Source organism: Micrasema longulum, unplaced genomic scaffold (genome assembly GCF_059751315.1).
Source record: "Micrasema longulum isolate JH-2025_06_02 unplaced genomic scaffold, ASM5975131v1 h1tg000870l, whole genome shotgun sequence".
Lineage (NCBI taxonomy): Eukaryota > Metazoa > Arthropoda > Insecta > Trichoptera > Brachycentridae > Micrasema > Micrasema longulum.
In genome coordinates, this window is record NW_028278062.1 from 1 (window position 1) to 405,000 (window position 405,000).

Here is a 405,000-nt window from a genome sequence, read left to right on the forward strand (position 1 = left end):
TATCTAATTACTTTGCTTCGTCGAGTGTTCAAACAAGACCATAATATTATTATCTTCACTAATGGAAACTTGTTAAACGAATGAATAGATTATTCACCAAATAGATAGCAGATAACGGCCCATTTCACATGTATTCGTATTGTGCCAATCCACCCGGCCCGGTAAAATTAAGGTGGGTGGATACATGTTTTTTATTATTATTTTTTTTTTTAATGTTTTTTTTTAAGAAAAATAAATATTTGCGTTCTTATGATTTACCCAAATATTTAATTTTGAGGGCCATTTTCAACGAGTTGTAAATAACTCACTATTAGAAAATGGAATCGAGTTGGGGTAGAATGCGATTCGAACCACGGACCTTTGGTCCGCGAGTCCGAGACACTAGCCACAAGACCCCACAACCTGATTTAATGTATTTTTTTTTTTTTTTATTTATTTTTTATTTATATATACGCCCAAGGGGCATTTTTAAGGACATACGAATATGTAAACATAGAAAATTATTATAAAAGAAAATAGAAAGACACAATGGTACTATACAGGGTGTTCTTTAAACTCTGTCACATCCGAAACCACGATGATCAGTATGGGCAAGAAGACATATTGGCATATTTAAAAAAATATTTAGAACAAAGAAAATTTGTAAAAATAAAATATTAAAAAGAACAAATGGTTGCTTACTTCTGCAGGGGAGAAGCGAGGGGGGCGCGGCTTTGATTTCCTGTTCCCCATAGTAATTGCATTTAATATATTTTAGTTTTTACATGGGCTCACACATTAGCAGTATTTACACATCATACATTAGATTTTTTTTTAGTTTTTGGACAAAGTTTTTGATTTTTTTAAAGACTCGATAATGTCGCCACGACGTTGTAAATAACTCACTATTAGAAAATGGAATCGAGTTGGGGTAGAATGCGATTCGAACCACGGACCTTTAGTCCGCGAGTCCGAGACACTAGCCACAAGACCCCACAACCTGATTTAATGTAATTTTTTATTTATATATACGCCCAAGGGGCATTTTTAAGGACATACGAATATGTAAACATAGAAAATTATTATAAAAGAAAATAGAAAGACACAATGGTACTATACAGGGTGTTCTTTAAACCCTGTCACATCCGAAACCACGATGATCAGTATGGGCAAGATGACATATTGGCATATTAAAAAAATATTTAGAACGAAGAAAATTTGTAAAAATAAAATATTAAAAAGAACAAATGGTTGCTTACTTCTGCAGGGGAGAAGCGAGGGGGGCGCGGCTTTGATTTCCTGTTCCCCATAGTAGTTGCATTTAATATATTTTAGTTTTTACATGGGCTCACACATTAGCAGTATTTACACATCATACATTAGATTTTTTTTTAGTTTTTGGACAAAGTTTTTGATTTTTTTAAAGACTCGATAATGTCGCCACTTTACTAATAAAATTATTGATATGAATTGCCCACGTCAATCGTCTGTCTATTGTTAGTCCTAAGTATTTAACATGTTCAATTTCAATTAGTCGATTCATTTTTTTTTCCAATAAACAAAGATTAATGATAAAAATAATGTGACCTCACTGGGGTTACCCGTGCCGAGGACACTTGACAATATAATTACTCTTTTTTTTTACATGTGAGAATAAACAAAGAAGACGTCTCAAACACTACTTATATTCAATTTATGTACACCTGTATTATTTATGTTATAAGACGCACAATAAAAGAACAAAAACATAACATAAACTGTACATTTGTGGGGCAGTTGATTCAATATCGGTTTGGGCGAATGAGACAATCCATTTTACTTCTACCTAGTTCCACTATCCATTTTTTTATAGCCTTTTTGAACATTTTCTCATTTCTAATGGTTTTAATAGACAGTGGAAGTAAGTTATAGATTTTGATAGCATAATACTCAAAACCTCTTTGTCCGAAAGTGGTATTAGTTTGTATTTGTTTAAGTTTACTTTGTTTTGAGGATCTAGTGATTATATTGTTATAATTATTGTTTTCTATTTTCGTTTTATTTCTTTAGTTTTTACCCGGGGTAAAATATTTCCTTAGGTTAATCAAGTGGATATTCGTCGGCCGTATAGTACTGTGTACTGATTCGTGCTACCTACCAATTAATAAATAAAATATTTTTTACGATAAAAGTCAATCCACCCTATGTTATTTTATCTAATCTTATTATGCCGTTTTATATCACCCGTCGATGGGAGGAGTGCTCTCCCGAAACTGTAGAAGTGTTCTGGTAAAATAATAACAATTTTGTAACATCTATTACAAAGTTTTATTTTCATAATGATTGAATCACTAGCTATCTACTCACCGAAATCCCCTTGAGGGGCCTTGGATTCTCCCCTAGCCATTTTGTGTTCTGGGGACGATACTCCTGGATGGTGTCTTCAAATTGCCTTCAATGTCATCACACTATGTTGTCACTCGTTTTACAGTCAAGACTCTGAAACAATAAGTAACATTGAAAATACAGCGCAGAAACATTAATATCTTTAGACTCTTTAAGCGTTTTCAAGAGGATAGAGTTTTATAATCTTTTGTATAGACGGAGTTTTAGGGCCAGACAGCGAAACTACAGAGGCATATTCTTCATGGCTTACTTTTATTTATTTATTTATTTATTATCATATTATATTACATACCCAAAATTATAATTTATACAAAGTTGCTTTAACTGCCTAAGTAGGGTTATTTACCCTGTTCGAAGACAGTAAAAAAAATATAAAAAACAGTAATCGATATATAGAAACAGTTATAAAGATAGAGGACAAAATGAAAAACAAAGTAAAAAATGGATTAAAAACATGGTAAAAAATGTAGTAAAAATCTAGTAAAAAAACGAAGCAAAAACATAGTAAAAACAAAGTGATAAATGTAGTGAAAACATGGTAAAAAAACATTAAAAATATATAAATATGTATTTAGAAATATTTTAAAACTCAGTAAAATGCGAAATAAAAACAGAATACATAGTAAGTAACATATTTAAAGTCATAGTAAAAAAACAAATGTATGTGCATAGCAAAAAGCATATTTAAAAAAACATAGCAAAATACCGAGAAGAAAGCGAAAAAAAACATATTAAAAAATAAAGTAAAATATGTAATTAAAAAAGTACATAGTAAAAACAAACTAAAAAGTCATGGGGATCTTAAACAATTAAATCAGTAAAAAACTAAGAATATAGTATTAAATATTTTAATATTTTGTATAAATTATAATAGTTTGGCTTATCAGTTAATGGTTTACCTCTTCATTCTAATTCTAAAGAAAACTTTTTGTTCCCATCCACAATTCCTCTTTCTTCTATAACTCATAAAATGTCCATGCGTGGACGGCTCGACTGTGGAATCATCTCCCATCCAATATGAAAGATGTCTCTACCGTACCTCTATTTAAATAACGTCTAAAGAAATATCTAATTTATCTTCCTTAACCCTCTTTTCGTCTTCATTCGTTTTTCCATTGAGTACTAGTATTGATTTCAGGAAATTTATATAGAAATATTGTTATTTTTATTTTTGCGTATCTCTAGTTTGTTAAATTTTATTTTCTATTGAAAACGCTTTGAAACTTAAACGATATACCTAAATAACACTTGTATTTTATTGGTAGATTGTAAGAAATCACGATTTGGCAATAAACCAATAAATTGCGTCAGAAAATTTAAATGAATATAAATAAAAACACTCTTTCAAAAATCTTTTTTTTTTAATTTGAAAATGGAGCAAATTTTTTATTTCTTGGACTAGAATTCTTTCCACGAACCCCAAACCCAGCCGCTTACTTTGCCCGCGTCCAGTGCGTATCGCTTATTTAGTCAGATACGTTTTTTTTTAGGGGAGATCTAGAAATTTGTGGAAGGGTTGCTAGTCCGAGAAGTTCAAAATTTACTCAATTTAAAAAAATATAAAAAAATGCATTAAAAAAATCTTTCCTTTTAATTTGTTCATATTATTGGGTTTCTTTCTCATTTAAAAAAAAATATTTTTAAAGTCCATATAATTTTTGTAATTTGCGTGCTGTCGACAGCTATAAAGCTGGGTCCGTATTACAATGGGAAGTTAACATTTAGGCATTTACAGCACTTATGACATGTCGTTATCGCTTTACACATCGTGTAACGTTCATAGTTCTGCCTATGTTTGAAAGTTTGGGTAGTAAAAACAGGTCAATTGAGGTCATAAGTGCTGTAAATGCCCAGACTTGTATAAACCCTGTTTACCTTTGTTGAAAAAACATATTTGTCAACAACATTTTGAGTATGTCCAAATGTTGGTAGACAGGCTGGATTTCCTCCCTAGGGAGCTATTAAGATCTGAATTTGTTACAACAAAGGGGGGAAACATTTTAAAGAAGGTAATATGGAAGTATGTGAACCTGTGGCCAATGACAGGTCATAAGGCGTGTAAATGCCTAGACTTCCATATTCTCTTCTCAAAAATAGTTTCCCTCTCCATCGCAACAAATGTAAACATATTTGTCATCACTTATTTCTGACGGTAGTATTTGTGCGCGAAAGTGTGCAGGATTTAACAGAAATTCATCACATTCTGCGCATGACGTTTTATTCGTCACAAACACACCCCTTAAATTTGACTAACATAAGTACGTCATAAAAACTAAAAATGTTATAAAAATATATTCAAATATGACATGCGCACTATCAGACCATAACAATTTGAAACCGTCTCATCTAAATTGGTAACAAATTACTATTTGACTAATAAATTTTGTATCAAATACAAAAAATATACAATTTAAAAGCAATTTAAAGCATTACCTTGATAAGGGATGTTGAACATTGACCCAGTTAGGCCAAATTTACTTTAATAAATAACTAAAAATAGGTAATATTGATTGTTATTATTAAATATCAAATTATAAACGGAAAGGATATAACAAATAAGGTCCTTCCCGTATCCTGACATCTTGTGAAGGAACTATCGTAATTTTCCTAGTAATGGAAAGTATTTATTAGTGCCATCTATGATTTTGCTTTCAAAGTAATGTGGTGTGATGTTACTGTCTTAAAATTTGGTTTCGTAAAAAATGTCTGAAAACAGCAGGCTAAAAAATATAATATGGGCACATTTAGGTACCTTGAAAGGCATGAAAAGTATTATTTAAATATTAAGATACCAATAAAAACAATTATTAAATAAAAAATTAGTACAGTGTTCAGTATTAAAAAGTTGAAAACAAAACAATGGGGAATTTCAGAAATTTTAAAAATATTATTTATTTGTTAATATAGATTATCAAACTAAGTCAAATTAAATTTTTTATGTACTTTATTATCATCGATACGATTTTTAAAGATTAGTAATTTTGAATTTACACCACCCGTGATGTCATAAGTCGGTGGGTTTTCCTGATATTTAAAAATAGTACCCAATACTCGTCAAAACACGCTAAATCGAAATCGAAATATGTTACAACGTTATAATTAATTGGTAATCATTAACACGTGTACGCATAAACCCGTGACATTTTTAAAGTAGTTCATTTTTATTATTTTTTCATAGATTTTTTATTTAATTTTTACCGCCTGTAAGAAAACATTTATATATCCAATTTCCCGTTGCAATGAACTTCCTCGTTCTCCTTTAAATCTAGTTGTATTTTATTTTTTTAATTTTCTGTAGGGCACCCTATAATTTTGAGCTACTCTGTAAAAAAAAATTACTTCGATTTTTAGGATTTTTTAAACATTATTTTAGGAGTCGCTACACGCTCAAAATACACACATATATACACACACACATACATACATTCATAAAAACATGGACAATTTATTTATGCGAAACTTCATGGTTGCCATCTATAAATATATTTTTTTTAATTATTCCTTACTTTTATATGTTATTTTCGACATCCAGTAAGAATCTCCAATCCGTGGCATGCATAAACTTTTCTGACTCCTTACGACCAATTAACTTCACAAACATCAACAGATGAAGGAATTGAAGGAATATAGATGTTCAAATATGGGCAGAATGGTGAATGTTACACCGTGTGTAAAGTCGCCACTTTAACGGGTTAACTTTAAAAATCGGGTTGTGGTCCTGTGGCTAGTGTCTCGGACTCACGGACCAAAGAACCGTGGTTCAAATCCTACGCTACCCCAACTTGATTCCCATTTTCTAGAGTTATTTACAACTCGTTGAAAATGGCCCTCAAAAATTTAATATTTGGGTAAATCATACGAACGCAAATATTTATTTTTAATTAAAAAAAAAAAACAGCCAATGACAGGTCATAAGCCCTGTGGATGCCTAGACTTCTATATTACCTTATCTAAAATGTTCTTCATCTCTGTTGCAATATGTTAATAATAAGATGGTGCCCCGGGTAGCTTATGAATGTTAGTTTTTAAGGACCACTCTACTACCAACTTTAACTATAGGAAAGTATTTGGTTTTTTTTTGCCAATTAACGCCGCATGACATTATGATACAGAAACTGAATACGGGGCAGATAGGCGAATGACAATAATTAATATCGATATCAAATTGTATTTAAATGTTTCATAATTATTATATCAATTTTATTATGTATATATACGATACATTAGCTGATAAAAACAAGTACACGAAAATCAAATCATTTGATTGATGATAGTTTAAAAGTAATGTGAGTACACTCGATAAATCATTAATAAATACGTTTGACAGACGTTTAAACATACGTATGTAAATAGAGAATCTCTTTATGCACACGTGTGAATATGCATGTATTCTTAGGGCTTCTGACATTATATTGAAACTAAACAATCAAACTATTAGCGGAAAACAATACTCTCAGCGAGGAGCGACGAGATTTTCCGATACCAATATATTATTTCATTTAAATTATTTATTGACAATTCTTGATGGAATTCCATAGTAAAGATGTAATAACTTATATTTACATATAAGTTATTAACAATATTTTGAGTTTGTCCAAATTTTTGAAGACAAGGACTTCACAAACATCAACAGATAAAAGAATTGAAGGAATATAGATGTTCAAATATGGGCAGAATGGTGCATGTTACAATGTGTAAAATGGCCACTTAAACCAGCCATTGACAGGTCATAAGCCCTGTAGATGCCTTCAATATTACCTTCTCTTAAATGATCTTCATCTCTGTTGTAATATGTTAATATAAACAGCTCCCCAGGGAGTTGAATCCAGTCCTTGTCTACAATTTGGACAAACTCAAAATATTGTTGATAAATCCACCTGGTCCATGAAGAAATATAGAAATTGGAAAAATAACATTTTCAGGCGTTGCCTAGTATGTAGGTGAAATAATTCAATTAGATGAATCTCACCCGCTTAAATAAAGGTTTCAGCTCTTTAACTTCACAAACATCAACAGATGAAAGAATTGAAGGAATATAGATGTTCAAATATGGGCAGAATGCTGAATGTTACACAGTGTGTAAAGTGGCCACTTAAACCAGCCATTAACAGGTCAAAACTAAAAAATAACTTATTTTTAAAATGTACCTACACTTAAGATAATATTTAGTTTTATATAAATGATTCTTGCACTGTATAATATTCACCAGTCTGAAGATCCCCATTAGAGGGTGGAAGCGCTAATTGGTCAAAATAAATAAGTGGAAGTGTACCAAGTATTTTTAAAATTAATAACACCAATATATTGTATAAATTTGTAAATATAACTACATATTTATTTATATATACGCCTAATGGGTATTTTTAAGGACATATTTATACAAATAAAATGATTATAAAGGAAAGTAGAAAGACACAATGGTATATAGACTTGGTGGGAGTGGAAGTGGGAGAAAGGTGTTTATAATTTAATTTGATTCAGTGATCGTTTGAAACAAGACAACTTGTTGTCCAAGAAATCAAGACTGGTATGTTTGTTGGCAGACCTAAGAATTCTGGGCATAGGGGAATGAAAACCATAGTTAGTTCTATGGTTATCGGTATGAAAGAGTCAGTTTTGTCTGAGGTTTCTAGTTGGGATATTTAATTTTATCGAGCTCAGTAGTTCAGGCGCATCAAAGAGTAGGTAGAGAATTCTAGAAGATCGGGTTTATTTCGACGGTCTCGAAGAGAAGATAATATTTAAGCTAGTTTCTAGCTCATTATATGTATATTGGTCCGGTCATTATATGTATATTGGTATGGTGGTATGTATATTACCGACAAAAATACTTGAAATTTTCTTACAAATATGCATACTTATGCACAGATTACTCGATTTTAATTCAAAGACAATTGAAAATAACTTTCCTAACTTCCCATTGCAATCAGGGTCCTGGGCCCCGATTGCAATGGGAAGTTAACAGAAATATCTTCGACTGTCTATAAAGAAAAACCTATATTTGTAATTTGTGTACGAAAATGAGTACATTTGCTTGAAAATTTAAAGTATCTTCGTCGGTAACCTATAATTGAACATATTTAGAAGAAAAAAATGTATGCATATTCTGCTTTTCATTCAGAAAACTTAATTTTGCTTAGTAGATAAAATTGAAGGTAAATGTTAACTTCCCATTTTACAATGATTCCCGATTACATCGGGGCCCTGGGCCGCGATTACAAACGCTATCTTCATCGATACATAACGAGACGTTATTAAGTTAAATCGATATTTATGTACAAAAATGTGTATATTTTTATGAAAATTCGAAGTATCTTCGTCGGTAACCCGACGGTTGAACATGTTAAATTATCTTTAATTGACATAACACAATAGAGATGAAGACCGTTTTAGAGAAGGTAATATAGAAGTCTACGCATCTACAGGGCGTATGACCTGTCATTGGCTGGTTTAAGTGGCAACAAAAAAATAAATATATATATAGTGTCTATAAAGTAATTTCTGAATGAAAAATGGAAAATTCGTCTTAAATTGTTTTTGAAATACATTCCATTACAAGTTTCAGTCAAAAATACTTCAAATTTCAATGCAAATATGCATTACAATATTTTAAGTGTGTCAAAACGCATAAATGCCATGACTTCCATATTTCCTTCTCCAAAACGACCTCCATCCCTATGGTAATTTGTGTAACAAATATACATATATCGTTTACTTTTTGTGCTGTTACATGTTCATTAAATTGCCATACTTACTAGTTCTTTGCTCGATGTATTATTATTGTGTTTTTTAAAATTATTTTTGTTGTTAACTTTTTAAAATCATTCTTATGTTGTTGAAATTCCACTTGTCAATGCATTTTAAAGCGACAAGACTTTTTGTGATGTTAGCTATCATATTATATTTATCATATTTTGTAAATGTTATCAACTATCAAATATCTAAATTTAGTAAATGGGGTCTAGAATTTCAACCGTCCATGCGCTCAGTAGCTGCAAGACTTGTTGTTATCTTACTTCTATTATTATAATTTGCTTTTTATTTTGTTTTTAAAATATCACTTAAACTTTAAACTTCACTGTTAAATGATAAAAAAATGTACATAGGGGCTAGATTTCTTACTGTCCATGCGCTTTGTAGCTGCAAGACGTGCTGTTATCTACCTTCTATATATCTCAATAGTTATATATTATAATTGGAGACGAGGAACTAGAATCCCAACCGTCTGTGCGCTCTGTAGCTGCAAGACGTGCTGGGATATTTATTTATTGTACAGCGTCCTTGAGGTGATTTTCACAAAAATGGCGCTATATAAATTATCCAAACATATATTTATATTTTAGTACAGAAAATTCATTTTTACTTTATGGACAATTGAAGACAACTCTGTCGACTTTGCATCGTAGTCGGGGCCCTGGGAAGTATGTTGACTAGGGAAGGAAAGACTGGTAAGGATATTGAAAGGAGGGTGGGTGCCGGGAACAAGGTGAACGGTGCACTGAAGTCAACCCCGGCAATTAAACGTTTGTTGCAAGAGGCGATATTCACTAATCCATCTCCATTGAAATATGTTAAATAAATCATTAATTGACATATTTTGAAATACAAATATGACACACCGCTAGAATAACCAATGACTCAAGATGTAAAAAACAATTCTCGATTATTATCTTATCTAACGCATATTTGTTTCGAGAAAGCTATGTCGGTGTAATCTTAAGGTATTTTATCGACGCATCTCTCAATCGAATGTTAAAAATAATTATGACGTTTTAGACCAGGAGCATATCAAAGTTTTATTATCGTCTTCAGTACAGAAGAGAAAAATACACGGTGTTTCAGAGCCAGACCGCTAAACTTCAGAGGAACATTCCTAATGGTGAACTTAAAAAAAACCCAAATATTTTTTTTCCTAAAACTCATATTTTGTATAAAATACGTATTTTTCAACTAGTTTAAAATGGAATAAATCGTCAATTTTTGGGACTAGCATCCCTTCTACAGAGCTTAAAAACGTATTTGACCAACGAAGCGATACGCACCAGACGCGGACAAGGGAAGCGGAGGTGTAGGGTAGGGGTAGAGGTTTGTGGAAGGGATGCTAGTCAGAGAAATTAAGGATTTAATCCATTTTGGAAAAAAAAATCAAAAAACCTTTTTTGGAAAAAAAATATTTGGATTTTTTAAAAAGTTTACTTAAAGAATGTTCTTACGAAGTTTCGCTCTCTGGCCCTGAAAAACCGTGTATATAATAAAGAAAATAATATTTGAGTATCATTATGCGGACAACACAATAATTGTTCACGCCAGCTGGTACAGGATTCTCTCGGCGATGGTCGCGCCTTTTTCGGGCGTCATGCAAATGAGGAAAGACAGTACAGACGGCTTTTCTTCAAAATACTATTTGCTTTCCAAATTCCACAATGTCGCATAAATCACAATTTAAAAAAGTTGAGGATCAAAATAATTAAATACACAAATCAGCTCGAATAAAACCACAGGGTAAAGACAACCCCACACTCGTAACACTCGAGGACCATAGTAGTAATACAAGCCCACTTAGGACCTTCCGTCATCGTCTCTAGGCTCAGTCGCAGTAATCAATATCATAGAAATAATAATTATTGCAATGGCGGCCTCCATGGTGTAGTGGTCAAGACGCTTGACTCACTCGCGGAAGGTTCCGGGTTCGATTCCCGGTGAGAACACAAAAATTCAATGTGATTTTTCTCAAGCCTGGGTGTTTTGTGATGTAATTCGCCACTGTAACTGTTGCGGTGCAAAAAAAAAGAAAAACAAGTAAATATAATTTTATTTACATGTTTAAAATAATCCAGGTCTATGACATACTATTGAGTAATAAATGAAAATTGTCACTTATTAATAGCATAAAAAATATTTTTAGATTTGTAATTTTGAATTCCCGCGAACGGTCATTCCATTGGCGTAATACGTCACGATTCATGATTATTTGTTCGCGACCATTAAAACTTGTTTAGAACATTATCACGAATCTTGACGTCACAACTATAAAGGCCAAACATGTCGCGTATTTCTAGACGTATTTAAAAAAAAAAAATCATATGAAAAAGTTTCTCCCCAGCATCCATATTGATTTTAAAAATAATCCATTTCATAAATTTTTAGCGGTATTCGTAGTATGTGATATTTCCCTATTAAATTTGAAAATCATAACCTATATTTTTTTGTTAAAAATTAAAAATGATTTATTAATATAAAAATCTTTTATCCACTAACCATAATTTGAGCATACGTCTCACTCCTGTATTAATTTCACTATTCTTAATATTAACTTATTCTTATTCTTAGAGGTGGGGGTCAGTGCTATGCAAGCTCCTGACGTCACCGCGACCTGTGAAGATCTATTGTGACGGGCTCCCGTGAATAGTTTTCGCCCTCCGCGCCCAGGTCTATAAAGAGCCTGGCTACTGTGTGGAAGGCGAGAGATTACATTTTGCTAAATATAGCTTTCCAAGCCAAGATCCGTAAAGTATCGGGCTATTAGGTAGGGGGCGAGCTCTTAACATCCTCAGGTTTAACAAGAGGTCCCTCGAGGTTGAGGCTCCTTTTATGATGTAAAGCATCACATTCACATATAATGTGTAAAGGTGTTTCCTCATCTGCAGTGCAGAACCTACATCTAGAAGTTTCGGAAAGGTTCATTCTAGCGCGGTGTTTGTTCAATCTGCAGTGCCCTGGGCGGGCTCTAGTGATAACCATTACTTGATTTCGGTTGAGCTTTATTAGGTCAAAAGCAAAACTTCGCGAATACCTTTTAATCAGTCCCTTCGCAAATTGGTAACCACAAATTTTCATTCACTTCATAAATGGCATAAAATGATATTTGTTTAAAAAGTACCGTATTTTTTGGACCATAAGACCGAAAATTCAAACAAAACTTGGGGTGCGTCTTATGGACAGATGTATCTTAGCGTCCGAAATATACGGTAAATAAAAACATTTCGTATTTTATAAAAACAATTAGGGAGTTCAAACCGTCAGTTGGTCGAAGTGAGTGAATCTTGCTGGAGGGTGTGATTCTATTAAATGCTGCGAATGCCCAGTTGCATGCCACCGGCAACACTACTGACTAGTCCTACTCGTTAGCGACCACGTCGCGAACCCCGGGCAATAGGATCGCACTCATAACGGCGCGGCGTGATCACAGCAGACAACGAGAGGATGAAAGGCGAGTTTCTGGCGCCTCCAAACCAGAACCAACGAGCTAAAGGAAGGTAATTCCGAGAGAAAAATCCACCAGAGAAGGCAAAGGGAAACTACTCTGGTCATCTTTTTCAAGGAATCACTATGGCGAGTACATCCAACCAGCAGTTGTCCTGGCCTCGGAGTAGCGCAGGACCGAGATGCTTTCGCTGTAGTGGGGGGGCTGACAAGGCACCGCAAGTAGAAGACGAATAAAGGGTATTTTATAATATTCAACGTGCGGTTGTATTTCATTTGTTGATTTAGGAGAGCTTTTAACTTTAAAAGTGCTTTTACTCCACGAATGCCATTATAAGCAACATTCAATAACTTCACTATGCTCTCAGCATACAAGGCATATATGTTCGATTCTGCTGGGTTAGAGCTCATGTTGGAGAAATCGGAAATGAGAGAGCAGATGAGCTAGCCAAGGCTGCTACAGTCAAAAAAGTGAGGCCGAACTTTGATGAAGTCCCAATAAGCCATGTAAGGTGGTCCCTTTCAAAAGATAAATTAAATGAGTGGAGGAAAATTTATGAAAAAAAAACTGCCAATAAGTGGATCAAGCAACTTTTGAGAAGCACAGACGAGGCCAAAACATTTTGGAAGCATGAAACGCCTACATATGAATTAACTCAGGCTCTCTGGGGACATGGATGCATGAGGGAATATCTGCATCGCTTTGGGCTGCGAGACGATAGTTGCTGTCCATGTGATGGCATCACTGAGCAGACTGTGGAACATCTTCTTATATACTGTCCAATGTTTGATAGGCTGAGGTGGGAGCTTGAATGCAAAATAAACACTCGGATTGCTGCGACTAATAACCTAGCTGAGCTCTTGAACTGTAATGATACACGAAGAGAAACTGTTCGATTCATTACAGGGACGATCAAGAAGGCTAAGTTATTCAATGGTGGTATCTAGCTCCTTTTGTTTTTTGTGTCCAACTTTTACGATTTTTTATTTTTTATTATTTGTTAATGTAATATTTCTAGAATTAATTTGTTTATTCTGCTTCTGTTTTATTTTTATTATTGTAAGTCTACGGTGAAAATTGTTGAAGTCAACGGAATATAATTTAAAGATAAATGTATTCGATAAAACCTTGCACATAACAAAAGCAAGGTACAAATAATTTGCAACTACAAAAAAAAAAAAAAAAACTTTAAAAGTGCAATATCTCACACCAAGTAAAACGGCAATACAAGAGTTTAAAATATAAAAATGAAAGAACAGCTAAAATGATATGAAATGGGAATTTTGATGAATACAGAAATCAAAGAAGACCGAGAAAGACGTGACGTGACCGAATCCAAGAAACATTTGAAGATGGACATGAAAGTCGGTATAATCGGCGCACGTTTATAACATGTATGAATGCAGAGTAAGCGAGATCTGAATGCTAATGCAGAATGATATGGCGTCCTGCGCTTACAGGGAAACGCGTGATGGTTTGTTGCAAAAAAAAATTGAACTTACGTTAACATATGTACATCCAATATTACGAAACGTGACACTCGCGATAATCACTGTGGACTATTAATTAAATAGGTGTTCTTTATTTCATTCGCGGTAATTAGAATACGTAGTAATATGCTAATTGAGCACCGCTGCGCTGTGACTAATGTGTGGTCACTTGAAAGCAACGAGGGTGACTAAAGGCTGAATCAACACACTGAAACACCACGTATAAAAGGAAAATGTCACTGATAATTATCAAATGTTATCAAACTGCAGGGTGACCACGATTAACGGAAATAATGTACATATAATATATGGTTATAAAATATTATAAAGGTCCGAGGTTCGAACGCCACTCTACCCCAACTTGATTTACATGTTCTGATAGTGATTTAATTACAACTCGTTGAAAATCGTCACCAAAATAGAAATATTTGGGTAAATTATAAGAACGCTAATATACAAACAAACAAACCATCACGCCGTTTCACCGTAGGGGTAGGCAGAGAGGATAGAACGACATAACACTATATCTTGGCATACATACCTCGCTTCCTCTAAATTCATACATCTTCTCATGCACGCACGCCGATTGTTCCTACTTTTGACATGTCCATCTTCAAGTATTTGATGGACTTGATCGTGCCATGTTTTGCTCGGTCTTCCTTGTTTTCTGCATCCATCAACATTTGCATCGTAGATCCTTTTAGCCGTTCGTCCATTCGCTCTACGTGTCCAAACCAACGCAGCACCCCTTTCTTGATTCTGTCAATAATGCATGTCTCAGCCTTACACACTTCACGGATCTCGACATTTGTGCACCTATCATACATTGTTTTACCACACATTCGCCTGAGGGTTCGCATTTCGACAGCATTCAGCCTACTTTCATCATTTTTTCGATTTCATACTTCGCTCCCATACATTAGAGTTTGCACTAGAACTCCGTTGTGAACTGCTAGTTTAACCTCCTGCGATAAACATTTGTTTGCCAAAGTAGATTTCAGTGGACCGTTCACCCTGTTCCCGGCACTCACCCTCCTTTCAATATCTTTCTCGGCCTTTCTGTCCATAGTAAACATACTTCCCAGGTACACAAATTCTTCTACCTGATTCAGAATATCTCCGTACACACTGATCTCATATTTAGTTATATTTTCATCACTTTCGATTTATAAACATTCATAAGCAAATCGCTTTTCTTGCATACAAAGTAGACTTTTTTTACCAAGAATTGCGGGTCTTCTTTGCTGCTAGCAAGAAGCACGGCATCATCCGCATACAGAAGACAGTTAACAGTTATACCACTCATTTTTGCTCCCATTTAAAAAAAATTATTTATTAACCGAGGCGTTTTTATTGATATTTTTATTAAAGTCATTAACTATGGAGTTTAATACAAAAAACACTAAAAATATAAATATTATTAAATATAAATAGGTACTAACGAATCTAATAAATTTCAGTCCACTAAAATTTTACCGTGCCGTTTAGATTAAGATGATATGTGTAAAATAGGCTATTCTCCATCGGGTAACACGTGGCTGGTTTGTTTATTTGGAAATTCTTGTAATAATGAACAGAGTTTAGTATGGGACACAATGTTTGTTAGAAGTGCACTCGGCGGGCATGCCAACTGCGGCCCGTTTTGTATGTACAAATTTTTAAACCCGAAAATTAAAAATTAAAATTCGGTTTTTAAAACATTGACAGTAATTATGTTAGTAGAATAGTAAAAATCCGCTCTAAATAGTTAATGGGTTTTGAACTTTATTCCCAATTCGTTAAAATACCCTATTGATTAAATTGCTTGAAAGCTTTATACGAGAACGTGTTTCGAGGATTTAGAACCAAACTTCGTTAAATTATGGTTTCCTGATAAAGCGGTGCCGTTATCTAGCGGTAGTTTTGTTTATTTTATTCAGTAAACAAACAGATCGTACAGAAATATTGTCAATTTTTGAGTTATTGTGTAGGACACTCACGCATACACCAAAAAAATTGTTTACATTTAAGACAATAATTTAAATTATGTTAAATATAACAGATGATGTAAAAAATAAGAAATTAAAAATACCCTAATGATTTTTCACTTAATTTTTTTTTTTGCACCACAACAGGCCAGGAGGCCTAATTACAGTGGTGAATTACATCACAGAGCACCCAGGCTTGAGAAAAATCACATTTTAATTTTTGTGTTCTCACCGGGAATTGAACCCGGAACCTTCCGTGCGTGAGTCAAGCGTCTTGACCACTACATCACGGATGCCGCCGTTTACATACATTGCCATAAAAAATATCAGCCTGATGTGGTGAACGTTACAAAACAGCCGTATTGTAAAAATGCGATAACTAATTTTTAAAAAAACCAAAAAGTTTTCACACTCCGGTTTTTACTCCAGTTTTGTATTTATTTTTTATCTTATGATTGCGATATTATTGACTTATTTTTTGCTTTTTTTTACATTTTTCTAAATATTATTTGAAAACATAAATTATATGTACTTTTTTATTCGCTCCTTATATTTAAGTTAGTGGTTATTATTATTTTACAACTATGTAGTGTTTTCATATGTTTTCATGTAAAGGATCTTTACCGACAAGCCATATAAATTGGCTTGGTGAGTCCTGTAAAAAAAAAAAAATTTAATGTTTTAAAAAATCATATATATTTATTATTGTATGTAAATTATAAATAAATAAAATAAAATAAATAAATAACAGATCTAATAATTTATTTTTTTAATGTCGGCCTCGTGGTGTAATGGTCAGCGCGTTAGTCTGCTATGCAAGAGGTCTCGGGTTTGATTCCCGACATGGTTGATATTAAATATTTATTTAAAAGACAACATCATTATACTTACAGAGGAATATTTTTCTTTAATGAAATGAACAAAGATAATAAAAAGTAGAGTCAGGAATACAATATATTTAAGAAAGAAGTCAAAAATTAGATCTAGAATTCTTCTTTATGTAACACTGATTAAAAACACCGTTTATATATTTTTTGTAATTTATACATGTTATCCTAAAAATATTATTAATTAAAATAAAATAATCTATTGTAAGACGTCACTCCCCATTATGTACACAAGAATTGTTTATTTCTTTTACGTAATGGGAAACGTTAATGTAAATATATGTATGTGATTAATGTAAAAAAATGTATTTAGTTGTAATAATGTATTTTTATTTGTTATTAATAAAAAATATTAAAAAAAAGTGTTTTCACACTAGAACATTTCATAGTACCTGGACTGGTACCTGAAGCGTAAGACTGATCATCTCACCTTCATGTAACAAGAATGATCAAGATACGCTGCGATTGGTGTACCCATTCAGTGCCCTATGCACCATTAGGTGCGGAAAGGGAACGACGACGAATGATAGAAAAACACAAAAAATTTCATTATGATACGCTTTCTAAAAAGACAACCAAATCGGTTAAGTTTTGGGGAGCGGAAAACGGGACAGCAAACCGTCGATTTTAGTAAGCATAATCCAACGAGCAGTTTTCTTTTTCGCACAATATCGAGGGGGCATTTGCGAGATATTGACAGAAAAACAATGTTCAAAAAAAGATTAAAAAGCTTAAGATATTTAAAAATAGAAATAAACTTATTTGTTTATAAATTACCTATAATTAAATCAAAACTATTACTCAATGGGAAAAAGGAAAAAGGAGGAAAGAAGGAGAGATTAAGGAAGAGAAAGGAGATGTTTCTTCAGACGTGATGTAAACAGAGGTAATGTAGTAACATCTTTGATGGTGGATGGGAGATGATTCCACAGTGGAGCCGCATGGACACTATATGAGTTAGAGAAGAAAGAGGAATTGTGGATGGGTATTAAGAGAGTGCCTTGAGAATTAGAACGAAGAGGTAAACCATGAACTGATAAGCGTTGAAATTTTTCACGCAGGTATATGGAGCGTTAGGACTATGAAGTACATCGAACAGAAGTGAGAGGGAGCTGTCTAATTTTGAGCCGTTTCGGTTGCCTACGATAGTCAGAAATGTGGTCAAATTTCCTAAGACCAAAAATGTACCTTATGCATGTATTCTGAAGTCGTTCAAGTTTACCGAAATCTTCAACTATTCGTACTCAATGTCAAGGTACCTTGACCTTGACAGTATTCGTTAGATACGCTGGAATCTGGATACTACTCTTCATTTTGAGTCCATTCCTATAACAAGTGATCGAATTCCGCGCACGCGCATAAAGGTTCATAGCGTTGTCATATTGCTCTACAAGACTCGTATACATAAGAGCATGCAACTCATGTAATGCAAAGAAAATATGACATAAAGATTTCAATAGCGTGTTATTGAAATTTGGCCAAAATTCAAGAACATCTAGAGTTTTAGGTACCTACTTATAGAAAACTTGTACAGCATAATTTTCGTAATATAATACCTCATGCGTACTTTATAAAAGCGATTCTTTGCCATATTGATTTTAATTAGATATTTACCTATATCTATGAAAGTACTATCATGCCTACTAAAAGTAAAGACATGTTTTTATGTCAGCATCCCTACTGATAATATTCACCGCACGCGCCTGCTAAACATGTATGCTTTTCTGGCATTGTATTTATTAAGTATGTAAAACTATACAGGTAAGTTCAGTACTGAGAAGACGTGGAAGATGTAGTTTTTTACGGTGTCGAAACGTGGACACTCACCCAAAACACTTAAAAAATATCAAAGCCTTTGAAAGGTGTATATTTTAAATTCTGTAATGACCCGCCGCACACTGAAGCCGAATCACGAATCGTTGGAATAAACCCTTTTTTGAAAAATAATATTAGTTCACAAATAATTCCTGGAATCGATAGTTGAATATACCTGGCATACAGCTCAGTAGTCTAAAGTCACGGTGCAAGTCAACTTTTATCCCTGTTCCAGTCGAAACTTGTCCGTCATTGGTGAAACTTGGGCCGTCTGCGATTTTAATACGAAAAGTCTCCTTGTGTTAATTGTAATTACTTTATGGTGCTTCCAAATTTTGTTATTTTTTTAATATGGCGTTATTACTCATAAGTTAGACTATTGTTTTTTTGAAAACTTCGTTCGTATATTCTGAATTGAAATATTTTAAAGGGGTTTTTAAATTACTAGGGAATATATTTGCTTTTTTTTAGTTTATTGATTTTATGTGTAAAGTTTTAGTTGATATCAGTTCATATCATGTCTATAGTTTTTGGCTTATTAGTTTACGTATTCACTGTTCTTAAGGAAATACAAAAAACATCTTGCGCATGTTTGCGCTTTTTCACATAAAGCGTCACTTTTATCAAGGATGTGGAAACATAGTATAAAGTAAGCATTTATTCATTAATTTCCATCATAATTTTTTGTTTAAGGATCAGGTACAACTAATATTTTTATAAGTAGACGTACCTTATTTGATCAAATGAAACAATCTGGCCACGTTAAATTGGCTGATCAAGTATCATGCTTGAAAAAAATTGTCGAAACACGTACTAAATGTCCAAAAGACCAATTACTAAAACTTCATAAAAAAAAACACTTTTTGTGTCTGATTTTAAGAAGAGGTGGCAAAAGGCCAACAGAAGAGAAAACAAATTCTCGGTTTGTAATAATGACTGGCTAGATACTTCAATAGGTTTTCATAACTATTATGTTGTCCTAAGTAAAAAAGTGGGTCGCCCTCAAACAAATTTTGAAGAATCTTGTGATAGAGCTAAACGCCAAAAGACTAAATCTTTGAGATCAAAGCACTCTCCTAAGAAATTGTCATTCGCAGCACAGGTAAGTTTGCGAGCTGCTGGTCAAGTAGATGCATCCAAAGTTTTGAAGGAAGTTACGACAACTTCGCCCACAAGAGCTGCCACATACAGAAATGCATACAAGAAATTTAACATCTCTAAAAAAAGCAGCTTACAGGAAGAGAAGCTCTTTCAATGTTTATTGAAGCAAAACTCACCACACATCAATAAAATATAATTCGAGAACATGACAAATTCCTATTTCCATCTTACAAAAAAATACAACAGGCGAAAAAGGAATGTTACCCTCCAAAGGAAAGCATTGTAGTCACAGATACTTTTGCTGAAATTAAACTGCAAAGTTTACTTGACCATACTGCCATTCGTCTTTTAGAAGCTCATAAAGAAATTTTAGAAGGTCAGAAATCTGAAAATATAAAAAATATGACCCTTATATGCAAATAAGGCTTCGACGGATCTGCACAATCAGAATACAAACAGATGTTTAGTAGCGATCCAAATTCTAAGGATAATAATATTTTTATATCGTCTTTAGTACCTTTAATGAATGAATGTTTGTTACCTCCTAGTTATAAAATACCTCTTAAGAAGGGGTAAGCGCGTGGAGACGATGACAAGAAAATGGTTGCGGTAACAAAAAAAAATATTCAAGATAAATTTAAGACCGAAATGGGTTTGCCTGTCGACAAACCAAAACCCGGTTTTGGAAATAGAAATGATGGCAATACATCCAGGCGTTTTTTCAGTAATCCGGAAGTTGCTGCTTGTATTACTGAAATAGACAAAGAAATAATTAGGAGATTCAAAATTGTCTTACAAACTATTTTCAGTGGCCATGAAATAAACGTGAATAAAGTTCGTATATACGCCATGAAAACTGCAAAACTCTTTGCTGAAAAATATGCGTGGTACCCGATGCCTCCAACTGTTCACAAAATTTTAATTCACGGACCAGAAATAATACAACATGCTTTATTACCTATAGGCCAGCTAAGTGAAGAGGCACAAGAAGCAAGGAACAAAGAGTTCAAAAGATACAGAGAATGCTTCTCGCAAAAAATGTCTCGTATCAAAACTAATGAAGATGTTTTAAATTTACTTTTAATATCTTCGGACCCTATTACCAGTTTGCGAAAAGTACCTGTAAAGAAAGACGTAAATTTTGAAAAGGATACTTTGGATTTATTGGCTCCACCTACTATTATAACGTCCGACGCTTCCACGCAATCCACGATCGGTGAAAACGAAGCCGAAAATTCTTCAGATAGTGAATAAAGTTTTAAAAAATCATGTTTTTCTTATTAAAACTACTTTATAACAATTTATATACATTGTTTTATTTATTTCATATTTAAAATACCACTAAAATAATTTATTCCGACAATTCGTAATTCGGCTCCAGTGTGCGCCGGTAGAAAATCTTTGTGACTTCAAATTGATTGTAGATCACTTTGTAGATCTGGAATATAAAAAAAAAGTTTGCCACACTCACAACTCTAGATTAAAAACTGAGGGCTTCCTGGTCGTTCCCCGAACGACAAATTACTTCGGAGAACAAACATTAAATTGCGTTATTCGTCCTTTCATCGCTGCCAGAAATGCTAAACCCATAGAATTAAGAATAGTCCAGAAGGAGCGTAGAATCATATTTGAATACATCGGACTGTGTCCAATAATTCCCCTACTTAGACACACTTTCACCGCGCGCATACTTGAAGTCACCGAGTAATATTGCCAGATCGCGAAGAATATAACCATAACACAAATGTAAGGTAAAAAAAAAAAAATTTGTTAATTTTTCTAAAATTTAATTGTGCACTCGGAAACATTGATTGACACACTAGAGTAGATAAGTAAAGGGTCATTTAATAGGAATTATTGAATTAATGAACTTTGAACTTAAAATTTAAAAACCATTTTATTTTACATAAAACGGATATTTTTATATCATGTTAAATAATATTTTATGTTTAAAGATAATGTCGGCCAAATTTCCACCACGGCGTTGTTTAATCCGAGGTTTAATTTTCATAATTTCTCTTATTATATGAGCAAAGTAGGGTAAAAAGTTTACTATCCTGGCAACACTAACGAAATTTCCGTTTTGTTTCTTCGACAATCTGACATATGAAAAAATAATTCAATTTTTAAGTAATGCATTTGTGACAAACACGTTCATTTGATAATTACACATGGAATGTGATTGCATCCTGTTTCTTTAAGATCCTAGCAGTATTTCTATACTTTAAAAGGACACAGCACGGCATGTTTAAATTCAAATCAGGAGATGCGTACTGAGCGACGTCTACAAAGAACCCAATGGGTCAAAACGTAAACCTACTCATTTATGAGTAGTTAAGTCGCCTTCTGTTTGATGTGCCTATGCGGTTTTTGGACTATTCTTAATTCCATGGCTGAACCATTTGTTGCAGCATTTGCCATCGTGATAAACGATTGACTTAACAATTAGTCAAATTGTATTCCGGTACCGACAGCAATGAATCTCCAATCAAGAAGCGACCGAGAGTCAATGCAAGTAAATCACTAGGATCGCTGAATAAAGAACAGAGAGCACGGGAATTTAAAACGGCCTCGATCCGGCTCGAAGGACCAAAAAGGAATGTTTGGTCAGCTCAATGCCTTTCAGGCATTTTACACTGATAACAGCGGGATTTAGAATTTAGTAGACTGTATTGAAATTGTTACTCACTTTAAAGTTCTTCCGATTATTTCAAAAATGGAGCACTTCACTATTGCTGTAGCACGAATACCGGTATCGTGTAGATGTTGATGAACTGTATAATTTAGCTGTTTATATTACACTTAACTTTACTTTGTACGAATATGCTGACGCAGTATATGATAAAGATTTATCAGAGAGACAACTTTTCACATGTGACTTTATCACAGGACGGTAGAAGCACAATAATTTTAAATATGAAAGATTTGGGTAGAAACGGGATATTTACATTCTTATATGAGTTGCCAGTTTAGAAAATGTAAATTCAGTACTTAACAAAGGTTGTTCAATGATCTTCCACAAACCATAATTAACATGAAAGATATACGCGTATGATTCATATCATTCATCGAAGAGCTTTCACACTTATAGATTACGCAGACAGGGTATAGTCTAAGCTTATAACTGAGTTACACAGCTTAAACCCACGCTGTGCCAGCGGTAACCCTGCAAGACATCGGACCCTCACGTGAAAGATCTTCAAATGAAAAAAAAAGAACTGAAGAAATATCTTCTAGATACTTTATCGTACGTGTTAATAAATAAATTTGTATGATATAAATAAAATAATGTAAAATAAACCTGTCATAAAAAAAATGTGTCCCACCGAAAAGTCTTTAGACTTAGTGGGTAACAAATTGAAATACGTATTTAAAAAAAATATAAAAAACGCTGTTCTGAAGCACTGAAACTGAAAATAAATGTAGTGCTTTTAAATGATATTATAGGAGGATATTAAAAATCTCCCGGGTGGACAGAGTCCGAAACGATGACGTATGAAAAAGATAAAGAGGTACTGAAGACCATAAAGAAAAGAAAACTCGAGTACTTTGGGCATGTGATGAGAGGCGAAAAATATAACATTTTACGAGTCATTCTACAGGGAAGGATTGAAGGAAGACGCAGTGCAGGTAGAAGGCGCATCTCTTCGCTAAAGAACTTGCGTGACTGGTTCCATTGCAGCACTCAGTCCTTGTTTAGGGCAGCTGCCAACAATTAACAAATTACAACAGGGATGGAGAATACCTTAAATAAGGGAATATGGAAGTCTAGGTATTTACAGGGCTTATGACCTGTCATTGGCTGGTTTAAGTGGCCATTTTACACACAGTAACATTTACCATTTGCCTATGTTTGAACATCCATATTTCTTCAACTCTTCAATTTGTTGATTTTCATGAAAGTATGGTAAATTCCAAAACCTTATTCTCAAAAAAAGCATTTTATTTCAAAATTTATTTGATATAATATGATGATTTTTATCCGTATGGGCGACTCGATTAGCCAGTGGCGTGTTATTACTCCAAGATGAGTAGGCACCCCAATGTGGATGGAAATTCCATAATCAGAATAAATACTTCTATCTGCATATTATCTACGAATACGAAAATATATCACAAGTATAACTTTACCCACGGCCATCTTGTTATTCTGTTAATTTTATCGGAAATACCACTTACAAATTTCCAACCAATGTATCATTTATCTTATCGACACCGGTAGATACCAGTGCGAGATTAGGAACGATATATTTTATCCATTTATTTTATCGTGATATTATACAACTATAACACAATGTTCAAGATAGCTTAATGATTTTTATTTACGTGGTGGCAACCTTAGAGTAATACTGGCTAATAGAGTCGCCCATACGGAGAAAAGCCATTATATTATATCGTTATTCAAAATTTCTTCTTAATGCCGATGATATGAAAATATACGCTAAAGTTAAATCTCGAGAAGATTGCCTCATGATTCAAGACGATCTTTATCGTCTAACTGACTATTGTATTGAAAATAAACTGTTTTTGAATATAAATAAATGTGTCTGTATTACATTCACAAGGAAAAGAAAAATTCTAAATTTTGATTACAAACTTAACAATAATGTACTAATGAGAAAGCACGAAATTAAAGATCTTGGGATTGTTTTAGACTCAAAACTACTTTTTGAATCGCATATCAATAAAATTACCTTCAAAGCATTGAGCATGTTAGGTTTCATAATTCGAATGAGTAAACACTTTGATAATCCAAAGGCCCTTATTTCATTTTATTATACATTTGTCAGAAGCCATTTGGAATACGCCTCTCAGATATGGAATCCCCAGTATGCCATATATATAAGTAGAATAGAAAATATTCAAAACAAATTTATAAAGTACCTTAAATACAAAACCGGTATTTCTTATGTATCTACTCTCACTGCCTCCACCTCACATGGAATCATTTCTCTACAATACCGCAGAGTGTGTGCGGACCAACTACTGCTTTACAAAATTATGACAGGAATGGTTGACTGTACAGAGCTGCTTGGTTTAATAACAATACATGTGCCAGCCAGGATTTGTAGACGGTACCACCTGTTTCATGTACCAATAAGTAAAACATCGTATGTTAAAAATGCTTTTTTTCGTAGGACTTTTTCAATGTACAATACAAAATTTAAAAATATAGATTACACAAACATCACTCAGTCAGATTTAAAAATTGTACTATGTAATTGTAATGTCAGATTTAAAATTTACACTAAAAATGTATTATGTAACTTAGTAGACATTATAATAATAAATATGTACATCTCCCCTCCCCTGCTTATCCTCTCTTCAAGCATTTTTGTCCTTATCCCGCCCAATTTACGGTAACTTAATGTTTTTAAAATAAATATTTAAAAAATCTTTGATTATTGAGTACATGAAAATAACATTTTTATATGTATAAATTGTATGTATTTATTTTCTTTACTAACTTTATATACTATGTGGAAATCTGTTATTGGTTCTGAGTTTATACACTATATCTGTTTGTTTACTAAAAATATGTATGTAGAACTGTTGATTTCCCAAATAAAATAAAATATGACTACAACATTATTTTTTGGTATGTGTATTTTTGTACATACACAAATCTGGATTTCTCCCGAGGGGGAGTAGGTATATATTTTTTTTTATCAATATTCCTACAGAGATGAGGTAGAATTTTTTTCAAATTCAGGATTATCGATATTCGAGCGTTTACAGGGCTTATGACCTGTCATTGGCTGGGTTGAGTGGCCACTTTACGTTTTTTTACAACATTCCCCATTCCGCTTATTAGCGAATATCGACACAGGTACCATTTTGATTCTTGTATATATCTTATTAAATGAGAAACCATTCACTAGCGTGTTGGAGCACCATCTATGTATTGATATTGAAGTTATAAGCCCTGTAAACGCTCGAATATCGATAATCCTGAATTTGAAAAAAATTCTACCTCATCTCTGTAGGAATATTGATAAAAAAAAAAAAAAATATATGACTATTGACCACGAAGTTAACTACATATAACAGCAATACAACGAGCCATAGGTACTCGGGTTTAGAATTGCAAGTGCAAACCGAAACCGGGGGGTTGGCTCCAGATTTCCCAAGGTCAAAAGGCTATCGGGTCTTGAGAAAATAAAAAACTGGCTAGCCCCCTACTCAGGATGCAAAAAAAGATCACATTTTCAAATGATAAATTTATTCATTCATTTGATTGATTGATTGATTCGTTCATTTATTCGAATGAATAACTGCATTCAGACCTTCATTCGAATGAATTAAGAAAACATTTTTAAGAAGGGAATACGGAAGTCTAACCAGCCAAGGGAAGGTAACCCCGACAGAAAAATCCACCAGAGAAGGCAACGGGAAACCACTCTGTGCCTCGATTATGAACGCTATCTTCATCTGTATTTATCGAGACGGTATACTTAACTTCTGTACTATCTGTATCTACCTCGGTATGTTCTCCCTACTTGTCATATCGACATCATATGATCGAAACAAGCCAATGGAATGACCGCAAACAATTAGTCTGCGTTCCTTACGTCATTAAAATAGTTCTCATTTATATTTTAAATAGGCTTCTGTAATAAAAAGTGCCCACTTCAAAGCGATTATAAACTCTAATAAATCCCAATTCCAGCAAAAAATGTTCGCTTGAACATGAATTTTGCATGACTTTTGGAAATCACCTGGACGGTACGCTTAACGATCGTCTGTATGTATCTACCGATCGACTACAAAGCCGGCTCCTTTAACGTCTCGATACATACACTCGGAAAGATAGTATAACAGATGAAAAAATATAATAACTAAATTATTTTTTTAGAGTGGTAACTTTCTGGCGCATATAATCTGTGTCTGACGCCTAGATACTCTTATTTGTTAATAGGAGAGAACCCAGCGACATTATTTTCACATCTAGGCATTCGTTTTATTAAAGTGACAGTTATGTCGGAATTCAATTCGACTTCAAAACTTACTTATTTCTCTCTTATATTTTGAATAGGCTTTTAAGAAAAAAAGTGCCGACCTCAAAACGATTAAATCATAATTAAAGGAAAACTTGCTCGGTGGAACAAAATTTTTGACAGTTTTAATGCGTAGATAAACGTATCGAGGGGTTCTAGACCCGTCGGTATAAAATGATGTACTTACATCAAAACTTGATGGGGGATATCAGTACTATACCTTTGTAGTCGGTCGGGAGACTTTTATCTTCAACTGTGACGTCATACTGAAGCTATGTCATTTTAGAGCGTAGATATATGTACCGTGACGTACGCTTCCCCTTGATTCATATCGATGTACCAACCCAAAACTTGAAGGTGAGGGGTCAGTAGTATATCTTTATAATCGCTAGAGGGAATTTATCTTCAACTTTACCGTCAAGGTGAAGGGAAGGTATGACGTCTTTATCTTTCCATCATAATCGAGGGCCTGGTCATCTTTTCCCAGGAATCACTATGGCGAGTGCATCCAATAAGCAGTTGATCTGGCTGCGGAGTAGCGCAGGACCGAGATGCTTGCGCTGTAGTGATCACCAGCGTCGGGAGAACCTGACAAGGCACCGCGAGAGATACTTCTTCTTATACCAGTTAGTTAATGTTTGTAGTACGTCCAAATGTTTGTAGACTGGCTGGATTTCCTCTCTAGGGAGTTAGTTAGATCCAAATTTATTGCAACGAATGGATTCGCCGCCCGATTCGCCGATTCGGTTGACTAGTACTTTTATTTATTTATTTATTTAATGTACAAAATACACAATTTTATCATGGAGCACAATTACATTTTTTTATGTCCCGACTTGTTCGAAAATTCCGTGTTAAGTCGGGACTCTTCTATGTAAAAATCAAAAACACTTATTAACGTATCAAACAATATAGAAAATAATCAAAACGATGTACAAAATAATAACAGAAAAATATAAATAATAAAAATTTACACATGTCGAAAAATTGAATGCAGAAAAGTTATATAATAATACATGGCAATATGTTATTAATAATTAATAGTATAGTACGTAGGTGAAATAATTCAATTACATGAATTTCACCCGCATAAATAAAGGTTTTAGCTCTCTAACCCCACAAATATTAACAGATGAAAAAATTGAAGGAATATAGATGTTCAAATATGGGCAGAATTGTGAATGATACACAGTGTGTAAAGTGGCCACTTAAACCCTTAAACCAGCCAATGACAGGTCATAAGCCCTGTAGATGCCTAGACTTCTGTATTACCTTCTCTAAAATGTTCTTCGTGTCTGTTGTTATATGTTGGAATTTTTCCATTCGAATAAATCATCTCTTATAGGAAGGCAATTACCCACGAACGTAAATTCCATTGACTACGCGCTTGTAACGTGACTATTTAACTATGCATACGTCATTGGCTCTGGGATATTAATTTGTTGTATTGTCTTGAACTTTTGTATTGAATTTGGTTGGGTAACCTTGACTTCTGTGGTGAATCGTGAGATGTTTTGGAGTACATTAAGGCTATATGCGGATAATAGGCAGTAACTGGTTCAAAACAGGTGGCAAACGTGCCAAAACTGAAAATGAAAGTCCTCTTCTGTCTAGCTTCGAAAATATTGATATCAAATTACCACCCTTGTAAGGAAAAAAGACTCAATTTATTGAGTCCACGTGTAGTATTTAGTGAACATGATAAAAATAAAATAGGAATTAATTCGTTAGTTACGTAAACCTTGACGAAGAAGCTTGTTTGCTTTGAAACCGGTCGGTGGAAAAATAATAATAATAAAAACCAGTGGTTAAATACGAAGTTGTTTTATTTATTTCATTACAATGAATAACCACAAAGTTATTGCTTCAAATAACTTTAGAAAATCATCTTGTTTGATTCCACGTTTTCATATTTTTGACGTTAAATAATCAGTGTGGCCATAAATGAAGCAAAGTTTAGGTACACGCAAAAAATAAAAGTCCCCAAACTAATCACTCTCTAGGGGATGATGATTCATAATTGCAATTGCGACCCTGGGGTGGTATTCCAAACGCTCTCGCGGCCGTAGAAAAAGCTTTTATCTCGCGTATTTACGCGAGATAAAAGATTTGTGTGATTTGTGTGATTTGTGTGATCATTGCGCGTACATCAGTGTTCGAAGTGTATACTAACTCGTTTAGCTGTCACAAAATAATAGCAAAAACAGTGATATTTACTACGTTTTTCATTATAAACTAAACTTTAACTTAACAATAACTACCAGCGTGAACAGAAGAATAATAAATTAAATTTAGATTTCTAACGAACAATTGTTAAACCTATTTTGAAAATTTTATTAATTACAATACTCAACCAATATTCTTAGATCGTTGTAAACTTCTTGTGTGTTCGTGATTGGTTGGTGATAGTCTTGTGTTCGCCAACAACCAATCCGCTTCATATTACTGAGGAATTGGACTTTGCACCCACCATATACCCGTGCAACGCTAGGTGCGTAGATACTCACTACGCACTACATACTTCATACGGCAGGAGCGACAAATTCAGGGCTGCTCAACCTATTGTGTATTCATATAGTTTTTAATATTCAGTACTCACGCCGCGCCGCTTACTAACACTACTGGTGTTATCTCTTTTACACTGACCCTTTGGTGCTAACTAAACTATCCGGGATACTATGGATACAAACTGCAGCGTATGCATTAAGCCGCTTCGAAGCAGTGAGCATCTCAAGTGCTCAAAGTGCACAAAAACATTTCATTTCTCTTGCATGAAAATTTCGGAGAATAGTTTCAAAAAAATGTCAACTGATCGAAAAGCTAACTGGAAATGCGACCAATGCAAAGATTCGGCACAAAATACAGTGAATAACGATTTTTCAAATGACCTGGAATCTTCTCAATTAACGTTGTTAAAGGAAATGAAAAAATTAACCTTCCAACTTCATACTACTAATCTGCGGTTAGATGCGTTTGAACAAACCATTGCATTTAATTGCAAAACAATAGAGGAACTTTCCTCAAAGATTATAGACTTTGAGACCAAATTGAAAAAAATTGATTCCCTGGAAACAGAAGTGGAAAATTTAAAAATAAATCTCATGCATCTAGAAAGGGACAGCTTAGAGAGGGAACAACAGATGCAATATGAAAACATTGAGATAAGCGGGTTACCGGAATCCGGCAATGAAATACTTTCTGACCTCGTCAGTAAGATCGGAGCGGCATCCGGATGCACAATAAAAAAAGAAGATATTATTAATGCCCATCGCGTGACTCGTAGACCTGTAGAAAAACGGAATATATCGAAATCTTTCCCCAGAAACATTATCGTGAAACTCGTGTCGAGAACTAAAAAAGACGAGCTACTTGGAGCCATCAGGAAGAAGAAGGGTGTATCGCTGGAAGAAATCGGACTGTCGGGTGCAGAGAAGTTTTATGTTAACGATCACCTAACAAGGAAAAGTAAATCACTTCTGAGGTCCGCTAAAGAAATTAAAATTAAACATAAATTCAATTTTTTGTGGGTGAAAAACTCAAAAATTTACTTACGAAAAAACGAGACTTCAGAAGCGATTTACGTTTACTGCACAACAGTGTTAAAAAACCTCACCGAAAGGTTGTAATTATTTTTAACTTTCTCAAATTTACTTATAAACTTATTGGCGTTTTAGCCGGCGCTTGTGTCACCGATTGTAACTCACTGTCATTTGATACTCAAATGCACATTATTATACACTACACTACCAATTTCTTTTTCTACTGTAACATAAAACACTCTTCCAACTTGAATATGTTTATGGCTGAGGTTTTTATTTTCTTTATTCTTTGTCGATTTATAAATTCGATCTCATTTTTTCCAACGGGCATAATATTACCTGTCTTAGTTATTTTTTATTTTCTTTTAATAAGTATACACCGCCTATATTATAGTACTTTATTACAGTATTACATGCTCATATGTTTTAGTCATAAGGAATTTTACTTACCAATATTTTTATCGTCAACTGATTCCACTTATATCATTGATTTTCATTATTTTACAGAATTTAGATACACATATGTTATACGTTCTAATATTATATGTGTGTTTGAATCTGAGTTAAATACTTCTCATTCGAATTTCAATATTTTAATACTGCTCATTTTCGTATTTTTACTTCAGACATTGTTTATCTTATTGTATCCAAATATTACTTATGCCTGAGTTACTTACAGTCTACTACCAAAACGCTAGGGGACTCAGATCTAAAACGCATGAGTTCCTATCCAATGTTCTAATCAACAACTTTGATTTTATTTTAATAACAGAAACTTGGTTAGTCGAAGGAATAGCCGACGAAGAGCTATTTGACTCCCGTTACCATGTATATAGAACTGATCGTGACATTAATAATAAACAAGGTAAAAAAAAAGGAGGTGGAGCATTAATTGGGATCCTTAAAAATCTCAATGTTCAATCACACTCATCCTGGAATTCGGATGCAGAGGATGTATGGATTTCTATAAACTTAAAAAAACTCAACCAATCTAACTTTCGACTAAACTTGTGTTGTGTTTACTTACCGGGTACTGGCCCCAAACTAACTGCGTCTGAAAGACTTGCAATATTCTCAAGCCACACAAACCAAATCTGCGAACTTACCTCTAAATTCCAAAACGATTTATTCCTAATAGTCGGTGACTATAATGTACCTCATATCCAATGGAATATAATTACTGATGGCCCATGTCATACCGACGACTCTTTCAGTCAACCACTCGCGCGTAATGATCTATGCGCAAGAGCGTTGACTGATTGTCTATCCTTCTCTAACCTCAAACAGTTTCATGATATCAAGAACTCACACATACTCGATCTCGTCATTAGTAACTTTCCTGTCTCAATTGAAACATCGGATTTTCCTCTCGTTCCCGAAGACGCTTATCATAGCGCCATCCTTATAAACATCGAGTTTCCAAACCTAATCAAACCAAAACCAATAAAAAAAATTGTAAAACTTTACCACAAAGCAGACTATCAAGCTATCAATCAGTCTCTTAAAGATTCTGATTGGTCACTAGTTATAAATGCCCCAAATGTTAACGCAGCTGTCGATAATTTTTACCAAATCATTGAGGATGTCATAGAAAATTATATCCCAACAAAAGAAATATTAACAGGAAAATTTCCTGATTGGTATTCTCCCGCCTTAAAAAACGTCACAAAAGAAAAGCTAAAGTTTCATAGAAAATGGAAGCTTTCCCGTAACCCATTAGATTATCAATCATTTTCTTTGTTACGAAATAGGCAGAAAAAAATATCAAAGTCAGATTATAAAAAATATATTGATTCAATTGAACTCGGTATCCAAATGGATATTAAAAAATTCTGGTCCTACGTGAAATCAAAAAGAAAAACCCCAACAATTCCCGATCACATGACATATAATTCTATAACAGCACAAGATAACACTGGGGTAGCGAATCTTTTCTCGGACTATTTCGGATCGGTATTTTCAAATCCAACGGCAACACATTTTCGTAACAATTTTATTGATTCTGCATCTATTGAAATCTCTACAATCAATATTAACAAAAGTAACACGCTTAAATATCTACTAAGCATAGACCCAAAAAAGGGACCTGGTATAGATTGTCTGCCGGGTATTTTCATACGTAACTGTGCTCATAATTTGACTCCACCCGTTTGTGCAATATTTAAAAAATCTATAAAACAAAGTTGTTTCCCAGATAGGTGGAAGACAGCCTTTATTTCTCCAATCTTTAAGAGTGGAGATAAACACGACGTCACTAACTATCGACCGATAGCTAAATTGCCAATATTAAGCAAAGTTCTAGAAAGGATCGTCTACGACCAATTATACTCAGTTACAAGTTCACTAATTGTCCCTTACCAGCACGGTTTTGTTCGTTGTAGATCAACAACATCAAATCTTGCAGTATTTACTGACTTCCTGCATAAAAATATGGATAAAAGACAGCAAATCGACACAATTTACACTGATTATTCAAAAGCATTTGACCGCGTTAATCATAACATCCTGATCAATAAACTTTCTTCGTTGGGAATACACGGCGACTTGAAAAGATGGATAAAATCTTACATAAGTAACCGCAACCAAATTACTATTGTAAATGGTGTTAAGTCTAACCCTGTCGAGGTAATTTCAGGAGTGCCACAAGGATCCCATCTGGGCCCTTTACTGTTTATTTATTATATCAATGATATTTCCAAATGCTTTCTTCACTGTAAATTTAGTGTATATGCCGATGATATGAAAATATACTGTTCTATTAATTCTATTTCTGATTGTGATGCCATGCAAAACGATTTAAACCGGTTTTCAACTTACTGCCAAGAGAACGACCTAGCTTTAAACGTTTCGAAATGCCATAAAATGACATTTACTAGAAACAAAAAAACAATAACTTTTCCCTATAATTTTAACAATATTAATATCCAAAAAAAAAACAGCTGCAGGGATTTGGGAGTAATTTTGGACACAAAACTTAATTTTAATACTCATATAGAGGCTATTCTATCTAAATCATATAAAATGTTAGGCTTCCTAATGAGAGTTTGTAAACCATTCAAAAATCCAAGCACGACCTTGGTACTATACACCTCATTAGTCAGAAGTCACTTAGAATACGCTTCCTGCATTTGGAATCCCCAATACAACATTTATATAAATTTAATAGACAAAGTACAAAATAAATTTCATAAGTACATCCAATGTAAATTCCCTAATGTCAGTAATTTAAAGTTACCTTGTCTTCATAAACGGCGTATGATTGCGGATCAATTATTTATTTATAATTTGCTAAATAATCGGATTGATTGTGCCGATTTGCTGTCTGAAATAAACTTTAATACTCCTATTCGTCGCACTCGACATACTGTATTACTGAGCTACAGCAAATGTAACACCAGAGCAACTCAAAATTCGCTCTTAGGAAGAGCAGTTTGTAATTTTTCTAAAATTGAGAAGATGTACAATTTAGACATCTTTAACGACTCAGCTCTCTGCTACAAACGGAAACTGAGTCTTATAGACTTTAATGTTTAGTATCACTAATATTATTATTGTTATTATTGGAGCACATAAGGGAATTTGCTTATGTGTGCCCTACTTCAAAGTTTAAAGTTACACAAATTCTTCTTACATCTTGTTGTATTGTTAGATAGTTATTTCATATATTGTGTTGTGTACGTAATTGGTGCTGTGTTAGGTTTAGTTTTTGTTTGTAATATTTTCTAGATTTATATTAACATAGCACTGTGTGCACAACATTAAATTTAAACAAATAAACAAATAAACAAAATAAACAAAATAAAGGTGTTTTCTACGGCCGCGAGAGCGTTCGGAATAGCAGTGCTGGGGAGGTATTTTAAATCTTCTCTATCCCCTAGAGCAGTGATCCCAAAGTGGTCTATATCGACCGCCAGGGGTCTTTGACAACCTGCAAGGGGTCTACGTCAACGAAAAAAAATTTTGGGGGTCTAAGAAATGAAAATGGGGGTCCACGATAGTGGATCTCAACATACACTGATAGTACCTATTTACTTACATTATACTATCTTATAATATAAAGACATGTACATTATTTATAAAAGTACCTATGAAGTAAAAAAATTATTGTATACGTTTAGAAAATTGTGTAAGTTGAGGATGTAGGCAATATAGCGAGGAAATTTTTAATTTCCTTTCCATCATCATACCTAGTGGGAAGGGGGTTCAGCGCTGTTACCAATCTCCTAACGAAAAAAAGAAACAGACTGGACATCATTGGCCGAGGAGATTTAAGATTAAACCTGACAAAATTGACGCCAAATGATGATAATTTATTTTTAAAGCATCAGGTTCATACTTCCCACTAAAAACATTTACTTAATGCTTAGTTTATTTTATGTTTTTTTTATGTTACGTTTATTTTATATAACAGATACAAAATTTTATTTTGAGTAGTTTTAATTTAAATTCAATTAATAAATGTATAAAACTTAACATTTGTTTTAACTTTAAGTTTTTAACACTAAACTTCACTACAGGTAGAAATTTATGAAAAATCAATATCAGGTAAGTAGGGGGTCTACCAAAAACCGAAAAACATGGCAAGGGGTCTACGACACAAAAAAGTTTGGGAATCTCTGCCCTAGAGTCATTAATTTGGGGATTTTATTTTTTTTAACGCGAAGACACTATGCTTTATGTAATTGCCACACTGATGATTAAACGTCAAATGATATATAAAACTGTTTGAAAACGGGAAAAAACGAAGACGGTTTAGTCAATTCAACCTAATGAAATGTTTTGGGTAATGCTTGAGGTCGAAATAATGTTCTAAATAGAAATCTTAATTAATAAAATAATCAGTTTGAGACCCCTGAAACATTATATTTACAAGTTCATGCTCGTTCGGTTGTACATAGGAAGTGCGTACTACTGACTTTGCAACAATAACCGATGAACCTGAGATTTAGTCTGTTGTATAATAAACTCAGAGCATTTGTGTGCCTAATAATGAGTGCCTAGGGTCAGAGCCAATGAACGACCGTTTAAGGTTCAGCTTGTAGTGAAATCCACATTAAAGGTATAAATTTCATTTTTCAATTTATTTCAACAGAGAGGGAAAAAATTTTGAGAAGGGAATATGGAAGTCTAGGCATGTGGATGTTCAAACATGGGCAGAATGGTGAATGTTACACAGTGTGTAAAGTGGCCACTTAAACCAGCCAATGACAGGTCATAAGCCCTGTAAATGCCTAGACTTCCATATTCCCTTTTCAAAATTTTTCCCTCTCTGTTGAAATAAATTTCAAAATGAATAACTCCCTAGGGAGGAAATCCTGCCACTCTGCAAGCTTTTGGACATAATCAAACATTGTATAAATTTCATTATTTAAGCCTACAAAATAAAAGAAAACAATAAAAAACACATTATTTTTTCTAAGAACTTTTACTTTTTTAGTGAAATACAAATATTACGATTATAATTAATATATGGGCAGAATGGGGAATGTTACACAGTGTGTAAACTGGCCACTTAAACCAGCCAATGACGGGTTATAAGCCCTGTAAATGCCTAGACTTCCATATTCCCTTCTCAAAAATGTTTTCCCTCTCTGTTGAAATAAATTTCAATATGAATAACTCCCTAGGGAGGAAATCCTGCCACTCTGCAAGCATTTGGACATACTCAAACATTGTTGTATAAATCACTTTATTTTGCAAATAGTGTCTACTCCATATAATTTATAAAGGTTTCTGTATCGAGTGTTGAGGGATTCTTTAAAATCACTTTGATAATTAATCTTTGTATTATATAAAGGGAGTTTAATATATTGGCGTATGCACCACCCCATCCAACAATACCATATTGTAATAAATATTGTACAATTAAGTAGTGAGCTATTTTTAAATTATTGATTCTTAAATCATTTTATCGGCATATAATGGTCAGCACATTAGCTTACCATGCAAGAGGTCTCGGGTCCGATTCCCGGCATGGTTGACATGAAATATTTATTTTTAAATTGTGTTTTTACACTATAATATTTCAGTCCCTGGACTGGCACCTGGGGCGTAAGATTGAACATCTTACCTTCACGTATTTTTTTATTAAATCAAGATACGCTGGTGTACAAATGCAGTGCCCTATGCACCATTCGGTGCGGAAAGGGAATGATGATGACGATGATTCTTAAAATATTCCTTAAACTAGTAAATATGTATACAGGGTGTTCTTTAAACCCTGTCACATCCGAAACCACGATGATCAGTATGAGCAAGAAGAGATTTTGGCACATTATAATATTTTTTTAGAACGAATAAAATTTACAAAAATAAAATATCAAATAAAAACAACTGGTTGCTTACTTCTGCAGGGGAGAAATGAGGAGGGGGAGGGGGAAGTCTGATACGCTGTCAACCGCGCGGCCTCGCCCCCCTCGCTTCTCCCCTGCAGAAGTCAGTAACCATTTGTTTTTTTTTATATTTTCTTCATTCTAAATATATTTTTTAGTCTTCTTACCCATACTGATCATCGTGGTTTCGGATGTGACAGGGTATAAAGAACACCTGTATATACTGTCGCTTCAGTTAGTTTTTATCCAACAGATCAAAACATGAATCCGCTGAAATGAGATTTAAAGTTTTTTTTTACAAAAAAGACATAAATAATGACCACAACTTAAGACAAAATTCGTTTAAAAAACCCCTTAAATATTTTTTTTTCAATATTTTTTTTGGACTTTCTTAGAACTCCTGTAAACTCAAACTCAATTTGTCTCAGTGGTCTGTTGGGCAAAAATGAACTGAAGTGACAATATATCGACCATGTTCAGGTCAAAGTTAAATTAATTAAGAAGAGGGAAATATCACTTTTTTTAACAAGTTAAAATTAATGAGGATCAAAAAATGTAAAAAGAACACCCTGTATACATAATATTTGGAATGGTACTTTAACTCCAGAGAAGCTACGTCAAAAAATTTGTAAGGTTTATGAAAAACTGTACTAAAAACAAGAATATGGACGAGAGAATCCTTATATGGAGGAAGTTCAGAGGTTTTATACTTCTTCTCCATCTTTTAAGAGATCCTAAGATCTGTGTTACCCCCTGAGATGATGAGGTCCAACTGAACGTAGTTATGCAGAAAGCAGCCAGTCCACAATAAAAAAAAATTAAAAAATTGTTATCAAGTTCAGGAAGGTCAATGCTATGTTCTGCTTGAAGCAGCTAGGCTGTTTTCAAATAAAAAAACTATGATAATCACCTTCAGAAAATTACATGATGTCAAAATGTCATGAAATATGAAAAAATGCGCGTATGAAAAATTTCCAATTTCCCGTAGCACTGGACTTCCTCGTTGTTAAAGCTAAACACATATTTTTTTCATTTAATGCGGTTTGCTAACACTCTATAATTGCGATTCGTTACCCTTGAACAATGTAATAGTATGAATGGTTCAGAATACCAAATTATCAAAAAAAGATACAGTACTGCCAGCAGGGATGCTATTCTGAACCACTCTCGCGGCACGAAAAAAGAGTTTTTCTCGTGTATTTTGTAGGTAAATACACGAGATAATACGGCCGCGAGAGCGTTTGGGATACCAGCCCTGGAGCTTTACATCAATATAATGATCAATTGGATTAAATTTTGTTTTCATCTTTCACTTTCAAAATGATTTTGTCGGCCTCGTGGTGTAGAGGTCAGCGCGTTTTGCCTACCATGCAAGAGGTCTCGGGTTCGATTCCCGACATGGTTGACATGAAATATCTATTTAAATAGGTGTCGTGACGCCTGGACACACACGAGAGCAATGCAATTCTGCCATAATATGCGTAGAAGCAATACGCGCCAGATGGCTCCCAAGCATACGAGAACAATGTAATCCTACCTTGTTTCTGTGTTACTATAGTCATTATATGTCATTTTTTCGCTACAAAAGGAATGACCAGAATCTGATACGAACATCGAATGTTAAGGATCTGGGCGTTAGATTTGTGAGCACCCTGACATTTCATGAACACATAGAGACAATCAGTGGTAATGCATTGAAGATGTTAGGATTTGTTCTGCGTACTGCCAGGGTTTTCGAAAATACCCGCGTACTGAGAACTCTTTACAACTCCTTGGTGCGAAGTTGACTCGAAAGTGGCTCGATGATTCGGGGGCCAAATGAACTGAAGTACTCTCTTATGATAGAGAATATCCAAAAGAAGTTTCTGAGATATCTCTACATGAGAGTGCGGGTATTATCCTCGGCTCTACCCGACCGAGTTTCTCCAGGGTATGCTTGGCTACAACAGTTTAGAGACTAGAAGGAATGTGTATTTGACTACACATTTTTATCGATTGTATGATCGATATTTCTGATATTATGATGAGCATTGGTTTGTATGTTCCTGATAATTACCTAAGACAGCGTCAGCATAGATTGTTTCATATTCCGATATTCAGGACCAACCTGCCTATGGTTATGCCTGTTGGAAGGGCTACCGCTATGCTGAACAACATCGCTCTGGATATTGATCTGTTCCATGTATCCGAAGGGGTTTTCCGGGGCAGGATTCTCCTACTACTTTGACATGAGTCTCTTTCGTGTATTTTTTTTTCTTTTTTATAATATGTACGTATTGAATATATGTTTGTAATGTATATGTTATATTTAAAATAAATGTTTTTTTTTATAGGAAAGAAATATTTGCGTTTTTATGATTTAACCAAATATTTAATTTTGAGGGCCATTTTCAACGAGTTGTAAATAACTCTCTATTAGAAAATGGAATCAAGTTGGGGTAAAGTGGGATTCGAACCACGGAACTTTGGTCCGTGGGTCCGAGACACTAGCCACAGGACCGCAACCCGATCCGATTGAATTGAATTGAATTATTTGTATGTAATTATGTACTAAATTATTTCTGCTTTTTTTGTTTCCCTGGACTGGTACCTGAAGCGTAAGACTGATCATCTTACCTTCATGTAACCAAAAATGATCAAGATACGCTGCGATTGGTTTACCAATGCAGTGCCCTATGCACCATTAGGTGCGGAAAAGGAATGATGATGATAAAAGTTGTATCACGCTGAAAAAATCAACCGCAGATACTAACTGGCAGAAGTATAGTTTTCTTTTATATTGATGAGAATTGGAGTTTTGGGGCTCGTCAAGGTACCGAACTAGGAATAGAGCTCTATGCTATTCTGTGCTAATGAATGATACAAGTCACTATTTACTACACAAAACTCAATCCAAGGCAGTAATATAGGTGACGTCATGATTCGGATTAATCTTAATGCCACTAGTAACACAGGTAACGCAGCGTGAGAAATTTGGTAAGGCGAGAATCTCGAGGGCATGCTAATAAACGCATTTGACTCTGCTGTTTTTACCCACGCCGGACTATACGCGAATTACAACGGGGTATTATCAGAAAAAAACAATAGCCCAAAAAAATGCCTACGAGACTGCTTAAAAAATTAAAATGAGAACAATTAGAGATGTTGGACTGTTGTCCATTCGGAATGTCTCAATCGAATAAAAAATAAATGACTTTAAATGCTCTTCTTAATGCTTGGCAATCGCGATGGGAATCTTCCCCTTCAGGGAGGGTTAATTTTCTTTTTTTTCTTTAAATCCGTCAGCGCTTAGAATCTTCTTGGGTTATCCCCGATCACTAGACTACGCAGTTTTTATCAGGTCATGGTAAATTTAATCAAAAATTATTTGTTTTTAATATTATTGACTCCCCTTCGTGCTGCTGCGGATATCCTAACCAATCTTCTGAACACATCCTGTGGTCTTGTCCCTTTCCCCTTCTTTATGATTACCGAATGGAGCTTCTCGCTACTATCCGTGGCCCTGTTATAGGTCCTGTCGGATATACAGATCTGGTGGCTTCTAAAATGAATTTCGAGGCTTTTAAAAAGTTTTCTAATCATTTCGGCGAATTGATCATGGCCAATCAATTTAATCCCAGTCAGTGAAGAATTCACTTCCCTCTCTTCTCAATCCAATGAAGTACATACATAATATGTACATCTGGATTACTTTCTTTCAACACAAAGATGCTAAGGCTACCAGATTTCAGAGAGCTACTTCGGGCAGCTTTTCTCGTTTGACAACAAGCAAATTTTCCGTGTATGTGGGCACCGCCAAGGAGACATATGTCCTCAGATGCGGTGTGCGGTATGTGGTGGGCAAGCTGTTGTCCATTCGGATAATTGGTTAATGTATTGCCATTTATTGACTCACATAAAAACTAGACTGAATTTGTGATTTGCTGACTTAAATTATAGTCCTTAAAATATAGCTTGATTAGAATGACAGTTGTCAGCAAAAGTGAGGAAATAACTTTGTAGTAACGTCTAAGGAGTGATTTATATTGACATACGAAAAATCGTTCGTATCTGGCATGTTAATTTATTTTTTGAATACAATGCTTGACATATAAATCAACATAAATATAAAAAATCAGATTTAAAACAAAAAAAAAACTTAAATAAACCGAATTATTAACGACGTTCTTACAAGGTTACATCATTTTCCAAAACGTTAGAGATGGAACAAATTGATCAATGTAAATTGATCGAATAAAAAAATTATTAATTTGATGTTGTTCATGAAAAATGTATAAATGTCTTATTTTTGGTGAATAATTGTCCTAAACACACTATAATAGAACAATGTTTGAGTATGTTCAAATGCTTGCAGGCTGGCTGGATTTCCTCCCTAGGGAGTTATTCATATTTAAATTTATTGCAACAGAGAGGGAAAACATTATTGAGAAGGGAATATAGAAGTCTAGGCATTTACAAGGCTTGTGACCTGTCATTGGCTGGTTTAAGTGGCCACTTTACACACTGTGTAACATTCACCATTCTGCCCATGTTTGAACATCTATATTCCTTCAATTCTTTCATATGTTGATGGTTGTAAAGTTAAAGAGCTGAAACCTTTATTTATGCGGGTGAGACTCATCTAATTGAATTATTTCACCTACATACTAGGCAACGCCTGAAAATGTTATTTTTTCAATTTCTATACTTCTTCATGGACCAGGTGGATTTATCAACAATATTTTGAGTTTGTCCAAATTTTTGTAGACAAGGACTGGATTCAACTCCCCGGGGAGCTGTTTATATTTAATAAGTTAATATAAACAGCTCCCCAGGGAGTTGAATCCAGTCCTTGTCTACAAAAATTTGGACAAACTCAAAATATTGTTGAATAATATTTTAGTCACATAAAAGTTTTAAGTATATTTTTAACAGAATTTATTTTAAAATCTTATTTATGTTTTTTTATTTTTTTTATTATTGCGCGATTAAAAAAAAACATTCATTTAAAATGGTAAAATCGTATGATTTCCTCATTTTGCGTGCGCTTTACCAGACTACAGCCTCAACTAGATGACTGACGGAAGCGGTGACCGGTACTCAGATGGCTAAATGTGCGTAGATTTTCTGATGATGACAGTCGCCAACCCTCAAATTTCAGTTCCGTTCAAAGTTTGTGATGCCAATAATTCAAAAGGAAAATAAAAAGTAGAGCAAGAATAATATCAAGCAACTAATGTCAGCTTTACCGAAAATCTTATGTAAAGTTTCGTAAAATCAATACACGAATATGTGGGTTGGCAAGCGTACCAAGGACATGCTATACTAGAACGAAATTAGTACTATTTAAAACTACGCTAATATAGTGCCCTACAAACCCATAAAAGGGAACAATTATGTAACTTTATAAATTATCGCAAGAAGCTATTTTATACGAGAATAAAACACCGAAAAGCGATTTGCCTATGAATGTTGATAAATAATAATAATAATAATCAAAGTTTATTAACAAAAATAACAATAACTTTATCTACAACATAAACACTTGGGTAATAGATTTCTCTGGATCATGTCTAGTCTGCCTAACTAGGTACAACCTTTAAGAAAAGGTAATATAGAAGTCTAGGCATCTACAGGGCTTATGACCTGTCGATGGCTGGTTTAAGTGGCCACTTTACACACTGTGTAACATTCACCATTCTGCCTATATTTGAACATCTATATTCCTTCAATTCTTTCATCTGTTGATGTTTGTGAAGTTAAAGAGCTGAAACCTTTATTTATGCAGGTGAGATTCATCTAACTGAATTATTATTTATATATTCAGGCGTTGCCTCAATCTTTGATGCGCCTGAACTACTGACATAGCAATAATAAAATTAAATATCCCAACTAGAAACCTCAGACAAAACTTACTCTTTCATACCGATAACCATAGAACTAACTATGGTGTTCATTCCCCTATGCCCAGAATTCTTAGATCTGCCAACAAACATACCAGTCTTGATTTCTTTGAAAACGGGCTGTCTTCTTTCAAAAGATCACTGAATCAAATTCGATTATAAACACCTCTCTCCCACTTCCACTCCCACCAAGTCGACTATATACCATTGTGTCTTTTTACTTTCCTTTATAATAATTTTCTATGGATAAATATGTCCTTAAAAATGCCCATTGGGCGTATATATAAGTCAGTATAAAAATAATCTCCACCAACAACCTACAGAAAGTGGCTTGGTGGGATTTTAGTTTTCGTAAAAATATGAAAATTTTAATGTTAAAGCTGTAAAAATGTATAATTATATTAATAAAAAAATAATAAAAAACATTTTAATAGATTCTCCATTCTTAACTGCACGATATTCGAACATTCCGACTTATCTAGAAACTGTGAGTAACATTTTTGAATGCTTGCCAAGCTGCATTCTGCAGTGGAATCAATAGTTCCTCTACCTTTTCATTATGCATAAGTGATCGCATTTATGGACTCCGTTGACATATAATACATAGACGCGCTGTATAGAGTAAAATATTTTTAAAAAATCAGTGACACAAAAACGTGCCCATAGTTACTATAGTCCTTAAAATACAGCTTGATTAAAATGACAGCTGTCAAACTAATCATGTACCGATCAAATCGATTTTTTTCAGTTTTTTCATGCAAACATGAGACTCCGTTTCCGAAAATTGATATAAAAACGCAAAAACAAGCCTATTTATAGTGTGTTCAAGACAATTCTTTACTAAAAAATAAGACATTAAATACTTTTTTTCATGAATTACAACAAACGAATTTTTTTTTATTCGATCGATTTACGTTGATCAATTTGTCTCATCTCTAACATTTTTGCAAAATGACGTAACCTTGTAAGAATATCGTTAATAATTGGGTTTATTTTAGTTTTTTTTAGTTTTAAAGCTGATTTTATATAAGTATATTGATTTATATGTCAAGCATTGTATTAAAAAAATAAATTAACATGCCAGATACGAATGATTTTTCGTGTGTCAATATAAATCACTCCTTAGACGTTACTACAAAGTTATTTCCTCACTTTTGCTGACAACTGTCATTCTAATCAAGCAAAATTTTAAGGACTATAATTAAGGACTCCATTGTGAACTGCTAATTGCTAACTGCTAATTTATATATTAACGTATTACAACAGAAATGAAGAGCATTTTAGAGAAGGTAATATAGAAGTCTAGGCATCTACAGGGCTTATGACCTGTCATTGGATTACCTTCTCTAAAACATTCTTCACTTTGGTTGTAATATGTTAATGTTAACAGGGAGTTGAATCCAGTCCTTGTTTACAAAAATTGGGACAAACTTAAAAAAATGTTAATATATATATAGTTTACATTACTATAAAAAAAAATAAAAAAAACGATTTATTAATGATTAAATGGAATTTCGTAGTATTTAAAATACTATTTTTATTAATTTTTCTGATTCCGTACTTCCAATGTCTGTCAACTTAATCGTAATTATTTTTTTCAATACTGTTTTCAAATACATTTTTCGTAATCAATTTCCCGTAGGTATGAACTTCTTCATTGTTTTAGCATCCTTTAATGAAAAAACAAGTGTAATTAAAAAGATCCTGCACAACACAGGAAATTCCTAACTAGTCGGGACCTGAAACAAAGAACCTCTGTGCATTGCAAAAACAGTTAAAAAAATCATAAACTTTTTTTTTGTTTTTAAAAACGTTCTTCAAATCTGATGGTAAGAAAATAATAATTATTTTAAGCAAATGGACGATTAAGTAGAAGCTAAAAAACGTTATTATGATTTTATTCCCTTGGTTTAACGGTGTAAGTAAATAGAAAATCTCTCCTTAATAATAATCACATTGGAATGACCCTCAGAGGGCATTCGGAGATGCTAAGGGAGGTTAGTCTGGAAAATTCCAAGCATATTTTCCCAGGAAAAACCAACAGCCATATTTGTAGGATTTAGATGGTTGTTGAGGGTTAGAGCTCCTACCCTTAGCTAGTAGGAGATCGACAGACGTCACGGGGTTGATATTTCATGCGTATTTTTTACATAGGGGATACCGAACTGTAGTACGAGCGTAGCGTAGCGGCGGGCTGACTCTTTGGGCTGACTGACGTTACCACGCCCTGTGGTCTCTTTATAGGCCGCGTTCCTTTGTTCTTTATGTCTCCATGGTATGACGAAGTTAATGTACTGAAAGACTTTGCTTTTATGTAGACGGATGTTAAATGTGCAACACTGTTAGTTACACAGCCGAATATGCTGAATTGTATTCTACGTAGATCCGCGTTCCTTTGTGCTTTATGTGGCGGCCTTCGTGGAGTAGTGGTCAAGACGCTTGACTCACGCACGGAAGGTTCCGGGTTCGATTCCCGGTGAAAACAAAAAAAATAAAATGTGATTTTTCTCAAGCCTGGGTGCTCTGTGCTCTGCTCTGTTGTGGTGCAAAAAAAATGTAAAAATGTAAATGTAAAAAAAATGTTTGTGTTAATTAAAAATTCCTGAAAAAACTAGAATACAAATTTCATTTGCATTTTCCAAATTATTTAGCTTCGTTAAAATTTTATAACCTTGATTCATTAGCACGCAGAAGAGATTTGTTTGATCAGATCCTGCTTTACAAAATTGTAAATAATAAATTCGATTCCCCGGAACTAATTAATCTACTTGCTTACCGTGTCCCCTCCAGGCCAACTAGACTCTCTGATATTTTCTATATTCGTAAAATTAAAACTAATCATCGGAAACATTCTACGATCCCTCGTATATGTGAAACATTTAACAAAAATTTAATAGTCTTTATATATTTAACACTCCATACAATATGTACAGAAGAGAACTAATAGGCTTGATTTATGCTCTTCATTCATAATTCATTAAATCATTCAATCAAATGCAATTTTCCACTCTTACTTTCCTTCCATCATCCTTTACCAGTCCTTATCAATTGCCTTCTTTTACTTTCCACTATCTCCTTGTTTTGTCCATATTTAACAACAACAACAACAACAAACCATCACGCCGTTTCCCCGTAGGGGTAGGCAGAGAGGATAGAACGCCATAACACTCTATCTTGGCATACAGACCTCGCTTGCTCTACATTCATACATCTTCTTATGCACGCACGCCGATTATTCCTACTTTTGACATGTCCATCTTCAAGTATTTGATGGACTTGATCGTGCCATGTCTTTCTCGGTCTTCCTCGTTTTCTGCATCCATCAACATTTGCATCGTAGATCCTTTTAGTCGTTCTTTCGCTGTCCATTCGCTCTACATGTCCAAACCAACGCAGCACCCCTTTCTTAATTCTGTCAACAATGCATGTCTCAGCCTTACACACTTCACGGATCTCGACATTTGTGCACCTATCATACATCGTTTTACCACACATTCGCCTGAGGGATCGCATTTCGACAGCATTCAACCTACTTTCATCATTATTTTTCCAATTCCATACTTCGCTCCCATACATTAGAGTTGGAACTAGAACTCCGTTGTGAACTGCTTGTTTAGCCTCCTGCGATAAACATTTGTTTGCCAAAGTAGATTTTAGTGCACCGTTCACCCTGTTCCCGGCACTCACCCTCCTTTCAATATCTTTATCGGCCTTTCCGTCCCTAGTAAACATACTTCCCAGGTACACAAATTCTTCTACCTGATTCAGAATATCTCCGTTCACGCTGATCTCACATTTAGTTATATTTTCATCCCTTTCAAAAACCATCACTTTCGATTTATCAACATTCATAAGCAAATCGCTTTTCTTGCATACCTCGTAGACTTTTGTTACTAAGAATTGAAGGTCTTCTTTGCTGCTAGCAAGAAGCACGGCATCATCCGCATACAGAAGACAGTTAACAGTTATACCATTCATTTTTGCTCCCATTCTTAAATCTTTCAGTTCTTATAAAGTATATTTATTATTTATATGGTTCAAACTTTAAGCCGTCGACGCTTTATTACAGTATTATTTAGTGAATACATATAATTGGATGGCAGGCCCTACTATGAATACATTTTATATGTTTTTTTTTAAATATTAATTTAACCTGTACATCTGTTTGTATTCTAAATAAATAAAATAAAATGAAATGTCTCTATATCATAGGCCACAATTACCAAAACACATATCTTTGTTATCTATTGAATACTGGTAAAAGAAGAAGTATAAATATTAAAAAAAATGTTTTCAGGCTTGCCTAGTAGGTGAATTGGTTCAGCCGGATGAATCTCACCCACGTGATAAAGGTTTCAACTCTTTTACGTCACAAAAGTCAACAGATGGAAGAGTTAAGGAAATGTGGATGTTGAAACATAGACAGGATGATGAATTTTACACAGTGTGTAAAGTGGCCACTTAAAGGCTCGCACAGAGACATGCATATTTTATTGGCCCAAATTTTTTTAATTCTTTTTTTACTGATAATATTTCATTGATTCCAAACTTTCAAAATTTTCCTTCTTTTAAAAAACACGCACTATCCTGGATTCAAACTAAAGATATGAACTCGTTTTTTCTATGATATATTTTGTTGCCTTTTAATAATAAGAAATATTTTTGATTTTTTTTAAATATTTTTATTTCCTTTTTTAATTACTGTTTTAAAAAAACATATAATTTTTACAGAATATTTTATTTTTTATTTCTTATGTTACACAAAAATATTATAACGGTCCATTATTTATTATAGAAGCAAAAATTCATTAACATTTTCTTGTATACCCACGAACAGGCCATGCCTTTGTGGGATTTATTTGTTTACTATTTTTACTATTAATATGTCTTTCATTGCTATGTAATTATGCTTTCTTTTTGTAATACTCTGTTTTACCTCTTATGCTTATTGTATAAAAAAAAAAAAAAAGAATAAAAAAATTTAAAAAGCAGCCAATGACAGGCCATGTAAATGCTTAGACTTCCATATTCCCTTCTCAAAAATATTTTTCCTCTCTCTTGCAACAACGCCATCGTGGTGTAATGGTCAGCGCTTTTGCCTACCATGCAAGAAGCCGGTTCGATTTCCGGCATGGTTTTTATTTTTTTATTATTTTTTTGTTTTTTTTTTTACAATATACATAAGAGTTAGAACAGAGTATTCAAAAATAAAGGATAATTACATAGCAATGAAATACATATTAATAGTAAAAATAGTGAACGAAAAAATCCCACAAAGGCATGGCCGGTTTGTGGGTATACATGAAAACGTTAATGAATTTTTGCTCCTATAATATTTATTATTTAGACAGTTAAAATATTTTTGTGTAACATAAGAGAAAATAAAATATTCTGTAAAATATTATATGGTATTTTAAAAATATTAATTCAAAAAGGAAAAGAAAAAATAAACTTAAAAATATTCCTTATTATTAAAGTTGATATGAAATATTTATTTAAAAGGGTCTTTTCCCACTGGAATATTTCATAGTCCCTGGTCTGGTACCTGAAGCGTAAGACTGATCATCTTACCTTACGTAACAAAAATGATTAAGATACGCCGCGATTGGTGTACCAATGCAGTGTCCTATGCACCATTAGGTGCGGAAAGGGAATAATGACGATGTTGCATCAAAGCTAGATCAATAATAAGTTTTGATTTTATTTAAATAATGGCTGCCATGTCGGCCTGACACGAACAAACGCTATTTGGCCGCACGGCAGGGCGGGCGTCGCGATGCCGACGCTCCCATCCTCTTGTACACCGACGCCGGCGTCTGAGGACGACTACCCGGCGCCACGTAGATTAAGGACGATCAAAAACACAAATACCATTTCTGCCAATTCTACCTTCATATTATTCTTACTATGGATGGCTTAAACAGCGCTATTTCCGAAATGAATGTTGATAAATCGAAAATGACGATTTTTGAAAGAGATTAAATTTTAACTAAATGTGAACGGAGATATTCTGAATCCGGTAGAAGAATTTGTGTATCTGGGAAGTATGTTTACTAGGGATGGAAAGACAGAAATATATTGAAAGGAGGGTGAGTGCCAGGAACATAGTGAACGGTGCAAGGATATTGTTTTTTTGTGTTTAAAAAAGTTTGTTTTTTAAAGTTTACATACAGTCGCTTTTTATGGATCCCAATCAGATTATTTCCTAATATTCCTTATAATTTCTTCCCATTTTTCTCTTTTTACTGGATTTTTGGAAATACCAAAATAATATTAACTGACATTCCAAGTTCCTAGGTCAACAATGTTTGAGTATGTCCAAATACTTGCAGACTGGCTGGATTTCCTCCCCAGGGAATTGTTCATATTTAAATTTGTTGCAACAGAGAGGGAAAACATTTTTGAGAATGTGGCCACTTAAACCAGCCAATTACAGATCATAAGCCCTGTAAATGCCTATATGCCCATATTCCCTTCTCAAAAATGTTTCCCCTCTCTGTTGCAACAAATTTAAAAGTTCCGAGGTACCTACTTAAATTCAACATTTGAAACATTCAAGTTTGTAAGTGAAAATTCTTGATGGAAGTTCATTGTAATTTATTATATAAACAAAACACGAGTGATACTTTAATCCACAAATTTGGAATATCCAGTGACCGGTTTCATCGCTTTCGCGACATCATCGAGACTGGTATCTTTATTAAAAAGTTAAATGTATTTATACATAACAGAGGTAAGGATACATATTTATGTATCCTTTATTTTTGAATACTCTGTTTTAACTCTTATATTCCTCTTACTTATCTTTTTCAATTATCAATAAAGGAAGGCACGTTTCCTGAAATATGGAAAAAGGCAAATATTACACCTGTGCATAAAAAAGGAAATAAGAGTCTTGTAGTAAATTATCGACCCATTTCTCTTCTTCCCATTTTTAGTAAAATCCTTGAAAATATAGTAACCGATCAGCTCTTCGATGTTATAAAACCACATATCAATCCCAATCAACATGGATTCTATAAGAAACGGTCAGTTGAATCAAATCTTTGTGAATTTACCGATATTGTTTTGAATGCAATGGATGCAGGTTTTCAGGTAGACGTTTTATATACGGATTATTCAAAGGCTTTCGATAAAATAAGTCATTCGGTCTTACTTCGCAAGCTTTGGAACATTGGTATACGGGGGAATCTGTATCGTTGGATATGTTCCTACATTAGTAACCGCAGTCAATCGGTCTCACTCAAGGGATTTAATTCATCATTTAAACCAATCCCATCAGGTGTCCCTCAAGGTTCGCATCTTGGACCCTTATTTTTTATTATTTATATCAATGATATAAGTTTATGCATTCAAAACTCAAATTTTTTGCTATACGCTGATGACAATAAAGTATTTAAAATTGTGTCTTCAATAAATGATTGCGAAGTTCTTCAAGCTGACTTAGATAGAATCTGTTGCTATTGCAAGGACAATCAGTTATTATTGAATTCTGATAAATGTCTTGTCATGTCATTTACTCGAAAGAAAAAAAGTATACTATTTGACTACAAACTATCTGGGAAAATTGTCAATCGTTCAATGAAAGCGAGAGATTTGGGTGTACTGATGGATGATAAGCTTTTATTTAGAGATCACATAAACACAATAGTAGATAAGGCGTACAGACTTCTAGGGTTTATCTTACGAATCTCCAAGCCATTCTCATCACCAAATACATTAAAACTTCTTTACTATACTTATGTGCGAAGTCAACTCGAATTCGCTTCATTAGTATGGTCCCCTCAATATAATGTATATATTAATCAAATTGAAAACATTCAAAAGAAATTTATAAGGAGCCTGGAATATCGTTTTGGTAACATTGAAAATGATTACGGCGCATCTTTGATCAATTTTAATATAGAATCACTACAAAAAAGGCGCCTTAGATATGATTTAATTTTTCTTTTCAAAATTCTCAATAACATAGTTGATTCGCCGTATCTTTTACAAAATATTGGTTTCCGTTGTCCTCTTCGCTATACTAGATTAAATTCCCTTTTTTATGTACCAACTTGTAAAAACAATTATACCTCGAATTCATTCATTAGACGCACCTGTAGAAATTATAACGGACTCAGTATTGATGTAGACATTTTTAACTGCACGTTGCATTTGTACAGAAAATTTCTTCATGGGGTCGATTATTTGGGATAGTTGCTGAATGTACATCTTGAGTGGTTTATGCTATGCATATGTGCCGCATGTAATGTATATGTTTGTGTATGTTTTATATGTGCGTTCATGTGTGTGCGTGGATGGCTCGGAGTGTACATTCGGTATTTTTATTTATTTTAATTTATTACCTCCATGGAAAACGCAAATGTCAACAATTATCTTTTTTTCACTTAAAATTCTTATTTATTTTTTATTTTTTGTCACATTTAATGTTTATATCTTTTTAATTTATGAAAACTTAATTGGTCTTTTTATGTTAAAAAATTGTTGTTTTTAATACTGATTTTGTATGACTGTATGTTTTCTAAATAAAATAAAATAAAATAAAAATAAATAAAATATATATTGTAAAAAAAAACAAAAATATAATAAAAAAATAAAAACCATGCCGGAAATCGAACCGGCTTCTTTCATGGTAGGCAAAAGCGCTGACCATTATTACACCACGATGGTGTTGTTGCAAGAGAGAGGAAAAATATTTTTAAGAAGGGAATATGGAAGTCTAAGCATTTACATGGCCTATGACCTGTTATTGGCTGCTTTTTAACTATTTTTTTTTGTTTTTTTACAATAAGCATAAGAGGTAAAACAGAGTATTAAAAAAATAAAGCATAATTACATAGCAATGAAAGCAATGAAAGACATATTAAAAGTAAAAATAGTAAACAAAAATCCCACAAAGGCATTTCATGCGTATATGTGTATGTACTTCTTCCTTGGGAGATTACAATACGAGTAGGTAGGTATTACAGATAAGGCTTGAAAATATTCAGAAAACATTTTTGAGACATCTCAATCGGAGATCTAGATTTACGAACCTTAACTATAAAACTTCTTGTCATAAACATAATATACTTAGTCTTGAGGATCGTCGTTTGGTATTAGATATGGGGATTTTACATGATATTCTTAATGGACGTCTTGATAGTCCTGTTCTGGTTTCTGAGTTGGCCCTTAATATACCTGGCTACCGCACCCGTCACACGAATCTATCTCTTTTCCATGTACCTACAGTTCGCACCAACTATGCACAGAACTCTCCTCTGATTCGCTTGACGCGTAATTATAATTTATTTTTCAATAAAATATACATATTTAACTGCAGTAAACTCACTTTTAAAACCAAAATTAAAAAATTATCATATGAAAAAAAATATGTTTCTATTCACTCATATCACACACACTTACCCTGTCCCTAAACCTACCCTCACACTCATATACAATCACACACATATTCACATACCTACCAAAACCACGCTCCACTTTTTTACACACGCATCCTCACACAAAAAAAAACTCGCACACATGTACTTCTATGAATTATATCTAACTGAACTGGATTTTTATAATTGTATTTATGTGGAAAACTGATTTGGCTTTATTTTATGTTTTTTTTTTATAATGTGTATATTTTTTTGTATTGCTGTTGTTTTTCTGAATAAACAAAAGTTTAAATTAAATTATGGATAAAGATTTTAAGTTACGGCGAAGCGCGGTAAGGGAGTGCGGCGGGGCGTTGAATTCTTCGCCCTAAAGCTAGGGTTTCCTAGGACAGCGGTGCCCGTATTTTAACGGCCGTAGTGAACTGTGATGCAGTGGACAGCCGTCGTAAAGGTGACTAGGTGTGGTTTTCTAGGAAAACGGTGTTATCAACACCATTTAACACCGTTTTCCTAGGAAACCACTCTCTGATCACCTTTACGATGGCTGTCCACTGCATCACCGTTCACTACGGCCGTTAAAATACGGGCACCGCTGTCCTAGGAAACCCTAGCTTAACCGAAATATATATTTTTTATTTACTTCTGCGTTTGGTGATTTAGTTTTTGTTTTTTAAAACGATTTAATCTGTTTAAGGTGTTTCGGAAGGGTAACTGTTTTAAAACAGCAGTTACAATTTTTTTACCACCTCTAGAGAGAAGATGATGATTTCTAATTTTATATGCAGCTTGGGTGACAAATGGTGACCGTTTTTCCATTATCAGCGAAATTGCTTTTTGCGACTGCTAGTTATCAATGATAACGTTGTGAGCTGCTATATTACAGATAAGGCGATATGAAATATGTGCATATTTCGTTTTAAAAAAAAACATATATTCGAAACTCGAAGCGTGGATAACATAAGACCGCTAAAAATAGATTATGGTTAATTATTATTATTGCGTCAACCACAACCATAATACAAGATACTCTAATAGGGATGTGATACTAAGTGAAGGGGTCAACACTGTTCCGGCATCGAGACAACACTATTACGTGGGCAAAAAAGGTCCATAACCTTTTGCCAGAATCGTGGAAAGACGGGAGCGTTGTCAAGTTACGGAAGGTGTTGACCTCGCTCTTTCATGATATTGGTCGTAGGGAGTCAGAAAAGTTGATGCATGCTACGGATTGGAGAATCTTACTGGATGTCAAAAATAAAATATAAAAAATAAGGAATAATTTTAAAAATATATATTTATAGATGACAACCATGAAGGTTCGCATAAATAAATTGCCTATGTTTTTATGAATGTATGTATGTGTATGCGCATGGGTGTATGTACGTGTGTGTGTATGTACATGTGTATATATGTGTATATATATATATGTGTGTATATATATGTGTATGACTGTATGTATATGAATCAAAATGTGTATCCGAATAAGTTTTGTCTGTGCTCTATATAAATTTGTTAACTATTATAATATATTAAAATGTAATTGCCTAGCTTGGAACGGGGTATGCCTAGCTTGGAACGGGGTATGTAAGGTTCGTAAATCTGGATCTCCAATTGAGATGTCTCAAAAATGTTTTCTGAATATTTTCAAGCCTTATCTATAATACCTACCTACTCGTATTGTAATCTCCCAAGGAAGAAGTACATACACATATACGCATGAAATCTCCCCGGCCCGTCTGCACCCACCACGCAAATGGTAAATATCCATGGAGAAAATACGGAATACGTTTGTACGAAGAAAAATCAGACCGTGTTTCACCTAAAGCTTTTTTTTTTCAGAAATACCTTAAAAATTAATGTTTTTATTTCATTATCATTTACAGAATTGTTTAAAAACATGATTTTATAGGATTTCATTCCCATACATTTTATCAGACTACAGTCAGAACCAGTAACGCATTACATTTACACATTTACAGTATATTCGTCAAAATTTGTTTTTTTCATGCGTCAGGACATTTAGACGAAAAGGAAATAATTATTTGGCTTCAAACTTTTTTGGACCAAATTTTTAGTACTATGTGAGAAGTTGAGATGATGCCAGCCAGGGATATTCCAAACGCATACATAGAAAAACATACAAAATACACGAGATGAAGTGTTTTCTACGGCCGCGAGAGGGGTTCAGAATAGCACCCCAGTAGCTCAATCACAAATAACTATCGACGTGCAAATAAGCGACGTGATAATTTCTCACCATGATTGTTTATCGTATTCGTGATCACAGTGGAACATCCGTGAGCACCTAATATTAAATGCCAAAATATTTACGTTTCGCGACGTATAATCCTGCTACGCAATCACATATTTGAATTTCACCGGTGTAAATATGGAAAGTATTCCAAAACTGATATTTTTTTCATTATTTATCACGCTTTTTATTGCATTTAGCCGGCGCGGCAGTCGGCAAGCCAAAAGTGAATAAAAGCAGTCGCCATGGTAATTGTAATATGCATGCAATGTAAATGCAATATATTGTATTATTTTTTATAGCAAACGACGTTTTTCGCGAATGAACTGTATTTATTTACGAGAAAAACAAAAAACAAGCCGACACGAACGTTGACTTAGAGATTACACACGCGTTGACTTATGACTGCGATAACTTAAGCATGTTCATTATTGTTCATTGTGATCGCTCAAATGCTTAGCATGTTTTTAAGAACGTCGATAGTTATTTGTGATTGAGCTACAGGACTGGTATTCCAAACGCTCTCGCGGCCGTATTATCTCGCGTATTTACATTAAAAAATACACGAGATAAACTGTTTTCTCGTGCCGCGTGAGTGGTTCAGAATAGCACCCCAGGGGTGATATTCCAAACGCTATCGCGGTCGTAGAAAACACTTTTATCCCGTGTATTTGTATGTGAATAGGTACCTATTTAAAAAATATGTAGGTGGGTAATTAAAAGAAATATGAAATAAAGACATTTTCACAGATTTATATTACTTGATTTAGCATGTAATTTCTGCAAAAATGTTTTTACTAACTAAATGAGTGGCGTTTTATCCTCTCTACCTAACCCTACGGAAAAAAAAGGTTTAGTAGTGATTTTATACACTTTTGTATATTGAGAAAACAGTTTACTCGGGTGGTTTCAAAGTTGCAACATAATTATAAAATGCATCTAATAACATCCATATCTGCAAACATTCAATGAATTAAGTTAATCGTCGCGTGTTTTATCGTAATTATGTAAGTATTTGTGTTTATATTATAAATATTCATTTAATATTCACGTAACGTAGCAAGGAACAAACAGCTGATGTAAATAATGATTGCTCAAAAATGTCACTTCGTCACTACTTGTTGCAATCACAAATCACAACACAAAAGCGAGAAATAAAACTTTCGCAGTGATTGTAAATGTAACATAAAACGTGTCTGATTAGTAGAAATAATGTATTTAAATACTATTCTTGGCGGTTAATATCAGTTTCTGCAGAATTAACTAAAATAACAATGACACAATATAGTAAATAATGCGCGGGGCAAGGGACAACAAAGAATTTATTTTGATACAACAAAAAAACACTCACCTTGTTTGACAGAAAGCAGTTTTTCCAGTTTTTCTATACTCAGTAATGTCAAAACTAAACGTATTACCCCTTGACAAGTACACGATAATTCACTATTTTAATTGAAAACAACACAGCGATGTTTCCCGAAATACGCACCGCTACCCGACACACCAGAAAAAATTCTGGCAGCAAACTAAAAAAGTTCACATTACAAACAAAACTTTATCTTAGGCGAGCGAGACATAAGTCGGTAAAGTAAGAATCTTCTTAATGTAATCGTTAACACACTAGAACAGTAACAGTGATTGTCCACAGATGTCATTGATGTACTATTATTTTAGAAACATGGAATATCGCTCAGGAATATCGCCGACGCGCGATGGTTGCATGCCAGAAAATTGGGCCCTTATTTTGGATTTTGAAATATATTAGATAATAGGAATGGGGAAATAATGTATAATTTAATTAACAACGCATTCCCCACTGGAAAAACATTTTTTTTGTGTGTTTTATTTATCTATTTGTATTTTTTCTCTTACAAACAATAATTAATAAAATTAATGGGTTACCCATGCCGAGAACAATATACTTTTTATTGAAATATTTTTATATTTGAGAATAAACAAAGAAGACTAACTTAATAAACAGAGATAATTAACAAAAATATTCAGACAGTTTTAAACACTACGTATTTATGTTTATAATTTATTTATGTATATCTATATTATTTATATTACAAAATGCACAATGAAAATAACGAAAAATACAATAAAACAAAACAAAACCTAATATAAGCTATACACTTGTGTAGCAGTTGATTCAAGATTGGTTTGGGCGAATGAGACAATCCATTTTACTTCTACCTAGCTCCACTATCCATTTTTTTATAGTCTTTTTGAACATTTTCTCATAACTAATTGTTTTAGTAGACAGTGGAAGTAGGTTATAGATTTTAATTGAATAATACTCAAATCCTTTTGTCCGAAACTGGTATTAGTTTATATTTGTTTAAGTTGTCTTTGTGTTGAGGATCTAGTGATTATATTATTTGTATTAAATGTATTGTAGGAGTTATGTCTTTCATTTGAGTAAGAGCAGTTTTTGAATCTGTAAGTGTGTATTGTTTTAGCATATAATTTTTTTGGTGTCATAAGTTGTGAATTGTGGAATATTTCTTCAGTTGATGCAATTTTAGTTTAGTTTGATGTACTTATTTTTCACGCCGATAATAGTTTGTGATAAATATCCAATTCAAATATATTTATAGGTCAAATACATTTTCACACCACAGCAAAATTAAAACATAAAAAAAAAACATAGGGTGGATTGACTTTTATTGTGAAATAATTTGCTTATATTCCAGTCTTTTTTTTTATTGCTTTTATTCTACTTAGCTATTTTATGCATTTATACCTTGGACCAAGAATATATAACAATATACCATTTGCCACAAAATCAGATAAAAATCTTGAGCAATTGAAAATATTTGTTAAAAAATGGCTACTTGATTTGGGTCCCGAGGACTGTCTTGAAATGGTCACCCCACCAAAGCAGTAAACTTGTTAATGTATAATTATTTTTGCATTTCGTGTTTCGTATTTGTATCCACACAGTGTCTCTATGAATATATGTCATATACTCGTATATTTGGCATTTGTGCGGATGTTGGGCCACCGGGAGCTGACAGTAGCTTGTTACTTGACCTAATGTCTGCGCAGTAGTTAAATGTGCGAGCTGTACTAATAATATAATGTTGTTTTCTCTTTTAATTTTTTTTTTCTCTCTTACTATTATATATGTATCTGTGTGGATTTAAATGAAAATATGTGATATTTTAAATGTATTTTAAATATATTTTTACTACACTGTATTTTAAATATATTTTTACTGACACTATAAGTATCATATATTAAATCATGTAAATGAATGCCTCGACACGGGTTGTGCCCAGTGAGGTATTCATTTTTTTTTTTTAAGTTTTATATATAACATAAAATAATAAATAAATAAATAAATTTAGTTCGGCGCTCTTTTCGTTCGCAAACTAACTGTCCGAGATGTGAGAAACGTGTCTCCCCACTCTCCCCTCCACCTCCCTTTGGCCATCCGTGTACAGATCCATAGCGTTTATGTAGGTACCTTATCTACCTACTAACCACAGAGACAGGGAACGGACACAATCTCAGTCAATGAATGAACAAAATGAACTAGAGATCCAAATGACACGAAGACATATTTAGTTCGGCGCTTTTTTCGTTTGCGAACTAACTGACCGAGATGTGAGAAATGTGTCTCTAGTTCGATGTTTCCGACCTTGTTAGTACAAACGGGTCGTTCGCGAACTACACTCCTCTAAAAAAAATATATATATATTTTTAAAACCACTGAACTTCCTCATCGTTTATGCGCTCTTTAGCTGCAAGACGTGTCATAATCCAGCTTAATTCTGCAGTTAAATTGTATAACCAACATTGTATAACATCCTTGACGTAAATATGGAATCCTTATTCTGTTAAGGATATCAAGTTGTTGGAAAGAGTACAGAGACGAGTTACAAAGTTGTCACCGAGCCTAAAACGGCTTCCATATGTGGAGAGACTGGAAACTCTCGGCCTCACGACGCTCCAGGAACGGCGAGAAAGGGGTGACCTGATACACAACAGTCACTATAGCTCCCTAAATTTGGCCCCGTGTTTGAGCTTAAACAAGATGCTTGTCTTCGAGGCCAGTCTCAGGTTGGAAAAATCAAGATTCAATCTAAATCCATGGAAGCACTTCCTGAGCAATTGGGTTGTTGATGGTTGGAATAAGCTGCCACAAGAGCTGATCTCAATATGTAGTCTCAATAGGTTCAAAAATGGACTAGATTTGTTTTGGAAAAGTTGAACTAACTTTCGTTAAAATATATTTAAGAATATCAGCTTCAAGCTGCTAGCTTGAAATTAAATAATATTAATCATTACAGAGCAAAAATTTTAATGAAACAAATAAGTTGTTTTATAATATTTATTAGTCTAATAACAAAGTTAGAATTATGTTTTCTTCTTCTGTTTATTTTCTCGTTTATTCTTTTTAAACTCCTGCTTGCTCTTCATTCGTTTGTCCTTAATATACGTCTTGTAGGTGGTCTTTCTCTTCTCCTCGATAATCTCAGAGTACTTCCTTTTATTGTATCTATTAAACTCGGCGTCTGCTAACAACTCATCGACAATAGTCCTCTTGCGATCTTTTCTCGTAACACGCTCATTTGGATGGTCCAAGGCGGAATCCATAACTGTACCAACCTTGGAAAGATATAACAATTAGAACGGATTTTTATGATTAATCTATTTATATTTAACACTGTTTTGAGTATGTCCAAATCTTAGTCGACAGGCTGAATTTCCTCCCTGGGGAGTTATTTAGATCAACATTTGTTGCAACAGAGAGGGAAAACATTTTGAGAAGAAAACATGTAAGTCTAGGCATTTTCAGGGCTTATGATCTTCAATCTTCTTTAATTTAAAATATTCTCTTAATATTGCCATTTCAAATTTTAAAGATTACCTACTTGAAATACTGTTATTCTTTCTTTTTTCTCTGCTGCATTTATATTTTTAAACAAATTTGAATTACTTTTGGAAATGCCTTTAAAAATAATATATTGCTTTGCTTACATTTATTAGATGTTTTTAAAACTAATTTAAATTTATTGTCTTTTATAGTTGCTTCTTATCTGTTCATTTGTGAATCCATTAAAATAGGTATGTGTATTTATATTTTTCATTTCTGAAAATGTTTTTTTTTTGCATTAGAGCATGTTTTTTTATTCTTATTTATTTTAATTACTTTTAGCAAGTTTTTTTTTTCATTTTAATATTATTTTCATTTATGTAAATACTAACTAGAAACTGTTAACATAACTTTTTCACTTTGATTGTAATTTTTTAACTAAGTACATTCATACATTTATTTTTATTTATTTGAGATTTTTACAGCTATTTGCATAAAAAATAAGTAGAAATATATTAACTAATTAAAATTTTTTTTTAAAAAAAACCTCTGTTAATCTAATAAAACATAATATAAGAGAAAAGAGTTTATAAAATTGTATGTGTGCGGCGTTTGTATTCGAGTGTATATAAATGTGTGTGAATCAATGTGTGAGGCTGTGTTTGTGTTGGTGCGTAAATAAAAAAGTAATTTAAAATGTGTAGAGGAGAGAACTTTATATGTTTTTTCCCCTTGAACTCAATCTAATATTGAACTTGAAAAATAAAAATAATTGATTGATAACCTTAGCATGTAATATAAAATGGAAACATCACTGGTATACAAAATTAAAACTATGTAATTGTACTGAATGTTTCCTGAATAAAAGACAATAAAAAAATTAAAAACTACCACAAAGAACAAAAGAAATAAAATGTACGTGATTATCATACCTGAAAATATTTAGGTAAAACTTCCATATCATTCTTCTTGTAGAAATGCTTGGGATCAAGCACGGATCTCATCTTCAGGATTTGCAGGTCATTCTTCAATTCCTCGGTGATTTCAGGGGCCGGCATATTGAACCAAGATGGACCTTTCGTCTTTGCTCTTTCAGCCTACAAAATAAAACAATTATTTGAACATCGATACAATAGCTACGTCTACGGCAAGAGGAAAAGTTATTATACCTCTACGCAAACAGCGCACTAAATTTAGTGAACGCGCATTTGCGGTCGCAGGCCCTATGGCATGGAATGCTCTCCCAGCAGAGGTGTGAGGCTGTGAAAGTGAAGTGATGTTTCGGAAAAAACTTAAAACCCACTTGTTCTCTAAATCATTTGAATAAATCCGTAGCATGTGACAACAAAATAAATGGTTTTAATTAAATTGCAAATTTAAAAGCTTCAATTAAATTTATTTAACAATAGAATCACTATGTAAAGCGCCCTTGAGGTGTTTTATTACGAAAATGGCGCTATATAAGTTATCCATAATAATAATAATAATATCGCAAATGAAAATGATGATGAAGGATGTTCTCTCCTCCTTTCCTCTTTTTTCCTTTTTCCTATTAAGTAATAGTTTTGATTTAAGGTAATTTATAAACAAATACGTTTATTTCTATTTTTATATATCTTTAGCTTTTTAATCTTTATTTTCTATTGAATATGTTATATAATTTGAATTATAAAACTAAAATATTATTTTATTGGTTGGTTGGAAGAAATTACCATTTGGGAATAATCCTGCCAATATACAAATAACATTATGTACAAAAAGTTCAATAAATAAATAATTGTTCTTACCTTTCGAATGGCTTTTTTCCTGTTTTCACTCATGTCGTATTCCGGGATCGAGAATTCCTTTTCTATCCCCGGGGTGAGAACTGAGTTCTTCATTTCCTTTTCAACTTCGACCACGGCCGACTTCATTTTAAATTTCCCCGTGTCCATGTCGATGTTATCAAACTGATACAATTTTTTGTTTTTCTTGCGCTTGCCTTTAGGTCCAACGCCCTCCGTCCATCCCATCTCGGAATAGAAACTATCGATAGCAGAATCTGTTCTGTGGGCCGTGGTCTTTTTCAACAATTCCAAATGCTTTTTATCACTTGCAATTATTTCTTCGTGGGATATTTTGACTCGACTGAGTATTTTTTCGATGGTTTCTTCGCTAGCTGTAAAAAAGTAACAAAATATGACTTGAGCAGAAGACATCGTTAAGTATTTCAATAAGATCTAATAATCCGAGGTTGATTTTGCGACATTTCAACATAACCTCAAAAGTAAGCATACCATTTTCGAACTGGTTATCATTGACTTCTCCTATGACCTCATCTTTATCGATAAGGTCTTCATCACCAACATTATCTATAATAAAATCCATTTTAATACATATAAATTCACACAATTTTTAAAGACCTGCAACGACGCGAACACGTGAAAATTAACAACATGGACTTGTCAATTATATTATTTTGACATTGCGTTCCATAGAAACATTTATCTTGACATTTGACATTTCATTTTACGAAATCTATCTTTGTGTTGCTACTACATAAAAAATTTCGCCATAAGTCTGCAAGTACTAGTTTTGAATTTCTTTTAGGTTTTACGCAACTATTGGGTAATGCAGAAGAATTTTTCGAATCTCATAAACTGATCGTGTCTCCGGTGAAGCGCTTTTAAGCATTATGAACAAAGAGAGGGAGTTACTGACCACTGTCAAAAAAAGAAAAGCCTCATACTTTGGTAACATATTCCGCAGTAAGAAGTATGCCTTTCGTGAACTTACTATGGATTGAAAGATAGTGGGCAGGCGGGGTATGGGACGGAAAAGAGCATCATGGAATTTTTTTGGATGTGTATGTACCATTTTTAAAAAATTATATCCATACATTCCACCCAAGCGAAGCCGAAGGTAAAAGCCATCATTTATGTAATTTTTGATATTGAAAAAAAATTGCTTTTTTTTTAAACAAACTTTTTAGGTAGAACGTAACATACTGTTTTTTACCAAATACTTCAATTTTGATGACCATTTGCAACGAGTTGTAAATAACTATTAGAAAATGGAAATCAAGTTGGGGTAGAATGGGGTTCGAACCTCAGACCTCTGATCCGTGAGTCCGCAACACTAGCTACGGGACCTCAGCCCGATTCAAATAATATAGTAAAACTTAACAAAAGAGATTTTAATGAAAATTTTATCAAAGTCATTATTTAAATTTATCAAGTATTCTCAGGTAAAAATGCAGCAAAAGGAAATTGACTAGAGATTAGTTGGTCTCATGGTGTACTGGTTATTGCGTTTGCCAGCCATAAAATAAATAAATAATTGTAAGACAATAAATATCGATCTACTGTATAGTATTTTATCATGTCGTGAAGATTTTTGCCGTGGTGTGAAATGGACCAATCATGCGATATCACGCAGTGGGCTCGAGGTTTGCACGCGCACAGAGGTCTAGTCTCCGCGTATGTACGGTAAAGCAGTAATAAAAAAATAATAAAAAATTATCAATATTTAAAAAAAATATATATTTTGAAATTATCACAATATCTTGCAAAATTTGATTTTTTAAAAAAAAAGTTTTTGCTTTTTAAAATAAGATTAAAAAAACAATTAAGCTATAAAACAATGTTTATTTGTAGAAAATATTTAGGCAAATTTTGTGTAGAGTAAACATTATAATAATTTGATAAATATAATATTACATCTGTTAGAACGGAGGAAGCAACATTTTGTTTTAAGGCAGATAGTTTATACAATTTAATATACTTTATAAAAATATTGAAAATAATATTACATCAGGTGATTTTTTACAAAACTTTTTTTACAATATTTACAATATTATATTAAAAAATGCTCATTTGGAACATGTAAGGTACAATTCGGAAGAAAAAAAGTATATTATTTTAGGTAGGAAGGTATAAATGGGCCACTTAAAAAAACATTTTTATAACCTACTTGGTCAAATTTCTTGGAAGAAGTTCAAAGTTAATTCTTCTAAGAACTAAACAAGTGCGTAAGGGACAGGAGAAGCATACAAGTTTTATATTTGATATTTTGTAAACTGAGAAAAATACAAATTATTATAAAGAGACGGAATTATATTTAAAATGTCATAGACAAACAAAATCAATGACAGGTTTGCTTATTGGTAATGAAGAAGTTCCGTACTGTGGGAAGTCGGATACAAAAAATGTTTTCTTACACATGATAAAAATTAGAGCATTTACAGCGGAATTTCTCAAAAATGTATGAAAAAATTGATAAAAATGGTTTTAATAAAAATAAACTACATTAAAACATCACAGTTTCATGTGAACAATAAAACTAATTATAATGTTGTTTTGTTGTGATAAATTTACGGTTTTTGGGTAGCTATTTTTTTCAACGTTTAGTGTATTTTGACAGCTGTTCTATTTTTAAATGTCAGCACAACTCACTGACGACAACTCATTTATAGTTTTAATTTTTTTTTTTAAATCATAGCGATGATAACAATCAAAATATTTAAAAAATAGTTTGGCTAAGTTTGATAGTCTATTGACAAATAAAAAAAATACAATAAAACCACTGAACTTCCTCATTGGTAACTATTATTACGGCAATAGTGAATTCTAATGTAGACACACTTTACAACCATCTTAAACGCTTTCTCATGATATTTAAAGAAAAATAAGTTAAATACTCTAGTCTATTATTTCTTTCAGCCTTAAGATTATCACAAATAAAAGTAGTAAAGATTATTTAATTTTTTAAATATGTAAAAAAAAAGTTAGATCTTATTAATTATCGTAAAACACACAGATAAAATATTTCAAACAACAACATGTAATATTCTTTAGATTAATTTGTAAAAAAAATACTATCAAAAAGACTGCGTGGAATATGTACAAAATTATATTTAAATTTTATCATTTTATACAGCGTCGGATCCAACGGGATCCAGTGCTCCGTCACTTACTGAAAGGGGACGGCAACATACATGACTGTAAATTAATATGAGCATATTATTCTTTCCTCCCTTGTCATCAAGTTTCTGTTTTCTTTGAGGAGTGTGTACATGTCGCAATAATATATAGGTAACCCCCCTTGATCGCAACCCAAACGAGTGCAGATTCATTCATATTCTTCGAGGTAGGGGACAGTGCTCAGCAAGCTCCTGACGTCACTGCGACCTGTGAAGATCTATTGTGAGGAAAATAAACTAAAAATAATCGACATGATAGAACATGGTGGTACAATTGCAGTTGTAGGTAGGGATTTTAAATTGCCCGAGTCTACAGTGCGATCAATTGAAAAGAAAAACGCGAGGAGAAATTTGTTTGATCGGTTAAAATAATGATCAAACTTGCATTGCCTTAAAATGATTGGCAAATAGGCTAGTGCAGACTAGAATCCCCCGTTGATCGCGAAATTTCGCATATCGTGGCCATGTCCAGAACGCATCCCCCGCGATCAACGGGATTACCTGTAATCAGAAGATCCTCAACACAAAAACAACTTTAAAAAATACAAACTTATACCATTTTTGGTCAAAGGGAAATTGTGTATTTAGCATTTTAAATCAACAGGGGTCAATCACATCGAATATCATAAAATCATACATTTTCTGAATAACAGACTTTATTCTTTTTCATTTAGTAAAAACCCGATTTCCCTTTCGAGTGAATAATAATAATATTTTGACAAATTAATCAACAAGTTTTATATATATACAAAAAACATGATGTTTCCTGTGTAAAAATTGAAAACATAAATTAAAACACTTAAAATAATGTGTGCGGCCATTCATATACTAAATGACTAACAATAATTGTCGATTTCCTTTCAAAAGTATTCCTACGGAGTAAATTCTCCAGAAATATCTAGAAGCAGTTTGCAAAAAGCAGTATGCAGACTATTCTTTTGATTTATTAACAACCGTATCACCTAAAGCAATTACTTACAAATTAAAATTGATAATTCATATTTTACATATAAATTTATGCAGTAAAACACAGATTAAGAAAATCGGCAAATTTTACAGACTGAAATGAAAAAATTTTGACAAAAAGAATAATAGTCGCCAACGTGGTTAAAATTATATCTTTTGAATACAATATTTTTATCAAATAAAATTTATATTTGAATCACTTACTTTGTGGTATATAAAATAAAATATTGAAATTAGACAACTTGGAAAACTTATAAATGAAAAAAACGATCACAAGAAAAAAAAAATAAATAACCAAAAAAATATTATTTCAATAAAATAAATAAAATAACTTTGTTTTTAACCACTAATTTTTTAAATTAAAAAAAAAAAAAAAGAAATATTTGCTTTCTTATGATTTACCAAAATATTTAATTTTGAGGGCCATTTTCAACGAGTTGTAAATAACTCACAGGACCACAACCCGATCGATTTTTTCCACTGACTTATTTCAAAGCAAACAAGCTTCTTCGTCAAGGTTTACGTAACTAACGAATTCTTTCCTATTTTGATGAAGAAGCTTGTTTGCTTTGAAACCGGTCGTTGGATTTTAAAATATTTTTTGTAAAGCAGTGGTTGAAAACAAAGTTGTTTTATTTATTTTATTATAATGAATAATCACAAAGTTAGTGCTTCAAATATAAAATTTATATTTTAAAAAAAGCTGCCATAATTAACTTGCATACAATAGATTTTCTAATATAAATCAACAAATAGAAAATGCAAGGTTTTTCGTCCCTCCCTAACGTTTCGACAAGTGGTTCTTCCGCGGTATTTAACTTACATAGACCATATAATACGATGATGGGAAATGCGAAGAAGCACCGAAATCAAACAAATATAAATCTAAGATTAAATTTCGATAGATAACGTTTTGTATTAACAACGCAATAAAATAATTAATTCTTATCTGAACAGCTTAGTTTAATAAAGATAAAAGATTTCTTAAGAGGAAATAACAAGCATATGGAAAGAAATTAAGGCGCATTACAAAACTGTAGTACAAAAATACTTATAAAACTTATACGAAGACTTAACTACCCATATTTAATAATATCATATTTTAAAAGGCGAATGAGAAAATTATCGTCCTGTCGCAATAATTCTCGCATTTTGGATCGATTCACTTTGTCTTTAACTTGAAAATGCATGTCTTCCTGTTCGCAGCCATTCGCCAAGCAATCGAATATGTCCCGCGATTGCTTCGATATGCCGACTCCGTCTTGTTCCGCAGCAAACACGTAGACTCTCATACCGATCTTTTTCAAGTGGCTAAAGTCTTCCAACAGCGGCGAGGATTCCATCGCATCGTCGGACAGCATCTTGATGATTTTCAGTTCTTCCAATGCGGAAGACATCAGATCGAAATCGACGCTGCATCTGTTTTTACGGCAATCGATTTTGTGATCTGTCGGACTAAGATCCGCAATGTGTCGAAAGACCGGTGATATTTTCAAGTTTTCTTCGGGTGTAAGTTGAATGCCGTGCGCCTTGCGGCACTTCCTGGATTCACCGAAGTACGCATTTTCGAATTGCGGGCATTGGTTATTGAGATCACAAATAAACGATACGTTGTTCCTGTCGACAAAGGATCGGTGGTTGTTAACGAGGTTTTCAATTAAGGAAGGTGTTTTCGGAGTATTCTGCGGCGGGGATCCGCAGGGCGATTTAGATTCGTCAGTTTCCAAGTCTCCCGATCGCAACAGGCTTCGTACGGACTCATCTCGCACGTCGTATATCCCAGAGACGAGGTAAACGGCTTGTAGCAGATGTGTAGAAGGACATTCTTGGAAGAATTGCTTATCCGCGAGTAGTTTTGCGGCTAGTAAGGCTCCTATTCCATGCCCGATTAAGTAGACTCCCCTAAAAAGTAATAATAAATTTTATTTTGTAATAAAATACCCTTAACTCTTACCTAGGACTTACAATGGACAGACAATTAAAATGGACAAAACACATAGACGGACTCACTAAAGTAATGGCATCACTACATAGCCTCTTCTACAAAATTAAAGATTTTATATCAAGAAAAGAAAAAATTATGATGTACGAAGCCTATGTCAAAAGTAAATTGAGTTACATGATCGCCTTCTGGGGAACTGGTAACAAGACAGACATAACAAGAATACAAAGACAACAAAATAAAATTCTTAAACTAACATACAACCTACCCTACCTGACCTCTACGACTGAACTGTACAAAAAAACACACCAGTTTGACATAAACTACTTGACTAAAATTGAGACCTTAAAAATTGTGCACAAAATAACACTGGGAAACATACAAGACGACGACATAATATTAGTCAAAAATGCTGACATACATAAATATAACACCAGACAACAAAAACACTATCATATTGAAAAAGCAAAGACAAACACAGGACAGTCAAAAATACTACATAATGGACTTAAACACTACAACGACCTACCTTACTACTTGAAAACTTTTAATGGAGACAAATTTAAAATCAATCTGAAAAAGCACATGATGACTGAACTAACTAGACTAGACGAGACATAAAATGACTAGACAATATTAAATTTCTAATGTAACCCTAACGGGTTTTTTAAAATTGTAAATAAATAAAAAAAAAAATAAAAAAAAAAAAAACACGGCTAAAAAATCCCTTTGCAAAAAGAGCTGTAACGTCACGTTTCATTGACCAAAAGATGAGATATTTTAAAACACAGCTTTTTAAAAACAAAATACAAATGTATTTGCAGTTTACCATATTGATGTGCCATATATTTATTTTTTTAAATTATTATTATGTTTCTGATATGTCTGTGTCAACTAATTACTTGTCCCAACTCAACACAGGACTTTTGTTCCATGGCGTCTTAAAAAATGTGCAACAAGCTGTTTATAAGTAAATAAATAAATAAAAAATAAATGTATTGTTTAATATTCTATTTTACGTGAATTGTACAAATTATGTCAATTTATAATGAAGAAAAAATAAAAGAATTTGAGATGAATAAGTCACTCAGATACCAACATAATATTAGAATTCCTAAATTCCACACAAGTCATGGTCAAAATAGCTTTGTTTTCAAAGGTGTAAAAAATTATAATTATCTCCCCAATGAACTAAAAACTATCAAAAATAATATATCAATAAATAAATTTAAAGTAAATCTAAAGAAATTTTTTGAACACATGTAAAAACTACATTAAATTTTAATTAGTATGAATGTAATATTGTTTTATATTTTTTCTCATGTAATCGTATTTAAAATTATATAAACTCTTATAAATAAACAACTACAACAGTGTGAGTCACTCTCCAAGCACAAGATTTGGTCTCTTTTTTTGGAGAGTTACAGTGATAACATTTACTAGATGTATAAAAGTAGATATGTATAGAATTTCAAAAAAAAATATCTTTTATGAAATTTATTATTAATAAAAATAACACAATTTAGGCCTGTTATAGCAAAATATGACTCCATTATTTAAAAAAAAATAAGAGATATATCAAGTCTTTTTTATGTAGACTCGTGTGACATCACAGCCACACAAGGGTTAAATTGTTACATATTACATTTTAACATAAGTTGTGTCCGTTTCTATTCAAATTTAAGAATGAACACCAAAAGTTTAAAAAAATTGTTAAGGTACGTCCTTTGTAAGAAAATTTTCAGCTGCCACAGACAAAGTAAATAATGAATACCGCTGAAAATTTAAGCATACTTCAGCGGCATGTATACCAACATAATAAAAAAAATTATTGACATTTGGAGGTGTGTTCAGAAAATAAAATTCCTGTTATTTTCTGAACACACCTCATACATATTATGCTAAGACGGGAATGACAAAATTTTCTGTAAAGAGAAAAGTGGTTATGAGACGCACTTGGAGTGATGTTCCCGAGCTCTGCGGAAGACTTCTGCAAATGCTCTCCTGGCGGCGATCAACAGACCCTCGGGGCCGGCGGGACCCGGAGTCAGGCAGGGCTGGAGCCCCCTCACCCCGGCCGAGCAGGCGCTGGGAGCCCCCTCTCCAAGGCACAAGGCGATAGGGGCATCTGTCATTATATTTAAAATAAATGAATCTATATTTATAACTCTCCACCGGAGACATTGCTCTAAAGTACGAAGATATTGGTTTTATATTTTTGGGCACCAACTATGGTGAAGGTGTATAGTGAGTTTTGCATGTTGGTTTAATTGATATCCTGACAAAGAGATGCGTACGTCTCGAAACCGTGAGACAAAGAAAAGTCGGTAAGTTGTTATATACAAATATTGAATAACATTCAGTATTTCTATAATATAAAGTTACTTGATTTGGTTAGTGCGATATATTGCACGAAATCTCACCGTGAGGGAGTTGAGAGCCATATATTTCCACTTCGCAGCCTTCTGGAAAGTCCAGCTGGGTACTCAAGTGACATTGGATAGGCGGGAACTTTTTGGGGGAATCTGAAAACAAAAACATCCGTAATTATTGTAGTCTTACTCTTCACGTGTCATGTCAGAACCCCCGCTGTGATGACCACTTGATAAAAAGCTTCCCTGTGCGAAACAGCTCCTCCACAGTTCTAATCCAGGTCCTTTCTCGGGTGTTCAACCCCTCTACCTCATGACCTGAACTATGGCATATTTATCACCTCTCAACACAGCCGAAACATGAAGTCTTAGTGATTATTGGTCGACACAATCATATTTTTGTACCAAAACCACACCCAATATGAATCATGTTTGACTAGTTTTCAAACCAGACTATTCACACTAAATTAAAAAAATAAACGATAAATATTTGGGTAAGTTTAAGCAGGCGCCGTGGCGCAGTTGGTTAAACGGCCAACTGTGAAACTGGCGTTGCTGGTTAGATTCCCGCCAGTTGCAAAGAAAAATCCAGCAAAGATTTTTTTCACAAAAGGTCTGGGTGTTGTGGTGTATTATTCATATTTCCCTTCAATATCGTTTCTTTCCTACCTACTGACAAGCCTCTACAATAGAAGCTTAGCTGGTAATTCCTTGAAATATATATATATATTTTTTAAAGTGAGAAGTATTGGTCAGTAGCTTTCTCTATAACTCTGGGATACATTGACAATCAACCTCCGGTCGGAAGCACAAATTCCAGGACAGTTGGCAACCCTTATATGACTAGATTATTTTTTTTTTTTTTTAAATAAATATTTGCGTTGTTATGATTTACCTAAATATTTAATTTTTGGGGCCATTTTCAACAAATTCTAAATAAACCTGCTATTGGAAAATGGGAATTGAGTCGAGGCAGAGTGGGGTTCGAACCTCGGATCTCTGATCCGTGAGTCTGCAACATTGACCACAGGACCACAACCCGATTAATTGAATTTCATTTGATTAATTGTCATTCCTCTTTCATAGGGCACTGCATTAGTAAGCCAAATGCGGCATAGTTAAATTATATGGTACATGAACGTAATATTATCAGTCTTACGCTTCAGGAGGCAGTCCAGGAAGAATGAAATATTACAGTTTCGACCACCTATAAAATCTATATTTCATATCCACCCCGCCAGGAATCGAACCCGGGACCTCAAGAATGGCAGACGAACGTGCCAACCACTTTCGAAAGAGGTGGACTTATCTCCTATCGATCACTAGATTTCCTTATTCAATCGTTGCAGGGTTCGGATCCCATTTTGTCCACTGTATTTTTCATCCGCCAGAATGCAGAAATTTATTGAGTTAAGAAAACCAATAGCTCTATAGTCCCAGGACTGGCACCTGAAGCCTAAGACTGATCATCTTACCTTCATGTAACAGGAATGAATAAGATACGCTGTGATTTGTGTAGCAATGCAGTGCCCTGTCCCTGGAGAGGGAATGATGATGATGATGAATAATAGTAAAATATGAAAGAAACATTACTCTTTGTCCTCTCGGAATTGTAATCAAATTGCAAATCCGCTAGCTTTAAGATCCCTTCCAGATCGACACTCATCTTGTTTAAATGTGTGGGTCCTGAAACAAAAAAAATATCTTTAATAAAAAAGCGTGGTCAACGAATACTTATTTCTTCTAAAAATATTTATGCTATATTTTTTTTAAGTTTTAGCCCCAACACTTATGTATGGAAGTAAAACATGAAACTAGCAGAGGAAGGATGAAAGCAGAGTGAAAGTGGTCAAAATACGATCTCTCAGACGAATGTGGTGAAATCAGGCGAGAGGATTAAGAAATGATCGCAATGGTGGTTTGGTCATGTAGAACGAATGGACGACGAGAGAATGGTAAAACAGATATATACAAAAATAATGAATAGTAACATAGGGCGAAGATGACCAACAAAACTTGGCATAATTAGATAAACGAAAATCAGCCGAAGGCCATGTATGAATGCGAAGGAAGCTTGGAAAGTGTCAGGATAGACATGTGTGGCGGTCTATCCTCTCTGCCTACCCCTATGGAGAAATGGCGATGGTAGTAGTAGTAGTATTATAAAATTGCCTTTTTTTATTACTGCACCTCTCCATTCCGGAACGTCCCAACGAGACCTTATCCAAATATGGAAACCCTTTTATTAAACATACATATTAGACTTTAAAATATTTGTATTGAAAATTGAGAGTATGATGATAAACAGAAAGAGTGCGATTGAAATCTATAATCATTTCAATAAACACTTGACATATTTTTACCTTTAGTTGATAAAAATGACATTTGTTTTGTAAACATCTTGATTTTACATTTATTTTTAGGTTTTTTATCAGTTATCAAATAAATAATGGCCATAATCAATGAACAGGGTGGGTTCAGGAAACAAATTTAATGGTATTTACAAACTGTATTACGGCTGCATTGGATGCAGAACATCAGATTGATTGTTCGTATAACGACTTTGCCAAAGCCTTCGACACAGTCAATCATCAATCTCAAACAAGCTGAGTGAGATCGGTTTTTTTGGGTGGAATGCTAGAATTAATGGCGACCTACCTCCAAAACCGAAATCAATACGTTTCACGTGACTCGTTTGTGACAAAAAAAATAATACTTACTCGGGCATCCCGCAAGGATCTAGCCTAGGTCCATTGCTGTTGTCCATTTTAATTAATAATTTTAAAAAAGGTTATGATCAATTCGCATGCTTTTTTTACTATTTTACCAATGTTTAAAAATTCATATTTCTTCAATTATTCCATCTGTTGATTTATATGGAGCTGAAACCTTTGTCGATGTGGGTGAGATTCATATGACTGAATTATTTCACCCACATACTTACTAGGCAGAAATACTTACAAACTTACAGACTATACAGAAGAACTAACACATAGAGCGAGATCAAAGGTCACCGATGTGGTCCACAGGGCGCCAACAAGAAATGGAGCTGGGCTGGTCGTATAACCAAAACCCCAAACTCTCGGTGGACTGAAAAAGTTCTGGAACGGCAACCCGGAACTTTTGGCCAGGCAGAAGTGTCGGCAGGCCTCGGACAAGGTGGTCTGATAACATAAGACAGGTTGCGGGAAATGGTTGGATGCGTTTGGCTCAGAATGGGGAGACGTTGAAACTTAAGCCGGAGGGGGGGGAGGATATGTTCACCATTAGACAAGAGACAGCTGATGATGATGATGACTCACTTAGCAACGCATGAAAAATGGATAGTGGAGCTTGGTAAAAGTAAAATGGATTGTCTCATTCGCCCAAACCAATATTGAATCAACTGCTCAACAAATGTATTGTTTATGTTTTTTTACTTTGCGTTTTTTAATATAAATAATATAGGTATACATGACTGAAATATAAACATAAATACCTAGTGTATAAGACCGTCTGAACATTTTGTTAATTATCTCTGTATATTAAGTCTTCTTTGTATATTCTCACATGTAAACATATATATTTTTTAAAGTATATTGTTCAGTGTCCTCGGCACGGGTAACCCCAGTGAGGTTACATTACTTTTATTTTTAATCATTGTTTATGTAGAGAAAAAAATAATAAATAAATGTGAAGAAATATGAATGTTCAAACATGATTGGCAAGGCAAAATGGTGAATGTTACACGCAGAGTGTAATTGAAAAAAAAAAATTGTTAATAGACTATTATCAACGCAAACATTCTAATAAACTAAGCCAAAAAAATATTTTTAAATTGTAGCGTATTATCAGCGCTATGATTTTTTAAAGTTATGTATTTCAGAAATTAGTTTTGCATGTGATGTCAGAGGTTCTCGTCCGCTTATTCCGTCAATTCTGCCGATTAGTCCGTTTACGGTCAGCAAACTGGATATCTTTGACAAATCTCTTATTATTGTTAGATTCATATGAACCTGTGACGTCGTTCAAAGTAGTCCGATTTTATGAAAATATTTTTTATAATTTTTTTTGGTACATATTGAAGAAACTTTGCGGTAAAAATTAATGTTTTAATTGTTACCGCATGCAAGAATTTTTTTTTTTAAATACAATTTTCCAAATGGCTGAAGTTTTCTGAAGTAAAGATACCCATTTAGTTATCAAATAATTTATTGTCTCGGTATTATTACGTAGAATGCATATTTTTAGAGACCTTCAAAGTCAAGGTAACACTAGAATGATGGCAAGCCAAGCGTGAAATAAACATCACATTTAAAACTGAAGTAGTGAAAATACTTTTTCATTCAATGTTATTTGTTTTTATAAATATTTTATTTTTGTAAGTTTTATTCGTTCTAAAAAATTATTTTAATGTGCCAATATGTCTTCTTGGTCATACTGATCATCATGGTTTCGGATGTGACAGGGTTTAAAGAACACCCTGTATATGAAGTCAATATTAGTTCTACGTTTTTGTAAACTAGAAATATTTTAACAATGTTTGATTATGTCCAAATGCTTGCAGACTGGCTGGATTTCCTCCCTAGGGAGTTGTTCATATTTAAATTTATTTCAACAGAGAGGGAAAAATTTTTGAGAAGGGAATATGGAAGTCTAGGCATTTACAGGGCTTATGACCTGTCATTGGCTGGTTTAAGTGGCCTATGGCCTAGGTTCTATGGTTATCGGTATATCTGCAAGCATTTGGACATAATCAAACATTGTAATCATCTACCGTTCAAATCGATTTTTTCAGTTTTTTCATGCTAACATGAGACTCCGTTTCCGAAAATTGATATAAAAACGCAAATTTGGTTCAGCCGGATGAATCTCACCCACGTGATAAAGGTTTCAGCTCTTTTACTTCACAAAAGTCAACAGATGGAAGAGTTGAGGAAATGTGGATGTTCAAACATAGGCAGAATGGTGAATGTTACACAGTGTGTAAAGTGGCCACTTAAACCAGCCAATGACAGGTCATAAGCCCTGTAAATGCCTAGACTTCCATATTCCCTTCTCAAAAATTTTTCCCTCTCTGTTGAAATAAATTTAAATAGAAATATTTTGCTTACTTCTGCTAGGGAGAAGCGAGGAGAGGGGAGGGGGGAGTCTGATACACTGTCAACCACATGGACACGCCCCCCTCGCTTCTCCCCTGCAGAAGTAAGAAACCATTTGTTTTTTTTTTAAATTGTTTTTTTTTTTTAATTCTGCGTTCCAAATATTGTTTTGAATATGCTAATATGTCTTCTTGCCCATACTGATCACCGTGGTTTCGGATGTGACAGAGTTTAAAGAACCCCTGTATATGCTCGCCATGCTAAATGGTATAATCGATGTGCCATCATTACTGGAACAGGTAAAATTCCATATTCCTACTCGTAGGTTGAGAAACAATGAAGTACTGTTCATAATTCTCCAATGACCCGTCTTTGCGAGCACTAAATAAATAGTCCGTATCTTGTCTCGATGTCCCTTATGTTTGTCAATGCTTCATTCTTATTTTTTTAAGTTTTTAACTTTTCTTATATTGTAATATCAATACCCTATGAATAGTATCCGTAAAAAAATTAATAACTAAATTTAAAAACACATTTTTTTCATATACTTGTTGCTGGTCAGTGAATTATATTGAGGAGAGGCAGCAGGATACCGAGCACGCATGACTTAGATGCAAAAAACACGTTTTCCATAGGTAGATATATCAATCTCAACCTCAAGCGACGCGACGCTCATTCAGCTCAAATATTTTTTTTTTTTTTTATGTTTAAATTTTATATAATCAGCAGAACTGACGGAGAATAAGCGGAAGAGAACCTCTGACGTCACATGAAGAGTGATTTCTGAAATACGAAACTTTAAAAAATCATAGCGCTGATAATACGATATTTTTTTTTTAAAATAACAAATATTTTTAATAAAACATGTTTTATTGGCGGAAACCGACCATCAGCAAGTCACTAATTAAGTATATTCTAATTAGAATCTAACTACACACCTATAGAGATTTAAAGGTAATTTTGTTTTTCTATTCAATGAGAAAAATGACCTTTTTACTAGGATAACCTGTTATAAAGAGGAAATTTGATTTACATTGCGTTGATCATAATGTCAGTCAAAAAAATATTTTTCTTCTAAGCCAATGTAGTATTTAATTGTAATATTAATTCTGCATATCCCATATTTTAATTTTAATATGGATTTTAATTCACGATTATTTTTTCCAAGTTTTATAATGCTTCCGATTTCGATCACGCCCAAGGATAACCATAGTAAAATGAGGGCGGGAGTTATTTATATCCGTGTTAAAAATACGGCATGCGCTTTGAATACAAACTACTAAAACATTAATGAAATAAATGCACGCTTAAAATCAAACTTAGCCGTACGCACTAAAAAATAACAGCTATAACTATTTCCTGATTAAATTAGAAAGGCTTCATTAAGTCGTAATATTTTCACAATAAAAAAATGATTCCCCAAACATGACATGCTTCCGTTTGTATAAAAATAATATATGGAACATCATTTATAAACAATAGTGTTAATAATCGCGATTTCAATTACCTTGACTTTATTACGCCTTCAAATTGAACGATTTTTTTGTGATATGTTTCAGTTAATACAAGCTTTAATAGAATAATATATCATTTTACAACACGACTGGCAACCGCCCACACGGACGAACAAAACAAACTAAATTAAGTGGTAGCGAGTCGCGACTTTGTTTACATGGAGCTTAACTTAACTGAACATTTAAGGCGCATGCGTGGTTTCTGTCACGTCACGTAGTCAAAATATCAGGTGCTGCCATTACGGATGAACAATTTTGGGCAAATAATTTGAATCTCGCTACCTATCACCTCTACTGTAATAAATCAAACTTTGAAATTTACCTATTCATATTTTGTATGAATATAATTTACATACATGTACGTCCCTATGACGAAAGCATTTTGCTCCATTAGAAGGGTTACTTTATTTTTGATTTACCTACCTAAATAAAAATAAACTGGACTGGGCAAAACCAATCATTTTACCACATTGCCTCAGCAAATAATACAAAAATAAGGTATAGAAATATGCAAAAACTTATTTTTAAATAAAATATGTGATGCTCAAATATTATGACACAAATATGTTATTTTGTAATCTTGATAAGTATTATTAGAAGTATGTACTTGGAAAAACAGGAATAAAAGTAGGCTGAATGCTGTCGAAATGCGACCTCTCAGGCGAATGTGTGGTAAAACCATATATGAATACCAGAAACTTAAAAGGGTGTAAGTGCCATAAATAACGAAAATGATTTTATTTAAGAAATGGATAGTATGTGCCAAGGCCAATGTCCTACAGAAGGGTATAAATGCCATTGTAGTACAAATAATATTTTATAAAAAATTCTAAAGATGGCGTTGGTTGTAAGTACCAACATCTGTTTTCCTTTAAAAGGTGTTAAGTGCCATCGCCAGTCATATGCTATTTGTATCAAAATGGTTGACAATGAACCGGTCTCTGTGAATAGTGGTGGCGTTAAAAGACGTAAAAAGGGGGAAAAAAGTGCCCAAGTGGCCCGAAAGAAGCTAAAAGATTCTGGACAAGAATATTTTACATCCAATAGAAAGTTGATTCCTGCAAAACGACCCCCAAATCAAGAGGTTTGTACATTGTTTTAAATCTTCACCGGTTGTCTCTACTAGATAAAATGTCACTCATCATGCGCTAGGGATGTGCCAACCTGTAATTTTCTGCCAACCATGACATAGTTTAAATGGAGTATTTGTATTGAATTCAATTTTTTAAATCTCCCGGTCAGAGGTATTTGGGTGAAACTTTATTTTTACTTGTTTTTAGGAGAGCAAAAAAAAGAATTTAAAAATATATTTTTTATTATAAATTCGTTTAAAGATAATTAAACCTTAATAATTATATTTTCATGGATATTTTCGTAAATATTATTATTAATGTGTAAATAACTATGTTAACGGCATATCAGAAAATAAGTTACGCCCTAATGATTGCAACCGGGAGAAATTACTATATCATTATTACACTCCACCACATTTAGTTCCTCTAGTTTAGTTTCTACTGAGTGATAGATATTGACCCTAAGTCCCTAAGATACGCCCACGGTTGCGTACCTATATTATCTATGTTGCTTTCATTCACTTCATTTTTTATTTTAGTGTATCTGCAAATGCAGCTATAACTGCAAAGAAATACCTTTCGAACAAAAGATGTCATTGTTCACGGAATTCTATGCGTTAAAAAACAATGAAAAGCAATCTTCTTTTCTGATGGGATTAATCCATTTGACAGAAATTAAAAGAAGAAGGCATGGAACCTATGAATCTCCTGCTCTAAGTAGGCGACAATGCACCGCATATTATATGCTTCCAGATGGCAAGGGAAATGTTGTCGGTGTGTGCAAAGCAACGTTCATGAACATTTTTTCCCTTTCTCCAAAAAAGATTCAAGTACTACTCGATAAAAAGAAACAAGGACATACAACCTACTTGGAATCAAGAGGAAACATCAATAAGAAAAAACGAAAATATTCAGACGAAGATGAGGATGAAATTAAACAACATGTAAATATGTTTCCCAGACTTGTAAGTCATTATGGTCGAGCGAGATCAGAGAAAGAATACTTAAGTCCAGATTTAAATATACATCGTTTGTTTAAAGCATTTAAGATATCTTTTCCGGAGTCAAAAGTCACATATAAGTTCTACTCTAAAATTTTTGGAAAGGAGTTTCCGAATTTAAAATTTGGCCAGAAACGAACTGATACATGTGCAACGTGCGACCTCTATGTTGCTAAAATAAATGCCGATCCATCTAATAAAACAATACTGAAGAATCAACTTGAATTACACCATCGAAAAGCAGAAAAAGCAACAAAACAGATGTCACTTGATATAAAAAAATCACAGATGCCGAGTAGTAATATATGCACTGCCGCCATGGACTTGCAACAAGTTTTGCTGACACCAACTTTAACTCATGGGCCCATGTACTATTCGCGACAATTATCAAATTTCAATTTGGGTGTGCATATCGAAAATACCGGTGATGGGTATATGCTTATGTGGCATGAAGCTATTACAGGAAGAGGGGGAAATGCGATAGCATCCTGCATTTACAAAATGTTTTCTAATAATTTTATAAGAAAGGAGAATCTCATCATGTGGAGTGACAATTGTAGTGGACAAAATAAAAATAAAATGATGATATTTTTATGGGCATATCTTGTGTATAAAAAAGTTTTTACATCGATAGAGCATAAATTTTTAATGAGCGGGCATTCATTCCTTAGCTGCGACAGGGACTTTGCTTTAATCGAAAAAAGGAAACGAGTAACACATTCCATTGTTCCTGCAGATCTTGTTGATATGATGAAAAATACTCGTGACAAGCAGCCTTTTAATGTTATTTCAATGACATCACATGATTTCATGGATTTTAAATTGGCTGCCGAAACATTTTTGAATACTACCACAATGCAGATATCGAAGGCTCATCGCTTGAAATTCGTAAGTGATAATCCTTTCGTTGTCAAAATGAAAGAGACCCACAACTCTATGGAGCCCTGGAAAATTGTAAGATTATTGAAGAAGAACAAAAAGTTATCGGATTTAGATAATTATTTTTTACCCATGCTGAATTGCAAGAGCAAAATAACAGAAGATAAGAAAAAAGATCTTAAAAATCTAATACCTTACTTGCACACGGAAGAACATAAACAGTTTTATAATAGAATTTTAGATATACACGATGTTGGGTGCTAAATAGTAATTATACTGAATTATAAATACCATGGGAATTTTCATCGTCGTCACATCACTATTATAGATAGATGAAACAGTGGATGTACCTATTTCTTTATTCTCACTAAGGCACTAACACCTTTATTGCTTTAGAGAGCAGGGCACTTTGGCCCTTTTAAAAGAAACTAACAACGGTACATGAGACTTTCTTTTAAATTATTTGTTTTTTTGATTTTATACTTAGTTTAATATGTCTTTTTTATATATTTTTTACTAAACTACATTAAAATATGCTCTTTTGTTGATTTGGCATAAAAATAAAATAATGTTTTCTTTGAATTATTATGTGTATTTTTAATTTCCCGTCTGCTTTCCTTTTTTGTCCATGGCACATAGAGCCTTTTAAGTTTCTGGTATTCATATGAAAGATGCACACACAAACAAATTCTACGTATATATTCGGCCGATGCTCAAAGTGTTGATGAATAATTTCAGTAAGCAATCATTACGAAGATATCCCAGTGGCAGAGTCTGCCGCGACAAGATGGCGGCTAGCAGGGCTTCAGCGCTGCCACACTAGCGGCCGAGTATATTAGAGTTGCCATCTCATTGGGGTTGCCATCGTTACAATATTGCACGCTTTCTTTCTGGCTAGTAATACCACAAAATGATTGGTAAAAGCCATAATAAAGGGAAAAAAATACTGTCATATTTTTATGGAACTTCAGAGAAAAAAATGCTTAATACACTTCCACTTGTATATTTGATTGCTGATCACTCGATCGGACCAGTCTAGAGATGCCAGTACTGCATATGCTTTGATTCTCCAAGTAAGTCCCCTTCACTTTCAATAATGATAAATAAAACACATTTTTATAAACTTTTATTTTATTGAAATCAACGATCTATCAATAATTCATAATATTCAACATTTGAATCATAAAAACTAAGGTGTTGCAGAGTGAGAAGTTCTGATTGTGCTAAAATATAAGCCAATGGTGGTTAGTTTACTATAAAACTGTTTAAACTATTAATATTGCTCATATTTTGGTATTAATACAATTGAAAAATGCACTTAGAATGAAAAATTGTGGATCTAATCAATGGAACAAGTGGCAAATGTGATTTTTAACTCGTTCTATTTAATATTTCAAAATGAGCTTTTAATTTATATATTTTATAATATAATTTATATACTTTCTGAAAATAACGCATTCTGCATTCAATCACTCCTAACAGGGAAATATCACATACTACAAATACCGATAAAAATATAAGAAACGGATTTAGAATAATTCCTTGTATTTTTAAAATCAATATGGATATTGTGGAGAAATGTTTACATGTATGACAAGAAAAACGCGACATGTTTGGCATTGATAATCGTGACGCCAAGATTCGTGACGATGTTCTAAAAAAATATGAACCGATAGGAACAAAGTTGAAAATAAACATAAATCGTGACATATTAGGGGCGTGGCCAATGCAATGACCGTTTTTGCGGGAATTCATAATTATAAATTTAAAAATATTTTTTATGCGACTAATACGAGTAAGAAGCAAAAAAAATTTTTTTTTCCTATACAATTTCAGACCCTTATTACTTTAAAAATGTGACATTTCCCTATTATCAAAAATGTGACGTATTATAATGTTTTTTCCACATACTATTATTTTGTATTGGAAAGGGTACTGCATAATATGGACACTCATTATAATTTTTTTTTTTTTCAGAATATTTTACTTCCGATTGAACCGCAGTTGATGATATGAAGTAATTGGCCGACATACCCGGACACTGTTGTTTTTAACTGCTTTTATAGGGACAAAATATCTCCTACCATATAATTACTTCAGTTTCATGTAGGCTACAGCCGTCATTTCACTACCAGTGTCCTTTGGACTGACAGCTATAGCTGGCATGGCCGCAAACGTGTTAAGATGTGTCTATTTATGACCATACAATAATCTGAAGCAAAAGAATTATTTAATGTTCCCATTTTTACTACAAGATCATTAAAAGTAATCCTATCATGCGATGAATGCACTGTTTTCGTATAGAAATTTGATTAATAAATATGTTTGAAGCTCATTATAATATTAAATTGTGAAAAAGCGTGGTGAGACTGGCAAATTGTTCTACCTACTTATAATAATTATTGTATTGCAGATTAATAAAGTCGTTTATTTCATATTTCCTATTATTTCCTAATACTGGCAACATTACAAACGAAAATGTCGATGAACAGAAAAAAAAACATCAAATCAAATATAAAAATATGTCAAGAATTGTCTCATTTAAAATACATACAACCATAAATTCAGTTTATTCCGCAGATACAGACATAATTATTTGATCAGTTGACTCCACAAAACAATAATATTTCTTATATCTAATTAAAAAAATAAATTTGAAAAAATGTACTCGATAATAAGGACAAATAATTACTAGATTTATAAAAAGAATGACTTAATTCCGATATGATTGGTCACAATAAATATATTTACATAATTAAATTAAAATTGTATAATTAACATATCTTATGACAATACAATATATTTTTGTGTTTATAATAGTCAGAGAAAACACTTTTTACAATTTCTTTAACAGAAACGAGCCTTCACTTCCAAACCCCTCTATAATGAATTTTCGACAAAACCCAGAAATAACAAAAAACATTAGCTTGATAAACATACTGAAATCATACCATTTTTGTAATTAAGTAAATGGACACAACATAAAAAAAAATATTTTCCAAGGTATTTTTTATAAAAAATATGCGTAGAAGTTCAATGTGACAAAATATATAAGGTAAAATTACTTTTCAACTGGCAGATTATGCCTCTTGAAATTTGGACTAAACTTAGGTACATTGGAACTTATATAAAGACATTGTATAAAGGAAAAAAGGTTTTTCTAATTTATTTATTTATTTATTAATGAAATCATCCAGTCTTTATATAAAACAAGGTACAAAAGAACAATTTTAAAAAGTAAGACCAATTACAGATTTCACACTAATGAATGCAGGAGGAGAGGGGAAAAATAATTTAATTCTAAAAAAGTAAAAATAAAAATATTACATAAAAAGTTCATAAAAGGGAGAAGACTAAAGCTACTCTACTTTCCTCCCTCTCTCGCTGCTTCCATGAACATTTCAATTTAATTGTAAAAAAATCACAACTAACAATAAATTATTCGATGCAGGTAGTAGATGTAGGTAAGTATAAATTAAGAGTTGAAATCAAATGATTAAAATTAAAAGTTAAAATTAAAATGAAAAGTACAAATTAAAAGTTAAAATTAAGAATTAAAATTAAAAAGTTAAAATTGAAAGACAAAATGTGATTTGAAAATAATAGATCAAATTAAAAGTGATGAATGAAAAATCTTACATTTTGTTTTTGAAAAGAAATAAAGGCATTTTAAATAACACAAATTTTGTGGTACAGCAGAACTCCCTTTATTCGATCTCCAGTCATCCGGATTGCCAAATGTCCGGATCATTATCGGAAAAAAACCTCAAAATAAGGACCTGGCTGCTCGTAAATGAGTTTTTTTGTCAAAGCAATTAACTTTGCTGGACACGTTTACGTAAGTTAATGTGATTCCAATTCACTATATTATTTCAAAAGAGTAAATTTTACATTTTCTTTCAAAACATTGCCTTGATTTAATGGTTGATCCAATTATTCAGGTTTCTACAAATCTGGATAACATCTGGCACTTATTAATCCAGATAATCTGAGTTTTATTGTATTTTCATTGAATTCTAATTTCGATTATGACTTCAACAAGAAAAAAATATAAAACAAATTTTAAAAATTTTAGTTCAAACCCATTTTTATGGAAACATTTTTTTTTTCTATTTTTCAAGATTAATATTTTGGTTGCAAATATTTCATTACTATGTACGTTTTAAGCGAAATTTTAATGTTCATATCGGCCATCGATGGACGATTTTTTTCAATCATTCATAATGGAGATTGAAAAAAATTACCAAGACAAGGTTTAAAGTACTGTTTTTTCTCTGTAAATTTACATTTAAACATTTAATTTTCCGTTTTCAACAATAGAGGGGTTTGAAATTATAAGACACGAATGCCATTTTATAAAAAATGAACAGTTTTAGTTTCATTCATCCAAATATAGACCATCGTTGTATCACACTATATAATTAAACATTTTCATTATTGATTTTACAATAACTCAAATGGAACTGGATAATTAAGAAACTAATTTAATCACATTTCAAACAACAAAAAAAACAAACCAACATTACATCTGCAAATATAATTTTTTCAAGAATTAATAACTTAATTTGACAAATTGCTAATGAACACATATTAGAATTTAATAAACAAGTACTGCTGGGTTTACAATTATACCAAATCATTTTCTGTTTCCTAAAGCCATGGTTTCCTAAGAAAGCGGTGTCTTTGGGCGTAACAAGACGGCTGCTTTAACGGTGACCAGAGATGTCACCTCAAAGAGAGCGGGGCCATTATCTAGCGGCCGTGGTCACCTAATTTTACTAACTTATTTTCATAAAATTAAGACATACTGTGGCGGAAAATGAACCATCTCAGCATTGCGGGCGGTATATTTGGAATATGGGGTGTCATTGGAAGCCGAAAAACATCGTTGTTTGGAGGAAAATGAGATTTTAAAAAATCGTGCTACAGACATTGATATTGTTTTTATTATTATGGATAACTTATATAGCGCCGTTTTCGTAATATAATACTTCAAGGGCGCTTTACATAGTGATTCTATAGATATATAAATTTAATTGAAGCTTTTAAATTTGTAATTCAATTAAAACAATTTATTTTGTTATCACATGCTACGGATTTATTCTAATGATATGAGAACAAGCGAGTTTTAAGATTTTTCCGAAACATCACTTCTCTCTCACAGCCTCGCACCTCCGCTGAAAGAGAATCCCATGCCATAGGCCCTGCGACCGCAAATATGTGTTCAATGAATTTAGTGCGCTGTTTGCGTAGAGGTATAATAACTTTTTCTCTCACCGTAGACGTAGCTGATCTAAGCGTAAGACGCCTGTCAGCTAGTTCATCTGGAATGCATAGTTACCTACCTTAGATATACAATAGAACTTCAATTATCCGAACTCCGACCATCCGAATCACTTTCAGAATTCTCAAGCTCAAGAAAAGGGAAGGGAAGAGACAGGAGAATCACTTGAGGAATTCAGAAACGTTCTTTCGAAAATTCCCGGTCGTCGGAAGTTAGTGCTGAAGATATAGGAGAGTGGATGGTGTGTGATTCGTCAGACCCCGGGTTTCAAATTTCAAATGGTGATGAACTTATGAAAGTGTGAGAGAAGACAGTATCGGGGAAGAAGATGACATTAATGTCGAAGCAGACACGGGACCATCAGCTAGTGAGGCATTTGCCGGCCTTAAAACTGTGTTGAAGTGGATGGAGCATCAGCCCGAGTGTGACCACATGTAACTTCTCACTGTCAAGCGGCTGCTCGCAAACGGATGATGACAGCCGAACCGCTTATTTTGACCGGGATGTTCAGCAAGCAATGACTTTCATTTACAGTACGGTATGTACAGCACTTGTAACTACGCTTAACATGTAAAAGTGTCGCCTTTTCATTTGATTAATTACAAGCTCTTTTTCTTTAAAATTAATTTTACCTCCCATTTTCAACATACGTACAGAAATTGATTAAAATAGACCCTTTTCAATCAACTTATCAGATTTTTTTATTATCCGAATGGGGTCAGGTAAGATAAAAGATAATTGGAGTGAAGCCACTAAATGTTGGCACCACTCTCTTAGGCAACCACAGTTTTACTTTTACTATAATATACTAGTAAACTCATTATTAATGTAGGTAAAAGGACATTTATAATGAGTTAGATATATAATAAGTAAAAAAAAAAATAATCTAATTGAATTAAACGAATACCATCTGTAGTTTTTTTTTAATTTCAATCATAAGAAACAAATGAAAACTACAAAAGTGACAACTGATTTACAATTTGTTTTTGAATATGGAACTAAACTAAATACACTCTAACTCTTCAAAATGGCGTATTACAATGCTCCATACTTAAAACTAATTCAATTTCATGGGCGTATTTATGTACATTTCATATAATTGATCCAAATTATCTCTATCTCACTAAAATTGATAAGGTCTGCGTAACAATTATAATTAATGTCACAATTTATGATATTCTAGACTAAATAGAGCACCGATATTTCAAGTAGGGCCCTTACATGAAAAAAATATTATAATTACATTTATTCTTAATTCCATTTTACAATTCAAGCCATCGACTTTTCCCTGTGGTTGAGCCACATTTAACAATGAAGGTTACTGTGTTATAATTAAAGCTAGATTTAAACGAGGACAATACGATAGGGCAATATTGTCTTGTCCTAGATCCATTAACAGCCACGACTGCGCAGGACAGGACACGGGGACAATACAAAAATTCGGCTGTAGTTCACACATTTTGTTCAACGTTTGTTACGAACGAGTTTGTGAAAAATATTATTTCTTTTATGCTGAGATATTTTAGAATTGTTTGAGGACAAGCTAAATTTTTAAAAATGTGCGGGAGCGACATGCACTTGCCGAGCATGTTGTCCTACGCTCCCGACTGTTCACGTTTACATTGTCCTGTCCTCCAAATTGCTGTCCACACAAAGACAATAGGTCCGATGCTGGAACAGGACAATATTGTATTGTCCTTGTGTGAACGCTATTTTGAATTTACCTCGTGAACTCTGATAAAAATGTAGCAACTTTACCATTGGTGACAATATCCTTTTCTACAGTAATGTGGAAATGATCATCTCCGAAAGTGCACTGTGATTTCTGCATCACAGTGCGATCACTTCATATGCGATCACAAGATAGTTAAGCGATCGCAATAGTAATTTTGGATAATTAAGCGGTTGCAATAGTAATTTTGGATACCTAAGTGATCGCAATAGTAATTTGGATACTTAAGCGATTGCAATAGTATTTTTGGATACTTAAGCGATCGCAATAGTAATTTTGGATACTTAAGCGATTGCAATAGTAATTTTGGATTCTTGCACTGCGCAATTAACATTTAGTTACACGAATCAACACACAAGTGCGAATGCCATTTTCAAAGCATCATTCCAACGAGCCTGAACTGAAGAATTCAAACAATAACAAGCTTAAACAAGATGCTCGTCTCTGAGGCCACAATCTCAGGCTGGAGAAAACGAGATTCGACCTAAATCCACGAAAGCATTTCCTGAGGAATAGAGTTATTGATGGTTGCAATAAGTTGCCGCAAGAGCTGATCACAATGTGTAGTCTCAATGGGTTCAAAAATGGACTAGATTTGTTTCGGAAAAGTGTGCCAACAACTATTTAAGCATATCAGCTTTAAGCTGCTCTAACAGGCTGCAATAATAAGCTACAGGACCCCAGTATAAGGTGAGGGTCTGCTGTCATTTTGTATTGGAGTTCAGAACAACATTAATAATACAATTTGCAAACAAAACATAAAAACACAGGAACCAGCAATCTGTTAATCAGCACCTATTGATTCTCAGAAGGTGGTCCGATCACCCTGCAGTTAAAATTTAAACTGCTATCTTGCAGACAACTGTTAAGTTATTTCATAAATGCATTGCAGAGCAGAGAGGTAATTTATCCATTTAGTCAACTCAAATTCTTCACACGAATATTCAAATATTTCCTCAATCAATGGTAAAAAAGGGAACATGTAATTGTACTGGCAAAGTAACATTCCTTCTTGTAAAAAGGGAGTTGTGTATTCACAGAGAAACATCTCGACGATTAAAAGGCTAACTGACTGATGCGCCAGAAAGTAAATCTTACAGGAGTCAATTAAACATTTTTTAATGAAAAATGAGTACAACTTCTTTTATTTTTAAAAATAAAAATCTTGTTTAGACCCCTATACATTCATACTAAAATAATATTAAACACTATTGTTGAAAATCAATTCATTATTGCAAATTACGTACTAATTATAAAAGACGCTTAGTAATTACTCGATACAGACAAATAATTTAATAATGATAAAAAACGGTCAAAGAGAGCGGTACAATAATTTTTATTTTAAATGACAGGGAAACTGTTTTTTTTTTTCCTAAACCACAATTTTCAATTGCACCATTATTTTTATTAATTAAGATTTCATAATTATAAATATTTTAATGCCAATACGACATCATTTCAATCAGTTGATCGTTGTATTTTGATATCAGATATTACTGCGTACAACTGAATTTTAACGGCTAAGACACTTGACTCACGCACAGAAGGTTACGGATTCGATTCCCAATGAGAACACAAAAATTAAATGTGACTCACCGGAGCCAGGGTGTTCTCTGGTGTAATTCATCACTGTAATTGGGGCTCCAGGTCTGTTATGGTGAAAAAAAAATGTTGGAGATTCTAATCCATCTTACAAATAAATTACAATATCGAATCCTTGGATAACGAGGTTCCAACTACCAATTTGAGTGACCGAGTGAAAACAATTCCATTTGCAATAGTCTTTCACACTAAAACTGTCAGCTGGACATTAAATCCATTAAAAAGTGTTTAAAAATTCTACATCCAGCTATTTAATGTAATTTGTAAAACAAGGTTTACAAATTGAATTTTTTTTTTTTAATAAACATTTTATTATTTCTGATTTACCCAAATTTTGGGGGCCATTTTCAACGAGTTGTAAGTAACTCGCTATTGGAAAATAGAAATCGATTTGCGGTGGAGCAGGGTTCGAACCTTGGACTTTTGATTCGCGACTCCGTGATACTAGTCACAGGACCACAGATGAAACCTTGTTATTTCCAAGGGGTTGTTAAAGTAATTTGGATATAATATCACGAAGTTAGCTACAGATTACAGGAATACAACGGGCCGTAAGTACTCGGGAAGAGGATTGCGAGCGCAAACCGAAACCGAAACCGTCCATTACACGTTTGTTGTTAAACTAAAAACCAAACCAAAAATTTGGAAAGCTTTTTTTCTATGCAAGAGCTTAAACGCTTCTCTAGAGAACTATTACTCTGAGGATATAATTGTGATAAAAAATTACAAATTTAAAAAAATATTTACACATAGATTTATGTATTTACAAGGGTACTCTTCAATCCGTGCCTCATGTCTGAGGATGGTGATTACGCCTGACTCCAGGCACGGCTCGTCTGTGGACAGTCTCCCTCCATCTGAAACGGTCTTGTGCTCTTCTATAGGCATTCGTCAGTGATGATTCTGATAACTCAGTGACTGTGCCGCTCCATCTTGTCGGTTGACGTCCACGCGACCTTGTCCCTTCGACACTTCCCAGGAGAAAAGTTTTCTCCAAACTATCAGAATCTCCCCTGGAAATATGCCCAAAGAACTGCAGGATTCTTTTCTCGCACATGGATATCAGTCTTTCTCCTATGTCCAGTTCCTGGAGAATAGATGCATTCGTGCGTCTGGCCGTATAACCATTAGTCGCAGTATAACCATCAACACTAAAAAGAGACTGGTGAAGGCCTTGGTTTTCTCAGTGTTTATGTACGGTGTGGAGTGTTGGACACTGAGGGAATCTGAAAAGAAAAAAATCGAAGCTTTCGAGATGTGGTGTTGGCGGCGAGTGCTGCAGATTCCGTGGACGACCAGACGTACGAATTTACAAGGGTACATTGATCGAATAGGTGACTTTGATAATGCACCGATGATTTTACACCTGTAATAAATACAGTTAAGACTTTCAATAATGCTACTGTTATTTACATTCTGTTATCTTGTCCTCAATCCAATGGAGTACATATTATGCACTTCTGGATCACCCTTTTTACGCAGAAATGCCAAGACTACCAGATTACAGAGAGCTCTCCCGGGTGGCTTTTCTCATTCGGCAAGGAGTCATTTTTCCTCGTGTGTGGGCAACGCCCAGGAGACTCGAGTCCTCAGATGCGGTGTGGGGTATATGGTGGGCAAGCTGTTATTTGCGCATGCACAAAATATCAACCGCAGAGTAACAAAATTGACAATATACACATCACAATACACATATGCGTCGAAGCGGGTCATTTCAACTCACCTAAATACTTATTTTAATTTAATTAAAAAATCCAAATAAAAAATTAAAATAAAATGTGTTGGTACCCACTGAGGTTTTTTTCAAATAAAGAAGTTCAGCGCTACAGGAAATTTGATATGAAAAATGTTTTCGTGCACGCGGAAAAAATTAGAGCATAAAATTGCACGGTGAACTTACACAAAAACATACAAATAAAAATAATTTCAATAGTAACTATTAAATCTTGAAATGTGACGTTTTCTGGACAGCGATTAACCTAGCCGGACCGAAGGGGGGGATTCGAATCCCCCATAGTCTGATTTGGTCAATTTCACTTTATGTACATAAGCATTCGGCAAACTAACAAAAATGAATAAAATACACAAATGGGTAAAATATGTGTACGCGATAACGTGAATAAATTATCGCATGGACATGAACACTCCAACGTTTTATTCTCCTGACGCTTTAAACAAGTGGGCGCTGGGGTCGTTTGGTCCCCCCGTTCGGATCATTTGTAATTTTTGGATGCTTAGTGAGGGAAAGGTTAAAGAAATTTCAAATTCAAAAAAGTTTTGAGTCTATTAAAATGTTTGTAGACAAGAACCGGATTCAACCCCCTTGGGAGTTATTAATATTAATATACTACAACAGAGACGAAGAACATTTTATAGAAGGTAATATGGAAATCTAGGAATTTACAGGACTTGTGACCTGTCATTGGCTGGTTTAAGTGGCCACTTCACATTCACCACTCTGCCTATGTTTGAACATCTATATTCCTTCAATTCTTCCATCATAAGATCGTTAAAGCGCTGAAACCTTTATTGATGCGGGTGACATTCTGACCGAATTATTTCACCTGCATACTAGGCAATCCCTGAAAATATTTTTTTTGAGTCTATTCAAATTTTTATCCAAATATAAGGAATATACATATACATGTTCAAACATAGGCAGAATGGTGAGTGTTATATTTATATATATTATTTTTTTTGGGGCAACAGGCCAGGAGGCCCAATTACAGTAGTGAATTACGACACAGAATACCCAGACTTGAGAAAACTAACATTAAATTTTTGTGTTCTCACCGGGAATTGAACCCGGAACCTTCCATGCATGAATCAAGCTTCTTGACCACTACACCACGGAGGCCGCCAATATTGAGTGTGAAGTGGCCAGTTAAACCGGCCAATGACAGGTCATAGCCCTGTAAATGCCTAGACTAATTTATTATGTTTGAATTTTAAAAAATTGCACCACAGCAGGCCTCGAGACGCCGAATTAGTGGTGAAGCAACTTACACCCAGGCCTGAGAAAAATCAGAATTTGATTTTTGTGTTCTCCAACAACCCAGAACCTTCCGTGTGCGAGTCAAGCGTCTTAACCACTACACCACGGAGGCAGCTCTAATTAATATCAATAACTCCCGAGGGGTTGAATCCAGTTCTTGTCTAAAAAGGTTTGAATAGACTAAAAATTTAGTTGAATTTGAAATTTCCTTGATCGCGGTCCGAACAACATCATGTTTTGTTACAAGCTGCCATCATTTTATGTGCTGTGAAATTTGATACTATCCTAAATGTGCAAAAAAGATACAAAACCTACATTAAATACTTAAATATTTTACAAGTAATTTGTGCGTATTTTACTAATCGTACAATTATTTTATTTTCTAGTTAATCTTTATGTATACAGTAATTTTTATAGTACTAAATTAGGTTTTAAATCGAACCATGTTACGCAGAAACCATCCAATCCACAATGAGGAACTGCAGCCCTACGGGAAATTGCATACAAAAAATGTTTTCTTGCCCGCGGTAAAAATTAGAGCATTGAATTGTACAGTAAAATTTCTTAAAAATGTATGAAAAAAAAATTATATATATACAGTCGAACTTGGTTATAACGATCACGGAAACAGTGAGATCTCGGATGTAACGAGGAAACATTAGTTGACATTTTAGTTCGTGGTTTTCTCCATACAATTATTCATTGATATAAAATAAAAAATATGAAAATTCTTTGATTATTGAAAAATATTTACGAGTACATGAAAATAACATTTTTATATGTCAACAATATTTTGAGTTTGTCCAAATTTTTGAAGACGAGAATTGGATTTAAGTCCCTGGGGAGCTGTTTATATTAACATATTACAACAATGAATGAATGAACAAGTGAATGTTACGCAGTGTGTAAAGTGGCCACTTAAACCAGCCATTGACAGGTCATAAGCCCTGTAGATGCCTAGACTTCTATATTACCTTCTCTTAAATGTTCTTCATCTCTGTTGTAACATGTTAATATAAACAGCTCCCCGGGGAGTTGAATCCAGTTCTTGTCTACAAAAATTTGGACAAACTCAAAATATTGTTGATAAATTACCTGGTCAATGAAGAAGTATAGAAATTGAAAAAATAATATTTTCAGGCGTTGCCTAGTATGTAGGTGAAATAATTCAATTAGATGAATCTCACCCGCATAAATAAAGGTTTCAGCTCTTTAACTTCACAAACATCAACAGATGAAAGAATTGAAGGAATATAGATGTTCAAATATAGGTAGAATGGTGAATATTACACAGTGTGTAAAGTGGCCACTTAAACCAGCCATTGACAGGTCATAAGCCCTGTAGATGCCTAGACTTCTATATTACCTTCTCTTAAATGTTCTTCATCTCTGTTGTAATATGTTAATTTTTATATGTATAAACTTATACGTATTCATTTGAATAATATATTTTCTTTACTAACTTTGCATAATTTGTAAAAATCTGTTATTAGTTCTGAGTTTATACACTATCTTTATCTGTTTGCTATATATATGTTTGTAGAACTGTTGATTTCCAAAATAAAATAAAATAAAATAACGAGCTACTTTTCGGATATACCGAACGAAAATATTGTCACAAATTACACAAAAAATCTTCAATTGTTAAAAACATCATTCTCGAAATAAAGTAATAAAATCTAAATGGTCGGCTAACATAAAGGATAAATACCGCCGGGCGTTGGGATCGGATTGTGTTTATGATAGCTATGTAAGTGTCTAGGCACCTAATTGGATATTTCGCCGACAATATTGAAAAATGAACACACATGGTTTTTAAAAAATCCACGCTTTGTGAACTTAGTGAGTGCCGATTCGGCACATTGTTACAATTTACAGCTGCTTTTGTAGTTTATGAATGACATGCTTGTTTCGGGGGTTTTTACGGGTTTTTTTAATGTTCTAGGCTTATTTCAATACACAATAAACATTACAAGTGGGTGATATCAAATAAGTATTTTTGAAATTACTCCACGCGTGATGTCTCAAGTTCTCTTCCGCTTCTTTTCGGTGAGATCTGCCGATTCGTCCGTTGACGGTAAATAAACTGGAAATCTTCCACGCCACTCATATCATTGGTTGATTCATATGAACTAGTGACGTTCAAAATAATTCGATTTTATTGAAATATTTTTTTCATGCATTTTCAAGAAAGTTTGTCGTATAATTTAATGCTCTAATTTTTACCGCTAGAAAGAAAACATTTTTTGTATTCGATTTCCTGTAGGGCTGAAGTTTCTTATTTGTGGGTTGGATGGTTTCTGCATAACATGGTCAATTAGCAATGGCACAACTATGCATTTGTAGTATTGTTTTGCATAGCAAGTTTGAAAGGTGAAAATTTAATCAATCCAATACAAAATTTAATGTTATAAAATATTTGCCTAATTACCTGTTCAGAATGGAGTCGAATAATGGAATTTAATGAAAACCATCTAATAGACTCCAAGACCGTGAAAAGGTGCAAGATTTTGTTTATTTAGGCTCATCCATCTCTGCGGGCGGTGCATGCACATCAGAAATCAAAAGACGCACCCTAATCGCAAAAAATGCCATGACTCGACTGACCAAAATTTGGCAAGATCGGGGCATCTTGAAGAAAACTAAAATGTTCATAGTACGTATGCTTGAGTTCCCAATATTCTTACATGGGGCAGAAACGTGGACAGTTAAACACGTGAGCAGGAGAGAATAGATGCCTTCAAAATGTGGTGTTGGCGTCGAATGCTGAGAATACCATGGACAGCCAGAAGAACAAATGTCTTCATACTCGAGGAACTCAACGTAAAACTTCGCCTATCGGCCGTATGCTGCCAACGTATTCTGCGGCTCTTCGGACACAGCTAGACGTGACCCAGAAATTCTGGAGAAAATAATAATCACGGACAGTGTGCCAGGACGAAGAAGCAGAGGTAGAGCTGCAGCTCGATGGATCGACCAGGAGAAAACCAGGTGACCCTACATGGAGCTATGGAGAGGGCGCAGAGCCGTGAAGGGTGAAGACCCATTGTCCACGGAATGGCTGGAGAGAGTACCGATGATCACGGCCCTCAGAACTGAGGAACGACAGAGAAGAATGGAATTGTAAAAATAAGGATGAAAGGCTGAAAGCTGTTGAAATGCGTTCTCTCAGGCTAATGTGTGGTAAAACTGTATACAATAGGTGCACAAACGTTGAGATTCATGCATTATATGAGGCTGAGATAAGCATTATCGACAAAATCAAGAAAGGAGTTCTACGTTGGTTTGGTCATGTAGAGCCAATGGACAGCGAAAGAATGGCTATGATGGTTTATAATGCGAATGTTGATGGATGCAGAAATTGAGTCCTTAGGTTCAGTTATATACACATTCTATGTGAATATGATGCTTTATATCATAAAAGAAGCCGCATCCTCGGAGGACCACTAGTTACATCCGAGGATGTTAAAGAGCTTGCCCCCTACCTGATAGCCCGATACTTTACGGATCTGGGCTTGGAGGGGGAGATTTACCAAAATGAGAACTCTCGCCTTCCACACAGTAGCCAGGCTCTTTAAAGAACTGGACTCGGAGGGCGAGAACTATTCACGAGGACCCGCCATAATAGAACTTTACAGGATGCAGTGACGTCAGGAGCTTCTATAGCACTGACCCCCAAATTTAAGAATAAGGATAGTCAAGTTGACATATTTATATTCTGTTTCTTCGGCTTGACGAATATTCTAACGAAGGCTATTTAAAAACAATTGGAACTAGTTCTATAGTAAAAATGTTTAAGACTTACGAGAGAGATCGAACATTTAAAAATTTAAAAATAATATCATAGTCAAATATCAATTAAAAACGGTAAAAGAATAAAAAATAAAATGTCAAAATAGTTGTGAGATTCGAGGCAATACTTTCGTTAGTTGGATTAAAAATCTTATCGTAAAATGGAAATAAATTAATAGCTATGATCTAGGCTATATTTATTGACTTGTATAATATATAGTGAAGATGGAATTTAGGACCACAATCCACGATCAGTTGTAAGCCTGCGCTAAGTATGGCAAAAGGAGGCGAGTGTTTCTTAAGCCCTTCCGAGATGTCTATTTAAAAAAATGACAATTTCTCAATACGTAAAAAAGGCTGTAAGTACGTTCAGTTCCAAACCCCTCTATAATGGAATTTCAACAAAACCCAGAAATCACTAAAGCTAGTCTGAAAAAAAATTCCAGATTTAAAATGGCGCTCTTTTAAAATTGCTCCATTTAAAACATAAAGGAAATGAGCATTACATAAAAACATCCATTTTCTAAGGTATTTCTTATAAAACATATACTTAAAAGCTTTATATGTATAGCTAAAATATGAATACTTTTCGACCAAAAAATTACGTCTCTTGAAATAATGTATATTAGTACTCATATATTTTTAGATGTGAAATTTGTTCTAATGGTTTGAAGATAAGATATTAAATAAAAAAGCGATTGAAGAAAGATCGTATTAAGCATTTTCAATCACACAAATTTTATGGTATGTTTCTTGAATTCTAGGTTAAATTTCTTTAAGTCTTGCTTCAATAATCCTTTAAAAATAAAAGAACTCAGGGATAATATTTTGGTCGCAAATATTTGATTTCTGCAGTATGTTTTCAGCAAAATTTTAATGTTCAAATCGGCTGGCAAACGGCCGATATTTAAAACAAAATTTATAGTTGGAAACGAATTACCAAGAAAATTTTTAAGTATAATTTTTTCTTCGCAAAGTTACATTCAAACGTGTTTTTTCCATTTTCGATTATAGAGGGTTTCGGAATTACACGACACAAATGAAGGTGTTGATGCACGCTTGCATAGTGAAGATTATTTTGAAAAACCAGGTACAACAATAACCAAACTACCTAAAACTCTCGTAAAAATAATTTGTTCTACATAAAATTCACCTTTGTTCGCATATTTGTAAAACGAGTGTTATATAAATTAATTATTGACATAACTAAATTCTACACAGGCTCAAACAATCTATTGACTTAACAACTTCAACTAAAAAAAGTCTTATTATTATTATTACACTCTCCTACAAGAGTGTTCAATTTGAGTGTGTGATTAAAAATATTATATTGCTTACGTGCAAATTTTGTTCAAAATGCGAAGGATCTATATAAGGTGTTCGCTAGAGACACGTTCAAACTAAATTTTAGGATATCGGATCCTTAAACAAATATTTTTCATCTGTATTTCTACAGCTGTAGGAAAACAGATCACAAGGAGAATATCCTTTAACATGCTTGTGACAGTTTTTTCTATACGTTTCACTCATGGACAAATATCGTAACATTCTTATTTTTTGGAATATTTCACTTCCGATTAAACCACAGTTGATGGTTTGAGGAATATCTTAGTTGACTAATATACTGGGACACTTTCATTGCTCACCGTTTCATACAGAGACACAATATCTCCTCCTACAATATAATTCCTTTAGTTTCAAGCGCCATCTTTTCACTTCCAATGTCTTTCATACTGACGACTACGCCATTTCCTAAATGAGAGGAGAAAGATTGACGGGTATAGCCCGAATAGCCGCGAACGCGTTAACATACATGGGTTTTAATTTCGCTGGTTTTGCGGTCATCTACCATACGACTTCGTTTGATCGTGCCCTTTGAGTAAACAAACGCCTCGATTTGACCTAAAAACGAGATCTGTGCTAAATAAACACTCCTTAATTTTTAAATATTTTTTTAAACCAATGATTTCGCTAGTTCTTAGTGGGTGAATATAAAAGTCAACTACCTATAGGCAGAATGGTGAATGTTACAGTGTGTAAAGTGATCACTGAATAACAGATCATAACGTCACCTTAATTTGAATACAACGCAAGTTTTTTTTTTCTATATTTGAGGTTATTATTGAATATTTTTCACAGTACAAAATACCATCTATCTCTGTCATTTGAATTAAGAAATTGTTGACGGAAAAAAGATAAAACACATTTTTTAAATAATGCATATCTCAAGAAAGGTGTATTATTCCTCAGAAGACAGCGTAAGTCAGAAGGTGGTCAGTAACACAGGAGTTTACATTTGTTTGGATAAATGTTAACGGATAATGTTTCATACAAAATTATTCATTTATGAAGTTTTCATTGTCCCCTGTAAAGCTATCATTATAGTCCTTAAAATTTAAGTTAATTAAAATGACAGCTGCCAAACTGATGTCAATAGTGATGGAAAATTACTGATCACTAATCATGTACCAATCAAATCGATTGTATCAGTTTTTTCATGCAAACATGAAACTCTGTTTCCGAAAATTGATATAAAAACTCAAAAACAAGCCTATTATAGTGTGTTAAAACAATTATTTACCAAAAAATAAGACATTTATACTTTTTTCATGAACAAAATCAAATGAATTATTTTTTTATTGGATCAATTTACATTAATCTTAGCAAAATGATGTAACCTTGTAAGAACGTCATTAATAAATAAGTTTATTTGAATTTTTATTTTATACATAAATAAAAGACGAGTGATACTTTAATCCACAAATTTGGAATATCCAGTGACCGGTTTCATCGCTTTTGCGACATCTTCGAGACTGATATCTTTATTAAGGAGTTCAATGTATTTATACAAAACGGAGGCAAGGATAGAGAATTCAAAATTATATGAATGTAAATTAAATAAAGTTACTTTTATCTTAAGGATCATTATCAAAAAAAATTCGCGTTAACTAATGAGTTGATATAATGCTAAATAGTTAAAATAGTTAACTCATTAAAATAGCATTATATCAACTCATTAGTTATCCTGAAATTTTTTTGATAATGATCCTTAAGATAAAAATAACTTTATTTAATTTACTTTCATATAATTTTGAATTATCTATCCTTACCTCTGTTTTGTATAAATACATTGAACTCCTTAATAAAGATACCTGTCTCGAAGATGTCACGAAAGCGATAAAACCGATCACTGGATATTCCAAATTTGTGGATTAAAGTATCACTCGTCTTTTATTTATATAATAAATTACAAAGAAATTTAATTAAGAATTTTGACTTACAAACTTAAATGATTTAGGTTTATTTGAGTTTTTTTTAGTTTTTTTTATTTATGTTGATTTATATGTCGAGCATTGTTTTAAAAAAATAAATTAACATTCCAGATATGAATGATTTTTCGTGTGTCAATATAAATCACTCCTTAGACATCAATACAAAGTTGCGTTGTCACTATTGCTGACAACTATCATTCTAATCAAGCTACATTTTAAGGACTATAGTGACTTGCGTTATATTTAAATTAAGGTACCGATAAGCTTAATCTAAGAACATAATAATAAATGTGACCACAGTTTGTTAATATAAGCTGCACACAAGCTCGTATTTTAGCAAACAACCTTCAGGACGGGTGTGCAGGTCGGTAGATTTCCATCATTCCGAATTAAAACTGCCGAATAACAGTTGTATACCAGTCGAGTGTTTTAACTTTTAACTACAGTCCGAGCTCTACCAAACTTCCACCCAGCGATTATCCCTTTGAGTTTGCGAAAGTCGATTCACAGTGCCTGGTTCCATGGTGCCGATTTCCCGGCGATGGTGCGAAGAATGATTATTTTGTCAGTGAGCAAGAACAGCCATCACGCGACGCTGTATTCCCCGAGCGGGTTGAAGTCTTTGCTCATCAGGTGACTCCGATTATAAGCTTTCTTGTAGCCCCAATGCTGCATGGCTTCGGTACACTCGTTCTGCAAACAAAAAAGGATAAAGGTTAGCAAATACTAAATAGTAATGTTTGGTGTACCATTGCAGTGCCCTATGCACCATTAGGTGCGGAAAGGGAATGATGATGATAATGAAATAGTAATGTTATGGCGATGATGATACAGGTTTGTTAATTTATTTTTTTAATTTTATTTATTTATCCTTTTACATTGTTTGTATTCTTTTTTATACAGAATAATGTTCCCTCACTGGGGTGCCCTTTCCCAAGGGAAACATTTTACAAAATGTGAAACATGCCTAAGACTAGCTATTTCACAAAGTTAACATAATGATAACAGGAAAAAAAATGTAATTTATCCAATTAACCTAATTATCATTAACATAATAAACAATAAAAAACTAAAATAATCATAAAAAACATAACCAATTTATATAGACCAACAGAACGAATTTCACAAACAGTACACACATTTTACCTTTTAGGCTTGATTCACTCATCGATCCGTGTGCAACCCACCTCCACTATCCATTTCTTAAAAGCAATTTTACATTGTGAGAACTTACTAATTGTCCTTATTGATAATGGAAGTAGATTGTACATAATATAACTATATAAGGACATTCAATCCATCTAATCTTCACATTCGTTTGAAAATGCCCTAACAAGGCTAAACAACTGTCACAATTTTTTTGTTTTTATATTTGTGAAAATAGAATTAAGGCAACAACTAGCTGCCAGTCTGCAAGCATTTGGACATACTCAAACATTGTTGAATTAACTACCCGGTAAAATAAGAAGTATAAAAATTAGAAAATTGTTTTCAGGCGTTGCCTAGTCGGTGATTTGGTTCAGCCAGATGAATCTGACCCACATAATAAAGGTTTCAGCTCCTTTACTTCACAAAAGTCGACAGATGGAAGAGTTGAGATGTGGATGTTTAAACATGCGCAGAATGGTGAATGATACATAGTGTGTACAGTGGCCACTTAAACCAGCCAATGACAGGTCAAAAGCCCTGTAAATACCTAGACTTCCATATTTCCTTCTCAAAAATGTTTTATCTCTCTGTTGCAACAAATTTAGATTTCTTCTTATATTATTCTCTTGGTTATAGTTTATCAGTATGGTTTTTTGTTCAAATTGAAATTTTATAGCTTCGATGATAATCCATAATTTATCTCATAATTGTACCAAATATTTAGGGTATCACTCTTTTACTTACTAAGCGAAAAGAGCTATGGCCAAGGAATGGGCGATGTCTCCCGCTTGACTTTTAACTTTTAATTTGATTTTTAATTTTATCTTTCAATTTTAACTTTTTAATTTTAATTCTTAATTTTAACTTTTAATTTAAACTTTTAACTTAATTTTAATTTAAACTTTTCATTTTAATTTTAACGTTTACTTTTGATTTTAATTTTAACTTTTGATTTCAACTCTTAATTTATACTTACTTACATCAACTACCTGCATCTAATAATCTATTGTTGGTTGTGATTTTTTTAACAAATAAATTTAAATGTTCATGGAAGCAGAAGAGAGGGAGGAAAGTAGAGTAGCTATACAATGTCTTCTCCTTTTTATGTACTTTTTATGCAATCTATTTATTTTGACTTTTTTAGAATTCAATTATTTTTCCCCTCTCCTCCTGCATTCATAATAAATCAGTGTGAAATCTGTAATTGGTCTTACTTTTTTAATTGTTCTTTTGTACCTTGTAAAGACTGTACGATTTCATTAATAAATAAATAAATAAAATAAATAAATAGATATGGAATAATCTGTGTAATGATTTTTTTTAAATTCTGAAATTATTTTTGTAGAAGATAACCTACAAACATTGTTCTTTTTAAGTACATTTTTTTTATAGACTGCTGCACGGTACAATCGCAGACTTCGAATAGCGGACATGCACCTAGAGAAGACCTTAAATATATTTAAAATCACAGCATACACCGAGTGTTATGAAACGGTATTTTTATGCGCAAGCGATGGTCGATTAATGTGCCTAAATGCAATTAGACTAGGCGATTATTACGCCACGTTAGTAATAGTGTTGATAAAAATTCAGTCAACAATCGGCTGGAAATGTCAGCTGCATATTAATTGGTAAATTGTCTTGAAAGCACAGCCGGAATAAAGATTAACCAAATTTCATTTGGATGGTTTTAAAACCTAAATGAATATTCTAGAAATTAAGAAACACAGCATATAAATTTGCCTCTTTCGATACAAGCTTGCCTAGTGAGGGAGACAAATAGATTATTGACTTATTTATGCTTTATTAAGTTAGTTCATGATGGCAGATAAAAAATGACAGCTTTCAAAAAGAACTAGGAGTAGCAGACGTCAGAAGATAGGATATTTACTCATGGAAAACCAAATGCGGCCTATTGGCACCTCACTAAAGTCCAAAACAGCAAAATACTAAGTTTTGAGAATAGATGTCTCAGAAGAATATCGGGATGCGCCATTGCTCTTAGACTTTGCAATAATGGTGATTGGACTAGTTAAAGTGATCAACCAAAATCAATGATCAATCTTCCAACTTTCAAGAGAAACAATTGCGATTTTCCCAGCGTACCATAGTTTTGTATATGACATGTAAGGCTACTAGCTATAGGAGTCCCAAACATAATAAATTAAGAGGGATGATGATGATTAATAACCTGCGCTTGGAGGAGCAGATTTCGCAATACGAGAACCTTGAAATAATAATTCGCTCCCGCTGCATAGAACAATGGCATGCAAATTTTTGGTGTAACAACAAACGTACAACGGACAGTTTCGGTTTGCACTTGCAATTCTCAACCTGAGTACCTACGACCCATTGTAAACTGCAGCTAACTTCATGATTGATGATCAAAGAATGGCGACTCTATAAGCCAGTGGCCTTTTATTGCTCTGAGATGAGAACACCCGCCCTCCGAGAACTAATTTACATGGACCCGTCACAATTTTTTTTTTTCAATTCAATTAATTTATTTAAAAATAACATATATGTTCATTACAAACATACATTCAATACGTACATATTATAAAAAAGAAAAAAATACATGAAAGAGACTCATGTCAGAGTAGTAGCTTACCCACCACATACCGCACACCGCATCTGAGGACATAAGTCTCCATGGCGGTGCCCACATACACGGAAAATTTGCTCATTGTCAAAAGAGAAAAGCTGTCCGAAGGAGCTCTCTGAAATCTGGTAGCCTTAGCATTTTTGTGCTGAAAGAAAGTAATCCAGAAGTACATAATATGTACTTCATTGGATTGAGAAGAGAGGGAAGTGAATTCTTCACTGACTGGGATTAAATTTTGTCAATTTTGTCAAAGTAGTAGGAGTAACCTGCTCTGGAAAACCCCTTCGGATACATGGAACAGATCAACATCCAGAGCGATGCTGTTCAGCATAGCGGTAGCCCTTCCAACGGCAGGGTGGTCCTGTGTATCGAAATATGAAACAATCTATGCTGACGCTGTCTTAGGTATTATCAGGAACATACAAACCAATGCTCATCATAATCTCAGGATTATCGAACTGCGCAACAATCGATAAAAATGTCTAGTCAAATACACATTCCTTCTAGTCTCTTAACTATCGTAGCCGAGCACACCCTGGAGACACTCGGTCGGGTAGAGCCGAGAATAATACCCGCGCTCTCTCATCTAGAAATATCTCAGAAACTTCTTTTGGATTTTCTCTATCATAAGAGAGTACTTCAGTTCATGTGGCCCCCGAATCATCGAGCCACTCTCGAGTCTACTTCGCACCGAGGAGTTGTAAAGAGTTCTCAGTACGTCTAAACAATAGATGTACATGGGTCGAAGTACCATCAGGAGCTTATATGGCAATGACACTCATATATTTAAGAATAAGAATTTCTCATTCAGTCTTCTGAAATATGGTCTAATTTTATAATTGAGGATATTTACACAAAATGTCATATACTATTGTTTCCCCGAAGTCTCGTACCTTTGTCGTATTAAATAAAGAAAAATTCTAATTAGTAACGTGATTGAAAATGTTTGTATTCAGCAGCCGAAATAGGCTTACAATGGCACGAAATATTTACATAATAAATGAGTTTTAATAACAATAATTAATTAAAACACATGGAAAGAATACAATAACAAGAAGTTCGTAACAGAGTGTTGCTATAGTCAAAATGTTTTATTAAACAGTTTGCATTGTTTGATTTATAAAAATGACCTCGAAAAATTTACAATTACGAGGAAGTTAAAAGCTACACGAAATTATATTAGAAAAATGATATTCTTCGACTCACTCGTAACGATGTGGACATTTAATTTATTGAAATGGAAGCATTTCTTCCACAGATCACGGTGTAGCGAGATTAGAGACTTAGGAGTTATTCTTGATAGTAGATTGCTGTTTGGGTCTCGCATAAATTCTAATGTTGAATAAGCTTACCAAATGCTGGGATTCATTTTAAGAATTTCCAAACCCTTTAAAAAACCAAGCACATTGAAAACTTTGTACAACACTTTTATACGCAGTAACTTGGAGTTTGCATCCGTTGTGTGGAGCCCGCAACACATAACAAACATAGAAAGGATTGAAAATGTTCAACTAAAATTTTCAAATCACCTGGATTATAAAAACAACAAATTTAAAATTATTTTTTTTTTTCTCCAAGTACCTTAGCCTTGTACATGACACGTAAGGCTACTAAATACAGGAATCCAATTATATATTAAAAAATGATGGCATGTTCGATCACTGATTTTGGTTTATTACCTTTATGAGTCCAATCACCATTGTTGCAAAGTTCAAGAACAATGGCGCGTGATAACTACTCTTAACTACAGTGTGGATATCTGTTAAGGATATTCCATCTTTCCTGCATTCTGCTTCAAGATTATGGCGTTGCAAACTGAAAAATGGGCACTGAAATAACAGATGTTCGATACTCTGTGAAGAAATATCATCGCATGGACAATAGTCATCATTCCTTAATTTAAACCTATATGGATAACTTCTCATAGCTACGTGTACGGTAAAAATTTGGGTCGTTTCGAAAGTACTTTGGTGATTATGACGGAAGTTTGCTGCATCAGCCAGCGTTCATCCCATTTCCAAGATAAAAAAAAAGATTTTTTTTTCCGAGTACCTACCTTAGCCTTGTACATGACACGTAAGGCTACTAAATACAGGGGTCCAAATATATACAAAAATAAAAACTACTCATAAATGAGTAGTTTTACGGTTTGGCCATAAGGTACTCTGTAGACGTCGCTAAGTAACGAATTACAGACCGTATTGCACAAGAGGCGAGATTTTCAATTTTATTCGGCATTTCGAACAAGCACCACGAAGCGTACACAACAGTCAGCTATCGCATAATGACTTCAACTCCCCAATTTGTTAGGGTAAGTACCAAGCAACGATGGGATGGCAAGAAGTACAAACGGAACTTATTTTCTGGATATACATTGTCCCCCCCCCCATGTAGTATCTCTAAATACGCCCGTGGTACAACTATTCATACATACATACATTTATTTAAATAACTTCCGACGTTTTTAAAAATAAAATAAAATACCTGTATGGTCCACACGTCCTCAAAGTCCAGGTCCCTCGTCCAGTGGAAAGGGGCACTCTTGGAGTTGCGGAAGGTGGAGCTGACGCCCCCCAAGTCTAGCTTGGTGTGCGTGTCCAGGAACTCCCACACGCGGCTGTGCGAGTCGAGCCCCAGGAACTGCAGCAGCGAAGAGACGCTCTTGTACGGATCCAACGACAGGTCCTCGTACCGAAGCACCCTAGAAAATACAATGGGAAAAATATTAGTACACGTAAATTAGTTCTACAATTTGGTCGCCAAATGAGGCTAGATATTCCTTAATAGTAGAAAGTGCAGCTGCCGTATCTGCACATCAGGGAGCATAAATATTACCGGTGTACCTCACACATATCAGCTCCTCGGACCAGGTCTACGCCGAAATATCTGAAGGCGCTGACTTGATACATAGGTTTGCGGTCGACAGTCTGAAAATTTCAAAAAATCTGGGTGTGGACTAGAGGTGGTAAAAAAAATTGTAACTGCTGTTTTAAAACAGATACCCTGCCGAAGCACTTAAAAGAGTTTCACAAAAATAAATTAAATAATTTAGAAAAAAAGAATAACTAAATCACCAAGGGCTGAAGTAAATTAAAAAAAACATTTCGCTTAGCACGAAAAATTCAACGCCCCGCCGCAATCCGTACCGCGCTTCGCCCTAACTTCAAATCTTTATCCATAATACCTACGTACTCGTATTGTTATCTCCCAAGGAAGAAGTACATACACATATACGCATGAAAACTCCCCGGCTTGTTTTCACTCCACCCCCCACCCGCGCAGTCCCGTGACCTTGCCCATCCTTATGGCATATCTTAAAATTAGAAAATTTAAACCGAACGAAGTCGTTGGTCGTTACCGTTATGAAATAACACAAAAAACTGAAGGTGTTTCCACAACAGAGTTGCAAATTAAACTGAAACAGTGTCATAACCAGTTGTAACCTTTAAGACATTTTGAAAGAACGGGAAAACGTCACCGTTTTAAATAAACAGTGAGCCTACATCGTTTAAAAAAAACAGCGTTTCTAAGAAACCCTTCAAATTTTACTAGTGTTACTTTTACATTTTCGACCCATCCGGCATCCATCCAAACTTCATACAGTAATGGGGAACTTAAGTGCACAATTTCTTTAAATGCCAACCCTGCCGTTTGTATAAAAGGAATGCCAAGCTTACTAAGTGGCTCAATTTTAGTGTAAGCTCTCATAAACAATGTAAGTAAAAAAGCCCGCCCAATTTACGAGTGCATCCAATTGACAATTTCTTGTATCTACAATATTGATAATTTAACGAGGGTAATTTATAATAAATGTTAAATTAATAATTAAGTGCATATAATACGCATTTAATCTGAATGAAAAAAAAATAGTAGGTATAAATGAAATGACATTTTGTGAATTTAAATGTCTCTATTTGCATTCAACAAAAGTTTTAAGCTAAAAAATAATAATGAAAATAAATAATTTTTTGTTTTTTAACCAACAAAAATTGAGCAATGGAAAAACTTTTTTATTCATAATATAATATTTAATGCGATAAGGGAAATGGGAAGCCAAAAAATATATATAACGTACTTAAATTAGCGGGCCCGACAGACGTTGTCCTGCCATTACGTTGGCTTGCCTGCTATTACCTCGGAAAAACACTTTTCATTGATAAGCAGGTACATAGGTACTTGTTTATGATTGAATTTCTAAACTAAAAATAATTCATTTTGGCGTATATATTTTTTTTGCAAATGTCAAACTCGGCTCTTCTCACCAACAGGGGTGCTCTTTATTCATGATTGCGATTTTCAAAAATGTATTGAATGTTAGTTAATATTATTTTTAGGGATGTAACGATTCCGATACACATATCGGCCGATATAATCGGCAGGCCGATATATCGGCATCGCCGATTATATACAGCCGATATTCAGAGTTTGAAAAGATATACAGTGGTGCCTCACACAACGAACTTAATTCGTTCCAGGAGCAAGTTCGTTATGCGAAAAGTTCGTTATGTGAAACGCGTTTTCCCATAACAATACATGTTAAAAAAAAAAATTCGTTCTGTAGCATAAAATATGGTAAGATGACATAAAAAAAAGATAAATTTTTTGTTATTATTTTTATTTAGATACATCTAAAAACATAATGAAAAAAACACACATTTTTTAATTTTAAGAAATAATCGAATCTTGCACATCTTCATCCATTTTCCGCTTTTTGGCCGATGGTGCAGTGAAAAACCTGTCCATAGTCGTTTGTTTCTCTCTTTTCTTCAACATCTGCCGGAAATAACGGACAAGAGTATCGGAGTACAGGTCGTTGATCCTGTTTGCTTCAGCGGAATCCGGATAGTGGGCATTGGTAAACTCCTGAACTGCTTTCCATTTGACCAGGATGTTCTTGATGTCAGCAGTTGGAATTGGTTAATTGTTTGATTGTTGCTCCTCGTTATCAGATGACGCTTCCCTTTGAGCATTGTCCTGTTGTTGGGCCAGAAGTGTTTGGAGCTCTTCAGTTGTCAGCTCTTCTTTGTGTTCCTCAATAAGCTCCTCTACATCCTCTTCAACGATTGCTGCGACACGTGCGTAAGTTAAGCGTACTGCTCAGTGACTAACGACTGCCTGCGCGGAAGGATGCAATAAATCGGCAGTGATCGTGTGAAGTGGGCGACTTCGATGTGTGAAGCGAAGTTCGTTGTGTGAAGCGAAGTTCGTTGTATGAATCGTGAAATGAACGAAAAGGAAGTTCGTTGTGTGCAGCGTTCGCTGTGCGAGGCGTTCGTTATGCGAGGCACCACTGTAATACTTGTCTTATCAACTGAGCTCAGTTGCCTCAGAGCGTCTGTTTTCAACTGCATGTCTCATACAAAATGATTTGCGTAACAGATTGTCTGCTAATAATTTGAACAAACTTTGTTTTCTTAACAAAAGTTTACCAAAACTTAACTTTAATTACTGACTTTTTTTTGTATCGTATTTCTTTACCACTTTGTGTAATTGAATGATAATTACTTTCTTAATTAGCGCTTTGATTTCTTAATAATATTCTTGATTATTCCATACAAATAAATCTTTTCTTCAAATTTTAATTGAACATTTTGGTTTACAACCTTCTCAAGGTTCAGTCTCTAATAAAAATAGATAACTTTTATGCAGAATAAAGACAATTATTCATTAGTTATTTGTTTTATTTTATCTTTTTCTACTAAGCCACCGATATCGGTAGTGCCGATTATTTACTCTAATGATGGGAATAATCGAGATATTTAGATAATCGAAATACAAGCATTCGAGACATGCAAATAATCGAATTCAAAAATCGAATCAATCGATTTTTTTTACCGTGAAAAATAAGAAAACGGCAAAAAAATAAATAAAACAACATTGGTAATTGTTGGGTGGGGGGATAAAAATACATCGGTAACAACAAAGTACTTCGAAATAATTATGAGGAAGTTCAGCCCTACGGGAAATTTGATATAAAACATGTCAAAAATTAGAACAATAAATTGTACATTTTTTGAAAATGTATCTAAAAAAATCAACCAATAATATAGCGTTGTTATAGTTATATGTCAGCCTCGTGGTGTAATGGTCAGCACATTTGCCTACCATACAAGAGGTCTTTGACATGGATGATATGAAATATTTATTTAAAAGGGTGTTTTCACACTAAAATATTTCATAGTCCCTGGACTGGTATCTGAAGCGCAAGACTAATCATCTGACCTTCGTGTAACACAAAACGATCAAAATACGCTGCGATTGGTTTACCAATACAATGCCCTATGCACCATTAGGTGTGGAAAGGGAATGATGACGACGATGATAGTTATCCTATTTCCGGGAAACAAACTAACAGACGTGAACTTAATACGTCACACGCAGAGTAATTTCAAAATAAAATCAAAATTAAAATCATAGTGCTTATGATACGACACACAAAAATGTTAGAAGTTGTGAATGTTTACCCACATGTCAGAATTCATATCTCGATTGTCTCGAAATCTCAAGTCCGAAATCACATTTCGATTGTCTCGAAATCTCAAGTCCGAAATCACATTTCGATTGTCTCGAAATGTCAGGATCGAATTCATATCTCGATTGTCTCGGAAAACCATTTCGAATGAATTCACTCGAGATATCTCGATTATTTTTCCGATTAGTACTAGTGAACTCGATTAGTTGTAAGCATTTCGAAATGTCTCGATCTTTTTAATAATCGAATATTTCGATTATTTCAATTCGATTCTTCCCACCATTAATTTACTCTAATGATCGGTATCGGTATCGCATAGGCAGAATTATGTATCGTTACATCCCTAATTATTTCAGTTTTACCAAAAATCCAGTACAAAGAAATAAATGGGAAGAAATTATAAGGAATGTAAGAAAATAATCTGATTAGGATCGATTTTTCGGATCGGAATACGATTTTTTTTAATGTATTGAATTAAATATTATTTTAGTATTACCAAAATATCAAGTAAAAATAAATAAATGGGTAGAAATTATAAGGAATTTGAGGAGAGAATCTGACTGAGATCCACAAAAAACAAATGCTGTTTGTAAACATTCAAAACAAACTTTTTTATACACAAAAAAACAACACCTTTCCATTTTTTTGTAAATGCATTCTCCTCAAATGCAACTCTGGTAGATCGATGAATAAAACATTTATGCTCCTTAAATATTGTTTACACATTAGATTAAAGATTTTAATATCTACGAACACGCGCAGCGCAAAGATCTACATTTCGTAGAAAACCACACGTAAATCGGTTAAGCCGTTTAGGAGTTCAGTTACATCACATGTACAGAAGAATTATTTATATTAAATACTTAAATTGAGAAGAAAAATTAAGGGGGAGGTGGCCCATTGCACTAAACTGTTATTTTTTACGAAACAGCTAATTTTTTGAAACGGTAACTGTTATTGCTATATTTGTTAAAAAAACGAAATGCCTATCTCTAGTGCGGACTATCCACAAACGGATAGCTGACCAAATACGCATGACGTTGAAACTGCATGAGGTACATTTTAGAATTATTGTGGGAGTAAATTAAAACTATCAGCGGCGCGTCGCGCCGTTTAATTGCGAATTTTCACTTATACCACTAAAATCACGCACGTTACTATAAACAATATTGCATTGTAATCTCAGCGCCTACACTTGGGCCTCGATTGGAATGGGAAGTTAACAAAGCTATCAATAAAACCGTGTATACGTAAAGCTGAGTATTCTTTACGAAAACGTGCATATCTGTACGAATGTTTGAAGTATCTTCGGCAGTAACCTGTAATGAGCAAGCACAATGGTTTTAAAAAAAAATGTCAATAGACTATTATTAAACAAAGCCGATTTTTTTTCTGTGTCGTATTATCAGAGCTATGATTTTTAAAGCTTTGTATTTCTGTCGGCCTCGTAGTGTAATGGTCAGCGCGTTAGCCTACCATGCAAGAGGTCTCGGGTTCGATTCCCGACATGGTTGATGTGAAATATTTATTCAAAAGGGTGTTCTCACACTAGAATATTTCATAATGCAATATAACACATTTCGAAACACAAAAGAAGAACCATAACATGAACATAAAAATAAACAACGAAACTCTTAAAGAACTAGAACATGTGACTTACCTAGGACTCACAATGGACAGACAATTAAAATGGACAAAACACATAGACGGACTCACTCAAGTAATGGCATCACTACATAGCCTCTTCTACAAAATTAATTAAATTATGATGTACGAAGCCTATGTCAAAAGTAAATTGAGTTACATGATCGCCTTCTGGGGAACTGGCAACAAGACAGACATAACAAGAATACAAAGACAACAAAATAAAATTCTTAAACTAACATACAACCTACCCTACCTGACCTCTACGACTGAACTGTACAAAAAAACACACCAGTTTGACATAAACTACTTGACTAAAATTGAGACCTTAAAAATTGTGCACAAAATAACACTGGGAAACATACAAGACGACGACATAATATTAGTCAAAAATGCTGACATTCACAAATATAACACCAGACAACAACAACATCATATTGAAAAAGCAACACAGGACAGTCAAAAATACTACATAATGGACTTAAACACTACAACGACCTACCTTACTACTTGAAAACTTTTACTGGAGACAAATTTAAAATCAATCTGAAAAAGCACATGATGACTGAACTAACTAGACTAGAAGAGACATAAAATGACTAGACAATATTAAATTTCTAATGTAACCCTAGCGGGTTTTTTAAAATTGTAAATAAATAAAAATAAAAAAAAATAAAAAAATATTAGTCCCTGGACTGGTACCTGAAGCGTAAGACTGATTATATTACCTTCATGTAACAAAAATGATCAAGATACGCTGCGATTAGTGTACCAATGCAGTGGCCTATGCACCATTAGGTGCGGAAAGGAAGCGATGATGATAATGATTTCTGAAATTAATCGCGTGTGGCGTCTTAAGTTCTCTTCCACGTCTTCTCAGTCAGTTCTGGCGATTGGTCCTTTGACGGTAAGTAAATCGGAAATCTTCTACAACTCTTATATCACGGTTTATTCATACGAACTAGTGACGTCTCTCAGATTAGTTCGTTTTTATTAACATATTTTTTCGTGAAAGGGTCTCCGAGATGGTTTGGTCACGTAGAACGAATGGACGACGAAAGAATGGTAAAACAAGTATATATGGCGAAAATGAACGGCAACGTGAGACGAGGACGACCAAGGAAGACGTGGCATGATCAGATAAACCAAAATCTTAATCTTAAGTCTGGTCATGTCAAAAGCAGACAGAACCGAAGGGCATGTATGACAAGATGTATGAATGGGGAAGAGGCCAGGATTGTATGCCAGGATAGACGTGTGTGGCGGTCCATTCTCTCTGCCTACCCCTACGGGAAATGGCGTGATGGTAGTAGTAGTAGTAGTATTTTTTCGTACATTTTCAAGAAACTTTGCCGAATAATCAAATGGTCTAATTTTTACCGCGCCTAAGAAAATATTTTTAAAATCAAATTTCCCGTAGGGCTGAAGTTCCTCATTTAACACGTTTAATTTTTAAGCCCTCGAGTGGTAAACACTCGTCCAGAATACTGGTTCTATTTCGCACGCACAAAGTTTCCTTCATTCCGACCAGACACGGAAAAATAATGAGAAAACTGTTTGATGAATGGTCGAAAATTAAAAATAGAAATAGAAAGCATTTTCTCTCGAAAAGCAATGATGTATAAAGAGCGTAAGGTTGATTTTACGTTGACTTGTTTAGAAAACCAGTAAATATTCCAACAGGTTTGTGTATTTAATTCACGGCAATGTTTCTTGTCTCTCGGTGCTTCGTCCGGCGATGGTTTAGAAAATAAACAAATATATATATACACGAGTATATTATACAGTGTGTTCATTAAACCCTGTCACATCCGAAACCACGATGATCAGTATGAGCAAGAAGACATATTGGCACATTAAATTATTTTTTTAGAACGAATAAAATTTAAAAAATAAAATACCCGTATCAAAAAAAGCAAATGGTTGCTTACATCTGCAGGGGCGAAACGAGTAAAGGGGAGGGGGGAGTCTAATACTGCGCCGCGCTCCCCTCACTTCTCCCCTGCAGAAGTGAGCAACCATTCGGTATTTTTTTAAAATTCTTGGTTCTAAATATTTTTGATACGCTAATATGTCTTCTTGCCCATACTGATCATTCTGATTTCGGATGTGAAGGGTTTGAAAAACACCCTGTATATAACACAAAAAAAATTGAAAACTTTCCCATATCTTCGAGTCGATACGCAATATCTTATCCCTAACTATGTTATATTTTTTGTAACTCAATTATAACTTATGGCATAATAGGATGGGGAGGCACTAATAAATCAATATTAAAACCTCTCGAATCTGCTCAAAAATCGATTATTAAAATATATTTTTAAAAGCCCTTCTGGTCAAGTTGTTCGAGGAATTCGATATATTAGATATGAGGCAATTATATATATCTAGAATCATCATGTTTGTGAAAGCAAATTATTCTATCAAATCCCAAAGGGAACACTCCCACACTACCAGAAGTCAAACTAGAGGATGGGTCATGGGGTCTATCACAAACTCTGAATTCGGGCAAAGAAGTTTCAGGTTTCTGGGCCCCAAAATATTCAATATGTTACCCGAGCATTACAAAACCATGACTCGAATTCAATCTAATAAATTAATTTGTAGTAAAATAGTTGCTGGATTTTAGGTAGAGAAAAATCGGAAAACTTACTAAAAAACATTCTAAAATAATAAATGGTATATTTAAATATTGTATAACTTTATAATACATTAAATAGTAGGTAGTCATGTTATTGTTTATTTTTGCATAAAAATGTCTGCCTTAAAACAAGTTGTACCTAGTTAGGCAGACTAGACATGATCCAGAGAAATCTAATACCTAAGTGTGAATGTAGTAGATAAATAAATTGTTATTTTTGTTAATAAACCATTATTATTATTATTATACAGGGTGTTCTTTAAATCCTGTCACATCCAAAACCACGATGATCAGTATGAGCAAGAAGACATATTGGCAAATTAAAACATTTTTTTAGAACGAATAAAATTTTAAAAAATAAAACATAAAAAAAAGCAAATTGTTGCTTACTTCTGCAGGGGTGAAACGAGAAGGGAGAAGGGGGGAGTCTGACACTGCGCCGCGCTCCCCTTACTTCTCCCCTGCAGAAGTAAGCAACCATTTGTTTTTTTTAAATATTTTCTTTCGCGACATCTTCGAGACTGGTACCTTTATTAAAGAGTTAAATGTATTTATACAAAACAGAGGTAAGGATAGATAATTCAAAGTTTACTTACATATAGCTTTGAATTATCTATCCTTACCTCTGTTTTGTATAAATACATTTAACTCTTTAATAAAGGTACCAGTCTCGAAGATGTCGCGAAAGCGATGAAACCGGTCACTGGATTTTCCAAATTCGTGGATTAAAGTATCACTCGTGTTTTATTTATACAATAAATTACAATGAACTTCCATCAAGAATTTTCACTTACAAACTTAAATCTTAGATTGTTCTTAGAATTTAGACGCGGAACCGAACCTTGTATCTTCCATTATATTTGTGTTCATTTTACGCCGATTTTTTTACGCCGGTGTCTCTCGGAACGGAACCCCGGCGCAAAACGACGTTTACCCTTAGAGTATACAGATGTATATACTCTAAGCGTTTACCTGTATTTAATTTGTCAGTTTGTAATGCTCAGATTGTATTTTATGAATATTAATGGGATGTAGAAATTGCGCGTAAAGCGATGATTATTATACACAGCAAAAAAAGTATTTATTTACTTGTAAAGAATGAAAAAAAAACGGAAATCGGTGGCATTGCACGTAAGAACCGAGGTATGTCGTGTGAAGGTGAACGGGAATGCAAGAAATGATCTTAACCAAGCGAAAATATGTACCTTCACTACATGAATATAATATATATATTATAAGTATGTTGGGATTTATTTGTAGGGTTTTGTTTTATAGAGTCTTTATTCAATAAAATATACATATTATTACAATATTAATACATTATAAAGAAAACAAAGTATAAAGATATATTTTGTCCCGATAAACTATTCAATAATAGTTTGTCATCGGGTGCTCAGACATTAGTTTTAATTAATAATCAAAAAGACGAGTACAGACATAATACTGAATACGTATAAAATAATAAACATAAAAATAATTTAAAGATTTTTTTAATTTTTTAAGTAAGAAAATAGAGTAAAATAATACAATGAAAATTAAAGAATAGTAATTTACTTGAATATATTTTAAATATAAGAAAAAATAATAATAGACACATATATAAATAGTGTGTGCTCATAAATGTAATCAAAACAAGATAAAAAATAAATTAAACAAAGTAAAGTAAATCGAGAATTTAAATTCATATCTACAGAAAAAAAAAATAATAAGAAAATTAAAAGTGCATATAAATTAAGATCTAAAAAGTGTAAATGAAATAAGAAAGTAATAAAAGAAAAGAAAAGGTTAACCCAAGAAAATAACAAAAATGTATTCAATGAGGGATAAAAATAAATTTAAAAAATAAAAATAAAAATGTATTACATAAATAATACATCAATATAGGAACGTTTTATCTACTAACCACTTACGTAATAGAAACTTAATTTTATTTTTACTATGACATGTTTTCATGCCAAGTGGCAACAAATTAAATACTTTTGGAACAATATAATCCAACGTACGTTGTCCATATTTATTTTTAAATTTTGGTACTACTAGGCCATCAACAGATGTAAATCTTGTTAGATAGCTGTGTTCTAATTTATTTTTATATATCGAGCTGAACATCTGTTGGATAATAATTTTGCTCCATAAAATACCATTAACTGGTAAAACATTTAATTTATTATACATAAATGGGGTATTATTCCTCTGATTGTATACATAATTGGGTGCAATCAATTTGACAAGTGCATTTTGAACATTTAGTACATATTTGATGTTTGTTGCACAAGAATGTCCCCAAGCGGTGATCCCGTATCTTATTATGGATTCTCCCAGAGACAAATATACTAATCTAAGTGTGGAGAGAGGAACTAAAAACTTTAATTTGTGTACTTAACTAATAATAAATTTGAAAGTATCGCACCAATCAAGTCACTTTTTTGCTCCTTGGTTAGAAGTCGTTGAGAATATATTTCTCCAGTCTGGTCGCTGGTCGCCCCATTATCGTGTACCATTTTGATTCAATCGAGCGCGTCCAGAAGAAATTTCTAAAATATATTAATTTTAAACTTCATATTCCAGCTGCTTTATTTAATTATAATCAATTGTTGTCTTCAGCAAATCTTTTAAGACTTTCTGACAGAAGAATCCTAACTGACCTAATATTACTTTTTAAGGTGATCTATTCATTAATTGACTGTCCAGATTTGCTGGAGTTGGTGTGTTTCCGTGTACCTGGTCGACATGCCCGCCACATATCTCCTTTTTGCTCTGCAAGTTCTAGAACCAACTATCACATGCACTCGCCTATCCCCAGGCTCCATAGATATGGCAATCAGTATGAGGACAAGGCTGATATATTTAATTTTAATTCTTAATTTTAACTTTTAATTTAAACTTTTAACTTAATTTTAATTGAAACTTTTCATTTTAATTTTAACTTTACTTTTAATTTTAATCATTTGATTTCAACTGTTAATTTATACTTACCTACATCTACTACCTGCATCGAATAATTTATTGTTAGTTGTGATTTTTTTTACAATTAAATGTTCATGGAAGCAGAAGAGAGGGAGGAAAGTAGAGTAGCTTTACAATGTCTTCTCCTTTTTATGAACTTTTTATGTAATATTTTTATTTTTACTTTTTTAGAATTAAATTATTTTTCCCCTCTCCTCCTGCATTCATTAGTGTGAAATCTGTAATTGGTCTTACTTTTTAAAATTGTTATTTTGTACCTTGTTTTATATAAAGACTGTATGATTTCATTAATAAATAAAATAAAAATTTGGTTCTGGACTTGATAGTTATAAAACGAGTCTGATTTCTTTTTTTCTCTCGCAATATTATTCTTAAACTTTTCTTTATATTTAAAAATGTTTTTCCTTTTTTTGTTTTTTCATATTTATGTATTTATTTCGTTAATATTTTTGGTTGCTTATGTGTATTTACCTACTTGTTACTATTGCTATAGTTATGCAATTTTATAATTTTTTGTTATGTTTTTATATATGTTTTTTTTTTCATATTTATGTTCAATATATGTTAAAGGCAATTTATGTAAAATAAATAAATAAAAAAGAAACCAATACAAAGTAACATGACCAGCAAAGAAGACCCGAAATTCTTGGTAACAAAAGTCTACGATTTATGCAAGAAAAGCTATTTTCTTATGAATGTTGATAAATCGAAAGTGATGGTTTTTGAAAGGGATGAAAATATAACTAAATGTGAGATCGGTGTGAACGAAGATATTCTAAATAAGACAGAACAATTCGTGTATCTGGGAAGTATGTTTACTATGGATGGAAAGACCGAGTAAGATATTTAAAGGAGGGTAAGTGCCGGGAACAGGGAGAACGGTGCACTGAAATCTACCTTGGCAAGCAAATGTTCATCGCAGGAGGCTAAGCTAGCAGTTCACAGTGGAGTTCTAGTGCCAACTCTAATGTATGGAAGCGAAGTATGGAAATAGAAAAAATATGGTGAAAGTAGGCTAAATGCTGTCGAATGCGATCCCTCAGACGAATGTGTGGTAAAACCATGTATGATAGGCGCACAAATGTCGAGATCCGTGAACTGCGTAAGGCTGAGACATGCATTATCGACAGAATCAAGAAAGGGGTGCTGCGTTGATTTGGACATGTAGAGCGAATGGACGGCAAAATAACGGCTAAAAGGATCTACGATGCGAATGTTGATGGATGCAGAAAACTAGGAAGACCGAGAAAGACACGGCACGATCTAGTCCATTAAATACTTGAAGATGGACATGTCAAGAGTAGGAATAATCAGCGTGCGTGCATGGGAAGATGTATGAATGTAGAGGAAGCGAGGTATGTATGCAAAGACAGGGTGATATGGCGTTTGGAATCCTCGATATACAATTTATAGATTTTATTTTATTTATTTTAGATTATTAGAAGCAATTTATTTAAAATAAAACACTTTGTAAATTTAGCACACAAGAGTTTAATACATTAAAACACGACTAGTTTCGGGTAATCAGTATTACCCATCCTCAGGTGTAAATATAAACTAAACTATAATATATATAATATAAACTGTTAAACAGTGAATCGATATTAGTTTGTACCGTCTCAATATATACCGATGAAGATAGCCGTTCATAATCGCGGCCTTGGGCCCGTATTCTAATAGGAAGTCCAAATTTGTATTCCCTTTTAATCCCAGCAGTATTTTGACACTTAAAACGACACAACACGGTGTAATTGAATTTAAATCGGCAGTTGCGTACTGAGCGACGTCTACAGAGAAATGGCCGTCTAATGGCCGAAACGTAAAACTACTAATACATGAGTAGTTTTGTCGGCTTTAGTTTGATGTGCGTACGCGGTTTCTGGACTGATATAATTCGGAGACGTTCATTCTCTGGCTGGAATCCTTATCCTTAGCATTCGACGCCAGAAATACAGGAACACAATAAACTGTTACCCATGCTGTTTTAAATAATTGCAATTTTATCGATAATAATTTATTATGATGCGGGTATAATTTTTAAATGATATGAAAATAATGTGGAAAATTTCAATTTAACCGCAGCGCATTTTTTGACATACTTACATAATTATATTCTAGAAATTCACAGAAGATCAGAGTCCACATGGAAAACTCGCCAAGTAAAAAAAAAACCTAAATTTGTTGCAACAGAGAGAGAAAACGTTTTTGAGAAGGTAATATGGAATATGGGCTTATGACCTGTCATTTATTTGTTCGTTTTTTTTTAAATTAAAGATAATATTCCCTGCCGAGGAAGACATTTTATATAATTTTGAAATTGCCTTATGAAACATTATTAATATCATGGTTATTGGCTGGTTTAAGTGGCCACTTTACACAATGTGTAACATTCACCATTCTGCCTAAGTTTGTAACATACACATTTCCTCAACTCTTCCATCTGTTGACTTTTGAATGGTCTGACAGGGGTCATGCGACCAGCGTGGAATGTGGATCTGATGGCCAACAGTACGAATTTTGCACTCTTCCGTCAGTTTGTCCGGACTTGGGTATCGCGTTGGGAGCTCCTCAGATGCGCGGACGCCTAGGTGGATAAAATATGGTGGGAAAGGCAACTGTTCCTGTGGGATGCTCATTCAGTTGGGTCTGTGCTTCCTTCCGAGCGGAACGCACGCGTTCTTTTGTTTTGTCCTCCCCTTACGGGGGTGGTATTCGGATCCTCTGCCTCTGACCACCCAGGGAGTCCTTCTTTATCCAAAGTCGTTCTCTCAATGTAAATATCCGTGTTTTTACTTATGTTTTGTGTAAGTTATGTTTGTTATGTTACTATAGTTTTAAGAAAATGTTTTTGTATATTTGGATACGTTTATTTATGTAAATTGTTTGTTAACATATTTTTTTGAATAAAAAAAAACAGAGGCGTTGAGGGGATCCTGAGGGGTGGGGACGACGTGTTGGCCTCTGTCCATACGTCCTCCTCCCCCCTCTTTAATCTGCATAGAGTTTGTATTCCTTAGGAATATTTATAATAACTTTCCTCTATGCGCAGCTGACAGAGAGTCCCTCAGGACTCTATAACAGCTGCGGGTGGATGGTGGGCTTAAGGGTCTCCCCTCAATGTTGACTTTTGAGAAGTAAAAGAGCTGAAACCTTTATCATATGAAATTTAGATCTAAATAACTCCCTAGCGAGGAAATCCATGGCTGTTTGGGTCTCACATAAATTCAATAGTTGAAAAAGCTTACCAAATGCTGGACTTCATTTTAAGAATTTCCAAACCCTTTAAAAAACCAAGCACATTGAAAACTTTATACAACACTTTTGTACGCAGTAACTTGGAGTTTGCATCCGTTGTGTGGAGCCCGCAACACATAACAAACATAGAAAGGATTGAAAATGTTCAACTAAATTTTTTTAAATACCTAGATTATAAAAACAATAAAAGGCTATGCACTTACAGCCAATCTGCTAAACAAAATGAATTTTTTACCCATGAAAATAGACGCACTACATCTGAATTATGCTATTTATATAAACTATTAAATAATAAAGTAGACTCTTTTAATCTACTCTCCAAAATTAATATGTCCCCTTTCGCGTGACAAGAAATAAGTATTTATTCCATCTGCCAGTCTGTAGCACCAACTATGCACAACACTCTTTCCTCTATCGTTCTTGCTCTAAATATAATGCGTTTTTTCCATCTATTGATATATTTAAAACGCCCCTTAATTTATTTCAAAGTTAAGTTTTGTGCCTTCTTCAAAGCGTTTACGAACTCCAATAAATCCCAATTCAAGCAAAAAAAAATTATGACATTTGACAATTACCAAGATCGTACGCTTAACGATCGTCTGTATTTATCTACCAAGCGATTACAAGGCCGGCTTCTTTAAGGACCCGATACATACACTCAGGAAGATAGTAAAACAGATGGAAAGAATAAAATAACTAAATAGATTTTTTAGTGTGAACATTTTACTCCTAGATGTTCTTACACGTTAATAGGGCAGAAACTAGACACATTATTTGTGCATCTAGCCGTTCGTTTTTAAAACTAACAGTTGCGTCAGAATCCAATTCGATTTCGAAATTGATTCTTTCACATTTATAATAGGCTTTTAAAAAAAAAAAAGTACCAACTTCAGAACGATTAAATTTTTTAATAAATCGTGATTAAAGGAAAAATTTTGTCGGCCTCGTGGTGTAATGGTCGGCGCGTCAGCCTGCCATGCAAGAGGTCTCGGGTTCAATTCCCGACATGGATGATTTGAAATATTTATTTAAAAGGGTGTTTTCACACTAGAATATTTCATAGTCCCTGGACTGGTACCTGAAGCGTAAGACTGTAAGTAATCATCTTAGCTTCGTGTAACAAAAATGATCAAGATACGCTGCGATTGGTGTACCAATGCAGTGCCCTATGCGGAAAAGGAATGATGATGATGAAAGGAAAAATTGCTCCGTGGAATAAAATTGTTGTCACTTTCAATGCGTAGATATGCGTATCGAGAGGTTCTAGACCCGTATGTACTCACATCAAATCTTGAAGGTGGGGGGATCGGTGGTTTATCTTAGTAATCGCTCGGGAGAATTCATCTTCAACGATGACGTCATGATGAAGCTATGTCACTTTTGTGCGTAGATTTGTGTACCGTGACGTACGCTTCCCCTTGTTACATGTCGATGTACTACCGACCCCCCGGTAGTGCATCTTCGTAATCGCTCGGGAGAATTTATCTTCAACTATACCGTCATGGTGAAGGTACGACGTCCTTAGCTTCCCATCATAATCGCGGCCACGGTCTACTTATATTTTCAGGCATATTTGAGCGCAGTACTCCACTTAACCGCGAACAAATGCCGCGAATTAAGACATACCGCGGCGTACTTTCGGGGTGAGATATATAGGCGGCATAATGTCAAGCAAGTAAATGGCACAAGCGAAATCAATTCGCATCGTCTCCGGTCGATTGTACCACTTTCCACGGGTCAGACAAAGCATCGGTAGTTTCTTACTGAGGCTTGAATTGCATGGGTCGGAAAATAGCTATTTATATATTTTATTTTATTTGGAAAACCAACAGATCTATATACATATTTATAGTAAACAAACAGACAGTGTATAAACTCAGAACCAACAACAGATTTCCACAAATTATCCAAAGTTAGTAAAGAAAATATACTAACAATATTTTGAGTTTGTCCAAATTTTTGTAGACAAGAACTGGATTCAACTCCCTGGGGAGCTGTTTATATTAAAATATTACAACAGAGATAAAGAACATTTAAGAGAAGGTAATATAGAAGTCTAGGCATCTACGGGGCTTATGACCTGTCAATGGCTGGTTAAAGTAGCCACTTTACACACTGTGTAACATTCACCATTCTGCCTATATTTGAACATCTATATTCCTTCAATTCTTTCATCTGTTGATGTTTGTGAAGTTAAAGAGCTGAAACCTTTATTTATGCGGGTTAGATTCATCCAATTGAATTATTTCACCTACATACTAGGCAACGTTCTTCATCTCTGTTGTAATATGTTAATGTAAACAGCTCCCCAGGGAGTTGAATCCGGTTCTTGTCTACAAAAATTTGGACAAACTCAAAATATTGTTGATAAATTACCTGGTCCATGAAGAAGTATAGAAATTGAAAATATAATATTTTCAGGCGTTGCCTAGTATGTAGGTGAAATAATTCAATTGGATGAATCTCACCCGCATAAATAAAGGTTTCAGCTCTTTAACTTCACAAACTTCAACAGATGAAAGAATTGAAGGAATATAGATGTTCAAATATAGGCAGAATGGTGAATGTTACACAGTGTGTAAAGTGGCCACTTAAACCAGCCATTGACAGGTCATAAGCCCTGTAGATGCCTAGACTTCTATATTACCTTCTCTTAAATGTTCTTCATCTCTGTTGTAATATGTTAAGAAAATATATTACATATTATATAAATACATATAAAAATATTATTTTCATGTTCTCGTAAATATTTTTTATTAATCAAAGATTTTTTTTTTTAAAGAACAGTAAGTTATTGTAAATTGGGCGGGATTAGAACAAGGATGCACGAAGAGAGGATAAGGAGGGGAAGGGAGATGTACATATTTATTATTATAATGTCTACCAAGTTACATAATGCATTTTTAGTGTAAATTTTAAATCTGACAGAGTGATGTTTGCGTAGTCTATGTCAATAAATTTTGTATTATCGTAGGACCTACGAAAAAAAGCATTTTTAACATACGATGTTTTACTTATTGGTACATGAAACAGGTGGTACAAATTATTGTGACTTTGTACAGCGCCTATAATAATAGATATGCATGTAGATAGAAAGATATATGTATGTATATGAATAAAACACAATTTTTAAACAAATTATTGTGATTTTATTTTGATGTGTAAATGATAATATTTCTCCCACATTATTTTATCCGGACACCCCGTTAATTTGGACCCCCCTATGATTTTAGGGGTCCGGATTAACGAGGCTCCACTGTAATAATGGTTAAAAAGAACACGTCTAATGATGGCTTGGTAGTAGCAAAAGTATGTAATAAGTATGGAAATAGAACTGTAAAATATTTAGTACCTAGATTTTTTGATTTATTACCAAAATAACTTAAATTCAACTCACATTGTAACAAGATCAAAATAAGAGAGTGGCTACTCGATCAAGAGTTTATATATGAATAGTAGCTTAGGTGTAAATATTTTAATTTTTCATATATTTACTTGTATTCAAAAAATAAATTTATGTATTATTATTTGTATAAACATGTTTATTCTGATCTTTCCGGCTGTTAATTTTTATCTGTTATTTATTGTTTTTATAAATGTAAATAATATTATTAAGTTAGTATAAATATAATCTTCACCAACAAGCTACTGAAAGTGGCTTGGTGGGATTTTAGTTTTAGTAAAAATATAACAAGTGATTTTTTTTTTAATTGTAAAAATGTATAATTATACTATTAAAATAAATAAAAAAAATTAAAAAAGTAAAAACAATTATCTGAAAAGATTTTTTTTTTGACTCTTCGAAAAAAATTCGTCTTAAAAAAATCCTTTCGTAAGCTGATTCACAGGGAGTAACCCCAGATCAGCCTGCGATACGCTGCGATTGGTGTACCGATGCAGCACCCTATGCACCATTAGGTGCAGAAAGGAGAATTATGCATAATAATGTGAATGAATTACACGGCACAAATTTATTAGATCGAATCGTGCACGAGATCTTGAACCATTTTCCGAGCCATGTAATACTCGCACGAGCGCTAGCATCGCATATACTACTATGTACCGTTGGTAGTACTCGAACCGGGAACCTGCATCTCGATATAATTCAACTGTAACCACTCGGCGGAGCCGCAGACATTACAAACTGATTTATTATTTGTATATTATTTTAATCCAAGGTGGCTTTGGCCGGGAAATGTTGCGTGTGTGACCGCAGACCGATATTAACATACTTACTGCTTATTTTATTTATTTATTTTATAACGAATGAGTAATAATAATAATAATTATGGATAACTTATATAGCGCCATTTTCGTAATATAATACCTCAAGGGCGCTTTACAAAGTGATTATATTTTATTTATTTTTTTTATTATTTTTTTTATTTTCTTTTATTCAGGAAACATACAGTACAGTTACAAAGTTTAATATTTTACACAATTAGACTTAATTCTAATGGACCAGTGAAGTTTCCATATTAAAAAGCAATTATATGTAAGGTTAATTATGAAAGTATAAAAAAGAGAAGGAAAAAGAAAAACATAAACGAAAGTTGTTTAAAAATTAAAATTTAAGTGAGAAAAAGATATTTTAAAGTTTGTAGTTTGTAGTGAGTATTTACAAATGGATAAAGATATAAATTTAATTTTAACTTTAACTTTTTTATTTAAGAAAAATAATGTACTTTTTCATACTACTTTTCCATCACATACTATGAATTTATTAAAATGATTTAGAGAACAAGTGGGTTTTAAGTTTCTTCCCAAACGTCACTTCACTCTCACAGTTTCGGATTTCTGCTGGGAGAGCATTCCATGCCGTAGGGCCTGCGACCGCAAATGCATGTTCGCCGAATTTAGTGCGCTGTTTGCCTAGAGGTATAATAACTTTTCCTTTCGACGTAGATGTAGCTGATCTAAGCGTAAGACGTCTGTCAGCTAGTCCATCTGGAATGCAGAGTTCCCTTAGATATTCTGGAGCAGAGTTGTGCAGTGACTTATATATTTTTAAAATCGGGTTGTGGTCCTGTGGCTAGTGTCTCGGACTCACGGTCCAATGGTCCGTGGTTCGAATCCCACTCTACTCCAACTTTATTTCCATTTTATAATAGTGAATTATTTACAACTCGTTGAAAATGGCTCTAAAAATTAAATATTTGGGTTTTTCACATTATTATTTCTCAGTTTTTTGTGTATACCATTTGCATTGCCATTTTAAATGGGATGCTCATGTACAAAAATTGTGTAATAGACTTGATCAATAGTTGGTAAAATGTATATATTGATATATTATGTCCCTAATAGTAGTATAGTCGGAGAATTTCAAATAATTATAACACGTTTTTGCTGAAATAGATATTTATAAATATATTTCCTCACTTTAAACAAATTTAAAGAAAATTCTAGAACCCTAATTAAAAATAATAATTATAATTTAATCTAACTGTACCTACCTAATATTTTATTTTTTTGTACACTTTAATATTGTAATTATTTTCTCTTGTTTGAAAGAAGAAAGAAGGGAGGACTGATAGCTCCGTATTACTCCGTATAGATCCGCCGGCGAAATGATTTTTAAGTCCGAGTATACAAAAACTTTTTCTTTTATTTTTTTATTATTTCATTATTACTGTAATATTTTATTTATTTTTTACGTGTGGAATGATGCGGTGTGGCTATTTCAATGTACGCTTTTTTTGTCATTTTTTGACATAAATTTAATTAATTTTTTTATTGATAAACCCTTACGGGTTACATACATTTAGCAAAATGTTTTCACTTTTAAAATTCACATTCTACTGTTCATAATAATATTTTTAACATATTTTGTAAAGGTTGTCTGAGTCTTTTGTTTAGTTTTGTCTGGTAGTTTATTGTATAATTTCAGTCCATGGTTTATAAGTCTCGATTGTCCTTTTCTCGTTTTAAAAGATTGTATATGATATTTTTCTGATATTCTCGTATTGTGTTCATGTTTACTACAATTTTTTTCAAGTTTTAATTCTTCGTCTACAATTACATCAGTGGCTAATTGTTTAGTTTGTTCAAAAAGTTCTTTAGTTGCTGTTAGATAGGGAAGGTCATATACTAACTTTAATATTTTATTTTGCTGTCTTTGTAGTCTGTTTATGTCATTTTGATATCCTGTTCCCCATAGTAGTTGCATATAACATATTTTAGTTTTTACATATGCTTCATACATTCTTTTTTTTCCTTTATTGGAACAAAGTTTTTGATTTTAAAATTGTATTTAGTAATGTATAGAAAACTATAATTGGTCTATAATTTTGGTTTATTTGTAAATATTTTTTTTTTGTTGTTTTCTTTTAATAAATAAATAAAATAAAATAGTACATTAAGAATAATGTATTTGTCACTTTCAGAATCAATTATAAGATACGCTTTAACCTCGTGGGCTTTTTCTAGTAATACAAACATAAACATTGTACAGAACTTACAAAATTCAATGATCAAATTATTAATTTAAAAAAATTGTACTGTCAGCGACACGATATTCCAATATTATTATTGTATAAATCTATAAATATTTTATCTGTTAAAGCTTTATTATGGTCCAAGCTGGTTTCTCAGCATGCGTCTCTATCTGAATATAGAAACAAATTGGAGCATGTATATAATACTCGGTTCACTAGTGTAGATGGACTAGCTCTCCCTAAATTCAATAATAAATACGGGAAAAGAACACTGGAGTACAATATACCAAAAATGTATAATATGCTGCCATTAAATATATTTTTTTAAATATGTGGCTCAAGACAAAGACGTCTGCTGAAAATCTGGCTTTTAGAACGTGGTTTTTTATATTGAAATTTTTTTGTGTTTTTTCTTTTTTATTTGGAATTTTTATTTTTTATTTTCGATGCACATGGGAATACATATTTTTCTTTTTTTTTTCCATATAAATAAGAGTTTTTATATGTTATATAATGGAAGAGATAAGATTATGTATATACAGGATGTTCATTAAACCCTGTCACATCCGAAACCACGATGATCAGTATGAGCAAGAAGACATATTGGCACATTAAAATATTTTTTTAAAACGAATAAAATTAAAAAAAATTAAATATCAAAAAAAGCAAATGGTTGCTTCCTTCTGCAGGGGAGAAACGAGGAGAGGGGAGGGGGAATCTCATACTGCGCCGCGCTCCCCTCACTTCTTCCCTGCAGATGTGAGCAACTATTTGTTTTTTTGTATATTTTATTTGTAAAACTTTTCTTTGTTCTAAATATTTTTTTAAATATGCTAATATGTCTTCTTGCCCATAATGATCATCGTGGTTTCGGATGAACAGGGTTTAAAGAACACTCTGTATATCAGAACTTAACTATAAGCGCCTGCTGACGAACTGCATTTTATGCAGTTTAGTACGACTTGATAATTTGTATTTTAATTTTAGTATGCTTTTGATAAATAAAAAAATAAAAATGTTGCTTCTTTGTCGTTATTTTTTAAATCTCATTATTTTTGACTAAGTAATCCAGATATATTCAAAGCAGATCATTTCTTCTCGAATGCAGGATATTTTGATATTCTATTTTGTATTTGTAGACAGAATAACAAGTTCCACAAATACTCATTTCACACGCATCGTCCAAATCCACACGACTTGGTAAAATTAGGATGTACAGGTAATCACGCACAGACCATGCCTATGTAGGATTTTTTTGTTTTTATAAATAAAGGGTTATATTATGTAATAAAAAATGCAACAAATGTAAGCAAAAAATTGTAAATAAATTCGCGTTCCCGGCGAGTGCGCACTCATAACGCGATATTTATCGAAAATCGAAATTATAGAAAATGGTAGTAAATTTTCAGTTGAAGGTAAGGCTTTCGAATTGCCCGAGTCTACAGTGCAATCAATTGTGCAGCAAAAAATCTTTGCGACCATGCATGTGATTTTCCAAATGCTTGAGTTAACCGTTTACCGTTTATTGATGTGCCATATATGTTTTAAAAAAATATTTTTTCAGATTTTTGCTCAGAGACATTTCTCATTTATCGCACCGAGTGTTCAATATTTTGAAAGAACGCATTAAGCTCTCAAGGACAAAAAAATTTTTCAAGAAAGGAGTTAAGGACTGGATTTTCCTTAGTGGGAGGGATTTGAGTGGGAAACTCCTTGATGATTTTCCGAATGCTTGAGTTTACTGTTTACCATATTGATGTGCCATATATATGTTTTTTAAAATATTTTTTATAATTTTTTTTTATGTTTCTGATCCAATATTTGTGGTGATATACTCATGTGTCTGTGTCATATAATTGCTCGTCCCATCTCAACACGGGACTTTTAGTCCCATGGAGTTGGGACTTATTGTCTCAAATAATGTACAATAACCTTATGTATGTAAATAAATAAATAAATCAAATTTAAAATCTCAAAATGGAGATGTTTTTAAGCCGTGAAAAGGTTGCTTGGATGATTCGAAAAAAGATATAATAATTAAAGATCGGTTACTTGAATCTCCGGGGGTGTATGGCCGCCATGCGCACGGCAGCTGCGTAGTCTGCGACCATGTCCGCGCACAGCAGCCCCGGCCGGTCGCAGTCCGCGCGGCCCGGGCACCACGCGCGGTGGCGGCGCGACTGCAGCACGCCGCGCGGGTCGCGCACGAGCAGCAGCATGCGCGGCCCGGAGCTGTGGAGGAATGAGAGAGAGAGCGAGTTAGTCGTTTCTGTCAACATACCCCTACGATGCATAATAAAATGCGCGGTCCCGAGCTGCGGAGGAAAGAGAGTTAGTCATTGTCGTCATTATACCTCTACGATATGCATAATAGTATGCGCGGCCATGAGCTGCGGAGGAATGAGAGAGTTTTAATAGGTAAATACGCGCAACACCGCGCTATAAACGCGTCTAGAATAGTAGCCCAGGGTCCGGAACGTTAAAATTTATCTTCAATTTTATCTACACAGTAAAAATAAGTTTTGTGTGTGAAAAATGTAATATGCATACATTCTTTTTCTAAGCATGTTCAGTAACAGGTTACCGATGAAGATTTATAATTTTTATTTGTTATGTATGCTTCTATTTTCTATTAAAAATAAATAAAAGTTTACTAATAAAAAATGTAAAAAAACATTAAATTTTCATACAAATATACACTTTTTAGTACATAATTTTTTACTAATGATATATACTGATTAATATAGCGTTTATAATCGCGGCCTAGGGCCCGTATTACGACAAGAAGTTAACCGAGTTATCTATAATTTTCTGTAAGGAAAAATCGTTTTTTTAACAAAAATTTCAATATTTGTGTAACAATTTGATGTATCTTTGTCGGTAACGAGTAAGGAGACATTTTTTTTTAATATAAAGAAACATTTTTACGACGAAAGTAAATTTCGGTGTTTTATTAAAGTATAAAATAGCTTATTGCGATAATTTCTGCATGTTTTACTTCAAAATGGCAAAAAGTGGACTCCGGAGTTTTATCCTCTTAAGGTACAGATTCCACTTTTGTGTGTTCAATTACAGGTAAGCAACCTAGATTCTTTAAATTCTCAAACAAACACATATACTTAATTAATATACACAAATATAATTATTAGGCTCAACTTCTGAGGTGCGCGACCTGGGTATCGTTTTTGATCAAAAATAATCCTTTATTAGGCACATAAATAATATCACTAGTAAATCTCTAAAAATGTTAGGCTTCATGTGACGTGTGACTAAGGAATTCAAAAACATAGGCACTTTGAAGTTGATGTATACTTCATTAGTGAGAAGCCAGTTAAGAGTATAACTCTACAATATGGACTACAACTACAACTGTCACCAAAATTCTCTTGAAAGAGTCCAAAAAAAATTCTTACGGTATATACATTTTAAACTTAAATTACGATTTTTTACTAAAACCATTAAATTTGAAATTTGTTAAAACTTAACGATAGAAGAAAAATTAAAGACCTTTTTAGTTTATTCTTTTAAATTTATTAAATTCAATATGGGATTGCCCTGAACTATTATCTCTCATAGACGTCAGGGTGCCTGGAAGAATGACTAGACAGATGCCACCGTTTTGTAGCAACAATTCACGGACAGTGTATACTTGTAATGCCGTATTAAATAGACTTCATGAACTCGGCAATAGTTATTCCCACGTATCGGATATATTTAGTGTAGGGTATTGTTCCTATAGAACAAACCTTTTAAACTTTTTCAAAGATGGTGAATGGTAATTGTATTTATTTATTCATGTTTTTCATAATATATATATATATGTGTATGTCTGTATGTATATGAATCAAAATGTGTATCCGAATAAGTTTATATTTTGTTTGTCTGTGCTCTATATTAATTTGTTAACTATTATAATATATTAAAATGTAATTGCCTAGCTTGGAACGGGGTATGTACCCTTGTTAGCTGGGCAAAGTGAATATGGAATTGTATTTTGATAAAGAGTGTGAATAAATAAATAAATAAATAAAATAAATATACAGTTTATTGTTCACTTTGCCTAGCTGTGTAAACCAGTACTTATGATTTTCTTGTTGTTTTACTGTAGAATGTTTTATTATTTAAACTTTCTACTGAATATGTTGTATAATTTTTAGGTTATTTTTTTAAATATAAATCTTGTATAATTTTTAGTTTTTTTTTTTTTTTATAAATCTTGAGTATAAGGAAATTCATGTTTAAAAAATATATATATATATTAGGCCAAATATGTTAATAGTATAAATGTTTGTAAAAGGCAGATTTGCAGTTAATGTTAATAAAATAAAATCCATACGCATTTAGGAGTAGATAATTTGTTTTTCCTAAAGACAACTGAAGATAACCCCGCTAACTTTTCATTGTAATCGGGGCCCAAAGAATGTAATATGTTATGCTTATAAAAAGAATCAAATTAATAACATATCATGATCTTATTGACCTTTCCAAATGTATAAAAAAGAGTAAAGACGGCGTTTTATGACGCCATGTTAATTATGAAGGTTTAACGCAGAAAACATAGTAATTAGTGTTCAAAATTAAGATTACGTGGAATCTTTTCGAAAATCATGAACACATCAATCTAATTATATATAATACATAAATAATAAGTTAATCGTCAATTTGTCTGAGATCATCCATTTTGAGTTATTAAAAAGTAAGAACCGTAATGAGTCGTGGGAAATGACGGCCATCATTGTGGTTAATTTTATGAAGTAACGGGTTCGATTGCGGAAATCCGAATAAAAAAATTGATTATAAAGTTTGAAATATGATAGCTTGAATTTATTTCAAATCGACAGACGAAAGATGCGGCTTTACCTACATACGCGGTTTTTCAGGGCCAGACTGCGAAACTTCAAAGGAACATTTCTCACAATAAGCTTTTATAAAAATCCTAATTTTTTTTTCAAAAATTAAAAAAATACAAAATATTTTTATGATCTCAAAATGGAGTAAATCATTTATTCTCGGACTAGCATCCCTTCCGTTATCCCTACTTCTCCCCGATAAAAACTTATTTCACCAACGAAGCGATACGCACCAGACGCGGACAAGGGAAGCGGCTGGGTAGGAGAGGGGTAGGGGTTTGTGGAGGGACTGCTTGTCCGAGAAATTAAGGATTTACTACATTTTGGAAAAAATGATTAAGATTTTTTTAAAGCTTACCTGAACACTGACCCCTACCTCTAAGTATAAGAATGTGTATTGTGCCTTTTATTTCATGGTGTATTTTATTTAACACTTATCTTAATAAAACTGTAAGGTTTTACTAAAAAAAAAACGCCTAATTTTGGGCGTTTTGGGGTGATTTTTAACGTATTCAAATATGTTTGGGTTTCGGATGAAAATTTTGTTTCAATAGGTCGCTAGAAATTATGACCAGAGTTTTATTTTACCAGGCTGTTTTTTATGTGGTTGGAAGATGTTTCTATTCAGCAAATGGCCCGCCGAATCCACATATTTTTGTATTGAAGTTTAATAAATAAAGCATAAATTTCGGGTATATTTTAATAACACCCGGGCAGAAAAGGATGAAATCTCAGAGTAATAATGCGTAATAGAGAGAAGCCCTATCACTATGTTTCTTAGAACGCAAGCGATGTTCGTTTGTTGGTAAAGCTAGGGTTTCCTAGGACAGCGGTGCCCGTATCTTAACGGCCGTAGTGAACGGTGATGCGGTGGACAGCCGTCGTAACGTCGACTAGAGAGGGGTTTCCTAGAGAAACGGTGTTAAATGGTGTTGATAACACCGTTTTCCTAGGAAACCACTCTCTAGGCACCGTTACGACGGCTGTCCACCGCATCACCGTTCACTACGGCCGTTAAGATGCGGGCACCGCTGTCCTAGGAAACCCTAGCTTTAGCAACGAATTGGTGGCCATTCTGTTTTATTTGACAACATAAACATAACGGTTCGATCGGATGCTTTTGTAGCTGTGCTTGGCTTTGTTTGTAAATAACTTAGTAATTTACGTTATAATAAATAAAAATCGACTATGGTGAATTGAAGTATGTTTGGTTGCAGCAGTAGGAGCGTCAAATGTGTTAAAGGAGTCAGTTTTCAGAGGTTATTGATTTAGAATATTTTCCATGATTTACATTGATTTTTGGCATTTATTGTCCCGACACGTGTATTATGTTGCTTAAAAACTTTCCTTATATCAACATATTTACTTCAGATACTATTTTTTTCTTAAATTAGGGGATACATTTGTGAATTAAAGTATGTTTACTGTTGATAATGACAGTTGATTACGGGCAATATGTCGGGGCCGCACTAGGCATCCATATAAAGTTTGAGTTTTTTTTTACCGAGTAGAGGTCGATTCAAATTTTACTCGAAAATAGCAATGTTAAATTGAAATCGCATCTAAAATGAGGTGTCCAAATTTCAGGCCGCTACGACTCGCCATTTCGGAGTTGTGACGGACAAACAGACAAACTCAACACAGGACTTTGGTTCCATGGAGTTAGGATTTATGAATCAATAAATGTAATATTGTGAATAAAATGAATAAATAATAAAAAAATAAACACACACATGTATTTTAAGTTTTATAAAATAAATATAGGGGAATTATAGAAAAATAAATTGAAATAACCCTGCAATGATAAATACACATGTACATATGTAAAAGTAATTACAATGCAAATTAATAGCCATTTGTCAATTCTCGACCTGAGTACGGCCCATTGTTTTTTTTTTTTTTTAAATTTATTTGGAAGTGAACTTGTGTACAGTGTACTGTGAAGTGTTGAAACAAGAATACATAAAATACACACATTTTTTAAGTGAGCATAACTAACGTTCTTTACATATATTCTCAATTATAGAACTTCAACATCTTTCATAAATTATATAAAATAAGAGTGTAAAATCAATTTAAGTAATGGTAAAGATTAAGTTTAGTGAAAGGTAAAAATAAAGAAAGATTTTTTTTTTTTAAAGAAAAGAAAAGAGAAATTAAAAACATATAAGATATAATAAAATAGACTAAAATTAATTTACATACACAAAAATAAGGATTAGGCATTTGATCTAAGATACATAGTAATGTTTTTTTTATAACCATTTGCTCTATCATGATAAATGTTTTGCTGCGAACTGTAGCTAACTTAACACCCAATAGTCATAGAATGGTTTTCCGGTTTTCCTAAGTTTGGGCTCCTCTCTAGGTTACGCATTATTACTCTGAGGATTAAATATATAGATAAAAACATTTTTGTATAGAGAGTAGACGAAAAATAAAAGCATTGCCGCGAAAGTTCATAACTGCAAAGATCAAGGTGGATTTGATGACCTGATGATGCAGACGGCGTCAAATCGTGACGAAAAAAATACAGGAACTACATTTTACACATACTATGTTAAAGGCAAGGAAAAACATGGTTAATACAATTAGTCATTAATATCGTTTTGATACAAAGTAATTAAAAACCTTTCATTATTTTTACTACTCTACAACAACAACAACAAACCATCAAGCCGTTTCCCCGTAGGGGTAGGCAGAGAGGATAGAACGCCATAACACTCTATCTTGGCATACAGACCTCGCTTCCTCTACATTCATACATATTCATTCATACCTGTAGAAATTATAACGGACTCAGTATTGATGTAGACATTTTTAACTGCACGTTGCATTTGTACAGAAAATTTCTTCATGGGGTCGATTATTTGGGATAGTTGCTGAATGTGCATCTTGAGCGGTTTATGCTATGTATATGTGCCGCATGTAATGTATATGTTTGTGTATGTTTTATATGTGCGTTCATGTGTGTGCGTGGATGGCTCGGAGTGTACATTCGGTATTTTTATTTATTTTAATTTATTACCTCCATGGAAAACGCAAATGTCAACAATTATCCTTTTCTCACTTAAAATTTTTTTTTTTTTTTTTTGTCACATTTAATGTTTATATCTTTTTAATTTATGAAAACTTAATTGGTCTTTTTATGTTAAAAAATTGTTGTTCTTAGTACTTATTTTGTATGACTGTATGTTTTCTAAATAAAATTTAAAAAAAAAAATTAAAAAAATATTCTCATGCACGACATTTGTGCACCTATCATACATGGTTTTAATAATAATAATAATGTTTGGATAATTTATATAGCGCCATTTTTGTGAAAATCACCTCAAGGGCGCTGTACAATAAATAAATATCCCAACACGTCTTGCAGCTACAGAGCGCATGGACGGTTGGGATTCTAGTTCCTCGTCTCCAATTATGATATATATGAGCTAGATAACAGAACGTCTTGCAGCTACAGAGCGCATGGAGAATAAGAAATCTAGCCCCTGTTTACATTTTAATTTTTTTATTTTACAATGAAGTTTAGAGTTTAAGTGATATTTTAAAAACGAAATAAAAAGAAAATTTATAAAATAAGAATTTAGATAACAACAAGTCTTGCAGCTACTGAGCGCATGGACGATTGAAATTCTAGACCCCATTTACTAAATTTAGATATTTGATAGTTGATAGCATTTGCATAATATGATAGCTAACATCACAAAAAGTCTTGCAGCTTCAAAACGCATCGGCAAATGGAATTTCAACAACATAAGAATGATTTTAAAAAGTCGATAATAAAAAATAATTTTAATAAACGCAATAATAATACATTGAGAAAAGAACTAGTAAGTATGGCAATTAAGTGAACATGTAACAGCACAAAAAGTAAAATATAAAAAAGTAAACAAAGATAGCATTCCTTAACTTATTATTAAGGTTAACAAGACAATAGACGATACCCAAACTCAAACTCCATTTCCATTCGCTCTACATGTCCAAATCAACGCAGCACCCCTTTCTTGATTCTGTCAATAATGCATGTCTCAGCCTTACACACTTCGCGGATCTCGACATTTGTGCACCTATAATACATCGTTTTACCACACATTCGCCAGAGGGATCGCATTCGACAGCATTTAGCTTACTTTCACCATATTTTTTTCCATTTCCATACTTCGCTTCCATACATTAGAGTTGGCACAAGAACTCCACTGTGAACTGCTAGTTTAGCCTCCTGCGATAAACATTTGTTTGCCAAAGTAGATTTTAGTGCACCGTTCACCCCGTTCCCGGCACTCACCCTCCTTTCAATATCTTTTTCGGCCTTTCCGTCCCTAGTAAACATACTTCCCAGGTACACAAATTCTTCTACCTGATTCAGAATATCTCCGTTCACGCTGATCTCACATTTAGTTATATTTTCATCCCTTTACTTCTCTCCGTGTTAAAATACAGTCTTTCCAGCCTCAACATTGCAAACCTTGGTGGGTCTTAGATTCCTCCAAGATACGTCTCCATCCGGTCCTGACTAGCTGCCACGACCAGGGTTACCATATGACTATTTAAGTTAATAAAATAATAACATTATTTTGTGCATACGTACTGTATTCATTTCATAAACCAAATTTAATTTCAATTAAAATATTTGATTTTTTTTACTGCTTTTTACCCGAAGGGCTGTTTACGTGTGGGCAATACAATATACGTGACAATATTGTCTTGCCCCAGTTCCGTGAACAGCCTCGACCGCGCATGACACGACACTGGGACGATACGAACCTCACTTCCCTCTATAAAATTAAAATTAACTGTCCATCACGTGCCCTACGAAATCACCCAAACTTTCGAATACCTAGCGTCAATACAAAAAAAATGACAAAATTAGTTTTTACATAGATTGTGTTCCACTTTTAACAGCTTTTATAACCTATCATACAGGATTATAATTATTTCAAAATAGTGTATTGAAAACTTTTGAATAAAACTCCCGTTGATCCCAGTTTCACTTACATCATTCTCATTACTATTTTTACGAAATTTGTATTACTGCTAAAATCGCTTTAATGAAATTTTATCCACTACATTTGGTTTAAAATCTTCTCCTTATATTGTTTTCTCAAATTTTAAAGATTACTTGCTGTACCTGTTATTCTATTCTTTCTTTTTTCTCTGCTGCGTTGACATGTTTTTATACTTTTAATTACTTATATTGTATATGTATATATTGCTGCTCTTACTATAATGTGTCATTGATTTTGAAGATGTTTTTTAAATTGACTTAAATTTATCGTCTTATATTTCACTTTAAGATTCTTCTCATCGTTTCTTTGAATCCCTTAAAAATAAATATGTGTATATTTATATTTTTCCTTTTTTTTACATATGAGCATGTTTTTCATTCTTAATTTTAATTCTTAACTTTTAATTACTTTTACAAATTTTCTTCATTTTTAATATTATTTCCATTTGTAAATACTGACTACAAACTTTAAAATAACTTTTTAAAATTAAATTTCAATTTTTAAACAACTTCCATTTAGGTTTTTTTTTCATTATCTTTTTTGTACTTTCATTAATAACCTTGCATATAACTATACAATAATATGAAAACATCACTGGTCCATTAGAGTTAAGTCTAACTCTGTAAAATATAAAACTATGTAACTGTACTGTATGTTTCCTGAATAAAAGAAAATAAATACATAAAATGTATTCTTGACACATATATATACTTCATATTTGCATAATAACGATTTTTAGTTTTTCTTTTTTATGTTATTGTTTTATTAGTATATGACTACTTCTAATGCTCTAAAGACAGAAAATAAACAGAAAACACTCCGTTTTCATTTTACATTAATTGGTTTTATATAGATTCCCTGTTATTAACTATGTATATGTTTTTTTTCCAATAAATTTATGAATATAATATAATATATAATGCTGTAAATTATTGCTTATTGTTTTCATGAACTTGTGACGATTCAAAGTAGTTGATTTTGATTATTTTTTTCATAAATTTTCGAGAAACTTCGCCGCACAATTAAATACTCTATTTTAGCAGCCCTTAGCACTGAACTTCTTCATTATGTTAGTCACTTAGAATATTTTGTGTAGGTACACACTTTGTGACATAAGGTAGGAACATTATATTTCCTTTAGAAAACAAAAGAATAGAAAGCTTTTAAATGATAACAGTGTCCGACTGTTTTATGTGGGTTTTCAAAGCCAAAGTTAATTACATTGAACGAATTATTATTTCATGATAGTTAGTAAATAATTGTATATTACCAGTTATTGACATTTCTTTGTCTACCGGTTTCGAGACGTTCTCGTCTTCGTTCTTAAGGACACTAATTACATTAACATGCTATTCTCACTATACGCCTGTACCATTGGAGTAGTTGCGCAAAAAAAAAAAACAACGTGCTGATAGGACTTATGACTTTAGTAGCTAACACCAACGTACATTGTTTTTTTTTTAACTATCGGTGGCTGTGGTGTAACACCAGTATATATGTATTTGTTAATTTATAAATTTATTGCAAAAAAATAATAATATACATACTTAATAACAGGTAGGTAATATGTATAAAACCAATTAATGTAAAATGAAAACGGAGTGTTCTCTGTTTATGATAGTCTCCATCTAATATGGCACAGCCTGTTCTAAGGTGTAGATTTTCTATCTTTAGAGCATAAGTAGTCCCTATACTAATAAAACAATAACATTAAAAATAGTATACATACTTAATAACAGGGAATCTATATAAAACCAATTAATGTAAAATAAAAACGGAGTGTTTTCTGTTTATGATAGTCTCCATCTAACATGGCACAGCCTGCTCTAAGATGGAGATTTTCTATCTTTAGAGCATAAGTAGTCCCTATACTAATAAAACAATAACATAAAAAATAATATACATACTTAATAACAAGGAATCTATATAAAACCAATTAAAGTAAAATGAAAACGGAGTGTTCTCTGTTTATGATAGTCTCCATCTAACATGGCACAGCCTGTTCTAAAATGGAGAGTTTCTATCTTTAGAGCATAAGTAGTCCTATACTAATAAAACAATAACATAAAAAAGAAAAACTAAAACTGCTTAATTATAATTGCTAATCAAATGTAAGAAATTAAAAATCGAGATTATACAAATATAAAGTATAAATATGTGCCAAGAATACATGTTACTAAAACATAAATAATATGTCATAAAAAAACAAATATAAACAAATATATATGATACAAGACTTAAAATATCTCTCTGATTTATTTGAATTATGAAGTTGTATTTTTTGTAATCTTCAAATGGGCATTTTCACACCAGATTTGGAAAGTAAAATTTGTTTAAATGTGCCGGATTATAAAAGGAAAAAATTCCTTGCTATGCTAAGAAAAATTATACGAATGATTGTTATGCCAATACCAAAATAAATCGGTTTTACTGTACAGGTAAACGTCGTTTTGCGCTGGTTTGATTTACGATGGTTAGTGCCGGCGTGGGATTTGCCGGTTCGGCCGACATCAGACGACAGTAAGCGCCGCGATTCTAATTACAGACACACTTTTACACGTTGTTTTATTATATTGCCGCGTACGCGAGCAGCCTATTGTGAGTGTGAAATTGTTTCCGAGTTAGTTTTCGTTTTGTTTTTAAGTAAAAATGAAAAGGTATTATTTTATTTCATCATTATTAAAATTTAAAAAAAATTTCAAATATTTGTAGTTTATGCTATGATTTTGCAAAAAAGGAAGCAACAATCAAAACAAATGAAATTAGATGCTTTTTTCGAAAAAAAGTGAGAATTAAATTTAGTACCGACGAACTGGTGAGTTAGTATTTATTAAATACATTTTAATTTATTTTGAATATATATATAGAATAACAACAACAACAACAACAAACCATCACGCCGTTTCCCCGTAGGGGTAGGCAGAGAGGATAGAACGCCATAACACTCTATCTTGGCATACAGACCTCGCTTCCTCTACATTCATACATCTTCTCATGCACGCACGCCGATTATTCCTACTTTTGACATGTCAATCTTCAAGTATTTGATGGACTTGATCGTGCCATGTCTTTCTCGGTCTTCCTCGTTTTTTGCATCCATAAACATTTGCATCGTAGATCCTTTAAGCCGTTCTTTCGCTGTCCATTCGCTCTACATGTCCAAACCAACGCAGCACCCCTTTCTTGATTCTGTCAATAATGCATGTCTCAGCCTTACACACTTCACGGATCTCGACATTTGTGCACCTATCATACATCGTTTTACCACACATTCGCCTGAGGGATCGCATTTCGACAGCATTTAACCTACTTTCATCATTATTTTTCCAATTCCATACTTCGCTCCCATACATTAGAGTTGGAACTAGAACTCCGTTGTGAACTGCTAGTTTAGCCTCCTGCGATAAACATTTGTTTGCCAAAGTAGATTTTAGTGCACCGTTCACCCTGTTCCCGACACTCACCCTCCTTTCAATATCTTTCTCGGCCTTTCCGTCCCTAGTAAACATACTTCCCAGGTACACAAATTCTTCTACCTGATTCAGAATATCTCCGTTCACGCTGATCTCACATTTAGTTATATTTTCATCCCTTTCAAAAACCATCACTTTCGATTTATCAACATTCATAAGCAAATCGCTTTTCTTGCATATAGAATATTTATTAAATAAACATGTTAGATTGTTCTTAGAATTTTGACACGGAACCTAACCTTATATCTTGCAATCTTGCATCTTAGGTTGCAAAAATTCTTACCCATTAGTACTAAATGCACTCTTGTACAAGCATTACTACTACCCATTCTAGATTACGCTGATGTTTCCATGACTGATTTAAGCTGTGAGCAACTCGATAAACTTGAACGACTTCAAAATACATGCATAAGGTACATTTTTGGTCTTAGGAAATATGACCACATTTCTGATTATCGTAGGCAACTGAAATGGCTCAAAATTAGACAGCGGAGAGACTATCACTCCCTCTCACTTCTGTTCAATGTACTTCATAGTCCTAACGCTCCTATATACCTCCGTGAAAAATTTCAACGCTTATCAGTTAATGGTTTACTTCTACGTTCTAATTCTCAAAGCACTCTCTTAATACCCATCCACAATTCCTCTTTCTTCTCTAACTCATATGGTGCCCATGACGCTCGACTGTGGAATCATCTCCCATCCACCATCAAAGATGTTACTACAGTATCTCTGTTTAAATCACGTCTGAAGAAACATTTCCTTTCTCTTCCTTAATCTCTCCCCCTTTCCTCTTTTTTCCTTTTTCCCATTGAGTAATAGTTTTGATTTAAGGTAATTTATAAACAAATACGCTTATTTCTATTTTTATATATCTTAAGCTTTTTAATCTTTTTTTTCTTTTGAATATGTTCTGTAACTCGAATTATAATAATATTTTATTTTATTTTATTGGTTGGTTGGAAGAAATTGCCATTTGGCAATAAGCCCGCCAATGTTCAAATAACATTATGTACAAAAAGTTAAATAAATAAATAAAAATAAATATCTTCCATTATGTTTGTGATCATTTTACGCCAGTTTTTTTTTACGCCGGTGTATCTCGGAATGGAACTACGGCGAAAAACGACGTTTACCTGTATAAGAAAGATCACAAGAATGGAACTTAAAACAAGAAAGACAGAGACATTGTTCTGTGGCCGGTGTTTGTGTGAAAGAGATAAAACAAAAGAAGACATTCGTTCAATCACTCGGTTATTGGCAGTGAGCAAGTGTGCACGCTGGTTTCATGACCCGCGTATGTATGATTTTAAATTTATTTTGCTAGAACAGGCCTCAATTATATTATAATTAAATTAATTATTTACCAGTATGGCTCTGTTTATTTTAAAAATCGAACTTTAGAGCATCCTGTCATTTGGTTGCGGTAATACGATGTTACATCACCGGGTGGAAAGGATTTTTTCAGCATAAGATTTAATGTTTGATTTTGTGATAGAAATAGGGGTGAAAAGGAAGGGAGAAGCGAGAATTGACTACGTCGTAAAATGGGCTATATTGAAAGGTTATTTGATTATTGGTTGAAGGGACATTATTTTTAAACCCCTATGTAAAATGCGGGTACGTCTCGAAACCGGTAGACATAGAAATGTTGGTTAGTGGTTTTATACAATTATCTACTAACATATATTGATACAATATTTTGAGTGTGTCCAAATGTTTGTAGACAAAATTCTGTATTTCACCCCCTAGGGAGTTAAGATTTACAAATTTAAAAAAAAGATGAAGAACATTTTAGAGAACGAAATGTGCAAGGCAACGTTAGACGAGGACGACCAAGGAAGACGTGGCATGATCAGATAAACCAAAATCTTAAGTCTGGTCATGTCAAAAGCAGACAGAACCGAAGGGCATGTATGACAAGATGTATGAATGTGGAAGAGGCTAGGATTGTATGCCAGGATAGACGTGTGTGGCGGTCCATTCTCTCTGCCTACCCCTACGGGGAAATGGCGTGATGGTAGTAGTAGTAGAAATGTGCAAGTCTAAACAGCAGTACTGCCAATTACAAAAAAAAAAATATTAATCAGCTTGTGGTCCTGTGGCTAGTGTTGCGGACTCACAGATCTGAGGTCCGAGATTCGAACTCCACTCTACCACAACTTGATTCCCATCTTCTAATAGTGAGTTATTTACAACTCGTTGAAAATGGCCCCAAAAATCTAAATATTTGGGTAAATAATAAGAACCGAAATGTTTCTTTTTTAAATTAAAACATATATAATTAGGTAACTACAAAAACATGATTTGAAAAAGCACAATAGATTATTATACTGCCGGCCTAAAAAGGTTATCCGTCTCTGTTACAATATTATAAGCATTGTTGCCTATCTATAAACTCTCTGAAGAGATAATTACGTCCAGGATTAATTTCCATTTATAAACATTTGGACGTACTAAAAACATTGTTGTATATATAACATTCATTTTATAATTTAATAAACTTTTTAACCCTTCCGGACCTAAGGTACCGTATCTAGGGTCCAGTGGCGAGCCGTGATTTGTTTTATAGGTAATCTACAAAAAATGATCATCAATTTGTACCTACATATTAAGTACATAATATGTCAATAATGTAATTATAAATTACAATATTTGAGTTTGTCCAAATGTTTGTAGACAAGACTGGATTTCACCCCCTCGGGAGTCGTTAAGATTAACAAATTACAACAGGGAATGAGAATACCTTAAAGAAGGGAATATGGAAGTCTAGGCATTTACAGGGCTTATGTTTCAGCTCTTTAACTTCGCTAAAATCAACAAATTTAAGAAATATGGATGTTCAAACATAGGCAATATGGTGAATGTTACACAGTTTGTAAAGTGACCACTTAAACCAGCCATTGACAGGTCATCTTTGCATTTTTTGTGTATATGCCTCCTTTTTTGTCTTGCATACCTTTGTTATTATTGTTTTTTTTTTTTTACTTTGTAAAACTTTTTATTATATCCTTTCTAACTAATTTCACATATTTTTTCTGTATATTCTGCGTATATTATTTTTTATGTTAGCATGTATTTTATTTTTATTTTTTGTAAATGCCTTTTGGGCGTTATTGAACAAAATAAATAAATAATCGTACCCCGTAACGTTAAGAATGTATCAAAATTATTGACATATTTTTCTGCCGAATCCTAATTGATAATTTACATTTATCATTGCTTCCCCCTCGCCACCCCCAACCCCCGTGCAAACAGCAAACATTACAATCAATAGCAAGATAAGATATGATAATTGGTCAATTTGCTATTTGGGGGCAAATTTCCAGCCATAACCTCGAAAAAACGTATTTCGTGCTTTCAGTTTCATTGTGCATGCATTCCCCTCTCAAGTCCTCGCTGTACCTCCACGATAATGGGTGGCGCGACATTAGATCAGCGCTGTTCAGCGTGTCACAGCGCGATATCATACAGCATCCTCTCGCGACAGTATTTTATGAAAAAATGTATGAAACTCGAAATATTAAGAAAACGGTTTTTTAAACACTGGCATGTCAATTATACTGCCATTATTCATTTCAAAGTCGAATATTTATCTGGTATCACGGGGATTTTTTTCACTTTAGGCCCGGCAAGGTTAATAAGTCATTTGGAATAATTTTCTAATAAAAAATTGATAAGCCAAATTGCCTTTACATCAATATGAAAAATAAGTCAAAATGATAAGTCTAATTAAATTTTCACGTTAAATAAGCTGTAAATAAATCATAAAAAATCAAATATAAAAATATTCTTTATGAACATACAAATCTTGGAAAATAAATGTGCCGCAGAATGCAAAATTAGCAGATCCAAATGGAGTACGAGCTATGCTATCTTAACACTAACTCTCAAAGCACTCTCTTAATAACCCATCCACAATTCCTCTTTCTTCTCTAACTCATATGGTGCCCATGACGCTCGACTGTGGAATCATCTTCCATCCACCATCAAAGATGTAAATCACGTCTGAAGAAACATCTCCTTTCTCTTCCTTAATCTCTCCTCCTTTCCTTATTCCTCTTTTCTCTTTTTTCCTTTTACCCATTGAGTATTAGTTTTGATTTAAGGTAATTTATAAACAAATACGTTTATTTCAATTTTTATAAATCTTTAGCTTTTTAATCTTTTTTTTTCTATTGAATATGTTGAGATCTATATGCAACGATAGAGCGATGTGGCGTTCTATCCTGTCTGCCTATCCTTATGAAGAAACGGCATGATGGTTTGTTTGTTTAAAGTATTCCTAATTTATCAAAAATGATATACTAATTTAGTTTTACGATGTCAGTAATTTTGTATGTATTCGTATGTTAATTATTATATTTTTGTACCTTTTAAATTATTTTTATATAACTTTTTTCTTTTCTTATTCTTCTAGAATGATAAGTTCATGCTTTTACCAGCTGAGACAGATTAAATGCATACGCAAAAATTTGCCAGTTGATGCCGACCGTCAATTAATAAATGCGTTTGTAGTGTCTAGAGTCGATTATTGTAATGGTATCTACGCAGGTCTACCGATGAATAAAATGACTCGCCTACAGGCTGTATTAAATGCCGCAGCGAGACTTATTTTTGGAATCTATAAATTCAGTCATATCACTCCACTACTTCGGGAATTGCACTGGCTACGTTTTCCACAGAGGGTGGAATACAAACTCTGTTGGCTTATGTACAAGTCACTGCACAACTCTGCTCCAGAATATCTAAGAGAACTCTGCATTCCAGATGAACTAGCTGACAGACGTCTTACGCTTAGATCAGCTACATCTACGTCGAAAGGAAAAGTTATTATACCTCTACGCAAACAGCGCACTAAATTCGGCGAATGTGCATTTGCGGTCGCAGGCCCTACGGCATGGAATGCTCTCCCAGCAGAAATCCGAAACTGTGAGAGTGAAGTGATGTTTTGGAAGAAACTTAAAACCCACTTGTTATCTAAATCATTTGAATAAATTCTTAGCATGTGGTGGAAAAGAAGTATGAAAAAGTACATTATTTTTCTTAAATTAAAAAGTTAAAGTTAAATTTATATCTTTATATAATCACTTTGTAAAGCGCCCTTGAGGTATTATATTACGAAAATGGCGCTGTATAAGTTATCCATAATTATTATTATTACTTTATTTTTATAACTGTATATAAGTATCTGTTTTTTTATTTTATTTGCAACTTCTAGATGCCTAACAATTGTTAATTGCTTTTAATTTGATACCGATAATGTACTTAATCAATAGCTTACACCACTGTGGAAATTTTTTATTGACTGTTTTCACAATTTTCGTTTATATGTATTCTTATTTTCTGTACACAATATTTGTAAAAACTGTTGTTTTTTTCCCAAATAAAAATAAATAAATAAACAACTGTCCGAAATATTTACCTGTCGTCTCCCAGGAGTTCCTCGGCGAGTTTCAGTCTTAGGCGAACCACCTTCATACTCTGTATGGGAAACAGCTTACAGAACCGGCTCAGGAAGGTCGCGTTCCAACAGTACTGCGGGAAGTCCAGGCACTGCTCCCACAGCCGCTCGTTGTGAGTGAACAGCCAAATGTGCTCCTGGCCGTACTCCAGATACTCGTCCATATCGTAATAGTCGCAGTTCAGGAGCTTCTTGAGGTTCCGAATGGCGGTCTTCGCGTGCGGCGGCCCGCGAATCTGCACGATGTCGTAGTTCAACAGCGGCTCGTAGTGGTAGTAATTACCGGGGACCGCGTTCAGAATGTCCCCCAAAAACGTGGACCCCGAACGCCATGTCGTGATTACGATATTCCGGAGCGGAGTCCCGCCAGTTTCGAGCGTCAAATCGGACAGTCGTCTGGCTCGCACGCCAAACTTCCCATCGGGATACTTGTACTCCGACATTTCCATCGCGATTTTGTTCCTCTGCAAGTTGATCACGTCGTCCATCGAGAACGTTTGATTCTGCGACATCTCTATCTGTTTCTGCTGCAGAGCGAGCTTGTTTCTGACGTTAGCCTGACTCTGCTGGCCGGTGTAGAGCTGGTTGTCCGCCGACAGACTCTGGATCGTCCTCCGGAAGTCCGGCGCCGGCCTGTAGTTGATGTTTCCCGAGAATCTGTGGCTCGCCAGGAGCAAAAGCACACACAGACCACTCACGAAACACACTCCGTAAAGATTAAAGCGGCGAGACATTTTTGATTCCCAGATTTTTAGCAATGCGCGGAGAGTTACACAGACTGTTTTCAGTTAAGATTATTTATTGTCACATCTTATTTATATTCGCGAAATACACAAGCGGTTCGCCCAATATTTATAACACGCATGCCGATAGCGCTCGATCAACTGAGAGACATCTTTAATCTGCTGTCAAATTGAGTTCACCATAATGTTGCCAAAGTTTAGAATGAAATTTGGCTAAATATTTTTAAAATTATTGACAGTCGACGATTTCCTAGTGGCAACAGCGTCATAATTTTTTAAATAATTTGAATCCGCCTTTCTTTATAATTACAAACTTCGCTTTGGCTTTGAGATATTTCAAATTATTTTTGCATTCCTCAGTCTTCCCCGGCTTCTGCAATTATATACATTCGGAATGATAATCGCTCAAATGTTTTTTTCTGGTTTTGACAGCTTTCAGTTCCAAGACAAAAAGCGAGTTCGAACATCAGATCTGCATGAACCTAAACTTATTATTTCGTATGAAATACATAGTTTACCGAAAACTCGCCAGAATCAATAAAAAATATTGAGTGCCTTACTAAAAAATATTAAGTACGCACGAATAAGGTAAAACAATTACTACCTTCCGAATGGACCAAGTTATTTTTTACTATTATACCTCATACTTGTTTAAAAAATGTGTTCCATCCTTTTGTTGACGTAAATAAAAACGCTCGAAAAGTTTTTAATCACTAAACTTATTTGTTAGATGAAAACATGCAAACGGGATGTTTTTTAAGTGAATTGAATGAACTTATTCCAAAGGGACGCAACGCGACGCTTAGGTTTATCCAAATAACACTCCATATTTATCAAACAGCAATCAAGAAATTATTTGCACACTTGATATTATTATACATTAAAACCATTTTTGCTATTTAATTTATTCTAGTTTGACGTTACTCTTTTATTTCTGAACATTATATTAGTTGAAAACAGCTGAACTTTAATTAATATTCGTTTCCCAAGTTATATCATTCTTTTACTTTATTCATCTCGCAATTTTTTCGTTCTCCCAGGAGTTACATACAACTCATTTTAGAACAGAATACAATAACATAAAGATAAACTTATACAACATACATAACACTGAAAGTAAATAATTACGTTAACTTATCAAATAATTTTTAATTTGCCAGCAATCCAGATGAAGCCAAGCTCTTTTATTAAATGGCAACAATAGTTTTCGTTAGAAAAGAAACATTTATTATAATTCGTTTATTTTTTTGATATTTACTGTTTTATAGCGAGATTTAAATAATGGTATCACTTTAATTACCGCATTGCCCAATCTAGATGTATGTGTTTTGTACTTACGGTATACTGTATGTACTTGTATACGTACATTTTCATTGTGTAATCTACACACATCAAGGGAAACATAATAAAATAAAACATTTAGTAAAAATGCATATAATTTTTTATTTACCTTCGTTATTCATCCCACTTTTACATTGACTTTCTTAACAGATTCATTTCAATTCATAAGGTCAAGATGCAAAGGTGGTATCTCGATTTAATGAACATTCTAATTTATTGAATTTGAAATAAATTATTGAATAAAAGATTTTTAAAATAAAACATAAATGCATTAGAACTTTTATCATGCGTATGTAAAATACGTCAGTTATAAACTTAAAAATTTTATTAAGTTCAAATGTCAACCAAAATTAACGCTTTGTCAAAGATGTCTACAAAAAATTAATATTTATTCGTATACGCGATTGAAATATGATATTTTATTAGTATCATAAGGTAATGTATGTTGACTATAAATTATATTGTCAAAAATAATTAAATAAATAATATTATTGGTCATTCTTGCCATCTGTTAAAGTAAATGAGAACTTATTTTATCGTTAAAATAATTATGCGTTTGACGTATAGATGACGCTAGTAACAAAATTTGACAACTGTCACATCTGTTCATTTAAGTGGCACGACATAAAATTTTACCCAAACCATCAATGCTCAATTAAACGACAGTTGGACATTTTTATAAAATGTATTTAAATTACTTTCCTTTTTATTCTGTTTTAGACTGAAAAATGAAACAATTTAGCACCGCGTCACGATTCAAAATGGTAAATATAAAATCAATTATTCAAAACAGTCATAAATTTCTCATCGAACAAACGCTTTTTTCATAATATGCTTAGTTACTGATGGTTATTTTTATTTTTTCTACCTGCGTTTAGTTCATAATATCAGTTTTCGTTAAAAGTAATTGTGCCGACATGTTGTTTCGCGAACGGTGTGCTAAAACTCCTCAAGCCGTCTAAAAATAATGTGCCTCGTAAAATGAAAGAACACAACATTTGCGTTCCGTAAATTCTCACTGGGCTGAAATGTGGTTCGCCCAGTTTGTTCATATGGGTTTGCTGTCATTCGCGTGAAAGTCGACGTGTTCATATTTTTTATATAATTTAAATAGTTAAATCGGCGTGTATTAAATAAAAACTGTACGCGTTTGTCTTCTAGCTCACTAGTAAACAAACAAAAGTGCGTTTTTGTGTTTTTACAACAGTTTAGTCAGTGAAATAGTGAACGGTTGTCAAATTACATTGGATATTTTTACGGGATTATAAGGTAAGTTTGTATATTGTAAGCGGCTCGCTCTAGCTTCACATTAAACGGTTTGTTTTGTTCAATTTTGTAACGTTGTATTGTGGAGTTTGAGTTATGTTTATGGTTATTTGCCAATTCCACCCTTCGATCATCTCCTGTCAAAAAATAGTGTACATAACATTTTAGTGAATTGAATAGTGAAAGTGATTTCTGAGGTTTTATTTTATGTAGCACGCAACGATTTGCCAATAAGTTTACTTGACTGCTATGCAAATCTACGATATAAAGTATTTTTAGCATTCCTGATAGGCACTCGATTAATAATTACTTTCGTTTACGAACATGCACAACAATGTATACATTTAAAAAATTTATTTGCTAAATGTACGGCCTAAGCCAATTACAACAGTTATATGCAGAAACATAAGTATATGCCTACAAGAATCTGAACAAAAAGAACTATGTAGCAAATGCAAACAAGGGCAATAAAATAATGGTATAATGGTATATTCATAAACACGATCAACATATAAGACTTCGAGCTAAACCATACCAATCCATCTTCATCTCACAGTGTTTTGGTGTAGAAGAGATCCACAAAGAGCCGGAAGATCTTTCTCAAAGAATTCCAAGTTGTGTGACGAATTGACTAATCTACACATTCTGGACATTGGAGCATAAAAACAAAAGTTGCTCCTAGAAGATTTGATAAATAGCAGATTTTGACTTCTAGTGACATGGTTAGGAACATGAAAAGGAATTGATTGCAACAAAGATGGGACATCACTTATAGCATTACGTATTTTGAAATTGCATATATGGTCCATCCCAGTTCTGCGTTTCTCCAATGAAGACAGATTGAGAGATTGCTCTATTTCAAAACAGGAATAATTACCCCTTTGCAATTCGAGCAACATGCCACTTTTCTTAGAAAACGGTGTTCGACAGACTCGATATGGAGAATTGAGACCGAATTGAAGAAGCGTATTATAGATGGGGTCAAACTAGTGAGCAGTAAAGAGTTCTGATGATAATCATATTTTTAAAGTCCGTCGTCATTCTATTGATAAAAACACGAGAAGTTTGAGTGATTTGTTTACAAAATTATCAACGTGTTTACGATAGGAGAGTTTACTATCTAAAGTAATGCCAAGACCCTTTATTTACAAAACCATTGAAAGGGAAATATTTTTTAGTTTGTTGTTGAACTGTATAGGTTTCATTTTTAATATTTAAAGCATTAAATTTGTGGTCAAACATTTTTCAAAATGTTATTAAATATTTGTATTTAACAGCTTACCGACTTTTCTATGTCTACCGGTTTCGAGACGTACCCGTCTCTTCGTCAGGACATCGATTAAAATAACATGGAAACCCACTATAAACCTTTACCATAGTTGTTGCACAAAAATATAAAACCAACACCACATGCGTTTTAATAAGCAACCCTTACATGCACTGATAAGGTTATGAAAATATTTTATGTTGTGGGAGAAATAGGGAGAATATGTTGTGGGAGAAATAATAATTATGTTGTGGGAAAAATCGGTTGGTTGGAAGAAATTGCCATTTGGCAATAAGCCCGCCAATGTACAAATAACATTATGTACAAAAAGTTAAATAAATAAAAATAAATAAATAGTTGAAAAAAGAGGAATGGGGTGAAGGAGGAGTCTGAATTTAATAGGTAAATGGTGACCACTACAATGGGACATCGTATAACGGGCTATATTGAAAGGTTGTTTGTTTATTGATCAAAGGAACATGAATTTTTAAAAGCTTTCCTATTATAGGTTTTTTCGTCGCGAGAAAGTAATTACTTTCTCGCGACGACTCGCACAATTGTGCTAGAAATATATTTCATAATCTATTCAAGTTATATGCGTATATCGATCGTTTTTGATACGGTTCAAAAATATCATGATATTAAATATAAATATGTATATTTTTTTTACATTTACATTTACATTATTTTTTTTGCACCACAACAGGCCAGGAGGCCTAATTACAGTGGTGAATTACATCACAGAGCACCCAGGCTTGAGAAAAATCACATTTTAATTTTTGTGTTCTCACCGGGAATCGAACCCGGAACCTTCCGTGTGTGAGTCAAGCGTCTTGACCACTACACCACGGAGGCCGTTTTGTATCAGATATAAAAATATCCGATACAAAATGTTGTATTATATAATATCCAATATTTGGGAAAGTTGCTGAATGTACACATATTGTGTGGTTTGTGTTTATTTGATGTATGAGTTTTATATAGACAAAATTATTTTGTGAAGTCTCCAATCGTCTGACGACACCGTCTCGGAAACGAGTATGGAGAAATTGATATGTATTGTTTTCCATTGTTAGTTTTTATAGTAAAAATTCTTACGGCGTTAAAATCAAAGTAACTTTCATTATTCTAGTGCTGTAAAAATCATTTAGACTTTATCTTTTTTGCTTACCTACTAAAAATGTGAAAATTTTTCAACACCTTTAATTAACAACCTTCTTGCAGTGTTGCATGTTTTTTTTATTATTTGTTTATTAGGGATATCAACAGTAATACATGTAACAAAAATACAACAAATAAAATATACAGAGAATAAAACCAATGACAGATATCCACAGAAATACATTAAACACATATGTTTATATCTATAAAGTATAATGTCATTAATTTGATATTTTTTTCTTATTTTTATTGTTGTTTATTATATGTACCCACCTGTTTTACCTTAAAACTCTTTTTATTTTTTTTATTTATTTTTTTTTTTTTTATTTATTTCGAAGTTCAACAAGGATACATAAAATACATACATTTTTTAAGTAAGCATTACTAACATTCTTTATGTATATCCTCAATTATAGAACTCCGCCATCTTTCATCAAATTTATTAAATAAGTATGTAAAATCAATTTAAGTAATAATAAATATTAAGTTTAGTGGAAGATAAGAATAAAGATTGAGTTAAAGAAATAAAATTGAGTTAAACATAAGAAAGTATTTTTTTTTTTAAGAAAAGAAAAGAGAAAATAAAAAGATATAAGATGTAATAAAATGGACTAAAATTAATTTACATACACAAAAATGAGGATTAGGCATTTGATTTAAGACACATAGTAATATTTTTTTATAAGCTCTATCATGATAAATGTCAATAATAACTTTTTTTTCTATTTTGTTATAGAGTCTTAACATACTTGCAAGAGGGTTCAAATGTGCCATATTGTTCGTTAAAATTGGAAGGTATATTAATATTAATTTTGTTGTAAAAGCCCTCTGGGCGTATAAATATAATAAATAAATGTGCGTATGTATGTATATCAGTGGCGTGCGGTGACTTTTAAAACAGGGCATGCGGTCATGGGAAGGAAAAAACCACAATTTTTATATTTTTATAATCTGTTTTATTTTTTTATATACAGGTGTTCTTTAAACCCTGTCACATCCGAAACCACGATAATCAGTTGGGCAAGAAGACATATTAGCATATTTAAAAAAAAATTAGAACAAATATATATATTTTTTAAAATAAAATATTTAAACAAACAAATGGTGGCTTACTTCTGCAAGGGAGAAGTGAGGGGAGCGCGGCGCAGTGTCAGACTCCTTCCTTCCCCCCTTGGTTCGCACCTGCAGAAGTAAGCAACCATTTGCTTTTTTATATTTCATTTTTTAAAATTTAATTCGTTCTAAAAAAATATTTTAATGTGCCAATATGTCTTCTTGCTCATACTGATCGACGACGACGAAAATGGCGCTATATAAGTTATCCATAATTAATTAATTAATTAATAGTGGTTTAGGATGTGACGGGTTTAAAGAACATCCTGTATATGCATTTTTTTTAAATAAACAAATATTTGCGTTCTCATGATTTACTCAAAAATTTAATTTTTAGTTATTTTCAACGAGTTGTAAATAATTCACTATTAGAAAATGGGAACCAAGATGGGGTAGAGTGGGATTCGAACCACGGACCTTTGATCAGTGAGTCCGAGAAGTAGACACGTAGACAGTGTCTACATCGGATATTTTTATATTTATATGAATATCTCAATATTGCAACGTGCGGACAAGGGAATGATGATAACGCTTGATAATTTTCTCTGAAGCTCATTTACATGAATTGTTGGCAACAGGATCCATGTTGATCTCTCGAAACATGTGTAAGTACTGTGAATTGACTAATTACGCATACATTTATTCTGCATACGATTCCAGTGTAACTGTACTCCGGTTGATTATTTAAATTAATTTCTTTAAATTAGCAGTTCCTTAACTTCTGTCTGTCGGGAAGCGAACTATGGACATGACCGCATAACAGATGATAGAGCTGAATTCGTTTTTTTAAATACGTCTTTTCTTCGTGACCTGTCAGGTATCCCCGACGCTGGCAATCACCCTGGCGAAGGTCCCTCTACCCTGTGCTGTGCCTCGATTATGAACGCTATCTTCATCTGTATATGTCGAGACGGTATACTTAACTTCTGTACTATCTGTATCTACATCGGTGTGTTCTACCTACTTGTCACATCGACATCATATGATCGAAACGAGCCAATGGAATGACCGCAAACAATTAGTCCGCGTTCCTTATGTCATTAACATTTAAAATAGTTCTCATTTATATTTTAAATAGGTTTCTGTAGTAAAAAATGCTCACTTCAAAGCGATTATAAACTCCAATAAATCCCAATTTAAGTAAAAAATGCTCACTTGAACATGATTTTTGCATGACTTTTGGAAATCACCTAGACGGTACGCTTAACGATCGTCTGTATGTATCTACCGGTCGACTACAAAGCCGGCTCCCATAACGTCTCGATACATACACTCGGAAAGATAGTAAAACAGATGGAAAAAATATAATAACTATTTTTTTTAGAGTGGTAACGTTCTGACGCATATAATCTGTGTCTGACGCCTAGATACTCTTATTTGTTAATAAGAGAGAACCTAGCGACATTACTTTCATATCTAGGCGTTCGTTTTATTAAAGTGACAGTTATGTCGGAATTTAATTCGACTTCAAAACTTACTTACATCCCTACTGATAATATTCCCGCACGCGCCTGTAGCTGACCACACTTTTTTTTGCCGTTCGAATGTTTTCGTGTTACAATAGGAATCTACCCACTTTTCGCTTAATTTTCTTGTGAAATATTTAATTTTTTGATCGCTTTTATGCATATTTCATCATTTACATTTTTATTGAGTCCTCTGCTTTTGCTAAATAAATAACTAATGACAGCTTCATTTTTTTACATGCCCCGTTTACACTCCTCAAAACTGGCATCGTTTGAAAAAATAACACGCAATTTATTTTATGATTTTTTAGTGTATTTTCTTTCATTATGTATTTTATTTAACACTTATTTTGACGAACTCATAAGGTGTAACTATAAAAACGCCTAATTTTGGGTGTTTTGGAATGACTTTAAACTTATTTACATAAGTTTCGGTTCCGGCCGAAACTAGAACAGAAGCCGTTAGTCGGTTTCAGTTTCGGCTGGAAATCTAGTTTCGGTCGGTCGCTATTGTCCAGATGTTTATTTTTGTCAAATTCACATTTATATAATAATTGTTGTTCTTGTATTCTTGAATGATATGTATGCTTCCACTTTCCATAACGTCGTACCTATCCCGACTCAAAAACGGCTCTTGGCCTCATGGAGTAAGAGATACGTTTTTTGTTGTTGTGACGTGTACCTTTGTATAAATAAAAGGAAAAATACAAATAAAATCTGTGATATCCTAGCTGCACAAGAATTAAGCTCTAATTGTTGTCTTTAAATTTGGCCTTAATGCGGTTGTTTGAAGCGAGTAAGCAGTAGGTTCCTAATTAATATTCCGAGTCTCGAGAGAATCCTTTGTTGCGATTTGCTTACGAATATCGCTCCGATTTTTACATAGAAGGCCGAGTTTTCAATGTCGCGACTAATTACATAATTATTACTGTCATTAGCAACACCTATTTATGTACGTAATAATAACAATGTACTCTCCTACGGGTCAGCACGAAAATTTCAATCAGCAATAGGCGAAGTAAGTAATCCCCTTTTTCCAACTGATTGGTGGTCGCATACTTTTTTTATTTGAAAATTTATTTATTAACCCTTACAGATTATTACATTAATTTTATAAAAATAATATATACATTTTTTATTCATACTCTGTTGTTCAAAATAATATTTTTTACATCGTTTGAAAAGTTTGTCTGAGTCTTTTGTTTAGTTTTGTCTGGTAGTTTATTGTATAATTTCAGTCCCTGGTTTATTACTCTTGATTGTCCTTGTCTTGTTTTAGAAAGTTGTATATGATTTTTTTTCTGATATTCTCGTATTATGTCCATGTTGACTACAATTTTTTACAAGTTTTAGTTCTTCGTCTACAATTGCATTAGTGGCTAATTTATGGATAAATTTTAATGATTCTAGTTGAAAGAGTTCAGTTTTATTTAATTGCTTAGTTTGTTTAAAAACTTATCTAGTTGCAGTTAGATAGGGAAGGTCATATACTAACTTTAATATTTTATTTTGTGTACGTTCTTTGATCATAAGGAAATCCATCAGTACACGTGGGAAAGAGGCAACGAAAGGTCTATTATCGATTATGTAGTCATCGACTCTAGATTGAAACCTGTAATCTGTAACAGTAACAGAAGGAATATTTTGAGGAGGTGTACGAAACGCACACAGGAAATATAGCCAGCGCACCACCTTCTCAAGTGAACATAAATGCAGATGACGATGCGCAAGAGATAATTATGGAAGAAATTAAAAATGCTGCTAAGTATATGAAGAATGGAAAAGCGCCAGGTTATGATAACATTGCCCCAGAGTTTATAAAGGCGGGTGGAGAAATACTTTTTGTATGGCTACATAAGCTCTTTAACCTATGTTTAGAGGAGGAATACACTCCCCTTGATTGGAGGAGAGCTGTTGTTATGCCTCTATACAAGGGAAAAGGCTCTAGGGTGGACTGCGGAAACTATGGAGCTATCAGCCTTTTGGGCGCTGTTGGAAAGATTTATGGCAGAATACTGATTGAGAGAGTAAGAAAAGTGACTTAAGATAGAGTTTGGGATATACAAAATGGATTTATGAATGGAAAAGGATGTATGGATCAAATATTTGGTCTGCGAAATATGACAGAAAAGTTTCTGGCTAAACACCAGAAACTTTTCTGCGCATTTGTCGATCTGCAAAAGGCATTTGATAGAGTTGACAAAGAGAAATTGTGGAAGGTTTTGTCAGAGTATGGAGTGAATGGTAACCTGACAAGGGCTATTGCGTCACTGTATAAGGACAGCACAGTATGTGTAAAGGTGAATGGGTCATTCACGTCGTGGTTTAATATTCCGAAAGGAGTCAAACAGAGATGTGTAATGTCACCATGGTTGTTCAACATATACATCGATAGCTGTATGAAAGAACTGAAAGATTTAAGAATGGGAGCAAAAATGAGTGATAAAACTGTTAACTGTCTTCTGTATGTGGATGATGCCGTGCTTCTTGCTAGCAGCAAAGAAGACCTTCAATTCTTGGTAACAAAAGTCTACGATGTATGCAAGAAAAGCGATTTGCTTATGAATGTTGATAAATCGAAAGTGATGGTTTTTGAAAGGGATGAAAATATAACTAAATGTGAGATCAGCGTGAACGGAGATATTCTGAATCAGGTAGAAGAATTTGTGTACCTGGGAAGTATGTTTACTAGGGACGGAAATGCCGAGAGAGATATTGAAAGGAGGGTGAATGCCGGGAACAGGGTGAACAGTGCACTAAAATCTACTTTGGCAAACAAATGTTTATCGCAGGAGGCTAAACTAGCAGTTCACAACGGAGTTCTAGTGCCAACTCTAATGTATGGGAGCGAAGTATGGAATTGGAAAAATGATGATGAAAGTAGGTTGAATGCTGTCGAAATGCGATCCCTCAGGCGAATGTGTGGTAAAACGATGTATGATAGGTGCACAAATGTCGAGATCCGCGAAGTGTGTAAGGCTGAGACATGCATTATTGACAGAATCAAGAAAGGGGTGCTGCGTTAATATGGACATGTAGAGCGAATGGACAGCGAAAGAACGGCTAAAAGGATCTACGATGCAAATGTTGATGGATGTAGAAAACGAGGAAGACCGAGAAAGACATGGCACGACCAAGTCCATCAAATACTTGAAGATGGACATGTCAAAAGTAGGAATAATCGGCGTGCGTGCATGAGAAGATGTATGAATGTAGAGGAAGCGAGGTCTGTATGCCATGATAGAGTGTTATGGCGTTCTATCCTCTCTGCCTACTCCTACGGGGAAACAGCGTGATGGTTTGTTGTTGTTGTTGTCTTTGTAGTCTGTTTATGTCATTTTGATATCCTGTTCCCCATAGTAGTTGCGTATAACATATTTTAGTTTTTACATAGGCTTCATACGTTAGAATTTTTTCCGTTTTTGGAACAAAGTTTTAGATTAAAAAAAACACTTGCCACTTTGCTAATTAAATTGTTAATATGAATTGTCCATGTCAATTGTCTGTCTATTGTTAGTCCTAAGTATTTAACATGTTTAATTTCAGTTAGTCGTTTATTATTTATGTAAGCATCTACTTTGTGACATTTTTTTCTAGATTCAAAATGGATAATATTGCTTTTTTTTTATTAAGAGTAAGTAAGTTTGTGTTTGTCCATTTAGTCAACATAGTTAGGTCTTCGTTTATGTCATTGTCTGTTAATACGTCTGTTTGAATTTTATAGAATAGTCCAATTTCGTCGGCACACATAATAATTTTTCCCTTGAAATTGTACAGTGACTAATCATTAATGTATAAAATGTATAATATAGGACCCAAAATAATTAATTAATTCAGATATTCTAAATGAATTTAGTATATTTGTCCCTGATATATACTGACAGTGTGTATTCGATTGATAGCAAATCGACAAAACTGAAGTTATGGGTACAATGAAAGCTTTTTGAGTTTCTTTGATTTTTTATTTTCGTGGTTTGAATGTAAAGAAATATTAAATTACCGCTAAATTAGTTTTAAACAATTTATAGTTATATGCGGAACTGGAGAGAGACGCGTGTCTTTATGAACTGTTTCCTAAAAGGGGCGGGTGCTTTCATATGCCTCGTCTGTTTTGCAAAATGTAAATTAGTTGTCTTTGACATCATTTGACGCGGAAATGGTCGCGTGCCTTACCTCTTCCTTATGTTGCTTGGTAAATCTAGAATATGTATTTTATCAAAACACTTAGACGTAGACAACCTGTGAAAATTACATAGAAACAAAAGGTAAAAAATCATACGATTTTGGCATTTACAAACGCCGTTCTTTTTCAAAATCGCGCCAACAAAAAAATTGCCATTGGACAAAACCGCTACTTCCTAATGTTTTTCTGATAAAAAAACATACTTAAATATTTCTTACAACTAACCTTAACTACATATCAAAATCTAATTCTCAAAACCCAATTTTCTCTTAATACCCATCCACAATTTCTCTTTCTTCTCTAATAATAATAATAATAATATTTGGCTGATTTATATAGCGCTATTTTTGTAAAAAATCACCTCAAGGGCGCTTGACAATTGTATATCTAAACTCACATTCTAACTAAACTTAAGTGATATATTATATTTCCAAATTTAAAATTGAGGGTATGATAGTCTAAAGAAGTGGGATTTTAGTTGGGATCTGAACTGACTGGGACTGTCGATGATTCGTAAGTTTGAAGGCAATTGGTTCCAGGCGGAGGGGCCGGCAGCGGCAAAAGCACGATCTCCAAATCTAGTGTTTGGGGAGCGCCGGATTTCGAAAAGTTTTCCTCTTCTTGAATCAAATGCTGACCTAAGAGTAGATTTTCTTTGACATGTATTTTCCCTAATACAAAGGTCCGATAGGTATTTTGGAGCCATTTCATGAAGGGATTTGAATACTGTCCAGCAAAGCTTGTATTAACTCATATAGTGTCCATGCGGCTCGACTGTGGAATCATCTCCCATCCACCATCAGAGATGTTACTACATTATCTCTGTTTAAATCACGTCTGAAGAAACATCTCCTTTCTCTTCCCTAATCTCTCCTCCTTTCCTCTTTCCTCTTTTTTTCCTTTTTCCCATTGAGTAATAGTTTTGATTCAAGGTAATTTATAAACAAATACGTTTATATTAAAATAAAATAAATAAAACAACTTTGTTTTTAACCACTAATTTTTATTTTTCACCGACCGGTTTCAAAGCAAACAAGCTTCTTTGTCAAGGTTTACGTAACTAATGAATTGATTCCTTTTTATTTTATTTCTATCATGTTCACTAAATACTACACGTGGACCCAGTAAATCAAGTGTTTACTTTTCTTACACGGGTGGTAATCTGATATCATTATTTTCGAAATAAGACAGGAGAGGACTAAAAGAAATATTGTTTATTCGGTTATTAATTATTGTTTTCTTATTATGAATCGCTTTTTTAATTTCTAAGATTTCTAAGTTGTTTAATTTTAATATTTTATTTTCAACATGAAGTACTTTTAATCTAGTGTCTTTATTGAAGTTATGATTATTTTCTATCAGATGATTTGCTAATTCAGAAAAATTATTATTATTTAAGCATCTTAAGTGTTCTTTTACTCTAATATTAAAGTTTCTTTTAGTTTTTCCAATGTAGATTGAATCGTAATAATTACAATTTAATTGGTATATTCCAGATTTATTATATTTATAGACTTTGTGATTTTTTAACAATGTTTCTATATTATTACTTGTGTAGAAAGCCGGTGTAATGTTTGATGGTCTTTGAAAAATAAAAATTAGTGGTTAAAAACAAAGCTGTTTTATTTATTTTATTATAATGAATAACCACAAAGTTAGTGCTTCAAATATACACTTTATAAATACGTTTACTTCTATTTTTATATATCTCCAGCTTTTCAATCTTTATTTTCGATTGAATATGTTCGGTAACTTGAATTATAAAAATAAAACTACTATTTTATTGGTTGGTTGGAAGAAATTGCAATTTGGCAATAAGCCCGCCAATGTACAAATAACGTTATGTACAAAAAGATACTTAAAAAAAATAACTTAAGAAAAAAAACTCTCATACCTGTATGTATTTTAATTTGTATTTTCTATATCATGATGTGTAACGTTTGATAACTTTGTAAATATGATGTATGGGAACGAAGTATGGACTTGAAAAAACCGGGATAAAAGTAGGCTAAATGCTGTCGAAATTCGATTTCTCAGACAAATGTGTGGTAAAACTAAGCACGATAGATGCACAAATGTTAAGATCCTTAAATAATGTAAGGCTGAAATAAGCACTATCGACAAAATCAAAAAAGGGGCTCTGTGTTGTTTTGGACATGTAGAGCGAATGGACAGCGAAATAACGGCAAAAAATATTTACAGTGCGAATGTTGATGGATGCAGAGATAGAGGAAGACCGAGAAAAATAGGCCATTACCAAATCCAACAAATACTTTGAGATAAACATTTCAAGGGTCGCAATAATCTGCTCGCGTGCACGAGAAGATGAATGAATGTAGACGAAGCGAGATCTGTATGCAACGATAGAGCGATGTGGCGTTCTATCCTGTCTGCCTATCCTTACGAAGAAACGGCGTGATTCCTAATTTATCAAAAATAATATACCAAAAATGTATAATATGCTCCCATTAAATATTAAAAAACAAAAAAACTTATCAGGCTCAAGAAAAAGAAATTAAAAATAAAAATAATATTTAAAAAAACAAATGGTTGCTTACTTCTGCAGGGGCGAAGGGAGGGCGGCGTGGCCGCGCGGTTGACCGTGTATCAGACTCCCCCTCCCCCCTCCTCGTTTCTTCCCTGCAGAAGTAAGCAACCATTTGTTTTTGTTTTTTTTTTGTAAATTTTATTCGTTTTAAATATTTATTTTAATGTCCCAACATGTCTTCTTGTTTATACTGATCATCGTGGTTTCAGATGTGACAGGGTTTAAAGAACACCCTGTATATTAGAACTTAAATATAAGCACCCGCTGACGAACTGCATTTTATGCAGTTCTGTCGGACTTGATAATTTGTGTTTTAATTTTTGTATGTTTTTAATAAATAAATAAATAAAATAAATCTCCCCTTGTAAATGTTGAAATTTGTGATCCACAATCCACAATATTTATGTGGCCCAGCTAACGAGCTTACCAAATCGCCTTTATTTGACGACAGTTCTCGCCAAAGGTTTCTGGATCTATTTATTATTACATTTGATAATATTTCTACGTGAGTAACAAAGTTATAAACCTACTTGTAATAAAATTATAAAACAGATTATAAACACGGTACAAAATCAAATTGGGATGAATTCCGACCCTCTAACTGGTTTATATACTGGCTAATTAAGTTTACATTCCTCTTCCATTGCTTTGTGTAGATAATTCATTTTTAATGATAACGTAAAATTAAATGCCCTCATATTCATTTGATTAGACTTCTAATGGCATTCATTAAAAATTTACCAGTTAATGCTGCTATCATAAAACGCGGACTAGAGGAAAACACGTTTTTTATATGGTCGTGATTTATTAAGAAAAATGATTTTATTAGCTCATACAGCATCTTGACTAACTAAGATGTGGAAGATCTTCCCAGTTTTCGCCCTATTTCAAATCTTCCCATCGTATAGTCGAAAAAATCAGACTGGCGTGTAGTTCAGCGAAAAAACCTGTAATTTTAGCTAATGCCCTTCAAAAATTCAGTGAATTTGAACCAACATCTATAAATGAGGTTAAAAAAATTGTTGCGGCATTACCCAACAAACAATGTATATTAGATCCGATGCCAACATGGCTTTTGAAAAAATGCATTAACGTATTAGCTCCATTTTTAACAGATTTATTTAATACATCCATGGAGCGCAGTATTGTTCCGAGAGCCATAAAAAGCTTTCACAGCCTCGCACCTCTCCCAGCAGAGGTGCGAGGCTGTGAAAGTGAAGTGATGTTTCGGAAAAAAACTTAAAACCCACTTGTTCTCTAAATCATTTGAACAAATCCGTAGCATGTGACAACAAAATAAATTGTTTTATTTAAATTACAAATTTAAAAGCTTCAATTAAATTAATTTAACAATAGAATCACTATGTAAAGCGCCCTTGAGGTATTTTATTACGAAAATGGCGCTATATAAGTTATCCATAATAATAATAATAATAATAATCGTTCAACAGAAAGAGAACAGTAAAAAAGGCACTTTTTAGTTTAAAACTTTACAGGATTGTAGACTCGGTGGCTCGAGGTACTGTTGGATTTTTTAAAGCTGGCGCGTTCGCAATACTTATACAAACGCATTGTGTAGTATCTGTGAAAAAGATCCATCTCTTTATTGCTCAACTGTTCGCCCTCTTCTAGAATATGCCTCCGTGGTCTGGTCTCCATTCTATGTCAATCGCATTGAATCAGTCCAACATCGCTCGCTTCGAAAAGTAGCGTGGATGCTTGGACTAGAGAGATGTTATTATTCTTATGCTGATATAGAGTCAGTGTTAAATATTTCTAGTCTACAAAAACGTAGAACTTATATTGATTCCATGTTTATAATGTTTAGTATTACTAATGTTATTAATGTTTAGTATTACTAATGTTATTATTGTTATTATTGGAGCGCATAGGGGAATTTGCTTATGTGTGCCCTACTTCAAAGTTTAAAGTTACTGTAATATTAGTATCATTTAGCCTCTTTGAAAATAAACAGAAACAATTAATACTAAACTAGGTACTACCAGAATACGCACTACATAAACACCACATCTTATACACATCACTCCATACACCTCACTCCACGCACTACATTTCATACTCACAACAATAAAAACACAATCACTAGTAAATTCACACAAAGCACAAATTCTTCTTACATCTTGTTGTACTGTTAGATAGTTGTTTCATATATTGTGTTGTGTACGTAATTGGTGCTGTGTTAGGTTTATTTTTTGTTCGTAATATTGTCTAGATTTATATTAACATAGCACTGTGTGCACAGCATTAAATTTAAACAAATAAACAAATATGTTCGCCATACTAAATAGTATAATCGATGTTCCATCATTACTGGGACAAGTAAAATGAAATATTCTGACTCGTAGGTTGAGAAACCACGAAGTACTAGAACAAACAATGGCCTTAATTCTCCAATGACCCATCTTTGTCATATTGTTAACTCAAGACAAGATCTGGCCTTTTTTATAGCACTAAATAAATAGTCCAGATCTTGTCTCGATGTCCCTTATGCTTGTCAATGCTTTTTTCTTTTTTTAAAAAACGTTTTTGACTATTCTTTTACTGTAATATTAAAACCCTATAAATTGTTTACATGGACAATATCTGTTCATAAATAAATAAGCTTTAATGGATTGGGCGGTGATAGAAACTTTTTTCTTAACCATTACTTAACTAAATGTAATAAAGATCTAAAGAAAGAAAAACCGTATGGATCAAAGATTGTCGTATTTATGTATATTTATTTATTATATTTATGTATTCTCATAAAATCAGAATCGGACCTTAACAAAACGTTTAAGTGACTATATGTCAAAGTTCTCTCTCCGTACTCTTATTTCTGTTATATTTTCTTGTACGATTATTTCACACCTAACAATATAATTTTTGTTTTTATTATTTTTGTTATATTTGTAAAAATAATATGAATTGTTCAATAGACTCAAATCAGTGTTTTTTTTTCAGTTTCAGTGCAGCGTTTATTTAATTTAAAAAAATACATATAAGAATTTGTTTATAAAGACTTTTCGGTGGGACACATTTTTATTTTTATTTTTTATGACAGGTTTATTTATATTACATTTATTTTATTTATATTTTACAAATTTATTTGTTAACAGGCACTATAAAGTATCAAGAAGATATTTATTCAGTTCTTTTTTTTTCATTTGAAGATCTTTTATGTTAATGATGGTTTGTGGGAGATCATTAAACAATCTTGGAACAACGCAATTTAAAGTTCGCTCTCCGAAGTAATTTGTAATTCGGGAAACTCTTCTTTTATATTCCGGATCAACAAAGTGATCTACAGTCAATTTGTAGTCATAAAGTTGTTTTACCGGCAGGACATTACAGAATTTAAAAAAAAAAAAAAAAAAAAAAAAAAAATAAACACCTTCGCCCATATGTTTCGCCTCACGGATTATGCTATCCGGTACAATCCCCCTCAACAGTCTCATCTGAATTTCATAAATTTTACCCAGATGAGACTGGAAGGTGAGACCCCAGGCCCAGACAGGCACTCCGTAAGATATAATATAATGGATTCAATGAGCGAGGTATATATGTATATTAACGTTTTGAAAGGTAGTATGCTTTTGATTTCATAAATCACCTTAAGCCAGTACCTTAATCTGTCGCAGATTCCATCAGTATGAACACCTCAGCTAAATTTAGAATCAATAATTAATCCTAAATATTTTTGATTTTTAATATTATAAGTTTAAATATGGAGTTCTACAAAATAAACACCAAATCAATCAATATCTTTAAACAAACAAACCATCACGCCGTTTCCCCGTAAGGGTAGGCAGAGAGGATAGAACGCCACAACACTCTATCTTTGCATACAGATCTCGCTTCCTCTACATTCATACATCTTCTCATGCACGCGCGCCGATTATTCCGACTTTTGACATGTCCATCTTTAAGTATTTGTTGGATTTGGTAATGCCATGTCTTTCTCGGTCTTCCTCTATTTCTGCATCCATCAACATTCGCATTGTAAATATTCTTAGCCGTTCTCTCGCTGTCCATTCGTTCTACATGTCCAAACCAGCGCAGAGCTCCTTTCTTGATTTTGTCGATAATGCTTGTCTCAGCCTTACATAATGTACGGATCTCAACATTTGTGCATCTATCGTACATAGTTTTACCACTCATTCGCCTGAGAGATCGCATTTCGACAGCATTCAGCTTACTTTCATCCCTGTTTTTCCAAGTCCATACTTCGCTCCCATACATCAGGGATGGGACCAGGACTCCGTTGTGAACTGCCAATTTGGCCTCTTGTGACAAGCATTTATTTGCCAAGGTCGATTTAAGTGCACCGTTCACTCTGTTCCCGGCACTCACCCTCCTTTCAATATCTTTCTCAGTCATTCCATCCCTAGTGAACATACTTCCCAGATACACAAATTCCTCTACTTGTTTTAGTATAACTCCATTCACAGTGATTTCACATTTAGTCATACTTTCATTTCTTTCAAAAACCATCACATTCGATTTATCGACATTCATCAGCAAATCGCTTCTCTTGCATACATCGTATCTTTAACCTTTCTTATTTTTTGTTTAGCCTTTAAAAATCACGAAATTTATTTTAGAAGGCCGTTTCGTCTTTATTTTCACTAATAATAATAATAAAAAATGACAAAAAATTTAATGAAAAAGCAAAATCAACTTTTACAATCCAAAAAAGATTGAATGATCTCAAATATTATAAAAATACCTATTTTTTCAACGCTACACGTGACTCTTTGGCGTAGCTAACGGAGGTCAAATGGACATCTTTCAACAAGATAACGTCTGTGATTAATTTTATCTTATTTTGTTTAATTATCTCAATAATTATATAAAAGAAATATAAATTGTCATTAACTTAAAACTAAGCTTTCATTATACCTTGAACCAAAAAATACATATTTTTTCCGGAGCGGCTTTAATAATTTGAACTAGAAGTGTTTATTTCTAAGTGTATACAGGCTTGTTTAAAACAATTGTCTTTGGTGCTATGTTTTTTTTATTTATTTTTTTATTTTTTATTCATTTATTAGTTTATACATACAATGTTACAAAATGGCACAAAAAACACTGCGGCAAATTCTGCTAGTACTAGGAGTAGGCTCAGTATATGAAGGGTCGGCAAGCCAGAAATATTAATACGCCTAATGTTGCAATCGGTTCCTATATGGGCAAATGCCTGTTCTAAGAAACCGATTTGTTGCGGCAAATATGGTTTACGAATATGTTTCCTATAAATAAAAAACAATATTGAAGAAATAAAAAAAACAGTTATAGCCCAAAAGAGAAGAAAAGAAAAAAAAAAGTTTCCATTAAATATAAAAATACAATTAAATACATAAATATAAAGCATACATACTTTGTACATACATACACACATACATACATATATTTATTTATTTATTTATATACGGCATTTCTGCCATTTACATATATGTGGTATAAAGAGTGCTTAGAAATAAAAATATTAAAAAAAAAAATCGAGTGTGAAATATTAATATACTCGTACTGTACACATTATTAATTACTTGAAATACATACATATTTTAAAGAAATTATACAATAACAAAATACATTAATCAATCAAATTATAACTATTCCAACCCAATCCTCTGAAGATGATTTGCTCTTTTTGATAAAAATATGTTGGTCACTTTATTTTTTAAGTTAGGCAGAGATAAACTAAATATATCAAAATGTGATGCATATTCATTCCCGGTATTCTGTAATCTAACAATAGGTGAGTTATATTGAGCTACCGTTCGACAATTTTGACAATAAAATATTGTAGATGTTCTGCTTAATCTAGGTGGTACATAGAATGAAATCAATTTCAGTAGATCAGGGGTGTCAAACATTGGTTTTATTATTTTATATAAAGTCATAAGATCGGTCGATGTTCTTCGTTCTTGCAATTTAGTTAATTTAAGAGAGTCTAAAATTTTGTTATAATTTAATTGATTAGTAGAAAACCCCATCTTAAAATTAATATATCTAAGAAATTTATTCTGAATTCTCTCAATAGAATCTGAGAAAGTGATTTGATAAGGTGACCATATTGGAGAATTATAATCTAGTTGGCTTCTAACAAGAGATGTGTAAAGATATTTTAATGTTTATTTGTTTATAAATTTGTATAAACCACTTAATTTTTTTTTTTTTTTTTTAAATTACACTTCGACCGGTTTCGAGGTTACTACCTCATCGTCAGGAATTTAACTAACTTATAATTACACGCGTTGCTATTTATATAATAAAATATTGTATGAAAGAGACAGAAAATTGAAAGAAAGAGAGAGAAAGAAGATAAAATAAATCATAACGGGAATAGTTTTAAAAGAGGACTCGAAGTTAAATTTAATTGATTATTTATTATTTGAAGTTTTTGATTAATGGCTTTACTAATTTCTAATCGTTCTAAATTATCTAAACGTAAACCATTTTTATTGACATGCAAAATTTCAACACACGTTTCTTGATTAAATTCATGGTTTTCGGATATAAGATGATTTGCGAATTCTGAAAAATTATTATTACTCGGACATCTTATATGTTCTTTGATTCTAACTTTAAATTTACGTGAAGTTTTTCCAATATAGAAATTTGGGAAATTTAAACAATTTAATTTATAAATTCCCGAATGATTTAATTTATCATCCTTATCTTTACAATTTGTTAATATTTTACCTATGTTATTATTAGTATAAAAAGCTGGCCTAATATTGTTAGGTAAAATTTGTGCTATATTATTAGAAAATGAATTAATGTACAAAATTCTACGCCAGTTCTCATTTTTATTGGAAATATTTTGGGAACTGTATAAGTATTTTTTCCTATAGTTTAATTTAAGTTTTTTATTCAAAATATTGTCAATTAAATTTAGTTCATAGCCATTATTGAAAGCAATACTCTTTATAGTATTTAATTCTAAGTCAAAATTATTTTTATTTAGTGGTATTGAAGTAAGCCGATGTATCATTGAATGGAAAGCAGAGTGTTTATGTGATAAAGGATGATTAGAAGATTTATGGATGACCGCATCTGTATATGTCGGTTTTCTAAATATTTTAAATTCAATTTTATTTTTGATAACAATAATATATTTTAATGTGTTTATATTTTTAAAATCTTTTCCGGTTCTAAGTACAAATCCTAATAATTTTACAGACAGCTTTGATAGATATTTTAATAATGTGCTCTTTAAATAATAATTTTGAATCGAACAAAACACCCAGATCGCTCACGGTAGAAACATCAGTAATTTTAATTTGATTTAACATGTAATTAAATAGAATCGGATATTACATATACACGCATATACATACATATACATATATATACACACATTCATACACAATATATATGCACATGCGAAAATACAATAATGTTTGCAGCTGGTGTATATATTTGAAATGTTATTTGTGCCATCGATTTCTTTTCAATTCTTATTTCTTTTTTCTCATTTATTATTAAGCGTCGATATCGAGAACTGACGTGTAAAGTAAGCTATATGCGACCTATTTAACACTTTTATTTTGCGATATAATAGTTTGAGGGATCAGCCAGAGTTGCGTTCATGAATAAAAAAAAAGTAGATTTCTAAATCTTAAAATTTAGCTGTATTTAACTTATTTATTTTTTATTATTAAATTTCATACAAAGTAAATGTTTTTGTAAAATTCTAAACATATCTACTTTTACACATCTAGTTTTATCACTGTCTAATTTTATCACTGTAACTCTCTAAAAAAAGAGACTAACTCTTGTGCTTGGAGAGTGACTTACTCTGTTTTAGTTGTTTATTTATAAGGGTTTATATAATTTTAAATACCCGAGAAAGAAAAAAAAAGATATATAAAGCAAAATCATAAAACAATAATACATTCATACTAATTAAAATTTAATGTTGTTTTTACACGTGTTCAAAAAATTTCTTTAGATTAACCTCAAATTTATATATTGATATATTATTTTTAATAGTTTTTAGTTCATTGGGAAGATTTTTATATATATTAAAATACATATATTCACTAGGTAATCATAAGCGCTGTTTTTTTTCTTTAAAGTTTTCGAACAAATTAATAGTTAGGGGGTCTAAGATCCTTATATTAGTTGACTAACTGTCTGAACATTCTTTTTTGTTTATTCTTAAATGTAATTTTTTTTTTTTTTAAGTATAGTGTTAAGAGTCCGCGGCACGGGTAACCCCAGTGAGGTCACATTATTTTTATTATTAATCATAGATTATAATGGAAAAAAAATATGAATAAATAAAATAAATGTACCTTTATGCTTAATTACTTCATAAAATAATAACACATGTAAAAATAACAAAGATAAACGAATAGTTTACAGTGTGTAATATAAAAAATGTTAGAAGACGATTTAAATAAATAGATTTGAAATTATCAGTAATTAAGTCTGGTCATGTCAAAAGCAGACTCAACTCAAGGCATGCCCTATGACAAGATGTATGAATGTGGAAGAAGCTAGGAATACATCCTCTGCCTACCCCTACGGGGAAGTGGCGTGATGGTAGTTATAGTAAACCAGAATTTAACAGCTTATTAGTCCTGTGAATTTCGTTTAAAAATTCCATCTCTTTGAAATGTCCTTATTTGTTGATATGCCAATTTATTTATTTTTATTAAATTAGTTTTTTACTAGATAATTTAAGCTTTAAAACCAATTTTACATAATTCACGAAAACTCGTTTAAAATCCATCAATAAGGTTTTTAATATGTATGTTGAAATTTTTCTGCCATTAAATAAAATAGAAATACTGTGTTATTATTTTCATCGTCGTTCAAAAAGAAAAAGTCGGAAAAACTCTCAAATTACGTCGCTGAATTATTAAATAAGTTCCCAGCTGTCTTTGTACTAAAGTTTCAACGATAAGACACCCCGTTATTTTCATCAATCAATATTTTACCGTCTCCACCCGTAATTACTAAGCCAGCCAATCCTTGACACGGTAATTTTATAGATGGCTTCTGGATATTGCATTTAAAGTTCCCACACCTATGTTCATTATTAAACGTAACGCCCAAGAAATCAGAGAATATCTATGATATTATTCCTTCTACGATGCCGGCCGCGGTGTCCCACAAGGGCCGCGAATGGTTCTGCCTCTAAATTTAACAATAGTTTTCTCGCTGTTTGCTTAGTGCATCTGCGAAAATACAAAACAATTAAACGTAACAGAAACATTGATACTCATTCTTAATTTAGCTAAAAAATGCAGACAAAGAATTGTAACATAAAACAATTATTAGTGGTTATGCATTTAACAACAGCAGTCACAATTTCAACATCCTACCTTGCCTTTTTAAAATTTTATTTTTTTATATGGGAGTTGCATTATTTTTTACCTTGGTTATAATATACAAGGTTTATATTTTAAAAATATGATTTTTCTGCTATTATATTACTTTATTTTAGCTAAAATGTTGGGATCAGGAAAGATATTCTAATGTAGGCTAATCAAGAACTTCTCAGCATTTGCTCATGCGAAGAGGAAACCACTTAAAACTCTTCAGGAGAAGCCGGCCTGTTGACAGTTGTCAACAGGCCTTCCGTTCCACTAGAAGAGTGTTCGGCGTTTTGTTCCCTACTTTGGTTTATTTTACCAATTGCCTGCACTATACTGATCATGTATGATACTACCTCTCGTGTGAGTTTTTTATTACCTATCACCGATGGGATGTCGCAAAGATCTTCACCCAGGCTTCTGCATCGCGCCTCCAGCTGTTGTCTTTGAAAGCTGAAAAGGGGGCAATGCATCAACAGGTGAGGGACATCTTGAGGAGTTTCACCGTCGCATGGGCAGAATTAAAATAAAGAATGAAAAACAAGCTTGGATGTAAAAAAAAAAAAACATTTTAAAAAAGGAAAAATATAAATATACACACACATATTTTATGGGATTCAAAGAAACGACGAGAATAATGAAATATAAGACAATAAATTTAAGTCAATTTTAAAAACATCTTCAAAATTAATGACACATTATAGTAAGAGCAGAAATATATTGATTTTATATACATATACAATATAAGTCATGAAAAGTAGTTTCAAAGTATAAAAACATGTCAATGCAGCAGAGAAAATAGAAAGAATAACAGGTATAGCAAGTAATCCAAAAAATTTGAAAAAGCAATATAAGGAGAAGATTTTAAACCAAAGGTAGTTGATAAAATTTCATTAAAGTGATTTTAGCAGTAATACAAATTTCAGTAGAGAACTTTAATGTAAGTACTAAAAACAATAATAATGTATGTAATGTGAAGTGATGAAAAAAGGATCAACGGGAGTTTTATTTAAAAGTTTTCAATCTACTATTTTTCAATTATTGTATGTACTTATCGTTCTACTAATTTGGGCGTAAAGAGGAAGGTCAGAATTAAGGTAGACTCCCAGTAGTTTAACGGTGGGTAAAGCGGTACTCCTTACATCGGGTAGTGCCGTATCCTGATTCAAATTCTGTCTTCTAGCTGAAGCCATCCATAGTTGTTCCTTATTAGATGGGTTTGATGTTAGTCTATTTTTAGCCATCCAGTTTCCTATTTCCCAATGCACCCAACTAAGCTGGTTGCTACAGTCTCTGACTCTGGCACTTGCCTATTCCAGTTGCCAGTGCTGATTAGCTAATCCGCTCTATCTATCTTTTCCCTCCCAAGCCTCTACAAACTGTCGTTTATGTTCTAATCGTTTCCAAAGAACTGAAAGATGCACTTTAAAAATACAGATCGAAGATTGCTTATCAACAACTCAGCGGCTGATCAAAGATATCGCCAAAATGTGAATTCATAGTTACATGCAACTTTTCATACAATCTCACGTAAAACACTTATCATTGAACCTGCCAGGTATCAAATCTCAACAGCTGTAGACCACTTAGATCAACGAAGGGTTCAAGAGCAGTCTGTTCGCTCATGGCGGAACAATTGCGTCGGAATTGTTTTTCGTCCCTTGAAGTATCAGCTAATGGTTTTTATTGATTCCTAGCCAATCAAGATTTTAATCCGTGTTATCAAATGCGATTATGAAACTAATGGAACTCTATGTCGCATGACAAACATTGTTTAAAAATAACAATTAGCAACGTTTGGTATGCGTACCAATGGAAACTTAAGTGTATTTTAATTTGATTTTTTATCAAAAATGTAGATATGCAGAAATACCTATACATAAGGTGGGAAATATTGCTTCAAGGCAAATTCTTCCTACCAACCCAAACCGTTTGATTTGAGAAAATTAACAAGTAGTGTAAATGAACATTAGAGTAGGCCGATGATGTATGAAGTTTTTTTATTTTTTTAGACATCAAAGTGAAAGGAATTTAAAAAGTTGCATTTTGGATTACATTGAACGTAAACATTATTTAAAAAAATATTCCGTACTGCTTTTGGCCCTCAACCGAGGTTTGAAGTTTATAATTGTCTGAACATGTTGTTGATTATCTATATTGATAAAATTATTTTTTTGTTAGTAAAAATATAACTTAATCACATCACAAATTTGAACACGTTTTAAAACTACTGAAATGCAAAAAGTTTACACTCCGCGGAACTGATTCCGTTGAGCGCCTGGCTAATATTGACGAAAACAATGGCTCATTAAAACAATACTGCTCTTTGTTACAAAACAAAGTCCAACTCACGCCCTTAGATGCTTATTTAATAAGGTTTAATGCACATTATAAAATTTAATTGGACCGATTTACGACGATTGACTGATACGAAATGACAGGCGGTTTAGCGCAAAATAATGACTTTTTCGAAAACTTCAAGCTCTGTTTGAGGGCCAAAAGTAGTACCAAATATTTTTTGCATTCCGAGTAATCCAAAAGGCAACTTTTAGACCCTTTTCATTTCAAAATCCGACCAAAAACACCCTAAATGTCGGTATATTAAATTTAAAAAAACAAACTATAGATGTTTTATTTTTTAAAGAAACACAAAGGACAACACGCTTAGTAGTATATAAATCTATGCAATATCTCACAGCAGTCTCCTGCAATGGTCTCTTCCCTTAGCCAAAATCAATACTTGTACACTCTTCCCGAAAATGGCTTTCGTTTTGGAGAACTTAATATGTTCATGAAGGACATAGAACACTCTCGGGGCCACAAAAGAAAAATTCCTCTGAGCGAACGTCGTACGTGTTTTTGGAATTAAGTTATTCAAATTACAGGAAAACCTCGTACGAGCATTCTGCTGGGATCTACTCTTGTAGCCGCATGACCAGAAATGTGTCAATGACTCTTTTTTTTTTTGTATAATGCCCAGTACCTCCATGAATTGGAACAATGTCTCAGACGGGAAAGTTGAGAGACAACGCAGCATCACTCTTAGTTTTTTTATATTTTTTTACATTTATTAGGGGGTTCGTGATAGATGCAGCGCAACTTCCCCAGCCCACTATACCATAAGTTGCCGCTGACTGGAAAATAGCAAAATACACAGTTCTGAGAGTGCCAATGTCCAAGATGTTCCTAAGTGAGCAGAATAAATGACACAGGACCTGAACCTCCCATCGTTAGTAATAATTTAAATCGTATTAGTAATAGATCCGATAGTGTACTGTCAGTTCCAGGATGCAGAACTAAGTTCGCACAGAGGCACTCCTTACATGTTGATCCAAGATCCTTCAATCTTCTAACTAAGGAACTACAAAACATTAAACCACTGGTACAGTTTAAAGTAGGTTCGAGGTCTTGGATTAGAATGGACGGAACAGATAGACACATTCTTTAAATAAAAAAATAAAATTAAAAATATATGCATACTGCTAATAAATCTTGTTTTGGTAATATCGGCATATGTTAATTTGGTTTTTCTTTTATTTTTCTTTTATTTTTCTTTTCTTTTCATGGTCATGTCATACCATATTTTTATGCTATAAACTTTTTAATAATTAAAAAAGGAATCGCCCACGCTCAGACGCTGAAGTCATTGTGGGTATTTTTCCAATTCAAGTTGTTGCTTAATTTTAAGATATATTTTTCTTAAGTGTATTTTTGTAAATATATTTCTATGTAAATAATATATGTACCATGTACCTATATGTACCTACAGTTAGCACCAACTATGCACATAACTCTCCTCTGATTCGCTTGACGCATAATTATAATGTATTTTTCAATAACATACACATATTTAACTGCAGTAAACTCACCTTTAAAACCAAAATTAAAAAACTTTTACCTAAAAAAAATTATGTTTCTTTATAAAAAAAAAATATTTTAACATTATAAATTTTCGTTGTTTCTATTCACTTATATCAAACACACACTCATCCTGTCCATAAACCTACCCTCACACCCATATACGATCACACACATATTCACATACCTACCAAATCCACACTCCACTTTTTTACACACGCATCCTCACAGAAAAAAAAACTCGCACACATGCACTTCTATGAATTAATATCTAACTGAACTGGATTTTTATAATTGTATTTATGTGGAAAACTGATTTGGCTTTATTTTATGTTTCTTTTATGATGTTGTGTATATTTTTTTGTATTGCTGTTGTTTTTCTGAATAAACAAAATAAAATTTAAAATTTAAAAAAATATATATGGAAAAATTAACAAATAAAAAAAAATTCAAAAAAATTCTTCAGCAACTGAAGCTGACGGACAGACTCTCGACCATATGCCCCTGACGATTTCTCCGATATTTTAGTCACCTCGCTAGGAGAGAAGAAGATTGTCTGGATAAGCTTGTTGGGGTCGGCAGCGTAGAGGGAGAAAGGGGTCGATGGAGGATTCACATGCAACTTGTGTAATATGTATCGTTCTAAGTGTCCCAAGTTGTTTGCCGATCTTTTTGCACGTTTAATTTGTAATATTAAAATTTATTTAAAAGTTTTTTATCCTCTGAAAGATATCATCTTATCTACAAGTCTTGGAATACCGTATGGTTTAATAAATCATCAACTGGTGGATTTTAATTAGTCAAATCGTTAAGTGTGTTGCTTAGTGGAAGGTGTACAGTGACTTTACCTATTGCATCGCCTCTTGAACCATGTATGTATCTTATACCCATTTTCACGTTATACAATTAATTCCATATATTCACATTGAGATACAGTGTAAAGAGATAACACTCCATACAAATTCAAGCTAAAAAGTCGTCCCCAAAAGAAACGAATGACCAGCGGTGGGAGCAAGGATCGTCACGTCACATCTCATCGACTTTTGCAACAAAACACGTAGTAAAGTAAAAAGCACTGACTGTTAACATCGGTTCACTGTAAGTTCTATTCAGTATGTCGCTCTCTTCCGCATACGCGTCACCATTTTTAATAATTTCGCTATACGCCCGACTAACTGAGCAGGACAGAGACAGGAGATAGCTCACGACTGGTAACAAATTAATAAAATGTTTTTAACATGAAAATTTCTATTTTAAACAAGTATAGATTAAGATAAAAACATCACTTACCGGTGAAAGATTATACCAGTGGTTTTCCAGCTCGATTTGTGAAGTATCTTAGCGTATAGCCAAATATGCATTTTAGTAATTGCGAGGAGAAAAATAGCCGGTGAACGCTCGTTCTATCAAACATATGCTAATTGGCCGCAGGTCGAGGGAACATATTTCGAACGCTCATGTTTACTCGAGTTATATACCTTTGTTTAGATGTAATCCATGCAAAACCATGTAATACAAACATTTATTTATTTTATGAACCATTAGGTACTTCACAAGTCTCGAATAAAATTAAAATATAATGTATATTTAGAGCAGATTTTTACGATTCTAATGATATAACTATCAATGTATTCGTAACAAGTTTTCATTTAGAATTTTCGAGCTTAAAAATGAGCACAATCAAAACGCCTCGCAGTTGGCTTCACGTCATTTTGACGTCACGCGTTATGACCGCCGACAGCGCTTCTAACAAACATTGCGTACAAGTTTCGTGCCAAGACGTCATTACGTGCCGTGCAGGACGCGAAACGTCTTGTTTTCGGGTAAATCAAAATGTTCATATCTTAAACCTTTGTAGAACATTTATCCGATGTCCCACGAAAAAAATATTAATACCGTTACCATCGTATTATTTTTTTGCTCATTTAAAAATATAAAAACATTTTAAAAATGTGAAAATACCATATTCTGTTATGCTGGAGACGGTTTAAAAGAAATTTCAAACTCATGGGGTAAAGCACTTCAAATAAAAGCTAATTTTTGAAAAGAAAAAAACAAATTGTATAATGAAAGCAATTAAAAATCGAATCAGAAAACTTTATTGAACATAATTTGAAGTGTACAAAATATATTTTTGTAATTTTTAAATTAAAAATGGCGGCGTCAGAGTCCAAAACCGCAGAGTATCTTTTGTACAAAGCGTTCCGCAGCCGGAAAGATTTCTCCTGTAGTTTTCAACCTAAAGCAAAAAACGAATTTGTTTTTTATAAATGTATACAAAAGGCTATAGAACTACGTACGGAAATTAGAAAATACGGGTTTTAAAAAGAGTAGTGCACGTTTCAATGAAAAATTTCATGAGATGTTTTGCTTAAATTTTTAAGCAATAAATAACCAATATCCAATCGCAAATTCCGTTATGTTACAAAACATATCAAAGCGGTTATAAAAAACTGGGTCGAATTATTGGAATAATGAGAAAAACAGAAGTCTTTGATAAAAATACAAAATTAATGATATACAATGCTTTTATACTTCCACACTTTGTATATGGATTAATAATATGGTCGCAATGTAGAAAACAAATGCAAGAGTCATTTCAAAGTACCACGAATAAAGCACTTAAAGTAACATTTAATTTTATTAAATATATAATAGAACCACAGATTTACATAGAATAACAAAAATGCTCAATCTGAAAGGAATTAATCTACACAGAAAAAATATAAATTATATTTAAGATGAAAAATAATAAAATAAAGACAAATATTAAATTTAATTTTAACTGCACATACATAAAATAAATACAAGAGCGTCAAATAATTTAACTTGCGAACAACCCAGGACTTACAGAAAACGAAACAGTTTTTTTGTATACAGCAATACATTTTTACAATTCACTTTCTAATGACCTAAAAATATACAAAACATATACGTACCTTAAAAACACCCAAATATAACAGTTCTTACAGCCCGTGTAACGAGTGATATGTGATGTTGACAATTCGTCGCTTTAGTTCGTTTTGTCCAACAGACTATTTTTAGCGAAATTGAGTTGAGGTATAGAAGTTCTAAAAAAGCCTTTATTTGTCAAATTAAAATGGTACAAATATAAATTTAAAAAATATTTAAGGGGTTTTTTTAAACGAATTTTGTCTTAAGTTGTAGTCATTATTTCTTCATATTTCGTATAAAAAACTTTAAAGCTCTGTTTCTGCCGATTTGTGTTTTGGACTGTTGGACAAAAATGAATCAAGGTAACGAATTGTTCTAGGTCGCGTACTTATAATCCTTAAAATATAACTCGATTAAAATAACAGCTGCCAAACTAATGTCACTAGTGATGGGAAATTACTGATCACTGATCATATACCGATCAAATCGATTTTATCAGTTTTTTCATGCAAACATGAAACTCTGTTTCCGAAAATTTATATAAAAACGCAAAAACAAGCCTATTATAGTGTGTTTAAGACAATTATTCACTAAAGGATAAGACATTAAATCTTTTTTTTCACGAACAACCACAAACAATTTTTTTTTATTCGATTGATTTTAAAAGACACTTATTTTTTTATTTTTATTAAAATGAAAAATAAAATGCACACTGCAAATAAATCCTGTTTTCGTATTATCAGCATATATTAATTTTGTTTTTCTTTTCTTTTACTCATACCATATTTATATACGTATTATTATATAACGTTTCTGCATTCCATTTTTCGACACGTATAAATTTTTATTATTTATATTTTTCCATTATTATTTTGTATATTTTTCTATTATTATTTTGTTTATTGTTTTGATTATCTTGCATATTGTTTTGATTATTTTGCATATTGTTTTGATTGTTTTAATATGTAAATAAATATTTTTGATTTATATATCGAAGAGTCCCGACTTTTGTATATTGTTTCTAATAACTCCTGGGAGTATTATATGTAATTTTTGTATTATATGTTTTATTAATAATAAAAAAAAAAAAAAAATCACTCCTTAGACGTTACCACAAAGTTAAGTAGTCACTTTTGCTGACAATGTCATTCTAATCAAGCTATATTTTAAGGGCTATAGTTTTGTGGCGTTGAAACACTACTTTGTAAGTCTGTAGTATGTTCTCTTAATGGATTTGAAGTAAACAATTCTTTTTAAATAACAATTTTTTATCTGGAACTCTGAATATCTGAAACAATAATTGGACAGTGGGAAAAGAAGACGATTTTTTTTAATATGACCTATAATTAATTTTTGCATTTAAAAATAAATTGAACATGATTTAATGTCGAGTATGTGTGTGTGTGTACTCGTATGTAGGCACCTAAAGGCGTAGCGAATACCATTGGTTTTATCTTTAACCCTTACTAATGAGTAGTATTGTGATGTAAATTGTGCCATAATTTCGCCAAGGACTTGGCCTGTATTTGGCACGGTACTATAAGCTACGATATCCCAATAATTTAGTCTCATTACCCTACAATGTACTAGAACTGATTTTAAATTTTTTTAAAGTTAGAATTTTGCTCCTAGTTATTATTATTATTATGGGTGACTTATACAGCGCCATTTTTCTAATATAATACCTCAAAGGCGCTTTACAAAGTGATTCTATACATAAATAAATTTAATTGAATCTTTTTAATTTGTAATTTAAGTAATCAAATTTATTTCAAATAAAACACTTTGTATTTTTTTTACCACATACGAGTTTAATATAATAACACTACTATAGTCCTTAGAATATAGCTTGATTAGAATGACAGTTGTCATTACTTTGTAGTAACGTCTAAGAAGTGATTGATATTGACACACGAAAAATCATTCGTTTCTGGCATGTTAATTTTTTTTTATACAATGCTTGACGTATAAATTAACCTAATTGTATAAAATCACCTTTAAAACTAAATCAAACCTAATTATTATAGACACTCTTACAAAGTTACATTATTTTGCAAAAACGTTAGAGATGGGACAAATTGATCAATGTAAATCGATCAAATAAAAAAAAATCATTTGATCTTGTTCATAAAAAAAGTATAAAAGTCTTATTTTTTGGTAAATAATTGTCTTAAACACACTATAATAGGCTTGTTTTTGCGTTTTTATATCAATTTTCGGAAACCGAGTTGTGTTTGCATGAAAAAACTGATAAAATGGATTTTATCGGTACATGATCAGTGATCGGTAATTTCCCATCACTAATGCCATTAGTTTTTTATTATTTTTCGGCGTCCCGAAGCTGCGCTCGGGGACAACGAGACAGGCTACCTAAAAACGGGACTTCCCGTTCACACCAGGACGTGTGGTCTTGTAAGTTAAACAATGGTTGATCCAGTTTTCTGAATTAGCTTATTCCCGATCAAGTTGCGCCGCTTGGCTCCGTATGTGGGTTTGATGTGGGAGACCGGATGTCCTCCGAAACGTCACGATGTGTGCAGAGATAAGGCGAATGTGACTTGACTATTCACGTATCAAATAGAATATTATACACGTTACATAAATACCATTTGACACAACCGTATACCGTATATTGAGTTAGTCTAAATCTCAAAGCGGCTTTGTAGAAACACATTGGGTTTTCAATTTTAATTCTTACGGGATTTTTAATTACAATAATATTAGCATATTACAACAGAGATGAAGAACATTTTAAAGAAGGCAATATAGATGTCTATGCTTCTATTTATTTATTTATTGTGGATAACTTATATAGCGCCATTTTCGTAATAAAATACCTCAAGGGCGCTTTACATGGTGATTCTATTGTTAAGTCAATTCAATTGAAGCTCCTAAATTTGTAATTTAATCAAAATAATTTATTTTGCTGTCACGTGCCACGGATTTATTCAAATGATTTAGAGAACAAGTGGGTTTTAAGTTTTAAGTTCTACAGGGCTTATGACCTGTCATTGGCTGGTTTAAGTGACATTCACCATACTGCTCATATTTGAATATCTATATTCCTTCAATTCTTTTATCTATTGATTTTTTTGAAGTTAAAGATCTGAAACCTTTATTTATGCGAGTGAGATTCATCTAATTGAACTATTTCACCTACATACTAGGCAACGCCTAAAATGTTTATTTTTCAATTTTTATACTTATCGTGGACCAGGTGGATTAATCAAAAATATTTTTTAAGAGTTTGTCCAAATTTTTGTAGACAGACTGGATTTCAATTTGTTTTTTTGTATCACATAACGTGGTACTATTACACATAAATATTACTAGCGCTCTTACTGTATACTTTCATAACATTTTTTTGGCCATCTCATGTTAAATTTACATAATCTCTTGACCTCAGATAAATACCCGAAGCATGTTCGGAGATGTCTCGTAAAGTAATTAATATTCTTGGCCAAAATGTGCATCCATCAAGGTCTTGAGCCAATACTCTTCCAGAGTGCCAAATGTCCTTATCATGTTTGCGCGTCTAACTGCACGACTTCAACCGAACGAAGATGTTTGCGATCGTTAATGCGAAAGATCGAATTGGGTGCTAATATCAGCAGGCTTATTTTGCCACAATTTCGTTTCGTGAGTTCGTTCGTCCGTTTTTTCAATTTCTATACTTCTTCATGGACCAGGTGGATTTATCAACAATATATTGTACAATAATATATTTTTTTTAAACTTATAAATCGTATTGCGCACAGTTAAATACAGCTTAATTACATTCCCAGGAATAACTACGACTAAATTCGAGACTGTTCAGAACAACAAAGAAACAAAGCAAGCATAACTTCTTCATAATTCGAATGAGTAAACACTTTGATAATCCAAAGACCCTAATTTCATTATATTATACGTTTGTCAGAAGCCATTTGGAAGACGCATCTCAGATATGGAACCCCAGTATGTCATATATACAGGGTGTTCATTAAACCCTGTCACATCCGAAACCACGATGATCAGTATGGGCAAGAAGACATATTAGCATATTTAAAAAAATATTTAGAACAAAGAAAAGTTTTCAAAATAAAATATTGAAAAAAAACAAATGGTTGCTTACTTCTGCAGGGGAGAAGTGAGGGGAGCGCGGCGCAGTATCAGACTCCCCCCTCCTTCCTCCTCGTTTCTCCCCTACGGAAGTAAGCAACCATTTGCTTTTTTTGATATTTTATTTTTCAAAATTTTATTCGTTCTAAAAAATTATTTCAATGTGCCAATATGTCTTCTTGCTCATACTGATCATCGTGGTTTCGGATGTGACAGGGTTTAGTAAACACCCTGTATATGTATTAAAATATATATATGTTTCTGATCCTATATTTGTGGTGATATACTCATGTGTCTGTGTCAACTAATTGCTAGTCCCATCTCAACTCAGGACTTTTAGTCCCATAGAATTGGGACTTATGTCTCAAATAATGTACAATAAACTTATGTATGTAAATAAATAAATATAAATTCGTTGATTATATGAACGTCGTACTAGAGGGGTTTTTATGTAAACGCCAAAATTTACGCCAGATTTCTATGGGTGTCGACTCATACGACGCAGCCTAAAATTCTGAGAAAATTGGTGTACATAACTTAATTTTGGCTATGGTGGCGCATCAAACTCTTTTCCACCAGCCTTGTTGCCTTCGATACATTTTTCAATATGCTTAAATTAAAAAAAAAAAAAAGAACATAGTTTGTTTGTCAGTAATCAGCACCTCCCGTTTAGTAACTAGGGAGGGTCGATCCTGCACAAAGGGGGTTGTAATTTGATAATTAAATTAGTGCCTGCGATGTCGCCGGCTAGTACGCTCCACTGTGCAATAGTGAAGTGCATAATGCATAATCGATCGGGAAAATATACCCGAATACTTTATAACCGATTACGATGGTAACAAAGCAAATAATATTTCAGTCAACAGTGTTTTGAGTATGTCCAAATGTTTGCGAACAGGCTGGATTTCATCCCTAGGAAATCATTTATTTATTTATTGAGGAAATCATACAGTCTTTATATAAATACAAGGCTTCGAATTCGAGTACCGTCTATTATCTTGTTAACCTTAATAATAAGTTAAGGAATGCTATCTTTGTTTAGTTTTTTTATATTTTACTTTTTGTGCTGTTACATGTTCACTTAATTGCCATACTTACTAGTTCTTTACTCGGTGTATTATTATTGTAAACTTTTTAAAATCATTTTTATGTTGCTGAAATTCCACTCGTTGATTCACTTTGTAGCTGCAAGACTTTTTCATATTATACAAATCAAAGTAGTACGAAAAAGTACATTATTTTTCTTAAATTAAAAAGTTAAAGTTAAAATTAAATTTATATCTTTAAATAATCACTTTGTAAAACGCCCTTGAGGTATTATATTACGAAAATGGCGCTATATAAGTTATCCATAATTATTATTATTATTATTAATTCATATTATTTAAATCTTATCAACTATCAAATATCTAAATTTAGTAAATGGGGTCTAGAATTTTAACCGTCCATGCGCTCAGTAGCTGCAAGACTTGCTGTAATTTAACTTTTATTTTTATAAATTTGTTTTTTATTTCGTTTTTTAAAATATCACTTAAACTCTAACTTCATTGTCAAATTAAATAATAAAAAAATTAAATATGGGCTAGATTTCTTACTATCCATGCGCTCTGTAGCTGCAAGGCGTGCTGTAATCTAGCTCCTATATATCATAACTGTTATATATCATAATTGGAGACGAGGAACTAGAATCCCAACCGTCCATGCGCTCTGTAGCTGCAAGACGTGTTGGGATATTTATTTATTGTACAGCGCCCTTGATGTGACTTTCACAAAAATGGCGCTTTATAAATTATCCAAACATATATTTATATATATATATTTACAAAAGAACAATTTAAAAAGTAAGACCAATCACAGATTTCACATGAATTTATTATAAATGCAGAAGGAGAGGGGGAAAAGTAATTCAATTCTAAAAAATAAATAAAAAGTACATAAAAGGAAGAAGACATTGTACAACTTCAACTCCTCTTTCCTCTCTCTACTTCTATGAACATTTTTATTTCTTAGTAAAAATTCGCAACCAACAATAATTAATTAGATGCAGGTAGTAGATGTACATATGAATAAGTATAATTTAAGAGTTGAATGAAATTAAAATTAAGATTAAAACTTTAAATTAAAAGTTGAAATTAATAGTCGAAATTGAAAGTTAAAGTTTAAATTAAAAGGTAAATTTAAAATGTCTTTAACAGATCTGATAAAAATATAATATTTACAGTGTAATATGTCGATGTCACTAAAACTGTCATTATAGGTAATCTGTATTCTTCGAAGAGTGCTATTTTTCACATAATTAGTCATTGAGTTAGGAATGTCAAAGAGTACAGATTGACGAGTTCTACGGACTGGGACTCGATATGAAATGCTTCTCACAATTTTTGGGCTTTCAATTATGTTATTAACAATTTTTTAGAGAATGCTTATATTAGATCTAAATTTGTTGCAACAGAGAGGGAAAACACTTTTGAGAAGGGAACATGGAAGTCTAGGCATGTACAAGGCTTATGACCTGTCATTGGCAGGTTTAAGTGGCCACTTTACACACTGTGTAACATTCAAATTCAAAATATTGTAATAAAACCAACTGGTCCAAGAAGAAGTTTAAAAATTGGAAAATTGTTTTTAGGCGTTGCCTAGTATGTGAAATCAGATGAATTTCTTCACAACAACAAAGGTTTCAGCTTTTTAACTTCACTAAAATTAACAGATGGAGGCATTAAAGAAATATGAATGTTCAAACATAGGCAAAATGCTGAATAAAGGTTTAAGTGGTGTGTCAAGTGACCACTTCAACCAGCCAATGACAGGTCATAAGCCCTGTAAATGCCCAGCCTTTCATATTCCCTTATCTAAGATGTTCTCTATCCCTGTTGTGATTTGTTAATATTATTTACATAAACGTAAGATGATCAGTCTTACACTTCAAGTACCAGTCCAGGTACTACGAAATATTCTAAAAACATCTTTTTACATATCAACCATGTCGGGAACCGAACTCGAGACCTCTTGCGTGGCAGGCAAACGCCCTGACCACTACACTACAGGTGACATTATTAAATCACTGTATAAAATAATTTCTGTTTATGATTTAAGCGATTTTTTTATGTTTGTTGACATCACTAGTGATCCGTGTACATTAATGGGGTGGAGTTTGTCTTGTTAATCAGGGTTGAATAGATTTTTAGGGGTTGCTACCGTACAAAACTTCAAAGGATAAATTTCGATTACTTAGTTCGTTTTTTTTTTTTTTTTAAGGTACCGTGGGGCGAATTGGGACGTTGGAGTGAATTGGGACAATCACCGGTAAAAAGTTTGGCTAAAGTTAATGAATTGAATTATGTTTAGTTTTTAAAATACGATACAATTTTCTCATCCGGCGTAAAAAGTGTCCCAAGTAATATTGTTCAACATAGAGATAGTCTTTCCACAGGAATATGGAAGTCTAGGCATTTACAGGGCCTCTCATTAGCTGTGGTTTAAGTGGCTTATATCTACTGAACTATTTTTCATTCATAACAACACAAATATCACTCGTATAAAAAAAGCTTCAGAGTAAAAAACCATTAAAAATGGAAAACTTTACGATGACAATGTCAGATTTGACATATTCACACTGGTGTTGTTATACCTTAAAACTTAAGTAGCAACCCTCGTATAACCTCATTCACAGTAATTTCGCATTTTGTCATACTTTCATTTCTTTCCAAAACCACATTCGATTTATCGACATTCATCGGCAAATCGCTTCTTGCATTCATCGTAGACCTTTTTTACCAAGAATCGCAGTCCTTCTTTGTTAATGCCACAAAGCTAATGCTTTAAATAATATTAATAACATGTTCTTAAATAAACAAAATGGAGTTCGAACCGTCAGTAGAGTCGCAGTGAGTCACATCTTGCTCGAGGGTGTGATTCTATAAAATACTGCGAATGCCCAGTTGTATTCATTCATAGCGTAAAATGAGCGTTGTTATGCAGATAGCTGCCGGTCCCCAATTTTGAAAAAAATAGACATTGGTGTTATCGGGTGCAGTAAATTCGATTCTATCTTCTGCTAAAAACAGCCAGTAGCTCAATCACAAATAACCATCGACGCGCTTAAAAACATGCTAAGCATTTGAGCGATCACAACGAACAATAATTAAAAGGCAAAGAAAACATATCATAGAAAAAAAAGAGTTAATATCTTTGTTTGAATCCAGGAAAGTGCGTATTTTTTAAAAGAAAGAAAATTTTTAAAGTTTGGGATCAACGAAATATTACCAGTAAAAAACAATTAAACAATTTTGGGCCTATAAAATATGCATGTCTCTGTGCTAGCCTCGTTTTACAATGTGGTATGTCTAACACACGATTCCTTCTTTGACTTCATCTATTTGAATTATTTATAAGTACATTTTGGTTCTTAAATATATATTTTAAGCATTGAAAACAATATATTTGTCTTATATCTAAAAGTTTAGCTTCTTGGAACAATTGGAATGACGGAAAAGTGTGATTTTTGTAAAGCATTATTTTTAAGCTAAATTTATGAACAGTTTATTTTTTTTATTTTTATTTTATTTTATTTTGGAAAGCCAACAGATTACAATATTTATTAATTACAGTGTAGGTTAAATTATATATTAAGATCCAATTACAGGCCTTCTCGTAAGCTAAAAGATAAATATTACTAATAAGAAGTTAAGAATAGATATTAAATTTAGATATGTATGTACATTTTACAGTGCGGATAACATAATAATAAGTATACATACATATGCAGCGAGTATAACATTTGCGATAATTATTGAGCCTTATAAGAAGAACAACTTAATTGAAGAAAATAATAATTATAAAAATAAAATAAAAAACTCAAAAACTAAAATAAAATAAAGTGTTTATAATAATTAACCAAATATCAAACTCACATACACAAGTACATGTACATATCCATACACAATCTAACTGCACAGGTAGGTATTTCGGTTAAATAAGATATTATATAAGAGAATATTAAAAAACATATTTTTTAAAAAATAAAAAAAATTAGTGAAACATAAATTGATTTTCAATTACTTTTCTAAAATTGTTGCATGTTATATTATTAATATCAATATGGTTAAATTTATTGTTATACAGATTGCAAGTTCTACAATAAATAATAAACATAAACAAAGTTTAATATGGTTGTTATGAGCTCCCCCCCATCCGATTATTCCAAAGGAAAGCGATGACTGTACAAGTGCATAATATACCATTTTAATAGAATAAATTTAAAATAAACTGTATCAATGCATTTCTACACGTCTCGTTATCCAGGTGCCACTGGTACTGTGGCGAATCTCTTGGTGAATAGGTGTCCAATATCTCGTGAGAAGAACCCATTAGCTGGACAATGGTTGATCGTTGCATTGGAGCAGTGTGTGCACCGGCAGTGAGACGAATCTTCATAAAACGTGCCTCTCTATCGTTATCTCCGTTTGTTCACCGATCCAACGTTTCTGTCCCATTGTCCTACCATCGTAAATGGATTGACATTACGAACGGCCCATTACATATTTGATGAAAAACTTGAATTCAAAAGCCACATCAACCACATAACTTCTAAAAGTATGAAAACTTTGGGTTTCATTCTTAAAACCACATAGAATTTTGAACAGTTAAAATAATGAAACTCTTGTATATATCCTTGGTTAAAATTATCCATCCAAAAATATATCCATTATCCTTTAAGTTATCCAGCCAATCTGTCAAACAAAATGGATTTTTTTACCCTTGAAAATAGACGCTCTGTATCTGAATTGTGATATTTCCATAAATTATTAAATAATAATGTACTCTTTTAACCTACTCTCCAAAATTAATCTTAATGTCCCCTTTCGCGTGACAAGAAATAAGTATTTATTCCATCTGCCAGTCTGTAGCACTAACTATGCACAACACTCTTTCCTCTATCGTTCTTGCTCTAACGTAATGCTTTTTTTTCATCTATAGATATATTTTACATGCCCTTTAATTTATTTAAAAATAAATTGAGACTCATTATTTCTGACTGCGATACGGTCTCACTTTATAAAAATAATCTATTAAAACTTTTAATAAAGAGAACATGTTCAAAAAGGCTATAAAAAATTGATAGTTGAGCTAGGTAGAAGTAAAATGGATGGTATTATTCGCCTAAACCAATATTGAATCAACTGCTCCACAAGTGTATATCTTATGTTAGGGTTTTGTTCTTTCATTGTGCGTTTTGTAATATAAATAATATAATTAGTGTCCTCGGCACGGGTAACCCCATTTTTATTATTAATTATAGTTTGTAAGACAAAAAATATGAATAAATAAATAAATTGCTGTTTCATGATTGTGGATTTCTATAGAAGCCAAAATAAGTAAAGTAATTAAAAATCAATTAGGGTATACTGAGTATATTTTAGAGGTATATTTTGGTTATATTCGGGAAAGCCTTCCATTATTTAGAAATATTTGTAAGTATTGATTTCATTGCAGGTTTATTTTGAAGAATATTGTTGAAACTTTACATTGGTGTTTTATACAGGTTTCATTACATAACTAAGATTTAAGGCGTAAAACAGGGATGTGTAATGTCACCATGGTTGTTTAATCTATACAGGGACAACTGTATGAAAGAGATAGAATGTATGGGTATTGGAGCAAAATTGGATAATTTTTCAGTAAGCTGCTTGTTGTATGCTGATGATGCAGTTCTGTTAGCAAGCAGCAAGGCTGATTTGCAGCAAATGTATGATGTATGCCTGGAGAGCGAATTGGCGATGAACGAAAGTAAGTCAAAAGTGATGGTATTTGAAAGGGATAGTGAGGTTACTGACTGCATAATAAATGTATACAACGAATGTCTCGAGCAAGTAGAAGAATTTGTGTATCTGAGAAGCATGTTTTCAAGAGATGGAAGAGTAGAAAAAGATGTTGAAAGGAGAGTGAATGCGGGCAACAAAATAAACGGAGCACTAAGCACAGTAATTTCTAATAAAAATATGTCAATCGAAGCTAAACTGGCAGTGCACAACGGAGTTTTAGTCCCAACACTTATGTATGGAAGTGAAACATGGAACTGGCAGAGGAAGGATGAAAGCCGAGTGAACGCGGTTGAAATGCGATCTCTTAGACGAATGTGTGGGAAATCAATGTATGACAAGGTTACAAATGATGAAATCAGGCGAGAGTGTAAATCTGAGACAAGTATAATTGATAAGATTAAGAAAGGGTCTCTGAGATGGTTTGGTCACGTAGAACGAATGGGCGACGAAAGAATGGTAAAACAAGTATATATGGCGAAAATGAACGGCAACGTTAGACGAGGACGACCAAGGAAGACGTGGCATGATCAGATAAACCAAAATCTTAAGTCTGGTCATGTGAAAAGCAGACAGAACCGAAGGGCATGTATGACAAGATGTATGAATGTGGAAGAGGCTAGGATTGTATGCCAGGATAGACGTGTGTGGCGGTCCATTCTCTCTGCCTACCCCTACGGGGAAATGGCGTGATGGTAGTAGTAGTAGTAGTAGTACTAAGATTTATGTTAAATGTCAACTAAGGTAAAAATACATTCAGATTTAAATTAAAAGTTTGTTTGAAAATGTCCTAACAAGACGAAACGCGTCACAATATATCCTTTGTTTACTTTAAAAAATAAAGTAGAATTAAAATCCAATAAAATCCAATAAACTTAATCTAATAAATATGTGTATACATTTTCTAATTCGTTTAACTAGTTCACTAATATGTTCTTTCCATTTTAAGTTTTGGTCTATGTACGATCTACGCATTTGCGCCGCCAAATGTTTTCAGCAAATGTCGATCTCGACATTGTGAACCTATCGTACATAGTTTTACTTAACATTCACCTGAGAGATCGCATTTCGCAAGCATTCCATCGTTGTTTTTTAATTCCGTTCTTCGCTTAAGGTTCGGCACGAGGGCTCCATTGTAAACGGCTAATTTCACCTCCTGCGACCAGTAGCGCGCCTAGGGTTTACCAGTAAGGCAAACCCATTTACATGTATTTTTAATTCACTTGTGGTGTAATTCACCTGACGGCCTAATAGTATAGTGGCCAGCGCGTTTGCCTTCCGTGCAAGAAGTCTCGGGTTCGATTCCCGACATGGTTGACATGAAATATTTATTTAAAAATGTGTTTTAACACTAGAATATGTCGTAGTTCCTGGACTGGTACCTGAAGCATAAGACTGATCATCTTACCTTCATGTAACAAAAATGATCAAGATACACTGGGATTGATGTACCAATGCAGTGCTCTATGCACCATTAGGTGCGGAAAGGGAATGATGATGAATTCATTTGTGAAAATGATAAATTATTATTTAATATACGGAAAGGTTCATTGTAGATAAGCAAAAAAAACGGAACGTTGGCCATCTCCGAACTCCGGTCTTTAATTCATTTATATAAAAATAACCGTTTCAAATTATCGAATTCCGTAAAAAAAAGCATAATAAACAAACATAAAGTACGTTCGATACAAAATACGAGTGGCGCTCTCTGCTAACTTTACCCTAAAGAAGCTGGCTTCAGATTCGTATATAAAACTTAACATGTCGTATACAGACAAACATTTTATGAGGTTACTATTTGCATCACATGCGAATTGCGCCGTAAAAAAAGCCCCATAAGAACCCAACATGAGTAAGCGAGTTTTTTTAAATTTTTTTTTATTATTTATTAATAAACAAATTAAAATACAATATTACAACTAAATACAATTTTTTACAATAATCAAATACATATATTTACATTAACGTTTCCCATTACGTAAAACAAATAAACAATTCTTGTGTACATAATGGGGAGTGACGTCTTACAATGGATTATTTTATTTTAACCAATAATATTTTAAAATAACATATATAAATTACAAAAAAGATATTAACGATGTTTTCAATCAGTGTTACATAAAAAAGAACTAAAGATGTATTTTTTTTTTACTTCTTTCTTAAATATATTGTATTCCTGACTGTACTTTTTAGTATCTTTGTTCATTTCATTGAATAAAAATATTTCTCTGTAAGTATAATGATGTTGTGCAGTAATTGTTTTTAATTTAGGAATTAAGACATTACCACCTGTTCTAGGTCGCGTACTTACGTTTTGAGACCTAGAAATACTACTATTTATTTTATCTGTATGTATTTGAAGCAAACAATTCTTTTTATATAGCAATTTTATATCTAAAACCTTCAATTTTTTAAATAATTGAACAGTGGGAAAAGTAGGCGGTTTTTTCAAAATAACTTTATAACTGATTTTTGTATTTTTTCAACTGGTAAAATATTGGTTTTAAAAGATAAGAGATTTATTTTTATTTTTTATTTTATTTTATTTTATTTAGAAAACATACAGTCATACAAAATCAGTATTAAAAACAACAATTTTTTAACATAAAAAGACCAATTAAGTTTTCATAAATTAAAAAGAAACAAACATTAAATGTGACAAAAAATAAAAAATAAATAAGAATTTTAAGTGAAAAAAGGATAATTGTTGACATTTGCGTTTTCCATGGAGGTAATAAATTAAAATAAATAAAAATACCGAATGTACACTCCGAGCCATCCACGCACACACATGAACGCACATATAAAACATACACAAACATATACATTACATGTGGCACATATACATAGCATAAACCACTCAAGATGTACATTCAGCAACTATCCCAAATAATCGACCCCATGAAGAAATTTTCTGTACAAATGCAACGTGCAATTAAAAATGTCTACATCAATACTGAGTCCTTTATAATTTCTACAGGTACGTCTAATGAATGAATTCGAGGTATAATTGTTTTTACAAGTTGGTACATAAAAAGGGAATTTAATCTGGTATAGCGAAGAGGACAACGGAAACCAATATTTTGTAAAAGATACGGCGAATCAACTATGTTATTGAGAATTTTGAAAAGAAAAATTAAATCATATCTAAGGCGCCTTTTTTGTAGTGATTCTATATTAAAATTGATCAAAGATGCGCCGTAATCATTTTCAATGTTACCAAAACGATGGTTTGGTCACGTAGAACGAAGAGATAAGAAGACATAGTGTCGTTCGCGCACATGGATTTCATACGGTTCGGATCTCTGGATGGCATCAGTACGAACGTCGAACAGGTCCCTTATTCTAATTCGGCGTGAAATTTCAACAACGAAATGAATTATTTCTGAGCGTTCGGTCCAGATTTTATAATTTTGAAAAAAAAATAATAGGCGAGCCCGGCTTTTGGGCTTCTATGGAAATACCGCCACCGCCTGCGACCAACATTTATTTGCCAAGGTTGATTTTAGTCACCGTTGACCCTGTTCCCGGCACTCGCCCTCTTTTCAATATTATCTTTCTCAGTCTTTCCATCCTTAGTAAATAAACTTCCCAGATACACAAATTCTTCTACCTGATTCAGAATATCTCCGTTCTCTCTGATCTCACATTTAGTTGTATTTTCACCCCTTTCAAAAACCATCACTTTTGATTTACGTACTTTCTAGTTACACTTACACAATTTTTTCTACCCGTTTAAGGACACTGCCTATTCAGTCTTCCTGTGAAAAACACAAAGTTAGTGTTTCAAATATTATTTTTATTAATGAAAGCTTTCAGTATTATGCTCGAAAACGGAAAATGTTCGGACCATTAAAAACTGAAGGATTTTGTTTATTGATTTAAGTTAGTAAGATCAATCTTGGCAAATGAATATCAATCACGTTTGCTTATGTAGTAATAAAATGTATAATTAATATACCTATTCAATTGTTTTAAAGAACAATGCGTTGTGGCTTCCTTATTTTACGATTGTTATTCGATCAATGATTTAAGTAAGAACTTATTATCTTTTAAATCATTTTTTTTCTAAAAGATAAGCAATATAAGCTGACAACATTGTTTTTAAAAAAAATATGAACGTCTTTAGATCATAGTGTTTTCAGATGACTTACTTACAAGAATAATATTTATAAACAATATTTTGAGTTTGTCCAAATTTTTGTAGACAAGGACTAGATTCAACTCCCTGGGGAGCTGTTTATATTAACGTATTACAACAGAGATGAAGAACATTTAAGAGAAGGTAATATAGAAGTCTTAAATATTGTTTATAAATCCACCTGGTCCATGAAGAAGTATAGAAATTGAAAAAATTACATTTTCAGGCGTTGCCTAGTATGTAGGTGAAATTCAATTTTAAATCAGAAAATATAATATGTCGGTTTTGCTTGGTTAAAACGTAAGTTTATGTATACAATTGTAAAGCGCTCTTGAGGTGATTTTTTACAAAAATGGCGCTATATAAATCAGCCAATTCTTATTATTATTTATTATTATTATTATCGATCCGCCGTATTGTATTTTATCATGCTGTGTAGTTTTTTGCCGTGGTGTGTAATGGGCCAATCATGGTCCAGTATCCGTGAATGCATTTTATTGAAATTAGTTTTACCACAAATTCGCATGAGAAATCGTATTTCGGCAGCACTCAGCCTACTTTCATTCGGCTTTTCCAATTCTAGACTTCGCTTTCCATACACAAGGTTCGGCACCAGGACTCCATTGAAAGCCCCGTAAATGCCCAGACTTCCATATTCCCCCTCAATTTTTTTTCCTTTCCTGTTGCAATAAATTTCGACATATAAATGGATAAATAAAATTTAAATTTAATTTATTTTTAAATAAAAAGTTCTGGTACCAACCCTAATGTATGGAAGCGAAGCATGGAGTTGGAAAAAAAGGGACGAAAGTAGACTGAATGCTGTTGAAATGCGATCCCTCGGGCGAATGTGCGGAAAAACAATGTATGATAGGTGCCCTAATGTCGAAATTAGAGCAGAATGCAAGGCTGAGTTAAGCATTATCGACAAAATTAAGAAAGGTCTTTTGCGATGGTTCGGTCATGTGGAGCGAATGAATGATGAAAGAACGGCTAAAAAGATTTATGATGCGAATGTGTCTGGTTGTAGAAGTCGAGGAAGGCCGAGAAAGACATGGCATGATCAAGTACAACAAATTCTTGAAAGTGGTCATGTGAAAAGTCGGAATAATCGACGTGCGTGCATGAGAAGATGTATGAATGTGAAGGAAGCAAAGGAAGTGTGCCAGGACAGAGTGGTGTGGCGTTCTATCCTCTCTGCCTACCCCTCTGGGGAAATGGCGTGATGGTTAGTTAGTTAGTTAGTTAAAATTTAAATTTTATCGATAGTCCATATCTCTTGGAGCGTATTTCAATCAATTGTCCCGTAAAGTCAACACGACAAGATCATTTTTTTTATAATTTACTTCCCAAAATAAATTATGTTCAAAACTCGTTTATTTATCGTAGCTGCTCCAAATTTAATTTACTTTGTTCCCATTTAGATATTTTGAATAAAAAATTTAGTGACTTCAAAAAAAACTTTTTGAATCACTGTAAAATGAAACATTTGTCAGTGTGTAATAAGTTTATCTTCCTTTAATTATGTTTATTTTATTATGATATCAAAATTTTGAATTGGTCAACTATATTATGAAAACCCCTCTCCTCCACTCCTCCACTCTATTTCCTCATCCCTCATCCTTCTTAAAAGCTTTTTTTTTTCTCATGTCTTATATAATATACTATTTTTCTCTTTACTGTGTAACATATTCTCCCATATATTTGTGAAAAACTTTAACTGGATGTATGTACTATTTTTTATATTTTGTATTCTTATATAACAACTGTTGTTTTTCCTTAATAAATAAAAATAAAAATAAATTTAAAAAAATCTTAGTTACACGTCAAATTGAAATTGTTAGCAATAAGGTGAGAAGTGTTGACGCATTGCGCATAATATGACCAGGTTTCTATTTGAACTTTTTATTTACTTATTTATAAATTTGTTTTTTTTACAGAATACGCCGTCCGCTACCTTTCCTGAATTTGGCATCAAGTCTAGCAGCAAAAATATTCTCAAAGTAAGAAATTTTTTTAAAACTTTCGTTGATAAATTTATTTCAGGAAAAAAATGTGTATTTATGTATTTAATTTTGAATGTAATATATCGTAATATTTAGTATTATAGTTTACCAACGTCAAAAGGAGAACTTGAGTTATTTTAAAATATTTTAGGTACGTACTCTTTTGGATTCAGTCGAAATTTAGTTCTTAAAAGTATTCGTGCATAACTGACCTATTTAAATTAAGAACATTCCAAACAGATTTTGAATATTTTATGACAGTTCAATTTTTTTTCTGTTATTCTTTAAAATTATATTAATTTTGTAGATATAATGTTTTGATTCCGCTTCTTTAAAACAATGTTTTTATAAAAAAAAAAACGAAAAAAAATGTTTTTAAATTGTTTGTGCGAACTATAGAAAAAGTAATAGTAAGATGTATATATTTCGATTTGCTTCAGAAATAATTTTCATCGTTTATCTTTCGATGTAATGATTGAGGTAGTATTCAAAGGCTATCTTTGCAAAACAAATTAAGGAATTTCGTTTTTCTGACGCTCCCGGTTCATTGTTTAGACTACCGATCTGCATCATGGATGACCCTAGCGGGATTTCGTTTAAAGCTACTCTGGAGAAATTCAAAATGTTTGCTAGAGAGTGTGCTGAAGAAGCTTATCGAACAGCCGTTAAAGTTAGGAAACACGCGATCCTTAGGGGAAATTCCAAAAACGATGTTCAACGTTTAGATAATTCTTCCTGCTCTAAAGCAGTTGATGTTTCATCATTCCCTTGTTCTGGATCAACGAGTGGTGTAGAGGGTGCCGTCAGAGACGAAGTCTGCCCCGAAGAAAAGGAAGAAAATATTTTAGATATTATCACAGACAAATCTTCTATCACTCTCGAAAAACTGCAAGATGCCTCTAAAACAATACAAGAAATTTCGATTGAAGCTGTCAAAATAGTGGAGGAGGTTATCGCAAACTGCGCCAATATATCAAAAGAATCTATCGAGATCATCACTAAAACAGGTGTTGAACGTGGAGATTCAATAGCTAAACTAGATGTCGAGCAAACGGAAAATATTGGCTTAACAATAACCAATATCATCAATAACATGGTTGATATTGATAAAGGTAACAATGATTTCTCTGTGAATCCCGAAAACTCTGCTCCTAATAATTTACTACCCCGCATAACTACCGAAAGTTCTTCACGAAAAATTGCCGAAACCTTCGAGGTTGTTCTCGAATTCGATGTAAGTTGCAATGATGATAACGTTGCCAAATATTCCTTTGAAAACTCAGATAGTCAAACTCCGCTTCACTCTCCTATAAATATTCTGAAAAATTCTCACTTGTCCTATACCACATTTCGAGACCCTTTGGAAGACTTAAATAAAGATCGCAACATTGTTTGTGAGTACGAAGATTTAAAGATCACGACCAAGTGCGTTTTTGATGTTGCTAATGATAAATTTAGTTCTCCTAAAAATAATTTACGCTGCACGCCACCTGACTCCCTGATGAATTTGCTCGAAAAGTCTGTTTTATCTTCTACTACTGCCGGGTCCTGTGAAAAATTTTCGAAAAGCTGCAAATGTGTAAACGATAAAAGTTTGAATAACGATTCCAACAAGTGTGTATCTGATATCAGCGTTAACGTCGATTCATCTTCAAAACCAGGAAATCCGCCAGATGCCTCGATGAACTCAATAAAAAAGTCTGACGTGGCCTATGCCGTCGTCGAGGACCATTCGAAGGTCGTTGACAAATCCAGCGGGCTCATGCGCAAAGAAGGCTCAGATATCAGTGCTAAAGATCGCGTTGACGATTCCCAATGCCTCGAGGAAATTTTCCCACCGGCCTCTCTGATGAATATGCTTAAGAAGTCCGATGTCACCTGTACCATTGTTGGAGATCCCTCGGACGACTTCGCGGAAGCTTGCAAGATTGTCTGCAACCACGAAGAAAGTTCCCAGCTCGATGCCAGGAAGTGCGAGCACGCCTGTCTCGCAGTCAACAGGCTAAGGGAAGAAGTGCTGAAAACCGCTCAGGACATGTCGAATAAAGAAGAATATGAAAAGGATGAAAAACGATCCACTTATTGATAATCTTTATTTACACGTTATTTAAAAACAAAATACAAATATTAAAATATATCAGTCAAAATTACATTCGTTTTTCATTGACTTCTTTGTGTATTTATTTCTCTCGCCAATCTGAGTACCTCTTCTTTCATCGCTTGAACTTGTAGGCAAGTTGTTTCGCATCTCGCAGCTTCTTTCACATCACTTTGCACATATCCGCACACAGTCCTACAAGCGTTTGCGAATTCTTCCCTTTCGGATTCTTGAGATCCTGTATTTTTTTGTTCTTCGAGATTCAATAGTAGTTTTGTCACTTGTTTATCCGTTTTTTCCTTGATGAAATCTCTCGCTTCGACCGCTTTGGTTCTGATGATGTCCTCAGTACTCTTGGCTAGTTCTCTAGTTTTCTCTTCGGCTTTGGCGAACGTTTCTTTAAACATGATTGTAGCCTTTTCTGCTTGTTCTTTAGATACGCTGACCGCATTGTCCATTTTTTCCTTCGCTATTTTCTTAGTTTCTTCCGTCATTTCTTTTATGGTCTGGACTGCGGTGCCTATTTCTTTTATCACAACACTCTGCGCCTCCTTTGTGTTTTCCACGACATCGCGTATCTTTTCCTTGGTGGCTTCCGAAGCATCTTCAACCTTTTGCGCCGTGCTGTTGAGCGGTCCCTCTACCCTATCCTTGATAGTTTTGGCGAATTCAGAAGCGAGATTGGTAATCTTGTCCGCTGTGTCTTTGACCAGTTTTGAGGCCTTCTCGGCTTGGTCGCTTGGCGTCACCCATTGTTTTCGAATCGCTTGAATCTGAACTTGTACGCTTGGCCGAATATGTCGAACTAAACCCGATTGTTATAATTACGTTTCTTCTAGTAGATAAATATAATCCAAGTTACGCGACTGATTTTTGGCAACATTAATGGGTAGAATTCTTTCGCGGTTGCATTGGGCTATTTATAAATTTCTGAAATAGAATACCAGGACTTGTCATCTTATATATTTTGATTGATAAAACAATTTACAAACACTAACTTTCGTTTCGAAGATATTTGTCCATAATCAGACTAACTCATTTACGATATTTTATTATTTTACTGACAAGAAATTTACTAAAATGCCAAAAATAATTTTGGTTGCCGTGCATAGAAATTTTCCATAGAAAATTATGTTTCTCCTGTGAATAAAAAACATTTTAGTATAAGGAAATGTCACCACGCGCAACTACGATTCGGTATCAATTTTTAGGTACTTAAATATTTTACTTTCCCTTAATTTTTTTTTAAAGAACTACCCTATAGATTTGCTTATATATATATATTAATTAATTTATTTATTTAACAATTTATGTACATTTACAATTTACATACATATAAAGGCGGGCACATTGTCTAAAGGCAATTTCTGCCTACCTACCCAAACCCATCAGTTTGAGAAAATTAAATGTACATGGCATACTGAATCTTACGATTTTATACTAAATAACAAACAAAGATTAACAAAATACAAAAACTAACACCATACTATAAAGAGAGGAGAGGGGATGGAAAGGAAAGAAGAAGGATAAAGGAACAACTTCAATATTTGAATAGTGACATTTCAATCTTGACTTAAATGTAAATAAAGAAGGGGCGTCTGTAACATTAGTAGGTAGGTTATTCCACAATCGAGCAGCTACTACTGTGAAAGAGGAGACAAGAAATTAGAGCTATGAAAGGGTATAAAAGGGGTTCTCTCGTTACTAGAACAAAGAGATAGTCCGTGTTGTATAACCGTAGATATACCCTCAGTCTTTAAAAAAGCATCTGCTATACAAACATTGTTTTAAAAAAACCCGCTGATTTTCCAAAAGTCTCGAAACCCTCCATTTCCAAATAATTTAATTTTACATAGATACAATACAACCGCAGCTTTAAATGATAATTTATATATTTTGGGGGAAAAACCTTAAAAAATCTTTCAGAAATCTTAAAATCAATTACAAATATTAAAACATTTCATTCCAAATCGAAATCAACACGTGAGAGTGAGACCCACCCTATCCTGAATTCTCGACACAAGAAAATTAAGTATATTTTAAAATAAATGATCTAATTTTAAGAAATCTGTTTCAGATAATAAAAATTAAGTGTAAATAAAATATCCTCTCTCTAAACACGAGACTTTACTCCATCAAAGAGGTAGAAACGTTATTATTGATTGTGTATGTAATTATGTATGTCGGCCTCGTGGTGTAGTGGTCGGCGCATTTGCCTACAATGCAAGAGGTCTCGGGTACGATTCCTGACACGGTTGCCATGAAATATTTATTTAAAAATGTGTTTTCACACCAGAATATTTCATAGTCCCTGGACTGGCACCTGAAGCGTAAGACTGATCAACCTCGACTGACAGAGATGAAGAACATTTTAGAGAAGGTAATTTAGAAGTCTAGACATCGACAGGGCTTACGACCTGTCATTGGCTGGCTTAAGTGGCCACTTTACACACTGTGTAACATTCACCATTCTGGCCATATTTGAACATCTATATTCCTGCAATTCTTTCATCTGTTGATGTTTTTGAAGTTGAAGATTTGAAACCTTTATTTATGCGGGTGAGATTCATCTGATTAAATTTTATCACCTTCATACTAGGCAACGCATGAAATTTTATTTTTCAATTTTTATACTTCTTCATGGACCAGGTGGATTTATCAACAATATTTTGAGTTTGTCCAAATTTTTGTATACAAGGACTGGATTCAACTCCCTAGGAAGCTGTCAATATTAACATATTACAACAGAGATGAATAACATTTAAGAGAAGGTAATATAGTAGTCTAGGCTTCTACAGGGCTTGTGACCTGTCATTGGCTGGTTTTAGTTGCCACTTTACACATTGTGTAACATTCACCAATCTGCCCATATTTGAACATCTTTATTTCTTCAATTCTTTTATCTATTGATGTTTTTGAAGTTAAAGAGCTGAATCCTTTATTTATGCGGGTGAGATTCATCTGAATGAATTATATCACCTACATACTAGGCAACGCCTAAAATGTTTATTTTTCAATTTTTATACTTATCATGGACCAGGTGGATTAATCAAAAATATTTTTTAAGAGTTTGTCCAAATTTTTGTAGACAGACTGGATTTCAATTTGTTTTTTGTATCACATAACGTGGTACTATTACACATAAATATTACTAGCGCTCTTACTGTATACTTTCATAATATTTTTTTGGCCAACTCATGTTAAATTTACATAATCTCTTGACCTCAGATAAATACCCGAAGCATGTTCGGAGATGTCTCGTGAAGTAATTAATATTCTTGGCCAAAATGTGCATCCATCAAGGTCTTGAGCCAATACTCTTCCAGAGTGCCAAATGTCCTTATCATGTTTGCGCATCTAACTGCACGAATTCAACCGAACGAAGATGTTTGCGATCGTTAATGCGAAAGATCGAATTGGGTGCTAATATCAGCAGGCTTATTTTGCCACAATTTCGTTTCGTGAGTTCGTTCGTCCGCCATGAAAAATATAATTAAGATAATGAGCAAAAAACATCGACTTTCCTAGTATTGAATTATACGTAGAGAGTGGACTCCTTAGTTTTAGAAAGTTATATTTATTCCAGTGCCTGAAATATGCTCACTTAAATAGGGAATTATTTAGTACTAATTAAAATCGTATTAGCAATAGATCCGATAGTGAACTGTCAGTTTCAGGATGCAGAATTATGTTTGCACAGAGGCTCTCCTTACATGTTGGTCCATGATCCTTTAATCTTCTAACCAATGAACTACAAAACATTAAATCACTGGTACAGTATAAAAAAAATGCATACTGCAAATAAATCCTGTTTTCATAATATCAGCATATATGTTAATTTTGTTTTTTTATATTTTTTTTTTCCTTTTAATCGTCATGTCATATCATATTTATATACTATAAACTTATTAATAATTGAAAAAGGGTTGGCTCACGCTCAGACGCTGATGTCTTTGTGGGCATTTTTTCCAACAACACCAACAAACAACAACAAACCATCGCGCCGTTTCCCCGTAGAAGAAGGCAGAGAGCATAGAACGCCATATCACTCTATCTTTGCATACAGACCTCGCTTCCTTTACATTCATACATCTTCTCAAGCGCGCACGCTGATTATTCTACTACTTTTGACATGTCCATCTTCAAGTATTTGATGGACTTGATCGTGCCATGTCTGTCTCGGCCTTCCTCTTTTTCTGTATCCATCAATATTGGCACCGTAAATATTTTTAGCCGTTCTTTCGCTGTCCATTCGCTGTACATGTACAAACCAATGCAGAGCTCTTTTCTTGATTTTGTCGATAATGCTTATCTCAGCCTTTCATATTGTTCGGATTTCAACATTTGTGCATCTATCGTACATAGTTTTTCCACGCATTTGCCTGAGAAATCGTAAGTAAACATTTTTTATATCCGATTTCCCGTAGGGCTGAACTTCTGCATTAATTGGTTGATTCACCTGAACTTGTGACGTGGTTGAAAGTAGTTAATTTTTATTACAACCGATTTTGTTCATTTTCTCGTAAATTTTCGAGAAGCTTCGCGCGTGCAATGAAATATGTAGATTTTTTAAAAACACTTTTCGTATCCAATTTCCCTTGATTTTTTACTTCATTTAATACACAATTAACAAATGAAACATATTACAACAGAGATGAAGAACATTTAAGAAATGTAATATAAAAGTCTATTCATCTACAGTGCTTATGACCTGTCAATGGCTGGTTTAAGTGGCCACTTTACACACTGTGTAACATTCACCATTCTGCCCATATTCGATCATCTATATTCCTTCAATTCTTTCATCTGTCGATGTTTGTGAAGTTAAAGAGCTGTCATAAGCCTTCGTAAGCCCTAAGGTCATAAGCCCTGTAAACGCCTAGAAGATGCTATAAGCCTTCATTTGCCTAAGGTCACAAGCCCTGTAGATGCCTAGACTTCTATATTACCTTCTCCTTAATGTTCTTCATCTCTGTTGTAATATGTTAATATTAACAGCTCCCCAGGGAGTTGAATCCAGTCCTTGTCTACAAACATTTGGACAAACTTAAAATATTGTTAACAAATAAAAAATGCAAAATAAATACCGAACTTTCTCGTTAGCGTTCGGCTCCATCGAAAAAAATATTGATTTGTGCTAAGCACTCTCTTTGGCCAATATACTCTCGTCTCCATTAGCAGTCTGTCCGAGTGTTTGCAAATATTATTTTTTCTTAGCCATGGCTATTACCAGAACTCATTTAAATGGCACACTTGTTTAACCCGCCTCGTTTAACTTAATTTACGCCGTCTGTCCCCATTTGGGGACACTACTTGGTAAGCTTGTATTTTGTCGTGCTGACTTTTTTGAGTGAAAAATAGTTAATAACTCTCTAGCATAGAATTAAGAATAGTCCAGAAGGAGCGTAGAATCATATTTGAATACATCGGACTGTGTCTAATAATTCCCCCACTATGCCTCACTTTCGCCGCGCGCATTCGTTATGCCGCCGCGTAATGTTGCACGATGGGAAAAAATATAATTGTAACACAAATGCAAGGTAAAAAAAAGCAATCTGTTAATTTCTCTAAAATTTTATTGTGCACGCGGAAATATTGATTGACACAACAGAGTAGATAAGTAAAAGGTCATTTAATAAGAGTAATTTAATTAATGAACTTTAAACTTAAAATATAACAAACAAATTTTATTTTACATAAAACGGACATTTTTATATCATGTTTAATATTAGATGTTTTAAAGATAATGTCGGTCAAATGTCCACGATAGAGTTGTTTAATCCGAGATCCAATTTTCATTAGTTCTCTAATTAGATGAGCAAAGTACCGTAAAAAAAATTACTACCCTGGCAACACTAACGAAATGTTCATTTTGTTTCTTTGACAATCTGACAGATGGAAAAACAATTCAATTTTTAAGTAATGCATTTGTTACATACACATTAATTTGCTAATTACACGTGAAATGTGATTGCATCCTGTTTCTTTAAGATCCTAGCAGTATCTCTACACTTCAAAAGGACACTACACGGCATAGTTGAATTTAAATCAGGAGTTGCGTACTGAGCGACGTTTACAATGAAACTAATGGGTCAAAGCGTAAACCTACTCATTTATAAGTAGTTTAGTCGCCTTCTGTTTGATGTGCGTATGCGGTTTCTGGACTATTCTCAATTCTATGATCTCTAGCATACATAACGTTGCATAGCAAAATGTATCGAAAATGACAGTTATTTCTTCAAATTTGACATTTCATAGCACATACAGTCGAACCTGGATAGAAGAGGTCTCTCTTTAAATATATAATGAATAAAAAAACTTTGTACTTAGACCATTTGAGTTTATTTTGAAGCACTACTAGTTTCGGAAGACTCAGTACCTTCCATCTACAGGTATGATTATTAACTAAACATACAGAAATGAAAAAAAACTAGGTACTGACAGGGGTGGGAGGAGCTTACAAAGGAGGGAGGGGTTTATACAGGTTGTTCTTTAAACCCTGTCACATCCGAAACCACGATGATCAGTATGAGCAAGAAGACATATTGGCACATTAAAATATTTTTTTAGAACCACGAAAGTCTTAAACAATTAAATATATAGAAAAAATACAAATGGTTTCTTACTTCTGCAAGGGAGAAGGGGGGAGCTAAATATTTTGACATTTGATATTAGATGTTCATGGATGTTCCATTGTATGTCCAATACGATAAAAAACTATGGTGAGAAATTGTTATCACGTCGCTTACTAGCACGTCGATAGTTATTTGTGATTGAGCTACTGGTTTTTTTTTATTTAATTTTTTTTATTGATAAACCCGTACGGGTTACATACATTTAACAAAATACTTTTACTTTTAAAATTCACATTCTACTGTTAAAAATATTATCTTTTGTGAAGGTTGTATTAATCTTTTGTCTGGTAGTTTATTGTGTAATTTCAGTCCATGGTTTATTTGTCTCGATAGTCCTTTTCTCGTTTTAAAAGGTTGTGTATGATATTTTTCTGATATTCTCGTATTGTGTTCATGTTTACTACAGTTTTTTTCAAGTTTTAATTCTTTGTCTACAATTACACCAGTGGCTAATTTATGAATAAATTTTAAGGATTCTAGTTTAAAGCGTTCAGTTACATTTAATTGTTTAAAAAGTTCATCAGTTGATTGCAATGGGAAGTTAACATTAATCTTTAATTTTCTCTGTAAAGTAAAATGAAGTTTTCTGTATGAAAAGCAGAATATGCACGATTGCTTTTCTTTAAAACATGTTCAATTATAGGTTACCGATGAAAATACTTCAAATGCTCATGCAAATATACTAATTATTGTACACACATATCGATTTTTTCTTAACAGACAGTCGAAGATAACTCTGTTTACTTCCCATTGTAATCGGGGCCCTGATATTCAGGGTCGACTGTAACCTGTAACGTTCTGATGTTCTCTATCACTATTTTTTCACGTTTATACGTGTCTGTTAAATATTATAATAGGGGAAGGTGGGGCATGATGGGGTAGTGGGGCAAGATGGGGCCCTGCGATAAAAGCCGAAATCTGTCGAGTAGCTCAGAGCACATTACGCCATTTGATGCTCTTTTTAGGCTAGGGTTTCCTAGGACAGCGGTGCCCGTATTTTAACGGCCGTAGTGAACGGTGATGCGGTGGACAGCCGTCGTAACGGTGACTAGAGTGTGGTTTCCTAGGAAAACGGTGTTATCAACACCATTTAACACCGTTTCCCTAGGAAACCACTCTCTAGTCGACATTATGACGGCTGTCCACCGCATCACCGTTCACTACGGCCGTTAAGATGCGGGCACCGCTGTCCTAGGAAACCCTAGCTTTAGACCCTCCACCAATGATGCAATTGCAGCGGACATGTGTGCACGCTCCGATACGCAGTGATACTAAACGTGTTTTTCGCAAATTTTATGTTATTTTATCGAGTTTTGCTGCTTGTGACATTAAAGGAAGCATATCGTGATTTTAACTGGCTGATGGTCGCTTTACAAGCTCAAAGTATTGTAATTTACAGTAAGTTCATCAATTATTTCCAGAGAAATTGTATTTCGTGAACAATAAGCGTTGTTAACAAGCATAGTAAAAGGGGCAAGATAGGGTATCGGTACCCCATCTTACCTCATTGCTTGAACACAATTTAGTAACAGTTTTTATTTTCTTTGTGTAAGCAGAATATGGTCCGAAACTACGTTTGAAAGGTCAAGAGGGGGAGGTCAAAGGAATGCATGAATCGAGATAAAGAAGACATTTTAGAAGGGAGAAAAGGATATAAACTAGCTGCAAGATTTTATTCAATTCCTCAAACTACTTTGGAGCGAAAAGTTATGTTGGCCGGGCAAAATAATAACAGGATAGATAAGGTGAAGGTTCTTTTGGGTCCTAAACATACAGTTTTTAATGAAAATGAAGTAGCCATCGAAACGATCAAGACTTAACTCTTCTTCCATAAATGATGAAGATGATACACAGTGCCAGTTTTGTAGAGGGTCATCATACGTTGAGTCAAATAAAGGCTGGATAGCGTGTCAAATGTGCCAGAGCTGGGCACACTGCTCATGCGCTGGAGTAGACGAAAAAAACCAAGACACCATCCTTGTCTGTCCTAGTTGCGAACCGTAGTAGGCGGTACCCCATCTTTCCCCACCAGTGGGTCAAGACTGGATAATTTCGACTGTTTTGAATTGATTTATTTCACTAGTTTTTTATCTCATTTTTAGTTTTTTTGTAACACGTTTGTTAGATTAAAGATTAAAGTTTATAAAAATAAACTTTTTTTAAAGGATTTAAAAAAAGAAACGCGTTTTATTGACGTATTACCTTAAAGGCCCCATCATGCCCCACCCTCCCCTACGCACAATTAAAACATGTTTTTTAAACATTATTTTCTGCAAAGAATAATAAATATTATTGTTGTATTGTGCTGATGAGTATGTAATCGACCTTCGCAGGTATAAAGGAAAAATTAAAATTATTACTGTTGACAGGTGGTCGGTTCGAGTTTGAAGTGTTATATGAATGATGATTTCCTTCGCAAGAGTCTGTTGCTGTCATTCAAATCATCCGAACGCCGAATACTTATCCCTAAAATGGATGGCAAAAAATCAAAGGTCAGGATCAGTCCAATAGAGACGAGAGTATACGGTAGAACAAAAAATCTAAATAACTGCTCAGAACGCCAGATATTAAAGCACAGGTGGCAATCCGGAGTCAAGAAGTTAGTTCGGTTTCGCACCACCCTGTCTGGTTGAATCATCGTCAGGACTGCGGACTGGCGTAGCAAAGGGGGGCGAGGCCCGAGGGACCCGTCACGACTCTTCGTGCTGACTGCGACCTCTACGCGGCCGTGATCGGAGCGCGAACAGAAGATTCCGAACTCTAAATATGATCTACTATTTATCATCGTTACATAATTCTGTTATTGGCATTTTTTAAATTCAATTTATTTTCATTGGCATCATAGTAATTTGTGACCAAAGATGCAGTATTTACTTTTAAATATGTTAACATATTACAACAGAGATGAAGAACATTTCAGAGAAGGTAATTTTTATTTTTATTTTATTTTTATTTATTTTATTTTCTTTTATTCAGGAAACATACAGTACAGTTACAAAGTTTAATATTTTACACAATTGGACTTAATTCTAATGGACCAGTGAAGTTTCCATATTAAAAATCAATTAAATGTAAGGTTAATTATGAAAGTATAAAAAAGAGAAGGAAAAAGAAAACATAAATAAAAGGTGTTTAAAAATTAAAATTTAAGTGAAAAAAATATATTTTAAGGTTTGTAGTTAGTAGTGAGTAATATAGAAGTCTAGGCATCTACAGGGCTTATGACCTGTCATTGGCTGGTTTAAGTGGCCACTTTACACACTGTGTAACATTCACCATTCTGCCCTTATTTGAACATCTATATTCTTTCGATTCTTTCATCTGTTGATGTTTGTGAAGTTAAAGAGCTGAAACCTTTATTTATGCGGGTGAGATTCGTGTGATTGAATTTTTTCACTTACATACTAGGCAACGCCTGAAAATTTTATTTTTTCAATTTGTATACTTCTTCATGGACCAGGTGAATTTATCAACAATATTTTGTTATTATGTTATCAGCTCCCCAGGGAGTTGAATCCAGTCCTTGTCTACAAAAATTTGGACAAATTTTAAAAATGTATTTAATTTATTTATTTAAATAAATGTAAATGTTTTTTTGTTATTTTTTTGTGTTTCTGATCGTATATTTGTGGTGCTATACTCATTTTTAAAATTTTATTATTTTATTAATTTTTCACGCCCATAAGGCTTTACATACATGGAAGTTCTATAAAACATGAGTATATAAACAAGATAAAAATAAAAAAATACAATATACAGCAATAAAAGATAGAACAGTGTGTACAAGTAAAGATGGTATAAAAAAAATTTAAAAAATGACGAGTATATAAACAACATAAATTTAAAAAAATACAATATAAAGAAATAAAATATAGAACTGTATTTAGAAGAAAAAAAAAACTGTAAAAGCAACATATTAAAAAAAATAAAAAAATATATAAATAAAATACAAACGTATCAAAGAATTGCAGTTTAAAAGTGCAGTACTCATGTGTCTGCGTCAACTAATTGCTCGTCCTATCTCAATACAGGACTTTTAGTCCCAAGGTGTTAGGACTTATGTCTCAAATAATGTGCAATTAACTTATTTATGTAAATAGAGATGGACCTTATATGCATTTTCAAAATACTTAATGCTTTAAGTGATGTCCCATCTCTCCCAACCGTGTCACGAGAAGTCAAAATCTGCTATTTATAAAGTCTTCTAAAAGCAACTTTGGTTTTTATGCCCCAATGTCCAGAATGTGTAGATTAGTCAATTCATCACACGACTTGGAATTTTTTGGGATAGATCTTCCGGCTTTTCGTAGATCTCTTCGCGACTAAACAGTGTGGGATGAAGTTGGATTGGTTTGACATGGTTTAGCTCAAAGTTTTTGATCTTTCGTTTTTTTTTATATATTGTATACTATTATTGTTTTGCCCTCGTTTGTCTTTGCTAAATAGTTTTATGTTCTTTTTGTTCAGTTTCTTGCATTTATGTTTCTTCATTTAACTGTTGTTATTGGCTTAGGCCGTATATATATAATTAATAAATAAATAAGTAACTAAGACCGAAAATATTGCACAAATAGTACTGTGTGAAAAGCCCTTGTGGCAAAAATGATTATGGACGAAAACGTGACGGTCTTTAATTAAACCATTACGTTCTGTGCTCAAATGCTCGCCTGATGACGTCACTATTGTTGAATCAATTAATTATAATCTCGGTTTATTGTTAGTTTAGCTAGCGAACAGGTAGCCGGCACAATGCCCCTCGTGTTGGGCACACAATATATTGTAATACCCACTGACCTCGACGCAAGAGCAGTAAGCCGATGATTGATCGGATCACCAGCGCCATAGCTTCCTTGTCATGGGATATTGATTCGTAATCCATTCGCAAAAATATCTTATCAATTTCCTCGGCTGAACCAGAGTCAATGGCTCGCGTTCAAGATGCTATTGAAATTACGTCATTCAATATTAACACTTTCCGGGCCACAAATTTGCACCCGTGCTAAACGTATGCGGCCGTGTCCGAATGTAGTTCGTGACCCAATGTTCCCCTAACTGGCCGGCTTACTTTATATTAAAGTGCCCCGTCCGACCGGACTTTTCGGCATATATATATATTTTTTTATTCATAAATTTCATAAAAAAGTACATATTTTAGTAAAATTCTAAACATATCTCCTTTAACACATCTAGTAAATGTTATCACTGTAACTCTCCAAAAAAAGAGACTAACTCTTGTGCTTGGAGAGTGACTCACACTGTTGTAGTTGTTTATTTATAAGAGTTTGTATAATTTTAAATACGAGTTCATGAAAAGAAAAATAAAAACATAGGATTTATAAAGAAAAAACATAAAACAATTATACATTCATACTAATTAAATTTTAATGTTGTTTTTACACGAGTTCAAAAAATTTCTTTAGATTAACTTTAAATTTATTTATCGATATGTTATTTTTAGTTAATTGGGGAGATTATTATAATTTTTTACACCTTTAAACACAAAGCTATTTCGACCATGACTTGTATGGAATTTTAATATTATGTTGGTATCTGAGTGACTTATTCATTTCAAATTCTTTTATTTTTTCTTTTTTATACATTTGTATAATAGAATTTATTTTATAAAGAGTGTCTACTGTATGAACCTTAAATATTTTAAATAGACTTTCTGTATTGAACGTTAAGGGTTTCTTTAAAATTACTTTAATAATTAATCTTTGTACTATTTTAAGAGGGTTTAATATATTGGCATATGCACCAACCCATCCTACAATACCATATTGTAACAAAGATTGTACAATTGAGTAATAAACTATTTCTATAACCATCCCAAACATTGAAGTTATTTTTTTTGTATACATTAAAACAATTCTTAATTTTTATATTTCAAAAATAAAACAATGAATTTTCTTGTTAAAAATATATTTTATTTTTCGATAAGTAAACACAATAATAAAAAAGCGAAAAAAAAACTCTTAAAAATATTATTTATATTTTTTTGTGTGCGGTATGTTTTTAAGCATTCTGGAAGACATAGAGGGACGTCACAGTCAGGGCAGTAAAAAACTGTCTTTTTTCCGCCCCTTTTGGCAGTTTTCTTCTTGATGCGTTCCGCACACACCTTGTTTATACCACATTAGAAGTACAACGAATAAAATATGTTAAAAAATAAATACAGAAAATTGCGCCTTTCTGCTCACCCATCAAAGAATAATCACGTGTGATATTTGCCATAAGATCTTGCAGAGGATACAGAACAATTTAACTCATCTCAGCTCAAGCTCTAACAGGGTTTACACCGTTAGACCTTAAAATTCAAGAAAGGTAAGACATTTATAATGTCAAGAAATTTGGTAAGCTGTATTCCATTCCAGTCGATCGAAAGTATCAAGGAACTGCAAACTATTTCGATTTACCTCACCCGTGTGAAAGAATTCCCGAAAGTATTCTTTTACTTTACAAAGATATACCTCCTTATGCTCCCAATGAAATAAGAATCTTTACGGATAATAGCCTGCTCGACGGCAAAGTGGGAGCGGCATTAGTTCCTTTTGAGAGGGATAAAGAATTACCAGGCAGAACATTTAAATTAGATAATTTCTGATCAGTTTTTCAGGCTGAACTAATCGCAATACGAGAAGCTCTCGAATGGTTATTAAAAAAACCACCAGAGAGATGGGTTATTGCAAAAATATTATCAGATTGTCGTTCGGGCGTTCAAGCTATAACTGATACTCGGTCGGTAAATCTATTAATTGTAGACATTAAGAGTAAAATTAAGCATTTAAAAATTAGAGGGATTATCATTTAAATATGCTAGATAAGAGGACATGCTGGTATCGTAGGAAATGAGAGAGCGGATGAACGAGCAAGAGCCGCAACTTGTAAAAGAACGGCACCTTTCTTCTCAGAATTTCCCCTTAGCTTTGCTAAACGCTGTATAAAACAAAATACGCAGCAGCGTCGGGAGGATCATTACCGCGCTCCTTTTACAGGTAAAATCACTAAAATGTTTTTCCCAACGCTGGCTAATGCAGCGAACTTCCGTCATCATCACCAAAGATTTTTGAGAAAGGCTGGATGTTGGGCTTATCCAGAAACCAATATACGTATAACTAGTTAGAAACTAGCTTCAATATATCTTCTCTTTAAGACCGTCGAAATAAATCCGACCTTCTAGTCCTATTTAAAATTCTCAACTCACTCTTTGATGCGCCTGAACTACTGAGCTCAATAAAATTAAATATCCCAACTAGAAACCTCAGACAAAACTTACTCTTTCATACCGAAAACCATATAACTAACTATGGTTTTCATTCCCCTATGCCCAGAATTCTTAGGTCTGCCAACAAACAAACCAGTCTTGATTTCTTTGATAACAATCTTTTAAACGATCACCGAAACAAATTCAATTATAAACACCTCTCTCCCGCTTCCACTCCCACAAAGTCTACTATTACCATTAAGTTTTTCTACCTTTTTTATAATATTTCTTTATGTATAAATATGTCCTTATAAATGTCCATTGGGCGTAAATATAAATAAATAAGATAATAATAAATTATGTTTTATATACATGTCGATTTATTATAATTATAAGAGCTAATATTGAACCCTTTAATGCGAAATAAAGCGTAAGAATGATCAAATTTCCTTCACTTTTTTTCCTTTCCTTTGGGGACGACTTTTTAGCTCGGATTTGTATGGAGTGTCATCTCTTTATATGAAATCTTAATGTTTGAACCAGTCAATTACCGCTATGTACCTAAAGTTTTTCTTCTATGTTGCAATAAATTTCAATATTTTATTTATTTATTAATTAGTTTATACATACATTGTTACAAAAATGGCACAAAAAACACTCTGGCAAATTCTGCTTGTACTGGGAGTAGGCTCAGTATATGAAGGTTCGGCAAGCCAGAAATATTAGTATCCTTAATGTTGCAATCGGTTCCTATATGGGCAAATGCCTGTTCTAAAAAACCAATTTGTTTCGGCAAATATGGTTTTCGAATATGTTTCCTATAAACAAAAATAATATTGAAGAAATAGAAAAACAGTTATAGCCCAAAAGATAAGAAAATAAAAATAAAAATACAGTTTACGTTAAATGTAAAAATACAATTAAATATATAAATATAAAGCATACATACTACAGACATAAATATACACATACATACATATATACACACATATACATACACATACATATATATACACATATACATACACAATATATATGCACATGCAAAAATACAATAAATTTATAAATGATTCAATGGGATAGCATTATAAGATAATAATAAGTTATGTTTCATAAACTTGTCGATTTATTATCATTTTAAGAGCTAGTGTTTAACCCCTTTATGCACAATGAAGCGTAAGACTGATCAAATTTCCTACACGTAACAGATGAAAATGATAATGATTTCCATAGTTGATCAAGTCATCCGACCTGCGGATTTCCGTCGCGCTTTGCCTGCGACTTTTCTGACGGGCGTCACAGCGCCGGCGCTACTAACTACTAACTGCCGACTGCTGAATGTACCGACAGAAGTGTCGCAACGTGTCGCCCAGATTCCGCAAGACGGGTGCACAATGGCGATTGTATAACCATTGGCCAACTGTATTATTATCTTCCCAAGACCTCGCCGTTGAAGCCTGCCAAAGTGGAACACCTAATGTTAATATACCGTCAAACAAACGGCTCATCTTTTATTCATGGAAGAAAATATGTTACTTGATTGTCGTAGTACAGATACACTTTTCTCGGATCGGTACGTATATAGTACAATTATTCTAATTATAAATAATATTTTCAATGTTACTGAGTTATTTAAATACATTAGTTTCATTAAATGTTAGTAAATAATTGTATTTTTATTTGCCGACTGGAGTTTTAGTCCCAACACTTATGCATGGAATCTTTATTCAATAAAATACACACAATATTACAATATTAATACATTATAAAAAGAAAACAAAGTGTTAAAACATATTTTGTCCCGATAATCTATTAAATAATAGTTTGTCATCAGACATTAGTTTTAATTAAGAATCAAATAAAAGAGTACAGACATAATACTGTATACATATAAAATAATGAACATATATTATATTATTTTGTTTTTCATGCTTTAAAAAAAAGAAAAAACTCAACAAAACCAGATAAAACGACTTCAGAATACATGCATAAGGTATATTTTTGGTCTTAGGAAATATGACCACATTTCTGATTATCGTAGGCAACTGAAATGGCTCAAAATTAGACAGCGGAGAGACTATCACTCCCTCTCACTTCTGTTCAATGCACTTCATAGTCCTGACGCTCCTATATACCTGCGTGAAAAATTTCAACGCTTATCAGTTCATGGTTTACCTCTTGGTCTCCTCCTCTTCTGATTCTCAAAACACTCTTTTAATACCCATTCACAATTCCCCTTTCTTCTCTAACTCACATAGTGTCCATGCCGCTCAACTGTGGAATCATCTCCCATACGTCATCAAAGATGTTACTACAGTATCTCTGTTTAAATCGCGTCTGCAGAAACATCTCCTTTCTCTTCCTTAATCTCTCCTACTTTCCTCATTACTCTTTTTTCCCTTTTCTCATTGAGTAATGGTATTGATTTGATGTAATTTATACACAAATACATTTATTTCTATTTTCAAATATCTTTAGCTTTTTTTATCTTTATTTTCTATTGAATACGTTTTTTTTTTTTTTTATTTATTGGGGATATCAACAGTAATATATGTAACAAAAATACAACAAATAAAATATACAGAGAATAAAACCAATGACAGATATACATTAAATACACGTACAATACATACTAGTGTGTTTGTGTGAGTGTAAGTGAGTGAGAGGGTGGGTGAGTGGGTGTTATATTGGAATGAGAATTATAAAAATAAAACTTTTATTTTATTGGTTGGTTGGAAGAAATTGCCATTTGGCAATAAGCCTGCTAATGTAGAATTAACATTATGTTCAAAAATTAAATAAATAAATAAAAAAAATATAAAAAAATGTTTTTTTTTTTTTTTTAAGTAGGAAAATATAGAAAAATAATACAATTACAATCAAAGAATAGCCATTTACTTGAATATATTTGGAGGTTGCGTACAGGGCTGCGAATGATGAAATCGGATGAGAGTGTAAATCTGAGTCAGGTATGAAAGTAAGTCAAAAGTAATTGTATTTGAAAGGGGAAGTGAGGTTACTGACAGCATAATAAATGTAAACAACGAATGTCTCGAGCAAGTAGAAGTATTTGTGTATCTGGAGGCATGTTTTCACGAGATGAAAGAGTAGAAAAAGATGTTGAAAGGAGAGTGAATGCGGGCAATAAAATGAACGGCGTACTGAGCACAGTAATTGCAAATAAAAATATGTCAATCGAAGCTAAACTGGCAGTGCGCAATGGAGTTTTAGTCCCAACACTTACGTATGGAAGTGAAACGTGGAACTGGCAGAGGAAGGATGAAAGCCGAGTGAACGCGGTTGAAATGCGATCTCTTAGACGAATGTGTGGGAAATCAATGTATGACAGGGTTACGAATGATGAAATCAGACGAGAGTGTAAATCTGAATCAAGTATAATTGATAAGATGAAGAATGGGTCTCTGAGATGGTTTCGTCACGTAGAACGAATGGACGACGAAAGAATGGTAAAACAGGTATATATGGCGAAAATGAACGACGGCAACGTGAGACGAGGACGACCAAGAAAAACGTGGCATGATCAGATAAACCAAAATCTTAAGTCTGGTCATGTCAAAAGCAGACAGAACCGAAGGGCATGTATGACAAGATGTACGGATGTGGAAGAGGTTAGGATTGTATGCCAGGATAGACGTGTGTGGCGGTCCATTCTCTCTGCCTACCCCTAAGGGGAAATGGCGTGATGGTAGTAGTAGTAGTATAGAGTTTTTTCTTTGTCATGTTTGGAATTCAGCATATGGTTGCATATTGCATTCACGCGGGGAGTGTTTTCACACGGATGTACATATGTGCTGTCGAGTGCATGCTGGCTGGCCAGATGCCGCTCCCAGAAAGACGTGATGCATGTCTTGACTGCAAAAATCAGACTATGGGCGTCGCTTTAATATATAACCATTCTCCATTCTTCCCGGGCACCGATTATATATAGTTGGATAATTTATAAGGCGCCATTTTTGGGTTAAATCACCTCAAGGGCGCTGTACAATTAATAAATATCCCAGTACGTCTTGCAGCTAGAGAGCGCATGGACAATTGGGATTCTAGTTCCTCGTTTTCAATTAAGATCAATCAAAAATTATAACAGATAGGAGCTAGATTACAGGACGTCTTGCAGCTACAGAGCGCATGGACAGTTAGAAATTTAGCCCCTATTTACACATTTTAAAAATTGAAAAATAAATTTAGTGTATTAATGATATTTAAAAAAATAAAATAATATGAATAATAAAAAGGAGTAAGATAACAACACGTCTTGCAGCTACTAAGCGTATAGACGATTGGAATTCTAGACCCCGTATTTTAAAGTTGATATATGAAAGCTAGATAACCAATCATCGTGCAGCTACAAAGCGCATGGACGAGTGGAATTCTAGCAAAGTTAAAATGATATCAATTAATTTACAAAAATAGAGCATAGTACTAAATTTGTCAAGTGTTCATGCCAAGAAGTAAGCAATAAAAAACTAAATAAATAAAACACTGTTTCGACTCCATGGTTAACAAAGGGAGATAGATGTCCGAAGAGAAGCTTTTGTAGACAGTAGGTAAATACCGTCGCCATGTGGCCCACTGGCTGCTTGATAATTTCTGGAAACGCACGTGTGTAGTTACTGGGGGATTATGCCTTTTGTTCCAACGACTTGGTGTCCATTTTGGTCCGTATTATTTCTTTTTATGACACGCAACATTCCTGTTCAATCCACTTTTTTACATGAATATTACACAAACGATTCCCTGCTCTACAAGTGCAAAAAACTACAAAAAAAGGATGAAAAAATATCAGCTCTTTGATTCTCTCTAGACTTAGTAGGACGATAAGTTCACGCTTCTCCCAGCTGAGACAAATCAATTGCATACGCAAAAAAATGCCGGTTGATGCCGCCCGTCAATTGATAAATGCCTTTGTAGTGTCTAGAGTCGATTATTGTAATGGTATCTACGCAGGTCTACCAATAAATAAAATGATTAGCCTACAGTATGTATTAAACGCCGCAGCGAGTCTTATTTTCGGAATCTCTAAGTTCAGCCATATCACTACTTCGGAAATTACACTGGCTACGTTTTTCACAGGGGGTGGAATTCAATCTCCCGGTTTATGTATAAGTCACTGCACAATTCTGCTCCGTAATATCTGAAAGAACTATGACGCCGCACTATGGAAAATGGTAGAACAACGGCACACCTATGGCCCGCATGTGTCAGGAATATAATATATACTGCCGAAACAACAAAATTGTCATTTTTCATGATACTCTCAGCTTTTGCGAGTAATCTCTTAGGAATAAATCTTATTCAATAAGTACACACGTACAACTTATTTTTTATTGCATTGTATCCTGTATAAACAAAAATATTAAAAAATATGTATTACAAATTAACGTATAAATCTATTTTGTGTAATTCTATAATTGAAGATATATATGCATGTTAAATTATTTCGACGAATGCTTTAAATTGTATGTTTTCTAGTATGTATCTTTGTTGAATTACCTAATAAAATAAAATAAAATATCACAAGTGATTTTTACCAAAGTTGCTACTGACACATTTCAATATATTTTTTAAATAGTTATATAGTCAAACCATAAAAAAATGTTAGAATTTCAAATTAAGTAAATATCATATATATATTTTAAATGCCACAACCTGTATTATTTTACGGATACCATTTTAAATCTGTTCACTTCATCACTTTAAAAGTTAATTTCTTATTGAACTTTGGAGGATTAGATATAAAGTATTATATTTTTATTTATTTATTTAAATCTTAAAATAGGGCACACATATCATACATATTGTTATGTGTGTTCTAATAATAACATTGCAAATATATTTAATTTATAAATTGTTTATCACATATGTCTTGACCATTATTTTAAATTTTGATATGTTTTTTTCTTCATAAATATTTTTTTCCATTTCGTAATACTTTTTAATTGCTTTAAATAAAATTGAATTTTGTGACTTTGCCTTTTTCCTAAATGGAAGTCTAATTTTGTTCTTTTCTCTAGTATTGTGATTGTGTTCATGCTGGTTCCGATCAATTTTTTTCCAAAATTCTGTTTTTTTATTAGAGTTTATAATTTTATGAACAAATATCATTGTATTGTAAAATATTCTTTGTTTATATGTTAATAATTTCATTTCATTTACCATCGACTTTACCCTCGTATATCTGTTTTTTTTCAAAATGATTCTAAAGGCTTTATTTTGTAATACAGTTAGTTTATCTATGTTTTCTTTGTTTGATAAAAATAAAATGCTACTACAGTAGTTAACGTGTGGTTCAATAATTGCTTTGTAAATAGTTTTGCAGGAGTCCTTATCAATAAATCTTCTGATCCTTCCCAAAATTGATATTTTTTTGCAATCTTATTTATTACCATCTTAGCGTTTTGGTGAAATGTAAGTTTTGAATCCAACATTACACCTAAATATTTAATTTCAGTGACTTCATTAAGTTTTTCATTTTCTATTACAATTGATGGTGTAATTTCTATTCTTTTGTTTCCTATATTCATATATTTAGTTTTGTTAACATTTAATTTTAATTTATTAATTTTTAGCCACAGTGATACACTATTAAGATCATGATTTAGTCTGTCCATAATTGTTTTATAATTTTCTCCCGATATATATATTAAGGCATCGTCTGCAAAGAGTCTTATTTTTGAATATTTTAATGTTTCGACAAATGTTTGTTTTAATGTTTGTTTATACATATCTGAAAAGTTAATTCCTTAAACATTATAAGACATCTAAAACATTTTTTTTTCTTTATATAAACATTGAAATAATTATACAAAAAAATAATATAAACAATATAAAAAAATAAGTTCATCGAGACTTTTGACAGTCACCCACATCTCCCCACGCTTTATATTTCGTGTTTTTTTGTAGTGAAGGTATTCATAAAAAACATTTATAAAAATTAGCTGCTAAAATTTGCTTGTCACGAAGTCATTGCGTAAAATGTGATAATGGTCAGAAAACCTATAATATTGTTTAAACTCTAAATAACATGAACATATTTCTTTGTAGACTTAAAGTGCCGTTTTTCAAATTTTATAGATATTTGATAAATGTTCAATAACCCATCGATATTATAATAATTAGTTTGTAGGTATACATATTATAATCGAATGAACACTATTTTTTATGTTTTCAATATAAACATATTACAACAGAGATGAAGAACATTTAAGATAAGGCAATAATAATAATTTTTATTTTTTACTATTATATCAAATTGCACTGTGGTATTGGCAAATACGCATTTCATAGATAAATATTTTTATTTCTTATTTTTTCGTGATAATATATGCTTGCTTGTTTATTAATTTAAGATACATTTTTTGTCTTTCTTGCTTACCGTAACACTTTATTTAATGTTTGCCTTACAGAATTTATTTCATAAGCTTATATCTTTGCATTTTTTGTTTATATGCTTACTGTTTTTTCTTGCGTACCTTTGTTATTATTGTTTTTTTTTTACTTTGTAAAACTTTTTATCAAATCCTTTTTAACTAATTTCACAATTTTTTTCTGTATATTCTGTTTATTATTTAGTATGTTAGCATGTATTTAATTTTATTTTTTTGTAAATGCCTATTGGGCGTTAATGAACAAAATAAATAAATATAGAAGTCTAGGCATCTACAGGGCTTATGACCTGTCAATGACTGGTTTAAGTGGCCACTTTACACACTGTGTAACATTCCCCATTCTCCCATATTTGAACATCTATATTCCTTCGAATCTTTCATTTGCTGATGTTTGTGAAGTTAAAAAGCTGTAACCTTTATTTATGCGGGTGAGATTCATCTAATTGAACTATTTCACCCACATAATAGGCAACCCCTGAAAATGTTATTTTTTCAATTTCCATACTTCTTCATGGACCAGGTGGATTTATCAACAATATTTTGAGTTTGTCCAAATTTTTGTAGAAAAGGACTAGATTTAACTCCCTCGGGAGCTGTTTATATTAACATATTACAACAGAGATGAAGAAAAACATTTAAGAAAAGGTAATATAGAAGTCTAGGCATCTACAGGGCTTATGACCTGTTAATGGCTGGTTTAAGTTATTATTTTTATATTTCATTGCGGGAAAATAAAAATATCATATTAAAATTTATTTCATTTCAAGCCTTTAAGAATATTTTATATTGGTGTATTTTTTCAAAAATATACCTCTAAAATAAAAGAGTTATTGACGTTCGATCCGAAACCGACCTTTATTTTCCATAGTGCGACGTCTTACGCTTAGATCAGACACATCTACGGCGATAGGAAAAGTTATTATACCTGTACCAGCGCTCTAAATTCGGTGATCGCGCATTTGCGGTCGCAATGGAATGCTCTCCCAGCAGAAGTGCGAAACTGTTAGAGTCAAGTCATGTTCCGGAAAAAACTTAAAACCCGCCTGTTCTTCTGTTTGAATAAATTTGTAGCGTTTGGTGACTGATGAAGTAAAGTGCCCTTGAGGTATTGTTTTATGAAACTTGCGTTACATAAGTTATCCATAGTAAACGAAGATCGGATCCGGAGGACCTGTTCTCCTATCTGTTCTTCTTCTTTTCCACGCCCGCTCTCAAGTAGACCATGTGGACATCACCAGTTGCCTCCTGGAGACCCTATCGCCAGCCAGCATTTTCGCGTCTTCCCACGTCAATCCAGCGCCCCTTAATTCCGCCGAATAAAGTCGAAAGATCGCCACTGCCGGCCTCCCTGGACGGCGCCAGCCCGCAGGTTTAAAGAAGAGGCAACTCGAGTTTAGGTTCTCTTGAGGCACGCGCAGCACGTGTCCAAGCCAGGTCCACCGCTGCATCCCCAAGACGCTCGTTATAGGAGGCTGCTGCGTCCGTTCTCGGACTTCAATGTTAGTTATAAAATCGAACCACCTCATACCCAATATTCTTCTCAAGCACTTACTCTCAAAACTCAGAAGTTTGGTGCTCTGAGCTTTGGTAAGGTGCCAAGATTCGCACCCATATAGGAGTATTGGCATTATACAAGAGTTGAATAAATGGCATTTCGTTTAGACCGAGTATAGACTAGAGTTCCAGACAACACGCACCATGTTAAAAGTTGCTCCAGCAATTCCTAGGCGGGTTGCAAGCTCTCTGTGCATGCTTCCATCCTCAGTTATGTGAACTCCCAAGTATTTAAAGCTGTCAACTTCCTCAATCCTCTGTCCATTATTATAGAGAGGCTGATCAGGGTCAGGACAGGATGTTGCACATAATCTGAGTCTTTTTTGTATTAATATTAAGACCCAGACGAGTTCAGTTTTCCTGCAGTGTGTCAACATTTTTTTGGAAATCACCAACAGACTTTTCAAAAAGAATTGCATTGTCTGCATACTCCAAGTACTCGTAGCATAACTTTTTTACAACATCCTGTCTATTACTCATTGCAATTGCTTTTTTGTTTTAAAGTCGAAATCGATGATTTTATCGAACACTGATTGGTACATCGCGCAACGGCGCCTTCGCTTCCACACCCCCTCATTTGGTCTGCCACAAGATCTTTCCTTTTATATTTGCTCTATAATTCGCCACTTCATGACGACCTTTCTGATTTTTGGCTTAACGAGTAAATATATAATTTTATTTCGCAAGATTGTATACAATTTATTAGCAATTTAGGACGTGGTATGAAATTTCAATAAACGTAATTAGGGTCACGTTACAGAAACGCATCTTTTGCGGGCGCTTTTAATCTTCGAGTATATTGCGCGTCTGTAGCATTTTATGTGTAAATTATTAGTCAACTGCCTCACAATTCACATCTCCACACATTGTTCCTTCATTTTATTGATTAATTTTGGAACAATAAAAAATACTCTCGAGACTCACACAGACACATGCAAACCAAAATATAAATGAGCCAGTAATCCTTCTTCTTCTTCTCTTAGTGCCCTGTCAGGTATCCCCAACGTTGACAAACACTCTGGCAAAAGTCTCTCTGTTCTGTGCTGCCCGGAAAATCTGCTCCACAGTCCTGAAGCCAGTCCAGTCTCGTATATTTCGCATCCAGGACATCTGTCTTCTTCCAGTCCCTCTGTTACCCTCAATCTTGCCTTTCAAAATTAAATGAAGCAAGTGGTACTTTTCGCCACGCATTATATGCCCCAGATATGAAATTTGACAAACTTTTAAGGTGGTTAAGAGTTCTCTGTTTGTTCTAGCTTGACTTAAGACTTCTGAGTTCGTGATCAGGTCTGTCCAAGATATCTTAAGCATTCTGCGATGCAACCACATCTCAAAAGCCTCCAGCCTGTTCATAGTGTTCACCTTCTGAGTCCAAGTCTCACAGCCATACAACAATACAGACCACACATAACATTTTACCAATCTTTGCCTTATTTTCAAGTTTAGATTAGCATTGCAGAAGAGGGATTTCATTTTATTAAAAGCAGCTCTTGCTGTCTCAATTTTGAATTAAATTTCTATTTCTGGGTCAAGGGTTTCTGTTAGAATGCTGCCGGGGTACTTAAACTTGTCCACCTTTTTGATGTCACTACCCTTTGATTTGAGAGAAAATGCAGAGTTATCAAGTCGCCAGTAATCCTTATTCCACAGCATATGAGTTACCAGAACCATTAGGAAAAAATGACGCAAAACTTGAAATAAAACACAAATATTGAGAAAGAATATATGAACAAAATAAAAGCAAAAGACATGTACTTACATATTCTCAATTGATGATGAAATGTCAGAATTCTGATAAAACCTTGCTTGACCCGGGTAGCGTGGCTCATCTAGGTAAATTAATATTTTTTGCAACCCAGAGCTAGCAAGCCCAGAACTAGTCCAGAGCTTACTTCTTCCACTCCTTGACTATGCGGATGTATGTTATCCAGATGCTAACTCTGAATTACTTGATAAGTTAGAACTATTGCAGAATATTTGTATTCGTTATATCTTTGATCTTCGCAAATTAGGCCACATAACCGAGTATCGCACGCAACTACACTGGCTCAGTATCAGGCATTGAAGAAATATTCACATTCTATCACTTCTTCACAATACTTTAAATAATCTCACTTCGCCTGTTTATCTGAGAGAGCTCATCCAACCTCTTTCACAACACGGACTATCTCTTCGTTCTAGTGACGATAGAACCCTTTTAATACCCTGTCATAGCTCTAATTTTCTTGCCTCCTCTATCACAGTAGTAGTCGCTCAATTGTGGAATAATCTACCCACGAATGTTAGAGACGCCCCTTCTTTATTTACATTTAAGTCAAGATTGAAATGTTAATATCTAAATATTTAAATTGTTCCTTTATCCTTCTTCTTTTCTTCCCATCCCCTCTCCACTCTTCATAGTATGGTGTGATTTTTTTAAAATATATTTTTATTTTGTTAATCTTTGTTTGTAATTTTTGTATAAAATCGTAAGATTCAATATGTCCATGTATTTATAATTTTCTCAAACTGAATGGTTTGGGTAGGTAGGAAGAAATTGCCTTAAGGCAATATTTATTTATTTTATTTTCTTTTATTTAGGAAACATACAGTACAGTTACAAAGTTTAATATTTTATACAATTAGACTTAATTCTAATGGACCAGTGAAGTTTCCACATTATAAAGCAATTATATGTAAGGTTAATTATGAAAGTATAAAAAAGAGAAGGAAAAAGAAAAACATAAATGAAAGTTGTTTAAAAAATAAAATTTAAGTGAAAAAAAGATATTTTAAAGTTTGTAGTTTGTAGTGAGTATTTACAAATGGAAATAATATTAAAAATGAAGAAAATTTGTAAGCGTAATTAAAAGTTAAGAATTGAAATAAAGAATGAAAAACATGCTCAGATGTAAAAATAAAATAAAATAGTAAAAATATTTTTTTTTAAAAAGGAAAAACATAAATTTACACATATTTATTTAAGGGATTCAAAGAAACGATGAGAAGAATCTTTAAGTGAAATATAAGAATCTAAATTTAAGTCAATTTTAAAAACATCTTCAAAATATGCCCGCCCTTATATGTATATATATTGTATATGTATATAAAGTGTCAAATAAATAAATAAACGAATGTAAATGTTTCACACAATGCCATGATACAGTGATATTATTGCAAAAAAACAAATCTAACAGCACTAATTACGTACACAACACAATATATTATACGATTTCGGAACAGGACGACAAAATGTGACGAGAATTTGTAAAACACGTGACTCCACTTGTGTTAGCATCTCCATTGTTGTGAAATATGTACCTATAGTGTGGAGTGTGGCTTATGGAGTTATGTGTAAAATGTGGTGTCCGTTTTAAATGTATAGGAGATTTAGTATTTTTTGTCTTTGCTTTTTATATGGACTTTTTTCAAAAAGAGGCTAAATATTATTAACAGAGGCTAAATTTGAAAGCCTAAATTTTATTACTGTCAATGAGACTCAGCTTCCAATTATAGCAGAGTCTTAAAAAAGTCAAGATCGTATATCTTCTCAAATTTAAAAAAAATACTTCTTGCTCTTCCTAATAGAGGATTCTTAGCTGCTCAGGAGCTCAATCACAAATAACTATCGACGTGCTTAAAAACATGCTAAGCATTTGAGCGATCACAATGAACAATAATGAACATGCTTAAGTTATCGCGGTCATAAGTCAACGAGTGTGTCGGTTTGTTTTTTGTTTTCCTCGTAAATAAATACAGTTCATTCGCGAAAAATCGGCGTTTACTATAAAAAATAATACAATATATTGCATTTGAAAAAAAGTAACGAGTATCTAATACAAAAAAGTGATAATTAAATTACAATTACTATGGCGACTGCTTTTCTTGGCATTTGGCTTGCCAACTGCCGGCTAAATGCAATGAGTAGCGTGATAAATAAAAAAATAAATAAATAAAAATAGTAGTTTTGGAATATTTTCCATATTTACACCGGTGAAATTCAAATATGTGATTGCGCAGCAGGATTATACGTCGCGAAACGTTAATTTTTGGATATTTAATATTAGGTGGTCACGGATGTTGCATTGTGATTGCGAATACTATAAACAACCATGGTGAGAAATTTTTATCACGTCGCTTATTAGCACGTCGATAGTTATATGTTTTTTTTATTTTTTAAATTTATTTTTCAAAAATATTTACAAAATAGTCTTAAATTAAAGTCCTGCTGAGTTGCATACATACAACTCGTCAGCGGGTTCTTATAAAAATCATCGATTTTTTACACTCAACCTACATTAACAATAATTTTACTTGAAAAACATTACATATTACATTATCAAAAATTAAAAACTATCACTAATACAAAAAACTTTTTTCTATCATCTATAATTTGAGCAAACGTCTCACTCCTGTATTTAACTCAGTATTTTTAATATTGTTTGGTAACATGTTAAATATTTTAGGTATACTGTATTGCAGTGTCCTTGTGCCATATTTATTGCAATATCTAGGAACAGCTAGCTCCAGTACAGCCATTCTAGTAAACCTGGTGTTGTAATCATGTACCAACTTGTGTTTATACTCGGAGTGCGACGCATGCTGACAAATTTGTACCAAAGTAGAGCCCTAACAGATAATTTATTTACAGATTTATACATCAATAATATTGAAATATTGTGTCTCTGGCGGTACACATCTTTATGTAGTAGCAATTTGATCATAGAATTCTGCAAAGTTTGAATAAAATTAATATTAGTTTCACTTGATAACCCCTGCGCTACTGGTGTGAAAACATATTTTTCAATAAATGTTTCATTTCAACCATGTCGGTAATTGAACCCGAGACCTCTTGCTTGGTGGGCACTTAATACAACTATAATCTGTACTCGGTTAAAATGCCAAAATTTCAACTCTTAAACATAATGCCAGTACTCTTACATGGGTGTGAATCCTGGCACCTTACCAAAACTCGAAACGCCAAACTTCTGAGTTTTGAGAGCAAATGCTTGAGGCGAATATAAAATAGAAGGTGGTTCGATTACACATCTAACTTTAAAGACGCTTAGCGAGTCTCCAAAGGTATCGATGTTTCAGGAGGGTCATATTTCAATTAAAATATGTGCCTCTCAGAACAGAAAAACCTATATGTAAAATAGCAACCCTTACATGCACTGATAAGGTTATAAAAATCTTTTATGCTGTGGGAGAAATAGTTGAACAAAGAGGAATGGGGTGAAGGAGGAGCCTGAATTTAATAGGTAAATGGTGACCATTACAATGAAATACCGTATAACGGGCTATATTGAAAGGTTGTTTGATTATTAATCAAAGGAACATGATGTTTTCAAGCTTTCCTATGTGCGGGAATTTCATACTCATCATAAAAAGAGTATAAAAAAAAGAGTATAATTTTTATTATACTCTTTTTTCAACTAGAGATTATGTCAACTTTCTAGGTTTTTCTAAATCGAAACGTTCGTAAAAACAACCATAACATGAGCAAATTACGATCAGCTAAATGAAGTAGTCAAAGCAATATTCCATAGATTCTTGTCAGTTTTGTTATTGGCTGGAGAAATACAACTTACCGCGGTCAGTGAAAGTGAGAACGCCAACCGTTTCATGACGTCACTACTGAAAAGTGACGCACTGATTACAGTCATTTGGCGCGGTATTTGATAAATGTAACTTTATCAAATCATATCTTTGTAAATAACACACAAAAAAATATATGTATATATATTTGCTTAGTTAAATAGTACGCTAATAGAAAATAAATAAATTAGAAAACAGTGGAATTTCTCATTGATTCAGAGAGAGATAAATAAATAATTCGTAAGGTAGTAAGAGGGACATAATATTTTAATATGTACATTCTATTACTAATTGCTCTTAATCGCTTACACAATTTTCGACAATGTAATATGTACATCCCTTTTAACCCCTTACCGCATATGGACCCATACATGGCCCGAACTTTAAAATATTTTTACTAATTATTTCCAAATACTTTTGGTCAAACTGCATATAATCTCATATCCGGCAATACCAAATGCGTCTACTGGTACTATTTTACGACAAATATCTCAACTAACCACTTGGTGAGCGTTTTTACAACGGTGACAGTCGCGCCTTCCAAATTTAATTTAAACAACACTATCATATTGAAAAAGCAAAGACAAACACAGGACAGTCAAAAATACTACATAATGGACTTAAACACTACCAACGACCTACCTTACTACTTGAAAACTTTTAATGGAGACAAATTTAAAATCAATCTGAAAAAGCACATGATGACTGAACTAACTAGACTAGACGAGACATAAAATGACTAGACAATATTAAATTTCTAATGTAGCCCTAATAGGTTTTTTAAAATTGTAAATAAATAAAAATAAAAATTTTAAAAATGTCAATTATTTCCTACTACTACAAACTACAAACACCCGCCACCCGCCAGTAACTGGTAACTGGATGCGCTAACTGTATCGCATTTCCTCCACGAGATAACAATGTTCGGTGGCAGAATCCGCCTTAACGGGACCACTGTTGATTTTCAATTTAATTTTCATTTCACACGGCTTACCGCATTTTACTGTACATAGTAATACAAAATTAAATATACCTACTGCATTGGTTTTTCTTTATATTTTTAAATGGTATTTTTGGAGATTTTGTTTATAAACACACGCGGACTTTGTTTTTATTATCATACGTATATTTAATACTGATCGCGCCACTTGCCCGTTAGCAGATCACCGCTCGAATTGCTGGTTCGCGGGAAGCGTTATCCCGTATTTACTTTGCCACAGAACCCTAAATACAATGCCTGCCATTCCTACCTTATTCTGGGTTCTGGGACCTTTATTGTCCGGCACTTCAATCAGGATCAGATCGGATCTTGCTGTCAGGAAGGAAGGGCACTTGACGAATTACAAAACACAGTGGATTTAATAGTTATTGATTGCAAAATATCTTCTTTGCGATCGCGGTGAGAGTATGAAAATCACATGTACACACGCCCAGTTCAGTTGTTATTATGGCGCCGGAACAATGTACCCATAGTAGGCAAATGCAACATCTTAACCAGAGCCCCGTAGGTAGCAAATAAACCCGAACGCTTTATCTTAGCAAATGTGCTATTAAATATATACAGGGTGTTCTTTAAACCCTGTCACGTCCGAAACCATGATGATCAGTATAAGCAAGAAGACATTGGCACATGAAAATATTTTTTTAGAACGACTAAAATCTTTAAAAATAAAATATAGAAAAAAACAAATGGTTGCTTACTTCTGCACGGGAGAAACGAGGAGGGGGGAGTCTGAACTGCACGGCCGCGCCCCCTCGCTTCTCCCCTGTAGAAGTAAGCAACCATTTTTTTTTTCAATATTTTATTTTTTAAGATTTTAGTAGTTCTAAAAAAATATTTTAATATGCCAATATGTCTTCTTTCTCATACTGATCATCGTGGTTTTGGAAGTGACAGGGTTTAAAGAACACCTGTATATAGATGTGTGCACATTGAGTTAATGTGGCGTGACCAAATACTTTGTTATAGACCTGCATATAATACGCATTTTCAAAATACTTAATGCTATAAGTGATGTCCCATCTCTGTTGCAATCAATTTATTTTCATGTTCCCAACCGTGTCACCAGAAGTCAAAATCTGCTATTTATTAAATCTTCTAAGAGCAACTTTTGTTTTTATGCCCCAATGTCCAGAATGTGTAGATTAGTCAATTCATCACACGACTTGGAATTCTTTGGGATAGATCTTCCGGCTTTTCGTAGATCTCTTCGCGACTAAACAGTGTGGGATGAAATTGGATTGGCATGGTTTAGCTCGAAGTCTTATGTCTTTCGTTTTTATGAATATATTGTATACCATTATTGTTTTGCCCTTGTTTGTCTTTGCCACATATTTTTATGTTCGTTTTGTTCAGTTTCTTGCATTTATGTTTCTTTATGTAACTGTTGTAATTGGCTTAGGCCGTATATATAATAAATTTTACGCCATTGAAAAAAAATCTTACTAGATTAGTTGAAATAATTGCTATTGAAACTCGCGTCATTTAGCGATCGAATGTGTCGTCGATAGACAGTGTGTAAGCACCTTTTGTAATCAAAATTCTTAATTTTGATTACAAAATAAACAATGTAGATACTAATGAGAAAGCACGAAATTAAAGATCTTGGGATTGTTTTAGACTCAAAACTACTTTTTGAATCGCATATCAATAAAATTACCTCGAAAGCATTGATCATGTTAGGTTTCATAATTCGAATGAATAAACACTTTGATAATCCGAAGGCCCTTATTTCATTATATTATACATTTGTCAGAAGCCTGAAATACGTCTCTCAGATATGGAATCCCCAGTATGCCATATATATAAGTAGAATAGAAAATATTCAAAACAAATGTATCAAATACCTTAAATACAAAACCGGTATTTCTTATGTCTACTCTCACTGCCTCCACCTTCCATGGAATCATTTCTCTACAATACCGCAGAGTGTGTGCGGACCAACTACTGCTTTACAAAATTATGACAGGAATGGTTGACTGTACAGAGCTGCTTGGTTTAATAACAATACATGTGCCAGCCAGGATTTGTAGACGGTACCACCAGTTTCATGTACCAATAAGTAAAACATCGTATGTTAAAAATGCTTTTTTTCGTAGGACTTTTTCAATGTACAATACAAAATTTAAAAATATAGATTACACAAACATCACTCTGTCAGATTTAAAATTTACACTAAAAATGTATTATGTAACTTAGTAGACATTATAATAATAAATATGTACATCTCTCCTCCCCCTCCTTATCCTCTCTTCAAGCATTCTCGTCCTTATCCCGCCCAATTTACAGTAACTTAATGCTCTTAAAATAAATATTTAAAAAATCTTTGATTATTGAGTACATGAAAATAACATTTTTATATGTATAAATTGTATGTATTTATTTGATATGGAATATATTTTCTTTACTAACTTTGTATACTATGTGGAAATCTGTTATTAGTTCTGAGTTTATACACTATATCTGTTTGTTTACTAAAAGTATGTATGCAGAACTGTTGATTTCCCAAATAAAATAAAATAAAATGATTATATTGTATAAAGTGGCATTAAAAAGGAAAAGAAAGAGGATTGATGAGGTTCAGTGAATGAATGAATGATTGACCTCTTTTTAGCCAGTGCAATTAAATAGTCATTAGGAACATGTTGAGTTTTCTTCAGCTTGTAATTTGATATATTTTCTAAAAGAACCTCGATTATGTTGGGAAGTTAAAATTTATCTTCAATTTTATTTACGAAGTAAAATTAAGTTTTCCGTATAAAAAATAATATATGTGTACATTTTTGTTCAATTACCGGTTACCGACGAAGATACTTTGAATTTTCATACAAATATACACACTTTCTTACATAAATATCGATATTAGTGTATTGTTTATTTTCAATAAAATTAAATATCCTAACTCTCACTTCTGTTCAATGTACTTCATAGTCCTAACGCTCCTATATACCTGTGTGAAAAATTTCAACGCTTATCAGTTCATGGTTTACCTCTTCGTTCTCATTCTCAAGGCACTCTCTTAATACCCATACACAATTCCTCTTTCTTCTCTAACTCATATAGTGTCTATGCGGCTCGACTGTGGAATCATCTCCCATCCACCATCAAAGATGTTACTACATTATCTCTGTTTAAATCACGTCTGAAGAAACATCTTCTTTCTCTTCCTTAATCTCTCCTCCTTTCCTTTTTCCTCTTTCCTCTTTTTTCCTTTTTCCCATTGAGTAATAGTTTCGATTTAAGGTAATTTATAAACAAATACGTTTATTTCTATTTTTATATATCTTTAAATTTTTATTCTTTTTTTTCTATTGAATATGTTCTGTAACTTGAATAATAAAAATAAAACTTTTATTTTATTGGTTGGTTGGAAGAAATTGCCATTTGGCAATAAGCCCGCCAATGTACAAATAACATTATGTACAAAAAGTTAAATAAATAAATAAAAAAATAAAAAAAACTAGAAACCTCCGACAAAACTGACTCTTTCACACCGATAACCATAGAACTTACTATGGTTTTTATTCCCCTATGCCCAGAATTCTTAGGTCTGCCAAGAAACACACCAGTGTTGATTTTCATTCAATTATAAACACCTCTAAATCATCTACAACGAGCCAACGCCTGAAATTTTTTTTTTCATTTTTTATACCTCTTCATGGACCAGGTGGATTTATCAACAATATTTTGAGTTTGTCCAAATTTTTGTCGACAAAAACTGGACAGGACTGGATGCACCTCCCTAGGAAGTTTTTATATTAACATATTTCAACAGAGATGAAGAAAATTTTAGAGAAGGATGCCTAGTATGTAGGTGATATAATTCAATCAGATGTATCTCACCCGCATAAATACAAGTTTCGGCTCTTTAACTTCAAAAACATCAACAGATGAAAGAATAGCAGGAATATAGATGTTCAAACATGGGCAGAAGGGTGAATGTTACACACTATGTAAAGTGGCCTCTTAAACCAGCCAATGACTGGTCATAAGCCCTGTATATTTATTTATTTATTTTATTTTATTTTACTTGGGATTTTTACAGCTATTACATAAACAAAATAATTAGAAAAATCTTAACAATACTAAAGCCATTTAAAAAAATCCACTGTAAATATAATGACACATAATATATAAAAAATAAGTTTAGTAATTGTATTTGTGTGACGTTTGTATTCATGTGTATGTGAATGTGTGTATGCGTGAATGAATGAGGGAGAGGGTGCGTGTGTATGGGTGCGTAAGTATGAAAATAATATATTTGCTTAAAACTTGTAAATTGTATTAAAAATGGTACAATAAAGAGCTTAGTAAAAAGTTAGAAACCTTTTTGTTAAAATTCAAATGACGAAATGATATAAATTGTTTTTTTTTTTTTTTTTAAGTATGTTAAATTTCAAAACCGTATTCTGAAAAAAAAAAGCATTTTATTTTTTAAATTTAACTGATACACATCGAATGAATATATGCCTAGACTTCTATATTACCTTCTCTAAAATGTTCTTTATCTAATATAATAATAATAATAATATTTGGCTGATTTATATAGCGACATTTTTGTGAAAAATCACCTCAAGGGCGCTTTCAAATTGTATCCCTAAACTTACATTCTAACTAAACTAAAGTGATATATTATATTACCAGATTTAAAATTGAGGGTATGATAGTCTAAAGAAGTGGGATTTTAGTTGGGATCTGAACTGACTGGGACTGTCGATGATTCGTAAGTTTGAAGTTGGTAGACCAATCTTGCTACTTAATCGTATCGCCTCGGATGTCGACATATTTCACGACATTGGGCCTTCCCTTAGGAAAGCACTTTCTAACTTTTAATTTTTCTTTTTACATTTTGTTATATTATTTTAATAACATAACTATCTACTGTAATTTGTGATCTATTATTGTATTTAGAATGAATTGGGTCTTTTTTCTGTGATGTTCTAAATATCTGAATAAATAAATGAAAATAAAAATTAAATAAAGGCAATTGGTTCCAGGCAGAGGGGCCGGCAACGGCAAAAGCACGATCTCCAAATGTAGTGTTTGGGGAGCACCGGATTTTGACAAGTTTTCCTCTTCCTGAATCAAATGCTGACCCAAGAGTAGATTTTCTTTGACATGTATTTTCCCTAATACAAAGGTCCGATAGGTATTTTGGAGCCATTTCATGAATGGATTTGAATACTGTCCAGCAAAGCTTGTATTTTATTCTCTCTGGGCTTTTTAACCAGTGCAAATCTCGAAGATGTTGTGAGATGTGAGAATATTTTTTTACTCTCGTACAAACCTTGCTGCTGCATTGAAAACAGATTGAATTTTATTAGTTTGATATTTGATATCTGTTGTAATATGTTAATTTGTTTTTTAGTTTTAAAGTTTTTTTTAAACACTTGCTTAAATATTAATGAATTATAAAGTGATTTTGAACAATTTGAGACGTCCTTCATGAGCACACCTGTTTTATTTGAAATTTAGAAAGGTTGCTCGTTTGAGGGAGAAAATGAAATTAAATATAGTTTAAAGTAGAATAATCGTTCGTTTTTATTAAAATGGACAAAAGAGATTAGAGACAATGGACCGCCACACACGTCTATCCTGGCATATATTCCTAGCTTCTTCCACATTCATGCCCTTCGGTTCTGTCTGCTTTTGACATGACCAGACTTAAGATTTTGGTTTATCTGATCATGCCACGTTTTTCTTGGTCGTCCTCGTCTCACGTTGCCGTCGTTCATTTTCGCCATATATACCTGTTTACCATTCTTTCGTCGTCCATTCGTTCTACACGACCAAACCATCTCAGAGACCCTTTCTTAATCTTGTCAATTATACTTGTCTCAGATTTACACTCTCGCCTGATTTCATCATTCGTAACCTTGTCATACATTGATTTCCCACACATTCGTCTAAGAGATCGCATTTCAACCGCGTTCACTCGGCTTTCATCCTTCCTCTGCCAGTTCCATGTTTCACTTCCATACATAAGTGTCGGGACTAAAACTCCGTTGTGCACTGCCCGTTTAGCTTCGATTGACATATTTTTATTAGAAATTACTGTGCTTAGTGCTCCGTTTATTTTGTTGCCCGCATTCACTCTCCTTTCAACACCTTTTTCTACTCTTCCATCTCTTTAAAACATGCTTCCCAGATACACAAATTCTTCTACTTGCTCGAGACATTCGTTGTTTACATTTATTATGCAGTCAGTAACCTCACTATCCCTTTCAAATACAATCACTTTTGACTTACTTTCGTTCATCGCCAATTCGCTCTCCAGGCATACATCATACATTTGCTGCAAATCAGCCTTGCTGCTTGCTAACAGAACTGCATCATCAGCATACAACAAGCAGCTTACTAAAAATTTTCTAATTTTGCTCCAATACCCATACATTCCATCTCTTTCATACAATTGTCCATCTATAGATTAAACAACCATGGTGACATTAAGAGAGAGTAAGAGATCGCATTTCAACCGCGTTCACTCGGTTTTCATCCTTCCTTTGCCAGTTCCATGTTTCACTTCAATACTAAAACTCCTTGTGCACTGCTGGTTTAGCTTAGATTGACATATTGTTATTAGCAATTTCAACATCTTTTTCTACTCTTCGATCTCTTGAAAACATGCTTCCCAGATACGCAAATTCTTCTACTTGCTCAATACATTCGTTGTTTACATTTATTATGCAGTCAGTAACCTTTTTAACGATCGGGTTGTGGTCCTGTGGCTAGTGTCTCGGACTCACGGACCAAAGGTCTGTGGTTCGAATCCCACTCTACCCCAACTTGATTCCATTTTCTAATAGTGAGTTATTCACAACTCGTTGAAAATGGCCCTCAAAATTAAATATTTGGGTAAATCATAAGAACGCAAATAGTTCTTTTTTTTATAAAAAAAAAAAAGTATTTAATCATTTCAAAGATGATGAACGGTAATTTACTTTTTTTAGATTATATTGCTTTCTATGTTTACTTTTGAATTTGTTGTTGTACTTTTGTATGGGTAAAGAAAAATATATAAAAATTATTTTCCTTTTAAAATTTTATTTGCACACATTATTATATATTTTTTTTATACATCTAAATATGTTTTTTATACAAAACTGCTGTGTTATATATATAGTATTTATGTAAAATAATACTTTTATATTTAATTTTTAAGTTTTTCACATCACATTATTAAAATGTTTATATTATTTTTAATATGTATCTTTTTAAGCTAAAAGGCACTGCGTGCCGTGTATGTTAATAAATAAATAACCATAGGCAGGTTGGTCCTGTATATCGGAATATGAAACAATCTATGCTGACGCTGTTTTAGGTAATTATCAGGAACATACAAACCATTGCTCATCATAATCTCAGAATTATCGATCACACCGCGCAACAATCGATAAAAATGTGTAGTCAAATACACATTCCTTCTAGTCTCTAAACTGTTGTAGCCAAACATACCCTGGAGAAACTCGGTCGGGTAGAGCCGAGGATAATACCCGCACTCTCTCATGTAGAGATATCTCAGAAACTTTTTTTGGATTTTCTCCATCATAAGAGAGTACTTCAGTTCATGTGGCCCCCAAATCGTCGAGCCACTCTCGAGTCTACTTCGCACCAAGGAGTTGTAAAGGGTTCTCAGTACCAATAGCAGATTTCCATAAAGTTTACAAAGTAAGTAAAGAAAATATATTACATATCAAATAAATACATATAAGTTTATACATATAAAAATGCTATTTTCATGTACTCGTAAATATTTTTCAATAATCAAAGATTTTTTAAGTTATTGTAAATTGGGCGGGATCAGGACAAGGATGCTTGAAGAGAGGATAAGGAGGGGAAGGGAGATGTACAAACAAACAAACGATCACGCCGTTTCCCCGTAGGGGTAGGTAGAGAGGATAGAACGCCATAACACTCTATCTTGGCATTCAGACCTGGCTTCCTCTACATTCATACATCTTCTCATGCACGCACGCCGATTATTCCTACATTTGACATGTCCATCTTCAAGTATTTGATAGACTTGATCGTGCTATGTCTTTCTCGGTCTTTCTCATTTTCTGCATCCATCAACATTTGCATCGTAGATCCTTTTAGCCGTTCTTTTGCTGTCCATTCGCTCTACATGTCCAAACCAACGCAGCACCCCTTTCTTGATTCTTTCAATAATGCATGTCTCAGCCTTACACACTTCACGGGTCTTGACAGCTGACAACCTACTTTCATCACCATTTTTTCAATTCCATCCTTCGCTCCCGTACATTAGAGTTGGCACTAGAACACCGTTGTGAACTGCTAGTTTAGCCTCCTGCGACAAACATTTGTTTGCCAACGTAGATTTTAGTGCACCGTTCACCCTGTTCCCGGCACTCACCCTCCTTTCAATATCTTTCTCGGCCTTTCCGTCCCTAGTAAACATATTTCCCAGGTACACAAATTCTTCTACCTGATTCAGAATATCTCCGTTCACGCTGATCTCACATTTAGTTATATTTTCATCCCTTTCAAAAACCATCACTTTCGATTTATCAACATTCATAAGCAAATTGCTTTTCTTGCATACAGATGCACATATTTATTATTATAATGTCTACCAAGTTAAATAATGCATTTTTAGTGTAAATTTTGAATCTGGCGGAGTGATGATGAAAACATCTCTCAACAATATGCATTTTATATATTTTTATGGGTATTCGTAGTATTTGATATTTTCCTATTCTCTTGAGTCTTAAAACTTGAGAGTTACGAAACATTCGGTATTAGGTGAGATAGTTGTATGACATACTAAAAACGAACGAACTTACGAAACGAAAGCATGACACATGCTAACTACTCCGACACTTCGGCATGTAATGCTTTCGTTCCGTAAGTCCGTTCGTAAACTCTGTTGCCTGCTGTCAGCAGTCTGTCAATCCCCCGACCCACGCGGCATAAAGATGAGCGCCCCGAAGATGCATGTCTATAATAATTATAATTATGTAGCTGCAACTGAGCGGGTGAGTAGCTGGTGGCTGGTGGCTGGTAATTTGTAGTTTGTGTCGAAACATAATATTGCTACAAATTGTGAAGTAATTACGGCTCTATTGTGAAAGTTGTAATTCCGGTCATACCACGGCTCTCGGTACTGGGATACTAACCGTGCTATGCGTGGATGTGGCTCCCTCACTTAGTAACCGGGTGATTCGGGACAAGCGAACTAGCAAACCATCGCGCCGTTTCCCCGCAGGGCTAGGCAGAAAGAATAGAACGCCACATCGCTCTGGACTCGTGGAATCATGTGACAATTTATTGCCAACTTACAAAATTGCCGTTTATGAGATAGCGAATTTTGCGAATGAGATTTGTAAAAGAAATTGTTGATTATCAGACAAACAAAATAAACAAACCGTCACGTCGTTTCTGTGTATGGTGGTCAGAGAGGACAGAACGCCATGTCGCTCTGTCTTTGCAAACATATTAGGGATTTACAGGGCTTGTGACCTGTTTAAGTGGCCACTTTACACAATGTGTATGTAATTCACCATTCTGCCTATGTTTGAACAGACACATTTCCTCAACTCTTCCATCTGTTGACTTTAGTGAAGTAAAAGAGCTGAAACCTTTATCATGTGGGAGAGGTTCACCCGGCTGAACCAATTCACCTACTAGGCAACGCCTGAAAACAATTTTCCAATTTTTTACACTTCTTCTTTTATTAGGTAGTTAATTCAACAACGTTTTGAGCATGTCCAAATGCTTGCAGACTGGCTGGAGTTGTTCATATTTAAATTTGTTGCAACAGAGGGAAAACATCAACAGGTGGAAGGGTTAAGTAAACGTGGATGTTTAAACTTAGGCAGAACGGCGAATATTACACAGTGTGTAAAGTGGCCAGTCAAACCAGCCAATGGCAGGTCAGAAGCCCTGTAAATGCCTAGACTCCCGTATGAAGGCATAATTTAAAGTAGAAATAAAGGAAAATGTCACAAAAATGTATATGAAATAAAATGCTTGTATTTTTTTTCAAAGACAAAAAATCAAAATTTAGCTGCTGCCGCTTTTATGTTAAATGTATTATCTTCAAATTATTTTGACAAATTTTTGTTCAATACTTAGTCTTTATTGAGATCCCAGATACCTAAGTTTAGTCTAAATTTGAAATGGCGTAATCTGCCGTTCTAAAAGTAATTATATTTTAGTTACATAGATTTTTTAAGTATATTTTTTAACAGAAATACCTGTAAAACATATTGTTTATATCTAATTTATGTTTTTTTTGTTTTTTTATTATTGCCTGATTAAAAAAAAACATTCGTTTTAAAATAGCAAAATCGTATGATTTCCTAATTTTGCGTTCGTTTTTCCCGACTACAGCCTTAATTTCTAAACAATAATATAAACGTGGACTTCTTCCGAAACATCGTGTTAATGGGAATGCGACCGTTTAAAGTTACCAAATGTACAATGTTACGATTTGTGGTGGCGATTAAGCAACGTCTGTCAAAACATGATGGAGATTAGAGGTCGGAAGGTGACGCCTGCTTCACGTGCATCTTCCACCGTAAAGGGCGATGTGGAACTGAACTTGCTAGAACAATCCGGGATCCCGAGTTACTGGTGCCTAATTGCCATAGAAGATTACACCAAATACCTTAAGTCTTAAGATGGTATGCGCTCAATGCGCTCAATCAATTTAACTACCGTGCCAAGTCGCGCAGACATGTCTTTTTATTTTATTTTATTTATTATACAAAACCACGATGATCAGTATGGGCAAGATGATATATTAGCATATTAAAAAAAATTATTTCAAACAAAGAAAATTTTTGAAAAAAAAATTTAAAAAAAACAAATAGTTGCTTACTTCTGCAGGGGAGAAGTAAAGGGAGAGAGCGAGGAATTCAGTACTATGACGAAAAGTAATTTCGCCTGAGTTTGATAGGGATCATGTTAGGATCCGTGTTAGGATTTTGCCGGTAGTGTCTTTATAATTTGATGTTCCTCTGTGATTTGTTATAGATACGTATTGTTTTCCTTCTGTTGCTTGAGTGCATGTTGTATAGGGCAAATTATTCTAACGTTTCCTATATGTATTTGGGTTTCGTGTCGTTGATTGATTTGTTTGTATTACTACGTTCTTCTTCCTTTCCAAGGCGGGATCTGGAGCGTGCGGCCGCGGTCTCAATTTGGAAGTAACACTGTATTCCTCCACTGTCATACTGGGAAATTAGAAAAAGGTGATTGTGCTGACCATGTGTATTTGATTGATCACAAACTGACAAAACTGCAGTGAGGGGTACAGTGAAAGTTTTTAAAGTTTATTTGTTTTGTTATTTTCGCGGTTTGATTGTAAAGAAATATTAAATTTTTGCTTAGATAGTTTAAAAAAAATTAATTGATATTGATATGTGAAACTGAAGAAAGACTCAAGTCTTTATGAACAGTTTCGGGAAAGGGGTGGATGCTTTCATTGTAACGCTTTTTGTATACATGTAGAAACAATAAAAAGCATACTTCTATGCAAAATAAAAAGTGAAACTTTACATAGTAAAAAATTACATTCATGCATTGTATTAATAAAAAAAAAATTACATGCCAGAAACGAATGATTTTTCGTGTGTCAATATAAATCACTCCTTAGACGTTACTACAAAGTTATGTCGTCACTTTTGCTGACAACTGTCATTCTAATCGAGCTATGTTTTAAGGACTATAGATACAAACTTGGTTCAACGCGCCTTCTGGTATATTAAAATCACATGGATTTTACATAATTTCTCGTTTACATTTACTGGTTAAATTTTCATATTATTTTCAAACAATTTTTGTATAATTTTAAAAATATGTATCCACCCATGGAATTAAGAATAGTCCAGAAGGAGCGTAGAATCATATTTGAATACATCGGACTGTGACATCGTTCAATAATTCCCCCACTTTGCCTCATTTTCGCCGCGTGCATTCGTGGTGCCGTCGCGTAATGATGCACGATAAGAAAAAATATAATTATAAAACACAAATGTCATGTAAAAAAAAGCAATCTGTTAATTTCTCTAAAATTGTATTGTGCACGCGGAAATATCGATTGACACAACAGAGTAAATAAGTAAAGGGTCATTTAATAAGAGTAATTGAATTAACGATCTTTAAACGACATTTCTTAGGCATCCAGATGTTTACTAACTGAGATGGATATGTTCTCATCATCACTATAGCTACATCATCTGCATGGCATGTGATTTTAATGACCTTATCTCCCTTAGTAGATTCACTACTTTTTTTATTCTTTGAAGCGTTTTTTAATATATTTATTCTGCTAGTGTAAGAAAAGGTTTTAGGCGTATATATTGTTGTGCTATATTTAGTTATAAAGGTGCTAAACTTGCTTTGTTTCTTTGTTGTTCTCAATATGTGTTATTTTCTAAATGTAAATATTATTTATGGCCCGAATTGAGTTGTTGTAACTCCCGGGAATGGAATTCAACGTATTATGCTTGTAAAATACATGAATTATGGTGTTATATGTATTATAAAAAATAAAAAAAAATATTTTACATAAAACGTATATTTTTATATTATGTTAAATAATATTTGATGTTTTAAAGATAATGTCGGTCAAAAGTCCACGATAGAGTTGTTTAATCCGAGATCCTATTTTCATTAGTTCTTTCATTAGAAGAGCAAAGTAGGGTTAAAAAATTTACTTCCCTGGCAACACAACACTAACGAAATGTTCATTTTGTTTCTTGGACAATCTGACAGATGAAAAATAATTCCATTTTTAAGTAATGCATTTGTTACATACACATTAATTTGCTAATTACACATGAAATGTTATTGCACCCTGTTTCTTTAAGATCCTAGCAGTATTTCTACACTTTAAAAGGACACAACACGGCATAGTTGAATTCAAATCAGGAGTTGCGTACTGAGCGACGTCTACTTAGAAACTAATGGGTCAAAACGTAAACCTACCCATTCATGAGTAGTTTAGTCGCCTTCTGTTTGATGTGCGTATGCGGTTTCTGGACTATTCTTAATTCTATGTATCTACCTTTGTAAAATGCCCTTTTAAATCCGAGTCGCAGATATTTCCGTGCATTTTTTTTCATAGTAATTACGCTCCGACCGAATATAGCAACGGTAAAATACTTAGCTTTGGTCGTATGAATTTTCTATTAAAAATAATCGATAGCGCCGCGAGGTACGTGTCCCATAAATATCTGAGCGCTTTTTTTCAAATATTCACGAGTATCGTCCATTCGCTTCCACGCCTTCCGGCGGCCTATTCACTCCACTCGGCGGGGCCGCGTTACCTCTGCCTGGCGCCATTGATGTCCGCCCGTCCGGCCAATAAGAATCAGGTGTTGCTAGCCACTAGCTGCCATGGATGTGTCGTTTATTGCTATTCTATTAGTATGCGAAATTCATTAGACTACCGTGCCAAATGCTATTGCTAAGTTGAGTTTCACTATAGATATTGTCGGCCTCGTTGTGTAGTGGTATGCGTATTTGCCTACCATGCAAGAGGTCCCGACATGGTTGACATGAAATATTTATTTTAAAATCGGTAGTCAGATGGCAGAAGGGACCATCTGTAATTTTCAAAAATGTTCAGGAGAGCTGAAATACGTCTCAATTTCAAGACTTTAATCCACAAACTAAAATATTTTACTGTTGCTCTTCAATAATAAATTACCATTCTAAATGACGCTGATTTTTAAATTTTTTTGCTGCGTGTATTTACTGAGATATTAATTGGAACTTTTGAAAACTAAAACATAGACAAAAATACAGATGGTCCCTTCTGCCATCTGACTACCGAAATGGTTTTTACGCTAGAATATGTCATAGTCCCTGGACAGGCACCTGAAGCGTAAGACTGATTATCTCACCTTTATAACAAAAAAAAGATCAAAATACGCTAGGATTGGTTTACCAATGCAGTGCCCTGTGCACCATAAGGTGCGGAAATGGAATGATGATGATGATGATGATAGGTATCAGTTCCTTCAATCCGCCAGCGCTTAAAATCTTTTTGGGTTATACCCGATCAATGGACTACGCAGTTTTTATCAGGTCATAGTAAATTTAATGACAAGTTTATTGTTTTCAATATTGTTGATTCCCCTTCGTGCTGCTGCGGATATCCTAATCAGTCTTCTGAGCACATTCTGTGGTCTTGTTCCTTTTCCTCTCTTTACCGAATGGAGATTCTAGCTACTATCCGTGGCCCTGTTATAGGTCCTGTCGGATATACAGATCTGGTGGCTTTCAAAAATAATTTCGAGGCTTTTTAAAAGTTTTGTCATCATGTTGGCGAATTGATCGTGTCCAATTAATTTAATCCCAGTCAGTGAAGAATTCACTTGTCTCTTTTCTCAATCGAATAAATGCATATTATTAACTTCTGTATTACCTTCTTTCAGCACAAAGATGCTAAGGCCACCAGATTACGGGGAGCTATTTCGGGCAGCTTTTCTCGTTCGGCAACGAGTAACTTTTCCGTGTATGTGGGCACCGCCAAGGAGACTTATGTCCTCAGATGCGGTGTGCGGTATGCGGTGTGTTGTATGTGGGGACCAATCTGGTTTATTTAAAATTTATCAACAAAGCGAAACGATAGAGACACGCCAATGATAAAGTTCAGTGGTTTTTCTTTATTTGTTAATAAACTATATAACTAGTATACCAAATACCAAATAGCATATATACTTGTGATGTTTTTCTAGGTTGTTGTGCTATATATTTATTCTGCTTTTTGCTGACGTTTCAGACGGCGTTACAGTGTCCATTATCAGGGCTGATGCCTTAACCTCAAAAACATCACAAGTATCTGGAAGGCCGTGAAAACCTTCGAACACAGTATTTCTATAGAACGTTATCCTTGAATACTTTTCGATTTTTCTAAATCATTCAGCTCTAATCTGTCAGATCTTATTTGCAAAATTTTTCTTTCAAAATTAATTTCTCTCACTCAAAGTTGTTAGGCGTCTTTTTATATAGATTTCTCACCAATTTTTCAGAAATGATCCTTTAATATACTTTTAGTCTTCAAAATGGCAGTATTCCTGTATGGTTGTGAATCTTGGCACCTTACCAAAGCTCAGAGCACCTAACTTCTGAGTTTTGAGAGTAAGTGCTTGAGGAGAATATTGGGTATAAGGTGGTTTGATTATATAACTAACATTGAAGTCCGAGAACGGACGCAGCAGCTTCCTATAACGAGCGTCTTGAGGTTGGGGTGGTGGACCTGGATTGGACACGTGGTTCGCGTGCCTCAAGAGAACCTAAACCCGAGTTGCCTGTTCTTTAAACCTGCGGGCTCGCGCCGTCCTGGATGGCCGTCGATGACGATCTTTCGACTAAATTCGGTGGAACTAAGGGGCGTTGGATTGACGTGTAAGGAGGCAAGAGAGCTGGATGGCGATAGGGCCTCCTGGAGGCAACTGGTAAAGTCCACATGCTTTAGTTAGGAGAGGATGTAGAAAATAAGAAAAGTACCCCGTCATACATTGATTTCCCACGCATTCATCTAATATATCGTGTTTTGACCGCGTTCACTCAGCTTTCAGTCTTGCTCTGCCAGTTCAATGTTTTTATTTTATTCATTTTTTTTTTTATAAAAAATAAATATTTGCGTTTTTATAGTTTACCCAAATATTTCCATTTTGGTTGCCATTTTCAACGAGTTGTAAATAATTCACCATTAGAAAATGGAAATCAAGTTGGGGTAGAGTGGGGTTCGAACCTCGGACCTCTGATCCATAAGCCCGCAACACTAGCCACGGGACCACAACCCGATTCAAATTTTCACTTTCATACATACGTGTTGGGACTAAAACTCCGTCGTACACTGCCAGTCTAGCTTAGATTGACATATTTTTATAATTATTAATTTATAAACAGGGATGAAAGTAGGCTGAATGCTTTCGAAATGCGATCTCTCAGGCAAATGTGTGGTAAAACTATGTACGATAGATGCACAAATGTTAAGATCCGTACATTATGTAAGGCTGAGACAAGCATTATCGACAAAATCAAGAAAGGAGCTTTGCACTAGTTTGGACATGTATAACGAATGAACAGCGAAGGAACGGCTAAGAATATTTACAATTCGAATGTTGATGGATGCAGAAATAGAGCAAGACCGAGAAAGACATGGCATGACCAATTACAACAAATACTTGAAGATGGTCATGTCAAAAGTCGTAGATGTATCAGGGGCGAACCATGTATAGAAGTGATTATGCGCAGTTTACCATTATATTTGACTAACTATAATATTTTTTTATCGTAACTTTATTTACGGAAAAACAAATAAATAATTAACATTTATTTTAAATCATTTCCACCGTTTGTATTTTTATCCTAATAACAATATAAATTTTAATAAAACGCGCCCAGCGCCTGCGGTGAGCCAAGAAACTAGCCGATTATTCCTACTTATTTTTTCATACAAATAAGTATACTATATTTTGAATGTCTTAACCCCAGTGCGGGTTTTTTCTCCTAGACTAAACCCGCAGATTACACAAATTATTTGAAGATTCTTGATTTGGAAAACAGTATTTCAAACATTATTTCTTAAGGGCTATTTTTCTTTGAGATTGTACTTTTGATATAAGACTATAATTACTTTCATGCGTCATATTGCAGGACAAATAGCGCTCCACGCGGCCGTTTTTACATTTCAATGGATATTATTGACTGAATTCATAGTGGTATTTTTTATTTATTTTTAGTGAATTATGTATTAAAGTATGGAGCCCAAACCATTACTACTAGTTAACATAGTTCAGTCAAAATTCGCTCTAGAATATTAAATTGTTTTCAACCAAGTATGTAAGTGAAGCACAAAAAAATATATACTAAATTGTAAAACTAAACACAAGCAACAAAAAGAAATAAATTACTTAGGATCTCCCCAAAAATAAGTGAGTAAAAACAAGAATTAAAAAAAATATATTTAACATAACTATTACCTACAAATTGATAATTACAAGCATCAATAAAATTCATGTTGTGACAGGACAGCATAGTGGTAAAGGAAGTTACCTGTTTTAACCGACCAATACTACTTTAAATCTGCTTTACCTACATGGTCCTTAGCACAGAAATCTACTTTTGCCTACCTGTTTTATCGACAAAACTAGGTTTTGAAAACTTGCGCCTGGGAGAAAGCAATTTGATTAGCACAAAAATAAATCTATTTGCGTAAATATACATACATATAAATTTTGTTGAAATTTATTTTGGCCTAAACAAAAAAAAAAAAAAAAAAAAAAAAATGTACAGTAACACACCTATCAACCCATTTAACAAATCAACATTGACACCAAGATCACCTAAACAGAACGAGGAGAGAAACAAAATCGTCAGATCTCTCTCAGAGGGAAACTCTGACCCAGAGGAATACACAAAAAGCCCAGGCAATGATAGCTCCCTGCAAGGTGAAACTTTGGAAACGTCAAATATGTATTACCAAAATCCCCTGATTGAAGCCCGCACGTTTATACAAAATATAAAATCAATAATGTCAGAAGGGAAAATGAAGTTTTCAGTTCTTCAACGAGACAAAATAAACGCAGAAACCGATAACCTATATCACATTATAGCAAAACTAGTATCAGAAAATGCGGAAATGAGAGGAGAATTGAAGATTTTAAGGCCTCTGACTACTCAAATAGTAAAAAATATATCGGAAATAAATGAAAAAATCAAAATATTGAATACAAAACCAGAACAAACCAATACTACGTACTTTAACCAAACTAAAAAAGCGGACCCAATGATTATTATCAAACCAAAAAGCGAGCAATCAGCTGAGACAACGACAAAGGATATTAAAAAACACATCGACCCTGTTGAAAAGGGAGTAACTGGTATAAGAAACTTGAAAAAAGGATCTATATTTATAACATGTAAAGGGCAAGAAGACACAATCACTATGCGAGAAGAAGTAAGAAGAAAATTAGGAGACAAATATGAAGTAAATATTCCAGAAAAGAAAAAACCAATTTTAAAGATCATTGGCCTAACCGAAAAACTCGATCCAGAAGAGATTGAGGAAAAAATCCAAATACAAAATAACTTTGAAGCAAATAGTAAAATTTCAGTTAAGTATATAAAAGAGATGAAAAATCGTAAAGATGAAACATATTTTGTCGTTTTTCTGGAAGTAGACGGAAAGACGTATGAAAAGATGCTTCAGAACGAAAAAATCAACATTGGATGGGATAGGTGCTCAGTATACACACATTTCTCTATACTACGTTGTTACAAATGTAATGGATATAATCACAAAGCCCAGCATTGCAAAAACAACAAGTCCTGCTCTAGGTGCGCAGGCAATCACAGTTATAGTGAATGCACCACTGAAGCAAACAACCATAAATGCATAAATTGCAGAAAAGTAAACGACCGACTAAAGCTCCAGCTCAATGATAACCATCCATCATGGAGCATAGAATGCCCCACTTATAAAAGAAAAATAGAGGCAGTAAAACGGAAAACAGATTTTTTAGATTAAATTCAGGGAAGATAAGACATGAAAAAAATAATAACATTAAAATTCTATACTTTAATATCCGAGGAATCAAATCGAAAATAGATGAGCTTAATATGCAAATAGCAAACATGAAAATTAAGCCAAACATAATCATACTCACTGAAACTTGGCTGCAAGAACATGAAACAAACACATACAAAATAAAAAACTACGAAGCAGCGCACTCATGCAGAAATGGAAAAGGAGGAGGAGTATCCATACATATAGATAATCAACACGATTTTAAATTAGAAAATATCGAAGCCTATAAGGAAAAAAACAATATCATTAAATTACGGGTAATAGACCCAAAACTCACAATATATGCAATTTACAGGCAACCTGGAAAAAATAAAATAAAAGACTACATCGAATACCTCGACCGAACACTAAATAATCACGGAACTGAAAAAAGCATCATTATCGGAGACCTTAACATTAATTTACTAGACACACATAACGACGTTAAAGACTACATAAATATGCTTAAAAGCAAAAACCTAAAAATTATCAACCGAAAAACTGACAAAGAATACACCAGAAAAAACCAACGAGGACAAAATTCAATAATAGATCATGTAATAACAAATATAAAACCAAAAGAGAAAATAGAAGTTTACCTTACCGACACCCCACTAAGTGACCACAGACAAATAGACATACAATTGAAAATACCACCAAACAATCCCAAAAAAAGCCTACAAAAGTATGCCTCTAAAAAAATTGACTATGCAAAACTTAAAGAAAACATAACAAAAATAACAAATCATCTCAACATTGAAAGTTTTAAGGAACTACAAGAAATAATTCAAGAAGAAACGAGACAAAACACAAAAACCACCATTAAAAACTATACAACTTCAACTAAAGAAGGCTGGATGACAAAAGAAATATATGACAAAATTAAAACAAGAGACCAACTGTATAAAAAAATGCAATACTTTCCATCATTTACCCAACAATTTAAAATTCTGCAAGCAGAAGTTAGAAACAACATAAAAAGAACAAAAAAAAAACACTTTGCTAGTCGCATAAATGAAACTAATGGGAACAGTTACAAAATATGGAAAGAAATTAAAAACATTACCCAAGAAAATGATACCAAAAAAACTAACATATCTAAATTAAAAAAAGAAAATGGTGAAGAGACTCAGAATGCAAAAGAAATAGCCGATATAATAAACAACTATTACACAAACATCGGAAAAGAACTAGCAAGCGCTATAGTAAATCAAAATACAACCAAAACAAATTTTAGAAAAATAGAATATGATGCAGAAATTTACTTAAGATATACGAGCAACAAAGAAATCAGCAAAATAATAAACGGGCTCAAAGACAACACATCACCTGGCCATGACGAAATAAAAGTTGTTACAGTCAAAAAAATAAAGGAAGAAATAACCACGACAATAGTGAAATTGATAAATAAACATATAGCAAACGGAAGCTTTCCAGAAGTAATGAAATTAGCAAGAATAACACCAATTTACAAAGGAGGAGAAAAAAACTTAGCTTCTAACTACAGACCCATTGCAAACTTAACCATTCTAAGTAAAATATTTGAAAAAGTGCTACACAATCGATTATACCAACACCTTGAAAACCTTAATTTTATTGCAAAAGACCAACATGGATTTCAAAAAAGAAAGGGTACCTCCACAGCAATGACATCAGTTTGCAACTTTATACAAACCAAAATTGATAAAGGAAATACAGTGACTGCACTCGTACTTGACTTCAAGAAGGCATTTGATACAGTCCACATAGATACCCTTCTAGATAAACTAAAACATACAGGAGTTAAGGGACAAGCTCTCAAAATATTTAAAAACTATCTACAAGGAAGAAAACAGTTTACGAAAATTGAAGAACACAAAAGTGAAATAAAAACAATGCAATTTGGAGTACCTCAGGGATCAATATTAGGACCATTGTTTTATATAATATACATTAACGACATAATACACAGTGACATAATGGGAAAAAAAACAATCTATGCGGACGACTTGGGAATTTTATATGAAAACAAAAATGACATTGAAACGACTAAAACCATCAACAATGACGTGCAAAAACTATTAGAATGGACAAACAAAAACTTCTTAACACTAAATGCCAAGAAATGCAACATAATACATTTCGAAACACAAAAGAAGAACCATAACATGAACATAAAAATAAACAACGAAACTCTTAAAGAACTAGAACATGTGACTTACCTAGGACTTACAATGGACAGACAATTAAAATGGACAAAACACATAGACGGACTCACTAAAGTAATGGCATCACTACATAGCCTCTTCTACAAAATTAAAGATTTTATATCAAGAAAAGAAAAAATTATGATGTACGAAGCCTATGTCAAAAGTAAATTGAGTTACATGATTGCCTTCTGGGGAACTGGTAACAAGACAGACATAACAAGAATACAAAGACAACAAAATAAAATTCTTAAACTAACATACAACCTACCCTACCTGACCTCTACGACTGAACTGTACAAAAAAACACACCAGTTTGACATAAACTACTTGACTAAAATTGAGACCTTAAAAATTGTGCACAAAATAACACTGGGAAACATACAAGACGACGACATAATATTAGTCAAAAATGCTGACATACATAAATATAACACCAGACAACAAAAACACTATCATATTGAAAAAGCAAAGACAAACACAGGACAGTCAAAAATACTACATAATGGACTTAAACACTACAACGACCTACCTTACTACTTGAAAACTTTTAATGGAGACAAATTTAAAATCAATCTGAAAAAGCACATGATGACTGAACTAACTAGACTAGACGAGACATAAAATGACTAGACAATATTAAATTTCTAATGTAACCCTAACGGGTTTTTTAAAATTGTAAATAAATAAAAAAAAAAAAAAAAAAATAACATATCTATATAATATAATAGATCACGAAGTTACGTCGTTTGAGTTGATTTCATGGATGAGAGTTGTTGTATCACACAGAGCCACAGAAAAAATTCAATTTATAGTATATTACTTACATTATATTCTCCTATGTATGTACAAATATATGATATTTTTTTATAGCTTACCTGCAGTGGCGGTATTTCCATAGAAGCCCATAAGCCCGGCTTGCCTAACAACTCCAAAGAAAAATTACGAAATCTGAATCAAATAATTAAAAATACGTTATTAATGCATCGTCGTTTTCAAATTATCGCGCGTTCGTCAGCGTTCGAATCATACATTAGAAGCATTTGGCCGACACGAACCGAGCATAGCCGAGGAAATCCGAACCTTTCTCCGTATCTGTTAGGTGCAGGCGATACAAGTGTAGCCATCTCGTTGAGTCTCGCTCACTCTTATTGGGTTCAGTACAGGCTTCTGGTTCTAGTAAAATGTATCAGACTTTTGGCATAAAAACACAACTTTAAATCATAAAATGTGGTACACACATGGCATTTTGTATGGAATTTTGAAGCCCGCTTCATTAACGTGAACTTAGCTACAAGAAAGCGCTTCACAATTCACTTGTATCGAACGAATTTCATTATTGTTATCTGTTTCTGTTCATATGCTCTTCCGTCAAACTGTTATCAACTAGTTTTACGCCTTTGAAGAGTTCGAAATACATAATTAAACACGCTTATTTTAGGAATTATTAAGATTTGAATAAGTTTTCTTATTATTTTTGCACGTTTTCGTTCAAGCGTCATAATGAGTTCGGATACTGCCATCGTCCCTTGTGCTGATTTAAAGTGTTTGAAGGAATTAATTTATAATGGAAAGGTGAGCGCATTGAATTTCATTTTAAAAAAAGAAATGATTACATCTCAAAGACCTACTCCTGATTTGAAAATATCCCAAACTGTTAAATTACATAAAAGGAATTTTAATCGATCAGTATACAAAACTCGTTGGATTGCCGGTTGCTCTCATTTAAATAAATTATTTTGTTGGTATTGCGTTTTTTTTTCCAACGACAAAAATGTATGGAATTCTGCCGGTTATGATGATTTAAACAATTTAACAAACGCCATAAAAAGACATCAAAATACACATAAGCATTTGAACGCTGTAATATGTTTCCATAATTTCGGTAAACAAAGAATAGAAACTTCCATATCTCGGCAATTATCTGAGGAGATAATTAGACATAATTTGAAAGTAGACCATAATCGAAGTGTTTTTCAGCGTTTAGTCGATGTTGTGTGCCATCTAGGTCAACAAGAGCTTCCTTTTAGGGGGCACGATGAGTCCGAAACATCACTGAATAGAGGCAATTTCCTAGAGCTCGTTTCATTGCTGTCTAAATATGATCTTGTTTTAGAGAAACATATGCTGCAAAGCAACAAACAGGGTCCCAGTTACCTGTCTAATAAAATACAAAACGATATTATTTGCAGCGTATCGGAAGTAATGAAAAATCGAATAGAATCGGAAATAAAAATGTCTACTTTTGTTTCAGTAATTATAGATGAAACGCCAGATATTAGTAATAAAGAACAATTATGTATGATATTTAGATATTTCTCTGGAAATGATATACATGATCGATTTTTAGGATTTATTGACGTGTCCGAAAATCGAACCGCAGATGTACTTGCTGAGATTATTATGCATTACATAAATATTTATGACTGCAAAAATAAATTAGTTGCGCAAAGCTACGATGGCGCAAACGTCATGTCTGGAGTAAGAAACGGAGTGCAACAAAAAATTAAAGAGTTTTGTCCTCAGGCTATTTATATTTGGTGTAATGCCCATATATTAAATTTAGTTTTATCCAAGTCTTGTAGCAGAATTGGCGAAGTCAGTTCATTTTTTTCTGCCCTTCAGGCTTTGGTTAATTTTTTTAGCAACAGTACAAAAAGATCTGCTTATTACGATAAATTTTGCAGTAAAAAAATACCACACATTTCTGCAACTCGTTGGGCGTACTCATCGCGTACTGTAAATATTATATTTGAACAAAAAAAGAATCTTATTGACTTATTTACTGAAATGGCTGACAATCCTCAGCAATGGGAAGGTGATACAAATTTGTCCGTGGAATCTTTTTATAATTCTTTAAAATCTTTTAATTTTATTTTTTTCTTGGAAGTATTTCACGTAATATTTGAAAAAACCGATAGTTTGTATAATATCATACAAAAATCGCAAGTCGACGTGGGTTACTGCAGCAATAAGATAAAGGAATTTCATAAATGGTTGAGTACTGATTTTCAATCTCAATTTGATAAAATATATGTCGTTGCATCGCAAAATAATTCTGCCCCTCGCTTAAGACGAAATGTATCGTGTGCTCGTACGGAATACAAAAGAATTTTCATCCAAATTATTGATAACATATCTTCCGAAATTAATGATAGATATTCTGAATTATTCAAACTCCATTTTTTTCAATTGCTAAACAACAAACTTTACGACGGGTATAAACTGAATTTTCCAAATAGTGAATTTGAATCTTTAGAATTACACTACGGTAATTATTTTGATAAACAATCATTAAAAAATCAATTAATATGTCTGTACTCTTCTTCGGAATCAAAAGATTTTAATGTTTTTCAGCTTGTAGATTTTATTAACGAAAATAGTCTCGAAGATGCATTTTCAGAGTTGCTAAGGTTAGCTCATTTGGTGGTTACTATACCAGCTACAAGTGCTTCAGCAGAACGCGCATTCTCAGCTTTAAAACGAATACACACGTACTTAAGAAATACACAAGGACAAAATCGCCTTTCCGAACTCTCTATGATAGCCATAGAAAAAAAACTATTAGCAGATCTCAAACGTTCAGTGACTTTTTATGAGGATGTTATAAAATCGTTTTTGAAAAAAGATAGGCGGTTCGCTTTAGAATACAAATAAAAATATTTTAGCACGTTGCGCAGCTATTTTCGTCTAATTTTAAATATAATATATTAGGTACGGATACATTTTCTATAATATTAAAGCTTTATTCATAGTTCATAATCATGTTTGGGCAAATATGTTTTTTTGGGTTATTATTAATTGTTTGTTTTCCTATCTACAATATACCAAACTGATGTTTATACTTTATCAATCATTCTTGTTGTATTATATGTATATATAATATTACGTATATTATTTTGCAAATATGCACTTTATCAATCTTTCTTATTATATTTATACGTATGTATTTATGAGTTCCGATGATGATTATTAAACACTATGCAATCTATGCATGCCATAATATGGTGATGGTACTCATTGGTGATGGTTGATATCTGAGGAACAACTTTCATATAAACATATTTTATTATAGTGAACATTTCCTATATTTAAAGGTGATGGCTATCCCTTACAAAAGTTACGTTTATGCATATTTTCACACTTATTACAACACAATGTTTATCTTCATTATGCCTTCTGGGTGCTTACTGCTTACTGAACTGGGAATGGTAAGAAGTGAAAAAATTATAGGTACATCATGTATTCACAAAAGTGAAAAATAATGGGCTTGCCTTACTGGTTAACCCTAGGCACGCTACTGCTTACCTGTAAATAAAATCACCATTCGCTACTGAGATGTGTGAATGTAGAGGAAGCGAGATCTGTATCGAAATATAGTGTTGTGGCGTTCTATCCTCTCTGCCTACCCTTACGGGGAAACGGTATGATGGTTTTTTGTTGTTGTATTATTTTTTAATTTAAATTACCAAGAAGCGATTGCTATTGTGAATATAATGAATTCATGACGCTAATGCTAATTATTCCATCCTACCACAGGCTGTCAGAAGACAAACCAGTTTTCAGTTCTCGAATACTCATTCATTTTATGAACGCGGCGCGTTTAGACCGTTTCCGCGGGAAACGTCTGACGTCTATTGACATTCATTTGTTATTTTGATTTTTTACTTTACGATTTCAGTTCGATGTTATTGCGAAGAATATCTCGCGTCGATAAGTTTGCGTGACGCCATTCGTAAAATATACATACTTAATTTCCAGTGTTATTTAAATGAACGAGACGTATCGAATCTCGTGCATTAAGTGTTTCAAATTTCATGAAATTAATTTAACTCCGACGTTTTTATCTCTTTGTGATACAGTGTTTTGTTAAGGGGTCTACATTCTTGTTTTTATGTTTGAATTTTTACAAGTTTATGAGTGGCAAGTCGTGTTTTTGTGTTGTTTTCCAGATGAAACTAGTAACTTCGTTGTAAAGGTATTTTAAAAAACAAACTTATTTATTTATGAATTCTGTCGAAATGCGATCTTCCAGGCGAACGTGTGACAAAACGGTGTATGAAAGGTGCACAACATCCGTGCATTATGTAAGGCTAAGACCATAGAATTAAGAATTGTCCAGAAGGAGATATTTTAATATCATGTTAAATAATAAATAAATTAATGAACTTAAAATATAAAACAAACTTTATTTGACATAAAACGGATATTTTTATACCGTGTTAAATAATATTTGATGTTTTGAAGATAATGTCGGTCAAATTTCCACCACAGAGTTGTTTAATCCGAGGTCCAATTTTCATTAGTTCTTTTATTAGATGAGCAAAGTAGGTTAAAAAATATAACTACACTGGTAACACTAACAAAATTTCCATTTCGTTCCTTCGAAAATCTGACAGATGGAAAAAATAATTCAATTTTTAAGTAATGCATTTGCTACTTAAACATTCGTTTGCTAATTACACATGAAATTTGATACCATTTTGTTTCTTTAATATCCTAGCAGTATTTCTACACTTTAAAGGGACACAACACAGCATAGTTGAATTGAAATCAGGAGTTGCGTACTGAGTGACGTCTACAAAGAAACTAATGGGTCAAAACGTAAACCTACTCATTTGTGAGTAGTTTAGTCGCCTTCTGTTTGATGTGCGTATGCGGTTTCTGGACTATTCTTAATTCTATGGCTAAGACTAACGTTATCAAGACAGTCTGCGTTGGTTTAGACATGTAGAGCGAATGGACGGTGAAAGATGAAAAACGGCTAAAAGGATTGACGATGCGAATGTTGATGGATGCAGAAAACGAGGAAGACCGAGAGAGACGTGACACGACCAAATCCAACAAATACGCAAATATGGCCATGTTGAAAGTCTGAATAATCGACGCGTGTGCATGAGAAGATGAATGAATGTAGAGGAAGCGAGGTCTGTATGCAAAGTTAGAGTTACACGGTGTTTTATCCTCTCTGCCTATCCCTACTGGGAAACGGTGTAATGTTTTCTTTACTTGTGATTTTTTTTTTTGAAATAACCACGGCCTTAAAAATAAATGTTTTTAAATTTTAAGGACATTTTTTAACCCGAGTGTGAAAACAGCATTCCTATTTTAATTAGTATTAATGTATATTTTTTTTATGTTTTTCTCTTTATTTCGTTTATATACATTTTTTTTCTAGTATATATTTGAAATTATATAACTTCAAATTATTAAATAACTTCGGAAAATTGAAAATACGTATCAAGTTGAAGTTTGTCTTTTTCTTTATTTTAAGATAAAAAAAATACAAAATTTAAAAGTACAATTCGGGACTTGAGGATTATTCCAAAGCATTTAAAGGGCTAACGGATTTTTTCTCAGGAAAACACTTTTGGACTAAGAGATTTTTAGGACTTTTAAAATTGAAATAATATTTTTAAAAATATTTTTCGAATACAAAATTCTATACGAGTATTCTTTATTAAAAAATCAATTAGGTAAACGTATAGTTTACAAAATGCTCTACACGGCAGTGTTGCTAACTCAAAACCGATTAAATTGGACTTAGGCATTTTTTTTAATTGGGCATCCAATTATGTTAAGGCCAATTATATTTCTTTACATAATATTTAAAATCATACCTGTCCGCACCAGATGCTGAATATGACACTTTATTAGTACATTACATGCAGCGCATGTCGTACCACGCATCCTCCTAAGAGGAAACGCGGTCTGACTTTTCTTCATACAAACGTATTCCCATATTTTGGATAATAAATATTTTTTTAAAACGGTAAAAATACCGAAAAAGAAAAATTATTTTGATTATCTTTTTAAAAAAAAACAATCAAATATGTTCGGTTTTGGGATGCGGAAAACGAGACAGCGAAACGTCGATTTTGTGGATTTTATTTAGGCATAATTAGTTCGACATGCAGTTGTTTTTTCACATAGTATCGGCGAGGCAATTGCGAGAAAGTTACATAAAAACGATATTAAAATATCTATGAATAAAAAAAATTAGTCGCTGCCTATCCTCTTAATCATGATTTTTAAGTTGAAATTTTATCCGTCATTTTGAGTCTGTCTAAATGTTTTTAGACAAAATACTGCATTTCATCCCCTAGAGAGTCATTAAGATCAACAAATTACAAAAGAGACTTGAGAAGGACATATGAAAGTCTAGGCATTTACAGGGCTTATGACCTGCCGCTGGGTCGTATTTTTCACAGTTGTTACTTTGTAATGTGTAATAACTCTTCCTGTCTCGAATGACTTCGGAATTCAAATCACGTTTTAAATTTTTAAATTACGAAATTCGAATCTCAAATTGCGCGCCCGCATGTGCACTTAAGATAATGGGACTTGTTCGAATTACGGCAGAACTACAGGCGCATCTCCTCGCTCTGGTCTCGCGCTCCCCTCTCCCGGTCGCGCACAGAGAAGGAAGAAAATGCATCGCACACCGGGGTGATCGTGTGATTCACGCGCGGAGGAAAATTCACATGGGTTTTTTTCAAATATAGATTAATGGCTGTTTACAGTGTTCTGTTTTCGGAAGTAGCTAGTATCTACCTGTATTAATTCTAAAAAAATAAACGGGGTAGGTAGGTTGATTTAAACTTGCTGCAATATTTTGAGTTTGTCCAAATGTTTGTAGACAAACGACTGGATTTCATTCCCTAGGGAGCTATTAAGATTGACAAACAACAAAAGATATAGAGAACGTTTTAAAGAAGGAAGGTCGGCCTCGTAGTGTAATCTTTGTTGTACAGGATTAATTCTCCTTGAGAGTTAGCATAGCAATGTTAACTGGATATGCTCAGGCAGAGCAGTTTAATGAATATTTATTTGAACCTAGTGTTTCTGTCACTCTCTCGCGGATACCTCCCGATACTGTGCGAAAAAGACAACTGCGCGTCAGCTGATTATGTCTAGCTAAAATCGTCAAAATTGAGGTAATGTATTCTTGATTTCCGCACCCTAAAACTGAACCGGTTTTTTTTTTTACTAAGAAAGAGTCGGCCTCGTGGTGTAATGGTCAGCGCGTTTGCCTACCAATTAAGGGGCCTCGGGTTCGATTCCCGTCATGGTTTATATGAAATATTTATTTAAAGGGTGTTTTAAAACCAGGAATTTTATAATCCCCGTTACCCTGATACCAAAAGCGTAAGACTGATCAACTTACTTTCACGTAACAAAAATGTTCTAAGATACGTTGCGATTTGTGTACCAATGCAGTACTATTAGGCGCGGAAAAGAAATTATGATGATTCTGAGATAGATAAAAAAAAACACAATATTTTATAGATATCTGTGTACGGACGTATGAAGAATACAGTTTTTTTTTGTTTTTTTGTAGTTGCAAATTATTTGTACCTTGCTTTTGTTATGTGCAAGGTTTTATCGAATATATTTATCTTTAGGTTATATTCATTTGACTTTAACATTTTACACCGAAGAATACAGTTATGCGTGTGAAATAGAACCAGAATCCTTGACGAGTCTTCAACTCGATGGCTTCATCACCAAAAGTCGCAGCAAGTTGATCGGCACACTGTTGGTTTAATCCACGTTGAAAGTCATAGAAAATCATCGCACGAAAATGTTGACGATTTAGTTCCATATTTTTGAAAAAAATATTTTTTTAAGTATCTGTTAACACAAATATCACTCGTACGACAAAACGTTCTGAGTATGTTTACCATTAAAAATGGCCAACTTTACGATGACAATGTCAGATTCGACATATTCACACTGGTGTTGCCATATCTCAAAACTTAAGTAGCTACCCCCGTATATTCGTCCCAACTCAACTCAGGACTTCGGTTCCATGGAGTTGGGACTCGTGTCTCGATAAATGTTAAATGGATATTTTGTGATTAAAATAAATAAAAAATAAGTTCAATAAAAAATAGTTACTGCCATTTTATATTAATTATATTTATTTATTTACGTACATACGTTTATTGTACATTATTTGAGATAATAAGTCCCAACTCCATGGGACTAAAAGTCCTGTGTTGAGATGGGACGAGCAATTATATGACACAGACACATGAGTATATTATTTTTTGGTATGCGTATTTTTTGTACATACACAAATCTGGATTTCTCCCGAGGGGGAGTAGGTATATATTTTTTTATCAATATTCCTACAGAGATGAGGTAGAATTTTTTCAAATTCAGTAGGATCTCTGTAGTAATCTCTGTAGGAATATTGATAAATTTTTTTTTTTAAAAAAACATGAGTATATCACCACAAATCGGGGGCTTAGGGTCATAAGGGCGAAACTACAAAAAATGCTGTTTTGTGTTGAGTACTTATCTGATATCCAAACAAAATATCCTGTTAGTGAAAAAAAGATGAAACTCATCCGATAAGTAGTTACCTAGATAAATTTGTGTTAAACTACAAATGAAGCGTTTTGTTTAAAGTCAGAAGAATAAAACACCTTTTACATCATTTTGTTAATTTACTAATGTAAGCGCAAGTTAGGGTCATATAGACGAAAGCGTAGTTTCATATTTAACTGTATTTAACTGTATTTTTTATTTTCTTTATTTGTTACCCTTAAAAGACAGTATTATTTTTTGAAAACTGTTTTATCATTTATCTCAAAACTGTGTTTTTGTAGTTTCGCCCTTATGACCCTTAACCCCCGAAATATAGGATCAGAAACATAAAAAAATACTTTTTAAGAAAAAAAAAAAACAACATAAACGGGGTGTTTTTTAAACCCTGTCACATCCAAAACCACGATGATCAGTATGGGCAAGAATACATATTGGCAAGCGAAGGGGGCGCGGCCGCGCGGTTAACGGTGTGTCAGACTCCTCCCTCCCCCCTCCTCGTTTCTCTCCTGCAGAAGTTAGCAACCATTTGATTTTTTTAAACTTTATTCGTTCTAAAAATTTATTTTAATGTGCCAATATGTCTTCTTGCTCATACTGATCATCGTGGTTTCGGATGTGACAGGGTTTAAAGAACACTCTGTATATGGCACGTCAATATGGTAAACAGTAAACTCAAGCATTCGGAAAATCATCAACGAGTTTTCCACTCAAATCGCTTCCACTAAGGAAAATCCAGTCCTCAACTCATTTTTTGAAAATAGTTTTTGCCCTTGAGAGCGTAATACGTTCTTCCAAAATATTGAACACTCTCGGTGCGATAAATGAGAGATGTATATATATATAGTTGGATAATTTATATAGCACCATTTTTGTGAAAATCACCTCAAGGGCGCTGTACAATTAATAAATATCCCAGTACGTCTTGCAGCTACAGAGCGCATGGACGGTTGGGTTTCTAGTTCCTCGTTTTCAATTAAGATCAATAAAAAATTATAACAGATAGGAGCTAGATTACAGGACGTCTTGCAGCTACAGAGCGCATAGACAGTTAGAAATTTAGCCCCCATTTACACATTTTAAAAATTGACAAATAAATTTAGTGTATTAATGATACTAAGAAAAAATAAAAATAAAATGAATAATAAAAAGGAGTAAGATTACAACACGTCTTGCAGCTACTAAGCGCATAGACGATTGGAATTCTAGACCCCATTTATAAAATTTAGGTATTTTTAAGTTGGTATATGAAAGCTAGATAACCAATCATCGTGCAGCTACAAAGCGTATGGACGAGTGGAAATCTAGCAAAGTTAGAATGATATCAATAAATTTATAAAAAATAGAGCATAGTAGTAAGTTTGTCAAGTGTTCATGCCAAGAACTAAGCAATAAAAAACTAAATAAATAAAGCACTGTATCAACTCCATGGTTAACAAAGGGAGATAGATGTCCGAAGAGAATCTTTTGTAGACAGTAGGTAGATATCGTCACCATGTGGTCCACTAGGCTGCTGGAGAATTTCTGGAAACGCACGATGCCTCTGAACAAAAGTCGTACGGGTTTTGGGTATGACACAATTCATGCTCTGGGAAAACCTCGTACGGACATTTTGCCGAGACCTCTCCTCATTGTTCGACCAGAAGTGTGAAAGTGCTTCTTTTAGGTACAGTTGTCTCATATCCAGCACCTTCATGTATAGGAACAACTGTTCTGACGTTACCATAGTTTATCTCTCCCATACAGAAATGTTTTTTTAACGGCGACATGCATAATATAATCGAACAATAGAACCTAGAGTGTGTTCACTTAAGCGAACTGCCACTGTCAAAGATCTGGGAGTTATGTTTGATGCTAGACTGAAATTTCATACTCACATAGGCGTTGTCTGTGACAATGCGCGCAAAATGTTGGGATTTGTTCTCCGAACAGCTAAGGTGTTCTAATACTCGTGTTCTAAGGCTTCTTTATAACTCTTTGGTGCGAAGCAGACTTGAGTGTGGATATCTGATCTGGGCACCCCACGAATTGAAGTACTCTCTTATGCTGGAGATGGTTCAGAAGAAATTTCTGAGGTATCTTTACTTAAGGGAGTGCGGATATTATCCGTGGCTGTACCCGTCTGACTTCATACTGGGAATGCTTGGCTACAATAGTTTGGATAAAAGAACAAACGCATACTTGCTTATGTATTTTTTTCGATTGATCCGTGGTATTACGATCAACATAAGTGTAATAGAGTATTTTTATTTATGTTCCTAACGACTACCTAAGACATAGACAGCTTAAGCTGTTTTATCTTCCTGCTTGCAGAACCAACCTGCCGATGGTAATGCCCGTAGGAAGAGCAATGCCTTTACTCAACCGTATCTCTTCGGATATCGACATCTTTATTTATTTATTTAACACTTTATATACATATACAATATATATACATATAAAGGCGGGCATATTGCCTTAAGGCAATATTTTCCTACCTACCCAAACCGTTCAGTTTGAGAAAATTACAAATACATGGACATATTGAATTTTACAATTTTATACAAAAATTTAAAACAAAAATTAACAAAATAAAAATTTATAAAAAAAAATAACACTTTACTATTAAGAGAGGAAAGGGGATGGGAAGGAAAGAAGAAGGATATAGGAACAATTTAAATATTAAGATAGTGACATTTCAATTATGACTTAAATGTTAATGTCTAACATTAGTGGGTAGATTATTCCACAATCGAGCGGCTACTACTGGTAAAGAGGGGGCAAGAAAATTAGATCGATGACAGGGTATTAAAAGGGTTCTCTCGTTACTAGAACGAAGAGATAGTCCGTGTTGTGAAAGAGGCTGGAAGAGCTCTCTCAGATAAACAGGCGAAGTGGGATTATTAAAGATCTTTCATATTAGTGAAAAAAAGTTCAGAGAGGAAAGTATTCTTTCTCTATAATTGCTGGGTATTTTTATTTTACCATCTTTGTATATTTAAATTTTAGTATGATTTTTTTCGTGTTATGTGTGCATTGAAATATTTTGTAATGTACATAAACGTTTATAAATTGAAATAATATAATATAATACGTGAATTCGCATTAGGAAGGGGTTAACAATGGCCGGGCCGTGTCTGGCTCATTATGTGAGTGCATTAACTATCCGTTTTCCTTTACGGAGAGTTCTGAGAAGGCCCGAACCGCGGGTGTTCGCTTTGTTTATTTTTCCCTCTCGTGAATCATGCGCGATTTTTTTGCAAACCTTCATACTTGTATCGTAGACCGGGGATTCTCAAATTTCAAGCGTATCGATTAAAAAGTTATATCCAAATTATAAAAAAATATTGACTGTGCGGCTTCAGGCGGATGAAGAACACAGTTACAACAAACAAACAAACAAACCATTAAATTTTTTGTTGAAATTATTGATAAAAAAAACGTATTTAAATATCTTCTTTTTTTTAATGAATAGAATATACTTTTACTATAGTTTTCTCATTTATAATGACAAAAATATTGTGTTCTAATATCACCACTTTTTTTTTATTTATTGATATCTTTTGTATTCTTCCAGTAGCCTTTATTTCAATTAAAAATAATATGTATACCCACACACAGGCCATACCTTTGTGGGATTTTTTTGTGTTAAAGTTATAGTTTTTTGTGTATTTGTAACTAATGTATACCTATTATAAATGCAAAGAATAAATTATAATAAATAAAAAAATAAAAATCACGTTGTTTCTCCGTGGGGTAGGCAAAGAGGATGCAAAAAATCGTTTTTTTTTGCTCGACAGTATTTCATACCCATAATACTTTAAAAACGTTAAAAAAATAATCTCTGCTGGTACAATATTTCCTTATTGTACCAGCAGAGATTTACAGACAAATACATGATAAAATTCTTATAAAGGCTACTGAAAGAATACGATAGATAAAAAAATAATGTAAACCACATTTTTTTGTCAATCAACATTAGAAAATTATAATAAAAGTATATGCTATTCATAAAAAAGGAACTATTTAAACCTTTGTATTTAAAAATGTGTTTTTACACTAGAATATTTTATAGTCCCTGGACTAGCACTTAAAGCGTAAGACTGATCATCTCACCTTCATGTAACAAAAATGATCAAGATACGCTGCGATTGGTATACCAATGCAGTGCCCTTTGCACCATTAGGTGCGGAAAAGGAATAATGATATGACTATTCCATTTCTCCTGGACTGGCACCAAGGTACGTATTCTTTTGGGAAGTTAAACTTTATCTTAAATTTTATTTACAAAGTAAAATGATTTTTTCTGTATGAAAAATAGAATATGTTTGCATTTTTTTTTTCTAAACTTTGTTTAATTACTAATTACCGACTAAGATACTTTGAATTTTATCGTCTCGAACACAGCACGATTGATCTAGAAATGATTGCGTCTTAATTTCACTTTGCTATTTCTTACAGCTAATGAGTTTAATTTTATACCGAAGAAGGTCAGAAAAATGGTAGAGAATGTTTAAATTTTACGTCGCGCGTCGCTACGACCGCGACCTTCCTTTAATGTGTTTGATTTTAGTTTTTGAAAAGACCCGAAATAATGGCTTTAAAACGCCACGGTCGATCTAGAAATTTTAATTAGGATTAGTTTGATTTAATACTGAAGAATTCCGGGAAAAAAATACGCTTGAAAACAGCTCGGCTGACCTAGAACCTAGGTCATTTCACATTGTAACCGCTAAACAAACAGTTTAAGAAAGCGTTGTGTATTCTTTTCGAAACGTGCTAAGCGGGACCATATTCGCGAAACACAATCTTGACACCTTATTTAACTTTTTTGGTTTGATACATTGTGCTCGGTCCTTCGAGCCGGATACAATGACGAGGAAATTTTAGCCTTCTAAAAAACATACCAAATATCTTTGCCTTCACATACATAGTAAAATGGCGTAGCATTGATCGATAGCTATATCGAGTATATAGTATTATTACTCGATAAAAAACAATAATATCGTGGATTAAGTTGGAGCCAGTTGGAGCAGCAATTAAGAGTTTGTGTGATTCGACTTTTTTGTCAGAGTTTTTTTGTCAAACTTTATGTATTATTATATTTCACTGGACTCTACTATTTTTTATCAGTTTATACTTTCTTGTAGTTTTTTCGTAAATGTTTTATTCAGTTTTATACACTTTGATAGTTAGATTATTTTAGTTCCTTAATTTTAATTAAAAAAATATATTTTCAAATATCATTTCATATTTTATAAGACTTTCATATTTGAATCACATTGCTAACACTAAATATGCTGTATTATATAAAAATAAATAAATGTTGCCTACCTCATAATAATCATAATAATAAATGGCTGATTTATATAGCGCCATTTTTGAAAAAAATCACCTCAAGGGCGCTTTACAATCGTATACATAAACTTACATTTTAACTAAACTTAAGTGATATATTATATTTCCAGATTAAAAATTGAGGGTATGATAGTCTAAAGAAGTGGGATTTTAGTTGGGATCTGAACTGACTGGGACTGTCGATGATTCGTAAGTTTGAAGGCAATTGGTTCCAGGCAGAGGGGCCGGCGGCGGCAAAAGCACGATCTCCAAATCTCTAGTGTTTGGGGAGCGCCGGATTTCGACAAGTTTTCCTCTTCCTGAATCAAATGCTGACCTAAGAGTAGATTTTCTTTGACATGTATTTTCCCTAATACAAAGGTCCGATAGGTATTTTGGAGCCATTTCATGGAGGGATTTGAATACTGTCCAGCACAGCTTGTATTTTATTCTCTCTGGGCTTTTTAACCAGTGCAAATCTCGAAGATGTTGTGAGATGTAAGAATATTTTTTACTCCCGTAATAAGCCTCGCTGCTGCATTGAAAACAGATTGAAGTGTATTAGCTTGATATTTTGGGAGATTTGCGTATATTCCATTATAGTAATCTAGACGCGAAACGACATAAGCATTTACAAGAGCTTTAGTTGCATCTATAAGAATATTTCTCCGCACGGATTTGATCTGTCTGAGATGGAAGAAACCAGCACTAGCACTAGTGAGGATAGACAGTACCTAATATGTTTGCTTATAATTTAATTTGACATAATTGTATTACAATCATTTCGGGTAACATTGGACCACTTCAACAAGTTTTTTCTAATTTTTTTTATTGGATTGAGCCAGCTGCAAATTTATGAATTATTTGGTGTTCTGAATGCTCTATATAATTAAATTTGACCACAAAATTTATAAAATTACACGAAAACATAACTTTAATGATGTTTTTATGAGTGGTCCAATGTGATATTGATATTTGGGTAACTTTGGACTTAAGTATTGTCGATGAACGAATTTCTCGATTTTTGACAAAAAAAATTCTCCGGGTAACCGTGGGCCATATTTTTTTTGATATAAAATACTCTTCTGATCCAAAGCATTTAAAAAAAACATGAATTTGTGTCCATTACCCCAAACATACTTACTCTTGGGCTCGAGCGGTGGTACCACACAAATAAAAATAAAAAAATTGACAAAGCTTTTTTTACTCTTTTAGAAAGTAATCGGTCATATGTAAGTCAGGTTTTGTCAAATGTTATATTGAATTCCAATGTGACCCGGAATGACTGTACACATAATTACTTCTTTGCAAACGGAGCATATTGTATTTTTTTTAATTTGAAGCATCAACTTTGTGGCTATATTCATATACATAATTCTTCTGTACGTGTGATGTCACTGAACTCCTCCTAAACGGCTTAACCGACTTACGTGCGGTTTTCAGCGAAGTGTAGATCTTTGCGCTGCGCGTGTTCGTAGATATTAAAATTTTTTAAAAAAAGTTAGTAGCATGTCTTTTTTTCATCGACCTACCAGGGTTGCATTTGACGATATTGCATATACAAAAAAGTGGAATGATGTTTTTTTTTGTGTTTTAAAAAAGTTTGCTTTTTAATGTTTACAAACAACATTCGCTTTTTATGGATCCCAATCAGGTTCTTCTCCCGAGGGGGGGTAATCCAGTATTTTGTCTACAAACATTTTTAATAAAACCAGTACATGTTTATTTTTCATATATTGTGACTGTTTATTGCCAACTGCCATTTTTGTCTTCCCACTCTTTCCGCGATATCGACCACCTTTGTACGGCGTCTTATCTCCTCATTCCTTATTCGGTCTCTTAAGGAGTTACTTGTTGTTTATTATATTTAATCATTACATGATTTTTTAAATATTTATTTATTTAATTCACATAAACGTCCGGCTTTTACAAACATGGTACATAGATAAAATATAAAAGTAAGCAATAAAATATGGCATTTTGTACATTCAAATACATATTCCTACATATTACTAGCAAGAATATAAAGACGACATGGTATACGTAAATATTGTAAAACAGTAATATTGTTTTAGTCGTTTAAGGTGAAATATGAAACTTATCTCTAAATTAAACTCTTTCTTTTTTAAATTTTAAATTATTATTTTTTCTCTCTTACCATTATATATATCTGTGTGGGTGTAAATGTGAATATGTAATATTTTATATGTATTTTATATATATTTTTTAGACACTGTAAGTATAATATATTAAATCATATAAATGAATGCCTCGACACGGGTTGTGCCCAGTGAGGTATTCATATTAAAAAAAGTTTTATGTAAAACGTGAAATAATAAATAAATAAAGTATTCATAGATGGCGCTTTTATAATTTTTATTGAAAAATTAAATTTTTACGTTTATTTTCAATGGAAATTTTACAAAACTTGGTTTGCGGAAACTTTACACTATATTGATTGTAACAAATACCATAACAATATAATTTTTCCTTTTCACAAAATGATGTACAAAACAAAAAATAAGATAGGTTATGTTTTGTTTTGTTTACCATTTTCCAGGGTCTTTCTATCGGTTTCGCTCATACTAAAAAACTTTTTTTTGTCAAAAATAGAAAAACTTAATTTTATTTTAAAATTTCAATTTCATTTACCACTGTTTTAATTGATTTTAAGTCTAATGGTTTCATTGCTCCTTTTGCTGTGAGTTTGGCAAATTACGTGATGGTTTTATGTCGTATATTGTCATTTTTCCTTATGGCCATGACATGTTTCATTGGCTGGTTTAACTTATCCCTTTACAAACATTTTAATATTTAGAATTCTGCCTATGCTGGGATATCAATACTCATCCGGCCACACACGGACTGTACTCGCATCATTTTAATTTTTTGTTAATTATTAATCAAAAGAGAATACAGCGACTGGAAATATCGACGGTAACGAGGTAGCTCATGAATTGGCAAGGCTGGGAGCTGAGACAGTACCAATAGGCCCCGAACCTCACTGTGGGTCGCCCAAATGTGGTCCTCGTAACGAGCATAAGTCACGGGTCAGGAAGCCGAGCGTAATGCTCTGGTAAAAAGCACTTGGTCAGCACCGTGCGACAGGTGCGAATCGTCAAAGTAAGCGATTATGCACAGCTTACCATTATATTTGACTTTAAATTATAATAATTTACAGTAACCATGTTTATGGGAAAATATATAAAGAAATTGTTATTTATTATAAATCACCGTTTATATCTTTCCACGAAAAAATATCTATGAAGTGCGCCCAGCGCCAGCGCCCAGTCCATTCTCACTGAACGTTAAAACTAGCCGATTACCTCAGCTTATTCTTCCATACAAAAAAGTACACTGTATTTTCCGTCTTTAACCCAAGTCAGCTTTTTTAGTACTAAAACAAACTTGCAGATTACAAATATTTTTAGAAGATTCTCTATTTGGGAACTAGTATTTCGAACATTATTTCCGAAGGACTATTTTTCTTTGATGGGATACCGTTGACATATTATGTATCACATAGGACAGGTGGCGTTCGCAGTGGCCGTTTTAGGCATTATTCATTTTAAAAGAAATCGGCCAGTGCTCAAGTCTTGACAGTACTGTCAATGACAGATCATAATGGAAATATCTGCTGAATGTCATTGTGGTATTTGTTAATAAACTTTTGTACAAGTTTAGTATTCTATTAAAATAGTGTAGATTAAAGCTACGTATATCGCGTGGTTAGTAATAATTGTTGATTGAGTTGATTTTCACAGAACCACAGAAAAAGTAGTAATTTATAATTACATTACTTACATGTTATGTAAGTACTTATATGTAGTACAAATTAATGAACATTTTTAATAGATTACCTATAAAATAAATCACGGCTCGCCACTGCCGTGCGAAGGAACTGATAAAAGGGTTCTCGCAAAGGTTTGCTTTCGACCTAATAAAGGTCAGCCTCATCAAGTGAGGGGTTATCACTAGACCCGCCCAGGGCACTGCAGAATGAACAAACACCGCGCTAGAATGAACCTCACTGAAACTTCTAGATGTAGGTTCTGCAGTGCAGATGAGGAAACACCTATACACATTCTATGTGGATGTGATGCTTTACATCATAAAAGGAGCCTCATTTTTGGGGGACCCCCGGTTAAACCTGACGATTTTAAAGACCTCGCTTCTTACCTATTAGCCCGATACTTTACGGATTTGGGCTTGGAGGGGGAGATTTAGCGAAATGAGAACTCTCGCCTTCCGCACATAGCCAGGCTCTTTATAGACCTGGGCTTATAGGGCGAGAACTATAGATCTTTACAGGTCGCAGTGACGTCATGAGCTTGCATAGCACCGACCCACACCTCTAAGAATAACAATAATACAGAGACTCTATAATTTTTAATTAAAATTTATTCATAATCAATAATCACGATGCCAGCTGAAATGTTTTTTAAAAATAATTTACGTTTGTTTTTAAAACGCTTAGTTTGTTAACAAAACAATGAAATCCATAAATCAAATTATTATTTTACAACTGGTAAATATTGTAGATTTTTATTGTCAATATTTAAAGTTTTTATAAAATGGCGTATTGTTAAAATTGTAATTGTTTTTTTAACCTTTTGTTTAGGCACCTAAAGTAATATTAGTTTCATATATAATTACTGAGTAAATTATTGACGAAATAAATACATGAAACGAATCGGCAAAAAGTCTCTGGAAAATATTGGCCATTCCCAATAAACACCCCGATGAACTAAAAGACGAAAAGTTGAATAGCAAATCTAAGTGTTGCAATTAAACAATATTACTTATATCTTTTTGATAGTGATAGTTTTTAATAATATACTTACGAGATCAATACGAGAAGCTCTCGAATGGTTATTAAAAGAACCACCAGAGAGGTGGGTTATTCCAAAAATATTATCAGATTGTCGTTCGGGCGTTCAAGCTATAACTGATACTCGGTCGGTAAATCCATTAATTGTAGATATTCAGAGTAAAGTTAAGCATCCAAAAATAAGAGAGATGATCATTCAAATATGCTGGATAAGAGGACATGCTGGTATCGTAGGAAATGAGAGAGCGGATGAACGAGCAAGAGCCGCAACTTGTAAAAGAACAGCACCTTTCTGCTCAGAATTTCCCCTTAGCTTTGCTAAATGGTATATAAAACAAAATACGCAACAGCGTTGGGAGGATCATAACTGCGCTTCTTCTACAGGTAAAATCACAAAAAAAAATCCAAACGCCGGCTGATGCAGCAAACTTCCGTCGTTATCACCAAAGTACTTTCGAAACGCCCCAAATTTTTACCGGACACGGAGCTATGAGAAGTTACCTATATAGGTTTAAATTAAGGAATGCTGACTATTGTCCATGCGATGATATTTCTTCACAGAGTATCGAACATCTGTTATTTCAGTGCCCATTTCTCAGTTTACAACGCCATAATCTTGAAGCAGAATGCAGGAAATGTGGAATATCCTTAACAGATATCCACACTGTAGTTAAAAGTAGTTATTACGCGCCATTGTTCTTGGACTTTGCGACAATGATGATTGGACTCATAAAGGTAATAAATAAATAAAAATAATAAACCAAAATCAGTGATCAAACATCCCATTTCCAAGACAAACAAAATTATTGTTTTTCCAAGTACCTTTGCCTTGTACATGACACGTAAGGCTACTAAATACAGGGGTCCATATATTAAAAAAAAAGATAGTTTTTAGTATGAATTATATAAATAGTGTATAATACTGTGTTTTATGTTTCTAATATTATGTTTTCTTACTATATTGGATTGTATTAACTGATATTATGTATTTATTTATTTATAAATTTATTGCGAAAAAATCATATATGTAGGTACATACTTAATAACAGGGAATCTATATAAAACGAATTAATGTAAAATGAAAATGTTCTCTGTTTATGATAGTCTCCACCTAACATGGCACAGCCTGTTCTAAGATGGATTGTCACATTTTTTTTTTGTTTTTATATTTTCTTTATTTCATTTTATTCAGTAATATACAATTCAGTAGTGTTTTACACAAAAAACACCGATCAGCTTTATGTACAAATATGACGATGAATATAATTTTTATTTAAAGTGCTGTTGTATTCTTTAAAAAAATCTATTCTGTTATTTTTTTTTTACTTTAACTAATAATCAAACAACCCGGCCTTAATGACTCACTTGAAACCGTCCCTTAATAAATTATATTTCTAGGAATTGTCAAAGCTATTAAACTCTTGTTAATAAACGTATTTCTTAATCCGTTTAAAAATGTGTAACCCTGAATGTATCATACTTGTTATTTTTTAAATACTTCTGTTATTTTTCATTGAATGAGGAACTTACCCTCGTGAAATTGTATGTTTAAAATGTCTTATGGTCGGTAAAAACTACAACATTAAATTTTTAGTTTCTTTAAAATACGTGAAAATACTTGAAAGTACCATATTCTATATGAATTATATGTAATAACGGTTGTTTTTTTCCCCAAACAAATAAGGAAAATCAGAAAATACTCGTGTTAATTCAAACATCCAAGTTTCTCAGTATATGCAATAATGCATTTCGGGGGTTTTATTAGTGTACCGACGATTTCGCGCCCACCCTGCCAGGAATCGAACCCAGGACCTCAAGAATGGTAGACGAAACGCTTACCACTACACTTATCTTATCTTCCTATCTTCACTCGATTTCCCTTTTCAGAATTTTTACCTTAGAGAAGCAGCTATCGACTCAGAAACTCTTTTCACATTCAGAACTTTATTCTTTAAAGTCCTTAATAAGGAAATATCACATACTACAAATAGCTATAAAAACATGTGAAATGAATTAAGAAAGAATAATTGTATTTTCAAAATCAATATAAGTATTGTGAAGAAAAGTTTTCATACACAATTTTAAAAATGAAATTGTCATATTTAAATTTAAACTTTCACAAAGTTCAAAATTTAACCAAATCGTGACGTATTAGCGGCGTGGCCAATGCAATGAACCGTTTTCGCGGTAGTTAAAAATTATATATGTAAATAATATTATGCTACTAAGAAGTACAAAACTTTTACTCGACATTATTTTGTAAACCCTTATTCATTTAAACTGTTAAAAAAGCGATATTTCCCCGTTCATTTATTTTGTACGAGAAGAAAAAAATAAATAAATAGAGGAATGAAATCAAATCTACGTCTAACCCTCCGTTAAAGGTTTCGTTACTTTTAACAAGAGTTTTGTGTTGAGGTATTGCTGGTTTAACCGCAGACGGGAAGTCCAGGCGTTCTATTTCTTCCGCGTCATCTGTTGTTGAGACTAATCAGATTTTTAACGAATTGATCTAATAATAGATGGCTGCGGTAGGATTGTTTACATTTATTGGTGCCCGCATGAAGTAATAATTTAAAGCGCAAAAAAATATCAAAATAACAAAGTGTAGCATCGCTTGGATAACATTGTTACACGTAACCCGATGATGGCAAAGATTTGATCTTATGGCATTTTAGTGTGGGGTCGGGCTGCCGATACTTTGACAGTTTTTGTTTTAAAAAAGAGAGCAGTGAGAGGTATATACAAATTACATTGTCGTGATTCTTTAAGAAAAAACATTATAATGTTTGGATAATTTACATAGCACTATTTTTGCGAAAATCACCTCAAGGGCGCTGTACAATAAATAAATATCCCAACACGTCTTGCAGCTACAGAGCGAATGGACGGTTGGGATTCTAGTTCCTCGTCTCCAATTATGATATATTACAATTATGATATATATGAGCTAGATAACAGAACGTCTTGCAGCTACAGAGCGCATGGACAATAAGAAATCTAGCCCCTATTTACTTTTTTTTTTCAAACATTTTATTTGACAATGAAGTTTAGAGTTTAAGTGATATTTTAAAAAACGAAATAAAAAGCAAATTTATAAAAATATAAGTTAGATTACAACAAGTCTTGCAGCTACTGAGCGCATGGACGGTTGAAATTTTAGACCCCATTTACTAAATTTAGATATTTGATAGTTGATAACATTTACATGATATGATAAAAATAATATTATAGCTAACATCACAAAAAGTCTTGCAGCCACAAAACGCATCAACGAATGGAATTTCATATAAGAATGATTTTGAAAAGTCAACAATAAAAAATAATAAAAAAAACATAATAATAATACATTGAGCAAAGAACTAGTAAGTATGGCAATTAAGTGAACATGTAACAGCACAAAAGGTAAAATATAAAAAACTAAACAAAGATAGCATTCCTTAACTTATTAGTAAGGTTAACAAGATGATAGACGCTACTCGAACGGTCCCTGTTTTATTTTGGTATGCAGTTTACGGTATATAGACGGTATATAGTCAGTATATTTATGAGAATTTATAAAATATACCTCTTATGCCCAAAAATAGCGACAAACATAATTATATTACTAGAGGTTAAGACAAATCAGTACCCCCTACAATATAATACCCGACAACGTACTAAATATGACGGACAATAAATTCAAAATTTTTGTAAAAGGCGTACTTCTAAAAAAGGCCTATTATTTATTTATTTATTTATTTTATTTTATTTGGGAAATCAACAGTTCTACATACATATTTTTAGTAAACCAACAGATATAGTGTATAAACTCAGAACTAATAACAGATTTCCACATAGTATACAAAGTTAGTAAAGAAAATATATTACATATCAAATAAATACATACAATTTATACATATAAAAATGTTATTTTCATGTACTCAATAATCAAAGATTTAAAAAAAATATTTTTTAAGAACATTAAGTTACTGTAAATTGGGCGGGATAAGGACAAGGATGCTTGAAGAGATGATAAGGAGGGGAAGGGAGATGTACATATTTATTACAATTTGTACTAAGTTACATAATGCATTTTTAGTGTAAATTTTAAATCTGACAGAGTGATGTTTGTGTAATCTATATTTTTAAATTTTGAATTGTGCACTGAAAAAGTCATGCGAAAAAAAGCATTTTTAACATACGATGTTTTACTTATTGGTACATGAAACAGGTGGTACCGTCTACAAATCCTGGCTGGCACATGTATTGTAATTAAATTAAGTAGTTCTGTACAGTCAACTATTCCTGTCATAATTTTGTGAAGCATTAGTTGGTCCGTACACACTGCGGTATTGTAGAGAAGTGATTCCATGGTAGGTGGAGCGAACGAGAGCGAGTTACGGTTTCGATTGCGTTAGAATGAGATGGATGAATGAACGAACTTACGAAACGAAATTGTGACAAAATAATCCTGCTGGTGCCTTCGGTATGTTTTTCTTACGTGGTAGCCTGATCCGTTAGATTGCTAGATGTAAGATGCTTTTTGGATTAAATGAACCTTGCACGTAATAAGCAAGGTAAAAAATATGTCAATCTAACGCACTGGCTCACTGTTGCATATTTAAAAATGTCGTTCTTAAAAATATTTAATTTTAAATGCAACTCAGCAAAAAATTAAAAAATGCGTCTAGCTTCCTGATTGCTTTTCGTTTTCAAGGTACTAAACGTGTAAATGGCAAAAATTAGGCCTTCCTATTATTTGAACTACCAAATAATCACAAAATTGAAAATAACAAAGTAATCGAATTTATTGTGCGTACACGCCGGCGCCGTGGCAATGTATTTGTTCTAATTATTTATTAGGAATTTCTTCACAATTTCGCACTAGAATTGATCGAGGAAGAATAAAATCCAAGGCCAGTTTATTTTCTTCGTTTGCAGTATTCATTAGACTAGTAAATGCGTAATTGGTAGTTTAGTTTCTAAGTTATCGTTCGAAACTGTAGACTGGTTTGTTGAATACAATGCCTACTGTACAATGTTACTGTGTGTTATCTGCTCTCTTTCTAATTTCTATTTTTATCTTTTACAGGAATATCCGCTTCCATGGGTGATGCTACATTAGCAGAGTAAATGCTCCTTATCAACTCGGGGGGAATTCGACCGATGCACCGCAAACCAAATTACAAACGCTAGATGCACTCGGCGTTTCGAACACGAACGTAAAGGCTATCGGAAAACTCTCGGCGACGATACGAGAAGGTGCAATGGTGGGTTTTGCCTGAATCAAAATTCCCTCTTCTTTCCTTCAGCCGAGATGCGACAGCCGTCTGGAATCGAGGCTAGCACTTCCTCCGTCCATAATATGCCCCTGGAGCTGTGATGACGTCGAAGGAAGTCTCCTACAGAAAACTTCGACCAAGAGGCAGAAGACGGGCGGCCGCAGCCGTCGCCGACGCCGAGCGACGACCGGGGAAGCGGACCAGCGCAGTGACGTCAGACATGAGACGATCGAATGACAGTTGCGCCATCTCCGATAATCCGTGTCGCTTCGTAAGAACATCTACGCTTTAGCAGCGTAATCGATTAATCTTCTTATCTGAGAAATTCTCCCATTTCGCAACACGTATCATTGTTATAGAAGTATCTCGCGCCGGCGAATCGGAATAATAGTGAATACACCGACAATAAGCGGGCGGCGAAATCGGTGATCAACAGCGAACTTACAAATGTACTCCTTTTTACAAGTTTACTTTCACAAATCTAATTCTACATATCCGTTATGAATAATTCCCGCTCGTTTTATGATTGAAGACCGACGCGATCTAAAATTAAGTTGATATTATTATCGAGTGAATCTGGGGTACTCCGAAGGATTAGTTACCCGCATGAATCGATGTACTTTGGTTAAGTGTTCGGTTATGTTATTGGCAACGATCACTTTTTAGTTTAAAGTGAGCGGAGTTCTCGATTCGCTAAATGCGTTAGTCGGTTGAGCGAAACAGTAAACGAATATATAAAAGTGTTCTAAAATAGTTATCATAAATAGCTTTTGTACCGTGTGATATTAAATATTTAAAAGTAAGATAGTGGTGCTTCTGCGCGCTGTTGATTACGCATCAGGCTGGGAAATACAAGTTTAGAAATGCTCACCCGCAGGAACTGGCTGCTGCGGTGCAGCATCATCGCCAATCTCGCCGTTCTCCTGTACATGGGAGTCCACATCGTGGTCAAGAGCTCTCCCGGGGACTACTCCTTCGACCCCGCCAGCAATGGCAGAAACCTGGCCAGCGCCATCGAAAACAATCCGAACGACCTCCAACCGCCGATCGCGCGCAACGAACGACTCACCAACGACGCGAAGCCGTTTGAGCCGGAAAAATCCGTTCAGGACGACATCAGATCGTTCGCCCTAGATAGGACTTCGGCTAAGAACGAAAGGGACGACGCGAAACTGAACGCAGTCGACTCGGATTTCAAGCTAGAAGAAAGCGTAAAAATAGCCGAACAAGATAGACTAGATAGACAAATCAATGTAGGTAATAACACTAGCGAAACGGCGGCCGTTCCCAATATGGAAGCTGTGATAGAAGAACAAAACCAGATCGTTACCGAAGAAGTCGTGCCGGAGGCTCCGAGAGACGAGAGCGTTCTGGACGGGGCGACGCTAGCCAAGTTGAGGGAGACCCTCAAGTGTAAGGACAAACCATTCGAGGCTAGTACCCGGCAGAGAGGAGAATTCTGGGTGCTTTACAACTACGTGAAGGCTGACCACGGGGCCATGGGTTGCGAGGAGTCTGTGACGTACACGACCCATGGTGACTTTACCTTCATGGATAATTTGGTGCCTTTGCTGGAACGGTAAGCATTAAACAATTATGTTTTTTTTTTTTTTTTTTTTTATTTTATTGAAAACATATTATACATAATTATATACAATATTCCCAAGGAGTTTTTTTTAAAAAAACTCATTTAGGTACATACAGATAATAATTTTTTTAGAGACGTTTTTAAATTTTAAACTATAATATTATTTAACAAAAGCAGAAAAATTAAAATTATGATATACTACAAATTAAAAAGGGTATGAAAAATACTTGAAAATAACAGAATAAACAGAATACTAGGCATGGAAATAAATTCAAAATAATGTTTACATTATGCAATCTGGGAAAGAAAATTGAAAAAGTTTAAAAATTACATGGATGTATATATACATACTGAACTAGTACAAAATAAAATCATTTTTTTTTTCATCATTTTTCATGTTATTATGTAAGGTTATTTCAACGATCGTCGCGTCGCTTATATTCACGACGAGTCAAGTAAAATTAATAAGTTGTAGTCCTTGAAATATAGCTTGATTAGAATTACAGCTGTCAAACCAATTTCATTAGTGATGGGAAATGACTGATTACTGATCAAATCGATTTTATCAGTTATTTCATGCAATCATGAAACTCTGTTTCCGAAAATTGATATAAAAAACGCAAAAACAAGCCTATTTTAGTGTGTTTAACACAATTATTCACCAAAAAATGAGACATACTTTTTTCATGAACAACATCAAATGAATTATTTTTTTATTCGATCAATTTACATTGATCAATTTGTCCCATCTCTAACGTTTTTGCAAAATGGTGTAACCTTGTAAGAACGTCGTTAATAATTAGGTTTATTTTAGTTTTAAAGCTGATTTTATATATTAATGTTGATTTATGTTTCAAGAATTGTATTAAAAAAATAAATTAACACGCCAGATACAAAGGATTTTTCGTGTGTCAATATAAATAACTCCTTTGACGTTACTACAAAGTTATGTCGTCACTTTTTCTGACAACTGTCATTCTAATCATGTTACATTTTAAGGACTATAGTTTATGTTTTAATTCTGTTGTATCTCGGGTATTAAACCATTGTCAACACTGCAATTTCGAGGTGTTGATTTTCCGTCAAGCAAAGTGACGTATGTGCGTATTTTAATTTTTTTAAAACACTTTGTTGGGTAATGTTACAACGATCTTATGTGCCAATTGCCATCGTATTTATTATGCACAAACACTGTAATAAAATGTGTGTATTTTTGTTAAAGGCACTCGAACCGTTAAAATAAACGAGTGAATATAAATGTATAGAATACTCAGCTTTAAAATGATTTATCAAAGGGCAGCTTGGTTTAGGTTGTCGATGTTGTTAATATGTTGCTGCACTAAAGACAGTTATACAAAAAAATACCATCAGATTAATCTTATCAAGATATAAACAATTTTAAAAATCGTGCGTCTCAATGCATCAAAACCGTGGATGGAATAATTCAATTAGATGAATCTAACCCGCATAAATAAAGGTTTCAGCTCTTCAACTTCACAAACATCGAATCGGGTTGTGGTCCTGTGGCTAGTGTAGTGGTTCGAATCCTACTCTACCCCATCTTGATTCCAATTTTCTAATAATGAGTTATTTACAACTCGTTGAAAATGGCCCTCAAAATTAAATATTTGGGTAAATCACAAGAACGCAAATATTTCTTTTTTTAATAAAAAAAAAAAAACATCAACAGATGAAAGAATTGAAGAAATATAGATGTTCAAATATAGGCAGAATGGTGAATGTTACACAGTGTGTAAAGTGACCACTTAAACCAGCCATTGACAGGTCAAAAGCCCTGTAGATGCCTAGACTTCTAAATTACCTTCTCTTAAATGTTCTTCATATCTTTTGTAATATGTTAATATGAACAGCTCCCCAGGGAGTTGAATCGAGTCCTTGTCTACAAAAATTTGGAAAACCTCAAAATACTGTCGAAAACACTTGTTTAATGTTCTGGGTTTATTTCACTATCCGCCTGGACACAAAGAACGGCCGGCTTGTTTGAATTGCAATGATATGTTTTTAGTTCTTTATTGACTGAATTTTTGAAGATCCTCATTACTTTTTACTTTGTTTTTACTATATATACACATTTTTTTATTTATCACATCTTTTACTATGTTTTTTTATTTTTTTTATTTATTTATTTTTTTACTTTTTACCATGTATTTTACTATGTTTTTTGCTATGGGGAGAAGTGGGATACTTGATCACGCGGGATACTTGATCCCCATTCAAATTTTGCGCTACCAGATATTTTATCACTGTTCTTTTGGCACCACTGGGTAGCGGCTATAGTGTTGTCATTGTTTTAACAAATGGTCGTTACCTCTAAAGAAGCATAAACTAATAACAAATATTTTTCCACCATTTTCCAACCAGCCATTGACAGGTCAAAAGCCCTGTAGATGCCTAGAATTCTAAATTACCTTCTCTTAAATGTTCTTCATATCTGTTGTAATATGTTAATATAAACAGCTCCCCAGGGAGTTGAATCCAGTCCTTGTCTACAAAAATTTGGACAAACTCAAAATATTGTTGACTCAATTAGATAACTAGGCTGTTCGATAAATGTCGGCATTCAGTTGAATGTTGCATGCCTAAGTCGTATGATGAGTGAACTAAGATATATCAACGTTTAACGTGTTGGCTGGTTGAAAGCTAGTCCTTTGGAAACGCCTGGGCCTCAACTATGATGGGAAGATAAATACGTCATACCTTCACCTTGGCGGTATAGTTGAAGATAAATTCCCTCTAGCGATTATAAAGATATACCAACAACCCCCCACCTTTGAGTTTTGGATAGGTACATCGATATGAATCAAGGGAAGCGTACGTCACGGTACACATATCTACGCTCTAAAATGACATAGCTTCAGTATGACGTCATAGTTGAAGATAAAAGTCTCCCGACCAACTACAAAGGTATAGTACCGATACCCCCACCATCAAGTTTTGATGTAAGTACATCATTTTATACCGACGAGTCTAGAACCCCTCGATACGTTTATCTTTAAAGTGTCAAAAATTTTGTACATTTTTTGATTATGAGCGCTATCTTCATCTGTATATATCGAGACAGTATACTTAACTTCTGTACTATCTGTATCTACCTCGGTATGTTCTACTTACTTGTCATATCGACATCATATGATCGAAACTAGCAAATGGAATGACCGCAAACAATTAGTCCGCGTTCCTTACGTCATTAACATTTAAAAATCGTTCTCATTTATAGTTTAAATAGGCTTCTGTAATAAAAACTGCTCACTTCGAAGCGATTATAAACTCCAATAAATCCCAATTCAAGCAAAAAATGCTCGCTTGAACATGAATTTTGCATGACTTTTGGAAATCACCTAGACGGTACACTTAACGATCGTCTGTATATATCTACCAATCGACTACAAAGCCGGCTCTCACAACGTCTCGATACATACACTCGGAAAGATAGTAAAACAGATGGAAAAAATATAACAACTAAATTATTTTTTTAGTGGTAACATTCTGACGCATATAATCTGTGTCTGACGCCTAGATACTCTTATTTGTTAATAGGAAAGAACCTAGCGACATTATTTCCACATCTAGGCGCTCGTCATATTAAAGTGGCAGTTATGTCGGAATTTAATTCGACTTCAAAACTTACTTATTTTTCTCTCATATTTTTAAAAGGCTTTAAGAAAAAAAGTGCCAACCTCAAAACGAAAAACGGTTTTAATAAATCATAATTAAAGAAAAAAAATTCGGTGAAACAAAATTTATGACACTTTAAAGATAAACGTATCTAGGGGTTTTATACCCGTCGGTATAAACCGATGTTCTTACATCAAAATTTGATGGTGGGGGAATCGGTAGTATTTCTTTGCAGTCGGTCGGGAGAATTTTATCTTCAACTATGACGTAATATTGAAGCTTTGCCATTTTAGATCATAGATATGTTTACCGTGACATACGCTTCCCCTTGTTTCATATCGATGTACCTACCGAAAACTTGATGGTGGGGGTCGGTAGTACATCTTTGTGATCGCTCGAGCGAATTTATCTTCAACTATACCGTCACGGTGAAGGGAAGGTACGACGTCTTTATCTTCCCATCATAATCGAGGTCCGGATCCCCGTCGTTCGATTTGCATAAGATCCAGATCACTAGGCAGCTTATTTTGCAGTCTGCGCCTCGCGGCCTTTGTTAATTAATCGTCTATCTGCGCAGTACCTCAGTCGGCCACTCGGTCAACATAATCACACGCCGATTAACCGGTAACCAGATATAAATCTTCCCGCTTAATGCGTATTTAAAAAAAATACATATTTGCGTTTTTATGACTTACCCAAATATTTCAACGAGTAACTTCACGGAAAATTGCATACAAAACATGGTTTCTTACGCGCGGTAAAAATTACAGCATTAAATTGTATAGCAAAGTTTTTTGAAAATGTACGAAAAATATAGTTTAAAATATTTAAATGAAAACGCATTACTTTGATAACCGTAACTGGTTCATATTAACCAACCAATGATATGAGAGCTGTGAAGGATATCCGGTTTGCTTACCGTAAACAAACCAATCGGAAGAACAAACAGAGAACAACCTCTGACGTCACACGCGGAGTTATTTCAGAAATACAAAACATTAAAAAAATCATAGCGCTGTTAATACGATGCACAACAATTTTTTTTAAAATGTTTTGGCTTAGTTTAAAAGTCTATTAACAAATGAAAAAGTAAAAAAAAGACACTGATCTTCCTCATTATTTTTTATTTATTTTTTTATTAATAACAAATAAAAATACAATATTACAACTAAATACAATTTTACATTAATCAAATACATATATTTACATTAACGTTTCCCATTACGTAAAAGAAATAAATAATTCTTGTGTACATAATGGGGAGTGACGTCTTACAATATATTATTTTATTTTAATCAATATTATTTTTAGAACATCATAAATAAATTACAAAAAAGATATAAACGATGTTTTCAATCAGTGTTACTTAAAGAAGAATTATAGATGTAATGTTTTACTTCTCTCTTAAATATATTGTATTCCTGACTGTACTTTTTATCATCTTTGTTCATTTCATAGAGAAATATTCCTCTGTAAGTATAATGATGTTGTGCAGTAGTTGTTTTTTTTTATTTATTTTTTTATTTTTTTTTATTTAATAGCATAATTATACATTTTTACAATTTAAAAAAAAATTCACTTGTTATATTTTTACGAAAACTAAAATCCCACCAATCCCACTTTTTGTAGCTTGTTGGTGAAGATTATATTTATACTGACTTAATAATATTTACATTTATAAAAACAATGAATAACATATAAAAATGAACAGCCGGAAAGATCAGAATAAACATGTTTATACTAATAATAATATATATATTTATTTTTTAAATACAAGAAAATATATGAAAAATTAAAATATTTACACCTAAGCTACTATTCATATATAAACTCTTGATCGAGTAGCCACTCTCTTATTTTGCTCTTGTTACAATGTGAGTTAAATTTAAGTTCTTTTGGTAATAAATAAAAAATTCTAGGTACTAAATATTTGAGAGTTCTATTCCCATATTTATTACATATTTTTGGTACTACCAAGCCATCATTAGACGTGAAGCGTGTATTATGGTTATGTTTGAGAGGAAACTTGAATGTATTACTATGAAATTGTTCCAAAATGATGCAAAGCCACAGTAGTCCTCGAACAGGCAGAGTTTTGATTGTTTTGTACAGGAGATCATTATTACTTCTTTAATTTAGGAATTAAGATATTACCATCTGTTCTAGGTCGCGTACTTTTTTTTTTTTTTTTAATTTATTTATAAACCCTTACGGATTATTACATTCATTTTACAAAAAAAAAAATAAACATTTTCCATTCATACTCTGTTGTTCAAAATAATATTTTTTACATCTTTTGAAAAGTTTGTCTGAGTCTTTTGTTTCGTTTTGTCTGGTAGTTTATTGTATAATTTCAGTCCCTGGTTCATTAGTCTTGATTGTTCTTGTCTTGTTTTAGAAAGTTGTATATGGTATTTGTCTGATATTCTCGTATTATGTCCATGTTGACTACAATTTTTTACAAGTTTTAGTTCTTCGTCTACAATTACATTAGTGGCTAATTTATGGATAAATTTTAATGATTCTAGTTGAAAGAGTTCAGTTACATTTAATTGCTTAGTTTGTTTAAAAAGTTCTCTGGTTGCAGTTAGATAGGGAAGGTCATATACTAACTTTAAAATTTTATTTTGTTGTCTTTGTAGTCTGTTTATGTCATTTTGATATCCTGCTTCCCATAGTAGTTGCGTATAACATATTTTGGTTTTTACATAGGCTTCATACATTATATTTTTTTCAGTTTTTGGAACAAAGTTTTTGATTTTTAAAAAAAGACTCGATAATGTAGCCACTTTGCTAATTAAATTGTTGATATGAATTGTCCATGTCAATTGTCTGTCTATTGTTAGTCCTAAGTATTTAACATGTTCAATTTCTGTAAGTCGTTCATTATTTATGTAAGCATCTACTTTATGACTTTTTTTCTAGATTGAAAATGGATAATATTGCATTTTTTTTCATTAAGTGTAAGTAAGTTTGTGTTTGTCCATTTAGTCAACATAGTTAGGTCTTTGTTTATGTCATTGTTATTTAATACGTCTGTTTGATTTTTATAGAACAGTCCAATGTCATCGGCATACATAATAATTTTTCCCTTGAAATTGTACAGTGCCAAATCATTAATGTATAAAATATACAATATTGGACCCAAAATAGATCCTTGGGGTTCTCCAAAATTTACTGTTTGCAAAAGGCTTTTTTTTTCATTTACATATGTATACTGCTTCCGATTTGCTAAGTATGATTTTAATAGTTTACATTCTTGAAATTTTACTCTTATGTCGTTTAATTTGTTTATCATGGTCTCAACATGAACCGTGTCAAAAGCGTACGTTTTGAGACCTAGAAATACTACTATTTATTTTATCTTTATGTATTTGAAGCAAACAATTCTTTTTATATAGCAATTTTATACATAAAACCTTATTTTTTTAAAAATAATTGAACAGTGGGAAAAGTAGACGGTTTTTTCAAAATAACATTTATAATTAATTTTTATATTTTTTCAACCGGTAAAATATTTGTTTTAAAAGCACCACCCCACCCATCCCATTATACGGCAAAGTTTCTTGAAAATGCACGGAAAATTCAATTTCGGCCAAAAAATCATGGCATCCGTGTTTTGGGACCGAAAAGGGATAATTTTTATTGTTCTTTTTTCTTACTCTTTCTGGATTTCGTCCACGCACCGTCGAATATCTCCTAGTTACTACTACTACTACTACCATCACGCCATTTCCCCGTAGGGGTAGGCAGAGAGAATAGACCGCCACACACGTCTATCCTGGCATACAATCCTAGCCTCTTCCACATTCATACATCTTGTCATACATGCCCTTCGGTTCTGTCTGCTTTTGACATGACCAGACTTAAGATTTTGGTTTATCTGATCATGTCACGTCTTCCTTGGTCGTCCTCGTCTAACGTTGCCGTTCATTTTTGCCATATATACTTGTTTTACCATTCTCTCGTCGTCCATTCGTTCCATCTCAGAGACCCTTTCTTAATCTTATCAATTATACTTGTCTCAGATTTATACTCTCGCCTGATTTCATCATTCGTAACCCTGTCATACATTGATTTCCCACACATTCGTCGAGATCGCATTTCAACCGCGTTCACTCGGCTTTCATCCTTCCTCTGCCAGTTCCATGTTTCACTTCCATACATAAGTGTTGGGACTAAAACTCTCTAAATATCTCGTAGTTCAATTATCAAATGATTGGTTTTTAATAAGATTGTTCATTGAAAAGTATTTACGGAAATGCACTCAATTTATAATTGTACAGCAATTTGTGGGAAAACCAAGTGGACCGCGAATTATTTGTAAGGTTGCGTATCTCGGGTTGTGGCTTTGTTAGTAATCCAATATCGTACGTTAGTAGTAGACGTGTACGCCGATCAGAAGATCGCCGGCGGCGGCGCGGGCGTCAGGCTTCAAAATGGCCAGCGACAGTTGCGTAATTGGGGAATATAGTTTACTACGTATACCGTTAAAAATATATGAAATAGATTTAGAATAATTAATTTTATTTTCAAAACCAATATGGATATTGTGGAGAAATGTTTTCATAGGTAAATTTAAAAAAGAAATTAAAAAAAATACGTCGCTAGAAAAACGCAACATGTTTGGCCTTAACAGTTGTGACGTCAAGATTTGTGACAATGTTCTAAACAAATTTAAATGGGCAGGAACTAATCAACATAAATAGTGACGTATTAGGGGTGAGGCCAATAGAGTTAGCATTTTTCCGGGAATTCAAAATTTCAAATTTAAAAATATTTTTTATGCTACTCGTATAATAATTATCACAAAAAATTTTTTTGCTGGACAGTATTTCAAAGACCTTTATTACTTTAAAATGTTTTTTAAAACCCTGATATTTCCCTATTGTCATTTTAAGTAAATATTGGGCGATTATTAGCTCAATCCTGCATACTAGTTGATTCGTCTGAAATCTAGATCTCGTCAAGCATAATATACAAAAAAAAATTAATATCTGAAATTTGTGTTTTTACAAGTATCATCATCCCCTTTTTTTGCATCCAGTGATGCACCGGGCACTGTATTGGTAAACCAAATTCAGCTTAGTTAGATCATCTATCAGCGCCCTTGAGGTGATTTTCACAAAAATGGCGCTATATAAATTATCCAACTATGTATGAAGGTAAGGTGATCAGTCTTACACTTCTGGTCCTCGATTACAATAGAAAGTGAACAGTGTTACCTTCGACTGTCTATAAAGTAAAATGAAATTTATGTACGAAAATATGTATATTTGTATGAAAATTTAATGTGCCTTCATCGGCAACTTGTAATTGAACTAAAAAAACATGCATATTTTTTTTTTACTTTATAGACGAAATTGAAGATAAATGTTAATTGCCTATTGTAATATATGTACATGTGGCAGTTCAGCAACAATAGAATATTGCAGTTCTTAAAACATTTAAAATCAATAGTTTACGCCCACACTGTCAGGAATCGAATTGAATCAAAGAATGGGACGTAAACACGTCAACCACTACACAACAAAGCGGACATAGATTCAGATTTGTTGCTACAGAGAGGGAAAACATTTTTGATAAGGGAAATGGAAGTCTAGGCATTTACAATTGCTCTGTTACAACGAATTTGGATCTAAGTAGCTCCCTTTGGAGGAAATCCAGGCTGTCTACAAACATTTGAACGTATTCAAAACATTGTCGATTAAACTAACTGGTATAAGAAGAAGCATAAAAATAGGAAAAATATTTTCAGGCGTTGCCTAGTAGATAAAATGGTTCAGCTGGATGAATCTCACGTCACAGAAGTCAACAGTTGGAAGAGTGGAGGAAATGTGGATGTTTAAACATAGGCAGAGTGGTGAATGTTACACAGTGTGTAAAGTGGCCACTTAAACCAGACAATGACAGGTCATAAGCCCTGTTATTGCTTAGACTTCCATAATTCTATCTCAGAAATGTTTTCCCTCTTTGTTGCAACAAATTTGGATCAAAGTAGCTCCCTAGGGAGGAAATCTAATCTGTCTACAGACATTTGGACATACTTAAAACATTGTCGAAGCGGACTCAATTTCACTCGTTTCCCCTAGTCAGAATTTTTCAGTCCACAGTTCTGGTTTATTTCACCCCCTTTTTAAAAGCAAATATGTTTTTTTTTGTTTTTTTCTACAATATACATTGGAGGTAAAACAGAGTATTTAAAACAAAAAAGATAATTACATAGCAATGAAATACATATTTATAGTAAAAATAGTAAACAAAAAATCCCACAAAGGCATGGCCTGTTCGTGGGTATACAAGAAAATGTTAACGAATTTTTGCTGCCATAATAAATAGACCGTTATAATGAAAAACAACTACTGCACAACATCATTATACTTACAGAGGAATATTTTTCTTTAATGAAATGAACAAAGATAATAAAAAGTACAGTCAGGAATACAATATATTTAAGAAAGAAGTAAAACATTACATCTATAATTCTTCTTTAAGTAACACTGATTGAAAACATCGTTTATATCTTTTTTGTAATTTATTTATGTTATTCTAAAAATGTTATTGATTAAAATAAAATAATCTATTGTAAGACGTCACTCCCCATTATGTACACAAGAATTGTTTATTTCTTTTACGTAATGGGAAACGTTAATGTAAATATATTTATTTATTTTTTTATTTAATTTTACAATACGCCCAAGGGGCATTTACAAAAAATATACAGGTAAGTACAAACATAGTGAGTAAAAATTTAAAAGATAAACAACGCTGTTTTGTATACATGTAGAAACAATAAAAAGCACACTGCCCTGCAAAATAAAAAGTGAAACTTTACATAGTAAAAAAGAAAAAAAAAATGAATGGATATAAGAAAAGTAATGGAATTAAAAAGCAAATTGTACATAACTTGTAAAGAATGCAAACAAAAAAAATAAACACAGTTACATATACTTATAAGTATAAAAAAATATGTAATATTGATGATTTCTGTTGACATTTCTTGATAAAATTCCATAGTTAATGATTATGATAAAATTATAAATAAACTTATCAATGAAACTTCTTTGTTTAGTTTTACTTTTTATTATTTTGACCAACGAGCGCTTTCGCCTAAGTAAAACTAAACCAAGAAGTATCATTGATAAGTTTATTTATAATTTTATCATAATCAGTAAATATATGTATTTGATTAACGTAGAAAAATGTATTTAGTTGTAATATTGTATTTTTATTTGTTATTAATAAAAAAAAATATTTAAAAAAATATTTTTGTGTTACATAAGAAAGAGAAAATAAAATATTCTGTAAAAGGTAATATGTTTTTTTAAGTAATTAAAAAAGGATAAATGTTGTATAACCTTATAAGACAAATAAATAAATATTGGAATTATCGGCGCGGCGCACACGTCCAGTTACTAGTGGACGCCGTCAGAAGGAATCAGCGATATTGCAAACCTGTAGACGGCAAATACCAAGGACGATATTACCTATACTATAATTATAATTATTATATCATGTGTAGCGACTTTAGTCGTACCGCCCGAGGGGTCAATCTTTTCTTTACTCATATTAGACTCAAGACTACTTTTTGAATCGCATATCAATAAAATTACCTCCAAAGCATTGAGCATGTTAGGTTTCATAATTCGAATGAGTAAATACTTTGATAATTCAAAGGCCCTGATTTCATTATCTTATACATTTGTCAGAAGCCATTTGGAATACGCCTCTCAGATATGGAATCCCCAGTATGCCATATATATAAGTAGAATAGAAAATATTCAGAACAAATTTATAAAGTACCTTAAATACAAAACCGGTATTTCTTATGTATCTACTCTCACTGCCTCCACCTTCCATGAAATCATTTCTCTACAATACCGCAGAGTGTGTGCGGACCAACTACTGCTTTACAAAATTATGACAGGAATGGTTGACTGTACAGAGCTGCTTGGTTTAATAACAATACATGTGCCAGCCAGGATTTGTAGACGGTACCACCTGTTTCATGTACCAATAAGTAAAACATCTTATGTTAAAAATGCTTTTTTTCGTAGGACTTTTTCAATGTACAATACAAAATTTAAAAATATAGATTACCCAAACATCACTCTGTCAGATTTAAAATTTACGCTAAAAATGTATTATGTAACTTAGTAGACATTATAATAATAAATATGTACATCTCCCCTCCCCTCCTTATCCTCTCTTTAAGCATTTTTGTCCTTATCCCGTCCAATTTACAGTAACTTAATGTTCTTAAAATTAATATTTAAAAGATCTTTGATTATTGAGTACATGAAAATAACATTTTGATATGTATAAATTGTATGTATTTATTTGATATGTAATATATTTTCTTTACTAACTTTGTATACTATGTGGAAATCTGTTATTAGTTCTTAGTTTATACACTATATCTGTTTGTTTACTAAAAATATGTATGTAGAACTGTTGATATCCCTAATAAAATAAAAATAAAAATAAATAAAATATTATAACTTCGTCACCGTTCAGGCAAAAGTCACTATAGTCCTTACAATATAGCTTGATTTAAATGACAGCTGCCGAACTAATGTCACTAGTGATGGGAAATTACTGATCACTGATCATGTACTGTTCGGGCCAAAACTAAATTTATCAATATTTCGTTTTTAAATAGTATATTTTGTAAAGAACGCATTCAAATCACTAACAACTTCGTTCCCAAGATTTGACGGGTTAAAATAATGCTTTATAAAGAACGCTTTAAAGGTTAATTTTGTGTACCGACTAGCAATTTCGGATGTTATTGTTCTACTTTGCAACATGTTCATTTCTTTCAAAAGTGTCGAATATCGTGAATTACTGTTTTATGCCCTTTTGAATATTTTCTTTTATATATTATTGAAAGGAGGGTTAGTGCCGGTAACAGAGTTAATGGTGCCTCAAAGTCTGTCGTAGCAAATAAGTGTCTATCGCAAGAGGCTAAATTAGCCGTTCATAATGGAGTTCTGGTACCAACCCTAATGTATGGAAGCGAAGCATGGAGTTGGAAAAAAAGGGACGAAAGTAGACTGAATGCTGTTGAAATGCGATCCCTCAGGCGAATGTGCGGAAAAACAATGTATGATAGGTGCCCCAATGTCGAAATTAGAGCAGAATGCAAGGCTGAGTTAAGCATTATCGACAAAATTAAGAAAGGTCTTTTGCGATGGTTCGGTCATGTGGAGCGAATGAATGATGAAAGAACGGCTAAAAAGATTTATGATGCGAATGTGTCTGGCTGTAGAAGTCGAGGAAGGCCGAGAAAGACATGGCATGATCAAGTACAACAAATTCTTGAAAGTGGTCATGTGAAAAGTCGGAATAATCGACGTGCGTGCATGAGAAGATGTATGAATGTGAAGGAAGCAAAGGAAGTGTGCCAGGACAGAGTGGTGTGGCGTTCTATCCTCTCTGCCTACCCCTCCGGGGAAATGGCGTGATGGTTAGTTAGTTAGTTAGTAAATATTTTCTACTGAAGTTAAGATATTTATTTTACTGTGTTTACTTTGTACCCTTGTATTTTTTATGTAATATTTTAAAGAACTGGGCATTTGTCCTTTACTTGAGTGTTAAGATCCTAGTTCAGTTTATTGTTTTTTGTCCTAGGTTGTCACATATAATTTAATTTATTGAGGAAGAGAAATGTTAGCAAGCAGCGAGGCTGATTTGCAGCAAATAGTCTCTAGAATGTATGATGTATGCCTGGAGAGCGAATTGGCGATGAACGAAAGTAAGTCAAAAGTTATGGTATTTGAAAGGGATAGTGAGGTTACTGACTGCATAATAAATGTAAACAACGAATGTCTCGAGCAAGTAGAAGAATTTGTGTATCTGGGAAGCATGTTTTCAAGAGATGATAGAGTAGAAAAAGATGTTGAAAGAAGAGTGAATGCGGGCAACAAAATGAACGGAGCACTAAGCACAGTAATTTCTAATAAAAATATGTCAATCGAAGCTAAACTGGCAGTGCACAACGGAGTTTTAGTCCCAACACTTATGTATGGAAGTGAAACATGGAACTGGCAGAGAAAGGATGAAAGCCGAGTGAACGCGGTTGAAATGCGATCTCTTAGACGAATGTGTGGGAAATCAATGTATGGCAGGGTTACGAATGATGAAATCAGGCGAGAGTGTAAATCTGAGACAAGTATAATTGATAAGATTAAGAAAGGGTCTCTGAGATGGTTTGGTCACGTAGAACGAATAGACGACGAGAGAATGGTAAAACAAGTATATATGGCAAAAATGTACGGCAACGTTAGACGAGGACGACCAAGGAAGACGTGGCATGATCAGATAAACCAAAATCTTAAGTCTGGTCATGTCAAAAGCAGACAGAACCGAAGGGCATGTATGACAAGATGTATGAATGTGGAAGAGGCTAGGATTGTATGCCAGGATAGACGTGTGTGGCGGTCCATTCTCTCTGCCTACCCCTACGGGGAAATGGCGTGATGGTAGTAGTAGTAGTAGTAGTAGAGGAAGAGAAATCTTGTAATTGTTTGAAAAGGTCTCAGAAATATTTTGTGTGACACTAAAATGTCGGTATTATTTTTTATAGAATGCAATTGAAATAAGTTTTTTAGATAGCTTGTGAGAGAGTAACAAGCTTTAGTCTTCATCTTGGAGTCTGCAAGTGCGCTTGTAGAGTTGCTGACGGAAAGTCAGACCGTAGCAGGCGAGGAGTGTACGCATACGCCTCCTCGAGTGTTACGTGTATTAGGTAAATGTAATCATCATTTAAAGATTTAAAGTCGTAATCATTTAATCATTTTAAATCCTACGTAATCATTTAAAGAAACTGCGGTTATCTTTTAGAACAGTTGCAATAATTACTATTTCTGTGACATTGATTGGTGAGCCCCTAGAGACGTTGACGGAAGGTCCTAAGTGACAGGCGAGGCGTGTACGCATCCTCGAGTGTTACGAGTTACGAGTGTGAGGGTGTGATTGACCCTGTGGTTTTATTTGAGCCGATTTGTGTGTTTAATGACTATGTGCCCGCTCAACTTTTTCAGACTGTTTTCAATTGTGATTTATGTGACATTGCGGAATTTCGATAGTAAATAGTATTTTGAAGAAACTGTGTCTTTTTCCTCGTTCGCATGTCATCCGAGATTGGCGAGACCGTCCAAGCGAGAACCCTGCACCAGCTGGCGTGAACATGTACCGATTTTATCAGTTTTTTCATGGAAACATGAAACTCTATTTCCGAAAATTGATATAAACACGCAAAAACAAGCCTATTGTAGTGTGTTTAAGACAATTATTCACCAAAAAATAAGACATTTATATTTTTTTTCGTGTACAACATCAAATGAATTATTTTTTTATTCGATCGATTTACATTCATCAATTTGTCCCATCTCTAACATTTTGTAAAATGATGTAACCTTGTAAGAACGTCGTTAATAATTAGGTTTGGTTTAGTTTTAAAGCTGATTTTATATAATTATGTTGATTTATGTCAAGCATTGTATTAAAAAATTAATTAACATGCTAGATACGAATGATTTTTCGTGTGTCAATATAAATCACTCCTTAAGCGTTACTACAAAGTTATGTCGTCACTTTTGCTGACAACTGTCATTCTAATCAAGCCATATTTTAAGGACTGTAAACCTAAAAAAGTCAGTTATTAATTGAATAATTTAAAGCGTAGAATAAACTTTGTTATGCAGAAAGCAGCCAGTCAACAATTAAAAAAAAAACGATATTGGTGTGATCGGGTGAAGTGAGTTAAATTCTATCTTCTGCTAAAAACAGCCAGACCGCTTTAATACAAAAAAACTGTAATAATTACGTTCTAAAAAAAATAGTATAATATATATACACATACACATACATATTATACTCATGCGCATACACATACGATTACATACATAAAAGATACACAATTTGATTAAAATATGCTTAACTTTCATAATTGCCATTTGTTTTTTTTAATTATTATTTATTTTTATATTCGACATCCAGTGAGGTTTGAATGTTAACTTTCATTTTTAAATTAAAAATTACTGTTCATAACAAAAAAGTTAAAATTTAAAAGAAAAAATAAAGGTTTCTCAACAATAAAGGTTTCAGCTCTTTGACTTCACTAAAATCAACAGATGGAAGAATTGAAGAAATACGGATGTTCGAACATAGGCAGAATGGTGAATGTTACACAGTGTGTAAAGTGGCCACTTAAACCAGCCAATGACAGGTCATTTATTCAAATTTTATTTACTTAAAATTGCCTCTGGTTCAATTGACTGTCCTGAACTACTTTGCAAACTTTCTATCAATGTTCCTTCCAAAGTTTTAAGAAATAACCCTCTTCTTCACATACCTCTTGTTTCATCTAATTATAGGCAAAATCATATTTATGGCGAACTTTTAATAATTTTAATGTAATAAATAAATCATTTAACATAGATTTATTTGAAAATAATCTTAACAAAGTGCGGCGTTTGCTTTCGAAATAACTCGTAGTATTTTTTTATTTTCTTTTAAATTTACATTTAATTACTATTCATTTTATGTTCGAGAATCTTCTTTAACTTACTGTGATGCTACTTGTGAAAACCTGTAATTGGCTTATTTGTTATTTGTTTTGTTATATAAATATGAGAAAGTTATAGCTGTTGGTTATCCAAATAAATAAAAAAATAAAAAAATAAGCCCTGTAAATGCCTTGACTTCCATATTCCCTTATTTAAGGTATTCTCCATCCCTGTTGTAATTTGTTAAAAGAAAAAAGTTTCAAATTCCGTACCTAGTTTGATGGAGAATGTATTTGAATAGATAATTTTAAAATTTCAAATGAATCCGTGGATATTTGGCTTAGTAACATGTTCGGCCAGTTTAAAAACATGTTTCGAGAAAAACTCGTTTAAACTTTGAATTAACGATATAAATTTTCGATTTACCTTTGATTTGTATTGCCAGTACCACACATTTGGCCTTTCAAATCAACATTGTCTCCTTCTTCTGGCTTTCTGGTTGAATTCAAAGATTGTCGAGCGGCTTAACATTCTGTAGCTCAATCTCAAATAACTATCGACGTGCTAATAAGCTACGTGGTAACAATGAGGAAGTTCGGTGGGTTTTTTTTTTTTTTTTTGTTAATAGACTGTTAAACTAAGTCAAATTTTTTTTTATTTTTTTTTATATATCGCATTATCGGCGCTACGATTTTTCAAAGTTTTGTATTTCTGAAATAACTCCGCGTGTAACGTCATAAAATATTTATGAAGAAAAAAACATATCAAAATTTAAAATAATGGTCAAGACATATGTGATAAACAATTTATAAATTAAATATATTTGCAATGTTATTATTAGAACACACATAACAATATGTATGATATGTGTGCCCTATTTTAAGATTTAAATAAATAAATAAATAGGTTCATTTCCGCTTATTCTCATTCAGTTCTGTCCATTGGTCCAGAAGCGACAAGCAGACCGGAAATCTTCCATAGCTCTCAGATCATAGGTTGATTCACATGAACCAGTGACGTCATTTAAAGTAGTGCGTTTTTATCAAAATATTTTTAATTATTTTTTCTGTACATTTTCAAGAAATTTTGGGGTACAATTTAATGCTCTAATTTTTACCCCGCGTAAGAAAACATTTTTTGTATCCAATTTCCCGTAGGGCTGAAGTTCCTCATTTCTCACCATGGTTGTTTATCGTATTCGCGTCGTATAATCCTGCTGCGCAATCACATATTTGCTTTTTTTTATTTTTTTTATTTATCACGCTGTTTATTGCATTTAGCCGGCGGTTGGCAAGCCAAATGTCAAGAAAAGCAGTCGCCATAGTAATTGTAATTTAATTTTAACTTTTTTATATTAGATACTCCTTACTATTTTGCAAATGCAATATACTGTATAATTTTTTAGAGTACCTAAACGCTGATTTTTCGCTAGTGAACTGTATTAATTTACGACGAAAAAAAAACAAACTGACCCGAGGGTTGACTTAGAGATTACACACGCGTTGACTTATGACTGCGATAACTTAAGCATGTTCATTATTGTTCATTGTGATCGCTCAAATGCTTAGCATGTTTTTAAGCACGTCGATAGTTATTTGTGATTTTTTTTATGCTTCATTAAGTTAGTTTATAACAACTTAAGAACTAATCCAAACTTTTAATAACATAACAATTTTTTTATCAAAATTTCTCAATAACATATTTTTTCAAATTAATTTTTAATATTTCAATCTTTTCAATCTCCTTTATTTCTTCGGGTAACTCAGTGTAAAGCTTCAATCCCTTGTACAATGAATTTTGAGATTCTGTTTTTCTCCTCATTAGTAATCTTATCTTTTTTTCATCCCTTGTTTCAAATGTTTGGCATTGTTGTTTAAATTTTATTATTGTTTTTATTTTATTCATCCCTTTAATTATTTTATGCATAAAAATTGCTACATTATATTTAATTTGTTGCTTTACTGTGAGCAAGCCAATTTGTTTGTGCATTATTTCTACATTAGAATAAATATTTCTTTTGAGTATAATCTTCACCGCCTTATTTTGAAGAATTTGTAAATTTTTAATTGAGCTACTGGTGTGGCTCTATTCCTTGATGTAACACAATTCCAGAAAGATTTTTCAGCTCAATCAGCTAGATCTCCACATTGCATAATAACCTTCATTCATTTTCTTCGTCTGAGGTCATAGTCGTTCCCTTCGTCTCTGTTGAGATGTCGGCCTGGTCAGTCATCTTCGGTTTGGTGTACCCGTCAGTAGGTCGTGTGGTAACGTGACGCGTCTCGCGCCGTGAGGTCAGCCGCCGTCAGCCGCGGACCGGCGAGGTCGCAACCCCGCTAAAATATTACTCACCGCTGACTACAGTAAATTCCACACTGGATAACTTTACTGCTTTTTTTACATTGTGAGTCATTGAGTATAACTGGTAGTATTTAATTTTTTATAAAGTTTATCTTTTTGGACTTTCTTATTTTTTTTACTATAATATTGTTTTATATGCTCTGTATTACTTATAATTATACTTACATGTTTAACTGTATTTGTAACTTTTTTTTTTCATTTAAATTATTTGTTGACAATTCTTGATGGAATTCCATTGTAATGATGTAATAACTTGTATTTACATATAAGTTATTGATTTAAAAAGTACTTGGTACACTTCCACTTATTTATTTTGACCAATTAGCGCTTTCACCCTCTAATGCGCGTCTTCAGACTTGGCGGCCTTCGTGGTGTAGTGGTCAAGACGCTTGATTCACGCACAGAAGGTTCCGGGTTCGATTCCCGGTGAGAACACAAAAATTAAAATGTGATTTTTCTCAAGCCTGGGTGTTCTGTGATGTAATTCACCACTGTAATTGGGCCTCCTGGCCTGTTGTGGTGCAAAAACAAAACATAACAAAACAAAACTTATATGTAAATATAAGTTATTACATCAGTATTTGTAACTAATATTCAAAAGGCACTAAGTGCCGTTTATTTCAATAGAATAAAAAAATTTGCACAATTTTTTTTGTTCTTTTAGTAAATGTCATTTAATAACATTTTGAGGTATTAATGTACCAACAATATTTTTGAGTTTGTCCAAATTTTTGTAGACAAGGACTGGATTCAATTCCCCGGGGAGCTGTTTATATTAACATATTACAACAGAGATGAAGAACATTTAAGAAAAGGTAATATAGAAGTCTAGGCATCTGCAGGGCTTATGACCTGTCAATGGCTGGTTTAAGTGGCCACTTTACACACTGTGTAACATTCACCATTCTGCCTATATTTGAACATCTATATTCCTTCAATTCTTTCATCTGTTGATGTTTGTGAAGTTAAAGAGTAGGAATTAAAGTAAGGAATATAGATGTTCGAATATAGGCAGAATGGTGAATGTTACACAGTGTGTAAAGTGGCCACTTAAACCAGCCATTGACAGGTCATAAGCCCTGTAGATGCCTAGACTTCTATATTACCTTTTCTTAAATGTTCTTCATCTCTGTTGTAATATGTTAGTATTAATGTACAATTGATTTTTATTACAGAAATCAATTAGACGATCAAGATCTTTTGACAGTAGAGCGATGATTTTCTTACACACTATGGATATTGATGATTGGCGTGTCCCTATTGGGTTTAGTTTTTTTGCTGGAATTTGGGAGACTTTCCCCTTTTTCACACGTGTTTGGAGTGAAATCGATCCCCGTGTTACCGCCTAGTTACGGAACTCTAAGCATAAGCGTTGTGAAATAGTAATGAAATATAATTCGGATATAGTCAAATCGTAATCAATTTTTTTACCATAGTATTTAATTTTATTTATTTATGCCTTATTAAGTTAGTTCATAACATCTTAAGAACCAAAATAAACTTTTAATAATATTACAATTTATTTATCAAAATTTCTCAATTACATATTTTTAAAAATTAATTTTTAATATTTCATTTTTTTCTATTTCCTTTATTTCTTCGGGTAACTCATTGTACAGCTTCAATCCCTTGTTCAATGAGTTTTGAGATTCTGTTTTTTTCCTCATTGGTAATCTTATCTTTTTTTTACCCCTTGTTTCATATGTATGACATTGTTGGTTAAATTTTCTATTTCTTAATTTTTTATTTCACGTTTTACATAACACTTTGAAAAATAATATTTAAAAAAATATTATTTTTAAAAATAATAAAAAATATTTAAAAAATATATTTTTAATAAAAAAAATATATATTTAAAAAAATATATAAAAAAAAAAAATATAAATATATTAAATAAATTTATTAATTTATATTTAATGTAAAAAATATAATAATAATAAATAAAACCTCACTGGGCACAACCCGTGTCGAGGCATTCATTTACATGATTTTGTATTATATACTTACTAATGGTGTCTAAAAAATATACATAAAATAATACATATTCATACTTAAATCCACACAGATATATATACATAAATAATAGTAAGAGAAAAGACAGAAAAAAAAGAAGAAGAAAAAGAAATCAAAATTTTATTATTAGTACAGCTCCACATACTTAACTACTGAGCAGACATTAGGCTATAATGGCAATGTTCGTATGTCGTCGCTTCAGTTCGTTTTTGTGCAACAGACTAAAATACACTGCAACTCATAATTATTTCTCCAATTCCATACTTTGCTCCCATACATTAGAGTTGGCACTAGAACTCCACTGTGAACGGCTAGTTTTGCCTCCTGCGATAAACATTTGTTCGCCAAAGTAGATTTCAGTGCACCGTTCACCCTGTTCCCGTCACTCACCCTCCTTTCAATATCTTTCTGAGTCTTTCCAACAACAACAACAACAACAAACAACAAACCATCACGCCGTTTCCCCGTAGGGGTAGGCAGAGAGGATAGAACGCCATAACACTCTATATTGGCATACAGACCTCGCTTCCTCTACATTCATACATCTTCTTATGCACGCACGCCGATTATTCCTACTTTTGACATGTCCATCTTCAAGTATTTGATGGACTTGATCGTGCCATGTCTTTCTCGGTCTTCTTCGTTTTCTGCATCCATCAACATTTGCATCGTAGATCCTTTTAGTCGTTCTTTCGCTGTCCATTCGCTCTACATGTCCAAACCAACGCAGCACCCCTTTCTTGATTCTGTCAATAATGCATGTCTCAGCCTTACACACTTCACGGATCTCGACATTTGTGCACTTATCATACATCGTTTTACCACACATTCGCCTGAGTCTTTCCATCTTTAGTAAATATATTACCCAGACACACAAATTCTTCTACCTGATTCAAATTATCTCCGTTCACTCTGATCTCACATTTAGTTATATTTTCATCCCTTTAAAAAAACATCACATTTGATGTATCAACATGTTTTGACAACTTTAAAAATCAATATTTTACGTCCACTCTGGTAGGAATCGAACCCAGGAGTGGCGGGCGAACGCGCCAACCATTTCACAACGAAGCGGACTTAACTCCGCTCGATTTCCTTGTCCAGGATTTAACTTCTATCGCGTTAGTTATAACCGACAAGTGCGGGCATTGTGATTGAGTTTCCGAACGACCAAAAAAACTCAACTGTGAGGAAACCTATTCGAAATATTAGCATTCGCGCTAGCAATAGCGTGTCTCGTGCTACGCTGTTTTAATTTGATTAGCACGATAGTTAAATGACAAAAAAGCATTGTATTTTATTAGTAGCACGGCTTGTGGCTGGCGGTTGGCAGTTAGCACCTCTGACGTCAAAGTTAGAGTGTTGCATCAACGAAATGGAAGCCATGTTTTCACTACGAGTTATCCAGACGTCGAGTGAGCAAACAACTTTTACAACTGCGTCCATTGTTTGTTTTTCCTATTTGGGATTTCTGTTTTGGACGAATTCCCGAGAGATCTTTACAAGGCGAAATATATATATATATATTTTTATTTTTTTTATTATTTAATAGCATAATTATACATTTTTACAATTAAAAAAAAAATCACTTGTTATATTTTTTACTAAAACTAAAATCCCACCAAGCCACTTTTTGTAGCTTGTTGGTGAAGATTATATTTAAACTGACTTAATAATATTATTTACATTTATAAAAACAATGAATAACAGGTAAAAATCAACAGCCGGAAAGATCAGAATAAACATGTTTACACAAATAATAATATATAAATTTATTTTTTAAATACAAGAAAATATATGAAAAATTAAAATATTTACACCTAAGCTACTATTCATATATAAACTCTTGATCGAGCCACTCTCTTATTTTGCTCTTGTTACAATGTGAGTTAAATTTAAGTTCTTTTGGTAATAAATAAAAAATTCTAGGTACCAAATATTTGATAGTTCTATTTCCATATTTATTACATACTTTTGGTACTACCAAGCCATCATTTGACGTGAAGCGTGTATTATGGTTATGTTTGAGAGGAAACTTGAATGTATTACCATTAAATTGTTCCAAAATGATGCAAAGCCACAGTAGTCCTCGAACAGGCAGAGTTTTGATTGTTTTGTACAGGAGATCATTATTACTTCTTTGTTCGTAAATCTCTGCAGGTACAATTCGCTTTACTATAGAAAACTGTAGACCCTGGATCATTTTAATATTAGTTTTAGTCGAATGTCCCCACGACTTTATACCGTATCTTATTATTGATTCTACTAAAGAAAAATAAATAATTTTAAGAGTGATTTTAGGCAAAATAAAAGATAACTTATAAAAAGTACTCACAAGAGTCCGCAATTGATCACAAAGTTTAAATATATGCCGATCCCATTTAAAATTATGATCAATAAAAATACCCAATTCACCCGGAGAACGCTCGTCACTTGATTTCTATAAGCTTTGTCTTTTATTTATGAACTGTAAAGTAGAAAGACACAAAGAAAACATTGCTAGCCAGTCATTGACATTTAATATTAGACATGTCCTGAGCCCTAAAAATTGATGACACTTAACTTATGGCCAAACGCTCAGTCATGCCCAGCGCGTATAGAGTCGTTCTTCGACCGGCAGCCAAGCGTGACGTTTAGAATCGAAACCAAAATGTCTGATTGTGTCATAAAAGCGCGTAAAAATCTTTCGGGCAAGCATTCTAAAAGGATTCTCTAACTTTTCATTAGTAAATATTTGCTCATGAGTGATTAACAAAGCTTAAAACAGTAAATATTCAAACACAAATGCTATTTTTTTGCTAACGTCAAACTACGCCTAGCGGCGCAATTGTGAAGCTCTTTTTAGTTACAGGGTTGCACTGATAGGAATACGTTTTTAAAATATAATAAACGTTAGTTAATACTATTTTTGCATTCCCCAAAATCCAGTGAAATGATATAAATTAGTCGAAATTAAAAGAAATTTAAGGAAATATTCGTAAGTGTATCTTCGTAATCGCCCGGAAGAATATATCTTCAACTATGACGTCATAATGAAAATATGTCACTTTAGTGCGTAGATGTGTGTACCGTGACGTACGCCTTCTCTTGTTACATATCGATGTACCTACCCAAAATTGAAGGGGGGGGTATCTTCGTAATCGCTTGAGAGAATTTATCTTTAAATATACCGTCATGGTAAAGGTATGACGTCTTTAGTTTCCCACCATGATCGCGCCCCAGTGTACGTATTCTGATGGAAAGTAAACAATTATATTCAATTTCATATACAAAGTAAAATTAAGTTTTTTGTATGAAAAAAATTATATGTTTACATTTTTTTTTCTAAACATTTTCAAATACCGGTTGCCGACGAAGATACTTTGAATTTTCATACAAATATACACACATTCGTACATAAATATCGATATTAGTTTTTACTCTGATGGATCGCAGGACAATAATTGACATTTTCATATTATGTGTTATTTTTATGTGTACCTAATTTTATCTTATTATTTTAATTATTTCTATATGTATGAATTAAGATATTCCGTTTTGTAATGTACATATCTTCTTCTTCACGTGTCATGTCGGGTTACCCCGACGTTGACGATCACTCGGGAGAAAGCTTCCTATCCTGAGCAGTGCGAAACAGCCTCTCCACAGTTCTAATCCTGGTCCATGCTCGGATGTTTCGAAGCCAGGAAAGCTGTTTTCTTCCGACCCCTCTACGTCCCGCGATCTTCCCCTTGTACATATAGGTATATGAATAAAAAAAAATGAATTTGAAAAACTTAATTTTAAAATAAGATTCAGATTAACTATCAATTTGCAAACGCTACTTGTGCTACTGATCTGCTATTAACTCATTTAATGTTGAAAAATACCGAATTTTTTATATCTTTGGATTTAATATTGTTTTTTTATTTTTGTATATCTAACTGAACTCATGATATTCCTATATTTTATATTGTAAAAGGCACTTGTGCCGTACAATAAATAAATAAATAACATAACATAAATACCGTCTGATGAAGATAGCGTTCATAATCGCGGCCCAGCCGCAGAAGAATAAAAATTCAAAATCAATACAAAAGTTTTCCAAAAACACTTGTGTACCCATTCGTATTAAATTGATCAATACATAGTGTTTTCCAAGAATGACAAGAGAAATGTGTTCCCACTTCCTACATCGTCAGAATTTCCATCCATTATGATAATATTCACGATCTTCCGAGAATATATTATGTCGCTAATCAATATATGTATTAACAAGTCACGAATATATTTAGCACAATCAGATTAACACGAAACGCGGTCCTACTTTTCTTCATACAAACGTATTCCTTTATCCCTGTAATATGGCACTAGGCAATGTTCTTTTTTCGTATAGTTTTTTTTGTAATTAAAGAGCGAAAACCTTCAGCATGTGGGTGAGATTCATCCGGCTGAATATATTTTAAGAACTTTTTTATTTATTTTGTTATACAGGTGTTTAACTTTAAATCATGTCACATCCGAAACCACGAAGATCAGTATGAGCAAGAAAACATATTGGCACATTTTTTTATTTGAAAATTTATTTATAAACCCTTACGGATTATAACATTCATTTTACATAAAATAATATATACATTTTCCAAAATAATATTTTTTAATCTTTTGAAAAGTTTGTCTGAGTCTTTTGTTTAGTTTTGTCTGGTAGTTTATTTTATAATTTCAGTCCCTGGTTCATTACTCTTGATTGTCCTTGTCTTGTTTTAGAAAGTTGTATGTGGTATTTGTCTGATATTCTCGTATTATGTCCATGTTGACTACATTTTTTTACAAGTTTTAGTTCTTCGTCTACAATTACATTAGTGGCTAATTTATGGATAAATTTTAATGATTCTAGTTGAAAGAGTTCAGTTATATTTAATTGTTTAATTTTTAGAACGAATATATATTTTTTTTAAATACTCAAAATAACAAATGGTTGCTAACTTCTGCAGGAGAGAAACGTGTGTATGTATCGAGACGTTATAGGAGCCGGCTTTGTAGTCGATCGGTAGATACATACAGACGATCGTTAAGCGTACCGTCTAGGTGATTTCCAAAAGTCATGCAAAATTCATGTTCAAGCGAGCATTTTTTCTTGAATTTGGATTTATTGGAGTTTATAATCGCTTTAAAGTGAGTGCTTTAATTACAGAAGCCTATTTAAACTATAAATGAGAACCATTTTTAAATGTTAATGACGTAAGGAACGCGGACTAATTGTTTGCGGTCATTCCATTGGCTTGTTTCAATCATATGATGTCGATATGGCAAGTAATTAGAACATACCGAGGAAGATACAGATAGTACAGAAGTTAAGTATACCGTCTCGATATATACAGATGAAGATAGCGTTCATAATCGAGGCACTGGTGGGCAAGTCGTGAGCCCGAGATACAGCACCGTACTCGTGAAGCCACCAGGGCCTCGATTATGATGGGAAGATAAAGACGCCATACCTTCACCTTGACGGTATAGTTGAAGATAATTTCCTTCTAGCGATTATAAAGATATACTACCGACCTCCCCCCCCCCCCTTCAAGTTTAGGGTAGGTACATAGATATCAATCAAGGGGAAGCGTACGTCACGGTACACATATCTACGCTCTAAAATGACATAGCTTCAGTATGACGTCATAGTTGAAGATAAAAGTCTCCCAACCGACTACAAAGGTATAGTACCGATACCCCCCACCATCTAGTTTTGATGTAAGTACATCGTTTAATACCGACGCCGGCGGGTCTACAACCCCTCGCTACGTTTATCTACGCATTAAAAGTGACAAAAAATTTGTTCCAACGAGTAATTTTTCCTTTAATTATGATTTATTAAAATGTTTAATCGTTATGAAAATGGCACATTTTTTCTTAAAAGCCTATTAAAATATGAGAGAGAAATAAGTAAGTTTCGAAGTCGAATTAAATTCTGACATAACTGTCACTTTAATAAAACGAACGCCTAGATGTGAAAATAGTGTCGCTAGGTTCTGTCCTATTAACAAATAAGAGTATCTAGGCGTCAGACACAGATTATATGCGTCAGAAAGTTACCACTCTAAATAAATAATTTAGTTATTATATATTTTCCATTTGTTTTACTATCTTTCCGAGTGTATGTATCGAGACGTTATAGGAGCCGGCTTTGTAGTCGATCGGGAGATACATGCAGACGATCGTTAAGCGTACCGTCTGGGTGATTTCCAAAAGTCATGTTCAAGCGACCATTTTTGCTTGAATTGGGATTTATTGGAGTTTATAATCGCTTTGAAGTGAGTACTTTTAATTACAGAAGCCTATTTAAACTATAAATGAGAACCATTTTTAAATGTTAATGACGTAAGGAACGCGGACTAATTGTTTGCGGTCATTCCATCGGCTTGTTTCAATCATATGATGTCGATATGGCAAGTAGGTAGACCATACCGAGGAAGATACGGATAGTGCAGAAGTTAAGTATACCGTCTCGATTTATACAGATGAAGATAGCGTTCATAATCGAGGCCCAGGTGGGCAAGTCGCGAGCCCGAGATACAGCACCGCACTCGCGAAGCCTCCAGCTGCCTGCGAGAACAGTGCGGAGAGGCGAAGAATGGCAAGTCCCGGTCGGATTCCACTTGGTGGTGCGCAGCTGAGAATACATTAACTGGGGCATTTATATGGTAATCTGAATGTCAATACAACAAGGCCGATCCGGATGTCTTTATTGGGAAGGTGACAAGTCTCGGTACTGTCTGCAGTACGCCACATATTATATAGCTGCGGGGCTCGGCACTCGCCAGTCAGAAACTAAAGTCTGTTCATTATGACAAGAATTTCCAAACAAACAAACCAGCCGCGTGATACCCGACGGAGAATAGCCCATTTCACACGTATATTAATCTAAACGACACAGTAAAATTATAGTGGATTGACATTTATTAGATTCGTTAGTACCTATTTAAATTTGATAATATTTATATTTTTCGTTTTTTTTTTTTTTAAAAACTCCATAATTAATGACTTAATAAAAATATCAATAAAAATATTATAATAAAAAAATATTAGCATTAGCAAAAAAGCATTCTTATAATTTCCCCAAATATATTTTTAAATAACTTAACTTAACAATTATTTATATTTTTTCATTTTATTTTTTTATATATACGCCCAATGGGAATTTTTAAGGATATGTTTATGCATAGAAAATTATTATAAAGAAAAGTAGAAAGACACAATGGTATATAGTAGACTATGTGGGAGTGGAAGCGAGAGAGAGATGTTTATAATTTGATTTGATTCAGTGGTCGTTTGAAAGAAGGCAACTCGTTATCAAAGAAATCATTATAAAGACAATATGTTTAACGATCGTCTGTCTTTATTTACCGGGCGATTACAAAGCCGGCTCATTTAACGTCTCGATACGTACACTCCGAAGATAATAAAACAGTCGAAAAAAATATAATAATTAATTATTTTTTATAGTGGCAACTTTCCTACGCCTAGATATTGATAAGTCAATAGGGCAGAATCTAGCGACATTATTTTTTGTATCTAGCCACTCGTTTCAGAAAATGACAGTTATGTCAGAATTTAATTCGACTTTAAATTTGACTTATTTCTCTCTCATATTTTTAATAGGCTTTTAAGAAAAAAAGTGCCAACCTCAAAACGATACAAAATTTAAATTATTCTTAATCAAAGGAAAAATTGCTTGGTGAACAAATTTTTTTGTCACTTTTAATGCGTAGATAAACGTATCAAGGGGTTCTAGACCCGTCGGTTTGAACCGATGTACTTATATCAAAACTTGATGGCGGGGGGGATCGGTAGTATATCTATGTAGTCGGTCAGGAGAATTTTCTCCCCTTGTTTCATATCAATGTACCTACCCAAAACTTGAAGGTAGGGGTCGGTAGCGTATCTTACTAATCGCTAGAGAGAATTTATCTTCAACTATACCGTCAAGCTGAAGGTATGATTAGCCCTTTGTAAGAACTCTTATTGTCGGTTCCTAAGACCTGTGCTCGGCCCTTTTTACAATGAATTATTTATACAACAAATTAATTAAGAAGTAAAAGAAAACATATATTTTTTTTAATTTTTGCTGTTGGTTCATCTAAACTGCCCAACTAGGGATAGCTTCCTAAGGTTCTAAGGTAGTAAATAATGTATTTTATAATAGTATTAAAAAGTCATTACAGTTTTATTATAATGTGTCCTTTTTCAGTCTTAAAAGTAAATAATACCAAAATCTCTATATCCTAAGTCCTAAGTCATTACTAGTAAAACAAGAAATCTAGGATTAGTATATAGTGGAAAACTTAAATTTCATCAATTTATCCTGGTCCATTCTCAGGTGGGGCGCGCCCGTGAGCCTGGCCATCCACGCCCCCGGCAGCGACCTGGCCCTCACGGCGGACACCATCCGCTACCTGCGGGACTGCGCCCCGGGGGCCGAGCTCGTGCGGAGGTGGACCAGCTTCCACGTCTTCTTCAGCGCCAAGCACATCCCCAAGCAGGTAACTACTGAACATGCCCAACTATTTGCGTCTCGCCGTCTAATTTCATTTTATTCTGCTGCTCATCCTTCTCCACCTTCCACTGGTTACTTTTCTTCTCGTTCTTTCATTTGTTCTCAAGTTGTCTACGGATATACTTGACGTTTATTGCAGCTCGACGATCGTCTAATATCGCCGACAACGTAATGTCGACCATGAAATGTCTGTCAGAGCTACCAGAAGATATATTCGATTATCGACGATCGTCACGTGTCAGCTACCAATATCGAGTGTGTTTGTGGGAAGTTATAAGCAGTAGGCGCCTTCATTATTATCTTTGTGTTCCCTTTCTTTCACCTTCTTTATTTTTCTTCCTCTTCTCTTTCTTTCCCTTCTCCTTATCCTTCTCTTTCTTCCCCTTATCTTCTTCTTCTTCACTTTGTTTTCCATTTTCATCTCTTTCTTTTTCTTCTCCTTCTCACCCTGTATTCCTTTGTTTCTATTTCTCTTTCTTTCTTTCTTTCTTTTTTTTATTAACTTTTTTATTCTTTAGTTTACTTCTCCTTCTCTTTCTTTTTCTTATTTTTTGGACCCTTTTTCTTCTCCTTCTGACGCCTTTTGTTCTCCTTCTGACCCCTTTTCTGCTCCTTATGACATATTTTCTTCTCTTTTTGACCTCTTTCTTCTCTTTATGACTCTCTTTCTTCTCTTGACTCATTTTCTTCTCCTCCTGACTCCTTTTCTGCTTCTTCTGACTCATTTTTTTCTCCTTCTGACCCTTTTTCTTCTCTTTCTGACTCATTTTCTAATCTTTCTGACTCATTTTCTTCTCCTCCTGACTCCTTTTCTGCTTCTTCTGACTCATTTTTTTTCCTTCTGACCCTTTTGCTTCTCCTTCTGACCATTTTTCTTCTCCTTCTGACCCCTTTTCTTTTCTTTCTACCCTTTTTCTTATCCCTTTGACCCCTTTTCTTTTCTTTCTACCCCTTTTCTTATCCCTTTGACCCTTTTTCTTCTCCTTTGTTTTCTTCTTTTCCATTTTCTTCTCCTTTTTTAGTTCTGTATGTAAAATACAAGTAGAACCAAAATTCTAGACGAGCATTTTAACTTCTCGGATAAAAATCCTGAAACGGGAAATCAATTGGAAAAAGTGTACACCTTAATGCAGTGTAAGGTTTCGTTCGCCTACCATGCTTGAGATCCCGGGTTCGATTCCTGGTAAGGTATACATGAAATATTGATAAAATTGGTCGTTTGAAAGTCGATTTTACACTGCAATGTTTCGTAGGCTTATCAATTATTCATCTCCATAGATTATTGAAATACGCTGCACTCGGTAATACTACTGCAGTGCCTTATGCACCATCTGTTGCTGATAATATAATTTGATAAGTTTAACCTAACTTTTTCTGTTATTACAGAATATATCTGTACCTTGAAGCTAAAATGCTGGAAGTCACATTTGGTAGCGGTTTGAAGTTGTAAAACTGTTTCAAATGTATTTTTCGAAGTAAAAACGCAATTTATTGCTGTTTTTTTGGATTTATAGGCTTTTGATAAGAATATTTTAGAAAAAAACATTTAAAATATGGACTATCAAATAACTGTGGGACTTTAATGTTTTTTGTTCTAACCGCCCGGCCCGCGCCCTAATTCCTCCTCGGACTTTTGTATAAAAAGTCATTTATTTTAAAGAAACAAACAGTCAACAATGATATAATAACATATTTAAAAAAAATACAGTTTAAAGACAGACCAGCAAAGTTTCTAAATAAAAATCATACATATTATTAAATTGTGTTACAACAAAAGGATGTGTTTATGTGTATTTGTATGAGAGTAAGTGTAGATGTGTGTTTATGTATATTAGTGTGGGAGTAAGTGTTCAGGAGTGTGCATCATTAAATAGTAAGTGGGATCGTATCGCAGACAGAAATGATAATTTATTTTTAAATAAATTAAGGGGTATGTAAAATATATCAATAGATGAAAAAGAAGTAAAAAAAGATATGTAGAATACTGTATGAAAAACAGTTTATCTAAAAACTTTCTTTTGGCAAAAACATTAAATTACGTGCCATTAATGAAAACATTAATTATTTATGAAAATAACTGGCTTTAATGACATAATATTAATAGCGATAAAACAGTAATTGAAAGTAAACAGTATGTGAAAAAAAGATAAGTAAAATAATAAAAAAAACGGCAAATGAAATGACATAATGGGTGGAGTATGGTTGATTATGACAATAAGACTTAATCTGCTGCGTCAGAGCTGGTTTGTTATAAAAATTGTCAAATTTATTCGGTACCAGCAAACCGCTGAGTTTTGTTGAAACCATGAGTATTATTACTGCCCTACTGGTGTACTGGTGTTTTAGAACAAGCTATTTCAGTAGTGGTATACCGGAGGACTCCAATAGCAGTTTAGCGTTAATAGAATCTCAATATATGAACAAAATGCCATTCATAACTCAATTTTGCAAAAAAATGACTCCAGCCTTTCTTTCAGCTTTAAGGTACAGATCGTAGAATTAAGAATAGTCCAGAAGGTAGATTCATATTTGAATACATAGAACTGTGTCCGAAAATCCCCCCACTATGCTCCACTATCGCAGCGCGCATTAGTGATGTCGCCGCGTAATGTTGCCAGATGGGGAAAAATATAATCATAACACAAATGTAAGGTAAAAAAAATAATTCATTGTGCACGTGGAAATATTGATTGACACAAAAGAGTAGATAAGCAAAGGGTCATTTAATAAGAGTAATTGAATTAATGAACTTTAAACTAAAAATATAAAACAAATTTTATTTTATTATGATATTTTTATATCATGTTAAATAATATTTGATGTTTAAAAGGTAATGTCGGTCCAATGACCACCACAGAGTTGTTTGATCCGAGGTCCGATTTTCATTAGATGAGCAAGGTAGGGTAAAAAAAATGACTGCCCTGGCAACACTAAGAAAATGTGAATTTTGTTTCTTCGACAATCTGACAGATGGGAAAATAATTCCATTTTTAGTAATGCATTTGCTACTTACATATTCATTTGCTAATTACTCATGAAATGTGATACCATCCTGTTTCTTTAAGATCCTAGCAGTATTTCTACACTTTTAAAGGACACAACACGGCATAGTTGAATTCAAATCAGGAGTTGCGTACTGAGCGACGTCTACAATGAAACTAATGGGTCAAAACGTAAACCTAATGAGTAGTTTAGTCGCCTTCTGTTTGATGTGCGTATGCGGTTTCTGGACTATTCTTAATTCTATGGTACAGATATTAAAAATCACAGATTTTCCCAAATAACGCATAGCTTAACTTCAAATGGACGCGGCGTGGGAACTTCCTAATAAAATCACCACAACAATTAAAATGATTGTAATTTCGAAACGGTTCGCGCTATCAACACCATCGAACAGAATTTAAGGGATCAGATAATGTGGACAGTATAAAAACTAAAATATTAATTGGCTTCAAAGCGTAGATATTAAAGCTAGGAATTAATGAAAATATAATTGGCGTGGGAATCTAGGCGCGGTGCTTCTATTAAAATTAATTATAATATTTTAGTTACGCACCGCATATTTCACGGGCAAGTTCATCGAACCGGTATGGTGGCCCGTATTTATACCACTCTACACAAATCTCGCCAAGATCTGTGTGTTTTTATTTTTTTAATAAAAAAGAACATTCACATTAATTTGTTAGTGAAAATTACTGTTAGCTTTTACCCGTGACTTTGCTCGCGTGGTATTAAGGAGAGATGAATGAGTCATAAATTAATTTTGTCGTATCATAAAATAGTTTACACGATAAAATGATATGCTTTTTTGGGATAAAAAGTAGCCTGTATCGATTGGCGGTCCTCCCAACTATCTATGCAAAAATACGACGATCCGTTAGTCATGGCGACGTAGCGTCGTTATCGTTTTAATATTACAACGTTTATAAAAAAAATGGTGAGCAGGTGGATAAGGAATAGACCTTTTTATGTCCTGTAAATTATTTCTATGACAAAAGATTACAATTTAATTGTCAAATATTAGATCTCCTTGTACTTTTTATTTATATATCTTTTTTTATATTTTTGTTTTGTAATTTATATTTGTTTTAATTTTCTTACTATTATTAGTATTTTTTTTTTATATATATTTTTTTTTATTAATTAATTTATTTATTTATTTATTTATTTATTCACACTCTTTATCAAAATACAATTCCATATTCACTTTGCCCAGCTAACAAGGGTACATACCCCGTTCCAAGCTAGGCAATTACATTTTTATATATTATAATATTTAACAAATTAATATAGAGCACAGACAAACAAAATATACACTTATTCGGATACACATTTTGATTCATATACATACAGACATACACACATATACACACATGTATATATAAATATACACATATATACACATGTACATACACCCATGCGCATACACATACATACATTCATAAAAACATAGACAATTTATTTATGCGAAACTTCATGGTTGTCATCTATAAATATTTTTTTTTTAAAATTATTCCTTATTTTTTATATTTTATTTTTGACATCCAGTAAGGTTCTCCAATCCGTGGCATGCATCAACTTTTCTGACTCCCTACGACCAATGTCATGAAAGAGCGAGGTCAACACCTTCCGTAACTTGACAACACTCCCGTCTTTCCACGATTCTGGCAAAAGGTTATGGACCTTTTTGCCTACGTTATAGTGTTGTCTCGATGCCAGAACAGTGTTGACCCCTTCACTTAGTATCAGATCCCTATTAGAGTATCTTGTATTATGGTTGTGGTTGACGCTTGGGTAAATGTCTCTCTTTATGTGTGTAACCACTACCGTTCTCAACATATACTGTTGAATAATATTCAGTACTCTGAATTCTTTGAAGAGCAAGTCACTTGGATATCGAAATGTTTTTTTTAAGATGACTCGGATTAAAGATTTCTGTGCAATTGCTACAGGTTCAAGGGCGGTTTTTGTGCAAGCTCCCCAACCAATTAGACCAATTAGATTATTTACATTTATGTTTAATTTTTTAAATTATCAATAGTAAATTTTCTAATTCATATTTATGCTTCAATTTTCATTATTATCTGTATGTTTTCTAATTTATATTTATGTTTATTTTTAAAATTATAAATTATTATTTTCTACCTCTTCTTTTGCGTAAAGTGGCCACTTGACTCGGCTTTCATCCTTTCTCTGGCCAGCTCCATGTTTCACTTCCATTCATAAGTATCAGAACTAAAACTACATAGTGCACTCCCAGTTTAGCTTCGATTGACATATTTTTATTAGCAATTACTGTGCTAAGTGCGCCGTTCATTTTGTTGCTTGCGTTCACTCTCCTTTTAACATCTTTTTCTACTCTTCCATCTCTTGAAAACATGCTTCACATATACAATGTTGGAGACATTCGTTGTTTAGATTTATTATGCAGTCAGTAACCTCACCTCCCCTTTCAAATACCATCACTTTTGACTTACGTTGGTTCATCACCAATTCGCTCTCCTGGCATACATCATACATTCTAGAGACTCATCATCATCAGCCGTCTCTTGTCCAATGGTGAACACAGGACCCTTTAGTCTCCACATATCCCTATCCTTAGCCAACCGCATCTAACCACTTCTTGAAACTCGTCTTATGTCATCAGGCCACCTTGTCTGAGGCCTGCCGACACTTCTTCTACCCGTTCTGGGTCGCCATCCCAGGACTTTTTTGGTCCATCTAGCGTCTGTGGTTCTGGCTATATGACCAGCCCAGCTCCATTTCTGGTTGGCAGCCCAGCCCTATGGACCACATTGGTTACCTTAGTTCTTGCTCTAATCCATGTATTGGTTTTTCTGTCTCTCAACGAAATACCCAGCATTCTCCTTTCCATAGCTCTCTGTGTCACTGATAATTTGTGTAAAATTTATTCGTGAACACAAAAATTTACAAGATACCATTTTTTGCAAATTGTCCTTTCTGCTTGCTATAAGAACTGCCTATTATATAGGGGGTGAGCTCTCGAATATCCTCATATTTAACCAGTGGTTTCTGGAGGATGTGGCTTCTATTGTGATATAGAGCGTCACATTCACATTCTTCTCTGTCGTTCCTCAGTTCTGAGGGTCGTAATCATTGGTACTCTCATGAGCCATTCCATTGACAAAGCGTCTCCACTCTTCACAGCTCTGCGCCCTCTCCACAGCTCCATATACGGTCGCCCGTGAGGTTGTTTTCACCTGGTCGATCCATCGAGCTGCCGCTCTGCCTCTGCTTCTTCGTCCAGGCACACTGCCCGTGATTATTATTTTCTCCAGATTTTCCGGGTTACGTCTAGCTATGTGACCGAAGAACTGCAGCATACGTTGGCAGCATATGGCCGATAGGCGAACTTTTATGTTGAGTTCTTCCAGTATAGAGACATTCGTTCATATAACCTGTGTTAAAGTGTTTTATCATCCCCATTGTAGAACCTACATCTAGAAATTTCGGATAGATTCATTCAAGCAATGTGTTCATTCAATCTGCGGTGCCCCATAGAGCTCTAGTGATAACCCTAAATCGGTTTAAATTCAGGAATGATGACTATCGTCCATGCGATGATATTTCTTCACAGAGTATCGAACATCAGTTATTTCAGTGCCCATTTTTCAGTTTGCAACGCCATAATCTTGAAGCAGAATGCAGGAAAGATGGAATATCCTTAACAGATATCCACACTGTAGTTAAAAGTAGTTATCACGCGCCATTGTTCTTGAACTTTGCAACAATGGTGATTGGACTCATAAAGGTAATAAACCAAAATCAGTGATCGAACATCCCATTTCCAAGACAAACAAAAACGATTTTTTCCGTGTACATGACACGTAAGGCTACTAAATACAGGGGTCCAAATATATATATATATATAAAAAAAAAAACTCAAATCGGTTTCGACTCAGTTTCATTAGATCGAAAGCAGACCTTTGCGAGCGCTCCTTTATCTTTCTCCGTTCTCTTCATACCTCACCAAGTCCAACGTCCAATAATTTCGGAATTACTTTTAGATCCCCAACATGAAGAGGCTGCTTCCCGAGCAATACAACTGCTCGCTGCCGGCCCCGTACGCCGCCGGCGCGGGCTCGCTGTACAAGACGCAGCGCAAGCTCCTCTACCCGGTGAACGTGGGGCGCAACGTGGCGCGCGACGCCGCCCTGTCCCACTTCGTGCTGGCGTCCGACGTGGAGCTGTACCCCAGCCCGGGGCTGGCGGGCCGCTTCCTCAACATGGTGGCGCGCGGGCCGCGGGCCTTCAGGTCCCGCAGCCCCAGGGTCTTCCCCATCACCATATTCGAAGTGGACAGCCAGCAGCAGGTAAAATATCCGCATTTGGAGATAGTACTTGTAGTCTGTTGGACCAATAACTGGTGTCATCGCTCTCGCTGGTATAATTTTAAAGATGTTTACACCAATGACGTATAAATACTTAATGATACTCATTTATTTATTTATGAGTACATTAAATACATAAAATTATACATTTATACAACAGTGCTTTGAGTATCTAACTAGGGTTATTTACCCCGTTCTAAGCCAATCAAAAAAATATACATTAAAAATGGTAATCTATACATATAAAAATAAATAAAGGTATTAGAATAAATACATAGAAAGTAAAATACATAGTTAAAAAAACATAGTAAAAAAATGTAGCAAAAAATACTGTAGAAACGTAATTAAAAATGCTAAGTCAAAAAAGCATACATTTTAAAAAATAGATTATTTTTTATTCAGATAACAAATAAAAATACAATATTACTACTTAATATAATTTTAACATAAATTAAATGCATATATTTACATGAACGTTTCTCATTACGTAAAAGAAAAAAAACAATAGACAGTAAGAGACATAGTAAAATACATATTTTAAAACCCAGTAAATACATGGTAAAAAACAAACAACTTAGCAAGTAACGTAATAAAGGACATAGCAAAAAAAAAAATTATAAAAATGTATAGCAAAAAACATAGTAAAATACATAGTAAAAAGTAAAAAAATAAATTATAAATATGTATAGCAAAAAACATAGTAAAATACATAGTAAAAAGTAAAAAAATAAAAAAATAAATTATAAATGTGTATAGCAAAAAACATAGTCAAATACATAGTAAAAAGTAAAAAATAAATAAATTTAAAAAATTAAAAAATATAGTAAAAAATGTGATAAATAAAAAAAATGCGTACATATAGTAAAAACAAAGTAAAAAGTAATGAGGATCTTCAAAAATTCAGTCAATAAAGAACTAAAAACACATCATTGCAATTCAAACAAGCCGGCCGTTCTTTGTGTCCAGGCGGATAGTGAAATAAACACAGAACTTTAAACAAGTGTTTTTGACAATATTTTGAGTTTTTCCAAATTTTTGTAGACAAGGACTCGATTCAACTCCCCGGGGAGCTGTTTATATTAACATATTACGACAGAGATGAAGACAATTTTCGAAAAAGTAATATAGAAGTCTAGGCATCTACAAGGCTTTTTTTTTTTTTTTAAATAAATATTTGCGTTCTTATGATTTACCCAAATATTTAATTTTGACGGCCATTTTCAACGAGTTGTAAATAACTCACTATTAGAAAATGGGAATCAAGTTGGGGTAGAGTGGGATTCGAACCACGGACCTTTGGTCTGTGAGTCCGAGATAATAGCCACAGGACCACAACCCGATTCAATGATCTGTCATTGGCTGGTTTAAGTAGCCACTTTACACACCGTGTAACATTCACCATTCTGCCCATATTTAAACATCTATACTCCTTTAATTCTTTCATCTGTTGATGTTTGTGAAGTTAAAGAGCTGAAACCTTTATTTATGCGGGTGAGATTCATCTCATTGAACTATCTCAACTACATACTAGCCAACCTTCTCTAAAATTTTCTTTATCTCAATTGTAATATGTTAATATTAACAACTTCCCAGGGAGTTGAATCCAGTCCTTGTCTACGAAAATTTGGACAAACTCAAAATATTGTTGATAAATACACCTGGTCCATGAAGAAGTAATGAGATTGAAAAAAAAAAATTTTTCAGGCATTGCCTAGTATGTAGTTGAAATAATTAAATGAAATGAATCTCACCCGCATAAATAAAGTTTTCAGCTCTTCAACTTGACAAACATCGACAGATGAAAGAATTGAAGGAATAAAGATGTTCAAATATGGGCAGAATGGCGAATGAAACACAGTGTGTAAAGTGGCAACTTAAACCAGCCTATGACAGGTCAAATGCCCTGTAGATGCCTAGACTTCTACATACCTTTTCTAAAATGTTCTTCATCTCTGTTGTAATATGTTAAGTGTTTTCGACTCGTGTTTTAATTTTTTTTTCTCATATACTCGTATATTCAAAATTATATAAACTCTTATAAATGAACAACTAAAACAGTGTAAGTCACTCTCCAAGCACAAGAGTTAGTCTCTTGTTTTGGAGAGTTTCAGTGATAACATTTACTAGATGTGTAAAAGTAGATATGTTTAGAATTTTAAAAAAACATGTACCTTTTATGAAATTTATTAATAAAAAAAAAAATGCTCTTATTTAAAAATCCTGAATAAGAAACTCGAGTGGAGATAAGTCTGCCTCGTTGTGAAGTGGTTGGCGCGTATGCCTACCATTCTTGAGGTCCTGGGTTCGATTTTTAGCAGGGAGACTGTGTATCGATTTTAAATATAAGCCTGTTACGAACTCTGTTTCAGGTCCCGCAGAATAAGACGCACCTCGTGGCCATGCTAAAGAAAGGGACAGCCATACCTTTTCACAAGAAAGTGTGCGCTGGATGCCATAATGTACCGCGCAGTAAGGAGTGGATCCAAGCACCGGAGACGCAGTGTAAGTTGCGTGCACGCACCAACACGCCCATTCCTACCTACACTAATCTACAACTACTCACTAAAGTCTGTTCATTATTACAAGAATTTCCAAACAAACAAACCAGCCACGTGATACTCGATGGACGGCCTATTTCACACATATCATCTTAATCTAAACAGCACGGTAAAATTTTAGTGGATTGACATTAATTAGATTCGTTTGTACCTATTTAAATTTTATTATACAGGTGTTCTTTAAACCCTGTCACATCTGAAACCACGATGATCAGTATGGGCAAGAAGACATATATGGACTCTTTTTACTGATTAGTCATTTTGTTATATGATGTACCAGTTTACCATGAAGGTGTTCACTGTCTGATGTCTATATTGTACTTTTTTTACATTTATTTCTGTTTTTAGTGCTGGATGTGTTTCACGTTGGCAAGCGGGTGGGCCCTTTTGTGCACTGGGAGCCTATATTTATTGGGACTCACTCCGATCCCATGTACGATGAGCGACTCAGTTGGGAAGGGAAAAGTGACAAAATGACACAGGTGAGCTCACTGATTACATAACTACATGGCAAAATGACGCACATTACCTTACTGATTTTATAACTCCATGGCAAAATGACGCACATGAGCTTACTGATTACATAACTACATGGCAAAATGACAAAAGGGACCTTACTGATTACATGTTAGAGGCAAAATGAGTCAGGTTGGCTTGCTGATTATATGATTCTGTGACATGAGCTTACTGATTACATAACTACATGGCAAAATGATGCACATGAGCTTACTGCTTACATAATTACATGGTAAAATGACGCACATAAGCTTACTAGTTACACATAACTACATGGAAAAATGACTCACATGTGTTTACTGATTTCATAACTACATAACAAAATTACACAAAAGAGCTGACTATACTATAATAAAATGACACAAATCTTTGAGATATTTATTTTTTATGTCTTCTGTTCCAGGCGTATGCAATGTGTGTTTTGGATTATGATTTCATGATCCTTAACAACGCATTTCTGGTCCATCGGCCGGGGATCAAAACTCTCACTAAGGACGTGAAGCGAGCGCAGCTAGCCGGGAAAACCAACCAACTTATCAGAAGGATCATCTTCCCCGAACTGAAGGTGCTCTACGGGACTAGAAAGGGGTGCGCCGTATGATGAAGTGTCTCCCGTCGGACGAAGTTTGTATTTACGATTTCATCACACAACAAAATGACAGGTATTTGCCGTTTCATCGAAGAACCCAGGAAAGAGAGTGTGATGTACTGAAGAATTTTTGTCTTTTAAGACTGTTTTAACAGTGTACAAAAAACATATATGTGTGATTGACTATGACATAATTATTGAGTTTGTTATTGTTATGCGATGAATTGGTTACAGTGATAAAAATAATATATTTATCTTTTCATCGTACGGCAAAAAATATATTATTTTCTATTAAAGATAGATCTATTGTGTAGCCTGAGCCGTTATTAAAAACTATATCAAAATATGTAATGTCACTTAAACGTCTTTTGACACATTTGCGGACACTTTTTTCTCATAGCATCCTCTCATATGGACACATATCATAACTTTTGTTTGTTTAATATTTCACTTTCGATTGGACCGGACCGTAGTTGGTTTGAAGTAAATATTATTTGACTAACATACTGGGACACACCGTTGTGAGCTGCTTTTATAGGGACACAATAGCTTCTCCTACCATATATTACTCGTCATTTTTTCACTAGCGATTTTTTTTAGATTGACATTCTAAATGAGAGACTTTTGAATATTTTGACGGCTTTAGCCAGCATAACCGCGAATGTGTTAACTGGCCACCTTTCTTTACATTTCGGTCAACCGAACAGAAAAGCCACAGAGTTTATCTGTGGATTTTACCTGGCATTATTTGTCTCATCGGGCGGAGAATTGCCTGGTTTTAAATAAAGCGGTTCATAGCATAAGTATTAATTGTAACTTTTCTGTTTTTACTTAAATTGGTTGCAAAACTTGTGATTTTCTCGACGTGTATTGAAAATAGGATTAAAAAAAAAGTATAGACATGCTATTTCGAAATATTGAGTTTTTGACTAAAGCCTGTTATTTATATTGGTGACTGTGAATCTGCTAAAAGCAATGGATTTTTTTAAATAATGCTAAGCCGCTGTTTTGAGGCTTTATGAAAAATACACAATGCAATCACATCGGCTCGGGGGTAAAGCTTACTGATCAACCCCTGTATGTCAATTGAAGACATATTTATATTAAATTATTGATGAATTTTTCACTGAAGGCGGCATTTTTTCATCACTTTTTCCTTAATCTACTCCGAGTACTTTTTACATTGCTTCGATTCAAGCATTTTGTCTCAAAAAATTGCTATTTTCTAGTGGGTTATTTACCTTATTTATAAGTGAACATATATTTTAAGATCTGCACCTTTGAGTAGAACTATACTTGTACATATTGTATTAATTTTGGTGTATTTTTGTATGAATTATTCCTAGAAATAGTTCCTTTTTAATTTTTTTTATGTTTGTATCGTATTTATTTATTACAAGCTCTGTACTTTAGATATTAATGTACTTCATTTTTAAAAATCTAATACTACTATGCTTTATATCCAAGAAATCCATTTCCTTTCCGCACCTAATGGTGCATAGGGCACTGCATTGGTACACCAATCGCAGCGTATCTTGATCATTTTTGTTACATGAAGGTAAGGTGATCAGTCTTACGCTTCAGGTACCAGTCCAGAGACTATGAAATATTCCAGTGTAAAAACACCCCTTTAAATAATATTTCATATCAACCATATCGGGAATCGAACCCGAGACCTCTTGCATGGTAGGCAAATGCACTCACCATTACACCACGAGGCTGACAAATCAATTCATAGAAAAAAAAGTAAAAGACATCAAAATAATGTGAAAATCATAGTAAAATACATAGTAAAAAACATTATAAAAAATTGTGGTAGAAGACATGATAAAAACATATTTGAAAACCAAGTAAAGTACTTAGTAAAAAAAAAAAAACGTAGAAAGAAACACAGCAAAAGACAGTAAAATATATATAAATGTACGGCAGAAAACAAAAAAAATAAAGTAAAAACGTAGTAAGTTAAGTAAAGAAGCCACTTCTTCGGTGGATCGTTGGTTAAAGCTGAGGATGTGGGAGCACCCCCCTAACTAATAGCCCATTACTTCAAAGACCTGGGCTTGGACGGCCAGAACTAACTTATAATAGATCTAATTGGATCGCAGTGACGTCAGGAACTTATTTAGTACTGACCCCCATAATAATTACAAAGATGCATGATGTTTACGTAGAAAATGAAGTGTCAACACTCTTCTGAAGTATAGAGCTATAAAACGCCTTAAATCTTATGAATAACAATTGACTATTTATTATTTTTATATGCGTAAATTGTCGAATATATGTCCTTTCGTAGCATGCACCAGATTATTCTTGCGTGTTTTGTATGTACAGCTAGCCTTCCTTTTTATTCCAGTAATATTTTGTACTATTATCTTGTACAGCACGTTATGGGTATAAAAATGTCTGCCGAGTTGTTTTTTAAAAGTTGGTAGAACAAATGCTGGCAAATCCAATTTTATTAGTTTTACAGCCAAAATCACTGTTTTTTTCAAAATAATTCACAAAATTACGGCCAAATACATTGAACAAAAGCATTACGATAAAAAAAAATAGTTTTAAATGTTTTTTTTTTTATTTACTCGAACACTTGTTCGGAATAGGGAAATATCACATACTACGAATACCGATCAAAATATACAAAATGGATTTAGAATCATTAATTGTATTTTCGAAATCAATATGGATATTGTAGAGCAATGTTTTCATACGTAACTTTAAAAAAGAAATTGTAAAAAAATATGTCGCAAAACGCGATAGTTGTGACGTCAAGATTCGTGACAATGTTCCATAAAATTTTGAATGGTTAGGAACATAGTTAAAAATAAACATGAATCGTGACGTATTAGGGGCGTGGCCAATAATGAAATGACCTTTTTTGCGGGAATTCAAAATTTAAAAATACTTTTTACGCAATTCAAATTAATTCGTAGATTTCATTATGTAGAAAATCTTATGTTAAAATGAGTTTTTCTACATAATGAAATCTATGAATGAATTTAAATTGCAAAGATAAGTAAATCAGCATCTCGTCAAGGTGAAAGATATTTGCGTTCTCCGTCTACTTTGAATGATGAAGCACATGGTCCAAGATAGATTAGTATTGTTCCTCGGGGATATTTGTCTTATGGAGAATGCCTCCAGAATTCTCTCTCCGGCTTTCCGAGTAAATCATGTGAGATATCTCCTTGTTTCATCATTGAATGATTATGCTTGCGAAATTCATAGCACAAATGAACGTAGTTATACACAAGCAGCCAGCCATAGAAAAGTGAAACTGAAAAAAAGTAATATGCTAATTAAAAAAAAAGTAATATGCTAATTAAAAATACTTAACTTCAATATCAATACATAGATGGCGCTCCACCACGCTTGTGAATGGTTTCTCATTTAATAACATATATATACAAAAATCAAAAAAATGTTACTTGTGTCGATATTCGCTAATAAGCGGAATGGGGAATGTTGTAAAACGTAAAGTGGCCACTTAACCCAGCCAATGACAGGTCATAAGCCCTGTAAACGCTCGAATATCCATAATCCTGAATTTGAAAAAATTCTACCTCATCTCTGTAGGGATATTAATAAAAATATATACCTACTCCCCCCTTGGGAGAAATCCAGATTTGTGTATGTACAAAATACACGTACCTAAAATAATGAAGTGAAACTGAGATAACAGCCATTTTGTGAGAAAGAGTGAATTATAAAATCTACACAAGTGAAATGTTTTCGACTTTAATAAACGGTAAACAATGAATACATAAGTTTTTTTTATATATGACAATTAAGAATCTTATAATGTATTTGACCAGTTTTTATGATTTTTAAAGTACCATAAGATTTTTCTTGTGCTCTGTGTTTTCTGCAAATTGAGGAATGCCGTTTTTGTGATCGACACCTTTTCCCGAAGATGATTACTATGGTTTTTTGTATGAAAGCGGTCTGGCTGTTTTTAGCAGAACATAGAATTGACCTTTCTGCACCCGATAACATCAATATCGCATTTTTCCAAAATTGTGGACTGGCTGCTTTCTGCGTAACTACGTTCAAATTAGGAGTCAATCCACATTAAACGTGTTCACATTTGACATGCTCGTCGCGTGACAATTTTAACAAATTATTTATTTTACCGTACAGTATTTCGTAGACCCTTATTACTAAGTGATATTTCCTTATTACGATTCAGTTCGTGATATTTTTCGCAATTTTAAAGCACATAAATAATAACACCGATGGCCAGTGTCGTAGCTGTGGCAATGAGTTTCATCACCGGGAATGTTAACTTAGAAAATATATGTATCCCTTTCTCGTACAAACGTTTGCTTGTGTATCGTGATCTGTTATCTCTTTATTTGGATTTGTTGGAAGCAACGCAATATTTGCTGAATGTGAGATGCGGATAACGAGGCAATAATGTGTCTATAGCGAGTCATGCTAATTGTTTTAAGAGCTCTAAGTGAATGAGACACATAAAATGTACATTAATAAATGCGTATAATTGGTGGACCATGAAGAAATCCTATACTTTTATCTAAATTCTCAATTTTTGCCTTCCGATGCGTTTTAAACTGAGAAAAATGACTTCGAAGATTTTAACATTTGCAATTTTTGAGCGCAGATCATTATAAAACTATTGACTCAATATAATTACACTTTAATATAGCAACAATATTTTGAGTTTGTCCAAATTTCTGTAGACAAGGACTGGATTCAACTCCCCTAGGAGCGGCTTATGACCTGTCAATGGCTGGTTTAAGTGGCTACTTTACACACTGTGTAACATTCATCATTATGCCCATATTTGAACATCTATATTCCTTCAATTATTTCATCGTACGGTTTTAAAACATTCGCCAAGCGATAGTTCAAAGCAAAAAACTCACCGACGACGTTTTTACTTCACTGTGTCTGGACACAAACTGCACTCGAATGGCAGGCCATAAAATATGGAATTTCTTTACAGTCCCCTTAATATATTAATAATGGTTTTACATTTACACGTATGAAATAACCATAGAACCAGAAATCATTACCAATTTGCTCTAGTATTATTTTTAAGAACGGTAACTTGACAGTTTTGCTTAGGGATGTGCCGATGGCTATATTTAATACTTGTCCATTTGAGTTGAGGTTAAATGAAATATGTATTTTTTATAAAATTAATATTTGAAGCACTATAGTCCTTAAAATGTAACATGATTAGAATGACAGTTGTCAGAAAAAGTGACGACATAACTTTGTAGTAACATCAAAGGAGTTATTTATATTGACACACGAAAAATCATTTGTATCTGGCGTGTTAATTTATTTGTTTAATACAATGCTTGAAACATAAATCAGCTTTAAAACTAAAATGAACCTAATTATTAACAGCGTTTTTACAAGATTACATCATTTTGCAAAAACGTTAGAGATGGGACAAATTGATCAAATAAAAATAAAAAAACATTTGATGTTGTTCATGAAAAAAGTATAAATGTCTCATTTTTTGGTGAATAATTGTGTTAAACACACTATAATAGGCTTGTTTTTGCGTTTTTTATATCAATTTTCGGAAACAGAGTTTCACGATTGCATGAAATAACTGATAAAATCGACTTGATCAGTGATCAGTAATTTCCCAACACTAATGAAATTAGTTTGATAGCTGTCATTGTAATCAAGCTATATTTGAAGAACTATAGCTTTGTGGTTATTCATTATATAATTAAAATATAGACACTTTGTTTTTGATTACTATTTATTTAATTACTGACCGGTTTTGTAGATAAACATTTTTTAAATTTGTTCTTTACAATTTATGTATGACTTTTTTTACATTCTTCTTCTTCTTCAGCCTTATTCTCTCCACTGCTGGATGGCGGACTCTTCCAAATGTCTCCAACCCTTCCTATCACCCGCTTTCATCATCCATGTTCTACCGGCAATAGAGGCGATGTCGTCGACCCATCTTTTCCGTGGCCTTCCAACACTTCTTTTGTTTGCCCATGGTCTCCACTTTGTTATTCTGGGTGTCCACCTGCCATCAAGTGTCTTGCCCACTGCCATTTCAATTTCGCTGCACAATCCATGATATCCACGACTCCGGTTCAGCGCCTTATTTCTTCTTTTCTTACTCTGTCTCTTAGACATACACCGAGCATCTGTCTTTCCATGGACACTTGTACACATTATATTTTTTTGTTGTCACTTAAAACGGACACAGACCCTTAAATGGTTAAATAAATAAATGGTTAAAAACAAAGTGTTTTCTATTCTAATTTTAATTACATGTATTATTTTTACTAGTCAACCTGATTCCCAAAACTATGACGAGAATGATATTTACTATTTAACTATTGCAATAGGGTCTAGAATTCGTACTGCCCATGCGCTCAGTAGCTGCAGAATATCTAATAATCTAGCCCCTATCTGTTATTCAAATTTAAAATAACCGGAAATTCAAATCTCAAACGCCGTTGCGCTCTGTAGCTGCATGACGGGTTGAGATATTTAAATGGCGCTATGTAATTAAAAACAGTTATTGAAGCATAGTTTTTTCATCATCACGGTGACAAATTGTAAACTATTGATTTCTTTACATTTACATTCGATTATTGTTTTGAGAAATATTTTGACATCACAATAAGTATTTTACCATTTAAGAAAAGTGTTTATTTATGTTAAAATTAGCATTCTATTTTGTAAATTTTCTTAGTAAAGTTACTATAAAAAATAGGTGTTAATATAAGTTGCGTCTGTTTCTTTTCAAATTTTAAAATGAGCGCCGACAGCTTAAAAAAATGGTAAAAGTTATATGTCATTTGAAAAAGAAATCTGTTCTACAAGATACTGTGTTTGTATTATTTTATTATTTTATTTTATTACGACCTTTCAAAATGGAATATCAAGTAGACAAAAGTCAGCATTTTCGACTCCTTCTGTTCACCTTGTTGAAAGGACAGGTCGTCGATGGTTTTTGCGTTTTAGACGGTAGAATGATTTAAGATGGCGGCATACAATTATTATTATTATTCGTTATAGGCAGGCAGGTTTTGCTGATGTATCTATATCTCGTGTACTGCTTTTTGTCCAAGTTTTTCTTCCTTCTAAAAAGCATCCAAACTGTTTTTTAGTTGGTTGACCGAAATGGAATGGACAATTAGACTTGGCAATTTATTCCAGTCTGAAACTACCCTGCTGGAAAGGAAGTTTTTCTTGGGATTGAGGTGGAATTGAGGACGATAGAGCTTCCAGTTATGACCCTGTAAATTTGTGTTAATATTTAATTGATACATCTCACGCAGGAGGCAGGCATAGTAATTATTGACATCTTCTGCGTGAGATGTATCAATTAAATATTAACACAAATTTACAGGGTCATAACTGGAAGCTCTATCGTCCTCAATTCCACCTCAATCCAAGAAAAACTTCCTTTCCAGCAGGGTAGTTCAACTGGAATAAATTGCCAAGTCTAATTGTCCATTCCATTTCGGTCAACCAACTAAAAAACAGTTTGGATGCTTTTTAGAAGGAAGAAAAACTTACATCTCCAAAAAGGTCTGTCAATCTTGTACATAGGTCTAGATATAGTCAGCAAATTCTGCTGCCTATAACGAATCTATAATAATGCTCGTTTGCGTTCTGTCGAAATTACCGTCTTGAAACGCAAAAACCATTGACGTGGGCTCTTTTAGCATCATAGTCGAATAGTCGATTAGTCTATATCGAGTAATCAGTATCTAAATATTTAGAACATTACAGAAAAATAAACCCCATTCATTCCAATTACAATCATAAATCACAAATGATAATAGATGTTATTATAATAATATAACAAAGTGTAAAAAGAAAAATTATAAGTTAGAAAGTGCTTTCCTAAGGGAAAGCCCACTGTCGTGAAATATGTCGACATTCAATGTGATGCGATTAAGTCGCAAGATTGCTCTACCAACCGGCGGTTGGTTCTGCATCGTGGTAGGTAAAACAATCGACGCTGTCTCTGTCGAAGATAGTTATCAGGTACGAACAGACCTACATTCATCAGGATTTCTGAGTTATGTATGCGACCACCGATTACCTGGAAGAAGTGAACACCCAAATGAACCTCCTTCCTCCTCCATAATGGCTGATAGCCTAGCATCCCCAGTAAAAAGTCGGTTGGGAAGAGCCAAGGATAATATCCACACTTTTTTAGGTACAGATAGTGCAGAAATTTCTTCTGCACTCTCTCCACCATCAAAGAGTATCGAGCCTCGTGTGGCGACCAATTAATGGAACTAAACTCCAAACGACTTCTTATACATATTGGTAAACCAAATAACAAAATAGCTCTATATTCTAAAATGGCTGTTGACTAAATTTGGCTAGCTAATATGTATTCCAGCTAAAATGACAATTTGGCTGCGGCATCTGCATTACGAGTTATCACTCAGTAACTTATAAAATTCATTAAAAAATTGACCAAATCATTCGATTTTACGAGTAGAAAAAACTAACACCGATCTACATATAAGCTGTGCAGGAAAAAAAAATCATGTTCTTGGTGCAAAATTCACCTTTTATAGGGTATTTATACAAATTGGGAAAACGACAAAAATGTATGATATATTTAGAGCATCTTTTTACTATCGATGCATAAAAAACAAGTTTTCATTATTAATTTTTGGGTTTTAAAACAAGCACTCATAGATGGAATACAGTACCCGGCAGTTAATAAAGTACATCGGGCTTATAAAGAGACCGCCGACTTTGTAAAGCGTTGTCTCTGTCGCACGAGGAGTCCGGTATCCGTAACACGGGTGAATGACAAAGACGGCGCTCTACAAAGCCGAAGTTAGCCGATTAGGCTGGCAGTCTCTTTCTTAAGCCCCGTGTACTTTATACAATGCCGGGTACTGTGTGTATCTTGATTAATGTTGTGAAAATTAACTTAAAATACATTATGTTTAGTTTGGTTCATATTGGTTTATGATTGTTTTAGCTAATACGGAGCCAGTTCATTTGGTCTGAGAATGGCTCATATAACATGGTACATGTTTATATAATTTGGTTCATGTTAATACGGCCGGGTAATTACTACTACTAGGTAACTTCTAAATCAGCATTTTTGAGTTAATCACTAAAAACACATCATTGTATCGTATATTCCTTCATGAATGCTACACATCTAAAAGTCGTAAAGCATACAAATCTTATTATGATGATTTGAATGCACAACTTGTTTATTTGTAGCATGAATGGAGGAAAATATGAAGATGTGTTTTTACTGGTTAATTCAAAAATGCTGTTTTTGAAGTTACCTGGCTGAAGTAATTACGCCACGATAAAATATGGTTCATGTTAGTATAAATATGGTTCATGTTTATATAATATGGTTCATGTTAGTATAAAATGGTTCATGTTTATATAATATGGTTCATTTTAGTATAAATATGGTTCATGTTAATATAAATATGGTTCTTGATTTTGTGGGGATTAGAATGTAAATTTGGTGTAAGTTAATGTGCCTTAATGTAAATTTAGATGAGCAAAAGGAACGTTTGTTGGGAGGAAATAAAATGTTTTTGTATTTTGTAACTCGATGTTTGTATATTCCACTAAACAGTGAACCTTGAACAATGTATACACATTTATACAATATTAAATGTATATTATTTATATGTAATAAAAAATATATTCTCTGATTGATTGTTTTATTTCTAAGCTTTCAAGTGAATTTTTTTCATAACTCATTCGATCCGTCAAAAGACGAGCCGCGTGCCGCCGCGTGAATGGAGAATAAAATTGAGGTAAATAAAAAAATGTGTAAATTATTGTCTCAAACTAAATTCAAAGTACGTGCAGTGTAAATTGACCATTTTGTTTAAGTGTCTGATTTTGTCATTTTACTAAATAGTGACATGCAGTTGACGCATGTTTAAGAAGAGTAAAGTCTTTACACCAATAAATTACGATGCAGAAAGTTTTAAAAACTGTCAATAGAAATATTATTTGATGCTATAAACATAATGTGAAAAGGAGATAGTTTAAACAGTATCGTAAAATTGTGAAATTGTCGCAATGTAAATGACAGTTGAAATTTTGTGGTGCCATACTAAAAAAAGTGATAATACATAAATTAAATTTCTCAATATTTAGGGAAAAAATAGTTGTATGCATTTTATGCAAATTCAAATTTTTATTTTTGTGTTTTTAAGACTAAGTGCCTAGATAAAATTATTTAAACATGTATTTTTATAAATTCAATAAATGTAGTATAGCTTGAAAAAATACGAAATATTTTTAATTGAATCATTGGTTAATATGAATAATATTTTTAATTGAATCGGCATTCACTTCGTAACACTTCATTAAAAATTATTATGAAAATAAAACTTTGTTATCGGTGTTACACAATTTCATTATTTTACAAGAACACAACTATAGTTTCGGGACAGCACTCCTATGTCCATGTTTTCATATCTGTACTTTAGATAACCATCCATTCATATGCCAACACCTTAGATAATGGAAAAAAACCCCCACGCTCTAAGTTTCACTGATTAATCTGTTTATTTTTTGTTTAGATTCTATGTCATTGTGAACAATATTCTGTGTTTATTATATTAGTTTTATATCACCCGTCGATGGGAGGAGTGCTCTGCCGAAACTATAGTTGTGTTCTTGTAAAAGAATAAAATTGTGTAACACCGATAACAAAGTTTTATTTTCATCATCGACCAATTACAGCGCGAATTCGCCAGTAATGCGGATGCATGTACTCGCGAACCAATATGCTAACAACATCGATGTCTTTAGCGTGAGTCTTGTAAATTTTAAATATCAATGTATATGTTCCTTATCAAATAGAACTTAATATTCTGTTCATATTGTATTTTATAACATAATGTACCTAGCTGCTTTAAACCTTTAATTGTATTTCTTTAGCTTATTAAAAAAATAGAAATATATATATATTGCTTTAATTTTTTAAAAACCAACTTAACTTTTAAACACAGTTCTATATTTTATTACTTTATATTGTATTTTTTTTAAATTTGTGTTGTTAATACACTCATCTTTTTATTTTTATACCAACTATACTCTTAACACTGTTCCTATATTTTATTTCTTTATATTGTGTTTTTTTAAAAAAATCTATGTTGTTTATATACTCACCTTCTTTTTTTATACCAACTTTACTTATTAACACTGTTCTATCTTTTGTTGCTTTATATTGTATTTTTTAAATTTAATGTTGTTTATATACTTATATTTTGTAAAACTTTCATGTATGTAAAAGCCTTATGGGCGTGAAAAAATAATAAAATAAAAAAAAAAAAATAATAATTTAATATGAATAATCTCCCCAATTATGACAGTTCTTACAATTTTTCTGCAGTATATTTAGTACAGTTTAGTACAACAGTTATATTTTAAAGGAATCTCATTTTTTCCCTACATTTTTCATCTCCCCACTTTAAAGTTTTCTCAGTTTTGCACTTTTTTTGTTGCTTTTTTTGTTGTTTTGTTTTACTGTATGTATATAATCAATATGACTACTAAAAGAAAGTATTTCATCAAATATGATACCGAGGTCTTTAATTTCTTTTACAGAAGCAAACGCTAATAAATCACAAATTTACTATCTATTGATGGCCCGGAAGTTGGTTAGCATAAATGATTATTGTATATCATAAACCTAATTATCAATCTAGAGATAGCGCACATAACTTATCTAATCTATTTTATCTATGCCTTTGCGAGATCCAAAAGGTTCAGAATAAGAACAAACCCATATGAAAATACTACTACTACTACTACTACCATCACGCCATTTCGCCGTAGGGGCAGGCAGAGAGAATGGACTGCCACACACGTATATTTATTTTAAAGAAACAAACAGTCGACAATGATAAAGTAACATTAAAAAAAAATAGTTTAAAGACAGACCAGCAAAGTTTCTAAATAAGAATCATACATTTAAATTTATTTCAACATAGAGGGAAAACATTTTTGAGAAGGGAATATGGAAGTCTAGGCTTTTACATGACCTGTCATTGGCTGGTTTAAGTGGCCATCAGAATGTCAGAAACCTCCACAGACTACACGGACGCATCTACATCAACTCTACTATTTTACTTCCCCGCTTCGATAGGAATGTTTTATGACAGCCTTTACACACTGTGTAACATTCACCATTCTGCCCATGTTTGAACATCCACATTTCCTCAACTCTTCCATCTGTTGACTTTTGTGAAGTAAAAGAGCTAAAACCTTTATCACTGTAAATGCCTAGACTTCCATATTCCCTTCTCAAAGATGTTTTCCCTCTCAGTTGAAATAAATTTGAATATAAATAACTCCCTAGGAATGAAATCCAGCCAGTCTGCAAGCATTTGGACATACCTAAACATTGCTAAAAGAAATATTGTTTATTTGGTTATTAATTATTGTTTTCTTATTGTGAATCGCTTTTTTAATTTCTAAGATTTCTAAGTTGTCTAAATTTAATATCCAGTGTCTTCATTGAAGTTATGATTCTTTTCTATCAGATGATTTGCGAATTCAGAAAAATTATTATTATTTAGGCATCTTAAATGTTCCTTTACTCTAATATTAATGTTTCTTTTAGTTTTTCCAATGTAGATTGCATCGCAATCTTTACAGTGTAATATTTAGTGATCACTGTAAAAATAAAATAGGATAAAATTCATTAGTTAAGTATTATTTAATGTGCCAATATGCCTTCTTGCTCATACTGATCATCGTGGTTTCGGATGTGACAGGGTTTTACGAACAACCTGTATACGCCCAAGAGAGACTGGTGAAAGCCTTGGTTTTCTCAGTGTTCATGTATAGTGTGGAGTGTTGGACACTGAGGGAATCTGAAAAGAAAAAAATCGAAGCTTTCGAAATGTGGTGTTAGCAGCGAATGCTGCAGATTCCGTGGACGGCCAGACGTACGAATGCATCTATACTCCAGGAACTGGACATTAGGAGAAAGACTAACATCCATGGGTGAGAAAAGAATCCTGCATTTCTTTGGACATATTTTCAGGGGGAACTCTGATAGTTTGGAGAAAACTATTCTCCTAGGAAGTGTCGAAGGGACAAGGTCGCGTGGACGTCAACCGTCAAAGATGGAGCGGCACAGTCACCGAGTTATCAGAATCATCACTGACGAATGCCTATAGAAGAGCACAAGAGTGTTCCAGATGGAGGGAGACTGTCGTAATCACCATCCTCAGACATGAGGCATGGATTGAAGAGATATATACGCCCAATGGGAATTTTTAGGTATACATATAAAATTATTATAAAAGAAAGGTATATAGTAGACTCGGTGGGAGTGGAGCTGGAGAGAAGTGTTTATAATTGAATTTGATTCAGTGATCGTTTGAAAGAAGACAACTTGTTATCAAAGAAATCAAGACTGTTATGTTTGTTGGCAGACCTAAGAATTCTGGGCATAGGGGAATGAAAACCATAGTTAGTTCTATGGTTATCGGTATAAAAGAGTAAGTTTTGCCTGAGGTTTCTAGTTGGGATATCTAATTTTATTGAGCTCAGTAGTTCAGGCGCATCAAAGAGTGAGTTGAGAATTTTAAATAGGACTAGAAGGTTGGGTTTATTTCAGCTAGTTTCTATCTCATTATACGTATATTGGTCTCTGGATAATTATAATGAATAACCACTAACAATATGTTTCTTAACATATTGATAACAGTGTCCGTGAAAACCTTCGCACCCAAATATAACCACTAAGTTGGTGATTCAAATATTAATTTTATGAAAAATAAAAACTATTTGATGACTTATATCATTATAATTTCACATTTTCATATTGCTATTAGTTAGCGAGGCTTAGTCTTTTTATGGTTGAATTTAAAAAATATTTTCGATAATTTGTGATTTAAGTGTATACTGAAATTTGTTATCAGTAAAAATATGAGGGAATTAAAAACTATTGTATCATAAAGTTGAGATTTTATCAGAGAAACTCAGCTATAATTCTTTACAATTTAGTACACATACAAAATGAATATATATTTCTTTGGCCTGGTAAGTATTTGATTAAATATTTTCAATTATTTTCAATATTCTATATTTTTCAATCTTATCTAAATTTGTTGCAACAGAGAGGGAAAACATTTATGAGCGGGGAATATGGAAGTATAGTGGCCACTTTACCCATTTTGTAACATTCCTTATTCTGCCTATGTTTTAAAATTCACATTTTCTTCACGATTCCATCTGTTGACGTTTGCGATGACAAATCATAAGCCCTGTATATGCCTAGATTTTAGATCTCAATAACTCCCTACGAAGGAAATCCAGCCTCATATCTACAAACATTTGGGCATACTTATAATGTTGTTTTTTTAAATCTTATTTATTAGGTGCTAACATAAGTTTTTTCAGTTTTTTTCAAAGTTTAAAAATGAGCTAAAGTGAAAATAAAATGTACGGTTATACGTCATTTGAAAGAATATTTTCTGCCTTACAAGATATTGTGTTTGCTTTTACGTTACATGTGTTATTTTGTTCGATTACAAACCTTCAAAATGGAAAGTCAAATAGACCAAAGTGAACATTTTCAACACCTCCTTTTGTTCGTGTCAATCGAGAGAATAAAGATGCCAAAGCAGCTCGCGATATTTGCGTGGTGTATTGTGAAGATGCTACGAATTAAAGGACAGCTTGTTGATGGTTTTTGCGTTTACATACATAGACAGAATGGTGAAAGTTACACAGTGTGTAAAGTGGCTAGTTAAACCAGCCAATGACAGGTCTAAGCCCTGTAAATGCCTACAATGAAAGCACCCACCCCTTTCTTAAAAACGGTTTCTAAAGACTTCTGTCTTTCTTCAGTTTCAATTTTTACAGTCAAAACATTGTCAATTAATTTATTCTTCTGTGTACAGCATTTTTGAAATCTAAAATGATTTTCAAATGAATATTTTAATCACCTTGCTTAAGATTTTTTTCTCTGGATGTCACAAGGTAATCGATAAATTTCAAAACTTCCCAATTCTGTCTTTCGTCACTACGAATAAATGGAGTTAATGTGTTTTTTTGATACACGAGAAAGTTACGTCAGTGAGGCAAAAACTTAAATGCACTTTTTTACTATCTCAGATATTCTAAATAAATTACACATATGCAACAATTAAATGGAGAAATAATTAAGTCAAGAGTTGCGTATAAATAAATATTGTAAAAGCAGGCCGTAATTTGCATAGCAATGGTAGTTATTTGTTTAACACTTTTGTATAGCATTTAATACTGAAGGCTCTCTTAGTAATTTTCTGTAAGTCTCATCACCAGTTTACTCGTATAAAATTATTCGTAAGCAGTTGTGTTTCGTTGTGAAGTGAATTATAAGTTCAAAAATAAAGCTTATTAATATTTTTAGTTACACTTCAGAAAGTTAGTATCTTAAAAATATTTTCATTCTTACGATTTACTTAAATATTTCCATTTTGGGACCATTTTCTTTTTGTCGTAAATAATTGTGTTGTAGAGCGATGTGAAGTTGTGGCAGAGCGGTGTTCGAACTTCGGGCCTCCTGATCCGGAGCCCACGACACTACCCACGAGACCACAACCCGTCTTTATTAAGTGTTGTTTTGTTGGCTGGAATTTCGAAGGTTTGGTCATGTAGGATGAATGGATGACAAAAGAATGGTAAAAGAGACATATATGGCTAAAATGAATGGCAACGTGGGATGAGGAGGACCAAGAAAGACGCGGCATGACTGATCATATCTGAATAAACCAAAATCTTAAATCTGATCATGTCAAAAGCAGTCAAGACCAAAGGGCATGTATGACAAGATGTATGAATGTGGAAGAAGGTAGAAATGTATGTCAGGATAGATGTGTATGGCGGTCTATTTAAAATAAAATAAAATAAAATAACCATGAAAAGAAAAGAAAAGAGAAAGAAAATTAAAAATTTATTTATTTGATTTATTTTTATTAAAAATCTAGAAGGAAAGGAAAGAAGAGGAAAGGAGTAGTTTTCTTTTTTTGTTTTTTGTTTTAGAGAAGAAAGAAAAAAAGGAAAAAAGAAAGAAAAGAAAAGAGACAAAAAAAATATTTAAAAAAAAAAAATTCTATTCACGATCATGCCACGTCTTTCTTGGTCGTTAACGTCCTACGTTATCATTCATTCTCGCCATAAGGCCATGTATAGATATCGGTTTTATCATTCGTTCTACGCGATCAAACCATCTCAGTGACCCTTTCTTAATATTATCAACTATACCAGTCTCAGATTTGCACTCTTGTCTGATTTCATAATTCGTAACCCTGTCATACATTGATTTCCCACACAAAGAGACTGCATTCACTCTGCTTCCGTCCTTCCTCTGACCATTCTATGTTTCGCTTCCATACACGAGCGTTGGTACTAAAACCCCGTTGTACACTGCTAGCCTAGCTTCAATTGACATATTTTTATCAGCAGCTTCTGCGCTTAGTGTGTTTTATCTGTTTATCTCAATTTAGTTTTTTGTTTCAGATAATGAAAGTCACGTGATCTAAACATGTTTGCAGTCACTCGAAAGCAGCTAGATTGGAGATGCATGACTGTTTTCATTATTTTCGTTCTTTTTTTTCTTGCGATACATGTGTCCACTAGGAACTACATATCAGAAGTCGTTCCTAACGATTTTATCGAACAAAAAACTACAACTAACCCACGCGATGCGTCGACAGACGCCAATACAATTGTTATGACAACAGAAGTATTATCGGAAAATATTTTGAAAGCGGTCATAACGGTAACAGGAGGATTGAGTTTGATAGAAAAAACTACAAACGAAATATTGAATAAATATCGACATGCGATGTACGAAGAAAATCAAACTACGGAACGTTTAAATACAAATAAAATAGAGGACAATAAAGGACATCAAGATGTCGATCATTTTAAAAACGACAGTTTGAATGTTGTGGAAACTGTTTTAAGTTTCTCAACTTTAAATAAATTGCGTACGAAATTAAACTGTTCAAATAAAAGTTTTAAAAGAAAAGTCTTACAGAGAGGAGAGTTTTGGGAGTTGAGAAATTTTATTCAAGCAGATCATGGGCCTATCGCTTGCCACGAAGATGTGACGTACACAACTCATTCGGATTTCACATTTTTAGATAATTTGGTGCCACTGATTCAAAGGTTCGTATAAATATTTCCTATACACATATTTATTTATTGATTCACATTTTTTTCCAATTTAAACAATAATTAATAATAAAAGTAATTTGACCTCACTGGGGTAACTCGTCCCGAGGACACTTCACAATACACGTTTTGAAAATATTTTTACATTTGAGAACAAACAAAGAAGACTAATTAACAAAATGTTAAAACAGTTTTAAACACTATGTATTTATGTTTATGATTAATTTATGTGCATCTATATTATTTATATTACAAAACGCACAAAGAAAGAACAAAAATATAACATAAGCTATACACTTGTGGAGCAGTTAATACTTGTTTGGGCGAATGAGACAATCCATTTTACTTCTATCTAGCTCCACTATCCATTTTTTCCAGCCCTTTTAAACATTTTCTTGTTACTAATTCTTTTAAAAGATAGTGGAAGTAGGTTATAGATTTTAATTGAATAATACTTAAAACCCTTTTGTCCAAAAGTGATATTAGTTTGTATTTGTTTAAGTTGTCTTTGTGTTGAGGATCTAGTGATTATATTATTTGTTTGTGATGTATTGTAGGGGTTATGTCTTTCATTTGAGTAAGAGTAGTTTTTGAATCTGTAAGTGAGTATTGTTTTAGCATATAATTGTTTTGGTGTCATAAGTTGTGATTTGTGGAATATTTCTTAAGTACATGTCTGTATCGGGACTCTGAGTATAATTTTAACTATGGATTTTCGTGTGACAAATTCAGTATATATATATATATATATATATATTTCATTGTTCTCTCATTTATCTGTGTCTGGCAGATAATGAATACAATTCTGTGTGTAAAAAGGTCCAAAACCCTGGATTAGTGTTTTCGACCTGATGGCTGCCTTCAGGTAAAGATCCTGAATCAGGAAATTGAGCGGAGATGAGTCGGCCTCGTTGAGTAGTAGTTGATTGACACATTCATCTACCATTCTTAAGGTCCCGGGTTCGATTCCTTGCAGGGTAGACGTTATGTTGATTTTAAAGGTTTTTTAAACTTCAATATTTCACTGTTCCCGGACTGGTACCTGAAGTGTAAGACTGATGACCTTACTCTCAATGAGGACTGTTCAATTTTTTTATTAGGTTATTTAGATTTATTGTAGGGGGGCTCGTCACAATAGATCTTAGTAGTGACTTCAGGAGCTTATTCTGCACCGATCCATATCTTTAAGAATATAATAAATAAATAGACATGGTAAGCAAGTAAATGCGCTTAACACTAGACCATGAGGTAGTGTGAGCGGTGATTTTTTTGAGTACGTTATCTACAAAAAATGTTCATTAAGGTGATTCTAAACGAAAATATGAAACCAATTATTCATAGGTGGCGCTTTTATAATTTTTTATACAAAAATGGCATTTTTTCGTTTATTTTCAACGGAAATTTTACAAAACTTGGTTTGCGGAAACTTTACACTATATTGATTGTAAAAAATACCATTACAATATAATTAAGGTCCTTTTCACAAAATGGTGTAAAACAAAAAATAACTTATCTTAATTTTTGTTTTAATAATAAATAAAAAATGATAAAAGCACCATCTATGAATAATAAGTTTTATAATTTCGTTTAGAATCACCTTAGTTTTCACCTACAACTTTGACAGCTGTAATTGTCAGTTTGTTTTGTGTTTAGCTCCAGTAATTTTGCCATATTTGTGTGTTTTTGTGATTATTTCCTAAGTTTTTTTAGTTTTCTAATGGTTGCTGAGTAAGGAGTACTTCCCAGATAAGCTGAATCTATCTTTATTTGACTATTTTGATCATAATTTAAGTTTTTAAATTTCATGCTACTGAAAATCTCAGTTTCAGTAGTAAATTGCAACAATAACTTTTTTGTTTTTTTTAAAACATTGTTATACAGTTTTGTAGTTTCAAATAATTTAATTTTGTAGGAATATGGAGGGTTAAAAACACGATGTAAGGAACCTCCCCTCTACATCTTCATCAAACATTTCATTATTCTTTTCCCCAATTTTACCAAATAAATTAAGAAAAAACTGCACAAAAATGATTCTGTCAAAAATATTTAAAAAAATAATACCTCACACGTCTGGACCCCTATTACTCAGTTATCTTCAACATCAAACCAACCTTCATCTTCAGATTCAGTAGACATTATCATAAAAAAATATTCAGAGAGAGACAGTGGACCTTTCTGTGTTTTTGTCCAAAAAAATGTTCTTTCTAACTCATCTGTTTTTTCATTAAATGTCATCGAACATGGCTGTCTCCTGCCCTCCCTTAATACTTCTAATATCATACCTCATGCGGGAATAAAATCTATTGCCCGAGATCGCGTATCTGTACGATATGTCGACTTTTTAGCGGCAAACACTCTTATAGATAAAAAATAAATGAATAAAGCACTCAAAGTAACATTAAGTTTAACAAATATACTAGATCCACAGATCTATGTAGAATAAAAAAAATGCTCAATTTAGATTAATTAATTTACACAGAAAAGGTAAAGATTATATTTAAGATAAAAATAAGAAAATAAAAACAAATATCAAATTTAATTTTAACTACAATATACATCAAATAAATACAGGAGCGTCAAGTAATTTAACTTGCGAACAACCCAGGACTTACAGAAAAAGAAACAGTTTTGTGCATACAGCAATAAATTTGACCTAAAAAATATACAAAACATATACATACTTACAAAAACACCTAAATAAAACAGTTCTTGCAGCCCGTGTGATGAGTGATATGTGATGTTATTTTATCGACTTTTTATTAAAATTATTGTGTCATAATATACCTATTATATCCCCTCATACCAGCACTTTTGCTGATCGGGAATATTTCGTACAAATAAAATATGTAATGTAATATGTAAAGTTAAAAACTATGATTTTGTCATAAATAAATAAATATATGATAATCGCTTGGAAACACGTGGGTATAAATTGTTTATTCCATATCATATGGTCTCTTGCCTGGGTCTGGTCAGAGGTATTCCTTTGGAGTAGACTCATGAGGAGATAATTAAAAATTTTGGATTGCCAAAGACACTGGAACAATTATAAAATCTCGCAGACTATTGAGAAAGGTGACTTCGCATGTCGATCAACAATTTTCATGGGTTCACACCCAAACAGTAGTTCTAACCTTCCAAGGGCAGATTCTACCAAAGAAAATATTCGCTTTTTATTCGGCAATAGATGTTGAACAATACATTTACCCAACAATTCTTTGTTTTTCGTGTTGTAGATATGAACACGCCGAGACAATCTGTAGGTCCAAACTAGATGTTTCAAGTGTGGATTGGAGCATCTCGGAGAGACTTGCAAAGTTGGAATTCAAAATGCCAAATGTGTCAGCTGTTCAGAAAATCATTTAGCCACAAACAGAATCTGTCCAGAATACCTAAGACAAAATATCTTAAAAATGAGCTTGACGGAGCAAAATATTTCTTATGGTGAAGCTGCTAAATCCACATTTAGCAAAGGAAAATAATTTATTCAGATTTCTCATACAGAACTATTGTATAATGAATATTTTTCTAGATGGAGTAGTCCAATAAGCATTGCCCTGCACACCCCAGGGTATGATCTGTTCCCGACTATAGACACCGTACGCTACATGAGGGATTGCTCAGAGACAGCGGAACTAATAAAAAAATGGGTCACTTTCCACATGTTTTTTCATAGAGATCATCTTCCAGAAGAGGTAAACTATGAATTTTAAGAATGGGGAAATATCCTCAGAGTAATAATGCGTGAACCTATAGAGAAGCCCTATCACTATGTTACATAGAACGCAAGCGATGTTGGTTTGTTGGTTAGCAACAGATTGCTAGCCATTTTGTTTTGTTTGACAACATAAACATAACGGTTCAATCGGATGCTTTTGTCGCTGTCCTTGCCTTTGTTTGCAAATTGCTTGGATATTTACGTTATAAAAAATAAAATTCGACTATGGTGAATTGCAGTATGTTTGGTTGCAGCAGTAGGAGCATCAAAGGTGTTAAAGGAGTCAGTTTTCACAGGTAATTGATTTCGAATATTTTCCCTTGATTTACATTGATTTTTGGCATTTATTGTCCCGATACGTGTATTATGTTGCTTAAAAACTTTCATTTTAACAAAATATTTACTTCAGATACTATTTTTTCTCAATTCAGGGGATACATTTGTGAATTAAAGTATGTTACTGTTGGTAATGACAGTTGATTACGGGCAATATGTCGGGGCCGCACTGGGCATCCATATAAAGTTTGAGTTTTTATCGAGTAGAGGTCGATTAAAATTTTACTCGAAAATAGCAACGTTAACCTTGAAATCGCATCTAAAATGACGTGTCCGAATTTCAGGCCTCTACGACTCGCCGTTTCGGAGATGTGACGGACAAACAAACAAACTCAACACAGGACTTTGGTTCCATGGAGTTAGGATTTATGTCTCAATAAGTGTAACATAAGTATATTGTGAGTAAAATAAATAAATAAAAAAATAAACACACACATGTATTTTCAGTTTTACAAAATAAATACAGGCGAATTATAGAAAAATAAATTGGAATAACCCTGCAATGATAAATACACAGGTACATATTAAAAAGTGATTACAATGCAAATTAATATCCATTTGGCAATTCTCGACCTGAGTACGGCCCATTGTTTTGCTGCGAACTGTAGCTAACTTAATACCCAATAGTCATAGAATGGTTTTCCTACGTATGGGCTCCTCTATAGCTTGGCGCATTATTACTCTGAGGAAATATCACGTGTTACGCATCCCAATAAAAATATATGAAATGTATTTAGAATAATCAATTATACTTTCAAAAACAAAATGAATATTGTGGAGAAATATTTTAATACATAAATGTAAAAAATAAATTAAATAAAAATAGGTTGCTAGAAAAATGCGATGTGTCTGCCCTTGGTTGTTGAGACATCAAGATTTGTGATAATGTTGGAAACAAATTTTAATGGCCAGGAACAAATAAACATGAATTGTGATGTATTAGGGGCGTGGCCAATGGAATGACCGTTTTTGTGGGAATTGAAAATTACAAATTTAAAAATATTTTTTATGCTACTAATAATTAGCGAAACTTTTTTTTTTTTAGACAGTATTTCATACACCTTTATTACTTTAAAAATGTTTTTAAAAAAAGTGTGGTGGTTGGTGCGATCGCCTACCATGCTTGAAGTCCACGGCTCGATTTCTGGCAGGGTGGACGTGAAATATGGACTTTGATGGTGGTTCTGGACTGTAATATTTTATGGCTCCAGGACTGGCATCTGAATGAAGCGTAAGACTGATCACCTTACCTTCTATGTAACAAAAAATATCAAGATAAGCTGAGATTGTAGTACCAATTCAGTAACCTATGCACCATTAGATGTGGTATAGGGAAATAATGATGGCGATGATGTTTTAACATACGGTGCTTATTTTAGTAGTTCTGGAGCAACGGATAATGAATTTGGAATTAATATTTTATGCATTTATCTCTTTTCTTAAATAGTTTAGTATATTTTTCTAGATTCCAAATATCAGTGAGACTCTTCAATCAAACTTCAACTGCTCCTTACCGAAGCCGTACATTGTAGACCCCAGCTCCAAGTACAGCAGCAACAGGTCTCTTCTCTACCCCGTGAACGTGGGAAGGAATATCGCAAGGGAGGCGGCTCTCACCCACTACATATTTCCGGCCGACATTGAGCTGTATCCGAGCCCTCATCTGGCAGCCCGGTTCCTCAACATGATAGCCAGAGACCCTCCCATACTGAACGGTACCAATCCGAGAGTCTTCCCTCTGGTGCTCTTCGAAGTAGAAGAAAAACAACAGGTAAACAACAATATTATTAGGGTGTCAAAATCTTTGTTGTACAGAATTTATTCTCCTCGAGAGTTAGCATAGCAATGTTAACAGGATATGCTGAGGCAGAGCAGTTTAATGTATACATATATTTGAACCTAGTGTTTCTGTCACTCTCTCGCGGATGCCTCCCGATACTGTGCGAAAAAGACAACGCGCGTCAGCTGATTATGTCTAGCTAAAATCGTCAAAATTGAGGTAATGTATTCTTGATTTCCGCACCCCAAAACTGAATCGGTTTTGTTTTTTTACTAAGAAAGAGTCATCCTCGTGGTGTAATTAATGGTCAGCACGTAAGCCTCCCATGCAAGAGGTCTCGGGTTTGATCCCCGACATGGTTGATATGAAATATTTATTTAAAAGGGTGTTTTCACACTAGAATATTTCATAGTCCCTGGACTGGCACCTGAAGCGTAAGACTGATTATCCCACCTTCATGTTACGAAATTGATCAAGATACGCTGCGATTGGTGTACCGATGCAGTGCCCTATGCACCATTAGGTGCGGAAAGGGAACGATGATGATGATGATTAAGAAAGAGTATCAATATGAAATTTTCTGTTTTGGGAACTTTTGTGTTTTTCAAAAATATTTATCATATTTGTAAACCCTACATCCGAAGACGACAGATAAACGTTTTTGGATGGCGGGTCCTAGCTCTTATAAAAAACAATTTATAAAAAAACTAAATGATACACCAATGGAAAATATTTATAGTAATCAGCGTAATGTGAAATATGTAAAGTGATTTGATGGTGCGTCGGTGGATCTGGCTTGGACACGTGCTGCGGATGCCTCAGGAGAGCCTTAACCCAAGCTGCCTCTTCTTCGCACCTACTGGCTCCCGCCGTCCTGGACGCCTGTCAATGACGATCTATCGGCTTTATTCAGTGGAGAGGCATGAGCGCTGGCTGGTGATAGGCTCCGATCCTAGAGGTGTTTGGTGATGTCAACATGCTCCGCTGGAGAGATGTGGAAAAAAGAAGAAGAAAGATAATTAATACAACCATCACGTCGTTTCTCCGCAGTGGTAGGCAGAGACCGATAGAACACCATATCACTCTGTCTTTGCATGCGGACCTCTCTCCTACATTCATACATCTCCTCATGCACGCACACCACGTATTTGTTGGATTTGATCGTGCCATGTCAGTCTCGGTCTTCCTCTTTTCTGCATCCATCAATATTTGAATCGTAGGTTCTTTTTAGCCGTTGATTCGCTGTCCATTTCAATGCCTCGCCTCTTTCTTGGTTTTGTCGATAATGCTTGTCTTAGCCTTACATAGTGCACAGATCTCGAAATTTGTCATCATACATTGTTTTACCACACATTTGCCTGAGAGATCGCATTCCGATAGCATTCAACCAACTTTCATCACTTCAAAGATAGATAATCATATGTGTTGAGGAGTGGTCGAGGTGTGTAGAATACCTTGTCCTAGAAGGAGGAAAGTTAAGTAAGTGGACTGTTGTGGATTCTTAGGAAGGAAGGTTGCGCAACTCCACCAACCTGCTGATGATGAGGCGTGATGAGTGCTGGAACCTGGCTGGTGAAGCTGGCGGTCGTGAGACGCTAGCACAGCTTGTATAGAGCTGGCGGTCTCACAGCTCGCTTGATGAAAGAAAACGCACTTCGCTCCTAGAATGTTATTTGTGTACTGCAATTTTAATGTTGTTACCGGCACTCACACATGAAATTATTGTTGCGTGGAGTGCGCTAGGAAATGGAAAGGACAGGTAGGTAGATATGGGTTTTGTTGATAGTTGATCCGAACAGTGTTTTTAAAGTAGGTGGATTTCTTACTGACAGCTGGAGTCAAGCCAAGTAAATAAACAGGCCTGGATTAAGTTGTCAGATGTGTGAGATAAGAATATTTTATGGTTTGTAATGAAAAGAGAGTTGTTTTTACTTCTGTGTGGTTTACAGTCTTTACACTGTCAACATGGACAAGTGGTGTGCAAACACAACTAAAGCGATTGTAGATATATTGAGTTTAGAGTTTATGGTTTCATTTGAAATTCTACAATAGACAGAGATAATTGCAATGATTCATAATGTAATTTAAATTTGCTTAGGGGACTGAAAAAAGTAAATGAATTGAAGAAATTAAATGAAGAAGGAATCGTGTGTTAGAAATACCACATTGTAAATCGAGGCTCGCACAGAGACATACATATTTTATAGGCCCAAAAATTTTAAATTATTTTTTTACTGATAATATTTCATTGATTACAAACTTTCAAAATTTTCCTTCTTTTAAAAAACACGCACTATCCTGGATTCAAACTAAAGATACGAACTCTTTTTTTCTATGATTTATTTTGTTGCCCTTTAATAATAAGGACTATTTTTGTGTTTTTTAAAATATTTTTTATTTCCTTTTTTAATTACTATAAAAAAAAAAACGTATTATCTTTTGCAGAATATCTTATTTTTTCTTTCTTATGTTACGCAAAAATATTATAACTGTCCATTATTTATTATAGGAGCAAAAATTCATTAACATTTTCTTGTATACCCACGAACAGGCCATGCCTTAGTGGGATTTTTTGTTTACTATTTTTCTATTAATATGTATTTCATTGCTATGTAATTATGCTTTTTTTTTTTAATACTCTGTTTTATTATTATGTTTATTGTAAAATAACAAAAAAAAATTTAAAAAATTGGGCAAACATCAATTAATTGTTCTTGGACTGGCACCTGAAATGAATGGCAAGGTAGGACGACAAAGAAAGACGTAGCGTGATCAGATAAACCAAAATCTCAAGTCTAGTCATGTCAAAAGCGGAATATTTTTATTTTTAACTTCAATGCAGAAATCATTAAATGAGGTGATAATTTATTTTACAGGTGCCGATGACCAAAGCAGAGTTACAGTTGATGATCAAAAACAAGACAGCGGTTCCATTCCATATCTACGTGTGCCCACAGTGTCATAATGTACCCAAATTTGCAGATTGGATAAATCAAACAGATAGTGGCCGTAAGTTTTGAGTACATTTATTTATAAAATAAATATAAGTACTCCTAGAGTTTTGCTTCCCTGTCCTGGGGTGCTATTCTGAACCGCTCTCACGGTACGAGAAAACGGTTTTTCTCGTGTATTTTGACGGTAAATACGCGAGATAATACGGCCGCGAGAGCGTTTGGCATACCACCCCTGACAGGAAGCTTTTGCCATGGTGATCGCCAACGCCGGGGGACATGGCACGGCAAGAGAAGAAGAAGACAAGATTTTTCGTGTGTCAATAAAAATCACTCCTTAGACGTTACTACAAAGTTATGTCGTCACTTTACCTGACAAATGTCATTCTAATCAAGACATATTTTAAGGACTATAGTTCAAGTGCAGCCAGCTCAACTCCTCATCGCCGTAACACTAACGCTATCTGTACCTAAAAGAGTGTGGATATTATCCTTGGCTCTTTCCAACTGACTTTTTACTGGGAATGCTAGGCTATCAGTCATTATGGAGGAGGAGGGATGTTCATTTGGGTGTTCACTTTTTCCAGGTGATCGGTGGTCGCATACATAACTCAGAAATTCTGATGGATGTAGGTCTGTTCGTACCTGATAACCATCTTCGACAAAGACAGCATCGATTGTTTTACCTACCGCGATGCAGAACCAACCTGCCAATGGTTATGCCGGTTGGTAGAGCAATCTTGCTACTTAATCGCATCGCCTCGGATGTCGACATATTTCACGACAGTGGGCCTTCCCTTAGGAAAGCACTTTCTAACATTTAATTTTTCTTTTTACATTTTGTTATATTATTTTAATAACATAATTATCTACTGTAATTTGTGATCTATTATTGTATTTAGAATGAATTGGGTATTTTTCTGTAATGTTCTAAATATCTGAATAAAATAAATGAAATAAATAAATAAATGAAATAAACACTCGCATGACACAATTATCATTTATTCGCCATGTAATAAATACGCATTGAACAGCAACCTCGCGTCTTCTGTCAATCTCTAACCGGGGTAGGAGCTCCAACAACCCTCGACCACCTGATTCCTATAAATGCAATGAATATTTCATTTTTCAAAGTCTCATACTACGACAGAATTCAATTTTGTAACTTGTGAAAACATTAACATAAAATTGCAGCAATGGATGTCTTCACTGTGGGTAAACGAAAGGATGCATTCCGATCTTGGGAGCCAATATTCATAGGGACGCATGATGAGCCTTTGTATGAAGAAAGACTGTCTTGGGAAGGAAAGAGTGATAAAATGACGCAGGTTACTCTATATTTTATTTTATTGTGAAATACAACCGGAACCCTGTAGCACTAACTATACACAACACTCTTTCCTCTATCGCTCTTGCTCAAACTATGATGCTTTTTTTCATCTATTGATATTTTTTTTATTTTTTTTTTTTTATTTAGAAAACATACAGTCATACAAAATAAGTACTAAAAACAACAATTTTTTAACATAATAAGACCAATTAAGTTTTCATAAATTAAAAAGATATAAACATTAAATGTGACAAAAAATATAAAATAAGTAAGAATTTTAAGTGAGAAAAGAATAATTGTTGACATTTGCGTTTTCCATGGAGGTAATAAATTAAAATAAATAAAAATACCGAATGTACACTCCGAGCCATCCACGCACACACATGAACGCACATATAAAACATACACAAACATATACATTACATGCGGCACATATACATAGCATAAACCACTCAAGATGTACATTCAGCAACTATCCCAAATAATCGACCCCATGAAGTAATTTTCTGTACAAATGCAACGTGCAGTTAAAAATGTCTACATCAATACTGAGTCCGTTATAATTTCTACAGGTACGTCTAATGAATGAATTCGAGGTATAATTGTTTTTACAAGGGACATAAAAAAGGGAATTTAATCTAGTATAGCGAAGAGGACAACGGAAACCAATATTTTGTAAAAGATACGGCGAATCAACTATGTTATTGAGAATTTTGTAAAGAAAAATTAAAGCATATCTAAGGCGCCTTTTTTGTAGTGATTCTATATTAAAATTGATCAAAGATGCGCCGTAATCATTTTCAATGTTACCAAAACGATATTCCAGGCTCCTTATAAATTTCTTTTGAATGTTTTCAATTTGATTAATATATACATTATATTGAGGGGACCATACTAATGAAGCGAATTCGAGTTGACTTCGCACATAAGTATAGTAAAGAAGTTTTGATGTATTTGGTGATATATTTAACATGCCTCTTAATTTATTTAAAAATAAATTAAGACTCATTCTTTCTGGCTGCGATACGCTCCCACTTGCTATTTAATGATGCTTACGCTTACACACACCTGAACACTTACTCCCACACAAATACACACAAACACGCCTCTACAGTCTACACTTACTTTCATACAAATACACACAAACACACCCTTTTGTTCTACCACAATTTAATATGTATGATTTTTATTTAGAAACTTCGCTGGTCTGTCTTTAAACCGTTTCTTTTTTATGTTATTATATCATTGTTGACTGTTTGTTTCTGTAAAATAAATAAATAATAAATATGTGTAGTTAAACTAATTGTTTTTCCTTTTCAGGGATTTGTAATGTGTGTTAAGGATTATGACTATATGATACTAAACAATGCTTTTTTGACACATCGACCAGGAATCAAGAGATATCACGGAGATGGCAAAAGAGATAAAGAAGTATTCAAAACAAACAATTTAATTAGAAATGTGATTTCCAAAGAACTAAAGATAGTCTATGGAACAGCAGAAGGCTGTCGAATTTAGAAAAACAGCAGGGGTCAGTTGTATAAAAAAAGTTAAGTTAAAGACCCCCCCGGATCTCCGGCTATTTTAGAAGATTGTTGATGATGTCCTTTTGGATATATTCAGCGGAACTAGAGACACGTGGGAGGTGAGGGTGCGGAAGGTGATAGGGTCTCCCGGAGACGTCTCGTGATGACCGCATTCTTCACTTTGGAGCAGATGTGGAAAAAAGAGGAAGAATCATGCCAATCATTAAATGTCGCAAATTATAATACTACTTTTTCTATCCTGAATCTTCTCGCGGGGGTAGAGTCCTTAATTTGTGGATTTTTGTTTTTTGCTTGCAATAACGCGTTGCTTCGTATATGGCCACACTGATGATTAAACGTCAAATAAACACGAACACGTGAAACCATACATGATGATTTTCATTGAGAACATTATTGCTACCTTAAGACATAATTTCAATCATCTTCATGTATTTACAAATTACAACAAAGATGGAGAACATTTTAGAGAAGGAAATATGAAGGTCTAGGTCAGAGTAATAATGCGCCAAGCTATAGAGGAGCCCATACGTAGGAAAACCATTCTATGACTATTGGGTATTAAGTTAGCTACAGTTCGCAGCAAAACAATGGGCCGTACTCAGGTCGAGAATCGCCAAACAGACTTTAATTTGCATTGTAATCACTTTTTAATATGTACCTGTGTATTTATTATTGCGGGGTTATTCCAATTTATTTTTCTATAATTCGCCTGTATTTATTTTGTAAAACTGAAAATACTTGTGTGTGTTTATTTTTTTATTTATTTATTTTATTCACAATATATTTATGTTACATTTATTAAGACATAAATCCCATCTCCATGGAACCAAAGTCCTGTGTTGAGTTTGTTTGTTTGTCCGTCACATCTCCGAAACGGCGAGTCGTAGCGGCCTGAAATTTGGACACGTCATTTTAGATGCGATTTCAAGGTTAACATTGCTATTTTCAAGTAAAATTTTAATCGACCTCTACTCGATAAAAACTCAAACATTATATGGATGCCTAGTGCGGCCCCGACATATTGCCCATAATCAACTGTAAACATACTTTAATTCACAAATTCATCTCCTAAATTGAGAAAAAATAGTATCTGAAGTAAATATGTTGATATACCCAAGCAAAGTTTTTAAGCAACAAAATACACGTGTTGGGACAATATATGCCAAAAATCAATGTAAATCATGGGAAAATATTTGAAATCAATTACCTGTGAAAACTGACTCCTTTAACACCTTTGACGCTCCTACTGCTGCAACCAAACATACTGCAATTCACCATAGTCGATTTTTATTTATTATAACGTAAATATCCAAGTTATTTACAAACAAAGCCAAGCACAGCTACAAAAGCATCTGATCAAACCGTTATCTTTATGTTGTCAAATAAAACAAAATGGCCACCAATTGGTTGCTAACCAACATTGCTTGCGTTCTATGAAACATAGTGATAGGGCTTCTCTCTAGGTTACGCATTATTACTCTGAGAGGTCTAGACATTACAGGGTTTAAACTCTGTCATTGGCTGGTTTAAGCGGCCACTTTACACACCACAACATTCACTATTCTGTGTAATTTGTAAATCTTAATTACTCCCTAGGGGGTGAAATCCAGTCTTTTGTCTCCAAACATTTGGACACACTCAAAATATTGTATCTTCATATATTTTCATCGGCCTCGTGGCGTAATGGTCAGCGCGTAGGCCTACCATTCAAGAGGTCTCTGGTTCGATTCCAGACATGGTTGACATGAAATATTTATTGAAAAGAGTTTTTTCACACTAGAATATTTCATAGTCCCTGGACTGGTACCTGAAGCGTAATACTGATCATCTTACCTTCATGAAACAAAAATGGTCAAGATACCCTGCGATTGGTGTACCAATGCAGTGTCCTATGCACCATTAATTGCGGCAAGGGAATGATGATGATATTTTCATGCAACCCACTTCGTAAATTTTAACAAAAACTTTTAAATGTAAAATAACAAAATAACTTTTTTTATGCAACTGGCACATCGATTTGTAAATAAATACCTAATATAAAATAAAAAATATTTTGAAAATATTGTATTTTAATTTTATAACATTTTATTGACAGCATTTTTTATTAGGGATTCTTTGACAGCCGCCGGTATAGAGGTGTAGAGATTATACACCAGGGGCGAATCGTCTAAATAAGCAATTATACTCAGCTTACCATATACGACTTTCGATAAAAATGTTTTATAGTAACCATGTTTATGAGAAAATAAATAAAATATTTGTAATCTTAATATATATAATTCCTCTCTACGTGTGATGTCACTGTACACTTTCTAAACGGCTTAACCGATTTACGTGCGGTTTTCAGAGAAACATAGATATCTGCGCTGTGCGTGTTCGTAGATATTAAAATCTTCAATCTTATATGCAAAAGAGATGTAAGGAGCATATTTGTTTTATTCATCGACCTACCAGGGTTGCATTCGACGAGAATGCATACACAAAAAAATGGAAGGATGTTGTTTTTTAGTGTTTAAAAAAAGTTTTTTTTAATATTTACAAACAACATTCGCTTTTTATGGATCCCAATCAGATTATTTCCTTACATTCCTTATAATTTCTTTTAACTGGATTTTTGGTAATACTAAAATAATATCAACTGACATTCAATACATTTTTGAATATTGCATTCATGAGTTCTGAGAGTTCACCCCTGTTGGTGAGAAGATCCGTGTTTGACACTTGCAAAAATAATTCTATATTTGAAAGCTAATTATTTTATGTTTTGGAATTCAACCATATACTTAACCTAGGTACCTTCTTAAATTCAATATTAGAATATTAATAATTTTTAGTTTTGGAATGCAATTATAAACAAGTACCTAGGTACCTACTTATCAATGAAAAGTATTTTTCCAAATAGAAGGCCAGCCAACGTTCGGGCAGGACAACGTCTGTGGGGTCCGCTAGTGTATTATAAATTACTACTACTGTTTACATTTATTATCTTCCTACAAAAATATATATAAAGTGCGCCCAGCCCGTTCTCATAGTCCGGGAGGTAGCGTTGCATTTTAGGTAGTGTTTCTACGCTGATCGACTGTTGTCTTTTTCGATAGATCAGTAGCCCAAGCACAAATAACTTTTTTTTTAAATATGTATTTGGACCCCTGTATTTAGTAGCCTTACGTGTCATGTACAAGGCTAAGGTACTCGGAAAAATCGTTTTTGTTTGTCTTGGAAATGGGATGTTCGATCACTGATTTTGGTTTATTACCTTTATGAGTCCAATCACCATTGTTGCAAAGTTCAAGAACAATGGCGCGTGATAACTACAGTGTGGATATCTGTTAAGGATATTCCATCTTTCCTGCATTCTGTTTCAAGATTATGGCGTTGCAAACTGAAAAATGGGCACTGAAATAACAGATGTTCGATACTCTGTGAAGAAATATCATCGCATGGACAATAGTCATCATTCCTTAATTTAAACCTATGTAGGTAACTTCTCATAGCTCCGTGTCCGGTAAAAATTTGGGTCGTTTCGAAAGTACTTTGGTGATGATGACGGAAGTTTGCTGCATCAGCCAGCGTTGGGTTTAGTGATTTTACGTGTAGAAGAAGCGCGGTAATGATCCTCCCAACGCTGCTGCGTATTTTGTTTTATACAGCGTTTAGCAAAGCTAAGGGGAAATTCACAAATAACTATCGACACGCTAATAAGCGACGTGATGACAATTTCTCACCACGGTTGTTTATCGTATTCGCGTTCACAATGGAACATTCGTGAACACCTAATATTAGATGTCAAAATATTTACGTTTCGCGACGTATAATCCTGCTGCGCAATCACATATTTGAATTTCACACAATACCCTAGATCTTTTGAAAATGAATTAACTTATTCCAGATTGTGAAGTTCATCAAGTAAAATACATTAGCATAAATTTATGATAAACACAAATATTTTATAATTTTTAACAAAAAACGACTATTAATACCACTTTCCGTTATCCGCACTCAATGGTGCATAGGGCACTGCATTTGTATAAAATACACAAGTTTATTGATATTAACTAATTTTTCAAAATATTTCTTACGACTACTTGTTTAAGAATGGAATAATGTAAGAAAACACTATAACATGTTTTTCTTTGATATTGATTTATGTTTTAACCCAGATAGCAGTGAAACTTGGTACAAACTTGATTTAAGATTGATGGAAGGTTGAAAAGGAAAATTTGACGCGACAAGTTTTTATCAAAAGTTGCTGGAATATTGTTATGTCAAATTTGAAGAGACAAGTTTTTACAAAACTTGCTGGAATCTTGTTATGTCAAGAATGGTGTTTAAGAATTCGAAAGTCATAGAGTTATGATCAACACATTGCCATATACATAAAAATATGGAGAGAATTCCTTTTTTAATTTTTAAAAATTTAAACTGTTATATTTAATCCCAGGACTTTTCTTCCAGACCGATTTTTTTTTGGCACCACAACAGGCCGTGAGGCCCAACTACAGTGGTGAATTACAGCATGGTACACCCACCCTTAAAAAAAATCACATTTAATTTTTGTGTTCTCACCAGGAATCGAACCCAGAACCTTCCATGTGTGAGCCAAATGTCTTAACCACTACACCACGGAGGCCGCCGAATAAAATAAGTGCATGACAAATATCCAAAAAAGTAGTTAATTCCAAACAACATTCAGATTGGCAATACTATCAAAGTCATAGAAAAATGATATATTTCACCGTTTTTGTCCGTGGGTTTCATGTCATTTATAATGCGCGGTTCTTTAATTACGCATTTATCATTGGACGTTTTTCCGGCGATTTTAAAACTTTTCCTGGATTTCCTCTGGCTCTGGCTGGATTTCCTCCCTAGGGAGTTGTTCATATTTAAACATATTCCCTTCTCAAAAATGTTTTCCCTCTCTGTTGAAATAGATTTAAATATGAACAACTCCCTAGGGAGGAAATCCAGCCAGTCCGCAAGCATTTGGACATAGTCAAACATTGTTGAATTAAAATTTACCTTACATGATTTTTTTTCCGATTATTATTAAAATATTATGACGGCTCTTAAATAATAACACGGTTTTTATTAGTAATTAAATAGTTTATTAATCAATTATCGCTCAATTCACACTTATCGGACGTTGCACAATTCTCTCTCGATACCAAGCTTTCTATCTTCCCCTAGCAATTCGTAGTGGCGTCACCAAGCTGGCGTCACCCCAGCCCTTAGTAACACCCGACATCTAGTGGTCGATTATGTAAGCTTAGACCCCGGCGCCAAATTCGAATTCTTTGGCGTCATGGGTCGTAACAATATAATGTTTAAACTCAAAATAATATGAACATATTTCTTTGTAGACTTTCAAGTGGCGATAAATGTTCAATAACCCATCGATATTATAATAATTAATTTGTAGTTAATTTCTTCATGGTAGGGACGATGTGAATGTACTGCAGGGCAATGTTCCCGGTTTAACGTGCAATACTATAAAAGTCGCATTATACAAATGTATTGGATTCGATAGAAAATGATGACACTGCATCGTCGGTCATTAGTCTACTTCAGGTGAGCTAATTTAACACGCGTGTGTCATCGACTATGGACCCTACATATGTATTAAAAAGTGTGAATATGTGCATTCGTAATTTGGAACGGTTTTTACGATATTCATTTTCCCACGACCGGTCTGCTACTCTCTCTTAACACCGTTAAATTATGAAGATAGCAATGCGCCCTGAGCAAGCGGATGAAAGCAAGTACTTGAGGATACTGGAAGAAATCACAAAAACTTACCTTTTGCGTCATTTGTGTAAGCCGAAACAGCAGATAATTTGAAGAATAATTATATTGATACCCGATAAACAGAGCTCAAGCTGTTTAAACATTGGTGCAGAAATTGAAATATCTTCTCCCCTGTCAATTATCACTGGCGGCACTCAAATCGAATCTTCAGAATGAGATTATAAAACAATGAACTCTTCATGTCAATAAGTTTTAAGTTTTTAATGCATTTTTTTGTATGTTTTATTCTACATAATACTTTCCGTTTTTTTTTTCCATTACGTGTTAAAATAAGTTGCGTCAATTTTTTTCAAATTTTTTTTTTTTTTTAAATCACCCAAAGTAAAACAAAATGTTAAAAGTTATACGTACAAACAATAATTACCCAATCAAAATGTTTATATTTTTCTAAACATTTGTTGTTGTAGTTGGGACTTATGATGTTTTGTCACTAAAACAATATTGACTTCTGGGGTGCTATTCTGAACCACTCTCGCGGTACGAGAAAACAGTTTTTCTCGCGTATTTTGTATGTAAATACACGAGATAATACAGCCACGAGAGCGTCTGGAATACCAGCCCAGGTTTTTATTATACCTAACCCAAACAACGTAGTTTAAAATTAATTTTAAGTTCAGTGTTTTTTTTCACAAATAAAATAGCTTATCGCGAAAACTTTTACATTTTTAACTTCTAAATAGCTGTCTGAATTATTTTTATTTTTAGTTATTTGTCTTTTCAACCCATAAGCCCAGGGAAGCAATGGATGTGGAATTAACCGCGATGCTAATCAGGAAAATAAATTGAATCTTTAGAGAAGATAAGTTTTAGTGGTCTTCCATTTAATGAAAAGGAATGTTATTAATATTATTTAAAGGATATTTAGTTTTAATTTTTTTTTTTTAATATCGGCGTGCGTGGAAAGTGTGCCAGGAAATAGTGATGTGGCGTTCTATCCTCTCTGGCTGTAATATTATCCTCTATTCTGTAATATTATTATCACCTTGTCTAGACCAGCGACTCTCAAAGGGTGTTTCGCGGAATTCTGGAGTTCTGTCGAATTTGCGGGGATTCCGTGAGTCAGGAGGGCGCGGAAAAATCGACGTAGAAAACCGAAAAACTGTCTAAATATTGCGTTTTTAATTTTCATAATTTTAATTAAAAATACATTTAACGGGTTTTATTTTTGTCAATTTACATTTTTACTATCGAGATGGGGTTCTACAAAAAAACTGACCAGTAATAATTAAGGTTCCATAGACAAAAAATGACTACTGTTCTAAAGCATCAATATTATGTTTGTTTATCAAATAATCGGGTTGTGATCCTGCGGCTAGCGTCTCAGACTCACGGATCAAAGGTCCGTGGTTCGAATCCCACTCTACCCCAACTTGATTCCCATTTTCTAACATTGAGTAATTTACACTCGTTAAGACGATTCTAAAAGAAAATATGAAACGAATTATTCTGAGAATATAATTAATGTACAGGAACTTTTAAAGATTTTTTTTTATTTAAATGTATTTCAACAGAGGGGGAAAATTTTTGAGAAGGGGATATGGAAGTCTAGGCATTTACAGGGCTTAAGACCTGTCATTGGCTGGTTTAAGTGGCCACTTTACACACTGTGTAACATTCACCATTCTGCCCATGTTTGAACATCCACATTTCCTTAAATCTTCCATCTGTTGACTTTTGTGAAGTAAAACAGCTGAAACCTTTATCACGTGGGTGAGATTCATCCGGCTGAACCAAATCACCTACTAGGCAACGCCTGAAAACAATTTTCCAATTTTTATACTTCTTCTTTTACCAGGCAGTAATTCAACAACATTGTTGATTTTTTTTTATTTATTTATTTAACTTTTTGTACATAATGTTATTTGCACATTGGCGGGCTTATTGCCAAATGGCAATTTCTTTCAACCAACCAATAAAATAAAAGTTTTATTTTTATAATTCAAGTTACAGAACATATTCAATAGAAAAAAAAGAGATTAAAAAGTTAAAAATATATAAAAATAGAAATAAACGTTTATAAATTACCTTAAATTAAAACTGTTACTCAATGGGAAAAAGGAAACAAGAGGAAAGAGGAAAAAGGAAAGGAGGAGAGATTAAGGAAGAGAAAGGAGACGTTTCTTCAGACGTGATTTAAACAGAGATAATGTAGTAACATCTTTGATGGTGGATGGGAGATGATTCCACAGTCGAGCCGCATGGACACTATATGAGTTAGAGAAGAAAGAGGAATTGTGTATGGGTAATTAAGAGAGTCTTTTGCATTGTGCCAATTAATTTTGGAGTACGATATAATCGGTTGGGGTGGTGCGAGTAATACAGTTTTAAATAGTGTCTTTGTTGCACAAAAATCCATAGTTAAATGAATACTCAGAGTCCCGATACAGACATCTACTGAAGAAATATTCCATAAATCACAACTTATGACACCAAGACAATGCTCACCTATAGATTCAAAAACTACTTTTAAAAACCACAATACATCACATACAAATAATATAATCACTAGATCCTCAACACATAGACAACTTAAACAAATACAAACTAATACCACTTTCGGACAAAGGGATTTTGAGTATTATTCAATTAAAATCTATAACCTACTCCCACTATCTATTAAAACGATTAGTAATGAGAAAATGTTTAAAAAGGCTATAAAAAAATGTGGTAGGTAGAAGTAAAATGGATTGTCTCATTCGCCCAAACGAATATTGAATCCTAGACTTCTATATTACCTTCTCTTAAATGTTCTTCATCTCTGTTGGAAAATGTTAATATAAACAGCTCCTAAAGGAGTTGAATTCAGTCTTTGTCTACAAAAATTTGGACAAACTCTAAACATTGTTGATAAATCCACCTGGACCATGAAAAAGTATAGAAATTGAAAAATTAACATTTTCAGGCGTTGCCTAGTATGTTGGTGAAATAATTCAAATAGATTAATCTCACCCGCATAAATAAAGGTTTCAGCTCTTTAACTTCACAAAAATCAACAGATAAAAGAATTGAAGCAATATAGATGTTCAAATATGGGCAGAATGGTGAATGTTACACAGTGTGTAAAGTGGCCACTTAAACCAGCCATTGACAGGTCATAAGCCCTGTAGATGCCTAGACTTCTATATTACCTTATCTTAAATGTTCTTCATCTCTGTTGTAATATGTTAATATAAACAGCTCCCCAGGGAGTTGAATCCAGCCCCTGTCTACAAAAATTTGGACAAGCTCAAAACATTGTCAATATTGAATCAACTGCTCCACAAGTGTATAGCTTGTTAGGTTTTTGTTATTTTCATTGTGCGTTTTGTAATATAAATAATATGGATGTACACACATACCTAGTTTTATTATGTTTATTAAGTTAGTCTTCTTTGTTTATTCTCAAATGTAAAAACATTTTAAAAAAAGTATATTGTTAAGTGTCCTCGGCACGGGTAACCCCAGTAAGGTCACATTATTTTTATTATTGATTATAGTTTGTAGGAGTGAAATATGAATAAATAAATAAATAAAAATACGTATGTTCATTATTATAATTGGTGTTTTTGTTATATGTCTAATCTTGTCCAGCTTGCACATGCATTTCACTTCACATATTGTTTTTGAGGAGACCATAGCGCAAAAAATAGTCTGGAGTGCATTGCCGGTCAAAGAAAATATTGAAGAGCATAGTCATATAAAAAAAAGCAATATTTTAACATTTCGATTCAGGACTTTTGTCTCGCTAGATCAGTCAAATCGTATGCCGTGCGGCGCGGCGGTTTAAAACGCATTTGCAATAGTGACACCGATTTTTGCAGATTTGTGGGTTAATGCTTTTGCACTTACAGGGTCGATATGATCATTTGATTTATGTACAGGTGATTTGGTTGATATTAGTAGTAATTATTTACAGAGCAATTGAATTAATATGTTTAACATTTACGAAAATTCATTTAAAGTAATAAAAAATGAAATAATATTAAAAGTCATTTGATTTATGTACAGGTGTTATGGCTGAAAACAATAAATATGAAGTGTTACCATAACATGCATTACAATTGAATTAATTTGTTTAACTCTTTCCCACCTACACAAAGTATTTTATTTTATTTTGTTTTGTTTTATTTCATTTCATTTCATTTCATTTCATTTCATTTCATTTCATTTCATTTCATTTCATTTTATTTCATTTTATTTCATTTAATTCGGCCTCGTGGTGAAATGGTCAACGCGTTTGCCTACCATGCAAAGAGGTCTCGGGTTCGATTCTCGACATGGTTGATATGAAATATTTATTTATTTTATATTGTTTTATTTTATTTTATTTCATTTCATTTCATTTCATTTCATTTCATTTCATTTCATTTCATTTCATTTCATTTCATTTTATTTCATTTAATTCGGCCTCGTGGTGAAATGGTCAACGCGTTTGCCTACCATGCAAAGAGGTCTCGGGTTCGATTCTCGACATGGTTGATATGAAATATTTATTTATTTTATATTGTTTTATTTTATTTTATTTCATTTCATTTCATTTCATTTCATTTCATTTCATTTCATTTCATTTCATTTTATTTCATTTAATTCGGCCTCGTGGTGAAATGGTCAACGCGTTTGCCTACCATGCAAAGAGGTCTCGGGTTCGATTCTCGACATGGTTGATATGAAATATTTATTTATTTTATATTGTTTTATTTTATTTTATTTCATTTCATTTCATTTCATTTTATTTTATTTTATTTCATTGAAATAAACGGCACTCAGTGCCTTTTACATATTAGTTACAAAAACAATTAAATATACATATCTTTTCATTTATTTATTCATTCAAAATTACACTAGTTTAAATATTAATGAACTTATTAAGGCTTTTTAGGCTGTGCCCGTGTCAAGCCATAATAATTAAAAATAAAAATAGATATTAAAATTAATTAAATTAAATTATAATGACATGTGATGCAATAGAATAACAATCTAGAAAAAAATAAATATAAGTAATAAATAATAAAATTCCAAAGAATACAATGCAAAACAGATAATCAGAAATAATTTTTAAACTATAAATTATACAAATTAAGATTCATACATAATCAAATATACGAAATAATTGTGTCAATAAAATCAACAAAATAATAGTAAAATATAGTAGTATTAAAAAAAAAATAAGAGTATCATTGAAATCAACAAAAAAAGAATGTATATATATAAAAACATAATTTAATTGTTAATTGAGATATGTTTTCTAGAAACTCAATAAATATGAAAAATAGGAGTAATAAATAATATTCCAAATAATAGTACATACAAAATTAAATAATGCAAAAATACATAATACATGTAAACACAATTATAAGTAATACGGAGCATTTAAAACAATATTATTAATTGACAAATCAAGAAAGTCTAAAAAAGAAAAACTATATAAAAGAATAAAATATTACCAGTTATAGAATTATCGATAAAAAAAGATTATTTGGTATTATAAATACTTTGCCCCAATTAAAAAAAACTAAGAAAACAATTTTGAATAACATTAAACGTAAAAATAAATAAAATATATGGATTATTATTTAAAACTAATAATTAGGTTAATAGTATATATTTATGTATAAAAATATATGATGATGTTTAAAAAATGATGAACAGAAATATTTTGTACTTATAAATTAATTCAAGAAAAGAAACAAAAAAAAAACACTCACAAACACAAATCCAGTCTTTTGTCTTTTGGACAAACTCAAATATTGTAATAGAACTGGTCCAAGAAGAAGTTTGAAAATTGGACAATTGTTTTCAGGCCTAGTATGTGAAATAATTCACTCAAATGAATCTCTACACAACAATAAAGGTTTCAGCTCTTTAACTTCACTAAAATCAACAAATGGATGAATTTAAGAAATGTGGATGTTCAAACATAGGCAAAATGGTGAATGTTACAGGGTGTAAAGTGGCCACTTAAACCAGCCAACGACAGGTAAAAGCCTAGACTGCCATATTCCCCACTTTAAAAAAAAGTTTTTATAAGGGTCTCCGAGATATGTCCATTTTTGTTTTAATTATGTTCAACTAAATGTATTTTTATCAATGAATTTTTTGTACATTTTCGTATTTTAAAATAAAATTAAAAAAAAAAGGTATTTTCCATCCCTGATGTAATTTGTTAACTAATAAAGAAGTTCAAACAATTTTTAACAATAGTAACAAATAGTTATCTATAGCTATTAGCAATGAAATACAGGAGAAGAGCCGTTCTATATGTACTAATTTTCATGTGAAATAAGTCACCAACAACCTGGTACCTGGTACTCATTGCCAAGAGTATAAATAAGAGGCTCTTTTTTCGACCGTCCTTTCCCGTCAAAGGGAAGTAGGGTCGCTAACCCTAATTGTTGAAGTTGAAACATAGTACAGGATCCGGCATTAAATATCGTACGTCGAAAGAGACTGTCGACCATTTCGGCTAACTTGACATTGTAGAGCGTCGTCTCTTTCGCACGATTACGGTACTAGTCAGAGAAGTAGCTCAATCACAAATCACGTGTGTTTAAAAACATGCTAAGCATTTGAGCGATCACAATGAAAAATAATGAACATGCTTAAGTTATCGCAGTCGTAAGTCAACGCGTGTGTAATCTCTAAGTCAACGCTCGCGTCGGTTTGTTTTTTGTTTTCCTCGTAAATAAATACAGTTCGCTAGCGAAAAATCGGCGTTTACTATAAAAAATAATACAATACTTTGCATTTGCAAAATAGTAAAGAGTATCTAATACAAAAAAGTGAAAATTAAATTACAATTACTATGGCGGCTGCTTTTCTTGACATTTGGCTTGCCAACCGCCGCGCTGGCTAAAAGCAATAAATAGCGTGATAAATAATAAATAAATAAATAAATATAGCAGTTTTGGAATATTTTCCATATTTACATGGGTGAAATTCAAATATATGATTGCGCAGCAGGATTATACGTCGCAAAACGTAAATATTTTTACATTTAATATTAGGTGTCGGATGTAGCATTGTGATTGCGAATACGATAAACAGCCATGGGGAGAAATTGTTATCACGTCGATAGTTATTTGTGATTGAGCTACAGGAGATGAAAATTCATTCTCGAGAGGGTTAACACTTTTGTTTCACATCTTTCATTACCAAAAGATTTTCTGAGTAGCATTTTGTAAGTCACCAAAATAATTTCGTTTTGTCGTGAAGTGTTAAGAAAGCTACATTTTTTTTCGGCTAAGCCTCAAAAAGTTAGTTGGTACTTAAAAATACATTTTTTTTGTTAATTTTTTAATATTTATTATTAACTCGCTACATAAATAACGCGCTACAACTATAGATATGCCGTTTACTAGGGATGGAATGACAGAAATATATTGAAAGAAGAGTGAGTGCCGGGAACAGAGTGAACGGTGCACTTAAATCAACCTTGGCAAATAAATGTTTGTGGCAAGAGTCAAAATTAGCAGTTCGCAAGGAGTCCTGGTCCCTGATTTATGGAAGCGAAGTATGGACTTGGAAAAACAGGGATGAAAGTAGGCTGAATGCTGCCAAAATGCAATCTCTCGGGCGAATGTGTGGAAGAAACTATGTACGATACATGCACAAATGTCGAGATCCGTTCATTATGTGAGGCTGAGATAAGCACTATCGACAAAATCAAGAAAGGAGCTCCGCGCTGGTTTGGACATTTGGAGCGAATGGACAGCGAAAGAACGGCTGAGAATATTTGCAATGCGAATGTTGATAGATGCAGAAATAGAGGAATATTAAGAAAGAGATGGCATGACCAAATTTGACGCCACCAGACCAAAACGCCGATTTTTCGCCAGTGAACTGTATTTATTTACGAAGAAAACAAAAAACAAAGCAACACGAGCGTTGACTTAGAGATTACACACGCGTTGAGTTATGACTGCGATAGCTTAAGCATGTTCATTATTGTTCATTGTGATCGCTCAAATGCTTAGGATGTTTTTAAGCACGTCGATAGTTATTTATGATTGAGCTACTGAAGTCAAAATCTGCTATTTATTAAATCTTCTAAGAGCAACTTTTGTGTTTATGCCCCAACGTCCAGAATGTGTAGATTAGTCAATTCGTCACACGACTTGGAATTCTTTGGGATAGATCTTCCGGCTTTTCGTAGATCTCTTCGCGACTAAAACAGTGTGGGATGAAGTTGGATTGGTATGGTTTAGCTCGAAGTCTTATGTCTTTCGTTTTTATGAGTACTATATTGTATACCATTATTGTATTGCCCTTGTTTGTCTTTGCTACATAGTTTTATGTTCTTTTTGTTCAGTTTCTTGATTTATGTTTCTTCATGCAACTGTTGTAATTGGCTTAGGCCGTATATATCATAAATAAATAAAGAAATGAGTGAGAATGAGAGCGAAATACGATTTTGATAGCATTAGAGTGAGGGATATAATATGGCGAACGAATAACGATACGAAACGAAATTGTGACAGAATACGTCTCCAGTTTCAATGTTTACTATCTAACACTTAGTTTTCGCTCGGCAGAATATAATTATGCATTCGGTTCATTTCAAACAAATTTACAAGAAATTCGCGCACGGCAAATGACGGGGATTGTAGGTTAGGCTTGATAAGTGGTTATCTCTTAAAGTGCCCCAAGTTTTTTTAGTGTAATAGTGTCTAGTGTTTGTGTTTTTGTATCTATGAAGAAAGTTCAGTCTACGGGAAACATACACGCGGAAAAAAATAGAGCATTAAATTTTATGGCAAAGCCTCTCTAAAATGTGTGGTAAAATTAATTAAAATGAAATACTTTCAATGACGTCACTAGTTTAATCAAAAATGTTTTGACTATGTTCAAATGTTTGTAGACAGGATTTCTTGACTTAAAATAGTACAAACATAATAAATAAATGTCCTAATATTAACTTATATCTAATTATTATTAAAACATACTAATTATTAACATTTCTAAACAATATACGTACACTGAAAAAGAAAACTTCTATAAAGCTAACACGAATAAGATTACTTTTTAAAAACTAACTTATCTGCTAAACACATGTTTTTTAAACTGACATTTAAATGAAATAATATATTTCTGCTCTCTTATTTCTAATGGTATTTCCTTATAATATAACTGTACAGCTCGGTGCATCAACGAGTTCTGTGTACTTGTTTTCCTACGAAATGGTAGTCTTACTTCATGTTTATTTCTTGTTTTATATACGCGTTCACATTGATTAGAAAAAACCTTTTGAGTCAACTCTTTTGAGGTATAACTATTAATCATTTTATGAACAAAAAACATTACATTAAAATGTATTAGTTGACGTACTGTCATAATTTTTGCTTGTTTGCATCAACTTTATTCTGGTGTATTTTTTTTTCCTCAAAATTACTCTCTATTCTGCAGAACAGTAAGTTTATTTTTTCCCCCTTCAGAATGTGGCATTGCTCGCCAAAAACAAAATACTACTACAATAATTTATATGAGGCACAATAATGGAAATTTAAATCATCCTGCACGAATCTGCAGTTAGATATCGTCTGATTCTTCCCATAAGAGAAACCTTCCTTGCTATCTTATTCGTCACATATCTTGTATTCTGGGAAAAAGTCAATCTAGAATCCATAATAATACCCAAATATTTAATCTCTTTCACTTCCTTTAATAGTTCTTCATCCATCAGTATTGTTGGTGAAATAGGGATTTTTTTTTATTTCCTATGTTTATAAACTTAGTTTCATCTGTATTTAGCTTAAGTTTATTCTTTTTCAACCTTATTTCGATATTTTTAAGGTCATATTTTTGTTGATGTGCTATGGATTCATAATTTTCTCCTGCAAAATATACCAGGGCATCATCCGCATATACTCTTATTTTACAGTATTTAAGAATTTTCACCAAATCTTTAATGTAAAAAATAAATAGTATAGGGCCAAGAACTGATCCCTGTGGTACTCCCAATGAAATTATAAGACCATCAGATAGAATATCTCCAATTTTCGTTGTTTGATATCTATTACTCAAATACCCTGTGAACCATTTTAAAGAAATTCCCTTTATCTCAATTTTCTCAAGTTTTAAAATGATTATTTCTCTATAAATTGTTTCAAAATCTCTTCTGAAGTCTAAAAATACTGAAATTATGTAATTATTTTTATCTGTATCTTGGTTATTTTGTAATTTATCTATAATTTGGTTATTGTGATTACATTATACGTCAGTAAATTTATTTCAACTTGTTTAATTGTTTCAGCTCATGAAGATCACGTGAAATAAACATGTTTTCAGTCACTCCAAAGCAGTTAAATCGGAAACACGCAACTGCTTTCATAATTTCGGTACTTTTTACTCTCGCAATAATTCATGTGTCAAATTTAAACTACGCACCCAAAGTAGTTTCGGACAATATTATTGAACAAAACATTAGAATTCAACCACGCGATGCGTCGACAGGAGCCAATACTATTGTTATGACAATAGAAACATTATCAGCAAATATTTATAGAGCGGTCATAACGGTAACCGGGGGATTAAGCGTAATTGAAGTGACGACAAACGACATGTTGAAGAAATATCAACACGCGATATGCGAAGATAACCAAACCACAGACCGTGCAAAATCAACTGAAATAAAGGATGACAAAGCAAACCAAAATGTCGATAATTCTGACAATGACAATTTGACTGTTGTGGAAACTGTTTTAAGTTTCTCGACTTTAAATAAACTGCGCACGAAATTAAACTGTTCAAATAAAAGTTTCGAAAGGAAAGCCGTTCAGAGAGGAGAATATTGGGTGCTAGGAAATTTTATTCAAGCGACCCATGGACCCGTTGCTTGCTACGAAGATGTGACATTCACCACTCATTCAGATTTCACATTTTTAGATAATTTGGTACCACTAGTTCAAAGGTTCGTATAAATATTAACTCTCCACATTTTCATTCATAGTTATCTCATTTATATGTGTTCAGCAGTAGCGAACGGTGATTTTATTTACAGGTAAGCAATAAAAAAAATATAAAAAAATATTTGCATCGAGGTTAATGGCTACAGTAAATATAAACGTTCGAAATATGTTCCCTCAACCTGCGGCCAATTGGTATATGTTTGATATAACGAACTTTAGTCTGTTGCGAGCGTTCGCCAGCTACTTTTTTTATTTATAAATCATATAAATATCAAAAAATGCCACATAATGAGATTTTTTAGAATAAAAACCCAATTTTATTTGATGGGTAATATGCAATTAGACTCAACTTCTGAGTTGCGCGACCTGGGTATCGTTTTTGATCAAAAATTATCCTTTATTAGGCACATAAATAATATTACTAGTAAATCTCTAAAAATGTTAGGCTTCATGTTACGTGTGACTAAGGAATTTAAAAACATATGCACTTTGAAGTTGATGTATACTTCATTAGTGAGAAGCCAGTTAGAGTATAACTCTACAATATGGACTCCTTACTACAACTGTCACCAAAATTCTCTTGAAAGAGTCCAAAAAAATTCTTACGGTACATAAATTTTAAACTAAGAATCAGCCATGAATTTTTAAATTACGATTTTTTACTAAAAACATTAAATTTGTTAAAACTTAACGATAGAAGAAAAATTATAGACCTTTAAAATTTATTCAAAACTGTAAATTCAATATGGGATTTTCCTGAACTATTAATTTTCATCAACTTCAGGGTGCCTGGAAGAATGACTAGACAGGTGCCACCGTTTTGTAGCAACAATTCACGGACAGTGTAAACTTGTAATGCCGTATTAAATTGACTTCATGAACTCGGCAATAGTTATTCCCACGTATCAGATATATTTAGTGTAGGGTATTGTTCCTATAGAACAAACCTTTTGAACTTTTTCAAAGATGGTGAATGGTGATTATATTTATTTATTCATGCATTTCATTTACAGTTTTTTTGTTTACTTTGCCTAGCTGTGCGAAACAGTACTTATGATTTTCTTGTTGTTTTACTGTAGAATGTTTTATTATTTAAACTTTCTACTGAATATGCTGTATAATTTTTAGGTTATTTTTTTAAATATAAATCTTGTATAATTTTTTAATTTTTTTTTTTTTTTTAAATCTCGTTTTTAAAATTTATGTTTTAAAAAAAATAAAAAATATCAAGCCAAATATGTTAATATTATAAATGTTTGTAAAAGGCAGATTTGCCGTTTATGTTAATAAAATAAAATATAACACAAAGTATTTTACAAGTATAATACGTTGAATTACATTCCCGGGAGTTACAACAACTCAATTCGGGACATAAATAATATTAACATTTAGAAAATAACACATATTGAGAACAACACAGAAACAAAGCAAGCTTAGCACCTTTCTTACTAAATATAGCACAACAATATTTACGCCAAAAACCTTTTCTTACACAAGCAGAATACATTTCTTACACAAGCAGGTCATTTGAATTACTAAAATGCCAATATGGACGCTAAGGAAAATACCTGGAAAAGCTTGGTATAACTTTCCACCGGCAAGTAATGGTTTTATCTTAATCAATACTTGTTTAAAATAGCCATTTTAAAGTCAAAAAACGTATAATTTAATATGTTCCAATTTGTCAGTTATCTCCTGTCTCCGTCCTGCTCACTTAGGGTAAAGCGAAACGACAAACAAAGGTAACACGTATGCGAAAGGGAACGACACACTGAATAGAACTTACAGTAGATCGATGTAAACAGTCCGTGCTTTTTACTGTACAACTTGTTTTGCTTATCACAGTCGATGTGACGATACTTGCTTTCTCCGCCGGTCAATCCTTGTCTTTTGGGGACGACTTTTTAGCTCGGATTTGTATGGAGAGTTATCTCTGTATATCATATCTCACATGCTATAATATAAGTGATATATACATACTATAATTTGTTATTTTTTCTGTGGTTTTGTGTGATACAACAACTCTCACCTATAAAATCAACTTAATAACTGCGTTATATTTTAAATTACGTTGCTATATTGTCCATCACTTTAAATACTTTAATAGAGATATATGTATGTTTAGCTATAAGGGATAACAAATGACAAAGTCTTTACAAACTTTACACACTATGTAACATTCACCCTTCTGCCTATGTTTAAACACCGACATTCTCTCAACCGTTCCACCTGTTGACTTTTGTGAAGTACACAGTGTGTAAGGTGGCCACTCAAACCAGCCAATGACAGGTAATCAGCCCCGTAAATGCCTAGACTTCCATTTTCTCTTCTCAAAATGTTTTCCCTCTCTGTTGCAACAAATTTAGATCTAAATAACTCCCTAGGGAGGAAACCCAGCCTGTCTGCAAACATTTGGGCATACTCAAAGCATTGTTGAAATAAATACATGTTCGTTATAATAATATATTTCTAGATGGAGCAGTCCTATAAGTGTTGCCATGCACACCCCAGGATATGATTTGTCCGCAACCATAGACAGCATACGCTACATGAGAGACTGCTCAGAGGCAGCGGAACTAATAAAAAAATGGGTCACATTTCACATGTTTTTTCACAGAGATCATCTTCCAGAAAAGGTAAAATATCTTAGAGTAATAATACGCCGTTGGCTAATACAGTAATACTAACACAAACCATTCTGTTGTTGAACACGAAGTTAGCTACAGTTTACAGCAATTCAACAAGCCGTAGATCATCATCATCAGTGGTGCTACAGCTTACAGCAATTCAACAAGCCGTAGGTCATCATCATCAGTGGTGCTACAGCTCGTTGTAGGCCCTGACCTCCTCCAGAATCTATCTCCATTCCTCCCTGCGGCTCTTCTTCAGTTCGTCAGGCCAATTGCTCTTATGTCACTTTCCACATTATTCAGCTATCTTAACGTTGGCCTGCCTCTGCTTCGTCTGCCTTCCGGAGTGGCATAAATAATATTTTTTGGGGCACGATTATCATTCAGTCTATGCCCATGGCCCAACCATTGTAATCTTTTTATTTGTATTCATCGTGCAACGTTGGGTTTGCCATACAGTACCTCTAATTCATGATTAAACTGTCTGCTCCACACCCCGTTTTGGTTGACAGCACCAAATTTGCTTATTTTTTTTGTTTCAAATACTAATACCATGTTTTCATTTCATTTGGTCATAACCCAGCATTCGGCATCATATGCAATGACCGGTCTAAGGAGAGTTTTATAAATAATAGTCTTAGTTTTTCTAGTATGTATTTGGATTCCAGATGTTTAAAAAAGTCATAATAACATCTGTTTGCTGCCGATAGCCGTGCTCTAATCTCGGTACTATAATTGTTATAATTAATCATTTCAGTACCTAAATTGCCATTGTCTATGTGGTGTGACCCAGCGTCAATCGCCTTCTGTACATAGACTTAATATACAAGGAGAAATAACAAAATGTCGAGACAGTTTTAAACACTAAGTATTTACGTTTATATTTTATTTATGTATTCCTGTATTATTCATATTGTAAAACACACAATAAACATAACATAAACTATACGTTTGTGGAGCAAGTGATTCGACATTGGTTTGGGCGAATGAGACAATCCATTTTACTTCTACCCAGCTCCACTATCCCATTTTTTATAGCCTTTTTAAACATTTTCTCCTTACTAATTGTTTTAATGGACAGTGTAAGGCGGTTATAGATTTGAATTACATAATACTCAAAATACCAATTTCCATAAGTAATATATAATAAGACATTTTCAAACGTATTTTTGATAGATTCAAAACCTGATATTAAGTATTTTCTATCTAGTGAAGCTGCTAGGAATATTTTCTTTCAATTTTTACATGTCAAACACTTATTTTGTAGATCCGATTCTTACAGATTGTCCATTGATTTTCAATCAGGTTTATGTCTGGCGAATTTCACTTTTTTTTTGGATGTGTGGCAGGGAGCTAAATCCTGCTGATTTTTCCCATCACCATTTGACCATCGATTTTGCATCTCTGGTAGCATTCATTCCAGTAGAATTGGCTGATACTTCTCGTTATTCATCATCCCAGTTACTGGAACAAGTGGTCCTAGTCCATAAAATGAAGAACACACCCAAAACATTTTCTTGTTTGGTGTTTTGAATAATGTGAAAAGAGTTGAGCTTTTCGTTTCCTCTACGAATGAAGTAAAATTGCTGACCTTGTACGATAAAATGGCTCTCATCGGAAAACAAGACTGTCTTCCAATATTCTATCGTCAAATGCACACATTTTTTGGCCCATAGTCAGAAATTGCTTCTTGACAGGCTTCCTAGCTGGTGTTTTCGACTCTAAGAGGTATCCCCTGACTCCTCGCAGCGCTTTATTATTTTACTGACTTTCGCCAAACTTGCTCCAACCTCGGCTGCAGTATCTCTTCGAGTTTTCGTGGTATGCTTGGACATTGTCATTATAATTGTCCGCTTATCTGTTGATATATCCATCTTTGAAGGCACTGTCGGGATATCAAAATTGAACAACTTTTATGAAAATAACGAAAAAAAGGAGTTGAATATCTTGAATAATCTCAAAAACGCGTAGACATAACCTGCAATGCATGCCAATATAAAGTAAACGTTAAAATGACGACTGTGTTGCCAAAAAAATCGAAGAAACTGTTGCCAAAGTAGAAAATACGAAAAAAAAGTTGTTTCAATTAATCTGTTCGATACTGAATATCGCTGACATAGATTATGAAGAGTAATGTGCCCAATACTGTTCCCTGGTGTATACCAAACTTGCTGATTAAGGGTCAAATTAGTTGTGCTTCCATTTTAATAGATAATTTTCTTTTTTTTAGATTCCAAATGTTGATGAGACTCTCCAATCAACTTTCGACTGCTCCTTACCGGAGCCATACATTGTAGATTCCAGCGCCAAGTACAGCAGCAACAGGTCTCTTCTCTACCCCGTGAACGTGGGAAGGAATATCGCAAGGGAGGCGGCTCTCACCCACTACGTATTTCCGGCCGACATTGAGCTGTATCCGAGCCCTCACCTGGCAGCCCGGTTCCTCAACATGATAGCCAGAGACCCTCCCATACTGAATGGTACTAATCCAAAAGTCTTCCCTCTGGTACTCTTTGAAGTAGAGGAAAAACAACAGGTAATAACTATATTTAACCCTTCCCGTACTGTTCAAAAAAAAAATGCTGTGTTTACCTTTGCCTTCTCGTCCTAATAAAACGCGCGTTACGGTGTTGTGTAGTCATTACACGAAAAAGTGTAATATTCATAAGCAATTGCTTAAATTATTTATAGTTGAAGTCAAAAGTGCTAATATTTTTTATCTAACTGCTGAAACATGTAAAAACCATCAGCTCATTCTCGCAGCACGGGCGAAAGAACCGCCCGTTATGAAAGTAACGAAGTCATTAACTGGCGTCTGGTAGAAGTACTAGAAACTTTGCTGTTTGCACGTGTGATGAGTGAAATTATCTCTTTTGCTCCCAAATATACCTGTATTATCGAAAGTGAGATGTAAAGAGTGTGTGAGACAATTACATATAAGGATTACTATTTTACTACGTGCTCCGCAACGTGCGACACATTGATAAACTTTATATTGATTAAATACTTTTTCTATCCACAGCTATCTCCGATTTTCGATAAAATCCTTTTTCTGTTTCTAATGAGCATTAGTTATTTAATATAACACATTGCAACGCATAAATATTAATTTTAACAAGGAAGATGTCTAATTTCGTGCCAAATAAACGGCATCTGCGGGAAGCTTGCTTTACTGATTTCACTTTATTTAAATGCAGCTCAAGCACGTCATTTGCTTGAGGAAGCCTACGTTTAAAATGCACTATCAAAATCTACCTGTAAAAATTGGTTTAAACGCTTCAAAAGTGGCTATTTAGACACTGAGGACAAACTGCGCTCCGGAAGATGAAAAAACAATTGATGACGCTGACCTGTAAGCCTAATTGGATGAAGATGATTTGGAAACACAAGATCAACTTTCAGAGGTATTAAACATGACTCGACAAGGTATTTTCAAACGTTTGCACTCCATGGGAAAGGTTCAAAAAGAAGGAAAATGGGTGCCGCATGAGTTAACTGAGACACTTCGGAAAATCGAAGAGCCACCTCTGAATTATTTTTTTTGCGGCATGATTCATTCCCTGCATAGAATTATTACTGGCAACGAATGTGGATATATTTTGAGAATCCTAAATGCAAAAAATCGTGACTTTTACCTGGCGAACTACCAACATCGACGGCACGGCCAAATCGCTTCAAAAAGAAGATAATGTTCTGCGTTTGATGAGACCAGAAAGGAATCGAGTACTATGAGCCGCTGAAAACGGGTGAAGCTATCAGTGGGCATCGTTATCAACAACAACTAATCAATTTGAATCAAGCTTTGCTCGAAAAATGGCCAGAATGGGACACGAGACATGAACGAGTGATATTGCAGCACGACAACGGTCCGTGCCATCGCACTTTCATCGTCCAAGACACCATCAAAACGCTGAACATCCGCCGTATTCGCCAGATCTGGCCTCTCCTGGTTATCACTTGTTGCGGTCGATGGCTCATGGCTTAGCTGGGCTACATTTGACCAATTTCTAAGAAGTGCGAAATTGGTTGGATCATAGTTTCGGTCCAAATGCGCATCATTTTGTCGTCACGGTGTTCATGTATTGCCAGAGAGATGGCAAAAATCCATAGCTAGTAAGGGGCGATATTTTAAATAAACAAATTTTTGTATTTCTCTTAAAATTTGCATTTTTTTATTGTTAAAAAAACCCGGGAACTTAGTTGCGTATTACGGAGATACAAAAGTCATTAGATGCAGTGTGTATTCGCAGCACATCAGCGGGAAGGGAGTGTTAAAAAGACAGTATTTTGAGGGTATCAAAATCTACGTTGCAACTTCTTCCAGTCCTTGTCTATAAAAATTTGGACAAACTCAAAATACTGTTAACTTAGTGAGGGCATTATTTCTCTTCCAGGTACCGAAGACCAAAGCAGTGTTGCAGACGATGCTACAAAACAAGACGGCAATTCCATTTCATATCACCATGTGCCCGCAGTGTCATAATGTACCCAAATTTGCAGATTGGGTAAATCAAGCAGATACTGGCAGTAAGTTTAGAATACATTTATTGTCTCGCTGGTCACTGAGAGGCGACTGATCGACTGAGCTATTCCCCCCATCTTCCCAAAGTCCAAGTGCTTGCAGACAGGGTGGATCTCCTCCCTAGGGAGTTATTCATATCCACACTTGTTGCAAAACAGAGAGGAAAAACATTTTGTGAGGGAATATGGAAGTCTAGGCATGACCATTACATTTATGACCTGTAATTGGCTGGCTTAAGTGACCACTTTACACACTGTGTAACATTCACCATTCTGCCTATGTTTAAACATCCACATTTTCAAAGCTCTTCCATTTGTTGACTTTTGTGAGATAAAAAAAATATCTCGAGCGATGTGGCTTTCTATCTTCTCTGCCTACCCTTGCGGTGAAACGGCGTCATGGTTTGTTTTGTTTTGTTGTTTTTATTATGATAAATATTGTGCTCACTTTAACAAAAACATAAAATTGCAGAATTGGATGTCTTCACTGTGGGCAAACGAAAGAATGAATTTCAATTTTGGGAGCCAATATTCATAGGGACGAATGATGATCCTCTGTACGAAGAGAGACTCTCATGGGAAGGAAAGAGTGATAAAATGACGCAGGTTAATCAAACAAATTATTATTAACTAGACAATATTTTATATCGTCTCTTAAAGTTCAATACCCCACCCCGTATGTGCGCGTCTTCAATGAGGAAGTTCAGTGGTTTTTTATTTTTTGTTTATTTGTTAATAGACTGTCAAACTAATAAAAACAAAATATGTAAGTATAGATTTAAATGTATTAACGCTATGCTACTTTCGAGCTTCGTAAAATTGCGAGGTCGTTAATGGATATATTTATCTGGGCTCAATGATAGTAAACAGAGGAGGGTGCGTTGCTGAAATCAAGAGATGAAATACCATGGCTTGCTTTGTTTTGCTCTCAGAGATGAAAAAAGTTTGGCAACAACGTGTCACCAAGTCTGCCAAAATAAATCTGGTCGAAAATTTAATTTTTCCCATATTCTTGTACGCTGCAGAAACGTAGACCCTGAGATAAAGAGAACGAAAAAAGATAGACGCTTTTGAATTGTGGTACTGGCATTTCATTGGCGGATACCATGGACAATGGACAGCCCATAGGACTAATGTCTCTATAACCCGAGAACTGGGAGTAGAACAGCGTCTTTCTTCCACTATACAAATCCATGTTCTCGGGAACTTCGGCCGCGCTACAAGACGAAGAGACAATATGGAAAGATTAGTGGTACAAGGACGAGTTTTTTTATATTTTTTATATGTTTGGACCCCTGTATTTAGTAGCCTTGCGTGTCAAGGCTAAGGTATTTCGAAAAATTCGTTTTTGTTTGTCTTGGAAATGGGATGTTTGATCACTGATTTTCCAATCACCATTGTTGCAAAGAGTAAGAACAATGGCGCGTGACGACTACTTTTAACGACAATGTGAGTATCTATTAGGGATATTTCATCTTTCCTGCATTCTGCTTCAAGATTATGGTGTTGTAAACTGAAAAATGGGCAATGAAATAACAGATGTTTGATACTCTGTTAAGAAATAACATCGCATGGACAATAAGTCATCATTCCTTAATATAAACCTACGTATATAGGTAACTTCTCATAGCTCCGTGTCCGGTAAAAATTTGGATCGTTCCGAAAGTACTTTGGTGATGACGACGGAAGTTTGCTGCATCAGCCAGCGTTGGGTTTAGTGATTTTACCTGCAGAAGAAGCGCGATAATGATCCTCCCAACGCTGCTGCGTATTTTGTTTTATACAGCGTTTAGCAAAGCTAAGGGGAAATTATGAGAAGAAAGAGGCCGTTCTTTTACAAGTTGGGGCTCTTGCTCGTTCATCTGCTCTCTCATTTCCTACGATCCCAGCATGTTCTCTTATCCAGCATATTTCAAAAATCATCCTTCTGATTTTTAAATGCTTAATTTTAGTCTGAATATTTACAATGAATGAATTTATCGACCGAGTATCAGCTTGTACGCCCGAAAGAAAATCTGATAAAAATTTGCAATTATCCATATCTCTGATGGTTTTTCAAAAATTCATTCAAGAGCTTCTCGTATTGCGAGTAGTTCAGCCTGAAAACTGCGCAGAAGTTGTCCAGGACGAGTAGAGGGAACTCGATCTTTCGGAAGAATTCCTATTAAATGGACAGACTCGGTGACAGAAGCGATTGCCTTCCCTCTTCAGGAGGCCTCCGGGAGCGCTAGAAGCGGGTGGAGGCGGATCGTAACGACGTGCTTCCCCCTGCCAACTTGACCACGACTGCTCTGCCAATAGCAAACGACTAAGAATAAGATTTTGAAATTACTCCGCCTGTGACGTCTCAAGTTCTCTATGGAGAGTTGTCCTGATTGGTGGTTCGGCTTCCCGGTAACCGGAGATGTATCACAACACTCTGTCATACGTTGGTTTTGGTAACATCGTTCAAAGTAATTCATCTAGGATTGATGAATTTTTTCATATATTTTCAATTTCGATGTACATATTTTCTTTTTTTTCCATAGTAATAATAGTTTTTATATGTTTAAAGCGCTCGCCACGGCCAAGAACTTGGATTTAATACATTTTATAATATCTAACACTGTTATTCTTTCAGGGATTTGTAATGTGCGTGAAGGACTATGACTACATGATACTGAACAATGCGTTTTTGACGCATCGGCCCGGAATCAAGTTGTATGTAAAGGATGCGAAGAGGGACAATGAGGTTATGAGAACAAACGACTTTATTAGAAATGTGATTTTTAAAGAGCTAAATACTGTTTATGGGACAGCAGAAGGCTGCGTAGTCAAATAATACAACCGGTGTCAGTTGTATCGAAAAAAGTTAAGTTAACTCGTGTGGCAGATTTATCTGTTCTATTATTTTTATATTTGTTCTGACCACATAGGGTGTTCTGAATCTTCTAGAGAGTGGTTAATTTGGGGATTTAAATTTTTTAATGCGACGTCAATTGGGACGCTTTGGACCGGGAGCATGGAAAATTCAAGAAAAGTCGCTATGGAGATCCTTCATGTTCCCTTTCGCAAAGAGTCTTCACCAACAGACTCAATCTTTAACAAGGCACTCCTCTGAATCTTCTAGAGAGTGGATAATTTGGGGATTTATATATTTTTTTTATTTATTTATTTATTTAATCCAATATAAAATACAAATACATAGTTAACAAAAATGTTTATACAATAGGTACGGTACATTCGATATATTTTTATTTATGGGTGTAGCCACTCCACTGGCCACAGGCACGTTCCGAATTGTCCGTGTATTCTTTAATTTTATACATAATTGTACATATTTTCACATCAATTGTGTAAAAATTCTAAATAAATAAAAATAAAAATAAATTAAAATATACCTACATCAATAAAACGAAAAAGGATTTTCAAGAAACTAAAATTATACTCTTATACATGGAACATATTCCTCAGCTTCTTGTCTAGTTTTTTTAGCAATCCATTTATGGACTCTAGCTTTGAAAATATTGTTTTTCCTTTTGTTCATCAATATGTCCTTGCTTAAAAAGTTGTATAGCTTGTTTTTATCTTTTGGAGCAGAAGTATTGTCTTTTGTCTTTGCCTAGTGTCGTAAATTTGTTGTCCGTCATTATGTCTGTCAGGATTTTGATGGAAATGTCTTAAAACTGTCTTTATGTATATTTGTCTTATGTCTAGTACTGGGAATTCTGTAAAAAAATTGTCTGTAGAGTATTGGTAAGGCTTTTTGTTGGCTACTCTTAGTAAGGCTTTTTGTGCTTTCATTAATAATAATAATAATAATAATGTTTGGATAATTTATATAGCGCCATTTTTGTGAAAATCACCTAAAGGGCGCCGTACAATAAATAAATATCCCAACACGTCTTGCAGCTACAGAGCGCATGGACGGTTGGGATTCTAGTTCCTCGTCTCCAATTACGATATATTACAATTATGATATATATATGAGCTAGATAACGGAACGCCTTGCAGCTACAGAGCGCATGGACAATAAGAAATCTAGCCCCTATTTACATTTTTATTTTTTATTTGACAATGAAGTTTAGAGTTTAAGTGATATTTTAAAAACGAAATAAAAAGCAAATTTATCAAATTAGAATTTAGATAACAACAAGTCTTGCAGCTACTGAGCGCATGGACAGTTGAAATTCTAGACCCCATTTGCTAAATTCAGATATTTGATAGTTGATAACATTTACATAATATGATAGCTAACATCACAAAAAGTCTTGCAGCTTCAAAACGCATCGACAAATGGAATTTCAACAACATAAGAATGATTTTAAAAAGTTAATAATAAAAAAAAATAATTAAGAAACGCAATAATAATACATTGAGCAAAGAACTAGTAAGCATGGCAATTAAGTGAACATGTAACAGCACAAAAAGTAAACAAAGATGTCATTCCTTAACTTATTATTAAGGTTAACAAGACAATAGACGATACCCAAACTCAAACTCGTCCCTATTTCATTTTTGTATGCAGTAAACAGGTTCTATTGTCTTTTTCCGAGTAAATAACTGTAAAAACACTTGGTTCACATTTGGCTGTTCCCTAGGAGATGATAGTAGAAACGCATCTGTGTGCGTAGTGTAGAGTGTAGGTGGTACCAAGGAATATATTCGCTTCTTTTTAATTTTGTTTGTTATTACTATATACGCATGTTTCCCGCCTAAAATTTCTGATTATTATTATTTTACTTTGATTAAGATGTCAGATAAACTTGTGTATTACATTTGACATTCGAGTAAATTTACGTGATACGGGAAAAAGGTATCATTTGTATTTTTAAATGAACAAGGTTGCACTATATCATACAGAAATTGTTTTGAAATAAAAAATTTAAATTTCGGCACTTGATCTTCACAAATAAACATGGCTCTAATGTGGTTTTACTTGTTCCTCCCCATCCTATTATTCCGTAACTGATAGTTGATTGTGCTAGAGCATACTATACATAAATTGAAGTTGTTTTGCTTAGGATGTTTTTAATGTTTTAAAATAAATATATTTTTTTTCTTAGTTTGGTTGCTGTCTTATCTACGTGTATGTTCCACCTTAAGTAACTATCAATGTACATACCTAGATATTTTGTATGGCCGACTTTTTCTATAGTTTGGCAGTCACAGTCGCTGTTTCTTAAGCTAGGGTTTCCTAGGACAGCGGTGCCCGTATTTTAACGGCCGTAGTGAACAGTGATGCGGTTGACAGCCGTCGTAACGGTGACTAGAAAGTGGTTTCCTATAAAAATAGTGTTGATAACACCGTTATAAAATAAAACCACTCTCTAGTCACCGCTACGACGGCTGCCTACCGCATCACCGTTCACTACGGCCGTTAAGATATGGGCACCGCTGTCCTAGGAAACCCTAGCTTTAATGCCACGACACTTGTAACGCTTTGGTCCGGGAGCATGGAAAATTCAAGAAGAATCGCTATGGAGATCCTTCATGTTCCCTTTCGCAAAGAGTCTTCACCAACCGACTCAATCTTTAACATGGCACTCCATAAAAATAACCTTTCTGTTGATAGCACTCACAAATTTTCCCAGGGTGATGACAGAATATTAAATGAAAGATTTCCAAATGGTATATTACAAAGTTTATTACAAGATAAATACAAAATATTCGGATTTATACAATACCAGCGGACCCGACAGACGTAGTCCTGCCCGAACGTTAGCTTGCCTGCTATTACCTTGGAATAAGACTTTTCATTGATGAATAGGTATCTAGGTATGTGTTAGAGATTAAATTTCAAAACTAAAAATTGTTAATATTAAAAAAATATTGAATTTAAGTAGGTACTTGTTTATGGTTGAATTCCAAAACATAAAATAAATATTTTTTCAAATATGTCATTCTTTTTGCAAACGCCAAACTCCGGTCTTCTCACCAACAGAGGGGTGTACTTATGTACGAATACGATTTTTTTTAAATATCGAATTTAATATTATTTTAGTATTATCAAAAATCCAGTAAAAAGAAATAAATGGGTTGAAATTAAAAAGAATTTAAGGAAATAATCTGATTTAGATCCACAAAAAACCAAGGCTTTTTGTGAATATTCAATAAACTTTTTTCATTCAAAAAAATATTAAAAAAAAAAATTTTTTTGAATGCAACTTCCTCTTCACATTCGGTTTGGTCAATTCAACATAATTATGAGTTTTGGGTCTGAAAGATCATTTTCATATTTGGTTTCACGTTATTTGTTTGACGTTTAATCATCTGAGTTGCCATATATGAAGCAAAGTTTAGATGCATGCAAAAAATAAAAAGCTCCATATTAACCACTCTCGAGGGGATAGGGGAGATTCAGAATAGCACCACTGTGATCCCTCAAAAATGATGACACTTAACTCATACCCAACGCATATTTCGTCGTTCTTCGACCGTTCGATGTTAAATTCTTTTTCCAGAATACGTAAAAGAACTATGAAATTGGTTTAAAACCCATATGAAATAATGAAATTGCTTCTTCCAGAATAGGGAAATATTAAGTTTATTAAACATTTTTGAAGTAATAAAGGTCCATGAAATACTATCCAGTAAAAAAACTAATTTTTTGATAATCATAAGTAGCAACAATATTTTGAGTTTGCCCAAATTTTTGTAGATAAGGACTGGATTCAATTCCCCGGGGAGCTGTTTATATTAACATATTACAACAGAGATGAAGAACATTTAAGAGAAGGTAATATAGAAGTCTAAGCATCTACAGGGCTTATTTCCTGTCAATGGCTGGTTTAAGTGGCCACTTTACACACTGTGTAACATTCACCATTCTGTCCATATTTGAACATCTATATTCCTTAAATTCTTTCATCTGTTGATGTTTGTGAAGTTAAAGAGCTGAAACCTTTATTTATGCGGGTGAGATTCATCTAATTGAATTATTTCACCTACATACTAGGCAACGCCTGAATGTGATATTTTTTCAATTTCTATACTTCTTCATGGACCAGGTAATTTATCAACAATATTTTGAGTTTGTACAAACTTTTGTAGACAAGGACTGGACTCAACTCCCTGGGGAGCTGTTTATATTAATGTTTATATGGCTGTTTATATTATTTGAAGACAAAGCTATTTTGACCATGACTTGTGTGGAATTTAGGAATTTTAATATTATGTTGGTATCTGAGTGACTTATTCATCTCAATTCTTTTATTTTTTCTTTTTTATAAATTTTGTATAATATAATTTATTTTATAAAGAGTGTCTACTGTATGAACCTTAAATATTTTAGATACGAAGACTTTCTGTATTGAATGTTGAGGGTTTCTTTAAAATTACTTTAATAATTAATCTTTATACTATTAAATTTAATATATTGGCATATGCACCACCGCATCACGGTTTTATTACAATATTTTGAGTTTGTCCAAATGTTTGCAGACAAAAGACTGGATTTCACCCCACTTTCGTTAAGCAAGTGCAACTTAACAAACAAAATTTTTACCGCAATGCATTAATTTGTAGTTTTATAGTCTCATGAAAAGTCTATTAAACATCCTTATCTGCACTTGCACCAAGCCTCAACAGTATTCAATGTTATTTAGTTAGCGACGGGATTTTCAACCGAGTAAAACGTTTGCAGACTTAATTTTTTTAAGAAGGAATCATAGAATTAAGAATAGTCCAGAAACCATTCGCACATCAAACAGAAGGCGACTCTACTCATGAATGAGTAGGTTTACGTTTTGACCCATTAGTTTCTTTGTAGACGTTGCTCAGAACGCAACTCCTGATTTGAATTCAACTATGACGTGTTGTGTCCTTTCAAAGTGTAGAAATACTGCTAGGATCTTAAAGAAACAGGATGCAATCACATTTCATGTGTAATTAGCGAACGAATGTGTACATAACAAATGCATTACTTAAAAATTAAATTATTTTTCCATCTGTCAGATTGTCGAAAAAACAAAATGGAAATTGCGTTAGCGTTGCCAGGGTAGTAAATTTTTTTACCGTACTTAGCTCATCTAATGAGAGAATTAATGAAAATTGAATCTCGAATTAAACAACTCTGTGGTGGACGTTTGACCGACATTATCTTCAAAACATCGAATATTATTTGACATGATATAAAAATATCCGTTTCATGTCAAATAAAATTTGTTTTTTATTTTAAGTTCATTAATTCAATTACTCTTATTAAATGACCCTTTACTTATCTACTCTGTTGTGTCAATCAATGTTTCCGCGTGCACAATAAAGTTTTAGAGAAATTAACAGATTACTTTTTTTATTATCTTACATTTGTGGTATGGTTATATTTTTCGCGATCTGGCAATATTACTGGTGACTTCAAGTATGCGCGCGGCGAAAGTGTGTCTATAGTCCTTAAAATGTAAGATTATTTGAATGACAGCTGTCAAACTCAAATCAATAGTGATGGGAAATTACTGATCACTGATCATGTACCGATCAAATCGATTTTATCAGTTTTTTCATGCAATCATGAAACTCTGTTTCTGAAAATTGATAAAAAAAAAACGCAAAAACAGGCCTATTATAGTGTGTTGAATACAATTATTCACCAAAAATAAGACATTTATACTTTTTTTGTGAACATTATCAAACGAAAAAATCGATCAATTTACATTTATCAATTTGTCCCATCTTTAAAGTTTTTGCAAAATGATAATACCTTGTAAGAACATCGTTAATAATTAGGTTTATTTTAGTTTTTTTTAAGTTTAAGAGCTGATTTTATATATTTACGTTGATTTATATGTCAAGAATTGTATTAAAAAAATAAATTAACTTACCAAATACGAATGGTTTTTCGTGTGTCAATATAAATCACTCCTTAGACGTTACTACAAAATTATGTCGTCAGTGTTTCTAAAAACTGTAATTCTAATCATTTTACATTTTAAGGACTATAAGTGCGGGAATTACTGGACACAGTCCGATATATTTAAATATGATTCTACGCTCCTTCTGGACTATTCTTAATTCTTTGTGTGGAATCATTTGAATTTTTGTTTTAAGTAGTCATGCCTTATATCAATTGGATTTGGAGAATTTTTCTCCTTGACGTAATAATGCTATCTTTTTATATCATAATTGAGAACGAAAAAGTAATGAAATTGGTTCATAACTCCTACTATTATAACATCGGGAGTTTGAACGTTTCGAGCAATGTGTTCGGCAGTCGTTTTGAATTGTCAATGCCGGCTAAAAACCAAAGCGAATTTCATCACGCTATGATTGACGAGGAATACAATTTATTTGAAAGCAGCAATTCAGACGAATATGAACAAAATGTGGAGAGTGAAGACAAATCTACGGTGGATGAAACCGTTCTTCTTCAAAGTACTTTGGAGGTTCTAAGGACGAAGCTGAATTGTTTTAACAGGAGATTTGAAAGGAAAATAGTACAACGGGGCTTGTATTGGGTCCTGGAAAACTTTATTATGGCAGAGCACGGAGACCTGGCTTGTCATCAAGATGTGACATTCACAACACACTCGGATTTCACTTTTCTGGATAACTTAGTGGATCTCATTAGCAGGTTTGAAATTTTCAATTGTTTTGTTTGAATCTAATTCGGTAAAAGCTAAATATCGCAGTCCCCGTCCTAGAGTCCCATGAGTCTAAATACGTCAAACTGAGAGACGTTGGCATTTGCGATTTTATACCATAGGTCAATATACATTAAATTACAACAATTATGTGGTTTAGTGGTTTATAGTTGACGACACTTTGCTTTACATAATGGCAACACTGAAGATTAAACGTCAAACGACCAAAAAATTGTTTAAAAAACGGAAAAAAAAGTCAGTTTGGTCAATCAAACATAATTAAGTGTTGAGTTTTACTACTGACATTTCTTGGTGGAACTGCATTTTTAATTAAAGTAATAAAAATACGCATAAAGTTCTGAAGTAAGTAAATAAAAGTGGAATAAAACTATATACATATTTTCATTATTATAACTAATTAAGTGTTTTGGGTAAGGCTTAAAGAATCTAGGTATCCACTCCAGGTAATCTGTTGATAATCTTTAAAATTAAGCGGGATCAAGTATAGTTTCAGCACCACCTCCCCATCCGATAGTTCCATAGGTTGCTACTGATTAGAATAATGCAAAGTAAACGCTTTTTAGTGTAATTGGATCCAGTATATTACGAAGTACAAGAAATATGAGCCAGTTTCCTAAGTTTTGGGTTAATATAATTGACATGAGGTATATACTCGTATAATATATCCCCAAATACTTAATGCTGTCGCACTTTTCAATTGGATTACATAAAAACTTTTCTGATCTATTGTGACAAGTATGGATTACAAGTGGGTATTGGATTTGCCAGGGAGAAAGGCTAAAGTTTATATGTTTAGTCTTGCCAATATTTAAAGCGAGTAAATTCTCCTCAAGCCAATTGTTCATCATGTTAATCCCAAAATTTGTCTTTCGACAAACTTCATCCCATATTTTTGTTTCATATACGAGTACAGTATCGTCTGCAAATGTTATAGTTTTACTTGTTACTTTCAATTCACAAAGAGGATTATTAAACAACAAGGGACCAAATTCACTAACTTGGGGGACCCCATAGGTTCTAGTCTGCAAACAGTTCATATAAGGGGTCAGGTTGTTATTTTGATCAATTTTTGTTGTTTGTGTTCTATCACTTAAGTAAGATTTGAACCATAACAGACATTTGCTGAAATTCCTATTTCTTATTGTATTTTATAAGTATTTTATGAGATACAGTATCAAATGCTTTTGCGAGGTATAAAAAGATTACTATAAGTTTTTCGCGTTTATCCAATTTTTTTATTTCAGCTATGGCACTATTTGTACTTTTACTTGTTCTAAAACCAAATTAATTATCGGATAGAAGGTTATATTTCTGAAGATAATTATCGAATCTTTTTTTAAATTTATTTATTTTTGATTTTTACAATTGTATAAGAGGTAAAACAGAGTATTCAAAGGATAAAGCATAATTACATAGCAATGAAATACATATTAATAGTAAAAATAGTAAACAAAAAAATCCCACAAAGGCATGGCCTGTTCGTGGGTATACAAGAAAATGTTAATGAATTTTTTCTCCTATAATAAATAATGGACAGTTATAATATTTTTGTGTAACATAAGAAAGAGAAAATAAAATATTCTGAAAAGATCATACGGTTTTTTTTATGGTAATTAAAAAAGGAAAATAAAAAAATTAAAAAAACATAAAAATACTCCTTATTATTTTAAAGGGCAACAAAATATATCATAGAAAAAAAGGGTTCATATCTTTAGTTTGAATCCAGGATAGTGCGTGTTTTTAAAAGAAGGAAAATTTGGAACCAATGAAATTTTACCAGTAAAAAAAGAATTTAAAATTTTTGGGCCTATAAAATATGGATGTCTGCTTGAGCCTCGTTTTACAATGTGGTATTTTTAACTCACGATTCCTTCTTTGACCTTTATCTATTTGAGTTACCTGTAAATAAATTTTGGTTTTTAAATATATATTTTAAACATTGAAAATAGTATATTTGTCTTAATTGGCTATTTTTTCTATTATTTTTGAAATTACACTAAGAAATGAGATTGGCCGGTGGTTATTTACTGAGAGAGTATTGCCACTTTCATGTGAACTTGTGACGTCGTTCAAAGTAGTTTGTTTCTTATTAAAATATTTTTTTCGACGAGGCGGACTTACCTTCACTTGATTCTGCTCGCCAAGAATTCTGGTTCTATTTCACACCCAGAATATAGTATTTTACACCCGTATGGAATAATCTGGTGCGTTTATAATGAACACATTTCTAGATGGAGCAGTCCAATAAGTGTTGCCATGCATACTCCAGGATATGACTTATCCTCAACTGTAGACACCATACGCTATATGAGAGACTGCTCAGAGGCGGCGGAACTAATAAGAAAATGGGTCACATTCCACGTGTATTTCCACAGTGATCATCTTCCAGAGGAGGTAAAATAAGATTATATTCTAAGTTGGATTCGTTACGACGTCCGGCTACCATTTCAGGGTAAACCAAAGAAAAACTTATTTTTATCCAAATTAATAAACAATCAAATTGATTCGTTAATGTTTTGAGTATGCCCAAATGCTTGCAGACAGGCTGGATGTCTTCCCTAGGGAGTTATCCTCTCTGATGCAACAAATTAAAATATGATTAGCTCCCTAGGGAGGAAATCCAGCCAGTCTGCAAGCATTTGGACATACTCAAAACATTGTTGAATTAACTACCCGGTAAAAGAAGAAGTATAAAAATTGGGAAATTGTTTTCAGGCGTTGCCTAGTAAGTGAATTGGTTCAGCCGGATGAATCTCACCCACGTGATAAAAGTATCAGCTCTTTTATATATATATATAAACAAATACTATTTGGATAATTTATGTAGCGCCGTTTTTGCGAAAATCACCTCAAGGGTGCGTACAATAAATAAATATCCCACCACGTCTTGCAGCTACAGAGCGCATGGACGGTTGGGATTCTTATTCCTCGTCTCCAACTATGATAAACAGGAGCTAGATTACAGTACGTCTTGCAGCTACAGAGCACATAGACACTAAGAAATCTAGCCCATATTTACATATTTTTTTATTTGACAATTAAGTTTAGAGATTTAGTGATATTTAAAAAACAAAATTATAAAAATAGAAGTTAGATGCCAACAAGTCTTGCAGCTACTGAGCGCATGGACGGTTGGAATTCTAGACCTCATTTACTAAATTTGGGTATTTGATAGTTAATAACATTTACCTATTGAAGCTAGATTACTAATCGTCTTGCAGCTACAAAGTGCATGGACGAATGAAATTCTGGCAACTAAAAATTATCAATAAATTTACAAAAACAAACATTGAGCACAATAGTAAATTTGTAAAGTGTTCGTGCTAAAAAGTAAACAATAAAAAACTAAACAGATAAAGTACCGTTTCAACACTATGGATAACATAACAGATAAAAATATCCGAAGGGTAGCTTTCGTAGATTTTGGGTAGTCACTAGTCACTGTCGCAGTGTCGCACAAGTGCAAACCCGTGTTGTTTGCTTAATTCCTAGAAGATGGTCCGGTCCACGTGTAGTTGCCGGAGGGGGGAAAGAAGCTTATTGTTCCAACGACTTTGTATCCATTTTAGTCTGTATTATTTTTTTTATAATGGGTATGAAATTCCCGCTCAATTTTATTTATTTTTTACATTATTATTAGACAAACGTGTGTATGAGAGTGGTTTAAGGATTGGCGTATCATTTTGTATGTACGAGTATATTGGAAAGAATATTCAAAATTTATTGAGTATTTATCAATAAGTTCACTTTTAGTAGCACTGTTGTAATTTTACTTCACAACAGCTAATAGATGGAAGAGTTGAGGATTTCCTCAACATTTGTGGATGTTCAAACATAGATTCTGCCTATGTGATTAAAAACGAAAATATGAGACTAATTATTCATAGATGGCGCTTTTATAATTTTTTATTTACAAATGCCATTTTTACGTTTATTTTCAATGGAAATTTACAAAACTTGATTTGCGGAAACGTTACACTATATTGATTGAAACAAATACTATAACAATATAATTAAGGTCCTTTTCACAAAATGGTGTACAAAACATAAAATAACTTATCCTATTTTTGGTTTTGTACACCATTTTGTGAAAAGCGCCATCTGTTTATTTATTTATTCATATTTTTCGCTCACAAACTATAATTAATAAAAAAAATAATGTGACCTCACTTTTTCGCGGGTTTCCCGTGCCGAGGACACTTAACAATATACTTTTTTGAAATTTCATTTGAGAATAAACAAAAAAGACTAACTTAAAAAAACAAAGATAATTAACAAATATTCATACAGTTACAAAAACAATATATTTATGTACATCTATATTATATGTATTACAAAACACACAATGAAAATAACAAAAACCTAACATAAGCTATACACTTGTGGAGCAGTTGATTCAATATTGGTATCGGCGATTGAGACAATCCATTTTACTTCTACCTAGCTCCACTATCTATTTTTGTATAGCCTTTTTAAACATTTTCTCGTTACTAATTGTTTTAAAAGATAGTGGAAGTAGGTTATAGATTTTAATTGAATAATACTCAAAATCCCTTTGTCCGAAAGTGGTTTTAGTTTGTATTTGTTTAAGTTGTCTATGTGTTGAGGATCTAGTAATTATATTATTTGTATGTGATGTGTTGTGGGAGTTATGTCTTTCATTTGAGTGAGAATAGTTTTTGAATCTATAAGTGAGTATTGTTTTAGCGTATAATTGTTTTGGTGTCATAATTTGTGATTTATGGAATATTTATTCGGTAGATGTCTGTATCGGGACTCTGAGTATTAATTTAACTATGGATTTTTGTGCAACAAATACACTATTTAAAACTATGTCACTCGTACCACCCCGACTGATTATACCGTACTCCAAAATTGATTGGCACAATGCAAAATAAATCTTTAAAAGTTCCTGTACATTAATTATATTCTATGAATAATTAGTGTCATATTTTCGTTTAGAATCACCTTAACGAGTGTTGTTTCACGTGCAAAGTGACAAGGAGAATACCAGGAATTTTTCGACATCAATGAGTAAATAAGTTTTCGGAACAGCACAGTCAGGAGCTGACCACCGAAGAGTTTATTATTGCATTGTGTTTCACAGCAAGAAACTATGGACGAGAGTTTTTAAGGAGAGGATTATTATTATTATAAGGCCTCATCTCTTCTAGATTCCCGATGTCAATAATATTCTTCAATCTAATTTCAACTGCTCCTTACCGAAGCCGTACATTGTAGACCCCAGTTCCAAGTACAGCAGCAACAGGTCTCTTCTCTACCCCGTGAACGTGGGAAGGAATATCGCAAGGGAGGCGGCTCTCACCCACTACGTATTTCCGGCCGACATTGAGCTGTATCCGAGCCCTCACCTGGCAGCCCGGTTCCTCAACATGATAGCCAGAGATCCTCCCATACTGAACGGTACCAATCCGAGAGTCTTCCCCCTGGTGCTCTTCGAGGTTAAGAAAGATCAGAAGGTAATTTACGTAATTGTAAGATTTTAGCTTATGGAAGCAGGGGAACTCCTACGCAGGTGACAGAAAATAATAATATTATGCTTCGGTGGTGTTAATTACATGTCGAATAAAAAGAGTAACTGCGTTAACGTTTTACATGAGTAAATAACTGTCTGAACTAAGTGTTCAACTGATTACATAATTGTTCAGTGTTCTTGCCTCTTTTACAAGGCATAGGTTGTCGACTCCGCTGCCGACTGTTCGTTGGTAGTTCATGTCAGAACTACGGGACGAGAACCTGACTGGGAGGATGCACAGGTGCCGGTAGAGATGCCTGGAGGACCTTTGTGGAGACCATATGCTTCAACTAGGGGAGCGGACATGGAATTGAGATGATGATGATGTTCACTTTAATTCCTAGTGGGGACTTGAGGTCGTACAGTGTTTCCCTGGCTGTCAGCAATTTGGATGATTTGATACAGGAAATGTACGATACAATTTCTGCGCTGTCATTAATAGCTGGTTAGCACCACTATATAGTAAGCGATTTGAACTTTATTGACATAACATATAACATTTATTAATAAAACATTCAGAAACATGTTTGAACACAAAGTTTATGCTTTCAATATCAATAATAAACATTTAATTAGTGATTTTTACCACTGGGCACAGAAAAGAAATGATAAATAATATTTAAAAAAAACTTTTAATATCTGGTCTAAGCCACTGAAATAGCTTCAAAAAAGACAGCTGAGAGAGCCAGATAAACATAAGATCACGTCACTGTGGTGTCATTAAATGTGCCAGATCTAGATATATATATATATATATAAAACAGAATTATAAATATGTAATATTCTCATGGACATTTATATGTGTGTATATGTATGTTCATATGTATGTATGTGTGTGTGTATATATGTATGTATGTATGGATTCGTATGTGTGCATGTACGGGTATATATATATATATATATATATATAGATATGAATAAAGAAACGGATATAGATATAGATTTAGACTTAGATATAGATATGGATATGGAAATAGATATAGATATGTTAAGAAATAATGTTTTCAATAAAACGCTTTGTGCCTATTAAATGTGTACACACTTCTGTTTTAAATTTTGGTACTCCAGTTTTGTAGTTATTTTTTATGTTATAATTACGATATCATTAACATATTTTTTTACATTTTTCTAAATATTATTTGAAAACATAAATTATATTGTCCTTTTTTTATCGCTCCTTATATTTATGTTAGTAGTCATTATTATTATACAACTATGTAGTGTTATCATATGTTTTAATGTGAATAATCTTTACCGAAAAGTCATATTAATTGGCTTGAGTCCTAAAAAAAAAAAAAAAATTAAAATGTTTTAAAAAATAATAAAAATGTAATATTGTGTGAAAATAATAAATAAAATAAATAAATAATAAATATGATCACATCGCATCGATGTCATTAAATGTGCCGGATTAACATTGGTAGCATTAAATGCGATGGATCACATCACATCGGTGTCATTAAATGTGCCAAATACACATTAAATCACAACACACTGGTATCATTAAATGTGCCAGATATGATCACATCGCATCGGTGTCATTAAATGTGCCGGATAAACATTGGTAGCATTAAATGTGACGGATACACATTAGATCACGTCACGTCGGTGTCATTAAATGTGCCGGATAAACATTGGTAGCATTAAATGCGATGGATCACATCACATCGGTGTCATTAAATGTGCCAAATACACATTAAATCACAACACACTGGTATCATTAAATGTGCCAGATATGATCAAATCGCATCGGTGTCATTAAATGTGCCGGATAAATATTGGTAGCATTAAATGTGACGGATACACATTAGATCACATCACGTCGGTGTCGTTAAATGTGCCGGATAAACATTGGTAGCATTAAATGTGACGGATACACATTAGATCACATCACGTCGGTGTCATTAAATGTGCCGGATAAACATTGGTAGCCTTAAATGTGACGGATAAACATTGGTAGCATTAAATGTGACGGATCCACATTAGATCACATCACGTCGGTGTCATTAAGTGTGCCTGATAAACATTGGTAGCATTAAATGTGACGGATAAACATTGGTAGCATTAAATATGCCGGATGTACATTAGATCACATCGCATCGGTGTCATTAAATGTGCCAAATATACAATAGATCACCTTTTATCAGTGTCATTAAATGTGCCGGATACACATTAAATCACGTCTCATTAGTGTCAATAAATGAGCCGTGTACACATTAGATCACTTTAGTATCACAAAATATATTTGTTCAAACTCTTAATGAAATTGTTATTGCTTTGGTATTTTAATTCCAGGTACCAATGAATAAGAATGATTTGCAGAGAATGTTAAAAACCAAAAAAGCAATCCCCTTCCATATTTATGTGTGCCCCAAATGCCACAGAGTCCCGAAGTCCGCAATTTGGATGAGTCAACCGGATACTGGTCGTAAGCTGATTCGTAATATTTAAATTTATTGCAACAGAAAGGGAAAACACTATCAGGGCCTCAATTATGATGGGAAGATAAAGACGTCATACCTTCACCTTGACGGTATACTTAAATTCCCTCTAGCGATAATAAAGATATCCCACCGACCCCCCATCTTCAAATTTTGGGTAGGTATATCGATCTGAATCAAGGGGAAGCGTACGTCACGGTACACATATCAACGCTCTAAAATGACATAGCTTCAGTATGACGTCATAGTTGAAGATAAAAGTCTCCCAACCGACTACAAAGATATAGTACCGATACCCCCACCATCAAGTTTTGATGTAAGTACATCGGTTTATACCGTCGGACCCGACCTATACCTAGAACCTCTCGATACGTTATCTACGCATCAAAAGTGTCAAAAATTTTGTTCCACCGAGCAGTTTTTCCTTTAATTATGATTTATTAAAAATTTTGATCGTTTTGAGGTTGGCACTTTTTTTCTTAAAAGCCTTTTAAAAATATGAGAGAGAAATAAGTAAGTTTTGAAGTCGAATTAAATTCCGACATAACTGTCACTTCAATATAACGAACGCCTAGATGTAGAAATAATGTCGCAAGATTCTCTCCTATTAACAAATAAGGCGTCAGACACAGATTATATGCGTCAGAAAGTTACCACTCAAAATAATACAGTTATTATATTTTTTCCACCTGTTTTACTATTTTTCCGAGTGCATGTATCGAGACGTTATAGGAGCTGGCTTTGTAGTCGATCGTTGCAGATCGGTAAATACATACAGACGATCGTTAAGTGTACCGTCTAGGTGATTTCCAAAAGTCGTGCAAAATTCATGTTCAAGCGAGCATTTTTTGCTTGAATTGGGATTTATTGGAGTTTATAATCGCCTTGAAGTGAGCACATTTTATTACAGAAGCCTATTTAAAATAAAAATGAGAACTATTTTAAATGTTAATGACGTAAGGAACGCGGATTAATTGTTTGCGGTCATTCCATTGGCTTGTTTCGATCATATGATGTCGATATGACAAGTAGGTAGAACAATCGAGGTAAGATACAGATAGTACAGAAGTTAAGTATACCGTCTCGATATATACAGATGAAGATAGCGTTCATAATCGAGGCACTGGTCTTTATGATCTGGCCTGAGTGGAATCCAGCCTTGTCTATAAATATTTAAATTAACTCAAAATATTGTTGATTTGCACAGGTTATAGCGTTACGAGTATGACTTGGACAGGCGCCATCATGAAATTGAAACTGTTTGAAGAGTAACTCATTTATTGTAAAAAAAACACTTCTTTACTTTAAAAATGTTCAAAGTTGGCTGTTTAAGTTCTGATTGAATCCATAGAATTAAGAATAGTCCAGAAACCGCATACGCGCATCAAACAGAAGGCGACTAAACTACCCTTAAAGGAGTAGTTTTACATTTTGACCCATTAGTTTCTTTGTAGACGTCACTCAGTACGCAATTCCCGATTTGAATTCAACTATGCCGTGTTGTGTCGTTTTAAAATGTAGAAATACTACTAGGATCTTAAAGAAACAGAATGGGATATTTGATCCTTTAAGCTTTACTTAAAAAAGGAAATTATTTTTCCATCTGTCAGATTGTCAAAGAAAACAAAATGGACATTTTGTTAGTGTTGCCAGGGTAGTCAAAATTTTTACGCTACTTTGTTTATCTAATGAGAATCGGACCTCTCAGATTAAACAACGCCGTGGTGGACATTTGACCGACATTATCTTTTAAACATCAAATATTATTTTATATGACATAAAAATATCCGTTTTATGTTGAATAAAATTTGTTTTATTTTATAAGTTCAAAATTCATTAATTAAATTACTCTTATTAAATGACCCTTTACTCATCTTCTCTGTTGTGTCAATCAATGTTTCCGCGTGTACAATACAATTTTAGAGATATAAACAAATAGAACGAATGGACAATGAAAAAATGGTAAAACAAGTATAAATGGCGAAAATAAACGGTAACGTGAGACGAGGACGACCAAGAAAGACGTGTCATGATCAGATAAACCAAAATCTTAAGTCTGGTCATCTCAAAAGCAGACAGAACCGAAGGGCATGTATGACAAGATGTATGAATGTGGAAGAAGCTAGGAATGTATGCCAGGATAGACGTGTGTGGCGTTCCATTCTCTCGCCTACCCCTACGGAGAAATGGCGTGATGGTGGTAGTAGCTTTTTAAAAAAAATACAATTATCTGACATTTGTGTTACGATTTTATTTTTCTGTAGGGGGTTTTTGGACACAGTCCGATGTATTCTACGCTCCTTCTAGACTATTCTTAATTCTATGATTAAATCTAATAAAATACTTTAATGATGAAAACTTTACTTTTGATTTATTAGTTTTAATACGACAAGGAAGTTTAACTTTTTGTAAACTTTGTTTAGAGTTGGATGTGTTTACTGTGGGAAAGCGCATTAATGAATTTCATTCTTGGGAGCCAATATTTATCGGGACACACGATGATCCACTGTATGAGGAAAGACTCTCTTGGGATGGAAAAGGGGACAAAATGACACAAGTAGGTTTCGAGTTAAATATTAAATAAATATTTTTTTTGTGGATGTTTGGGGGGTTTGAACCCCCCCTCCCCCCCCCACGTCACGCGAACCCCTCCGTTACGTCCTTGTTCATATCTTTCTATACAGGGTGTTCATTAAACCCTGTCACATCCGAAACCACGATGATTAGTATGAGAAAAAATATATATTGGCACATTAAAATATTTTTTTAGAACAAATAATTAAAAATAAATAAAATTAAAAGGTTCCTTACTTATGCAGGGGAGAAACGAGGAGGGGGAGGAAGGAGTCTGATACACCACCGACCGCGCGGCCACGCCCCCCTCGCTTCTCCTCTGCAGAAGTAAGCAAACATTTGTTTTTAAAAATATTTTATTAAAAAAATATATCTTTGTTCTAAATATTTTTTTTGATATGCTATTATGGCTTCTTGCCCATACTGATCATCGTTGTTTCGGAGAAGAACACCCTGTATAAATCAGTTTAAAAAACAATATAAAGATAATTAACTTGAAAACAATATAAGATAACAAACATTATTAATTTTATAAATTCAAATATTTAAAATTAATTTGTATTATTTTGCCTCTTTTTTGGAAAAGCAAAACAAATAAATGATCAGACCGACACGCTGTTTTCCCGTAGGGGTAGGCAGAAAGGATAGAACGTCATAACGCTTTGCACTTGTCCAAATTTATTATTTTAAATATAAATTTTGGAACTGAACATTATTTTCTATTTATTTTTTGAACGTTTAAAGCATTCTATATATGACACAAATCATCGTTAGGATGGGTTGCCTTAACCAATTAAAAAATAGCGTTTTTTTAATCTGCAGTGCCCTGTAAGGACTAAGGACTAGTGAGATAACCCTCACTTGGTTTCAGCCATGCCTCATTACGTCAAAAGCAAACCTAGTTGTTCCTTCGCATGGTGTTGACTGGGTGCTTTTAGCCAGAGCGATATGCTCTGCTTCCGCTCAGACTTGCTCAGAATTTTGTTCGGACATTGTTTTTTTATATTTTTGTTTGTTTTTTTACAGGGTTACGTAATGTGTGTAAAGGACTACGATTTTATGATCCTTAATAACGCATTTTTGACGCATCATCCTGGAATCAAGAAATATCTCGGGGACAGAAAAAGGAATCGAGCTGTTGTCAAAACCAATAAATTAATTAAGCATGTCCTCGCTAAAGAACTGAAGACTATCTATGGAACTAAACAAGGCTGTAAAATTTAAACATCGTATTCAATCGTTTAGCCTCCTTTAGTCGAAATATGAAACACACAAGACCTTACCTAGTTGAATAAAATAATTCAAGCGATCAGCTGATATGCCTCTGTGTTGTCTTTCTGATATGATTTTTTAAATATTTATAATTCTCTTGTACCTAGAAGTATCGTCTTACAATGATTTTTATTTTTGCCTAATAAATATTTCTAAAATTACAAAATATACAGTATTTTCAATGAATGCCAACCACCAAAGAATCGTGGAAATATTATTGTGTATTTTTTAATATGCTTCTCCAATTTGGTATCCATTCTTTAGGACTCATATTGACCGTATTGAGTCTGTCCAACACCGTTTTTTTAGAAAAGTGGCATGGTTGTTTGGATTGCAAAGGAGTAATTATATACAGCACGGATCGATGAGCGGATCAAGACAAATAGGTAAAATGTGTGCACTGTTTATACAATTTGTTCTATTGGTCTATATATATTGGTTATGTTTTTTATGGCTATTTTAGTTTTTTATTGTTTATTATGAACGATAATTAGGTTGATTGGATTAATTACGTTTTGTTTATTGTTATTATTATGTTAACTTTGTTAAATAGCTAATCTTAGGCCTTGCACTGTACAGGTGTCTCGCTGCCGTCGTCGCTCTCGGGGTCGTAAATCCCGAAAGTTATGATGTCTTGAAATCCCTCTCAAGTCCGGTGTCACTGCGTTGGTCGGTAGAAGATACTGGTTCGTAGTCCTAAGGTGAAGCGATGGTCAAGTCCAAGGGGTAGATCCAGTAGCAGAGCGGGAGGTCGGGCGAAGTGAAGAAATGAAACGATTTGATCAAGGTGATGTCTCGAGGCGAACTCATGTTTATTATTACAAAATATACACATTATATAGGGCGTGTTGCGGGCTCCCGCTACCTGCGTCCGAACCGGCGTTAGGCTAATACGGGAGTGGGGGGGGAAATACCGCCCCCACTATTCCCGGCCGGCGCGCCACCCCCAAAGTGCATATGGGGAGGTGCCGGCGCTAGGCTCGGTCACTTCGCCGGGAGCCGCCGCACGCGCCACATCAATTACAAAATGCCTTTTTAAAGGCAAACATTAGTCTCGTTTACAATATTGCCTTTTTTAAGGCAGACCTTAGTCTCGTTTACAAATGCCCTTATTAAGGCAGACCTTAGTCTCGTTTATAAATGCCCTTTTTAAGGCAGACCTTACTCTCGTTTACAAATGCCTTTTTTAAGGCAATAATTAGTCGAACGTTAAGCTCTAGGCCCTTTTTAGGGCCTGTAACATAAATCTCTACTCTATAGTACCCCGGAGACTGGAGGCTTTTGAGATGTGGTCCTATAGAAGACTACTAGAAATTTCCTGGAGAGACCACATTACAAATGAGGAGGTTCTTCAAAGAATCGAAGGTGGAAGGCACCTGCTCAGGACCTTGGTCACCAAAAGTCAAAATCTGCTATTCATCAAATCTTCTAAGAGCAACTTTTGTTTTTATGCTCCCGATGTCCAGAATGTGTAGATCAGTCAATTCGTCACACAACTTGGAATTCTTTGGGTTAGATCTTCCGGCGTTTCGTGGATATCTTCGCCATGAACAGTGTGGGATGAAAATGGATAGGCATGGGTCAGCTCGAAGTTGATAGTATTTATGAATATATTGTATACCATCATTTTATTGTGTCTGTGTTTGTCTTTGCTGCAAATTTATATGTTTTTTTTGTTGAGTTTCTTGTACATATATTTCTTCATATGACGCCTGTCAGCTAGTTCATCTGGAATGCAGAGTTCCCTTAGGTATTCCGGAGCAGAGTTGTGCAGTGACTTATACATAAGCCAACATAGACCTTTATTACTTTAAAAATGTAAGAAAAACGTGGCATTTCTCTATTGCCAATACTGCAGTGAGAGGTACAACCAGCGTTGCCAGACCCGATCAAGCGAAAAAAGATAGATTCAGAAGAATAAATCGGTAGATTTCGGTAGATTCTTGAGAGGGGGTAGGGGGGGAGGAGGGAGGGCAAAAATAAATTTGACAGTTGTTCGAAATTAAAGCGACGTTTTGCCAAAGGCCTTTGTTATAAATAGTTGTAAACGCTTGGTAAATGAACAATTGAAAACCAAAAGGACTGCAATAAGTGGAATCACCAAAAATAGTGATTTATAATGTCTTCTTTTCTTACAAAAAAATGTAATATAAAAAATAATAATATAATACATAGATTAAAATTCAAAATATTATTTTATTGAATGAATGACACAATTTTATCAAAATATATAGTATTTTTATTGTCAAACAAATAAATAATTAACGTTTTAAAGTTCTTTCAGTGCAACTTAAAACTTAATAAAAACTGCTAACTGCTGAAGTACTGAACAAATTATTTACATTTCACTTCATAAAATAGACAAATATACATTTTTCAACAATGTCGTGAAATTCTATGCCATGATTTATTTTACCATATTATATTCAACAATACTAGCCAATTCCATAATTAATATATCATTCATTGTATACTTATGTACGATAGATAAGCAGTTTTTTAAATAAGCAACTGATGGCAATCGAACTGAGCAAACAAGCAATAAATTATTATAATATGAATTCGTTTTATTTGCATTGAAATTTTGTTCTGTGGAAAAAACAAGAAAATGTATAAAAATCGGTAGAATTTCAATCGAATTCGGTAGATTGCTCCCAAAATCGGTAGATCTACCGAAAAATCGGTAGATCTGGCAACGCTGGGTACAATGAAAGATTTTTAAGATTCAATTTTTTTTTATTATTTTCACGGTTTGATTGTAAAAAAGCTTAGTTAGTTTGTTTAAACTGAGGAAAGAGGAAAGACGCCAGTCTTTAATCAGTTTCGGAAGCGGGGTGGGCACCCGCATGGTAACATTGTATTTTTGAACTATCATCCATTCCTTTTAGCTACAGCAGTTCGTTTCCTCTTGACAAATTCTAATTTGAAAAATACGTCGAAGCTAAGGATCACGTAGTTCGTCCTGGTTAAACAAAACATGTAGCGGAACATCCAATAGGACGGAGCTGTACGGACGTATTCAAAAGCTGATAACTCCTCTGGAAAAGCACCGTCATGAACATATATGTTACCTTTCTGTAAAAATAAAACAGCAAAATACAAAAATGTACAAAAACATAATTGTATTCCCATGAGTTAGCAAACTCATTCTGGGATAGATACAATCAAAGATTATCAGATAAAAATACATTTAGTTGAACAAAAATTGACAAATCTCGGAAACCTCTTTAAAAACAAATATTTTTTAAATGTTTTTTTATTCGTAAATTTCATAAAAAGTAAAGTTTTTATAAAATTCTAAACATAACCACTTTTATACATCTAGTAAATGTTATCACTGTAAAGCTAGGGTTTCCTAGGAGAGCGGTGCCCGTATTTTAACGGCCGTAGTGAACGGTGATGCAGTGGACAGCCGTCGTAAAGGTGATTAGAGAGTGGTTTCCTAGAAAAACGGTGTTAAATGGTGTTGATAACACCGTTTTCCTAGAAGACTACACAGTATCAGACTCCCCCCTCCCCCGCTCGTTTCACCCCAGCAGAAGTAAGCAACCATTAGCTTTTTTGACATTTTATTTTTTAAAATTTTATTCGTTCTAAAAAAATATTTTAATGTGTCAATATGTCTTCTTGCTCATACTGATCATCGTGGTTTCAGATGTGACAGGGCTTAAAGAACACCCTGTATGGGTAAATAGACGTTTAGTGGCACACACATGCATAGAGGATAGGGACTAGGCTTCATACCGACCATGCGCTCTGTAGCTGCAAGACATGATGTAATCTAGCTCCAATATATCATAATCACTTTTTAGCATGAACACTTTACACATTTACTATTATGCTCAATGTTTATTTTTGTAAATTTATTGATAATTTTAAGCTGCTAGAATTTTAAATTTATTACAACAGAAAGGGAAAACATTTTTGAGACTTGAGCTTGCAGACTGGCTGGATTTCGAGCCAGTCTGCAAGCATTTGGACATAATCGAACATTGTTGCTAGAATTTTATTCGTCCATGCACTTTGTACCTGCAAGACGATTAGTAATCTAGTTGCAATAGGTAAATTTTATATATTTAACTATCAAATATCTAAATTTAGTAAATGGGGTCTAGAATTCCAACCGTCCATGCGCTCAGTAGCTGCAAGACGTGTTGTAATCTAACTTCTATTTTTATTAATTTGTTTTTCATCGTTTTTTAAAATATCACTTGAACCTTTAACTTCATTGACAAATAAAATAAAATAAAAAATGTGAAAACGGGCTAGATATATTAACTGGGTAGCTGCAAGACGTGCTGGGATATTTATTTATTGTACAGCGCCCTTGAGGTGATGTTCACAAAATGTCGCTATATAAATTATCCAAACATATATATATATATATAGAGCAGACATACATACTACATACGGCCTCCGTGGTGTAGTGGTCAAGACGCTTGACTCACGCACGGAAGGTTCCGGGTTCGATTCCCGGTGAGAACACAAACATTAAAATGTGATTTTTCTCAAGCCTGGGTGCTCTGTGATGTAATTCACCACTGTAATTAGGCCTCCTGGCCTGTTGTGGTGCAAAAAAAAAATGTAAAAAAAAAAAATGTACATAGTTCAAAAGCACCTAGAATAGACTAATGGTCAAGGATGTACACAAGAGCGGGCCAATGATGTATGAAGTATTTTATTTATGAAGTTTTTAAGTTTTTTTTTATTTATTAATTACATTATACATACATTTGTTAAGGACAGAGACACAGTTTATAGCGACACAATCAGGAACGATCCATGTCTGTGAACTTGTTCGAACTCGCTAGAAAATCCGTGTTGAGTCGGGCCACTTGTAATGCATTCATAACCTTACATTCACACACATATATTCGCACATACATATTTATATTATATTTTATACATACATATACATATATATTAAGTTTAAGTTTACGTTTATACACATCATTGATACTTTATACATTACTACATTTTACATTTATAAATACATATTAATCATTTACCAGTTAGTCCACATTTGATCGCAGAAATCCATTCCCGTTCGAGCGAACCAGTTACTCAAACCAGATTTAAATTTCGAAAATGACTCAGATTCCTTTGTTACCTGATCTAGTCAATTAATTTCTATTGTAATATTAAAACCCCCTAAGTTGTATAAAAGGACAATGTCCGTTAATAAATAAATGAAAAATCTAATGAATTCATAAATACGTACCATAGGACACTTATTTGGGAAATTCCCATTCACTCGAGGACCTTCTGTCAGCCACGTGCTCTGCATTAGGTAATCGCATAATCTCAAATTTATACTTACGAAACTTTCTCTGTACTCATTACTCAAGCGTTCGTATGACTGCAGACGGAACTGTAATCAATGAACATTCAAATTCATAAGTTAATCATCAATCATTAGCATAATATGGGCAATTATCGTGGATTGATTTACTTATTAGCTAATAAATTATCTAAAAAAAATACAAGCCGATCGGTACTATTCTTGTTAAAATCTGTTAAGAAATAAGGGAGATATGAAGGATTAAATTCTAGTCATTTGAATGGTACCAAAAACAGACAATCGTGACGTCATCAAGTATGACGTCTTCGAATGTTTTGTGACGTCATTTGATTTTTTTACATCACTGTCTATGGATTTTATAGAGTATTGTAGATAGCTTCCTTTTTTATGTGTCGTTTGTTTGCATTTACGGCGTCCTGTCACTTATCAAACGCTACGAGTTGTGATTTGTAATTTTCATGATAAATTGATAATTCCATTTATCATTATCATAGTAAATTAATATTTAGAAGAGGTTGAAAACCATAAAATAATAAAATAAATTCGAGATGTAAGGTGTAATCCTTTTTTACTTTCACCTGTCAGTGCCTGGAACTGGAGTGGGTAAGGGGGGGGACTTAAGATAATATGCATAGACAACTCTCCTTATATTTCTATCTGTGGCCTGTGGCATTACCAACATTAAAATGAATGCATTACTCGTGAACTTCTGTGACAAAATTTATTACCAACTTACGAAACGATCGTTTTCGAAAGACCTTATTTTCGAAACGAAAATAATGAATGAAAATATTCATTATAAGGGTTTGTATAAACACTAGCAGAACCTCTAAAAACTCTTTTATTTGAAGAGTAGGTTAAATCCGATCTTCCTCCCGAGTGATAATACCCGATTAAGAATAATCCAGAAGGAGCGTAGAATCATATTTGAATACATCGTACTGTGTTAAAAAATCCCCCCAATTTCACCGCGCGCATTCATGAAGTCACCGCATAATGTAGCCAGATGGGAAAAAATATAATCATAACACAAAGTAAGGTAAAAAAAATTATTTGTTAATTTCAATAAAAAAATTGTGCACGCGGAAAAAAATATTTACATAACAGAGTAGATAAGTAAAGGTTCACTTAAAAAGAGTAATTGAATTAATGAAATTTGAACTTAAAATGTAAAGCAAATTTTATTTTACATGCAACGGATATTTTTATTTGATTTTAAATAATATTTGATGATTCAAAGATAATGTCGTTCAAATGTCCACCACGGCGTTGTTTAATCCGAGGTCCAATTTTTATTCGTTCTCTCATTAGATGAGCAAAGATGGGTAAAAAAAATTACTACCCTGGCAACGCTAACGAAATGTCCATTTTATTTTCTTCGACAATCGGACAGACGGAAAAATAATTCAATTTTAAAGTAGTGCGTTTGCTACTTACACATGCATTTGCTAATTATGCATGAAATGTGATCCCATCCTGTTTCTTTTTAAGATCCCAGCAGTATTTCTAAACTTTAAAACGACACAACTCGGCATAGTTGAATTCAAATCGGGAAAATAATTTAATCGAACTAAATTTATTGAAAATGTCAATTTTCCGTTTTTTTGCCAAATTCCCGTTTATTTTTGAGCTTTTTTTAAAAAAAGAAATAACCTGCTAAGCCTCTGCTTTGAGGCTTGTCAGCAGGTGGGATGGAGGGGATATGGAAGGAGGTAATGAAAAATACACCACAACACCCAGGCCAATTGAGAAAAATCTTTCTTCGATTTTTTCCTTGCAACTGGCGGGAATCGAACCCGCGACGCCAGTTTCACAGTTGGCCGTCTGACTAACTGCGCCACGGCGCCTGTCGTTATCATAAGGTGTATAGTAATTTTAATTACAACATGAATGGAGAATACCTTAAATAAGGGAATATGGAAGTCTATGCATTTACAGGGCTTATGGCTTGTCTTTGGCTGGTTTAAGTGGCTACTTTACACACTGTGTAACATTCAGCATTTTGCCCATGTTTGAACATCCATATTTCTTAAATTCTTCCATTTGTTCGTTTTAGTGAAGTTAAAGAGCTGAAACCTTTATTGTTGTGAAGAGATTTATCTTACTGAATTATTTCACATACTAGGCGACGCGACGCCTGAAAAGAATTTTCCAATTTTCATCTTCTTCTTGGACCAGTTGGTTTCATTACAATATTTGAGTTGGTCCAAATGTTTGTTGACAAAAGGATGGATTTCACCCCCTCGGGAGTCATTAAGATTAACAAATTACAACAGAGATGGAGAATACTTTAAATGCCTAGACTTCCATATTCCCTTATTTAAGATATTTCAGTTTCAGTGCTGCAGAGCAACGTTTATTTTATAATTTAAGACATTTTTTTTTTTATGACAGGTTTATATTACATTTATTTTATTTATACTTTATAAATTTATTTATAAACAGGCACTATAAAGTATCTTGAAGATATTTCTTCAGTTATTTTTTTTTCAACAATATTTTGAGTTTGTCCAAATTTTTGTAGACAAGGACTGGATTCAACTCCCTGGGGAGCTGTTTATATTAACATATTACAACAGAGATGAAGAACAGAGATGTTGATAAATTACCTGGTCCATGAAGAAGTATAGAAATTGAAAAATAATATTTTCAGGCGTTGCCTAGTATGTAGGTGAAATAATTCGATTAGATGAATCTCACCCGCATAAATAAAGGTTTCAGCTCTTTAACTTCACAAACATCAACAGATGAAAGAATTGAAGGAATATAGATGTTCAAATATAGGCATAATGGTGAATGTTACACAGTGTGTAAAGTGGCCACTTAAACCAGCCATTGACAGGTCATAAGCCCTGTAGATGCCTGGACTTCTATATTACCTTTTATTAAATGTTCTTAATCTCTGTTGTAATATGTTAATATAAACAGCTCCCCAGGGAGTTGAATCCAGTCCTTGTCTACAAAAATTTGGACAAACTCAAAATACTGTGAATAAGTAATCCTAAATATTTATGATTATTTACAACACCTTTAATAGGACAATTACATTTATCTGATTCTATATTTGAATTTGAATTAAGGCAAAAATTTATATTAGCTTCTATTTCAAATTCACATTTAGTGATATATGGTGATCATACATGAACAATTTTAGTTTTTTTAGAATTTATTACCAAGCCATAGTCATGCGCCCATTTAATGAGATTTGAAAAATCTTCTTGAAGCATTTTTTGGGCAGTTTTACATTTGAATGGCTTATTACAAGGGCAGTATCGTATGCGAATTGGAAGCATTTCGAACATTTTACAAGGTATTCTCCATCACTGTTGTAATTTGTTAATCTTAATGACTCCTGAGGGGGTGGAATCCAGTCTTTTTTCTACAAACAAGCAAACAGTATTGTTATATGGGGAGATGTTTCAGAATCGGCTGGTTGTACCTGCGAAGCGGATCACTATGTATCCAATAAAAATATATATATTTACCGTAACATTGTTGTACCAACTGTGTATTAAAGTAACGTTAAAGTTGTAGACGACAGCTGTAGTTCTGTTGTGACGCTTATTTGAATATGAATGGATAGTTATGTACTTCGGGTCGTGATACACTTTTTCGATTCTCTCCAACTCCGCCTTCTGGGAAAATACAAACTAACGATGAGAAACAAGTTGCTATAATCCTTAAAATATAGCTTGATTAGAACGACAGCTGTCAAACTAATTTCATTAGCGATGGGAAATTACTGATCACTGATCAAATCGATTTTATCAGTTATTTCATGCAATCGTGAAACTCTGTTTCCGAAAATTGATATAAAAAACGCAAAAACAAGCCTATTTTAGTGTGTTTAACACAATTATTCACCAAAAAATGAGACATTTATACTTTTTTCATGAACAACATCAAATGAATTATATTTTATTGGATCAATCTACATTGATCAATTTGTCCCATCTCTAACATTTTTGCAAAATTATATAACCTTGTAAGAACGTCGTTAATAATTAGGTTAATTTTGTTTTTTTTTTTTGTTTTAAAACTGATTTTATGTAATTATGTTGATTTATATCTCAAGCATTGTGTAACAGACGCGGCGGATCACTGGCTTCCGTAGCAATCACGCCAGTCACAAGAACTGTATACTATGCTGATGTCAATGCAGAGTGACCGGGCGTAGACGGGCCTCGGCCGACGAACAATAAGCTCCGGGAGAGGTATCGCTGCCTAGAGTTCCCTTGCGGGGTCGCTAGTGAGTAGCACTGGCGGCCGCAATCCTGAAGCAGGCAACCGGGTTGTAAGGCCGGTATCTCTCCGTCGGCGGGAAAGGCGGGGTGTGTTCCGGGGAAGTAGCCAAGGATCCAAATTATCCGGGGTCCAAAATCCAATCCAAAGAGTATCCGAGTTCCAAGTCCAGGGGGTAGCGGCGGTCGAATATTCCAGGTGGCGGTGAGGTCCGGTTTGAAGCGAGGCAGGGAGACGAGGTGGAGAGTAAAAGCCCTTAGTAGCGTGACGATTTGACTCATTTATTATTTGCCCGGCGGGGCTATGTATACAATACATTTTGCCGTGCGGCGGCGATGCTAGGCCAATAGCGGGCGGTACTAGGTTGACCAATCACGCGGCGAGAGAGATAGCGAGCACATTCGCCCGCTCTATCGGTCTATCTCGCGCCACGTATAAGGACGCCCCCCTCCCGCTACCCGGCCGCAGTTCCCCGCCGACCACGCGGGTTCAACATTCAAACAGAATAATGAATAATTTTACACAGTAAATAATTTTATAGGCAGTCGGTAATATTTTATTAAATCCTATTCTATATGTGCTTCAGTATGGCGATGAGCACCCCCGAAAGCGACAAATGTTAGTCTTTATTGGGAGATAGTTACCTCGCATACACATACTGAAGTTCCTGATTAAAATATATTGAAAGGCCCCAGGAAGGGCTGTCAAGTTGGCATATGCCGCGTTACGTCGGTAACACATTGTATTAAAAAAATAAATGAACATCCCAAATACGAATGATTTTTCGTGTGTCAATTTAAATCACTCCTTAGACGTTACTACAAAGTTATGTCATCACTTTTTCTGACAATTGTCATTCTAATCATGCTATATATTAAGGACTATAGTATGTGATATTTCACATTTGCGGCTCTGGTTCTATTTCACACAAAAAACTGTCAAACAAATAAGTTACCTGTTTAATTCTGGTTGAAAAAACAGCCACTACCAATATGGCGCATATTGTGTACGAGTTCACTAGCCACATTTTCAATATGGTTTGCCATAATAATCAAATCGTATTTAGGAAGTACTTTACGTTTTTAAACTAACAATTAATACTTTATTAATATCTTAATAATGATGCCAGTTTAAATAACTTAACCCTACAATGCACACTACGACACTCTGCAAAGGTCCATTAAAAAATAATTAAATAAACGGCATGTATGACAAGACGTATGAATGTGGAAGAAGCTAGGAATGTATGCCAGGATAGACGTTTGTGGCAGTCCATTCTCTCAGCCTACGCCTACGGGGAAATGGCGTGATGGTAGTAGTAGTAGTAATTCCATTTCCGCACCGAATGGTGAATAGGGCACTGCATTGGTTCACCAATCGCAGCGTATGTTGATCTTTTTTGTTTGGGTTAACAGAAAACGCGATCTGACTTTTCTTCATGCAAACGTATTCCCGTATTTTCTTCCTGGATTGTGGCACTAGAACAGGGATTTTTTTACACACTACAAATATTTTTATCATTGGGGTGTGTCTCTGTAGTTTTTTTTTGTTAATAATTATAATATTAATAGAGTCTTTATTCAATAAAATAAACATTTATATCGCTTAAATTTATTTCAATAGGGAGGGAAAACATTTTTGAGAAGGGAATATGGAAGTCTAGGCATTTCCATATTCCCTTCTTTAAAATGTTTTCCCTCTCTGTTGAAATAAATTTAAATATGAACAACTCTCTAGGGAGGAAATCCAGCCAGTCTGCAAGCATTTGGACAAAATCAAACATTATTTATATCGCTGTTTAGTTCAATATCAATCTATAAAGCTGTTCTTTAAACCCTGTCACATCCGAAACCACGATGATCAGTATGAGCAAGAAGACATATTGGCACATTAAAATAAATTTTTAGAACGAATAAAGTTTATAAAAATAAAATATTAAAAAATAAAAAAAACAAAAGGTTGCTTACTTCTGCAGGGGAGAAACGAGAAGGAGGGGGGGGAGTCTGATATGCCGTCAACAGCACGGCGGCGCCCGTTTATTTTATTTATCATGCTATTTATTGCATTAAGCTGGCGTTTTTATTATTTATCATACTATTTATTGCATTTAGCTGGCGTTTTTATTATTTATCATGCTATTTATAGCGTTTAGCTGGCGTTTTTATTTTTATCATGCTATTTATTGCATTTAGCGGGGGTTTTTATTTTTTGTCATGCTATTTATTTCATTTAGCTAGCGTTTTTATTATTTTTATTTATTTAAATCTTAAAGTAGGGCACACATATCATACATATTGTTATGTGTGTTCTAATAATAACATTGAAAATATATTTAATTTATAAATTGTTTATCACATATGTCTTGACCATTATTTTAAATTTTGATATGTTTTTTTCTTCATAAATATTTTTTTCCATTTCGTAATACTTTTTAATTGCTTTAAATAAAATTGAATTTTGTGACTTTGCCTTTTTCCTAAATGGAAGTCTAATTTTGTTCTTTTCTCTAGTATTGTGATCGTGTTCATGCTGGTTCCGATCAATTTTTTTCCAAAATTCTGTTTTTTATTAGAGTTTATAATTTTATGAACAAATATCATTGTATTGTAAAATATTCTTTGTTTATATGTTAATAATTTCATTTCATTTACCATCGACTTTACCCTCGTATATCTGTTTTTTTTCAAAATGATTCTAAAGGCTTTATTTTGTAATACAGTTAGTTTATCTATGTTTTATTTATCATGGTATTTATAGCATTTAGCTGGCGTTCTTATTTTTATCATGCTATTTATTGCATTTAGCGGGGGTTTTTTTTTGTCATGCTATTTATTGCATTTAGCTGGCGTTTTTATTATTTATCACGCTATTTATTGAATTTAGCTGGCGTTCTTATTATTATACATGCTATTTATTGCATTTATCTGGCTGGCGTTTATATTATTTATCATGTTATTTATTGCATTTAGCTGGCGTTTTTATTATTTATCATGCTATTTTTTGCATTTAGTTAGAGTTTTTATTATTTATCATGCTATTTATTGCATTTAGCTGGCGTTTTTATTATTATCATGCTATTATTGCATTTAACTGGCGTTTTTATTATTTATCATGCTATTTATTGCATTTAGCTGGCGTTTTTATTATTTATCATGCTATTTATTGCATTTAACAGTCGCCAAAGTAATTGTAATTTAATTTTCTCTTTTTTGTGTTACTCCTTTATTAGATACTCCTTACTATTTTGCAAATGCAATAAATTGAATTATTTTTTTATAGTAAACGGCGATTTTTTGCCAGTGAACTGTATTTATTTACGAGGAAAACAAAAAACAAACCGACACCCGCGTTGACTTATGACTGCGATATCTTAAGCATGTTCATTATTGTTCATTGTGATCGCTCAAATGCTTAGCATGTTTTAAGCACGTCGATATTGTGATTGTGCTACTGAGTTATGACAAGGAATATTGAGAGATCCATTGCAGCTTTCGAAAGAAGAATCCTCAGAGTTGTCAATGGCGCTGTGAGAGGAAACAACCATAGGCGTCGTCGCTACAATAGAGAGCCATACGATAACTGCATCAAGGTGGGACGCTCGAGGTGGACTGGCCATATAATTAGAATGGGCGACGAAAACCCCAGAAAACACCTCACTCTCTCTGTGCCACAAGGACGACGAAGACCAGGAAGGCCCAAAATGCGATGGATGGGCTGCATCAGCGCAGATATGACAATGTTGGAAGTGAGGAACTGGAGAGGAAGGACAGCAGACCGGCAAGAGTGGAGGAGACTCCTGGATTCAGCCAAGGCCCACCCAGGGCTATCGAGCTTATGATGATGATGAAGATATAGTTATTTGTATAAACACTGTTATGATATTACATTGCATTTAAATAAAAAATGGATGTATGATGATGGATGTAATGAATGTCCGTTGAAAAGGGGTCTAAAAAAAACAGATATTATTAAAAAATAAAACACTTGACATGCACTGTAATGAATTATTAATTTCATGAGAAAAAAAGGATAGTAAAATCATACCATTATTTCATTGGTTTACACGATAAAGGTGAAACATTACGTTTTTTTTCATGTTTGATATAAAATAAATATTAAACAGTCACTCGTGTTTACGGGTAAAATTTAATTCTATTTTAATGTCGGTCAGCATATTAAGCGCACTTTCGTATATCTATTATAATTTTATAATTAAAAGGCCCACATTAAAAACGAATTATAATTACGTAAATTATAGGATGTGTTTTGAAGCTTATAATAAAGTTTTAAAATTAAATAACAGAAGCAAATAATGAGAATGTTTTTATTTTGATGGAAACATTGAGAGATTTTTTGTGTTAAAAAATATAGAACTTAGTGGTATAAAGTCACTACTTTTAACCGATGAAATAAACATTTATTTTTTCTGGAATTAATGCTGGAATGGAATGGAAATTTACCTAAATTTTGCCTAAAATATCTACTTTCTCGAAAAGTGATTTGTAATAGGAAATAACACGTTTATTTTTTGACATTTTTAAAGTAATAAGAGTCTATGAAATACTATCGAGCAAAAAAATTTTTTTTGCATCTATTACTACTAACTATGCTATTTGTAATTTTGAATTCACGTAAAAACGGCCATTGTATTGGCCACGCCCCAAATACGTCACGATTCATGTTTATTTTTATAATTTTTCCGTTAAAAGTTTTTAGAACATCGTCACGAATCAATGTCAAACATGTGTTTTTCTAGTGACATATATTTTTTTAAGTGATGAAAATGAAAACTAATGAAAAAATTTCTCCACAATATCCATATTGATTTTGAAAATGCAACTAATTATTCTAAATCCATTTATTATATTTTTGTCGGTTTCCATAGTGTGTGATATTTCCCTATTTACGCATAAACTGCAAATCTGGTTGCTTCAAATGACTTTTTGGTTAAAACACTCGATTTAGAAATATTATCCAGAAAAGGGAAACTAGGTGATTTAATGTTTCTCTTTAAGCATGTTAGACTCTCCTAATTTGCTAAACATGATTCAATTCTGAATACCTGTTTGGACTACTAGACATAATGTGCCATTTCATATAGATGTTGCCGCTATTAATTATGTTATTAATTCACCTATTCCAAGATTGCATAGTCTAGAGAACCAGATCAGTTGTATTGACATTTTTCACATTGGCCAAATCAAGTTTAAACTTGCTATAATGAAATAGTTTAGGATTCGGACTGCTGTTGCTGACTGCTGAATTTATGAAAAGAGAAAAATAAATGCATATTTTTAATTTAACTTATTTCAATGAAATTAGATTTTTTAAAATTGTTTTTGGTATTCAATTCATTTATTTAAAAATAACACGTATATAACAAACTAAACTTCAAGAAGCACTTATTATAAAAATATAAAAAATACACAAAAAGACTCATGTCAAAATAGTAGGAGAATCCTGCTTCGCAAAACCCCTTCGGATACATGGAACAGATCAACATCCAGAGCAATGTTGTTTAATTTAAATTTAATTGACACTTTATATACATATACAATAAATATACATATAAGGGCGGGCATATTGCCTTAAGGAAATTTCTTCCTACCCACCCAAACCGTTCAGTTTTTTTTTTCTTTTTTTTTTTGAAAAAGAAATATTTACGTTCTTATGATTTACCCAAATATTTAATTTTGAGGGTCATTTTCAACGAGTTGTAAATAACTCACTATTAGAAAATGGAATCGAGTTGGTCCGTAAATCCAAGACACTAGCCACAGGACCACAACCCGATTTTCGAACCCGAGTTTGAGAAAATTATAAATACATGGACATATTGAATCTTACAATTTTATACAAAAATTAAAAGCAAAGATTAACAAAAATAAATATAAATATTAAAAAAATAACACTATACTATGAAGAGAGGAGAGGGGATGGGAAGGAAAGAAGAAGGATAAAGGAACAATTTAATTATTTAGATAGTGACATTTCAATCTTGACTTAAATGTAAATAAAGAAGGGGCGTCTCTAACATTAGTAGGTAGATTATTCCACAATCGAGCGGCTACTACTGTGAAAGAGGAGGCAAGAAAATTAGAGCGAGAGGCAAGAAAATTAGAGTTGTTCAGCATAGCAGTAGCTTTTCCAACAGCAGGTCGCTCCTGTATATTGGAATATGAAACAATTTATGCTAGCGCTATCTACAATCATACAAACCAATGCTCATCATAATCTCAGGATTATCGACCATACCGCGCAACAGTCGATAAAAAGGTTTAGTCAAATCCACATTCCTTCTAGTCCCTAAACTGTTGTAGCCGAGCATACCCTGGAGAAACTCGGTCGGGTAGAGCCGAGGATAATACCCGCACTCTCTCATGTAGAGATATCTCAGAAACTTCTTTTGGATTTTCTCTACCATAAGAGAGTACTTCAGTTCATGTGGCCCCCAAATCAACGAGCCACTCTCGAGTCTTCATCGCACCGAGGAGTTGTAAAGAGTTCTCAGAACGCGGGTATTTTCGAAAACCCTGGCAGTACGCAGAACGAATCCTAACATCTTCAATGCTTCACCACTGATTGTCTCTATTTGTTCATGAAATGTCAGGGTGCTCACAAATCTAACGCCCAGATCCTTAACATTCGATATTCGTAACAGATTCTGGTCATTCGTTTTGTAGCGAAAAAAACAGAGTTTTTTGCGCCCTAGTGAAGGACGTGATTGAACACTTAAACATTAAACCTAAGTTTGTTACGCCTTCCCCATTCAGATATACAGGGTGTTCTTTAAACCCTGTCACATCTGAAACCACGATGATTAGTATATAAAAAAAGTATTCAGAACGATGAAAATTTAAAAATTAAAATATTTAAAAAAAATGGTTGCTTACTTCTGCAGGGGAGAAGCGAGGGGGCGCGGATGTGCGGTTGACAGTGGCCCATCGGGCTCCCCCCCTCCTTGTTTCTCCTCTACAGAAGTAAGCAACCGTTTGTTTTTTTATTTATCTTTAATTTTTTAAGATTTTAGTCGTTCAAAAAAAATATTTTAATGTGCCAATATGTCTTCTTGCTCATACTGGTCATCGTGGTTTCGGATGTGACAGGGTTTTAAGAACAACCTGTATTAGATACATCCGCTTGGAGAAGACGAAAATCTTCAAAAGTTGTCACCTTTAAGAAAAGTTTTAAGTCATTCGGATATTGATAAAGTTATTGGATGTAAGACAATTGTTTGTAAGGTGTCTACTACTTAAATTTTATAATAAATTAAGTGAGGTCAAAAGAACCCAACAAAATATAAACACTCGTTCAGCAACACAAATTAACTGTATTGTCCCATTTGTATCAACCGCCTTTGGTAAAAAGCAATATACATATGTAAAGTAATTGCTCCAAAAATATTTAATGATTTATTGCCAAATATAAAAGACTCAAATTGTAAAACAAATTTTAAAATAAAAATAACTGCACATATAAATAGTGGAGCGAGAGATTTTTTGAAAAATAGATGTAAATCAAAAAACGTAGTGCTTTATATAATTGGTACACATATTATTTATATTTTTATGTATTTCATTGCTTTATATTTGTTTAATTACATATTATACTATATTATTTATGTTTAAGTAACATGTATTCTCGGCACATATATATACTTTATATTTGTATAATAATGATTTTTAATTTCTTACATTTGATTAGCTAGGCATTTATAATAAAGAAGTTTTAGTTCTTCATTTTTATGTTATTGTTTTATTAGTATAGGACTACTTACGCTCTAAGATAAAAAATCTCCATCTTAGAACAGGCTGTGCCATGTGAGATGGAGACTATCATAAACAGAGAACACTCCGTTTTCATTTTACATTAATTGGTTTTATATAGATTCCCTGTTTTTAAGTATGTATATTATTTTTTGCAATAAATTTATAAATAAAAAAATAAAAAATTCGCAAATAACAGAAACAAGCGGGGTAATTTCACAACATTTAAAAAAAATCATAGCACTGCGCTGATTGGCTTAGTGTAATAATCTATTAACAAAAAAAAACAAAAAACTTCATACATTTTACAAAAACTTTGCTGTAAATTAAATGCTCCAATTTTTACCGAGTATAAGAAAACGTTTTTTATTTATTATTTCGCGTAGCACTGAAAATATTTTAAATAACTAATAGTCAACAATATTTTGAGTTTGTCTAAATTATTGTAGACAAGGACTGGATTCAACTCCCTGGGGAGCTGTTTATTAACATATTACAACAGAGATGAAGAACATTTAAGAGAACGTAATATAGAAGTCTATGCATCTACAGGGCTTATGGCCTGTCAATGGCTGGTTTAAGAGGCCACTTTACACACTGGTAACATTCACCATTCTACCCATATTTGAACATCTATATTCCTTCAATTCTTTCATCTGTTGATGTTTGTGAAGTTAAAGAACTAATAGTCTGTAAAAGTTATAAAATTGTGGAAGATATATTCTGCATGAAATGTGTTTTTTAAAATAAGGCGGAGATCGGTTTATAGGTACTGTAATAACCGATAATTCAGCCTTGGCATTCACGGATCTACTAATTTATTTATCTACTCAATTGGTATTTTAGGAATACGGATTTGGTTGATGTGGGAATATTTTGTACAGGTAAAATAATCCGTTCAGCAATTAAAGCACGTCCTCAACAGCCATTTCAGTTTAACTAAACTTAAATGATTAAATAGGTGCGAAGGTTTTCACGGTCACTGTTATAAATATTAAGTATCTTTTTTGGGTAATACCGTGTATGTTGGATTTGATCCGACGTTTCGGCTACCATTGCAGGAGCCATCTTCAGGGAAAACTGTGTGTTTTATAAAGAAATGTATGTGTTTATGTACTAGTAATTTGTACCGTGTCACTGAAGCCGTGTACAAACTAAGTTGCCAAGGATGTGATAAAGTGTATATTGGACAAAAAGCAAAGAAGAGAATTGACGAACACAAAAGAGCGTGTAAACTTGGGCATCCAGACAAATCCGCAATAGCGGAACACTTTATAGACACAGGACATTTTTTCGCCTTTGAACCAAAAATTCTACATAAACCTAGTAATTATAGTGCACGAATAATAAAAGAGGCAATTGAAATACACAGACATCCAGATAATATAAACAATGACGACGGGCTTAAATTAAATTCAACATGGTTCCCAGCACTACATATGACAAAAACGAATAGATATGTGCCTACTGCCGGCTGCGACACAGTACAAATTACTAGTACATAAACATAATTATTCTTTCCTACAAAACTAGAAATGTGCCTACTGCTGACTGTGACACGGTACAAATTACTAGTACATAAACACATACATTTCTTTATAAAACACACAGTTTTCCCTGAAGATGGCTCCTGCAATGGTAGCCGAAACGTCGGATCAAATCCAACATACACGGTATTACCCAAAAAAGATACTTAATATTTAAATGATAAAGTTCGATGGATGGATGAACAGATCAATAAGTTTTTGAGAAGATAAAAAAGTAAAACCTCGTATGTTAAAAATGCTTTTTTTCGTAGGACTTTTCCAATGTACAATACAAAATTTAATAATATAGATTACACAAACATCACTCTGTCAGATTTAAAATTTACCCTAAAAATGCATTATGTAACTTAGTAGACATTATAATAATAAATATGTACATCTCCCCTCCCCTCCTTATCCTCTCTTCAAGCATTCTTGTCCTTACCCCGCCCAATTCACAGTAACTTAATATTCTTAAAATATATATTAAAAAATCTTTGATTATTGAGTACATGAAAATAACATTTTTAAATGTATAAATTGTATGTATTTATTTGATATGTAATATATTTTCTTTACTAACTTTGTATACTATGTGGAAATCTGTTATTAGTTCTGAGTTTATACACTATATCTGTTTGTTTACTAAAAATATGTATGTAGAACTGTTGATATCCCAAATAAAATAAAAATAAATAAATGAATAATAAAAAAAAACAATTCGAACTGAAAATAAAAATTGCTTGCTTGTATGAGTGAAACAGAAAAAAGACATTAAGTCTCTTAAACGGATTCGGGTATGTGGCGGATGCTTTCAATTATGATTTTTATTGAGTAATAAAAATAAAAGATTTGATACCGAGAAAAAGGTTTTCCCCATACAATAAACATTTATTTATAAATGTGACAAATATTGTTTTTATTTTTTGAAGAATTAAAAGGTTTGATAATAAATTTGTAGTTTATCCGAAATTATAATTCGATTTGGTCGGAAATACCGGCATGACACGACATGGCAACACAAATAATTGCCATTGAATAAAAACATACGTACGATACACTGGCTATAAAATGCCAAAATATTTACGTTTCGCGACGTATAATCCCGCTGCGCATCACATATTTGAATTTCACCGGTGTAAAAATGGAAAATATTCCAAAACTGCTATTTTTATTTATTTATTTACTTTTTTATTTATATCCCTACAGAGATGAGGTAGAATTTTTTTTTCGAATTAAAAACGTAAACGCTCGAATATCCATAATCCTGAATTTGAAAAAAAAATTCTACCTCATCTCTGTAGGGATATAAATAAAAAATATATACCTACTCCCCCTTGGGAGAGAAATCCAGATTTGTGTACAAATACACGTACCAAAATAATGTTATTTATTTACTATTTATCATGTTACTCATTGCATTTAGCCGGCGGCTGTCAAGTTAAACGTCAAAAAAAGCATTTGCGTAGTAATTATAATTTAGTATTTACTTTTTTGTATTAGATACTCCTTAATATTTTGCAAATGCAATATACTGTATAATTTTTTATAGTAAACGTCGAATTTTCACCAGCGAACTGTATCGAAGCATGGAGTTGGAAAAAAAGGGACGAAAGTAGACTGAATGCTGTTGAAATGCGATCCCTCAGGCGAATGTGCGGAAAAACAATGTATGATAGGTGCCCTAATGTCGAAATTAGAGCAGAATGCAAGGCTGAGTTGAGCATTATCGACAAAATTAAGAAAGGTCTTTTGCGATGGTTCGGTCACGTGGAGCGAATGGATGATGAAAGA

At 33.4% G+C, this 405,000-nt stretch overlaps 8 protein-coding genes and 8 long non-coding RNA genes across 24 annotated transcripts; 8 read left to right on the plus strand and 8 right to left on the minus strand.

Annotated features, from left to right (window-relative positions):
- Nucleotide 1: 1 nt before the first annotated feature.
- Nucleotides 2–81,263, plus strand: LOC148278498 (uncharacterized). Its single transcript, XR_015823175.1, has 3 exons — nucleotides 2–172; nucleotides 79,565–79,899; nucleotides 80,804–81,263. It is a non-coding gene; the product is annotated as an uncharacterized LOC148278498 (long non-coding RNA).
- On the minus strand, nucleotides 1,388–55,739 carry LOC148278499 (uncharacterized). Its single transcript, XR_015823174.1, has 2 exons — nucleotides 55,565–55,739; nucleotides 1,388–2,457 (listed from the first exon to the last, which is right to left on the minus strand). It is a non-coding gene; the product is annotated as an uncharacterized LOC148278499 (long non-coding RNA).
- Nucleotides 58,539–61,519, minus strand: LOC148278500 (deoxynucleotidyltransferase terminal-interacting protein 2). The gene is made up of 4 exons (XM_088231294.1): nucleotides 61,315–61,519; nucleotides 60,826–61,196; nucleotides 59,971–60,135; nucleotides 58,539–58,830 (listed from the first exon to the last, which is right to left on the minus strand). The coding sequence occupies exons 1-4, from the start codon at nucleotides 61,403–61,405 to the stop codon at nucleotides 58,579–58,581; spliced, it is 879 nt and encodes a 292-aa protein (XP_088087420.1). The 5' UTR covers nucleotides 61,406–61,519; the 3' UTR covers nucleotides 58,539–58,578.
- LOC148278501 (uncharacterized) lies at nucleotides 65,910–76,049 on the minus strand. Its single transcript, XM_088231293.1, has 5 exons — nucleotides 75,867–76,049; nucleotides 70,872–70,964; nucleotides 69,330–69,431; nucleotides 68,863–69,034; nucleotides 65,910–66,866 (listed from the first exon to the last, which is right to left on the minus strand). The coding sequence occupies exons 2-5, from the start codon at nucleotides 70,942–70,944 to the stop codon at nucleotides 66,041–66,043; spliced, it is 1,173 nt and encodes a 390-aa protein (XP_088087419.1). The 5' UTR covers nucleotides 70,945–70,964; nucleotides 75,867–76,049; the 3' UTR covers nucleotides 65,910–66,040.
- LOC148278502 (uncharacterized) lies at nucleotides 76,785–79,404 on the plus strand. Its single transcript, XR_015823173.1, has 2 exons — nucleotides 76,785–76,957; nucleotides 77,486–79,404. It is a non-coding gene; the product is annotated as an uncharacterized LOC148278502 (long non-coding RNA).
- Nucleotides 81,264–87,731: 6,468 nt separating the features above from the next.
- LOC148278503 (uncharacterized) lies at nucleotides 87,732–90,508 on the plus strand. Its single transcript, XR_015823177.1, has 2 exons — nucleotides 87,732–89,879; nucleotides 90,457–90,508. It is a non-coding gene; the product is annotated as an uncharacterized LOC148278503 (long non-coding RNA).
- A 1,859-nt stretch (nucleotides 90,509–92,367) lies between these two features.
- Nucleotides 92,368–95,619, plus strand: LOC148278504 (uncharacterized). Its single transcript, XR_015823176.1, has 2 exons — nucleotides 92,368–93,189; nucleotides 93,737–95,619. It is a non-coding gene; the product is annotated as an uncharacterized LOC148278504 (long non-coding RNA).
- Nucleotides 95,620–97,624: 2,005 nt separating this feature from the next.
- On the minus strand, nucleotides 97,625–144,401 carry LOC148278505 (carbohydrate sulfotransferase 3). Its single transcript, XM_088231295.1, has 4 exons — nucleotides 143,431–144,401; nucleotides 126,723–126,902; nucleotides 103,742–103,958; nucleotides 97,625–98,196 (listed from the first exon to the last, which is right to left on the minus strand). The coding sequence occupies exons 1-4, from the start codon at nucleotides 144,201–144,203 to the stop codon at nucleotides 98,089–98,091; spliced, it is 1,278 nt and encodes a 425-aa protein (XP_088087421.1). The 5' UTR covers nucleotides 144,204–144,401; the 3' UTR covers nucleotides 97,625–98,088.
- A 2,123-nt stretch (nucleotides 144,402–146,524) lies between these two features.
- Nucleotides 146,525–316,564, plus strand: LOC148278506 (beta-1,4-glucuronyltransferase 1). 2 transcript variants are annotated; one of them, XR_015823179.1, is made up of 9 exons: nucleotides 146,525–146,822; nucleotides 191,646–191,708; nucleotides 268,476–270,244; nucleotides 299,129–299,291; nucleotides 306,334–306,639; nucleotides 309,027–309,159; nucleotides 309,564–309,697; nucleotides 310,135–310,393; nucleotides 316,157–316,564. XR_015823179.1 is itself a non-coding variant. In XM_088231296.1 (8 exons), the coding sequence occupies exons 3-8, from the start codon at nucleotides 269,529–269,531 to the stop codon at nucleotides 310,330–310,332; spliced, it is 1,650 nt and encodes a 549-aa protein (XP_088087422.1). In that variant the 5' UTR covers nucleotides 146,554–146,822; nucleotides 191,646–191,708; nucleotides 268,476–269,528; the 3' UTR covers nucleotides 310,333–312,197. The 2 variants fall into 2 exon arrangements, 1 of the variants encoding a protein (XP_088087422.1); XM_088231296.1 differs by lacking the exon at nucleotides 316,157–316,564 and having other exon boundaries at nucleotides 146,554–146,822; nucleotides 310,135–312,197.
- LOC148278507 (uncharacterized) lies at nucleotides 193,781–205,323 on the minus strand. The gene is made up of 2 exons (XM_088231309.1): nucleotides 205,239–205,323; nucleotides 193,781–194,614 (listed from the first exon to the last, which is right to left on the minus strand). Exons 1-2 carry the CDS (start codon nucleotides 205,321–205,323, stop codon nucleotides 193,872–193,874), a joined length of 828 nt encoding a protein of 275 aa, XP_088087435.1. The 3' UTR covers nucleotides 193,781–193,871.
- LOC148278508 (uncharacterized) lies at nucleotides 313,529–325,380 on the minus strand. Its single transcript, XR_015823181.1, has 2 exons — nucleotides 325,254–325,380; nucleotides 313,529–313,594 (listed from the first exon to the last, which is right to left on the minus strand). It is a non-coding gene; the product is annotated as an uncharacterized LOC148278508 (long non-coding RNA).
- On the minus strand, nucleotides 316,389–318,037 carry LOC148278509 (uncharacterized). Its single transcript, XR_015823180.1, has 3 exons — nucleotides 317,714–318,037; nucleotides 317,468–317,635; nucleotides 316,389–317,401 (listed from the first exon to the last, which is right to left on the minus strand). It is a non-coding gene; the product is annotated as an uncharacterized LOC148278509 (long non-coding RNA).
- A 193-nt stretch (nucleotides 325,381–325,573) lies between the features above and the next one.
- On the plus strand, nucleotides 325,574–341,190 carry LOC148278510 (beta-1,4-glucuronyltransferase 1-like). 2 transcript variants are annotated; one of them, XM_088231297.1, is made up of 7 exons: nucleotides 325,574–325,713; nucleotides 326,809–327,462; nucleotides 331,001–331,163; nucleotides 332,988–333,293; nucleotides 336,179–336,311; nucleotides 337,448–337,581; nucleotides 338,904–341,190. In XM_088231297.1, the coding sequence occupies exons 2-7, from the start codon at nucleotides 326,834–326,836 to the stop codon at nucleotides 339,099–339,101; spliced, it is 1,563 nt and encodes a 520-aa protein (XP_088087423.1). In that variant the 5' UTR covers nucleotides 325,574–325,713; nucleotides 326,809–326,833; the 3' UTR covers nucleotides 339,102–341,190. The 2 variants fall into 2 exon arrangements, with proteins under 2 accessions (XP_088087423.1, XP_088087425.1); XM_088231299.1 differs by lacking the exons at nucleotides 337,448–337,581; nucleotides 338,904–341,190 and adding an exon at nucleotides 336,841–337,239.
- Nucleotides 341,191–352,074: 10,884 nt separating this feature from the next.
- On the plus strand, nucleotides 352,075–367,378 carry LOC148278511 (beta-1,4-glucuronyltransferase 1-like). Of its 3 annotated transcripts, none has more exons than XM_088231300.1 (7): nucleotides 352,075–352,167; nucleotides 355,164–355,820; nucleotides 358,292–358,454; nucleotides 360,679–360,984; nucleotides 362,843–362,975; nucleotides 363,442–363,575; nucleotides 365,590–366,338. In XM_088231300.1, exons 2-7 carry the CDS (start codon nucleotides 355,189–355,191, stop codon nucleotides 365,788–365,790), a joined length of 1,569 nt encoding a protein of 522 aa, XP_088087426.1. In that variant the 5' UTR covers nucleotides 352,075–352,167; nucleotides 355,164–355,188; the 3' UTR covers nucleotides 365,791–366,338. The 3 variants fall into 3 exon arrangements, with proteins under 3 accessions (XP_088087426.1, XP_088087427.1, XP_088087428.1); XM_088231301.1 differs by lacking the exon at nucleotides 352,075–352,167 and adding an exon at nucleotides 353,379–353,684 and having other exon boundaries at nucleotides 365,590–367,378; XM_088231302.1 differs by lacking the exon at nucleotides 352,075–352,167 and adding an exon at nucleotides 353,423–353,689 and having other exon boundaries at nucleotides 365,590–366,786.
- Nucleotides 367,379–368,298: 920 nt separating this feature from the next.
- Nucleotides 368,299–384,536, plus strand: LOC148278512 (beta-1,4-glucuronyltransferase 1-like). 5 transcript variants are annotated; one of them, XM_088231306.1, is made up of 7 exons: nucleotides 368,299–369,687; nucleotides 372,361–372,516; nucleotides 374,779–374,941; nucleotides 377,722–378,027; nucleotides 380,379–380,511; nucleotides 382,948–383,081; nucleotides 384,125–384,536. In XM_088231306.1, exons 2-7 carry the CDS (start codon nucleotides 372,419–372,421, stop codon nucleotides 384,320–384,322), a joined length of 1,032 nt encoding a protein of 343 aa, XP_088087432.1. In that variant the 5' UTR covers nucleotides 368,299–369,687; nucleotides 372,361–372,418; the 3' UTR covers nucleotides 384,323–384,536. The 5 variants fall into 5 exon arrangements, with proteins under 5 accessions (XP_088087432.1, XP_088087434.1, XP_088087430.1 ...); XM_088231304.1 differs by lacking the exon at nucleotides 368,299–369,687 and having other exon boundaries at nucleotides 370,050–372,516; XM_088231308.1 differs by lacking the exons at nucleotides 372,361–372,516; nucleotides 374,779–374,941.
- Nucleotides 384,537–387,085: 2,549 nt separating this feature from the next.
- LOC148278513 (uncharacterized) lies at nucleotides 387,086–394,193 on the minus strand. The gene is made up of 3 exons (XR_015823182.1): nucleotides 393,158–394,193; nucleotides 389,592–389,741; nucleotides 387,086–387,445 (listed from the first exon to the last, which is right to left on the minus strand). It is a non-coding gene; the product is annotated as an uncharacterized LOC148278513 (long non-coding RNA).
- Nucleotides 394,194–405,000: the final 10,807 nt, after the last annotated feature.

Excerpts from the sequence above, each read along its gene's own strand:
- LOC148278500 (XM_088231294.1), bottom strand. The coding sequence starts at position 61,405 with ATGGATTTTATTATAGATAATGTTGGTGATGAAGACCTTATCGATAAA. Across the intron at positions 61,197-61,314 it reads TGATAACCAGTTCGAAAATG|CTAGCGAAGAAACCATCGAA; the intron begins GTATGCTTACTT and ends ACTTTTTTACAG. Across the intron at positions 58,831-59,970 it reads TTTTACCTAAATATTTTCAG|GTTGGTACAGTTATGGATTC; the intron begins GTATGATAATCA and ends TATCTTTCCAAG.
- LOC148278501 (XM_088231293.1), bottom strand. The coding sequence starts at position 70,944 with ATGAGTGTCGATCTGGAAGGGATCTTAAAGCTAGCGGATTTGCAATTT. Across the intron at positions 69,035-69,329 it reads TGGCTCTCAACTCCCTCACG|ATGCCCCTATCGCCTTGTGC; the intron begins GTGAGATTTCGT and ends ATATAATGACAG. Across the intron at positions 66,867-68,862 it reads GCTCGGGAACATCACTCCAA|GGGAGTCTACTTAATCGGGC; the intron begins GTGCGTCTCATA and ends ATTACTTTTTAG.
- LOC148278505 (XM_088231295.1), bottom strand. The coding sequence starts at position 144,203 with ATGTCTCGCCGCTTTAATCTTTACGGAGTGTGTTTCGTGAGTGGTCTG. Across the intron at positions 126,903-143,430 it reads GAACTCCTGGGAGACGACAG|CTCCGGGCCGCGCATGCTGC; the intron begins GTAAATATTTCG and ends ATTCCTCCACAG. Across the intron at positions 103,959-126,722 it reads ATACACCCCCGGAGATTCAA|GGTGCTTCGGTACGAGGACC; the intron begins GTAACCGATCTT and ends TGTATTTTCTAG.
- LOC148278507 (XM_088231309.1), bottom strand. The coding sequence starts at position 205,323 with ATGGATTACGAATCAATATCCCATGACAAGGAAGCTATGGCGCTGGTG. Across the intron at positions 194,615-205,238 it reads CTTACTGCTCTTGCGTCGAG|TTCGACATATTCGGCCAAGC; the intron begins GTCAGTGGGTAT and ends AATCGGGTTTAG.
- LOC148278506 (XM_088231296.1), top strand. The coding sequence starts at position 269,529 with ATGCTCACCCGCAGGAACTGGCTGCTGCGGTGCAGCATCATCGCCAAT. Across the intron at positions 299,292-306,333 it reads CCAAGCACATCCCCAAGCAG|ATCCCCAACATGAAGAGGCT; the intron begins GTAACTACTGAA and ends AATTACTTTTAG. Across the intron at positions 306,640-309,026 it reads AAGTGGACAGCCAGCAGCAG|GTCCCGCAGAATAAGACGCA; the intron begins GTAAAATATCCG and ends ACTCTGTTTCAG.
- LOC148278510 (XM_088231297.1), top strand. The coding sequence starts at position 326,834 with ATGTTTGCAGTCACTCGAAAGCAGCTAGATTGGAGATGCATGACTGTT. Across the intron at positions 327,463-331,000 it reads TTGGTGCCACTGATTCAAAG|ATGGAGTAGTCCAATAAGCA; the intron begins GTTCGTATAAAT and ends ATATTTTTCTAG. Across the intron at positions 336,312-337,447 it reads AAATCAAACAGATAGTGGCC|CAATGGATGTCTTCACTGTG; the intron begins GTAAGTTTTGAG and ends ATAAAATTGCAG.
- LOC148278511 (XM_088231300.1), top strand. The coding sequence starts at position 355,189 with ATGTTTTCAGTCACTCCAAAGCAGTTAAATCGGAAACACGCAACTGCT. Across the intron at positions 355,821-358,291 it reads TTGGTACCACTAGTTCAAAG|ATGGAGCAGTCCTATAAGTG; the intron begins GTTCGTATAAAT and ends ATATATTTCTAG. Across the intron at positions 360,985-362,842 it reads AAGTAGAGGAAAAACAACAG|GTACCGAAGACCAAAGCAGT; the intron begins GTAATAACTATA and ends TTTCTCTTCCAG.
- LOC148278512 (XM_088231304.1), top strand. The coding sequence starts at position 371,999 with ATGCCTTATATCAATTGGATTTGGAGAATTTTTCTCCTTGACGTAATA. Across the intron at positions 380,512-382,947 it reads GAGTCAACCGGATACTGGTC|AGTTGGATGTGTTTACTGTG; the intron begins GTAAGCTGATTC and ends AACTTTGTTTAG. Across the intron at positions 383,082-384,124 it reads AAGGGGACAAAATGACACAA|GGTTACGTAATGTGTGTAAA; the intron begins GTAGGTTTCGAG and ends GTTTTTTTACAG.